The following is a 576716-nucleotide window of genomic DNA, read 5'->3' on the forward strand; positions in this document are numbered from 1 at the left end:
CGGTGTTCTTTCCAAGTTTGTCATGTGACCACTAAGGATTGTTGCATATAGTCCCAGCTTCCTTTTCTATGTATACACAGACCTGTGTGTCTGTAGAAAAATACACTTTTCTGTCTGGTACATTCTGGGTTCTTCCCTCATCTCTAGACCTCTTTCTGTCCAAGGTAGGAGCTTGGCGTGTAAGTTCTAGTCTTAGAAATACTTACAGTGGGGAGTCGGGCTGTAGCGCAGCGGGTTAAGCACAGGTGGCACAAAGCACAAGGACCGGCATAAGGATCCTGGTTCGAACCCCGGCTCCCCACCTGCAGGGGAGTCGCTTCACAGGCAGTGAAGCAGGTCTGCAGGTGTCTATCTTTCTCTCCTCCTCTCTGTCTTCCCCCCTCTCTCCATTTTTCTCTGTCCTATTCAACAACAACAATAATAACTACAACAATAAAAAACAAGGGGAACAAAAGGGAATAAATAAATATAATATATAAAAATTTAAAAAAAGAAATACTTACAGTGATGCCTTCCACCTGCTTTCGGGAGGTGTTCTGGATGCCCAGAATCTCATTCTGAATGTTGCTAATCAAGTTCACAGTGACCCAAAACAGAAGAATATCTGTTAGATTATGTGCAAGTCAACTTACATTTTGACTAGTCACTTCAGTATTTTGCAAGCCTTTTTCAAGATATCAATATACTCCGCAAGATCTAATGAAGAGATATGCAAATGTATTTCTGGAAAATGAGACCAATCCTAGAAAACATATCTATGTTGTCAGCTCTCTGAAATCAGGCCTACAGATCCTGACTTCACAGCTTTCCTGCCTGGAGTCCAGGCCAGAACCTCCCTGGGCTGTAGGGCTGGCAGGTGCATTTGCTTTGAGAACCACCCCACAGAGAAACCTGCCCTTAAGTCTGGGCAGGTGAATACATGGTGCAGGGTGATGTTAGCTCCCATCACAGAGTGGAGAGAAGGGGGACAAGAGGGAGAAGCATTGACTGCTAGGACTCTGCATTCTGAGAACTTGAAGATTTGAAATACCATGGCCTGGGAGGTGTCACAAAGGAAAAAGGATGCAAGCATGAGATCCTAGTTCAATCCCTGGAAGCACGTGTACCAGAGTGATGTCTGTTTCTTTCTCTCTCTTCCCCTGTCTTTCTAATTAATAAAATAAAGTCTTTTAAAAAAAGATTTGAAATACCTGAACTAAGGACGTACCTATGAAGCTCATTGTACCATTGCTCCATTTTTGTAACTGAACTGAAATCCAAGAGAAGGGGAGAAAAGAAGATAAAATGCACAAAATTCACACAAACATATTGTGAGTACTTTCCCCACCAATAAAAAGTTAACAAAAAGTAAAATAAAGTTATCCCTTCCAGGGGTAAATTATCTACAGGAAACAAAAAAAAATCTTCAACATGTAAACATCAACATCAGGTTGTTATTGGTGGGACTGTGTGAGTCAGGAGGCCTGTCCTGCTCACTGGGTGGTGAGAGGCCCAGCTCTCTGACAGATAGTTTGCTGAGTTGGCAAAGAAATCTTCTAGATGGAGAGGAAATTGGGTTGGGGGTCAGGTGGTGGTGCCAGTGGTTAACTGCACATGTTACCATGCACAAGGACCCAGGTTCAAGCCCCTGGTCCCCACCTGCAGATGGCTTAGAAGCTGCATGTGTTTGCTTGAATCAGAGCCATTGGGGGGCAGTTGAGAGCACACAGCTGTCCTTGTGGGGGTCAGAGCATGTGTGGCTAATAGACCCCCAGATGGAGCTGTGCTCCCCCCGAGAGTCATGAGGAGACAGGGTCAGGCTGCAGTCTTACTGAAAACAGACCATGAAGATGCGGTCTCTCCAGCCCAAGACCAGCAATGTTCGGGCTTTCTTTCCTTTCCTCTTGTTGAATGCCACCCACATGTCCTGCAGGGTCAACGTGTACTTGATTCTGCAGTCACTCTTCAACCTGGAGAGGGAACAGAGCACAGAGCAGTTAGCTGGCATCTCCAGCATTCTGGGAGCAGCTGGGTTTCTCCTGGGGAGATGGTGGGTGTGTTTCTGTGGCTCCTTCCCCTCTGAGCTGAGCCTTGAGAGCACAGCAGAGGGAGGGCTGGGGCCTGAGTGCTGTGTGCTGACTGGAGCCTGGCCCAGGATGTCCCTGAACACTCCTTACCAGTGGGAGGAAAGCAGCCATTTTCCTGAACATTGCAGAACAATTAGATACCACCCCCATATTTATGAGCTCCCTAAGAGAACCTTTCACTCAGCATCTTTCCTGTTGCTTATTTGTTTGCCATAATGATCCATGATCATATTTCCCTTATTAATTGTATGGAAATTGCAATAAGCTTATTAGTTAATTATTGTCATCCTGAAAGTACTTGTGGATACTAATGAAATAAATCATGCATTACAATGTTAGTTAAACATATTTTCCATGATTCCCAAACAAGTTGAATTTTCAATATCTATTTTTTTTAGTTGCCATTGGGGTTATTCTGTGGCTTAGTGGCTACATGATGAATCCACTGTTCTTGTGGGTCATTTTCCTGTTTTTTGTTTTGTTTTGTTTTTTCAATAGGACTGCGAGAAATAGGATGGTAAGGTGACTGAGTGGAAGAGAGGAATGAAACCTCCAGCCTTGCTAACTGCTCATGAATCTTTCCCTCTGCAGATGGGGAGTGGGGATTGAACCTGGGTCTTAGGCCATGGATGCTCAACCAGGTGTGCCACCACCACCCAGCCACCCAGTCTCAGTTTCTAAGGGTTTTTCATGCCTTTAAAGCTTAAGTTATTGAAAATTTGCTTTCATAAATTTGTATTCATAATTTTACATATACATATCTGTCAACATGTTATGTTATGTTTTTATGTTCTGGCAAAACATAAAAAGCTGCTTAAGTACTGTGCCCACCTAAAACCAGGCAGAGGCTCATGTACCATGAGAAGGACCATGGACAGGAGCAAAGGGAACTGCATGGTGGGAGCTGTCACTGGGTGTCTCTCCTCTCTGTTCCCTTCCCCAGCTCCTTCTTTGTCTCTCAGGTACTTTAAAAGAAATTTGAGGGTGGTGTATAGACACTATAATGGTTATGAAAAGATACTCTCATGCCTGAGGCTCCAAAGTCCTAGGTTCAATCCCCTGCACCCCAAATGCCAGAGCTGAGCAGTGCTGTGGTTAAAAAAAATTGAGGAGGACCACTCACTTCAATTGTAGTCCACTCACTGAATTCATTGCCTCGTGTCACACAGGATAAATTTAGTTAATAAACCACTCATTCCCTCAGTCCCTGGTCTCTGTCACCATGTGCAGTCTGTGATTGCAAACACTTTGCAGAAATTTAGTGTGAGTGTCTGTAAGTCATGGGAAGCAGGGATGGGCTATGGCTTGTCCTGTCTCCCTGGGGCCAAGCTGAAGGGCAGACATGTGAAGGAAGAGCAGGCTGTGGGAGGGTCCTCCAGTCTGGGGGCCCCCTGGCCTCTGACTCTGCATCTCTCCTTGAGCCTCTCCACCCTGGCTGCCCTTCCCCAGAACTCGGAGCCCTGCCCAGTCTCCTTGTTTCCCCTCTGCTGCCTGCCCAGTGCTGGACAGAAACCTTGCAGAAAAGCCACCTCTTCTATCCTCAGGGCAGCAGAGAAGAGGCAGCTGTGGAGTCAGGAGCAGGGGGAACAGGTACACACTTTGTGTTGGAGATGAGCAGCACATTGGAATATAAGATCAGTTGCCTTTTCTGCCACTTCCGACCCTTCTGGAATTTGCCAAGGCCTGTGAACTGGATGTGGCCATGAGGCACCTCTGGGATGTTCTCCTCTTCCGGGCCGCTCTCCTCCACAGCAGAACTGCAACACAGCAGACCCACAGGGAAGCCTGTCACTGGGGAGGCTGGACACAAGGACTCCTGATGATGCCAGCACTCACAAGCATTGCAGAGGAGTCTCAGTTCCCCAGAAGGACTCAGCACCCCGATTCAGGAGTCCTGAGCTACACAGAGCTCCTGTGAGAGTTGAGGTCACTCAGGGCCAGTGTAAATGGAGGGCAGCTTGAAGGACAGGACACAGGGGCTGTCACTTTAGTGTCAGGGGACAAGGAATCAGCAGAGTCTGGGGACTCTAAGAGGGAGTGAGGGTGACCGAGGGTATTGGGGTCCTGGTGCTTGGTGCTGGGAGTGGAGCTGAGTGGGGAGGAGAGTGTTCTGCAGACACCTCTCACTGAGTGATGAGAAATCTTACCCCATGTCAACAAACTGCACTGTAGTGAATTAGTCCCTCCACTAAATGATAAAAGGGGTGAGGGAACAGTTAGAGGACAAAGGAGAGATGACAAATGTTTCAAACAACCAACTCAGGTCCACAGTACAGTGTCTAGATGAACTGAAAATCATGTAGCCCCAAGTGTCACCCCCAGTATTGCATATGCCAATGACTCTCTGGCTGTCTCCTTCCACTCCCTCTTCTCCTTCCTCTTCCTCTTCCTTTCCCGATCTCCTTAACCCCTTCACTTTCTCTTACTTCTGCTTCTGACTCTCACTCTCAATAATAATAATAAAATGTAAACAGATATATGACCTTATAGAAGTCAAATTACAGATTACATGACATCCAAGAGTGTGAAGGTGTCATTCCACTGTGGTCTCAGGTTAACATACACCCTTAGATAACAGGATTCTGGAAAACTGACTCTAATCTTAACTCAGTCATCACTTGGGGGTTGAGGGAGGCAGAAATCCCAAGATCAGCAGATAATAAATCCAACATCCAAATGTTTCTCAATTTAAGGAAGTACCAAGCTATTCTTGGCTGTGCCCTGAGTAAGCCCACAGGACTCTGATCCTAGCAGGTCAAGTCTGCTCTCTGGCATCAGCAGGAGGGAATCTCATGAGCACAGTAACCGTTCATGAGACCAGGGCTGAAGCTGAGGATTCTGTCAGTGGGCATCACACAGAGCACGTCCTGGGACTGCCCTCCTCCTGCTCTGCCGGTCACACAGGGCATGTGAACAGACTCTACCTGAAGCAGGACAGACAGTCCAGACACTCTGAAAGCCGCGAAGACTTTCTGGTAGATGCAGACATCCTCTATTCTTCACTCTTTGACGCTAAAGAGAGAGCTGGACACAGCACTACTTGCGCTCTCAGCTCAGTCTCCAAGACTGAAGATTCCACTGTAGCCAGGGCCACTGGGCTGTGATGTCATTAGTCAAAGGTCAGATCATTACTGCACAGCTGAAAGCATGATTCCCTGAAGCAATTTGTATCTTCAGCATTGAGTTTTTCATTAGTCCTTTGGAATTTTGTTCTGATAACTATAGATCCCCATGCATTGATTAGAAACAATAGAGATGCCACAAGCCTTGCCCCCATTTCACACAGTGGTGATATAATTATATAATCCTAAACAGAGTAAATATCATGGCAGGATATTCACATGGATGCTGTCAGAGACACACTATTTCCAGGAGCATCAGTGTGTGTGTGTGTGTGTGTGTGTGTGTGTGTGTGTGAAGGGAATGTCACTTGGAAAATCAAATGTCAAATGAGTTGTGGACATTCTTTGATGACCTTCAACTGTAGTGTAAAAAGTATACATCCAAGTAACCATTAGAGGACTGGATGTAGCCTAGAATAGACCTCTTAAATTTATTTATTTTCCCTTTTGTTGCCCTTGTTTTTTTGTTGTTGTTGATGTAGTTATTGTTGATATTGATGTACTTGTTGTTAGATAGGACAGAAAGAAATGGAGAGGAGGGGAAGACAGACACGGGGGGAGAAAGATAGACACCTGTAAACCTGCTTTGCCACCTGGCCTGTGAAGCGACCCCCCTGCAGGTGGGGAGCCTCGGAAGCATAAGGCCTCGAGCCTGGATCCTTATGCTTCGGAACATGTGTGCTTAACCCACTGCGCTACTGCCTGACTACCAGTTTTGTTTTTTAAAGAATTTCTTTATTCATGAGAATGATAGGAGGAAAGAGAGAAAGAACCAGCCATCACAGTCACAGGTACATGGGTTGCCTGGATTAAACTCGGGGCCTCATGGTTGAGAATCCAGTGCATTAACCACTGTGCCACTTCCTGGACCACAATCTCTTTGCTTTTTCTTTATGCTTTTTTTCCTTTTTATTATGTCTTTTATTTTCTTTTCTAGTAATTATTCTTATTTACAATTCACTGGATAGAGACAGAGACATGAGAGGGAAGGAGTAGATGGAGAAAGACAGAGAGACACCTGCATCATCACTGTTTCACTGCTCATAAAATTCTTCCCCTTCCAGCAGGGTGGGCGGGAGACCATTGGCTTGGACCCAGCAGCTTATAGCTAGTGCTCTCAACCAAGTAGCCTCCTCCACTACTTCTTGTCTTAAACAGCTCTGGTAAGATGCACTCCATCTGATCACAGACAAGAAACATACAGATTAACATCAATGAGAGAATCACTAGTCAGATCAATCAGGGTGCTGAGCCCCAGACAGGTGTGTTTGTGTCTGTGTCTGCTTGTATGGGAGAGAGGTGAGGAGAAGCCTGTTCTCACTGTCCTGCTGCATCGTCTGAGTGCTGGACCAGGCTGAGGGGTTCCTCAGACTTCTATTTCTTTCTTAGCTTTCCTTAGTATCTTATAAACTCAAAGAAAATACGACATTCTTACTAATGATGCGATGTTTGAACAATGCTTTTGCTTACTCCATCTAGGAAAAACGAGACAGATGTTTGTCTTATGCCATAAAGAATGATTAGAATATTAAGGAGGAAATGGATCACATATCCTAGATTTCCTCATGCTGCTGTCACACAGGTCAGGCATAGTTAGAGCCTCGGAAGCATAAGGCCTCGAGCCTGGATCCTTATGCTTCGGAACATGTGTGCTTAACCCGCTGCGCTACTGCCTGACTACCAGTTTTGTTTTTTAAAGAATTTCTTTATTCATGAGAATGATAGGAGGAAAGAGAGAAAGAACCAGCCATCACAGTCACAGGTACATGGGTTGCCTGGATTAAACTCGGGGCCTCATGGTTGAGAATCCAGTGCATTAACCACTGTGCCACTTCCTGGACCACAATCTCTTTGCTTTTTCTTTATGCTTTTTTTCCTTTTTATTATGTCTTTTATTTTCTTTTTTAGTAATTATTCTTATTTACAATTCACTGGATAGAGACAGAGACATGAGAGGGAAGGAGTAGATGGAGAAAGACAGAGAGACACCTGCATCATCACTGTTTCACTGCTCATAAAATTCTTCCCCTTCCAGCAGGGTGGGCGGGAGACCATTGGCTTGGACCCAGCAGCTTATAGCTAGTGCTCTCAACCAAGTAGCCTCCTCCACTACTTCTTGTCTTAAACAGCTCTGGTAAGATGCACTCCATCTGGTCACAGACAAGAAACATACAGATTAACATCAATGAGAGAATCACTAGTCAGATCAATCAGGGTGCTGAGCCCCAGACAGGTGTGTTTGTGTCTGTGTCTGCTTGTATGGAAGAGAGGTGAGGAGAAGCCTGTTCTCACTGTCCTGCTGCATCGTCTGAGTGCTGGACCAGGCTGAGGGGTTCCTCAGACTCTATTTCTTTCTTAGCTTTCCTTAGTATCTTATAAACTCAAAGAAAATACGACATTCTTACTAATGATGCGATGTTTGAACAATGCTTTTGCTTACTCCATCTAGGAAAAACGAGACAGATGTTTGTCTTATGCCATAAAGAATGATTAGAATATTAAGGAGGAAATGGATCACATATCCTAGATTTCCTCATGCTGCTGTCACACAGGTCAGGCATAGTCAGGTGGCCGTGATTTCATTCAGTTCCCTGGGCTGTCAGAGACTCAATGGAACTTCACCTCCAAAAGGTTCAAGCAGATTTGCTTTAGCTGCAGTTTTGGGATTCAGCCACCTGAGGGCACTCATCCCCTACACATGGCAGCAAAGTGAACAAAGGTCACTCAGTTTTCTTCAAGTACTTAGAAACTGGATTCTTCTAATAGACCAGTCACATATTTTAATTGTGAATGATCAACCTTATGACAGTGCATAATTCTGAATAAGAATCAGAAATTGAAAGTACATGTAGATTGATATTAACAGTCAGCTAGAGGCATTCAGCAATTTTCTTTTTTTTTTTTTTATTTAAGAAAGGATAAATTAACAAAATCGTAGGGTAGGAGGGGTAGAACTCCACAGAATGAACAAAAATCACTCAGTTTTATTCAAGTACTTAGAAACTGGATTCTTCTAATAGACCAGTCACATATTTTAATTGTGAATGATCAAACTTATGACAGTGCATAATGTTGAATAAGAATCAGAAATTGAAAGTACATGTAGATTGATATTAACAGTCAGCTAGAGGCATTCAGCAATTTTCTTTTTTTATTTAAGAAAAGATAAATTAACAAAACCATAGGGTAGGAGGGGTACAACTCCACAAAATGAACAAAAATCACTCAGTTTTCTTCAAGTACTTAGAAACTGGATTCTTATAATAGACCAGTCACATATTTTAATTATGAAAGATCAAACTTATGACAGTGCATAATGCTGAATAAGAATCAGAAATTGAAAGTACATGTAGATTGATATTAACAGTCAGCTAGAGGCATTTAGCAATTTTCTATTTCATTTTATTTTATTTGTTATTGGATAGAGACAGAGAGGAATTGAGAGAAGAGGAGATAGAGAGCGAGAGAGACAGAGCGACACCTGCAGCTCTACTTCACCACTTGTGAAGCTTTCCCCCTGTAGGTGGGGACCGGGGGCTTGTACCCCAGTCCTTGCACACTGTAGTGTGTGTGTGCTTAACCAGGTGCACCACCACCCGGCCCCCCAGCAACATTTTGTAAGATGATTCTTTCCATGGTTTATGTTTTAGAAGAATTTAGAAACTATTCCATACTTTAGCAATGTATTTGAATCTAAATTTACACATCCTTTTTATGTCTCCAAAATTAACTAGCACAATAGTTTGACTTTCCTGAGGACATTTGGGATCAATTCTCTTCTTTGTTTCCAGGGTTATAACTGCTGGGGCTCAGTATAGGCAATAGGACTTCACTGCAGCCATCAGCTCTCCCCCCTTTTTTTTGGATAGGACAGAAAGAAATTAAGAAGGGAGGGGATATAGAGAATGAGAGAGAAAGACAGACACCTGCCGACCTGCTTTGCCACTTGTGAAGTGTCCTGTTGCAGGTGAGTAGTGGTGGTTCAGACCTCAGTCCTTGTGTTGAGTTCTTGCACATAGTACTACATGCACTTAACTGGGTGTACCACTCCCCACCCCAAAATGAATCTATTAGATGGACAGCTTTTTATCCAATGTCCTAGGGAAACATTAATAAGTGATATTTTACTTATTTATTTGTGATTAACAAAATCATTTGAATAATAACTGTGGCTCATACATTTTGGACAAAGAATAAAACAGACATTTCTTCATAAAATAGTTCTGTCTGCAAAGGAAATTCTTCAGATGAGAGAGAGGGAAAGGATCCAGCAGAAGGCAGCATTGTTTGGCCTTCAGTTTCAAGATTGAGCCCCAGGGGGTGGTCAGCTCCTAACAGCCAACTACAGAGAAACTCCACAGGGCCGCTGGGTGGTGGCTCACCCTGAGGAGAGCACATGTTTTCCTGCCCAAGGACTGGGGTACAAGCCCCTCAATTTCTCTCTGTTCTATCAACTGCAATAAATAAAGTTAAAATAAAAAATTTTAAAGAGAGATAAATACAGGGCATCTACTCAACATATGCTGCGCTAGGGTCCAGACCTGGGACCTCAGGATTGAATTTTATGTCTATGTGCTAAGTCATCTGCCCAAGCACAGCAAAAATCTGTGCATCTCTCTCCTCCTCCTCCTCCTCCTCCTCCTTCTTCTCCTGTTCTTTGTCTTCTCCTTCGTCTTTCTTCTGCTCTCTCTCTCTCTCATTCTCTCTCTCTCTTCTTCAGGGATTTAATAGAGCTTTACAAAATCACAAGGTTTCAGGGGTGTAATTTCAGCTCATACATGGTAACTGTATATCACCACAACTGCCATCAAAGTTCTGTGACAACCCCCAAAAAAGCACTTTTGTCATAAAGCCCAAGAGAGCATTTAGTTACTATAGTTTGTTTGTTCCTTTGCCTCCAGGGTTATCCCTGGGACTCATGCCAGCACTATGTATCCTCTGCTCCTGGCAGACATTTTTTCATTTTTTTGGATACGACAGAGAGGGAGAAAGACAGACATCTGCTGACCTGCTTCACCACTGTGAAGTGGTCCTCCTGCAGGTGGGGAGCCAGGGGTTACTATAGGTTTTAAAAGTTAATTCAGTCAAACATATCCCAGATATGAGTGAAATAATCTGGTAGTTGTCTTTCAGCTCTTTACTTAAGTGACTCAGCATAATTACCTCCAGAGCCAACCATCTTGTTCCCAGTGATACACTGTCATCTTTGTTGATAGCAGAGCAGTGTTCCATTGACTATATGCCCCCATAACCTCTATATGAGCTGGAGGCTCACTGTGGTCTGAATCTGCATTTGCAAATGTCCCTGTAGTGGGCTGGGGAGTCAGCAGAATTGTTCTGCCAATGACTCAGAAGCCTGAGGCTCTGAGCTTCCTGGTCCTGTTTCAGCCCCAGAATCATCCAGAGCAGAGCATCCAGTGAGCAGCTGAGAAAAAAATCTAAGGTCCCTGTAACCTCTGAGGTCGTGACCTCTGGTGTCTTCTGTCCCTTGACTTGGGCCAGTGCTGGTTCTCTCAGTCCCTCTCTCTCCTCCTCTCACTCTTCTTCTGTCTGTCTCTATAATAAATAATAATAATGATAAGATAATGAAAGGGAATCTGGCCACTGAGTGGAATAAATTCATCACACTGGCACAGATCCAGACCCATAGAGAGAACCCCTGTGGTTAAAAATAAATAAATAAATAAATATTAAAAAATGTTTTTAAATTTTATAAAATCAAACTTCACATGACAATTAAATAAAATGTTTTATATTGATGTGCTACCAATACAATGAAATAGTAGGATGAAGTCTGTGTAGGAAATTATTTCTTCCACCAACTAGGTCGTTGGGCCTATGGATCAAAGACCTTAAGGCTGTTTAATTTTTTTTTTCTCCTGTACTTTTTGGCATCACTGGGGCTTGACTGTCTATGCCAGTTTCTTCTACACAGAGACACAGAGAGGGGAAAACTCTCAGCACTGTCGTCTTCTACAGTGTGGTGAGGCCCAGGCCTGAGCCAAGGTGGTGTACAGGGCAAAGCGGGCAACTGTCTGGCTCGGCCATCTTGCTGGTCCTGAAGGGTCTTTCCTAACTCTGTTCTAGCTTTTACCTCATTTTATAACATTTCAACATACTCACTGTTTAGTATAAAACAGTTTCCAGATTTAAAAATTTTTTATTAATTAATGAGAAAGATAGGAGGAGAAAGAGAAAGAACCAGATATCACTCTGGTACATGTGCTGCCAGGGACTGAACTCAGGACCTCATGCCTCACAGTCAAGTGCTTTATCCACTGCACCATCTCCAGGACCACCAGATTTTTAGCTTCGGAGATCAGACAAGATCGGCCGTGTTCTGGGTTTGATGGCCGTAGACACCACCAGAATTTTAAAATGTATTCATTCACTTAAATTTCACCACTGAGTAAATCCTCCTACTTTATATCCACTCATTCAAAAATATACATTGAACATGTTTTATGATGCAGAACAGTATATGGCAAGACCAGGACAAATGAAACAAAGTCATGACACTTTTGAAATGAGAAATTATTACTACTATTGTTATCTTTATTTATTGGATAGAGACAGCCAGAAATCTTGAAGGTAGGGGGTAATACAGAGTTAGAGAGATGGAGAGACACCTGCAGCCCTGCTTCACCACTTGTAAAACCTTCCTCCTGCAGGTGAGGACCGGAGGCTCAAACCCTGGTCCATCAGAGCCATCACAGCCACCCATCCTGGGGTCCAGCCTCTCCCTGCGCCAAGTCCCTCATGACAGCAGGGCTGCACTGCAGGTCTGTGGACTGAACAAGGGAGATGATGCTGAGGAACTCTGTTAATAATCAAGACGACTGAAGCCCAGGTGGGTGGAGGAGGAAAGGAGCCTTTTATTCCTGCTTGGACCAGGAGCTCAGATCTTTCTGATAAGGCTGGCAGAGGACAGAGGGGGCAGCGCAGGATTATATGGGGTGCAGGCTGGAGAGCAAAAACCATCATCCCAGAAGCAGAGGCTGCAGGTTAAGGGGTGGGACTTGGACCCCATGCTCAGGGTCTGGTTGCCTTAGTTACTGTTATCTTTCCTGCAGAGCAGTGTCTGGGAAAGTTGAGCCTCCACATAAGAGACCCCACTGGGGGGGTGGGACCTCTAGGAAGCAGGAGCTAGTGGGGTTACAGAAGTGCCATCTCAGTAAAGATTCAACCGGCCTTCACCGCCTCCACCTGTCGTCCCTTGCTCACCCCGTGAAGGCCAGCCTGCACTACACACCTACACTGCCTCAGACCTTCTACACTTCCTGACCCTTTACTACAGTTTCACTTTTTAATTTATTTTAATTTCCTTATTGGGGGATTAATGTTTTACATTTGACAGTAAATACAATAATTTGTACATGCATAACATTTCTCAGTTTTCCACATATCAATACAACTCCACTAGGTCCTCTGTCATCCTTTGTGGACCTGTATAGAGGGTGATAATTTTTTTTAAATTTCTTCATTGGGGAATTAATGTTTTACATTGCATGGTAAATACAATAGTTCGTACATGCATAACATTTCCCAGTTTTCCATATAACAATACATCCCCCACTAGGTCCTCTGTCATCCTTCTTGGATCTATATTCTCCCCACCCACCCAGCCCAGAGTCCTTTACTTTGCTGTAATATGCGAATTCCAGTTCAGGTTCTACTTGTGTTTTCTTTTCTGATCTTGTTTTTCAACTTCTGTCTGAGAGTGAGATCATCCCATATTTATCCTTCTGTTTCTGACTTATTTCACTTACCATGAATTTTTCAAGATCCATCAAGATCGGCTGAAAACGGTAAAGTCACCATTTTTTATAGCTGAGTAATATTCCATTGTGTATATATACCACAACTTGCTCAGCCACTCATCTGTTGTTGGACACCTGGGTTGCTTCCAGATTCTGGCTGTTACAAATTGTGCTGCCAAGAACATGTGTACACAGATCTTTTTGGATGGGTGTGTTGGGTTCCTTAGGATATATCCCTAGGAGAGGAATTACAGGGTCCTAGGGTAGGTCCATTTCTAGCCTTCTGAGAGTTCTCCAGACTGCTCTCCACAGAGGTTGGGCCAATTTACATTCCCACCACAGTTTCACTTTTTTTTTTTTGCCTCCAGGGTTATCACAGGGGCTCAGTTCCACTGTTGTTGTTATTGATGTCTTTGTTGGATAGGACAGAGGGAAATGGAGAGAGGAGAGGAAGACAGAAGGGGAGAGAAAGACACATGCAGACCTGTGAAGCGACTCGCCTGCAGGTGGGGAGCCTGGGGTTCAAACCCAGATCCTTGAGCTTTGTGCCATGTGCGCTGATCCCGCTGCACTACCACCCAGCCCCTATATTTTCAGTCGTTCTGTCCTGTGTCGCTGCCCACTTACAAGTGCACCACAGGCAGATTATAAACACAAACTAGAAGCAGTGCAGGGGCTAAAATCTGGACATTCTCCATCGGTGAGTGCGAGGCCGACCTCAGCCCCTGCTGCCAACTTCTGAGATCCTGATGGCTCCCAGCAGGTGCTGGATACCTGCATCTGGCTGAGGACAGACCCCAGGCATTCGCACATGCCCAGCCTGCAGCTGCAGCTCCGGCTCCTTTCCGGGAGACTCAGCCCCCTGCACACGCCCACGGAGGACTCTGCCCCCCCGCCCCCCGCATGGTTCAACCCTGTCCTTCATCTGCATCTCTCCCGAGATTCCCTGTGACCCCGCGGGCCTGCACTTCTGCACTGACAGGAGGTGCAAGGACCGGAGTTCAGGGACCCACCAGCCTGAGTCCAACAGGAGGTGGTGGGCACAGTGAGGGCCCCATTCACACCAGAGGACGAGGGGGGTGTGCTACGGGGTGGGGTCTGTGACATCAGCATGTGCCTCCTGGCTTCCAGCAGGTTCGAGGCTCCTGGGCTTCCTGAAGGCTGAGACCGCAGGGCACCTCTCAAGGAAGCGGGTTATGCGCGTTGGCCGTGTGCCTGTGACCTTCAGGAAATGCCGCGGCTGGGCCCCGCTTGGGAGCACCTGGCTGAGCACACAGGGAACCACAAGCAAGGACCCCTCCTGTGGGGAGGGGTTCAGCCTCAGTAAATACATAAATACACACGTGCCTTCAGAGAGCACCCTGGAGACTCAGAACTAAAATGTCAATGTCATTACTATGCGGGAGGAAGTGTGCAGGGGCCTGGGTTCGAGCCTCTGCTCCCTACCAGCAGGGAGAAAGTTTCGTGAGTATTGAAGCAATGTTGCAGGTGTCTGTCTCTCTCTACCTCACCTTCCCCTCTCTTTTTTTTTCTCCAGTTTCAGCCACTTTATCCCAAATTATACAAGGTCATCCCTTTTGACTGTTGCATTATACTCTCTTTTTTTTAAATTTTTTATTTAAGAAAGGATTATTGAACAAAAGCATAAGGTAGGAGGGGTACAACTCCACACAATTCCCAACACCCAATCCCCATAACCCACCCCCTCCCATGGTAGCCTTCCCATTCTCTATCCCTCTGGGAGCATGGACCCAGGGTCGTTGAGGGTTGCAGAAGGTAGAAGGTCTGGCTTCTGTAATTGCTTCCCCGCTGAACATGGGCGTTGTCTGGTCGGTCCATACCCCCAGGCTGCCTCTCTCTTTCCCTAGTAGGGTGTGACTCTGGGGAAGCTGAGCTCCAGGACATATTGGTGGGGTCTTCAATCCAGGGAAGCCTAGCCAGCATCCTGGTGGCATCTGGAACCTGGTGATTGAAAAGAGAGTTAACATATGAAGCCAAACAATTTGTTGAGCAATCATGGATCCCAAACTTGGAATAGTGGAGAGGAAGTGTTAGGGAGGTACTCACTGCAAACTCTAGTGTAGTCCTGCTTTCAGGTATATATTTTGCAGTAGTTTATGGATACGTGTGCACATAAGCTCTCTCTCATAGAAACTGGTGTATATCTAGCTTATGGGACTTTGTTAGAAAGTGAACTACCTGAGATGAAATTACAGTGTACTATTAAAGGAAAGGTCTCACCTGAGTAATGAAGCTGAAGGGTTGTCATTCCACACGTGAAGTCTCTGGATACATTCTGAGGTGAAGCATGTTGAGGTAGCAATCATTGCTTTGGTTAGGTTGTGATCGGCAGATGCAATGTTATTTGGTTTGGATTGGGAGATGCATATGGGAAAGTGGGCCCTATCCAAGGGTTCCAGGACTGGGGGAAGTAGGGGCTCTATAGTGAAGATGTGAGGTTCCTGCTGTCTTAGGGTTCAAAAAGACAATCCATAGTTAATATTATCATCACATTATTTGTTAATTGGGTTAACTTTGAAAAGTCCCTTTGTTATGGTTTGCTGGACAGTACCCAGTATCTTGTATATAGCTGTGCTATTGGAAGCTTCTAATCTACTTGGTCTAGGCTTTTGAGAGAGTCCGCATATCAAATACATAGCCTATATATTAAAAAGATTCAGTTTGTCTTTTGAGAAACTTTGACATACAATTGATTTCCCCCTCTCATATTAATTAGCTACTGATTTATATGTCTACATTTTTCTAGGAGTGTACATAAACACCATTCCCACCACCAAAGGACTGTGACCCATCCCTCCCGCCCACTCCCACCCCCCACTGGCCCAGGAAGCTACATGCCTACCCCTCACCACTGGGTTTTTACTTTGGTGCCCTACTTACAATTTGATCAGGTCGTGCTTTTAGTTTCCCTTTCAGATCTTCTTAGTCAGCTTCTGTTGATGAGTGGGGTCATCCCATACTCATCTTTATCTTTCTGACTTAGTTCACTTAACATAATTCCTTCTAGTTCTGTCCAAGATGGGTCAGAGAAGGTGGGTTCATTGTTCTTGATAGCTGCATAGTATTCCATTGTGTATATATACCACAGCTTTCTCAGCCACTCATCTGGTGTTGGGCACCTGGGTTGCTTCCAGGTTTTAGCTATTATGAATTGTGCTGCTATGAACATAGGAGTACACACCTCTTTTTGGTTGGGTGTTATGGAGTCCTTGGGGTATAACCCCAGGAGAAGAATTATTGGGTCATATGGAAGGTTCATGTCTAGCCTTCTGAGAGTTTTCCAGACTGCTCTCCACAGAGGCTGTACCAATTTACATTCCCACCAGCAATGTAAAAGGGTTCCTCTGTCCCCACATCCTCTCCAGCATTTGTTGCTGCTGTCCTTTTTGATGTATGCCATTCTTACAGGAGGGAGGTGGTATCTTAGTGTTGTCTTGATTTGCATTTCTCTGATAATCAGTGACCTAGAGCAGTTTTTCATATGTTTGTTAGCCTTTTGGATCTCCTCTGTGGTGAATGTTTTGTTCATTTCCTCTGCCCATTTTTGGATGGGGTCATTTGGTTTTTTGCGGCTAAGTTTGCTGAGCTCTTTATATATTTTGGTGATTAGTTTCTTGTCTGATGTCTGGCATGTGAAGATCTTCTCCCATTCTGTGAGGGGTCTCTCTGTTTAATAGTTTCTTTGGATGTGCAGAAGCTTTTCAATTTGATGTAGTCCCATTGGTTTGTTTCTGCTTTGGTCTTCCTTGCAATTGGGTTTGATTCATCAAAGATGTCCTTGAGGTGTATGTGGGAAAGTGTTTTACCGATGTTTTCCTCTAAGTATTTGATTGTTTCTGGTCTAACATCTAGGTCTTTGATCCATTTGGAGTTGAGTTTTGTTTCTGGTGAGATAAAGTGGTTCAATTTCATTCTTCTGCATGTTTCAACCCAGTTTTCCCAGCACCATTTATTGAAGAGAGCCTCCTTTTTCCATTTAATCCTTTGGGCCCCCTTATCAAAGATTAGATGCCCATAGGTGTTTGGATTTACTTCTGGGCTTTCAATTCTGTTCCACTGGTCTGTATGCCTATTATTGTGCCAGTACCATGCTGTTTTGATGATGATGGCTTTATAATATAGTTTAAGGTCTGGGAGTGTGATGCCTCCATTTCTGTTTCTTTTCCTTAAGATGGTTTTGGCAATTCTAGGTGTTTTCAGGTTCCAGATAAATGATTGTAGTATTTGTTCTATTCTCTTAAAGAAGCCTGGTGGAACTTTGATGGGTATTGCATTAAATTTGTATATGGCTCTGGGGAGAATATTCATTTTGATGATATTTATTCTTCCAATCCATGAGCATGGGATATCTTTCCATTTCTTGGTATCAGTTTCTATCTCTTTGAGTAGCGACTCATAGTTTTCAGTATACAAGTCTTTCACTTCTTTGGTCAACTTTATTCCTAGGTATTTGATTGATTTTGCTGAAACAGTAAATGGGAGTGATTTCTGGATGTCTTCTTCTTCAGATTTAGTGTTTGCATAAAGAAATGCCACTGATTTTTGTACATTGATTTTGTAGCCTGATACCTTGCTATATTGCCTAACAACTTCCAGTAATTTTCTACTGGATTCTTTAGGTCTTTCTATGTATACTATCATATCATCTGCAAATAGTGAGAGCTTGACTTCTTCCCTTCCAATCTGTATCCCTTTGATTTCTTTCTCTTGCCTGATTGCTATGGCAAGAACTTCCAATACTATGTTGAAGAGTAACGGTGACAGTGGACAGCCCTGTCTAGTCCCCGATCTGAGGGGGAATGCTTTCAGCTTCTGTCCATTGAGTATGATGTTGGTTGTAGGTTTGCTATATATAGACTCCACTATCTTGAGGAATTTCCCATCTATTCCCATTTTCTGTAGAGTTTTGAGCATGAATGGGTGTTGGATTTTGTCAAAGGCTTTCTCTGCATCTATTGAGATAATCATGTGGTTTTTGGCTTTGCTTTTATTGATGTGATGAATGACATTGATTGATTTACGGATGTTGAACCAGCCTTGCATTCCTGGGATGAATCCCACTTGGTCATGATGAACAATCTTTTTGATGTGTTGCTGTATCCGGTTGGCCAAGATCTTGTTTAATATTTTGGCATCTATGTTCATCAGAGATATTGGTCTGTAGTTTTCCTTTTTTGTTCTGTCCCTATCAGCTTTTGGTATCAGGGTGATGTTGGCTTCATAAAAGGTGGAAGGGAGTATTCCTGTTTCTTCAATCTTATGGAATAGTTTAAGAAGTATGGGTATTAACTGTTTCCTGAAAGTTTTGTAGAATTCATTTGTGAAGCCATCTGGTCCAGGACTTTTGTTGTTGGGGAGATTCTTAATAACGGTTTCAATTTCTTTGTCTGTGATTGGTGCATTTAGATTTTGTAGTTCTTCTTGGTTCAGTTTTGGAAGTGCATAGGTTTCTAGGAATTGTTCCATTTCTTCCAGATTCTCTAGCTTGGTGGCATATAGTTCTTTATAGAAGTTTCGCAGAATTCTCTGGATTTCTGTGGTGTCAGTTGTGATATCTCCTGCATCGTTTACAATTCTATTAATTTGAGTCTTCTCTCTTTTTTGTTTGGTGAGTCTGGCTAGGGGTTTGTCAATTTTGTTTAATCTTTCAAAGAACCAACATTTGGCTTCATTGATCTTTTGTATGGTTCTTTTATTTTCGATGTTGTTTATTTCTGCTCTAACTTTAGTGATTTCTGTCCTTCTGGTTGCTTTAGGGTTCCTTTGTTCCTCTTCCTCTAAGTCCTTGATGTGTGTAGTAAGGTCATTCATTTGGGCTTCTTCTTGGTGTTTAATATGTGATTGTATGGCTATAAGTTTCCCTCTCAGTACTGCTTTCGCTGTGTCCCAAATATTTTGATAGGTTGTGTCTTCATTTTCATTAGTTTCCAGGAACATTTGAATTTCCTGTTTGAGTGAGTCTCTGATCCAGTGGTTCTTAAGGAGCATGTTGTTTAGTTTCCAAATTCTATGTCTTTTAATAATTTTCCGTTTGTTGTTAAAAGTTAGTTTTACTCCACTGTGGTCTGAGAAGATACTTGGGATGATTTCAATGCTCTTGAATTTATTGATGCTGTCTTTGTGGCCTAACATGTGGTCTATCCTTGAGTATGTGTTGTGTGAATTTGAAAAGAAGGTGTATTCCAGTTTTTTGGGGTGGAGGAGTCTGAAAATGTCCAAGAGGTCTTGTCTGTCAATCTCTTCATTCAATTCTCTTGTATCTTTATTGGTTCTCTACTTTGTTGATCTGTCTAAGTGTGAGAGTGGGGTATTGAAGTCTCCCACTATTATTGTATTACTATTGATGTATTTTTGAAATTCTTTCAATAGGTGTTTAATGTATTTAGATGGTCCCTCGTTGGGTGCATAGATGTTAATAATTGTTAAGTCTTCTTGGCTGATTGATCCTCTAATCATTATGTAATGTCCTTGCCTATCTTTTATTACTTTATTTAATTTAAAATCTATCGTGTCTGAGATGAGAATGGCTGTTCCTGCCCTTTTTTGTGGACCGTTAGCCTGTATGATAGTTTTCCATCCTTTCACTTTAAGTCTGTGTTTATCTTGTTGTGACAGATGGGATTCTTGCAAGCAGCATATGGTTGGGTTATGTTTTCTGATCCATCCCCCCACCCTGTGCCTTTTGATGGGTGAGTTTAAGCCATTGACATTTATTGATATTATGGATTTAATGTATTGTAGTGCCATTGTTCTAAAAAACAATTTGTTTACTCTGATATATTACAAATATTATAGTGATGTTCTTGTTTATAAGAGGTCTTTAATGCCTCTTTCAGGGCCAGCTTGGTGATAGTTGCCTCCTTTAACTGTTGTTTAGCTAAGAAGGTTTTGATCCCTCCATCTAGCTTGAATGAAAGTCTAGCAGGATATATTATCCTTGGTTGAAACCCTTTTTCATTCAGGGCTTGATAGATATCTTGCCACTCCCTTCTGGCTTTTAGAGTTTGAGTTGAGAAATCTGCAGAAAGTCTTATGGCATTTCCCCTGTATGTGACATTTTGTTTCTCTCTTGCAGCCTTTAGGATCCTTTCTTTATCCTTACTTCTTCTCATTGTGACTATGATGTGTCTTGGTGTTTTCAGGTCTGGGTTGATTCTGTTTGGTACTCTCTGGGCCTCTTGCACCTTGATATCCTTTCTGTTATTCAGGTCTGGGAAATTTTCTTGTATTATTTCCTCTAGAATGTTTGCTTCCCCTTCCTCTCTTTCTTCCTCTGGCAGGCCAATTATACGAATGTTACTTCTTTTGAGATCATCCCATATGTCTCTGTTGTTGTTTTCAGTGTCTCTCAATCTCTTTTTAAGCTCTTTCACCTCTTTCTTTGTTTTCTCTAACTCATCCTCTGTCTGACTAATTCTGTTTTCTGCTTCTTTTAGTCTGCTTTCCCTTGCCTCAGCTTCTTTCTTCATTACAGCTATTTCAGCTTTCAGTTCTCTAATTGTCTCAAGATAATCAGTATTTTCCTTGGGTTCTCAACTGTTGTTTCCCTAATACTGCCATTCCTTTCCTCCAATGTTGTTTTCATTTCTGTGATTAATAAGTTTATTATTGCTTGCATACTTTTCTTATCTATGGTTACTTCTGACTGATTTGTGGTTTCTTCTGGGCTCTTGTCTTCATTCATTGGGGTAGCAGTTTTATTTGTTTTTAATCTACCCATTTTTTTATTTATGTGTTTCTCCCTCTTTTTTTTTAATGATCTGTTGTTCCTCAGTTGTTGTGTTTTGAGCACAAGTAACACTGTACTAAATACCTTTATGACAATTGCACTCACCAACCTCCGGAATTACAGTAGCAACTGAGGTAAGTATTGAAGGAGTTTAATCGTTACCAGTTAGCCAAAAAATTTATCCAGTCCGTGAAAAAATAGTAACCAAATCCCAGTGAAGAAAGAGAAAAGAAAGAGAGGATAGCAAGAATAGACAGTTATGCAAATCTACTATCCAGTGTATATTCTAGGGGTAACAAGAGTGTAAAGGGAACTAGAGCAGAGATACACACATAGAGAGTCCACTCTGGGTCAGATTTCATCCCCAAAGTAATTCACAAATTCAGAAAGGCAAAGAAGAAAGAAGTGTATGACAAGATAAAAAAATAAAAAAAGAGATAGAGAGATAAGAGAGAGAAAAGGGAGAAGATAAGAAGAAGGGTTGTAATTAAAGAGCAGTGCGAGGGACTTCCCAAATGTGTATCAGTGAGTTAAAAAAAACAAAAAACCTGTTTGGTGGTATGGGGTATCATACCTGCTAGTAGCTGGTCCCAGGCACTGCTTATGGGGGGGGGGGGCGGCGGGAAGGATGTATGCTTGAAAATTAAAAGGAAGAAAAAAGAATTTTTTCCCCTATTCTAATTCTTAACCCAAATTAAGTTATAGACACCTCCTTGGTGTCACCGCTATGGCCTCTTATTGGCTGGCCTGCTAAAGGCAGAAAATCCTATTGTTTACACGAGATGTGTCCAGAGCTCAAAGGCTAGCCGCTTCTCAGTTGGCCATCTTCCGGGAAACCCCCCCCCTCCAGACTTTTTTAAAGGATTTCTCAAAAATGAAAACTAGCTCCAAGTCCTTTGATCCAATGAGAGCTATACTCAAGAAGTCTTTGGATCCGCCCTCAGGGTCGCGGTGGACCCTGGAGACTCCCAAGGGAAAGCCCCCGAGCTAAAGTGCTCTCTCCGGGTCCTCTGCCCGCCGCGCTCTGCAACCAGCGGAGGAGCCGCCTTCCTGGGCGGGCGGAGGACAATGCCCTGCGCACTCGCCTTGCCCGGCGCCCTGGGAATTCTGGAACCCTGCTAGTCCGTGTCACCTTTACTCTAATTCTTAACCCAAATTAAATTGTACTCACTTTTTGGTGTCACCCCTTATTAACTGGCCTACTAAAGGCAGAAAATCCTACCGTTGCCGACGATGCGATCCGAGCGCTCGCTGTTAGCGACTTCTCAGTCCGCCATCTTCCTCTCCCCCTCCTATACTCTCTTTTTATCTAGGCATCTGTAAAAGGCATTTTGGTTGTTTCCAGGTCTTTGCAATTGTGACTAAAACCACTATGAACACGGGGGCTCACATATCCCTGAGTCAGTGCTTTTATATCTTTTGAGTATATGCCTAGGAGTGGAATTGCTGGGTCATGTGGCATTTCCATTTTTATTTGTTTAAGGAGTCTCCATCCTGTTCTCCAGACTGGGTTTACCCCTTTGCATCCCACCGGCAGTGCAGTAAACTTCCCCTCTCCACATCCTCTCCAACAGTTAGTTATCTTCTCTTGTTTGACTGATGGAGTCCGTTCTCACAGGTATGTGGTGGAATCTCAAAATGGTTTTGATTTGCATGTCTCTGATGATGAGTGAACTGGAGCATTTCCCCTTGTGTCTGTGGTCCATGTGTATCTCTTCTTTAGAGAGTCACCTACTCGTGTATCCTGACCACTTTTTTATTATGTTCATTTTGTTGAGGTTTCATCCTACCTTTTTCAATTTCTCTATATATAGATCCAAACTAAAATTAAAATGACCACTAGTAGAGCAACAACGGGAAAATAAATAAATATTTGATTGCTTTTTTTTTTAAGACCACTAGCAGCCATTGATTCATCATTCATGCTGACAGCAAGTCCTGGTGGTAATCCTGGTGACAATAAAGAAATAAATCCCTTTAGAGAAAATCCTGGAGACTTTGCACTAAAATGTCATTATTCCTACTATGCAGGAAGATCTCACTTAATAAAATGCAGGGCGCTGGGTGGAGCTGGGCCTTCTCCCTGTGGGGGTGATGGTGGACTGCAGCTCCTGCCCCTGACCTGCCCCTTGGGCCCGGAGCAGAGTACCCACTGCCCTTCGTGGGGGTCACACACCCGACTCTTGCTCATCCTCACCTGGTGACAACCTTTCTCTCCATCCACAGCCCACAGTGACCACATCGGCAGGGCCCAGGACAGAAGTGTATCCATAGTCAGGCCAGCGCAGTGCTGGGAGATGCGAGCCCAGAGAAGAGGCTTCAGACAGGCAGACAGGCTTCTCCTGCCCGGGAGAGCCCACCGCTTGAAATGCTGTCTCCTAAGTATCCTGCCTGTGACAGACCAGCAAGGTCAGTGAACCTGCCGGAAACCTCTGGGGACTGGTGTTTTCCCAGATGTGACCCCAGGAAGGCAGGGCCTTAGTCTGCTGGGGGAGGAAGTCGCTCGGCCACGTGGCAGATGGGCACTGAGGTGTTGTGGAAAGCAGAAAGCTTAGTCCTTGAGGAAAAAAGCTGCTGGCAGCGGGTTCCTTTTTGGTGGCAGGAGCACTGAGCTGGATGGTTGAGGACTGAGGTGGATTTGGGCAGTTGGGCGAGAACTGTCTTTGAGAGTCGCAGGCAGCAGATGCAGAGGCAGCACAACGTGAAACTGGAGGGTGTGAAAAGAAACAACTGACATCCCCAGGGCAGTGTGAAGGGGTCCAGCTGAAAGGGGGTTTGGGTGGGGTTGTCCTTGTGCCTGGGCAGTGGCTTAGCAGGAGGAGCCCCAGGCTTGCCTGTGTGACACTGAACTTGGACATGCAAGGTCTTGGCTTATGTGCCAGCACTGCTTCTGTGAGAGGTGAGTGGTGCTTTGCTGGTGTCTTTCTCCTTAAGTAAGTGCTTAAAACTGAAAACCAGTGTTTTCACATGGACTGTAATTCAGGGAGTCTGAGGCCATTGGAAGATGTGTAAGATAAGAACGATGTTGTAGCTGTGAGTATCAATGTGATGTGTATTTTTCTTCTTTTTAAATCAATTTAATTATGAAGGACAAGTCCATAGGATAAGAAGGGTACAATTTCACACACAATTCCCACCACCAGATTTCACAGACAATTCCCACCACCAGATTTCTCCATCCTACCCCCTCTATTGAAAGCTTTCCTATTCTTTATTCCTCTGGAAGTATGGACCCAGGGCCATTAGGAGGTGCAGAAGGTGGGAGGTCTGGCTTCTGTAATTGTTTCCCTTCTAAACATGGGCATTGGCAGGTCTGTCCATACTCCGAGCCTGTCTCTCTCTTTCCCTAGTGGGGCAGGGTTCTGGGGAGGTGGGGCTCCAGGACATATTGGTGGGTTGTCTGCCCAGGGAAGTTAGGTTGGCATCATGGTAGGTGTGTTTTTTTTTAATGAAATGATACATATAGTAGTGGCTGTGGATGGTGAGTTGTATCTTTACACCTCAGTGTGGATGGGTTTAGAGCTGTTATCAGGTCACTGAATGTTGAACCTAGAGCTTTTAAGCATCTAAACAGAGGCTGCGGTGTAAATGCCTGCCATATCAGGATTTATTTGAGAAATATTCAGAAGGTAAATTCAAAAGAGTAGAGAGTGTTGGGCTGGGTAGATGGTACTAGAATTAAAGCTCCAAACTTTCAGTCCTAAGACACATGAGGCCCCAGGTTTAATTTCCAATATCACGGCAAGACAGGGCTGATCAGTGTTCTGTACTGTTGTATGCTTTACATTGGTTTGTTCTAGCTCTCCCCCGCCAAGAAAATTGAATCAGTCCTGTTAGTTTCGCAGCCCCCTTGGCCCCGCCCCTAGGGACCCCAACAGGGTTCCAGAGTTCCAGAGTTCGTTCGAGAGTGCTTGGTGCCGCCGCGGGGGTAAAGAGACAGCAGAGTTCTGTTTGGTGATTAGTTTGGTTTAGTTTATGAATCGTTGTTCCTGAATACAGAAATACAGCTTCCCTGCCCAGCCGTATGTCTCTGGTTGTCTCTGTTACCCGCCCGTGAACTAGCCTGGCCAGCTAGAGCCACTGAATTTTAACAGTAGTGTACAAAGCAACAACAACAACAAACAAGCAAACAAAACTAAATTAAATAATATTCTGTAGAGGTAGCCATGAGGGGGCTTTAAACAAATTGAAATCAAATCTCGTAGAGCTAATGGTTCTCCGTAACTAGCAGTGCCGGCAGCTGACACCTTCTTGCAACTCTTTGCCTGGGTGATCTGATGTTCTCTCTTCAGATACTGACCTGCAGGTGGAGCTGCACAGAGCATATAGAAGCAGACCAGCAGCGCCTCCTTTCAAAATACCCAGCTTGCAAATACCAGTATTTGCTTCTCAAAACTGGTCGGTAGGCCTCCATCCATGAAAGCTAAATGGTAAAATCATAGTTTTCTGAATTATTTTTTAGTCAAAGAGATAGAATGAAGAGCCTCAGCCTTGAAAGGCTTTTTGCAGAACCATTCTTCTGTCTCCCCAGCACTCTCCCTCTCTCTATCCACCTCCTCTCAGCTTCTCTCTGTCCTATAAAATACAAGGAAAAAAAAGAAAAAAAATGTCCTCAGGGATTGGTGGGTTCATAGTCCATGCAGCAAGCCCCAGTGATAATCCTGGCTGGAAAAAGTAAATTGCTTTAAAAAAATTAAAAATAGAGGCCAGGCCAAGGAGCACTGGGTTAAGCACATGGTCAAGCCCCAGGCTCCCCACCTGTAGTGGAGTAGCTTCACAGGCAGTGAAGCAGGTCTGCAGTTGTCTATCTTTCTCTCCTTCTCTCCGTCTTCCCCTCCTCTCTCCACTTCTCTTTGTCCTATCCAACAACCATGAAAATAGTAACTACAAAAAAAGGGCAACAAAAGGAATAAATAAATAAATAAATAAATAAATAAACTATTCCTCTAAGCTTGCCTCTAGAGTTTTCTTAGAGACAGAACAGAAGCTTTTGTCAAAGGCTACTTCTAGGGGGGATCTTCCTCCTGGATGCTTTTTCATGGTGGAAGTCTACCCCTAGACACCTGGGCATTGTAGTGAACTAAGGTGTTTGCAGTGCTGCATCCAGATGTGTCATGTTCTGAAAGGTAAGGACTGTCACCTCTCAGTGTGGATAAAGCCTCTCAGTTGTCTTCTCTTGTGATAGTAAGATTTTTCTTGAAAGATTGAAGTGATAATATAATAAAGGCAACTTATGGCAAGCTCACAGCTAGCATGGTGGAAGAGAAGTCAACTCTCACTGTTTGCAGATGATATGATAGTATGCATAGAAAAGCTTAAAGAATCCAGCAGTAAGCTCTTGGAAATTATCAAGCAATATACTAAGGTGTCAGGCTACAAAATTAACATATATAAGTCAGTGGCATACCTCTATGGAAACACTGAATTAACAGAAGGAGAAATCCACAAATCAATCCCTTTTACTGTAGCAATGAAAACAATAAAATATGTAGGAATAAACCTAAAAAAAGAAGTGAAAGATTTGTATACTGGGAATTATGAGTCAATATTCAAGGAAATAGAAAAAGAATTGGAAGAATTAACATCATCAAAATGAATATGCTATCCAGAACCATATACATTTTTTATTTTTAAAATTTTTTATTATCTTTATTACTGGATAGAGACAGCAAAATTGAGAGGGGTGGGAGAGGTAGAGAGGGAGAGAGACAGAAAGACACCCTCAGCTCTGTTTCACCACATGTGAAGCTTGCTCCCTGCAGGTTGTGGCCAGGGGCTTGAACCTGGGTCCTTGTGCACTGTAATGTGTGCTCTCAACTGGCTGTGCCACCACCCTGCCTTTCATTTTTGATACTTTGAGGAACTTCCATTTGCTTTATCTAGAGCCTGGACCAGTTTACATGTCTCCGCACAGTGTACAAGGATCCTTTTTTATTTCATACCCTCACCAACAACTGCTGTTTCTGATACTGGGGATTTGGCAGTGTGATTTTACTTATTTATTAATTTTATTTTAGTGAGTGGGGGGTAGAGCTATGAAGAGAAAGACTCCTTGGCTCTGGCTTATGGAGGTGCTAAGGAAATGAACCTGAAACCTTGAATCCTCAGCATGTCAGTCTTTTTCTTTTCTTTTTTTTATTTAAGAAAGGATTAATTAACAAAACCATAGGGTAGGAGGGGTACAACTCCACACAATTCCCACCACCCAATCTCCATAACCCATTCCCTTCCCTGATAGCTTTCCCATTCTCTATCTCTCTTGGAGCATGGACCCAGGGTCATTGAGGGTTGCAGAAGGTAGAAGGTCTGGCTTCTGTAATTGCTTCCCCGCTGAACATGGGCTTTGACTGGTTGGTCCATACACCCAGACTGTCTCTCTCTTTCCCTAGTAGGGTGTGTCTCTGGGGAAGCTGAGCTCCAGGACACATTGGTGGGGTCTTCAATCCAGGGAAGCCTGGCCAGCATCCTGGTGGCATCTGGAACCTGGTGATTGAAAAGAGAGTTAACATATGAAGCCAAACAAATTGTTGAGCAATCATGGACCCAAAGCTTGGAACAGTGGAGAGGAAGTGTTAGGGAGGTACTCACTGCAAACTCTAGTGTACTTCTGCTTTCAGGTATATATTTTGCAGTAGTTTATGGATACCTGTGAACATAAGCTCTCTCTCACAGAAACTGGTGTATATCTAGGTTATGGGACTTTGTTAGAAAGTGAACCACCTGAGATTAAATTATAGTGTACTATAAAAGGAAAGGTCTCACCCGAGTACTGAAGCTGAAGGGTTGTCATTCCACACGTGAAGTCTCTGGACGCAGTCTGAGGTGAAGCATGTTGAGGTGGCAATCGTTGCGTTGGTTAGGTTGTGATCGGCAGATGCAATATTATTTGGTATGGATTGGGAGAGGCATACGGGAAAGTGGGCCCTATCCAAGGGTTCCAGGACTGGGGGAAGTAGAGGCTCTATAGTGGAGATGTGAGGTTCCTGCTGTCTTAGGGTTCAAAAAGACAATCGATAGTTAATGTTATCATCACATTATTTGGTAATTGGGTTAACTTTGAAAAGTCCTTTTTTATGGTTTGCTGTATAGTATCTTGTATATAGCTGTGCTATTGGATGCTTCTAATCTACTTGGTCTAGGCTTTTGAGAGAGTCCGTGTATCAAATACACAACCTATATATTAAAAAGATTCAGTTTGTATTTTGAAAAACTTTGAGACATACAATTGATTTTCCCCCTCTCATATTAATTAACTACTGATTTATATGTCTACATTTTGCTAGGAGTGTACATAAACACCATTCTCACCACCAAAAGACTGTGACCCATCCCTCCCACCCACTCCCACCCCCCACTGTCCCAGGAAGCTGCATGTCTACCCCTCACCACAGGGTTTTTACTTTGGTGCCCTACTTATAATTTGGTCAGGTCCTGCTTTTAGTTTCCCTTTCAGATCTTCTTAGTTAACTTCTGTTGATGAGTGGGATCATCCCATACATACTCATCTTTATCTTTCTGACTTAGCTCACTTAAGATAATTCCTTCTAGCTCTGTCCAAGATGAGTCAGAGCTATGAAGAGAAAGACTCCTTGGCTCTGGCTTATGGAGGTGCTAAGGAAGTTTACCTGAGACCTTGAATCTTCAGCATGTCAGTCTTTTTCATAACTATTATCCCATCTCCCCCATTCAAGAATTTTAAAAATAATAATGATTAAATGAAAAAGCAGTGATCTATTTCTGACTTTATAGATGTATTAAGAGTCAGATTAATGAATCCATAGAAATCTCCTTAGATGATCTTAATTATTTTAAATAAAAAATATCATTTAACCTAAAAAAATTGAGATGTAGTTGCAATCTTATTTGATTTATGGCATCCTTAATTCTCATTATTTGCCCCAGATATCTCAGAAGCAGAATGAAGTATCTTATGCCTTATAAGTTACATACACACATGCACAAACCTCACAGATAACTATAATATCTGTGTAAATTTTCCACCTTCAGAAAAATTAAAATAATTGTAGAATTTGGGGCTGTTGGGTTGGGGTTAAAGACGAGACCAGAGTTGCTCTAAGTTTAGGATTTTTTTCTCCACTGCTAAGAGACGAGCTACCCCTGGAGGGTAGTGTTTGACAATTAAAAAAATCAGAGCCTAGTACCCTTGGCTTTATTTCAGAGAGAAGACATTTTGCCAACAGTACAGAGACAGTTATCTTCTCATTCAACTGCCTGGGTTTCCCCGGGGAGGGTATTTAACTCTTTTCTTTGTCTCTAGTCTTTGTAGTCCATAGAACTCAGATGATCTAAGAAATCCCCCCATGAGCCCCAGTGATTTCACCTACAGGTTATTTAGGAAACCCGAGTCTCTGTATCTGCTGCTTTCTGACTTGAACTGCCTTGTCTTCAGCACTCAGATAATTAATAGAGGAATGCTGCCTCAGGTGTTACTGTGAGTCTGGTTTTGAGAGGCTTCCTTGTGACTGTATGAATGAGATACACTCTTTTTAGAGAGAATACACAACAAGATTTCTTTCACTGCCCACAAGGACTTCTTTGGATTGCTTCCAAATCTTTCCTGGATCCTAAAATTGTCTATTTATCCCAGCTGGAAATATATATATATATCCAGGGTTATATCTGAGGCTTGGTGCCTGCACTACAAATCCACTGCTCCTGGAGGCCATTTTCCCCATTTTTGCTGCCTTTGTTGGTGTTATTTTTTTTAATTTTATATTTATAAAAAGGAACATTGACTAAACCATAGGATAAAAGAGGTACAGCTTTGCACATTTACCACTACCAGACCTCCGTATACCATCCCCTCCCCTGATAGCTTTCCTATTCTTTAACCCTCTGGGAGTATGGATCCAAGATCATTGTGGGATGCAGAAGTCCACTGGAATTTCTGGCTTCTCTAATTGCTTCCCTGTTGAACATGGATGCTGATCCATACTCCCAGCCTGTCTCTCTCTTTCCCTAGTGGGGAAGGGCTCTGGGGAAGAGGAGCTCCAAGTCACATTGGTGGGGTTGTCTGTCCAGAGAAGTCTGGTCACATCCTGCTAGCATCTGGAACCCGGTGGCTGAAAAGAGTGAGTTAATATACAAAGCCAAACAAATTGTTGAACAATCATAGACCTAAAGGCTGTAATAGTGCAGATGAAGTGTTGATGGGTCCTCCATTTTGTAGATAGCTAATAGGCATATTTTAATTATATTTCAAAGGCCCTGTAGCTATACTAGTGTTTTTTTGTTTTTGTTTTTGTTTTTGTTTTTTGCATGAGCTTGAAATCTGATATGCAGTTGGATCCTAATTATTGTCTGGGGAGACGATGTCATGTCTGGAAAAGGGAAAGACAGCTGGATGAGGGAAGAGAGTAGCTTCCTAATATGGGAAAGGGGTATAAATATTACTGTAAACCCCATCAATTTGATGTGATCTGGGGCCCATAATTAACAACCCTGTAAACAATGTTTCTTCAATAACATGATATTGGGGTAAAAAAAGATTTGATTATTTTTGTGAAACAAATCATGAAGTACAAGTGTCAATTATAAAAGTATCAGGGCCAGGATAGATAACATAATGGTTATGCAGGGAGACTCCCATGCCTGAGGTCCCGAAGTCCCAGGTTCAATCCTCCATACCACAAAAACCAGAGCTAATGAGTGCTTTAGTAAAATAAATAAATAATAAATAAGTAAATAAATGTATCTATATAGAGACAGTAAAATACTGTATTTTTCAAGGACAATTATTGTCCTCATGACAACCTTTATTAGAATCATCAAATAAGTAAATGCTGAAAAAAGGGATGCTAAAATTCTATTAAAATCCTAGCTCTATTTCCTTCTTAGCTTGAGGACAGATCTCACAAACCTAATACTGGCTAGAAAAGCCACTCAACACTTTAATAACTGGGAGAAAGTCTAAGCTTGTCTGATAAAGAAGGGACTCCAAAATCTGGATAAGGGCAGGAGACTGGCTCACTCAATGATGGTCTCTTTAGCCAGTTTCAAGCCACTCTTATCACCTAGGGTCCTATCCATAGGATCATAAGACTCCCCCACAGATGTTGTGGGGCAAGACCTCTAGGAGTTCCCTCTCTCTAACACCATTGGTCACATCCATTGGGAATATTACCATAAGCTCCATTGACAGCACTGTATTTAAAATGGGAGTTGCCTCAGATAAATCAGATCTAGAGACAGCTTCAGAAAATGATGGAAAATTTCCTTTCCTTTTATGTTCATTTCCACCTCCGCGTTTCAGAGACAGTGTGCAGGTGTTTAAAATTCCTGAAAAGCATGCTTTCTCTTCATTTTTTTGCTGAGATTATGTGTGAGGAAATTTTATTTATTTATTTAAATTTCTCAATTTACTTTTTTAATTAATAGTATTTTTCAAAGAGATGCAGAGACACACACAGAGAAACCCATATTTAATTTTAAATGTCTTCTTTAGGGAAATGTTTATTTTTAATATTTATATATCTATTTCCTGGGTAGAGACAGAAATTGAGAGGGAAGCAGGAGATGATGAGAAGAGAGAAAGGACAATTAGGAAAGTGCCCTTCATTTTCCCAGGATGCCAGTTTTGACCTGTGACTTCTTTTTTTTAAAATTTTATTATTTTCCCTTTTGTTGTCCTTGTTGTCTTTTTTATTGTTGTTGTGGTTATTATTGTTGTTGTTTTGATGTGGTTGTTATTGGATAGGACAGAGAGAAATTGAGAGAGGAGGAGAAGACAGAGGGGGGAAAGAAAGATAGACACCTGCAGACCTGCTTCACCGCCTGTGAAGCGACTCCCCTGCTGGTGGGGAGCCGGGGGCTGGAACCCGGATCCTTATGCCGGTCATTGCACTTTGCACCACCTGTGCTTAACCCACTGTGCTACCGCCCGACTCCTGAGAGTGAAAGAACGTATGAGAGCATTTTGTGTGCTGGCCAGCGTGTGAGTGGAAGGGTGAAGGTGGTCCTTGGCGTGACTGCCGTGTTCAGTGTTACCTTGTTTGTTTTCTTACTTTTCCATTTTGACAAGGAAATGGGACAGGATGTCCAAAACCAGCTCACTTCACCCCTTTGGAATATCTGATTAAAAATTTCCCAGATTTCTCCAGAAGGGCCTCTGGATTCAGGGTTCAGGTAGATGCCTTCACATTGAGGAAGTTTTGTGCAAGAGAATGGCCCACCTTTGGAGTAGGTTGGCCAGAGGAAGGAAGCCTGGATTGAGAAACATGTGCGGCCGTGCAAGATGTGATTTTCGGGGACCCTGGGCACCCGGATCAGATGCCGTATATCAAAGTCTGGATGGGTATTATCCATGACCAGCCTAAGTATTTACAGGAATGTCAGAGGAACCCCAATGAGAAAAGCAAGCCAGGAGTGTACATGGCCCGGGGGGACAGGAGAAATGGGACTCTTAGGAGACCCACCTGTCCTGTTCTCCCTGAAACTCCCCCAAGACTGAGAAGATGGAGGAATGGAAATCCCACTCCATATTCTGGTTCCCTTAGGGCCACTGCTCCTGAGCCAGATTCTACATCTGGGGTCCCGTCGCGTCTCTTAAGTCCGCCCCACACCAGAGCGGGAATGACCTATGGACAGCACCAGCGGGAACTTTTCCTTTAAGGGAGGCAGGGGAGTCGGATGCCAGGGGGAGGCTGCTGAGGGTGTGTGTCCCTTTCACCACCTCTGACTTGTGTAACTGGAAGAACCAGAATCCTCCTTTTTCAGCGGATCCAGAGGGAGTGGCTACCCTGCTGGAGTCCGTCTTTTATACTCATCAACCCACTTGGGTCGATTGTCAGCAGCTGTTAAATACTTTGTTCACCATGGAGGAAAGGGAAAGAATTAAGCAGGAGGGAAAGGAACAGGTCCGGGACCACCGAGGAGAACCACCTACAAACCAGGACATGGTGGAGGAGGTGTTCCCCCAGACCCGCCCCAAGTGGGACCCCAACACAAGCGCCGGATCTGAAGCCCTTGCTAGGTACCGCCAGACTGTATTGAGAGGCATTCAGGCCGCAGGCCGAAAGCCTACTAATTTGTCTAAGGTGACCGAGTGTATACAGGGTGCGAATGAGAGCCCAACTGCTTTCCTAGAGAGGCTTTACCAGGTGTATCGAACCTGGACCCCCATAGATCCTAAAGCCACCCAGAATGTGCAGGCTGTCATCCTCCACTTCATAGCCGAATCCGCCACAGATATTAGAAAGAAGCTGCAGAAGTTAGAGGGTTTTCAAGGGACATCTCTCTCTGAATTATTGGCAATATCCCAGAAGGTTTTTGAAAATAGGGAGGATCCGGCGAAGGCCAAGGTGTAACTACATAAGAAGATGACCCGGGTCCTGTTGGCAAGGGAAACAGGAGGAGAAAAAGGTTGGGGACTAACAAGGAAACCAGGAAGGGCCAAGTTCCTAGGAAAAGATCAGTGTGCATTTTGTAAGAAAGAAGGACACTGGAAGGATAAGTGCCCAGAGCAGAGAAAAAGGGAAGGGGCCTAGCAGAGAAGAAGAAGCACCCCTCCTGGTCCTAGATTAGGAGGGTCGGGGCTCCCTCAACCCCTGGGAGCCCAGGGAAAAACTCTCGGAAGGGGGACAGCAGCCGCTGCCCTACTGATGAAAAAGACTACTAAATTGACTTTTGGACAAACTCTGGAGATTGTAACTACCCACAATCTGGCCAGCCTACTTCACTCTCCCCCCAGCTGGTGGATGACTAACTCTCAGGTCACCCATTACCAGGTGCTGTTACTGGATCCGCCCTGTACCACTTTTAAGCAGACTGAGGCTTTGAATCCTGCCACCCTGCTCCCCAACCCGGAGGAGGAAGTCACCCATGACCGTGGAGAGATCCTGGAAACCCTGACCTCGCTGAGAGCTGATCTGACGGAGGTTCCACTGCTGGATGCACAGGACGGTGTACGGTATGCAGGGGCTGCCATAGTCACAAACCAGAAGGTCCTGTGGGCTGCATCGTTGCCACAAGGGACTTCAGCACAAAAGGCAGAGCTGATAGCTCTCACGAAAGCACTCAAATGGGGAGCAGGGAAGAAGATAAATGTGTACACTGACAGCAGGTATGCCTTTGCCACTGTTCATGTTCATAGGACACTATATCAAGAAAGGGGATTGTTGACTGCAGGGGGAAAAGCTATCAAGCATGCTCAAGAAATATTAGCCCTGCTGGCGGCTATATGGGGACCGGAGAAGGTTGCTGTGATTCACTGCAAAGGGCACCAAAAAAAGATGACTCTGATGTTGCGCGGGGTAATCAGTTCGCTGATAAAACCGCTTGGGAGGCAGCCCAAAGACTAGTGGGGACCCATGCTCAGCTAGTGGTGTCCTCGCCAGAGGAGATACTAAAAGAATAGAAACCAGGATATTCAGGACAAGAGGAAGAATTGGGTAAAAGGCTCAGAGGAAAACCGAGTGAAGATGAATAGATCATCCTCCCTGAAGAGAGGATTCTGCTTCCCCAACAATTGGGAACACAGGTGGTAACGCTGGCACATGGAAGCACTCATACCGGGGGAGACAAACTGGCTGAATTAATCAATAAATTTTATTTGATGGTAGGTTTACATAGGATCTCCTGAAGTGTGGCAAGCCACTGTGCCACATGCGCCAGGGTCAATGCCAGCCCCGTCCAGGTTAAGGGATCTGGAACCCAGTGGCGAGGGGAGGAACCCGGAGAGCACTGGGAATTGGACTTCACTGAGATGCCTGTGGCTCCAGGAGGCTCTAAGTATCTCTTAGTCATGGTAGACACTTTTTCAGGATGGGCTGAAGCCTTCCCCACTAGGAAAGAGACTTCCCAGGTAGTAGTAAAGTAATTGGTCTTTGAAATTATTCCAAGGTTTGGACTTCCTTATTCTCTGGGGTCAGACAGTGGCCCGGCATTCATCGCCAAGGTCACCCAACAATTGGCTGAAACTTGGCAAATTAAATGGAAACTGCATTGCATTTATCGCCCCCAGAGCTCAGGGCAAGTAGAAACGATGAATAGGACACTTAAGGAAAGTTTAACAAAATTAAAAATAGAGGCTGGCGGGAACTGGGTTTCCCTTTTAACCTTTGCATTGTTAAAAAGTATAAATACCCCATATGTTTCTGGATTTACCCCATTTGAAATTGTGTATGACAAATTGCCTACTCTTGTGCCCAGGGTAGGGGCCGAGAAATTGGCCGAGGTGGCACGAGGTAATTTCCTAGAGTCCCTACAGGCTTTGCAAGTGGAGCAAAGAAAGGCCAGCCTCGCCATCTGGAACGTGAAGCCTGGAACCCAGAGGGAGGAAGGCCGGGACCGGATCGGCCCCCCTTGTTCGAGCCTGGTGATTCCGTGTTGGTGGAGAAGTTGCATCCTGATCATCTTGAGGCCCGGTGGGAAGGACCGTGCACCGTGGTCCTAAGCACACCAACCACTGCAAAGGTCGCTGGGAAGTGATGTTGGATTCACCACACACGCTTGGACAAGTTTGCTGTGGACCCCCCAGAGGCAGACGGCCGGAGAGGATGGCACGCTGTGTCTACTGCGGACCAAATGAAGATCTGACTGGTCTCGGGCTAGTCCTGGTGTTCCTGCTTTGCTTTGCCTGGAGTTCTCAAGTGTCCTCTCTGTATGTATGGAAGGTGGTGAATGAGAATGGAAAGGTGGTGGCCTTCCAGCTGACTGCAGGACAACCGATACTCACTTTTGACCTATGTGACCTGTTTGGAGCAGACTGGGACGTGCAGAAATGGCCCCTTGTCCGGAAAGGGAGGAACTGGACCAGTCAATGGGGAATTATGAATAATGGAGGGTGTGACACCATCGACTGAGAGACCTGCCTTCAGAAGCTACCCTTCTATGTCTGCCCCAAAGAGGACTGGGTTCAGGACACCAAATGCCAGGGAGAATCCCACTTCTTTTGTGGCCAGTGGGGAGAATGTTTGACTATATCCTCTGAGATGAACAATGACAATCACATAACATTCTCAAGGGCGAGCTATCCGACCACCCCCATCTGCAGCTCTACATGGGAGTGTAACCCTGTGGAGGTAAAAGTTAAGACTTGGTATGAGACTGACCTTTGGGTAAAGGGAAGGGTGTGGGGCGTCCGATTGATATTTACCAGGAAGGACCCCGGTGCATTTTTTACTATCCAGTTGCAAGTGCTACCATGTACCTAGAACCCTATCGGACCTCTGAAACCAATTATTACTCTGGTCTCTATGATCCGGAAAATCAAGGATTTGATTGTCAGCTAAGACTAGTGGGGAATGTGACAGGCGGTAACAAGTGGTTACAATAAAAAACCCCTCTCTGAGATGCATCTAAGTAGATTTTAAGTTCCCATTTTAGTTTTAGGTCTTAAGTTTTAAGTTCCACTTTTCTCTTAGAAGTTAAGTTGTTTGCTGAGTGGAGTGAAAAGTCTCTTGCCCTTTTCCCTTTGAAAAACAGGACTAATCAGTGGAGGCCATCGGGTGTTTTTGCAGAGTTCTGCATGAGGGCTAGCCTTATGAGGACCTTTGCACAGATTAGAGGTATACTGGTCTCCAGATGGTATGGCCACATGGTAGGGGAACGTGGGGACCTAGACCCTGGTTAAGTCCCATTGGTTGTGTGGTTTTGCAAGGTTTAAAATTTGCCCGCGCTTTGCTTTGAATGGATCCCGCTTTTTGCTTGGTTTGAAATAATTGGATTCCGTGCTTTCCATATGATGTAATTGGATATAGATTGTTAAGATGGTGTGTTCCCCCTCCCTGAGTGTATTTTGAATTCCTATAAATTGTGTGGTTTGAGCCCGGTTCGGGGTCGAGCTGGTAGGCTGTTACTAACTGCCACTTGGCCCGAACTCGAGTTCGTGAATAAAGATCTTTTGCTTCCTTGCAGTGGATGGTGCTTTGATTTTGCTCGTTACCACCCACTAGACAAAAAGTTTAAAAGAACTGTCTTAGTCAGAGGGCTTCATGTCTTCCACCAGGAAGTTTACACATAGATGGCAGGACTGAGGAACAATTCAAAATCCTGCAAAGTATTAGAATATAATTGTTCTCAATTGTATATTGTATATCATACTACTAGGAAAAAGAAAGGGTCAGTTCTAGGAAGGGGAAGGCTGGCTGTAGGCATTCCAGCAGACACCCAGGTGGCGTCACTGATTACAGACCTGCCAGGGGAGCCCCCAGCAAGGTGCTGAGAGGAGCCCTGAGCTCCTTAGCAGCTGAGCACGGTGTAGACAGGGAGCTTCCTGGACCCCGCACAGAGAGGTCTGAGATGGTCCATCACTGCGCCTTTCTGTAGGTGTCACTCTCCCAGCTTGAAATTAGGAGGCTGTCTTATTGTCATGCCTGAAATGAAACACAGAGAGCTGTCTTAGATAAGTCACATTCTCAGATAGTAGCTTCCTCTTGATTCCTGAAGAAATGTATTATCCCAGGAGAAAATTTCTCCAAGGAGATAAATGCATCAAGGGGCTGTGTGGTGCACACCTGGTGAGCACACATGCCACAGTGAGTAAGGTCCTGGGGAATATGCCTGTACCCACCTGCAGAAAAGGAAAGCTTCAGGAGCTGGAAAGCAGAGCTGTAGGTGTCTCTCCTTCTCTCCTTCTCTGTCTCTCCCGCCCATTTTAATTACTGTCTCTAGCCATTAGGTAAATTGAACCATTAACAAAAGAGTTAAATATATTAAAACCTAGTCAGCACAGAGTAGAAACCTTTCCTTTTAACACAATACAGCAAATTTCTGCAGCCTCCACCCAGACTGTGCTGACAGAAGAATGAAGTCCTGCCATTGTTGGGATGTGATTCTCTTGTCCTGTTTTAAACAACCAGAACACCATGCGTCTCACACAGACTGGTTGCTAGACTAATCTCACATGGCCTAGGCTCACCCAGAATCATGTTGTAGATGAGCAGTGTCCAGGAGCCTGGTCACCTTTGTACCACTGGCATCAGTCAGGAAGAAGGCGCCTACCTCTAGCAGAACAGGGACCAGGATGGAGGGCCTCACTCCTCGCTCTCCTCCTCGTTAAGCTCTGTATGGTTGTGGGTGCACAGCACGGCCATGAGGCAGGAGAACGGAGTGCGGGTAGCCTCCTCCTTCTGGTGGACCAGATGGACACAGTCCCTGATATCCTCCACTGCCAGGTTCACGGGGATGATGGGGTTGCGCAGGGCATAGTTGTAGAGTGACACCTTGTGGGTGGCCCTGTCCCCATAGCCCATCAGATAGTCAACCCTGGGCTCAGAGGCGGTGAGGTCCAGCAGAGGCAGCCATGAGAGGGCCCCGTGCAGACGGGTGGACATGGAGCTCTGCCAGATGCTTTCCACATCATGGAGGGCGGTGACAGTGTTACCCCTCTGGTCCACAGCCACCAAGATGCTCTTCTGGTGGCCTCTGCCAACAGAGCTGCCCAGGGTCCAGGTAGAGTCACCTCCAGCACAGAGTCCTGTGAACATAGCAGTGGGTTTAGCAATGGACAAAGGAGGCACCCCAGGCAGCAGAGCAGAGGCAGTGAGAGGATGAAGGACTCAGAGAACCAAGGGGCCAAGGGTCCACTACCTCACTGACACCATTGCAGAGGGACTGATGGGGAGAGTAAACCCAGGCTTAAATCTAGGAGACGAGTCCTGCATGTCAGCAGGAAAATGTTTAATGAGAGTTGAGACAAGAGAACAGGACTCCCTAATTTTTACTGAGTTTGAAGTTGTGGAACTGGAGTTGGCTTTTTAATTGAGAACTTAAGAGGTTTCTGTAAACTTGACACTGGAAGTATCATGCTGGGTCATTGTTAATTCTGGTGTATATTCTGGTCCCATTTCCCCAGGGAGTTTGGTTTTCAGTGTCCTGAGCTTGTTTTCAGGAGGGGATAGATGGCCAGAGAGGTGGCACTTGCAGAAAAGGGTGCAGTTCCCCTCTCCCCTGCTGACCTGACCTGGGGACCTGGGCTTGAGGAGGAGCTGACCTGGGGTGTTCTCTAGTAGCTGCTCCAAAAGGAAGGACTCCTGGTGGCTGGAAGCTGAGCTGGAGTCTTCCTGTTCCTGTGGCAGGTCCTCAGTCACGGGCGGTGGTGCCATTCCATTTTCACGGTGGTAGTCACAGTCTGTGAGGAGAGAAATCCAAGCATAGGTTCAGGCTGAGGTGCCGAGATGAGCCCATCATGACCACATAGTGTGCCCACAGCATGGCAAGGGAGCTGTGTTTTTTCAGGGAGACGTGCATGGTTTCTGGGGGCTACTGGGTTCCTGCCAATCCTGTGTCCCCCCATGGGATTGGTTTTCAGGGTCATGAGCTTGTTTCAGGAAGGCATTTACAGGAACCCAGGGTGTCCCCTCTCCCCTAATGGTCTCCACATGCCAGGCTGGGGGAGTCATCGACTTCAAGTGGAAACTCCTCAGTGGCCGGCATTTGGCCCATTTCATGCTCCTGCAGATGTTTGCCATCTAGATGGAGAGAAACCTCAGTCTAGGTCCAGGCTGACCATGAAGAGACTCACGTCATGTAGAATATGACACACGGACCTTCTCCTGGACCTTCTTTGCTAAGAAGGCTGTGTCTCTGTGTCTCTGTATCCCTGAATCTGACAGGAGACCCGGCACTCACATGTGCCCAAGAAAAGTGTTGACAAAATAAAGAGGAAGATGCTCTTATACATTCCTGTCCCTGGAATGCCATGAATTCCTCATGAGGAAGAGCTCTACAGAGCAGCCCAATCTGCCACAGAGAAAGAAGTAGAGAAGCAAGGACTGCCCCTAGAGCCTGTTACAGAGGCAGTGAGCTGTCTACTGAATGCATGGAGGCCTGTTGCCTGCGCTTTTCCCTGTCAGAAGGTATTGAAACGAAGCTGGAAACCATTTACTCTGAGTCTTTGCAGTTAATGTCTCACTCCAATCAGCCTCTTCTCAGATTGCCCTGGCACTCACCTGCAGGTGGCTCTGTGGTTTCTTCCATTCTGAAACTCACAGGTCCCTGATCATCTTCCTCAGAGTCCTGGAAGAGAAAGAAGTCAGGGTTACAATAAACCTTGGGAGTGAGCTCTGGAAGAACACATTTCCCAGCTGCTCTGTTTCCCCAGAGAGAGAGAGAGAGCCCTGTGTCCAGCACCAAAGCGACTTGAACCCTGGGGGTGACTGTGGTTTAGAGTTGACACTAGAGTTTAGTGATTCCTTGGGTTTTCAGTGCATGTTCAGAAGTGTGTTGACAAGGATATGTGGATTTCTTCCTGCTTGCTCTCTAGTCTCAGGATATACACACAGGTAACTCCCAGTTGAGTGAGTAATTTGTAATTTGAAGTGTCAACTATCTTGGGAGTCTGGCCTTAGCATCGCAGGTTAAGTACACATGGCACAAAGCACAAGGACTGGTGTAAGGATCCTGACTCAAGTCTTGGTCTCCCACCTGGAGAGGAGTCACTTCACAAGCAGTGAAGCAGGTATGCAGGTGTCTATCTTTCTTCCCCCCTCTCTGTCTTTCCCTCCTCTCCCCATTTCTCTCTGTCCTATCCAATTACGATGACAACATCAATCATAACTACAGACATATAACAAGAGCAACAAAAGGAATAAATAAATATTTTTAAAAATTTAAAAACTGTAAAAAAAATGTCAACTATCTAATCAAATTATTGGAAAGAAAAAACCCACAATTCCCCCAACGTGATGAGAAGCATTGCCTGGTATATGAAGAAGCAGGAAAGTGTCATCAATGCTGCAGAGTGAAGGCCAACCCTGACATGATGCAGATGCTCAAATTATGCAAAAGAAAAAAGAAAAAAACCACAAACTTCTACTCCACCTATTGACATGATATAAACAGAAATATGTTCATGATGGATAAAAATTAGCGAAGAAATTGAAGTAATTTAAAACCAATCATTTAGTAGCTTAAAAAATATCTGAAAGTCACATATATTCAGTCCTTATTTAGTCCCACCAGCATTATTACTGGAGCTTTGGCAGGCACCACTGCCAGTGGCCATTTTTTCCTTTCTATTTTATTTGATAGGACAGAGAGAAATTGAGAGAGGAGGGGGACTGAGAGAGAGAGAAGAGACAGAGAGAGACACCTTCATGACTGCTTCCAGGCTTGTGATGTCTCCCCTCTGGGTCACTGTAGATGAGGACTTGTGTGTTCAACCCACTGTGTTAACCGCCCAGCTGGAAAGGCTTATTCTTTATTTAATTTAATTTAATTTAATTTTATTTAGTTTATTAGAGACATCCAGAAATAAGAGAGGTATGGGGTAAAAGAGAGGGGGAGGAGAGGGGGGGGGAAGAGAGGGAGAATTGCCTCTCTGCTTCACCACTCACAAAGCTTTTTCCCTTCATGTGGGGAAGAGGGCTGGTACCCAGGTCCTTACACATTATAATCTGTGAACTCAAACAGGTGCATGGAAGGCATATTCTTGACACACTAAGTTGCTAGTGGAGACAAGAGTGGAAGGAGGAATTGGTTTTATAATAGATCAGTATAAATCATTCCACCATAAAGGCGATAGAGAATTGAACAAAGAGCACACAGTGCCCAAGGAACCTGCATGCATTATCAAAGGGTCTAATATATCTGTAAGCAGATCTTATGAGAACAATACAGAAAACAGGGAAGAAGAACTACCTGAGCTCATAATGACTAAGGTTCCTAACTCAGTGAGAGAAGTCAATCAACACATTTGAGACAGATACTCAAAGTTTCTATGCTCAAGTTCACATGACTCATTTCTCTATATTCTATAAATGTGTGAAGCCACCTAATAGCTTTCACCTCCTCACTTCACTAAGCATAATCACATTCATTCTACCCCCCCCAAATTTAAGTGTCAAATTATCTCAATGTTTATGAGAACTATGGAGTTATTTGTTATGGGAGACACAAAGCTTTGGAGTGGGGTGAGCATGGAAATATACCCCTATATTTATGTGAGCTTATTAACCATTATTCAGTCACTAGTGAAAATGTAGGCAAGAGAATGTCTTTGGAGGGCCAGGCAGTGGCACACCTGGTTCAGCACATGTAGTATTAAACACAAGGACCAGCGCAAGGACTCGGATTCAAGGCACTGACTCCCTAGTTGTAGGTGGATTGCTTCACTAGCAACAAAGAAGGTCTGCGGTTGTCTCTCTCCTCCCCACTCTCAATTTCTGTCTGTCCTATCCAGTAAAATGGAGGAAAAAATACCGATTCCAGGAGCAGTAGAATTTTAATGCTGGTACTTAGTCCCAGCTATAACCTTAGAGACTAAAAAAAAAAAATCTTTGTTCTTCATTATAAATATCTTGGTTACAGCACTGCAATTCCAGAAATCAAATAATACACAAAGAACTATATTGCCACCAGGGCTTGGTGGCTGCATCATGACTCCACTGCTCCTGGCTGCCATCGTCATCTTCTTTTTTCATTTTATTTCATAGAGAGGAAACAAGGGGGAGAAAGGGGCAGAGGACTAGACAGACACCTGCAGTACTGCTTCACCTCACAGGAAGCTCCCCTGCTGCAAGTAGGACCCAGGGACTTGAACCCAGGTCCTCTTGCATGGTGACATGTGCACTCTACCAGGTGCACCACTCTCTCACTCCACACCCTTTCTTGCTTTTTTCCAGTTGAATAAAGAATGCTGGGGTCAATATTTTCTCTTCACTTAAAAGTGTCACCCTGTCCAGGGGTTAATAATCTACTGGAAACGACACAGACAATTCTGTATACGCAACAGTCAACTGGGGAAAACCTCCATGTGAATAGAAAAGCTGTCTCTTGAAAACAGTTCAGTACAAGAGACATCAAGGATTGACACAAGAAGCCTTCTGGAAAAAATTGTGACATTTCATGTGCCATGTTCTCTCCAGGTTTAAGTCAAATTAATTATTGTTGCATATAGTCCCAGCTTCCTTTTCTGTGTATACACAGACCTGTGTGTCTGTAGGAAAATACACTTTCCTGTCTGGTACATTCTGGATTCTTCCCTCATCTCTAGACCTATTTCTGTCCAAGGCAGGAGCTTGGAATGTATGTTCTAGTCTTAGACACACTTACACTGATGTCATCCTCCGCATACTCCAGCATGGCGTCCACATAGTCCATGTTCTCACTGTAAATGTTGCTAATCAAGTCCACAGTGACCCAAAACAGAAGAAGAATAGCTGTTAGCTTGTTTTCTAATCAACTTTTGTTTTGGCTGATTACTTCAGTATTTTCTACTACTTTTTCAAGATAGCAACTTTTAAAAGATATATGCAAGATCTAATGAGAGAAACTGTATGCAAATGTATTTTTGGAGAATGGAGAGATACCAGGAAAAGAAAAAAAAAACTATTTTGTCAGGTCACTGAGACCAGGGCTTCAGATCCTGTCCTCACAGCTTTCCTGCCTGGAGTCCAGGCCAGAACCTCCCTGGCCTGTAGAGCTGGCAGATGCATTTTCTTTGAGAACCACCCCACAGACAAACCTGTCCTTAAGACACGGCAGTTTAATACATGGTCCGGGGTGATGTTAGCTCCCATCACAGCATGGAGAGAAGGGGGACAAGAGGGAGAAGCACTGACTGCTAGGACTCTGCATTCTGAGAACTTGAAGATTTGAAGTACCATGGTCTGGGAGATGGCACAATGGATAAAGTATTAGACTCTCAAGCATGAGGTCCTGAGTTCAATCCCCAGAAGCACATGTACCAGACTGATACCTGGTTCTTTCTCTCTGTCTCTCTCTCTGTCTCTCTCTCTCTCTCTTCCTTTCTCATTGATAAAATAAACAGAATATTCTTAAGAAATGATTTGAAATATGTGAACTAATGGCATACCTACAAAGCTCCTTATACCATTGCTCCATCCTCTCAGCTGATCTGAAATCCAAGAGGAGAAAGAAAGTTAGAATGCATAAAATTCACACAAACATATTGTGATTGCCGGCCAGTATAAACATCAACGTGGTGGTTATTGGTGGGACTGTGTGAGTCTGGAGGCCTGTCCTGCTACTGGGTGGTGAGGGCCCTGCTCTTTGACAGACAGCTTGCTGGGTTGGAAAGAAAAAAATTCTAGATGGAGGATAAATTGTGTTGGGGGTTGGGCAGTTATACTGGTGGTTAACTGCACATGTTACCATGCACAAGGATGTGGGTTCAAGCCCCTGGTCCCCACCTTCAGAGGGCATAGCAGTTGCACGTGTTTGCCTGAATCTGAGCCTATGGGGACAGTTGACAGCACACAGATGTTTTTGAGGGGGTCAGCGCACTTTTGGCTAATAGACCCACAGGTGGAGCAGTTCTCCCCCTTGAGAGTCATGAGGAGAGAGATGCCGGGCTGCAGTCTTACTTAAAAGAGACAATGAAGCTGCGGTCAGCCCAGCCCAAGACAAGCGATGGGCGGATTCTTGAGACTTTCTTGGGTTTCTTCATGTTGGGTGCCACCCAAATGTCCAGCAGGGGCACCCAGTACTTGATTCTGAAGTGACTCTTGAACCTGGAGAGGGAACAGAGCACAGAGCAGTCAGCTGGCATCTCCAGCATTCTGGGAGCAGCTGGCCTTCTCCTGGGGAGATGGTAGGTGTGTTTCTGTGGCTCCTTCCCCTCTGAGCAGAGCCTTGGGAGCACAACAGAGGGAGGGCTGGGGCCTGAGTGATGTTGCTGACTGGAGCCCGGCCCAGGATGTCCCTGAACACTCCTTACCAGTGGGAGAAAAGCAGCCATTTTCCTGAACATTGTAGAACAATTAGATAACCCCCCTATATTTATGAGCTCACTAAGAGAACCTTTCACTCATTTAGCATCTATCCATGTAGTGTCTTCTTTGTTAATCATAATGATCCATGATCATATTTCCCTTATTAATTGTATGAAAATTGTAATTAACTTATTAGGTAATTATTGTCACCCTGAAAGTGCTTGAGGATACTAATGAAATAAGTCATGCATTATAAGTTCAGTTAAATATATTTTCTATGAGACTGAAAGAATTAAGATGTATTTTCCATGTCACTTCATTTTAATAGCCACTGGGGTTATCACAGTGGCTGCCTGATGAATCCACTGTTGTTACTGATCATTCCCCAGTTTCTGTGTGTTTGTTTTTGAGAGGACCGAGAGAAATGAGAGGGTGGGAAACTGAGTTGAAGAGAGGAATGAATCTGCAGCCCTGCTAACTGCTTATGAAGCTTCCCCTGCAGATGAGGAGTGGGGATTGAACCTAGAACCTTGGGCATGGTAATAAGTATGCACACTGAACCAGGTATGCCACCAGCCAGCCACCCAGTCTCAGTTTCTAAGGGCTTTGCATACCTTTCCATAAGTTAGAGGGAAAATATTTACCTCAAAGAAAGCGTGCACATGTTTACAATGAGTCATTAAGTGCAGCAAGCAAGTAGAAAGAAAAGTAAAGACACCATAAAATATTGAATCAAATAGTTTATACTTAGACCTAGATACCTCTTCACCCACTTCCTATTTCACTTCCTCGATCACACTAAGGCTAAACTTGTCAGACAAAGTAAGGACAACAAAAGCTGAATAAGGGCAAGAGACCAGCAGACTTCAATGATGGCTCTCTTGGTCACCACCAGGCCACCCCATCATCTGGGGCCCAAGTCAGGAAATCCTGGGATTCCCACATAGACATGATGGGCCTAGACCTCTGACAGAGACCTGTCTGCACTGTCACTGGTCATATCCATCAGGAGCAACACCATAAACCTCTTGTGGGCCTCTACAGGACCTTGCCCTCAATGTGGGACAGCAATGGTAGGGACTGCCCCACTCTCCAAAGGGAGGCTGGGTCAACATACTCTGCCACTGGAGGAAGACTGGTCCTGAAATGAGTGCAGCCTAGAAACGTAAAGGAATCATGTGAGATAAGCTAAAAGGGGAAGGATGAGTAGAGATGATCTCACTTGTAGGCAGAACATAAGGTTCAACAACAGAAAGGAGAAACACATAACAGAACATGGACTGGTTTGGTGTATTGAGCCAAAGGAAAGGACTCTAGGGAGGGAGGGCAGGGAGAGGGCTAGGTTGGGTGTGGGGGACAGGGGATGATTGTGGAGTCTGGAGCATGATGGGAAAGGACCAAAGTCAGTGAAGAGAGTGTTTTGCAGATACCTGTCAAGGTGCAATGTCAAGATTACCTTTGTGTCAAGAACTGTACAAAACCGTAAACCTACAATAATATTAGTTTAAAAGATAAAAGTTGTTATTTCAAACTTGCTTTCTTAGTGTTTTATTCATAATATTTCACTTAAAGTCTGGCCAAACGTAAAAAGCTGCCTAAATGCTGTGCCCATCATAAAGCCAGGCAGAGGCTCATGTGCCATGAAAAGGACCTTGTGCATGAGCAAAGGGAACTGCATAGTGGGAGCTGCCACTGGGTGTCTCTCATCTCTGTTCCCTTCCCCATATCCTTCTCTTGTTTCTCAGGTACTTTCAAAGAAATTTGAAGAGGACTTTGCTCAACAGTGTTGTCCACTGACTGAATTCATTTCCATGTGTCACACAAAATAAATTCAGTTAATGAATTACTCATTCCCTCATTCCCAGGTCCCCGTCACCAGGTGCAGGCTGTGAATGGAAACACTTTGCAGAAATTCAGTGTTAGTGTCTGTGAGTCCCGGGAAGCATGTCTGGCTGTAGCTTGTCCTGTCTCCCTCGTGCCCAGTTGGAAGAGCAGGCCAGTGGTGGGTCCTCCAGGCTGGGTCCCTGCTGGCCTCTGACTCTGCATCCCTCCTTCAGCTTCTCCACCCTGGCTGCCTTTCCCCAGAACTTGGGGCCATGCCCAGTCTCCCTTCTTCCCCTCTGCTGCCTTCCCAGTGCTGGACAGAAACCTTGCAGAAAAACCACCTCTTCTGTCCTCAGGGCAGCAGAGAAGCAGCAGCTGTGGGGTAAGGAGCAGGGGGAGCAGGTACGCACTTCGTGTTGGAGATGAGCAGCATGTTGGAATATAAGATCATTTGTCTTTTCTGCCACTTCCGCCCCTTCTGGAATTTGGCAGGGCCAAAGAGCAGTATGCGGCCACGAGGCATCACTGGGATGTTCTCCTCTTGAGGGCCACTCTCCTCCACAGAAGTCCTGCAACACAGCAGACCCACAGGGCAGCTTGTCAGCAGGCATTCAGGACACAGGGGCTCATGCTGATGCCAGCACTCACAGCATTACAGAGGAATCTCAGTCCCCCAGAAGGACTCAGCACCCCCACTCAGGAGTCCTGAGCTACAAAGAGCTCCTATGAGAGTTGAGGTCACTCAGGGCCAGTGGAGATGGAGGGCAGCTTGAAGGACAGGACACAGGGACTGTCAAGTTAGTGTCAGGGGACAAGGAAGCAGCAGAGTCACTGGACCTGGGAGAAAGGAGACACTAAGAGGGAGTGAGGGGAAGTGAGGGTTGGGGTCCTGGTGCTTGGTGCTGGGGAAGGAGCTGAGTGAGGGGTGAAAGTGTTCTGCAGATCCCGCTCATGGGGAGATGAGAAATCTTACCTGTGTCAACAATCCGCACTGTAGTGAATTATCACTGACCACCAATATAAGAATTTAAAAAAAAAGTAAGGGGATGCTAGAGATCAAAGGAGAGAGGATGAGAAATGTTTCAAAGAACCAGCTCAGGGCCAAGGCCTAAAGGCAGCACTGTGTCTAGAGTGTTGTGGGAAAATCATCAACCCCAAGTATCATCTGCAGTTTTTGCCTCTGTGACTCTGCTGCTTTCTTCACCCATTCCTCTCCCTCTTTTCTTTCCTCTTTGCTTCATTTCTCTTATCTTCTCCTTCTCTCTTCCTATGTCATAAAAATAATTTTAAACAGATATACGTGGGACCTACAGAGGTCAGATTGCATGGACTCCAAGAGTGTGAAGAGGTCATTCCATTGTGGTCTCACATTAACATACACACTTAGATAACAGAATTATTGAAAACTGACTCTAATCTTCTTTAAGGCAGTCTTCACTTTGGGGGTGAGGGAGGCAGGAATCCCACAATCATCAAATAATAAATCAAACATCCAAATGTTTCTCAACTCAAGGAAGTACAAAGCTATTTGTGGCTGTGCCCTGAGTAAGCCCACAGGACTCTGATCCTAGCAGGTCAAGTCTGCTCTCTGGCATCAGCAGGAGGGAATCTCATGAGACCAGGGCTGAAGCTGAGGATTCTGTAAGTGGGAATGACACAGAGCACATCCTGGGACTGCCCTCCTCCTGCTCTGCCGGTCACACAGGGCATGTGAACAGACTCTACCTGAAGCAGGACAGACAGCCCAGACACCCTGAAAGCCGCGAAGACTTTCTGGTAGACTCAGACATCCTCTATTCTTCACTCCTTGATGCTAAAGAGAGAGCTGGACACAGAACTGCTTGCACTGTCAGCTCAGTCTTCAAGACTGAAGATTCCGCTGTAGCCAAGGCCCCTGGGCTGTGATGTCATCGGTCAAAGGTCAGTGTCATAACTGACCAGCTGACAGCATGACTGACTCCCTGAAGCATTGTTATACCACCACTCTTCATTATTAAAATAGTTTTCTTTTGAGATGACTGTAGACTTTCAGGCTTTTACTAGAAATAATAGAAATGTCACAAGCCTTGCCCCATTTCACACAGTAGTTATATCATTATATAATTCTAAACAGTAAATATCACAGCCAGATATTCACATGGGTGCTGTCAGAGACACACTATTTCCAGGAGCATAAGTAGTGTGTGTGTGTGTGTGTGTGTGTGTACATAATGGCATTGTTATCTCCATAAACCCATTTTAAAAATAAACAATCCAGTAGCAAATGAGTTGTAGATATTCCTTTCTTTAGTTTATTTATTATTTATCTAAATTTATTTATTGGGGAATTAATGTTTTACACTCTACAGTAAATGCAATAGTTTGTACATGCATAACATTTTCCAGTTTTCCATATAACAGTACAACCCCCATTAGGTCCTCTGTTATCCTTTTTGGATCTGTATTCTCCCCTCCACCCACCCCAGTCTTTTACTTTGGTGCAATACACCAATTCCAGTTCAGGTTCAAGTTGCACATATTCTATGATGTCCTTCAACTCTAGTATAAAGATACACATCCGAGTAACCACTAGAGGACTTGAATTAGCCTAGAATAGATGCCTTAGCTTTTTGCTATATCTTTTCTCTTTTTTTTATTATTAGGTTTTTCATTTTCTTTTTAATTTGCTATTAATTTTGTTACAAGATTGTGATCACATTGTACAGTTTCACACCACCAGAGTACTGTATCCCCTCTCTCCCAAAGACAACCACCAGAGTTCTCACAAGTCTCACATTTTCCTTGCTTCTGTTTTGTTTGGATTTTTTTTTTACAAGTTCAGTGAATCATATCTCCAGATTCCACATATGAGTGAAACCATCTGGTAGTTGTGTTTCATATCTTCACTTATTTTGGTAAGTATAATCACTTCAGTTCCATCCATTTTGTCATTTTTGATTGCAGAGTAGTATTTCATGGAACATCTATCCCATGACTCCTTATTCAGTCAAGTCATCTGATGATGGGAATCTAGGAGACTTCCACTCTTTTTCATTTTCTTTTTAATAATCATTTTATTATAGTTCACTGGACAGGGACAGAGAAAGTGAGAGTGAATGAGCAGATGGAGAGATAGAGAAGGAGAAGGAGAGACACCTGCTGCACTGCTTCAACTGCTTGTGAAGCTCTTCCTCTTCAGGGGGACCAGTGTCTTGAACCCAGCAGCTTGTAACTAGTGCTCTGAGTCAGGTGTGCCCCTCTCCTCCACCCCTCCAGAACTTCTTTCTTAAACAGCTCTGGTAAGATGCACTCCATCTGATCACAGACAAGAAACATACAGATTAACATCAGTGAGAGAGTCACTGGTCAGAACAATCAGGGTGCTGAGCCCCAGACAGGTGTGTTTGTGTCTGTGTCTGCTTGTGTGGGGAGAGGTGGGGAGAAGCCTGTTCTCTCACTGCCCTGCTGCATCATCTGAGTGCTTGACCAGGCTGGGGTTCCTCAGACTTCTCTTTCTTTCTTACCTTTTCCTTAGTATCCTGTAAACTATTTGAAAGAAAATACGATGTGATGCTTGAACAGTGCTTTCCTCACTCAAGTCATGAAATATGAGACAGATTTTTTGTGTCCTTAAGACAAAGATTAAGAACAAGAGCAATTGAAGCACACATCATGGGTTTCCCCTGTGCTGCTGGGAAATGGGTAAAGCACAGTCAGGTGCCCCTGGTTTTTTTCATCTGCTTCCATCTCCCAGTGACTCATTGGAAAACCACCTCTAAAAGGTCCAGGGAGATTTGCTTTAGCTGCTGCAGCCCCTCAGTCTTCCCTGTGACCATGACCAGGAGGACACAGTCCAGGCCACCTGAGTAAAGTGGCCTTGCTGGGCCCTGCTCTGTCCCCTTCCTGTTCCTACTGAGACTCACAGCCCCCCTCCTCCTCACCCCTGTGGCATATCCAGGGGAACTCTGTCCCTGCTCTCACTGAGCCTCGGCCTCCTGCTCTTGCACTGCTGCCCTGAAAAGATGTGCAGGGACCTGGGGTTGGGCCACTGCACCCCGGGTCCTGCAGGAGCTGCTGCCCTCCAGGGTAGCAGAGTAGCAGGGTAGCTGAGTGCAGATGTGCTCGGTGGTGGGGTCCTGAAACCTCAGCCACAAGGCCATGTCACTGCCTCCCCTTGTAGCTTACAGGAGCTTCTCCTCTGCTTTCTGAGGACCAGGGACCCAGGAATCTCCATAGGTTACAGGGAGGGCAGGTGGGATTGTGCCTGTGTGTCAGTGAATGAACTGTGAACCATGAAGCCCCCTGTAAGATAATGAAAAAAAAAAGCCTGTAGAGATGGAGGTTGGCCCATGTCTACAACCTTAGGGGAACTGAGGTGGCTTGCAGTGGGGAGACTGAGGAGTCAGAGCTCTAGTGCTGGGAATGGTGTAAATTCAAAGCCCTGTCAACAGGCTATTTTGTAAAATTAAAAAATGAATCAATTAATTAAAAAATAGCACATGGTAGGCAATAGCAAGGTGAACACAGCACACCTTTAATTTCATTAGATGTTTAGCATGAAGTGGCCTTTTCTTCCTGCTCTTTCCATACCACAGTTATCGCTGAGGCTCATTGCCTGCCGGACTCCACCTTTCCTGGAGACCTTTTTATTTTTTTTATTCTCTTTCTTTTTTTTTTCCATTTTTCTTTTGATGGTGACACAGAGACAGGGAGAGAAGACAAAGGGGAGAGACCCTTGGAGCACTGCTCATCAGCTCATAAATATCTCTCTCTCTCTCTCTCTCTCTCTCTCTCTCTCACACACACACACACACACACACACACACACACACACGGACCCAGGACTTGAACCGCAGCTGCACTGTGGTGGTAACACGTGCACTCTTCCAGCTGAGCCACCACCTAGGGCCTGGTCTTTCCACTGAGCCCTCTGTTTGCACACACCAAGGGCAGTTTGTGCACTGTGGTGGGTGACCGCCCGGGTGTGAGATACACACAGACAGATGCACAGACACACACAGCAGGCAGGCAGCTGGCAGGCCTCGTCTCGTGTCCTCCCCAGTGGAAGCTGCCTCACTCTCAGGCCTGCAGTGAGAGCTCTGTTGCTCCTTCCCTGTACCTTCTATCTCGCCCTCTCTCAGCCTATTTCTCTCTGTCTCTGTCATAAAAAGATAATGAGTAACAAACAATGAAAGGAAAGCTGGCCGCTGGGAGCATTAAATGTATCACACAGACAGCAACCACCGTAGAAAACCCCTGCAGCAAAAATGAAGAAATGCATTTACATTTTTATAAAATCAGACTTCATATGATAACTAAATGTGTTATATTGAAGAGGTATCAATACAACTAAATATTAGGATGAACTCTGTGTAGGAAATTGTTGCCTCCACCAACTAGGTTGTTGGCCTGTTGATACAAAGGTACTCAAGGAAGTACTTTGCTCCCTCCCTCCCTCCCTTCCTTCCTTCCTTCTTCCTTTCTTTATTTCTTTCCTTTCTTCCTTCTTTCCTTCCTTTCTTTCATAATATCTCTATTTTTTCATGCCTAGGGTTTCACTCCTCCAAAGCTGTTTTGTTTTTGTTTTTGTTTTTCCCAGATAAGGACAGAGAGAGAGTAAAGCTCTCAGCACTGCCTGCCATCTTCTACAGTGTGGTGAGGCCCAGGCCTGAGCCCAGGTGGTGCACAGGGCAAAGTGGGCAACTGTCTGGCTCAGCCATCTTGCTGGTCCTGAAGGGTCTTTCCTACCCCTATTCTAGCTTTTACCTCATTTAATAACACTTCAACATACTAACTGCCAGACAGTTCTCATCTCTTTCTTATTTACTTTTAAATTTATTTTTACTTTTTTTTATTAGAGAGTTCTTCTTCTAGCGTTTGCCATTAGAGAGTTAATATTCATTCACAAAACTGTAAGGTAAAAGGGTACAGTTCCACACGGTTCTCACCACCAGAAATCAGTGTCCTCACTCCTCCATTTCACCTGGGTGATGTTGGGAGTGTTTGTCACCAGGAATATTGTTTTTATAGCTTCAATGAGAGGGAAGCTAATGTGCAAAACACCAGAGGAAGCTATGCACAGTTTCACTTATCTGAGAGAAAAGTTCTCCCAAGATCACCAATATAGGCTGATTCTATAACTAATCTGTGTGTGTGTGGGGGTGTGGGTGTGGGTGTGTGTACCCCTGTCCCAAATTTTTATAGTGGTCCTGCCTTTACCCCCTTTCCAGTTCACCCCCTGGCATCTATTACTACTTCCAGGAGTCTTTCTCCGCCACCCTTCTCAGATAAGTGAAACTGTGCAAAGCTTCCTCTGGTGTTTTTCAATTCGCTTCCCTTTCATTGATGCTATAAAAACAAGCTTCCTGGTGACAAAAAGTTTGGATCCTGGTGGAATAGTGGTACAGAGCCCTCTGGTTCACTTTCGCTCCCATAAATCCCTCTGGGAGTCTGGACCAAAGATCATTATGGGGTGCAGAAGGTGGGAGTTCTGGCATCTGTAATTGCTTCTCCACTGGACATAGATATTGGCAGATTGATACATACCCCTAGTCTATATTTATCTTTCCCTGGTGGGGCAGGGTTCTGGAGAGCTGTATTCTGGGTCATGTTGGTGAGGTTGTCTGCCCAGGAAAGTCAGGAGGGTAAGACAGTAGCACCTGGAACTTGGTGACTGAAAGTCAGAAAGATGGGAATCAGGACAAAACATTTAATGAATAAGAACCCTCGAGTACGTGTGATGCCTTCTTTAGACCCTTCCACTAGAATTCCAGGCTTGTGAGGTATGAGTCTAATTGGGAAGGACTATGAAGGACTCTTGTCTGAGGCATGTAATTGCCCCTTACTTAGCGGGACATGTACACCTGTGCCCAGCATCCTAGGCCCCAGCCTATGTCTACTCTGTAACTTTGTTAGAAAACGTGCCCTTGAAATGGAACTAGGTGGTCTCATGTGTGAGGAAAGACCTCACCATAAGAGGAGATGGGATGTTGACATCTCCGACTTGGTGTCTGGAGACAATCCACGGTAACAAGTCAGCAGCAGCACATAGTGGCCTGGTGGCTCAGGTAGTGTTGATTGAGCTGAGCTTGTTTTTCTTTGAAATTCCAGTGGTTGGGATTTACCATAATATACTTGACCTCACTATGCTTTCTGCTGTTTAAGGCTGTCTGCTAATAACAGTATCTTAGATACTGACAGGGCCAATCGATTTTGATCTATCGGGCTAAGGTTATAGGTAAGTTAGGTACTTATACACACACATACACACATTCATCAAATGGTCTTTAAATATTATAAACAGATGTAAATATAGTGGTCAATGGTGTAGATATGTCTCTCAATACCTTGTAATTGTCTAAATATGTGATATCCGTTTAAATTGTGTACAGTCTGGAGATGGCTTTATTGTGCAAATTCACTAAGAGCAGAAAACACCCAGAAAAAGTTGAAAGTCTCCATAGTTTGCTGGGTCAGGAGTCAATGATTTTCAACTGCTATCCTGCCTTCTAGGCTTCTATTGATGGTCAGTTGCTCCTTGGGGATCCTCTTGCTGGTCCACTCTCCTTGTTGGGGATATTCTGCCTGATTCAGCAGCTGTTAGCTTTCATTAGTAGAACACATCTGCTAGTTTTCCCCCTGGGGCCCCATAGATGTCAGTAGGTCTTGCTGAGATCAAGCATGTGCACCAAAGACACAGTAAGTAGACCAGGGTCTGCTGATGCATTGGTAGCTTTCAGTTTGCCAATGCTCTATCCCTTTGTAACCTAAAGTTTTGTTCTAAAAAAATCCATCCTTGGGAGTCCGGCAGTGGCGCAGTGGGTTAAGCGCACATGGCGCAAAGCGCAGGGACCGGCGTAAGGATCCCGGTTCGAGTCCCCGGCTCCCGACCTACAGGGGAGTCGGTTCACGGGCGGTGAAGCAGGTCTGCAGGTGTCTATCTTTCTCTCCCCTCTCTCTCTGTCTTCCCCTCCTCTCTCCATTTCTCTCTGTCCTATCCAACAACAAAGCAACGTCAACAATGGCAATAATGACCGAAACGAGGCTGCAACAACTAGGGCAACAAAAAGGGGAAAAAATGGCCTCCAGGAGCTGTGGATTCATGGTGCAGGCACCGAGCCCAGCAATAACCCTGGAGGAAAAAAAAATCCATCCTTATTTGTTAAATGTATGACATGTTTTAATAAAATGACTTTTACACACACACACACACACACACACACACACACACACACACACACACACACACACACAAGATGTATGTAAATTTTCCATGGCAAGAAAACCAAAATAATTCTAGAATTTGGGGCTATTGGATTTGGTTATCTTGTGCCTTATAGGTTACATACACATATGCACAAAAATCCATAGACCTATAAGATGTACCTTACGGAAAACCAAAATATTTGTGGTATTGGGGCTGTTGGCTGTTTGGCTATTGGCCAAGAGTGAGGTTGTTCAGTTTAGGACTTTTTTCCCCCCAGTGCTAAGAGAGGAGCTGCCGCTGGAGGGCAGTGTTAGACAATTAAAAAAAAAATCAATGCCTAGTATCCTTGCCTTTCTTTCAGAGAGAAGACATTTTAAATCCAACAGCACAGATACAGTTATCTTCTCATTCAACTGCATGAGTTTGACCTCTGAGGTTATTTCACTGTTTTGTTTGTCTCTAGTCTTTGCAGTCCATAGAACTCACCTCTTCTAACCCCCCCCCCCCCCCCCGTGAACCCCAGTGATTTCACCTACGAGTTATTTAGGAAACCGGAGTCTCTGTATCTGCTGCTTTCTGACTTAAACTGCCTTGTCTTCAGCACTCAGATAATTAATAAAGGAATGATGCCTCAGGTGTTACTGTGAGTCTGGTTTTGAGAGGCTTCCTTGTGCCTCTATGAATGGGATACACTCTTTCTAGAGAGCTTACACAACAAGATTTCTTTCACTGCCCACAAGGACTTCTTTGGATTGCTCCAAATCTTTCATCTTTCCTGCATCCTAAAGTTGTCTATTTCATCCTAAAGTTATCTATTTCATCCTAAAGTTGTCTATTTCAATAACCCTGTTATATATATATATCCGTGCCTGCGCTGCGAATCTACTGCTTCTGGAGACCATTCCCCACATTTTTGCTGCCTTTGTTGATGCCATTGTTGTTTTATTTTTATTGTTGCCATTGCTGTTGTTGTTGCTGCTGGACAGGGCAGAGAGAAGTCGAGAGAGAAGCAGAAGACATAGAGGGGGAGAGAAAGTATGACACCTGCAGACCTGCTTCACTGCCTGTGAAGCGACTCCCCTAGAGGTGGGGAGCCAGGGGCTTGAACTTTTTTGGATCCTTATGCAGGTCCTTGTGTTTCATGCCATGTGTGCTTAACCCACTGCACTGCTACTGCCTAGCCTCTATTTTCTAGTTTTAAGGTTTTCCTTGCATATGGGTATGGATATGGGTATGCTTACATGCTATTTTTATAATGAGTGCTCAATTTAAAAATACAAAATGTCTGAATTTAAAATGATTAAAACTCATGCCTGGAGATGAATAATAATTGTATTTATATACTATTTGCACTTGTGTTTCATTTGGCTCTTCCTCTTTTTTTTTTGCCTCCAGTGTTATTTCTGGGGCTCAGTGCCTGCACCAGGAATCTACTACTCCTGCAGGCATTTTTTCTATTTTATTAGGCAGGGCAGAGAGAAATTGAGAGAGAGGAGGGGGAGATAGAGAGAAGGAGAGAAAGATAGACACCTGCAGACCTGCTTTGCTGCTTGTGAAGCAACCCCTCTGCAGGAGGAGAGCCAGGGGCTTGAACTGGGATCCTAGCACAGGTCCTTGCACTTTGTACTATGTGCGATTAACCTGGTGAACCACCACCTGGCCTGGCCTTTTGTCTTTAACTAAAATTAAAGTATGGTTTTTGTTATGATTGCCACTGTCCAATCAGTAAGGTGGTCCTGACTTTAATCTTGTGATACAGCTATTATCACTATCATTCCAATTTACAGTTGAATTTGCAGCTAGAGATATGTTTTTAACTAATCAGACACCGAAGAAATGTGACCACTAGCTAATTATAGATCGTGTTTATGTAATTGGCAGAGCTGCTCTTGCTGACACTGAAGTTGATTGCACTCACCTCTTAGACTTTCTGTAGATTCTGACTTAGAAAGGTACATCAAAACTCTGGTGACTGCTATGTGCCAAGTAGGGATTCATAGGCTTATTAATATTTTCTCAGTAGTGTAAAGCCACCTGTATTCTGAGGCTCATTGGATCAGTCATTCAGATGTGTAACATACTGGTAGGACCTGAAGGTTCACAGATGAGTTGGAGCACAGCATAGTGTGTGCTTGACGACTTAGCTTCCTACCCACCACAGCATGTCCTGTCCTGGAGTGAATGGTGCTCTGGCCTGTCCCTTATACAAAATTACAACTTATTACTGTTTGACTCACAGGTTAGTTAGTTTTTGAAATCGGGGATTCTATTCAGTGTCAGTGAGGCTGAGGAAGTGACATTCTTACCAGCATTGCTGAGTTGGTTGCAAATTGATGCACACTTTCAGGAAAAAAATTTCTCAAATGATTGTTAAACTGAAAAAAATCACATGGGCTTGGGAGCCGGGCAGTAGCACCCCTGGTTGAGCGCAGACATGACATCTGCAAGGACCCCTGGTCAGGACTCCAGTCTCCACCTGTGGGAAAAAGCTTTACAAGTGGTGAAGCAGGGCAGGAGATCTATCTATCTCTATCTATCTATCTATCTATCTATCTATCTCTATCTCTATTGCTATCTCCTGTTCTCTCTCAATATCTCTTTCCATATTGATTTTTCTGTCTCTATTAAACAAAGAAGTAAAATATTAATAAAGAGTTGTAAAAAAAAAAGAAAATACATAGACTCTTTGAATAAGAATATACTTTAAAAAACTTGTCCCAAGGAAATCACTGGGCCTTTGCTCCAAAATTCATTACACAGATCCTGGTACTTCAGAGAAAAATAGACAAATAAGAAATGGTTTAAAAATGTTAAGTTCTATGGACTGGGAGGTGGTGCAGTGGATAAGGCATTGGACTCTCAAGTATGAGGTCCTAAATTCAATCCCTGGCAGCACATGTACCAGAGTGATGTCTGGTTCTCGCTCTGTCTCCTATAATTTCTCATTACTCAATAAATAAAAGCTGAAAGAAAAAATTTTAAGTTCCAGGAAGATAACTCATAAGCAGAGCACAGAACATAGATGCATAAAAACGCAGGTTCAGTCTGGTGTGTGTGTGTGTGTGTGTGTGTGTGTGTGTCTGTGTTAGAAATAAGTGTATCTGGAGCTGGGTGGTAGCACACCTGTTTGAGCACACATGTTACAATGCTGAAGGACCCGGGTTGAGGCTCCTAACCCCCAGTTTCAGGGGGATAGCTTTGCAAAAGGTGAAGCAGGGCTGCAAGTGTCTCTCTGTCTTCCTCTCTAACTTCCCTTTCCTCTCAATGTCTGGATGTCTCTGTCCAATAAATTAAGATAATAAATTTTTAAAATATATATGTATATATACATACATATGTATATATATTTTTTTTAAAAACTGAGGAAAGACACAAAGGAAAGACACAAATGGGTTGGGTGTATGGATCAACATGCCAACTCCCATGTTTAGAGGAGAAGCAGTTACAGAAGGCAGAATTCTTACCTTCTGCGCCCCAAAAGGAATTCTGGTCCATACTCCCAGAGGGAGGAGAAATTTATGGGAAGGTGACTTGAAGATAACTATTTACAGAAGGAATAAGTCAACTCATATCTTTAACCTTGGGAGAACCACTGCAGTTCCCAGTGAAGGGGCAGAAAAGGAATGGAATTGTACTTCTGTTGTCTCATAATTTTGTAAATCAGTATTAAGTCACTAATAAAAACCTTTAAAAACTTGAATCATCTGTGTTCAGGCAGTGGCACTCCCAGTTGAGTGCACATATTGATATGTGCAAGGACCCAGGTTCAAGCCCTTGGCCTCCATCTGCAGGGAAGAAGCTTCATGAGCAGTGAAGCCAGGATGCAGGCATGTCTCTGTCTCTCTCCTTCTTTCTCCCCAACCCCTGTCAGTTTCTTTCTGTCCTGTCAAATATGAAGGAAACAAAAACCAAAAAAAAAAAAAGGAAGGAAAAATGAATGGTCACTAGGGTCAGTGGATTCATTGTGGAAGCACCAAGCCCCAAATGATAACCCTGGTGGAAAAAGAAAATCTAAAAATGGTAGAATTTTGTATTCAATTATCAAAATAATGTAGTAGCATAATTTTGTAGGTTTGGAAATTTATTATAGACTCTATCTTAAGCAACAAAAGCAAATTAATATGTAAAGTATGATGGATTCCTTGTGCAGGCACCAATCCCCAGCAATAACCCTGGTGATGAAAAAAACAAATAATAATAACAACAACAACAACAACAAAAATGATGTTGAGATAAAGAAGTTAAAAGAATCTTTAAATCTAAAGCAAACAGGTAAACAGTAACAAGTCAGCCCACATATCCTTGTAGACACTATATAGAAGGCAGTGTGCAGACATCAGATAAAACAACAGTGCTGTTGGGGGATGGTCTAGACGTGAATTGCAGTAGATAATGAAAAATAAAATTGTTTCTAGAATGTGATTAGTAGTCTTTTTAGTTACATAGCATTTCCTCTCATTGTACACATTCTAGTGTTAATAAATCTAGTTTCTTTGATACTTGATTAAAACCAAGGGTGAAGGACAGTGATAATGAGGAACAATAAATAACTTCCAAAAAGCCCCCAGGGTTGACTCACTCACCAGCTGGGTGGCCAGTCTCAGTGAAGATTCATGTGAACACCATACCTCTGGACCTGTACGGAGACTTTGCATGAAGTCTTGGAAGAGTGTCTATCACACTCATGCTTAATGTACCCAAGTGTGGATTAACTAGGGGACAGGTGACCCTTTCAAATCACATATAGGAACAACTCCAAATTCAGTTAAACTCGGTCCTCTTGCTTGTCTCCAGGACATTCACGGAGCACCCCCTGGTCTCTTCCCTGGCTGGCGAGTTTTTTCACCCGCCTGTTGCTGCTTCTGCTGTTCAGACCTCTTTTAATGTGGATGTCCATGTTCACTACAGGCTGTGTTGCAGAATAGACTCAGTTCCCTGTTTGTTTTTGTTTTTTTTATTTAAGTTTCAGGTGATCTTCAAGTGTTTTATTCAACAGCTTCTTCTTTGGGACACCATCTTTGAAGTTTCTGAGTTTTCCTTCTGCTTTGATCTGATAAACTAAGCCTTAAAGACGGACTGTTCAGCCTCCTTACATGTTCCTGCTGTGCACTGTTTCCTCCTGGTGGAGGCCTCAGTGCTGTTGCCTGACCTCTTCAACAGTCCTTTTCATCAGCTCAACTCCCACAACTTCCTGCACCTCCTGGTTTGAATGGTAATGTTCCTCGTCCCCATTTCAGGAAGTTTTGCTGCTCCAAGAATTTTAGTTTCCTCTTCCTCACCTTTTGTTTGGCAGTGTGGGGAGGACCTCAGGTTTCTAGCATGTCTCCTCATGCTGGCTGACGTTGCCCATTCATATAGTGATAGACTGAAACACCACTGCTGGGGCCAGATGGTGGCACATGTTACAATGTGCAAGGACCTGGGGTCAAGCCACCAGGCCCCATCTGCAGGGGTGGGGGACAAGCATCACCAGTGGTGAAGCAGGGCTGCAGGTGTCGCTCTGTCTCTCTCCCTCTGTATCTCCCCCTTTCAATTTCTGGCTATTTCTATCCAACAAATAAAGATGAAAGAAAGGAAGAATGAGGGACCTGGGTGGTGGTGCAGCGGGTTACGCACACAAGGGAGGAAGCGCAAGGACTGGCATAAGGCTCCAGGTTCCAGCACCTGGCTCCTCACCTGCAGGGGGTTCACTTGACAGGTCGTGAATTAGGTCTACAGGTGTCTTTCTTTCTCTTCCATCTCTGTCTCCCCCTCTTCTCTGGATCTGTCTCTGACTTTACCAACATCAACAATAGCAATAACAATAGAGAAAGAGGGAAGAGAGAGGTAGAGAGAGGGAGTGGGGGAGAAAGGAAGCAAGGAATAAAGAAAGAGAAAGAAAGAAAGAGGGAAAGAAAGAAAGACCACTCTCTGAAACTTGCTCTGGTGCTGTGGTCCCTCACTATGGTACTAGAACTTGAATGTGGACCACGTGCGTGGCAAGGTTCTTGTCCTGCCTGATGGAATACATCTCCAGTCCTCTTTCTTCACTTTTTATTTCATTTTATCTGATTCTTGTGTTTTTAAATTTTATGATTAGATTGTAAAATTCCAGTGTATAGTGCTGTGTCACACCCACCACCAGAGTCCTGAATCCCAACCACTTCACTACCCAAAGATGACCACTAGAGTTCTCACAAGTCTTACACTTTGCTTGATTTTGTTTTGTTTTTTCAAGTTCATATGTTTCAGTTCTCTATATTCCACATGAGTGAAACCATCTGAGAGTTGACTTTAGTGCCTTTATTTATTTCTAGAAACAAAATCATCTCCAGTTCTATCCATTTTGTCCTGAAAGACATAATATCATCTTTTTGATTGCCGAGTAGTATTCCTCTGAATATATATCCCATAACTTCTTTAGCCAGTCTTCTTTTTTTTTTTTTATAAAATCTTCTAAAAATAAAGGGGGCTGGGTGGTGGTGCGCCTGTTACAATGCATAAGGACCCGGGTTCGAGCCCCTAGTCCCCACCTTGAAGGGGAAAGCTTTGTGAGTGATGGAGAGCTGCAGGTGTCTCTTTTTTTTAACCAGAGCACTGCTCAGCTCTGGTTTATGGTGGTGCATGGGATTGAACCTGGGACTTTGGAGGCCCAGGCATGAGAGTCTCTTTGCAGAACCATTATGCTATCTACCCCCGCCCCAGTGTCTGTCTCTCCCTCTCTGTCACCTCCTTTCCTCTCAATTTCTGGCTGTTTCTGTTCAATAAATAAAGATATTTTTACAAAAATTTAAACAGAGTGGGGCAGTAGCACAATGGGTTAAGCACACATGGTGCAAAGCACAAGGACCGGCATGAGGATCCCGGTTCGAGCTCCCGGCTCCCCACCTGCAGGGGAGTTGCTTCACAGTTGGTGAAGCAGGTCTGCAGGTGTCTGTCTTTTTCTCCCCCTCCCTGTCTTCCCCTCCTCTCTCCATTTCTCTCTGTCCTATCCAACAACAGCAATAGCAACAACAACAATAGCAAGGGCAACAAAATGGGAAAAGTGGCCTCCAGGAGCAGTGGACTCCTAGTGCAGGCACTGAGCCCAGCGATAACTCTAGAGCCAAGAAAAAATAATTTATTTTAATTTAAAAAAAAAGATGGGAAAGCTATCAGGGGAGGGGGTGGGATATGGAGACTGGGTGGTGGGAATTGTGTGGAATTGCACCCCTCCTACCCTATGGTTTTGTTAATTTATCCTTTCTTAAATAAAAAAAGAAAGAAAAAGGAGGGAAGGGAGGAAAGGAGAAAGAGAGAAGGGTAGTGGTGTACCTGGTTGAGTGCATACATGTTACAAGTACCCGGGTTCAAGCCCCCAGTCCCCACCTGCAGGGGGAAAGCTTCATGAGAGGTGAAGCAGGGCTGCAAGGCTGCTCTGTCTCTGTCCCTCTGTCACCCTCTTCCCCCTCGATTTATGGCTGTCTCTATCCAATAAATAAAGACAATATTTAAAAAGACAGAGAGTGAGAGAAAGAAAGCAAAGAACAAAAGAGCAAAACTCCCATGTGAAGCAAGTAGCCCAGTCCCTGTGGGGTGCTGGTTTCAAAGACCCCATCTGCCCTTCGGTGGGCATCTCAGGGATTCTGAGGCCTGCACAGTGGGCCAGAGGCGAGGTCACCAGGCAAGGCGCACAAGCGCGGCCTCAAAGCCAGCCCCGACTCCCCACGCCACAGTCTCTAGGGCCCTGCCACAGAAGTGCCAGAACCCGGGCCAAGATGGTAGCTCACCCAGTGGGGCAACCCCATCGCCGTGTGCAAGGACCTGGTTCAAATCCCCAGTCCCCACCTGCCGAGAAGTTTCATGAGCAGAGCAGGACGGGTGTCTGCTTGTCTCTGTCCTTCTCTCTCTTAGCAGGTAGCAAAAGGCAGTGGAATCACTGCGCAGACACTGAGCTCCAGGGGTAACCCTGATGGCAAAATAAATCAATACAAATATATCTATTCTCCCCCCTCCCTTGCTTACAAGGGTGTCAGGGATTGAACCTGGGACTTGGAAGCCTTAGGCATAACCATTATGCCATTTACCCGCCCCCAATTATTTTACAGTCCTGGAACGACTCCCTCCCCCACCTCCTGCCAGTCTTCTAATGATGGGCATTTAGGCTGCTTCCTCTCTTTGACTATTGTGAATAATGCAGCTATGAACATAAGAGTGTCTATGTCCCTTCACATTAGTGTTTGAGTGTACTTTGGATAAATGCCTGTATGGAGTTATGGGATATATATATTCCGTGGAATATTACTGTGCATTCAGAAAAATCTGATTACATACAAAACTTTTAGACAAGTTGTTCAGTTTTCTTGAAATATGCCACTGAGTCTTGATAGGGGTTGCATTGTAATTGTACATTAGTTTTGGTTGAAAGACCATTTAATATTGTTTATTCTTCCAATCCAGGGACGAGGAATGTTCTTCAATTCTTGTGTGAAAAGACATTCTCTATTTCTTTTAACAGTGCCCAATAGTTTTCCTTTATGTGTTTGTGTGGTTTATATTTTTAACCTCCTTTGTGAGACCATCCCAAGGTATTTTATGTTTTTGGTTTTGATTGTAAATGTACTTGAGTCTTTTATTTTACTCTCTTCTAACTTTTTTGTATACAGAAATGCCACAGACTTATGAGTATTGACTTTATATCCTGTTACTTTATGAAATTTATTAAATACTTCAGTAGTTTGTCTGTAGAGCCTTGAGGTTCTCCAGATATGTTATCAGTCATTAGCAAATAGTGCTAGTTTAATTTTTCTTTCTAATTTGCATATATTTGATATTTCTTTCTTATCTGGTTGCAGTGGTGAGGACCTCAGTGACTGTAGTGAATAACAGTGGAGGTAGTGGACATCCTTGTTTGGTTTTCCCCATTGAGAATGATGTTAGCTGTGGGTTTGTCTTAATGGTGTTTACTAGGTTGAGTAAATGTCCTTCTTTTCTCAATTTCTGGAGTGTCTTTATTAAAATTGGCTAATGGATCATGTCAAATTATTTTTCACCATTAGTTGATATGACAGTGTGATTTTTTTCTTTTCCTTCTCTCTTCTCTCTCTCTCTTTCTGGTATGATAGATTTTATTGATTGGCTTTCAGATATTGTTCCATTCCTGTTTCTCAGGGATGAATCCCACTTGTACTTGGTGAATTATTTTCTTGACATGTTAGACTCGTTTTTCAGTGTTTTTTTTAAAAAACAAATTGATTGTAATTTCTTTTTTATTATTATTTCAATGTATTTATTTATAAAATCAAAACACTGTTACAAACACTGGTATATTTATGGAATGGAGGAAATGATTTTCTAAGGAGAATAAAAAAGAACTGCACCAGGAAAGGCAAAAATACCGAGTAACACATCAAATTCATGCATTTCCTTTTAAGTTGCACATCACCTGTCGCCTGTTTGGCTGTTGGCCAAGACTAAGGTTGTTCAGTTTAGGATTTTTTTTCCCCCATTGCTAAGAGAGGAGCTGCCGCTGGAGGGCACTTAGCACTTTTTTAATTGTTTGACAATTAAAAAAATACCAGAGCCTAGTTTCCTTGCCATTCTTTTAGAGAGAAGACTTTTTCCTCCTCCAGGGTTATTGCTGGGCTCAGTGCCTGCACCATGAATCCAATGCTCCTGGAGGCCATTTTTCCCCCTATAGGCTTCCCACACCTTGGAACTCCCTTCAAACAGCAGGGAAAGATTTTGTCAGAACAGAGGAGGTAAAAATGAACTCCCAGCCCCCACACCTGCAGAAAGCCAGGAAGCCCTGACCCATGACACCCAGATGCAAAACTGGTCAGAGTTACCAAGCACCCAATCTGAAAGTATGGGGCGTATTGGGGAGGAAAAGAGATATAACCCTGTCCTGGAAAACTAAACAGAGGAGGAAGACTTGATTCAAAGGTATTTAAAGATAGAGCATGAGAGAAGTGTGTACATGCAAGAACTGGTCCTCAAGAAAAGGAGGTGGCTCAGTGATAGAGCACAGGACTTGCCTGGGTAAAGTCCAGAGTTTGATCCTTAAATCTGTCAAATAACTGAGTAATTATTTTTAAAGTCCAGGTGGTGGAGCACATGTTATAATTCACAAGGACCCAGGTTCAAGCCCCCAGTCCCCACCTGCAGAGGGGAAGTTGCATGAGCATTAAGTAGCTGTGCAGGTATCTTCTGTCTCTCTCCTCTGTCTCCCCACTACCTCCCCAATTTTCTTTTTTTTTCTCACCTGACCGCACCTGGCCCGGCAGCCCAGCGCAGGGCCGCGACAACCGGCCAGGTCCCCCCCGCTGCAGCGCCCCTTCCCCGGGAGCCGGTGCCACCCATCACAGCCTGGCCAGCGCGGCTGCCGCCCCCACGCCCCACCCGGCACCTCAGGCCCGCTCACCTCGACCCGGCCCTACCTCCCCAATTTTCTTTGTCCTGTCAAAAAAAATAAATGAAATAAAAACCCAAAAACGAATCCTTAAAAAAAAGTACAAATAAGCCTTTAAAGCAGGAGGAGGAGAAGGAGAAGGAGAAGAAAAGAACTGTGGGGCCCTGGAAGTGGCACAGTGGCTAGTAAGGTGCTAGGCTCTGAATCACGAGATCCCAGGCTCGGTCTCCAACATTGCTTGTGAGAGAGTGATGCTCTGGCTCCCTCTGCCCCATCCCTCTCATTAATAAATAAATGTTTAAAAAGAATAAAAGCAAGAACTGGGCCTGAGCTCACTTCTGCTGACAAAACAGAGGGTGGGGGATTTTTTTAAATTTCTTAATTGGGGGATTAATTTTTATATTCAACAGAACAAAACGATAAGGGGATTCAATTTGGGGCTAAAAGGAGGTCCTTAGTCATCTGTGCTTGCTCATGAGCTTTACCTAAAGGCAATGGGCCCATTCTTATATCTTTGAGACAGGAGGCAATTTCTTATATCTTTGAGACAGTTTAGGGGAAGGGGCCCACAGCTGTAGGCTCCCTCCTTCCTGGGGAGACTGCAAGATAGGGTTGCTGTCTCTTCTGATGCTTACATTTAAAAGTGGTCCTTGCATAAGATGTTTCCTGGGTTGTAAGCTGACAAGAGAATTTAATTCTGTAAATGCTTGTGTGTTTGTGTGTGGGTATGTGTGTGTGTGAGAGAGAGAGACAGAGAGAGAGAGAGAGAGAAAGAGCGAGAGAGAGAGAGATACAGCAAAGCACCACTGTAGCCTTTGATGCTTGAGATCAAACTCGGGCAGGACCCCATGCTTGAGAGTCAGCTCTCTACCCACTGAATCACATCCCTAGCCAAAAATAATAAGAAATCTTTTAAAAAATAAAGAAAACTGGGGTGACAGTAAAATACTTTCTGCAAAATACTTTCATGCCAGAAACTCTGAGGTATTATGCTTACTCCCCAGCACCATTATCAGACAGAGCTGAATAGTGCTCTGTTCTATATGTGTATATCATTCTGCATCTCTCTCATTAAAATAAATAAAATATCTTAGAAAGAAAGAGGAAAAAGAAAGTAGAATTTCCCTTTTGTAGAATTGCCCTTGTTGTTTATCATTGTTATAATTGTTGTTGTCAGTGCTGTCATTGTTGTTGTTGGATAGGACAGAGAAATCTTGAGAGTAGGGGAAGACAGAGAGGGGGAGAGAAAGACAGACACCTGCAGACCTGCTTAACTGCCTGTGATGCGACTCCCCTGCAGGTGGGGAGCCAGGGGCTCGAACCCGGATCCCTGCAGCGGGATCCTTGAGCTTCGTGCCATATGGGCTTAACCTGCTGCATGACTGCATGGCCCCCTATATTTTCAGTCTTTCTGTCCTGTGTTGTGGCCCACTCACAAATGCATCACAGCCAGATTATAAGCACAAACTACAAGCAGTGCAGGGGCTAAAATCTGGACATTCCCCATTGGTGACTGTGGTGACTGCGAGGCCGACCTCAGCCTCTGTGGCCAACTTCAGGGTCCTTAATGGTCCCCAGCTGAGGCCAGACCTTCAGCTTTTGCACAGGACCGGCCTGCAGCTCCTGACATCACCTCGTGCTTCCTGGCTTCCGGCAGGTTCAAAGCTCCTGGGCTTCCTGAAATAAATCCCTTTAGAGAAAATCCTGTAGACTTTGCACTAAAATATCATTATTCCTACTATGCAGGAAGAACTCACTTGATAAAATGCAGGGCGCTGGGTGGAGCTGGGCCCTTCTGCTAGTGAGGGTGATGGAGGACAAAAGCCCTCACCCCTGGCCTGCTCCTTGGGCCCAGAGCAGAGTCCCCAATGCCCTTCCTGTGGGTCACACACCCAACTCTTGTTCATCCTCACCCTGTGACAACCTTTCCCTCCATCCACAGCCCGGAGTGACTGCGCCAGCAGGGCTTGGGACAGAAGTGCAGACGCAGCTAGGCCTGCACAGCGCTGGGAGATGCGAGCCCAGAGAAGAGGCTGCAGACAGGTAGGCGAACATGGTTCTCCTGCCCGGGAGAGCCCACCTGACTCTGTCCAGTTTGCTGATGTGGCGGTGCTCCTTCACGCACTTGATATGCATTCCCCTAGTACTCCGCCTGTGACCCACCAGACCAGTGAGGAACCTGCTGGAAGCCTGCGGTATCTGGTGTTTTCCCAGATGTGACCCCAGGAAGGCATGGCCTCAGTCTGCTGGGGGAGGAAGCCACTTGGTCAAGTGGCAGATGTTGTGGAAAGCAGAAAGCTTAGTACTTGAGGAGAAAAGCTTCTGGCAGCAGGTTCCTTTTTGGCGGCAGGAGCACTGAGCTGGATGGTTAAGGACTGAGGTGGATTTGGGCAGTTGGGCGAGAACTATCTTTGAGAGTTGCAGGCAGCAGATGCAGAGGCAGCACAGCATGAAACTGGAGGGTGTGAGAAGAAACAACTGACATCCCCAGGGCAGTGTGAAGGGGTTGGCTGAAAGGGGGTTTGTCCTTGTTTCTGGGCGGTGGCTCAGCAGGAAGAGCCCCGGGCTTGCCTTTGTGACACTGAACTTGGATGTGCCAGGTCTTGGCTTCTGTGCCAGCACTGCTTGTGTGAGAGATGGGTGTTGTTTGCTGGTGCCTTTCTCCTTAAGTACATGTCTTTTTCTAAGTTTCCTTTTCTTGCACCTTCTATTATTTGCCCATAAGAGAAACCATTTCAAAGTCCTGGTAGAATCATTGGGACCACTTAGAAACAAGTCATTTTTCAGGAATCAAAGAGATACTTCCAGATGTTGAGTTCAACTGTGGGTCACCAACTCCAATTTGATCACTGTACTCTCCCAGTGTGCATACACACTCTCACTCTCATGCCTTCCCTCCCTCCCTTACTCCCTCTCTCAAACACACCCATACTCTCTCTCAAACACACACATACTCTCTCTGTTTCTCTCTCTCTCTCTCTGTCTCTCTCTCTCTCTCTCTCACACACACACACTTGTCTGTTGCTTATTTAGCTTGCTCTGCTTTCTTCCCATGTATGGAGGAGTATGAACTCCAAGCGTGACTAAGAATAACCTTGGTCAGGAGTCAGGTGGTAGTGCAGCGGGTTAAGCGCAGGTAGCGCAAAAGGCAAAGAGGAGTGTAAGGATCCTGGTTTGAGCCTCCAGCACCCCACCTGCAGGGGGTCACTTCACAGGCGATGAAGCAGGTCTGCAAGTGTCTATCTTTCTCTCCCCTTCTCTGTCTTCCCCTCCTATCTCCATTTCTCTGTGTCCTATCCAACAACGATGACATCAATAACAACAACAATAATAACTACAACAATAAACAAGGGCATCAAAAGGGAATAAATAAATAAATATCTTTTAAAAAAGAGTAACCTTGGTCCTTGGTCTCACACCATCTTATGAACTTCAGATGTACCTACCCTGTAACTCAGCATTTCCTCCCTAGAAACTTAACTGTTTCAGTGCCACTTGAACTTCTGGTATCATATAAGCATATAATATCCTATGTTTGCATCTTTGACCTGTTGTAATGTGTTCTTTATGTTCAGTATCTGGAGAAAATTAGTTATCGTCTACATCAGTAAATACTCTGACCTTTCATACATTAAAAACATACTGATGTGTTTTGCCTTTAGTTTAATGGCTTAACATCAGTTTAAAATACTATAAAACTTCAGATATTTTGTATGTTGAAAACTCATTTACCTGTATATCACTTTGTAGCATCATGCTTTGGTAATTTGGAAACTATTAGATCATTGAGTTATATAGGTTTTGAAAATGTTGATACACCTTCTACAGTACCTAGAAATCTCACTAGTTAACATTACCACCAATTTAATCAGAAAGTTTTAAATAATATTTTGAAAAGCTGTGAAGGTCACAGGAGTGGATACAAAATTTTCAAAATTCTGATTTCTCTTAAAAGCTCCAATTTGATTATTGGTACCAAGCACTGTGAGTTGTTTAACTGAAAGTAACAGGCTTTTTAATGAATTTATTTTGAGAAAATGTCTTATGTACAAATAACCAAACTCTGTTAGTCTCAAGCAGAAATAGAGCTCCATGGGAAAAAGTGACCCACTTACCAAAAAAAATCAGGGATTTTAGTTTTTATTCATATTTTTTTAAACCAGCACACTGCTCTGCTCTAGCTTATGGTGGTTGTAAGGGGAACTTTAGTTTGTAACATAGCAAATGTAGCTTCATGTACTTTCCACTTGGTCTGTCACTTAGAATAGTAAAAAGATGTACTCATGGGTTGAGATTTAATGAAATTAATAGTTTCAGTTGTGAATGCTTATCAAAGACTTTTTAGTGTGACCTTCATTGAGAGGACACCCTGGGTTTGCTCATAATCACTTCTGCACTCTTGCACTGCCAGAGCAATGCCAAGGAGTGAAAGGCCAATTGTCTGACCACTACTATGAAACTGATTTGATCTTTGCATCTCTGAAAGGTGAAGGTGATTCCTAAGGGAATCCACATTTTGTAAACGGGCTCCCTGGTTCTTATTTTCATCTCTTTTCGTCACATGGGGACTCTCACAGACTTCAGCTGCTTTGAGGGCTGTTAGCAGGACCACATTCAGAAGACCAGTTCTCACTCACTGTGAGCATGCTGGTGGAAAAGACTGAGAGCAGGACTGAGGATAATTCAGGCCCAACATATACCTGGTTTAGAGATTGCAAGGAACTTAGATGGGCCACGCAGATGCGACAGGTCTCCCTTTCCTGGTGGCTTCAGCAGCTGGAAGATTCAGTACACATGTGTCTATAGCCAGAATGCTTGGAAACCCAGATGTGTCTCCAGAGAGCATTTAATTAATGGGTACACAATGACATTCTAGTGTGGGGGTAGATAGCATAATGGTTATGCCAAGGGAGGCTCTCATACCGGAAGCTCCGAAGTCCCAGGTTCAATCACCCTCACCACCATAACCTAGGGCTGAGCAGTGCTCTGGTTAAAAAAAAAAAAAAAGACATCCTTGACTATCATGGGGTAATATGTGTGCTCAACCTTCCAGGCACTCTTGACTATCATGGGGAATACTTGGAGGAGGGCACTGGGACCATTCCAAGTTCAGGACATCTCAACATCTGCCTACCCTCTGCCTTCTCCTTGCTTGAGCTGCATGTTCCCAGAGTTATAAGCACCAGGAAGAAGACGATCTTCCTTAAAGCTGATATTTCAATCTTAGATGCTTTTTATTTTGTACACATACATTCCATTTACCACCGCGTAATGTACGAATCCAAGTATAACAGGATGTGTAGTGACACAGGAAGGAAAAGCTCTTCCCAAACTCTCCTTTGAGACAAAGCTACTACTAATGGTTAATTTTAGTTTTCTTGATGTTTTTAGTGCACATTTATCCTTGCCTATATGGGAATGGGAATAATTTTTTCATGGTTATTCTTCCATTCTGTTTTGTTACTTCTCTCCCTTTTTATGAGAATGGGGGATTGTAAGGATTTTACATGTCCCATTGCATTCTGTTCATTAAAGCTGTCTGTACCCAACTCTCTGAGGACATGAAAATATTAGCTGTTATCTGTTCTAGATTCTGATTTCAAACATGGAGCTGGTATATCAACCTAACAGTTTTCTGGAGATGCAGAGGAAGGAGCAAGTCTGTGGTACTTTTCCATAGGGTGTGGGTTCTGTGAGGAGAGCATCTGTCAGGCCACAGTGGTCCTAATTCACTTTCCCAATGGATTTTTCAGTGTCATTTTTGTAGTCAAAGGGCTATCCTTGCCTTTTACAAGTAGGGCTAGCATTTGAATAAGTGATTCCCTTTATCTTGTAATTTTGTAAACCGATATTAAATAACTAATAAAAAAAGAAAATTATTATGATCTATATCACTAACAGTAGAGAAGAAAAGTCACACCATCATATAAGTAGACACAGAAACACCATTTGATAAAATTCATCAGAATGTCTGATCTCCGACAGGAATCTTTATTTTTCGACCACTTTTCTCCTATTTTCCCTTGCCCTGTCTCTGGTACCAATAATTTTTTATCTATTTTTCTTTCATTTCCATCACCTCTGGAGCTTTAACACTCTGGGATGACTTTTTCAGACAGAAAGAGCAAGTTGGTGGCCACATACTGAAGTTTCCTTTAATTCAGTGGGGCTGAGCTCAAACCTGGGTGTCACACATGACAAACAGCACAATATACAAGTGAGCTACTGCCAACCAAATCTGATCTCTTCTCCTAAGAGTCTGGTGGTGGGTGGTGGTAGTGGGGTGTGTGTGTCTTAGATTCTAAATATAAATCAGATCATGCAATCACATAGAAACCTGCTTTTATATCTAAAGCTCTGGAAGGAACTGGTATCACAGCCAGTTTTCATTTTTGTCATTTTCAGAGGACTAGGTTGTTCCATCTGTCTTCTCCACTAAATCCCCTAGGCCTGCTGTGTCACAGTGATCCGTATTCTTGCCACAGTCCTCCAGAAGCACCACTCACCCAATCGCAGTCAGGCTTGGGTACTTCGTGCACTCCTCTGCTTCCTCTCTCCCTTTATAACCCAGCCAGAAAAAAAAAATAATACCATGTGTTCTACTTGCAACACTTCTCACTTCCAGTTTCTTTTTAAAAATTAATTTTATAAAATTATATGTCAACAGCGGTTTGAATCCACACCATGCCTACCACCAGAGTTCTGAATCTTCAGTCTCTTCACTGCAATCCACTATAGTTCCCCTAAGGTTGTAGACATGCGCTAACCATCATCTCTACAACCATCTGTCTCCATTTATACATGATTTTCCCCATTTTCTCCTGATTCAAATCTCTGTTCCTCTCCAAGCCCTTCATGACAAAATAACTACCTCCATATGCCCCTCTCCTTTTCCTTATTTCTCTCTGGGTGCTGATGGAGATGGAGTTCAGAATCCTCTTATCTTCATCTTACCACTTCTTCCCCACTGGGAGTACAGATCAGGCTTGTTTTGGGGGTGCAGAAGGAAGGGGTTCTGGCTTCTGTAATTGCTTCTCTGCTGAACACAGTCACTGACAGGTCGATCCATACTCCCAGCCTGTACCTATCTTTCCATAGTGGACCAGAGCTCTGGAGGTGGGAGCATCCAGGACACATTGGTGAGGTCGTCTGCCCAGAGAAGTCAGGATGAAGTCATGGTAGCATCTGTAACTTGGTATCTGGAAGGTGGCGTGACCTAAATTGAGACAAACTAGTTATTGAACAGGAACCAAAAAGGTAGGATTAGAGCAGATGAGATTAGGGATTTTAGGGTAGAATAAAGCTAGGAAGACCATTTTAGGCATGTTCTGGGGGCACACAACTTACGGTAGTTTTGCTTGAGTTTGATAGCTAGCCTGAAGTTAGAATGAATATTGTCTGAAAGAATGGTGTCAGGTTCCAGATGACAGCATGATGTCCACCAGACTTCCCTAGACTGAAGGACAACCCCACCAATGTGTCCTGGAGCCCGCTTCCCCAGAGACCCACCCTACTAGGGAAAGAGAGAGGCAGACTGGGAGTATGGATCCACTAGTCAATGCCCATGTTCAGCAGGGAAGCAGTTACAGAAGCCAGACCTTCCACCTTCTGCACCCCATAGTGACCCTGAGTCCATACTCCCAGAGGGATAGAGAATGGGAAAGTTATCAGGGGAGGGAATGAGATATGGAGATTGGGTGGTGGGAATTGTGTGGAGTTGTACCCCTCCTATCCTATGATTTTGTTTATGTCTCCCTTTCTTAAATTAAAAAAAAAGCAAATAAAAAAGAAGAAATCCCAGAAAAAAATGGTGTCAGAGTAGAGAAAAGGGCTAAAAAGTTGGATTAAGGCAAATGATGGATAAAATGAACTATCTCCATCCATCTGACCGAGGGCCCATACATATTTGTACTTATACTTTATATTTACATTTATACTTATATTTATAATATACTTATATTTATATTTAGCACCAGAACCTGTGTAACCTCTAAGTCCCTATTGGTCTGAGCTCACAGCTCATGGTCACAGCTGGGAACATTGCAGGCTGCACTCACTTCAGGACACAGTGTTTTCTGAGTGGCAGGGCAGGATACCCCAGCCTCCCTTCAGAGACTGGGGCTATCCCTACAGTCACTGCTTTATGGTGAAGACAAGGTCATAGGAGGGCCTACAAGATGCCCTTCTTGATGGATTTTTTCCAGGGGCTGGGCTCCAGCGCACTGCGGTGGAGGCCGCAACCCCCGAGGGACTTGCGCCCGGGGCCCTCCCTGGTCCCCATGTCCCCACTTGCCCCGCGGGTCCCAGCGCAGCAGTTGTCTGTTTGGAGGGACTGGGGTGGGGGTGAAGGAGGGCGGGCCAGGGGCCTGGGCTGGGGCGCGTGGTGTGACACAACAGGGGCTGAGCGCCCCCCTAGGCGTGCGGGGGGCTGGCCCCTCCGGGTGGAGCAAGCACTGGCCGCCCCCCAGTGCGCAGGTGCCACCCTGGGCGCTGAGTGCGCAGGCGCCAACCGATGGCAGGACTGAAATATGGCTAGAGCCCAGTCAGAGTGCGAGGCGGCAGCAGTAGAGGCAGCCCTGGACGAACAGGAACCCTGATTGACTGACCAACGGAGGCTCCAGTCTTGGAGGCAAAGGGACTACCGCGCCCACCTAGTGGCCCGCTTGCCTTGTGGCCTGGCACCTGCTGAGTGCCGGGAGCCAGTGACGCTCTCTGGGACCCACGGGAAAGGAGAGGTGTGGGGTCACTGGTGCGGGGTGGCCTAGGCTGCGGCGACTAGGGTGTGGGGAAGGCGTGCGCCAGCAGGGGGTGGCCGACGCCCTGCTCTCCAAGAGTGAGAGAGCACGCTGGGCTTTTTTAGGGGTGGTTGCTAAGCAAGGCGCTACCCAGCGCAGGATTTTGTAACCAAGCCTCCCCTGGCAGCTGCTGTCACAGCTCGCGCCCCTTTGCTCTCTTGCTGGAGAAATAATGATGTGATGAGCACAGTCCTGCGTGCCTCGGCCAGGGTGCAGCGGGTGCGGCCAGGTGGGCTGGCTGGGGTGTGTGTGTAGGGGGGCCGCTGCCCACCGCCTCGCCCCACCCACCCGCGCTGCGCCAGGGGTGTCTGGACGAATTAGACTTGGGGAGCCTAAAGGAGAGAAGAGTTGCAAGAGGTGGGGAGGGGGTGGCGAGCTCTGGCAAGGTGGCAAGCAGAAGGGACCTGCCTGCAGTGGCCCTGGAAACTCTGGGCTAGTCCTGGATGGGGGACCCCACCAGCCTGTCGCTCTCTTTGAAGGTCTTGGGATTTGGAATCCATGATTTATCAGCGGTGGCAATCTTGTATGGATTAATAGGGCCATTGCCAGCAGAACCCCATGTCCCACCTTGCCCCGTGGGTCCCTGCGCAGCAGTTGTCTGTTTGGAGGGACTGGGGGGGGGTGAAGAAGGGCGGGCCAGGGGCCTGGGCTGGGGCGCGTGGTGCGAGGCACTAGGGGCTGAGCGCCCCCCCAGGCGTGCAGGGGGCTGGCCCCTCCGGGTGGAGCCCTAACCAGCCGCCCCCCAGTGCGCAGGTGCCTCCCTGGGCGCTGAGTGCGCAGGCGCCAACTGCTGGCAGGAAGGAAACCGGGCTAGAGCCCTGTCAGAGTGCGGCGGCAGAGGCTGAGGCAGCGCTGGACCTACAGGAACCCTGACTGACTGACTGACCAACGGAGCCTCGAGTCTTGGAGGCAACGGGACTACGGCGCCCGCCTAGGGGCCCGCTAGCCATGTGGCCCGACACCTGCTGAGCCTGGAGCACTCCGCGCTGAGGAAGGTGCGATTGTGGGGCCGGGTTGGTCGGGCTCGGCGCCATAGGGGGGAGGGGGTGTCGGGTGGCGGGGTAGGGTCCCCGCGGAGCGCGCGGGTGTGGCTGGGGGACCCTGCGCGAGACTGCGTGGGGGCGGGAGCACGTAGGTCCTTGCTCCCCAGCCAGAGCGAGGTCCCCCGGCACCTGTGCGTGGGACCCCGAGTTGGCAGCGTGGCCCCGCACCCCAGCGGCACTGAGTGCCCGGAGTCAGCGCGCGCGTCCTGCACCGTGGCGGGTCCCTGGGTCCCGGGCTCTGGGGTGCAAGGCGGGCGCAGAATGGGGCGCCGCGGAGGTGCGATGGTCCCTCCTCAGCCCTGTGAGCCCAGTAGATGGGAGACCCATGGAAGGGCTGACCAGCGAGAGGGCTACATGTTGACTGGGACTCGGGTTCTGGCGCAGAGGCACATCGCACCCCCCCCCCCCCCAACCTCCTTGGTCAATTCCGTGTGGTGACGCTCTCTGGGACCCGCGGGAAAGGAGAGGTGTGGGGTCGCTGGTGCAGGGTGGTCTCAGCTGCGGCGACTGGGGTGGAGGGAAGGCGTGCGCAGGCAGGGGGTGGCCCATGCCCTGCTCTCCAAGTGCTAGCGAGTGCACTGGGCTTTTTTAGGGGTGGTTGCTAAGCAAGGCGCTACCCAGCGCAGGATTTTGTAACCAAGCCTCCCCTGGCAGCTGCTGTCACCGCTCACGCCCCTTTGCTCTCTTGCTGGAGAAATAATGATGTGATGAGCACAGCCCTGCGTGCCTCGGCCAGGGTGCAGCGGGTGCGGCCAGGTGGGCTGGCTGGGGTGTGTGTGTAGGGGGGCCGCTGTCCACCGCCTCGCCCCACCCACCCGCGCTGCTAGACTTGGGGAGCCTAAAGGAGAGAAGAGTTGCAAGAGGTGGGGAGGGGGTGGCGAGGTCAGGCGAGGTGGCAAGCAGAGGGGACCTGCCTGCACTGGCCCAGGAAACTCTGGGCTCGTCCTGGCTAGGGAACCCCACCAGCCTGTCGCTCTCTGTGAAGGTCTTGGGATTCGGAATCCATGATTTATCAGCGGTGGCAATCTTGTATGGATTAACAATACTGCCATTGCCTGCAGAACCATCTTCAGTGTTGATTGATTCTGCCTGGGCTGCCTTAGGGAGATTGAAGTGCTGTAGCCTCTCCATCACCTTTGGCTGGAGTGCTTGGGGGAGGCCACCTCACCTGCCACTGGACTGGGGGTGAGAGGGGTTACCAGCAGGGGGACATCTCTTTTCTCACCCAGTCATCAATTTGGGGGCGGGGAAGCGTGTGCCTCTGATTGACACTCAGGGACTTTAGTCTCCCAAGACTTGAAGACTCTTCTCAGCACAGTCAGAGAGTGTCCCTGTGGCACATTCAGAGATTCCAAAGCCCAGTTAGCAACAGACCCCCTTTTAGCTCCACTTTCACCCCTGGGAGTGACACTTTTAGATTTGAGGTTGAGTTGCATTACAACACAATTTTCAGTTTACCTGCTTTATTTTCCTGGTGAAAGAAAGGTAATAGGTAACCAAGGCAAAAAAAAAAAAAGTAAAATGATGAAAGCATGCTAATTTTTGGCAGGTCAAGTTGTTACTCTGGTTTTTCAAAAAATGTCATTAATCAGAATTTTCCAGTAGCCAAATTGTCTTGTGCAGGTGGCTGCGACTCAGAGATTTTGGCTCTAATAATAATTGTAGAGTGTTCACCATTTCCTTTAGATGGGGTGACTTTTTCATTGCCTGCAAGAGAACAAATGAGAATTATTTTGTACCCCACATCTGGCATTATGGCTAGTGGGATTCAGAGTGTATGGTGTACGTGGGTACATTTGGACTGAGAGGTAGGGCCTTGCAGGCCTGCAAGGACAGGAACAGGAACTACACACACCAAAGACACTATCTTCTCCACCAACATTTACAGTCAATTTATCCTTTGTCAGTAGTTCAGCAGACCTGAGGGTTCTTCTCAGTAAAAGTTCTTCAAGGGAACTGCACTTTATACATTCAAATCACTCAGTTCCCTTTATTAACTCTTTCCTCCAGGTTTCTCTGTTCTTGGTTAAGAGTTCATATAAGCCACAGATGTCATCTATGTCACTTGTCATGTCAAACTTGTGTATTGCACTTGAGACTAAGTGGTAACTTGAGTGAGCAAAATGAGTACTATGTCCAGTAACCCAAGAAGATGAAATAAAGGTTCTCAGTTCAGCATTCTAAGTCATTGTTTCAAACTCTTAATCATTTATTCCTCCTTCTTCGAAAGAACTTTGCACTTATAGTATAATTATCCTAAGTGGTACTGTTTGAGACAAAAAATAAACATGTATTCTACTTTCCAATATTTCTGAATGTTATAGGTTACTTGTGGTGGAAATGAAATTTAACATGTAAAACCCTTCTATAGAATTCGGATTACATTGGTATTTCTCCCCTTTGACATATATATCCTGTATCTCTCTGTTGTTAGGTTTTTTAAAATGGTATAAGTTACAAAATAAATAATAGCAATTAATAATAATACTCAATAGAAAAAGTCCTTTGGGGGGCTGGCAGTAGTGCTTACGGTTAAGCATACATAGTACGAAGTGCAAGGACCTGTGAAAGTATCCCAGTTCAAGCCCCAGCTCCCTACCTACAGGGGAGTTGCTTCACAGGTAGTGAACCAGGTCTGCAGTCATCTCTTTCTCTTCCCCTATCTTCCCTTCCTCTCTCAATTTCACTCTGTCCTGGGACCAGATGGTGGCACACCTGGTTGAGTGCACATGTCACAATGTGCAAGGACCCAGGTTCGAGCCCGGTCCCCACCTGCAGGGGGAAAGCTTCACAAGTGGTGAAGCAGGGCTGCAGGTATCTCTCTGTCTCTCTCCCTCTCTATCACCCTCTTCCCTCTTGATTTTGGCTGTCTCTATCCAATAAGTAAATCAATAAAGATAAAAAAGGGAGTTGGGTGGTAGTGCAGTGTGTTAAGCACATGTGGCGCAAAGTGCAAGGACTGTCATAAGAATCCCGGTTCGAGCCCCTGGCTCCTCACCTGGAGAGGAGTTGCTTCACAAGTGGTGAAGCATGTCTCAGGTGTCTCTTTTTCTCTTCACCCTCTCTGTCTTCCCCTTCTCTCTCCATTTCTGTCTGTCCTATCTTAACAACGATGACATCAATAACAACAATAATAAAAACCAACAAGGGCAACAAAAGGGAAAAATAAATAATAAAAAAATTCACTCTGTCCTATGCTATAAAAAAAGTGCTTTGCAGAATTTAAATACATTGTATTCCAGGTACCTAGAACCTGACCAGTTTTGAAAGTAAAGGATTATAATGGGGCTTTTTTTTAATTGTTAGAGGATCTGTTATTGCTCTTAACAGAGTCTCTTTCATGAAATGCACATAGGGTGAAGAGATGCCTTGATGCTTTTGTTTTTTAAAACAACATTGAGGTGACAACTAGGAGAAAGCTCACTTAGTAGAGCACACACTTTGCCATGCTAAGTATTCATAGGAGCACCATGCAGAGGGGAAATTCCATGATTGGTAAAGTAGTGCTGTGGTGTTTCTCCACCCTCTCTCCCACCTCTCTCTTTCTGTATCTCTCTCACTCTCTCTCTCTCTACCCCTTTCTATATTCCATCCTCTGTATGAAAAAAAAGAGAGAGAAAATAGTCTACTTGGAGTGGTTGATTGTTGCAGACACTGGTGGCAAAAAAGTAAGTATATAATATTGATTTAAGAAAACATGGAAGTCATAGTTTCTCAGTTGCCCAAGTTATTGAATAATAGGCACTTTGACTACAGATTTTAAAGGAGTGTTAATTAGATATATTTTATTGACATACAGAATAGATTTGCCCTGGTCTTTCACTGGACACAATAAAAATAACTATGCCTTTGTGCCCTGGGCAGAAGGGAGTCCTGTGTCAGCACTGCCAGTACATTGGTTATGAAGAGTTGTGTTCAGGAAGTCAGTCGTAAGGACAAGATGAGTCAGTGGGCAGCACATATACCTTACCATGAGTTTGAGTCTGGGCACCACATGGGAGTACCATGGATAGCACTGTGGTAGCTCCCCTGATGAGGCAGAATGATGATGTGATACTCCTCTTCTCTCCTGTCCCCCAGATAGTGAAGAAAGAAAAAGGGCCAAAGAGGTCTCTCAGTAGTGTTATCTGCCACGCATGAAGCCATAAATTGATGTTGCATATGTACAAGGCTCAGAGCTCATTTCTGGTACTACATTAAAACAAATAAATAAGCAGGAAGTCAGCAAGCAGAGTGTTCTTGTGCAGTTAAATCACTTGTAAGACTGACGAAGTTGCTCACTTGGATAATGCAGAGCTTTGCCATGTGTGTGACCCAAGTTTGAGCCCGGGCCCCCATAGCATTGAAGAAAGTCTCAGCGCTCCGGTCTCTCTCACTCTTTCTACTTCTGCCCATAAAAAAGAAAAGTCATTCTTGATCCAACATAGTTTTACTTAATGCTGTTTTTATCAAGCAGTCCATTCCCAGAAGACTGGCATTTTCTTTGTCTGGGCTCTGGAGTGTGTAAGATGGTGTGTGTGTGTGTGTGTGTGTGTGTGTGTGTGTGTGTGTGTGTGTTGTCAGGGCTCTCCTTTTGAAAGGCCAAGTCTCAGCTCTGTCTTGTAGTGTGCCAGACACAGATAGGAGCACTTACCCTGCCTTCTAGCCTGAACAGTAGTGACAAGGAATGGACTGAGCTGTCCATGGCAGCTGGAGTTCAGTAACCACTGCTCTGCTTTTTCAGCCATTACTTTCTGCCCCTATGCTGTGGAGATGCTTCTCAGTCAGCAGCTCCTGGTCCTCACATTCAGTCCCTTGGAGTGACAGTCCTCTTGGGCTGATCTGTCATTTCTCAGAGAGAACATTATAGGGCTCACTCTTGAGAAAATGTGCGTCTCCTGAATTATTCCCAGTCATTTTTCCATGATGGATGCCTCCAGCTTTTATTCTTAAACTCTCTTTCCTGCTAGAAGAAGTTGTCCTACACTCTTGCCCTTGTGATTGGCCCTCCATAGACATTTGCATGTAAATTTCCTTGGACTATTATATTTGCCTTTCTGAGAGTCTTGCTATTTTCAAAATGGGTTCTGCTTTGTCTAATGAGAACCCTTCCTGTTTGAGAATTTTGGTATCCAGGGATAAGATAACATGACATTTATTTATTTATTTATTTTTGAGCTGAGACAGAAACATGCCTTTTGAGCAGAGGGAATCCTTTGGAGGAAGGCTGAAAGGAAGTGGGGCCTAGAATTGTTGCTGGGTGTCAACAGCTTAGGTGGTGACTGTCTGTACACAGAGCAACATGGCCACTTTAATGTGAATTCAGGCAAGAATCTGGTTGTCTGTCCATGGCAACCACAGTACTGTATGAGTTTTTCTAATAATAATAATAATAATAATAATTACATGAAAATTACTGAAGAGCCTGATTTTCAGTCTTCAGCAGATATTCTCATCTAGTGTAGTCATAGAACAACAAAAAAAGAAAACTTTTAATGAGTGATTGCTAAAAAGGAACATTTGCAACCAGCCTTTCCTTAAAATCATAGAAAATATGTTAACAGTAACTTTTTAAGTTTAGGTAGGCATTACCTTTAAAATGATGTACTATACTCTGCACAAAAGAAAAAAGTACTGAACTAATCCACCAGAACCTGTAAGTATATATGTTAAGCCAGCCAAGATGTCATCATCCCCTTGTCTGTCATGAAAAGTTGTCCTGCTCTCCTGCATGAGGATGAATTGGAGCCCCCCTGGGGTGACAGTTCAAGTGGTATCACTGAGTTCTGATCCTAATACTCAAAAGGGGACAGAATCTATGCTGATTTGATAGGATTGTCACAAGGATGAAGTGAAACTGTGGCTGTACAGCATACAGTATTTAGAGAAGCTCCGGAGGTGACTCAGCAGGTAGAATACAGATAGGACAGAGAGAAATGGATAGAGGAGGGGAAGACAGAGAAGGGGAGAGAAAGATAGACACCTGCAGACCTGCTTCACAGCCTGTGAAGCGACTCCCCTGCAGGTGGGGAGCCGGGGGCTCGAACCGGGATCCTTAGGCCGGTTCCTGCGCTTTGCGCCACATGCCCTTAACCCACTGTGCCACCGCCCGGCCCCCTTGTCATTTTTTTATTTGACCTTTATTAACAGATACTTGCAGCTTGTTGACTTTTTTTTTAAATCAAGTTGTAAACTTTTATTACAAATTAAAAATGAGGTTCTTAAAAATCTCAACTTGACCAGATATGAAACAACTTAAAAACCTTTAAAGGTGTACTGAGAAAAACCAGGCCTTTAAAAAAAAATACAAGTTTGTCATTACCAAAAAGAGACATCTTTAGGTTAAAATAATAAAAACCCCATGCTGCATAGATAATGCAAATAGTCTGGTTATCTGCTCAAGGGGCAAAAAGCAAGCACTTAAGGTCTTCAGCTCATTCCTGTTGTTGAAACCATATTCGTTCCTTACATTGAACCATTTTACTGTTACCATTAACCTTTGTTGCCTTGACCTTCTTGTCCCTGCCAGCAGGCACCATGGATGTGAAGCTGCCTGGGCAGCCGCTCCCTGCGCCACTGCCATTGTACCGGGCTTGGTGTCGGTGGTGCTGAGGGCAGGGGCAGCTGGCAGCTGCTGGGTCTAGGCCACCCTGCTCATGGTTGTGGTGATGGTGACTGGGGCCGGCTGCTGCAGCTGCAGCTCCTCCCAGGGTGTGATGGTAACTAGGCGGTGGCGGTGGGGCTGCTCAGGGCTCTCTGGGGTCAGCTCTCAGCTTGTCATTTTTAAGCCAGGTTCTAGTAGGAATGAACATGTCTGACTCCACTCAGAAACATTTCTTTTTAATATTTACTATGGCTTTCAATTTCCCATCCTTTCCCATCCAAGTTCAGCTCATTAGCAAGTCCTGTAACAAGTCTAGAATGAAATTTTCAAGAGAAAATGATCTTCTCTCCTACTTCCAAAAGCCTAAAGATTCAGTGGAAAGACAGAGGTATTTATTCCTTCTAGCGTAGGTGATTGTCTTATGATTAATAAAGAAGTAGCTACAATTCAAGGGCCAGAGGGTAAGCTGTTGCCCAGGGGTTCTGTTCAACATTTTGTTAATTAGGAGATTCCTGAGCCCAATTAGTCAAGTAATGATTTGAATATTTTCTTTGTAAATAGATTTAGGTAAATTAGTTCTCCTCCAGGACCATATTTAAAGCTCCAAAGGCACACATCTGTGGAAAATGGCAGAAAAGGCTTCCAAGTTCTAGGTTTAATCCACCATACCACCCTAAGCCAGAGTTGAGCTGTGCTCTGGTAAAAAAAAAAATAATAATAATCTAAATAAAAAATAAATCTACCATCCTCAAAGTATGTCTTTGGGGGAAAAATAAATTCATGGGAGGAGAAAAATGGAGATTCCTTTTGAGAGATAAGGACAACTTCTTGGGAAAATTTGACCAGTGAGGAAGCAGAATTTTATGTGTAGACATGTTTTTTTTTTTTCACCGTGACTCTTCTGGCTAACATCCTAGCTGGCCTTCTGTTACCCCTTCACAATGTCCTCGGTGTTAACTAAGCTATTTAAAGATGGCATCGAAGAACACATGGTGAGTTCCTCACCATTTCATAGTCTCATATGTGAAGGTGGTGTGCATGTTACTAATCGCCACTTATTTTTCTCTAATCCGTCTTTCTAATGCCTACTTAAGCAGTATCTGAAGAACTCAAATGGGTAGAGGATAATATTACCTGTTTGGACACCACAGAACATTCATATTTAATCTTTTTTTCCCCTTCTTTCTCTCACTCATTCATTGGCCCATGTACTCCCAATGTGCAGGTGTTTAAAATCCCTTAAAATCATGCTTTCTCTTCATTTTTTGCTGAGTTTATGTGTGAAGAAATATATTATTTTAAATGTCTGTTTTCTTTTTTATAAATTTTATTTTTGAAAGAGATGCAGAGACACACACAAGATAAACCCATATTTAATTTTAAATGTCTTTTTTTCAGAAATGTTTCTTTTTAATATTCTATTTACTTATCTATTACCTGGGTAGAGACAGAAATTGAGAGGGAAGCAGGAGATGGTGAGATTAGAGAAAGGACAATTAGGAAAGTGCCCTTCATTTTCCCAGGATGCCAGTTTTGGCCTGTGAACTTCTGACCTGCATGTGGTGTGCAGGTGCCAGTGTCAGCAGAATGAGTGACTATTCCATGAACTAATGTCCCCACACTTGGCTTCTGTCTGGGAAGTGCTGGCTAAGGAGTAAAAGGCTAGTAACTGAGGGACTAGTGTGGGAGAGACTTCACCTTGAGCTTTGCTGTGAAGTGTGCTGATGACAGTAACAGCCATCCAGAAATCAGAAGTGCACCATCTCTAGTCTCTGCTACTGACTCCTCCTGTGCTGATTTCAGACTCAGCCATGTACTTGCTGTGGCCCCCGGGACATTGACAGGTGGGAATCAGGCAGAGTCCTCAGTGCCTGTCTGGCTGTGGGGAGCCCTTCTTCCACCACTGAGGAAGCTAGGTGCCACCCTGTGGAGGCCTGGGGAACAGGCAAGACACACATAGTAGCTCCAGTGGAGCTGTTAGCTGCCTGCAGACACACATGACCTCAGCTGATGCAGAGCTGCCCTGAGGAGCCCACCAAGGACTGATCTGACCCTGAGCAAAGAGAGGGGTCATCCAAGGCACAGAGTCAGTAAGTGATATTTATTATAGCAATAAGCAAGAAAATACAGTAAAAGACTATATAACTACATATATACCATGAAAAGAATAATAAGTGAGAAATTTCTGTGAAAAGACCAGGGTGTAAGGGATCAACGAAAATGACTCAAATGAAATGAGCTGGATATGGAATGTTGACATTTTCCATTGTGACCCCACTAGACAAAAAGTTTAAAAGAAGTGTCTTAGTCAGATGGCTTCATGTCTTCCACCAGGAATTATACACATAGATAGCAGGACTGAGGAATAATTCAAAATTCTGCAAAGTATTAGAATATAATTGTTCTCAATTGTATATCATTCTAATAGGAAAAAAAGGGTCAGTTCTAGGAGGGGAAGGCTGGCTGTAGGCATTCCAGCAGATACCCAGGTGGCCTCACTGATTGCAGACCTGCTAGGGGAGCACCCAGCAAGGTGCTGAGAGGAGCCCTGAGCTCCTTAGCAGCTGAGAAGGGTGTAGACAGGATGCTGCCTGGACCCCGCTCAGAGAGGTCTGAGATGGTCCATCACTGCGCCTTTCTGTATGTGTCACTCTCCCATCTTGGAATTAGGAGGCTGTCTTATGGTCATGCCTGAAATGAAAAACAGAAAGCTGTCTTAGTTAAGTCACATTCTCAGACACTAGCTTCCTCTTGATTCCTGAAGAAATGTATTATCCCATGTATTATGCCGCAGGTTAAGCACACTTGGCACTAATCACAAGGACTGGTGTAAGGATCCCGACTCGATTCTCGGGCTCCCACCTGTAGAGGAGCCACTTCACAAGCAGTGAAGCAGGTCTGCAGGTGTCTATCTTTCTTTCCCCCTCTCTGTCTTCCCCTCCTCTCTCCATTTCTCTCTGTCCTATCCAATTACGATGACAACAACAATCATAACTACAGACATATAACAAGATCAACAAATGGAATAAATAAATATTAAAAAAATTTAAACTGTAAAAAATATGTCAGCTATCTAATCAAATTATTGGAAAGAAAAAACCCACAATTCCCCAAACGTGATGAGAAGCATTGCCTGGTATATGAAGAAGCAGGAAAGTGTCATCAATGCTGCAGAGTGAAGGCCAACCCTGACATGATGCAGATGCTCAAATTATGTAAAAGAAAAAAGAAAAAAACCACAAACTTCTACTCTACCTATTGACATGATATAAACAGAAATATGTTCATGATGGATAAAAATTAGCGAAGAAATTGAAGTAATTTAAAACCAATCATTTAGTAGCTTAAAAAATATCTGAAAGTCACATATATTCAGTCCTTATTTATTTCCACTAGCATTATTACTGGAGCTTTAGGCAGGCACCACTGCCAGTAGCCATTTTTTCCTTTCTATTTTATTTGATAGGACAGAGAGAAATTGAGAGAGGAGGGGGACATAGAGGGAGAAGAGACAGAGAGAGACACCTGCATGACTGCTTCCAGGCTTGTGATGTCTCCCCTCTGGGTCACTGTAGATGAGGACTTGTGTGTTCAACCCGCTGTGTTAACCACCCAGCTGGAAAGTCTTATTCTTAATTTAATTAATTTAATTTATTTATTAGAGACATCCAGAATTAGGTATGGGGTAAAAGGGGGGGAGAAAGGGGGGAAAAGAGAGAGAGAGAACTGCAGCTCTGCTTCACCACTCACAAAGCTTTTTCCCTGCATGTGGGGAAGAGGGCTGGTACCCAGGTCCTTACACATTATAATCTGTGAACTCAAACAGGTGCGTGGAAGGCATATTCTTGACACACTAAGTTGCTAGTGGAGACAAGAGTGGAGGAGGAATTGGTTTTATAATAGATCAGTATAAATCATTCCACCATAAAGGCGATAGAGAATTGAACAAAGAGCACACAGTGCCCAAGGAACCTGCATGCATTATCAAAGGGTCTAATATATCTGTAAGCAGATCTCATGAGAACAATACAGAAAACAGGGAAGAAGAACTACCTGAGCTCATAATGACTAAGGATCCTAACTCAGTGAGAGAAGTAAATCGACACATTTGAGACAGATACTCAAAGTTTCTATGCTCAAGTTCACATGACTCATTTCTCTATATTCCATAATTGTGTGAAGCCACCTACTAGCTTTAACCTTTTCACTTCACTAAGCTTAATCACGTTCAGTCCCCCTCCCCCAAATTGAAGTGTCAAATTATCTCAATGTTTGTGAGAACTATGGAGTTATTTGTTATGGGAGACACAGAGCTTTGGAGTGGGGTGAGCATAGAAATCTACCCCTATATTTATGTGAGCTTATTAACCATTATTCAGTCACTAGTGAAAATGTAGGCAAGAGAATGTTTTTGGAGGGCCAGGCAGTGGCACACCTGGTTCAGCACATGTAGTATTAAACACAAGGACCAGCGCAAGGACTTGGGTTCAAGGCACTAACTCCCTAGTTGTAGGTGGATTGCTTCACTAGCAACAAAGAAGGTCTGCGGTTGTCTCTCTCCTCCCCACTCTCAATTTCTGTCTGTCCTATCCAGTAAAATGGAGAAAAAATACCGATTCCAGGAGCAGTAGATTTTTAGTGCTGGTACTTAGTCCCAGCTATAACCTTGGAGACTAAAAAAAAAAATCTTTGTTCTTCATTATAAATATCTTGGTTACAGCACTGCAATTCTAGAAATCAAATAATACACAAAGAACTATATTGCCACCAGGGCTTGGCGGCTGCATCATGACTCCACTGCTCCTGGCTGCCATCGTCGTCTTCTTTTTCATTTTATTTTATAGAGAGGAAACAAGGGGGAGAAAGGGGCAGAGGACTAGACAGACACCTGCAGTACTGCTTCACCACTCAGGAAGCTCCCCTGCTGCAAGTAGGACCAAGGGACTTGAACCCAGGTCCTCTTGCATGGTGACATGTGCACTCTGCCAGGTGCACCACTGTCTCCCCCCACACCCTTTCTTGCTTTTTTCCAGTTGAATAAAGAAAACTGGGGTCAATATTTCCTCTTCACTTAAAAGTATCACCCTGTCCAGGGGTAAATAAGCTACTGGAAACGACACAGAACACTCTGTATATGCAAAAAATCCATGCGAATAGAAAAGCTGTCTCTTGAAAACAGTTCAGTACAAGAGACATCAAGGATTGACACAAGAAGCCTTCTGGAAAAAATCGTGACATTTCAGGTGCCATGTTCTCTCCAGGTTTAAGTCAAATTAATTATTGTTGCATATAGTCCCAGCTTCCTTTTCTGTGTCTGCAGGAAATACACTTTCCTGTCATGTACATTCTGGATTCTTCCCTCATCTCTAGACCTATTTCTGTACAAGGCAGGAGCTTGGAATGTACATGTACATTCTAGTCTTAGACACACTTACACTGATGTCGCCTTCGCATACTCCAAGATGGCGTCCACATAGTCCATGTTCTCACTGTAAATGTTGCTAATCAAGTCCACAGTGACCCAAAACAGAAGAATAGCTGTTAGCTTGTTTTCTAATCAACTTATGTTTTGGCTGATTACTTCAGTATTTTCCGCTACTTTTTCAAGATATCAACTTTTTAAAGATATATGCAAGATCTAATGAGAGAAACAGTATGCAAATGTATTTTTGGAGAATGGACAGATACCAGAAAAAGAAAAAAAAAGCTATGTTGTCAGGTCACTAAGACCAGGGCTGTAGATCCCATCCTCACAGCTTTCCTGCCTGGAGTCCAGGCCAGAACCTTACTGGCCTGTAGAGCTGGCAGATGCATTTGCTTTGACAACCACCCTACAGACAAACCTGCCCTTAAGACACGGCAGTTTAATACATGGTCCGGGGTGATGTTAGCTCCCATCACAGCATGGAGAGAAGGGGGACAAGAGGGAGAAGCACTGACTGCTAGGACTCTGCATTCTGAGAACTTGAAGATTTGAAGTACCATGGCCTGGGAGATGGCACAATGGATAAAGTATTAGACTCTCAAGCATGAGGTCCTGAGTTCAATCCCCAGAAGCACATGTACCAGACTGATACCTGGTTCTTTCTCTCTCTCTCTCTTCCTTTCTCATTGATAAAATAAACAGAATATTCTTAAGAAATGATTTGAAATATGTGAACTAATGACATACCTACAAAGCTCCTTATACTATTGCTCCATCCTCTCAGCTGATCTGAAATCCAAGAGGAGAAAGAAAGTTAGAATGCATAAAATTCACACAAACATATTGTGATTGCCAGCCAGTGTAAACATTGACATGGTGGTTATTGGTGGTACTGTGTGAGTCTGGAGGCCTGTCCTGCTACTGGGTGGTGAGGGCCCTGCTCTTTGACAGACAGCTTGCTGGGTTGGAAAGAAAAAATTCTAGATGGAGGATAAATTGTGTTGGGGGTTGGGCAGTTATATTGGTGGTTAACTGCACATGTTACCATGCACAAGGATGTGGGTTCAAGCCCCTGGTCCCCACCTTCAGAGGGCATAGCAGTTGTATGTGTTTGCCTGAATCTGATCCATTGGGGACAGCTGACAGCACACAGATGTTTTTGAGGGGGTCAGCACACGTTTGGCTAATAGACCCCCAGATGGAGCTGTGCTCCCCCTTGAGAGTCATGAGGAGAGAGATGCCGGGCTGCAGTCTTACTTAAAAGAGACAACGAAGCTGCGGTCAGCCCAGCCCAAGACCAGCGATGAGCAGATTCTTGAGACTTTCTTGGGTTTTCATGTTGGGTGCCACCCAAATGTCCAGCAGGGGCACCCAGTACTTGATTCTGAAGTGACCCTTGAACCTGGAGAGGGAACAGAGCACAGTACAGTTAGCTTGCATCTCCAGCATTCTGGGAGCAGCTGGGTTTCTCCTTGCCCTCTGAGCTGAGCCTTGAGAGCACAGCAGAGGGAGGGCTGGGGCCTGAATGCTGTGTGCTGACTGGAGCCCAGCCCAGGATGTCCCTGAACACTCCTTACCAGTGGGAGAAAAACAGCCGTTTTCCTGAACATTATAGAACAATTAGATATCCCCCCTATATTTATGAGCTCATTAAGAGAACCTTGCACTCATTTAGCATCTTTCCATGTAGTGTCTTCTTTGTTAATCATAATGATCCATGATCATATTTCCCTTACTAATTGTATGAAAATTGTAATTAACTTATTAGGTAATTATTGTCACCCTGAAAGTGCTTGAGGATACTAATGAAATAAGTCATGCATTATAAGTTCAGTTAAATATATTTTCTATGAGACTGAAAGAGTTAAGATGTATTTTCCATGTCACTTTTTTTAATTGCCACTGGGGTTATCACAGTGGCTGCCTGATGAATCCACTGTTGTTACTGATCATTCCCCTGTTTCTGTGTGCTTGTTTTTGAGAGGACCGAGAGAAATTGAGAGGGTGGGAGACTGAGTTGAAGAGAGGAATGAATCTGCAGCCCTGCTAACTGCTTATGAAGCTTCCTCTGCAGATGAGGAGTGGGATTGAACCTAGAACCTTGGGCATGGTAATAAGTATGCACACTGAACCAGGTGTGCCACCAGCCAGCCACCCAGTCTCAGTTTCTAAGGGCTTTGCATACCTTTCCATAAGTTAGAGGGAAAATATTTACCTCAAAGAAAGCGTGCACATGTTTACAATGAGTCAATAAGTGCAGCAAGCAAGTAGAAAGAAAAGTAAAGACACCATAAAATATTGAGTCAAATATTTTATACTTAGACCTTGATACCTCTTCACCCACTTCCTATTTCACTTCCTCGATCACACTAAGGCTAAACTTGTCAGACAAAGTAAGGACAACAAAAGCTGAATAAGGGCAAGAGACCAGCAGACTTCAGTAATGGCTCTCTTGGTCACCACCAGGCCACCCCATCATCTGGGGCCCAAGTCAGGGAACCCTGGGATTCCCACATAGACTCGGTGGGCCTAGACCTCTGACAGAGACCTTTCTGCACTGTCACTGGTCATATCCATCAGGAGCAACACCATAAACCTCTTGTGGGCCTCTACAGGACCTTGCCCTCAATGTGGGACAGCAATGGTAGGGACTGCGCCACTCTCCAAAGGGAGGTTGGCTCAACATACTCTGCCACTGGAGGAAGACTGGTCCTGAAATGAGTGCAGCCTAGAAATGTAAAGGAATCATGTGAGATAAGCCAAAAGGGGAAGGATGAGTAGAGATGATCTCACTTGTAGGCAGAACATAAGGTTCAACAACAGAAAGGAGAAACGTGTAACAAAACGTGGACTCGTTTGGTGTATTGAGCCAAAGGAAAGGACTCTAGGGAGGGAGGGCAGGGAGAGGGCTAGGTTGGGGTTGGGGGACAGGGGGTGATTGTGGAGTCCTGGAGCATGATGGGAAAGGACCTAAGTCAGTGAAGAGAGTGTTTTGCAGATACCTATCAAGGTGCAATGTAAAGATTACCTTTGTGTCAAGAACTGTACTAAACCATAAACCTACAATACTATTAGTTTAAAAGATAAAAAGTCAAGTTATTTCAAACTTGCTTTCTTAGTGTTTTATTCATAATGTTTCACTTAAAGTCTGGCCAAACGTAAAAAGCTGCCTGAATGCTGTGCCCATCATAAAGCCAGGCAGAGGCTCATGTACCATGAAAAGGACCTTGTGCACGAGCAAAGGGAACTGCATAGTGGGAGCTGTCACTGGGTGTCTCTCCTCTCAGTTCCCTTCCCCATATCCTTCTCTTGTCTCTCAGGTACTTTCAAAAGAAATTTGAAGAGGACTTTGCTCAACAGTGTTGTCCACTGACTGAATTCATTGCCTGTGTCACACAAAATAAATTCAGTTAATGAATTACTCATTTCCTCATTCCCAGGTCCCCTTCACCATGTGCAGGCTGTGAATGGAAACACTTTGCAGAAATTCAGTGTGAGTGTCTGTGAGTCCTGGGAAGCATGTCTGGCTGTGGCTTGTCCTGTCTCCCTTGTGCCCAGTTGGAAGAGCAGGCCAGTGGTGGGTCCTCCAGGCTGGGTCCCTGCTGGCCTCTGACTCTGCATCTCCTTCACCTTCTCCACCCTGGCTGCCCTTCCTCAGAACTCGGGGCCCTGCCCAGTCTCCCTGCTTCCCCTCTGCTGCCTTCCCAGTGCTGGACAGAAACCTTGTAGAAAATCCACCTCTTCTGTCCTCAGGGCAGCAGAGAAGCAGCAGCTGTGGGGTAAGGAGCAGGGGGAGCAGGTATGCACTTCGTGTTGGAGATGAGCAGCACGTTGGAATATAAGATCATTTGTCATTTCTGCCACTTCCGCCCCTTCTGGAATTTGGCAGGGCCGAAAAGCAGGATGCAGCCACGAGGCATCACTGGGATGTTCTCCTCTTGAGGGCCACTCTCCTCCACCGAAGTCCTGCAACGCAGCAGACCCACAGGGCAGCATGTCAGTGGGCATTCGGGACATAGTGGCTCATGCTGATGCCAGTACTCACAGCATTACAGAGGAATCTCAGTCCCCCAGAAGGACTCAGCACCCCCACTCAGGAGTCCTGAGCTACAAAGAGCTCCTATGAGAGTTGAGGTCACTGAGGGCCAGTGGAGATGGAGGGCAGCTTGAAGGACAGGACATAGGGACTGTCACTTTAGTGTCAGGGGACAAGGAAACAGCCGAGTCACTGGACCTGGGAGAAAGGAGACACTAAGAGGGAGTGAGTGGGAGTGAGGATTGGGGTCCTGGTGCTTGGTGCTGGGGAAGGAGCTGAGTGAGGGGTGAAAGTGTTCTGCAGATCCCTCTCATGGGGAGATGAGAAAACTTACCTGTGTCAACAATCCGCACTGTAGTGAATTAACACTGGCCCCCAATATAAGAATAAAAAATAAAAGGAGAGAGGATGAGAAATGTTTCAAAGAACCAGCTCAGGGCCAAGGCCTAAAGGCAGCACAGTGTCTAGAGTGTTGTGGGAAAATCATCAACCCCAGGTATCATCTGCAGTTTTTGCCTCTGTGACTCTGCTTCTCTCTCTACCCATTCCTCTCCCCCTTTTCATTCCTCTTTGCTTCTTTTCTCTTATCTTCTCTGTCTCTCTTCCTATGTCATAAAAATAATTTTAAACAGATATACGTGGGACCTATAGAGGTCAGATTGCATGGACTCCAAGAGTGTGAAGAGGTCATTCCATTGTGGTCTCACATTAACATACACACTTAGATAACAGGATTATTGAAAACTGACTCTAATCTTTAAGTCAGTCTTCACTTTGGGGTTGAGGGGGCAGGAATCCCACAATCAGCAAATAATAAATCAAACATCCAAATGTTTCTCAACTCAAGGAAGTACAAAGCTATTTGTGGCTGTGCCCTGAGTAAGCCCACAGGACTCTGATCCTAGCAGGTCAAGTCTGCTCTCTGGCATCAGCAGGAGGGAATCTCATGAGTACAAGTAACTGTTCACGAGACCAGGGCTGAAGCTGAGGATTCTGTCAGTGGGCATCACACAGAGCACGTCCTGGTACTGCCCTCCTCCTGCTCTGCCGGTCACACAGGGCATGTGAACAGACTCTACCTTAGGTCATCTGTTATCCTTTTTGGACCTTTATTATCCCCTCCACCCACCCCAGTCTTTTACTTTGGTGCAATACGCCAATTCCAGTTCAGGTTCAAGTTGTACATATTCTATGATGTCCTTCAACTCTAGTATAAAGATTCACATCCGAGTAACCACTAGAGGACTTGATGTAGCCTAGAATAGATAGATGCCTTAGCTTTTTGCTATACTTTTCTGTTTTTTGTTATTACGTCTTTCATTTTCTTTTTAATTTGCTATTAATTTTGTTACAAGATTGTGATCACAGTGCACAGTTCCGCATCACCAGAGTACTGTATCCCCTCTCTCCCAAAGACAACCACCAGAGTTCTCACAAGTCTCACAGTTTGCTTGCTTCTGTTTTGTTTGAATTTTTTTTGACAAGTTTGTAAATCAAATCTCCAGATTCCACATATGAGTGAAACCATCTGGTGGTTGTGTTTCATATCTTCACTTATTTTGGTAAGTATGATCACTTCAGTTCCATCCATTTTGTCTTTTTTGATTGCAGAGTAGTATTTCATGGAACATCTATCCCATGAGTCCTTATTCAGTCAAGTCATCTGATGATGGGAATCTAGGCGGCGTCCACTCTTTCATTTTCTTTTTAATAATCATTTTACTATAGTTCACTGGACAGGGACAGAGAAAGTGAGAGTGAATGAGCAGATGGAGAGATAGAGAAGGAGAAGGAGAGACACCTGCTGCACTGCTTCAACTGCTTGTGAAGCTCTTCCTCTTCAGGGGGACCAGTGTCTTGAACCCAGCAGCTTGTAACTAGTGCTCTGAGTCAGGTGCGCCCCACTCTGCTCCACCCCTCCAGCACTTCTTGTCTTAAACAGCTCTGGTAAGATGCACTCCATCTGATCACAGACAAGAAACATACAGATTAACATCAGTGAGAGAGTCACTGGTCAGAACATTCAGAGTGCTGAGCCCCAGACAGGTGTGTTTGTGTCTGTGTCTGCCTGTGTGGGGAAGAGATGGGGAGAAGCATGTTCTCACTGCCCTGCTGCATGATCTGAGTGCTTGACCAGGCTGAGGGGTTCCTCAGACTTCTCTTTCTTTCTTACCTTTTCCTTAGTATCTCAGAAGCTATTTGAAAGAAAATACAATGTAATGTTTGAACAGTGCTTTCCTCACTCAACTCATGAAATATGAGACCCTTCCAGCACTGCTCATCAGATCATAAAGCCTTCTCTCTCTCTCTCTCTCTCTCTCTCTCTCTCTTTCATACACACACACACACGCACACGCACACGCACACACAAACACACATAGGGACCCGGGACTTGAACGCAGCTGCAATGTGGTGGTAACACGTGCACTCTTCCAGCTGAGCCACCAACTGGGGCCTGGTCTTTGCACTGATTCCTCTGTTTGCACAAATCAAGGGCAATTTGTGCACTGTGGTGGGTGACTGCCCAGGTGTGAGACACACACAGACAGACACACAGACACACACAGCAGGCTGGCAGCAGGCAGGCCTCGTCCCTTGTGTCCTTCACAGTGGAAGCTGCCTCACTCTCAGGCCAGCAGTGAGAGTTCTGTTTCTCCTTCCCTGTACCTTCTATCTCACACTCTCTCAGCCTATTTCTCTCTGTCTCTGTCATAAAAAGATAATGAGTAAAAAACAATGAAAGGAAAGCTGGCCGCTGGGAGCATTAAATGTATCACACAGACAGCAACCCCCATAGAAAACCCATGTGGCAAAAATGAAGAAATAAATGCATTTAAAATTTTATAAAATCAGACTTCATATGACAATTAAATGTGTTATATTGAAGAGGTATCAATACAACTAAATATTAGGATGAACTCTGTGTAGGAAATTGTTGCTTCCACCAACTAGGTTGTTGGCCTGTGGATACAAAGGTACTCAAGGAAGTACCACTCTTTCTCTCTCTCTCTCTCTTTCTTTCTTCCATAATATCTCTATGTTTATCATACCTAGGACTTCACTCCTCCAGGGCTGTTTTTTTTCTCTCTCTCAGATAAGGACAGAGCGAGGGGGAAGCTCTCAGCACTGCCGTCTTCTACAGTGTGGTAAGACCCAGACCTGAGCCCAGGTGATGCACAGGGAAAAGCAGGCAACTGACTGGCTCGGCCATCTTGCTGTTCCTGAAGGGTCTTTCCTACCTCTATTCTAGCTTTTACCTCATTTTATAACACTTCAACATACTAACTGCCAGACAGTTCTCATCTTTCTTACTTACTTTTAAAATATATTTAAATTTTTTTATTAGATAGTTAATATTCATTCACAAAACTGTAAGGTAATAGGGGTACAGTTCCACACAGTTCTCATCACCAGAATTCAGTGTCCTGACTCCTCCATTTCACCTGGGTGATGTTGGGAGTGTTTGTCACCATGAATCTTGTTTTTATAGCTTCAATGAGAGGGAAGCTAATGTGCAAAACACCAGAGGAAACTATGCATAGTTTCACTTATCTGAGAGAAAACTTCTCCCAAGATCACCAATATAGGCTGATTCTATGACTAATCTATCTGTATGTGTGTGTATGTATATATGTATATATATATATATATATATATATATATATATATATATATCCTGTCCCCAATTTTTATAGTGGTCCTGCCTTTACCCACTTTCTAGTTCACCCCCTGGCATCTGTTACTACTTCCAGGAGGCTTTCCTCCCCTTCTCTCTCAGATAAGTGAAACTGTGCAAAGCTTCCTCTGGTGTTTTCCGAATTCGCTTCCCTTTCATTGATGCTATAAAAAACAAGCTTCCTGGTGACAAAAAGTTTGGATCCTGGTGGAATAGTGGTACAGAGCCCCCTGGTTCACTTCTCCTCCCATAAATCCCTCTGGGAGTCTGGACCAAAGATCATTATGGGGTGCAGAAGGTGGGAGTTCTGGCATCTGTAATTGCTTCTCCACTGGACATAGATATTGGCAAGTTGATCCATACCCCTAGTCTGTATTTATGTTTCCCTGGTGGGGCAGGGTTCTGGAGAGCTGTATTCTGGGTCATGTTGGTGAGGTTGTCTGCCCAGGAAAGTCAGGAGGGTAAGACAGTAGCACCTGGAACTTGGTGACTGAAAGTCAGAAAGATGGGAAGCAGGACAAAACATTTAATGAATAAGAACCCTCAAGTACTTGTGATGCCTTCTTTAGACCCTTCCACTAAATTCCAGGCTTGTGAGGTCTGAGTCTAATCGAGAATGACTATGAAGGACTCTTGTCTGAGGCATGTAATTGCCCTTACTTAGGGGGACATGTACACCTGTGCCCAGCATCCTAGGCCCCAGCCTATGTCTACTCTGTAACTTTGTTAGAAAACGTGCCCTTGAAATGGAACTAGGTGGTCTCATGTGTGAGGAAAGATCTCACCATAAGAGGAGATGGGAGGTTGACATCTCAGACATGGTGTCTGTGGAGACAATCCACGGTAACAAGTCAGCAGCAGTGCCTAGTGGCCTGGTGGCTCAGGTAGTGTTGATTTAGCTGAGCTTGTTTTTCTTTGAAATTCCAGTGATTGGGATTCACTGTAATATACTTGACCTCACTATGCTTTCTGCTGTTTAAGGCTGTCTGCTAATAACAGAATCTTAGATACTGACAGGGCCAATCGGTTTTGATCTATCGGGCTAAGGTTATAGGTAAGTTAGGTACTTATACACACACATACAAACATTCATCAAATGGTCTTTAAAGATTATAAACAGATGTTGTAAATATAGTGGTCAATGGTGTAGATATGTCTCTCCATATTTGTATTTGTCTAAAAATGTGATATCTGTTTAAACTGTGTACAGTCTGGAGGTTTCTTTATTGGGCAAATTCACTAAGAGAAGAAAACACCCAGAAAAACTTGAAAGTCTCCAGAGTTTGCTGGGTCAGGAGTCAATGAATTTCAACTGCTATCCTGCCTTCTAGGCTTCTATTGATGGTCAGTTGCCCCTGGGAATCCTCTTGCCAGTCCACTCTCCTTGTTGGGGATATTCTGCCTGATTCAGCAGCTGTTAGCTTTCATTAGTAGAACACATCTGCTAGTTTCCCCCCTGGGGCCCCATAGGTCTTGCTGAGATCAAGCATGTGCACCAAAGACACAGTAAGTAGACCAGGGTCTGCTGGTGCATTGGTAGCTTTCAGTTTGCCAATGCTCTAACCCTTTGTGACCTAAAGTTTTGTTCTAAAAAAAATCCATCCTTATTTGTGAAATTGATGACATGTTGTAATAAGATGACTTTTACACACACACACACACACACACACACACACACACACACACACACACACATACACAAAGATGTATATAAATTTTCCATGGTAAGAAAAACCAAAATAATTGTGGAATTTGGGGCTATTGGATTGGGTTATCTTATTCCTTAAGATAACCCAAATGTTTCCACTCTGAAACATTTCTTTTTAATATTTAATATGGCTTTCAATTTCCCATCGTTTCCCATCCAAGTTCAGCTCATTAGCAAATCCAGTAGCAAGTCTTGAATGAAATTTTCAAGAGAAAATGATCATGTCTTTTACTTCCAAAAGCCTGAAGATTCAGTGAAAAGACAGGTATTTATTTCTTCTAGTGTAGGTGATTATTTTTCTTATGATTAATGAAGAAATAGCTACAATTCAAGGCCAGAGGGTAAGCTGTTGCCCAGGGGTTCTTTTCAACCTTTTGTTAATTAGTAAATTCCTAAGCCCAATTATTCAAGTAATGACTTGACTACTTTCTTTTTTAATTATCTTTATTTTTAATATTTATTATTCCCTTTTGTTGCCCTTGTTATTGTTATTGTAATTATTGTTGTTATTGATGCTATCGTTGTTGGATAGGACAGAGGGAAGAGGAGGGGAAGACAGAGAGGCAGAGAGAAAGATAGACACCTGCAGACCTGCTTCACCTCCTGTCAAGCGACTCCCCTGCATGTGGGGAGCCAGGGGCTTGAACCGGGATCCTTACACTGGTCCTTGAGCTTTGCGCCACCTGCGCTTAATCCGTTGTGCTACCACCTGACTCACTATTTGACTACTTTCTTTGTAAATAGAATTAGGTAAATTAGTTCTCCTCCAGGACCATATTTAAAGCTGCCTCTCCATTAAAATCCAAAGGCACACACCTGTGAAAAATTTCAAAAAGGCACTGAAGTTCCAGGTTCAATCTGCCATACCACCGTAAGCCACAGTTGAGCAGTGCTATGGTAAAATAAAAATAAAATAAAACGGGAGTCGGGCTGTAGTGCAGCGGGTTAAGCGCAGGTGGCGCAAAGCACAAGGACTGGCATAAGGATCCTGGTTCAAACCCCGGCTCCCCACCTGCAGGGGAGGCGCTTCAAAGGCGGTGAAGCGGGTCTGCAGGTGTCTATCTTTCTCTACTCCTCTCTGTCTTCCCCTCCTCTCTCCATTTATCTCTGTCCTATCCAACAACGACAACAACAATAATAACTACAACAATAAAACAACAAGGGCAACAAAAAGGAATAAATACATAAAATAAATAAAATAAAAAATTAAAAAAAATAAAAATAAAATAAAACAAAATAAAGAATTTAAATAAAAAATAAATCTACCACCCTCAAAAGTATGTCTTTGGGGGAAAAATAATTTCAAGGGAGGAGAATAATGGAGATTCCTTTTTAGAGATAAGGCCAACTTCTTGGGAAAAGTTGACCAGTGAGGAAAGCAGAATTTTATGTGTAGTCATGTCCTTTTATTCACCATGTCTCTTCTTGCTAAGCTTATGAGCTGGCCTTCTGTTACCCCCTCACAATGTCCTCTGTGTTAACTAAGCTATTAAAGATGGCGTCGAAGAACACATGGTGAGTTCCTCACCATATCTGACTCTCATATGTGAAGGTGGTGTGCATGTTATTAATCACCCTTTATTTTTCTCTAATCCGTCTTTCTAATGCCTACTTAAGCAGTATCTGAAGAACTCTGATGGGTAGAAGATAATTTCTTGTTTGAACACTATAGAACATTCATATTTAGTCTTTTTTTTCCCTTCCTTTTTTTACTCACTTGGCCAATGTACTCCCAATGTGCAGGTGTCTAAAAATCCCTGAAAAGCATGCTTTCTCTTCATTTTTTGCTGAGTTTGTGTGTGAGGAAATTTTATTTATTTGTTTAAATTTCTCAATTTTCTTTTTTTTTTTGTCTGCAGTGAAATTTTTTTATATTTATTTTTTCCTTTTGTTGCCCTTGTTTTTTTTTAATTTTTTTTTTATTTAAGAAAGGATTAATTAACAAAACCATAGGGTAGGAGGGGTACAACTCCACACAATTCCTACCACCCAATCTCCATATCCCACCCCCTCCCCAGTAGCTTTCCCATTCTCTATCCCTCTGGGAGCATGGACCCAGGGTCGTTGAGGGTTGCAGAAGGTAGAAGGTCTGGCTTCTGTAATTGCTTCCCCTCTGAATATGGGCGTTGACTGGTCGGTCCATACTCCCAGCCTGCCTCTCTCTTTCCCTAGTAGGGTGGGTCTCTGGGGAAGCGGAGCTCCAGGACACATTGGTGGGGTCTTCAATCCAGGTGTCATCAGGATGCCGGCCAGGCTTCCCTGGATTGAAGACCTCAATTTTCTTTTTTTTATTAATATTATTTTTGAAAGAATGGAGAGACACACACAGAGAACCCCAAGTTTAATTTTAAATGTCTTCTTTGGGGGAAATGTTTATTTTTAATATTCTGTTTACTTATCTATTTCCTGGGTAGAGACAGAAATTGAGAGGGAAGCAGGAGATGATGAGATTAGAGAAAGGACAATTAGGAAAGTGCCCTTCATTTTCCCAGAATGCCAGTTTTGACCTGTGACCTTCTGACCTGCATGTGGTGCACAGGGGCCAATGTCAGCAGAATGAGTGACTATCCATGAACTATTGTCCCCACACTTGGCCTCTGTCTGGGAAGTGCTGGCTAAGGAGTAAAAGGCTAGTAGCTGAGGGACTAGTGTGGGAGAGGCGTCACCTTGAGCTTTGCTGTGAAGTGTGCTGATGACAGTAACAGCCATCCAGAAATCAGAAGTGCACCATCTCTAGTCTCTGCTACTGTACTCAGCCATGTACTTGCTGTGGCCCCCAGGACATTGACAGGTGGGAATCAGGCAGAGTCCTCAGTGCCTGTCTGGCTGTGGGGAGCCCTTCTTCTACCACTGAGGAAGCTAGGTGCCACCCTGCGGAGGCCTGGGGAACAGGCAAGACACACATAGTAGCTCCAGTGGAGCTGTTAGCTGCCTGCAGACACACATGACCTCAGCTGATGCAGAGCTGCCCTGAGGAGCCCACCAAGGGCTGATCTGATCCCCGAGCAAAGAGAGGGGTCATCTAAGGCACAGAGTCAAGGAGTGATCTTTATTATAGCAATAAGCAAGAAAATACAGTAAAAGACTATATAACTACATATATACCATGAAAGGAATAATAAGCGAGAAATTTCTGTGAAAAGACCAGGGAGTAAGGGATTAAGGAAGAAGACTCAAATGAAATGATCTAAATATGGAATGCTGACATTTTCCATTGTGACCCCACTAGACAAAGAGTTTAAAAGTCTTAGTCAAAGGGCTTCAAGTCTTCCACCAGAAAGTTTACACATGGATGGCAGGACTGAGGAACAGTGCAAAACCCTGCAAAGTATTAGCATATAATTGTTCTCAATTGTATATCATAAACTAACAGGAAAAAGAAAGGGTCAGTTCTAGGAAGGGGAAGGCTGGCTGTAGGCATTCCAGCAGACACCCAGGTGGCCTCACTGATTGCAGACCTGCCAGAGGAGCCCCCAGCAAGGTGCTGAGAGGAGCCCTGAGCTCCTTAGCAGCTGAGAAGGGTGTAGACAGGGTGCTGCCTGGACCCCGCTCAGAGAGGTCTGAGATGGTCCATCACTGCGCCTTTCTGTATGTGTCACTCTCCCATCTTGGAATTAGGAGGCTGTCTTATTGTCATGTCTGAAATGAAACACAGAGAGCTGTCTTAGTCAAGTCACATTCTCAGATACTAGCTTCCTCTTGATTCCTGAAGAAATGAATTATCCCAGGAGAGAATTTTTCCAAGGAGATAAATGCATGAAGGGGCTGAGTATTGCCCACCTGGTGAGCACACCTGCCACAGTGAGCAAGGACCTGGGTTCTTGACCCTGTGCCCACCTAGAAAAAGGGAAAGCTTCAGGAGCTGGAAAGCAGATCTGTAGGCATCTCTCCTTCTCTCCCCTCTGTCTTTCCCTCCCATTTTAATTTGTCTCTAGCCATTAGGTAAATTGAATCATTATCAGGAGTTAAATATATTAAAACCTAGACAGCACATAGTAGAAACCTTTCCTCTCAAATCAATACAGCAAAAATCTGCAGCCTCCACCAAGACTGTGCTGACAGAAGAATGAAGTCCTGCCATTGTTGGGATGTGATTCTCTTGTCCTGTTTTAAACAACCAGAACACCGTGTATCTCACACAGACTGGTTGCTAGACTAACCTCACATGGCCTAGGATCACCCAGACTCATGGTGTAGATGAGGAGTGTCCAGGATCCTGGTCGCCTTTGTACAACTAGCATCAGTGAGGAAGAAGGCGCCTACCTCTAGCAGAACAGGGACCAGGATGGAGGGCCTCACTCCTCCCTCTCCTCCTCGTTAATCCCTGTATGGTTGTGGGTGCACAGCACTGCCATGAGGCAGGAGAACTGAGTGCGGGTGGCCTCCTCCTTCTGGTGGACCAGATGGACACAGTCCCTGATATCCTCCACTGCCAGGTTCACGGGGATGATGGGGTTGCCCAGGGCATAGTTGTAGAGTGACATCTTGTGGGTGGCCCTGTCCCCATAGCCCATCAGATAGTCAACCATGGGCTCATAGGTGGTGAGGTCCAGCAGAGGCAGCCATGATAGGGCCCCGTGCAGACAGGTGGACACGGAGCTCTGCCAGATGCTTTCCACATCATGGAGGGCAGTGACAGTGTCACTCCTCTGTTCCACAGCCAGCAAGATGCCCTTCTGGTGGCCTCTGCCAACAGAGCTGCCCAGGGTCCAGGTAGAGTCACCTCCAGCGCAGAATCCTGTGAACATAGCAGTGGGTTTAGCAATGGACAAAGGAGGCACCCCAGAGAGCAGAACAGAGGCAGTGAGAGGATGAAGGACTTGGAGAACCAAGGGTCCAAGGGTCCACTACCTCACTGACACCATTGCAGAGGGACTGATGGGGAGAGCAAACCCAGGCTTAAATCTAGGAGATGATTCCTGCATATCAGCAGGAAAATGTTTAATGAGGAGTTGAGACAGGAGACCAGGATTCACTAATTTTTACTGAATTTGAAGGTGTGAAACTAGAGTTGGCTTTTTAATTGAGAACTTAAGAGGTTTCTGTAAACTTGGAACTGGAAGTTATCATGCTGGGTCATTGTTAATTCTGGTGTATATTATGGTCCCATTTCCGCAGGGAGTTTGGTTTTCAGTGTCCTGAGCTTGTTTTCAGGAGGGGATAGATGGCCAGAGAGGTGGCACTTGCAGCAAAGGGTGCAGTTCCCCTCTCCCCTGCTGACCTGACCTGGGGATCTGGGCTTGAGGAGGAGCTGACCTGGGGTGTCCTCTAGTAGCTGTTCCAAAAGGAAGGACTCCTGGCAGCTGGAAACTGAGCTGGAGTCTTCCTGTTCCTGTGACAGGTCCTCAGTCACGGGCGGTGGTGCCACTCCATTTTCATGGTGATAGTCACAGTCTGTGTGGAGAGAAATCCAAGCATAGGTTCAGGCTGAGGTGCCATGATGAGCCCATTGTGATCTCAGAATGTGCCCACAGCTTAGCAAGGGAGCTATGTTTTTCTTGGAGACGTGCATGGTTTCTAGGGGCTACTGGGTTCCTTCCAGTCCATCGTCCCCCCATGGAATTGGTTTTCAGGGTCATGAGTTTGTTTCAGGAAGGAAAATCTGACCTGGTAGGAGGAATTTACAGGAACCCAGGGGGTCCCCTCTTCCCTGATGGTCTCCACATGCCAGGCTGGGGGAGTCATCAACTTCAAGTGGAAGCTCCTCAGTGGCCGGCATTTGGCCCACTTCATGCTCCTGCAGATGTTTGCCATCTAGATGGAGAGAAACCTCAGTCTAGGTCCAGGCTGACCATGAAGAGACTCACCTCATGTAGAATATGACACACGGGCCTTCTCCTGGACCTTCTGTGCTAAGAAGGCTGTGTCTCTGTGTCTCTGTGTCCCTGAAACTGTCAGGAGACCCTCCCTGTCCTCCCATGTGCCCAAGAAAAGAGTTGATAAAATAAAGAGGAAGATGCTCTTATACATTCCTGTGCCTGGAATGCCATGAATTCCTCATGAGGAAGAGCTCTACAGAGCAGCCCAATCTGCCACAGAGAAAGAAGTAGAGAAGCAAGGACTGTCCCTAGAGCCTGTTACAGAGCAGTGAGTTGGTCACTGTCTACTGAATGCATGGAGGCCTGTTGCCTGTGCTTTTCCCTGTCAGATGGTATTGAAGTGAAGCTGGAAATCATTTATTTACTCTGAATCTTTGCAGTTAATATCTCACTCCAATCAGCTTCTTCTCAGATTGCTCTGACACTCAACGGCAGGAGGCTCTGTGGTTTCCTCCATCCTGGAACTCACAGATCCCTGATCATCTTTCTCAGAGTCCTGGAAGAGAAAGAAGTCAGGGTCACAATAATCATTGCAGTGAACAGTGGTAGAACACATTTCCCAGCAGCTCTGTTTCCCCAGAGAGAGCCCTGTGTCAGTAGCAAAGCTGCTTCACCCCCAGGGGGTGGTGGGGTGAGTGGTTTAGAGTCTACACTGTAGATTTGAGTGAATCCTTGGGTTTTCAGTGCATTTTCAGAAGTTTATTGACAAGGATATGTAGATTTCTTCCTGCTTGCTCCCAAGTCTCCCTTGCTGCAAGTAGGACCCAGGGACTTGAACCCAGGTCCTCTTGCATGGTGACATGTGCACTCTACCAGGTACAAATGGGCTGGGTGTATGGATCAACATGCCAACTCCCATGTTTAGAGGAGAAGCAGTTACGGAAAGCAGAACTCTCAACTTCTGCACCGCAAAAGGAAATCTGGTCCATACTCCCAGAGGGAGGAGAAATGTTATGGGAAGGTGACTTGAAGATGACTATTTACAGAAGGAATAGGTCAACTCAAATATTTAATCTTGGGATAACCACTGCAGTTTCCAGTGAAGGGGCAGAAAATGAATGGAATTGTACTTCTGTTGTCTCATAATTTTGTAAATCAATATTAAGCCACTAATAAAAACCTTTAAAAACTTGAATCATCTGTGTTCAGGCAGTGGCACTCCCAGTTGAGTGCACATATTGACATGTGCAAGGACCCAGTGTCAAGCCCTTGGCCTCCATCTGCAGGGAAGAAGCTTCATAAGCAGTGAAGCCAGGATGCAGGCATGTCTCTGTCTCTCTCCTTCTTTCTCCCCAACCCCTGTCAGTTTCTTTCTGTCCTGTCAAATATGAAGGAAACAAAAACCAAAAAAAAGGGAAGGAAAAATGAATGCTCACTAGGGTCAGTGGATTCATTGTGGAAGCACCAAGTCCCAAATGATAACCCTGGTGGAAAAAGAAAATCTGAAAATGGTAGAATTTTGTATTTAATTATCAAAATAATGTAGTAGCATAATTTTTTAAGTTTGGAAATAGATTAAAGATGCCATCTTAAACAACAAAAGCAAAATAATATGTAAAGTATGATGGATTCCTTGTGCAGGCACCAATCCCCAGCAATAACCCTGATGACGAAAGCAAACAATAACAACAACAACAACAAAACTGAAAAAAAAATGATGTTGAGATAAAGAAGTTAAAAGAATCTTTAAATCTAAAGCAAACAGGTAAACAGTAACAAGCCAGCCCACATATCCTTGTAGACTCTATATAGAAGACAGTGTGCAGACATCAGATAAAACAACAGTGCTGTTGGGGGATGGTCTAGACGTGAATTGCAGTAGATAATGAAAAATAAAATTGTTTCTAGAATGTGATTAGTAGTCTTTTTAGTTACATAGCCTTTCCTTTCATTGTACACATTTGAAATGTAATGAATCTAATTTCTTTGATACTTGATTAAAACCAAGAGCGAAGTACAGTGATGATGAGGAGCAATAAATAACTTCCAAAAAGCCCCCAGGGTTGACTCACTCACCAGCTGGGCGGCCAGTCTCAGTGAAGATTCATGTGAACACCAGACCTCTGGACCTGTACGGAGACTTTGCATGAAGTCTTGGAAGAGTGTCTGTCACACTCATGCTTAATGTACCCAAGTGTGGATTAACTAGGGGACAGGTGACCCTTTCAAATCACATGTAGGAACAACTCCAAATTCAGTTAAACTCGGTCCTCTTGCTTGTCTCCAAAGATCCACTGAGAACCCCCTGGTCTCTTCCCTGGCTGGCGAGTTTTTTCACCTGCATATTGCTGCTTCTGCTGTTCAGACCTCTTTTAATGTGGATGTCCATGTTCACTACAGGCTGTGTTGCAGAATAGACTCAGTGCCCTGTTTTGTTTTGTTTTTATTTAAATTTCAGGTGATATTCAAAGGTTTTATTCAACAGCTTCTTCTTTGAGACACCATCTTTGAAGTTTCTGAGTTTTCCTTCTGCTTTGATCTGCTAAACTAGGCCTTGAAGACTGACTGCTCAGCCTCCTTACATGTTCCTGCTGTGCACTGTTTCCTCCTGGTGGAGGCCTCGGTGCTGTTGCCTGACCTCTTCAACAGTCCTTTTCTTCAGCTCAACTCCCAGAACTTGCTGCACCACCTGGTTTGAATGGTTATGTCCATCATCCCCATCTATTTTCCAGGAAGTTTTGCTGCTCCAAGAGTTTCAGTTTCCTCTTCCTCTCCTTTTGTTTGGCTGGGTGGGTAGGACCTCAGGTTTCTAGCATGTCTCGTCACTCTGGCTGGCTTTTCCCATTCATATAGTGATAGACTGAAACACCACTGCTGGGGCCAGATGGTGGCACATGTTACAATGTGCAAGGACCCAGGGTCAAGCCACCAGCCCCATCTGCAGGGGTGTGGGAGAAGCTTCACCAGTGGTGAAGCAGGGCTGCAGGTGTCTCTCTGTCTCTCTCCCTCTGTATCTCCCCCTTTCAATTTCTGGATATTTCTATCCAACATATAAAGATGAAAGAAAGGAAGATTGAGGGACCTGGGTAGTGGTGCAGCGGGTTAAGCGCGAAAGGGATGAAGCGCAAGGACTGGCATAAGGCTCCAGGTTCCAGCACCTGGCTCCTCACCTGCAGGGGGTTCGCTTGGTAGGTGGTGAATTAGGTCTACAGGTGTCTTTCTTTCTCTTCCATCTCTGTCTCCCCCTCTTTTCTGGATCTCTCTCTCTGACTTTAACAACATCGACAATAGGAATAACAATAGAGAGGGAAGAGAGAGGTAGAGGGAGTGAGGGAGAAAGGAAGCAAGGAATAAAGAAAGAGAAAGAAAGGAAGGAAGGAAGGAAGGAAGGAAGGAAGGAAGGAAGGAAGGAAGGAAGGAAGGAAGAAAGACCACTCTCTCTGAAACTTGCTCTGGTGCTGTGGTACCTCACTATGGTACTAGAACCTGAATCTGGACCACGTGCGTGGCAAGGTTCTTGTCCTGCCTGATGGAATACATCTCCAGTCCTCTTTCTTCACTTTTTATTTCATTTTTATCTGATTCTTGTGTTTTTAAATTTTATGATTAGATTGTAAAATTCCAGTGTATACTGCCATCTCACACCCACCACCAGAGTCCTGAATCCCAACCACTCCACTACCCAGAGATGACCACTAGAGTTCTCACAAGTCTTACACTTTGCTTGATTCTGTTTTGTTTTTTCAAGTTCATATGTATCAGTTCTCTATATTCCACATGAGTGAAACCATCTGAGAGTTGTCTTTAATGCCTTTATTTATATCTATAAACAAAATCATCTCTAGTTCTATCCATTTTGTCCTGAAATACACAATAGCATCTCTCTTTGACTGCAGAGTAGCATTCCACTGAATATATATCCCATAACTTCTTTAGCCAGTCTTCTGATGATGGCATTTAGGCTGCTTCCACTCTTTGACTATTGTGAATAATGCAGCTATGAACATAGGAGTGTCTATGTCCCTTCACATTTGAGTGTACTTTGGATAAATGCCTGTATGGAGTTATTGGATATATATTATATATATGGGAATATTACTGTGCATTCAGAAAAATATGATTACGTACAAAACTTTTAGACAAGTTGTTCAATTTTCTTGAAATATGCCACTGAGTCTTGATAGGGGTTGCACTGTAATTGTAGATTAGTTTTGGTAGAAAGACCATTTAATATTGTTTATTCTTCCAATCCAGGGACAAGGAATGTTCTTCAATTCTTGTGTGAAAAGACATTCTCTATTTCTTTTAACAGTGCCCAATAGTTTTCCTTTATGTGTTTGTGTGGTTTATTTTTTTAACCTCCTTTGTGAGACCATCCCAAGGTATTTTATATTTTTGGTTTTGATTGTAAATGTACTTGAGTCTTTTATTTTACTCTCTTCTAAATTTTTTGTATACAGAAATGCCACAGACTTATGAGTATTGACTTTATATCCTGTTTCTTTATGAAATTTATTAAATACTTTAGTAGTTTGTCCGTAGAGCCTTGAGGTTCTCCAGATATGTTATCAGTCATTAGCAAATAGTACTAGTTTAATTTTTCTTTCTAATTTGCATATACTTGATATCTCTTTCTTGTCTAGTTGCAGTGGTGAGGACCTCAGTGACTGTAGTGAATAACAGTGGAGGTAGTGGACATCCTTGTTTGGTTTTCCCCATTGAGAATGATGTTAGCTGTGGGTTTGTCTTAATGGTGTTTACTAGGTTGTGATTTTTTCTTTTCCTTCTCTCTCTCTCTCTCTCTCCCTCCCCCTTTTTCTGGTATGATAGATTTTATTGATTGGATTTCACATATTGATCCATTCCTGTTTCTCAGGGATGAATCCCATTTTACTTGGTGAATTATTTTCTTGATATCTTAGACTCGTTTTCTGTGTTTTTTAAAAAAACAAATTGCAATTTCTTTTTCATTATTTTTTAATGTATTTATTTTAAAAAATGGAAACACTTTTACAAACACTTGTATATTTATGGAATGGAGGAAATGATTCTCTAAGGATTATAAAAAAAGAACTGCACCAGAAAAGGCAAAAACACCGAGTAACACATCAAATTCATGCATTTCCTTTTAAGTTACACATCACCTGTTCATACTTAGTTTAAGCTTTTCTCCCTTGCTCAAGATCAACTGCAGCTGCCATAAGTAAACATGTTTTCTGTGAGATCATAACTACTTGGTCAGAAGGACAAAACTGGGACATCTATGAGAAATGGCCAGAATACTAATAAATAGTAATAATACTTCCAGATGAACTCAAAGAATAAGAATGAATTAGATAATTCAGCTGAAAAAGCATCTCACTAAGAATTCTATAGACTATAGCATTGATTATTGGTTTCAATTTTATGTTGTTTTCTCACTGATTTTAGCACCTCCCTAGAAATAAAAACACTTTATTTACCTGAAAAAAATACAAATTGATTGAAAAACCTAAATGATTCCTTTTCTCCATCATGTCAGTGCTTTAAAACATAATGTTAAACAGTAGATCTTTGAGGGCTTTTAACTAGTTGTCTCTCGTGTAGATTGTTGCTTCTTTTCTTCCTCACTTAATTCAAGTGCATGGTTTTTGTTAATTTTTGGTAATCTCTTTAACAATATGGAGTGTGTCATCTCCCTCCTGCCAGATCATCTCTTCCCTACATTCTGCACAAATCAGAGATTTAACTATCACCTTGTGACAGACAGTTCATGTAAAAATCCCTGCAAATATGTGCAGAGATATGATTAGTTAATAAGTTAATGAGATGTCTTTGAGCCCTACATTCCCGTGATCATTCTTGGTGCCTAATTTTAATGAATATAAACAGTCGTTTCTGTATTCTCATCTAACTCTTCAACTAAGTTTTCTAAAAAGAAATGTCACCCACTAGTAGATCTAAAATTAAATTTCGGATTGATTATAAAAGTCGGTAATTCAAGAGGTAGATTATGGGGGAAGATCCTGAAGATGATATCATGGCTGGAAAAAGGACCATAAAGCTGGATCAGGGAAGAGAGTAGCTCCCAAATGTGGGAAAGGTGTATAAATATTGATGACTGTAAGCCCCATAAATTTGATTTGATTTGATGCCCATATTCATCTTAGGAGCCTATATGACCTCTGCATCCCTATAGATCTGAGTTCACATTCTGTGGTCATGAGTACGAATGTTCCAAGCTGCCCCAATTTCAGGATCCATCATCCTCAGGTGGAACATAGGGTATGTTGTCCAGCCTTCCTTAGGAGCATGAAATATTCTTTACTCAGAGACTATTTGAAAAGATAGTCAGCTGTTATGAAGAATTTGAAACAACAAGGGCAGCAAAAGGGAAAATAAATAAATAAAATTAAAAAAGAATTTGAAAGCATCTTGTAAAAAAATTAACAAGTATATTATAAAAGAAAAATATCAAGGACCAGGCGGCAGTGCAGTGGTTTAAGCACACATGGTGCAAATCTCAAAGACTGCCTAAGAGTCCCAGTTGGAGACCCTTGCTCCCCACCTGCAGGGGGGTCACTTCACAAGAGGTAAAGCAGGACTGTAGGTGTCTCTCTCTCTTTCCCCGTCTCTGTCTTCCTGTCCTCTTTCAGATTCTCTCTGTCCTATCCAACAACAGTGACAACAGTGTTAATAACAACAATGATTAGAAACAAAAGGGAAAATAGCCTCCAGGAGCAGTGGATTATAGTGCAGGCACTGAGCCCCAGCAATAACCCCAGAGGTTTAAAAAAATCAACATTTTTCATGTGAAATCATAGGAGACTGAAAAAAAGATATAACTCTTATCTCCCCAAAGCCCTGCTGCCTCACTAGGGAAAGACAGAAACAGGTTGGGGGTATGGACTTACCTGTCCATGACCATTTCCAGTGGAGAAGGAATTACAGAAGTCACAACTCTACTTTCTGCACCTCATAAAATCTTTGGTCCAGGGGCTGGGTGTTAGGGCAGTGGGTTAAGCGCACATGGCACAAAGCTCCAGGATTGGAGTAAGGATCCCAGTTTGAGCCCCCAGTTCCACAACTGCTGAGTGGGCACTTCATAAGTGGTGAAGCAGGAATGCAGGTATCTGTCTTTATCTCCCCACCTCTGTCTTCCCATCCTGTCTGGATTTCTTTCTGTCTTATCCAACAACAATAGCAATGGCAACAATAACCACAGCAGTAACAACAAAGACAAAAGAGTGGAAAATAATGACCTCCAGAAGCAGTGGACTGTAGTGCAGGCACCAAGCCACAGCTGTAACCCTGGAGGAAAAAAAAAGGAATCTTTTGTCCATTCTCGCAGAGGGATAAAGATTAGGGAACCTTCCAGTGGAGGGGTGGGTATAGGGAACTCCAGTGACTGGAATTGTATGGGATTGTACTTCTCTTATCCCACAATCTTCTTAATCATTATTGAATCACTAATTTAAAGAAAGCAAGAGAAAAAATTCTATAAAAACAAAGAAGCACACTATCTGCTAGGTGCCTTCTTAGTAACTTTCTGAGGCTCTACATCCATTCTGTAGTATATTTAGAAAAGAGTTTAGCCTAGCTAGCTTAACACAAATACTAAAGAAAACATGTTCTCTATACACTTGGTGAGGGAGGAACATTGATTGTTTTTTTCTATTTTTATTAGTGATTTAATAATGAGTCTGTTCTGTTATTGTTGAGTCATATGATTTGTTTATTATCATTTGTTATCCATTTCTTGTCAGTTGTATGACATCCAGGTATCTTCTGCCAAATTCTGGGTGTGTCTGTTTATTTTAGAAGAAGCTGTTAAATTCGTAGAAGCTGATATATTTGATGTAATCCCAGTAATTTTTTAAAAAAATATTTTATTTATTTTCTCTTTTGTTGTCCTTGTTGTTTTTGTTGTTGTTGTAGTTATTATTGTTATTGATGTTGTCATTGTTAGATAGGACAGAGAGAAATGGAGAGAGGAGGGGAAGACAGAGGGGCAGATAAAGATAGACACCTGTAGACCTGCTTCACCGCTTGTGAAGCAACTCCCCTGCAGGTGGGGAGCGGGGGGCTCGAACCTGGATCCTTATGCCGACCTTGTGCTTTGTGCCACCTGCACTTAACCCGCTGAGCTACAGCCCGACTCCCTTATATATTTGACGTACTCCAAGTAATTTATCCTTGTTTTAGTTTTGCTTACTCATAGCAATGAGTCTCCAAATAGAGCCTGATGTTAAATTGTGGATATTTTTCACTAATGTTTTCTCTATATTTTTTGTTCTCAGTTCCAATAACCAGATCTTTGACCCATTTTGAGTTAATTTGGCATATGGTGTTAATTGCTGGTGCAGTTTCATTTTTCTCCAATTAACTACCCAGCCTCAGCTATTGAACAGGACTTCTTTCCCCCCCACTGAAAAGGTTTTAGTTTTTTATTATGTATGCACATGTGGGTTTATTTTCCCTTTCTGCCCTTGCTTTTTATTGTTATAGTTATTATTGTTGTTGTTATTGATATCATCATTGTTAGATAGGACAGAGAGAAATGGAGAGAGGAGGGGAAGACAGAGACGGAGAGAAAGATAGACACCTGCAGACCTGCTTCACCACCTGTGAAGTGACCCCCCTTGCAGCCTCTCTCCATTTCTCTCTGTCCTATCCAATGACAACGATGATATCAACAACAGTAACTTCAACAATAAAAATAATAATAAAAATCCCAGGCATTTCTTCTTCTTCTAGCATTTGCCCTTCTTTCGTAGCCAGTCAACAGCGTCAGGTTGAGCCTGATGTAAAGTTTCGAGACCTCCTTTGAATCTGGAGAGGTGGCAGTCGTTGACTATGTGGGTCATTGTCTGTAGCTGCAGGGGCAGTTCGGGTCGTCTCTGGCTCCCCAGTGATGGAACATAGTAGCGCACCGGCCATGGCTGTTCCATAGCGATTGAGGAGGGCCCAATTATAACGTGCTAGGTCAAAGCCGGGTTGACGCTTGCAGGGGTCTGTGATGAGGTGTTTGTTCTTGACCTCAGCTGACTGCCAACTCTGTTTCCAAGAGTCTTGAACAGAGAAGTTCAGTGTAGGCGTAGGGGACCAGATTGGGTGACGAGACGTCAAGCATTGAACAGGGTGGGAGAAGATATCCACGTATATTGGCAGGTCTGGTCGAGCATAGACGTGGAAAATGAACTTAGATGATGCCGCATCCCGACGAATATCTGGCGGGGCGATGTTGCTAAGAACTGGCAGCCATGGAACCGGGGTGGAACGGATGGTTCCAGAAATTATCCTCATGGAGGAATATAATTTGGAATCGACCAGGTGACATGGGGGCTACGGAACCATACTGGGGCACAGTATTCTGCAGTGGAATAGCATAATGCCAGAGATGATGAATGTAGTGTGGAAGCGCTCGCGCCCCATGAGGAGCTGGCCAGTCTTGCAATGATGTTATTCCTCGCGCCCACCTTTGCTGCAGTTTTTATGAGATGTTTGTGAAATGACAGAGTGCGATCGAGAGTAACGCCAAGATATACTGGCTGGGCTTCATGCCGGATTCTCGTATCGCCAAGCTGCACATTAAGCTCATGCGAGACCAAGGCATGGTGTAGATGGAAAACAGATGATACCGTTTTTGCAGTGCTAGGGATTAGTCGCCATTTTTTACAGTAATCAGATATCAGAGACATGTGTTTCGTGAGTGTTTCCTCAAGGATGTCAAACTTGGATGGCTGGGTTGCACAGCAGATGTCATCGGCATAGATGAACTTCCTTGAAGAAGTTTCTGGGAGGTCATTGATGTAAATATTAAATAGCGTAGGAGCCAGAACAGAGCCCTGGGTGAGGCCACTTGAGACAAGTCTCCATCTGCTAGACTTGTCACCCAGATGCACCCGGAATCTTCTGTTTTGGAGAAGAAACGATATAGTGTTGGCCACCCATGGGGGCACGCATCTTGAGATCTTGACTAGGAGACCATGGTGCCAGACCGTGTCATAGACTGCTGTGAGATCAACAAAGACAGCACCCATCCCAGGCATTAGTAAGCTCTAAAAGACATTAGCCTATGATTCAGAAATGTGAAATTTGGTATGTATGGAACAGGTTTCCAAAAATTCTGACATCGTAAGGAAAGAGATGCTTGCTAACAGGCATGTACAAGACAGACTTAGAACACAACCGAATTTACACTGAAGTTCATAAAATTTAAGCAGAGACACACATGATCTCGGCTGATTCCAGAACTGCCCAGGTGAGGCCTCAGCAAGGAGCTAATGTGAGCCTTTAACAAAAAATAGAGATTGAATAAGTACAGAATTATAGGATAAATTTTATTATATCAATAAACAGAAAAATACAACAAATGACTGTATACCAATATATGACACTATTAATGGGATAACGGGGCTTGTAAAGGGCCAGAGCAGTGTTGGTGACTGGTGCGTTGTGGGTGGCCCTGTCCCCAGAGCCCATCAGAAACTCAGTGTTAGGCTCCAGGGCAGTCTGTGTCAATACAGGTGGCCGTGTCGGAGCCCTGTGCCAATGAATGAACATGGAGCACTGCCTAGTGCTTTCCATGTCACGGAAGGCAGTGTTGTCCTCACTCCTCTGCTCCACAGCCACTGACAGACTCTTGTTCTTGTCTCTGTCAATAGAGCTTCCCAGGGTCCAGGTAGAGTCACCCCCAGCGCAGAGACCTATGACCATAGCAGTGGGTTTAGCAATGGACAAACGAGGAGCCTTGGGGAGCAGAGCAGAGGCAGTGAGAGTATGAAGGGCTTGGAGAACCAAGGGGCTGAGGGCCCACTTCCTCACTGAAACCATTGTAAAGGGACAGAAGGGGAGAGCAAACCCAGTCTTAAATCTAGGAGACATGATCCCGGCATATTAGCAGGAAAATGTTTTATGAGGAGTTGAGGTATGTGACGTTATGTTTTACTGAACTTAATATTTGTAACTAGAATCCAGATAAATTCAATATGGAGTCTCAGCAGAGAGAACGCCTTGAGGAAGAATGCCACATCTCCTTACACTCACTCTACACCCAGAGAGTCCTCTGAGGCTGAGCACAGGCAGCAGCAGAGAAACAGAGTCCTGTGTCACCCTGTCAGGCCTGGTCCTTCTGTGCTGGGCATTATTTAGAGGAAGAGTTCATGTTCCCTCAGTGACCAAACAAGAGAGATGCTCTATCCATGGGGGCTGAGTGGGATGACTAAACAGGCTAGCTTATTAAAATGATCTGTCGTCAGTGTTTAGGCAAGATTTGTTTTATAAATACCTCAGGGTTGATGGGGTATGAATACAACCTTGAAAGTGTAAGTCAGTTCTTCTGGATTCGCATTATCATATTAAAAATATTTTAATCCATTCTATTCTGATCCAAAAAAATGCCAGCTAGGCCTTTTCTTACAAGGCACAAAGATTGGTGGGAGAGTTTTAGCATTATATTGGGGAAGGGGGAGGGACTGGCTAGAACGACCATTTTAAAGACACCTGATAACACACAGACTTTCAGTCTAGTTTCTTGCTCATCTGGACCTGAAGACGACTTGGGAAATGAGTCTGCTCTGGGGGTGGAATTGAGAGTTTCACTGTAGCAGGAACCCCAAGGCTTCTCCAATACAAGCTCAGAATAGAGTCCAGTCCATCCCTGCAACACTGAGCTGCACTGCAACTCCACCTCTACCAGACTCAGTGGAGATGCGCTTGGTTTCCGGGGGCTTCTAGGTATATGCCAATCCTGCCCTCCCTCCCATGGGATTGGTTTTCAGTGTCATGAGCTTGTTTCAGGAAGGAAGATCTGACCTGTCTCAAGGCATACACAGGCATCCAGGGGGTCCCCTCTCCCCTGCTGGTCTTCACATGCAAGGCTGGGGCGACTCCTGTGCTTCCTGTGGAAGCTCCTCAGTGGCTGGCATTTGGCCCACTTCATGCTCCTGCAGATGTTTGCCACCTAGATGGAGAGAACTTCAGTCTAGGTCCAGGCTGACCATGAAGAGACTCACCTCACTGTAAGTGTGACACACGGGCCTTCTCCTGGACCTCTGTGCAAAGAAGGCCGTGTCTCTGTGTCTCTGTGTCTCTGAACCTGACAGGAGACCCTGCCCTCGCATGTGCCCAAGGAAAGAGTTGAAAAAATAAAGAGGAAAATGCTCTTATGCATTCCTGTGCCTGGAATGCCATGAATTCCTCATGAGGAAGAGAGCTACAGAGCAAATCTGCCACAGAGAAAGAAGTAGAGAAGCAAGGACTGTCACTGGAGCCTGTTACAGAGCAGTGAGTTGGTTACTGTCTATTGAATGCATGCAGGCCTATTGCCTGTGCTTTTCCCTGTCAGAAGGTATTGAAGCGAAGCCGGAAACCATTTACTTTGAGTCTTTGCAGTTAATGTCTCACTCCAATCAGCCTCTTCTCAGATTACCCTGACACTCACCTGCAGGTGGCTCTGTGGTTTCTTCAAGACTGGAATTCGCATCCGGGAAGAGAAGGAAGGCAGGGTCACAACAAGCCTTTGGAGTGAACAGTGGAAGAACACATTTTCCAGCAGCTCTGTTTCCTCAGAGAGAGAGAGCCCTGTGTCCAGGATCAAAGCTATTTCACCCCTGGGGGTGACTGTGGTTTAGAGTCTACATTGTATATTTAAGTGAATCCTTGGGTTTTCAGTGCATGTTCAGAAGTGTGTTGACAAGGATATATGGATTTCTTCTTGCTTGCTCTCTAGTCTCAGGATATACACACAGGTAATTCCTAGTTGATTAATTTGTAATTAAAAATATCAACTATCTAATCAAATGGTTTGAAAGAAAAAAATGCACATTTTCCCCTACTTGAGGAGAAGCATTTCCTGGTGTATGAAGAAGCAGGAAAGTGTCATCAGTGCTGCAGAATGAAGGCCAACCCTGACATGATGCATAAGCTCAAATTATGTGAAAGAAGGAATAAAAAAAGGAAAGCAGGCTAGGAGGTGGTGCAGCTGGTTAGGCACACACCTTACCAAGTGCAAGAACCCAGGGCTGAACCCTCACTCCCTACCTGTATTGGGGAGGATTCCTGAGAGGTGAAGCAGGTCTGCAGGTGTCTATCTCTTTTGAGAGGGGAGAGGTGGGTTATGGCACAACAGGTTAAGCGTACATAGTACAAAGTGCAAGGATCTACATAAGGATCCTGGTTCAAGCCCCTGCTCCTGATCTGCATGGGGGTCACTTCACAAGTGGTGAAGCAAATCTGCAGTTTCTCTTTCTCTTTCAAGTATCTTCCCCTCCTCTCTCAATTTCTCTCTTTCCTATAAAAAAAAAGAAAAATCAAATAAATAGCCATAGGAGCAGTTGATTTGTAGTGCAGCAAGAGCCCCAGAGAGAGAGGAGAAAAAGAAAGGAAAGGAGACTTCCGGATCAGAGCTATGAGCAGCAGCATATCGCATTCTCTCCTCTCCTCCCCTCTCCCGGATCAACTAGGAATAAGAAAGACCACCCGGGACTGAACAAGACAGGACTAGAATGAACACAGGAACCCACTAAATCACCGGTGAGTACAAACACGTGTGGCTGGTGACAGAGAGGAGAGAGGAGCGAAAGGAGAGATGAAGTGACTGCTAACAGTCCAGCAGTTTATCAGTTGAGACACCACCTCCAGTCTGCTCCATGAACAAGGGGACAGCTGAAGGGAGGAGAGGACTCCCCAGAGACTCACCAAGTGCAACTCTGAGTCTCCATTGCTACTGCCCTCAGCATCTGGAGCAGCGACAGGGAGGGACACCAGGGGACAGAGATCTAACCAGGAAACTCAGAAGAAGACCTATACCTCCGTGGCATAGATGAGGGGCTGTGAAAGTCTCTTTGCATAACCACTGGATTACCTCTGCCACACCCTGCTTTATCTCTTGGTCAGGAGTCAGTGATTAAGCTAAGAAGCCTACTGATATTTCAAAAGCCCTCAGTCTCCCATAGCCTACAGGCAAGGAAAAAAAAGAGGCTTTTAAACCACTGAGCTCCAACTCAGGGATAAAAAAACTATTGAAACAACTGGTAACTTCCACCACTGTGAACCCTTTAATTAACTTACTTAGACACAGGTCAATCCAGGCAATAGTGATCAGTAATTTAAAAAGTACTGATAAAGGGAACTCATAACAATATATAAAATGGTTAAAACAACAAGAAGAAATACTAGAGAATCGAACCAGGCCAGGAGTCCAGCTAAATGTCCTTCAGAGGGTGAAGCACAAAATAATGAGTTCAACATCCAAACATTAGCTAAGGAAATAATAACAGGAGTGAGTAAAGAATTTGAAAAAATTGTAATCAGAAATACAGGAACAACAAATGGGTCTATGGAAGAAAATACTAATTATCTCATGGTTATTAGAGAGCTGAAAGCTGAAATTGCTGAGCTAAGAACGCAACTAGCTGAACAAGCTAAACAGTATCAGAACAGGGCAACAAAATAGATGAACTCCAGAAAACAGTAGAGGGCAGAGAGAATAGAACCTTTGAGACTGAAGACAGAATTAGCAAGATTGAGGATGAATTAGAGACAACTAACAAAGAAGTAAGAGATCTCAAAAAGAGATAAATAGATGCTGAAAACAACAACAGAGTCCTATGGCATGACTTCAAAAGAAACAATATATGCATTATTGGCATACCAGAGGAAGAAAGAGCAGGAGAGGAAGAAAGCATTTTCCAGGCCATAGTAGTTGAAAACTTCTCTAGTCTAGATAACATCAAAGACATAAAGATTCAAGAAGCCCAGAGGGTCCCAAACAGAATTAACCCAGACCTAAAGACACCAAGACATATCATACTTAGAATGGAAAGGAATAAAGATAAAGAAAGGATCCTGGGAGTCGGGCGGTGGCACAGTGGGTTAAGCGCACGTGGTACAAAGTGCGGGGACTGGCGTAAGGATCCCGGTTCGAGCCCCCGGCTCCCCACCTGCAGGGGAGTCGCTTCACGGGCAGTGAAGGAGGTCTGCAGGTGTCTATCTTTCTCTCCCCTCTTTCTCTGTCTTCCCCTCCTCTCTCCATTTCTCTCTGTCCTATCCAACAACAAAGCAACGTCAACAATGGCAATAATAACCGCAATGAGGCTGCAACAACTAGGGCAACAAAAAGGGGGGAAAATGGCCTCCAGGAGCGGTGGATTCATGGTGCAGGCACCGAGCCCAGCAAAACCCTGGAGGAAAAAAAAATACAAGAAAGGATCCTGAAGGCTGCAAGGGAAATACAAAGAGTCACCTACAAAGGAAAACCCATAAGATTAGCAGCAGACTTCTCCACACAAACACTACAGGCCAGAAGAGAATGGCAAGATATCTATCGAGTGGTCAATGAGAAAGGCTTTCAACCAAGAATACTATATCCTGCTAAAATGTCATTCAGACTAGATGGAGGCATCAAAACCTTCTCAGACAAGCAATAGTTGAAGGAATCAACTATCAACAAGCCTGCCCTGAAAGAAGTTCTGAAAGGTCTCCTATAAACAATCAGACCACCACATATAGGACATATATCAAAACATTCCAAAACTCTACAAGAATGACATTAAAATATCTTCAATAATTGATATCAATAAATGTAAATGGCCTGAATTCACCTATTAAAAGACACAGAGTAGGAAGATGGATCAGAAAACACAACCCAACAATATGCTGTCTACAGGAAACCCACCGAACTCAACAAGACAAACACAGACTTAAAGTGAAAGGATGGAAAACTATCATACAAGACAATGGCCAAGAAAAAAGTGCAGGAACAGCTATACTCATATCTGACACGATAGACTTTAAAATAGATAAGATTAAAAAAGATAGGAATGGACACTACTTAATGCTCAGAGGATCAGTCAATCAAGAGGACTGAACAATTATTAACATCTATGCACCCAGTGAGAAGCCATCTAAATACATCAAATTTCTACTGAAAGAGCTACAGCAATATATTAACAGCAACACAATCATAGGGGAGTTCAACACCCCATTCTCTCAACTTGACAGATCATCCAGGCAGAAAATCAATAAAGACATAAGGGAGCTAAATGAAGAGATAGATAAACTAGAACTATTGGACATTTGAAGAGTCATTCATCCCAAGAAACTGTAATACACATTTTACTCAAATCCACATGGGTCATTGTCAAAGATAGACCATACATTAGACCACAAAGACAGCATCAGCCAATTCAAGAGCATTGAAATCATCCCAAGCATCTTCTCAGACCACAGTGGAATTAAACTAACACTTAACAATCAACAAAAGATTAGTAACAGTGCCAAAATGTGGAAGCTCAACAGTACACTTCTTAACAACTTCTGGGTCAAAGAGGAAATCAAGGAAGAAATCAAAATGTTTCGAGAGTTCAATGAAAATGAAGACACAAGCTATCAAAATATTTGGGACACAGCTAAAGCAGTCCTAAGAGGGAAGTTCATAGCTATACAAGCACACATTAGGAAAAAAGAAAAAGCACAAATAAACAGCCTGATTGCACATCTTAAAGACGAAGAAGAAGAAGAAGGAGAAGGAGAAGGAGAAGGAGAAGGAGAAGGAGGAGAAGAAGAAGAAGAAGAAGAAGAAGAAGAAGAAGAAGAAGAAGAAGAAGAAGAAGAAGAAGAAGAAGAAAGGAACCCTAAAGCAACCAGAAGGACGTAAATCACTAAAGTTAGGGCATAAATAAATAACATTGAGAATAAGAAAACCATACAAAAGATCAACGAAAGTAAATGTTGGCTCTACAAAAGAGTGAACAAAATAGACAAAACTTTAGCCAGAATCACAAAACAAAAAAGGGAGAAGACCCAAGTAAATTGGATAGTAAATGAAAGAGCACAGCAGACACTGCAGAAATTCAACATGTCATGCGAGACTTCTATGAACAACTATATGCCACCAAGCTAGAGAACCTGGAAGAAATGGATGATTTCCTAGATACCTACCAACTTCCAAAACTAAGTCAAGAGGAAGTGGATAACACGAACAGGCCCATCACAGCTAATGAAATTGAAACAGTTATCAAAAATCTCCCCAAAAATACAAGTCCTGGACCAGATGGCTTTACAAATGAATTCTACAAAACCCTCAAAGAAGAACTAATACCTCTACTTTTAAAAGTCTTCCAGAAGATTGAAGACACTGGAATACTCCCTGCTAGCTTCTATAAAGCCCACATCCCTCTAATACCAAAAGCAGACAGGGACACAACCAAAAAAGAAAACTACAGACCAATATCTCTGATGAACATAGATGCGAAAATATTCACCAAAATTCTACCCAACCGGATACAACAGTAAATCAAAAAGATTGTTGATCATGACCAAGTGGGGTTTATCCCAGGCATGCAAGGTTGGTTTAATATATGTAAATCAAACAGTGTGATCCACCACATCAACAAAAGCAAGACCAAAAAACACATGGTCATATCAATAGATGCAGAGAAAGCCTTTGACAAAATACAACATCCCTTTATGATAAAAACACTACAAAAATGGGAATAGATAGAAAATTCCTGAAGATAGTGGAGTCTATATATAGCAAACCTACAGCCAACATCATACTCAATGGTATAAAACTGGAAGCATTTCCACTCAGATCAGGCACTAGACAGGGATGCCCACTATCACCATTACTAGTCAACATAGTATTGTAGTTCTTGCCATAGCAATCAGGCAATCAGGCAGGAGCAAGGAATTAAAGGGATACAGATTGGAAGAGAAGAAGTCAAACTCTCCTTATTTGCAGATGACATAATAGTTAACATGCGGAGTGTAGCACAGCGGGTTAAGTGAAGGTGGCGCAAAGCACAAGGATGGCATAAGGATCCCGGTTCAAACCCCGGCTCCCCACCTGCAGGGGAGTCGCTTCACAGGCGGTGAAGCAGGTCTGCAGGTGTCTATCTTTCTCTCCTCCTCTCTGTCTTCCCCTCCTCTCTCCATTTCTCTCAGTCCTATCCAACAACAACAATAATAACTACAACAATAAAACAACAAGGGCAACAAAAGGGAATAAACAAATAAAATACATAATAAAGTATGGTTTTTGTTATGATTGCCACTGTCCAATAAGTAAGGTGGTCCTGACTTTAATCTTGTGATACAGCTATTATCATTATCATTCCAATTTATAGTTGAATTTGCAGCTAGAGATATGTTTTTAACTAATCAGACACTGAAGAAATGTGACCACTAGCTAATTACAGATTGCATTCATGTAATTGGCAGAGCTGCACTTGCTGACATTGAAGTTGATTGCACTAACCTCTTAGACTTTCTGTAGATTCTGACTTAGAAAGGTACATCAAAAATCTGGTGACTGGCATGTGCCAAGTAGGCATTCATAGGCTTATTAATATTTTCTCAGTAGTGTAAAGCCACCTGTATTCTAAGGCTCATTGGATCAGTCTGATGTGTAACATACTGGTAGGATCTGAAGGTTCACTACTGAGTTGGAGCACAGCACAGCACTGAAAACTTAGCTTCCTATCCACCGCAGCATGTCCTGTCCTGGAGTGAATGGTGCTCTGGCCTGTCCCTTATACAAAATTACAATTTATTACTGTTTGACTCACAGGTTAGTTAGTTTTCGAAATCAGTGATTCTATTCAGTGTCAGTGAGGCTGGGGAAGTGACATTCTTGCCAGCATTGCTGAGTTGGTTGCAAATTGATGCACACTTTCAGGAGAAAATTTTCTCAAATGGTTGTTAAACTGAAAAAATCACATGGGCTTTGGAGCCGGGCAGTGGCATCCCTGGTTGAGCGCAGACATGACATCTGCAAGGACCCCTGGCCAGGACTCCAGTCTCCACCTGTGGGAAAAAGCTTTACAAGTGGTGAAGCAGGGAAGGAGATCTATCTCTATCTATCTATCTTTCTATCTATCTATCTATCTATCTATCTCTATTGCTATCTCCTGTTCTCTCTCAATATCTCTTTCCATATTGATTTTTTGTCTCTTTTAAACAAAGAAGTAAAATATTAATAAAGAGTTGTAAAAAAAAAAAGAAAATACATAGACTCTTTGAATAAGAATATACTTTAAAAAACTTGTCCCAAGGAAATCACTGGGCCTTTGCTCCAAAATTCATTATACACATCCTGGTACTTCAGAGACAAATAGACAAAGAGAAACTGGTTTTAAAATGTTAAGTTCTGTGGACTGGGAGGTGGTGCAGTGGATTACGCATTGGACTCTCAAGCATGAGGTCCTAAGTTCAATCCCTGGCAGGACATGTACCAGAGTGATGTCTGGTTCTCGCTCTGTCTCCTATAATTTCTCATTACTCAATAAATAAAAGCTGAAAGAAAAAATTTTTAAGTTCCAGGAAGATAACTCATAAGCAGAGCACAGAACATAGATGCATAAAAACGCAGGTTCAGTCTGGTGTGTGTGTGTGTGTGTGTGTGTTAGAAATAAGTGTATCTGGGGCTGGGTGGTAGTACACCTGTTTGAGCACACATGTTACAATGCTGAAAGACCCAGGTTGAGGCTCCTAACCCGCCCCAGCTTCAGGGGGAAAGCTTTTCAAAATGTGAAGCAGGGCTGCAGGTGTCTCTCTGTCTTCCTCTCTAACTTCCCTTTCCTCTCAATGTCTGAATGTCTCTGTCCAATAAATTAAGATAATAAAATTTTAAAATATATATACATATACATATGTATATGTATATATGTTTTTTTAAAAAACTGAGGAAAGACACAAAGGAAAGACACAAATGGGCTGGGTGTATGGATCAGCATGCCAACTCCCATGTTTAGAGGAGAAGTAGTTACAGAAGGCAGAATTCTTACCTTCTGCACCCCAAAAGGAATTCTGGTCCATACTCCCAGAGGGAGGAGAAATGTTATGGGAAGGTGACTTGAAAATGACTATTTACAGAAGGAATAAGTCAACTCATATCTTTAACCTTGGGAGAACCACTGCAGTTCCCAGTGAAGGGACAGAGAAGGAATGGCATTGTACTTCTGTTGTCTCATAATTTTGTAAATCAGTATTAAGCCCCTAATAAAAACCTTTCAAAACTTGAATCATCTGTGTTCAGGCAGTGGCACTCCCAGTTGAGTGCACATATTGACATGTGCAAGGACCCAGTTTCAAGCCCTAGGCCTCCATCTGCAGGGAAGAAGCTTCATGGGCAGTGAAGCCAGGATGCAGGCATGTCTCTGTCTCTCTCCTTCTTTCTCCCCAACCCCTGTCAGTTTCTTTCTGTCCTGTCAAATATAAGGAAACAAAAACCAAAAAAAAAAGGGAAGGAAAAATGAATGATCACTAGGGTCAGTGGATTCATTGTGGAAGCACCAAGCCCCAAATGATAACCCTGGTGGAAAAATAGAATCTGAAAATGGCAGAATTTTGTATTCAATTATCAAAATAATGTAGTAGCATAATTCTGTAGGTTTGGATATTTATTACAGACTCCATCTTAAGCAACAAAAGCAAATTAATATGTAAAGTATGATGGATTCCTTGTGCAGGCACCAATCCCCAGCAATAACCCTGGTGATGAAAAAAACAATAATAATAACAACAACAAAACTAAAAAAAAATGATGTTGAGATAAAGAAGTTAAAAGAATCTTTAAATCTAAAGCAAACAGGTAAACAGTAACAAGTCAGCCCACATATCCTTGTAGACACTATATATAAGTCAGTGTGCAGACATCAGAAAAAACAGCAGTGCTGTTGGGGGATGGTCTAGACGTGAATTGCAGTAGATAATGAAAAATAAAATTGTTTCTAGAATGTGGTTAGTAGTCTTTTTAGTTACATAGCCTTTCCTCTCATTGTACACATTCTAGTGTTAATGAATCTAGTTTCTTTGATACTTGATTAAAACCAGGGTGAAGGACAATGATAATGAGGAGCAATAAATAACTTCCAAAAAGCCCCCAGGGTTGACTCACTCACCAGCTGGGCTTCCAGTCTCAGTGAAGATTCATGTGAACGCCATACCTCTGGACCTGTACGGAGACTTTGCATGAAGTCTTGGAAGAGTGTCTGTCACACTCATGCTTAATTTACCCAAGTGTGTATTAACTAGGGGACAGGTGACCCTTTCAAATCACATGTAGGAACAACGCCAAATTCAGTTAAACTCGGTCCTCTTGCTTGTCTCCAAAGATCCACGGAGCACCCCCTGGTCTCTTCCCTGGCTGGCGAGTTTTTTCACCCGCCTATTGCTGCTTCTGCTGTTCAGACCTCTTTTAATGTGGATGTCCATGTTCACTACAGGCTGTGTTACAGAATAGACTCAGTGCCCTGTTTTGTTTTGTTTTTATTTAAGTTTCAGGTGATATTCAAGGGTTTTATTTAACAGCTTCTTCTTTGGGACACCATCTTTGAAGTTTCTGAGTTTTCCTTCTGCTTTGATCTGATAAACTAGGCCTTGAAGACTGACTGCTCAGCCTCCTTACATGTTCCTGCTGTGCACTGTTTCCTCCTGGTGGAGGCCTCAGTGCTGTTGCCTGACCTCTTCAACAGTCCTTTTCATCAGCTCAACTCCCAGAACTTGCTGCACCACCTGGTTTGAATGGGAACGTTCCTCGTCCCCATCTCAGGAAGTTTTGCTGCTCCAAGAGTTTTAGTTTCGTCTTCCTCACCTTTTGTTTGGCAGGGTGGGGAGGACCTAAGGTGTCTACCGTGTCTCGTCACTCTGGCTGACGTTGCCCATTCATATAGTGATAGACTGAAACACCACTGCTGGGTCAGATGGTGGCTCATATGTTACAATGTGCAAGGACACGGGGTCAAGCCACCAGGCCGCATCTGCAGGGGTGGGGGAAAAGCTTCACCAGTGGTGAAGCAGGGCTACAGGTGTTGCTCTGTCTCTCTCCCTCTGTATCCCCCCTTTCAATTTCTGGTTATTTCTATCCAACATATAAAGATGAAAGAAAGGAAGAATGAGGGACCTGGGTGGTGGCGCAGCGGGTTAAGTACACAAGGAACGAAGCGCAAGGACTGGCATAAGGCTCCAGGTTCCAGCACCTGGCTTCTCACCTGCAGGGGGTTCACTTGACAGGTGGTGAATTAGGTCTACAGGTGTCTTTCTTTCTCTTCCATCTCTGTCTCCCACTCTTTTCTGGATCTCTCTCTAACTTTACCAACATCGACAATAGCAATAACAATAGAGAAAGAGGGAACAGAGAGGTAGAGAGAGGGAGTGAGGGAGAAAGGAAGCAAGTAATAAAGAAAGAGAAAGAAAGAAAGAAAGAAAGAAAGAAAGAAAGAAAGAAAGAAAGAAAGAAAGAAAGAAAGAAAGAAAGAAAGAGAAAGAAAGAAAGACCACTCTCTGAAACTTGCTCTGGTGCTGTGGTACCTCACTATGGTACTAGAACCTGAATCTGGACCACGTGCGTGGCAAGGTTCTTGTCCTGCCTGATGGAATACATCTCCAGTCCTCTTTCTTCACTTATTATTTCATTTTTATCTGATTCTTGTGTTTTTAAATTTTGATTAGATTGTAAAATTCCAGTGTATACTGCCATCTCACACCCAGCACGAGAGTCCTGAATCCCAACCACTCCACTACCCAAAGATGACCACTAGAGTTCTCACAAGTCTTACACTTTGCTTGATTCTGTTTTGTTTTTTCAAGTTCATATGTTTCAGTTCTCTATATTCCACATGAGTGAAACCATCTGAGAGTTGTCTTTAATGCCTTTATTTATATCTAGAAACAAAATCATTTCCAGTTCTATCCATTTTGTCCTGAAACACACAATAGCATCTTTTTGATTGGCAATTAATATTCCACTGAATATATATCCCATAACTTCTTTAGCCAGTCTTCTGATGATGGCATTTAGGCTGCTTCCACTCTTTGACTATTGTGAATAATGCAGCTATGAACATAAGAGTGTCTATGTCCCTTCACATTTGAGTGTACTTTGGATAAATGCCTGTATGGAGTTATGGGATATATATTATATATATATTATATATTATATATATATATATATATATATATATATATATATATGGGAATATTACTGTGCATTCAGAAAAATCTGATTACATACAAAACTTTTAGACAAGTTGTTCAATTTTCTTGAAATATGCCACTGAGTCTTGATAGGGGTTGCATTGTAATTGTAGATTAGTTTTGGTAGAAAGAACATTTAGTATTGTTTATTCTTCCAATCCAGGGATGAGGAATGTTCTTCAATTCTTGTGTGAAAAGACATTCTCTATTTCTTTTAACGGTGCCCAAAGTTTTCCTTTATGTGTTTGTGTGGTTTATTTTTTTAACCTCCTTTGTGAGACCATCCCAAGGTATTTTATGTTTTTGGTTTTGATTGTAAATGTACTTGAGTCTTTTATTTTACTCTCTTCTAAATTTTTTGTATACAGAAATGCCACAGACTTATGAGTATTGACTTTATATCCTGTTACTTTATGAAATTTATTAAATACTTCAGTAGTTTGTCCGTAGAGCCTTGAGGTTCTCCAGATATGTTATCAGTCAGTAGCAAACAGTGCTAGTTTAATTTTTCTTTCTAATTTGCATATATTTGATATCTCTTTCTTGTCTGGTTGCAGTGGTGAGGACCTCAGTGACTATAGTGAATAACAGTGGAGGTAGTGGACATCCTTGTTTGGTTTTCCCCATTGAGAATGATGTTAGCAGTGGGTTTGTCTTAATGGTGTTACTAGGTTGAGTAAATGTCCTTCTTTTCTCAATTTCTTGAGTATCTTTATTATAAATGGCTAATGGATCATATCAAATTATTTTTCACCATTAGTTGATATGACAGTGTGATTTTTTTTCTTTTCCTTTTCTCTTCTCTCTCTGTCTCTCTCTCTCTTTCTGGTATGATAGATTTTATTTATTGACTTTCAGATATTGTTCCATTCCTGTTTCTCAGGGATGAATCCCACTTGTACTTGGTGAATTATTTTCTTGACATGTTAGACTCGTTTTTCAGTGTTTTTTTTAAAAAAACGGTTGATTGTAATTTATTTTTATTATTATTTTAATATATTTATTTATAAAATGGAAACACTGTTACAAACACTGGTATATTTATGGAATGGAGGAAATGATTTTCTAAGGAGAATAAAAAAGAACTGCACCAGGAAAGGCAAAAACACAGAGTAACACATCAAATTCATGCATTTCCTTTTACCTTGCACATTACCTTTGGCTATTTGGCTGTTGGCCAAGGCTAAGGTTGCTCAGTTTAGGAATTTTTTTCCCCCAGTGGTAAGAGAGGAGCTGCCGCTGGAGGGCACTTAGCGCTTTTTTAATTGTTTGACAATTAAAAAAATATCAGAAAAAAAATATATATCAGAGCCTAGTTTCCTTGCCTTTCTTTTAGCAATAACCCTCCTCCAGGGTTATTGCTGGGCTCAGTGCCTGCACCATGAATCCAACAGTCCTGGAGGCCATTTTTCCCCCTATAGGCTTCCCACACCTTGGAACTCCCTTCAAACAGCAGGGAAATTTTGTCAGAACAGAGGAGGTAAAAATGAATTCCTAGCCTCCACACCTGCAGAAAGCCAGGAAGCCTTGACCCATGACACCCAGGTGCAAAACTGGCCAGAGTTACCAAGCACCCAATCTGAAAGTATGGGACGTATTGGGGAGCAAAAGAGATAAAACCCTGTCCTGGAAAACTAAACAGAGGAGGAAGACTTGATTCAAAGGTATTTAAAGATAGAGCAAGAGAGAAGTGTGTACATGCAAGAACTGGTCCTCAGCCGACAGTAAAATGCAATAGTTCATATATGTATAACAAACATTTCTACATACAATATAACCAAGAAAAGGAGGTGACTCAGTGATAGAGCACAGGACTTGCCTGGGTAAAGTCCAGAGTTTGATCCTTAAATCTGTCAAATAACTGAGTAATTATTTTCAAAGTCCAGGTGGTGGAGCACATGTTACAATTCACAAGGACCCAGGTTCAAGCCCCCAGTCCCCACCTGCAGAGGGGAAGTTGCATGAGCATTGAAGTAGCTGTGCAGGTATCTTCTGTCTCTCTCCTTCTCTGTCTCCCCACTACCTCCCCAATTTTCTTTTTTTTTTCTCACCTGACAACACCTGGCCCCACAGCCAAGCGCGGGCTGCGACGACCCGGCCAGGTCCCCCCCGCCGAGGCGCCCCTGCCCCAGGAGCCTGAGCTGAGCCACCCATAGTGGCCTGGCCAGTGTGGTAGCAGCCCTCATGCCTCACCCCGGTGCCTCCAGCCCGCTCACCTCGACCCGGCCCTACCTCCCCAATTTTCTTTGTCCTGTCAAAAAAAAAAATGAAATCAAAACCCAAAAAGGAAATCTTAAAAAAAAAGTACAAATAAGCCTTTAAAGCATGAGGAGGAGAAGGTGAAGAAGAAAAGAACTGTGGGGCTCTGGAAGTGGCACAGTGGCTAGTAAGGTGCTAAGCTCTGAATCGCGAGATCCCAAGCTTGGTCTCCAACATTGCTTGTGAGAGAGTGATGCTCTGTCTCCCTCTGCCCCATCCCTCTCATTAATAAATAAATGTTTAAAAAGAATAAAAGGAAGAACTGGGCCTGAGCTCACTTCTGCTGACAAAACAGAGGGTGGGGGATTTTTTAAATTTCTTAATTTGGGGATTAATTTTTACATTCAACAGAACAAAACAATAAGGGGGGTTCAATTTGGGGCTAAAAGGAGGTCCTTAGTCATCTGTGCTTGCTCATGAGCTTTACCTAAAGGCAATGGGCCCATTCTTATATCTTTGAGATAGGGGGCAATTTCTTATATCTTTGAGACAGTTTAGGGGAAGGGGCCCACTGCTGTAGGCTCCCTCCTTCCTGGGGAGACTGCAAGATAGGGTTGCTACATGTATGATGTATGATGTTTACATTTAAAAGTGGTCCTTGTGTAAGATGTTTCCTGGGTTGTAAGCTGACAAGAGAATTTAATTCTGTAAATGCTTGTGTGTTTGTGTGTGTGTGTGTGTGTGTGTGTGAGAGAGAGAGAGAGAAAGAGCGAGAGAGAGAGAGATACAGCAAAGCATCACTGTAGCTTTTGTGATGCTTGAGATCAAACTCAGGCAGGACCCCATGCTTGAGAGTCAACTCTCTACCCACTGAATCACATCCCTAGCCAAAAATAAAAAGAAATCTCTTTTTAAAAAAAGAAAACTGGGGTGACAGTAAAATACTTTCTGCAAAATACTTTCATGCCAGAAACTCTGAGGTCTTAGGCTTAATCCCCAGCAGACAGAGCTGAGTTCTATATGTGTATATTATTCTGCATCTCTCTCATTAAAATAAATAAAATATCTTAGAAAGAAAGAGGAAAAAGAAAGTAGAATTCTGAAAGTAGAATTTCCCTTTTGTTGCCCTTGTTGGTTATCATTGTTATAATTGTTGTCAGTGCTGTCATTGTTGTTGTTGGATAGGACAGTGAAATCGAGAGAGTAGGGGAAGACAGAGAGGGGGAGAGAAAGACAGACACCTGCAGACCTGCTTAACTGCCTGTGATGCGACTCCCCTGCAGGTGGGGAGCCAGGTGCTCGAACCGGGATCCCTGCAGTGGGATCCTTGAGCTTCGTGCCATATGGGCTTAACCTGCTGCACGGCCCCCTATATTTTCAGTCTTTATGTCCTGTGTTGCGGCCCACTTACACATGCATCACAGCTAGATTATAAGCACAAACTACAAGCAGTGCACGGGCTAAAATCTGAACATTCCCCATCGGTGACTGTGGTGACTGCGAGGCCGACCTCAGCCTCTGTAGCCAACTTCAGGGTCCTTAACAGCCTCCAGCTGAGGCCAGACCTTCAGCTTTTGCACAGGACCGGCCTGCAGCTCCTGACATCACCTTGTGCTTCCTGGCTTCCGGCAGGTACAAGGCTCCTGAGCTTCCTGAAATAAATCCCTTTAGAGAAAATCCTGTAGACTTTGCACTAAAATATCAATATTCCTACTATGCAGGAAGAACTCACTTGATAAAATGCAGGGCGCTGGGTGGAGCTGGGCCCTTCTGCTAGTGATGGGGGACAAAAGCCTTCACCCCTGGCCTGCTCCTTGGGCCCAGAGCAGAGTCCCCAATGCCCTTCCTGTGGTTCACACACCAGACTCTTGTTCATCCTCACCCTGTGACAACCTTTCCCTCCATCCACATCCAGGAGTGACTACGCCAGCAGGGCCTGGGACAGAAGTGCAGCCGCAGCCAGGCCGGCACAGTGCTGGGAGATGCGAGCCCAGAGAAGAGGCTGCAGACAGGTAGGCGAACATGGTTCTCCTCCCCGGCAGAGGCCTACCTGGATGTCCAGTTTGCTGATGTGGTGGTGCTCCTTCATGCGCTTGATATGCATTGACCTAGTATTCCACCTGTGGCCGACCAGACCAGTGAGGTCACTGAACCTGCTGGAAGCCTGTGGTGTTTTCCCAGATGTGACCCCAGGAAGGCATGGCCTCAGTCTGCTGGGGGAGGAAGCCACTTGGTCAAGTGGCAGATGTTGTGGAAAGCAGAAAGCTTAGCCCTTGAGGAGAAAAGCTTCTGGCAGTGGGTTCCTTTTTGGTGGCAGGAACACTAAGCTGGATGGTTAAGGACTGAGGTGGATTTGGGCAGTTGGGCGAGAACTATCTTTGAGAGTTGCAGGCAGCAGATGCAGAGGCAGCACAGCATGAAACTGGAGGGTGTGAGAAAAAACAACTGACATCCCCAGGGCAGTGTGAAGGGGTTGGCTGAAAGGGGGTTTGGGTGGGGTTGTCCTTGTTTCTGGGCAGTGGCTCAGCAGGAAGAGCCCTGGGCTTGCCTTTGTGACACTGAACTTGGATGTGCCAGGTCTTGGCTTCTGTGCCAGCACTGCTTGTGTGAGAGATGGGCGTTGTTTTCTGGTGCCTTTCTCCTTAAGTATGTGTCTTCACCCTGGCTGACGTTGCCCATTCATATATTTCTTCTTCTAGTGTTTGCCCTTCTTCTGTAGCCAGTCAACAGCGTCAGGTTGAGCCTGATGTAAAGTTTCGAGACCTCCTTTGCATCTGGAGAGGAGGCAGTCATTGACTATGTGGGTCATAGTCTGTCTGTAGCCGCAGGAGCAGTTCGGGTCGTCTCTGGCTCCCCAGCGATGGAACATAGCGGCGCACCGGCCATGGCCTGTTGGATAGCGATTGAGGAGGGCCCAATCATAACGTGCTAGGTCAAAGCCGGGTTGACACTTGCAGGGGTCTGTGATGAGGTGTTTGTTCTTTACCTCAGCTGACTGCCAACTCTGTTTCCAAGAGACTGGAATAGAGAAGTTCAGTGTAAGCATAGGGGACCATATTGGGTGACGAGACGTCAAACGTTGGACAGGGTGGGCGAAGATATCCGCGTATATTGGCAGGTCTGGTCGAGCGTAGACGTGGGAAATGAACTTAGATGATGCCGCATCCTGACGAATATCTGGCGAGGTGATGTTGCTAAGAACTGGCAGCCATGGAACCGGAGTGGAACGGATGGTTCCAGAAATTATCCTCATGCAGGAATATAATTTGGAATCGACCAAGTGGACATGGGGGTTACAGAACCATACTGGGGCACAGTATTCTGCAGTGGAATAGTATAATGCCAGAGATGATGAATGTAGTGTGGAAGTGCTTGCGCCCCATGAGGAGCTGGCCAGTCTTGCAATGATGTTATTCCTCATGCCCACCTTTGCTGCAGTTTTTATGAGATGTTCGTGAATTGACAGAGTGCGATCGAGAGTAATGCCAAGATAGACTGGCTGGGCTTCATGCTGGATTCTCGTATCACCAAGCTGCACATTAAGCTCACGCGAGGCTGAGGCATGGTGTAGATGGAAAACAGATGATACCGTTTTTGCAGTGCTAGGGATTAGTCGCCATTTTTTACAGTAATCAGATATCAGAGACATGTCTTTCGTGACTGTTTCCTCCAGGATGAGGATGTTGAACTTGGATGCCTGAGTTGCACAGCAGATGTCATCGACATAGATGAACTTCTTTGAAGAAGTTTCTGGGAGGTCATTGATGTAAATATTAAATAGCGTAGGAGCCAGAACAGAGCCCTGGGGGAGGCCACTTGAGACAAGTCTCCATCTGCTAGACTTGTCACCCAGATGCACCCGGAATCTTCTGTTTTGGAGAAGAAACGATATAGTGTTGGCCACCCATGGAGGCAGGCATCTTGAGATCTTGACTAGGAGACCACTGTGCCAGACCGTGTCATAGGCTGCTGTGAGATCAACAAAGACAGCACCCATCTTTAAATTCTTCTGGAATCCATTTTCAATGTAAGTTGAGGGGGCCAGGGCTTGTTCGCAGGTACGTCTTCCTGGGCGGAAGATATAGTGATAGACTGAAACACCACTGCTGGGGCCGGATGGTGGTGGCACTGTGGGAACTGAGATGGAGTGAAGACAAAACTGTTATTTCCAGGTGCCCTTTAATATGACAGGTCATGATCAATTTTGCTAGATACCACAGTCCCTCTTGGTCAGCTGGCCTATTTATATCCCAGAGGGAGAATGTTTGTCTAGCCAAATATCATGCCAACTCACTTATCTGGAAGCCACATAATGAGTATAGTACTGCATGTGGACACTTGTTCCCTTTAAAGGTGAAAATGCCAGCAGTGTTCTTTCTCCTGGGATGTATAGGGTGGGACCTAGATGGTTCTATGTGCTGCTAGCTCTATTTACTTAGAGATCTGATATAGAAATAACTAGTCTGCTATAGAGAACCAATAGGAAGGATAGCTGATTTAGTCGTGGGGAGAAGTGTATTTTGTTTCATCAGAAATTCTTTTTGATTTTAGGAACAGGGTTTTAAACTGATTTTGAGCCCAGAAATATGAGAATTTTTATTTCTCAGATTTTATAGCAAGGATATTTTCAAAGAGAAAAATGTGCCTGTTGTAATGGGAAAAGGAGTAAATGCATTAATTCTCTGGTACTTGGGTCTCTGGAGAAAATTACCTGTGTGGGTGTGACTATTTGGCAGTAGGATGGGATAGGAGACCATTGGTCTAACCCTCACAGGTGCTTTGGTATTAAGGAGTCTTCATTTTTTTCATTCAGATTGATCAATGAAACAAGACCCTAGTCTGTCTTGCTACTTAACATATACATTCCAGAAATTATTAAATATTTAGAAAAGTCAGGATTAAGATTTTGATAAAGAAGTGAATGTTAGTTGTTAAAACTCAGAACAATAGATAAAAACAAAAATTAGTCACTTCAAATTCTGACTCATTAGTTTTTGGGGTTTTTTTTTGTTTTTTTTTTTTTGCCTCCAGGGTTACTGCTAGGGCTTGGTGCCTGCACCATGAATCCACTGCTCCTAGAGGCTATTTTTCCCCTTTTGTTGCCCTTGTTGTGGTTATTATTGTTGTTGATGTCGTTTTTAGATAGGACAGAGAGAAATGGAGAGGAGAGGGGAGACAGAGGGGGAGAGAAAGATAGACACCTGCAGACCTGCTTCACCGCCTGTGAAGCGACTCCCCTGCAGGTAAGGAGCCGGGGGCTTGAACCAGGATCCTTACATGCCAGTCCTTTCACTCTGCACCATGTTCACTCAGCCCACTGCGCTACCACCCGACCCCCTGACTCATTAGTTTTTTCTGAATTTTTTTTTACAATTTTAGTGTTTTTCTGCGCTTTTTTATATTTATGTATTTTCCCTGTTGTTGCCCTTTTAAAAAATTGTTGATATTGATGTCGTTGTTGGACAGGACAGAGAAAAATGGAGAGAGGAGGAGAGGGAAGACAGAGAGGGGGAGAGAAAGATAGACACCTGCAGACCTGCTTCACCACCTGTGAAGCGACTCCCCTGAAGGTGGGGAGCCAGGGGCTCGAACCAGGATCCTTACACCGGTCCTTGCACTTTGCACCACGTGTGCTTAACCCGCTGCGTTACCGCCTGACTCTCTTTTCTGCACTTTTAAATATATTATACCAGACTGTACAAAGTCATGAAATAAGGAGAACTGATATGCAGTATTGTAAGGTTTTAGCATAACTGGTAGTATTCTAGTGACATACAGCTCAAACTTTTAAAGTAATTAATCATGTTCTGGAAAATCATGTTCTAGAGAATATTTGTATATGCAATTGTAGTTTTATGGGATCATGATAACTTCAGATGGCTGAACAACAACAACAAAAATTAACACATAAAACTGTGATTTAAAATGCCACCAAATCTTAAAATACTTTTCTTTTTTAAAAATATTTATTTTATTTATTTATTCCCTTTTTTTGCCCTTGTTGTTTTATTGTTATAGTTTTTATTGTTGTTGTTGTTGTTGGATAGGACAGAGAGAAATGGAGAGAAGAGGGGAAGACAGAGAGGAGGAGAGAAAGATAGACACCTGCAGACCTGCTTCACCACCTGTGAAGCGACTCCCCTGCAGGTGGGGAGCCGGGGTTCGAACCGGGATCCTTATGCCGGTCCTTGTGCTTTGTGCCACCTGCGCTTAACCTACTGCGCTACAGCCTGACTCCCTTAAAATACTTTTGTTTGTAAGTGGGAATGGATTTCTTGTGGTAATTCCTGCAAGCCTTGAGTCAAGAGTCTCTGTTACAGGACAGTTTATTGTGAGGTTTCACGTGTGTCACTGAGGTGACAAGAGAAACATTCTCTGCGGTTGAATGCAGCTTTGGCCTGCCCATAGCTGGCTCACATGTGGCTCAGCACAGGAACCCTAGGCTTTTCCTGCCCCCATTCCTTCCACAGAGATGGGAGGGACCAGATATACAGCCCATTCTCACCAGGACAGAGTTGCGGGAGAAGGTCAGAAACCAAAGATCCCTGTCATTACACTCTGACCCAGAGGCCTTCCCACAAACTCTTCCCAAACACACTCCTCCCACTCCTCCCAGTGAAAGCACCTTCCTATCACTTTTCTTCTCCTTTCCATGAGAGTTGCTCCTGTGCTTATTCTCTTGTTGGAGAGCCCTGACACTTGGTTCCAGGAGTGGGAGTCACCAGACCCTTCTCATCACATGGTCAAATGTCTATTTTTTTTAAATAAATTTTTCTGTGCTCATGGTACTCTATTTGTGTGTCTTCCTATGACCTTGGTCCCTGAAATTTATTGACTTGGTACATCTATACTTCTCTGAAAACTCTCTTCCTTTCCTCCTCCAATAAAGTAGATCTACATGAGAATATTCCCCTCCCACCATGTGAGAGAGTTGCTCAGACTGTGAGCATTGTCTAAGCAGATGCTGACTCTTCGTATCAGAGTTTATTTGACCTAGGTACGACTTAAGAACAAGGACCTAGGCATTGAGAATTTGTTTTCATCCAGGGTTAATCCACTTCATCGATGTATCTGACATTTCCTTCGAGGTGGACGATGGAGTGAATTTTAGCATTCAGGGAAGGATGTCATCTTAGATTATGGATTTTTTCCAGTTAATTATCCACCAGAGGAGGTGGACCACACCTGTTATCAGGGAATAGAGTCCAACATGCAGAGATTGGTGCCTTCACTGCACCTGCCTGTGTACAAAGGGGCTAGGTTTTCTTGACCCCTACAAGTTCATACTTGAGTATTTAACTTTGCAAAGGAGGGATATTATTACCTAAACTAGAGGAATAACAACATGGGTGTGTTCATTTTTCAAAGTCACTTAATAGGAGAATATACAGACAAGCCAGAAGGTGCTTGCATCTTTGCATAACTTGATCACGTGCAGCTGACAAATTATAGCGTGATTCCTCTTTCACAAAAGGCTTCCAAGTCCCACCTTCATTGCAGCTGCTATTGTGCTCAGTATCCATGACTAAGGGCTTGTTCATAGTATACAAAGGATTATGTTGAAAATGCCTACGAAGTCACTCATCAGTACTAACTATGAGAATGTATACAAACACAGAAACACAATTTGAAGTCCACAGTTAAGTGGCTTTCTTGGGGCATTCACTCTCCTCTTTCTAAGGATGTCAGATGGTGCTAAGTGAGATTAAATAACTGTCAGGGTTGTGACTTAGCTCCTGGACAGTAGCTTCATTGAATGATCTGTGGAAACTCAGAAAAGTTTCTTCCTGATTTCCTGTCATACTGCTTATTTTTCTCTCCCTCAGAAATAGATTCCAAAGCATCTGGGAGACTTTTAAGAGTTTTCAGTTAAACTTAGAGAACATCTTAGAATTGTAAGCCAGAGAGCCTTCTGGTGTTGTTTTCCTCAGGGGGTAAGATACCAGCAGGACCTTCTAGAAGGAACCCCTGACCAACAACCAGTGCTGACCGAAATGCCAACCAGAGAATGAGGAGAGAAGAGCTGGTTCACTCAGGGCTGAATCATGTTGTCAGAGAGGTATTCCTTCTCCTTTCTTTTATTCAGTGTGCTAGAGATGTACAAGCACATTCAAAGTTCAGGGTTGATCGAGGAGTGGCTCAAATAAAGAATAAAAATTGGGCCTGGGGTTATCATACAAAGTCCCGGGTTTGTTTCCTGGCACCATATAAATAGTATCTTTTGTTTCCTTTTCTGGGCAGATTTGGAATGGATTACAGTACAATTGTTAACACATGAGTATGATCTCTCATCTTACTGTGGTAGGTATCTTGCAAGGAGCAAGATGGAAACTCGCCAGAGCAGATTTATGAAAAGATGTCATCTCTTCACTGTGCTGAAAGGAGGTATAGTGGAGGAGGCCTGGAGAATCCTTTGAATGGCAAGCAGTAAGAAGGCAGTGGAACTGGTGGGAAGAGGTAGTGAAATCTGGATATGTCTGAAGACAAAGCAAGGGATTTTCGGATTGAACAAGTGCAGGCTCTGACAGAGAAAAAGAACTACAGCATATCCCCACAGTTGTTCTTTACCAAAAGACTGGTGGTGTAATGAGAGAGGAGGTGCCTTGGATTGAATGTGAAATGCAGGTTAGCTGTGTCATTGTGGGCAATTGAGAGTGACTTCAGAGTTCAGCAAAAATGCCCAGCAGGGACATATGCCTATGGCAGCACCTGAATCTGTCAGACTAGTCATGAAAAGAGTGGGCCCCTCCCCAGGCCCCTACCTCACTTGGGAGAGATAGAAACAGACAGGGTGTGCGGATCAAACTGCCAATGCCCATGTCCAGCAGAGAAGCAATTATAGAAGCCAGATCTTCCACCTTCTGCACCTCATAAAGTTCTTTGGTCCATACTCCTAGAGGGTAAAGAATAGGGAAGTTTCCAATGGAGGGGATGGGTTACAGAACTCTGGTGGTGGGAATTGTATGGAATTCTACCTTTCTTATCCCACATTCTTGTGAATCATTATTAAACCACTAGTAAAAAGAAAGAAAGAAAGAAAGAAAGAAAGAAAGAAAGAAAGAAAGAAAGAGAAAGAAAAGAAGAGTGGTCCAGAACCAAACTTTTAACTAGGTACTATCTGAAAAAAAAAAAACAACCAAACTTATTTTTATTTGATAGGACAGAGATAAACTAGGGGTTGGGGGAATAGAGAGAAAGAGACACTTGCAGCACTTCTTCACCACTTGTGAAGCTTCCTCTCACAGGTGGGGCTTCAGGCTTATGCCCAGACACTTTTGCATACTAATGTGTGTGCTCAATTGGTTGTGCCACCACCCAGCCCCTTCTAATCCAGGTACTCCAACCAGAGTGGAGACAGAAGGTGCAAGGCCTGGAATATGACATGGAATGGGCAAGGAGGAGATGGAAGAAGTGAGAGGCTCAAAGCCAATCAAAGAAGTCATTAGTTTCAGATGAGGTAAGTGGGTGAAGATGAGCTCATCTCAGACAACTGATTTTGTCATAGCAGACTTTAGTAATCTTGACTAGGGTGATTTTGTTGAAGGGTTAGATGCAAAACTTGCTGGCAATTCAATAGTGAGATTTGCAAGAGGGAAATTGAAGCCATTAACTGCAGACCACTCTCCACAGAGACTAGACAGGTTAGTGGCTGGAGGGTTTCTAAAATCAAGATACACTCCCCACATATAGTCAAAATAGGAACATGTGCATACTACCTATAAATAATTAAAGGAGGGACACACCCCATATATGAAAGAAAATTAGGCACATAAATAAGCCATTTACAGTCAAAGGAAGGATACACACATACCACATATCATCAAAGGAGCACACATCCCATGCATGTTCTGAAGGACCTAATCAAGTTGAGACTGAAAAATAATTACTAGAGACAAACACTATAATTTAAAAATAGGTGAAAGGAGAAAGGCAAAAGACCATAGACAGCTCACCATAGAAAATTGCAAAAAACATTCAGAATGATCACTGCTGGTGAAGACATGGAGCAACAGAAACTCTGGTCCCTGCTAATGGGAGTACAGATACTTTGGAGGACAGTTTAATATTTTCTTGTTAATACTAAACACTTATATGATCCAGAAATTGTTCTCCATGGGCTTTTAACCCAAATGGTTCCACACAAACACATGCACAAAAATGATTATACAGTTTTTTTTCATGATCACCACAATTTGGAAACAATAAAGATGCCTTTCAGTAGCTGAAGAAATAAGCTATGGTCCATCCAAAAAGAGGAATGTTAGCACTAAAAAAGAAATGAGCTAGTCATGAAAAGACACTGAGGGACCTTAAACACTCATTACTAAGTGAAAGAAGTTCCTCTGAAAAGGTTACACACTGTACAATTCCAACTATAGGACATTCTGGAGAAGGGAAAACAAGAGATATAATAAAAATTTTGCCAGGGCATTAGAAAAGTAATGAATAGGCTGAACACAGAGAGTTTTAGGTCAGTGATAATGTAAGATGCTATAATGGACAAATGTCATTATACATTTACCTTAACCCACAGGAAGTTCAACACTAAGAGTGCCTTGATAGGAACTATAGCCTCTGTGTAATAACAGCATGTCCCAGGTATAGGTTCACCAGTTGTAACAAATGTTCCATCTGGCAGGGTGTGCATAATTGGGCATATTGGGAACACCAAAGGTATATAAAGATCTTTGTGCCTTCAGCTCAGTTTTGCTGTGAACTATACACTTCCCTAAAATTTTTATTTTAAAAAATGAATAATGCAGGAGAGAGAAGAAATACACGATAAAGTTATATTTGATTGGGTTCGCCTTGAACTTGTCATTCTCTTCAACATTCTCACCTTTATTCAAGTCTACTCTGAAATTCACAATAAAATGATCCCAGGAACCTTATGGTGATTTTTTAAACCTCTATTTTCCAGTCCCTTCCCCAGTTTTATTAAGACATAGTAGACATGCAACACTAAGTTTAAGGTACAGCATAATGACTTACATGTTATGAAATGATTATAGTATGTTTACTTAACATCTTTCAATGGGATACCAAAATAGATTTTTTTCTCCTTGTGGTAAGAATACTGAAGATTTACTCTCCCAACAGCTCTGTTATCTTCCATACTACAGTGTTCACTGTGATCACCACAATGGGTCATCAGAATGTCTGATCTCAGACAGGAATCTTTATTTTTCGACCACTTTTCTCCTATTATCCCTTGGCCTGTCTCTGGTACCAATAATTTTTATCTATTTTTCTTTCTTTTCCATCACCTCTGGAGTTTTAACACTCTGGGATGACATTTTTTTAAGAAAGTATTAATTAACAAAACCATAGGGTAGGAGGGGTACAATTCCACACAATTCCCACCACCCATTCTCCATATCCCACCCCCTCCTCTGATAGCTTTCCCATTCTCTATCCCTCTGGGAGCATGGACCCAGGGTCATTGTGGGTTGCAGAAGGTAGAAGGTCTGGCTTCTGTAATTGCTTCCCTGCTGAACATGGGCGTTGACTGGTCGGTCCATACTCCCAGTCTGCCTCTCTCTTTCCCTATTAGGGTGGGTCTCTGGGGAAGCTGAGCTCCAGGACACATTGGTGGGATCTTCAGTCCAGGGAAGCCTGGCCGGCATCCTGATGACATCTGGAACCTGGTGACTGAAAAGAGAGTTAACATACGAAGCCAAACAAGTTGTTGAGCAATCATGGACCCAAAGCTTGGAATAGTGGAGAGGAAGTGTTAGGGGGATACTCACTGCAAACTCTAGTGTACTTCTGCTTTCAGGCATATATTTTGCAGTAGTTTACGGATATGTGTGAACATATGCTCTCTCTCACAGAAACTGGTGTATATCTAGGTTTTGGGACTTTGTTAGAAAGTGAACCACCTGAGATGGAATTAGAGTATACTATGAAAGGAAAGGTCTCACCCAAGTAATGAAGCTGAAGGGTTGTCATTCCACACGTGTAGTCTCTGGACACAGTCTGAAGTGAAGCATGTTGAGGTGTCAATCTTTGTGTTGGTTAGGTTGTGATTGGCAGATGGAATATTATTTGATATGGATTAGGAGAAGCATACGGGAAAGTGGGCCCTATCCAATGGTTCCAGGACTGGGGGAAGTAGAGGCTCTATAGTGGAGATGTGAGGTTCCTGCTATCTTAGGGTTCAAAAAGACAAGTCTTTCACTTCTTTGGTCAACTTTATTCCTAGGTATTTGATTGATTTTGCTGAAACAGTAAATGGGAGTGATTTCTGGATGTCTTCTTTTTCAGATTTAGTGTTTGCATAAAGAAATGCCACTGATTTTTGTACATTGATTTTGTAGCCTGATACCTTGCTATATTGCCTAATAACTTCCAGTAGTTTTCTGCTGGATTCTTTAGGTTTTTCTATGTATACTATCATATCATCTGCAAATAGTGAGAGCTTGACTTCTTCCCTTCCAATCTGTTTTCCTTTGATTTCTTTCTCTTGCCTGATTGCTATGGCAAGAACTTCCAATTCTATGTTGAAGAATAATGGTGACAGTGGACAGCCCTGTCTAGTCCCCGATCTGAGGAGGAATGCTTTCAGCTTCTGTCCATTGAGTATGATGTTGGCTGTAGTTTTGCTATATATAGAATCAACTATCTTGAGGAATTTCCCATCTATTCCCATTTTTTGTAGAGTTTTGAGCATGAATGAGTGTTGGATTTTTAAAAATATTTTATTTTATTTATTCCCTTTTGTTGCCCTTGTTGTTTTTTATTGTTGTAGTTATTATTGTTGTTGTCATCATTGTTGGATAGGACAGAGAGAATGGGACTGCGATGCCCGCCTAGGGGCCCGCTTGCCATGTGGCCTGGCACCTGCTGAGCCTGGGACACTTGAGGATGTCCACGCTGAGGAAGGTGCGACTGCGGGGCCGGGTCTGGGCGGGGCGTGGGCGCCATTGGGGGAGGGGGGTGGCGGGTGGCGGGGAAGGGTCCCTGAGGAGCGTGTGGGTGTGGCAGAGGACCCTGCGCGAGACTGCATGGGGGCGGGAACGCATAGGTCGCTGCTCCTGAGCCAGAGCTAGGTCCCCCGGCACCTGTGCGTGGGACCCCGAGTTGGCAGCGTGGCCCCGCGCCCCGGAGGCACTGAGTGCCCCGAGCCAGGGCGCGCGTCCTCCACCATGGCGGGTCCCTGGGTCCCGGGCTCTGGGGTGCATGTGTTAGAAGGTAAAACATTGTTCCAGAGATAAAAGGGTTAAAAAAGTAAAACTGGAGAAAATGGGCCCCCTGGAAAGGCCAGTAAACTACTTGTTTTGACAAGAATCAGTTAAGGAAACATTTCCTGCTGAGGGGAGACAATTAACAAAGGCAACTCCCCAACCTGCAACATCCTGCTGACCAGGCTGAAGGGAAGATAACCAAAAGTCACAACCCCTACCCCCCTGCTTCCTCCTACTATGGCGTGGGAACACTTTTTTTTTAAACTAAACTAACAGGATGCTTGCATGTAGCCCCCCTGCCCTAAACCCTATATAATCTCAATAGAAACTATAGAGGGGGTCAAGCATTTCTGACCACCACTGCGTGGTGGCTCAGTGTGTTCGTCCCTGGCGCCAGCTAATAAAGACTCTGTTGATTTTACATCGCTCTGGTCTCTTGGTGATTTCTGTGGATTACCGGACCCTAACACACGGAGGGCGCCTAGTGGGGCACCGTGGAGGTGCGATGGTCCCTCCTCGGCCCTGTGAGCCCAGTAGCCGGGAGACCCATGGAGGGGCTGACCAGCGAGAGGGCTGCATGCTGACTGGGACTCGGGTTCTGGCGCTGGAGGGGCAGCCTCGGTGGTGGTGGTGGTGGTGGTGGTGGCGGTGGCGGTGGCGGTGGCAGCACATTGCACCCCCCCAACCTCCTTGGTCAATTCCGTGTGGTGACGCTCTCTGGGACCCGTGAGAAAGGAGAGGTGTGGGGTCGCTGGTGCAGGGTGGCCTCAGCTGCAGCTACTGGGGTGGGGGGAAGGCGTGAGCCAGCAGGGGATGGCTGATGCCCTGCTCTCCAAGTGCCAGCTAGCCCGCCAGGCTTTTTTAGGGGTGGTTGCTAAGCAAGGCGCTACCAGGCGCAGGATTTTATAACCAAGCCTTTTGTAACAAAAGCAAATTAATATGTAAAATATTATAGATTCCTTGTGCACCAATACCCAGAAATAACCCTGGTGAGGAAAACAAAACACAGAACGTAAAAAATAAATAAATAAATAAATAAACAATGATGTTGAGAGAAAAACAGTTAAAAGAATCTGGAGGAGCTGGGCGGTAGTGCAGCAGGTTAAAAGCAGGTGGCACGAAGCACGAGGACCGGCCTAAGGATCCCTGTTTGAGCCCCAGGTTCCCCACCTGCAGGGGAGTCCTTCACAGATGGTGAAGCAGGTCTGCAGGTGTCTATCTTTATCCCCACCCCCGCTGTCAATGTTTTCTCCTCTATATTTTTTAGTCTCAGTTCTAACAACAAGGTCTTTGGTCCATTTTGAGTTAATTTGGCATATGGTGTTAAAGGCTGGTGCAGATTCATTTTTCTGCAATTGACTACCCAGTATCAGCTATTGAAGAGGCCTTCTTTTCCCCCACTGAAAAGGTTTTAGTCCTTTATTAGTACACACATAGGGGTTTATTTATGGAATTTCAATTTTGTTTTGTTGGTCTATAAATTGGTTTTGTTACAGTACTATAACTTTTTAATTACTATTGTTTTATAGCAGCAATGGAAGCCAGGAATGATATGTATGCATTGTTTGTTTTTTGATAGACTGCTATGGTGTTGACTCCCCTCTGGACATCTTTAATAAAATATTTTCAATAAATGTGAAAACACATACTTTGGGATTCATAGTGTGATTATTAATACATGATTTTTAGTTTCTATACTTAGCATATTTAAGATTAAAGTAAATTTTTAAATTAATTCATCTATATATAATTAAATGTTTATATGGCAAAGTTAGTAAAAATGTAAAACCAAGGTCTCTTTTGCAGTCTTCTCCTTGGGAAACAGAAGATGGCTTGTCATTTTTTTTTAATTTAAGACCTTTATTAACAGATGCTGCAGCTTGTTGCCTTTTTTTTAAAAAAAAAATCAAGTTGTAAACTTTTATTACAAATTCAAAATGAGGTTCTTAAAAATCTCAACTTGACCAGATATGAAACAATTTAAAAACCTTTAAAGGTGTATTGAGAAAAACCAGGCCTTTTTAAAAAAACAAACAAACAAACAAAAAACATGTTTGACATTACCAAAAAGAGACATCTTTAGGTAAAAATAATAAAAAACCCCTTGCTGCATAGATAATGCAGATAGTTCTGGTTATCTGGTCAAGGGGCAAAAAGCAAGCACTTAAGGTCTTCAGCTCATTCCTGTTGTTGAAACCATATCCTCTCCTTACATTGACCATTTTACTGTTCCCATAACCTTCATTGCCTTGATCTTCTTGTCCCTGCCAGCAGGCGCCACCGATGTGAGGCTGCCTGGGCAGCCGCTCCCTGTGCCACTACCTGTGGCACCAGGCTTGGTGTCGGTGGTGCTGAGGGCGGGGGCGGCCTGCGGGTGCTGGGTCTAGGCCACTCTGCTCATGGTTGCCATGATGGTGACTGGGGCCAGCTGCTGCAGCTGCAGCTCCTCCCAGGGTGTGATGGTAACTAGGAGGCTGTGGCGGTGGGGCTGCTCAGGGCTCTCTGGGGTCCGCTATCAGCTTGTCACTTTTTTTTTTCCTCCTCCAGGGGTATTGCTGAGCTCGGTGCCTGCACCATGAATCCACCGCTCCTGGAGGCCATTTTTTTCCCCTTTTGTTGCCCTTGTTGTAGCTTTGTTGTGGTTATTATTATTGCCCTTGTTGATGCAATTCGTTGTTGGATAGGACAGAGAGAAATGGAGAGAGGAGGGGAAGACAGAAAAGGGGAGAGAAAGATAGACACCTGCAGACCTGCTTCACCGCCTGTGAAGCGACTCCCCTGCAGGTGGGGAGCCGGGGGCTCGAACCGGGATCCTTACGCTGGTCCCTGTGCTTTGCGCCACATGCGCTTAACCCACTGCGCCACCGCCGGACCCCCTGCTTGTCATTTTTAAACCAGGTTCTAGTAGGAATGAACATGTCTGGCTCCACTCAGAAACATTTCTTTTTAATATTTACTATGGTTTTCAATTTCCCATCCTTTCCCATCCAAGTTCAGCTCATTAGCAAATCTTAGCAAAGATCTTGTTTAATATTTTGGCATCTATGTTCATCAGAGATATTGGTCTGTAGTTTTCCTTTTTTGTTCTGTCCCTATCAGCTTTTGGTATCAGGGTGATGTTGGCTTCATAGAAGGTGGAAGGGAGTATACCTGTTTCTTCAATCTTATGGAAAAGCTTAAGAAGTATGGGTACTAACTGTTTCCTGAAAGTTTTAAGGAGAATGTTGTTTAGTTTCCAACTTCTGTGACTTTTAATAATCTTCTGTTTGTTGTTAAATGTTAGTTTTACTCCACTGTGGTCTGAAAGATACGTGGCATGATTTTGATGCTCTTGAATTTACTGATGCTGTCTTTGTGGCCTAATATGTGGTCTATCCTTGAGTATGTATTATGTGGATTTGAAAAGAAGGTGTATGCCAGTTTTTTGGGGTGAAGGACTCTGAAAATGTCCAAGAGGTCTAGTCTGTCTATCTCTTCATTCAATTCTCTTGTATCTTTGTTGGTTCTCTGCTTTGTTGATCTGTCTAAGTGTGAGAGTGGGGTATTACTGTATTATTATTGATGTATTATTGAAATTCTTTCAGTAAGCGCTTGACGTATTTAGATGGCCCCTCACTGGTTGCATAGATGTTAATAATTGTTATGTCTTCTTGGCTGATTGATCCTCTAATCATTATGTAATGTCCTTGCCTATCTTTTGTTACTTTTTTTAACCTAAAATCTATAGTGTCTGAGATGAGAATGGCTGTTCCTGCCCTTTTTTGTAGTCCGGTAGCCTGTATGATAGTTTTCCATCCTTTCACTTTAAGTCTGTATTTATCTTGTTGTGACAGATGTGATTCTTGCAAGCAGCATATGGTTGGGTTATGCTTTCTGATCCATCCCCCCACTCTGTGCCTTTTGATGGGTGAGTTTAAACCATTGACATTTATTGATATTATGGATTTAATGTATTGTAGTGCCATTGTTCAAATAAAAATTTTTGTTTGCTCTGATATATTGCAAGTATTTATAGTGATGTTCTTGTTTATAAGAGGTCTTTTAGAACCTCTTTCAGGGCCGGCTTGGTGATGGTTGCCTCCTTTAACTGTTGTTTGTCTAAGAAGGTTTTGATCCCTCCATCTAGTTTGAATGAAAGTCTAGCAGGATATATTATCCTTGGTTGAAACCCTTTTTCATTCAGGGCTCGATAGATATCTTGCCATTCTCTTCTGGCTTTTAGAGTTTGATTGGAGAAGTCTGCAGATAATCTTATGGCATTTCCCCTGTATGTGACTTTTTGTTTCTCTCTTGCAGCCTTTAGGATCCTTTGTTTATCCTTACTTATTCTCATAGTGACTATGATGTGTCTTAGTGTCTTCAGGTCTAGGTTGTATCTGTTTGGAAGTCTCTGGGCCTCTTGAATCTCGATGTCCTTTCCGTTACTCAGGTCTGGGAAGTTTTCTTCTATTATTTCCTCTAGAATGTTTGCTTCCCCTTCCTCTCTTTCTTCCTCTGGCAGGCCAATTAAACGAATGTTACTTCTTTTGAGATCATCCCATATGTCTCTGTTGTTGTTTCCAGTGTCTCTCAGTCTCTTTTTGAGCTCTTTCACCTCTTTCTTAGTTTTCTCTAACTTATCCTCTGTCTGACTAATTCTGTTTTCTGCTTCTGTTAGTCTGCTTTCCCTTGCCTCAGCTTCTTTCTTCATTAGAGCTATTTGAGGTTTCAGTTCTCTAATTGCCTCAAGATAATCAGTATTTTCCTTGGGGGTCTCAACTTGTTTTCCGAATAGTGCCATTCCTTTCCTCCAAAGTTGTTTTCATTTCTGTCATTAATACGTTTATTATTGCTTGTATCCTTTTCTTATCTATGGTTACTTCTGGCTGATTTGTAGTTTCTTCTGGGCTCTTGTCTTCATTCATTGGAGTAGCAGTTTTATTTGTTTTTGATCTACCCATTTTTAATGTGTTTCTTTTTTTATGCTCTGTTATTCCTCTTTTGTTGTGTCTTCAGTACAATTAACACTGTACTAAATACCTTTATGACAATTGCACTCACCAACCTCAGGAATTACAATAGCAACTGTAGCAAGTATTGAAGCAGTTTAATCACTACCAGTTAGCCAAACAATATCTCCAGTCTGTGAAAAAATAGTAACCAAATCCCAGTGAAGAAGAAAGAGTAAAAAAAAGGGGATAGCAAGAATAGACAGTTATGCAAATCTACTATCCACTGTATATTCTAGGGGTAACAAGAGGGGAAAGGGAACTAGAGCAGAGATAGACACATAGAGAGTCCATTCTGAGTCAGATTTCTTCCCCAAAATAATTCACAAATTCATAAATGCAAAGAAGAAGGAAGGAAGAAGTGTATGACAAGATAAAAGAAGAAACAAGGGAGAGAAAAGAGAAAAGATAAAAAAGAGCTGTAATTAAAGAGCAGTGAAAGGAAAGTTTTTTTGATTACTTTATTTTTAATTTAATTTTTTTAATTAGCTAGGAGGAGGAAGGTGAGAGTCTGTAGAGGAGGTAGGAGTAATGAGACAAGTTCCTCCCACAATTGATAAGATGCCCACTACCCTAGCAATGAAAGATACCCTAAGAGTTAATTCTGATCAACCTAAAGGGGGGGGAAGATATATGCCTTTACATAATATTAATAATAAAATAGAGCAGGGTAAAAAAAAACACCCTGTCCCAGATTACCTCAAACCTCATGAGCAGAGGTAGCTGATTGTTAAGAAAGAAGAAGAAAAAAAAATAAAAAAACCTCAGGACTAGACAAGGATAGCTGGGATAGACAATTATACAAATCTATTATCCACTGTATATTCTAGGGGTAGCTAAAGGAGGAAGGGAAGTTGATCAGAGATACTCGTAGTGAGAGTCCACTCTGAGTCAGATTTCATCCCAAAAATAATTCCCAAACGTGTATCAGTGAATTCAGTGAAAGCACACTGTTTGGTGATGTGGGGGATGGGGCCTGTGTCTTTGGAAGCCACAAAAAAGAGAGAGAGAGAGAGAGAGAGAGAGAGAGGGAGAAAAGACAATAAAAAGAACAGTAATAAAAGAGCAGTTAAAGGAAAGAGTTTTTTATTTGTTTATTTTTTATTATTTAATTATCTATGTGGGGAGCGGTGGCTACATAGAAAGAAAAAAGGCAAGAGGTTTCAGAAGGGAATAGACTTAGAATGAATGGTATTCCCTGGTGGGACAGGAATCTTGGTAAAGAAAGAAGCTCAGCAGAGGAGCCTGCTAGGAGGTGGTCCCCCGGGATTGGTTATGGGGGGGGGTGAGGGGGAGGAGGTTCGCTTTGGGAATAATAATTTAAAAGAAAAATTTTTTTCCTTTTTTTCTACTCTATTTTTAACCCAAATTAAGTTATAGTCACCTCCTTGGTGTCACCACTAGGACCCCTTATTGACTGGCGTACTGAAGGCAGAAAATCCTACCATTTCCAGACAATGTGGTCAGAGCTCAAGCCACTAGCAGCTTCTCAGTCCACCATGTTCCGGGAACCCCGCTATTCTTTTTTAAAGTTTTATTTATAAAATGGAAACATTGACAAGGCCATAGGATAAGAGGGGTACAATTCCCACCACCAGAACTCTGCATGCCATCCCCTCCTGAAAGCTTTCTTATTCTTTATCCCTCTGGGTGTATGGACTTAGGGACATTATGGTGTGCAGAATGTAGAAGGTCTGGATTCTGTAACTGCTTCCATGCTGAACATGGGTTCAGCCTGTCTTTCTCTTTCCCTAGTTGGGCAGACCTCTGGGGAAGTGGGGCTCCAGGACACATTGGTGGAGTCGTCCGACCAGGGAAGTCCGGTAGGCATCTTGGTAGCATCTGAAACCTGGTGGCTGAAAAAATAGTTAATATATAAAGCCAAACAAATTGTTGACCAATCATGAACCTAAAGGCTGGAATATTGCAGATGAAGATTTGGGGTCTCCATTTTGAAGATAGCTAGTAGGCCTATTTTAGTTGTATTCCAAAGGGATATATATTCCAATGGGATATTATATTCCAAAGGGATATATATTCCAAAGGGATATTATATTCCAAGGGATATATATTCCAAAGGGACATTATATTCCCACTGCTTTTTCCTCCTCTCATGCAGTCTCATCGTGCAGGTAGCAGGGATGGGTCTGGGCAAAGCCCTATTTCTTTTTCTGGCTCTGAGATTTTGAACTTTACATCCTGTCTCTAGATTTTATTCAAACTTAAGTCTGTCTCTAAACCCTAACACCATCAACACAAAATGAGTTGAGTTAGATTCTTAATATTTATTTTGGATTTGAGTCCCCACCACACCTGCAGAGGAAAAGATTTGTGAATGGTGAAGCAGTGCTGCAGGTATCTCTCTCTCTCTCTCTTTCTCTCTCTCTCTCTCTCTTCTCCCTCCTTACTTCCCATTTCCTTTTTGATTTCTTCTGTTACTATCCAATAAACAAAGATAATAAAAATATTTTTATTTTTTAATTTTTAAAATATTTATTTTCCCTTTTGTTACCCTTGTTGTTTTATTGTTGTAGTTATTATTGTTGTTATTGATGTCCTTGTAGTTGGATAGGACAGAGAGAAATGGAGAGAGGAGGGGAAGACAGAGAGGGGGAGAGAAAGATAGGCAGTGAAGCAGGTCTGCAGGTGTCTATCTTTCTCTCCCCCTGTCTTCCATTCTTCTCTTCTTCCCTTTGTCCCAGCTGCATCCACAGCAGCACCATGGAGCCCTGAGGCCCGCGCCCTGAGACCCTGTCGCCCCCTGTCACATTGAGTAGCATAGCATCGCATCACCCCCAGGCAGCATTGAGCCATGCCGCGTTGTGTTGCACCCATAGGCCCCAGCGCTGGGGCCTGGGCCCTGTGCCCTGAATGCCCAGCAAGAACTGTGCGGAGGCCCCGTGTGGAAGTACTGCTGGGGACTCCCCAAGGTGCTGTGCCAGACAGCAGCCAGTGGCCAGGTCCATAGTGCTGGAGCTCTTCTAGTGAGATTCCTCCAATTCCAAGTAAGTGGCCCTTGGTTCCTGTGCCCTTGAAGGCTGAGTTGTTGTGCCCGCCTGGGAAGGTGCTGGGTGGGGTGAGGGGCGAAGTCGGGGTACAGCCGCAGAGGGGCCAGCGCCGCCCCCGGACCCAGTACCCCGGGACAGGCGCACCCCTTAGAGGTGGCTGCGCACCCCCCAAACCTCCAGCACCCAGTGGCCTTGAGCAGGGCGCTCCCCGAGATGGAGCCATGCGCACCCCCGGCACGGGCGCACCCAGGGGAGGTGTCCGCGAGCCCCCAGACCCCGCACCCCTGGCAGGGACACCCTGGAAGGGTGGCTGTGCGCCCCCAGATCGTGCTGCTTTTGGCTTCCGTGAGCGCGAGCATAGGGACCCTGCCTGAGAGTCTGGCCAGCCGGCCTTCCCTTTCCTTCCTGCCTGGAGAGGGGTCTTAGGTCCCTGGGCCTCATCCAGGGTGTCAGTGCTGGTGGCTCCAAGTGCCCCGAGGGTGAGGATCCGCCAGCACAGCTGGAGTCCAGGCAGTGCGCCTCCCGCCCACCACAAACGCCCTGGCAGGTGGGGACCCCGGAACCCACCGACCTGGCTTCAGGAGCAGCCAGGCACAGAAAACTTTCCGTGTGTCCGCCCACCCGAAATGTGCACCCGCTGTCCTTCCTCTCGGTGTGGCCCATGACATGGTCCTTGGGGGACGGCTGTTTGGAATCCTGAACTTCGAGTTTGATCTGGGGCAACATGGCGAGCCAAGCTCCCAAATTAGGGTGAAGGAGGCTGGGGCATGGGGTGCGGGTCCAGGTTGGGGGTCTCCTCGCACTACTAGAACTAGAGTGTTTTCTCTGCCTCTGTCTCTCTCAGAAGAGACATGCATTTCAGAGGGGTGCCCCAAGCCAGCTGGCTCCAACCCTTGTTGAGCCCTGGGCCCGGGCTGTGGATTGGGTCTGGGCTGAAGGTCTGGCACTTTGCAACCTGCTGGTCCTGGAGGGCACTGCCAACACCCACCCCCAACCCCCCTCGTCCCGGTGGCCTGGGCCTGGCAGGGCTCCGTGTGTGGTGGGGGGTGGGCGGGGGTCGCCTGGGGCTCTTGTGTCTGTGGGGACAGTCCTGGGGAGACTGCAGTCTGCCTACTCACACAATGGGGCAGCCAGGATGCTGGCAGGTGGGAACTGCACTAGGAGCCCCACAGAGCCAGGCAGCAGCCGATCTTGGAGCTGGGTAGGAACCTGGCAGGAACCGCAGTTTTTTTTTTTTTTTAAAGGAAATTAAAAAAAGGAAAAATGTTATTTATTAATACAAAAAAGAGAAGCAGAGAATGACTATGGCACATAACTCTCAGAAGGCTAGACATGGACCTTCCATATGACCCAATAATTCCTCTCCTGGGGTTATACCCCAAGGACTCCATAACACCCAACCAAAAAGAGGTGTGTACTCCTATGTTCATAGCAGCACAATTCATAATAGCTAAAACCTGGAAGCAACCCAGGTGCCCAACAACAGATGAGTGGCTGAGAAAGCTGTGGTATATATACACAATGGAATACTATGCAGCTATCAAGAACAATGAACCCACCTTCTCTGACCCATCTTGGACAGAGCTAGAAGGAATTATGTTAAGTGAACTAAGTCAGAAAGTTAAAGATGAGTATGGGATGATCCCACTCATCAACAGAAGCTGACTTAGAAGATCTGAAAGGGAAACTAAAAGCAGGACCTGATCAAATTGTAAGTAGGGCACCAAAGTAAAAACCCAGTGGTGAGGGGTAGACATGTAGCTTCCTGGGCCAGTGGGGGGTGGGAGTGGGCGGGAGGGATGGGTCACGGTCCTTTGGTGATGGGAATGGTGTTTATGTACACTCCTAGCAAAATGTAGACATATAAATCAGTAGTTAATTAATATGAGAGGGGGAAATCAATTGTATGTCTCAAAGGTTCTCAAAAGACAAACTTGAATCTTTTAAATAGATAGGCTACATATTTGATATGCAGACTCTCTCAAAAGCCTAGACCAAGTAGATTAGAAGCTTCCAATAGCACAGCTTTATACAAGATACTGGGTACTGTACAGCAAACCATAACAAAGGGACTTTTCAAAGTTAACCCTATTAACAAATAATGTGATGATAATATTAACTATTGATTGTCTTTTTGAACCCTAAGACAGCAGGAACCTCACATCTTCACTATAGAGCCCCTACTTCCCTCAGTCCTGGCACCCTTGGATAGGGCCCACTTTCCCGTATGCATCTCCCAATCCAAACCAAATAATATTGCATCCGCCGATCACAACCTAACCAAAGCAACGATTGCCATCTCAACATGCTTCACCTCAGACTGTATCCAGAGACTTCACGTGTGGAATGACAACCCTTCAGCTTCATTACTCGGTGAGACCTTTCCTTTAATAGTACACTCTAATTTCATCTCAGGTAGTTCACTTTCTAACAAAGTCCCATAACCTAGACATACAACAGTTTCTGTGAGAGAGAGCTTATGTACACACGTATCCATAAACTACTGCAAAATATATACCTGAAAGCAGGATTACACTAGAGTTTGCAGTGAGTACCTCCCTAACACTTCCTCTCCACTATTCCAAACTTGGGATCCATGATTGCTCAACAAATTGTTTTGCTTTGTATGTTAACTCTCTTTTCAATCACCAGGTTCCAGATGCCACCAGGATGCTGACTAGGCTTCCCTGGATTGAAGATCCCACCAATGTGTCCTGGAGCTCAGATTCCCCAGAGACACACCTTACTAGGGAAAGAGAGAGGCAGACTGGGAGTATGGACTGACCAGTCAACGCCCATGTTCAGCGGGGAAGCAATTACAGAAGCCAGACCCTCTACCTTCTGCAACCCTCAACGACCCTGGGTCCATGCTCCCAGAGGGCTAGAGAATGGGAAGGCTATCATGGGAGAGGGTGGGTTATGGGGATTGGGTGGTGGGAATTGTGTGGAGTTGTACCCCTCCTACCTTATGCCTTTGTTCACTAATCCTTTCTTAAATAAAAAATTTAAAAAAAAAAAAAGGAAATTTAAAAAAGGAAAAATGTTATTTATTAATACAAAAAAGAGAAGCAGAGCATGACTATGGCACATGCAAATCTGGGGATTGAATTCAGGACTTAATTCGTACAGAGCCATTGCCCTAGCCATTCTGCAATTCTAGAGTATAAATAGGTTATTTTATTTTTGTTGTTGTTGTTGTCACCAAGGTCTCATTGTCTCCCTTTCTTTTTTTCTTGTCTATTCTTTTCCACTCTTTTTTATTTTTATTTATTTTTCCATTTTGTTGCCCTTGTTGCTTAACATTGTGTGGTGATTAATGTCGTTGTTGTTGGATAGGACAGAGAGAAATGGAGAGAAGAGGGGAAGACATAGAGGGGGAGAGAAAGACAGACACCTGCAGACCTGCTTCACCACCTGTGAAGGGACTCCCGGGCAGGTGGGGAGCCAGGGGCTAGAACCGCGATCTTTCCTCTGGTCCATGAGCTTTGCGCCATGTGCGCTTAACCCGCTGTGCCACTGCCTGACTCCAACTGTCTCCATCTCTTAACACTTTTTAAATAAGATTATAATATAGTCCTAGCTTCCGTAGTACATATACTAAAATTGGCATGATACATAGAAGATTAGCATGGCCCCTGCTCAAGGATTACACACAGATTCATGAGGCATACCATATTTTTTCAAAAAAAGGATTATAAAATATATGTACACACATATAAGTAATTATAATATTTTAAAGAGCCAGTTAATGCAACCTGGGAGGCGGTTCAGTGGCAAGAGATCTTTTGTATGTGTGGGATCCCAGGTCTGTCTGAACTCTGGTTCTACATATGCTGAAGCTCTTTTAAAAGATTTATTAATCAGTGAGGGAGAAAGGGAGGAGAGAGAGAGAGAGAGAGAGAGGAAAAACACTATAGCATCAGTCTGGAACATGTGATGCTGGAGGTAGAATTCAGGACCTCATGCTTGAGTCCAAAACTCCAACCACTTTGCCAGCCTCCAGGACTGCAGATTGGCTTTTTTGAATAAAATCATGGTAATATTGTTCTCTTAACTGTAAATCTTTTAAATAATACAAAGTCTTTTTAAAATTTTTTCTCAAATAGTGTGCCTGGGGTTCAATCCTACCCAGAACCTTGCACCTGCATGGGACAGCTGAGAGGCCTCCCTGCCAGTCTCCATTCTGTATCCTTCAAGAGAGGGAGACATGCAAAGCACTGCTCCTCTATGCAAGGAGTCCCGCCCATTGCCTGCCTGTGTTTTCACTTGCAGTGTGGAGGATCAGACCCCCAGCCACATGCTATGCTATGTTTTCTTTTTAAGAAACAAACAACCTGCGCCTAGATTTAGGCGGGTAACTGGACTCAACAGTAGGCCAGGCCCATTTAAATTCCAAATTCAAAAAATTTAGAACCAAGGCAAAGGAAAGAACAGTCACTATAATTTTTTTAAGACACTGGGTAGCTTCTTTGCATTGGTCTCTCTATATAAACATGTTATTTTCAACATCTCTGTATTGATGATTGAAGTGGGTCAAGCTCACTTAGTTCTCCTTGAGACAGACAACGTGTGTATCTACATTTGGGTCACAATACCCTGCTGTATGTTGATCTTTGAAAGTAAATGAATGTGCTGGGGTGGGATTGGGAGGCAGAACTTGGAGAAAGAATCATCCTCATCCATAGGTGTTGCTACATTCAGCCTTCATATAGGAAACACCTCAAGATATCAGTATCAGAGCAACCATTTACAAGTATTTTTTCAAGATTTATTTTACTTTACTTGTTTATTGAATAAAGACAGAGAAACTGAGATCGTAGGGGGAGGTAGAGAGAAAGACACCAACAGCACTGCTTAACCGCCTGTGAAGCTTCCTTCTTTACAGGTGAGTCAACAGTTATTACCATCTTAAGCTAGGTATCATTTCTTCCTTTCTTTCTCTCTTTTTCTTTTTAATTTCTTTATTGGGGAATTAATGTTTTACATTCCACATTAAATACAATAGTTTGTATTTGCATAACAATTCCCAGTTTTCCATATAGCAATCTATGTATCATTTCTTTTCTTTCTTATTTTTTTTTTGTTATTGGATAGCGACAAAGAGAAATTGAGAGAGAAGGGGGAGATAGAGAGGAATAGAGACAGAGAGACACCTGCAGACCTGCTTTACTACCTGTGAAGTGACTCCACTGCAGGTGGGGAGCAGGGGGCTTGAACCAGGATCCTAAACGGTCCTTGCTCTTTGTGCCATGTGGGCTTAGCCCACTGTGCTACCTTCTGGCTCCCTTAGGTATCATTTCTAAAGCCTGTTAAATCTAAAATGTTCTTAATCTTTTGTAGTAATTTCCTGATTCATGTTTGCTTGTCTTAAATATCTTGGTTCTGTTTTAGTTTGCCTTGTGGGAAGTCCCATCTGTCTTTGGTCTTGGTAATTTTCCAGGGCTTGTAGTTGAATGCCAGCAAGGACGCTCCCAGATAAAAAAAGAAATCGCTCTGCATGTGCTTCGAGATAGGCTTTACCAGAAGATTATAGAGAAAGACGTGTCGACAGCAAAATAACAGAAGAATGCAGGTATATATATATATATATATATATATATATATATATATATATATATATATATATATATATATACACATTTAAATAAAAGAAAAAAGAAAGGTGGGGGTCAGGTGGTAGTGCAGGAGGTTGAGTGCAGGTGATGCAAATCACAAGGATTGGTGCAAGGAACCTGGGTTGAGTTCCTGGCTCCCCACCTGCAAGTTGTCTCTTCATAAGTGGTGAATCAGGTTTGCAGATGTCTTATCTTTCTCTCACCCTCTATGTTCCCCTCCTCTCTCGATTTCTGTCTGTCCTATCCACAATGACATCAATAACAATTATAATAACCATAATAATTATAAAACAACAAGTGCAACAAAATGGAAAGGAAAAAAATGATTTATTTATTAATGAGAAGGTGTGAGGGAAGAACTAGAGCATCACTGTGACCTATGGAATGCCAGAGATTAAACTCAGAACTTCATGCTTGAGAGTCCAATGTCTTATTCACTGCACCACCTCTCAGGACACTGCAGATAAGATTTATTTAGTAGAATCACTTAACAACTGTTCGAAGAGTCATTCTGCACATGCCTTACATATGGGAGTCCCTCGGATTGATTCCTGGCACCACTGAACAGCAACACAGACACAGCAAGCCAAGTTCAGTGGATGGTAGATCTATGCTTAGGTCTCTATCTCAAAATCATAAGCATTGAACTGAGAGGTAGCTTATTGGTAAATTGCATACTGCACATGCATAAGGCCCCAAGATTGATCCCCAGCATACAGAAGTTCTGAGTGGTGCTCTATCCATAAAAATAAATAAACGAAGGGATCCAGAGCTTGCTCCCCCAGTAGAGTGCACATCACATCACCATGCTTGCAGACCTGGTGTTGAGCCCTAACACAACATGGGAGCACCAGGCATGATGGCAGGTACTGTGATGTTTCTCACATGCTCTTTCTCCCACTTTTTCTATTTCATTTTTTAAAAATTTTAAAGTCAATTTTCATTTATATATATATTAATATATTTATTTATTATTGGACAGAGACAGAGAAATACGGAGGGGAGGGGGAGATAGAACAGGAGAGAGACAGAGAACCACCTACAGCCTTGCTTTACCACTTGTGAAGCTTCCCCTACCCCCTGCAGCTTAGGACCAAGGGCTTGAACCTGGTTCCTTATGCACTGTAATTTGTGTGCTTAACCAGATGCACCACTGCTGGCCCCCTGTATATTTTATTCATTTATTATTTCCTGGATAGAAATTGAGAGGGAACAGAAGATCTAGAAGGGGAGACAAAGAGAGACACCTGCAGTGCTACCTCACCACTTGTGAAGCTTCTCCTCAGCTGGTTGTATCTTGGGCTTGAACCTCAGTCCTTGTGCATTGTAACATGTGCACTCCACTGGTTATACCACCTCCTGGACCCCATTTTTTCATTTTTAAATTTAAAAGGAGAAAACAACTGTTGACAACAGTAGAATTATGTAAGTATGAAACTCTGGTGTAAGTATGAAACTCTGGCGTACTAAAATACATCAATATATTCATCTTTTTTTAAAGGTCACTTTGTGAGTGCACATGTTATAGTGTGAGAGGACCAAGGTTCAAGCCCCTGATCCCCACTTGCAGGTGGAAGCTTCACAAGCAGTGAAACAGTATCTTAATGTGTCTCACTTTCTTTTTCCACTCTATCTCCCCTTTCCATCTCCATTTCTTTCTTTCTTACCAAGAAAAAAGAAAAAAAAACTTTTTTAAAGGTTTCTTTATATTAAAAATGTTTTTTCATTATTCTTGACCAAGTAAAAATCTCAGGACATATAGAAAATATACTCCGCTGTGAATAATAAATAACTTGAATGTTTAGGCTCTCTGTGTCTGTGCCAGAAGGGGTTTGCTAAGAAGTAGTGGTTTTTAAATGCAAATTCCTATCTTCAAGTCTACCTACTGATGCTCCTCTGCAATCTGAGACCATCACAGGCAAGGGATAAATATATTATTTGCACTGTCACTTACACTACTGCAGGCTAAAACAAGCGTAGGGAAAGTGGAAAGGCCAAAAGTAGGGAAAGCTAAGATATCTAAATCAAAGTGACTTGTGACAGTTATTATAATGCTTACTGTTATGAAGCCCACTTTTCCTAAAATGCTACAAGGTTTACTGCAAATAACTCAAAAACATGGCTATTTTGGGCTTCCAATTGGGCTTCCAATTCCAAAATTCTCTTTCAACCCCATTCAGGTTTTACTTTTGTTTGTAAAGATTTATTTATTAATGAGAGAGATAGGGGAGAGGAAGAAGGAGAACCGCAGCATCGCCGGAGATCAATCTTGCGACCTCACACCTAAGAACCCCAAAGCATTATTCACTGCACAACCTCCCAGACAGTGGCAGCCTTTATTTTTCTTTTTTTATATTTATTTTATTTATTTATTCCCTTTTGTTGCCATTGTTGATTTATTGTTGTAGTTATTATTGTTGTTGTCGTTGTTGGATAGGACAGAGAGAAATGGAGAGAGGAGGGGAAGACAGAGAGGAGGAGAGATAGACACCTGCAGATCTGCTTCACCGCCTGTGAAGTGACTCCCTTGCAGGTGGGGAGCCGGGGTTCGAACCAGGATTCTTATGCCGGTCCTTGTGCTTTGCGCCACCTGCGCTTAACCTGCTGCGCTACAGCCCGACTCCTGGCAGCCTTTACTTTTTTATAATTTAAAATATTATGATACTTTGCTTACTTAAGAGGCAAAAGATTTATACAATCTGAAGAGAACAAGAGTATACATACTTTGCTTATTTAAATGATACATACACTTTAGTAGAACTTACACATTTGAATAAAACTACATACATATGTAATTCAAAATCTAGGAAATAGAGAAAAATGAAGTGGGGGGAAAACCCTTTCCTGACCCTCGACCTTAGACTCTATCAGTAGAGAATATTACAGTATGGTGTTTTTAAATGAATTTATTTTCCCTTTTTAGTTGCCCTTGTTTAACATTGTTGTAGTTATTGATGTTGTTGTTGTTGGATAGGACAGAGAGAAATGGAGATAGCAGGGGAAGACAGAGGGGGAGAGAAAGACAGATACCTGCAGACCTGCTTCACTACTTGTGAAGTACCTTTCCTGCAGGTCCGGGGAGCTGGGGCCAGAACCAGGATCCTTCCGCTGGTCCTTGCACTTTGCAGTATGGTTTTGGCAGAGATATTTATTTCTGAACCCATAGGGATTTGTAATAAATTTTTGTAATAATATGTTTCATTTTAAAACTTGAAAGTATCTTAATTTCCATAAAAAATTTCATTAAAATGACCTTTAAACCAATTTTCTCTTTAGACAGTTATGATACAAATCCTGAATAGAAATAGCTTGAGGAAGAAATTTGAGTTAACACATTAGTAAACTTGCTGGAGAACGGACTGATGAGGGTAAAATATAGATTTTTAATTATTTTAATTTCATGAATTACAGAAGGTGGTAAAGGGGCACAGAAGCAGCACTCTAGCATATGCAGTGCTTGGGATTGGACTCAGGACCTAAAATTTAGAAGCTCTAATTTCTTCCATGGTGCTACCTACCCATCTTCAGAGATATTTTTCTTTTGTTTTGTTCTAAAGATCTTATTTATTCATTAATGAGAGAGAGAGGAGCAGGGAGGATCTGCATGTTACTCTGGTATATGTGGCACTGGGGATTGAACTTGGGACCTCATGCCTGAGAATCCTATACTTTATCCACTCTGCCTCTTCCTCCCAGTACCACTGATAATTTGGCTTTGATTGGAATTGGAACTACTGAAGAAGCACTATTGGGTGCTGGGTGGTAGTGCAGCGAGCGGGTTAAGCACACATGGCACAGAACTCAAGAATAGGGGTTGGGATCCCAGTTTGAGCTCCCCACCTGCAGGGATGTCACTTCACAAGTGGTGAAGCAGGTTTGCAGGTGTCTGTCTTTCTCTCCCACTCATTGTCTCTCCCCCGACCCTCAATTTCTCTGTCCTATCCAGCAACAATGATAAACAAAAAGAACAACAAAAGGCGGGGGGGGGGGTGATGGCCTGCAGGAGCAGTGGATTTGTAGTGCAGGAAGAAAAAAAAAGAAAAAGAAACACTCTTACTCCATAAGTAAACCTGAGATAACAAGAGTCTTAAACAATTAAATTCCTTCCACTCTTGCTCTTTGTCAATTGTATGTGCCTGACATTCAGAAATAGAAATCCTTAGAAAAGAATTTGCGGTGCCTTTTCCATTGTAGTAAAGATAGTAATTATATTAAAATGTGAATTCCTTTCTATCTCTGCACAGGTTGGAAAAAGAACCTAGTCAGAAAGAATCCAGACCTACAATTTCACCCAGAATAGTGTCACTGACCACAGGGTAGGATATGAAGTCCATGATATTAAGGTAATATTACTGAATGTGCTTACTGTATCTTTGATTTATTAAGGAATCAAATTTTGGGGCCTGGTTTATTAAGGAATCAAATTTGGGGGCCTGGTTTATTAAGGAATTTGGGGGCCTGGTTTATTAAGGAATCAAATTTGGGGGCTCTAGCCGGTATCCTTAGGCTGATCCTTGTGCTTTGCACCACCTGTGCTTAACCCACTGCGCTACAGCCCAACCCCTGTTAATATTCTATTATCTTCCTTTCCTTCTTGGCTTGGTCCCTTTATCTTGCTTGCAAATCTGTCATCTGAACTGAGAAGGTTGAAAGAGGAGGGGAGGGGGCCCACTGAGGTGGAAGGATCCAGGGCCACATGTATGCCCTGCCCACTTCACTCCCAGGTCAGACTGGCTTTCTCTGCCCCCTGGAGCCTGTCTGTGCATGTGTGTGTGTGTGTGTGGGGTGTTTACAAGTGTTTCCTGATGCTAGAACAGTCTCGTTGGAGTGTGACTGCTAACTGCTTTTTGGCAGGATACTATTTTAAATAGTCCTGGGGTCCTGATTGTGGTACACCTGGTTGAGCACACATGTTACAGTGCACAAGGATCCAAGTTCAAGCCCCTGGCCCCCATCTGCAAGGGGAAAACTTTTTGAGTGGTGAAGCCATGTTGCAGGTGTCTCTGTTTCTTTCCCTATCACCTACCTTCCCTCTGAATTTATGGCTGTTTCTATCCATTAAATAAATAAAGATAATAATAGAAAAATTAATTTACATGACAGAAGTCTACATCAAATTGGCATTTGAAATAAGAAAGCTCTTTTTTGAGGTCCCCTGTTACAGAGCACATGAGTGGAAACAAACTGCTTCTGGAAAGCCTGTTTTTAGTAGCTTAACTTTTTCCTTTCTTTAATTTTCTTTTCTTTTTAAACTATCTTTATTTATTGGATAGAGACAGCCAGAACTTGAGATGTGATGGAAGGGGGAGAGAGAGGGAGGGAGAGACAGAGACACTTGCAGCCCTGCTTAGTCACTTTTGAAGCTTTCCTCCTGCAGTGAAGATCAGGGGCTTGAATCCAGGTCCCTCTCCATTGTTGTGTGTTTAACCAAGTATACCACTGCCTGACTCCCCCCTTTTTTCTCTTGGCTTTTCTTTCTTTGTTTATTTTTCCTTTCTTTCTTTTTTTTTTTTCTTTTGGGCTTATCACCAGGTTTCAGGGCCAGCACTATGAATCCACTGGTGCTGGCAGCCATATATATATTGATTCATTTATTTATTTATTTTGGCTAAGACAGAGAGAAACTGAGAGGGGCGGGGGTATATAGAGAGGGATAGAGACCTGTTTCTCTGCTTGTGAAGTGTTCTTCTGCGGGTGAGGAGACAGGGCCTCCAACCAAGATCATCGCATGGGTCTTTGTGCTTTTATACTATGTGCACTAAACCCAGTGAACCCCCACATACCCCACCCTCCCATTTGCATTCCTTTATAGGTGAGAGGAAATACAAAATAAGAGGCAAAATCTTCACCCAGCACTTTGTTTAGGGCAGAAGAAACTCTGCAAATGTCTCCCCTCAGCTTAGAGGGAGAGGGGAGTTTCTCTGCATGTGATGCCTCTTTTTTTTTTTAATTATCTATGTCTGGATTGACTTATTGATTCGATAGAAAGAGAAATTGATAAGGGAGGAGCATATAGAAAGGGAAAGAGATAGAGACACCTGTAGCTATATTTCACCACTTGTGAAGTTTTCCCCCTGCAGGTATGGGGCCAGGGGCTTGAACCCAGGTCCTTGTGCACTATGATGTATGCACTTAACCAGGTGCACCACCACCTGCCCCCATTTTTTTGCTTTTAAAGAAGCTTACACTGATTTTTTTTGCATACAACTCTCTATATATGCTATTATTTTTTAAAGGTTTATTTATAAAATGGAAACATTGACAAGGCCATAGGATAAGAGGGGTATAATTCCCACCACCAGAACTCAGTATCTCATCCCCTCCCAATGGCTTTCCTATTCTTTAAGCCTCTGGGAGTATGGACTCAGGGACGTTATGGTGTGCAGAGGTAGAAGGTCTGGCTTCTGTAACTGCTTCCATGCTGAACATGGTTGTTTACAGGTGGATCCATACTCTCAGTCTGTCTTTCTCTTTCCCTAGTGGGGCAGAGCTCTGTGGAAGTGGGGCTCCAGGACACATTGGTGGAGTCTTCTGTCCAGGGAAGTCCAGTAGGCATCTTGGTAGCATCTGAAACCTGGTGGCTAAGAAAAGAGTTGACATATAAAGCCAAACAAATTGTTGACCAATCATAAACCTAAAGGCTGGAATATTGCAGATGAAGATTTGGGGTCTCTGTTTTGAAGATAGCTAGTAGGCCTATTTTAAAAATGTTATATTCCAAAGGGATATATATTCCAAAGGGATATTATATTCCAAGGGATATATATTCCAAAGGTATATTATATTACTACTGCTTTGTTCTTCTTTCAGCCAGTCTCAACGTGCAGGTAGCAGGGATGGTTCTGGGCAAAGCCCTATTTCTTTTTCTGGCTCTGAGATTTTGAACTTTACATCCTGTCTCTAGATTTTATTCAAACTTAAGTCTGTCTCTAAACCCTAACACCATCAACACAAAATGAGTTGAGTTAGATTCTTAAAATTTATTTTGTATTTGAGTCCCCACCACACCTGCAGAGGAAAGCTTTGTGAATGGTGAAGCAGTGCTGCAGGTCTCTCTCTCTCTCTCTTCTCCCTCTTTACTTCCCCTTTCCCTTTTGATTTCTGCTGTTACTATCCAATAAATAAAGATAATAAAAATATTTTTAAATTTTTAAAATATTTATTTTCCCTTTTGTTGCCCTTGTTGTTTTATTGTTGTAGTTATTATTGTTCTTATTGATGTCCTTGTAGTTGGATAGGACAGAGAGAAATGGAGAGAGGAGGAGAAAACAGAGAGGGGGAGAGAAAGATAGACACCTGCAGACCTGCTTCACTGCCTGTGAAGCAAATGCCCTGCAGTTTGAGAGCCGGTGTACTTAACCCACTGTGCTACATCCTGACTTCGCTTAGATTATTTTTAAGGAATTTGTATTTACAATTAAATTTTGATTTGATAGAACAAGGCAATTCATACAAGGAAGGGAGATAATGGAGAGAGAGAAAGACACTTACAGCTCTGCTTGCTTGTCAAGCTTAACCCCACCCCCTAGCAGGTAGGCACTGGGGCCTTGAGCCTGGGTTCTTAGTCATGGTTATGTGCATGCTCAACTGAGATCACCACCACCTGTGCCTATTTTAAAATTATTAAAGAATTTCTTAAGAATCCCCTCAACACTTTATCTGTACTATTCCAGCTTAGGTCCATGATTGGTCAACAATTTGTTCGGCTTTGTATGTTAACTCTTTTCAACCACCAGGTTCCAGATGCTAGCATAATGCTGACCAGACTTCCCTGGACAGACAACACCACCAATGTGTCCTGGAGCTCTGCTTCCCCAGAGCCCTTGCCCACTAGGACAAGGGAGAGACAGGCTGGGAGTATGGATCAACCAGTCAACGGCCATGTTCAGCGGGGAAGCAATTGCAGAAGCCAGACCTTCCGTCTTCTGCATCCCACAATGACCTTGGGTCCATACTCCCAGGGTTAAAAAACAAGAAAGCTATCAGGGAAGGGGATGGGATACAGAGTTCTGGTGGTGGGAGTTGTACCCCTCTTTTTTTAAAAAATATTTTATTTATTTATTCCCTTTTGTTGCCCTTGTTGATTTATTGTTGTAGTTATTATTGTTGTCGTCGTTGTTGGAAGTTGTACCCCTCTTATCCTATGGTTTACTCAATGTTTCCTTTTTATAAATAAAACATTTTAAGAAAAGGGAGTTCGGAGGTAGCGCAGCGGGTTTAGCGCAGGTGGCACAGCCTAAGGATCCTGGTTCGAGCCCCCAGCTCCCCACCTGCAGGGGCCTGGCCTCACAGTAGGTAAAGCAGGTCTGCAGGTGTCTATCTTTCTCTCCCCCTGTCTTCCCTTCTTCTCTTCTTCTCTTTGTCCCAGCTGCGTCCAGCGCAGCGCCATGGAGCCCTGCGGCCCGCGCCCTGAGGCCCCGTCGCCTCCACGCCGCATTGCTTAGCCTCGCCCCACGCGCGTAGCGTCGCGTCGCGTCACGTCACCCCCACGCGCATTGCGTTGCGTCACGTCACGTCAGCCCCACGCTGCATTGCGTCGCGTCACGTCACCCCCACGCCGCATTGGGTTGAGTTGCGTCGCACCCATAGGCCCCAGCGCTGGGGCCCGGGTCCGCAACTTGAGCGCCAGGCCACGACTGTGTGGAGGCTCCTGGCTTGGAAGTCCTGCTGCGGAGTCACCACGGTGCTGTGCTGGACAGCAGCGGCCATGTCCATTGTGCTCGGGCCATCTACTGCCATTCCTTCAATTCCAAGTAAGTGGCCCCCAGTGCCACCCGTCCTGGAAGGCTAGGGTGTCGTGCCCGCCCAGGAAGGTGCTGGGTGGGGGGAGGGGCGAAGTCGGGGTATAGCCGCAGAGGCGCCAGCGCCCTTGGACCCCTTACCCCGGGCCAGGCACACCCCAAAAGGTGACTGCGCCCCCCCCAACCCCCAGGACCCAGCGGCCTTGAGCGGGGTGGTCCCCGGATAAGGGCCATACGCACCCCCGGCAGGGGCGCACCCAGGGGAGGTGTGCGCGAGCCCCCAGACCCCACACCCCAGGCAGGGACACCCTGGAAGGGTGGCTGCATGCCCCAGATCCCGCTGTTTTCGGCTTCCAGGAGCTCGAGCGCAGGAACCCCGTCTGAGAGTCTGGGCAGTCGGCCTTCCCTTTCCTTCCAGCCAGGAGAGGGGTCCTGGGGTCCCAGGGCCTCGCCCAGCATGTCCATGCCTGCGGCTCCGAGCGCCCTGAGGGTGAGGACCCGCCCGGACAGCTCGAGGCCAGGCAGTGTGCCTCCCGCCCACCCCAACCGCCTGGGCAGGAGGGGACCCCGGTGGAACCCACCGGCCTGCCCTGGCTTCCGGAGTGGCCAGGCCCAGAGAACTTTCCGCGAGCCTGCCCATCCGAAATGTGCGCCCGCTGTCCTTCCTCGGTGTGGCCCACGACAAGGTCCTCGGGGGATGGCTGTTTGGAATCCTGAACCTGGAGTTTGGCCTGGGGCAACATGGTGAGCCGGGCTCCCAGACTAAGGTGAAGGCCTGGGCGCGGGGTGTGGGTCCAGGTTGGGGGGTCTCCTCACACTTCTAGAACTGGAGTGTTTTCTCTGCCTCTGTCTCTCTCGAAGAGACATGCATTTCAGAGCTGTGCCCCATGCTGGCTGGCTGGAACCCCTGTTGAGCCATTTGCACTGTCACTTACACTACTGCAGGATAAAACAAGGGTAGTGAAAGTGGAAAGGACAAAAGTAGGAAAAACTAAGATATCTAAATCAAAGTGACTAGTGACAGTTACTATAATGCTTACTGTTATGCAACCCACTTTTACTAAAATGCTACAAGGTTTATTGCAAATAACTAAAAAATCTGGGTATTTTGGGCTTCCACATTCTCTTTCAACACCATTCAGGTTTTACTTTTGTTTCTAAAGATTTATTTATTAATGAGAGAAATAGGGGAGAGGAAGAAGGAGACAGCATCACTCTGACACATCTGATGCCGGAGACCAAACTTGAGACCTCACACCTAAGAACTCCAAAGCTTTATCCACTGCACAACCTCCCAGACAGTGGCAGCCTTTATTTTTTTATAATTTAAAATATTATGATACTTTGCTTACTTAAGAGGCAAAATATTTATACAATCTGAAGAGAACAAGAGTATACATACTTTGCTTATTTAAATGATACATACACTTTAGTAGAACTTACACATTTGAATAAAACTACATACATATGTAATTCAAAATCTAGGAAATATCGAAAATGTAGTGGGGGGAAAAACCCTTTCTTGCCCCTTGACCTTAGACTCTATAAGTAGAAAATATTAGAGTATGGTTTTTTAAATGAATTAATTTATTTTCCCTTTTTAGTTGCCCTTGTTTAACATTGTTGTAGTTATTGATGTTGTTGTTGTTGGATAGGACAGATAGAAATGAAGAGAGGAGGGGAAGACAGAGGGGGAGAGAAAGACAGATACCTGCAGACTTGCTTCACTGCTTGTGAAGTACCTTTCCTGCAGGTGGGGAGCTGGGGGCCAGAACCAGGATCCTTCTGCTGGTCCTTGCGCTTTGCAGTATGGTCTTGGCAGAGCTATTTATTTCTGAACCCACAGGGAGTCGTAATAAATCTATGTAATAATATGTTTTATTTTACAACTTGAAAGTATCTTAATTTCCATAAAAATTTCATAAAAATGACCTTTAAACCAATTTTCTCTTTAGAGAGTTATGATACAAATCCTGAATAGAAACAGCTTGAGAAAGAAGTTTGAGTTAACACATTAGTAAACTTGCTGGAGAACGGACTAATGTGGGTAAAATATAGCTTTTTAATTATTTTTAATTTCATGAACTACAGAAAGGGGTAGAGGGGCACAGAAGCAGTGCTCTAGCATATGCAGTGCTTGGGATTGGACTCAGGACCTACAATTTAGAAGCTCTAATTTCTTCCATGGTGCTACCTACCCATCTTCAGAGATATTTTTCTTTTGTTCTACAGATCTTATTTATTCATTAATGAGAGAGAGAGGAGCAGGGAGAATCTGCACGTTACTCTGGTATATGTGGCACTGGGGATTGAACTTGGGACCTCATGCCTGAGAATCCTGTACTTTATCCACTCTGCCTCCTTCTCCCAGACCACTCATAATTTGGATTTGATTGGAATTGGAACTACTGAAGAAGCACTCTTGGGGGCTGGGTGGTAGTGCAGCGGTTAAGCACCCATGGCACAAAGCTTAAGGTTAGGGGTTGGGATCCTGGTTTGAGCTCCCCACCTGCAGGGATGTAACTCCACAAGAAGTGAAGCAGGTCTGCAGGTGTCTGTATTTCTCTCCTACTCCTTGTCTCCCCCCCACCCTTAATTTCTCTGTCCTATCCAGCAACAATGATAAACAAAAAGAACAACAAAGGGCGGGGGGGGGGTGGCCTCCAGGAGCAGTGGATTTGTAGTGCAGGAGGCAAAAGAAAAAGAAACACTCTTACTCCATAAGTAAACCTGAGATAACAAGGGTCTTAAACAATTAAGTTCCTTCTACTCTTGCTCTTGTCAATTGTATGTGTCTGACCTTCAGAAATAGAAATCCTTAGAAGAAAATTTACAAGTGCCTTTTCCATTGTAGTAAAGATAGTGATTGTGTTAAAATGTGAATTCCTTTCTATCTCTGAACAGGTTGGAACAGGAGCCCAGTCAGAAAGAATTCAGACCTACAATTTTACACAGAATAGAGTCACTGACCACAGGGTAGGATATGAAGTCCAAGATATTAAGGTAGTATTACTGAATGTGCTTACTGTATCTTTGATTTATTAAGGAATCAAATTTCGGGGCCTGGTGGTAGCACAACAGGTTAAGCATACATGGTGCAAAGAAGCCACCTGGCAGCGGTCCCAGTTCATGCAGATGCATGTGGTCCTGGTGATACTGCGGGGCCCATCCATGCTGGCTCTGGGCACAGCTCAGTGCCCCCCATCTGTGCAGTACTTAGGGGCCGGGGAGCCCACAGTGGACCACAGGACAGCAGCAAGGCCCCTGTGTCGCCCTAGTTACAACATCTTCACTGGAGTGACTGTCAGTATCACCTAGAGATGCCTGCTAGCCATATGCTGCTGGGCATTTCAGTGTTTGTTTTGCCTTTCTTTTATATTATTTTTTATATATTCTCTTTTGTTGCCCTTTTTTATTGTTGTTGTATTTATTAGTATTGATGTCATCCTGTAGACAGGACAGAGAAAAATTGAGAAAGGAGGGGAAGACAGACGGGGAGAGAAAGACAACTGTAGATCTGTCTCACTGCCTGTGAAGCAACTCCCCTACAAGCAGGGAGCTGGGGGCTCGAACTCTGATCCTTCAGAAGGCCTTGCGTTTTTGCCCCACTTGGCTTAACTGGCTGCGCTACTGCTCAGTTCCCTTTTTCCCCGCTTTTTAAAAAAAATTATTTATTTATTCCCTTTTGTTGCCCTTGTTTTATTGTTGTTATTATTTTATTTTTAAATATCTATTTATTCGGTTTTGTTGCCCTTTGGTTTTTTTTGTTGTTGTTGTTGTAGTTATTGTTGTTTTGTTGGGTGGGACAGAGAGATATGGAGATAGGAGGGGAAGACAGAGAGGGGGAGAGAAAGATAGACACCTGCAGACCTGCTTCACTGCCTGTGAAGCGACTCCCCTGCAGGTGGGGAGCCGGGGGCTGAAACCGGGATCCACATGGTGATCCTTCTGCTTGTGCACTTGTGCTTAACCTGCTTCACTACCAACCAAATCCCCTGTTGTAGTTGTTGTTGTTACTGATGTCATCATTGTTGGATAGGACAGACAGAAATGAGGAGAGGAGGGGGTCGGGCGGTGGCGCAGTGGGTTAAGCGCACGTGGCGCAAAGGGCAGGGACTGGTGTAAGGATCCTGGTTCGAGCCCCCGGCCCCCCACCTGCAGGGGAGTCGCTTCACAGGCGGTGTTGTAGGTCTGCAGGTGTCTACCTTTCTCTCCCCCTCTCTCTGTCTTCCCCTTCTCTCTCCATTTCTCTCTGTCCTATCCAAGAACAAAGCAATGTCAACAATGGCAATAATAACCGCAATGAGGCTGCAAAAACTAGGGCAACAAAAAGGGGGAAAAATGGCCTCCAGGAGCTGTGGATTCATGGTGGAGGCACCGAGCACAGCAATAACCATGGAGGAAAAAAAAAAAAAGAAATGAGGAGAGGAGGGGAAGACAGAGAGGGGAGAGAAACATAGACACCTACAGACCTGCTTCACTGCTTGTGAAGCAACTCCCCTACAGGTGGGAAGCCAGGGACTCCAACCTGGATCATTACCCCCATCCTTGCACTTTGAGCCATGGGCGCATAATCAGCTGCACTACCACCCAAGTCTCCTCTTTTCCCTTTCTATGTGCACTGAGTATGTGCTTGTCTCTGAAGGTCATGTATACCCTATGAGTTTTAGTCTTTTTTTTTTTTTTTGCCTCCATAGTTATCATTGGGCTTGGTGGCAGCACTAGGAATCCACTGCTCCTGGAGGCTATTTTTACCATTTCATTGCCCTTGTTGTTGTTGTTGTTGTTGTTGTTGTTGTTGTTGTTGTTGCTATACCTGTTGTTGTTGGACAGGACAGAGAGAAACTGAGAGAGGACAGGAAGACAGAGGGGGAGAGAAAGACAGACACCTGCAGACCTACTTCACTGCTAGTCAAGCGACCTTCCCCACACACATAAGGAAGTGGGGGCTCAAACTGGGATCTTTATGCCCATCCTAGTGCTTTGAGCCATGTGTGCTTCTCCCGCTGTGTACGGCACAGCCCCCAGTATTTGCCTTTAATGACTTCGGTGTACCTTACTAATAATGAGACTATTTCTCATATAGACTCAGAATAATACTTTGATCGGACTTTTCAGGAAGCATTTCTTTAGATCATGTTCAGAGTTACATTTCTCTTTTTAAATATTTTTCATGACATGCCCGATTTTATATATATGGAGACAGAGATAGAGGCAAAGGCAGGGACTGAGAGACAGAGAGACAGCATCCCAGCATATACAGAACCTATCTGGCTGGAATGATCACCTAATCTGGCACTCTCTCCGTCTCAGGAGATGTTCTCATCCCTACTCCCAGCCTGTCCTGGGACCCTCTTCCTAGTAATTGCTACCTCTGCATTTTTCCTAGTTATTAATTAATTTTTGATCATTTGAGAGTTGGTCTCTATTCTTGAAAGTTGCTCACACTTTCAAGGTGTTTCCCTCCTCCCCCCTACATTAAGGAGCACTTTAACTGCTATATGGATACAATATATTTCCTTGCAAGGGAGTATTTGAAACTATGATCTGTATTTAAAGTTGATTTACAAAGTGCTGAGTTTGCTAGAATATATATCTGTCATTTACAAGGAAACAGTCACTGTGCAAGAAGAAATACAGTGTTGACAGTAGTGTTTCAAATATATAGTGTTCTTATGCACTCAGTCCAAGAGTTACTGAAATCAACAATGTTTACTCTCAAACTGTAGTCAAGTCTGTGGAGCTAAGAGAATTTACATTTTTACTTGATTCATTTTTTGTGAACCTTTGGGAAGCTAAAGACAAGTTTTCTTCAAGTAGATCCTGTGAAACGTGGGTTGTGACCCCAGTTTTTTAAAAATTATTATTCAAGGTTCCTGCACAGCATCAGATGTGTCTGACTTCTAAGGAAAATGAGACCCCAGACACATTGATGGGTGAGTGTCAAAATATTTAAGTTGGGATGGTTGGATTTAAAATATCAGTTCAAAACTCTCTCAATAGCAGCTGTTTAGTATTAAGCTTAATTGTCTTCACAGATTTCATCCATCCTGACCAGCCCTTACTGTGACACAAAACTCAGACCTGCCTTGCTAAAAGTTTTCTTTAGTACACTAAAGAATATACTGATTTGTACATCTGGGGAACAATATAGTTGCTGGGTCTTTCTATTTGTTTTGATATCTCAGTGTAATTTGTTTTAGGTAAAATACTTAATTAAAATAATGAAAATAGAAAACAGGCATTGCACAATGTAAAGGCATCAATACCCCTGTCCCAAACTCACCTGTTCCCAGTGTCTTTTTATCCCATTTTCCATGTTTTCAGCTACATGTTCTCAGGGAAAAAACAAAACTCAGACCTGCTCCTCTGCACCTCTAACCACACTTGATGGTGTTGTTAGCCAGAGAGGTGAAGTCTCCTATTTTTTTCACCAAGAAGTGCTGTCTTGAAAAAAATATTTTGAGGGAGAGGCTGGGTGGTGAGGCTAGTTGAGAGCACATGTTACAGTGCTAAAGGACTCAGGTTCAAGCCCCTGTTCCCCACCTGCAGGGGGAAAGCTTCATGAGTGGTAAAGCTGTGCTGCTGGTGTCTCCCTCCATATCACCCCCATTCCTTCTCAATTTTAGGCTGTCTATCCCATCAATAAATATACAAAGATAATAAAATATTTTTAAATATGTATATTGAAGGGGCTGGCAGTGTACCTGGTTAAGCACACATAGTACTCAGAACAAGGACCCATGCAAGGATCAAGTTTCAAACCCCACTCCCCACCTTCAGGGGGGTCGCTTCACAAGAGTCGAAGCAGGTCTGCTAGTGTGTCCTTCGTTCTCCCTCCTCTCATCTCTCAATTTCTTTTTTTTTTTTTTAATTTTTTTATATTTACTTATTTATTCCCTTTTGTTGCCCTTGATGTTTTATTGTTGTAGTTATTATCAATGTCATTGTTGGATAGGACAGAGAGAAATGGAGAGAGGAGGGAAAGACAGAGAAGAGGAGAGAAAGATAGACACCTGCAGACCTGCTTCACCACCTGTGAAGCAAGTCCCCTGCAGGTGGGGAGCCGGGCTCAAACCGGGATCCTTTCACCGGTCCTTGCATTTGGAGCCACATGCGCTTAACCCGCTGTGCTACTGCCCGACTCCCACCTCTCAATTTCTGTATTATCCAATAAAATGAAAAAAATAGGCCACCAGGAAAAGTGGATTCTTATTGAGCCCCAGCAATAAGTAACCCTGGAGGCAAAAAGAGGAAAAATCTGTTAATTGATTTATTCATTTACTTCACTAATCATATCTTTCTCTCCCCCCTCTGTCTTCCCCTCCTCTCAATTTCTCTCTGTCCTGTCCAACAACAATGACAGAAATAAAAATCTATAATAACTACAACAAAGATAAAAAACAAGGTCAAAAAAAGGAAAAAATACCCTCCAGGAGCAGTGGATTTGTAGCATAGGCACTGAGCCACAGCAATTACACGGGGGGGGGGGGATTAAAGAAAAAAAAGAGAGGGGGACTTTTAAACCTACTTCACCACTCATTAAAAATCCTTCCTGCTGGTGGGGAGTAGGGGCTCAAACCCAGGTCCCTGTGTATGGTAAGAGCAGTGTCAGCTGTGTGCATCACCAGCCATGCCCCATTCTAACATAGTTATCTAGTTGTCTGTGTTTAGGTTGCTTCCATATTTTGACTTACCAACTATATAGCTATATAAACATAGCTGTGCATATGTCTTGGGACTAGCATACAATTAAATATTAGAAATTAAAGTACATATATATGTTTTTAACAGACTATTATTATTGGAAAGGGCAGAGAGAAATTTAGAAGGGAGGGGGAGGTGGAGAAGGCGAGAGACAGATATGCACCTGCAGCCCTGCTTCACCACTCTTGAAGCTTTCTCCAACTCAGGCGGAGATCAGAGGCCTGAACCTGGTTCAATGTGCACTGTAACATGTGGGCTCAACCAGATGTGTCACTGCCCGGACCCTAAAAATATATATCTATTCTTTATATATTTTTAAAATATTTTTATTAATATTTCTTTATTCCCTTTTGTTGCCTTGTTTTATTGCTGTAGTTATTACTGTTGTAGCCGTTGTTGGAAAGAACAGAGCGAAATGGAGAGAGGAGGGGAATACGGGGGAGAGAAAGATAGACACCTGCAGATGTGCTTCACACCTGTGAAGCAAACCCCCTGCACGTGGGGAGCCTGAGGCTCTAACTGGGATCCTGATGCCTGTCCTTGTGCTTTGCACCATGTACACTTAACCAGATGCACTACCAGCGAACTCCCAATTCTTTATATTTTAATGAGAGAGATACAAAAAGAGAAAGATCAGAGCACTGCTCAGCTCTGGGTTATGGTGGAGCTGAAAATTGATCCTGGGACTTCAGAGCCTCAGGCATGGAAGCCTTTGACATACAGAACCATTATGCTGGCTCCCCAGCAGGGTCAGTGGAAGATAAGGAAGTTAGATGAGTGACATGCCTGGAGACAATCTTGAGTATTCAAGACTATTGGAAGTTCTCAAAAATTGAGAAAAGTGGGCAGTTAGTGTGTCACCCAGTAGAGCACTTAAGTTGCCATGTTGGTGACCCGGGTTCCAGCTACAGTCCCTACTCGCTAGGTGGGGATGGCAGAAAGTTTTAGAAATAGTAGAACAGTTCCGCACTTTGGTTCTTCATCTTTGTCTCTACATACATTCAAAATGAATAAATAAAATAAAGACAGCTGATGATGATGTTAGAGTCCTGTAGGTAATAATAAAAATAACATAAATGATATATTTATTATATATGAATAAATTAAATTAAATGATGACAGCTGATAATGATGATAGAGTCCTATAGCTAATGAGCAGGAGCCATAGCATTAGCAACAACAATGAAACATCAAAAAGAAAACGACACATGGGCCTTTAGAGTTTTTCAAATATTATGAATAGGGTACAGAAAAAGTACAGGTAGTCAATAAATACATAAAAATATTACACTTGTTATTAGGGAGGTGCAAAAGAAACTATAATGTTGATTGTATTTATAAGTAGCTTAAAAAAAGTGGGTCACTATTGAAAAATAGTTACTGTCTTTATTGTTGTTGTAATTATTGTTGTCTTCGTTATTAGATAGAATAGAGAGAAAAGGAGAGAGGAGGGGAAGACAGGGGTGGAGAGAAAGATAGACACCTGCAGACTTGCTTCACCGCCTGTGAAGTGACTCCCCTGCATGTGGGTAGCTGGGGATCCTTACGCCACTCCTTGCATTTCACGCCATGTGCCCTTAACCCTTGCGCTATTGCCCAACTCCCTGTTTCTATCTTTTTTTTTCCTTTCAGAGAGTTTAAACTTTTAAAAATTTATTTATTCCCATTATTGCACTTTTTAATTTTTTATAGTTATTGTTGTTGTTGACCTTGTCAGATAGGATAGAGAGAAATGGAGAGAGGAGGGGAAGACAGAGACGTGAAGGGAAAGATAGACACCTGCAGACCTGCTTCACCAATTGTGAATCAACTCCCCTGCAGGTGGGGAGCTGGCAGGTCTAACCGGGATCCTTACCCCGGTCCTTCTGCTTTGTGCCACCTGTGCTTTACCAGCTGTGCTACTGCCCAACTCCTGACCTTAAACTTTTATAATTATCAGGTGTGGTCCTAGTGTACACAGGTTTTCATTTTTTAAAATTTTGACAAAAGCATACTCTGATATTTTAGAAAATGTGTGCTTTTTATTTTGGAAATGCGTACTTGCTTGTTTAAAAATGTCACTTCTCTTGAAAGAATGTTGGGTGTTATATTTTCTAAAGTTCTTAGTAGGCAGTGTAGTACTAAGTTTTCCTAAAAAGAGAAAGGGCAGTCAGGTTGAACAGTGACCTTCGTTTCCCCAGGATGCCAGTTTTGACCTGTGACCTTCTGATCTACATGTGGTGTACAGATGCCAGTGTCAGCATAATGAGTGGCTATTCCATGACCATTTGTCCCCACAATTGGTGACTATCTGGGAAGTGCTGGGCTAAGGAGTCTTTAAAAGGCTAGTAGCTGAGGGCCTATGGCAGTAGAGGTGTCACCTTGAACTTTTCAGTGAAATGTGCTGATCACAGTAACAGCCATCCAGAAGCCCAAAGTGCGCCATCTTAGTCTCTGCTACTGTCTCCTCCTGGGCTGACTGTAGTCTCAGCCATGTCCTTGCTCTGGCACATGGAACATGGACAAATGGGAAGCAGGCAGAGACCTCAGTGGCTGTCTGGCTATGGTATGGGAGCCCTTCTTCGGCACTGAAGAAGCTGGTGCCACCCTGTGGAGATTTGGGGAACAGGCAACACAGAAAATAGATCCAGTTGAGCTATGAGCTGCCTGCAGACACATGGGACCTCAGCTAACGCAGAGCTGCCCAGAGGAGCCCACCAAGGTTTCATATGAGCCCTGAGCAAAGAGAGGGGCCATATAAGGTACAGAGTCAGGGAGTGATATTTATTATAGTAATACAATCAACAAGAAAATACAATAAAAGACTCTATAACTACATACATACAGTGAAAGGAATAAGAGAGAGATTTCTGTGAAAAGACCTTCAAAGCAGGATGTAAGAAGGGATCAAGGAAGATGCCTCAAATGAAATGAGCTGGATGTGAGATGTTGACATTTTTCATTGTGACCCCACTAGAAAAAAGTTTAAAAGAACTTCATTAGTCAGAGGGCTTCATGTCTTCCACCAGGAAGTTTTCACATAAATGGCAGGACTGAGAACTAACTCAAAATCCTGCAAAGGATTAAGAAAATAATTGTTCTCAGTTGGATATCATAAAGTAACAGGGAAAAGAAAGGGTCAGTTCTAGAAAGGGGAACCTGTGTGTAGGCATTCCAACAGACACCCAGGTGGCCTCACTGATTGTAGATTTGCCAGGGGAGCCCTGAGCCATTATCAGCTGAGTAGGTTGTAGGTAGGGGGCTCTCTGAATCCCATTTGGAGAGACCTGAGATGTTCCATCACTGAGCCTTTCTGGAGGCATCACTCTCCCGGATTGGAATTATCGGTCTGTCTTACTGTCATGCCTGAAATGAAAAACAGAGAGCTGTCTTAGTTAAATCACATTGTCATATACTAGCTTCTTCTTGATTCCTGAAGAAATAAGTTAAGCCAAAGAGAGTATTTCTCCGTGGAGATAAATATATGAAAGGACTAAGTGGTGCCCACCTGGTGAGCACACATGCCACAGTGAAAAAGGACCTAGGTTTTTGCCCCTATCCCTACCTGCAGGGGGGAAGCTTCAGGAGCCGAAAAGCCAAGCTGTAGGTATCTCTCAATTTCTCCCCCACTGTCTCTCCCTCCCATCTGAATTTCTATCGCTAGCAATTAGGTAAATTGAATTATTATCAGAAGAGTTAAATATATTAAAACCTAGTCAACATTTCCTCTCAACACAGCAAGATTCTGCAGCCTCCACCCAGAATGTGCTGTCACCAGGACAATGAGTCAAGTCCTGCCATTGTTGGGATGTGATTCTCTTGTCCTGTTTTAATCAGCCAGAAACCTTTGTCTCACACAGACTAGTTGCTCGAATTAATCTCACATGGCCTAAGCTCACCCAGACTCATGGTGTAGATGAGGTGTGTCTAGGAGCCTGGTCACCTTTGTACCACTGGCATCAGTCAGGAAGGAGGCGTCTACCTCTAGCAGGATCAGGGGACTTGGATGTAGGGCCTCACTCCTCCCTGTCTTCCTTGTTAAGCTCTGTGTGGCTGCTTGTGCACAACACGGACATGATACAGGAGAACTGAGTGATGGTGGCCTTCTCCTTCTGGTGTAGCAGATAGACACAGTCCATGATGTCCTCCACTGCCAGATTCACGGGGATAATGGGGTGGCTCAGGGCATAGTTGTAGAGTGACAGCTTGTGGGTGGCCCTGTCCCCACAGCCCATCAGGTATTCAGTACTGAGCTCAGAGGCAGTGAGCTCTAGCAGAGGCAGCCATGAGGGGGCACTGTGCAGACGGTTGAACACAGAGCTCTGCCTGATGCTTTCCACATCATGGAGGGTGGTGTTAGAGTCATCCCTCTGGTCCACAGCCACCAAGATGCTCTTGTGGTGGCCTCTGTAAACAGAGCTGCCCAGGGTCCATGTAGAGTCACCCCCAGTGCAGAGACCTGTGATCATAGCAGTGGGATTAGCAATGGACAAAGTAGGGGCCCTAGGGAGCAGAGCAGAGGCAGTGAGAGCATGAAGGACGTGGAAAACCAAGGGGTCGAGCGTCCACTTTCTAACTGAAACCTTTGTAGAGGGACAGATGGAGGTAGCAAACCCAGTTATAAGAGTATGACATGATTCCTGCATATTAGCAGGAAAATCTTTGAGGATTTGAGAAAGGAGACCTGGACTCCCTACTTTTGATTGAATTTGAAGGTGTATATAACTGGCCTTGGCTTTTTATTGGAGAACTTAAGAGGTCTCTAGAAACTTGGAAGTAGAAGTTGTCATGCTGGGTCACTATTAGTTCTGGTGTATATTCTGATCCCATTTCCATAGTGAGGCTGGTTTTTCAGTATCATGAGCTTGATTTCAAGAGGGGAGAAATGTCCAGAGAGGTGGCACTGGCAGCAAAGTGTTCAATTACCCTCTCTTCTGCTGGCCCTGCCCTGAGGTCTGGGCTTGTGGAGGAACTAACCTGGGGTGTCCTCAAATAGCTGCTCCAAAAGGAAGGACTCCTGGTGGCTGGAAGCCAAGCCAGAGATTTCCTGATCCTGTGACTGGTCCTCAGTCACCTGTAGTGGAGCCATTCCATTTTCATAGTGATATTCTCTGTCTGTATGGAGAGGAATCCAAAATAGGTTCAGGCTGAAGTGGTCGTGATGAGCCCATCGTGACCACAGGATGTAGCTAGAGCATGGCAAGGGAGCTGTGTCTTCCTTGGAGATGTGCATGTTTTTCTGTGGGACTACTGGGTCCCTGCCAATCTCCCCACCCCCTTGGGATTGATTTTCAGTGTCGTGAGCTTGTTTCAAAAGGGAGGTATGACTCGGCAGGAGGCATGTACAAGAACCCAGCTGGTCTCCACATGTGAGGCTGTGGGAGTCATCTTCTTCTAGTGGAAGCCTCTCAGTGGCTGGCGTTTGACCCCCTTCATGTTTATGCTGATGTTTGACACCTACATGTAGAGAAACTCCCATCTAGGTCCAGGCTGACCATGAAGAGACTCACCTCACTGTAGAAGATGACACATGTGCCTTCTTTGGACCTTCTGTGCAAAGAAGGCTGTGTCTCTGTGTCTCTGTGTCCAAGAGTCTGACAGGAAACCCTGCCCTAGCATGTGCCCAAGAAAAGAGTTGACAAAGTAAAGAGGAAGATGCTCTTATACATCCCTGTGCCTGGAATGCAATGAATTCCTCATGAGGAAGAGCTTTATATAGCAGTCCTGTCTGCCACAGAGAAGTAGAGAAGCAAGGACTGTCATTAGAGCCTGTTACAGAGTAGTAGTTGGTCAGTGTCTGTTGAATTCATGGAGGCCTACTGCTTGCACTTTTCCCTGTCAGAAGGTATTGAAGCTAAGCTGGAATCCATTTTCCCTGAGCCTTTGTAGTTAATGTCTCACTCCAGTCAGCCTCTTAGATTGCCCTGACACTCACCTGCAGGTGGCTCTGTGGTTTCTTCCATCCTAGAACTCACAGACCCCTGACCAGTTTCTGCAGACTCCTGGGAGAGAAAGAAGTCAGGGTCACAATAAGCCTTTGGAGTGAGCAGTGGAAGAACACATTTCCCAGAGAGAGAGAGAGAGAGAGAGAGAACACCCTGTGTCCAGTATCAAACTACTTGACCCCTGGGGGTGACTGTGGTTTAGAATCACCACTGTAGATTTACATGAATACTTGGATTTTCAGTGCATGTTTAGAAGTGTGATGACAAGGGTATTTGGATTCGTTCCTGCATGCTCTCTAGTCTCAGGATACGCACACAGGTAACTCTTAGTTGAGAGTAATTTGTAATTTAAAATGTCAGCTATCTAATCAAATACTTTTAAAAAATATATCTTCTCCCCACTAGAGGAGAAGAATTTCCTGGTGTTTGAAGAGGCAGGAAACTGGCATCAATGCTGCAGAGTGAAGGCCAACCCTGACATGATGCAAATTTCAAATTATGCAAAAGAAGAAATAAAAAAAAGAGAGAGGGCTAGGCGGTGTTGCAGCTGTTTTGGCACACACCTTACCATGTGTAAGAACCAAGGATTGGGTGCCACTACACTGCCAGAAAGCCTTATTATTGACATACTAAGCTGATAATGAAGATGAAAATTAAGGAGGAATTGGTTTGAGATAGGTCATTAAAAATGATCCCATTCTAATGCAGTAAAGAATTGTAAAAAGAGCACACAGTGTACAAGGGAAATGCAGACAGTATCCATAGGTCAAGTATATATGTAAGTGGAACTTATGAGAATATCATAGTGGGATCTCCTATCATAATGGTCATGCAAAGAGACTGTCATGCCTGAGGCTCCAAAATCCCAGGTACAACACCCTGGATGACCATAAGCATTAAGCCAAAGCTGAGCAGTGCTCTGGAAAAAAAAAAAAAAGAGAAAGAAAGAAAGAAAGAAAGAAAGAAAGAAAGAAAGAAAGAATCAATCCTCCTCAGGGCCAGGCAAGGCAGTACACCTAGTTAAGTACACACATTACCATGGACAAGGACTCATGTTCTAGCCCTGGGCCCCACCTGTAGGGGGACAGCTTCATGAGTAGTTAAGCAGTGCTGTAGGTGACTCTGTCTCTTTCCTTCTCTATCTCCCCTCCCCTCTCAGTTTCTTTCTGTATCTATCCATAGTAAAACAAAGAAACAAAAACCTCCAAGGGAAGAATATGGTGTCCCATATCTGAAAATGGGGAAAGATTTAAGATGGGAAAGAAAAGATATCCGAGGTCACATATCCGAAAGACTCTAACTGAATGAAAAGTACCTTTACAAATTTGAGAAGATACTCAGAATTACTTTGTTCAAATTCACATGACTCAGTTCTTTAGCCCTCACCTCCTCAATTCATTAAGCATAATCAGCTCCAGGCCCTCCCCCAAAATGGAAGCTCCAATGTATCTCAAGGTTTGTGAGAACTATGAAGTTATCTCTTATGGGAGACACAGGGATTTGGAGTGGGGTGAGCATGGAACTCTACCCGTATACTTGGATAAGCTTATTAACCATTCTTCAGTCACTGCTGAAAATATGGTTAAGAGAATGTCTTAGTTCCCCATAGTAAATGTCTTAGCTATTGTACTGCAGTTCCAGAAACCAAATGATACGCAGAGCTCCTGGCTGTCATTCTCTTCTTTTTTGTTTTCTTTGATAGCAGGGAAACGGGGGAGAAAGGGGCAGAGAAAGAGAGAGAAACCTGAAGTACTGCCTCACCACTCATGAAGCTTCCCTGCCACAAGTAGGTCTCAGGGACTTGAACCCAGGTCCTCTTGCATGGTAATGTGCACTCTAACGGGTACACCACTGCCTGGTCCCGCCTAGCTTGCTTTTGGTCCAGTAGCATAAAGAAAAGTGAGGTTGTTATTTTTTCTTTACTTAGTAGAGTCACCCATTCCAGGAGGAAAACATCCACAGGGAGCAATGCAGACAACTCTGTATATGCAAGATAGGGTTGCATTCAGTCTAAGCTCCCTTTTTTGTGTCTATAGAGAAGTGTGTGTAAATAGGAAAATACATCCTTCCGGGTGGTATGTGCTGAATTCTTCCCTCATCTCTAGACCACTTTCTGTGTAAAGCAGGAACTTGGAATGTAAGTTCTAGACTTAGAAACACTCACACAGGTGCGTTCTGCCTCCTTTTGGTTGATATCCAGGTAGTCCAGAATGGCAGTATAAATTTTGCTAATAGATTCCACAGTGACCCAAAAGAGAGAAGGAGAAATGAGCTGTTAGACTATTATCAAATGAACTTGTGTTTTGGCTAATCATTTCAGCATTTTTCAATGTTTTTTCAAGATATCAAGTTTTTAAAGATATGTGCAAGACTTAATGAGACTAACAGTATGCAAATGTATTTCTGGAGAATGAGACAGATGCCAGAAAACATGTCTGTGGTGTCAGGTCTCTGAGACCAGGGCTGAGCACCCCATCCAGAGTCCAGGCCAGACCCTCCCTGGGCTGTAGCTCTGGCAGGTTCATTTGCTTTGAGAACCAGCCCATGGAGAAACCTGCCCTTAAGTCAGGGCCATTTAATACATGGTGCAGGCTGATGTTAGCTCCCATCACAGCATGAAGAGAAGGGGGATAACGGGGAGGGGCATTGACTGCTTGGACTCTGCATTCTGAGAACTTGAAAATTTGAAATACATGAAATAAGGACATACTCAGAAAGCTCGTTATACCATTGCTCCATCTTCTCAACTGATCTGAAATCCAAGAGAAGGGGAGAAAAACAGTTAAAATGCACATTCACACAAACATATTATGAGTTCTGGGCAGTATAAACAGCATCATTGATTGTTATTGGTGGGACTGTGTGATCCAGGAGTCCTGTCCTGGTCATGGTGCTGAGGGACCCATGGTGCTCTTTGACAGTTTGTTGGGTTGGCAAGGAAATCTTCTAAATGGAGGAGAAATTGTATTTAGGGCCCTTTGGTGGTGCTGGTGGTTAACTGCACATGCTACCATGCACAAGGACCCGGGTTCAATCCCCTGGCCCCCACCTGCAAAGGGCTTAGCAGCTACATGTGTTTGCCTGTATCAGAGCCAGTGGGAGCCAATGGAGAGCACAGAGCTGTCCTTGTGGGGGTCAGAGCACCTGTGGCTAATAGACCCCCAGATGGAGCTGTGCTCCCCCTAAGAGTCATGAGGAGACAGGGCCTGGCTGCAGTCTTACTGAAGAGACCACGAAGCTGCGGTCAGCCCAGCCTAAGACCAGTGATGTGCGGGCTCTCACGGCTTTCCTCATGTTGGCTTCCACCCACATGTCCATCAGGGGTGCCAAGTACTTGATTCGGAAGTGACTCTTGTACCTGGAGAGGGAATAGAGCACAGCAGTGTTAGCTTGCATCCTAGCAATCTGGGAGTATCTGGGTTTATCCTGAGGAGATGGTGGGTGTGTTTCTTTCTTTAATTTTTTTATTGGGGAATTAATGTTTTACAGTTGACAATAACTACAATAGTTTGTGCATGCATAACATTTCTCAGTTTACCCTGAGATTTTTTCAAATAACAATACAACCCCCACTAGGTGCTCTGTCATCCTTTTCCAGGATGTGTACTCCCCCCACTCCTCCACCCCAGAGTCTTTGACTTTGGTGCATTATACCAACTCCTTGGAGGGAGGTACATACTTTGTGTTGGAGATGAGCAGCACGTTGGAATATAGGATCAGCTGCCTTTTCTGCCACTTCCGACCCTTCTGGAATTTGCCAGTGCCCATGAACTGGATATGGCCATAAGGCAACACTAGGATGTTCTCTTCCAGACTGCCCTCCTCCATAGAAGAGCTGCAACACAGCAGACCCTCAGGGCAGTTTGTCTCTGGCAGGCAGGACACGGGCTCATTCTGATGTCAGCCCTCACAGAGCATTACAGAGGAGTCTCAGTCCCCCAGAAGGGCTCAGTAGCCAAATTCAGGAGTCTTGAGCTAGACAGAGCTCCTGTGATAGTTGAGGTCACTCAGGGCTGGTGGTAATGGAGGGCTGCTTCAAGGAGAGGGCACAGGGCCTGTCACTTCAGTGTCAGGGGACAAGAAAGTAGCAGAGTCTCAGGACCTGGTAGAAAGGAGACACTAAAGGGAGTGAGGGGGAGTGAGGGTATTGGGGCCCTGGTGCTTGGTGCTGGGAGAGGACCTGAGTGGGGGTGAGAGTATTCTGCAGACACCCTGTGTCAACAAATCACACTGTAGTGAATTAACACTGACCCCCAATATAAGGATAAAAAAATGTAAGGGGACACTAAGAGGTCAAAGGAGAGAGGATGAAAAATGTTTTAAAGAACCAACTCAGGGACACAGGTCCAAGGCCTGAAGGCAGCACAGTGTCTACAGCGTTGTCAGAGCATAATCAACCACAGTATCACCTGCGGTTTTAGCCTTTTTAACTCTGCTTCTTTCCCTACCCATTCTTCTACCCCTTTCTTTCCTCTTTTCTTCTTTTCTCTTCTTTTTATTCACTCTTTCTCTCTCATAAAAATAATTTTAAACAGATCTATGTGTGACCTATAGCGGTCAGATAGCATCGATCCAAGAGTGTGAAGAAGTCATTCCATTGTGGTCTCAGGTTAACATACACACTTAGATAACAGGATTCTGGAAAACTGACTCTAATCTTCTTTAAGTCAGTCATCACTTTGGGGTGGAGGGGGGCAGGAATCCCATGATCAGCCAAGAATAAACCAAACATTCAAATGTTTCTCAACTCAAGGAAGTACTAAGCTATTCCTTGGCTGTGCCTGGAATAAGCCCACAAGACTCTGATGCTAAGGGGTCAAGCCTGCTCTCTGTCATCAGCAGAAGGGAATCTCATGAGCACAAGTAACTGTTGATGACTAGGGCTGAAGCTGAGATTCTGTCAGTGGGAATCACACAGAGCACCTCCTGGGACCACCCTCCTCCTCCTCTGCTGGTCACACAGGGCATGTGAACAGACTCTACCTTAAGCAGGGCAGCCAGCGTAGACACGCTGAAAGCCTCGAAGACTTTCTGGTAGATGCAGACATCCTCTACTCTTCACTCCTTGACACGAAAGTGAGAGCTGGGCACAGCACTTTGTCCACTGTTCAGCTCAGTCTTCAAGACTCAAGATTCCACTGTAGCCAGGGACCCTGGCCTGTGATATCAGTGGTCAAAGGTCATCATCATAACTGACAGCTGACAGAGTGCCCCTCTAAAGCCAGTTACACCTACAGCTTTGAGTCTTTTAATCTTTTCCTTTTGAGATGACTATAGACTTCCAGGATTTTATTGGAAATAATAAAGATGCTACAAGCCTAGCCCCTATTTCATGCAGTGGTCATCTAATTATATAATTCTAAACAAAGTAAATATCACTGTAGGATATTCACATGGATGCTGTCAGAGACACACTATTTCCAGGAGCGCGCACGCGCGCGCGCGCGTGTGTGTGTGTGTGTGTGTGTACACACACACAAAGGCAATGTTATCCTCATAAAACCATTTTTGAAAGAATGAATCCATTGGCAAATGAGTTGTGGACATTCTTTGATGTCCTTCAACTCTAGTGTAAAAGACCCACATTCAAGGAACCATTGGAGGACTTGATGTAGCCTAGAATAGATGCCTTAGCTTCTTGGTATGTTTTCTCTTTTATTAATTAATTTATTTATCTTAATGAGAAAGATAAGTGCAATGCTCAGCTCTTTCCTTCGGCAGTGGGATTGAACCTCTGAAAGGACCCCAGATCCTCACACATGAAAGTCTTTCACTTTCTTTTTTTATTATTTTATTCATAGTTCACTGGACAGAGATAGAAAAAGTAGAGTGACGGAGATGGAGGGAGAGAGGAGAGACATCTGCAGCCCTGCTTCAACTGCTTGTGAAGCTCTTCCTCTTTAGGGTGGACCCGTGTCTGGAACCCAGCATGTTGTAACTAGTGCTCTGAGCTAGGTGCATCTGAGCCTTCCATTACTTCTTGTCTTAAACATCTCTGTAGGATGCACTCCATCTGATCACAGACAAGAAACATCCAGATTAACATCAGTGAGAGAATCACTGGTCAGAAAAAACAGGGTGTTGAGTACCAGACAGTGTGCTTGTGTCTGTGTCTGCTTGTGTGGAGAGAGAGGTGGGGAGAAGCCTGTTCTCACTGTCCTGCTGCATCATCTGAGTGCTTGACCAGGCTGAGTGGTTCCTCAGACTTTTCTTTCTTTCTTTCTTACCTTCCCTTAATATAAACTGTTTGAAGGAAAATATGACATTCTTACTAATGATTTGATGGTTGAACAATGCTTTTCCTCATTCAGTCCAGGGAAAGTGAGACAGATGTTTGTCTTTGCCATAAGGAACAATTAAAAGATTAAGGAAGCAATGGATCACATATACAAGATTTCCCTCATGCTGCTGGCACACTGGTAAAGTACAGTCAGGTGGCCGTGATGTCATTCACTTCCTTTGTCTGTCAGAGACTCATTGGCACTTCACCTCTAAAAGGTTCAGGCAGATTGGCTTTAGCTGCAGTTTTGGAATTCAGCCTCTTGAGGGCACTCATCACCTACACAGGGAAGCAAAATGAACAAAACTCACTCAGTTTTTTTCTTCAACTACTTACTTAGAAAGGAGATTCTTCTAACAGATCCATTCACATAATTTAATTGTGAATGCTCAACTTATAACAGTGCATAATGTTGAGTAAGAATCAGAAATTCAACATACATGTAGATTGATATTAACTGTCAGATGAAGGCAGTCCACAATATTTTGTAAAATGATTTTTTCTATGAATTATGCTTTTCAGAACTTTGGAATTATCCCATTCTATACTTTAGAGATGCATGTGGATCTAAATTTACACAGCACTTTTTTGTTTTTTTTTAATATTTATTTGTTTTCTCTTGTTTTGCCCTTGTTTTTTATTGTTGTTGTAGTTATTATTATTGTTGTTAATGATGTTGTTGTTAGGACAGAGAGAATGTATAGAGGAGAGGAAGACAAAGAGGGGAGAAGAAAGATAGACACCTGCAGATCTGTTTCACCGCCTGTGAAGTGTCTCCAGCAGTGAGGAGCTGGGGCTTGACTGGGATCCTTAGCCAGTCTTGCGCTTTGTGCCACATGAGCTGAACCCACTGTGCTCTCACCTGACTCCCTACACCACACTTTTCATGTGTCCAGCATTAACTACCACAATAATAGTTTGAGTTTCCTTAGGACATTTTGGGTCAGTTCTCTTCCAGGGTTATAACCGCTGGGGCTTATTGCAGCACAGGAATCCACTGCAGCTGGTTGCCATTTTTTTACCTTTTTTTTTTTTTTTTTTTTTTTTTTTACTAATTCCCTATTTTTTTGGATAGGACAGAAAGAAATTCAGAAGAGAAAGGAAGGATATATATATATATATATATATATATATATATATATATATAGAGAGAGAGAGAGAGAGAGAGAGAGACCTATAGACATGCTTCTCCACTTGTGAAGCCTCCTTGCTGCAGGGATGAGCAGGACCTGGAAGGACCTTGACCATATACTGTGTGTGCTTATCTGGGTGCACTACCGCCAGCCCCATAATGAAGTGATTAAATGCACAGCTTTTTACCCTACAGCCTAGAGAAACACCAGTAAGTGCTCTCTTACATCTTAATATGTCATTCATATAGCCATTGAGTAATAACTTTGTCTCATACATTTGGGGCCAAGATTGGAACATGCATTTTTCTTTACATAGTTGTCTGCAAAGGAGATTCTGCAGATGAGAAAGAGGGAAAGGATCCAGCAAGAGGCAGCCTTATCTGGCCTCAAGTTTCAAGATTGAGCCCCAGGGGCTGGTCAGCTCCTGACAGCCAACTCCAGAGAATCTCCACAGGGGTGCTGGGTGGTGGCTCACCCTGATGAGAGCACATGTTTTCATGCCCAGGAACCTATAAAAGGTTAGGACAGTAAATATCCGGGAGTCTGGAGTTGGGCTGTAGCGCAGCAGGTTAAGCACACGTGGCAGGAAGTACAAGGACTGGCATAAGAATCCTGGTTCAAGCCCCCGGCTCCCCATCGTGAAGTGACAGGGGAGTCACTTCACAGTTGGTGAAGCAGGTCTGCAGGTGTCTATCTTTGTCTTCCCCCTCTGTCTTCTTCTCTCTCCATTTCTTTCTGTCCTATCCAACAACAAGGACATCAACAACAACAACAATAGTAACTACAACAATAAAAGAAGGGCAACAAAAGGGAATAAGTAAATATAAAAAAAATAATTAGACAGTAAATGTCCAGGAGCACTGGCTTCCCTGTGGCTCTGGTTTTTACAGTTATGTGTGAGAAATAGTCAGATAGCTTGCTGGAAACAGTCTTTCAGGTACTGGCTTAGATAGTAATCCTAAATTCTTGGACATCTGATGTGATGTTCCCCCAAGTTTGAAGGTAGACAGTCTACAGGTCCTGATAGAAGGTTAAGGATGTACTGGTGGCCTTCAACTTCTCTAGAACCAGAATGAAACAGCTTATGTCCTCCACCACTATGTTCTCAGAGAAGAAGGGGGTCTCCTGGAAAGTAGCTACTGTACAGGAGCAGTTTGGGGCGGCCCTGTCCCCAGAGGCCATCACAGATTCAGGGGTGAGCTCAAGGCACTGAGGAGGAGTAGATTTGGCCAAGTTGGGACCATGGGCGTGTGGTATATGGTGGAGTGCTTGCAGCTAAGTTTCCATATCATTGATGGTGGTGATGATGTCACTCCTCTGGTCCACTGCCACCAAGAAACTGTGATGGATGGTGTCTGATGACAGATTGTACAAGGGCCGGGGATAACCCACCCTCTCCCAGCAAATAGACCTGTGACATAGCAGTGTGTTGAATGACGAGCTCAAGTGGACACTCTGTGTGCTGAGAGGAGGTGGAGAGCCAGGCGGTCACCAGGCCCACTTTCTAGTTGAGAGCATTATAGAAGGAGAGAAGGAAGAAAGCCCAACCAGTCTTAAGTCCAGGAGAATGATGTACCTCACCATGGAAATGTTTGTGCATGGGCTGATGTATGAGATTTGCCTTTGCTACTTTTAACAGAATTTAAGAATTCGAAGGTGGAATCCAGATATATTGTGTTATTCATCTTTCACAGGGAGAATGCCTGTAGAAAGAACGCCCTGTCCCTTGACATACAGTCCTACCTCCAAGGACACGTCTATGAGCAAAGACAGAAAGCAGAGAGGGCACTGAGTCTTGTCTCATACTGTCTGTCAGGCTTCAGCCTTTTGAATGGACAGTATTTGTTGCAAGAATCACCAGGGGCCTAGCAGTGGTGCACCTGGAGCCCGGGCACTACCTGGTTTTAAGTCCCTGGACCCTAATCCTGGGTGGAGGGAGGGAGTGTAGAACACCTCCCTGTTGGGAACATGTGTGAGCCTGATAGAGCTTAGGGAGAACCACCCCCATCTTTGGACGGAGGTCTGAGAAGATAACCTCTTGGTAAATCTCTCTCAATCGAGGTGAGCATAAGGGGGGAAACTGAGACTTGGTTCTTTCCTTCTTGACTCTCAGGCCCACAGATACCCCAGTACTTCCCTCCATTAACTGCAGGCCACATGGCCACAGATTCACTCATTCAAAGTCACTTTCTGATCACAGAAGAACACATCTTATCACACACTTCATCACACACCTCAGACACCAGACAAGAGAAATGCCAAACTATATGGCCTTTTGATATCCATCTTCTCTCTGTCTCACCCTATGGGTTTAACCACTATCCTTCTCTCAAATACCTTTGGATAATTAAGTTGCTTGTGTTATGGAAGATAACTGTCTTGTGTCTCATCAATTCCTGTCATACCAACCCCCTACCTTAGGGGCATGCTGACTGTTAAGAAACCTGTAATTGCTGTCATATTGCAACAATAATTACCTCCATTGCTTTTCTATTTAACTCATGTCAGTTTTGCTAATAAACAGACTCTAGGATTCTGGGACTCTAAGGACTCAGATTCTAGATTCACGCTAAGAGTCCCCTGGTGTCTTTTACTTCGTGTCACCCCTGTCGTGAGCGAGAAAGAACCAGCCTATTACCTTTCCCCTGGAGGACACCCTGCCGGAGAAGGAGAGAGACACCCCGAAACCTCCCAAGTGGCTGAGCAGTGCTGCTGATGTCTGCCTTTATCCTTCTCTCCCCATCTCTGTATCTCTCTGGCGCAGCAAATTAGAAAAGGGAAAAAATGACTGTGGAGAGCAATGGAGTCATTGTGCAGCCAAGAGCCCCAGAAATAACCCTGGTGGTAAAAAAAATAAAGTCATAATAATAAATTATTCAATTAGACATCTTAGTCTGGTCATACTACAAAGCAAGCCAATACACTTTTTTCAGTATATAATTATTGATGGGAGAGTATTAGAATGGTATGGATAAAATGGCTCCTAAGAAATTTAAAAATAATAGTAAAAAACATTCCTGTCTTCCTTAAGGGGAGGGAATGGGATAGAGATCTGGTGTTGGGAATTGTGTGGAGTTGTACCCTTCCTATCCTATGGTTTTGTTAACATCTCGTTTTTTAAAAAAATAAATAGAAATTTTAAAAAATACTGGTCAAAAACATTCCTGTCTTCTTTCAGCATAACCTGGCTCTGAGGCAGTTAGGGATGCTAAGACACTGTGGGATGAAATGGAGTTTCTTTCTAATGGGAATCCCAATTCTACCACCTCCCACTATCATAGTAGATTCCATGCCTAATCCAGACACTGACTGCATCACTTCCTGGATTGTCTGAGACACTAGAGAAATCTAAAAACATCCCCAATCCATCCATCAACACAGATACAGCATCACTGTAAACAATTTGAGTCTTCCTTTTAGGTCAGTCTTCCAGGATCTTCTCTGCTTTTTCTTGCCACTCTTGCCGAAATCAGTTCAGTCCATTTTCGCCTAGTAGGTCAACTGTGACAGCTCATCCTTGTTTCTGGACACAGAGACCAACAGGCCAACAACTTTTGATCCCACAGACAGTTCTGTTCTAGTTAGTTTCTGGCTCAGAAATGTTCCTGTACAAGGAATGGCGACTGGAGCTTCAGAGGCATGTGGCCATTAGTCCCCCTGGGCATTGTTGGGCTCCTGCCTCTCCTCCCATGGGTGTTAAGCCTGGATATTTTAGGATCCAGTGGGAGGCTGTCTGGGGCAGAGTTGTCCAGCAGCAGGGAAGTGACCATGTCCAGCAGGGAAGTGACCATGTCCAGCAGGGCCTCGGGACAGAAGTGAAGCCTCAGCCAGGCCAGCTCAGCACTGGTGAGAAGGGAGCCTAGTGTAGATGCTGCAGACAAGGCAGGCAGACAGGCTTCTCCCTGCCCTGGAGAGCCCACCTGGCTATGTCCAGTTTGCAGATGTTGTGGTGCTCATTCATGCATTTGAAATGCTGTCTCCTAAGTATTTCTGCCTGTGACCATTGAGTTTAGTGAACCTGCTGGAACCTGCGGGGACTGGCGTTTTTCCAGAGGTGACCCCAGGAATGCAGGACCTCAGTCTGCTAGGGGAAGAAGCTGCTCAGCTGTGTGGCAGATGGGCACTGACTGAGGTGTTGTGAAAAGTAGAAAGCTTAGTTCATGAGGAGAGAAGCTGCTGTCAGCAGGTTTCTTTTTGGCGACAGGAACACTGAGCTGGATGGTGGAGGACTGAGGTGGATTTGGGCAGTTGGGCAAGAACTATCCTTCAGAAGTCACAGGCAGCAGTTGCAGAGGTAGCACAGCATGGAACTGGATGGTGTGAGAAGATGTTGAACATAGATATTTTAAGCACCTGAACAGAGGCTGTGGTATAAAAGCCAGCCATAACAGGATTCATTCAGAAATATTCAGAAGGTAATTTCAAAAGAATAGAGTGTGTGTTGGGCTGGGGAGATGGTACTAGCATTAAAGCTCCAAACATTCAGTCCCAAGATACATGAAGCCTTAAGTTTAATTCCCAATAAGCCATAGCTGATCAGTGCTCTGTTTGAAACAAAAACAACAAAAAAGCAAGCAAGCAAACAAAAACTAAATTAAATAATACTCTGTAGAGGTAGCCATTAGGGGGCTTTAAACAAAGTGAAATCAAATCTCCTACAGCTAATGGTTCTCTGTCACTACCAGTGCCGGCATCTGCCACCTCCTTGCAGCTCTTTGCCTGCATGATTTTCTCTCTTTAGATACTGGCCTGCAAGTAGAGCTGCACAGAGGATATATAAACAGATCACCAGTGCCTCCTTTCAAAATACCCAGTTAATGTATTTGTTTCTCTAAACTGGTCGGTAGGCCTGCATCCATGAAAGCTAAATCATAAAATCAGGGGTTTCTTGTTTTTTACTCAAAGAGATAGAATAAAATTATTTTTGAGGCCTACAACCCCACAGAGTCTATTCTTCAAAGCTCTTTCTGGACTTTCTCAGATTGATTTACACTGATGGGACCTTGCTTGTGACTTCTGGGGACATTCTAACCTTCCCTTCAGTTATCTTTTTGCCTTTCTGTCATCCCATTAACTCAATCCTCCAAAGTTTTACAGAATACTTTCTCTAGAAGTCAGTTATAGTTGGAAAGGCTTGTTCTAAACCCTGGAATCACCTTCTCCTATTCCCATATTTCAGTTACCAGAAGCCAGGCTCTAAGGACTGCAGGGTAAGCTCTGCACCTTAGTGCTTATTTTGTTAATTCAATATTTATTTTTCTAGAGAAGGAAATTGAGAAGAAGGAGACAGAGACTCCCATATCCCTGCTTTAGAATCTGTGAAGCTTTCCCCCCTGCAGGCAAGGTCATGGGGCTTACTCCCTGGTATCCTTAGGCACTGTAGTGTATGTATTTGTATGTGGCAGCCGGGCCATGCAATGTATTGTTTAAATTTCATGGTGAAAGGGTGAGCAGCCCCACAGTCCTGGCACAGTAGTTACTGCTCAGACTACCTCTGGGCCTCTTAATCCTTTCTTACCTAGGCACATCCAGAGTGTGGATTTGTAGTGCAGGCACTAAGCCCTAGAAGTTACCCTGGAAGCCAAAAAAAAAAAAATCTCTGCAGGGAGGCAATTTTCAAAATGTTTAATTTTTAAAAACTTCTTCACCCTCTTAATTTAATTTATTTAAAAAAGGAAATATTCACAAAACCATAGGATAAGAGGGGTACAACTCCACACAATTCCTACCACCAGTACTCCGTATCCCATCCCCTCCCCTGCCAGCTTTCCTATTCCTTATCCCTCTGGGAGTATGGACCAAAGATCACTGTGGGATGCAGAAGGTGGAAGGTCTGTTTTCTGTAATTGCTTCCCTGCTGAACATGGGCGTTGAATGGTCGATCCAGATGCATACTCCCAGCCAGCTTCTCTCTTTCCCTATTAGGGTGGAGCTCTGGGGAAGCAGAGATCCAGGACACATTGGTGGGGTTGTCTGTCCAGGGAAGTCTGGTCAGCATCATGCTGACATCTGGAACCTGGTGGCAGAAAAGAGAACTAACATACAAAGCCAAACAAATTGTTGACAGTCATGGACCTAAAGGCTGGAATAGTGCAGATGAAGTATTGGGGGGTACTCACTACAGACTCTTGTGTACTTCTACTTTCAGGTATATATTTTCCCTAGTTTATGGATACATGTGAAAGGCTGGAATAGTGCAGATGGCGTGTTGGGGAGGCGGGCCCTCCATTTTGGAGATAGCTAATAGGCATATTTTAGTAATATTTCAAAGGTCCTGTAGCTATACTAGTTTGTTTTTTATTTTTCCTCTGAGCCTGAAGTCTGATATGCAAGTGGATCCCAGTATTGTCTGGGGAGGTGATGTCATGGCTGGAAAAGGGACAGAAAGCTGGATCAGGGAAGAGAGTAGTTCCCTAATATGGGAAAGGTGTATAAATATTGTTGACTGTAAACCCCATCTATTTGATATGGACTGGGGCCAATATTCAACTTAGGAGCCTATGTGAATTCTGCATCCCTGTAGATCTGAGCTCACATTCTGTGGTCACGAGTAGAAGCATTGCAAGCTGCCCCAATATCAGGACCGATCTTCCTTAGGTGTAGCATAGCTTATGTTGTCCATCCTCCAAAGGGAGGATAGAACATTCTCTACCATTGTTGATCCAAGGTGAGGACAAGGTCCTATGGGGGGCCCACATAGGGTTGTTTTTGATAGAGATGACTGGTAACAATGGAGAGAGGGAATTATTTGATGTCTGGGCCCATCATGTCTGTTTGAGAATCTCAGGACTCCCCGAATAGGGCCCCAGCTGATGGGGTGGCCTGATAGTGACTAAAGAGTCATCATTAACATAAGCCAGTCTCTTGCCCTTATTCAGGTTTGCAGTCCTTGCTTTGTTAAGGTTAGCTTTGGAGTGAGTGAGAGAACTGTAATAGGAAGGAGGTGAGGAGGGTATCTAAGTCTAATTAGATACTATTTCATTAGGAACTTTATACTGACTCACTGCAGACTGTTGTGTACTTATGCTTTCAGGTATATGTTTTGCCCTAGTTTATGGATGGTGTGAACATATGCTCTATCTCAATGGACCTGGTCTATATCTAGGTTTTGGGACTTTGTTGCGAGTGAACCTCCTGGGATGGAATTAGAGAATACTATGGAAGGAAAGGTCTCACCCGAGTAATGAAGCTGAAGGTTGTCATTCCACACCTGAAGTCTCTTGACACAGTCTGAAGTGAAGCATGCTGAGGTGGTACATTGATTAGGTTGATTAGGTTGGGACTGGCAAATGCAATATTATCATTATTGTTGTTAGTAGTATTGTTGGATAGGACAGCCAGAAATGGAGAGAGGAGGGGAAGATAGAGGGGGAGAACAAGATAGACACCTGCAGACCTGTTTTACCATCTGTGAAGTGACCCCCTGTAGGGGTGCAAACACAGATCCTTATGCTGGTCCTTGCACTTCAGGTCATGTGCACTTAACTGGCTGTGCTGCTGCTCAGCACCCAGGATCCTTTCTTTATCCTTACTTCTTTTCATTGTAACTACGATGTGTCATGGTGTCTTCAGGTTTGGGTTTATCCTGTTTGGGACTCTCCTGGCCTCTGAAATCTTAATGTCCTTTCTGTTGTTGAGAGCTGGGAAGTTTTTCTCTCTTAATTCCTCTAGGATATTTTCTTCCCCTTCCTCTCTTTTTTCGTCTGGTAGGCCAATTATGAAGTGTTACTCTTTTTGAGATCATCCCATATGTCTCTGTTATTGTTTTCAGTGTCTCTCAATCTCTTTTTTAGCTCTTTTACATCCTTCTTTTATTTCTCTAGCTCATCCTCCCTGTCTGGTAATTCTTTCTTCTGCTTCTGTTAATCTTCGTTCCCTTCCTTCTTCAGCTCAGTAACTTGTTCTGCTAGTTGGCCTTTTAGCTCAGCTATGTCAGCTTTCAGTTCTCTAATTACCTTGAGGTAGCTGGTATTTTCCTTGAGGGTCTCCTCTGTTGATTCCCTATTTCTGATAGTCCTTTCCTCCATAGTTGTCTTCATTTCTGTGATCATCAGGTCTATTAGTGTTTGCATACCTTTCTAATCTAGAATTACTTCTGATTTATCTGGACTCTGTTCTGGGGTCTTGTCCTGATTCATTGTGCTAGCAGTTTCATTTGCTCTCAATTTAACCTTCTTTATTTTTTCATTGACGTGGTTTGTAGTTTTCTGTCCTGTCATTCTTAAGTTGTTGTGTGTGTGAGTATAAGGGCACACTAGAGTCTTTTCTCAGATGAAGTCACAAACCCCAGAGTGTATAATAGCAGCTGAAGCAGAGATTGATGCAGTTCAATCAAAACCAGTTAGCCAGACAACACCACCACTGTAAAAACAACAACAGACATTATGAAAAGAAGAGAAATGAAAAATGGAAAGGCAAGAATAGACAATTACAAAAATAAGCCATCAACTATAAATTCTGAGATAGTGGGAAGGAAGAGTGAAGGAAGGGGAAAGAGGCACAGGGAGAGAGATAGAATCATAGAGAGAGTCCACTCCGCTACTGCTATAAGCTCACCCATCTCTGACTCATTTCAGGAGTCAGATCCTGGCATCTGCTTTGAAGGATTCTGAGCAATGAGTCAATCCTATTTCTGAATTATGCCATTTCCCAGAATAACCATAATAATTCTTTGTTGTGATAGAGATGATACATAGGTAGATTGATTGATAGATAGATTGTTAGATAGATAGATAGATAGATAGATTACAGCACTAAAGCTTGCTTCAGTGAAGTGGGGGCAGGGTTCAAACTGCATTAGACACATGGAAAAGCCAATGCACTATTCAAGTGAGCTATTTCACCTGCCTAGCAAAATCTTTGTTTCTTAGTCTTTTTAAAAGTTTTTTTTAAATATTTATTTATGGGAGTTGGCAGTACTGCAGTGGGTTAATTGCATGTGGGACAAAGCACAAGGACCAGCATAAAGATATCGGTTTGAGCCCCTGGCTCCTCACCTGTAGGGGAGTCACTTCACAGGTGGTAAAGCGGGTCTGCAGGTGTCTTTCTCTCCCCCTCTCTGTCTTCCCATCCTCTTTCCATTTCTCTCTGCCCTATCTAACAATGATGGCGTCAATAACAACAATAATAAGTACATAGACAATAAAAAAACAACAAGGGCAACAGAAGGGGAAACAAATAAAAATCTAAAAAAAAACATTTACTTTCTTCTTTGTAGAGACAGAGAGAAATTGAAAATGAACGGGGATATAGGGAGAGAAATATAACTGCTACACTGCTTCTCCTCTCATGAAACCTCCCCCCAGAGGTGGGGACCTGGGCCTTGAACCCAGGTCACTGTACATGGTAACCTGTGTGCTCAACTGGCTGCACCACCCACCATGCTCTGCTCCACATAATATTTAAATATCTTTGCTAGGGGCTGAGAGAGGTCGGATGCATACCGAGTAGGGTGCTCCTGGCCCAGATGAACCCTGTTACCACATAGGAGTACCATAGAACCAGGGGCTGGGCAGAGGTACACCCAGTAGAGTGTATATGTTACCATGTGCAAGGACCCTAGTGCAAGCCCTCAGCCCCTACCTGCAGGGGTTAAAGCTTTAGGAGTGGTGAAGCAGTGCTATAGGTGTGTTTCTGTCTCTCCCCTCTCTATTTCTTCTTCCTTCTTAATTTCTCTCTGTGCTATTAAATCAAATACATTTATTAAAAAATGAGTCACAGCACCAAGGGGAGCGCCTGTCTATCTGAGTGAAATTGGGGGGACTACTTAGTAGTTCATGCAGAAGACTTTAGTGCTTGAGGCACCAGAGATTCCAGATTCAGTCTCCAACAGCATAAGCCAGAGTTACGCAGTGGTCAGCTAAAGAAGGAAAAGGAAGGGAAGGGAAATACAGAAAAGGAGAGGAAGGAGAAGGAGAGATATATGGCGTATAGTGGTGCTTTTGTATGACCATTATGCTATCTCCTCAGTCTTTTTTTTTCAGTTTTTTTTTTTTTACCACTTATAGACCAAATTAGAAAAAACCACAAATCCCCATTCATCCACCCTCCAAATATAAACAATGATCGTACTCTGTCTCTCACAGTTTGTCTGTTCTTTCCTACTCCTATTTTTTTGAAAAAAAAAACTATTTTCCCTGTTGTTGTTATTGTTGTTGGATAGGACAGAGAGAAATGCATAGAGGAGGGGATGGCAGAGAGGGGGAAAGATAGACAACTGTTAACCTGCTTCACTGCCTGTGAAGTGACCCCCTCCCCTGCAGGTGGGGAGTTAGGGGCTTGGACCAGGATCCTTATGCTGGTACTTGTGCTTTGTGCCATGTGTGCTTAACCCACTGTGCTACCGCTGACTCCCCAGATGTCTTTTCTTAACATAATGGCGTTACCACTATAATGGATTTTACTTTTTTTTTCTTCTTAATATTGTGTTCAGGATCTTTGCCAGTTAATAACATCTAAACTTGGAGGCTGGGGAGCTAACTTAAAGTTTACATAGAAAACTTTCATGCTTCAGGTTTCAAGGCTTCAGGTTGAATCTCCAGCTCTCTCCAGCATAAGTCTGAGCTGAGCAGTGCTGTGCTTTCACTCTGATACACACACACACACACACACACACACACACACACACACACTTATTTATTAAGTATTTTTTTACCAGAGCCTTGCTCAGCTCTGGATCATGGTGAGGCAGGAACCCTAGAGCTTCCAGTATGAGTCTCTTTCCATCAGCATTATGTTATTTAACCCTGCCCATTCTCACACTTTTTGTATCATTCCGTTTCTCTAGCTTTCATTACTAAACATAACAATAAAATAAAATGTGATAAAGTAGTAAATAAATAAGTAGGGCTTGGGCAGAAGTGACTGCCTAGTTATCATCTTTCTGTCTTTATACCTATCTCTCATTAGTAAAGCTATTTAAGAAAGTAATGGAAAATAAAAATATTTTTCAAAGAAGCCCTTCGACTGGGAGAGCATTGACATCTTTCTCTCTCCCCATAACTAAATATAATAATACAATAAAATACAACTATTTAAAATAAAAGAGAGTGGGGGTAGAGAGCATAGTGGTTATGCAAAAATACTTTCATGCCTGAGGTTCCAAGGTCCCATTTTCAATCCCTAAGACTACCGTAGTCCAGAGCTGATCAGTGTCCTGGTTAAAAAGAAGAAGAAGAAGAAGAAGGAGAAGAAGAAACATACCTGTGTGACCCATATTTGAATGTGGTATAAAACTTTGTGAGTTCTTTAAATTAAATAAAATAAGAAGAACTTGTGCTTAGGAGTTCTGCTGAAGCCTGTCATACCTGTGGCTTTAAGAGCCCAGTTTCAGTTCCCCCGCACCCCTTGAGCTTGAGCTGACAGTGTTCTGGTGTTTCTCTGTATGTTTTTGTCCCTGGATCTGTGTCTGGAAAAGAAAGTGAAGAGAAATTTGGGAGAAATATGGGAGCCCTTTGGTTGGCTGTAAGGTGCATTCTGCTCTGTGTCCACAAGGCGGCAACATAACACAGCAGGGCCCCTCCTGGGCTGGCCTTGCTCTCATTGCACTGCCCCTTGGTCTGGAATAGTTGTTACTTTGGGCAGGGTGTTTGCAGTCTGTTCCCAGGATCTGTTCCTGGGAGCTTCCTTCCCAGGAGCTAGAGAGAGGTAAGAGACGGTTCACTGGGCATGGCACCAGGTTTACGAGGCTGAGGCGCCAAGTTCCCTGTCCTGGTGAGGTGGCCACAGAGACAGAAGGGTCCTGGAGCTCTGCCTTTGCCCCCCCTGTGTTTGTGTCATGGGTGTATCCCCTTCCATTTCTTGCACTGCTCCAACCCCTTCCTGGAAAAATGATTTGAACACCTGTGCTGGGCTGCTGGGCTGCTGGGCTGTGAGGAACCTGCTGGAGTTCCCAGACTTCCCTGCATAAGGACCAGGGTTGGAGCCCTGGTTCCCCACCTGTATGGGGAGGAGAAATGAGGCAGGTCTGTGGGGGTCTCTTTCTCTCCACATCGCTATCTCTCCCCTTCCTCTCAATTTCTCAGTAGACTTTAAATCCAGACAGAAAGAACAAATGGGATGTTGTTAGGTGGCAGGAGTGGGGTGAGCCATCAGCATCCCTGGGTTCCTAGTGTTGGAAATGATGTCCAATTAAAAATAGTTGTCAAGGCAAAAAATAGGAATTGAAGCAAGGCATTTATTTATTCTTTTGCAAAAGGGCGTGCCACCAACAGTGGCCTTCAGGCAGCAGCATGTCCCCCTCAGCCTTCTCCCATCTTTTATATCTGAAGCAGAACTGACTCCTCCACCCCTGGGCTGGGCTTCAGAGCTCACAATCTCTCCATTGTCTAAAGGAGGAAAGGAGGAAGGGAGTATGAGGGTCTCTGCTGGAGGATTGGGAGGCACTGCAGGGAGCTGACCTAAAGAATACAAAACTACTGGCCACAGGTGGTCACAGATAACAATTTATAAAAAAGAATGTTTGTACTAAACAGTTGTTCTATTCGTGTTCTTTTGAAGAGAAGACCTAACCATCTCTCACAGACGATTGACTTTTTCTCTGCATGTTCTTCTCTTTGATAACCACAGGAAGGCTCCCTTAACCTCCATGAAAATAAAGAGGGAAAAAATATAGATGGGAAAGAGCTGCAGTTCAAGTCACAGCAATTCTGCTGATCCTCAGATTCCTTAGAATAAAGCAGAAGTGTCTAAAATTCGAGTTCAAAAATGTATCAGAAGTACAAGAGATAAAGTTTCTGAAATATGTTTTCCTAGTAGATAAATAACAACATAGTATTGCTTTAACGTTCCCTATTTCTACATGTCTCTATCTATACATACAGATGCAGTTATTTCTCTACCTCTCTGCCCATTTGTGTACTACAAGAGAGAAATTGAGTAATGAACAGCAAGGTAGGGAGCAAACTCTCACAAGAATATACTAAAAAGTTACGTGTCACAGTGTTTATTTGGAGTTATTTATGACTTTAATCATAAAAGAGAACTGGAAAAAAAAGCAGTGGATGGGACTTGGGTGGTATAGTGTAGTGGGTTAAGTACAGGTGGCATGAAGCATGAGGACCTGCGTAAGGATCCTGCTTTGACCACCCCCGCCTGCCGGGTTCCCCACCTGCAGGGGAGTCCCTTCACAAGCTTTGAAGCAGGTCTGCAGGTGTGTATCTTTCTCTGCCACTCTCTGTCTTCCACTCCTCTCTCCATTTCTCTCCTATCCAACAATGACGACATCAATAACAACAACTAGAACAAGGGCAATAAAAAGGGAAAAGTAAATAAAAAGAGAAAAATAAATAAAAAGGGAAAATATAAAATAAACAAATAAATTTTAAAAATTGAAGAAGAAAAAGAAAAAAGCACTTGATACCAGGTCTCACTATTAGATATTTTCACTATTAGGCCAGATTTCACTATTAGACATCCGTGATCAATGTTGGTAAGTTTGCTTGATAACCCAGTCGACCAGGAGAAGTCACTCTGCTTGTGTTCCTATATTAATGACTGTAAACAACACTATTCATAGTTTCCATTAAAAATAGATTCATTTAATTCTACAGAACTTTTGAGGAATGATTAATACCTATTCCCATAACTTCTTATTCAGTGATCTGCTATTGGCTATTTGCTTTCCTGTTTGGCTACTGTAAGCAGTGCAGCTGAGAACATGGGGCTCAGATACCTTTTTTTTTTAACGTGTTTGCCTCCAGGGTTATTTGTGGGGCTGGGTGCCTGCACTACAAATCCACTGCTCCTGGAGGACATTTTTCCAACTTTGATGCCATTGTTGCATTGCTGTTGTTGGAAAGGACAAAGAGAAATTGAGAGAGGAGTGGAAAGAGAGAATGGAGAAAGACAGACACCAGCAGACCAGCTTCACCCCCAGTGAAGTGACCCCTCCCTGCATGTGGGGAACAGGGGGCCTGGGGCTCAAGCCATGATCCTTGTGCTGCCATGTGCAGTTAACCTGCTGCAATACCACCTGGCCCCTGGGCTCAGATATCTTTGAGAACCAGTGCTTCCATGTCTTTGGATAGAAGCCTAGGGATGGTATTGCTGGATCTTAAGGCACTGCCCTTTTTGTTTGTTTGAGGACTCTCCCTGCAGCTTTGCAAAGGGGCTGCACCAGTTTGCATTCCCAACAGCAGTGTCACTTCTCAGGGTTCCCTTTGCCCACACCTTCCCAGACCCCAGATCTTAATGTGTGAGCTGGAGTCTCACTGTGATCCCAATCTGCATTGCCAATGTCCCTGTAATGTGTTGGCCAGTCAGCAGATTTGTTGTGCAAATGACTTGAAAGCCTGGGGCTCTGAGATCCCAAATCCTGTTTCAGCACCAGAATCAGCAGGGAGTGAGCAGCTGAGAAAAAAAATCAAAGGCCCCTGTAACCTCTGAGGTCATGACCTTGGTGTCTTCCTGGCCCTTGACTTGGGCCAGTGCTGGTTGGGGACCTGGGTCTCCCCTTCACAGGAGCTCTTGGCCTTTGACACAAGACCTGCCCCTGCCTGCAGCAGCCCCTCAGTCTTCCCTGTGATGGTGGCCAGGAGGACACAGTTCAGGTTACCTGAGTGAAGTGACACTGCTGGGCCTTTATTGGGGATCCCAACACTGACTCACAGCCCCTCCATCCCACACAATTGTTAAAAAGATAATGTGTGGGGGGGGGGCATCTGCCCCCATTCTGAAAGTGCCTCACGCCAATCTCAACAATGAATTAAAAAGAGAGCATGATTATCCAAGTAAACTAAACTGTAGAGAAAACAAAACATGTTAGTGTACAAGAGAGGGAGAGGAATGAACTCACTTACTTTCTCCTTGATCACATGGTATTCCCCAGAAAGAGAGCAAGCCCCACAAGTTTCACCACTTTTAAAGCCAAAGGCCCCACCTACAGCTGTAACCACTCCCATTTCTGGGTGGTGCCTCAGCACCATGACTCATCCAGGGAAGACTCACACCCCTGCTCTCTCTATACCCTGAGCCTCTACCTCCTGCTCCTCCTCCCACTTCTGCTCCTGCCTGATTTCATGGTTCCACATGGGTCTGCACTTCTGCTCTGAGAGGAGGCACCAGGACCCGGTTGGAGACCACACCCCAAGTCCACCAGGAGTCACAGTGCACAGGGGGATCCTGTCCTGCTGGATGGTAAGAAGGGGTGCACTCAGTGATGTGGGTCTGAGACCTCAGCCACATGGCCATGACCTTGACATCACTGCTTCCCACCTGGAGCTTCCAGAAGCTTCTTCAAAGGCGCTTCTGCTTACTGAGGGCAGGAGACAGGGTGTCTCCATAGGTTACAGAGACAGTGATTGGGATTGTGCCCTTATGTCAACTCTCCCATAAACCTGGAGGCCCCCATTAAGATGATGGCAAAAGGAAAACAGACAAACAGCAAAAGCTAGAAGGAAGGCAACAGTGAGGTGAACACTGAACCTTTGAAAGTTCACGGAAATGTTTAGTGTGAGACGGCCTTTACTCTGTGTTTCATTTTGTCCCTCCAGGGCTGGGACTCCACACCTGCCCAACTCCACCATTCCTAGAGGCCGTTCTTTATCTTCTTCTTTTCCCATTTTTCATTCGATGGAGCACCCAGATGGATGGGGGAAACAGTGTCACACACTATAGAGCTCAGCTACGATAATGTACAAGGACCCAGGTTTAAGCCTCAGGTCCTCACCCGGGGGGAAAGGAGGCTTCACAGAGCAGTTAAGCAGAGCAGCAGGTGTCTCTCCCTTTCTATAATCTCTCTTTCCACTTTCAATTTCTCTCTCTATTCAAAATAAAGAGAGAAGATGATCGCATGCAGCACTGGTCACCTGCTCCTGAGTTCTTACCCCTTCAAGAGGAACCAGGGACTTGAACCCAGGTCCTCTACTATGGTAACATGTGCTCTCTACCAGATGAGCTAGCACCTGAGCCATGGCTTTTGCCCTGAGCCCTCTCATCACACATGCCAGGGGTAGTGATGTGTGGATGTAGACACACACATACGCACACATAGAGCCAAAACCTTTTGGTTCCTACTAAGTTAGCTTCTGATGTTGGAGTCCTACAGGCCTTACCTATGAACATGACACAGCATAGCCAGGACTGAACACATTAGGGAAATAACTGAACAGTCTGGGGCCTGGGATTCAGCATCCAAGATACAGGCAGATGCACTTGCATTTTCCCAGCAGCTGTTAGAAGTTCTCTTCCGTCAGAATGAACTGCATATTAGAATTTAAACATACTTCTGAAGGAAGCTCAGAGTTACTATTATTGAGGTGAGGGAGCAGAGTTTAGTGCAGAGCACAGCGTTCTTAGCACATCAGTGTGCAGAGATGAAGCCTGGCTGCAGGTGGGCACCATCTGAGAAGTTTTTAGACCCCAGATTTTCTATTCTGTCACAGGATGGACTTCCTCTGGGGGGGCGAGCTCAGTGCTGAATAGCTCCAGGTGAAACTCCCTGTGCTGCACATTTATTTGGAGGGACAGCCACGGGGCTTCAGGGACATTGACATCAACTTAGAAAAGTGGGGTCAGTTAGTCCTGTGAGTGCCCACACACGTCTGGTTTGGTAAGAGCATGCTCAGTGAATATGAAGATAAGATTAAGACAGAGCATTGCCAGTGGTCGTGGCCAGGCTGGTGAGGAAGCCGAGATGCGGAGATCGGCACCACAGTAACAGTGTGTGGATTGTTGTTCTGGGGACCCTTCTGAGCAGCTCATGTTCTTTGGAAGTACATGTCAGGCTGTTCTGTAACTTAGAGTCTTTCCATTTTTCCTTTAAAAACAGAAACTGATGTGAGTGACTTGAACCATGTCTAAATGAAGGAGTGGGGCTTGTCTCACTGACACTGTGGACATAAACATGTTCATATCTGGGTCCAGGACGTAACACCAATTTTAGCTAAAAATATCAGTGAGAAGTGTAATTTTCCCCCTCAATTTTATATCGTTCCTGCAGTTATTCACAGTGGTATTTTAGATGAATTCAAAGTGTGTTTACATTTTGGTGACTGGAGATAGCTCATCTCTTAGAGTGCATGCCTCCCATGTTTGAATCCCTGCATTTGAGCATCAGCACCATACATGGCCTCAGTCTCGTCATGGGTGGTGACAGGTGCTGTGATGACTCTGTCTCTCTTTCTCCAACTGCTCTCTCTCTCTCTCTCTCTCAAAAATTATTTTAAATATTATACAGTTGGGCATTAGGGCCATTCAGTGGCACTGTGCAGATGGCAGGGCCAGGATTATTCCCTGCAGTGATTAAAATAAATCAAGAGCCAGGGAGAGAGCATAATGGCTATGCAAATGACATTTATGTCAGAGGCTTCAGGGTCCCAGGTTCAAACCCTGCTACCACCATAAGCCAGATCTGAGCAGAGCTCTGAAAAAAAAAAAAGAAATTAAATTCAAATAAGTCTCCTTTCAAATGAGCTCTTCCAAGGAGCCTTCCTTGTTTGTCCTTTCCACAGTGTCATTCAGGTTTCATCTTTCACCTTTACTCCCTCACTTCCCTCTTTGTTTTTTTCTGGGTAATATTTCCAGGAGTCTAGAATCACATTGTGATTGGTAGTCTCTTCTGTTGAATTTCTGTCTTCCCCATTCAAAAGTTGGTTGCATGAGAATTGGGCCTTTTTTCTTTTTTTTTTTTTTTTTTTAGTTCTTACTATAGGACACTATTTCATTTCCTCAGGAAAATAACTTAAATATGTAGGCCAATCTGAATATGCAGATAAGAATTCATTAGTAGCCACTTGTGGTGGACGGTCATTAGCACCTAGGGGTCTGGGACCTGGACAGTGTTGGAAACTTCTCCTGGAAGCTGCATGGACATGTCTGAAACATATAGTCTTGAAAACCAAGGTCTCATCCAAAACTGTGAATGATGCCTGGCAGAGGCATAATGTTGAGGTGGTTGTGTGGTAAATAAAAGACAGGCGTCCATCAAGCTTCCTGAACAACTAGAAAAACCACAGCCCACATTTCTCCAGTTTAGGACCTATATAGCCCCCATTTGGAAGCAACCCAAATGCCCTTTGACAGATGAGTGGATAAAAAAGTTATGGGACGGGGGTTGGGCGGTGGCGCAGTGGGTTAAGCACATGTGGCGCAAAGCGCAGGAACCGGCACAAGGATCCCAGTTCGAGCCCCCGGCTCCCCACCTGCAGGGGAGTCGCTTCACAGGCGGTGAAGCAGGTCTGCAGGTGTCTATCTTTCTCTCCCCTTCTCTGTCTTCCCCTCCTCTCTCCATTTCTCTCTGTCCTATCCAACAACGAATTGCGTCAACAAGGGCAATAATAATAACCACAACTAAGCTACAACAAGGGCAACAAAAGGGGGAAAAAAATGGCCTCCAGGAGCGGTGGATTCATGGTGCAGGCACCGAGCCCAGCAATAACCCTGGAGGAGGAAAAAAAAAAGTTATGGGACATATACTCAATGAAGTATCCCCTAGGAAAGTAAAGATGATGTTGTATCCTTTGGGATAGATAGGATTATGCTTGGTGAATAAGTAAAGAGGTAAGTGACAGCTACAGAATGGTTTTTGGCACTGGGTAGAAACAACTCAGCAACATAAATCTCAGGTCTGGTCTGTGGCACTGCATATGCTTGTGTCGTGTCATTCTATCTCTGTCTCTCTCATCAGTCAACAAATGGAGTTTTGAAGTAGGCTACCTGGTGATCTATTCCTCTCATCCTAAATAAATACTTGAAAGAAACTCTAAATAAATTTATTTATTTCATTCTTTTATGAAAAAGCTTTTGAAATCTTTTTTCCAATCATGTGTTCTTTTCTGTGAAGGCCTGAAATAATTTAGAAGGCCCGACTTAAAAAGTTCATCATTTCTACTAATGTATGAGGTTTAGTAATGTAGTATATACATTAAGTGTAACAAAGTATAAATATCAGAAATTCAGCAACAGGAGAGGAACGCTCAGCATTCTCTGAATGTCATTTGTAAACCCAGAAGTGAAGAGTGCAGCCACACTGGAGCCTCAGCTCTGAGGGCAGGACCTTCCTGCCTGTGGTGTGGTGTCTCCAGGGTCAGTCAGCACACACAGTGCTCAGGCCCCTCTCCCCACCCTTGCTGAGCTGCCAGATGAGGACAGAGCTGCAGGAGCTCATGGGTTGGGCTAAGAGCAGAGGGGAGAATGACAGAGTGCTTCTCTCTGTCTCTCCGAATTTGAAAGGAGCTTCAGGATCAAGCACTCAGTGCCTCTGCTTAGCCTGTGGGTGTCTGCCTACTTGCAAAGATCCAGGAGAGCCACCAGCAGAGACAAGAGGTCACTGGTTCTAGGCTGGCCCAGGAACAGCTTCGTGGTTACTTTCTCCTAAGACCTCCATCTTGGTTTTCCATGTGGTCATGACTTTTACATTTAAAACCTTTTCATCTACTTGTCTGTAAAGCCAATGGCTCAAGCATGAAGCTTTAGTCTTTGTTATTCTCTCTCGTTCTCTTCTGAACATTAAAAGGGAAAAACAAAAGAAAACACGGGTCATCTGGCACAGTGTAATCATGCACAGGAGGCCCACAGATAAAAAAAGGAAATATGGACATCAGTATTTTGTGGAGTTGAGCTTATTTCTTCCCAGTTTCTTGCACTGCAGGTCAGTTCAGCAAAAACAAGAGCTGCATTCCTGTCTGGAGAGGGTGGAGAGGAAGAGAGTCAGACACCTATAGCACCGCGTCATAGCCCATGAAGCTTCTCCAGAGCAGGTGGAAGCAGGGAACGGAACCCAGGTCCTTGCTCTTGCTAACATTTGCACTCTAATGGGTATACCACCTGCATGCTGTGCAGTTGGTTTACTAGGGAAACTACAGATATTTATGTTTATGGGAAACTGTAAAGGCATAGGAAGCAAAAGGAATTCTTAGTGGATCTACAGCCTAAATATAGAAATAATGTTGCTTATTAAATTCCATAATGTTGATCATAATGTTCTTCCTGATGTCAGTCATCATACTCCTTGTAAGGAAGTGAGTTTGAGGGCCAGGTGGCCATGTCCTGAAAAAGCACACACATTACAGAGCACAAGCACACAGGTTCAAGCCCCTGTTGAAGCTTCTGGAGTAGTGAAGCAGGCCTGCAAATGTCTCTGGCTCTCTACTTCTCTGTATCCCCTCTTCTCTCAATTTATCTCTGTCTCTATCCAATGATACATATTTTTTTTTTTAAAAGGGAGTGATGTTTACTAACTGGAAACTCCTACAAGAATCAAAGAAATTTTCTAAAAGCAGGGGAGAGGCCCAAAGCCCTGTGTTCTAGGGAGATAGCATATGGCTGAGGGTGAGAGTTTCTACATGTAGTTTAGGGAGATATGAATGTGAACCTATCAGATGACTACAGTCTTGCAAAACATCATTCCTGGGGGCCAAGAGGTAGCACAGCAGGTTAAGCACACATGGTAAGAAGTGCAAGGACCAGGTTAAGGATCCAGGTTCTAGTTGCAGGCTCCCCACCTGCAGGGGCCACGCTTCACAGGCAGTGAAGCAGGTCTGCAGGTGTCTGTCTTTCTTTCTCTCCCCCTCTGTCTTCCCCTCCTGTCTCGATTTCTCTCTGTCCTATCCAACAACAGCAGCTATAACAACTACAATAATGGGAAAAATGGCCTCTAGGTACAATGGATTCATAGTGCAGGCACCAAGCCCCAGCAACAGCCCTTGGGGGAAAAAATAAAAAGTTCCTCAGCATAAACAAATAACAGTTTCCCTCAGTTAATTGTCATCCTTACAAATGGTGTTTTCAGTGTTTTCACAGGTCCCTGTCCCTTATGATTTACTGAGATAAACTAGAAAAAAATGGTAAATGTGAAAGGATCATTCAGAATCCCCTCAGGTACTGTATCTGGACTCACCATTTCATGGTCTTTTGCCACCCTCAAGGAGCCCTTCCATCTGGAGCAGATGACTTCAGAGACCCCAGGGCAGCTGGTCCGCAAGGCCAGGCAGTAGAGAAGGAGCCAGCAGGGGAGAGGTGAGCCCCAGCCTTCCCAAAGTGCCTCCTCTGGGATGTCTCCCTTTCTGAAGCAGGATCATGACACAGGACCATTCGCATGTGGGGGGTGCGGGGTTTCAGGGTAGGTTACAGGCAGGGGCCAATTCTCATCCGAAGTCATTTCTAGAAAGGTATTTTATTTTGGGAATTGCTCTAGGTCAGTGTGGGCAACCCTTTTTCTGCCAGGGGTGACATGAATATTTAAGAGATAATTTACAGGCCCTACAATTATCAGCTTGAACATGAGCATTGGATGCTATGTGCTGACTTTGACTCCCAGATGAAATGACTCCCTGGGTCTCGTGTTGTCCACAGGCTAGAGGTGGCTTTTATTTCAGATGCCCAGATCCTGTCCTTCATGGGCTTCTCTGTAGGTGCATTGTTCTGTCATTAGAGCAGGACCTTTAGGGCCTGGGAAGAGGCCTTCTCCACCCCAGTGTGTGTCCAGTATCCTGGCCACCCTGGGAGCAGATGCACTGCCAGGCCTGTCAATCCATACTTGTAGTGGGGAACTCCCATGCACAGAGAGTATTGGGAGGTGAAGGGACTCTGAGCACAGCCTGACTCAGCTAGAATGTGGCTCTGACCTCACTCCACTGACTTACTTCCCACATATTGACTGGATGTTGATTGTCAGGACTAATTTTTTTTTAATTCTCTAGCTTCATATTCCCTCATGATTCCATGTTATGCTTCTAATATTCCTACAACAGAAAAAAAATGATTTGATAAGCTTTTGCATCAGAGGAAGGGCAAAAGGCTTTCTTAGGAAAAGCACTACCTTGCTTTTGTATGACAAAGCCTCAAGCCTAGACCCTCCATGTTGAAAAAAGCTTTGGCACCATCTCTCTCTCTGTCTCTCTGTCTGTCTATTTGTCTGTCTCTTCGCCCCTTTGTTTTTCTGTCTCTATCTTGAGAAAAAAGATCTTACACCAAGAATGAAAATCATATAACATACCTTTTATTAATGTGACTCTTACTTTATTAACATATAGTTCAGCTTTTTGTTCTTGTTGTTGTTGTCAATAATATTTTTACTTCACTGAAACCTGAGGAAACTGTACTTGAATCTTGCCTTAACAGATGATGAAGGATGAGGTTGCATTAAATTAACTTGTTTAATCATCTCCATTTGCCCTGCCCCCCAAAAAATAAAATAGACCAGCTATTGTCATCAGTCACAGAAAATCAGAGTCTACACCAGGGCATGTCTATCTGTAACTAACAATACAGCTGAGCCTGACAGTCCTTCTCGGGATGAGACTCCTTTTCTGACTGTCTGTGTTCTGGAGTCACTATTATAAGATTGCACAAAGGCTCTGTTCCATCAAGGAATAAAGCGTTCTTGCCAAAAGCCTTTGTAAGGGACTATATTTGGGTTCCATTTTAGAAGTCTTGGGTCTCAGGTAGGAAAACCAGGATGCATGTATCAACTCATCTATTAACAAATATTCCCATGTTGATGTAGGAGAATCCCTTCTTGTATTAAATAGGAGTTTGCTGTCCCCTCCTTTCTGTCCTACTGAGCCTCAGTAGGAAGTGGACCTGCCCCAGGCCCCATATTTAGCTGTCCTCCATTCTCTCCAAGCCTCTACTGAGCAGACAGGAACCTCCTCCTCTGCTCCTCCCAGAGCTCAGTGTCTTGTTCACAGGTGTCCTTGCTGATGGGCGAGTCCCCTGGTCGGGATTCCAGGGCATTACCAGGAACTCCCAGGCCCTGGGAACCCTGTTGGATGAGCAGAACTTCTCCGCCTGTATCAGCAAGAAGCCACCTGGCAGTAATCCCTGTTCATGCAGATGTGCGTGGCCCTGGTGATACTGCAGGGCCCGTCCATGCTGGCCCTGGGTACAGCTCATTGTCCCCCATCTATGCTGGTGTGTAGTAGCCTGGGTGCTGCAGTGCACCGCAGTACAGCGAGACGGCCCTGCGTTGCCATAGTTACATCTTCATTGCAGTGACTGGCCTCATAATATGTGTCAGTATCCCCTAGGGACACCCACTAGCCATATGCTGTTGGGCATTTCAGTGTTTCTTTTCCCTTTTGCTTTTATTAATTTTTTTATATTTTCCCTTTGGTTGCCCTTTTTTATTGTTGTTGTAGTTATTAATATTGATGTCTTCATTGTTACACAGGACAGAGAGAAACAGAGGAGGGGAACAGACAGGGAAAGACACCTGGAGATCTGCTTCACCGCCTGTGAAGTGACTCCCCTACAGGCAGGGAGCTGGGGGCTCGAACTGGGATCCTTCAGCAGGTCCTTGCATTTTGCACCACATTGCTTAACCTGCTGTAGTACTACCCAGCTCCCCTTTTCCCTTTATTAAAAAAATATTTATTTATTTTTATTCCATTATGTTTCCCTTGTTTTATTGTTGTAGTCATTATTGTTGTTGTTACTAATGTCTTCGTTGTTGGATAGGACAGAGAGAAATGGAGAGAGGAGGGGAAGACAGAGAGGGGAGGAAAGATAGACACCTACAGACCTGCTTCACTGCTTGTGGAGCAATTCCCCTATAGGTGCGAAGCCAGGGGCTCTTACCGAGATCATTGCCTTTTATGCCATGGCCGAGAAGCCTGCTGTGCTACCACCCAACTCCTCTCTTTTCCCTTTCTATATACATTGAGTATGTGCTTGCCTCTGAAGTTCATGTATACCTTATGGGATTTTGTCTTTTTTTTTTTGCCTCCAAAGTTATCATTGGGGCTTCGTGACAGCACTACAAATCCACTGCTCCTGGAAGCTGTTTTTCACATTTCATTGCCCTTGTTGTTGTTGCTGTTGTTATTGTTATAGCTGTTGTTGTTGGATAAGACAAGAGAATCTGAAAGAGGACAGGAAGCAGAAAGGGGGAGAGAAAGTCACCTGCAGACCTGCTTTGTGAACCTGTTTGTGAAGTGACTCCCCACATACACAGGTTGTTGTTTTCGACGGGCTGGCTTCACGGGCGGGTAACAGACGACAAGGGACTCATGGTTGAGCTGTATGCAGTATCTCTTTATTCATGCAGGACGCAGCACAATCTATACCAAGGTAAGCTAAACTAACACAACTACCAACTCACAACTCACTAAAACGAACAATGCTGTCTTTAAATATTTTCCAAGTAGGGTGTAAACAAGATGTGACATACAGAGGGTGGAGAGAAAAGTGACTGGTGAAAATCGGGGTATGACAAGGAGAGGTGGCAGAGCAGGTGAGAATTCTACCACTAATCCACCAATGTCCTGCAGGGAGGGTGTTACATGTTAACAGAGGTTATGTAAATAGAATACAGTGTTATGTAAATAGAATGCAGTGTTAAGCAGGGGGGATTTAAACCAAATGAAACAGAAAAGTTTTTTAAAAGTAGAATTAGAAACATGCCAACAATTCCCCCTTTCTTTTTTTTTTTAGGCAATTCTTTTTTTTATTATTTATTTATTTATTCCCTTTTGTTGTCCTTGTTGTTTTATTGTTGTAGTTATTATTGTTGTTGTCGTCGTTGTTGGATAGGACAGAGAGAAACGGAGAGAGGAGGGGAAGACAGAGGGGGAGAGAAAGATAGACACCTGCAGACCTGCTTCACCGCCTGTGAAGCGACTCCCCTGCAGGTGGGGAGCCGGGGTTCGAACTGGGATCCTTATGCCGGTCCTTGTGCTTTGCGCCACCTGCGCTTAATCCCCCTTTCTTTTTAACTAATGGCCATAGTATCAGGACTGTGGGGTGAACAGAAACCTATATCATACAGGCGTTTTCAAAAGAACTGGCATAAGACATGGAAAACAAAATAGGCGAGCAGCAATAACCAGTGTGTTGCCAAGGGGAACGTTTCTTGACTCAAAGGGCAATGCTTAGCAGGCGAAAGTGAATTTCTTGCCTCTGTGAGCGCTTCATGCCTCTGGGGGCATCTCTTGCCTCAAAGAGCGTTTCCTACCTCTGTGGGCATAACCTAATAAGGAGGGGGGAGTTTTCTGTCTCGGGGGGCGTTTTCTGTCTCGGGGAGCAGAGCCTGCAGGCAAGGGAACATGGTCTATAAAGTCTCAAGGCAATTGGCTGAAGTTAGTCTTTGAGAAACACAGCAGTGTGTACCAGTAAGTCCGATGGAGGTGTCAGTCCAAAGTAGTTGACCACAGAAGAAAATGCCAAGGGGTGAAACGCTGCATGTCTGTCTCGATGGGGAATATCAGCCACCAGAATTCTACTTTTCTGTAGAGAGTGATCTTTGGAGTCTGTGAATATGTTTCTTCAGGTCGTGCCAGGTCACATCATTGGTTTCCGGGGGTGTGTTGTAGTCATTCCATCTTGTGGGCGACGTCAGAGAACAGGGATCCAAATGGATTTCCGGGAATTCTGTTTGAGTAGATGCCTTTTCATGTGAAGACTTGACAGCTGAAATTCACTTACTTGTCAAACAAAACTTGTAGCAGAGTAGAAATTTAGTATAATTGATAACTCCATTATAATTGGAAGTCCTTTCTAGTATGATTTTAAGGTTTGTTTAAACAGTTTAAACTCAATAAAATGTGGAAAGGTAAACAGAAGAATCATGGTTAAAAGCCTCAGGCATGAGAATAATTAACATAATCATTCCACTATCTGCCCCACCCATAACTCATACAGTTTTCAGGATTAAACATTTCAGATTTATGCCAAAACATAAAAAAGGAAATCAAAGGAGGAAAAAACAATGTTTTGGATTATTTCTGGATGTCTCTAGAAATCATGGCTGTATCCAGCATTTTTTTTAAGTCAATGTCATACAAAAATTCAGTCATTTAAATCACTCTCTTATGAAACAGATCTCACCATGTAGCATCAAGAGTCCCCGGAGGGCGTCCTAGTCCAAAAAGCTCCTTGAAATTCCATTTAGGGTGCTTCTGACTGTTCCTGCTGGATTGCTTCAGGCACCCATTTTTAAAAGTGTCTTCCCATCGAATTTTTTTTCCCTCCAGGGTTATTGCTGGGCTCGGTGCCTGCACCATGTATCCACCACTCCTGGAGGCCATTTTTCCCCCTTTTGTTTCCCTTGTTGTAGCTTTGTTGTGGCTATTATTATTGCCCTTGTTGATGCAATTCGTTGTTGGATAGGACAGAGAGAAATGGAGAGAGGAGGGGAAGACAGAGAAGGGGAGAGAAAGATAGACACCTGCAGACCTGCTTCACCGCCTGTGGGCGACTCCCCTGCAGGTGGGGAGCCGGGGGCTCGAACCGGGATCCTTATGCCGGTCCCTGCACTTTGCGCCACATGTGCTTAACCCACTGCGCCACCGAAAAAACAATTTTTTGATTGTTTCTGGATGTCTCTAGAAATCATGGCTGTGTCCAGCATTTTTTTTTTTAAGTCAATGTCATACAAAAATTCAGTCATTCAAATCATTCTCTTATGAAACGCAACTTGAACCAGATTATCAAGATCTCACCATGTAGTATCATGAGTCCCCGGAGGGCGTCCTAGTCCAAAAAGCTCCTCGAAATTCCATTTGGGGTGCTTCTGACTGTTCCTGAAGGATTGCTTCAGGCACCCATTTTTAAAAGCGTCTTCCCATCGAAGAAAGAATCTAATCAGGAGAGTAGAACTAACCACGTGTCTCCATTCTAGGGGATTTCCAGGGTCCTCGAGAATGCTCCTCAAATTAAAGTAGTCCTTCTCCATGGGAAACATGCGAGAAGAAGTCCAGAAAGTCCCAGGGGAAATCCCCATGCATATCCCAATGTCAACGATCACGGTCATAAAGAATCAAACTGCAGCCCGAAGCAAAATGTAGTCCTTTTCCTCAGGAAACATGGGAGAGGGAATCCAGAAAGTCCAAGGAGAAATCTCCATACATCTTCCAAGCTCTATGATTAGGGTCACGAGAAACCAAAGTTCCCAGTCAGGGAACTGAAGTGTGGCCCAGAGCAAAATGTTCCAGAGACAGCTCTGTCTCATGATGAAACAGTAGAGGCTTTGCAAACCTCTTCATAAGTAGAAGAGAAGACCATAGTGCATAGGTAGGCAAAGTCTTCACTTATCTGGGAGTTGCGCAGGTCCGGTCCCAAGTTGTAGGCGCCACATGTTGTTATCGACGGGCTGGCTTCACGGGCGGGTAACAGACGACTAGGGACTCATGGTTGAGCTGTACCCAGTATCTCTTTATTCATGCAGGACGCAGCACAATCTATACCAAGCTAAGCTAAACTAACACAACTACCAACTCACAACTCACTAAAACGAACAATGTTGTCTTTATATACTTTCCAAGTAGGGTGTAAACAAGATGTGACATACAGAGGGTGGAGAGAAAAGTGACTGGTGAAAATCAGGGTATGACAAGGAGAGGAGGCAGAGCAGGCAATAATTCTACCACTGAACCACCAATGCCCTGCAGGGAGGGTGGTGCATGTTAACAGAGGTTATGTAAATAGAATACAGTGTTATGTAAATAGAATGCAGTGTTAAGCAGGGGGGATTTAAACCAAATGAAACAGAAAGGGTTTTTAGAAGTAGAATTAGAAACATACCAACAACAGGTGAGGTTCTGGGGCCTCAAACTGGGATCTTTATGCCAGTCCTTGTGCTTTGAGCCATATGTGCTTTACCCATTGTGTACCACCAGCCCCCAGTATTTGCCTTTAATGACTTTGGTGTACCTTACTAATAATGAGACTATTTCTCATATAGACCCAGATTAATACTGTGATCAGTCTTTTCTGAAAAGCATTTCTTTAGATCATGCTCAGAGCTATATTTCTCTTTTAAAATATTTTTTATGAGATGCCTGATTTTATATATATGGAGACAGAGGCAAAGGCAAGGACATAGAGACAGAGAGACAGCATACCCAGCACCCATCTGGCTGGGATGATTCCCTAAACTCTCTCCCCTCTCTCCATCCAAGGAGATGTCCTCTTCCCTACTCCCTGCCTGTCCTGGGACTCTCTGCCTAGTAATTACCACCTCAGTTTTTTGCCTAGTTAACATGAATTCTAGATCATTTGAGAGATGGTCTCTACTCTTGAAAGTTGCTCACACTTTCAAGGCATTTACTCCTCGCCCCTACAATAAGGAACACTTTGACTGCTATGTGGATACAATATATTTCCTTGCAAGAAAATATTTTAAACTATGATCCGTATTTAAACTTGATTTGCAAAGAGCTGAATTTGCTAGAATATATATCTCTCATTTACAAGGAAACAGTCACACTGCAAGAAGAAATACAAGTGTTGACATTAGTGTTTTAAACATATATTGTTCTTATGCATTCAGTTAAAGAGTTACTGAAATCAGCAATGTTTACTCTCCAACCATAGTGAAGTCTGTGGAGCTAAGAGAATTTATATTTTTAGTTGATTCATTCTTTGTGAACCTTAGGGAAGCTAAAGACAAGTTTTCTTCAAGTAGATCCTGTGAAAGGTGGGTTGTAACTCCAGTTTTTTTTTTTTTTTTAATTCAAGGTTCCTGCACAGCATTAGATGTGTCTGACTTCTAAGGAAAATGAGACTCCAGACACATTGATGGGTGAGTGTCAAGATATTCTAAGTTAGGATGGTTAGATTTAAAATAGCAGTTCAAAACTCTCTCAGTAGCAGCTGTTTAGTATTTAGCTTAATTGTCTTCACACATTTCATCACTCCTGACCAGCCCAAAACTGTGGCACAAAAGTCAGACCTGACTTCCTAAATGTTTTCTTTAATACATTGAAGAATACACCAATTTGTAAATCTTGGGAACAATATAGTTGTTGGGTCTTTCTATTCATTTTGTCATCGCAGTGTAATTTGTTTTAGGTAAAATACTTTATTAAAATAATGAAAATAGAAAACAGGCATTGTACAATGTAAAGGCATCAATACCCCTGTCCCAAATTCACCTGTTCCCAGTGTCCTTTTCATCCCCTTTCCACATTTTCGGCTACATGTTCTCAGGAAAAAAAAAAAAGGGAAAAAAAACAACCTCAGACCTGCACCTCTGCACCTCTAGCCATGCTTGATGGTGTTGTTAGCCAGAGAGGTGAAGTCTTCTCTCTATTTTTTTCACCAAGAAGTGCTGTCTTGAAAAAATGTTTTGAGAGAGAGGCTGGGTGGTGGCACACCCATTTGATAGCACATGTTACAGTGCTAAAGGACACAGGTTCAAGCCCCTGTTCCCCACCTACATGGGGAAAGCTTCATGAGTGGTGAAGCTGTGCTGCAGGTGTCTTTCTGCCTATCACCCCCTTCCCTCTCAATTTTTGGCTGTCTTTATCCCATCAATAAATATATAAAGATAATAAAACTTTAAACAATATATATGTTGAGGGGGCTGGCACTGTACCCTGTTAAGCACACATAGTAGTCAGCACAAGGACCCATGCAAGAATCGAGGTTTATCCCACTCCCCACCTCAGGGGGGTCGCTTCCCAAGAGTGGAAGCTGGTCTGCAGGTGTGTCCATCTTTCTCCCTCTCCACTCTCAATTTCTGTATTATCCAATAAAATGAAAAAATAGGCCACCAGAAAAAGTGGACTCTTATTAAGCCCAAGGAATAAATAACCCTGGAGGCAAAAAAAAAAAAAACAGGAAAAGAAAAAAAATGTTAATCGATTTATTCATTTACTTCACTAATCATGTCTTTCTTTCTTGATGTTTATAGAAATACAAATTACACTCTCTTTTCCTCACAGCTTTTTATTTTCAGTATGGGATTCTGCTAGTCTATTTATTTATTTATTCCTTTTGGTTGCCCTTGCTAGTATATTTCTTTACAAATAAGGCTCTTGTATTTCTGAGACTCCTTTCAAATGAGGTCACACCTCTGAGTCTACACAGAAGTATTTCTTGAACCCTGGCTCCATGGCAGTATGTACTCAGCATTTGAAGATAGCGAGAGGCTTGTGTCCAGGCTCAGGTGTTCATGTGCTGAACACCTGCACTTGGTGTTTCTCAGACTGAGTTCCCAGCCCTCTTAAGTGTTGTGCATTTACATTCCAAGTTAAATCCTCAAGAAAATCAGAATGCAAGGAGACTTTCCTCTCTATACCTCAGAAATGAGCTCCATTTCCCAGACTGCAAGCTAGAGCACTGTCAGAGGACTGTGAGCTGCTTAGTGCAGCATCCTCAGTGCCCATCCATAATGACACTCTGCTCCTCTCTTTCCTTCTCCTCCTCCTCCTTTCTCTACTCTCTCTTTCTCTCATTAAGAAATGAACCGTCCCACCTGCAAAGGAGTCACTTCACAGGTGGTGAAGCAGGTCTGCAGGTGTCTGTCTTTCTCTCCCCCTCTCTGTCTTCCCCTCCTCTCTCCATTTCTCTATCCTATCCAACAATGACAACATCAACAGTAATAACTACTACAACAATAAAAACAACAAGGGCAACAAAAATAAATAAATATTTTAAAACGTCTTTAAGAAAACATTTTAGGGAAAAAAAAGAAAAAGAAATGAACCACACTTTTAAAACTCAAATCCACACCACAGCAAACTATCTTTCTCTATTTTGGGAAGGGCAAGGGAAAGCAATCCTAAGCATGAAGTACTAGCCACTGTTTTTATGCACAGTTACTCCCTGTGTCAGCTCTGGCTTTGTACTTGGCTTCTGGGTTTTCAGTCCCCTGCGTCCTCTTTGGTGACTCCATGGCCTGGAAGGAGCAGTGGGATGGGAGCATAGAGCAAAGTGCCTGCTGTTCCTTTGTAGCCCTGACAAGGAGAAGGACATTCTAGGACTGGCACAGAGCTCCCACAGCAAAGTTCATTTTATTGTGTAGGAAGCCCCAGGTTCACACCCCATGTGAACATCAGATCAGCTCAAACAGCACAGAGGGGAGACTCCATGATCAGTGGAGGCTTGCAGTGAGCCTGGATCTCTATCTCAAAACCTCTGTCTCTCTCTCTCTGCCTCCAGGGCTATTGCTGGGGTTCTGTGCCCTGCACTATGAATCCACTCCTCCTGGAGGCTATTTTCCTCTTTTGTTCTTTATTGTTATTATAATTGTTTTTGTTATTGCTATCATTGTTGTTAGACAGGACAGAGAGAAATCTAGTGAGGAGAGGAAGAGAGAAAGGACAGAGAAAGACAGACACCTTCAGACCTGCTTCTCCACTTATGGAGCCAGGGGCTCGAACCGGAATCCTTAGGCCAGTCCTAGAGCTTCACACCATGTGCACTTAACCTGCTGCACTAGCGCCCGGCCACCTTGTCTCTTTTTAAAGGATTCAAAAGAAAAGGTCTTCTGGAACTAGTGGGTGGTCACAAGACCATAACAGTTAAGTAAATAATAAAAGAAAAGAAACATTTAAAGTCTATTAGACTGACCTCATGTGTCAGTATAGTGAGCAGAGCAATTCCACACAATCCATTGCAGTTATTTAATCACAGCAGCCATCAGTGTTCCTACCTTCATTTGTTTGACTCCTTAACAGATCTCTGTAAAGGCACAGTTTACAAAGGCAATGTCAGGGCACAGGCAGTGGCATATCTGGTAGAGCGTACAAATTACAGTGCACAAGCATCCAGGTTCTAGTCCCTAGCCCCCACCTGCAACAGGGAACCTTGATGGACAGGGAAACAGAACTACAGGCTCCTGTCTATCTCTCTACCCCCATCTCTCCTCTCAATATCTCTTATCTTTATTTGCAAGAAATAGTAAATCAAATCTTTTCTAAAGAAGGACACATTTAGTGTCAGAACTGACAAATAATCTGCCATAGAAATACAGATCTCAATGGTATTGGGCATGGATGAGCAGGAGTGTTTTCAGACAGGATCCTAGCAGAAGTTACTAATGGGCCCAGGAGAAGAGCCCTCGTACTGCAGTCGCCAGCTTTTCCTGTGCCAGATCCAGGTTCAAGCTCAATCCTCACCATATGATGGAAATAAGTGTCAGTGCTGTGTTGCTGCCTTTCTCTCTCTCCCTCTCCCTCTCCCTATCTTTCTTCCTCTCTCTCTGCTATCCTGTAATTCAGTGGAGCTGGTTACTGGCACCATGAATTCACTGGTCCTGTCAGTCATTTTCCTTTTTTTTCCCTATTTTATTGAATAAAGATACATTGGAGGGGAAAAGAGAGAATAGAGAATGATAGACACCTGCAGCGTGTTTCATCTCTAAGCATGTTGGGAACTTGGACTCAAACCCAGATCCTTACACATGGTCATGTGTGCCCTCAGCCTGGTGCCCCACCTCCCAGCCTCTTGTTGTTATTTTTGATCTATCTCCCTCCTCTACTGGAAGAAAGACAAACCCAGTGCAATGTCACCCCAGACATCATGGAATATAAAGTTCCTATTGCACCCTGTACCAAGGGATGTCTGCATTATAAGCAAGGGAACCTGGGAAGCTTGCTCCCATGGACTCAACAATTTCTATGCCTGGGCACCTGCTTTCTGTAGGGTTTCCCTGGCTGAGTGCAGTGATGCTCCCACAGACACAGTGGCTCCATCCTGAGGCCCAGAGGGAGGACCTAAGGTACCATGTGGGCACTAGATCAAGGTGAGTTGGCCTGATTGGAACCATTCTTCAGCCTGAGTCAGCATGTTGACTGTTCTCCATGTAGGGCATCAACAAGACTGTGGATAGGAAATGAGTGAGCTGCCAACTATTGAGCTGCTGCGCCAGAGACCACAAGACTCCACTTCTGTCTCCATCATCGCAGAGCCCTGCCATCTGGAGCAGACCTCTGAGGAGACCCCAGGTCAGTGTGTCCTCAGGCCCAGACACTGAGTAGGAACCAGCAGGGAGCACTGGTGAACCCCAGCCATTCTGCAAGTGTCCCCTCTGGGCCCATGACTGCCATCCTGATGTGGCTCCTGACATTGAAAGCCACCTGTAGGGGTGAGGGGGTGGTACAGGCAGGGACCAAGACCCACCCACAGTCCAACTTGGGGACACTTCCTGTTGTGAAATCAGACCCAGCTCACTGCTAGGGAGGGTGCTTATTTTTCAGTGGCTATAGGTAGATAGTGGCTCCTCCTCTTTGTCTCTGGAGCCTCTCTCACACAGGAATCTATCTCTGTGCACTGTGTCTCTTACCTGACCAGAGTGCAAGAAAGTGAAATGTATGCATATCATAAATCCTCACACTTCCCCTTGTAAAGGGCCCAGGGATTTGTACTCAGTCTTCATGCTGGGGAACATGTGATCTCTGTTATCCCAGATTCACCCTGATCCCTTTTGGAATTTCTGAAAGCAGCAAGGTGTTCATCACCTCCTGTTTGTGAAAGGCTCAGGCTGTAGCTAGAGGACCGACAAGGCCAGGCTCCCACAGTGGATCAAGTTCAGACATCACAGAATATTAAGGGAGCCATTGTGTTAAAACCTTGGCTGTTCAATTTCAGTTGAGAAGTCACTATAAACAACCTGTCTGCATTGCCTGTGCTGACCAGTCTGAACACTTGCTAGAGTCTTCTGGTGACTGGTAACTTTGCAACAGTTACTCAACTCACACAAGGTTGCAAAGGGTATTGATGAGGTACTTTCTGGTCATAAATACATGTGCCAGTTTACAAATATATATATTTATATATAGAGAGAGAGGAGCAGGGAGAGGGAGAGGGAGAGGTAGAGAGACATGGAGGGAAAGAAAGAAAGTATAAAGAAAACAAAAGAAATGAGAACTAAGGAACAATCTGGCCCATTTGATGTCAAAGAGAGGAATCTGACTGATCCCCACCAAAGAGAGACCAGGTGGCAGTGCTGGCCTTGTGATTGCAGACAGATAGACACAGTGTCACAGAGGGACTGTGGGCCCTTTCCCACATTGGGAGCCCAGAGCGGGCCAGTAAGTGTCAGTGTTACATTAGAAGCATTTGAATGAAATGTTGGTGTCAGGTAAGTTGAGACAGCAATGCCTTCTAGTTGTGGGAAATACACACACACACACACACACACACACACACACACACACACACACACGCCCAACTTAGGCACACACAGAAAGGAAATAAGCAGAGGAATTAAAAAACTGCCATACAAAAGGAGACAAATAGGTCTCCAAAGTGATGAGTGCACAGGTGGGTCCAAATCCGGGAGCAACCCCGAAGGTTAACAGATGGGAGTGTTTTAAATGCTTGTGGTCCATTTACACAAGGGAAGTCTACTCACCCATTGAAGATGGAGAAATCATCCTCTTGCGTCCTACTGTATGGAACTTCAGGTGGCCATGTTTAGTACCATTTGTTGGAAGGAGAAAGATGAGTATTTGGCAATCTCACTTATAGATGGAACTTAAGAAATAAGGAAGAGGTTCAAGGCCCTGGCTCCCCACCTGCAGGGGAGTCTCTTCACAGTCAGTGAAGCAATTCTGCCGGTGTCTGTCTTTCTCTCCCCCTCTTTGTCTTCCCCTCCTCTCTCCATTTCTCTCTGTTGTATCCCACAGCAACATCAACATTAACTACAACAATAAAACAAAAAGGGCAACAAAAGGGAATAAACCAATAATTATATTTTTTAAATGCCCTTTCCCTTCATTTAAAAAAAATTAGCAAGAAAAAGCCAGATACATGGCAGAATTTAGACTGGGCTTTGCCTGTTGCAACAAGACCAGGCCTTGTGCTGTAACAGGAAGAGGAAGAGTGGGTGCTGGAGATACCCACTCTGCCCAAGGGTGGCAGAAAGGCTAAGATGGCTGTGGAGTCAGTGTGCAGGTGACTGTCAGAGACGGGGAGAAATTGTGCCCACTTGATAACTACTATTTTTTAAATCATTCTTTCCTAAGTAGAAAAATAAACTGAAAGGAATTTTGAAGATTAACAATAGGCTGTTTTGAGTTGAGGTAGATTCATAAACCAGTGTTTCAGAAATTAATATCTTCCCTTTTTCAAAATGTGTTGCAACACCTTATCTTCCACCAGAGTCCACTGAACCCCCTGCACCTCATCTGCAGACTCTGGGGTCTAAGCACTAAACTCTAGTTTTCCACACAAAGAAGTTCTTCTGTCCTTAATTTAAACTAGATTTTATGGACAGAAGTCACTTTCCTAATTCAGGTGGCTCACTTATGTATTGTTAGGATTAAACTGAAGTTCTGTAGAATACAGTTTTTAGATCAGTATATAGTGCATAGTAATAGCCTCTCAGTCATTTATTTTTATTTTCCCAAATGTATTGTTCTTAATTTTACAAATACCTCCTGTGTTTTAGATTTTGCCCATTTGGCTTTGGCTGGAATTCAATTACTCTGCCGGTCCTTGTCTCATCATCTAGTGGGTAACAACCTTTTCTAACATGGGCCAGGGAGTGAGTTACTGTTGTTTGCTTTCTCTTAAACTTGATTATACAGGGTGGGGGAGAGAGCATAATGGTTATGCAAACAGACTCTCATGCCTGAGGCTCCTAAGTCCCAGGTTCAATCCCCCACACCACCATAAGCCAGAGCTGAGCAGTGCTCTGGTGTTTCTCTGTGTGTGTGTGTGTCTCTCTCTGCATCGCTCTCAAAAAAATAAATAAAATTAATTTTAAAAAAAGGATTAGAAGACCATTCCAGGCACACATGAGAAAACTCCATTTAGTCAGGACTATGAATGCCCTAACACAGTAAGGATTAATACTCTTCTGAAATCCCTTCTAGAAAGGTTTTGCAGTACATCTGGTGTCTCTGCTAGAATTATTTTAGTTCTAAGAATTTAAAGTATTAACTTAGTGCAATTAGTCATAGGAAATATTCAAAGGCTGTAGCAATACAAAAACCATCCTTGATTAGGTAGCATCATGAATGAATCTCAGCATGTAAGGAAGTGTGTATCTATATATATACACAAACACATAGTTGTATGAGAAGTTTTCGCTAAGGAACTCAGTGTTCTAAGAAACATTTAAGATTGTTTTATGTACTGCATAATCCTGAAGTGTGAGGGCTTTATTTACATTTATGGTTTTTCATTCCATCAGTGAATGTCCCTCTCTAGTTAAGTGGAATTGAACTGCATTTATACTTCAAGCATTATTAACCTTGTGGATCTAGGACCTCCTGTATGCTTGATTTCACCACTTCTAGGCTGCTTTTTCATTCAGACAGAGGGACAAGAAAGGTGAAGAGAGACAGATGGCATACTGACTGCATTGAAACTTCTCCTGGTCCATTCTCTTCCCATGTAGGGCCATGGCCCAATTCTGGCCAGCCTGCTCTACTTGGTGAACTATGTGTGTTAAAGGGTTCATTTTCCACATTATTTTAAACTGTTTTTTCACAGGTAGCATTTGCAAAACAGTGTCTTAGAATGAGGATAGGTTGACTTAACATGCCAGTTATAGGCATAGCTGCTCTTTACAAATTAGTGAAAATTCAGTTTTCTAGATATTGGACATTGCTTTTCTTTATTATAAATTCCCTTTTCTTTATTATTCCTCCCTCCTTCTCTCTGTCTTTCTCTATTATTTGTTTGTTTGTTTTACCAGAGCACTGCTCAACTCTGGCTCATTTTATGGTGGTATGAGCTGCTGAGCCTGGGACTTTGGAGTGTCAGGTGTGAGAGTCTTTTTGCAGAACCAATGTGCTCTCTACACCTGCTGGAAGAGTGACTTCTTTGTGTCAAATTCTTCTCAAGAGAACATACCAGAGCATCATTCTGGCACATTCAGTGCTGGAACCAAATTCAGGATCCTGTGCTTGCAGGCTCTGCTTTGTGACTTCTGAGGTCCCTCCTGGGACACAATAATTCTGCTTTTAAAAACAACCAGAGCACCTCTGAGCTCTGCTTGTGGTCATGCCAGAGGTTCCACTGGGACTCCAGAGCCTCAGGCATGAAAGCCTTTTGTGTAACCGCTATGCTGCCTCCCAGTCACTGCAGTTGTGTTTGCAAAATAGACTTATAGCACCAAGGTTTGGTGCAGGGACCTGAAGGAGCCAGGAGCAGGCCTGAGTGCTGCCATGTAGGTGTTGTGAGCTGAAGCTGGGTTTGGAGGTCAGTTTACTGTGTCAAGAAAGCTTCATGGAACTCATTGTGACACCTGTGCTTTTCCTCCCTTTATTATGCTTTCATCAGAGTCTAAGTGTTCTTTAAAGGAGGCTTGGTGCTCTTCTCTTTTCAGACCCACTAGAGTTCTTTTCTCCATTGTACTGTCAGCATCATGACTTCCATTGGTTTGAAGCCCATCACTAACTCTTTAGAATCACTGCTGCTTGAATGTTGCTAACATTATGCTTGTTTACACCTGAATTGTGGTTTCTGGTGGGCAGAAGATGTGTGCTTTCTTTCCTCTCTCAGAGTCTAAGTCATATCTAATGCTGTGCAGTTGTTAAAACACCAGTAGCCACAAACAACTTTTCATGCTTCTCTTTTCTGCTTTTATATTAGTATAAATAGAGATTGCTCTGGCTCTGTGAATGTCTTTTTTTCCTTCCCAAGGAATTTTCTGATTATGATAAGTAGTTATTTTTTGTTGTTTTTATTTTTGTAACTTACAGGTTTAAATTTATTCTGCTTTGCAATGGCACTTAGTCTTCCTGAGTTAAAAGTGCTAAAACTGTTTTTAAAAGACCAGAGGCATAAAGGGGGAAAATGATAGTTATAACTAAATATCTTTTTTAAATTTTTAATATTTTATTTTATTTATTGTATTTTATTTATTTATTCCCTTTTGTTGCCCTTAAGTATATACTTGAAATTATTATTATTATTATCATCAAGTTTATCAGTGGTGTGGTAGTATGAGTAATGGTCATTAATTTTCTGTTTTATGTGTTAGAACAGAGAGGAATTAAGAGGTGAGTGGGAAGAAAAAGGGAGGGGGACTGGTGTAGTGGGTTAAGAGCACATGGCAGGAAGTTTATGTACCAGTTTAGGAATCCACATTGGTGCCACCCACTCCCCACCTGCAGAGGGGTCACTGTACAAGGGGATGAAGCAGGTCTGCTGGTGTCTATGTTTCTCTCCCCCTCTCTGTCTTCCCCTACTCTCAATTTCTCTCTGTCCTGTCCAACCACTATGACAGAAATAACAATAATAATAACTACAACAAAGATAAACAGCAAGGGCAACAAAAGGAAAAAACAGCCTCCAGGAACAGTGGGTTTGTAGTACAGGCACTGAGCCCCAGCAATTATCTTTGGGGGGGAATTAAATAAAAAAAGAAAAGAGATATATATAGAGAGGGACTTTCAAACCTACTTCCCCACTCATTAAACATCCTCCCTGCTGGTGGGGAGTAGGAGCTCAAACCCAGGTCCCTGTGTATGGTAAGAGCAGTCTCAGCTGTGTGCATCACCAGCCATGCCCCATTCTAACATGGTTATCTAGTTGTCTGTGTTTAGGTTGGTTCCACATTAGACTTACCAACTATATAGCTATATAAACATAGCTGTGCATGTGTCTTGGGATTAGCATACAATTAATAATCTAGAGGGGAGGGGGAGATGGAGAAGGGGAGAGACAGAGAGGTACCTGCAGCCCCGCTTCCCTGCTCTTGAAGCTTTCCCCACCTCAGGCAGAGACCAGAGAATTCAACCTGGGTTATTGTGCACTGTAAAGTGCGCTCAACCAGGTGCACCACTGCCTGGACCCTAAAAATATAAATATATAATTTATATTTTTAATGAGAGAGATACAAAAAGAGAAAGAACAAAGCACTGCTCAGCTCCAGGTTATGGTGGAGCTGATAATTGAACCAGGGACTTCAGAGCCTCAGGCATGAAAGCCTGTGACATGCAGAACCATTATACTGGCTCCCCAGCAGGGACAGTGAAAGATAAGGAAGTCAGATGAATGACATGCCTGGAGACAATCTGAGTATTCAAGACTATGGGAAGTTCTTAAAAATTGAGAAAAGTGGGCAGTTTGTGTGTCACCCAGTAGAGTACTTAAGTTGCCATGTTGTTAACCTTGGTTCCAACCCCAGTCGCCACCCGCGAGGCAGGGAGGGGGGAAAGTTTTAGAAATAGTAGAACAGTTCTGCACCTCAGTTCTTCATCTTTGTCTCTACATACATTCAAAATGAATAAATAAAATAAAGACAGCTGATTATGATGTTAGAGTCATGTCGCTAATAGTAAAAATAACATAAATGATATATTAGTAATATATGAATAAAATAAATAAAAATTAAATTAAGACAGTTGATAATGATGATAGAGTCCTATAGCTAATGAGCAGAAGCCATAGCATTAACAACAACAATGAAACATCAAGAAGAAAATGACACATTGGCCTTTAGAGGATTTCAAATATTATGAATAGGGTACAGAAAAAGTACAAGTGTCAATAAATACATAAAAATATTACACTTGTTCAGTTATTATCAGGGAGGTGCAAAAGAAACTATAATGTTGATTATATTTATAAGTAGCATAAAAAAAGTGGGTCACTATTGAAAAATATATATAAAAAAAACTCCCATGCTCAGTGATTTGGGACTGAAATCATTGTTTCCATCTTTTTTTAAAAAAGATTTTTTAAGGTGCATTTAAAATTTTTTTTATGTATTTATTTTTCCTTTTGTTGCCTTTGTTGTTTTTATTTTTGTAGTTATTATTGTTGCTGTCCTTGTTAGATAGGTTAGAGAGAAATGGAGAGAGGAGTGGAAGACAGAGAGGGGGAGAGAAAGATAGACACCTGCAGACTTGCTTCACTGCCTGTGAAGTGACTCCCCTGCAGGTGGGGAGCTGGGGTCTAGAACCGGGATCCTTACGCCACTCCTTGCATTTCAGCCAAATGCCCTTAACCCGCTGCTCTACTGCCCAACTCCATGTTTCTATCTTTTTTTATTGCCTTCCCGAGCTTTTTAACTTTTTATTCATTTGTTTATTCCCCTTTTGTGCCCTTGTTTAGTTGTAGTTAGTATTCTTGTTGGCGTTGTTGGATATGACAGAGAGAAATGGAGAGAGGAGGGGAAGACAGAGATGGGGAGGGAAAGATAGACACCTGCAGACCTGCTTCACCACTTGTGAATCTACTCCCCTGCAGGTGGGGAGCTGGCGGCTCTAACTGGGATCCTTACACTCGTCCTTCTGCTTTGTGCCACCTGTGCTTTACCCACTGTGCTACCGCCCGACTCCTGAACTTAAACTTGTTTAATTTTCAGGTGTGGTAGTAGTGTACACAGGTTTTCATTTTTTTTAATTTTGACAAAAACATATTATGATATTTTAGAAAATTTGAAATTTTTATTTTGGAAAACGTGTACTTGCTTGTTTAAAAATGTCACTTCGAAACTTGGAAGTAGAAGTTATGCTGGGTCACTATTAGTTCTGGTGTATATTCTGGACCCGTCTCCCCAGTGAGGCTGGTTTTCAGTGTCATGAGCTTGTTTTCAGGAGGGAGAAATGGCCAGAGAGGTGGCACTTGAAGCAGAGTGTTCAATTTCCCTCTCCTCTGCTGGCCCTGACCTGGGGTCTGTGCTTGAGGAGGAACTAACTGGGGGTGTCCTCAAATAGCTGCTCCAACAGGAAGGACTCCTGGTAGCTGGAAGCCAAGCCAGAGACTTCCTGTTCCTGAAACTGCTCCTCAGTCACAGGCAGTGGAGACATTCCATTTTCATGGTGATATTAACCATATGTATGGAGAGAAATCCAAATCAAATGCTTTGAACTGCCCCCTCCACTTGAGGAGAAGCATTGCCTGGTGTATGAAGAAATTGGAAAATGGCATCAGTGCTGCAGAGTGAAGGCCAACCATGACATGATGCAGATTTTCAAATTATGCAAAAGAAGAAATAAAAAAAGAGGGCTAGGCAGTTGTGCAGCTGGTTAGGCACACACCTTACCAAGTGCTAGAACCCAGGATTGGGTGCCACTACTCTGCCAGAAGGTCTTATTATTGACATGAGGCTGTTAATGAAGATGAGAAATTAAGGAGGAATTGGTTTGTGATAAATCATTAAAAATGATTGCATCCTAATGCAATAAAGAATTGTAAAAAGAGCACACAGTATCCAAGGGGCATGCAGACAGTATCCATAGGTCTAGTATATCTGTAAGTGGGATCTCATGAGAATAGCATAGTGGGATCTCCTAGCATAATGGTTATGCAAAGAGACTGTCATGCCTGAGGCTCCAAAGTCCCTGGTTCAACCCCCCGGACCACTATAGGCCATAAGCCAAAGCTGATCAGTGCTCTGGAAAAAAAGCAAAAGTAAGAAAGAAAGAAAGATCCCTCCTCAGGGCCAGGCAAGGCAGTACACCTAGTTAAGTACACACATTACCATGGACAAGGACCCACATTCAAGTCCTAGGCCCCACCTTAAGAGGAAAACTTCATGAGTAGTTAAGCAGTGCTCTAGGTGACTCTGTCTCTTTCCTTCTTTATCTCCCCTCCCCACTCAATTTCTTTCTGTATGTATCAATAGTAAAACAAAGAGACAAAAAAACTCCAAGGGAAGAAGATGGTGTCCCATATCTGAAAATGGGGAAAGATTTAAGATGGGAAAGAAAAAATATCCAAGGTCACATGACTGAAAGATTCTAACTTAGTGAAAGAAGTACATTTACAAATTGGAGAAGATACTCCGAATTACTTTGTTCAAGTTCACATGACTCATTTCTTTATATTCCTAAATGTGTGAAACCACCTAGTAGCTCTCACCACCTCAATTCATTAAACATAATCAGCTCCAGCCCCTCCCCCCCAATGGAAGTGCCAAGCTATCTCAAGAATTATGGGTTTATCTCTTATGGGAAACACAGGGCTTTGGAGTGGGATGAGCATGCAACTCTACCCCTATACTTGGATAAGTTTATTAACTATTATTCAGTCACTACTAAAAATGTGGGTAAGAGAATGTCTTAGTCCCCCATAGTAAATGTCGTAGCTATTGTAATGCAATTCCAGAAAACAAATGATACTCAACGAACTTTCTTTTGCCACTGGACTTGGTGGCTACATCATGACTCCACAGCTCCTGGCTGTCATTTTCTTCTTTTTCATTTGATTTGATAGAGGGGAAACGGGGGAGAAAGGGGCATAGAAATAGAGAGACACCTGCAGTACTGCCTCACCACTCATTAAGCTCCCCCTGCCACAAGTAGGACTCAGAACTTGAACCCAGGTCCTCTTGCATGGTAACATGTGCACTCTACCAGGTACACAACTGCCTGGTCCCTCCTAGCTTGCTTTTGGTCCAGTATCATAAAGAAAACTTGAGCTTGTTATTTTCTCTTTAATTAGTAGAGTCACCCATTCCAGGGGAAAATAATCCACAGGGAGCAATCCAAACCACTCTGTATATGCAAAAGAATGTTGCTCTTTAATAGTTTTCTGGGTTGGCAAGGAAATCTTATAATTGGAGGAGAAATTGGGTTTGGGCTCAGTTGGTGGTGCTGGTGGTTAACTGCACATGCTACTATGCACAAGGACCTGGTTTCAAGCCCCAGGTCCCCATCTGCAGGGGTCTTAGCAGCTACATGTGTTTGCCTGAATCATCCATTGGGGGACAAGGGAGAGCACACAGCTGTCCTTGTGGGGGTCAGAGCACGTGTGGCTAATAGACTCCCAGATGGAGCTGTGCTCCCCCTGAGAGTCATGAGGAGACAGGCAGAGCCTGACTGCAGTCTTACTGAAAAGAGACCACGAAGCTGCGGTCAGCCCAGCCCAGGACCAGCGATGTGCAGGCTCTCGTGGCTTTCCTCATGTTGGGTTCCACCCACATGTCCATCAGGGGCACGGAGTACTTGATTCGGAAGTGATTCTGAAGTGAGTCTTGTACCTGGAGAGGGAATAGAGCACTGCACTGTAAGCTTGTATCCCATAGATCTGTGAGCAGCTGAGTTTCTCCTGAGGAGATGGTGGGTTTCTTGCTTTTATTCAATTTTTATTGGGGGGATTAATGTTTTATAGTCGACAATAACTACAATAGTACATGCATAATATTTCTCAGTTTTCCCTGAGAGTTTCCCCCATAATGATACAACCCCCATTAGGTCCTCTGTCATTCTTTTCCAGGACCTGTATTTCCCCCCACTCCTCCACCCCAGTTTTTTACTTTGGTGCTTTACACCAACTTCAGGGTGAGCAGGTACATACTTTGTGTTGGAGATAAGCAGCACGTTAGAATATAAGATTAGTTGCCTTTTCTGCCACCTCCCACCCTTCTGGAATTTGCCAGAGCCAAAGAACTAGATATGGCCATGAGGCAACACTAGGTTCTTCTCTTCTGGACCAACCTCCTCCACAGAAGAGCTGCAACACAGCAGACCCACAGGGCAGTTTGTCACTGGCAGGCAGGACACAGGGGCTCCTGCTGATGTCAGCACTCACAGAGCATTACAGAGGAGTCTAGTTCCCCAGAAGGGTTCAGCAACCCAATTCAGGAGTCTTGAGCTCCACAGAGCTCCTGTGAGAGTTGAGGTCACTCAGGGCTGGTGGTAATGGAGGGAAGCTTAAAGGACAGGGCACAGGGCCTGCCACTTCAGTGTCAGGGGACAAGGAAGTAGCAGAGTCTCAGGACCTGGTAGAAAGGAGACACTGAGTGGGAGTTAGGGGAAGTGAGGGTATTGGGGCCCTGGTGCTTGGTGCTGGTAGAGGATCTGAGTGGGGGTGAGAGTATTGTGCAGACACCCCGTGTCAACAAATCACACTGTAGTGAATTAACACTTACCCCAAAATATAAGGATAAAAAAATGTAAGGGGACACTAAGAGGTCAAAGGAGAGAGGATGAGAAATGTTTCAAAGAACCAACTCAGGGACACAGGGCCAAGGCCTGAAGGCAGCACAATGTCTAGAGTGTTGCGGAACATAATCAACCCCAAGTATCCTTTGCAGTTTTTGCCTCAGTGACTCTGCCTCTCTTCCTACCCATTCCTCTCCCCTTTTCTTTTCTCTTTCCTTCTTTTCTTTCTTTTTTGTTCTCTCTCTCTTCCTCTCTCATAAAAATAATTTTAAATGGATCTATGTGTGACCTATAGGGATCAGATTGCATAGATCCAAGAGTGTGAAGAAGTCATTCCATTGTGGTCTCAGGTTAACATACACACTTATATAACAGGATTCTGGAAAACTGACTCTAATCTCCTTTAAGCCAGTCATCACTTTGGGCTTGAGGGGGGCAGGAAACCCATGATCAACCGAGAATAAACCAAACATTCAAATGTTTCTCAACTCAAGGACATACAAAGCTATTCCTTAGCTTGCCCAGAGTAAGCCCACAGGACTCAGATCCTAACAGGTCAAGCCTGCTCTCTGGCATCAGCAGAAGGGAATCTCATGAGCACAAGTAACTGTTGATGACTAGGGCTGAAGCTGAGGATCCTGTCAGTGGGAATCACACAGAGCACCTCCTGGGACCACCCTCCTCCTCCTCTGCTGGTCACACAGGGCATGTGAACAGACTCTACCATAAGCAGGGCAGCCAGCCCAGACACCCTGAAAGCCTGGAAGAGTTTCTGGTAGACACAGACATCCTCTACTCTTCACTCCTTGATGCGAATGAGAGAGCTGGGCACAGCACTGTGTGCACTATTCAGCTCAGTCTCCAAGACTGAAGATTCCACTGTAGCCAGGGACCCTGGGCTGTGATGTCAGTGGTAAAAGGTCAGTGTCATAACAGAGTTGACAGAGTGACCCTCTGAAGCCAGTTGCACCTACAGCTTTGAGTCTTTTAATCTTTGCTTTTTGAGATGACTATAGACTTCCATGCTTTTATTGGAAATAATAGAGATTCCAGAAGCCTTGCCCCTATTTCATGCAGTGGTCATCTAATTATATAATTCTAAACAGAGTAAATATCACTGTAGGATATTCACATGGATGCTGTCACAGACATACTATTACCAGGAGTGTGTGTGTGTGTGTGTGTGTGTGTGTCTGTCCCTGTGTACATACACAACGGCAATGTTATCTTCATGAAACCATTTTTGAAAGAATGAATCCATTGGCAAATGAGTTGTGGACATTCTTTGATGTCCTTCAACTCCAGTGTAAAAGACACACATTCAAGGAACTATTGGAGGACTTGATGTATCCTAGAATAGATGCCTTAGCTTCTTGGTATGTTTTCTCTTTTATTCATTAATTAATCAATTTATTTATCTTAATGAGAAGGATAAGAGCATTGATCAGCTTAGGCCTTTGTCAGTAGGATTGAACCTGGAAAGTACTCCAGACACACATGAAAGTCTTTCACTTCTTAAAAATTATGTAATTAATTAATTTTATTATTTATTTATTCCCTTCTGTTGTCCTTGTTGTTATATTGTTGTAGTTATTATTGTTCTTCTTGTTGTTAGATAGGACAGAGATAAATGGAGAGAGAAGGGAAAGACAGAGGGGAAGAGAAAGACACCAGCAAACCTGCTTCACCACCTGTGAAGTTACTCCCCTGTAGGTGGGGAATTGGGGGCTCGAACCAGGATCCTGATGTTGGTCCTTTTGTTTTTCTCCACCTGTGCTTAATCCACTGCGCTACTGCTGGACTCCCTTTTTTGTTATTTTATATATAGTTCACTGGACAGTGACAGAAAAAGTAGAGTGAAGGAGATGGAGGGAGAGAGGAGAGACACCTGCAGCACTGCTTCAACTACTTGTGAAGCTCTTCCTCTTCATGGGGACCCGTGTCTTGAACCCAGCAGCTTGTAACTAGTGCTCTGAGCCAGGTGCACTCCAGCCTTCCACCACTTCTTGTTTTAAACAGCTCTGTAGGATGCACTCCACCTGATCAAAGATGAGAAACATCCAGATTAACATCAGTGAGAGAATCACTGGTCAGGAAAATCAGGGTGTTGAGCACCAGACAGTGTGTTTGTGTCTGTGTCTGCTTGTGTGGGTGAGAGGTGGGGACAAATCTGTTCTCACCTGCTGCATCATCTGAGTGCATGACCAGGCTGAGTGGTTCCTCAGACTTTTCTTTCTTTCTTTCTTACCTTCCCTTAATATCTTATAAACTATTTGAAGGAAAATATGACGTTCTTGCTAATGATGTGATGCTTGAACAATGCTTTTCCTCACTCAATCCAGGAAAAATGAGAGAGATCTTTGTCTTTGCCATAAGGAAGGATGAAAATATTAAGGAGGCAATGGACCACATATGCTAGATTTCCTTCATGCTGCTGGCACACGGTAAAGCACAGACAGGTGGCCATGATGTCATTCACTTCCCTTGTTTGTCAGAGACTCATTGGAACTTCACCTCTAAAAGGTTCAGACAGATTTGCTTTAGCTGCAGTTTTGGGATTCAGCTAGTTGAGGGCACTCATCACCTACACAGGGCAGCAAAATGAACAACACTCACTCAGTTTTCTTCTTCAAGTACTTAGAAAGGAGATTCTTCCAATAGATACATTCACATATTTTAATTGTGAATGATCAACTTATAACAGTGCATAATGTTGAATAAGAATCAGAAATTCAAAGTACATGTACATTGTCAGCTGGAGGCATTCAGCAATATTTTCTAAAATGATTCTTTCTCTGGTTTATGTTTTTTAGATCTTTGGAATTATTCCATTCCATACTTTAGAGATGCATCTGGGTCCAAATTTACACAACACTTTTTTATTATTTTTTAGTATTTATCTATTTTCTCCTGTGTTGTCCTTGTTGATCTTTATTGTTGATCTTTGTTGTTGTAGTTATTATTGTTGTTATTGATGTCATTGTTGTTAGATATGCCAGAGAGATATGTAGAGAGGTCGGGAAACAGAGACAGGGAAAGAAAGATAGACACCCGCAGACCTGCTTCACTTGCCTGTGAAGCGACTCCCCTGCAGTGGGGAGTTGGGGCTTGAACCAGGATCCTTAGTCAGTCCTATCGCTTTGCTCCACAATCACTTAACCTGCTGTGCTCTCGCCTGACTCGCTACACAACACTTTTTGTGTGTCCAGAGTTAAGTATCGTAATAAATAGTTTGAGTTTCCTTAGTACATTTGGGATCCATTCTCTTCTTTGTGTCCAGGTTATAACCGCTGGGGCTCAGTGTAGGCACTAGGAATCCACTGCTCCTGGTTGCCATTTTTAACCTTTTTTCTTTTCTTCTTCCCTATTTTGTTGGCTAGGACAAAAAGTAATTCAGAAGAGAAGGGAGGGAGGAATATATATGGAGAGAGAGAAAGAGAGAGAGAGAAAGAGAGATAGAGACCCCTAAGACCTGCTCCACTTGTGAAGCCTCCTTGCTGCAGGGATGAGCAGGAACTGGAATCTGGGCCCTGGACCATGTACTGTGTGTGCTTATCTGGGTGCACTATCGTCAGCCCCATAGTGAAGCAATTAAATGGACAGCTTTTTACTCTACAGCCTAGAGAAACACCAATAAGTGCTCTCTTACATCTTAATATGTCATTCATATAGCCATTGAGTAATAACTTTGTCTCATACATTTGGGGCCAAGATTGGAACATGCATTTTTCTTTGCATAGTTCTGTCTGCAAAGGAGATTCTGCAGATGAGAAAGAGGGAAAGGATCCAGCAGGAGGCAGCATTTTCTGGCCTCAAGTTTCAAGATTGAGCCCCAGGGGCTGGTCAGCTCCTGACAGCCAACCACAGATAAACTCCACAGGGGTGCTGGGTGGTGGCTCACCCTGATGAGAGCACATGTTTTCATGCCCAAGGAACCTACAAAAGGTTAAGACAGGAAATGTGGAGGAGCACTGGCTGCCCTCTGCCTTGGTTTTTTTACAGTTATGTGTGAGAAATTGCCAGATAGCTTACTGGAAACAGAGTCTTTCAGGTACTGGCTTAGATAGCAATCCTAAACTCTAGGACATCTTATATGAATATCCCCCAAGTTTGAAGGTAGACAGTCTACAGGGCCTGATAGAAGGTTAAGGATGTACTGGTGGCCTTCGACTTCTCTAGAACCAGAATGAAACAGCTTATGAACTCCACCACTATGTTCAGAGGGAAAGCAGGGGTCTCCTGGATAATAGCTATTGTACAGGAGCAGTTTGGGGCGGCCCTGTCCCCAGAGGCCATCACAGACTTAGGGGTGAGCTCAAGTCACTGAGGAGGAGAAGATTTGGCCAAATTGGGGCCATGGGTGTGTGGTATATGGTGGAGTGCTTCCAGTCAAGTTTCCATATCACTGATGGTGGTGATGATGTTACTTTTCTGGTCCATTGCCACCAAGAAGCTCTGATGGATGGTGCCTGATGACAGATTGTACAAGTCCTGGGATACACCCTCCCCCCCCAGCAAATAGATCTGTGACATAGCAGTGTGTTGAATGACGAGCTCAAGTGGACACTCTGTGTGCTGAGAGGAGGTGGAGAGGCAGGTGGTCACCAGGCCCACTTTCTAGTTGAGAGCATTATAGAAGGAGAGAAGGAAGAAAGCCCAACCAGTCTTAAGTCCAGGAGGAGAATGATGTACCTCACCATGGAAATGTTTCCTTTACATACAGTCCTACATCCAAAGACGCCTTCATGAGTAAAGACAGAAAGCAGAGAGGGCACTGAGTCTTGTCACATACTGTCTTTCAGGCTTCTGCCTTTTAATGGACAGTATTTGTTGCAAGAGTCACCAGGGGCCTGGCAGTGGTGCACCTGGTAGTGCACACACAGGAGCCCAGGTACTACCTGGTTTTAAGTCCCTGGACCCTATTCCTGGGTGGGGGAGGGAGTGGAGAACACCTCCCAAGTGGTGGAGCAGTGCTGCTGATGTCTGCCTTTATCCTTCTCTCCCCATGTCTATATCTCTCTGGCGTGGCAAATTAGAAAAGGAAAAAATGACTGCGGAGAGCAATGGAATCATAGTGCAGGCATGAGCCCCAGCAATAACACTGGTGGTTAAAAAAAAAGAAAAAAGTCAGAATAATAAAATTATTTAACTAGACATCCTAGTCTTGTCATACTACATAGCAAGCTAATATGGTTTTTCAATACATAATTATTGATGGGAGAGTATTAGAATGGTATGGAGAAAATGACTCCTAAAGAAATTTTTAAAAAGCTGGTCAAAAACATCCCTGTCTTCTTTCAAAATAACCTGGTTCTGAAGCAGGTATTGATGGTTAGACACTGTGGGATGAAACAGAGTGTTTCTTTCTTTCTTTTAATTTAATTTTATTTATTTATTCCCTTTTGTTGCCCTTGTTTTTTTTTTATTTGTTGTAGTTATTATTGTTGTTGTCATTGTTGGATAGGACAGAGAAATGGAGAGAGGAGGGGAAGACAGAGAGGAGGAGAGAAAGATAGACACCTGCAGACCTGCTTCACTGCCTGTGAAGCGACTCCCCTGCAGGTGGGGAGTCGGGGTTCGAACTGGGATCCTTATGCCGGTCCTTGTGCTTTGTGCCCCTGCAGAGTGTTTATTTCTAATAGGAATCTGGATCCTACTTCTTTCCAGTCTCAGAATAGAGTCCATGCCTAATACATACACTTACTGTATCACTTCCTGGATTGCCTGAGACACTAGGGAAATCTAAAAACATCCCTGATCCATCCATCAACACAGATCCAGCATCACTGGACACAGTTTGAGTCATCTTTTTAGGTCTGTCTTCCAGGATTTTCTCTCCTTTTTCTTGCTACTCTCTTTTTCCTTCCCTTAGGCTCTCAATCTTCCTCAATATTTTCTAAGATAGTAATAATATAAATGAATGAAAACAGATGTACAAAACTTACAGATCCACTTATATCCCTCTATATAACACACTTGTGCTTGTACTGCATGAGCAATCTCTATACATTTAGAAATAAGTAATAAGTCATTATCAAGATAATATATTAGATTCACTATAAAGGGTTATTTTAGTTTATCTACAAAGGAAAGGTGTCTCAGGTACATTATCTTTTTTTTTACCGGATACTATTATTTAAATTCTAGACACCACTGTTTTTTTGTGTGCATTAAGTATCTGAGTGTCAAAGGACTGAAAGGACTAGTTTATACCCCTTTGCCTTTCATTATTTCTTTCTTCTCTTTCCTTTCAAAGAAATCTTTTCCTTTAAGCAAAATGTACTCTTGGTTATCACAAATATAATAATGAGAAAATGAATACATACTACCTGGACAGAAAAGTATTTTTATGCATGGTATGTGTGTGTGTGTGGTGTGGTGTGTAATAGAGAGAGGGAGAGAAACGGGGAGAAGGCCTGTGAGTTTCCTGAGTCATAATCAGCTCTGATAATGATGCCTGATGGATGACCCTGTCCCCAGAGAGGTTGCAGACCTGGCTCTAGACTAGCCAAGTCGGATTCATATCTTGCTGTCCTGGTGTCAGACCAGTTCCTCTATAGGCCTCCAGTTCTATAAAGGCAAAGCCTGTCACAGAGATTGAACCCATTCTTTCCAGTCCCTGGCACATATGGAGAGGGCTGCGCTCTAGTGTTTGAATTAAAACACCAGCCTTAATCCTGTTTCTCAAAGCCAGAGGCCAGAATCTCATAGTAGGTCATCTGTGGCGGCTCACCCTTGCTTCTGGACACAGAGACCAACAGGCCAACAACTTTCAATCCCACAGACAGTTCTGTCCTAGTTAGTTTCTGGCTCAGAAATGTTCCTTGTGGAAGGAATGGTAACTGGAGCTTCAGAGGCATGTGGCCATCTGTCCCCCTGGGCATTGCTGGGCTCCTACATCTCCTCCCATGGGTGTTATGCCTGGAAATTTCAGGACCCAGTGGGAGGCTGTCTGATGACAGAGTTGTCCAGCAGCAGGGAAGGAGAGGAAAGAGCAGAAGCTGCTTAGTGTGGCCATGTCTGAGGTTTCTCAAGTGGTCCTTGTCACAGTGCGCACAGGCAGAGCCATCATGAGCAGTGAGGCTGCAGCTCTGTGGGCTGCATCAAGGGTGCCATCACGGCCACCAATCCTGGAGCCCAACCCATCCCGGGGCCATGTCCCCCATGACAGTAGAGCTGTGTTGTAGGTCTGTGGTCTGAACAAGAGTGAGGTTGCTGAGGAGCACTATTAATAATCAAGATAACTGAAGCCTAGGTGGGTGGAGGAGGAAAGGAGCCTTTAATTTATGCTTGAACCAGGGTCTCAGGTCTTTCTCATAAGTCTTGCACCAGACAAAGGGGCGGTACTGCCTTATATCAGGGCACAGGCTGGAAAACAGTAGGCATCATTCCAGAAGCAGAGGCTGCAAGGTTAAGGGGTGGGACTGGGACCCATTGCTGAAGGTCTGTTTGCCTTAGTTACTATTATCTTTCTTGCAGAGCTGTGCCTGGGAAAGTTTAGCCTCCACAAAAGAGAACCCACTGGTGGTGGGGGCAGGATGTCTAGGTGGGCAGGTGTTGGTCTGCTCCGGAATTCTGCCTCAGGGACCTCTTCTGTTGCACTGCTTACACTGGTCTATTTACATAATCACTGTGTTACCTGGGAACCGCCCTGCATACAGGGCATTGGATTAATCCCCACTGGTTCTAGCTTTTTCCTTCTCCCCACCCCCTATCCTACGTACTTCCTCTTCCTGACACTTCCGCCTCAGGAGATATATATATAGGACAGGATTGTGATTAGAGCTAGCTTGCACTGCATCCCCGCTCATCAATAAAGATAGAACTGCATTTCCAGCTCAGCCTTGAGTCCCTGGTCGTCTCTCTCCCACCCGCAAAGCTAGAACAGCAACTGGCGCCCCGAACAGGGACTGGCAGGCAGGAGTTAGTGGGGTTTATTGAAGCGTCTTCTTAGTAAAGGTTCAGTCTGTGTCCCCATCCACACACCCATAGATAAACCACTAGAGTGTGCACACAGTCTCAGAAATAGGTTCACAGTTTGTTTTTTTTCCCCACACATATAGACTCACTATTCAACATATGAGTGAAACCATTCTGTAGTTGTCCTTACTCCTAACTTGCTTCACTGAGCATCATCTTCTTCAGCCACTTTATCCCAAAGGACACAACGTCATCCTTTTTGATTACTGCATATTACTCTTTTTTCATCTAGGCATCTGTCAAAAGGACATTTTGGTTGTTTCCAGGTATTTGCTATTGTGACTAAAGCAGCTGTGAAAGTGGGGATGCACATATCCCTCTGAACCAGTGCTTTTCTATCTTTTGGGTATATGCCTAAGAGTGGAATTGCTGTGTCATGTGGTATTTCCTTTTTTATTTGTTTAAGGATTCTCCATACTGTTCTCCTCACTCAATTTACCAGCTTGCATCCCAAAGGCAGTGCAGGAGAGTTCCCCTCTCCCCACATCCTCTTCAACACTTGCCTTCTCTTGCTTTACAGATGGAGTCCATATCACAGGTGTGAGGTGGAATCTCAGAAGTGGTTTTGATATGCACATCTCTGATGATGAGTGAACTGGAGCATTTCTGCCTATGTCTGTGGGCCAGGGGTATCTCTTCTTTAGAGAGCCACCTACTTGTATATTCTGACATTTTTATTGTGTTCTTTTTGTTGAGTTTTCATCTCACCTTTCTAAATTTCTCTCTCTCTATATATATATCAAAAATAAAACAAAAATGACCACTAGTAGGGCAACAAAATTGAGAATAAATAAGTAAATATAATTTTAAAAAAGAAAGACCACTAGCAGCTGTTGATTCATCATTCATGCAGACACCAAGTCCTAGTGGTAATCCTGGTGAAAATAAATAAATAAATGCCTTTAGAGAAAATCCTGGAGTCCTTGCACTTAAATATCATTATTCCTACTATGCAGGAAGAGCACACTTAATAAAATTCAGGGTGCTGGTGGAGATAGGCCCTTCACCATGTGAGGGTGATGGGGGACTGCAGCCCCTGCCCCTGGCCTGCCCCTTGGGCTCAGAGCAGAGTTGCTGCTGCCATTGGTGTGGGTCACACTCCAAGCTCATGCTCATCCTCACCCAGAGACAACCTTTCCCTCAATCCACAGCCCACATGACCATGTTCAGCAGGGCCTCGAGACAGAAGTGCAGCCTTAGCCAGGCCAGCTCAGTGCTGGGGAGAACCAAGCTCAGAGAAGATGCTGCAGACAAGGTAGGCAGACAGGCTTCTCCCTGCCTTGTAGAACCCACCTGGCTCTGTCCAGTTTGCAGATGTGGTGGTGCTCATTCATGCACTTGAAATGCTGTCTCCTAAGTATTCCTTCCTGTGACTGGCGAGGTCAGTGAACCTGCCAGAACCCTGCAGGGACTGCTGGTTTCCCAGATTTGACTCCAGGAAGGCAGGACCTCAGTCTGCTAGGGGAGGAAACTGATCAGCCATGTGGCAGATGGGCACTGAGGTGTTGTGAAAAGTAGAAAGCTTATTCCCAGAGGAGAGAAGCTGCTGGAAGTGGGTTCCTTTTTGGAGACAGGAACACTGAGCTGCCTGGTTGAGGACAGGTGGATTTGGGCAGTTGGGCAAGAACTATCCTTCAGAGGTTGTAGGCAGCAAATGCAGAGGCAGCAAGGCATGCAACTGGATGGTGTGAGAAGAGACAACTGACATCCTGAGGACAGTGTGAAGGGGTCAGCTGAAAGGGGGTTAGGGTGGGGTTGTCTTTATGCTTGGGCCATAACTCAGCAGGAAGAGCCCCAGGCTTGCCTTTGTGACACTGAACTTGGATGTGTGAAGTTTTGTCTTCTGGACCAGCACTGCTTGTATGAGAGATGAGTGGTGCTTTGCCAAAGGGTGTCTTTCTCCTTAAGTAAGTGCTTAAAACTGGAAAACAGAGTATTTTAAATGAATTCAGGGAGCCTATGGCCATTGGAAGGTGTGTAAGATAAGAAGGATGTTGTAGCTGTGAATCTCAATGTTACATGTATTTTTCTCCTTTTTTAAAAAAATGATTTAATTATGAAGGACAATTCCATTAGATAAGAGGGGTACAATTCCACACACAATTCCCAACACCAGATATTTCCATCGTACCCCCTTGATCGGAAGCTTCTATATTTTTTATCTCTCTGGGAGTATGTGCCCAGGATCTTTATGGGGTGCAGAAGGTGGAAGGTCTGGCTTCTGTAATTGCTTCATTGCTGGACATGGGCATTGACAGTTGGATCCATACTCCCAGCCTGTCTCTCTCTTCCCTAGTGGAGCAGGGATCTGGGGAGGTGGGGCTCCAGGACACATTGGTGGAGTTGTCTGCCCAGGGAAGTGAGGTTGACATCATGGTATGTGTAATTTTTTTAATGAAATGATACATATAGTATTGCCTGTGGCTAGTAAGTTGTATCTTTACACCTACATGTGGATGGGTTTAGCACTGTTATCAGATCACTATGAAGGTTGAACCTAGATATTTTAAGTATCTAAACAGATGCCGCAGTATAAAAGCCAGCCATAACAGGATTTATTCAAGAAATATTCAGAAGGTAATTTCAAAAGAATAGTGAGTGTGTTGGGCTGGAGAGATGGAAGTAGAATTAAAGCTCCAAACTTTCAGTCTCAAGATACATGAGGCCCCAGGTTTAGTTCCCAATACCAGGGCAAGCCAGGGCTGATTAGTGCTCTGTCCAAAACAACAACAACAAAAAAGCAAGCAAACAAACAAAAAACTAAATTGAGTAATAATCTGTAGAGGTAGCCATGAGGGGGCTTTAAAAAGACTGAAATCGAACCTCCTAGAACTAATGGTTCTCTGTCAATAGCAGTGCAGGCACCTGCCACCTCCTTGCTGCTCTTTCCATGCATGATTTTCTCTCTTCAGATACTGGCCTGTAAGTGGAGCTGCAAAGAGGATATATAAACAGATCACCAGCACCTCCTTTTAAAATACCCAGTGTACTGTTCATGTATTTGTTTCTCTAAACTGGTCAGTAGACCTGCATCCATGAAAGCTAAATAGTAAAATCACGGGTTTCTTAATTGTGTTTTACTCGAAGAGATAGAATGACAATATTTTTGAGGCCTACTACCCCACAGAGTCTATTCTTCAAACCTCTTTCTGGACTTTCTCAGATTGATTTACACTTATGGGACCCTCCTTGTGACTACTGGGGATATTCTAACCTTCCCTTCAGTTATCTTCCTGCCTTTCTGTCATCCCATTAACTCAATCCTCCAAGTGTTACAGAATGCTTTCTCTAGAAGTCAGTTATATTTGGACAGGCTTGTTCTAAACTCTGGAATCACCTTCTTATATTCCTATACTTAAATTACCAGAAGCCAGGCACTAAGAACTGCAGGGTACACTCTGCAACTTAGTGCTTATTTTGTTAATACTTTTTTTTTCTAGAGATGGAGAGAAATTGGGAAGAGGGGGATAGAGACCCCCCATAGTCCTATTTTAGTACTTGTGAAGCTTTCCCCCTGCAGGGAAGGATAGGTGTCTCAATCCATGGTATTCTTAGGCACTGTAGTGTATGCCATGCCATATATTGTTTAAGTTCCATGGTAAAAGGGTGAGTAGCCCCACATCCCTGCTACAGTAGTTAATGCTCAGACTACCTCTGGGCCTCTTATTCCTTTCTCACCACAGCACATCCACAATGGGGATTAGTTTTGCAGGCACTGAGCCCCAGCAGTAAACCTCGAGGCAAAAAAAAAAAAAATCATTTCCAGAGCCATTTTTTAAAATAATTATTTTAGTGGTTTATTTCATTTCTTCACCTTTTAATTTTATTTATTTAAAAAAGGATACATTAACCAAACTATGGATAAGAAGGGTACATACAACTCCACACAATTTTCGCCACCAGATCTCTGTATCAAATCCTCTCCCCTGATAGCTCTCCTATTCTTTATCCCTCTGGGAGTATGAACCCAAGGTCATTGTGGGATGCAGAAGGTGGAAAGTCTGGCTTCTGTAATTGCTTCTCCACTGAACATGGGCATTGACTGATCAATCCATACTCCCAGCCTGCATTTCTCTTTCCCTAGTGTGCTGAGGTTCTGGAGAAGCAGAGCTCCAGGACACATTGGTGGGGTTGTCTGTCCAGGGAAGTCTGGTTGGCATTATGCGGGCATCTGCAGCCTGGTGGCTGAAAAGAGAGTTAACATCCAAAACCAAATTTTTGAACAATCATGTACCTAGAAGCTGTAATAGTACAGATGAAATGTTGAGGAGAGGGAGGAGCTCCCTTTTGTAGTAGGCATGTTTTAGTTATATTTCAAAGGGCCTATAGGTATGTTAGTTTTTTTTTTTCCTCTGAGCCTGAAATCTGATATGCATGTGGATCCAAGTTATTGTCTGGGGAGGTAATGTCATGGCTGGAAAAGGAACAGAAAGTTGGATCAGGGAAGAGAGTAGATCCCTAATATGTGAAAGGGGTATAAATATTATTGACTGTGAACCCCATTGATTTGATTTGGTCTGGAGCCCATATTCAGTTTAGGAGCCTATGTGACTTATGCATCCCTGTAGATCTGAGCTCACATTTTGTGGTCATGAGTGGGAACATTCCAAGCTGCCCCAATATCAACCCATCTTCCTCTGGTGTAGCACAGAGTGTGTTGTCCATCCTCCCTTCAGAGAATGGAACATTCTCTACCATTGTTGATCCAAGTTGAGGGCAAGGTCTTATAGGGGGCCCACAAAGGGGTCTATTTTGTGTTCCTGATAGAGATGACTGGTAACAATGGAGAGAGGGATTTATTTGAGGTCTTGTCCCATCGGTTGACATGTAAATAAAGGAGTTTTTTATTAACTGCAAAAAAACTAACAATAATATATTCATATGTTAATTTCTTCATCTGTATATTGGAGATAATAACATAGTTATTGAAGAGGCACTTACTCTGAACTTAGAAAACTTTTGGTATATGGGTACAACCATATTGGGAGCACATATAATGAGGATGATAAACTTTCTGTTGGATTGATCCTCTAACCAATATGTGGCTAAGTGAGTTATCTTTTTTTTAAAAAAAGACATAGTTGTAATTGGTAAATTTTCATGTAATTTTGTTGTTATTTTTACGTAAATTAGTTGTTTGGGGAGTGAATCTCTTGCTATGCATTTCGTATGCATTTGGAAGTGGGCCAGGATTTATTTGCCTAGCTGCTTTTGGAAGCCTGAGCCAACCACAGGGCTTTAGTTCTCATCTTAATTTTTCCATTAATACCGGTGAATCCTTCTGGGGAGCCCAATATACTGTTGTTATTGAGTTCCTAGGTTAAGCCTCAAGATCTACCCTCGTGCCACTAACAGTGTACTCTGCCTTGTAATTCCTAAAATGGTGGCAGCAGTCACTAAGCATAGCTTCTTATGTCCTGAGAATCTCTCCTTCATCCTTTTTCTACTCTTTGACCACATGTGTCTTCACCTACCTGTGGCTTAGTAAGATTCTGAAGAATTCCCAGTTGCGTGTTTTTATTATTATGATGATTTTAGGTTATTATTGTTGCTTTAAATTTTTGTTCAGGGGTGCAAACTTCATTGTCATGCAGGATCCTTGCAGGATCTGCTCTAGCATGCTCCATTCCCCTTTTCAGGCCTGTCTCCTTAATCTGCTTCACTTTCAGCAACTTCTTGCCTCATCTTGCATCTCAGGACCTTGACACCTTTGAAGAGTGCCGGCTGAGTATTTTGTATTGTCTTTCTGTTGGGATGCATATGATGCTTTTCTCCTAATTGGACCAGGGTTGTGTGTTCCTGGAAAGTAGAGCACAGAAAAAAAAATGCTATTTTTACCAGGTCATTCGAAAGTACATATTATCAGTATGACATCACTGCTGACAATGACCTCAGTCCCCTACCTCAAGTTGTATTTGACCTGTTTCTCCATGGCATTAATCAGGCTTCTCTAGAAGAACAGAGCCAACAGAATATATATGGAGATAAATGGAATATATATGGAGAGAAGGGAAAGACAGAGGGGTAGAGAATGACAGACAACTGGAGACCTGCTTCACTGCCTGTGAAGCGACTCCCCTGCAGGTGGGGATCCAGGGGCTGGAACCGGAACCCTTACACCAGTCCTTCTGGTTCACACTACCTGCACTTAACCTTCTGTGCTGTCGCCCGACTCCCATGTTATTTGAATTTTAAGTGGTTTTTGACTTTAGTGAGTTAAGATTATGTTACAGTTCCTTTTCAAATGGCACATTCTCTAACAAAGTTACAGAACCTAGATATAGACTAGGGCCTAAGTGATAGGGTACATGTGCACATCAGTTAGGGGAAAATATATACCTCAAAGTTAAAGTACTCAATAGTCTGCTGTGATTAGATTTAGACTCTACATGTGCAGCAAGCTAGTACAAATGCCTAAAGACACCATAAAGTACCTAATCAAATATTTACTGCTTAGGTCTAAATTCCCTTCTTTCCTACCCCATACTTCACTTCCCTCAACCACTTTATATCTAATCTTTTCATATACAGTAAGGACTTCAGGGGAGTCGGGTGGTAGTGCAGCGGGTTAAGAGCACATGGAACAAAGTGCAAGGACCTATTAGGATCCAAGTTCAAGCCCCTGGCTCCCCACCTACAAGGGAGTCACTTCACAGGTGATGAAGCAGGTCTACAGGTGTCTCTCTTCCTCTCTATCTCCCCCTTCTCACTCAATTTCTCTCTGTCTCTATCCAATAACATAAAAAAAGGTAAGGACTTCAAACGCTGGATAGGGACAAAAAAAACTAAGTCACTAGATGTGGATTTTAAACAGTGGAGATAGCAAAATGTCAATATATAGTATCTTATGCAGTATACTAGATGATGTTTTATTTTAAATATATATATATATAATATATACATTTTGTTGCTCTTGTTTTTCATTGTTGTACTTATTGTTGTTATTGACATTGTTATTGTTGGATAGGACAAAGAGAAATGGAGAGTAGAGGGGAAGACAGATGGGAAGAGAAAGATAAACACAATGCAGATGTACTTCATCACCTGTGAAGCTACTCCCCTGCAGATGGGGTGCCAAGGGATCAAACTGAGATCCTTAGGCTGGTCCTTGTTCTTTGTACCAAGTGTGCTTAATCTGCTGTGCTACTGCCCAACTCCTTATAATATGTATTTTAACATATTTTGTGTATTATATATTACAGTGGAAAGTGTATCAGGTTAAATTCTAAAAAGTGATTAATAATTATATGTTTATAATGTGTAAACTACAATTTAAAAGCTTATATTAATTTGATAATATCCTAACATACAAGGTACTACATATTACATAATAATAATATAAATTACATAATAATATACATACAGTTACCCAAAGTACAGTATATAATAGGTAATATAATACATAGACAATATTTAATACATACCTGATAATATATAATAGTAATATTGCTGGCACTCATGTGGGTGGCCTCGCAACCAGAGGTAAGTCACTGGCTTCCCCGTGCCAGCTCAAGAGACTGCGCAAACAGAGGGAACCGCCAGGGGAAAATTAAGGTATGAACAATCCGCTTTATTAAGAAAAAGGCAGGGTTTATATAGCAGAGTGGAAGAAAGAACATTTTTCACATATGTCAATGATGATGGGTTTCCAAAAGGTCAGTACCCTTTTGGTGGGGGAATCGAAGGAATGATGAGAATTGATAGGGGTAGTGGAAAGGTCATCGTGATTAGTTACTATGAGGCAAGAGTGCTAATTAACTAAAGGTATTAAGAAAAACATGGTAGTTAAGCCAGCATGGTGAGGTAAACAGAGAAGGGCAGAATATTGATGTAAGGAACAGTTATCAAAGAATGAGGAAGTAGTGTGTGGGTCTTACTGTTATGTTACTGACAAGGCAGGGTGATGGAGTCCGATTTGTATGTGATCAAAGATGGTGAAGTGATTGTGAACTTTAAGTGAAATTTAAAGCAGGCAACCATTTGGTTTGTAGCAAGAGGAAAAACAAAGGAAATACGTACGATAGGGGGTGGGGAGAAGGAAGAAGCGCACACCAGCGATGACTAAACCAGATGTCCCAGAGAACAGGGGAGAAGACCAAACCAATATCCTGGAGGCAGGGGTGTGCCCAACCAACAGTGGACAAGCAAACAGAACACATAGCAAGCAGCACAAGGGAACCCAATGTGATAATAAAAACAGAAGCCTTCACAAGCAGTATCCAGAAGCATACCAACAATTCCCCCTTTTCTTTTTAACTAATGGCCATAGTAGCAGGAATGTGGGGGGAACAGAAACCTGTACAGGCATTTTCAAAAAAAAAAAAAAAACTGGCACAAGACATGGAGGAACAAGTAAGAGAGCAGCAAGAACCAGTGTGATGTCAAGGGAAGGCCTGAGGGGGCATTTCTTGCCTCTGTGGGCAAGGCCTATCAGGCTAAAGAACATTTCCTGCCTCTGAGGGCATCTCTTGCCTCTGGGGGCGCTTCATGCCTCAACAGGCATTTCCTGCCTCTGTGGGCTTCTCTTGCCTCTGGGTGCGTAAAATGCCTCAATGGGCGTTTCCTGCCTCTGTGGGCATTACCTAGCAAGGAGGGGTGTGTGTGTGTCCTATAGAGTCCCAAGGCAGCTGGATGCAGTCCATTTTTAGCAGGACCATTTAGACACATTGCTTTGTTTTGTTAGATTTACTTTTCTTTCTTTCTATTTGATTGAATAGGAAAGAGAAATTGAGAAAGATGGAGTGAAAAAGGAAGAAAGACCTGGTTCACTGCTTGGGAAGTGTCCCTCTTGTAGGTGTAGAGCAGGGCTTTGAACCCAGAACCTTGCACATGGTTATATATGTGCATAACCTGGTGCACCACAGCCCAGTCCCCCAAATTTACTTATTTGTTAATATGAGGAAGAGAGAGAACTGGAGCATCGTTCTGTATATGCAGTGCTGGGGACTGAATTTAGGACTTCATTCTCAAGAGTCTAGCACTTATTCCACTGCACCGTATCCCAGTTTTCTTGTTCATATTGTTCTAATTATTCCTATGCCCTCAATAGTAGCTGGTATTGTAGAATAGTGTTGGGTTTAAGGACCAGATGCCTGGAGCCTGAGCTCTATAATGAAGATTGGCAGGCACATGGTGTACCTCTTACAACAAGATTCTGCCCTGTTGAAGCACATGTGGCACAAAGCTCAAGGACTGAGTGAAGATCCTGGTTCTAGCCCCCAGCTCCCCACCTGCAGGGGGTCACTTCACAGGCAGTGCAGCAGGTCTGCAGGTATCTATCTTTCTCTCCCTGTCTCTGTCTTCCCCTCCTCTCTCCATTTCTCTCTTTCCTAGCCAACAACAATGTCAGCACTAACAACAAGGGCACCAAAAGGAAAAAATAGCCTTCAGGAGCAGTAGATTCATAGTGTAGGCACTGAACCCAGCAATAACCCTGGAGACAAAAAAAAAAAAGAGTCTGCCCTGTATGTGTTCTGCACTGGCAGCATTTTTCCTTATATATTGACTGTGTATACATGTAGCTATGTCAAGTATAAATATCTTAAGGGCATACACAGTAGAATGGTCTCTCTCCTCGTCTTTAACTGTTCTATATCAGACTTGTTATCTCCATTTTAGTGACTATATCTGATTCTCTGTTTACTTTTCAAATTCTGACCTTATGCCAAGGAAGTAGGCATAATTCAGGGGTATCAAATAAGACAGGCTTATTTTAGCCTAAAGGGCCCTGGCGACCACTGTCTGAGTTTACCCTGATGTATCCAAAACACTGTGAAAGCTGGAAACAGAACTACAAAGATGACAAAGAATTTGTATCATAACTAGTTTTAATAAATAGCTGCCAGTACGAGAGAAATGGGTCACATAAGTGATGAGACATTATAGTTTCAGGGTCCCCAACAAGCTTGCTCTTTCTAGAGACAGCTGCATTCTTATGAAGAATATTGTTTGCATTATCTCCTGTTGCCCACCAGCTGGAGGTCCCCACCTGTGTATGGTGACAGTGGCTCCTATGCTGGGTGCCAAGAGCCTGTTCTGCCTGAGCTTCTGTGTAGGTGCTTTGTTCTCTCATTTGAGCAGGGCCTTTAGGACCTGGGAGGAGGCCTTCCCCACCCCAGGGTATGTCCAGTATCCTGGCAACCCCGGGAGCAGATGCACTTCCAGGCCTGTCAATCCATACCTGTACTGGGGACTCCCATGCACAGGGACTATTGGGAGGGGGTGAAAGGGACTCTGAGAACAGCCTGGGCTGAAGTGGCCTTGACTCAGCTAGAATGTGGCTCTAACCTCACTCCACCCTGACTTACTTCCCACATACTGACTGGATGTTGATGGTCAGAGCTAAATTTTTTTTTTTTTGTAATTCTCCAGCTTCCTATTCCCACATGCTTACATGTTATGCTTCTAATATGCCTACTAAAGAAAAAAATGATTTGATAAGAATTTGCATCAGAGGAAGGGCAAAAGGCTGTCTTAGAGTGTACTTCATTGCTTTTTATGACAAAGCCTCAAAGCCTCCACGATGAAAAAAGCTTTGGCACTGTCTCTCTCTCTTTCTCTTTCTCTCTCTCTCTGTCTCTCTCCCTGTCTATTTGTCTGTTTGCCCCTCTGTTTTTTGTCTCTATCTTAAGAAGGAAGATTTTGCACCAAGAATGAAAATTGCATAAAATACCTTTTAGCAGGATGAGTCTTACTTTATAAACACCTAGTTTACGGTTGTTTTATTGTTGTTGTTGTCAATAATATAATAATTTGTACATCTGGGGAACAATATAGTTGCTAGGTCTTTCTGTTTGTCATCACAGTGTAATTTGTTTTAGGTGAAATGATTTATTAAAATAATGAAAGTAGAAAACAGGCATTGTACAATGTAAAGGCATCAATACCCCTGTCCCAAACTCACCTGTTCCCAGTATCTTTTTCATCCCATTTTCCATGATTTCAGCTACATTTTCTCAGGGAAAAAAAAAACAAGCCTCAGACCTGCACCTCTGCACCTCTAACCACGCTTGATGGTGTTAGCCAGAGAGTTGAAGTCTCCTATCTATTTTTTTTTCACAAAGAAATGCTGTCTTAAAAAAAAATATTTTGAGAGAGAGGCTGGTTGGTGGTGCACCTAGTTGAGAGCACATGTCACAATGCTAAAGGACACAGGTTCAAGCCCCTGGCTCCCAGCTGTAGGGGGAAAGCTTCATGAGTGGTGAAGCTGTGCTGCAGGTGTCTCTCTCCCTATCATCCCCTTCCCTCTCAACTTTGGCTGTCTCTATCCCATCAATAAATATATAAAGATAATAAAATATTTTTAAGTACGTATATTGAATGGGCTGGCGGTGTACCTGGTTAGGCACACATAGTACTCAGAACAAGGACCAATGCAAGGTTCAAGTTTCAAACCCCACTCCCTACCTTCAGGGGGGTCGCTTCACAAGAGTCTAAGTAGGTCTGCTAGTGTGTACATCATTCTCCCTCCCTCTCACCTCTTAATTTCTGTATTATCCAATAAAATGAAAAAATAGGCCACCAGGAAAAGTAGATTCTTATTGAGCCCCAGCAATAAATAACCCTGGAGGCAAAAAAAAAAGGAAAAGGAAAAATCTGTTGATTGATTTACTCATTTACTTCACTAATCATATCTTTCTCTCCTCCCTCTGTATTCCCCTCCTCTCAATTTCTCTCTGTCCTGTCCAACAACAATGACAGAAATAAAAATCAATAATAACCACAACAAAGATACACAACAAGGGCAACAAAAGGAAAAAGTACCCTCCAGGAGCAGTGGATTTGTAGCATAGGCACTGAGCTGAAGCAATTACCCTGGCATGGGGAATTAAGTAAAAATGAAAAAAGAGAGAGAGGGACTTCTAAACCTACTTCACCACTCATTAAACATCCTTCCTGCTGGTGGGAAGCAGGGACTCAAACCCAGGTCCCTGTGTATGATAACAGCAGTCTCAGCTGTGTGCATCACCAGATATGCCCCATTCTAATATGGTTACCTAGTTGTCTGTGTTTAGGTTGCTTCCATATTTTGATTTACCAATATATAGCTATATAAACATAGCTGTGCATATGTCTTGGGAGTAGCATACAATTAAATATTAGAAATTAAAGTACATATATATGTTTTTTAACAGACAGTTATTATTGGAAACGGCAGAGAGAAATTTAGAAGGGAGGGGGAGGTGGAAAAGGCAAGAGACAGAGGCACCTGCAGCCCTGCTTCACCACTCTTGAAGCTTTCTCCACCTCAGTTGGAGATCAGAGGCCTCAACCTGGGTCACTGTGTGCTGTAACATGTGCGCTCAACCAGATGTGTCACTGCCTGGACCCTAAAATATATATATAATTTTTTAAGATTTTTATTAATATTTATTTATTCCCTTTTGTTGCCCTTGTTGTTTTATTGCTGTAGTTATTACTGTTGTAGTCCTTGTTGGAAAGAACAGAGTGAAATGGAGAGAGGAAGGGAAGACAGAGGGGGGAGAGAAAGATAGACACCTACAGACCTGCTTCACAGCCTGTAAAGCAAACCGCCTGCAGGTGGGGAGCCTGGGGCTCGAACTGGGATCCTGATGCCTGTCATTGTGCTTTGAGTCACGTGCACTTAACACGATGTGCTACCACCCGACTCTTAATTTTTTATATTTTTAATGAGAGAGATGCAAAAAGAGAAAGATCAGAGCACTGCTCAGCTCCGGGTTATGGTGGGGCTGAAAATTGATCCTGGGACTTCGGAGCCTCAGGCATGGAAGCCTTTGACATATAGAAGCATTATGCTGGCTCCCCAGCAGGGACAGTGGAAGATAAGGAAGTTAGATGAGTGACATGCCTGGAGACCATCTGAGTTCTTAAAAATTGAGAAAAGTGGGCAGTTTGTGTGTCACTCAGTAGAGCACTTAAGTTGCCATGTTGGTGACTGGGGTACAGCTCCAGTCCCCACCTGCAAGGTGTGGATGGGGGAAAGTTTTAGAAATAGTAGAACAGTTCCACACCTCGGTTCTTCATCTTTGTCTCTACATACATTCAAAATGAATAAATAAAATAAAGACAGCTGCTGATGATGTTAGAGTCCTGTAGCTAATAATAAAAATAACATAAATGATATATTTATTATATATTAATAAAATAAATTAAATTAAATGTAGATAGCTGATAATGATGATAGAGGCTATAGCTAATGAGCAGAAGCCATAGCATTAGCAAAAATAGTGAAACATCAAGAAGAAAAAGACACATGGGCCTTTAGAGTTTTTCAAATATTATGAGTAGGGTACAGAAAAAGTACAGGTAGTCAATAAATACATAAAAATATTACACTTGTTATTAGGGAGGTGCAAAAGAGACTATAATGTTGATTGTTTTTATAAATAGCTTTAAAAAAGTGGGTCACTATTGAAAAATATAAAAGAAAACTCCCGTGCTCAGTGATTTGGAACTGACTGAAATAATTGTTTCCATCTTTTCTTTAAAAAAGATTTTTATGGTGCATTTAAAAAATTTTATTTATATATTTATTTCCCTTTTGTTGCCCTTACTGTTTTTGTTGTTGTTGTAATTATTGTTGTTATCATTGTTAGATAGCATAGAGAGAAAAGGAGAGATGAGGGGAAGACAGAGAGGGGGAGAGAAAGATAGACACCTGAAGACTTGCTTCACCACCTGTGAAATGACTCCCCACAGGTGGCTAGCTGGGGTCTAGAAACGGGATCCTTACGCCAGTCCTTGCATTTCACGCCACATGCCCATTAGCTGTTGCACTACTGCCCAACTCATTGTATCTGTCTTTTTTATTGCCTTTCAGAGAGTGAAAAATTTTAAAATTTATTTATTCCCATTATTGCCCTTGTTTAGTTGTTTTAGTTACTATTTTTGTTGATCTTGTTGGATAGGATAGAGAAAAATGGAGAGACAAGGGGAAGACAGAGACTGGAAGGGAAAGATAGACACCTGCAGACCTGCTTCACCACTTGTGAATCGACTCCCCTGCAGGTAGGGAGCTGGCAGCTCTAACTGGGATCCTTACCCCGTCCTCCTGCTTTGTGCCACCTGTGCTTTAGCAGCTGTGTTACTGCCCAACTCCTGATCTTAAACTTTTATAATTTTCAGGTGTAGTAGTAGTGTACACAGGTTTTCATTTTTTTAATTTTTACAAAAGCATACTCTGAAATTTTAGAAAATTTGTGCTTTTAATTTTGGAAAATGTGGACTTGCTTGTTTAAAAATGACACTTCTCTTTGAAAGGACATTGGGTGTTATATTTTCTTTTTTATTATTTTTTAATTTTTAATTTAATTTTATATTTATTTATTTATTTATTCCCTTTTGTTGCCCTAGTTGTTTTATTGTTGTAGTTATTGATGTCATCGTTCTTCGATAGGACAGAGAGAAATGGAGAGTGGAGGGGAAGACAGAGAGGGGGAGAGAAAGATAGACACCTGCAGACCTGCTTCACCACCTGTGAAGCGACTCCCCTGCAGGTGGGGAGCCAGGGCTCGAACCAGGGTCCTAATGCCAGTCCTTGTGCTTTGTGCCACCTGCACTTAACCCGCTGAGCTACAGCCTGACTCCTGGGTGTTATATTTACTAAAGTTCTTAGTGTAGTACTAAGTTTTCCAAAAAAAGAGAAAGGGCAGTCAGGTTGAACAGTGACCTTCATTTCCCTAGGAAGCCAGTTTTGACCTGTGAACTTCTGACCTGCATGTGGTGCAGAGAGGCCAGTGTCAGCATAATGAGTGGCTATTCCATGACCATTTGTTCCCACACTTGGCTACTGTCTGGGAAGTGCTGGGCTAAGGAGTAAAAGGCTAGTAGCTGAGGGCCTATGGCAGTAGAGGTGTCACCTTGAACTTTGCAGTGAAATGTGCTGATCACAGTAACAGCCATCCAAAAGTCTGAAGTGCGCCATCTTTAGTCTCTGCTACTGTCTCCTCCTGGGCTGACTGCAGACTCAGCCATGTCCTTGCTCTGGGCCATGGAACATGGACAAATGGGAAGCAGGCAGAGACCTCAGTGGCTGTCTGGCTGTGGTATGGGAGCCCTTCTCCCAGCACTGAAGAATCTAGGTGCCACCCTGTGGAAGCTTGGGGAACAGGCAACACACAGAAAATAGATCCAGTTGATCTGTTAGCTGTCTGTAGACACAATGGGACCTCAGCTAATGCAGTGCTGCCCAGAGGACTCCACCAAGGTTTCCTATGAGCCCTGTGCATAGAGAGTGGTCGTATAAGGCACAGAGTGAGGAAGTGATATTTATTATAGCAGTACAAACAAGAAGAAAATACAGCAAAAGACTCTATAACTACATACATACAGTGAAAGGAATAAGAGGGAGATTTCTGTGAAAAGACCTTCAAAGCAGGATGTAAGAAGGGATCAAGGAAGATGCCTCAAATGAAATGAGCTGGATGTAGAATGTTGATATTTTTTACTGTGACCACACTAGATAAAAAGTTTAAAAGAACTTCATTAGTCAGAGGGCTTCATGTCTTCCACTAGGAAGTTTTCACATAGATGGCAGGACTAAGGACTAACTCAAAATACTGTAAAGGATTAAGAGAATAATTGTTCTCAATTGGATATTATAAAGTCACAGGGAAAAGAAAGGGCCAGTTCTAGAAAGGGGAAGCTGTCTGTTGGCATTCCAGCAGACACCCAGGTGGCCTCACTGACTGCAGATTTGCCAGGGGAGCCCCCAGCAAGGTGCTGAGAGGAGCCCTAGCCCTTTAGCTGAGCAGGGTGTTGCTAGGGGGCTCTCTGGATCCTGCTCAGAGAGGCATGAGTTGGTCCATCACTGCTCCTTTTTGTAGGTGTCACTCTCCTGGCTTGGAATTAGGAGGTTGTCTTCTTGTCATGCCTGAAATGAAAAACAGAGAGCTGTTTAGTCAAATCACATTCACATATACTAGCTAACTCTTTATTCCTGAAGAAATAAGTCAAAGGGAGAATGTCTCCTTGGAGATAAATACATGAAAGGGCTAAGTGGTGCCCACCTGGTGAGCATACATGCCACAGTGAGCAAGGACCTGGGTTCTTGCCCCTAACCCCACCTGCAGGGGGGAAGCTTCAGAAGCTGGAAAGCAAAGCTGTAGGTGTGTCTCCTTCTCTCCCCATCTGTCTCTTCCCTCCCATCTTAATTACTGTCTCTAGCCATTAGGTAAATTGAATTAACATCAAAAGTTAAATATATTAAAACCTAGTCAGCATGTAGTAGAAACCTTTCCTCTCTATACAGCAAAAATCTGCAGCCTCCTCTCAGACTGTGTTGCCACCAAGAGAATGAGTAAAGTCCTGCCATTGTTGGGATGTGATTCTCTTGTCCTGTTTTAATCAGCCAGAACACCTTGTGTCACACACAGACTGGTTGCTCAAATTAATCTCACATGGCCTAGGCTCATCCAGACTCATGGTGTAGATGAGGTGTGTCCAGGAGCCTGGTCACCTTTGTACCACTGGCATCAGTCAGGAAGGAGGCACGTACCTCTAGCAGGAACAGGGGACCAGGATGGAGGACCTCACTCCTCCGTGTCTTCCTTGTTACTCTCTGTGTGGTTGCTGGTGCACAGCACGGCCATGATGCAGGAGAACTGAGTGCTGGTGGCCTTCTCCTTCTGGTGGAGCAGAGTGGCACAGTCCATGATGTTCTCCACTGCCAGGTTCACAGGGATGATGGGGTGGCTCAGGGCATAGTTGTAGAGTGACAGCTTGTGGGTGGCCCTGTCCCCACAACCCATCAGGTATTCAATTCTGATCTCAGAGGCAGTGAGGTCCAGCAAAGGTGGCCATGAGGGGCCCCCGTGCAGATGATTGAACACGGAGCTCTGCCTGATGCTTTCCACATCATGGAGGGTGGTAACTGTGTCATCCTTCTGGTCCACAGCCAGCAAGATGCTCTTGTGGTGGCCTCTGTCTACAGAGATGCGCAAGGTAAAGGGAGATTCACCCCCAGTCTGGAGACCTGTGAACATAGCAGTGGGATTAGCAGTGGACGAAGGAGGGGCCCTAGGGAGCAGAGCACAGGCAGTGAGAGGATGAAGGACATGGAGAGCCAATGGGTCGAACTTCCATTTCTAACTGCAATCTTTGTAGAGGGATAGTCGGAGAAAACAAACCCAGTTATAAGTGTAGGAGATGTTTCCTGCATATCAGCAGGAAAATCTTTAAGGATTTGAGAAAGGAGACCTGGACTCCCTACTTTTGATTGAATTTGAAGGTGTATAACTGGCCATGGCTTTTTATTGGAGAACTTAAGAGGTTTCTAGAAACTTGGAAGTAGAACTTATCATGCTGGGTCACTATTAGTTCTGGTGTATATTCTGATCCCATTTCCCCAGTGAGGCTGGTTTTCAGTGTCGTGAGCTTGTTTTCAGGAGGTAGAAATGGTCACAGAGGTGGCACTTGCAGCAAAGTGTTCAATTTCCCTGTCCTCTGCTGGCCCTGTCCTGGGGTCTGGGCTTGAAGAGGAACTAACCTGGGGTGTCCTCAAATAGCTGCTCCAAAAGGAAGGACTCCTGGTGGCTGGAAGCCAAGCCAGAGATTTCCTGTTCCTGAGACTGGTCCTGAGTCACTAGCAGTGGAGCCATTCCATTTTTTTGGTGATATTCACCATCTGTATGGAGAGAAATCCAAGCATAGGTTCAGGCTGAAGTGGTCATGATGAGCCTATCATGACCATGGGATGTAGCCAGAGCATGGCAAGGGAGGTATGTCTTCCTTGGAGATGTGCATGGTTTTCTGTGGGGCTATTGGGTCCCTGCCAATCCGGCCCCCACCCCCTCCTTTGGATTGATTTTCAATGTCATGAGCTTGTTTCAGAAGGAGATATGACCTGGCACCTAGCATATACAGGCACCCAGCTGGTCTCCACATGCAAGGCTGCGGGAATCATCTCCTTCTAGTGGAAGCCCCTCAGTGGCTGGCATTTGGCCCATTTCATGTTCATGCAGATGTTTGCCACCTACATGTAGAGAAATCTGAATCTAGGTCCAGGCTGACCATAAAGAGACTCACCTCACTGTAGAAGATGACACATGGGCCTTCTCCTGGACCTTCTGTGCAAAGAAGGCTGTGTCTCTGTGTCTCTGTGTCCATGAATTTGACAGGAGACCCTGCCCTAGCATGTGCCCAAGAAAAGAGTTGACAAAGTAAAGAGGAAGATGCTCTTATACATTCCTGTGCCTGGAATGCAATGAATTCCCCATGAGAAAGAGCTCTACAGAGCAACCCTGTCTGCCACAGAGAAGTAGAGAAGGACTATCATCAGAGTCTGTTACAGAGCCGTGAGTTGGTCAGTGTCGGTAAAATGCACGGAGGCCTATTGCCTGCACTTTTCCCTGTCAGAAGGTATTGAAGCTAAGCTGGAAACCATTTTCCCTGAGCCTTTGCAGTTAATGTCTCACTCCAGTCAGCCTCTTCTTAGATTGCCCTGACACTCACCTGCAGGTGGCTCTGTGGTTTCTTCCATCCTGGAACTCACAGACCCCTGATCAGGTTCCTCAGACTCCTAGGAGAGAAAGAAGTCAGGGTCACAATAAGCCTTTGGAGTGAGCAGTGGAAGAACACATTTCCCAGCAGCTCTGTTCCCCCACAGAGAGAGGGGGGAGCACCCTGTGTCCAGTATCAAAGCTACTTGACCCCTTGGGGGTGACTGTGGTTTAGAATCGCCACTGTAGATTTTAGTGATTCTTGGATTTTTAGTGCATGTTTAGAAGTGTGTTGACAAGGGTATTTGCTTTTTTCCTGCTTTCTCTCTAGACTCAGGATACATACATAGGTAACTCCTGGTTGAGTAAGTACTTTGTTATTTAAAATGTCAGCTATCTGATCAAATGCATTTAAAAATATATAACCCCCCACTAGAGGAGAAGCATTGCCTGATGTATGAAGAAGCAGGAAAATGGCATCAATGCTACAGAGTGAAGGCCAACCCTGACATGATGCAGATGTTCAAATTATGCAGAAGAAGAAAAATAAGAGAGGGCTAGGCGGTATTGCAGCTGGTTAGGCACACACCTTACCAAGTGCAAGAATCCAGGATTCGGTGCCACTACCCTGCCAGAAAGCCTTATTATTGACATACTAAGCTGTTAATGAAGATGAGAAATTTAGGAGGAATTGGTTTGTGATAGGTCATTCAAAATGATCCCGTTCTAATGCAGTAAAGAATTGTAAATAGAGCACACAGTGTCCAAGGGACATGCAGACATCATCCATGGGTCTAATAAGTGGGATCTTATGAGAATAGCATAGTGGGATCTCCTAGCATAATGGTTATGCAAAGTGACTGTCATGCCCGAGGCTCCAAAATCCCAGGTACAACCCCCTGGACCACCCGAAGCTAGAAGCCAAAGCGGATTAGTGCTCTGGAAAAAAAAGAAAGAAAGAAAGAAAGAAAGAAAGAAAGAAAGAAAGAATCCTCCTCAGGGCCAGGCAAGGCAGTACACTTAGTTAAGTGCACACATTACCATGGACAATGTCTCATGTTCTAGCCCTGGCCCCACCTGTAGGGGGACAGCTTCATGAGTAGTTAAGCAGTGCTGTAGGTGACTCTGTCTCTTTCCTTCTCCATCTCCCCTCCCCTATCAGTTTCTTTCTGTATCTATCCATAGTAAAACAAAGAAACAAAAAAACTCCAAGGGAAGAATATGGTGTCCCATATCTGAAAATGGGGAAAGATTTAAGATGGGAAAGAAAAGATATCCGAGGTCACATGTTGGAAAGACTCTAACTGAATGAAAAGTACATTTACAAATTTGAGAAGATACTCAGAATTACTTTGTTCAAATTCACATGACTCAGTTCTTTAGCCCTCACCTCCTCAATTCATTAAGCATAATCAGCTCCAGGCCCTGCCCCTAAATGGAAGCTCCAATGTATCTCAAGGTTTGTGAGAACTATGAAGTTATTTCTTATGGGAGACACAGGGATTTGGAGTGGGGTGAGCATGGAACTCTACCCGTATACTTGGATAAGCTTATTAACCATTATTCAGTCACTACTGAAAATGTGGTTAAGAGAATGTCTTAGTTCTCCATAGTAAATGTCTTAGCTATTGTACTGCAATTCCAGAAACCAAATGATACGCAGAGCTCCTGGCTGTCATTCTCTTCTTTTTCGTTTTCTTTGATAGCAGGGAAACGGGGGAGAAAGGGGCAGAGAAGGAGAGAGAAACCTGAAGTACTGCCTCACCACTCATGAAGCTCCCCTGCCACAAGTAGGTCTCAGGGACTTGAACCCAGGTCCTCTTGCACGGTAATGTGCACTCTACTGGGCACACCACTGCCTGGTCCCTCCTAGCTTGCTTTTGGTCCAGTAGCATAAAGAAATGTGAGGTTGTTATTTTTTCTTTAATTAGTAGAGTCACCCATTCCAGGAGGAAATAATCCACAGGGAGCAATGCAGACCACTCTGTATATGCAAGAGAGGGTTGCATCCAGTCTGCTCCCTTTATTGTGTCTATAGAGAAGTGTGTGTAAATAGGAAAATACATCCTTCGGGTGGTATGTGCTGAATTCTTCCCTCATATCTAGACCACTTTCTGTGTAAAGCAGGAACTTGGAATGTAAGTTCTAGTCTTAGAAACACTCACACAGGTGCGTTCTGCCTCCTTTTGGTTGATATCCAGGTAGTCCAGAATGGCGGTATAAATTTTGCTAATAGATTCCACAGTGACCCAAAAGAGAGAAGGAGAAATGAGCTGTTAGACTATTATCAAATGAACTTGTGTTTTGGCTAATCATTTCAGCATTTTTCAATGCTTTTTCAAGATGTCAAGTTTTTTAAGATACGTGCAAGACTTAATGAGAATAACAGTATGCAAATGTATTTCTGGAGAATGAGACAGATGCCAGAAAACATGTCTGGGGTGTCAGGTCTCTGAGACCAGGGCTGAAGATCCCATCCTCCAGGCCTGCCTGGAGTCCAGGCCAGAACCTCCCTGGGCTGTAGCTCTGGCAGGTTCATTTGCTTTGAGAACCAGCCCATGGAGAAACCTGCCCTTATGTCAGGGCCATTTAATACATGGTGCAGGCTGATGTTAGCTCCCATCACAGCATGAAGAGAAGGGTCACAAGAGGGATGGGCATTGACTGCTTGGACTCTGCATTCTGAGAACTTGAAAATTTGAAATACATGAAATAAGGACATACTCAGAAAGCTCGTTATACCATTGCTCCATCTTCTCAACTGATCTGAAATCCAAGAGAAGTGGAGAAAAACAGTTAAAATGCACATTCACACAAACATATTATGAGTTCTGGGCAGTATAAACAGCATCATTGATTGTTATTGGTGGGACTGTGTGATCCAGGAGGCCTGTCCTGGTCACTGGGTGCTGAGTGGCCCTGCTCTTTGACAGTTTCCTGGGTTGGCAAGGAAATCTTCTAAATGGAGGAGAAATTGTGTTTAGGGCCCTTTGGTGGTGCTGGTGGTTAACTGCACATGCTACCATGCACAAGGACCCGGGTTCAAGCCCCTGGCCCCCACCTGCAAGGGACTTAGCAGCTACATGTGTTTGCCTGTATCAGAGCCATTGGGAGCCAATGGAGAACACACAGCTGTCCTTGTGGGGGTCAGAGCACGTGTGGCTAATAGACCCCCAGATGGAGCTGTGCTCCCCCTAAGAGTCATGAGGAGACAGGCAGGGCCTGGATGCAGTCTTACTGAAAAGAGACCACGAAGCTGTGGTCAGCCCAGCCCAACACCAGTGATGTACGGGCTCTCGCGGCTTTCCTCATGCTGGGTTCCACCCACATGTCCATCAGGGGTGCCAAGTACTTGATTCGGAAGTGACTCTTGTACCTGGAGAGGGAATAGAGCACAGCACTGTTAGCTTGCATCCCAGCGATCTGGGAGTAGCTGGGTTTCTCCTGAGGAGATGGTGTGTGTGTTTCTTTCTTTAATTTTTTTATTGGGGAGTTAATGTTTTACAGTTGACAGTAACTACAATAGTTTGTACATGCATAACATTTCTCAGTTTATCCTGAGTGTTTTTCACAGAACAATACAACCCCCACTAGGTCCTCTGCCATCCTTTTCCAGGATGTGTACCCCCCCATTCCTCCACCCCAGAGTCTTTGACTTTGGTGCATTATACCAACTCCTGGGAGGGAGGTACATACTTTGTGTTGGAGATGAGCAACACGTTGGAATATAGGATCAGCTGCCTTTTCTGCCACCTCCGACCCTTCTGGAATTTGCCAGTGCCCATGAACTGGATATGGCCATAAGGCAACACTAGGATGTTCTCTTCCAGACTGCCCTCCTCCATAGAAGAGCTGCAACACAGCAGACCCGCAGGGCAGTTTGTCTCTGGCAGGACACGGGCTCATTCTGATGTCAGCCCTCACAGAGCATTACAGAGGAGTCTCTGTCCCCCAGAAGGGCTCAGTAGCCCAATTCAGGAGTCTTGAGCTAGACAGAGCTCCTGTGATAGTTGAGGTCACTCAGGGCTGGTGGTAATGGAGGGAAGCTTAAAGGACAGGGCACAAGGCTTGTCAATTCAGTGTCAGGGGACAAGGAAGTAGCAGAGTCTCAGGACCTGGTAGAAAGGAGACACTAAAGGGAGTGAGGGGGAGTGAGGGTATTGGGGCCCTGGTGGCTTGGTGCTGGGAAAGATCCTGAGTGGGGGTGAGAGTATTGTGCAGACACCCTGTGTCAATAAATCACACTGTAGTGAATTAACACTGACCCCCAATATAAGGATAAAAAAATGTAAGGGGACACTAATAGGTCAAAGGAGAGAAGATGAGAAATGTTTCAAAGAACCAACTCAGGGACACAGGGCCAAGGCCTGAAGGCAGCACAGTGTCTACAGCATTGTCGGAGCATAATCAACTACAGTATCATCTGCAGTTTTAGCCTTTGTGACGCTGCTTCTTTCCCTACCCATTCTTCTCCCCCTTTCATTCCTCTTTTCTTCTATTCTCTTCTTTTTATTCTCTCTCTCTTCTTCTCTCATAAAAATAATTTTAAACAGATCTATGTGTGACCTATAGGGGTCAGATTACATAGATCCAAGAGTGTGAAGAAGTCATTCCATTGTGGTCTCAGGTTAACATACACACTTAGATAACAGGATTCTGGAAAAACTGACTCTAATCTTCTTTAAGTCAGTCATCACTTTGGGTTTGAGGGGGGCAGGAATCCCATGATCAGCCGAGAATAAACCAAACATTCAAATGTTTCTCAACTCAAGGAAGTACTAAGCTATTCCTTGGCTGTGCCCTGAGTAAGCCCACAAGACTCTGATGCTAAGGGGTCAAGCCTGCTCTCTGGCATCAGCAGAAGGGAATCTCATGAGCACAAGTAACTATTGATGAGACCAGCCTGAAGCTGAGATTCTGTCAGTGGGAATCACACAGAGCACCTCCTGGAACCATCCTCCTCCTCCTCTGCTTGTCACACAGGGCATGTGAACAGACTCTACCTTAAGCAGGGCAGCCAGCGCAGACACCCTGAAAGCCTCAAAGACTTTCTGGTAGACTCAGACATCCTCAACTCTTCACTCCTTGACACGAAAGAGAGAGCTGGGCACAGCACTTTGTGCACTGTTCAGCTCAGTCTCCAAGACTGAAGATTCCACTGTAGCCAGGGACCCTGGCCTGTGATGTCAGTGGTCAAAGGTCAGCATCATAACTGAAAGCTGACAGAGTGCCCCTCTAAAGCCAGTTACACCTACAGCTTTGAGTCTTTTAATCTTTTCCTTTTGAGATGACTATAGACTTCCAGGCTTTTATTGGAAATAATAGAGATGCTACAAGCCTAGCCCCTATTTCATGCAGTGGTCATCTAATTATTTAATTCTAAGCAGAGTAAATATCACTGTAGGATATTCACATGGATGCTGTCAGATACACACTATTTCCAGGAGCATGTGTGTGTGTTTACACACACACACACACACAAAAAGGCAATGTTATCCTCATAAAACCATTTTTGAAAGAATGAATCCATTGGCAAATGAGTTGTGGACATTCTTTGATGTCCTTCAACTCTAGTGTAAAAGACCCACATTCAAGGAACCACTGGAGGACTTGATGTAGCCTAGAATAGATGCCTTAGCTTCTTCGTATGTTTTCTCTTTTATTAATTAATTTATTTATCTTAATGAGAAAGATAAGAGCACTGCTCAGCTCTTGCCTTTGGCAATGGGATTGAACCTGGAAAGGATCCAAGATCCTCACACATGAAAGTCTTTCACTTTCTTTTTTTATTATTTTATTCATAGTTCACTGGACAGAAATAGAAAAAGTAGAGTGAAGGAGATGGAGGGAGAGAGGAGAGATATCTGCAGCCCTGCTTCAACTGCTTGTGAAGCTCTTCCTCTTTAGGGTGGACCTGTGTCTGGAACCCAGCATGTTGTAACTAGTGCTCTGAGCTAGGTGCATCCCAGCCTTCTATTACTTCTTGTCTTAATCAGCTCTGTAGGATGCACTCCATCTGATCACAGACGAGAAACATCCAGATTAACATCAGTGAGAGAATCACTGTTCAGAAAAAACAGGGTGTTGAGCACCAGACAGTGTGCTTGTGTCTGTGTCTGCTTGTGCGGAGAGAGAGGTGGGGAGAAGCCTGTTCTCACTGTCCTGCTGCATCATCTGAGTGCTTGACCAGGATGAGTGGTTCCTCAGACTTTTCTTTCTTACCTTCCCTTAATATAAACTGTTTGAAGGAAAATATGACATTCTTACTAATGATGTGATGGTTGAACAATGCTTTTCCTCACTCAGTCCAGGGAAAGTGAGACAGATGTTTGTCTTTGACATAAGGAATAATTAAAAGATTAAAGAGGCAATGGGTCACATATACAAGATTTCCCTCATGCTGCTGGCACACTGGTAAAGTATAGTCAGGTGGCTGTGATGTCATTCACTTCCCTTGTCTGTCAGAGACTCATTGGCACTTCACCTCTAAAAGGTTCAGGCAGATTGGCTTTAGCTGTTGTTTTAGAATTCAGCATCTTGAGGGCACTCATCACCTACACAGGGAAGCAAAATGAACAAAACTCACTCAGTTTTTTTCTTCAAGTACTTACTTAGAAAGGAGATTCTTCTAATCCATTCACATAATTTAATTGTGAATGATCAACTTACAACAGTGCATAATGTTGAATAAGAATCAGAAATTCAACATACATGTAGATTGATATTAACTGTCAGATGAAGGCAGTCCACAATATTTTGTAAAATGATTTTTTTCTATGGATTATGCTTTTCAAAACTTTGGAATTATCCCATTCCATACTTTAGAGATGCATGTGGATCTAAATTTACACAACACTTTTTTTTTTGTAATTTTATTTATTTATCTTCCCTTTTGTTGCCCTTGTTGTCTTTTTGTTGTTGTTGTTGTTGTTGTTGATGATGTCGTCGTTGTTGGATAGGACAGAGAGAAATGGAGAGAGGAGGGGAAGACAGAGAGGAGGAGAGAAAGATAGACACCTGCAGATCTGCAACACCGCCTGTGAAGCGACTCCCCTGCAGGTGGGGAGCCGGGGTTTGAACCGGGATCGTCATGCCGGTCCTTGCGCTTAGCGCCACCTGCGCTTAACCCACTGCGCTACAGCCCGGCTCCCTGTTTTTTTTTTTTTTATATTTATTTGTTTTCTCTTTTTTTTGCCCTTGTTTGTTATTGTTGTTGTAGTTATTATTATTGTTGTTAATGATGTTGTTGTTAGATAGGACAGAGAGAATGTATAGAGGAGAGGAAGACAAAGAGGGGGGAAGAAAGATAGACACCTGCAGACCTGTTTCACCGCCTGTGAAGTGTCTCCAGCAGTGAGGAGCTGGGGCTTGAACTGGGATCCTTAGCCAGTCTTTGCGCTTTGTGCCACATGAGCTGAACCCACTGTGCTCTCACCTGACTCCCTACACCACACATTTTATGTGTCCAGCATTAACTACCACAATAATAGTTTGAGTTTCCTTAGGACATTTGGGGTCAGTTCTCTTCCTTGTGTCCAGGGTTATAACCGCTGGGGCTTATTGCAGGCACAGGAATCCACTGCAGCTGGTTGCCATTTTTTTTTTTTTTTTTTTTTTTTACTAATTCCCTATTTTTTTGGATAGGACAGAAAGAAATTCAGAAGATAAAGGAGGGAGGAATATATATATATATATATATGTAGAGAGAGAGAGAGAGAGAGACCTACAGACATGCTTCTCCACTTGTGATGCCTCCTTGCTACAGGGATGAGCAGGACCTGGAAGGACCTTGACCATGTACTGTGTGTGCTTATCTGTGTGCACTACCGCCAGCCCCATAATGAAGTGATTAAATGCACAGCTTTTTACTCTACAGCCTAGAGAAACACCAGTAAGTGCTCTTTTACATCTTAATATGTAATTCATATAACCATTGAGTAATAACTTTGTCTCATACATTTGGGGCCAAGACTGGAGAAGCATTTTTCTTTACATAGTTGCCTGCAAAGGAGATTCTGCAAATGAGAAAGAGGGAAAGGATCCAGCAGGAGGCAGCATTTTCTGGCCTCAAGTTTCAGGATTGAGCTCCAGGGGGTGGTTGGCTCCTGACAGCCAACCACAGAGAAACTCCACAGGGGTGCTGGGTGGTGGCTCACCCTGATGAGAGCACATGTTTTCATGCCCAGGAACCTATAAAAGGTTAGGACAGTAAATATCTGGGAGTCCGGAGTTGGTCTGTAGTGCAGCAGGTTAAGCACACGTGGCAGGAAGTACAAGGACTGGCATAAGAATCCTGGTTCAAGCCCCCGGCTTCCCATTGTGAAGTGACAGGGGAGTCACTTCACAATTGGTGAAACAGGTCTGCAGGTGTCTATCTTTCTCTCCCCCCTCTGTCTTCTTCTCTCTCCATTTTTTTCTGTCCTATCCAACAACAAGGACATCAACAACAACAACGATAGTAACTACAACAATAAAAGAAGGGCAACAAAAGGGAATAAGTAAATATTAAAAAAAAAAAAAGACAGTAAATGTCCAAGAGCACTGGCTGCCCTCTGCCTTGGTTTTTTACAGTTATGTGTGAGAAATAGTCAGATAGCTTACTGGAAAGTCTTTCACGTATTGGCTTAGATAGCAATCCTAAACTCTAGGACATCTTATATGAATGTCCCCCCAAGTTTGAAGGTAGACAGTCTACAGGTCCTGATAGAAGGTTAAGGATGTACTGGTGGCCTTCAACTTCTCTAGAACCAGAATGAAACAGCTTATGTACTCCACCACTATGTTCTCAGGGAAGAAGGGGGTCTCCTGGGTAGTAGCTACTGTCCGGTAGCAGTTTGGGTCATCCCTGTCCCCAGAGGCCATCACAGATTCAGGGGTGAGCTCAAGGTCCTGAGGAGGAGTAGATTTGGCCATGTTGGGGCCATGGGCATGTGGTATATGGTGGAGTGCTTGCAGCTAAGTTTCCATATCATTGATGGTGGTGATGTTGTCACTGTTCTGGTCCACTGCCACCAAGAATCTGTGATGGATGGTATCTGATGACAGATTGTACAAGGGCCTGGGATACCCCACCCTCCCCCAGCAAATAGACCTGTGACATAGCAGTGTGTATAATGATGAGCTCAAGTGGCCACTCTGTGTGCTGAGAGGAGGTGGAGAGCCAGGCAGCCACCAGGCCCACTTTCTAGTTGAGAGCATTATAGAAGGAGAGAAGGAAGAAAGCCCAACCAGTCTTAAGTCCAGGAGAATGATGTACCTCACCATGGAAATATTTGTGCATGGGCTGATGTATGAGATTTGACTTCTCTACTTTTAACAGGATTTAAGATTTCGTAGGTGGAATCCAGATATATTGTGTTATTCATCTTTCACAGGGAGAATGCCTGTAGAAAGAACACCCTGTCCCTTGACATACAGTCCTACCTCCAAGGACACGTCTATGAGCAAAGACAGAAAGCAGAGAGGGCACTGAGTCTTGTCACGTACTGTTGCCAGGCTTCTGCCTTTTGAATGGACAGTATCTGTTGCAAGAGTCACCAAGGCCTGGCAGTGGTGCACCTGGTAGTGCACACAGAGGAGCCGGGGGCAGGACCTTGTTTTAAGTCCCTGGACCCTAATCCTGGGTGGGGGGGAGGGAGAGGAGAACACCTCCCAAGTGGGGGAGCAGTGCTGCTGATGTCTGCCTTTATCCTTCTGTCCCCATCTCTATATCTCTGGTGTGACAAATTAGAAAAGGAAAAAGTCACTGTGGAGAGCAATGGAGTCATCGTGCAGCCAAGAGCCCCAGCAATAACCCTGGTGGTAAAAAAAAAAAAAAGTCATAATGAAAAATTTATTTAATTCATCATCCTAGTCTGGTCATAGTACATAGCAAGCCGATACACTTTTTTCAATATATAATTATTGATGGGAGAGTATTAGAATGGTATGGAGAAAATGCTCCTAAGAAATTTAAAAAAACCTGGTAAAACACATTCCTGTCTTCCTTAAGGGTAGGGGATTGGATATAGAGATCTGGTGGTGGGAATTGTTTAGAGGTTTACCCTTCCTATCCTATGGTTTCATTAACATCTCCTTTTTTAAATAATTAGAAATAGGGGGTCGGGCGGTGGCACAGTGGGTTAAGCGCATGTGGCGCAAAGCACAAGGACCAGCGTAAGGATCCCAGTTCAAGCCCCCGGCTCCCCACCTGCAGGGGAGACGCTTCACAGGCAGTGAAGCAGGTCTGCAGGTTTCTATCTTTCTCTCCCCCACTCTGTCTTCCCCTCCTCTCTCCATTTCTCTCTGTCCTATCCAACAATGAATAGCGTAAACAAGGGCAATAATAATAACCACAAGGAGGCTACAACAACAAGGGCAACAAAGGGGGGAAAAATGGCCTCCAGGAGTGGTGGATTCATGACGCAGGCACCGAGCCCAGCAATAACCCTGGAGGAAAAAAAAAAGAAATAAAAAAAATACTGGCCAAAAACATCCCTGTCTTCTTTCAACATAACCTGGCTCTGAGGCAGGTATGGATGGTGAGACACTGTGGGATGAAATAGTTTCTTTCTAATGGGGATCCCAATCCTACCACCTCCCACTCTCATAATAGACTTCATGCCTAATCCAGACACTGACTGCATCACTTCCTGGATTGCCTGAGGCACTTGCCTGAGAAATCTTAAACATCTCCAATCCATCCATCAACACAGATCCAGCATCACTGTAAACAGTTTGAGTCTCACTTTTAGGTCAGTCTTCCAGGATTTTCTTTCCTTTTCCTGGCCACTCTCTTCTTCCTTCCCTTAGGCTCTCAGTTTTCCTCAATATATACTAAGATAGTAATAATATAAATGAAAGAAAACAGATGTACTAAAACTTACTGATCTACTTATATCCCTCTATATAACACACTTTTGTGTGTACTACATGGACAATCTCTATACGTTTAGAAACAAGTAATATTACAAGTCATTACACAGACAATGTATTAGATTCACTAAAAAGGGTTATTTCAGTTTTTCTAGGAAATAAAGGTATCTAGTGTACATTATCTTTTTTTTTACATGGTAGTATTATTTAAATTCTAGACACCCTTGATTTTTTTTGTGTGTGTGTGCATTAGGAATCTGAGTGTCAAAGTAATTGAAAGGACTAGTTTATACCCCTTGCCTTTCATTATTTCTTTCTTCTCTTTTCTTTTTTTAATATTTATTTTATTTACTTATTCCCTTTTGTTGCCCTTGTTGTTTTATTGTTGTAATTATTATTGTTGTTGTCGTTGTTGGATAGGACAGAGAGAAATGGAGAGAGGAGGGGAAGACAGAGAGGAGGAGAGAAAGATAGACACCTGCAGACCTGCTTCACTACCTGTGAAGCAACTCCCCTGCAGGTGGGGAGCCGGGGTTCGAACCGGGATCCTTGTGCTGGTCCTTGTGCTTTGTGCCACCTGCACTTAACCTGCTGTGCTACAGCCCGACTCCCTCTCTTTTCTTTAACAGGAACCTTTTCCTTTAATGAAGATGTACTCTTGGTTATCACAAAGGTAATAATGAGGAGAATGGGTAAAAAATATCTGGTCAAATAGTCCATTATTTAAAGTATTTTTTTATTAACTTTTGTTGCCCTGGTTATTTTATTGTTGTAGTGATTGATGTCCTTGTTGGATAGGACAGAGAGAAATGGAGAGGGGGAAGACAGAGAGGGGGAGAAAGATAGACACCTGCAGATCTGTTTCACTACTTGTGAATCAACTCCCCTGAAGGTGGGGAGCCAGAGGCTCGACCAGGATCCTTACACCTGTCCTTGTCTTTTGCTCCATGTGCGCTTAACCCTCTGTGCTATCACTCGACTCCGAAAAGTTAATATTTTTATGCATGGCGTGTGTGTGTGTGTGTGTGTGTGTGTGTGTGTGTGTGTGTGTGTATAATAGGGAGAGGGAGAGAAATGGAGTGAAGGCCTGTGAGTTTCCTGAGTCATAATCAGCTCTGATAATGATGTCTGATGACACTGTCCCCAGAGAGGTTGCAGACCTGGCTCTAGAGCTAGCTAAGTGGGATTCATGTCTTGTTGTCCTGGTGTCAGACCAGTTCCTCTATAGGCCTCCAGCTTTATAAAGGCAAAGCCCTTCACAGAGATTGAACCCTTTTTTTCCAATTCCTGGACATATTGGGAGGGCTGCACCCTAGTTTTTGAATTAAAATACCAGTCACAGTCATAATCCTGTTTCTCAAAGCCAGAGGCCGGAATCTCATAGTAGGTCATCTGTAGTGGTTCACTCTTGCTTCTGGACACAGAGACCAACAGACCAACAACTTTTGATCCCACAGACAGTTCTGTCCTGGTTCGATACTGGCTCAGAGATGTTCCTTGTGCAAGGAATGGCGACTGGAGCTTCAGAGTATGTGGCCATCAGTCCTCCTGGGAATTGCTGGGCTCTGCCTCTCCTCCCATGGGTATTATGCCTGAACATTTTATGATCTAGTGGAAGGCTGTCTGCGGACAGAGTTGTCTAGCAGCAGGGAAGTGACCGTGTTCAGCAGGGCCTCGGGACAGAAGTGCAGCCTCAGCCAGGCCAGCTCAGCGCTGGGGAGAAGCAAGCCCAGAGAAGCAGACAAGTCAGGCAGACAGGCTTCTCCCTGCCCTGGAGAGCCCACCTGGCTGTGTCCAGTTTATAGATGTGGTGGTGCTCTTTCATGCACTTGAAATGCTGTCTCCTAAGTATTCCTTTCTGTGACTGGCAAGGTCAGTGAAACTGCAGGAATCCAGCGGGGATTGGTTTTTTCCCAGAGGTGACCCCAGGAAGGCAGGACCTCAGTCTGCCAGGGGAAGAAGCTGCTCAGCTGCGTGGCAGATGGGCACTGACTGAGGTGTTGTGAAAAGCAGAAAGCTTAGTCTTTGAGGAGAGAAGCTGCTGGCAGCGGGTTGCTTTTTTGCGACAGGAACACTGAGCTGCATGGTTGAGGACTGAGGTAGAGTTGGGCAATTGGGCAAACACTATCCTTCAGAAGTCACAGGCAGCAGATGCAGAGGCAGCTGGCATGAAACTGGATGCTGTGAGAAGAGACAACTGACATCCTGAGGACTGTGTGAAGGGGTCAGCTGAAAGGGGGTTAGGGTGGATATTTATGGGGTGCTGAAGGTGGAAGGTCTGGCTTCTGCAGTTGCTTCTCTGCTGGACATGGGCATTGACAGGTGGATTCATACTCCCAGCCTGTCTCTCTCTTTCCCTAGTGGAGCAGGGAAACATTGGTGGAGTTGTCTGCCCAGGGAAGTTTGGTTGAAAGCATCGTATGTGTATTTTTTTTTTTAATGAAATGATGCATATAGTAGTGCCTGTGGATAGTAAGTTGTATCTTTACACCTCAATGTGGATGGGTTTAGCACTGTTATCAGATCACTATGAAGGTTGAACCTAGATATTTTAAGCATCCTAACAGATGCCTCGGTATAAAAGCCAGCTATAACAGGATTCATTCAAGAAATATTCAGAAGGTAATTTCAAAAGAATACAGAGTGTGTTGGGCTGGAGAGATGGAAGTAGAATTAAAGCTCCAAACTTTCAGTCTCAAGATACATGAGGCCCCAGGTTTTGTTCCCAATACCAGGGCAAGCCAGGGCTCATCAGTGCTTTGTCCAAAACAGCAACAACAACAACAACAAAACAAAAAAAAAACAAGAAAAGAAACAAAAACTAAATTAAATAATATTCTGTAGAGGTAGCCATGAGGGGTCCTTAAACAAACTGAAATCAAACCTCCTAGAACTAATGGTTCTCTGTCACTAGCAGTACTGGCACCTGCCACCTCCTTGCAGCACTTTGCCTGCATGATTTTCTCTCTTCAGATACTGGCCTGACAGTGGAGCTGCACAGAGGATATATAAACAGATCACCAGTGCCTCCTTTTGAAATACCCAGTGTACTGTTCATGTATTTGTTTCTCTAAACTGGTCAGTAGACCTGCATCCATGAAAGCTAAATAGTAAAATCACGGGTTTCTTAATTGTGTTTTACTCGAAGAGATAGAATGACAATATTTTTGAGGCCTACAACCCCACAGAGTCTATTCTTCAAAACTCTTTCTGGACCTTCTCAGATTGATTTACACTTATGGGACCTTGCTTGTGACTACTGGGGATATTCTAACCTTCCCTTCAGTTATCTTCCTGCCTTTCTGTCATCCCATTAACTCAATCCTCCAAAGTGTTACAGAATGCTTTCTCTAGAAGTCAGTTATATTTGGACAGGCTTGTTCTAAACTCTGGAAGCACATTCTCCTATTCCTATACTTAAATTACCAGAAGCCAGGCACTAAGAACTTCAGGGTACACTCTGCAACTTAGTGCTTATTTTGTTAATTTTTTTTTCTAGAGATGGAAAGAAATTGGGAAGAGGGGGATAGAGACCCCCATAGCCCTGCTTTAGTACTTGTGAAGCTTTCCCCCTGCAGGGAAGGATAGGTGGCTCAATCCATGGTATTCTTAGGCACTGTAGTGTATGCACTTAGTGTGTGGCAGCCGGGCCATGCCATGTATTGTTTAAATTCCATGGTAAAACGGTGAGTAGCCCCGTAGCCCCGCTACAGTAGTTAGTGCTCAGACTACCTCTGGGCCTCTTATTCCTTTCTCGCCACATCACATTCACAATGGGGATTTGTTTTACAGGGACTGAGCCCCAGCAGTAAACCTCGAGGCAAAAAGAAAAAAAATCATTGCCGGAGCCATTTTTTAAAAATAATTATTTAAGTGTTTTTTTTCATTTCTTCACCTTTTTAATTTAATTTATTTATTTTATTTTAAAAAGGAGACATTAACCAAACCATGGATAAGAGGGGTACAACTCCACATAATTTTCACCACCAGATAGCTGTATCCAATCCCCTCCCCTGATAGCTTTCCTATTCTTTATCCCTCTGGGAGTATGAACCCAAGGTCATTGTGGGATGCAGAAGGTGGAAAGTCTGGCTTCTGTAATTGCTTCCCCACTGAACATGGGCACTGACTGGTCAATCCATACTCCCAGCCTGCCTCTCTCTTTCCCTAGTGTGCTGTGGTTCTGGAGAAGCAGAGCTCCAGGGCACATTGGTGGGGTCCTCTGTCCAGGGAAGTCTGGTTGGCATCATGCTGGCATCTGGACCCTGGTGGCCGAAAAGAGAGTTAAGATACAAAGCCAAATTGTTGAACAATCAGTACCTGAAAGCTGGAATAGTGCAGATGAAGTGTTGAGGCAAGGGAGGTCCTCCATTTTGTAGAAGGTAGTAGGCATGTTTTAGTTAAGGGCCTTAGGTATATTAGTGGACCTATAGGTATATTAGTGTTTTTTATCAAAGGGCCTATAGGTATATAGGTATATTAGCCTATATCAAAGGGCCTATAGGTATATTAGTGTTTTTTTTTTCCCTCTGAGCCTGAAATCTGATATGCATGTGGATCCAAGTTATTGTCTGTGGAGGTGATGTCATGGCTGGAAAAGGAACAGAAAGTTGGATCAGGGAAGAAAGTAGCTCCCTAATATGGGAAAGGGGTATAAATATGGTTGACTGTAAACCCCATTGATTTGATTTCGTCTGGGGCCCATATTCAGTTTAGGAGCCAATGTGACTTCTGCATCCCTCACATTCTGTGGTCATGAGTAGGAACATTCCAAGCTGCCCAAATATCGACCCATCTTCCTCAGGTGTAGCATAGAGTATGTTGTCCATCCTCCCTTCGGAGGATGGAACATTCTCTACCATTGTTGATCCAAGATGAGGGCAAGGTCCTATAGGGGCCCCACAAAGGGCTCTGTTTTGTTGTTCTTGATAGAGATGACTGGTAACAATGGAGAGAGGGATTTATTTGAGGTCTTGTCCCATCAGTTGGCATGTAAATAAAGGAGTTTTTTATTAACTGCAAAAAAACTAACAATAGTATATTCATATGTTAATTTCTTCATTTGTATATTGGAGATAATAACATAGTTATTGAAGAGACACTTACTCTGAACTTAGAACACTTTTAGTATATTTGGGTGCAACCATATTGGGGGCACATATAATCTTTCTGTTGGATTGATCCTCTAACCAATATGTGGCTAAGTGAGTTATCTTTTTTTAAAAAAAAGACATAGTTTTAATTGGTAAGTTTTCATGTAATTTTATTGTTGTTTTAACTTCAATTAGTTGTTTGGGGAGTGAATCTGTTGGTATGCATTTAGTATGCATTTGGAAGTGGGCCAGGATTTATTTGCCTAGCTGCTTTTGGAAGCCTGAGCCAACCACAGGTCTTTAGTTCTCATCTTAATTTTTCCATTAATACTGGTGAATCCTTCTGGGGAGCCCAATATACTGTTGTTATTGAGTTCCTAGCTTAAGCCTCAAGATCTACCTTCATGCCACTAACAGTGTACTCTGCCTTGTAATTCCTAAAATGGTGCCAGCAGTCACTAAGCATAGCTTCTTATGTCCTGAGAATCTCTCCTTCACCCTTTTTCTACTCTTTGACCACATGTGTCTTCACCTACCTGTGGCTTAGTAAGATTCTGAAGAATTCCCAGTTGCGGGTTTTTTATTATTATTATTTTAGGTGATTATTGTTGCTTTAACTTTTTTCTCAGGGGTGCAAACTTCATTGTCATGCAGGATCCTTGCAGGATCTGCTCTAGCATGCTCTGGCCTGTCTCTTTAACCTGCTTCACTTTCAGCAACCTCTTGCCTCCCCTTGCATCTCAGGACCTTGACAGCTTTGAAGCGTGCTGGCTGAGTATTTTGTATTGTCTTTATGTTGGGATGCATATGATGCTTTTCTCCTAATTGGACCAGGGTTGTGTGTTCCTGGAAAGTAGAGCACAGAAAAAAAAAATGCTATTTTTACCAGGTCATTCAAAAGTACATATTATCAGTATGACATCACTGCTGACAATGACCGCAGTCCCCTAGCTCAAGTTGTATTTGCCCTGTTTCTCCATGGCACTTGTCAGGGTTCTCTAGAAGAACAGAGCCAACAGAATATATATGGAGAGAAATGGAATATATATGGAGAGAAGGGAAAGACAGAGAGAGGTAGAGAATGACACACAACTGGAGACCTGCTTCACTGCCTGTGAAGCAACTCCGCTGCAGGTGGGGAACCAGGGGCTGGAACCGGGATCCTTATGCCAGTCCTTCTGGTTCACACTACCTGCGCTTAACCTTCTGTGCTGTCGCCCGACTCCCATGTTATTTGAATTTCAAGTGGTTTTTGACTTAAGTAAGTTAAGATTATGTTACAGTTCCTTTTCAAAGGGCACATTCTGTAACAACGTGACAGAAACTAGATATAGACTAGGGCCTAAGTGATAGGTTATATGTGCACATCAGTTAGGGGAAAATATATACCTCAAAGTTAAAGTACTCAATAGGCTGCTGTGATTAGATTTAGATTCTATATGTGCAGCAAGCTAGTATAAATGCCTAAAGACACCATAAAGTACCTAATCAAATATTTACTGCTTAGGTCTAAATTCCCTTCTTTCCTACCCCATACTTCACTTCCCTCAACCACTTTATATCTAATCTTGTCAGATACAGTAAGGACTTCAGGGGAGTCGGGTGGTAGTGCAGCGGGTTAATAGCACATGGCACAAAGTGCAAGGACCTGTTAGGATCCAAGTTCAAGCCCCTGGCTCCCCACCTGCAAGGGAGTCACTTCACAGGTGATGAAGCAGGTCTACAGGTGTCTCTCTTCCTCTCTATCTCCCCCTTCTCACTCAATTTCTCTGTCTCTATCCAGTAACAAATACAAAGAGGCAAGGACTTCAAACGCTGTTTAGGGACAAGAGACTGGCACACTTTAATGATGGCCTTTTTGGTCCCTACCAGGAATATCCATCATCTGGGAATCTAGTCAGGGAATCCTTGAATTACCACATAGATAATGATGGGTCTAGACCTCTAATAGGCCCCATCTCTCTGCCACCACTAGTCATCTTCATCAGGAACATTGTAATAAGCCCTCTTGTTAGCCTCTACAGTACCTTGCCCTCAGTGTAGAATAGCAATGGTAGAAACTGCCCCATTTATTGAAGGGAGACTGGATCAACCTACTGTGGCAGTCAAGGAAGACTGGTCCTAAAATGGGTGCAGTCTAGAATGTTCCTAGCTGTAGCCATCAACTGAGAGCTCACAATGACAGAGATTCAGAGGTTACACAGGCTCCTGTGCTAAATATGAATATATATGGGCCCTAGGTCAGATTTTTGGGTTTAAATTTAGTGGTATTTATATAATTTTCAAATATTTGGGAGCTAGCCAGGGGAATCAGACCAAAACTAAGTCACTAGATGTGGATTTTAAACACTGGAGATAGCAAAATGTCAATATATAGTATCTTATGCAGTATACTAGATGATGTTTATATATATATATATATATATATATATATATATATATATATATATATACATTTTGTTGCCCTTGTTGTTTTTCATTGTTGTTGTACTTATTGTTGTTATTGACATTGTCATTGTTGGATAGGACACAAGAGAAATAGAGAGTAGAGGGGAAGACAGATGGGAAGAGAAAGATAAACACATGTAGATGTACTTCATCACCTGTGAAGCTACTCCCCTGCAGATGTGGAGCCGAGGGCTCAAACTGAGATCCTTAGGCTGGTCCTTGTTCTTTGTACCAAGTGTGCTTAACGTGCTGTGCTACTGCCCAACTCCTTATAAAATATATTTTAACATATTTTGTGTATTATATATTACAGTGGAAAGTGTATAAGGTAAAATTGTAAAAAATGCTTAATAATTGTATGTTTATAATGTGTAAACTACAATTTAAAAGCTTATATTAATGTGATAATATTCTAACATACAAGGTACTACATATTACATAATAATAATATAAATTACATAATAATATACATACAGTTACCCAAGGTACAGTATATAATAGTTAATATAATACATAGACGATATTTAATACATACTTGATAATATATAATAGTGTATATTGCTGGCACTCATGTGGGTGGCCTTGCAACCAGAGGTAAGTCACTGGCTTCCCCATGCCAGCTCAAGAGACTGCGCAAACAGAGGGAACCGCCAGGGGAAAATTAAGGTATGAACAATCCGCTTTATTAAGAAAAAGGCAGGGTTTATATAGCAGAGTGGAAGAAAGAACATTTTTCACATATGTCAATGATGATGGGTTTCCAAAAGGTCAGTACCCTTTTGGTGGGGAATCTAAGGAATGATGAGAATTGATAGGCGTAGTTGAAAGGTCATTGTGATTTGTTACTTTGAGGCAAGAATGCTAATTAACTAAAGGTATTAAGAAAAACATGGTAGTTAAACCAGCATGGTGAGGTAAAGGGCAGAATATTGATGTAAGGAACAGTGATCACAGAATGAGGAAATAGTGTGTGGGTCTTAACTGTTATGTTACTGACAAGGCAGGGTGATGGAGTCCGATTTGTATGTGATCAAAGATGGTGAAGTGAACGTGAACTTTAAGTGAAATTTAAAGCAGGCAAACATTTGGTTTGTAGCAAGAGGCAAAAGAAAGGAAATACGTACGATAGGGGGTAGGGAGAAGGAAGAAGCACACACCAGCGATGACTAAACCAGATGTCACAGAGAAAAGGGGGGAAGACCAAACCAATATCCTGGAGGCAGGGGTGTGCCCAGCCAACAGCGGACATGCAAAAAGAACACATAGCAAGCAGCACAAGGGAACGCAATGTGTTAATAAAAACAGAAGGCTTCACAAGCAGTATCCAGAAGCATACCAACAATTCCCCCTTTTCTTTTTAACTAATGGCCATAGTATCAGGAATGTGGGGGGAACAGAAACCTGTACAGGCATTTTCAAAAAAAAACTGGCACAAGACATGGAGGAACAAGTAAGAGAGCAGCAAGAACCAGTGTGATGCCAAGGGAAGGCCTGAGGGGGCGTTTCTTGCCTCTGTGGGCAAGGCCTATCAGGCTAAAGAACATTTCCTGCCTCTGTGGGCATCTCTTGCCTCTGGGGGCGCTTCATGCCTCAACAGGCATTTCCTGCCTCTGTGGGCTTCTCTTGCCTCTAGGGGCGTAAAATGCCTCAATGGGCGTTTCTTACCTCTGTGGGCTTCTCTTGCCTCTGGGGGCGTAAAATGCCTCAACAGGCGTTTCCTACCTCTGTGGGCATTACCTACCAAGGAGGGGTGTGTGTCTGTCCTATAGAGTCCCAAGGCAGCTGGATGCAGTCAGTCTTTAAGACACCCAGCAGCGTAAAGGGAGCTGCTGTAGAGTTGTGTACCAGTCAGTCCGATAGAAGTGCCAGTCCAAAGTAGATGGCTAGGGGAAGAACTGCCAGGGGATGAAATGTTTCGTGTCTATCTCCATGGGGAAGGTGACCCACTGGAATTTCACTTTTCTGTAGAGAGTGAGCTTTGGAATCTATGAATCCTTTTCTTCAGGTCGTGCCAAGTCACATCATTGGTTTTTGGGGGGTGCGTTGTCCAGCGGTGGCCTCTTGCCCAACTTCACCTCTAGGAAGTGCAGAGGTGCGATCACTGCATGGAAGTCTGTGTATTCTAGCTCCTCTGCCATCAGAGCCAAGCTGGGGATCTTGGCCGGAGGGTCCAGTCCTGGCAGGGAGCCTGTGGTCACCGCGGGGTTCGGGATCTGCCCAAGCATCATAGCAGGAGGGTGGGAGAGGTAGCCGTGTAGAGGGCATGGGCCAAGGCACCCAGGGTGGGTGATGGGTTGCAGCCCTGCTCCCAGAAGCCAAGCAGCACAGAGGGAGCCCACGCCCAGCGTCCCGCATCCCACAGTGGCATGCAGGCTCTGGCGGGGTGGGGGGTGGCAGGCAGAAACCAAAGTGTGGCCCAGAACGAAATGTTCCAGAGACAGAGAAACTGTCTCATGAAGAAAGAGTAAAGGCTTTTGGAAACCTCTCCATAAGTAGAAAGGCAGGCCATGGCAGCTTTACTTATCTGGTCACCTTCATGTGTGTGAAGCCAAGATTCTTGTCCCTGTTCTTCGGGCGCCATTTGTCATTTTTGCTGGGCTGGCATCGTGGGCAGGAGACAGAGACGACCAGAGACTTATGGCTGAGCTGAGAACGCAGTTCAATATTTATTCACGAGCAGGGATGCAGTTCAACAAACTAATCTAATCTAATCACAACCCAATTCTGTCCTGCATCTCTCTCCTCCAGCTGAAGAGTCAGAAACAAAGGAAATACGTATGATAGAGGCAGGGAGAAGGAAGAAGCGCAAACCAGCAAAGACTAAACCAAATGTCCCAGAGGCAGGAGGGGAAGACCAAACCAATATCCCGGAGGCAGGGGTGTGCCCAGTCAACAGTGGACGTGCAAACAGAACACATAGGAAGCAACACAAGGGAACCCAATGTGATGATAAAAACAGAAGGCTTCACAAGCAGAATCCAGAAGCATACCAACAATGGGAGGAGTTTTCCCTAAGCTCTACCAATCCACAGTCCCACAACAGATTATCTCTAAAAGGTTGTTTTCTTTTGTTTTTTTTACCAGAGTTGCCTACCTCTGGCTTCGTTTGGGACAGTGCTTTCAACCTCAACCTCAGGCATGCAAAGCCTCCATCTTGAAGTCTTCTGTTCCTTCCATACCCACAGACTGGTGCTTTTTTCTGAAATCTATCATTTAGCTTTACATGAATTTATGAATATCTGTGGCGGTTGTTATGATGTCTTCCCTGTCATTTACAATTCTATTTATTTGAGTCTTTTTTTTTGTGAGTCAGGCTGTTTAATTTTTCAAAGAACCAACATTTGGCTTCATTAATCTTTTGTATGGTTCTCTTATTTTTGACACTACTTATTTCTGCCTTAAGTTTTGCTGTTTCTGGTTGCTTTAGTGTTTCTTTGTTTCTCTTTTTCTCAGTCTTTAAATCGTGTTGTCAGGTTGTTTACTGGAGCTTATTTATTTATTTTTTGGTCCCCTGATGTGTGCTTGTATGGCTATGAATTTCCCTCAAAGTAGTGCTTTAAAATATAAAAATAGTGCCTAAATTTTTTGGCCTCCAGGGTTATTGCTGGGGTCAGTGCGTGCACCATGAATTCACTGCTCCTGGAGGCCATCTGCCCCCCTTTGTTGCCCCCTTGTTGTGGTTATTACCCTTGTTTTAGTTATTTGTTGTACAGGACAGAGAGAAATGGAGAGAGAAGGGGAAGACAGAGAGAAGGAGAGAAAGACACCTGCATACCTGCTTCACTGCCTGTGAAACGACTCCCCTGCAGGTGTGGAGCAGGGGGCCCGAACCGCGATACCTATGCTGGTCCTTGTACTTTGTGCCACTTGAGCTTAACCTGCTGTGCTACTGCCCGACCCCCTGTGTCCTAAAATTTTGATAGATTGTGTCTTCATTTTCATTTCTTTCTAGGAACCTTTGAATTTCTTTCTTGAGTTCCTCAATGTGTTAAGCAGTGTGTTGTTTAGTGTCCATATTTTGTGACTTTTACTGATTTTCCGTTTGTTGTTAAGTGTTAATTTAATTTCACTGTGGTCTGGGAAGGTGCTTGGATGATTTCAGTGCTCTAGACTTTGCTGATACTATCTTTGTGTCCTAAGGATATGGTCTGTCCTTGATTTCCTGTGTGGGTTCAGAAAGAAAGTATATTCCAGTTTTTTGGAGTGAAGAACTCTAAAAATATCCAGAAGGTCTAGTCTGTCTATCTCTTCAATTAATTCTGTTTCTTTGTTCATTCTCTGCCTAGATGATCTTTTAAGTGTGAGAGTGGTGTGTTGAAGTCTCCTACTACCACTGTGTTACTATAGATGTTTTCTTTGTAGTTCTTTCGATGTGTTTGATGTATTTAAATGGATCCTCATTGGGGTTTGGTGCCTGCACTATGAATCCACTGCTCTTGATGGCCATTTTTTCCCTTTTGTTGCCCTTGTTGTTTTTATTGGTGTTGTAGTTACTATTATTGTTGTCTTTGTTGTTGGATAGGACAGAGAGAAATTGAGAGAGGAGGGGAATACAGAGAGAGGCAAAGAAAGATAGACACCTGCAGACCTGCTTCACCACCTGTGAAGTGACTCCCCTTGCAGGTAGGCAGCCAAGGGCTCTAACCAGGATCCTTCTGCTGTCCTTGTGCTTTGCGCCATATGTGTTTAACCCGCTGCACTACTGCCCGCCCCTGTATTTTTTTTCCTCTTCTTTCCCACTCTCTCTTAAATGTATACTTGATAGCTGATTTTTGTGATTGTCTATTCTTTTTTTTTGTCTTTGGAGGAAGAATTTTGCTTGGCTAACTGATTTTGTTTGAATAGCACTAATATACACTTCTGTTGCTGTTGTATTTGCTGAGGTTTGTGATTTCATTTGTGAGAGGACTTTGGTTTCTTGTGGCTTTTTCTCACAAAAAAGAGTAACTGAATAGCCAGGACACAAAACACCCCCCCAAAAAATGGCTAAATCAAAAACAGATAAATCAGCTACAACAATAAATAAGGACAGGAGCCCAGAACAAATTCCAAGTAAGCTAGAAGCAACCAAAATAGAAGAAAATTTCCAAACATTAAATGATGCATTAAACACATGAATGAGAAAAGCTTTGGAGGAAAATACCATCAGTAATAGGGAAATTGGAGTTCCAGTGGCGCAATGGGTTAGCGTGCGGTACTTATACAGAAATAGGGGAATAATCATTGAGACCCTGAAAGAAAACATGAACTATCTCAAGGTAATTAGAGAACTGAAAGCTGAAATACCTGAGGTAGAAGTCCAGCTAGCAGAACAAGCTAATACTGTAACAGAATGAGGTTTTTAAAAAAAACAGGGTTAACTGAAGAAAGAAGCTGAGGGAAGGGAAAGCAAAATAATAGTAGCAGAAAACAGAATTAGCCAGACCAAGGATGAGTTAGAGAAAACTGAAAAATAAGAAAGAATTCAAAGAGCTAAAAGAGAAAGGGAAACACCGAAAACAACAACAGACACATATTGGGCAACCTTAAAAGAGGCAACACACACATAATTGGCCTACCAGAGCAAGAAAGAAAGAAAGAAAGAAAGAAAGAAAGAAAGAAAGAAAGGGGAAGATAGCATCCAAGAAGAAACAATAGAAGAAAACTTCCCCATACTAAACAACAAAAAGGACATTAAGATACAAGAATCTCAGAGAGTCCTAACAGAATGAACCCAGACCTGAAGGCACCAAGACACATCATAGTTACAATTGGAAGAAATAAGGGTAAAAAAAAAAGGATCCTGAAGGTTGTAAGAGAAAAACAAAAATTCAAATACAGAGGAAAACCCTTTAGTTATCAGGAGACTTCTCTTAGATTCTAAAAGCCAGAAGAGAATGGCAAGATATCTACTGAACTCTCAATGAAAGAGAGTTTCAACCAAGAATAGTATAACCTGTTAGACTGTCATGCAGAGTAGACAGAGGGATAAAAACCTTCTCAGGCAATCAGCAGTTAAAGGAGGCAACTATCATCAAACCTACCCAGAAAGAGGTTGTAAAAGCTCTCCAATACACATTAACAGCAACATCTCTCAAAAAAAAAAAACTTGCCAAATATCAGAACACGCAAAAAAAGTGTTGAATAGGTAGTTGGGCTGTAGTGCAGCAGGTTAAGCGCAGGTGGCACAAAGCACAATAACCAGCATAAGGATCCCAGTTCGAGCCCGGCTCCCCATCTGCGGAGGAGTCGCTTCACAAGTGGTGAAGCAGGTCTGCAGGTGTCTATCTTTCTCTTCCCTTCTCTGCCTTCCCCTCCTCTCTCCATTTCTCTCCGTCCTATCCAACAATGACGACAACAATAATAACTACAACAATAAAAAACAACAACAAGGGCAACAAAAGGGAATAAATATTAAAAATAAATACTTAAAACATTTTTTTAAATATTTTATTTTATTTATTTATTCCCTTTTGTTGCCCTTGTTGTTTTATTGTTGTAGTTATTATTGTTGTTGTCATCGTTGTTGGATAGGACAGAGAGAAATGGAGAGAGGAGGGGAAGACAGAGAGGAGGAGAGAAAGATAGACACCTGCAGACCTGCTTCACCGCCAGTGAAGCGACTCCCCTGCAGGTGGGGACCCGGGGTTCGAACCGGGATCCTTATGCCGGTTCTTGTGCTTTGCGCCACCTGCGCTTAACCCACTGCGCTACAGCCCGACTCCCCAAAACATTTTTTAAAAGTGTTGAATAATGGCACTTAAACCCATAATATCAATACATGTCAATGGCTTATATTTACCCTTTAACAGTCAGAATAACAGGATGGACTAGTAAATATAACCCAACCATATGCTTTCTGCAGGAATCCCACCTAATTCAACAATAAAAACACAAACATAAAAACAATAAGGGCAACAACAACAACAACAATGCATGTTCCTTCCAAGATTGAGAGCACAGCCAGTCATCAGTTAATGCAAAATAAAGAAATAAATGCCTTCAGAGAAAATCCTGGAGACTTTGCACTAAAATATCATTATTCCTACTATGCAGGAAGATCTCACTTAATAAAATGCAGGATGCTGGGTGGGTCTGAGCCCTTCTCCGTGTGAGGGTGATGGTGGGCTGCAGTCCCCGCCCCTGGCCTGCCCCTTGGGCCCAGAGCAGAGTCCCCAATGCCCTTCGTGTGGGTCACACACCTGACTCTTGGTCATCCTCACCCGGTGACAACCTTTCCCTCCATCCACAGCCTCCAGTGACCACACCAGCAGGGCCCAGGACAGAAGCATATCCATAGCCAAGCATGCGCAGTGCTGGGAGACTTGAGCCCAGAGAAGAGGCTTCAGACAGGTAGGCAGACAGGCTTCTCCTGCCCAGGAGAGCCCACCTGGCTCTGTCCAATTTGCAGATGTGGCGGTGCTAATTCATGTGCTTGAACTGCTGTCTCCTTAGTATCCTGCCTGTGAACAACCAGACCAGTGAGGTCAGTGAACCTGCCGGAGGAACCCTGCGGGAACTGCTGTTTTCCCTGAAGTGACTCCAGGAAGGCAGGGCCTCAGTCTGCTGGGGGAGGAAGCCTGTCGGCCATGTGGCAGATGGGCACTGAGATGTTGTGGAAAGCAGAAAGCTTAGTCCTTGAGGAAAGAAGCTGCTGGCAGCGGGTTCCTTTTTGGTGGCAGGAGCACTGAGCTGGATGGTTGAGGACTGAGGTGAATTTGGGCAGTTGGGCGAGAATGGCCTTTGAGAGTCGCAGGCAGCAGATGCAGAGGCTGCAGAGCAGGAAACTGGAGGGTGTGAGAAGAGACAACTGAAGTCCCCAGGGCAGTGTGAAGGGGTGGGCTGAAAGGGGGTTTTGGTGGGGTTGTCCTTGTGCCTGGGCAGTGGCTCAGCAGTAAGGGCCCTGGGCTTGCCTTTGTGACACTGAACTTGAATGCATGAGGTCTTGGTTTCTGTGCCAGCAATGCTGGTGTGAGAGATGAGTGGTGCTCTCTCCCTGTCCTATAAAATACAAGGGGGGGGAATGGCATCTGGGAATGGTGGGTTCATAGTCCAGGCACCAAGCCCCAGCGATAATCCTGGTTAGAAAAAATAACTTGCTTAAAAAATTAAAAATAGGGTACAGGCAGTGGTGCACTGGGTTAAGCACACATATAACCATGTGTAAGGATCTGGGTTTGAGCCCCACTCCTCACCTGGATAGAGAAAGTTTCATGAGCGATGAAGATATTTTTCTCTCTCCCTTTCTATCTACCCTTCTCTTTCAATTTCAATCTGTCCTCTCAAATAAACAAAAAACAGAAAAAATTAGTTGCAAGGAGCCATGGATTCCTAGTGTTGGCAGGGAGCCCAGCGATAACCCTGGTAGCAAAAAAATAAATAAAAAGAATAAATTAAAAATAAAATAAAAATGTTTAGGCTCAATTTGTGGCATATATATTAGACATCTTGTAGTTTTCACCACATTTACAGTCACATGTGGAACACTTCAGTTCTGTCATATTGTGACAATGTTGTGACCTCAGGTTTTCTGTAATGAGAGAGTTGATAGACGTCAGACTAGATGATTTGCTTGATGCTGCTTTGCCAAGATTTATGGGGGATTTTGGAACATTATGACATATAGAAAATATTTACTTGACGTTGCTGATATAATCTCTAGTTCTTTCCTAATGAAAAACAAAAGAATTCTGGGGCCAGGTAGTGGTGTTCCTGATTGAGTGCACATGTTATGATGTGGAAGGATCCAGGTTCAAGACTCCAGTCTCCACCTGCAGAGGGAAAGCTTTGTGAGTGGTGAAGCAGTATGGCAGGTGTCTCTCTTCCTATCACACTTCACTCTCAATTTCTGGCTCTTTCTATCCATTAAATAAAGATAATAATTAAAAAATTAAAAAAGACAATTCCTTCCAACAGTTTGCTTTATAGCATGTAGCAGCTCCCTATCAGTCATAGAGAAAAATAGAGGAGAATTAGAAATTCCTGTAAGCTCACTGATAACTTTTCTTGGGTCTTACTTAGAAACATTGCTCAGCTCTGCCTGATAGTTTAAACATGTAAGTAGAGTTTTCCTTCATCAGTCTTCAGTGCATATAATTTAACTCTGATCTAAATTGCATAGAGTAGAAATAAGAAGATGTGAAGTCTAATCATTTAGTAATCACAGTGGCATTTTTGGTGCAGAGGAATAAGGAGTGGTGTCAGGAAATACTAGCACCACACAAGCACTGAGGATTGCCAACTGACTACCCTGATACACAGGGTGCTCTCTCCTGGTCTTTTAAGCTCATATACTTCTTTTTATTTTATATTTTAAATAAATATTAATTTGTTCCCTTTTGTTGCCCTTTTTGTTTTATTGTTGTCCTTATTGATGCCGTTTGTTGTTGGATAGGACAGAGTGAAATGGAGACAGAAGCAGAAGACAGAGAGGGGGAGAGAAAGATAGACACCTGCAGACCTGCTTCACCTCTTTTGAAGCGACTCCAAGGATCCTTACACTGGTTCTTGTGCTTTGCGCCATGTGTGCTTAACCTGCTGTGCCACTGCCCAGTTCCCTTAGGCTCATATTCTAGGAGAACAGGTACATTGACTTGATCCACCTCAGGGATCCTGAAACACTCTAGTCAACTTTAAAAAGAGTCCAATTTTGTTTTGTGGGCTGGGTGTTGTGCAGTAGTAGAGTACAGGACTTGTGAGCATGAGATTCTAAATTAGATTCTAACACGATATGAATCAGATTAATGCACTGATCCTCTTTTCTTAAATAAATTAAAAATACAATTATTAATTAGAAATTGAGTTTATCTGTTTGTAGGAATAATTATACCCATCAAAAGTGCTAAATTGTCATATTCCTCTGTTTTAAGCTCCCTTATTTATGACAGTACATGAAAAATCAGATATTTATTAAATTGCATGCCTAAGCTAGAAATTGACTTGTGAGAATTTCCCTATAAGCTTAATGGCATTGGGTTCAGTCTTCATGGATTAAAAAGGCAGTATGGTGAAACTAGGTATCTGCATCAGCATCTTAATGTGTTCTTACTCCTGGAAACAGCTAGAGAACTAGAAAGTTTGTGCTGCTTTCACCACCAAACATACTCAACCCTGCCCTTTGTGTGTGTTCAGGTTTAATGTATTTCACATGCATTAACCTCTTTACATATTAGTGCCACATTGTAGTATAGTAACAACCCGTTTCTTTTTTTGTTTGTTTCTTTTTTTAATATTTATTTTTATTATTCCTTTTTGTTGCCCTTGTTGTTTTATTGTTGTAGTTATTATTGATGTTGTTGTAGTTGGATGGGAAAGAGAGAAATGGAGAGAGAAGGAGAGAAAGGTAGACACTGAAGACCTGCTTCACCACTTGTGAAGCTATTCCTCTGCAGGTGGGAAGCCGGGGGCTCGAGCCGGGATTCTTACACAGGTCCTTGCGCTTTGTGCCAAGTGCGCTTAACCTGCTGCGCTACTGGCCGACTCCCAACAACCCCTTTCTTTGTCTGAAAGTTATTTTATCTACAAAATCTTACTTCTTTGCTTAATAACTGTCTATCCATCTAGCTGGTTTTATAAAGTAACTTGAACATGTGGAGTGTTTTATTATGTCACTTCTTTATCAGTAATGCTACTACTAAGACAAAGTAAGTGTGGATCACTTGTTAAAAATATCCCCCTGGAAGTTAGGCAGTAGCACAGAGGGTTAAGCTCAGGTGGCGCAAGGCACAAATACCAGTGTAAGGATCCTGGTTCAAGCCCTGGGCTTCCCACCTGCAGGGGAGTAGCTTCACAGGTGAAGCAGGTTTGCAGGTGTCTCTTTCTCTCTCCTCCTCTCTGTCTTCCCCTCCTATCTCCATTTCTATCCAGCAATGACTACAACAATAACTATTAAAAAAAACATCTAGGGCAACAAATTAATAAATAAATAAGTAAATAAATAAATAAAATATCCCTCTGAGCTTTCCTATAGAGATTGCTTAGAGACAGAACAGAAGCTTTTGCCAAAGGCTACTTCTAGGTAGGATCTTCCTGGGCGGAGGTCTACTCCTAGACTCCTGGGCATTATAGTGGACTAAGCTGTTTGAATTGCTGTGTCCAGGTGTGTCATGTTCTGAAAGGGAAGGACTGTCATCTCTCAGTGTGGATAAATCCTCTCAGTTTTCTTCTATTGTGATAGTAAGATTTTTTTTGGAAATATTGAGGTGAAAACATAATAAAACCAACCTATGACAAACCCACAGTTAGTATGGTGAAAGAGAAGTCACACACTCACCATTTGCAGATAGTATGATAGTATTCATAGAAAAACCTAAAGAATCCAGCAGTAAGCTCTTGGAAATTATCAAGTAATATAGTAAGATGTCAGGCTACAAAATTAACATGTAAAAGTCAGTGGCATACCTCTATGGAAACACTAAATTAACAGAAGAAGAAATCAATCCCTTTTACTATAGCAGTAAGAACAATAAAATATGTAGGAATAAACCTAACAAAGGAAGTGAAAGATTTGTATACTTAAAATTATGAGTCACTATTCAAGGAAGTAGAAAAATAATAGGAAGAATTAGCATCATCAAAATGAATATGTTATCCAGGACCAAGTACAATTTATTTTTATTTTTAAAAGTTTTTTATAATCTTTATTACTGCATAGAGACAGAGAGAAATTGAGAGGGGAGGGGGATGTAGAGAGGGAGACAGAGACAGAGAGACACCCTCAGCCATGTTTCACCACCTGTGAAGCTTGCTCCCTGCAGGTGGGGGCCAGGAGCTTGAACCTGTGTCCTTGTGCACTGTAATGTGTGCTCTCAACTGGCTGTGCCATCACCCTGCTGTTCATTTTTAATACTTTGAGGAACTTCCATTTGCTTTATCTAGAGCCTGGACCAGTTTACATATCTCTGCATAAGGGAACCTTTTTTTTCATACCCTCACCAATAACTGCTGTTTCTAGTCTTTTTGATGTTGGGGATTTGGTAGTGTGATTTTACTTATTTATTAAATTTATTTTAATAAATAAGTGGAGATATGAAGAGAAAGATATGAAGAGAGAAAGACTGCTCAGGTCTGGCTTATGAAGGTGATAAGGACATGAAACTTAGACCTTGAATCCTCAAAATATCAAATATCAGTCTTTTTTATAACCATTATGCCCTCTCCCCTATTCAAGATTTTTAAAAATAGTAATTAAATGAAAAAAGTGATCTATTTCTGATTTTATTTTACATGTGTTAAGGATCAGAATAATGAAGCTATAGAAATTTCCTTAGGTGATCTTAATTATTTTAAATGAACAATATCATTTGACCTAAAAAATAATTGAGATGTAGTTGTAGTATTACTTTTGTTTGATTTATAGTACCCTTCATTCTCATTATTTGCCCGAGATAGCTCAGATTCAAAATGAAGTATCTTATGCCTTATAAGTTACATAGAGACATGCACAAAAACCCACAGTTACCTATAAGATATATGTAAATTTTCTACCATAAGAAAAATCAAAATAATTGTGGAGTTTGGGGCTGTTGGGTTGGGTTATCTTCTGCCTTATAAGTTACATACACACATGCACAAAAATCCATAGATACCTATAAGATGTATGTGAAATTACCACTTTACAAAAAATCAAAATAATTGTGGAGTTTGGAGCTGATGGGTTGGGTTATGTTCTGCCTTATAAGTTACATACACACATGCACAAAAATCCATAGATAAGCTATAAGATGTATGTGAATTTATCACCTTATGAAAAATCAAAATAATTGTGGGATTTGGGGCTGTTGGCTATTTGGCTGTTGGCCAAGACTAAAGTTGTTCAGTTTAGGAAATTTTTTCCCCCAGTGCTAAGAGAGGAGCTGCCGCTGGAGGGCACTTAGCACTTTTTTTTTTATTGTTTGACAATTAAAAAAATATCAGAGTCTAGTTTCCTTGCCTTTCTTTTAAAGAGAAGACATTTTTTTCCCCCTCCTCCAGAGTTATTGCTGGGCTTGGTGCCTGCACCATGAATCCACCACTCCTGGAGGCCATTTTTTTCCCACTTTTTTGTTGTCCTTGTTGTTGTAGCCTCATTGTGGTTATTATTATTACCATTGTTGATGTTGTTCATTGTTGGACAGGAAAGAGAGAAATGCAGAGAGGAGGGGAAGACAGAAAGGGGGACTCCCCTGCAGGTGGGGAGGCGGGGGCTCGAACTGGGATCTTTATGCTGGTCCTTGCACTTTGCGCCACCTGTGCTTAACCCACTGCACCACCACCCGACCCCCAGAGAGAAGACATTTTACCAACAGTACAGATACAGTTATCTTCTCATTCAACTGCATGAGTTTGACCTCAGGTTATTTACCACTTTTGTCTCTAGTCTTTGCAGTCCATAGGACTCAGCTCTTCTAAACACCCCCCCTGGGAGCCCCAGTGATTTCACCTACAGGTTATTTAGGAAACCGGAGTCTATGTATCTGCTGCTTTCTGACTTGAACTGACTTGTCTTCAGCACTCAGATAATTAATAAAGGAATGCTGCCTCAGGTGTTACTGTGAGTCTGGTTTTGAGAGGCTTCCTTGTGCCCGTATGAATGAGATACTCTTTCTAGAGAGCTTACACAACAAGATTTCTTTCACTGCCCACGATGACATCTTTGGATTGATCCCAAATCTTTCCTGTATCCTAAAATTTTCTATTTCTCCCACCTTGAATATATGTGGAGATATATATATATATAGATATAGATATAGATATAGATATAGATATAGATATAGATATAGATATAGATATAGATATAGATATAGATATAGATATAGATATATCCAGGGTTATTGCTGGGGCTCTGTGCCTGCGCTATGAATCCACTGCTTCTGGAGACCATTCCCCACATTTTTGCTGCCTTTGTTGATGCCCTTGTTGTTGGTATTTTTATTGTTGCCATTGCTATTGTTGTTGCTGCTGCACAGGACAGAGAGAAATCAAGAAAGGAAGGGAAGATAGAGAGGGGGAGAGAAAGACAGATACCTGAAGACCTACTTCCCTGACTGTGAAGCAACTCCCCTATAAGTGGGGAGCTGGGGGCTTGAACTGGGGTCCTTACGCAAGTCCTTATGTTTCATACCATGTGTGCTTAACCCACTGCAATGCTATAGCCTAGCTCTCTATTTTCTAGTTTTAAGGTCTTCCTCGCAAGGATATGGGTATGCTTACATGCTGTTTTTACAATTAGTGCTCAATTTAAAAATATAAAATGTCTGAATTTAAAATGAATTTTCAATTTAAAACTCATCCCTGGAGATGAATAATAATTGTATTTATATACTATTTCCACTTGTGTTTCATTTGGCTCTTACTCTTTTTTTTTTCCTCCAGTGTTGTTTCTGGGGCTCAGTGCCTGCACCATGAATCTACTGCTCCTGCGGGCATTTTTTCTATTTTATTAGGCAGGGCATAGAGAAATTGAGAGAGGACGGGGAGTTAGAGATAAGGAGAGAAAGATAGATACCTGCAGACCTGCTTTGCTGCTGTGAAGCAACCCCTCTGCAGGAGGGGAGCCAGTGGCTTGAACTGGGATCCTAGCGCAGGTCCTTGCACTTTGTGCTATGTGTGATTAACCTGGTGAACCACCACCTGGCCTGGCCTTTACTCTTTAACTAAAATTAAAGTATGGTTTTTGTTATGATTGCCACTGTCCAATCAGTAAGGTGGTCCTGACTTTAATCTTGTGATACAGCTATTATCACTATCATTCAAATTTACAGTTGAATTTGCAGCTAGAGATATGTTTTTACCTAATCAGATACTGAAGAAATGTGACCACTAGCTAATTACAGATTGTGTTCATGTAATTGGCAGAGCTGCTCTTGCTGACACTGAAGTTGATTGCACTCACCTCTTAGACTTTCTGTATATTCTGACTTAGAAAGGTACATCAATACTCTGGTGACTGGTATGTGCCAAATATGTATTCATAGGCTTATTAATATTTTCTCAGTAGTGTAAAGCCACCTGTATTCTAAGGCTCATTGGATCAGTCAGTCAGATGTGTACCATACTGGTAGGACCTGAAGGTTCACAAATGAGTAGGAGCACAGCACAGCGTCTGCTTGACGACTTAGCTTCCTACCCACTGCAGCATGTCCTGTCCTGGAGTGAATGGTGCTCTGGCCTGTCCCTTATACAAAATTACAACTTAATACTGTTTGACTCACAGATTGGTTAGTTTTTGAAATCAGTGATTCTATTCAGTGTCAGTGAGGCTGGGGAAGTTACATTCTTACCAGCATTGCTGAGTTGGTTGCAAATTGATGCACACTTTCAGGAGAAAATGTTCTCAAATTATTGTTAAACTGAAAAAAATCACATGGGCTTGGGAGCCGGACAGTGGCACCCCTGATTGAGCACAGACATGACATGTGCAAGGACCCCTGGCCAGGACTCCAGTCTCCACCTGTAGGAAAAAGCTTTACAGTGGTAAAGCAGGGCAGGAGATCTATCTATATCTATCTATCTATCTATCTATCTATCTCTAACTCTATATCTATCTCTGTTCTCTCTCAATATCTCTTTCCATATTGATTTTTCTGGCCCTATTAAACAAAGAAGTAACTTATTAATAAAGAGTTGTAAAAAAAAAAAGAAAATACATAGACTCTTTGAATAAGAATATACGTTAAAAAACTTGTCCCAAGGAAATCACTGGGCCTTTGCTCCAAAATTCAATACACAAAACCTGGTACTTCAGAGAAAAATAGACAAATAGAAACTGGTTTAAAAAATGTTAAGTTCTGTGTACTGGGAGGTGGTGCAGTGGATAAGGAATTGGACTCTGAAGCATGAGGTCCTAAGTTCAATCCCTGGCAGCACATGTACCAGAGTGATGTCTGGTTCTCACTCTCCTATAATTTCTCATTACTCAATAAATAAAAGCTGAAAGAAAAATTGTTAAGTTCCAGGAAGATAACTCATAAGCAGAGCACAGAACATAGATGCATAAAATTCCCAGGTCTGGTGTGTGTGTGTGTGTGTGTGTGTGTGTGTGTGTGTGTGTTAGAAATAAGTGTATCTGGGGCTGGGTGGTAGCACACCTGTTTGAGCACACATGTTACAATGCTGAAGGACCCAGGTTGAGGTCCCTAACCCCCAGCTGCAGGGGGAAAGCTTTGCAAAAGGTAAAGCAGTGCTGCAGGTGTCTCTCTGTCTCTCTTCCTCTCTAACTTCCCTTTCCTCTCAATGTCTGGATGTCTATGTCCAATAAATAAAGATAATAAATTATATATATATCTTTTTTAAAAAACTGAGTGCCACAAAGGAAAGTCACAAATGGGCTGGGTGTATGGATCAAAATGCCAACTCCCATGTTAAGAGGAGAAGCAGTTACGGAAGGCAGAATTCTTTTTTTTAAATTATTTTTAATTTATTTCATTTATTTATTCCCTTTTGTTGCCCTTATTGTTTTATTGTTGTAGTTATTATTGTTGTTGTCTTTGTTGGATAGGACAGAGAGAAATGGAGAGAGGAGGGGAAGACAGAGAGGAGGATAGAAAGATAGACACTTGCAGACCTGCTTCACCGCCTGTGAAGCTACTCCCCTGCAGCTGGAGAGCCGGGGTTTGAACCGGGACCTTTATGCCGGTTCTTGTGCTTTGCGCCACCTGCGCTTAACCCACTGTACTACAGCCCGACTCCCGGAAGGCAGAATTCTTACCTTCTGCACCCCAAAAGGAATTCTGGTCCATACTCCCAGAGGGAGGAGAAATGTTATGGGAAGGTGACTTAAAGATGACTATTTACAGAAGGAATAAGTCAACTCATATCTTTAACCTTGGGAGAACCACATCAGTTCCCAGTGAAGGGGCAGAGAAGGAATGGAATTGTACTTCTGTTGTCTCATAATTTTGTAAATCAATATTAAGCCACTAATAAAAACCTTTCAAAACTTGAATCATCTGTGTTCAGGCAGTGGCACTCCCAGTTGAGTGCACATATTGACATGTGCAAGGACCTAGGTTCAAGCCCTTGGCCTCCATCTGCAGGGAAGAAGCTTCATGAGCAGTAAAGCCAGGATGCAGGCATGTCTCTGTCTCTCTCCTTCTTTCTCCCCAACCCCTGTCAGTTTCTTTCTGTCCTGTCAAATATGAAGGAAACAAAAACCAAAAAAAAAAGGGAAGGAAAAATGAATGGTCACTAGGGTCAGTGGATTCATTGTGGAAGCACCAAGCCCCAAATGATAACCCTGGTGGAAAAATAAAATCTGAAAATGGTAGAATTTTGTATTCAATTATCAACATAATGTAGTAGCATAATTTTGTAGGTTTGGAAATAGATTAAAGATGCCATCTTAAGCAACAAAAGCAAATTAATATATAAAGTATGATGGATTCCTTGTGCAGGCACCAATCCCCAGCAATAACTCTGGTGACGAAAAAAACAAACAATAACAACAACAAAACTAAAAAAAAATGATGTTGAGATAAAGAAGTTAAAAGAATCTTTAAATCTAAAGCAAACAGGTAAACAGTAACAAGTCAGCCCACATATCCTTGTAGACACTATATAGAAGACAGTGTGCAGACATCAGATAAAACAACAGTGCTGTTGGGGGATGGTCTAGATGTGAATTGCAGTAGAAAATGAAAAATAAAATTGTTTCTAGAATGTGATTAGTAGTCTTTTTAGTTACATAGCCTTTCCTCTCATTGTACACATTCTAGTGTTAATGAATCTAGTTTCCTTGATACTTGATTAAAACCAAGGGCGAAAGACAGTGATAATGAGGAACAATAAGTAACTTCCAAAAAGCCCCCAGGGTTGACTCACTCACCAGCTGGGTGGCCAGTCTCAGTGAAGATTCATGTGAACACCATACTTACCTCTGGACCTGTACGGAGACTTTCCATGAAGTCTTGGAAGAGTGTCTGTCACACTCATGCTTAATGTACCCAAGTGTGGATTAACTAGGGGACAGGTGACCCTTTCAAATCACATGTAGGAACAACTCTAAATTCAGTTAAACTCGGTCCTCTTGCTTGTCTCCAAAGATCCACTGAGCACCCCCTGGTCTCTTCCCTGGCTGGCGAGTTTTTCCACCCGCCTGTTGCTGCTTCTGCTGTTCAGACCTCTTTTAATGTGGATGTCCATGTTCACTACAGGCTGTGTTGCAGAATAGACTCAGTGCCCTGTTTGTTTTTTTTTATTTAAGTTTCAGGTGATCTTCAAGGGTTTTATTCAACAGCTTCTTCTTTGGGACACCATCTTTGAAGTTTCTGAGTTTTCCTTCTGCTTTGATCTGATAAACTAGGCCTTGAAGACTGACTGCTCAGCCTCCTTACATGTTCCTGCTGTGCACTGCTTCCTGCCAGTGGAGGCCTTGGTGCTGTTGCCTGACCTCTTCAACAGTCCTTTTCATCAGCTCAACTCCCACAACTTCCTGCACCTCCTAGTTTGAATGGGAACGTTCCTCGTCCCCATCTCAGGAAGTTTTGCTGCTCCAAGAGTTTTAGTTTCCTCTTCCTCTCCTTTTGTTTGGCAGGGTGGGGAGGACCTCAGGCTTCTAGCATGTGTCCTCACTCTGGCTGATGTTGCCCATTCATATAGTGATAGACTGAAACACCACTGCTGGGGCCAGATGGTGGCACATATGTTACAATGTGCAAGGACCCGGGGTCACCACCAGGTCCCATCTGAAGGGGTGGGGGACAAGCATCACCAGTGGTGAAGCAGGGCTGCAGGTGTCTCTCAGTCTCTCTCCCTCTGTATCCCCCCTTTCAATTTCTGGCTATTTCTATCCAACAAATAAAGATGAAAGAAAGGAAGAATGAGGGACCTGGGTGGTGGTGCAGCAGGTTAAGTGCACAAGGGACGAAGCGCAAGGACTGGCATAAGGCTCCAGGTTCCAGCACCTGGCTCCTCACCTGCAGGGGGTTCGCTTGACAGGTGGTGAATTAGGTCTACAGGTGTCTTTCTTTCTCTTCCATCTCTGTCTTCCCCTCTTCTCTGGATCTTTCTCTGACTTTACCAACATTGACAATAGCAATAACAATAGAGAGAAAGGGAAGAGAGAGGTAGAGAGAGGGAGAAAGGAAACGAGTAATAAAGAAAGAGAAAGGAAGAAAGAAAGAAAGAAAGAAAGAAAGAAAGAAAGAAAGAAAGAAAGAAAGACCACTCTCTGAAACTTGCTCTGGTGCTGTGGTCCCTCACTATGGTACTAGAACTTGAATGTGGACCACATGCATGGGAAGGTTCTTGTCCTGCCTGATGGAATACATCTCCAGTCCTCTTTCTTCACTTTTTATTTCATTTTTATCTGATTGTTGTGTTTTTAATTTTTTAATTTTTTTAATTAATTAATTTATTTTGTTGCCCTTGTTGTTTTGTTGTTGTTGTTGATGTCGTTGTTGGATAGGACGGAGAGAAATGGAGAGAGGAGGGGAAGACAGAGAGGGGGAGAGAAAGACAGACACCTGCAGACCTGCTTCACCGCCTGTGAAGTGACTCCCCTGCAGGTGGAGAGCCAGGGGCTCGAACAGGTTCCTTCTGCTGGTCCTTGTGCTTAGCGCCACCTGCGCTTAACCTGCTGCGCTACCATCCAACTCCCTGTGTTTTTAAATTTTATGATTAGATTGTAAAATTCCAGTGTATAGTGCCATCTCACACCCACCACGAGTCCTGAATCCCAACCACTCCACTACCCAAAGATGACCACTAGAGTTCTCACTAGAGTTTTACACTTTGCTTGAATCTGTTTTGTTTTTTCAAGTTGATATGTTTCAGTTCTCTATATTCCACATGAGTGAAACCATCTTAGAGTTGTCTTTAATGCCTTTATTTATATCTATAAACAAAATCATCTCCACTTCTATCCATTTTGTCCTGAAAGACACAATATCATCTTTTTGATTGCCGAGTAGTATCCCATTGAATATATATCCCCTACCTTCTTTAGCCAGTCTTCTGATGATGGGCATTTAGGCTGCTTCCACTCTTTGGCTATTGTGAATAATGCAGCTATGAACATAAGAGTGTCTGTGTCCCTTCACATTAGTGTTTGAGTGTACTTTGGATACATGCCTGTATGGAGTTAAAGGATTTATATATATATTGAATGGAATATTACCGTGCATTCAAAAATATGATTACATACAAAACTTTTAGACAAGTTGTTCAATTTTCTTGAAATATGCCACTGAGTCTTGATAGGGGTTGCATTGTAATTGTAGATTACTTTTGGTAGATAGACCATTTAATATTGTTTATTCTTCCAATACAGGGACAAGGAATGTTCTTTAATTCTTGTGTGTCTTTCTCTATTTCTTTTAACAGTGCCCAATAGTTTTCCTTTATGTGTTTGTGTGGTTTTTTTTTTTAACCTCCTTTGTGAGACCATCCCAAGGTATTTTATGTTTTTGGTTTTGATTGTAAATGTAATTGAGTCTTTTATTTTACTCTCTTCTAACATTTTTTATACAGAAATGCCACAGACTTATGAGTATTGACTTTATATCCTGTTACTTTATGAAATTTATTAAATACTTCAGTAATTTGTCCGTCGAGCCTTGAGGTTCTCCAGATATGTTATCAGTCATTAGCAAATAGTGCTAGTTTAATTTTTCTTTCTAATTTGCATATATTTGATATCTCTTTCTTGTCTGGTTGCAGTGGTGAGGACCTCAGTGACTATAGTGAATAACAGTGGAGGTAGTGGACATCCTTGTTTGGTTTTCCCCATTGAGAATGATGCTAGCTGTGGGTTTGTCTTAATGGTGTTTACTAGGTTGAGTAAATGTCCTTCTTTTCTCAATTTCTGGAGTGTCTTTATTAAAAATGGCTAATGGATCATGTCAAATTATTTTTCACCATTAGTTGATATGACAGTGTGATTTTTTCTTTTCCTTCTCTTCAATCTCTCTGTCTTTCTGGTATGATAGATTTTATTGATTGGCTTTCAGATATTGTTCCATTCCTGTTTCTCAGGGTTGAATCCCACTTGTACTTGGTGAATTATTTTCTTTTTTTTTTTTATTTAAGAAAGGATTAATGAACAAAAACATAAGGTAGGAGGGGTACAACTCCACACAATTCCCACCACCCAGTCTCCATAACCCACCCCCACCCATGATAGCTTTCCCATTCTCTAGCCCTCTGGGAGCATGGACCCAGGGTCGTTGAGGTTTGCAGAAGGTAAAGGTCTGGCTTCTGTAATTGCTTCCCCGCTGAACATGGGCGTTGACTGGTCGGTCCATACTCCCAGTCTGCCTCTCTCTTTCCCTAGTAAGGTGTGTCTCTGGGGAAGCTGAGCTCCAGGACAGATTGGTGGGGTCTTCAATCCAGGGAAGCCTGGCCAGCATCCTGGTGGCATCTGGAACCTGGTGATTGAAAAGAGAGTTAACATACGAAGCCAAACAATTTGTTGAGCAATCATGGATCCCAAGCTTGGAATAGTGGAGAGGAAGTGTTAGGGAGGTACTCACTGCAAACTCTAGTGTACTTCTGCTTTCAGGTATATATTTTGCAGTAGTTTACGGATACGTGTGCACATAAGCTCTCTCTCACAGAAACTGGTGTATATCTAGGTTATGGGACTTTGTTAGAAAGTGAACCACCTCAGATTAAATTAGAGTGTACTATAAAAGGAAAGGTCTCACCCGAGTAATGAAGCTGAAGGGTTGTCCAGAAACAAAAATCAACTCCAAATGGATCAAAGACCTAGATGTCAGACCAGAAAAAATCAAATACTTAGAGGAAAACATTGGTAAAACACTTTCCCACATACACCTCAAGGACATCTTTGATGAATCAAACCCAATTGCAAGGAAGACTAAAGCAGAAACAAACCAATGGGACTACATCAAATTGAAAAGCTTCTGCACATCCAAAGAAACTATTAAACAAACAGAGAGACCCCTCACAGAATGGGAGAAGATCTTCACATGCCAGACATCAAACAAGAAACTAATCACCAAAATATATAAAGAGCTCAGCAAACTTAGCACCAAAAAAGCAAACGACCCCATCCAAGAATTATTTTCTTAACATGTTAGACTCGTTTTTTCAGTGTTTTTTAAAAACAAATTGATTGTAATTTCTTTATCATTATTATTTTAATGTATTTGTTTATAAAATGGAAACACTGTTACAAACATTTGTATGTTTATGGAATGTTGGAAATGATTCTCTAAGAAGAATAAAAAAGCACTGCACCAGAAAAGGCAAAAACACCGAGTAAAACATCAAATTCATGCATTTCCTTTTAAGTTGCACATTACCTGTTCATACTTATTTGAAGCTTTTCTCCCTTGGTCGAGATCAACTGCAGCTTCCATAAGTAAACATGTTTTTTGTGAGATCATAACTACTTGGTCAGAAGGACAAAACTGGGACATCTGTGAGAAATGGCCAGAATACTAATAAATAGTAATAACACTTCCAGATGAACACAAAGAATAAGAATGAATTAGATAATTCAGCTAAAAAAACATCTCGCTAAGAATTATATAGACTATAGCATTGATTATTTGTTTCAATTTTATATTGTTTTCTCACTGATTTTAGCACCTCCATAGAAATAAAAACACTTTATTTACCTGAAAAAAATACAAATTGATTGAAAAACCTAAATGATTTCTTTCCTCCATCATGTCAGTGCTTTAAAACATAACGTTAAACAGTAGCTCTTTGAGGGCTTTTAACTATTTGTCTCTCATGTAGATTGTTGCTTCTTCTCTTCCTCACTTAATTCAAGTGCATGGTTTTTGTTAATTTTTGGTAATCTTTTTAACAATATGGGGTGTGTTATCTCCTTCCTGCCAGATCTCTTCCCTACATTCTGCACAAATCAGGGATTTAACTATCTCCTTGTGACAGACAGTTCATGTAAAAATCCCTGCAAATATGTGCAGAGATATGATGAATTAATGAGTTAATGAGATGTCTTTGAGCCCGACATTCCCATGATCATTCTTGGTGCCTAATTTTAATAAATATAGATAGTTGTTTCTGTATTCTCATCTAACTCTTCAACTAAGTTTTCTAAAAAGAAATGTCACCCGCTAGTAGATCTAAAATTAAATTTCAGATTGATTATAAAAGTCAGTAGTAATTCAAGAGGTAGATTATGGGGGAAGATCCTGAAGATGATATCATGGCTGGAAAAAGGACCAGAAAGCTGGATCAGGGAAGAGAGTAGCTCCCAAATATGGGAAAGGTGTATAAATATTGTTGACTGTAAGCCCCATAAATTTGATCTGATTCAATGCCCATATTCAGCTTAGGAGCCTATGTGACCTCTGCATCCCTGAGTTCACATTCTATGGTCATGAGTAGGAATGTTCCAAGCTGCCCCAATTTCAGTATCCAACTTCCTCAGGTGGAACATAGAGTATGTTGTCCAGCCTCCCTTAGGAGGATGAAAATTCTTAACTCAGAGACTATTTGAAAAGATAGAGTCAGCTGTTATGAAGAATTTGAAACAACAAGGGCAGCAAAAGAGAAAATAAATAAAATTAAAAAAAGAATTTGAAAGCATCTTGTAAAAAAAATTAACAAGTATATTATAAAAGAAAAAAAAAAACGAGGGCCTGGCGGTAGTGCAGTGGTTTAAGCACACAGGGTGCAAATCTCAAAGACTGGCCTAAGAATCCCAGTAGGAGACCCTTGCTCCCCACCTGCAGGGGGATCACTTCACAAGAGGTAAAGCAGGATTGTAGGTGTCTCTCTCTCTTTCCCTGTCTCTGTCTTCCTGTCCTCTTTCAAATTCTCTCTGTCCTATCCAACAACAATGACAACAGTGTTAATAACAACAATGATAAGCAACAAAAGGGAAAATAGCCTCCAGGAGCAGTGGAGGCACTGAGCCCCAGCAATAACCCCAGAGGTTTAAAAAAAATCAACATTTTTCATGTTAAATCATAGGAGACTGAAAAAAAGATATGGCTCTTACCTCCACAGAGCCCTGCTGCCTCACTAGGGAAAGACAGAAACAGGTTGGGGGTATGGACCCACCTGTCAATGCCCATGTCCGGTGGAGAAGCAATTACAGAAGTCACAACTCTACTTTCTGCACCCCATAAAATCTTTGGTCCAGGGGCTGGGTGTTAGGGCAGCAGGTTAAGCACACATGGCACAAAGCTCCAGGATTGGAGTAAGGATCCCAGTTTGAGCTCCCAGTTCCCTAACTGCAGGGTGGGCACTTCATAAGTGGTGAAGCAGGTATGCAGGTATCTTGTCTTTCTCTCCCCACCTCTGTCGTCCCATCCTCTCTGGATTTCTCTCTGTCCTATCCAACAACAATAGGAATGGCAATAATAACAACAGCAATAACAACAAGGACAAAAGAATGGAAAATAATGACCTCCAGGAGCAGTGGACTGTAGTGCAGGCACCAAGCCCCAGCTGTACTCCTGGAGGCAAAAAAAAGAAATCTTTGGTCCATTCTCGCAGAGGGATAAAGATTAGGGAACCTTCCAGTGGAGGGGAGGGTATAGGGAACTCTGTTGACTGTAATTGTATGGGATTGTACTTCTCTTATCCCACAATCTTGTTTATCATTATTAAATCACTAATTAAAAAAAACAAGATAAAAATCTGTAAAAACAAAGTAGCACACTATCTGCTAGGTGCCTTCTTAGTAACTTTCTGAAGCTCCACATCCAATCTGTGTATATTTAGAAAAGAGTTTAGTCTAGCTAGCTTAACACAAATACTAAAGAAAACATGTTCTCTGTACACTTGTTGAGGGAGGAATATTGATTGTTTTTTTCTATTTTTATTAGTGATTTAATAATGAGTTTGTTCTGTTGTTATTGTTGAGTCATATGATTTATTTATTATCATTTGTTATCCGTCTCATCAGTTGTGTGACATCCAGGTATCTTCTGCCAAATTCTGGGTTACCTTGTGTGTGTGTGTGTGTGTGTGTGTGTGTGTGTGTGTGTGTGTGTGTGTGTGTTTATTTATTTAGAAGAAGCTGTTAAGTTTGTAGAAGCTGTAAAATTTGTTGTAGTCCCAGTAATTTAACCTTGTTTTAGTTTTGCTTACTCATAGCAATGAGTCTCCAAATAGAGCCTGATGTTAAACTGTAGATGTTTTCCACCAATGTTTTCTTTATATTTTTTATTCTCAGTTCCAATAGCCAGATCTTTGACCCATTTTGAGTTAATTTGGCATATGGTATTAAGGGGTGGTGAAGTTTCATTTTTCTGCAATTGACTACCCAGTGTCAGCTATTGAAGAGGCCTTCTTTCCACTCACTGAAAAGGTTTTAGTCCTTTATAATGTATGCACATGTGGGTTTATTTTCCCTTTCTGCCCTTTTTATTGTTATAGTTATTATTGCTGTTGTTATTGATGTAATCATTGTTAGATAGGACAGAGAGAAATGGAGAGAGGAGGGGAAGACAGAGGGAGAGAGAAAGATAGACACCTGCAGACCTGCTTCACCACCTGTGAAGTGACCCCCCTGCAGCCTCTCTCCATTTCTCTCTGTCCTATCCAATGACAACGATGATATCAACAACAGAAACTACAACAATAAAAATAATAATAATAATCCCAGGCATTATTAAGCTCTAAAAGACATGAGCCTATCATTCAGAAATGTGAAATTTGGTATGTATGGAACAGGCTTCCAAAAATTCTGACATCGTAAGGAAAGAGATGCTTGCTAACACGCATGTACAAGACAGACTGAGAACACAACCAAATTTACCCTGAAGTTCATAAAATTTAAGCAGAGACACACATGACCTTGGCTGATTCCAGAACTGCCCAGGTGAGGCCTCAACAAGGGATTTATGTGAGCCTTGAACAAAAAATAGAGGTCATATAAGTACAGAATTATAGGATAAATTTTATTATATCAGTAAACAGAAAAATACAACAAATGACTATATACCAATATATGACATTATTAATGGGATAATGGGTCCTGGAAAGGGCCAGAGCAGTGTTGTAGACTGGTGCATTGTGGGCGGCCCTGTCCCCACAGCCCATCAGAAACTCAGTGTTAGGCTCCGGGGCAGTCTGGGTCAATACAGGTGGCCGTGTCGGAGCCCTGTGCCGATGAATGAACATGGAGCACTGCCTAGTGCTTTCCACGTCACGGTAGGCAGTGTTGTCCTCACTCCTCTGCTCCACAGCCACCAACATACTCTTGTTCTTGTCTCTGTCAACAGAGCTGCCTAAGGTCCAGGTAGAGTCACCCCCAGTGCAGAGACCTGTGAACAAAGCAGTGGGTTTAGCAATGGACAAAGGAGGAGCCCCAGGGAGCAGAGCAGAGGCAGTGAGAGGATGAAGGGCTTGGAGAACCAAGGGGCCGAGGGTCCACTACCTCACTGAAACCATGGTAGAGGGAGAGATGGGAGAGCAAACCCAGTCTTAAGTCGAGGAGACGATTCCTGCATATCAGCAGGGAAATGTTTAATGAGGAGTTGAGGTATGTGACCTTATGCTTTACTGAACTTAATATTTGTAACTGGAATCCAGATAAATTCAATATGGAGTGTCAGCAGAAAGAACGCCTTGAGGAAGAATGCCACATCTCCTTACACTCACTCTACACCCAGAGAGTCCTCTGAGGCTGAGCACAGGCAGAAGCAGAGAGCCAGAGTCCTGTGTCACCCTGTCAGAGTCCTGTGTCACCCTGTCAGGCTTGGTCCTTCTGTGCTGGACATTATTTGGAGGAAGAGCTCATGATCCCTCAGTGACCAAACAAGAGAGATGCTCTATCTGTGGGGGCTGAGTGGGATGAATAAACAGGCTAGCTTATTAAATTGATCTGTCTTCTGGAGTTGGGCAGTAGCACAGTGGGTTAAACACACATGTTGCAAAACACAAGAACCAGATTAAGGATCTCAGTTTGAGCCCCCAGCTCCCAACCTGCAGGGGAGTTGCTTCACAGTTGGTGAAGCAGGTCTGCAGGTATCTATCTTTCTCTCCCCCTCTCTGTCTTCCTGTCCTCCTTCCATTTCTCCCTGTACTATGCAACAACAACAACATATATAATAACTACAACAATAAAACAAGGACAACAAAAGGAAATAAATAAATATTAAATTTTTTTCAATGTTCTGTCTTCAGTGTTTAGGCAAGATTTGTTTTATGAATACCTCAGGGTTGATGGGGTATGAATACAACCTTGAAAGTGTAAGTCAGTACTTCTGGATTAGAATTATCATAATAAAAATATCTTAACCCATTCTATTCTGATCCAAATAAATACCAACTAGCACTTTTCTTTAAGGCACAAAGATTGGTGGGAGAGTTTTAGCATTATATTGGGGAAAGGGGAGGGACTGGATAGAAGGACCATTTTAAAGACACCTGATAACACATAGACTTTCAGTCTAGTGTCATGCTGATCTGGGCCTGAAGACAACTTGGGAAATGAGATTGCTTTGGGGGTGGAATTGAGAGTTTCACTGTAACAGGAATCCCAAGGCTTCTCCAATACAAGCTCAGAATAGAGTCCAGTCCATTCCTGCAACTCTGAGTTGTTCCACCTCTACCAGAGTCAGTGGAGACGCGCATGGTTTCTGGGGCTTGTAGGTCCCTGCCAATGTTGCCCTCCCTCCCATGGGATTGGTTTTCAGTGTCATGAGCTTGTTTCAGGAAGGAAGATCTGACCTGACTCAAGGCATACACAGGCACCCAGGGGGTCCCCTCTCCCCTGCTGGTCTTCACATGCGAGGTTGGGGGACTCCTGTGCTTCCTGTGGAAGCTCCTCAGTGGCCGGCAATTGGCCCACTTCATGCTCCTGCAGATGTTTGCCACCTAGATGGAGAGAAACCTCAGTCTAGGTCCAGGCTGACCATGAAGAGACTCACCTCACTGTAAGTGTGACACAGGAGCCTTCTCCTGGACCTTCTGTGCAAAGAAGGAGGTGTCTCTGTGTCTCTGTGTCAATGTGTTTCTGTGTCTCTGTGTCCCTGAATCTGACAGGAGATCTTGCCCTCACTTATGCCCAAGAAAAGAGTTGACAAAATAAACAGGAAGATGCTCTTATTCATTCCTGTGCCTGGAATGCCATGAATTCCTCATGAGGAAGAGCTCTACAGAGCAGCCCAATCTGCCACAGAGAAAGAAGTAGAGAAGCAAGGACTGTCCCTAGAGCCTGTTACAGAGCAGTGAGTTGGTCACTGTCTACTGAATGCATGGAGGCCTGTTGCCTGCACTTTTCCCTGTCAGAAGGTATTGAAGCAAATCTGGAAACCATTTACTCTGAATCTTTACAGTTAATGTCTCACTCCAGTCAGCCTCTTCTCAGATTGCCCTGACACTCACCTGCAGGTGGCTTTCTGGTTTCTTCCAGCCTGGAATTCGCATCCTGGAAGAGAAGGAAGGCAGGGTCACAACAAGCTTTTGCAGTGTGCAGTGGAAGAACACATTTCCCAGCAGCTCTGTTTCCCCGGAGAGAGAGCCCTGTGTCCAGGATCAAAGCTACTTGACCCTTGGGGGTGACTGTGGTTGAGTCGACACTGTAGATTTGAGTGAATCCTTGGGTTTTCAGTGCATGTTCAGAAGTGTGTTGACAAGCATAAATGGATTTCTTCCTGCTTCCTCTCTAGTCTCAGGTTATACACACAGGTAACTCCCAGTTGAGTGAGTAATTCATAATTTAAAATGTCAAATATATCAACTATCTACTCAAATGCTTTGAAAAAAAAGCAGCTCCTCCCCCACCCCCCTTGAAGAGAAGCATTGCCTGGTGTATGAAGAAGCAGGAAAATGTCATCAGTGCTGCAGAGTGAAGGCCAACCCTGACATGATGCAGCTGTTCAAATTATGCAAAAAAAAAATAAAAGAAATAATGAAAAGAAAGCGGGCTAGGAGGTGGTGCAGCTGGTTAGGCACACACCTTACCAAGTCAAGAACCCAGGTCTCAACCCTCACTCCCTACCTGTAGTGGGGAGGCTTCCTGAGAGGTGAAGCAGGTCTGCAGGTTCTATCTCTCTTGAGTGGGGAGAGGTGGGTTATGGTGCACAAGGTTAAGCGTACATAGTACAAACTGCAAGGACCTACATAAGGATCCTGGTTCAGTTCGAGCCCCTGCTCCTGATCTGCATGGGGGTCACTTCACAAGTGGTGAAGCAGGTCTGCAGTGTCTCTTTCTCTCTCCTCTATCTCCCCCTCCCCTCTCAATTTCTCTTTGTACTATCAAAAAAAAAAAAAGGAAAAGTCAAAAAAATATCCATAAAAGCACTGGATCTGTAGTGCAGCAATGAGCCTCAGCAATAACCCTGGAGGGAGGGAGAGAGAGAGATGGGGGGGGGGAACAAAAGGAAAGGAAAAAAGGAAAAGAAAGGAAAGGAAAGGAAAGGAAAGGAAAGGAAAGGAAAGGAAAGGAGAGGAAAGGAAAGGAAAAGAAAATTGAGGTCAGTATTTTCTCTTCACTTGAAGAGCCATCCTTGAATTGGGTTTGGTGTACTGTACCAAAGTAAAAGACTAGGGCGAATGGTTGTTCCAATCCTGGTGCATGATGGGAGAGGCGGAGCTGGGCTGGGAGTGAAGTGTTTTGCAGAAAACCGATATACATATGTGCCAACAACTGTTTACTGTTTACTGTAAACCATTAATCTCCCCATTAATAAAAAGTAAAAAAAAAAATCCTGGCCAGGGATAAATTATCTACAGGAAACAATGCAAACCACGTTGTACATGCAAGAGTTAATTGGGAAAACAATCCTAGCTAATAGAAAAGCTGTCCTGTGAAAATCATTTGGTGCAAGAGACATCAAGAATGGATATTAGGGCAATCTGAAAAAAATGTTAACTTTTCAGATGCAATCTTCTTTCCAAGTTTAAGTCATGTGACCACTAAGGACTGTTGCATATAGTCCCAGCTTTCTTTTCTGTGTATACACAGACCTGTGTGTCTGTAGAAAAATACACTTTTCTATCTGGTACATTCTGGATTCTTCCCTCATCTCTAGACCTCTTTCTGTCCAAGGCAGAAGCTTGGAGTGTAAGTTCTAGTCTTAGAAACACTTACAATGATGTCTTCCACTTGCTTTCGGAGGGTGTTCTGGAAGTCCAAAATCTCATTCTGAATGTTCCTAATCAAGTCCACAGTGACCCAGAACAAAAGAATATCTGTTAGATTATGTGCAAGTCAACTTACGTTTTGACTAGTCACTTCAGTATTTTGCACGCCTTTTCCAAGATATCAACATACTCAGCGAGATCTAATGAAGAGATATACAAATATATTTCTGGAAAATGAGACCAAATCCTAGAAAACATATATTGTCAGGTCTCTGAGAGCAGGGCTCCAGATCGTGTCTTCACAGCTTTCCTGCCTGGAGTCCAGGCCAGAACCTCCCTGGGCTGTAGGGCTGGCAGGTGCATTTGCTTTGAGAACCACCCCTCAGAGAAACATGCCCTTAAGTCTGGGCAGGTGAATACATGGTCCAGGGTGATGTTAGCTCCCATCACAGAGTGGAGAGAAGGGGGACAAGAGGGAGAAGCATTGACTGCTAGGACTCTGCATTCTGAGAACTTGAAGATCTGAAATACCATGGCCTGGGAGGTAACACAAAGGAAAAAGGTCTCAAGCATGAGATCCTAGTTCAATTCTTGGAAGCACATGTACCAGAGGGATGTCTGGTTCTTACTCTCTCTCCTCCTATCTTTCTCATTAATAAAATAATGTCTTATAAAAAAGATTTGAAATATCTGAACTAAGGACCTACCTATGAAGCTGATTGTACCATTGCTCCATTTTGTCGACTGAACTGAAATCCAAGAGACGGGCAGAAAAGAAGTTAAAATGCACAAAATTCACACAAACATATTGTGAGTATTTCCCCCACCAATAAAAAGTAAAAACAAATAATAAATAAAATAAAATAAAGTTATCCCTTCCAGGGGGAAATTACCTACAGGAAACAACAACAACAACAAAATCAACATGTAAACATCAACATCAGGTTGTTATTGGTGGGACTGTATGAGTCAGGAGGCCTGTCCTGCTCATTGGGTGGTGAGAGGCCCAGCTCTCTGACAGATAGTTTGCTGTGGGTTGGCAAGGAAATCTTCTAGCTGGAGGAGAAATTGGGTTGAGGCTCAGGTGGTGGTGCCAGTGGTTAATTGCATATGTTACCATGTATGAGGACCCAGGTTCAAACCCCTGGTCCCCACCTGCAGAGGGCTTAGAAGCTGCATGTGTTTGCTTGAATCACAACCATTGGGGGACAGTCGAGAGCATACAGCTATCCTTGTGGGGGTCAGAGCACATGTGGCAAATAGACCCCCAGATGGAGCTGTGCCCCCCGCCCAGGTGAATCATATGGAGACAGGGCCGGGCTGCAGTCTTACTGAAAAGAGACCACGAAGCTGCGGTCATCCCAGCCCAAGACCAGCGATGTGCGGGCTCTCGCTCCATTCCTTGAGTTGTGTGCCACCCACATGTCCAGCAGGGGCACCCAGTACTTGATTCTGCAGTCACTCTTGAACCTGGAGAGGGAACAGCACAGAGCAGTTAGCTTGCATCTCCAGCATTCTGGGAGCAGCTGGGTTTCTCCTGGGGAGATGGTGGGTGTGTTTCTGTGGCTCCTTCCCCTCTGAGCTGAGCCTTGAGAGCACAGCAGAGGGAGGGCTGGGGCCTGAGTGCTGTGTGCTGACTGGAGCCGGGCCCAGGATGTCCCTGAACACTCCTTACCAGTGGGAGGAAACCAGCCATTTTCCTGAACATTGCAGAACAGTTAGATACTCCCCCATATTTATGAGCTCGCTTTTTATGAGAACCTTTCACTCATTTAGCATCTTTCTAGTTGCTTGCTTGTTAGCCATAATGGTTCATGATCATATTTCCCTTATTAATTGTATGGAAATTGCAATTAATATATTAGTTCATTATTGTCATCCTGAAAGTGCTTGAGGATACTAATAAAATAAATCATGCATTACAATGTTAGTTAAGAATATTTTCTGGATGTCTACCCCTCACCACAGAGTTTTTACTTTGGTGCCCTACTTAAATTTGGTCAGGTCCTGCTTTTAGTTTCCCTTTCAGATCTTCTTACTCAACTTCTGTTGATGAGTGGGATCATACCCCTCCTACCCTATGTTTTTGTTAACTTATCCTTTCTTTAAATAAAAAAAAAATTTTTAAGAATATTTTCTGGGCTGGGCGGTAGTGCGCAAGGACCCGGGTTCAAGCCCCGTCCCCACCTGCAGAGGGAAAGCTTCGCAAGTAGTGAAGCAGGGCTGTAGGTGACTCTCTGTTTTTCTCCTCCCTATCACCCTCTTCCTTCTCGATTTCTAGCTGTCTCTATCCAATAAGTAAATAAAGATAATTTTTTAAAAAGTTTAAAAGAATATTTTCTATGAGTCCCAAACAATTACATTGAATTTTCCATGTCTATTATTTTTAATTGCCACTGAGGTTATCACTGTGGTTTGGTGGCTACATGATGAATCCACTGTTTTTGTGGGCCATTTTCCTGGTTTTTGTTTGTTTGTTTTAATATATACTTATTTATGTATTTTTTCCCTTTTCTTGTCCTTGTTTTTTTATTGTTGTGGTTATTATTGTTGTTGTTGATGATGATATTGTTGTTGGATAGGACAGAGAGAAATGGAGAGAGGAGGGGAAGATAGAGGGAAGAGAAAGATAGATACCTGCAGACCTGCTTCACCGCTTGTGAAGCGACTCTCCTGCAGGTGGGGAGCCAGGGGCTTGAACCAGGATCCTAATGTTGGTCCTTGCACTTTGTGCCACCTGTGCTTAACCTGCTGTGCTACTGCCCGACTCCCTGTTTTGTTTTGTTTTGTTTTAAAGGACTGAGAGAATTAAGATGGTAAGATGACTGAGTGGAAGAGAGGAATGAAACCTACAGCCTTGCTAACTGCTCATGCATCTTTCCCTCTGCAGATGGGGAGTGGGGATTGAACCTGGGTCTTAGGCCATGGATGCTCAACCAGGTGTGCCACCACCACCCAGCCACCCAGTCTCAGTTTCTAAGGGTTTTTCATGCCTTTAAAGCTTAAGTTACTGAAAATTTGCTTTCATGAATTTGTATTCATAATTATCCCACTTAGAGTCTGGCAAAACATGAAAAGCTGCTTTAGTACTGTGCCCACCTAAAACCAGGCAGAGGCTCATGTACCATGAGAAGGACCATGGACAGGAGCAAAGGGAACTGCACCGTGGGAGCTGTCACTGGGTGTCTCTCCTTTCTGTTCCCTTCCCAATCTCCTTCTCTGTCTCTCAGGTACTTAAAAAGAAATTTGAGGGTGGTGGGTAGATACTATAATGGTTATGCAAAGATACTCTCATGCCTGAGGCTCCAAAGTGCCAGGTTCACCCCCACATCCCATCAGCCATGAGGAGGACTTTGCTCAACAGTGTTTTCCACTCACTGAATTCACTGCCTCTTGTCACAAGAGAATAAATTCAGTCAGTGAATGAATCATTCATTCCCTCAGTCCCAGGTCCCTGTCTCCATGTGCAGGCTATTGTTGGTATGCAGGAGATCCCTTCTGTTTCATTTGGTTTAAATCCCCCCTGCTTAACACTGTTCTATTTACATAACCACTTCATTCTATTTACATAACCACTGTTAACAAGTAGCACCCTCCCTCCAGGGCATTGGTGGTTCAGTGATGGGATTCTCGCCTGCTCTGCCACCTCCTTGTCACACTCTGATTTTCACCAGTCACTTTTCTCTCCACCCTCTCTATGTCACAACCTGTTTCCACCCTACTTGGCAAGTATATATAAAGACAGCATTTTACAGTACCTTGAGTTTAGCTTAGCTCATCTTAGATTGTGCTGTGTCCTGCATGAATAAAGAGATACTGCCTACAGCTCAACCATGAGTCCCTGGTCGTCTGTTACCTGCCCGTGAAGCTAGCCCGGCAAAAACAACATAACCCGTTGAAAACAACAGGCTGTGAATGCAAACACTTTGCAGAAATTCAGTGTGAGTGTCTGTGATTCCTGGGAAGCAGGGACTGGCTGTGCCTTGTCCTGCCTCCCTCGGGCAGAGCTGGAAGGGCAGACACCTGAAGGAAGAGCAGACCAGGGGAGGGTCCTCCAGGCTGGTGCCCCCCTGACCTCTGTCTCTGCATCTCTCCTTTAGCCTCTCCACCCTGGCTGCCCTTCCCCAGGACTCTGGCCCTGCCCAGTCTCCCTGCTTCCCCTCAGACGCCCACCCAGTGCTGGACAGAAACCTCGCAGAAAAGCCACCTCTTCTGTCCTCAGGGCAGCAGAGAAGAGGCAGCTGTGGGGTCAGGAGCAGGGGGAGCAGGTAAGTACTTTGTGTTGGAGATGAGCAGCACGTTGGAATATAAGATCAGTTGTCTTTTCTGCCACCTCCGCCTCTTCAGGAATTTGCCAGGGCCACAGAGCAGGGTGCGGCCATGAGGCAATACTGGGATGTTCCTCTCTTTTAGGCCGCTCTCCTCCACAGAAGACCTGCAACACAGCAGACCCCCAGGGCAGCTTGTCAATGGGCAAGTGGGACACAGGGACTCGTGCTAATGTCAACACTCACAAGCATTACAGAGGAGTCTCAGTCCCCCAGAAGGACTCAGCACCCGGATTCAGGAGTCCTGAGCTACACAGAGGTCCTGTGAGAGTTGAGGTCACTCAGGGCCAGTGGAGATGGAGGGAAGCTTGAAGGACAGGGCACAGGGGCTGTCACTTTAGTGTCAGGGGACAAGGAAGCAGCAGAGTCTCAGCAGGATCTGGTAGAAAGGAGACACTAAGAGGGAGTGAGGGGGAGTGAGGTTATTGGGGTCCTGGTGCTTGATGCTGGGAGAGGAGATGAGTGGGGAGGAGAGTGTTCTGCAGACACTTCTCACTGGGCGATGAAAAATCTTACCCCGTGTCAACAAACTGCCCCTCCACTAAATGAAGGAACAGTTAGAGGACAAAGGAGAAATGACAAATGTTTCAAACAAGCAACTCAGGTCCACAGCACAGTGTCTAGTTGAACTGAAAATCATGTATCCCCAAGTGTCATCCCAAGTTTTGCATATGCCAGTGACTCTCTGGCTGTCTCCTTCCCCTCCTTCCTCTTCCTCTTCCTTTCCCCATCTCCTTCACCCCTTCACTTTCTCTTTCTTCTGCTTCTGTCTCTCTCTCTCTCTCACACAATAATAATAAAAAAATAACGTAAACAGATATATGACCTTATAGAGGTCAAATTGCAGATTACAAGACATGCAAGAGTGTGAAGAGGTCATTTCACTGTGGTCTCAGGTTAACATACACCCTTAGATAACAGGATTCTGGAAAACTGACTCTAATCTTAACTCAGTCATCACTTTGGGCTTGAGGGAGTTAGGAATCCCAAGATCAACAGATAATAAATCAAACATCCAAATGTTTCTCAACTCAAGGAAGTACTAAGCTATTCCTTGGCTGTGCCCTGAGTAAGCCCACAGGACTCTGATCCTAGCAGGTCAAGTCTGCTCTCTGGCATCAGCAGGAGAGAATCTCATGAGCACAAGTAACCATTCATGAGACCAGGGCTGAAGCTGAGGATTCTGTCAGTGGGCATCACACAGAGCACATGCTGGGGCTGCCCTCCTCCTGCTCTGCCGGTCACACAGGGCATGTGAACAGACTCTACCTTAGGCTGGGCAGCCAGCCCAGACACTCTGAAAGCCACGAAGACTTTCTGGTAGACACAAACATCCTCTACTCTTCACTCGACGCTAAAGAGAGAGCTGAACATAGCATTGTGTGCACTGTCAACTCAGTCTCTAAGACTGAAGATTCCACTGTAGCCAAGGCCACTGGTCTGTGATGTCAGAGGTCAAAGGTCAGTGTCATAACTGTCCAGCTGACAGACTGAGTCCCTGAAGCAATTTGCATCTTCAGCTTTGAGTTCTTTAATTAGTCCTTTGAAATTTTGTTCTGATAACCATAGACTCCCATGCATTTTTTTTAAACCAGTACAGTGTTCAGCTCTGGCTTACAGTGGTGTGGGGAATTGAACCTGGGACTTTAGAGCCTCAGGCACAAGAGTCTGTTTGCATAAACATTGTGCTATCTACCCTCCACCCAACTGCCATGCATTTATTAGAAATAATAGAGATGCGACAAGCCTTGCCCCCATTTCAAGCAGTGGTCATATAATCCTAAAGAGTAAGTATCACAGGATATTCACATGGATGCTGTCAGAGACACACTATTTCCAGGAGCATAAGTGTGTGTGTGTGTGTGTGTGTGTGTGTGTGTGTGTGTGTGTGTGTGTGTGTGTATGTATGTACAAAGGGAATGTCACTTGGCAAGTGGAATGGCAAAAGAGTTGATATTCTTTGATGACCTTCAACTGTAGTGTAAAAAGTGTACATTCAAATAACCATTAGAGGACTTGATGTAGCCTAGAATAGATCCCTTCGTTTTTTTTTTTTTATTTTTTATATTTATTTACTTTCCCTTTTGTTGCCCTTGTTGTTGTTATTGATGTTGTTGTTGTTAGATAGGACAGAGAGAAACAGAGAGGAGGGGAAGACAGAGAGGGAGAGAGAAAGATAGACACCTGCAGAACTGCTTCACCGCTGGCCTGTGAAGTGACCCCCCTGCAGGTGGGTAGCCAGAGGCTCGAGTCTGGCTCTTTACGCCTCACAACAACTGCGCTTAACCTGCTGCGCTACCACCTGACTCCCAGTTTTGTTTTTTTTAAGAATTTCGTTATTCATGAGAAAGATAGGAGGAGACAGAGAAACAACCAGTCATCACAGGGGCAACCAGGATTGAACTCTGGAACTTCACCTACAAAAGGTTCAGGCAGATTTGCTTTAGCTGCAGTTTTGGGATTCAGCCACCTGAGGGCACTCATCCCCTACACATAGCAGCAAAATAAACAAAAATCACTCAGTGTTCTTCAGTACCTAGAAACCAGATTCTACTAATAGGTCCATTCACATATTTTAATTGTGAATGACCAACTTATGACAGTGCATAATGTTAAATAAGAATCAGAGATTGAAAGTACATGTAGATTGATATTACGGCTCAGCTAGAGGCATTCAGCAATTTTTAATTCTATTGATTTGTTATTGGATAGAGACAGAGAGAAATTGAGAGAAGAGGAGGAGAGAGAGAGGGAGAGAGACAGAGAGACACCTGCAGACCTGCTTCACCACTTGCAAAACTTTCCTCCTGCAGGTGAGGAATGGAGGCTTGAACCCTGCTCCATCAGAGCCATCACGGCCACCCATCCCGGAGCCCAGCCCCTCCCTGGGCCATGTGCCCCATGACAGCAGGGCTGCACTGCAGGTCTGTGGACTGAACAAGGGAGAGGATGCTGAGGAACTCTGTTAATAATCAAGACGACCGAAGCCCAGGTGGGTGTAGGAGGAAAGGAGCCTTTTATTCCTGCTTGGGCCAGGGGCTCAGATCTTTCTGAAAAGTCTGGCATAGGATGGAGGGGAAGCACAGTCTTATATGGGGCGCAGGATGGAGAGCAAAAAGCATCATCCCAGAAGCAGAGGCTGCAGGTTAAGGGGTGGGACTTGGACCCGCTGCTCAGTGTCTGGTTGCCTTATCTGGTTACTGTTATCTTTCCTGCAGAGCTGTGCCTGGGAAAGTTGAGCCTCCATATAAGAGACCCCACTGGGGGTGTGGGGGTCCTCTAGGAGACAGGAGCTAGTGAGGTTACAGAAGTGCCTTCTCAGTAAAGGTTCAGCCCGGCCTTCACCGGCTCCACCTGTCGTCCCTTGCTCACCAAGGCTGGGAAGGCCAGCCTGCACTACACACCTGCACTGCTTCAGACCTTCTACACTTCCTAATCCTTTATTACAGTCTCAGGTTTGTTGTGGTTGTTGCTGTTTTGCCTTCAGGGTTATCACTGGGGCTTCAATCCATTGTTGTTGTTATTGCTGTCCTTGGATAGGACAGACAAAAATGGAGAGAGGAGGGGAAGACAGAGAGGGGGAGAGAAAGACACCTGCAGACCTGCTTCACCGCCTGTGAAGCAACTCCCCTGCAGGTGGGGAGCGGGAGCTTGAACCAGGATCTTTGCGCTTGGTGCCAAGTGGGCTTATCCTGCTGCACCAACCCCTGGCCCCCTATATTTTCAGTCTTTCTGTCCTGTATTGCCGCCCACTTACAAATGCATCACAGGCAGATTATAAACACAAAGTACAAGCAGGCCAGGGGCAAAATCTGGGCATTCCCCATCGGTGATTGTGAGTCCCACCTCAGCCCCTGCAGCTAACTTCCAAGCCCCAATGGCTCCCAGCAGGTGCTGGACACGTGTGTGCAGCTGAGGACAGACCCGTGACTTTCACACACACCTGGTCTGCGGCTCCTGCTTGGGCCTCTTCCAGGAGAGAGCCCCCAGAATGCTCAGAGCGAGAGCTCTGCCCCTGCCCTCACCGCAAAGCCCACACCTTTGCTGGGAGCTCTGGCAAGAAGCCCCAGAACCCCTGCCTGGGCTTCCTGAGGGCGGAGACCGCAGGGCACGTGTCAGGGAAGCGGCCATGTGTGCCCTGTGCCTGTGACCTTCAGGAAATGCCGTTGGGCAGCTACACACTGCTGCACCTGGCTAAGCGCACGTGGAACCACGAGCAAGGACCCAGGTTCAAGCCCCGGCCCCACTGCGGGTTGGGGGGGGGCTCAGCTTCAGTAAATACATAAATACACAAGTGCCTTCAGAGAACACCCTGGAGACTCTGAACTAAAATGTCACTGCTTCCACTGTGTGGGGGGAACTTGCTTAATAAAATCAGGACGCTGAGCGCACATGTTACAGTTTGCAGGGACCCTTGTTCGAGCCCCTGCTCCCCACCTGCTCCCCACTTGCAAGTGATGAAGCAATGTGGCAGGTGTCTGCCTCCCTTCCTCTTTTTTTAAATATTGATTTATTTTTCCCTTTTGTTACCCTTGTTTTTTATTTTGATAGTTATTATTGTTGTTATTGATGTCATCATTGTTGGATAGGACAGAGAGAAATGGAGAGAGGAGGGGAAGACAGAGAGGGGGAGAGAAAGAGAAAGATTCCTGCACACCGGGGCCGGGTGGTGGCGCACCTGGTTGAGCGCACATGTTACAATGCACAAAGTCCTGGGTTCAAGCCCCCACTCCCCACCTGCAGGGGAAAACTTCACAAGTGGTGAAGCAGTGCTCGATTTCTGACTGTCTCTATTCAGTAAATAAAGATAATTAAAAAAGTAAAAAGAAAAAGACACCCGAAGACCTGCTCCACCGCCTGTGAAGCGACCCACCTGCAGGTGGGGAGCCAGTGTCTCGAACCAGGGTCCTTATGTCAGTCCTTGCGCTCTGCTGCACGTGCGCTTAACCCGCTGTGCTACTGCCCGGCACCCAATATTTTTTTGTAATACTGCAGGGCGCTGGGTGGAGCTGGGCCCTTCTCCTTGTGAGGGTGATGGAGAGCTGCAGCCCCCCCCCCCCACCTGCCCTTCGGCCTGGAGCAGAGTCGCCGCTGCCCTTCGTGTGGTCACAAACGCGGCTCTTGCTCACCCTCACCCGCTGACAACCTCTCTCTCTGTCCACAGCCTGCAGTGACCGCACCAGCTGGGCCTGGGACAGAAGTGCAGCTGCAGCCAGGGAGACGCAAACCCAGAGAAGAGGCTGCAGAAAGGTAGGCAAACAGGCTTCCTCCCCCGCCCTCACACCCCATCCCCAGACATCTAGTTAGTGGCATCTTTGCAAAGTGGCCAGAACTAGAAACTGTGTCAGCTCTACTGTCATCCAGATCATTGTGGACGATGGGATAATTCCACAGTGGAATAATCTACAGTGATGGAAAGACAAATGTACATGTGCATGGCAAACATTGGATGAATGTCACAACATCCTTTAAGAGAATGAGGATCCCATCAAACATTTCTATTTGCACAAAGTACAAAATAGGCAAAAAGCATCTGAACTGTTGAGCAGGGACCTGAAGGAGACAGGAGGAGCCCTGAGTGCTGCTATGCAGGTGTCTGAGGTGATGCTGGGTTTGGAGGTCAGGTTACCGTATGCAGTTTCCTGGAACTCATTATGACGTGTGCTTTTATTACTTTTATTATTCTTTGAGGAAATTTTAATTTTTTTTAAAGGAGGCTTGGTACTCTTCTCTTTTCAGACCCATTAGAATTTTTTTTTTGCCCATTGTTTGTCAGCATCCTGAATTTCATTGGTTGGTAGCCCAATACTAATTCTTTATAATCATTGCTGCTTGGATGTTAAATAAATTATAATTTATTACATATGAATTGTAAACTTCTGTTGAGCAGAAACTGTGTCATTTTTTTCTCAGTGTCTTAAGTGAGATTAGATGGTAACAACTGTTAAATCACTGATACCTTCTCCAACCTCATTTCTCTTTTCTGTACTTTATTGATTTAATAATGATCAACAAGACCTTATTGAAGAGGGGTACAATGCCACACAATTCCCACCACCAGAGTTCCATATCCCATCCCCTCCATTGGAAGCTTCCCTAGTCTTTATCCATCTGGGAGTATGGACCCAGGATCACTGTGGGGTGCAGAAAGTGGACGTTCTGGCTTCTGTAATTGCTTCTCCGCGAGACATGGGGTTGGCAGGTCGATCCACACTCCCAGTTGTACTTTCTTATTTGTTTAATAGAGTGTTCTCTGGCTCTGTACACATTTTTAAAAAATTTTTTGTAAATTATCTTCATTTATTTACTGGATAGAGACAGAGAGAGATCAAGGGGGAATGAGGAGATAGAGAGGAAGGCAGACAGCTGCAGCCCTGCTTCGCCACTAGGGAAGCTTTTCCCCTGCAGATGGGGACCAGGGCCTGAGCCTGAGTTCTTGTGCACAGTAGCATGTCCGCTTAAGCAGGTGCGCCACCACCCAGACCCTGTGCACATTTCCTCATTTATAAGGAATTTGGTGTGTGAGTACCGTGTGGGTTTTCTTTTTGTTTTGTTTGTTTGTTTGTTTTGTGTGTTTTTATTTTTTGTAACTCAGAAGTCTAAATTTGTTTGCCTTTGCGATAGCACCTGAGGTTATAAAATATATAAATAAATTGGTTCTTGAGGATTTCAGCTCAGTGGATAAGAGCCAGTAGTCATGATAAAATTTGAGAGTTTCTCTACTGTCATATTGATTTTGAGAGCTCTGCCAAGGTCATCTATCTCTTAGGGCACTATCATGTGAATGGAAAGAATGATAGGCTCTCCTGCTCTCAGGGCCACATCACTGTGCAGACGATGGGGCTTAAATCCAGTTTCTTGTCCTTTATAATGCAAAGGCCCACGAAGCTGCTCCCCCAGTTCTACTGGCAGATGCTGATTGTCTTCCTAGTGCTCACTGACAGACGAGAGAAAGCTGAGACGGCTGTGCTCCATCGCTCCCCTCAGCTAGTCTTTGAGACAGTGGGTCTCATTCCCTGCAAGGCAACGTGTCAGTAACTCCTACACACACACACACAGGTGCCCAAGGAGCATATTTCCACTTGCCCTCAGGAAGATTTTCAGTTTTGCTGGGAAAGGAGTGCTTCAACTTGACTGTCTAGGCAGCGGGCTCTCGAAAGTGCTTGAATGCAAAACGCTGTGTGTGTGGGTGCCTGCCATGGATTTGCCTCAAAATACGCACAGGATTATTGTGAAATCACTTTTAAATGTTCACTGTGCAACTTAGACATGTGCTTAAAACATTTATAGTGAGGGTGCTGGGCAGTAGTGCAGCAGGTTAAGCGGAAATGGCACAAAGCACAAGGACCAGCGTAAGGATACAGGTTTGAGTCCCCAGCTCCCCACCTAAAGGGGGGTCACTTTGCAAGTGGTGAAGCAGGTGTCTATCTTTCTCACCCCCTCTCTGCCTTCCCCATACAAAGCCAAACATACAAAGACAAACAAATTGTTGAGCAATCATGGACCCAAAGCTTGGAATAGTGGAGAGGAAGTGTTAGAGGTACTCACTGCAAACTCTAGTGTACTTCTGCTTTCAGGTATATATTTTGCAGTAGTTTATGGATACATGTGAACATATGCTTTCTCTCACAGAAACTGGTGTATATCTAGGTTTTGGGACTTTGTTGGAAAGTGAAACACCTGAGATGGAATTAGATATACTATGAAAGGAAAGGTCTCACCTGAGTAATGAAGCTGAAGGGTTGTCATTCCACATGTGAAGTCTCTGGACACAGTCTGAAGTGAAGCATCGCTGTGTTGATTAGGTAGTGATTGGCAGATGCAATATTATTTTATACGGATTGGGAGAGGCATACGGGAAAGTGGGCCCTATCCAAGGGTTCCAGGACTGGGAGAAGTAGAGGCTCTATAGTGGAGATGTGAGGTTCCTGCTGTCTTAGGGTTCAAAGAGACAATCGATAGTTAATGTTATCACATTATTTGGTAATTGGTTTAACTTTGAAAAGGCCTTTTGTTATGGTTTGCTGTACAGTACCCAGTATCTTGTATATAGCTGTGCTATTGGTTGCTTCTGATCTACTTGGTCTAGGCTTTTGAGAGAGTCCACCTATCAAATACACAGCCTATATATTAAAAATATTCAGTCTGTGTTTTAAAAAACTTCAAGACATACAATTAATTTTCCCCCTCTCATATTAATTAACTAGTGATTTATATGACTACATTTTACTAGGAGTGTACATAAACACCATTCCCACCATCAAAAGACTGGGACCCATCCCTCCCACCCACTCCCACCCCCCACTGGCCCAGGAAGCTGCATGTCTACCCCTAACCACAGGGTTTTTACTTTGGTGCCCTACTTACAATTTGGGTAGGTCCTGCTTTTAGTTTCCCTTTCAGATCTTCTTCCTCAACTTCTGTTGATGAGTGGGATCATCCCATACTCGTCTTTATCTTTCTGACTTAGCTCACTTAACATAATTCCTTCTAGTTCTGTCCAAGATGGGTCAGAGAAGGTGGGTTCATTGTTCTTGATAGCTGCATAGTATTCCATTGTGTATATATACCACAGCTTTCTCAGCCACTCATCTGTTGTTGGGCACCTTGGTTGCTTCCAGGTTTTAGCTATTATGAATTGTGCTGCTATGAACATAGGAGTACACACCTCTTTTTGGTTGGGTGTTATGGAGTCCTTGGGGTATAATCCCAGGAGAGGAATTACTGGATCATATGGAAGGTCCATGTCTAGCCTTGTGAGAGTTTTCCAGACTGCTCTCCATAGAGGCTGTACCAGTTTACATTTCCACCAGCAATGCAAAAGGGTTCCTCTGTCCCCACAACCTCTCCAGCATTTTTTGCTGCTGTCCTTTTTGATATATGCCATTCTTACAGGAGTGAGGTGATATCTTAGTGTTGTCTTAATTTGCATTTCTCTGACAATCAGTGACCTAGAGCAGTTTTTCATATGTTTGTTAGCCTTTTAGATCTCCTCTGAGATGAATGTTTTGTTCATATCCTCTGCTGTAGTGTATTACACAAATACTCATGTAATTGCAGCTACATAGTGACAAGACCATGACTTAGGATTAGTTCAAATGAACCTTCTCTTCTAGAGAGTCCACTAGTTCATTTATTAAAATATTAGTGTCTATTAAAACTGTTTTGGCTTGTCACCAGTGTGTTGTGGATGACTGTAGATCAGAAGAGGAGAATGTGTGCATTTGTAATGAATGACCATGAAACATTTTCAATTTATGGTGAGTTGTTGGAGTATTTCACTTGGGATCAGTCCAGATGATTTATGGGCATCTGTCAGTGACTATTTTTGTTCAGAGTATGGTAACATATCTAGTCAGGCTGTTGATGCCAAGGTCTCCTAGATTGTAAGGGAAAGAAGATGGTGAGGTTATTCATTTCTGAAACTCCAGCAAGTCAATTCATGGTAATATCCGCATGCTCCACTTTTTTTCTTTATACTCAGAATCTCATACAGATACAACTTCAGTTTCCAATAGCTTTTAATCCAGTTAGAGAGAGACACACAAAGAAAGAGAGGGAGAGGGAGAGGGAGAGGGAGAGAGAGAGAGAGAGAGAGAGACTTACCACAGAACCAGAGCTTTCCTTGGGGCCATACTGTTACCATGGGGTGTTCAAGCTTGAACCCAGGCTGCAAGCATGGCAAGGTATGTGCCCAATATGTTGAGCTGTCTTTCTGTCTAACCCAGCTCCCGTTCTTTCAAAACATGTGGAAAGATGTGTGTAATCCTCAAAAAATTAAAAATATATGTTGTATATGGTCCAGTTATCCTCCTTCAGGTTTCTTACCTGAAAAAAAAGCATAAATAGTAATTCAAGAGCCACCTACATCTCCATGTTCATTTCAGCACTATTTACAATATGTGAGAACTGAAAACAACCTATTGCCTATAGAGAGGGGAGTGGATAATGAAAATGTAGTCTGCATACACAATATATATTCAGATCAAAGGAAAAGAAGGCCTGCTGTTTTCAGTAGCCTGGATAGACTTTGTAGATATTATGTTTAGGTGGAGAAAGACAAATGCCTCGTGATTTCACTCATTTGTGATAGAGAAAACAAATGGATGAGTTACACCTCTCCGTAGTCTTCCCTTATTAGGGATAGATAGAGACAGGCTGGGGATATGGATCAACTATCTAACATCCCTGGCCAGTAGAGAAGCAATCATGCAAGCCAGAGTTCCTTCCTTCTGCACCTCAAAAAGAATTTGGGGTTCATACTTCCAGCAGTGGGGGGATGTGAAGGGAAGATGACCAGAGAATGTTGAACCCCAATTCCATCAGGCCAGGAAATGTTTGTCACCAGGAATCTTTGTTTTTTCCCCATCACTGAAGGGGAAAAAATCTGGAAATCACCAGAGGAAGTCAGGCAGTGTTTTGCTTATCTGAGAGGGAAGAAGAAAATGAAAATTTGGAAGTCGTAATGGGTGTAGGTGTGACTTAGAAATGGTAATAGAAATGGGTGTAAGTGTGACTTAGAAAGGAAGAGAAGACAGGGTCATATAAGTGAATATAAATGGGCAAAATATATAGAGATAGGTAGGTAGGTAGGTAGGTAGGTAGGTAGATAGATAGATAGATAGATAGATAGATAGATTGGATGATAGATAATAGTCAGTCCTTCCCTGGGCAGATGACCTCATAAATGTATCCTGTAACCTCATCTCTCCTGAGCCCTAACCCACTAGGGAAAGATAGAAACAGGTTGGGAGCATGGATCAACATGTCAGTGTCCATGTCCAGCAGAGAAACAATTACAGAAGCCAGAGTCCATGGCCAGCAGAGAACAATTACAGAAGCCAGACTGTCCACATTCTGTACCCCAAAAAAAATTTTGGGCCATACTCCCAGATGGAGAGACAATAGGAAAGTTTCCAATAGAGGAGATGGGACACAGAACTCTATTGATGGAAGCTGTATGGAATTATTCTCCTATTACAATTATACCTTTTACAATCTAGTAAATCAATATTAATCACTAAAGAAACCATAAAAATATATAGTCAATCCATATCTGTGACTTTGGGAGAACTATTATAATTTCCACTGGAGGGCTATGGGGACCCAGAACTCTGGTGGTAGGTAGGAACAGTGTGGAATTTTACCTCTATTATCTTTTAATTTTGTAAATCACTATTAAATAATTGATAAGCATAAAAAAGCAAGTAGATGAGCTAAATAAAACAGCAATATACTTCTAGGCTCTGAAAAACAACTATATGGTAAAAGGAAAGTGTTGGTGAGTGATTGGAGAAGCACACCTTTGATTTTTTTTTTTTTTGTCTTTGTGGAAGAGAATACTCCTTGCTGTGGTGTAAATGAAACAGGAAAATTTCAGAAGGGAGAGAGGTAAGAACCTGCTGGCCACCTGTCCCAGAGCCTAGTGCCCTGAGGAACTCAGGCCCTGAAGCTTTTCTGCCAGTTGTGTCATTCCACAGGGCAGGGCGGGGTGGATCTGAAACCCTGGTCATACTCCTTTGCTTTATCCTTCAAGAATGTGTCTGAAAGGAGATCCTTTTCTCTTGAAAAAAGAAACCCATAGGGGCAAATCAGCATTAGTTTTGCTGCATTGGGACCATGGGGCAGCTAGGAGGCTCCCACCTAGTGGTACTGAGAAGAAGACGACCATCTCACACCGAGATTCGTTCCACACATCATTTAACCCTAATTTGAATGACCTCCAATGTACACCTAAGTGAACAGCACAACTGCAGTGCATGGAACTCCATGAAGTTACCTTTGTCTTTTTGGTACTTTTTTCTTCCCTCAGAAGTGTGTTATATTTCCCTCACTTGTTATTCCAGTTTCTACATTGTGTTTCTAGAAGAATGGATTCACTGTGAGTCCTGACTTTATTGTGCATTTCAGTTCAGGACACTGATGTTTTACATGAGTTGCAGAAAGAGTCCTGACTCCCATACACAACAATCCTGGTATCTTATTTTTACACTGATAGAATCAGAGAGGGTTGAAAGCAAAGCCACATGGCCCCTCACCTTCGAAAAGAATGAAGGCAGCAGAATCCATCTGCTTCTATAGATCCAGCATTCACTGAATGTGTGCAGTGCTCATGCCTCTACTAGAGACATAAATAGAAGGCAACCACAGCACATGAGAGAGTTGTCTGCAGGAGGAAGTAGCTACTGTGAAAAGAGGAAGTGTTCTGGCTGCTTGGGTTTATGAAGGCTCTTTCAAGAGGAGGCTGGTGGGTGGAAGGGCTTCCAGAAGAAAGTGTCTGGGACATAGCTGTCCCAGGTGGGAGAGGAGCTGCAAGCAGTGTTTTTGAAACAGCTATACAAACACTGGGGGGTGGAGGAGCATGGGTGTCATGCTGAAATGAGTATTTTTCTAATTTCTAAATCAACTTTTCCACTGGTTGTCCACCAAATAAAACCTCTCCCAGGGGGAACACAGAGGGGCTTCCCTCCAGTCACCACTAGTAGCTTGGGCCTTTTAACATTTCAATGCGAGGCCACTATGCAATCAATTCCGCCCTTTCTAAATCTACACTTACTTTAAAATTCTCCACATGCCACAGAGCTGGTGGTCAGGCCTTCAAGTGAGCTGACCTTCTCTGGAAGGTTTCTGAATGTCAGAGCCTGGGCAGCAACACTCCCAGGAAGCTCTTCTGCCTGAATAGCAGCAGTGCTTTGTCCCAAAGCCCATAACAACTCCGGGGCTCCCCAGCCTACGGGGAGCTCTCCAGGGGCAGACATGAGCGAGGTACAGAGGTACATTTTATATCCCTGCTTCCAGCAGCAGCCGTCAGTTGTGCCGCACATCTTGTGCCGTCATTACCCATCAATGGACGTCAAATGTGCACCTGTCACATCCAACAAAGCTGATGCTTCAAGTTTCCCATCAATTCCACTCTTTAGAGACTGGGTCTAATGATCATTCTTTTCTTCAGAAATGACGTGTTCCCCAGGGAAGCCACTTTGAAAAGATGTCACTTAATGTGTATTTATTTGAATGTCACCTGCATCATAAAGCAAACCCTCCACACTGGATAGAAGGTTTCTGGAATAACAGGATACCTGCCCTGTGGAGGATACGTCCCTACAAGGCCTGAGTGAGGCGCGTGGTAGGCAGAAGGCTCAGGATCACATCCATCCCTGTGAGAGAGTTGGTGGGCTCTCTTCCTGTTCCTATGGCTCACTCATTTCCAAAGGGTCTGGGCTTGGGGGTGACCCTTGTGTATCCCTCAGTAAAGGACCTCTCTTCCTATCTGGTCCTCAGCTGAGTGATATCTCAGCATCTCTCACTTTTGAGGCTCATAGGTGTTCGACCAGATGACCCTCAGGGCTCTTTCAAGTCCTGTATTCTGTGTCCCTGTGATTCCCAGATCAGGTCACAGGTGTTTGGGTTGTGAGGGACCAGATGTTCAGACCCTCCTGTACTCCAGTGATCATTCAAGGGGAGTTGAGATCATGTTCATGTTTTCCATTCTCATATATTCTCCTGTCCTTTGCATACCAGATAAGCACTATTGCTGTGCCTGCCCCCTCCATCTCTCTCTCTCTCTCTATTTTTCTGTGTCTGTCTCTCTATCTCTCCACCAGATACACACAGTGCAGTATTCCCAGTTGAGGCCTGTCTCAGGCTATAGGGTGGTGGTGACTTTTCATGTTAACTAGTTCAGTCTGTCCTTAGTACATTCATCTGCTACATCACTTCTCTCAGAGGATGTTGAAGTGCAGTAACTAGTTGTGATTAGATCTTTTTCCTAAGAAAGCCTGAGATGTGTCTGTTAAAACCCCCTCTGAGGGAGTCAGGCTGTAGCTCAGCGAGTTAAGCACAGGTGGCGCAAAGCACAAGGACCGGCATAAGGATCCTGGTTGGAACCCCGGCTCCCCACCTGCAGGGGAGTCGCTTCACAGGCGGTGAAGCAGGTCTGCAGGTGTCTATCTTTCTCTCCTCCTCTCTGTCTTCCCCTCCTCTCTCCATTTCTCTCTGTCCTATCCAACAACGACAACAATAATAACTACAACAATAAAACAACAAGGGCAACAAAAGGGAATAAATAAATAAAATAAATATAAAAAAAAAACTCCTCTGAGAGGAGCAGATAAGATGTGCCTTCACCCAGAGGTGAGACCACCCTGTAGACAAAGAGAAGGGACCGACATCTAAATGTGTCACTTTGTCATGTTGACACATATTATGTTTAGTTCTGAGTATGTGTCAGTGCTATCTGGGAGCTGAGAACATGCACAGAATCCTGCTGTCAGAAACATGAGGCCATGGGGCTAGGAAGCCTTAGAAGTGAGCTTTATAAAGTGTCTGAGATTGTGAGGGTAGCAACTAGAAAGATAAACAATTCCTTCTGCTCACATTAGTCCAGCAAGTTTTCCTGAGAGGGGAGGGGCATTTTCAAGTGTGGGTAAAAGGGTGAACAGATAGGGAAGAAGGCAGTGTGTGGACACAAGGACAGAAGAGGGCCTTCAAATCTGAAGACATGTATAATGGGTAGTTTGGTGTCATTTGCGTAGCCCGTGGGGCTTTCAGATGAGAGAGCCCTCTGTGTCCTCTTTGTGTCAGAGGCTAAGGAAGATCTGAGCCTTGCACTCATCCCACAGAGGCCATGACAGTGGTACCTGGACCAAGCAAATGGCACATGTCCTATGAAAATAAAATCTGTATATTCAGGACTTCTGAAGTTAGCCTGTGATAAAGCAATGAAACAGCCATTGTCAGAAAGCAAGATACAGACATCCTGGTGACCATGGTGACTTGGTTAATATTGGCAGGGGCTGGGGGCTGCTTCCATGGGGAGCTGGACTCGGGGCTTATGTGATGGGACATGAGGTCATCACGGCTACATGGCTGCATGTGAGTGCTCTGACCCCCACATGCTGCCCTACCACCAGCAACAAAGAATTCCAGGACTGTAAAGGAATCATCATCCTTCAAATCAAAGTGCCATGGTTATCATTAAAGCTGCAGAACACATGGAATCTCAATGAATCTGCAGGAGCCTGGAAAAACCATGGGTCTTGGAGCTTGAGGACTTGGCTCCGTGTCTGAGTATTGCTACTTATTTTATGACTCTTGACATTTACTTAAATTCTCTGAGTTTCCATTTCACCTTTAAAATTGGGATCACAGTAATGGCAGCATCACAAGAAGATGGGGTGATGTGCTTGGGAGATGCATGTAGAACACTTTATGCAGTAAGGAAGATGCTCTGTGACATCTTGGGAGCCAGGATGGAATTGAACGTGTGATGGAACCAGGCACCTCCACTTTACCTGCTTGGATGCTTCCTTTCTGAGCTCAGATTATTCATCTGCAGCATGAAGAGGCAAGGCCTTGTATTTTATGATCTATGCAGTATGAACTGTACATGCAGCCTGCACTCCTGTGTGAACCATATACATATATGCACAGTGTGGTGCAGACTACTAGTGCATCACACACATTTGCTACACCTCGTACAGCACACAGTGCACTGTGAGTACATTTACTGCACTGTGCAGTGTCCAGCACATGTAAAGCACATACTGTGATGTAATGCACATAAGTATATAAGAAGACACAAGGGCCGGGGATAGCGCACTGGGTTAAGCGCACATGGCAGGAAGCACAAGGACAGGCCTAAGGATCCCAGTTTGAGCCCCTGGCTCCCCATCTGCGTGGAGGTCGCTTCACGGATGGTAAAGCAGGTCTGCAGGTGTCTTTCTCTCCCCTTCTCTGTCTTCCCCTTCTCTCTCCATTTCTCTCTGTCCTATTCAACAACAATGATAGCATTGGCAACAATAACAACAACAACAACAACAATAAAGGCAACAAATGGGGAAAATGGCCTCCAGGAGCAGTGGATTCGTAATGCAGGCACTGAGCCCCAGAAATAACCCTGGAGATATATATGATGACACACAGGGCTTGACAGGAATCTCTGAGCAGGAGTTTGCAGGAATTGCATAGTAGTACCCAACCTTTCTTTATTTTTCTTTTTGTCTCCAGGGTTATCTCTGGGGCTTGGTGCCTGCACTACAAATCCACTGCTCCTGGAGGCCATTTCCCCCTCTTTTTTTGTTGTTGTTATTTTTAACCTGTTGTGCTACTGTCCATCCCTCAGACCCAGCCTTTGTATATCAGAAATAGAGATGAGCAGACATCTGATTTCAAACAGCCCCAACAAAGAAAGGTCCTACGTGCACATGTGGCCCTGACCATACAGCTGTGTTTTAACTCCCTCCCAATTTGCAGACCCACAAAACATGTCCTATGTCTGTTCATCCCAGAATCTCCTATTTACAGCAGAAACTTGATCCTGGAACAAACAGCTGCACAGACACCACCATACATCAACTGGAAAACCATCAGCATGAGTGTTCATTAGCAGTGAAAAACAACCTCTCAAAATCCAGTATTTAAAATTGGAAATGATCTCTTGTCTCCCATTCCCATTCCCCCTAACGGGAAAAAATAATAGTAAAATAATAATAAAGTCAAAATATGTTCTATTTTCAATATTCAGAAACTTTAAAATCCAGTCTGCAAAAAGCAGAAGTTGTGAGCACGAGCATGCTTTCCTCTTGCATCTTTTCCTGATTACTATGCCCTGCTGCTATTTGTGAAATTCCAAGCATATGATATTTTGCACAATTTCTTTTTGAGGAGACAGGGCCTTCTACATGCATGATTTCACCAAACTGGGATCCTTTTTCTTTCTTTTTAAAAAATCTTTATTTATTGGGAGTCCGTGGTAGCGCAGTGGGTTGGGCGCAGGTGACGCAAAGCACAAGGATTGGCTGAAGGATCCCGGTTCGAGCCCCCGGCTCCCCACCTGCAGGGGAATCACTTCACAAGCGGTGAAGCAGGTCTGCAGGTGTCTATCTTTCTCTCCTCCTCTTTGTCTTCCCCTCCTCTCTCCATTTCTCTCTGTCCTATCCAACAACAACGACATCAATCATAACTACAACAATAAAACAACGAGGGCAACAAAAGGGAATAAATAATAAATAAAAAAATATATTTTTTAATACATTTATTTATTTATTTTCCCTTTTGTTTCCTTTGTTTTATTGTTGTAGTTATTACTGTTGTTGTTATTGATGTCATCATTGTTGGACTGGACAGACAGAAATGGAAAGAAGAGGGGAAGACAGAGGAGGAGAGAAAGACAGACACCTGCAGACCTGCTTCACCATCTGTGAAGCGACTCCCCTGCAAGTGGAGAGCTGACGGCTCAAACGGAGATCCTTAACGCAGGTCCTTGCACTTGGAGCCACCTGCACTTAACCTGCTGTACCACCACCCAACCCCCTTTTTCTTTCAGATAGAGAAACACCACAGCACCAGGTCTTCCTCTAGTGCTGTAGTATCTCCCAGGCAGTGCCAGGACTCAAACCTGAACTGTGCGCACATAACAAGGCACATGCTTTACCTGGTGAATTATATCCCCAGATCCTTAAAACATTTTTCAAGGTTCATTTTTTATTTATTATACTTGAGAGACAGTTTCATATGAGATGGGGTGGAGAAACACCAGAGCACCACTTTGGCACATATGCTGCCAGGAGTCAAGCCAGGAATCTTAGGCATGCAGGTCTGGCGCTCTACCAGTTGAGACAACTGCAGTTCTACTTCACTACTCATGAAGCTTCCTTTCTGCAGGTGGGGACCGGGGGCTTGAACCCAGATCTTTGAGCACTGTAATGTGTGCACTTAGCCAGGTGGTTTGTAATTGAATGGGGAAAGGGGTGATTTCTGGACCTTCTTTGAAAGCAACATGTTGTATGATGTGGAATAGCATTTTAGTGTTTCTTGTTAGGTTTTATGATTTAATCGTTTTCTAGATATTTGAACTTGGAAGGTAAATGAGGCTTCACCAGTGCAGGGTGGTGCCTCCTCATTTTCCTTCTGTTATGCTGTGTCTCCTCCTTTTTCTTGTTCAGCTCATGAGAGGAGCTCAACATGTTTACATGGAAAGTGCACTCATTCCTCTGTGAGCATAGCCCCCTTACACCCCCAAAGCTGTACTGGACAGTGCCTTCCAGGCTACAGGTTTAGGGGACAGGGGTTGAGAGCAGTTTCTTAGCATCATCTTTTTTGGAAATTTATAGAAGACTTTCATATTTCTCCAGGTTTCCTTCCTCTTTCTGTGTCTCTCTATCTGCATGCCTGTCTATATCTCTCCTCTTTTTGAACCACACTCCACATCATGGTATTTTATTTTTATTGGCCTGTTGAAATGCCCATGTTTTAAACTGAGGGCATAGAACATGTCTAGGAAGTAATGAGAATGGCTTTATCTTGTGTGCCCTTTTTGAAGATTAGTCAATAGCTGTGCCCTTTCTCTTTACACTCTGGGTGGTCTTAATCTCCTCCACTCTTAAAACGGAATGCATTTGCACTGATGGGCCCACTGTGGGCTTTCACTCGGCATCTCTGTGGAAGGTGTGCCCTCCAGAAGGCTCCATAGAAGCAGAGGAGCAGAACTGAAGGTGGAAATATGCCCTCAGCTGCAGCTTCTCGGTGGTGCTACTATCTGTTGACACAATTTTTTTTAACTTTTGTAGATGTCTAGGTCAGTGCTGACCTGTCCCCTGGCCACAGACTCCTTCTTCTGCTGTATCTGTGTTCATCTGCTGCGTACAAATGTTAAAGTTCCTGATCTGAGGATTTGTTGGATTTTGCCTAAAGGGTGCACTGCTTCTCTGAGACTACTACTACTTTTTCAGCTCTTACACGGGAAGCAGGGCAGTGAGTAGGATTTCGTGCTGCTTTATTTCTAGGTTAAATGAGGTTCTGAAGTGGTTGTCATAGAAGAAAAAAAAGTAAGTGTTAGAAATGGTTGCTCTTTTTCAAGTCATGTTGGTGTCCTCAGCTGAGAATAAGTTGCACATCTGCCTTTGAGAATTCTAGATGAATCCCACAGATCCTAGAGCCAATTCTCCATGCAGAAGCCCCCACAAGCCACTTAGGGAGATTCAATTCAGATTGAATTGTGGGCATGATATAGGCAATAATAACTGGGGTGTATTGAAGATTTGCTGCAGGTCCTCAGGCATGGTAAGGGCTAGACTGTAATGAATGAATTATTTCCCCTGTCAGTTATACTTCTGATGTCCATTTGCTCCTTGCTTTCAAGAATCTATAGATGATCAGAATGGCAAGTGCCATGCATTGTCCATGGTGCTGCCTGCAGTGGTGATGAAGGTCGTTAGACTCCTGTGCATACATGTTGAGATGACACTGTGCACACCTATCAAGCTGACACCATATATGCACGCCTAATATGATGACACTGTGTAACCTAGTGAGAAGGGGTCAGTGCACACCTTCTGAGACAGTGTGCACACCTAGTGAAATAGACTCAGTGTACACCCTAGCAAAAAGGACTTAGAGCAAGAATGCAGTTGATGATTTTACTAACTAGAAGTAATCTTAAATTTCTTTTCCTAAGTTTCCTTTTCTTGCACCTTCTATTATTTGCTCATAAAGAGAAACCATTTCAAAGTCCTGGTAGAATCATTGGGACCACTTAGAAACAAGTCATTTTTCAGGAATCAAAGAGATACTTCCAGATGTTGAGTTCAACTATGGGTCACCAACTTCAATTTGATCACTGTACTCTCCCACTCTCCCAGCGTGCATACACACTCTCACTCTCATGCCTTCCCTCCCTCCCTTACTACCTCTCTCCCTCTGGTGCACTGAGCAGAGCAGCCGCTGTGAAGACTTCTGTGGGCACAGGAGCTCCGCGCGCTGGAGCTTTGGGTCCCTAGTGGGCCTTCTGGCGCGGGGCTGCGCCGTCCTGCAGGGAACTTTGCAGCGCCCGGGGCTGGGTTGGAGCGCACCGCTGTGGAAGCTGCAGCCTCCTCAGGACATGCGCCTGGTCCCTCCGCTGTCCCCATGTCCCCGCTTGACCTGTGCGTCCCTGCGCAACAGTTGTCTGTTTGGAGGGACTGGGGGGGGGGTGGGGTGAAGGAGGGCGGGCCAGGGGCCTGGGCTGGGGCGCGCGGTGCGAGGCACCAGGGGCTGAGTGCCCCCCCTAGGCGTGCAGGGGGCTGGCCCCTCTGGTGGAGCGCGCACTGGCCGCCCCCCAGTGCACAGGTGCCTCCCTGGGCGCTGAGTGCGCAGGCGCCAGCCGCTGGCACTGACCAAAACCAGGCTTGAGCGGCAGCAGCAGCGGCGGCAGCGCTGGACCAACAGGAACCTTGACTGACTGACCAAGGGAGCCTCGAGTCTTGGAGGCAACGGGACTAAGAAGCCCGCCTAGGGGCCCGCTAGCCATGTGGCCCGGCACCTGCTGAGCCTGGAGCACGCTGAGGAAGGTGCGACTGCGGGGCCGGGTCCGGTCAGCGCGGGGAAGGGGGGTGGCGGGTGGCGGGGTAGGGTCCCCGCGGAGCGCGCGGGTGTGGGCGGGGGACCCTGCGCGAGACTGCGTGGGGGCGGGAGCGCGTAGGTCGTTGCTCCTGAGCCAGAGCGAGGTCCCCCGGCACCTGTGCGTGGGACCGCGAATTGGCAGCGTGGCCCCGCGCCCCGGCGGCACTGAGAGCCCGGAGCCAGCGCATGCATCCTGCACCGTGGTGGGGTCCCTGGGTTCCGGGCTCTGGGGTGCACGGCGGGCGCCGAGTGGGGCGCCACGGAGGTGCGACTGTCCCTCCTTGGCCCTGTAAGCCCAGTAGGCGGGAGACCCATGGAGGGGCTGACCGGCGAGAGGGCTACATGCTGACTGGGACTCAGGTTCTGGCTCAGAAGGGGCAGCTGCCTTGGTGGTGGTGGGGCAGGCTGCACATTGCAAACCCCCCACCCCCCAACCTCCTTGGTCAATTCCATGTGGTGACGCTCTCTGGGACCCGCGGGATAGGAGAGGTGTGGGGTCGCTGGTGCGGGGTGGCCTGGGCTGCAGCGACTGGGGTGGGGGGAAGGCGTGCGCCTGCAGGGGGTGGCCGACGCCCAGATCTCCAAGTGCAAGAGAGCTTGCCAGGCCTTTTTAGGGGTGGTTGCTAAGCGAGGCGCTACCCAGCACAGGATTTTGTAACCAAGCCTCCCCTGGCAGAGGCTGTCTCTGCTTGCGCCCCTTCCCTCTCTTGCAGGAGAAATAATGATGTGATGAGCATAGCCCTGCGCGCCATGGCCAGGGTGCGGCGGGTGCGCCCAGGTGGGCTGGCTGGGGTGTGTGTGTAGGGGGGCCGCTGCACACCGCCTCGCCCCACCCCCACCACTCACCCCTGCGATGCGCCCAGGGTGTCTGGACTAATTAGACTTGGGGAGCCTAAAGGAGAGAAGAGTTGCAAGAGGTGGGGAGGGGGTGGCGAGCTCGGGCTAGGTGGCAAGCAGAGGGAACCTGCCTGCACTACCCCAGGAAACTCTGGGCTAGTCCTGGATGAGGGACTCCACCAGCCTTTCGCTCTCGGTGAAGGTCTTGGGATTCAGAATCCATGATTTATCAGTGGTGGCAATATTGTATGGATTAACAATATGGCCGTTGCCAGCAGAACCTTCTTCAGTGTTGATCGATTCTGCCTGGGCTGCTTTAGGGAGATTGAAGTGCTGTAGCCTCTCCATCACCTTTGGCTGGAGTGTGCTGGGTAGGCCACCTCACCTGCCACTGAACTGGGGGTGGAAGGGGTTGCCCCGTCATCAGTTTGGGGGCAGGGAGGCCTGTGCTTCTGATTGACACTCAGGGACTTTAGTCTCCTAAGACTTGAAGACTCTTCACAGCACAATAGGAGAGTGTCCCTGTGGCACATTCACAGATTCCAAAGCCCAGTTAGCAACAGACCCCTTTTTAGCTCCACTTTCACCCCTGGGAGTGACACATTTAGATTTGAGGTTGAGTTGCATTACAGCACAATTTTCAGTTTACCTGCTTTATTTCCCTGGTGAAAGAAAGGTAATAGGTAACCAAGGCAAAAAAAGAGGGTAAAATGATAAAACATGCTAATTTTTGGCAGGTCAAGTTGTTACTCTGGTTTTTCAAAAAATACCATTAATCAGAATTTTCCAGTAGCCAAATTGTCTTGTGCAGGCAGCTGTGACTCAGAGATTTTGGCTCTAATAGTAATTGTAGAGTGTGCAACATTTCCTTTAGATGGGGTGACTTTTTCATTGCCTGCAAGAGAACAAATGAGAATTATTTTGTACCCCACATCTAGCATTATGGCTAGTGGGATTCAGGGTGTATGGTGTACGTGGGTACATTTGGACTGAGAGGTAGGGCCTTGCAGGCCTGCAGGGACAGGAACAGGAACTACACGCACCAAAGACACTGTCTTCTCCACCAACATTTAGAGTCAATTTATCCTCTGTCAGTAATTCAGCAGACCTGAGGGTTCTTCTCAGTAAAAGTTGTTCAAGGGAACTGGACTTTATACATGCAAATCACTCAGTTCCCTTTATTAACTCTTTCCTCCATGTTTCTCTGTTCTTGGTTAAGAGTTCATATAAGCCACAGATGTCATCGATGTCACTTGTCATGTCAAACTTGTGTATTGCACTTGAGACTAAGTGGTAACTTGAGTGAGCAAAATGAGTACTATGTCCAGTAAACAAGCAGATGAAATAAAGGTTCTCAGTTCAGCATTCTAAGTCATTGTTTCAAACTCTTAATCATTTATTCCTCCTTCTTCGAAAGAACTTTGCACTTATAGTATAATTATCCTAAGTGGTACTGTTTGAGACAAAAATAAACATGTATCCTACTTTCCAGTATTTCTGAATGTTATAGGTTACTTATGGTGGAAATGAAATTTAACATGTAAAACCCTTCTATAGAAGTAGGATTATATTGGTATTTCTCCCCTTTGACATATATATCCTGTAGCTCTCTGTTTTAAAATGGTATAAGTTACAAAATAAATAATAGCAATTAATAATAATACTCAATAGAAAAAGTCCTTTGGGGGGCCGGCAGTAGTGCTTCAGGTTAAGCATACATAGTACGAAGTGCAAGGACCTGTGAAAGTATCCCAGTTCAAGCCCCAGCTCCCTACCTACAGGGGAGTTGCTTCACAGGTAGTGAACCAGGTCTGCAGTCATCTCTTTTTCTTCCCCTATCTTCCCTTCCTCTCTCAATTTCACTCTGTCCTGGGACCAGATGGTGGCACACCTGGTTGAGTGCACATGTTACAATGTGCAAGTTCCCAGGTTCGAGCCCGGTCCCCACCTGCAGGGGGAAAGCTTCACTAGTGGTGAAGCAGGGCTGCAGGTATCTCTCTGTCTCTCTCCCTCTCTATCACCCTCTTCCCTCTTGATTTCTGGCTGTCTCTATCCAATAAATAAATCAATAAAGATAAAAAAGGGAGTCGGGTGGTAGCACAGCATGTTAAGCACATGTGGCGCAAAGTGCAAGGATTGGCATAAGAATCCCGGTTCGAGCCCCTGGCTCCCCACCTGGAGAGGAGTCGCTTCACAAGTGGTGAAGCATGTCTGCAGGTGTCTCTTTTTCTCTTCCCCCTCTCTGTCTTCCCCTTCTCTCTCCATTTTTGTCTGTCCTATCTAACAACGATGATATCAATAACAACAATAATAAAAATCAACAAGGGCAACAAAAAGGAAAATCAAATATTAAAAAAAGAAAAAAATTCACTCTGTCCTATCCTATAAAAAAAGTGTTTTGCAGAATTTAAATACATTGTATTTCATGTACCTAGAACCTGACCAGTTTTGAAAGTAAAGGATTATAATGGGGCTTTTTTTAATTGTTAGAGGATCTGTTATTGCTCTTAACAGAGTTTCTTTCAGGAAATGCACATAGGGTGAAGAGATGCCTTGATGCTTTTGTTATTTACAACAACATATTGAGGTGGCGACTAGGAGATAGCTCACTTAGTAGAGCACACACTTTGCCATGCTAAGTATTCATAGGAGCACCATGCAGAGGGGAAACTCCATGAGTGGTAAAGTAGTGCTGTGGTGTTTCTCCACCCTCTCTCTCCCCTCTCTATTTCTGTCTCTCTCTCTCTCTCCCCCTTTCTATATTCCATCTTCTGTATAAAAAAAAAAGAGAAAATAGTCTACTTGGAGTGGTTGATTGTTGCAGACACTGGTGGCAAAAAAGTAAGTATATAATATTGATTTAAGAAAACATGGAAGTCATAGTTTCTCAGTTGCCCACGTTATTGAATAATAGGCACTTTTGACTACAGATTTTAAAGGAGTGTTAATTAAATATATTTTATTGACACACAGAATAGATATGCCCTGGTCTTTCACTGGACACAATAAAAATAACTATGCCTTTGTGACTTGGGCAGAAGGGAGTCCTGTGTCAGCACTGCCAGTACATTGGTTATGAAGAGTTGTGTTCAGGAGTCAGTCGTAAAGACAAGATGAGTCAGTGGGCAGCACATATACCTTACCATGAGTTTTAGTCTTGGCACCACATGGGAGTACCATGGATAGCACTGGGGTAGCTCCCCTGATGAGGTAGAATGATGATGTGATACTCCTCTTCTCTCCTGTCCCCCAGATAGTGAAGAAAGAAAAAGGGCCAAAGAGGTCTCTCAGTAGTGTTATCTGCCACACATGAAGCCATAAATTGATGTTGCATATGTACAAGGCTCAGAGCTCATTTCTGGAACTACATTAAAACAAATGAATAAGCAGGAAGTCAGCAAGCAGAGTGTTCTTGTGCAGTTAAATCACTTGTAAGGACTGACAAAGTTGCTCACTTGGATAATGCAGATCTTTGCCACATGTGTGACCCAAGTTTGAGCCCGGCCCCCATAGCATTGAAGAAAGCCTCAGTTCTCCGGTCTCTCTCACTCTTTCTACTTCTGCCCATTAAAGAGAAAAGTTATTCTTCATCCGCAATAGTTTTACTTAATGCTGTTTTTATCAAACAGTCCATTCCCAGAAGACTGGCATTTTCTTTGTCTGGGCTCTGGAGTGTATAAGATGGTGTGTGTTTGTGTGTGTGTGTGTGTGTGTGTGTGTGTGTGTGTGTGTATGTGTGTGTGTGTGTGGTGTCAGGGCTCTCCTTTTGAAAGGCCAAGTCTCAGCTCTGTCTTGTGGTGTGCCAGACACAGATAGGTGCACTTACCCTGCCTTCTAGCCTGAACAGTAGTGACAAGGAATGGACTGAGCTGTCCATGGCAGCTGGAGTTCAGTAACCACTGCTCTGCTTTTTCAGCCATTACTTTCTGCCCCTATGCTGTGGAGATGCTTCTCAGTCAGCAGCTCCTGGTCCTCACATTCAGTCCCTTGGAGTGACAGTCCTCTTGGGCTGATCTGTCATTTCTCAGAGAGAATATTATAGGGCTCACTCTTGAGAAAATGTGCGTCTCCTGAATTATTCCCAGTCATTTTTCCATGATGGATGCCTCCAGCTTTTATTCTTAAACTCTCTTTCCTGCTAGAAGAAGTTGTCCTGCACTCTTGCCCTTGTGATTGGCCCTCCATAGACATTTGCATGTAAATTTCCTTGGACTATTATATTTGCCTTTCTGAGAGTCTTGCTATTTTCAAAATGGGTTCTGCTTTGTCTAATGAGAACCCTTCCTGTTTGAGAATTTTGGTATCCAGGGATAAGATAACATGACATTTATTTATTTATTTTTGAGCTGAGACAGAAACATGCCTTTTGAGCAGAGGGAATCTTCGGGAGGAAGGCTGAAAGGGAGTGGGGCCTAGAATTTTTGCTGGGTGCCAACAGCTTAGGTGGTGACTGTCTGTACACAGAGCAACATGGCCACTTTACTGTGAATTCAGGCAAGAATCTGGTTGTCTGTCCATGGCAACCAAAGTAAAGTATGAGTTTTTCTAAAATAATAATAATAATTACATGAAAATTACTGAAGAGCAAGATTTTCAGTCTTTAGCTGATATTCTCATCTGGTGTAGTCACAGAATAACAAAAAAGAAAACTTTTAATGAGTCATTGCTAAAAAGGAACATTTGCAACAAGACTTTCCTTAAAATCATAGAAAATATTTTAACAGTAACTTTGTAAGTTTAGGTAGGCATTACCTTTAAAATGATGTACTATACTCTGCACAAAAGAAAAAAGTACTGAACTAATCCACCAGAACCTGTAAGTATATATGTTAAGCCAGCCAAGATGTCATTATCCCCTTGTCTATCATGAAAAGTTGTCCTGCTCTCCTGCATGAGGATGAATTGGAGCCCCCCTGGGGTGACAGTTCAAGTGGTATCACTGAGTTCTGATCCTAATACTCAAAAGGGGACAGAATCAATGCTGATTTGATAGGATTGCCACAAGGATGAAGTGAAACTGTGGCTGTACAGCATACAGCATTTAGAGAAGCTCCGGAGGTGACTCAGCAGGTAGAACACAGAGCCTGTGTGTGTGAGAGTCCCAAGTTCAATCCCTGGTATGTACATGCTAGAGCTGTTACTGATTCTCTCTTTCTCCTAAATAAGTACATACATACACAATGAAATTTCCCCCCTTTTTATTTGATAGGACAGAGAGAAATTGAGAGGAGGGCGAGGAGACAGCCAAAGAGAAAGAGGAAACACTTGCAGTACTGTGTCACTGCACATGAAGCTTTCCTCCTGCAGATGGGGACTTGGGACTTGAACACCAGTGCCACTACAACATGTGTGCTCAACTGGGTGCACCAGTCTCCATATTTTAAAAATAAAGCATTTAGCATAGTGCCCACTGTCATGCTCAATGAAGCTGGTTCATTGGGACCCAGTTGCAGCCATCTTGCATAGGTTGTGACCAGGCCATCTTCATATTACCATCCACCCAGAAAATAATGATTTACAGGACAGTTCTTACATGGGTTACTTGTTCATCCTTCCATGATAGGTATCTACACACCATTCCCACCATCAATTTTGCTCCACCACTCTGCATTGGGTCCCTGATAGCCACTCAACTCCCTTCCGTGGACTTTCTGCAGTGGAGAACATCTAGTCTGGTTTTCACCCAGTGTTTTATCTTTCTTTCTTTTTAAAATTTTTTTTATTTATTCCCTTTTGTTGCTCTTTTTTATTGTTGTAGTTACTACTGTTGTTGTTGTATAGGGCAGAGAGAAATGGAGAAAGGAGGGGAAGACAGAGAGGTGGGAGAGAAAGACAGACACCTGCAGACCTGCTTCACTGCCTGTGAAGCGACTCCCCTGCAGTTGGGGAGCTGGGGGCTCAAACAGGGATCCTTACACCAGTCTTTGCGCTTTGTGCCACGTGCACTTAACCCACTGTGCTACCGCCCGACTCCCTGTGTTTTATCTTTCTTAAGTTCCACTTATAAGTGAGGTCATATAGTGTTCATTCTTCTCCTTTTGATTGATCTCACTTAACATGATTTCTTCAAGTTCCATTCAAGATGGGGCAAAAGAGATTGTTACATCATTTAAATAACTGAATAGTATTCCATTATGAATATAGACCACAATTACCTTTCTCTTCTATTCCCTTCTTCTTCCTCCTCCTCCTTCTCTTTTCTTCTCTTCTCTTCTCCCCTTCCACCACCTCCCCTCCCCTCCTCTCTCTCTCCCCCCCCTCTCCGAACAGGGGCTTAAATCCAGGTCTTTAACATGGTAATATGTGTGTTTAATTGGATGCACCACTGCCTACCCCTAGACGCTAAATTTCTTAACCACCTGTCTGTTGTTGGGCATTTAGCATGGTCTGTTGTTGAGCTAATTTCCCAGAGAATTATGGCTGCTGTTCTGAATGTGAAACCATGTGGGTGAAGTCTTAAGCTTTTGTCTCCAAATCCAAGCTACTTTTCTGTGCCCCCCCAACACTTGGGAAGCAGGGTGAGTGTCCCAATGAGAACTTAGATGTGATATCAGTACCACTTTCTGATCCACAGGGTGGGCCAAGTAGCACTCTGCACCTTCTATGGAATAGCATCTCACCATCAAAATCTCCCCATCCCCCCAGACCCCCTTCCCCTGCCACCTTTCTTCTGGAGAGACAGCTCTTAAAAAACAGTGCCCGGGGAGTTGGGCGGTGGCGCAGTGGGTTAAGTGCATGTGGCACAAAGCACAAGGACAGGCGTAAGGATCCCTGTTAGAACCCCCAGCTCTCCACCTTCAGGGGAGTCACGTCACAAGTGTTGAAGCAGGTCTGCAGGTGTCTGTCTTTCTCTCACCTCTCTGTCTTCCCCTCCTCTCCATTTCTCTCTATCCTATCCAACAACAATGACATCAATAACCACAACAATGTTAAACAACAAGAGCAAGAAAAGGGAAAATAAATAAATTAAACAAAACAAAAAAACCAGTGCCTGGTCTTATTTAGCTAAGATCTGACCGAAGAGGTCATACTATTCTGTGGATGAGTGAGTGAGACTGTTGGACACATTACAGATTCTCCAGATCTGTCTGACCTTGTCTTGTGAACACTGCCACTTCCTGTGGGCCCAGTACTCTGCTCTTGGGTACTGTTACTCTGTACCAGTTTCTGATTCACCTATACAAGGACAAGATTCCCTGATTTTTAATTTAATGAATTAATTTATTTAGCCTTTTCCGTGTTTTCTTCTCATTTGTTCTTTATGACCTCACTGAATAGCTACTTCTGCTGTGCCTGTGTCTCAGGTCTTAACTGCCAAAAATCAATATATCTGTGTGGCCCTGGGTCTCTGCCTGTCTCAGGGAATGTTCTGTGGAAGATTTGTTCTCCAGGCTGCCCAGCTAGAGTATGGCACTATCTTTAGGGGTTGAGATTCAGTGAATGGGCAAGTTTGGCAGTCTCCCAGTTTCCACATAGTTTTTGAATGAATAAATAAATCCACAACCAACTAACTCCATAGTCCACTACTAGAAAGTGTCCTACTGGCATGTTTTCACATTTCTTCTATAAATTGTGTGAGAGAGACAGATGGAGCTAGAGGACCTCATGAGCATGTTAGTGGGTATGGATACTTTTTATTTGCTTGTAATAGGATAACTTTGACTCTTTAAAAATAACTTCAATCTTTTGTAATATTTTGACAAGTTTTTCAACATTTGTTTTCTGGTTCTATTAAAAACGTAGCACTGAGATCTATACTATAGTCAATTTAGATTTTTTTTTGCCTCCAGGCTTATTGCTGGTGCGCGGTGCCTGCGCTGCAAATCCATCAATCCTGGAGGCTGTTTTTTTCCTTTCGTTGCCCTTATTGTTTACTGTTATTGCTGTCATTGTTGTTGTATAGGACAGAGAGTAATCACGAGAGAGAGGAAGAAAAGACAGAGAGAGGGAGAGAAGGATAGGCACCTGCAGACCTGCTTCACCGCTTGTGAAGTGATCCCGTGCAGGTGGGAAGCTGGAGGCTCGAACCTGGATCCTTATGCCTGTTCTTGCGCTTTGTACCATGTGTGCTTAACCTGATATGTTATCTGCCCCGCAGCAATTTAGAATTTTTCACAAACTGTTGATGTTGTCTTTTCAGTCTTTCATCATGATAACTACATATTCCCAAGTCTATACTATGCTGTTGATGTCATCAACCATCATTAGGCCAAGATTTTAGTTTTTTGTAAGGCAAGTTACATTGCTCTTTGAAGTCTGAACATTATTTCTTAGTCTTCAATTTATCTATTTGTTTATATTTCCTTGTTTCTATAATGATATTCTACGAAGGGTCATAGCACACATTTAAAAAGCACTACTATTCCAGGGCCTGGTGGTGGCTCAACTGGCAGAATTGGTAGCACACGCTACCAAGCACAAGGACCCAAGTTCAGGTCCTTGGTGTCTCCCTTCAGTTACCGTCATGGGCTGTGAAGCAGTGTTGCAGACATCTCTCCTTCTCTGTGTCTCTCTATTCTTCTTTCTCTATGTCTCTTGCCCTCTAAAGAAATATCTGCCTGTAATGGGGAAGTAGTGTAGGTACCATATTCCAGTGGCAGCAAGAACACCACCACCATTCTTTCTGCTTCCAGCAGTTTCATTTCTGGGAACATATCCTAATAAAATTATCATGAATTTATAGGAAATTAGCTGAACAGATGTTCTCTTCAGCTTTGTTCATTGTAAGAAGTTGGAAAATAGCATTAACCATTGGATAAAGCCAGTGTGAAAAGTAAAAGAAAAGGGAAAGAAAACTACATGTATGCATTAAAAGGATGAAAGTTAATACAAAATACTGTGCTCAGTGAAGAAAAGCAGGCCCTTGTACCCCAAATACCTGTCATCCTTTTCAATCCTGACACCAATCTAACTATGTCAACCCATCTGACTGAGTTTGTCCTTATCTAACCAGATTGGAAGACCATGTGGGAAAGTGTGTTACTGTGGTCCGAAGTGCATATGCCACTTTATTCTTTTCTGTTGCCTCCTCACATGCCACACTCATGGGTGGGAGATAAAAGACCCTTAGGGCCCAGGAAGAATAAGGGGTGTGTGTGTGTGTGTGTGTGTGTGTGTGTGTGTTTGTGTGTGATGTATGTAAATCTTTGACTGTTTCATGGAACTGGGAAACCTGATGTGTTCCTTTTCACAGAATAGAGACCTCCTGAGGTTCTCCGGAGGATTGTAACCTGTATCTCACAAACCTAATACTGGTTTGAAAAGCCACTCAACACTTTAAAAACTGGGAGAAAGTCTAAGCTTGTCTGATATAGAAGGGACTCCAAAGCTGGATAAGGGCAGGAGACTGGCTCACTCAATGATGGTCTCTTTAGCCAGTGTCAAGCCACTCTTATCACCTAGGGTCCTATCCAGAGGATCATAGGATTCCCCCATAGATGATGTGGGGCAAGATCTCTAGGAGTTCCCTCTAACACCACTGGTCACATCCATTGGGAATATTACCAGAAACTCCATTGAAAACACTATTTAAAATGGGAGTTGCCTCAGATAAATCAGATCTAGAGACAGCTTCAGAAAATGATGGATAATTTCCTTTCCTTTTATGTTCATTTCCACCTCCACGTTTCAGAGACAGTAATTAAAATTTTTATTTATAAAAAGTAAACCCTGACAAAAACCATATATACGATGGGTACAATTCCCCACAATTCCTGCCACCAGAATGCCATATCCCACCCCCTCCCCTGATAGCTTTCCTCTTCTTTCTCCCTCTGGGAGTATGGACCCAGGGTCATTATAGGGTACAGAAGGTGGAATGTTTGGCTTCTGTAATTACTTCCCCACTGAACATGGGTGTTTGTAGGTCGATCCATACTACCAGCCTGTCTCTCTTTCCCTAGTGGGGCGGGGTTCTGGGGAAGCAGAGCTCAAAGACACATTGGTGTGGGTTTTTCTGCCCACGGAAGTCCAGTTGGCATCATGTTAGCATCTGGAACCTGTTGTCTGAAAAAAGATTTAACATATAAAACAAACAAACAAAAGTTGACTAATCATTATCCTAAATGCTGTAAAAGTTCATATGAAGAGTTGGGGGGTATCCATTTTAGAGTTAGTTATAGTTCTATTTTAGGTGTATTCCAAAGAGCCTATGACTATACTACTTTGTTTTCCTGAGCCTAACATCTAATATGCAGGTGGATCTAAGTTATTGTCTGTGGAGATGATAATCATGGCTGGAGAAAGGACCAGAAAGCTGGATCAGCGAAGAGAGTAGCTCCCAAGTATGGGATAGGTGTATAAATATTGTTGACTGCAAACCACATAAATTTTATCTGATCTGGTGACCATATTAAGCTTTGGAGCCTATGTGACCTCTGCATCCCTATAGACCTGAGTTCACATTCTGAGGTCATGAGTAGGAATGTTCCAAGCTGCCCCAACTTCAGTATCCAACTTCCTCAGGTGGAAAATAGAGACACATTCTCTACTCAGAGACTATTTGAAAAGATAGAGTCAGCTATTATTAATAATTTGAAACAAGGGCAACAAAAGGATAAATAAATAAATAAATAATTTGAAGGCATTCTTTATAAAATTAACAAGTAATATATATAAATATATAAATATATAAATATATATATATAAAATTGGGGGCCTGGCGGTAGTGCAGTGGATTAAGTGCACATGGTACAAGGCTCAAAGCCTGGCCTAAGGATCCTGATTGGAACCCCTAGCTCCTGACCTGCGGGGGGGAGGTCACGTCAGAAGTGGTAAAGATGGACTGTAGGTGTCTCTTTCCCCATCTCTGTCTTCCTGTCCTCTCTCAGTTTTCTCTGTCCTATCCAACAACAATAACAACATTGTTAATAACAACAATGATAAGCAACAAAAGGGAAAATAACCTCCAGGAGCAGTGGATTATAGTGCAGGCACTGAGCCCCAGCAATAACCCCAGAGGTAAAAAAAAAACAAAAACATTTTTCATGTGAAATAATAGAAGACTAAAAAAAGATATGGCTTTTACCTCCCCAGAGCCCTGCTGCCTCACTTGGGAAAGACAGAAACAGGTTGGGGGTATGGACCCAACGGGCAATGCCCATGTCCAGTGGAGAAGCAATTACAGAATTCAGACTCCTCCTTCTGCACCCCATAAAATCTTTGCTCCAGTGGTTGGGCGGTAGCACAGCGCGTTAAGTGCACTTGGTGCAAAGCTCCAGGATTGGAGTAAGGATCCCAGTTCGAGCCCCCAGCTCTCAACTGTAGGGTGGCCACTTAACACTTGTGAGGCAGGTCTGCAGGTGTCTGTTTTTCTCTCCCCACCTCTGTCTTCCCATCCTCTCTGTATTTCTCTCTGTCCTATCCAACAAAAATAGCAATGGCAACAATAACCACAGCAGTAACAACTAGGACAAAAGAATGGAAAATAATGACCTCCAGGAGCAGTGGACTGTAGTGCAGGCACCAAGCCACAGCTGTAACCCTGGAGGAAAAAAAAAAGAAATCTTTGGTCCATTCTCCCAGAAGGATAAAGATTAGGGAACCTTCCAGTGGAGGGGAGGGTATAGGGAACTCTGTTGACTGGAATTGTATGGGATTGTGCTTCTATTATCCCACAATCTTGTTAATCATTATTAAATCACTAATTTAAAAAAAAAGATTAAAAAATCCATAAAAACACAGAAGCACACTATCTGCTAGCTACCTTCTTAGTAACTTTCTGAAGCTTTACATCCATTCTGTAGTATATTTAGAGAAGAGTTTAGCTAGCTTAACACAAATACTAAAGAAAACATGTTCTCTGTACACTTGGTGAGGGAGGAACATGGCTTGGTTTTTTTTCCTATTTTTATTAGTGATTTAATAATGGGTTTAATTGTTTTGTTGTTATTGTTGAGTCATATGATTTATTTATTGTCATTTGTGATCAGTCTCTTGTCAGTTTTGTGACATCCAAGTATCTTCTCCCAGTTTCCAGGTTACCTTTGTGTGTGTGTGTGTGTGTGTGTGTGTGTGTGTGTGTGTGTGTGTGAAGTTTTCTTTAAATGTGAAGAAGCTGTTAAATTTGATGTAGTCCCAGTAATTTAACCTTGTTTTAGTTTTGCTTACCCATAGTGTGATGAGTCTCCAAATAGAGCCTGATGTTAAATTGTGGACGTGTTTCACCAATGTTTTCTTCTCTATAATTTTTAGTCTCAGTTCCAATAACCAGATGTTTGATCCATCTTGAGTTATTTGGCATGTGGTGTTAAGGGCTGGTGCAGTTTCATTTTTCATTGACTACCCATCATCAGATATTGAAGAGGTCTTTTTCCCTCCCACCCCCCACTGAAAAGGTTTTAGTCCTTTATTATGTACACACATATGGGTTTATTTATGAAATTTCAATTTTATTTTGTTGGTCTATAAATTGGTTTTGTTCCAGTCAGTATGTAACATTAATTACTATTGCTTTGTAGCATCAATGGAAGTCAGGAATGTTATGTGTGCATTGTTTGGTTTTTGCTAGACTGCTATGGTGCTGACTCCCCTCTGGACATCTTTATTAAATATTTTCAATAAATGTGAAAACGCATACCTTGGGATTCATAGTGTGATTATTAGTACATGATTGTTAGTTTCTATACTTAGCATATTTAATAAATATTAAAGTAGATTTTTAAATTAATTCATCTCTATATAATTAAATTATATGGCAAAGTTAGTAAAAATGTAAAACCAAGGTCTCTTTTGCAATCTTCTCCTTGGGAAACAGACGATGGCTTGTCACTTATAAGCCAGGTTCTAGTAGGAATGAACATGTCTGGCTCCACTCTGAAACATTTATTTTTAATATTTACTATGGCTTTCAATTTCCCATCGTTTCCCATCCAAGTTCAGCTCATTAGCAAATCCAGTAGCAAGTCTAGAATGAAATTTTCAAGAGAAAATGATCTTGTCTTTTACTTCCAAACGCCTGAAGATTCAGTGAAAAGACAGATGTATTTATTTCTTCTAGTGTAGGTGATTATTTTTCTTATGATTAATGAAGAAATAGCTACAATTCAAGGCCAGAGGGTAAGCTGTTGCCCAGGGGTTCTTTTCAACCTTTTGTTAATTATGAAATTCCTGATCCCGGGAGGTAATATGGCGACGGCCTGAGAAGTCACTAACAGCGAGTGCTCTGATAGCATCGTCGGCAAAGGTAGGATTTTCTGCCTTTAGCAGGCCAGTCAATAAGGGGGGGGGCACCAAAGAAGTTATTACAGTTTAATTTGGGTTAACAATTAGAGCAAAGGTGACACGGACTAGCGGGGCTCCAGAATTCCCAGGCGGCGCCAGGCAAGGCGAGTGCGCCAGGCATTGTCCTCCGCCCGCACGGGAAGGCGGCTCCTCCGCCGGTTGCAGAGCGCGGCGGGCAGAGGACCCGGAGAGAGCACTTTAGCTCGGGGGCTGCCTCTTGGGAGTTGCCAGGGTCCACCGCGACCCTGAGGGTGGATCCAAAGACTTCTTGAGTATAGCTCTCATTGGATCAAAGGACTTGGAGCTAGTTTTCATTTTTGAGAAATCCTTTAAAAAAGTCTGGAGGGCGGGGTCTCCTGGAAAATGGCGCCCGGAGAAGCAGAAGCGGCTAGCCTTTGAGCTCCGGACACATCTCGTGTAAACAATAGGATTTTCTGCCTTTAGCAGGCCATCCAATAAGGGGCCATAACGGTCATACCAAGGATGTTTCTATAACTTAATTTGGGTTAAGAATTAGAGTAGGGGAAAAAATTCTTTTTTCTTCCTTTTAATTTTCAAGCATACATCCTTCCCACCGCCCCCCCTCCCCCCATAAGCAGTGCCTGGGACCAGCTACTAGCAGGATACCCCATACCACCAAACAGGGTTTTTTTTTTTTTGTTAATTCACTGATACACATTTGGGAAGTTCCTCGCACTGCTCTTTAATTACAACTCTTCTTCCTATCTTCTCCCTTTTCTCTCTCTTATCTCTCTCATTCTCTCTCTTTTTTTTTCTTTTTTTTTTTTTTTTTTAATCTTGTCATACACTTCTTTCTTCTTTGCCTTTCTGAATTTGTGAATTACTTTGGGGAAGAAATCTGACCCAGAGTGGACTCTCTATGTGTGTATCTCTGCTCTAGTTCCCTTTACACTCTTGTTACCCTTAGAATATACACTGGATAGTAGATTTGCATAACTGTCTATTCTTGCTATCCTCTCTTCCTTTTCTCTTTCTTCACTGGGATTTGGTTACTATTTTTTCACGGACTGGAGAAATTGTTTGGCTAACTGGTAACGATTAAACTCCTTCAATACTTACTTCAGTTGCTACGGTTATTCCGGAGGTTGGTGAGTGCAATTGTCATAAAGGTATTTAGTACAGTGTTACTTGTGCTCAAAACACAACTGAGGAACAACAGAACATTAAAAAAAAAAGAGAGAAACACATAAATTAAAAAAAAATGGGTAGATTAAAAACAAATAAAACTGCTACCCCAATGAATGAAGACAAGAGCCCAGAAGAAACCACAAATCAGTCAGAAGTAACCATAGATAAGAAAAGTATGCAAGCAATAATAAACTTATTAATCACAGAAATGAAAACAACATTGGAGGAAAGAAATGGCAGTATTAGGGAAACAACAGTTGAGACCCCCAAGGAAAATACTGATTATCTTGAGACAATTAGAGAACTGAAAGCTGAAATAGCTGTAATGAAGAAAGAAGCTGAGGCAAGGGAAAGCAGACTAACAGAAGCAGAAAACAGAATTAGTCAGACAGAGGATGAGTTAGAGAAAACTAAGAAAGAGGTGAAAGAGCTTAAAAAGAGATTGAGAGACACTGAAAACAACAACAGAGACATATGGGATGATCTCAAAAGAAGTAACATTCGTATAATTGGCCTGCCAGAGGAAGAAAGAGAGGAAGGGGAAGCAAACATCCTAGAGGAAATAATACAAGAAAATTTCCCAGACCTGAATAACAGAAAGGATATCAAGGTGCAAGAGGCCCAGAGAGTACCAAACAGAATCAACCCAGACCTGAAAACACCAAGACACATCATAGTCACAATGAGAAGAAGTAAGGATAAAGAAAGGATCCTAAAGGCTGCAAGAGAGAAACAAAAAGTCACATACAGGGGAAAACCCATAAGACTTTCTGCAGATTTTTCAACTCAAACTCTAAAAGCCAGAAGGGAGTGGCAAGATATCTATCGAGCCCTGAATGAAAAAGGGTTTCAACCAAGGATTATATATCCTGCTAGACTTTCATTCAAGCTAGATGGAGGGATCAAAACCTTCTTAGACAAACAACAGGTAAAGGAGGCAACTATCACCAAGCCGGCCCTGAAAGAGGTATTAAAAGACCTCTTATAAACAAGAACATCACTATAATACTTGTAATATATCAGAGCAAACAAATTGTTTTTTAGAACAATGGCACTACAATACATTAAATCCATAATATCAATAAATGTCAATGGCTTAAACTCACCCATCAAAAGGCACAGGGTGGGGGGATGGATCAGAAAACATAACCCAACCATATGCTGCTTGCAAGAATCACATCTGTCACAACAAGATAAACACAGACTTAAAGTGAAAGGATGGAAAACTATCATACAGGCTAACGGTCCACAAAAAAGGGCAGGAACAGCCATTCTCATCTCAGACACGATAGATTTTAAATTAAATAAAGTAATAAAAGAAATTCCTGATCCCAATTATTCAAGTAATGCTTTGACTACTTTCTTTTTTTATTATCTTTATTTTTTATATTTATTTATTATTCCCTTTTGTTGCCCTTTGTTATTATAATTTTTGTTATTGTAAGTTTTGTTATTGTTATTGTAATTTGTTGCCTTTTTTGTTATTGTAATTATTGTTGTTATTGATGCTATCGTTGTTGGATAGGACAGAGGGAAGAGGAGGGGAAGACAGAGAGGCAGAGAGAAAGATAGACACCTGCAGACCTGCTTCACCTCCTGTCACGCGACTCCCCTGCAGGTGGGGAGCCAGGGGCTTGAACTGAGATCCTTACACTGGTCCTTGAGCTTTGTGCCACCTGCACTTAATCCATTGTGCTACCACCTGACTCGCTATTTGACTACTTTCTTTGTAAATATATTTAGGTAAATTAGTTCTCCTCCAGGACCATATTTAAAGCTGACTCTCCATCAAAATCCAAAGGCACACACCTGTGAAAAATGGCAAAAAGGCACTGAAGTTCAACGTTCAATCTGCCATACCATTATAAGCCACAGTTGAGCAGTTCTATGGTAAAATAAAAATAAAATAAAACAAAATAAAGAATTTAAATAAAAAATAAATCTACCACCCTCAAAAGTATGTCTTTGGGGGAAAATAATTTCATGGGAGGAGAATAATGGAGATTCCTTTTTAGAGATAAGGCCAACTTCTTGGGAAAAGTTGACCAGTGAGGAAAGCAGAATTTTATGTGTAGTCATGTCCTTTTATTGACCGTGTCTCTTCTTGCTAAGCTTATGAGCTGGCCTTCTGTTACCCCCTCACAATGTCCTCTTTGTTAACTAAGCTATTAAAGATGGCGTCGAAGAACACATGGTGAGTTCCTCACCATATCTGACTCTCATATGTGAAGGTGGTGTGCATGTTATTAATCATCCTTTATTTTTCTCTAATCCGTCTTTCTAATGCCTACTTAAGCAGTATCTGAAGAACTCTGCTGGGTAGAAGATAATTTCTTTCTTGTTTGAACACTATACAACATTCATATTTAGTCTTTTTTCCCTTCCTTTTTGTACTCACTAGGCCAATGTACTCCCAATGTGCAGGTGTCTAGAAATCCCTGAAAAGCAAGCTTTCTCTTCATTTTTGCTGAGTTTATGTGTGAGGAAATTTTATTTATTTGTTTAAATTTCTCAATTTTCTTTTTTTATTAATATTATTTTTGAAAGAATGGAGAGACACATACAGAGAACCCCATGTTTAATTTTAAATGTCTTCTTTGGGGGAAATGTTTCTTTTTAATATTCTGTTTACTTATCTATTTCCTGGGTAGAGACAGAAATTGAGAGGGAAGCAGGAGATGATAGATTAGAGAAAGGACAATTAGAAAAGTGCCCTTCATTTTCCCAGGATGCCAGTTTGACCTGTGACCTTCTGACCTGCATGTGGTGCACAGGGGCCAATGTCAGCAGAATGAGTGACTATTCCATGAACTATTGTCCCCACACTTGGCCTCTGTCTGGGAAGTGCTGGCTAGGGAGTAAAAGGCTAGTAGCTGAGGGACTAGTGTGGGAGAGGCTTCACCTTGAGCTTTGCTGTGAAGTGTGCTGATGACAGTAACAGCCTTCCAGAAATCAGAAGTGCACCATCTCTAGTATCTGCTACTGTATTCAGCCATGTACTTGTTCTGGCCCCTGGGACATTGACAGGTGGGACTCAGGCAGAGACCTCAGTGCCTGTCTGGCTGTGGGGAGCCCTTCTTCCAGCACTTCTTCTTCTAGCGTTTGCCTCTTCCAGCACTGAGGAAGCTAGGTGCCACTCTGTGGAGGCCTGGGGAACAGGCAAGACACACATAGTAGCTCCAGTGGAGCTGTTAGCTGCCTGCAGACACACATGACCTCAGCTGATGTAGAGCTGCCCTGAGGAGCCCACCAAGGGCTGATCTGAGTCCCGAGCAAAGAGAGGGGTCATCTAAGGAACAGAGTCAGGGAGTGATCTTTATTATAGCAATAAGCAAGAAAATACAGTAAAAGAATATATAACTACATATATACCATGAAAGGAATAATAAGCGAGAAATTTCTGTGAAAAGACCAGGGAGCAAGGGATTAAGGAAGAAGACTCAAATGAAATGATCTGGATATGGAATGCTGACATTTTCCATTGTGACCCCACTAGACAAAAAGTTTAAAAGTCTTAGTCAAAGGGCTTCAAGTCTTCCACCAGAAAGTTTACACATGGATGGCAGGACTGAGGAACAATGCAAAATCCTGCAAAGTATTAGCATATAATTGCTCTCAATTGTATATCATAAACTAATAGGAAAAAGAAAGGGTCAGTTCTCGGAAGGGGAAGGCTGGCTGTAGGCATTTCAGCAGACACGCAGGAGGCCTCACTGATTGCAGACCTGCCAGGGGAGCCCCCAGCAAGGTGCTGAGAGGAGCCCTGAGCTCCTTAGCAGCTGAGCAGGGTGTAGACAGGGTGCTGCCTGGACCCCGCTCAGAGAGGTCGGAGATGGTCCATCACTGCGCCTTTCTGTAGGTGTCACTCTCCCAGCTTGGAATTAGGAGGCTGTCTTATTGTCATGCCTGAAATGAAACACAGAGAGCTGTCTTAGTCAAGTCACATTCTCAGACACTAGCTTCCTCTTGATTCCTGAAGAAATGAATTATCCCAGGAGAGAATTTTTCCAAGGAGATAAATGCATGAAGGGGCTGAGTATTGCCCACCTTGTGAGCACACATGCCACATTGAGCAAGGACCTGGGTTCTTGCCCCTGTGCCCACCTACAAAAAGGGAAAGCTTCAGGAGCTGGAAAGCAGATCTGTAGGCATCTTTCCTTCTCTCCCCTCTGTCTCTCCCTCTCATTTTAATTTGTCTCTAGCCATTAGGTAAATTGAATCATTATCAGGAGTGAAATATATTAAAACGTAGTCAGCACATAGTAGAAACCTTTCCTCTCAAATCAATACAGCAAAAATCTGCAGCCTCCACCGAGACTGTGCTGCCAGAAGAATGAAGTCCTGCCATTGTTGGGATGTGATTCTCTTGTCCTGTTTTAAACAACCAGAACACCGTGTGTCTCACACAGACTGGTTGCTAGACTAATCTCACATGGCCTAGGCTCACCCTGACTCATGGTGTAGATGAGCAGTGTCCAGGAGCCTGGTCGCCTTTGTACAACTGGCATCAGTGAGGAAGAAGGCACCTACCTCTAGCAGAACAGGGACCAGGATGGAGGGTCACACTCCTCCCTCTCCTCCTTGTTAATCCCTGTATGGTTGTGGGTGCACAGCACGGCCATGAAGCAGGAGAACTGAGTGCGGGTGGCCTCCTCCTTCTGGGGGACCAGATGGACATAGTCCCTGATATCCTCCACTGCCAGGTTCACAGGGATGATGGGGTTGCCCAGGGCATAGTTGTAGAGTGACACCTTGTGGGTGACCCTGTCCCCATAGCCCATCAGAGAGTCAACCCTGAGCTCAGAGGCGGTGAGGTCCAGCAGAGGCAGCCATGAGAGGGCCCCGTGCAGACGGGTGGAAACGGAGCTCTACCAGATGCTTTCCACATCATGCAGGGCGGTGACAGTGTCACTCCTCTGGCCCACAGCCACCAAGATGCTCTTCTGGTGGCCTCTGCCAACAGAGCTGACCAGGGTCCAGATAGAGTCACCTCTAGCACAGATACCTGTGAACATAGCAGTGGGTTTAGCAATGGACAAAGGAGGCACCCCAGAGAGCAGAGCAGAGGCAGTGAGAGGATGAAGGACTTGGAGAACCAAGGGGCTGAGGGTCCACCACCTCACTGACACCATTGCGGAGGGACTGATGGGGAGAGCAAACCCAGGCTTATATCTAGGAGATGATTCGCACATATCAGCAGGAAAATGTTTAATGAGAGTTGAGACAGGAGACCAGGAGTCCCTAATTTTTACTGAATTTGAAGGTGTGGGACTGGAGTTGCGTTTTTAATTGAGAACTTAAGAGGATTCTGTAAACTTGGCACTGGAAGTTATCATGCTGGGTCATTGTTAATTCTGGTGTATATTCTGATCCCATTTCCCCAGGGAGTTTGGTTTTCAGTTTCCTGAGCTTGTTTTCAGGAGGGGATAGATGGCCAGAGAGGTGGCACTTGCAGCAAAGGGTGCAGTTCCCCTCTCCCCTGCTGACCTGACCTGGGGAACTGGGCTTGAGGAGGAGCTGACCTGGGGTGTCCTCTAGTAGCTGCTCCAAAAGGAAGGACTCCTGGCAGCTGGAAGCTGAGCTGGAGTCTTCCTGTTCCTGTGACAGGTCCTCAGTCACGGGCGGTGGTGCCATTCCATTTTCATGGTGATAGTCACAGTCTGTGTGGAGAGAAATCCAAGCATAGATTCAGGCTTAGGTGCCATGATGAGCCCATTGTGATCCCAGAATGTGCCCACAGCTTAGCAAGGGAGCTGTGTTTTTCTTGGAGACGTGCATGGTTTCTGGGGGCTACTGGGTTCCTTTCAGTCCTTTGTCCCCCATGGAATTGGTTTTCAGGGTCATGAGTTTGTTTCAGGAAGGAAGATCTGACCTGGTAGGAGGCATTTACAGGAACCCAGGGGGTCCCCTCTCCTCAGATGGTCTCCACATGCCAGGCTGGGGGAGTCATCAGCTTCTCGTGGAAGCTCCTCAGTGGCTGGCATTTGGCCCACTTCATGCTCCTGCAGATGTTTGCCATCTAGGTGGAGAGAAACCTCTGTCTAGGTCCAGGCTGACCATGACCATGAAGAGACTCACCTCATATAGAATATGACACATGGGCCTTCTCCTGGACCTTCTGTGCTAAGAAGGCTGTGTCTCTGTGTCCCTGAATCTGTCAGGAGACCCTACCCTCCCATGTGCCCAAGAAAAGAGTTGACAAAATAAAGAGGAAGATGCTCTTATACATTCCTGTGCCTGGAATGCCATGAATTCCTCATGAGGAAGAGCTCTACAGAGCAGCCCAATCTGCCACAGAGAAAGAAGTAGAGAAGCAAGGACTATCCCTAGAGCCTGTTACAGAGCAGTGAGCTGGTCACTGTCTACTGAATGCACGGAGGCCTGTTGCCTGCGCTTTTCCCTGTCAGATGGTGTTGAAGCGAAGCTGGAAACCATTTATTTACTCTGAGTCTTTGCAGTTAATATCTCACTCCAATAAGCTTCTTCTCTGCTCTGACACTCACCGGCAGGTGGCTCTATGGTTTTCTCCATCCTGGAACTCACAGGTCCCTGATCATGTTTCTCAGAGTCCTGGAAGAGAAAGAAGTCAGGGTCACAATAATCATTGCAGTGAGCAGTGGTAGAGCACATTTCCCAGCAGCTCTGTTTCCCCAGAGAGAGCCCTGTGTCAGTAGCAAAGCTACTTCACCCCCGGGGGGGGGGTGGGGTGACTGGTTTAGAGTCTACACTGTAGATTTGAGTGAATCCTTGGGTTTTCAGTGCATTTTCAGAAGTTTATTGACAAGGATATGTAGATTTCTTCCTGCTTGCTCTCAAGTCTCCCTTGCTGCAAGTAGGACCCAGGGACTTGAACTCAGGTCCTCTTGCATGGTGACATGCGCACTCTACCAGGTACACCAGTGTCTCCCCCCACACCCTTTCTTGCTTTTTTCCAGTTGAATAAGGAAAACTGAGGTCAATATTTTCTCTTCACTTAAAAGTGTCACCCTGTCCAGGGGTAAATAATCCACTGAAAACGACACAGACCACTCTGTATACACAACAGTCAATTGGGGAAAAAATCCATGTGAATAGAAAAGCTGTCTCCTGAAAACAGTTCAGTACAAGAGCCATCAAGGATTGACACAAGAAGCCTTCTGGAAAAAATTGTGACATTTCAGGTGCCATGGTCTCTCCATGTTTAAGTCAAATTAATTATTGTTGCATATAGTCCCAACTTCCTTTTCTGTGTATACACAGACCTGTGTGTCTGCAGGAAAATAAACTTTCCTGTCTGGTACATTCTGGATTCTTCCCTCAACTCTAGACCTCTTTCTGTCCAAGGCAGGAGCTTGGAATGTACGTTCTAGTCTTAGACACACTTACACTGATGTTGTCCTCTGCATACTCCAGGATGGCATCTTCATAGTCCGTGTTCTCACTGTAAATGTTGCTAATCAAGTCCACAGTGACACAAAACGAAAGAATACCTGTTAGGTTGTTTTCTAATCAACTTAAGTTTTAGCTGGTTACTTCAGTATTTTCCACTACTTTTTCAAGATAATCAACTTTTTAAAGATATATGCAAGATCTAATGAGAGAAACAGTATGCAAATGTATTTTTGGAGAATGGACAGATACCAGAAAAAGAATGAAAGCTATGTTGTCAGGCCTCTGAGACTAGGGCTGCAGATCCTGTCCTCACAGCTTTCCTGCCTGGAGTCCAGGCCAGACCCTCCCTGGCCTGTAGGGCTGGCAGATGCATTTGCTTTGAGAACCACCCAGTGAAGAAAGCTGCCCTTAAGTCAGTGAAGTTTAATACATAGTCTTGGGTGATGTTAGCTCCCATCACAGCATGGAAAGAAGGGGGACGAGAGGGAGCGGCACTGACTTCTAGGACTCTGCATTCTGAGAACTTAAAGATTTGAAATACCATGGCCTGTGAAGTGGCACAATGGATAAAGTACTGGGCTCTCAAGCATGAGGTCCTGAGTTCAATCCCCAGAAGCACATGTACCAGAATGATATCTGGTTCTTTCTCTTTCTCTCTCTCTCTCTCCTCCTTTCTCATTAATAAAATAAAATATTCTTAAGAAATGATTTGAAATATGTAAACTAATGACATACCTACAAAGCTCTTTAAACCATTGCTCCATCCTCTCAACTGATCTGAAATGCAAGGGAAGAGGGGAAATCCAGTTAGAATGCATAAAATTCACACAAACATATTATGAGTGCTGGTCAGTGTAAACATCAATGTCGGTCATTATTGGTGGGACTGTGTGAGTCAGGAGGACTGTCCTGGTCACTGGGTGTGAGGGAGCCCTGCTCTTTGAAAGACAGTTTTCTGGGTTGGCAAGGAAGTTATCTAGATGGAGGCTAATTGGGTTTGGGGGTAAGGTGGTTATGCTGGTGGTTATCTGCACATTTTACCAAGCACAAGGACCCAGGTCCAAGCCCCTAGTCCCTATCTGCAGAGGGCTTAGCAGTTGCATGTGTTTGCCTGAATCAGAGCCACTAGGGGACAGTTGAGAGCACACAGATGTTTTTGAGGGGGTCAGAGCACGTTTGGCTAATAGATCCCCAGATGGAGCTGTGTTCCCCCCTGAGAGTCATGAGGAGACAGGGCCGGGCTGCAGTCTTACTGAAAAGAGACAAAGAATCGGTGTTCAGCCCAGCCCAAGACCAGCGATAGGCGGACTCTTGTGAATTTCTTGGCTTTCTTCAAGTTGCATATAACCCACATGTCCAGCAGGGGCACCGTGTACTTGATTCTGAAGTGACCCTTGAACCTGGAGAGGGAACAGAGCACACTGCAGTTAGCTTGCATCAACAGCATTCTGGGAGCAGCTTGGTTTCTCCTGGGGAGATGGTGGGTGTGTTTTTGTGGCTCCTTCCCCTCCCCTCTGAGCTGAGCCTTGTGAGCACAGCAGAGGGAGGGCTGGGGCCTGAGAGCTGTGTGCTGACTGAAGCCCAGCCCAGGATGTCCCTGAACACTCCTGACCAGTGGGAGGAAAGCAGCCATTTTCCTGAACATTGTAGAACAATTAGATACCCCCCTATATTTATGAGCTCGCTAAGAGAACCTTTCACTCAGTTAGAATCTTTCCATGTAGTGTCTTCTTTGTTAATCATAATGATCCATGATCATATTTCCCTTATTAATCATATAAAAATTGTAATTAACTTATTAGGTAATTATTGTCACCCTGAAAGTGCTTGAGGATACTCATGAAATAAGTCATGCATTATAAGTTCCGTTAAATACATTTTCTATGAGAATGAAAGAAGTAAGATGTATTTTCTATGTCACTTTGTTTTAATTGCCACTGGGGTTATCACAGTGGCAGCCCGATGAATCCACTGTTGTTACTGATCATTTCCCTGTTTCTGTGTGTTTGTTTTTGAGAGGACGGAGAGAAATTGAGAGGGTGGGAGACTGAGTTGAAAAGAGGAATGAAATCTTTAGCCCTAGGTTGTTGCAGCAGGTTAAGTGCATGTGGCACAAAGTGCAAGGACTGGCATTAAGGATCCTGGTTTGAGGTCCTGGCTCCCCACCTGCAGGGGAGTCACTTCACAAACAGTGAAGGAGTTCTACAGGTGTCTACCTTTCTCTCCCCTTCTCTGTCTTCACCTCCTCTCTCCATTTCTTTTTCTCTTATCCTACAACGACGACAACAATAACTACAACAACAATAAAAAAAACAAGGGCAACAAAAGGTAAAATAAATAAATATAAAAAAACAAAAAAAAAGAAAAAATCTATAGCCCTCCTAACTGCTTATGAAGCTTCCCCTCTGCAAATGAAGAGTGGGGATTGAATCTGGAACCTTGGGCATGGTAATATGTATGCTCACTGAACCAGGTGTGCCACCAGCCAGCCACCCAATCTTACTTTCTAAGGGCTTTTCATACATTTTTATAAGTTACAGGAAAAATATATAGCTCAAATAAAAAGTGCACACATTTATAATGAGTCAATAAGTGCAGCAAGCAAGTAGAAAGAAAAAAAAGACACCATAAACTATTTAATCAAATAGTTTATACTTAGACCTAGATACCTCTTCACCCACTTCCTATTTCACTTCCTCAATCACACTAAGGCTAAACTTGTCAGACAAAGTAAGGACAACAAAAGCTGAATAAGGGCAAGAGACCAGCAGACTTCAATGGCTCTTTTGGTCACCACCAGGCCACCCCATCATCTGGGGCCCAAGTGGGGGAATAGTGGGATTCCCACATAGACAAGATGGGCCTTGACCGCTGACAGAGACCTCCCTGCACTATCACTGGTCACCTCCATCAGGAGCAACACCATGAACCCTCTTGTGGGCCTCTACAGGACCTTTACCTCAAAAGGGAACAGCAATGGTAGGGACTGCCCCACTCTCCGAAGGGAGGCTGGGTCAACATACTCTGACACTGGAGGAAGACTGGTCCTGAAATGAGTGCAGCCTAGAAATGTAAAGGAATCATGTGAGATAAGCCAAAAGGGGAAGGATGAGTAGAGATGATCTCACTTGTAGGCAGAACATAAGGTTCAACAACAGAAAGGAGAAACACATAACAAAACATTGACTCATTTGGTATATTGAACCAAAGGGAAGGACTCTAGGGAAGGGAAGGGTAGGGAGAGGGCTAGGTTGGGGGTGGGGTGATTGTGGAGTCCTGGAGCATGATGGGAAAGGACCTAAGTCGATGAAGAGAGTGTTTTCAGACAACTATTAAGGTGCAATGAAAAAATTACCTTTGTGTCAAGAACTGTACCAAACCATAAACCTCAAATAAAATTATTTTAAAAGATAAAAAGTCAAGTTGTTCCCTGAAGACCCCACCAATGTGTCCTGGAGCTCCACTTCCCCAGAGACCCACCCAAGTCGGGAAAGAGAGAAGCAGACTGGGAATATGGATCGACCAGTCAACGTCCATGTTCAGCAGGGAAGCATTTACAGAAGCCAGACCTTCCACCTTCTGCAACCCACAACAACCCTGGGTCCATGCTCCCAGAGGGATAGAGAATGGGAAAGCTATCAGGGGAGGGGATAGGATATGGAGATTGGGTGGTGGGAATTATGTGGAGTTGTCCCCCTCCTCCCCTATGGTTTTGTTAATTTATTCTTTCTTAAATAAAATATAAATTTTAAAAAAAGAAAAAAATTTAACCACTCAAAAAAAAAGTCAAGTTATTTAAAACTTGCTTTCTTAGAGTTCTATTCATAATCTTTCACTTAGAGTTTGCAAAACCTAAACAGCTGCTTATATACTGTGTCCACCATAAAACCGGCAGAGGCTCACAAGTACCGTGAGAAGGACCTGGATATGAGCAAAGGGAACTGCATGGTGGGAGCTGTCACTGGGTGTCTCTCCTCTCTGTTACCTTCCCCATCTCCTTCTCTGTCTCTCAGGTACGTTAAAAGAAATTTGAGGGTGGTCTGTAGACACTGTAATGGTTATGCAAAGATACTCTCATGCCTGAAGCTCCAAAGTCCCAGGTTCAATCCCCCACACCACATCAGCCAGAGCAGAGCAGTGCTCTGTTTAAAAAAAAATTGAGGAAGACTTTGCTCAACAGTATAGTTCACTCACTGAATTCATTGCCTCGTGTCACACAGAATAAATTCAGTTAATAAATCACTCATTCCCTCAGTCCCTGGTCCCTGTCACCATGTGCAGTCTGTGAATGCAAAGACTTTGCAGAAATTTAGTGTGAGTGTCTGTGAGTTGTAGGAAGCAGGTTCTGGCTGTGGGTTGTCCTGTCTCCTTCGGGCTGAGCTGGAAGGGCAGACACATAAAGGAAGAGCAGGCTGGGGAGGGTCTTCCAGGCTGGGACCCCGCTGGCCTGTGTCTCTGCATCTCTTCTTCAGCCTCTCCACCCTGGGTGCCCTTCCCTAGGACTCAGGCCCTGCCCAGTCTCCCTGCTTCCCCTCTGCTGCCTGCCCAGTGCTGGACAGAAACCTTGTAGAAAAGCCACCTCTTCTGTCCTCAGGGCAGCAGAGAAGAGGCAGCTGTGGAGTCAGGAGGAGGGGGAGCAGGTACGCACTTTGTGTTGGAGATGAGCAGCACGTTGGAATATACGAACATTTGTCTTTTCTGCCACCTCCGGCCCTTCTGGAATTTGGCAGGGCCGAAGAGCAGGATGCCTCCACGAGGCACCACTGGGATCTCCTCTTGCGGGCTGCTCTCCTCTTGCGGGCTGCTCTCTTCCACAGAAGACCTGAAACACAGCAGACACAGGGCAGTGTGTCACTGGGCAGGCAGGACACAGGGGCTCATGCTGATACCAGCACTCACAGCATGAGTCTCACAGAAGAGTCTTAGTCCCTCAGAAGGACTCAGCACCCCGATTCAGGAGTCCTGAGCTACACAGAACTCCTATGAGATTTGAGGTCACTCGGCCAGTGGAGATGGAGGGCAGCTTGAAGGACAGGGCACGGGGCTGTCACTTTAGTGTTAGGGGACAAGGAAGCAGCAGAGTCTCCGGACCTGGGGAAAAGGAGACTCTAAGAGGGAGTGAGGGGGAATGAGGGTTGGGGTCCTGCTGCTTGGTGCTGGGGAGGGAGCTGAATGGGTGTGAAAGTGTTCTGCAGACACCTCTCACAGGGAGATGAGAAATCTTACCCTGTGACAACAAACTGCACTGTATTGATTTAACACTGGCCCACAATATAAAAATCAAAATATATAAGGGGATGCTAAGAGGTCAAAGGAGAGAGGATGAGAAATATTTCAAAGAACCAGCTCAGGGCCAAGGACTAAAGGCAGCACAGTGCCTAGAGTATTGTCAGGAAATCATCAACTCCAAGTATCATCTGCAGTTTTTGCCTCTGTGACTCTGCTTCACTCCCTACCCATTCCTACTCCCCTTTTCTTTCCTCTTCTTTTCTTTTCTCTTTTTCTCTCTTCCTCTGTCATAAAAATAACAGACCCATGTGGGATCTATAAAGGTCAGATTGCATTTGCATCCAAGAGTGTGAAGAGGTCATTCAATTGTGGTCTCACATTAACATACACACTTAGATAACAGAATTATTGAAAACTGACTCTAATCTTTAAGTCAGTCTTCACTTTGGGGCTGAGGGGGGCAGGAATTCCACAATCAGCAAATAATAAATCAAACATCCAAATGTTTTTCAACTCAAGGAAGTACTAAGCTCTTCATGGCTGTGCCCTGAGTAAGCCCACAGGACTCTGATCCTAGCAGTTCAAGTCTGCTCTCTGGCATCAGCAGGAGGGAATCTCATGAGCACAAGTAACCGTTCATGAGACCAGGGCTGAAGCTGAGGATTCTGTCAGTGGGCATCATACAGAGCACGTCCTGGGACTGCCCTCCTCCTGCTCTGCCGGTCACACAGGGCATGTGAACAGACTACCTGATGCAGGACAGACAGCCCAGACATGCTGAAAGCCTCGAAGACTTTCTGGTAGACGCCGACATCCTCTAATATTCACTCCTTGATGCTCAAGAGAGAGCTGGACACAGTACTGCTTTCACTGTCAGCTCAGTCACCAAGACTGGAGATTCTGCTGTAGCCAAGGTCACTGGGCTGTGATGTCAGCAGTCAAAGGTCAGCGTCATAATTGACCAGCTGACAGCATGACTGACTCCCTAAGCATGTTGCACCACCCTCTCTTGATTATTAAAATAGTTTTCTTTTGAGATGACTATAGACTTCCAGGCTTTTACTGAAAATAATAGAAATGTCAGAATCCTTGCCCCATTTCACACAGTAGTCATATAATTATATAATTCTAAACAGAGTAAATATCACAGCAAGATATTTACATGGGTGCTTTCAGAGATACACTATTTCCAGGAGCATAAGTGAGTGTGTGTGTTTGTGTTTGTGTGTCTCACAAACTACAATGTTATCTCCATAAAACCACTTTTAATATAAACAATCCAATAGCAAAGATCTCAATGGTGTTATGTTTGAATGAGCAGGAGTGTTCTCAGACAGTATCCTAGCAGAAGTGACTTTATGGGCCCAGCAGAAGAGCCCTCACACTGCACAGTCCCCTGCTTTTCCTGTGCCAGATCCAGGTTCAACTCAGCCCTTACCAGATAATGGAAATAAGGGTCAGTGCTGTTTTGTTGCCTTTCCCTCTCCCTCTCCCTCTCCCTCTCCCTCTCCCTCTCCCTCTCCTCCTTTCTTTCCCTCTCTCTCTCTCTCTCTCTGCTAATCTGAAATTCAGTGGAACTGGTTAATGGCACCATGAATTGACTGGTCCTGTCAGTCATTTTCCATTTGTTTTTCTCTTCTGTTTTATTAGATTGAGAGAAATTGGAGGGGGAAAGAGAGAAGAGAGAAAGATAGACACCAGCAGACATGTTTCATCAGTAGAAACTGTCCCTAGCAGTTTGGGAGCTAGGGCTGTGCACTCAGGTTGGGAGCTAGTATGTGCACCCAGCCCTATACACCACCACCCAGCACCTTGTTGTTATTTGTGATCTGTCTCCCTCCTCTACTTAAAGAAAGGCAAACCCAGTGCAATGTCACCCCAGACATCACAGCATATGAAGGCCCCATTGCACCAGGTACAAGGGATGTCTGCATTCTAAGCAGGGGAACCTGGGAAGCCTGCTCCCACTGACTCAGCACATTCTGTGCCTGGGCACCTGCTTTCCGCAGGGTCTTCCTGCGTGACTGCAGTGATGCTCCCACAGACACAGAGGCTCCATCCTGAGGCCCAGAGGGAGGACCGTGGGCACCATGTGGGCAAAGCTCAAGGTGAGGTTGGCCTGATCCGGACCATTCATCAGCTTGCATCTGCATGTTGACTGTTCTCCCTGTGGGGCATCAACAAGATTGTGGACAGGAAATGGGTGAGCTGCCACCCACTGAGCTGCTGCCCCAGAGACCACAAGACTCCACTTCTGTTGTTAAAATTCGGAGGCTCCAGCTGGCCGGGCTAGCTTCACGGGCGGGTAACAGAGATGACCAGAGACATACGGCTGGGTAGGGAAGCTGTATTTCTTTATTCAGAAACAACGATTTATAAACTAAACCAAGCTAATCACCAAACAGAACTCTGTTGCCTCTTTCCCCCGCGGCAGCGCCAAGCACTCTCGAACTCTGCAACTCTGGAACTATGGAACCCTCTTGGGGTTCCTTGGGGTGGGGACAAGCGGGCCCATGAAACTAGAACGACTGAACCAATTTTCTTGGCAGGGGGAGAGCTAGAACAAACCAATGTGAAGCATACAACAATTCCCCCTTTTCTTTTTAACTAAATGACCACAGTATCAGGGGTGTGGGGTGAACAGAAACCTATATCATACAGGCATTTTTAAAAAAGAAACTGGCACAAACATGGAGAAACATGTAAGCAAGTAACAAGAACCAGTGTGTTGCCAAGGGAAGGCCTGAGGGGGCCATTTTTTTGCCTCTGTGGGCAAAACTTTATCAGCTTAAAAAAAACATTTCTTCTGGGGGGTGTACATGTCTCGATGGGCATTTGTATGGGGGTGGGGAACGGCCTAGAGTCCCAAAGGCAGCTGGCTGCAATTTACTTACTATGAAACAAAACTTGTTATTAGCATATCCACAGCACAATCTAAAATTTCTAATAGAGAAGGAATTTGAGACTTTTACATATCAACAACATCTTTTTAACCTTTTGTTACACCTATTCAAGATGGAGACACACCCTAGGTGTGCACAGGAAAGGAAACCTCAGGCATGATAATAATTAGCATAGCCATTGTGTAATCTACCATTTCTAATAGAGAAGGTAATCGAGAGTTTTACATATCAACAAGTTTATTTAAACTTTTGTTATACCCATTCAAGATGGAGACACACCCTAGGTGTGCGTAGGTCTTTAGACCAACTTAGTTAAAATATATTGATTGTTAACTAATTTTTACCTCAGACTTTAAATATAAGTTAATTTTGTCTTTATGAGAATTACGTTGAAAACCTTTTTCATTTAACTTTGACTAGTAAGAATTTAGCCTTAAAAATACTGTTTACCAAACTTTAAACATACACATAAACATGGTCATTAATGCACAAGGAGAGAAACCTTTGTTACAAAGACATGTCATTTCAAACACGAATTTAGATATGTACTGTCTTAGTTGTTGGGGGGGTGCGTTGTCCAGTGGTGGTCTCTTGGGCAGCTTCACTTCTAGGAATTGCAGGTTGCGATCTCTGTACAAATCTCTGTGTACTCCAGGTTGTCTGTCTTCAGACCAGACCAGCAGCTGGAGATCTCAGTCCAGTTTCAGCAGGGAGCCCGGGCGTCCGGGAGGTCTGGGATCATTCCAGAATTCATAGCACAAGGGCGGGCGGGCCAGCCTTGTAGAAGGCACGGGCCGAGGTGCCCAGGGGTGGCAGCCATGATAGGCTGCCGCGGCCCTGCCCCATGGCCCTGCCATGTCTGCTGCCCTGTTCGCAGTGGAAGAACAGCATGGAGGGATCACATGTCAAGTGCCCTGCACCAAGTGGTGGAGAGCTGGCTCCTGTGGGCTGGCCTCGGGCTCCTGCGTGTTGGCATCAGGCTCCTGTATGTTGGCATCGGGCTCTAGTGTGTTGGCATCGGCTCCTGCGTGTTGGTGTTGGTCTCCTGCGGGCTGCAGGGCTGTAGGGCTGCGGGCGTGGTGCGCGGCGTTGTCTGGGCACAGCCGGCTGCCTGGCTGTTCCACCAGATGGAAAAGGCAGCTCCGTGCCTCGCCCCTTGCCCGCTGACTCTTCCCGACTCCTCTGGCTGTTTTGAGTGTGCCCGAGTGCGTGGAAACCACAGAGAGGTCCAAACATAAATGTTCCAGAAACAGCAAAACAGTCCCGTGAAGAAAGAGCAGAGGCCTTTGGAGATCTCTTCACAAGCAGAAGAGAAGGCCATAGTACATAGGTAGCCAAATTGTCTTCACTTATCTGATAGATGCGCAGGTCAGGTCCACATGGGCACCATTTGTTGTTAAAATTCAGAGGCTCCAGCTGGCCGGGCTAGCTTCAAGGGCGGGTAACAGAGATGACCAGAGACATACGGCTGGGTAGGGAAGCTGTATTTCTTTATTCAGAAACAATGATTTATAAACTAAACCAAGCTAATCACCAAACAGAACTCTGTTGCCTCTTTCCCCCGCGGCAGCGCCAAGCACTCTCGAACTCTGCAACTCTGGAACTATGGAACCCTCTCGGGGTTCCTTGGGGCGGGGACAAGCGGGCCCGCGAAACTAGAAGGACTGAACCAATTTTCTTGGCAGGGGGAGAGCTAGAACAAACCAATGTAAAGCATACAACACACTTCTGTCTCCATCATCACAGAGCCCTGCCATCTCTGAGGAGAACCCAGATCAGTGTGTCCTCAGTTGAAGTGAAGCTGGAAACTCTTTACCATTTATGTCTCACTCTAGTCAGCCTCTTCTTAGATTGCCCTGACACTCACCTGCTGGTGGCTCTGTGGTTTCTTCCCTCTTGGAACATACAGGCCCCTGATCATCTTCCTCAGAGTCCTGGGAGAGAAAGAAGTCAGGGTCACAATAAGCTTTTGCAGTGAGCAGTGGTACAACACATTTCCCAGCAGCTCCGTTTCCCCAGAGAGAGATCCCTGTATCCAGAATCAAAGCTACTTGACCCCTGGGTGTGACTGTGGTTCAGAGTCGACACTGTAGATTTGAGTGAATCCTTGGGTTTTCAGTGCATGTTCAGAAGTGTGTTGACAAGCATAAATGGATTTCTTCCTGCTTGCTCTCTAGTCTCCGGATATACACACAGGTAACTTCCAGTTGAGTGAGTAATTTGTCATTTAAAATGTTAACTATCTAATCAAATGGTTTGAAAGAAAAAAAAAACCCACACTCTCCCCCACTTGAGGAGAAGCATTGCCTGGTGTATGAAGAAGCAATAAAATGTCATCAGTGCTGTAGATTCAAGTCCCACCCTGACATGATACAGATGCTCAAATTATGTGAAAGAAGAAATTAAAAAAAGGAAAGTGGGCTAGGAGGTGGTTCAGCTGGTTGGGCACACACCTTACCAAGTACAAGAACCCAGGTTTGAACCCTCACTCCCTACCTGTAGTGGGGAAAACTGACTCTAAACTTTAAGTCAGTCTGCAGTTTGGGGTTGAGGGGGACAGGAATCCCACAATCAGCAAATAATAAATCAAACATCCAAATGTTTCTCAACTCAAGGAAGTACTAAGCTATTCCTTGGCTGTGCCCTGAGTAAGCCCACAGGACTCTTATCCTAGCAGGTCAAGTCTGCACTCTGGCATCAGCAGGAGTGAATCTCATGAGCACAAGTAACCGTTCATGAGACCAGGGCTGAAGGTGAGGATTCTGTCAGTGGGCATCACACAGAGAACGTCCTGGGATTGCCCTCCTCCTGCTCTGCCGGTCACACAGGGCATGTGAACAGACTCTACCTGAAGCAGGGCAGCCAGCCCAGACACTCTGAAAGCTGCGAAAAATTTCTGGTAGAAGCAGATATCCTCTACTCTTCACTCCTTGATGCTAAAGAGAGAGCTGGACACAGCACTGCTTGCACTGTCAGCTCAGTCTCCAAGACTGGAGATTCCGCAGTAGCCAAGTCCCCAGGGAAGACCAGCATGCACTACACACCTGCACTGCCTCAGACCTTCTACAATTCTCAACCCTTCATTACAGTTACACATTTATTTATTTATTTTGCTTTCAGGGTTATTGCTAGGTCTCAGTGCCTGCACCAAAAATCCACTGCTCCTGGATGCCATTTTTGCCCTTTTGTTTCCCTTGTTGTTTATCAGTGTTATTATTGTTGTTGTCATTGCTGTCATCATTGTTGTTGGATAGGACAGAGAGAAATCGAGAGAGGAGGGGAACTCATAGAGGGGGAGAGAAAGACAGATACCTGCAGACATGCTTCAGTGACCATGAAGCAACCCCCCTGCACCTAGGGAGCTGGGGGCTCAAACCAGGATCCTTGTGCTTCATGCCATGTGTGCTTATCCTGCGTTGCTACTGCCTAGCCCCTATATTTTCAGTCTTTCTGTCTGGTATTGTGGCCCACTTACAAATGCATCACAGGCAGATTATAAGCACAAACTACAAGCAGTGCAGGAACTAAAATCTGTGGACATTCCCCATCAGTGACTGCGAGGCTGACCTTGGCCCCTTCCTCCAACTTTGGGGCCCCAGACTGCCCCAAGCAGGTGCTGGACACTTGCATCTGGCTGAGCACAGACCCGTGGCTTTTGTACATGCCTGGCTCTCGGGCTCCTGCTCTGTCCCCTTCCCCAAGACTCAGCCCTCAATGGGCGCCCAAGGAGGACTCTGCAACCCACGGCTTTGCCTGCAGGTCTCCAGAGATTCCCCTCTAACCCCCACTTCCTCTCTGACAGGAGGCTCCAGGACTGGAGTTCTGGGATTTGGGGACCCGAGCATGAGTCCACCAGGAGTCGCAGGGCACCGGGACAACCCATATCCCAAGGGAGGATGAAGGGGTGTGCTCCAGGATGGGGTCTGTGACATCAGAACATGGCTGCCCCGATGACATCACTGCATCCCTCCTGGCTTCTGGCAGGTTCTAGGCACCTGGGCTTCCTGAGAGCACAGACCAAAGGGCACCTGGTATGACCATGAAACATTTTCAGTTTATGGTGAGTTGTTGGAGTATTTCACTTGGGATCAGTCCAGATGATTTATGGGCATCTGTCAGTGACTATTTTTGTTCAGAGGATGGTAACATATCTAGTCAGGCTGTTGATGCCAAGATCTCCTATATTGTAAGGGAAAGAAGATGGTGAAGATAGTCATTTCTGAAACTCCAGCAAGTCAATTCGTGGTAATACCCCCATGCTCCACTTTTTTCTTTAGACTCAGAATCTCATACAGATACAAGTTCAGTTTCCAATAGCTCTTAATCCAGTTAGAGCGACACACAAAGAAAGAGAGGGAGAGGAAGAGATAGATTGAGAGAGAGAGAGACTTAGCACAGAACCAGAGCTTTCCCTGGGGCCATACTGTTACCATGGGGTGTTCAAGATTGAACCCAGGCTGTAAGCATGGCAAGGTATGTGCCCAATCTGTTGAGCTGTCTTTCTGTCTAACCCAGCTCCTGTTCTTTCAAAAGATGTGGAAAGATGTGTGTAATCCTCAAAAAAAATTTAAAATATATGTTGTATATGGTCCTGTTATCCTCCTTTAGGTTTCTTACCTGAAAAAAAATGCATAAACAGTAATTCAAGAGCCACCCACATCTCCATGTTCATTTCAGCACTATTTACAATATGTGAGAACTGAAAACAAACGATTGCCTATAGAGAGGGGAGTGGATAATGAAAATGTAGTCTGCATACACAATATATATTCAGATCAAAGGAAAAGAAGGCCTGCTGTTTTCAGTAGCCTGGATAGACTTTGTAGATATTATGTTTAGGTGGAGAAAGACAAATGCCTCGTGATTTCACTCATTTGTGATAGAGAAAACAAATGGATGAGTTACACCTATCCGTAGTCTTACCTTATTAGGGATAGATAGAGACAGGCTGGGGATATGGATCAACTATCTAACATCCCTGGCCAGTAGAGAAGCAATCATTCAAGCCAGAGCTCCTTCCTTCTGCACCTCAAAAAGAATTTGGGGTTCATACTTCTAGCACTGGGGGGATGTGAAGGGAAGATGACCAGAGAACTTTGAACCCCAATTCCATCAGGCCAGGAAATGTTTGTCACCAGGAATCTTTGTTTTTTCCCCATCACTGAAGGGGAAAAAATCTGGAAATCACCAAAGGAAGTCAGGCAGTGTTTTGCTTATCTGAGAGGGAAGAAGAAAATGAAAATTTGGAAGTCGTAATGGGTGTAGGTGTGACTTAGAAATGGTAATAGAAATGGGTGTAAGTATGACTTAGAAAGGAAGAGAAGACAGGGTGATATAAGTGAATATAAATGGGAAAAATATATAGAGATAGGTAGGTAGATAGATAGATAGATAGATTTGATGATAGATAATAGTCAGTCCTTCCCTGGGCAGATGACCTCATAAATGTATCCTGTAACCTCATCTCTCCTGAGCCCTAACCCACTAGGGAAAGATAGAAACAGGTTGGGAGCATGGATCAACATCTCAGTGTCCATGTCCAGCAGAGAAACAATTACAGAAGCCAGAGTCCATGACCAGCAGAGAAACAATTACAGAAGCCAGACTGTCCACATTCTGCACCCCAAAAAAGAATTTTGGTCCATACTCCCAGATGGAGAAACAATAGGAAAGTTTCCAATAGAGGGGATGGGACACAGAACTCTATTGATGGAAGCTGTATGGAATTATTCTCCTATTACAATTATACCTTTTACAATCTAGTAAATCAATATTAATCACTAAAAAAAACATAAAATATATAGTCAATCCATATCTGTGATTTTGGGAGAACTATTATAATTTCCACTGGAGGGCTGTGGGGACCCAGAACTCTGGTTGTAGGTAGGAACAGTGAGGAATTTTTACCTCTATTATCTTTTAATTTTGTAAATCACTATAAAATCATTGATAAGCATAAAAAAGCAAGTAGATGAGCTAAATAAAACAGCAATATACTTCTAGGCTCTGAAAAACAACTATATGGTAAAAGGAAAGTGTTGGTGAGTGATTGGAGAAGCACACCTTTGATTGTTTTTGTCTTTGTGGAAGAGAATACTCCTTGCTGTGGAGTAAATGAAACAGGGAAATTGCAAAAGGGAGAGAGATAAGAACCTGCTGGCCACCTGTTCCAGAGCCTAGTGCCTTGAGGAGCTCAGGCCCTGATGCTTTTCTGCCGGTTGTGTTATTCCACAGGGCAGGGCGGGCTGGATCTGAAACCCTGGTCATACTCCTTTGCTTTATCCTTCAAGAATATGTCTCAAAGGAAAAGATCCTTTTCTCTTGAAAAAAGAAACCCATAAGGGCAAATCAGCATTAGTTTTGCTGCATTGGGACCATGGGGCAGCTAGGAGACTCCCACCTAGTGGTACTGAGAAGAAGATGACCATCTCACACCGAGATTCGTTCCTCACATCATTTAACCCTAATTTGAATGACCTTGAATGTACACCTAAGTGAACAGCAAAGTAAAGAACAAACACCTCATCACAGACCCCTGCAAGCGTTAACCTGGCTTTGACCTAGCACGTTATGATTGGGCCTTCCTCAATCGCTATCGAACAGGCCATGGCCGGTGCGCCGCTATGTCCCATCGCTGGGGAGCCAGAGACGATCTGAACTGCCCCTGCGGCTACAGACAGACTATGACCCACATAGTCAACGACTGCCACATCTCCAGATTCAAAGGAGGTCTCAAAACTTTACATGAGGCTCAACCTGATGCTGTTGACTGGCTATGGAAGAAGGGCAAACGCTAGAAGAAGAAGTGAACAGCACAACTGTAGTGCATGGAACTCCATGAAATTACCTTTGTCTTTTTGGTACTTTTTTTCTTCCCTCAGAAGTGTGTTATATTTCCCTCATTTGTTATTCCAGTTTCTACATTGTGTTTCTAGAAGAATGGATTCACTGTGAGTCCTGACTTTATTGTGCATTTCAGTTCAGGACACTGATGTTTTACATGAGTTGCAAAAAGAGTCCTGATCCCATACACAACAATCCTGGTATCTTATTTTTACACTGATAGAATCAGAGAAGGTTGAAAGCAAAGCCACACGGCCCCTCACCTTCGAAAAGAATGAAGGCAGCAGAATCCATCTGCTTCTATAGATCCAGCATTCACTGAATGTGTGCAGTGCTCATGTCTCTACTAGAGACATAAATCAAAGGCAACCACAGCACATGAGAGAGTTGTCTGCAGGAGGAAGTAGCTACTGTGAAAAGAGGAAGTGTTCTGGCTGCTTGGGTTTATGAAGGCTCTTTCAAGAGGAGGCTGGTGGGTGGAAGGGCTTCCAGAAGAAAGTGCCTGGGACATAGCTGTCCCAGCTGGGAGAGGAGCTGCAAGCAGTGTTTTTGAAACAGCTCGACAAACACTGGGGGGTGGAGGAGCATGGGTGTCATGCTGAAATGAGTATTTTTCTAATTTCTAAATCAACTTTCCCACTGATTCTCCACCAAATAAAACCTCTCCCAGAACACAGAGGGGCTTCCCTCCAGTCACCACTAGTAGCTTGGGCCTTTTTTTTTCTTTTTTATTTAAGAAAGGATTAATTAACAAAACCATAGGGTAGGAGGGGTACAATTCCACACAATTCCTACCACCCAGTCTCCATTTCCCACCCCCTCCCCTGAATGCTTTCCCATTCTCCATCCCTCTAGGAGCATGGACCCAGGGTCATTGTGGGTTGCAGAAGGTAGAAGGTCTGGCTTCTGTAATTGCTTCCCTACTGAACATGGGCGTTGACTGGTCGGTCCACACTCCCAGTCTGCCTCTTTCCCTACTAGGGTGGGTCTCTGGGGAAGCGGAGCACCAGGACACATTGGTGGGGTCTTCAGTCTAGGGAAATGATTATAGTATGTTTACTTAACATCTTTCAATGGGATAACAAAATAATTTTTTTTTCTCCTTTAGGTGAGAATACTGAAGATTTACTCTCCCAACAGCTCTATTATCTTCCATACAACAGTGTTCACTGTGATCACCACAATGGGTCATCAGAATGTCTGATCTCAGACAGGAATCTTTATTTTTCGACCACTTTTCTCCTATTTTCCCTTGTCCTGTCTCTGGTACCAATAATTTTTTATCTATTTTTCTTTCTTTTCCATCACCTCTGGAGCTTTAACACTCTGGGATGACTTTTTCAGATAGAAAGAGCAAGTTGGTGGCCACATACTGACGTTTCCTTTAATTCAGTGGGGCTGAGCTCAAACCTGGGTCTCACACATGATAAACAGCACAATATACAAGTGAGCTACTGCCAAACAAATCTGATCTCTTCTCCTAAGAGTCTGGTGGTGGGTGGTGGTAGTGGGGTGTGTGTGTCTTAGATTCTAAATATAAATCAGATCATGCAATCACATAGAAACCTGCTTTTATATCTAAAGCTCTGGAAGGAACTGGTATCAGAGCCAGTTTTCATTTTTGTCATCTTCAGAGGACTAGGTTGTTCCATCTGTCTGCTCCACTAAATCCCCTAGGCCCTCTGTGTCACAGTGATCCGTATTCTTGCCACAGTCCTCCAGAAGCACCACTCACCCAATTGCAGAGTCAGGCTTGGGGACTTCGTGCACTCCTCTGCTTCCTCTCTCCCTTTATAACCCAGCCAGAAAAAATAATAATAATACCATGTGTTTTACTTGCAACACTTCTCATTTCCAGTTTCTTTTTAAAAACTAATTTTATAAAATTATATATGTCAACAGCGGTTTAAATCCACACCATGCCTACCACCAGAGTTCTGAATCTTCAGTCTCTTCACTGCAATCCACTATAGTTCCCCTAAGGTTGTAGACATGTGCTAACCATCATCTCTACAACTATCTGTCTCCATTTATACATGATTTCCCCCATTTTCTCCTGATTCAAATCTCTGTTCCTCTCCAAGCCCTTCATGACAAAATAACTACCTCCATATGCCCTTCTCCTTTTCCTTATTTCTCTCTGGGTGCTGATGGAGATGGAGTTCAGAATCCTCTTATCTTCATCTTACCACTTCTCCCCCACTGGGGGTACAGATCAGGGTTGTTTTTGGGGTGCAGAAAGTAGGGGTTCTGGCTTCTGTAATTGCTTCTCTGCTGAACACAGTCACTGGCAGGTCGAACAATACTCCCAGCCTGTACCTATCTTTCCATAATGGACCAGAGCTCTGGAGATGGGAGCATCCAGGACACATTGGTGAGGTCATCTACCCAGAGAAGTCAGGATGAAGTCATGGTAGCATCTGTAACTTGGTATCTGGAATGTGATGTGACCTAAATTGAGACAAACTATTTATTGAACAGGAACCAAAAAGGTAGGATTAGAGCAGATGAGATTAGGAATTTTAGGGTAGAATAAAACTAGGAAAACCATTTTAGGCATGTTCTGGGGGCACACAACTACGGTAGTTTTGTTTGAGTTTGATAGCTAGCCTGAAGTTAGAATGAATATTGTCTGAAAGAATGGTGTCAGGTTCCGGATGACAGCATGATGTCGACCAGACTTCCCTGGACTGAAGGAAGATCCCACCAATGTGTCCTGGAGCCTGCTTCCCCAGAGACCCACCCTACTAGGGAAAGAGAGAGGCAGACTGGGAGTATGGATCCACTAGTCAATGCCCATGTTCAGCAGGGAAGCAGTTACAGAAGCCAGACCTTCCACCTTCTGCACCCCATAGTGACCCTGAGTCCATATTCCCAGAGGGATAGAGAATGGGAAAGCTATCAGGGGAGGGAATGAGATATGGAGATTGGGTGGTGGGAATTGTGTGGAGTTGTACCCCTCCTATCCTATGATTTTGTTTATGTCTCCCTTTCTTAAATTAAAAAAAAAATAAAATAAAAAAGAAGAAATCCCAGGAAAAAAATGGTGTCGGAGTAGAGAAAAGGGCTAAAAAGTTGGATTAAGGCAAATGATGGTTAAAATGAACTATCTCTATCCATCTGACCGAGGGCCCATACATATTTGTACTTATACTTTATATTTACATTTATACTTATATTTATAATATACTTATATTTATATTTAGCACCAGAACCTGTGTAACCTCTAAGTCCCTGTTGGTCTGAGCTCACAGCTCATGGTCACAGCTGGGAACATTGCAGGCTGCACTCATTTCAAGACACAGTGTTTTTTGAGTGGCAGGGCCTCCCTTCAGAGACTGGGGCTATCCCTACAGTCACTGCTTTATGGTGAAGACAAGGTCATAGGAGGGCCGACAAGATGCCCTTCTTGATGGATTTTTTCCAGGGGCTGGGCTCCAGGGCACTGTGGTGGAGGCTGTAGCCCCCGAGGGACATGCGCCCAGGGCCCTCTCTGGTCCCCATGTCCCCACTTGCCCAGTGGGTCCCCGCGCAGCAGTTGTCTGTTTGGAGGGACTCAGGGGGTGGGATGAAGGAGGGCGGGCCAGGGGCCTGGGCTGGGGCGCGAGGTGGGTGGTAACAGGGGCTGAACGCCCCCCTAGGCGTGCAGGGGGCTGGCCCCTCTGGGTGGAGCTCGCACCCGCCGCCCCCCAGTGCGCAGGTGCCTCCCTGGGCGCTGAGTGCGCAGGCGCCAACAGGCTGGCCAGACTGAAACCTGGCTAGAGCTGGGTCAGAGTGCGCAGCGGCAGCAGCAGAGGCAGTGCTGGACCAACAGGAACCCTGACTAACTGACCAACTGCAGCTCGAGTCTCAGAGGCAACAGGACTACTACGCCCGCCTAGGGGCCCGCTAGCCATGTGGCCTGGCACCTGCTGAGCCTGGAGCACTTGAGGATGTCCGCGCTGAGGAAGGTGCGACTGTGGGGCCCGGTTGGTCGGGGCGCGGACGCCGTGGGGGGAGGGGGTGGCGGGGTAGGGTCCCCGCGGAGCGCGCGGGTGTGGGCGGGGGACCCTGCGCGAGACTGCGTGGGGGCGGGAGCACGTAGGTCACTGCTCCTGAGCCAGAGCGAGGTCCCCCGGCACCTGTGCGTGGGACCCCGAGTTGGCAGTGTGGCCCCGTGCCCCGGCGGCACTTAGTGCCCGGAGCCAGCGCGCGCGTCCTGCACCTCTGCGGGTCCCTGGGTCCCGGGCTCTGGGGTGCACGGCGGGCGCCGAGTGGGGCGCCGCGGAGGTGCGACGGTCCCTCCTCAGTCCTGTGAGCCCAGTAGCAGGGAGACCCATGGAGGGACTGACCAGCGAGAGGGCTACATGCTGACTGGGACTCCGGTTCTGGCACCTGAGGGGCAGCCACTGTGGTGGTGGTGGGGCAGGCGGCACATCGCACCCCCCCCACCTCCTTGGTCAATTCCGTGTGGTGACGCTCTCTGGGACCCGCGGGAAGGAGAGGTGTGGGGTCGCTGGTGTGGGGTGGCCTTGGCTGTGGCGACTGGGGTGGAGGGGGAAGGCTTGCGCCGGCAGGGGGTGGCCAACGCCCTGCTCTCCAAGAGCTAGTGAGCCCGCTGGGCTTTTTTAGGGGTGGTTGCTAAGTGAAGCCCTACTTGGCACAGGATTTTGTAACCAAGCCTCCCCTGGCAGCTGCTGTCACCTCTCGTGCCCCTTTGCTCTCTTGTGGGAGAAATAATGATGTGATGAGCACAGCCCTGCGTGCAGAGGCCAGGGGGCGGCGGGTGCGCCCAGGTGGGCTGGCTGGGGTGTGTGTGTAGGGGGGCCGCTGCCCACCGCCTCGCCCTACCCACCTGCGCTGCGCCAGGGGTGTCAGGACGAATTAGACTTGGGGAGCCTAAAGGAGAGAAGAGTTGCAAGAGGTGGGGAGGGGGTGGCGAGCTCTGGCGAGGTGGCAAGCAGAGGGGACCTACCTGCAGTGGCCCAGGAAACTCTGGGCTCATCCTGGATGGGGGACCCCACCAGCCTGTCGCTCTCGGTGAAGGTGTTGGGATTCGGAATCCATGATTTATCAGTGGTGGCAATCTTGTATGGATTAACAATACTGCCATTGCCAGCAGAACCGTCTTCAGTGTTGATTGATTCTGCCTGGGCTGCCTTAGGGAGATTGAAGTGCTGTAGAGTCTCCATCACCTTTGGCTGGAGTGCACAGGGGAGGCCACCTCACCTGCCACTGGACTGGGGGTGGGAGGGGTTGCGGGCTGGGGGACTTATCTGTTCTCACCCAGTCATCAATTTGGGGGCCGGGAGGCCTGTGCCTCTGATTGACACTCAGGGACTTTAGTCTCCTAAGTCTTGAAGACTCCTCTCAGCACAATCTGAGAGTGTCCCTGTGGCATATTCAGAGATTCCAAAGCCCAGTTAGCAACAAACCCCCTTTTAGCTCCACTTTCACCCCTGGGAGTGACACGTTTAGATTTGAGGTTGAGTTGCATTACAACACAATTTTCAGTTTACCTGCTTTATTTTCCTGGTGAAAGAAAGGTAATAGGTAACCAAGGCATAAAAAAAGGTAAAATGATAAAAAACATGCTAATTTTTGGCAGGTCAAGTTGTTACTCTGGGTTTTCAAAAAATGTCATTAATCAGAATTTTCCAGTAGCCAAACTGTCTTGTACAGGTGACTCAGATTTTGACTCTAATAATACTTGTAGAGTGTGCACCATTTCCTTTAGATGGGGTGGCTTTTTCATTGCCTGCAAGAGAACAAATGAGAATTATTTTGTACTCCACATCTGGCATTATGGCTAGTGGGATTCAGGGTGTATGGTGTACGTGGGTACATTTGGACCGAGAGATAGGACCTTGCAGGCCTGCAGGTACAGGAGCAGGAATTATATGCACCAAAGACACTATCTTCTCCACCAACATTTAGAGTCAATTTATCCTCTGTCAGTAATTCAGCAGACCTGAGGGTTCTTCTAAGTAAAAGTTGTTCAAGGGAACTGGACTTTATACATGCAAATCACTCAGTTCCCTTTATTAACTCTTTCCTCCATGTTTCTCTGTTCTTGGTTAAGAGTTCATATAAGCCACAGATGTCATCGATGTCACTTGTCATGTCAAACTTGTGTATTGCACTTGAGACTAAAAGGTAACTTGAGTGAGCAAAATGAGTACTATGTCCAGTAACCAAGCAGATGAAATAAAGGTTCTCGTTCAGCATTCTAAGTCATTGTTTCAAACTCTTAATCATTTATTCCTCCTTCTTCGAAAGAACTTTGCACTTATAGTATAATTATCCTAAGTGGTACTGTTTGAGACAAAAATAAACATGTATTCTACTTTCCAATATTTCTGAATGTTATAGGTTACTTGTGGAAATGAAATTTAACATGTAAAACCCTTCTATAGAATTCGGATTACATTGGTATTTCCCCCCTTTGACATATATATCCTGTATAGCTCTCTGTTGTTAGGTTTTATAAAATGGTATAAGTTACAAAATAAATAATAGCAATTAATTATAATACCCAATAGAAAAAGTCCTTTGGGGGGCCGGCAGTAGTGCTTCAAGTTAAGCATACATAGTACGAAGTGCAAGGACCTGTGAAAGTATCCCAGTTCATGCCCCAGCTCCCTACCTACAGGGGAGTTGCTTCACAGGTAGTGAACCAGGTCTGCAGTCATCTCTTTCTCTTCCCCTATCTTCCCTTCCTCTCTCAATTTCACTCTGTCCTGGGACCAGATGGTGGCACACCTGGTTGAGTGCACATGTCACAATGTGCAAGGACCCAGGTTCGAGCCCGGTCCCCACCTGCAGGGGGAAAGCTTCACAAGTGTTGAAGCAGGGCTGCAGGTATCTCTCTGTCTCTCTCCCTCTCTATCACCCTCTTCCCTCTTGATTTCTGGCTGTCTCTATCCAATAAATAAATCAGTAAAGGTAAAAAAGGGAGTTGGGTGGTAGCGCAGTGTGTTAAGCACATGTGGCGCAAAGTGCAAGGACTGGCATAAGAATCCCGGTTTGAGCCCCTGGCTCCTCACCTGAAGAGGAGTCACTTCACAAGTGGTGAAGCATGTCTGCAGGTGTCTCTTTTGCTCTTCCCCCTCTCTGTCTTCCCCTTCTCTCACCATATTTGTCTGTCCTATCTAACAACGATGACATCAATAACAACAATAATAAAAACCAACAAGGGCAACAAAAAGGAAAAATAAATATTAAAAAAAGAAAAAAATTCACTCTGTCCTATCCTATAAAAAAAGTGCTTTGCAGAATTTAAATACATTGTATTCCAGGTACCTAGAACCTGACCAGTTTTGAAAGTAAAGAATTATAATGGGGCTTTTCATTTATTGTTAGAGGATCTGTTATTGCTCTTAACAGAGTATCTTTCATGAAATGCACATAGGGTGCAGAGATGCCTTGATGCTTTTGTTATTTAAAACAACATATTGAGGTGACAACTAGGAGATAGCGCTCACTTAGTAGAGCACACACTTTGCCATGCTAAGTATTCATAGGAGCACAATGCAGTGGGGAAACTCCATGAGTGGTAAAGTAGTGCTGTGGTGTTTCTCCTCCCTCTCTCCCCCTCTCTCTTTCTGTCTCTTTCTCACTCTCTCTCTCTCTACCCCTTTCTATATTCCATCCTCTGTATGAAAAAAAAAGAGAAAATAGTCTACTTGGAGTGGTTGATTGTTGCAGACACTGGTGGCAAAAAAGTAAGTATATAATATTGATTTAAGAAAACATGGAAGTCATAGTTTCTCAGTTGCCCACGTTATTGAATAATAGGCACTTTGACTACAGATTTTAAAGGAGTGTTAATTAAATATATTTTATTGACACACAGAATAGATATGCCCTGGTCTTTCACTGGACACAATAAAAATAACTATGCCTTTGTGCCTTGGGCAGAAGGGAGTCTTGTGTCAGCACTGCCAGTACATTGGTTATGAAGAGTTGTGTTCAGGAAGTCAGTGGTAAGGACAAGATGAGTCAGTGGGCAGCGCATATACCTTACCATGAGTTTTAGTCTTGGCACCACATGGGAGTACCATGGATAGCACTGGGGTAGCTCCCCTGATGAGGTAGAATGATGATGTGATACTCCTTTTCTCTCCTGTCCCCCAGATAGTGAAGAAAGAAAAAGGGCCAAAGAGGTCTCTCAGTAGTGTTATCTGCCACGCATGAAGCCATAAATTGATGTTGCATATGTACAAGGCTCAGAGCTCATTTCTGCAACTACATTAAAACAAATAAATAAGCAGGAAGTCAGCAAGCAGAGTGTTCTTGTGCAGTTAAATCACTTGTAAGGACTGACAAAGTTGCTCACTTGGATAATGCAGAGCTTTGCCACATGTGTGACCCAAGTTTGAGCCCGGCCCCCATAGCATTGAAGAAAGCCTCAGTTCTCCAGTCTCTCTCACTCTTTCTACTTCTGCCCATAAAAAAGAAAAGTTATACTTCATCCACCATAGTTTTACTTAATGCTGTTTTTATCAAACAGTCCATTCCCAGAAGACTGGCATTTTCTTTGTCTGGGCTCTGGAGTGTATAAGATGGTGTGTTTGTGTGTGTGTGTGTATGTGTGTGTGTGTGTGGTGTCAGGGCTCTCCTTTTGAAAGGCCAAGTCTCAGCTCTGTCTTGTGGTGTGCCAGACACAGATAGGTGCACTTACCCTGCCTTCTAGCCTGAACAGTAGTGACAAGGAATGGACTGAGCTGTCCATGGCAGCTGGAGTTCAGTAACCACTGCTCTGCTTTTTCAGCCATTACTTTCTGCCCCTATGCTGTGGAGATGCTTCTCAGTCAGCAGCTCCTGATCCTCACATTCAGTCCCTTGGAGTGACAGTCCTCTTGGGCTGATCTGTCATTTCTCAGAGAGAATATTATAGGGCTCACTCTTGAGAAAATGTGCGTCTCCTGAATTATTCCCAGTCATTTTTCCATGATGGATGCCTCCAGCTTTTATTCTTAAACTCTCTTTCCTGCTAGAAGAAGTTGTCCTGCACTCTTGCCCTTGTGATTGGCCCTCCATAGACATTTGCATGTAAATTTCCTTGGACTATTATATTTGCCTTTCTGAGAGTCTTGCTATTTTCAAAATGGGTTCTGCTTTGTCTAATGAGAACCCTTCCTGTTTGAGAATTTTGGTATCCAGGGATAAGATAACATGACATTTATTTATTTATTTTTGAGCTGAGACAGAAACATGCCTTTTGAGCAGAGGGAATCCTTGGGAGGAAGGCTGAAAGGAGGTGGTGACTGTACACAGAGCAACATGGCCACTTTAATGTGAATTCAGGCAAGAATCTGGTTGTCTGTCCATGGCAACCACAGTAAAGTATGAGCTTTTCTAAAAATAATAATAATAATTACATGAAAATTACTGAAGAGCAAGATTTTCAGTCTTCAGCGGATATTCTCATCTGGTGTAGTCATAGAATAACAAAAAAGAAAACTTTTAATGAGTCATTGCTAAAAAGGAACATTTGCAACCAGCCTTTCCTTAAAATCATAGAAAATATGTTAACAGTAACTTTGTAAGTTTAGGTAGGCATTACCTTTAAAATGATGTACTATACTCTGCACAAAAGAAAAAAGTACTGAACTAATCCACCAGAACCTGTAAGTATATATGTTAATCCAGCCAAGATGTCATTATCCCCTTGTCTGTCATGAAAAGTTGTCCTGCTCTCCTGCATGAGGATGAATTGGAGCCCCTCTGGGGTGACAGTTCAAGTGGTATCACTGAGTTCTGATCCTAATACTCAAAAGGGGACAGAATCTATGTTGATTTGATAGGATTGTCACAAGGATGAAGTGAAACTGTGGCTGTACAGCATACAGCAATAGAGAAGCTCCAGAGGTGACTCAGCAGGTAGAACACAGAGCCTGTGTGTGTGAGAGTCCCAAGTTCAATCCCTGGTATATACATGCTAGAGTTGTTACTGATTCTCTCTTTCTCCTAAATAAGTATATACACAATGAAATTTCCCCCCTTTTTATTTGATAGGACAGAGAGAAATTGAGAGGAGGGTGAGGAGACAGCCAAAGAGAAAGAGGAAACACTTGCAGTACTGTGTCACTGCACATGAAGCTTTCCTCCTGCAGATGGGGACCTGGGACTTGAACACCAGTTCCACTACAACATGTGTGCTCAACTGGGTGCACCACTGCCCAGTCTCCATATTTTAAAAATAAAGCATTTAGCATAGTGCCCACAGTCATGCTCAATGAAGCTGGTTCATTGGGACCCATTTGCAGCCATCTTGCATAGTTTGTGACCAGGCCATCTTCATATTACCATCCACCCAGAAAATAATGATTTACAGGACAGTTCTTACATGGGTTACTTGTTCATCCTTCCATGATAGGTATCTACACACCATTCCCACCATCAATTTTGCTCCACCACTCTGCATTGGGTCCCTGATAGCCACTCAACTCCCTTCCGTGGGCTTTCTGCAGTGGAGAACATCTAGTCTGGTTTTCACCCAGTGTTTTATATTTCTTTCATTTTAAAAAATTTTATTTGTTCCCTTTTGTTGCTCTTTTTTAATTGTTGTAGTTACTACTGTTGTTGTTGTATAGGACAGAGAGAAATGGAGAAAGGAGGGGAAGACAGAGAGGTGGGAGAGAAAGACAGACACCTGCAGACCTGCTTCACTGCCTGTGAAGCGACTCCCCTGCAGTTGGGGAGCTGGGGGCTCAAACAGGGATCCTTACACCAGTCCTTGCGCTTTGTGCCACGTGCACTTAACCCACTGTGCTACTGCCCGACTCCCTGTGTTTTATCTTTCTTAAGTTCCACTTATAAGTGAGATCATATAGTGTTCATTCTTCTCCTTTTGATTGATCTCACTTAACATGATTTCTTCAAGTTCCATTCAAGATGGGGCAAAAGAGATTGTTACATCATTTTAAATAACTGAATAGTATTCCATTATGAATATAGACCACAATTACCTTTCTCTTCTATTCCCTTCTTCTTCCTCCTCCTCCTTCTCTTCTCTTCTCTTCTCTTCTCTTCTCCCCTCCCACCACCTCCCCTCCCCTCCTCTCTCTCTCCCCCCCTCTCCGAACAGGGGCTTAAAACAGGTCTTTAACATGGTAATATGTGTGTTTAATTGGATGCACCACTGCCTACCCCTAGACGCTAAATTTCTTAACCACCTGTCTGTTGTTGGGCGTTTAGCATGGTCTGTTGTTGAGCTATTTTCCCAGAGAATTATGGCTGCTGTTCTGAATGTGAAACCATGTGGGTGAAGTCTTAAACTTTTGTCTCCAAATCCAAGCTACTTTTCTGTGCCCCCCCAACACTTGGAAACAGGGTGAGTGTCCCAATGAGAACTTAGATGTGATATCAGTACCACTTTCTGATCCACAGGGTGGGCCAAGTAACACTCGGCACCTTCTATGGAATAGCATCTCACCATCAAAATCTCCCCATCCCCCCAGACCCCCTGCCCCTGCCACCTTTCTTCTGGAGAGACAGATCTTAAAAAAACATTGCCCGGGGAGTTGGGCCGGGTGATGCAGTGGGTTAACTGCACGTGGCACAAATCACAAGGACAGGCTTAAGGATCCCTGTTTGAGCCCCCAGCTCTCCACATGCAGGGGAGTCACTTCACAAGTGTTGAAGCAGGTCTGCAGGTGTCTGTCTTTCTCTCCACCTCTCTGTCTTCCCCTCCTCTCTCCATTTCTCTCTATCCAATCCAACAACAATGACATCTTAGGACAAAAGAATGGAAAATAATGACCTCCAGGAGCAGTGGACTGTAGTGAAGGCACCAAGCCACAGCTGTAACCCTGGAAGAAAAAATAAAGAAATTTTTGGTCCATTCTCACAGAGGGATAAAGATTATGGAACCTTCCAGTGGAGGGGAGGGTATAGGGAACTCTGGTGACTGGAATTGTATGGGATTGTGCTTCTCTTATCCCACAATCTTGTTAATCATTATTAAATCACTGATTTAAAAAAAAGATAAAATAATCTATAAAAACAAAGAAGCACACTATCTGCTAGCTACCTTCTTAGTAACCTTCTGAAGCACCACATCCATTCTGTAGTATTTTAGAAAAGAGTTTATTGTAGCTAGCTTAACACAAATACTAAAGAAAACATGTTCTTTATGCACTTGTTGCTGGAGGAACATTGCTTGGTTTTTTTTTCCTATTTGTATTAGTGATTTAATAATGGGCTTAATTGTTTTGTTGTTATTGTTGAGTCATATGATTGATTGTCATTTGTGATCAGTCTCTTGTCAGTTTTGTGACTTCTAGGTATCTTCTCCCAATTTCCACATTACATTTGTGTGTGTGTGTGTCTGTATGAAATTTTCTTTTAATGTGAAGAAGCTGTTAAATTTGATATAGTCCCAGTAATTTAACCTTGTTTTAGTTTTGCTTACCCATAGTGTGACGAGTCTCCAAATAGAGCCTGATGTTAAATTGTGGACATGTTTCACCAATGTTTTCTTCTCTATAATTTTTAGTCTCAGTTCCAATAACCAGATCTTTGATCCATCTTGAGTTATTTGGCATATGGTGTTAAGGGCTGGTGCAGTTTCATTTTTCATTGACTACCCAGCATCAGCTATTGAAGAGGTCTTTTTCCCTCCCACCCCCCACTGAAAAGGTTTTAGTCCTTTATTATGTACACATGGGTTTATTTATGAAATTTCAATTTTGTTTTGTTGGTCTATAAATTGTTTTTTTCCAGTACAGTATGTAACATTAATTACTATTGCTTTGTAGCATCAATGGAAGTCAGGAATGTTATGTATGCATTGTTTGGTTTTTGCTAGACTGCTATGGTGCTGACTCCCCTCTGGACATCTTTAATAAAATATTTTCAATAAATGTGAAAACGCATACCTTGGGATTCATAGTGTGATTATTAATACATGATTGTTAGTTTCTATACTTAGCATATTTAATAAATATTAAAGTATATTTTTAAATTAACTCATCTCTATATGATTAAATTATATGGCAAAGTTAGTAAAAATGTAAAACCAAGGTCTCTTTTGCAATCTTCTCCTTGGGCAACAGAAGATGACTTGTCATTTATAAGCCAGGTTCTAGTAGGAATGAACATGTCTGGCTCCACTCTGAAACATTTATTTTTAATATTTACTATGGCTTTCAATTTCCCATCGTTTCCCATCCAAGTTCAGCTCATTAGCAAATCCAGTAGCAAGTCTAGAATGAAATTTTCAAGAGAAAATGATCTTGTCTTTTACTTCCAAAAGCCTGAAGATTCAGTGAAAAGATAGAGGTATTTATTTCTTCTAGTGTAGGTGATTATTTTTCTTATGATTAATGAAGAAATAGCTACAATTCAAGGCCAGAGGGTAAGCTGTTGCCCAGGGGTTCTTTTCAACCTTTTGTTAATTATGAAATTCCTGATCCCAATTATTCAAGTAATGCTTTGACTACTTTCTTTTTTTATTATCTTTATTTTTAATATTTATTTATTATTCCCTTTTGTTGCCCTTGTTTTTGTTATTGTAATTGTTGTTATTGATGCCATCTTTGTGGAGAGAGGAGGGGAATACAGAGAGGCAGAGAGAAAGATAGACACCTGCAGACCTGCTTCACCTCCTGTCAAGTGACTCCCCTGCAAGTGGGGAGCCAGGGGCTTGAACCGGGATCCTTACACTGGTCTTTGAGTTTTGCGCCACCTGCGCTTAATCCGTTGTGCTACCACCTGACTCGCTATTTGACTACTTTCTTTGTAAATAGATTTAGGTAAATTAGTTCTCCTCCAGGACCATATTTAAAGCTGACTCTCCATCAAAATCCAAAGGCACACACCTGTGAAAAATGGCAAAAAGGCACTGAAGTTCCAGGTTCAATCTGCCATACCACCGTAAGCCACAGTTGAGCAGTGTTATGGTAAAATAAAAATAAAATAAAACAAAATAAAGAATTTAAATAAAAAATAAATCTACCACCCTCAAAAGTATGTTTTTTGGGGAAAAATAATTTCAAGTGATGAGAATAATGGAGATTCCTTTTTAGAGATAAGGCCAACTTCTTGGGAGAAGTTGACCAGTGAGGAAAGCAGAATTTTATGTGTAGTCATGTCCTTTTATTCACCATGTCTCCTCTTGCTAAGCTTAGTAGCTGGCCTTCTGTTACCACTCTGACAGGAGGCTTCAGGACTGGAGTTCTGGGATTTGGGGACCTGAGCATGAGTCCACCAGGAGTCGCAGGGCACCGGGACACCACATATCCCACTGGAGGATGAGGCGGTCTGCTCTGGGATGGGGTCTGTGACATCAGAACATGGCTGCCCCGATGACATCACTGCATCCCTCCTGGCTTCTGGCAGGTTCTAGGCACCTGGGCTTCCTGAGGGGAGAGACCAAAGGGCACCTGTTAGGGAAGCAGCGGTGTGTGTGGCCTTGTGCCTGTAACCTTCAGGAAATGCCCCGGGTGGGCTGTGCACTGGTGCACCTTCCTCAGCACTCACGGAACCACAAGCAAGGACCTGGGTTCAATCCCAGGACCCCACCTGTGGGGAGAGGTGGGTCAGCTTCAGTAAATACATAAATGCACACGTGCCTTCAGAGAACACCCAGGAGACTCTTAACTAAAATGTCACTGTTGCTACTATTTGGGAGGAACTCTCTTTAAAAAATCTGGGCTCTGAGTGCACACGTTACAGTGTTCAGGGACCCGGGTTCGAGCTCCTGCTCCCCACCTACAGGGAGAAAGTTTCTTGAGTGATGAAGCAATGATGCAGGTGTCTGTCTGTCTCTACCTCACCTTTTCCTATCTGTCTCTTTTTTGTTCACTATTCCCGTTACCAAAGGTGTGTGTCCCCATCCTCACCCCCATAGATAACCACTAGAGTTCACACACAGTCTTAGAAATAGGTCAACATTTTGTTTTTTTGTCACATTTATAGACTCAATAGTCCATATCCCACATATGAGTGAAACCATTCAGTGGTTGTCCTTACTCCTAACTTGCATCATTGAACATGATCTTCTCCAGTTTCAGCCACTTTATCCCAAAGTACACAATGTCATCCCCCTTTGACAGCTGCATAATACTCTCTTTTTATCTAGGCATCTGTCAAAAGGGCATTTTGCCTGTTTCCAGGTCTTTGCTATTGTGACTAAAGCCACTATGAACACGGAGGTGCACATATCCCTCTGAGTCAGTGCTTTTATATCTTTTGGGTATATGCCTAGGAGTAGAATTGCTGGGTCATGTGGCATTTCCATTGTTATTTGTTTAAGGAGTCTCCACCCTGTTCTCCAGACTGAGTTCACCAGTTTGCATCCCACCAGCAGTGCAGTAGACTTCCCCTCTCTCCACATCCTCTCCAACAGTTATCTTCTCTTGTTTGACTGATGGAGCCTGTTCTCACAGGTGTGAGATGGCATCTCAAAGTGGTTGTGATTTGCACGTCTCTGATGATGGGTGAACTGGAGCATTTCCCCCTGTGTCTGTGGGCCATGTGTATGTCTTCTTTAGAGAGCCACCTACTCATATATCCTGACCACGTTTTATTGTGTTCATTTTGTTGAGGTTTCATCCTACCTTTCTCAATTTCTCTATATATATATCCAAAATAAAATTAAAATGACTACTAAGTAGTAGGGTAACAAAGGGAAAATAAATATTTAAAGAATTTATTTAAAAACACCACTAGCAGCCTTTGAGTCATCATTCACGCAGACACCAAGTCCTGGTGGTAATCCTGGTAAAAATAAAGAAATAAATGCCTTCAGAGAAAATTCTGGAGACTTTGTACTAAAATCATTATTCCTACTATGCAGGAAGATCTCACTTAATAAAATGCAGGATGCTGGGTGGGTCTGAGCCCTTCTCCGTGTGAGGGTGATGGTGGGCTGCAGTCCCCACCCCTGGCCTGCCCCTTGGGCCCAGAGCAGAGTCCCCAATGCCCTTCGTGTGGGTCACACACCCGACTCTTGGTCATCCTCACCCGGTGACAACCTTTCCCTCCATCCACAGCCTGCAGTGACCACACCAGCAGGGCCCAGGACAGAAGCATATCCATAGCCAGGCATGCGCAGTGCTGGGAGACTTGAGCCCAGAAAAGAGGCTTCAGACAGGTAGGCAGACAGGCTTCTCCTGCCCAGGAGAGCCCACCTGACTCTGTCCAGTTTGCAGATGTGGCAGTGCTAATTCATGTGCTTGAACTGATGTCTCCTTAGTATCCTGCCTGTGAACAACCAGACCAGTGAGGTCAGTGAACCTGCCGGAACCCTGTGGGGACTGCTGTTTTCCCTGAAGTGACCCCAGGAAGGCAGGGCCTCAGTCTGCTGGGGGAGGAAGCCGCTCAGCCATGGGGCAGATGGGCACTGAGATGTTGTGGAAAGCATAAAGCTTAGTCCTTGAGGATAGAAGCTGCTGGCAGCGGGTTCCTTTTTGGTGGCAGGAGCACTGAGCTGGATGGTTGTGGACTGAGGTGGATTTGGGCAGTTGGGCGAGAATGGCCTTTGAGAGTCGCAGGCAGCAGAGCAGGAAACTGGAGGGTGTGAGAAGAGACAACTGACGTCCCCAGGGCAGTGTGAAGGGGTGGGTTGAAAGGGGGTTCTGGTGGGGTTGTCCTTGTGCCTGGGCAGTGGCTCAGCGGTAAGGGCCCTGGGCTTGCGTTTGTGACACTGAACTTGAGTGCATGAGGTCTTGGTTTCTGTGCCAGCACTGCTGGTGTGAGAGATGAGTGGTGCTCTCTCCCTGTCCTATAAAATACAAGGGGGGGGGAGATGGCATCTGGGAATGGTGCGTTCATAGTCCAGGCACCAAGCCCCAGCTTGCTTAAAAAATTAAAAATAGGGTACAGGCAGTGGTGCACTGGGTTAAGCACACATATAACCATGTGTAAGAATATGGGTTTGAGACCCACTCCTCACCTGGATAGAGAAAGTTTCATGAGCGATGAAGATATTTTTCTCTCTCCCTTTCTATCTACCCTTCTCTTTCAGTTTCAATCTGTCCTCTCAAATAAACAAAAAACAGAAAAAATTAGTTGCAAGGAACCACGGATTCCTAGTGTTGGCAGGGATCCCAGCGATAACCCTGGTAGCAAAAAAATAAATAAAAAGAATAAATTAAAAATAAAATAAAAATGTTTAGGCTCAATTTGTGGCATATATATTAGACATCTTGTAGTTTTCACCACATTTACAGTCACACGTGGAACACTTCAGTTCTGTCATATTGTGACAATGTTGTGACCTCAGGTTTTCTGTAATGAGAGAGTTGATAGACGTCAGACTAGATGATTTGCTTGATGCTGCTTTGCCAAGATTTATGTGGAATTTTGGAACATTATGACATATAGAAAATGTTTACTTGACGTTGCTGATATAATCTCTAGTTCTTTCCTAATGAAAAACAAAAGAATTCTGGGGCCAGGTAGTGGTGTTCCTGATTGAGTGCACATGTTATGATGTGGAAGGATCCAGGTTCAAGGCTCCAGTCTCCACCTGCAGAGGGAAAGCTTTGTGAGTGGTGAAGCAGTGTGGCAGGTGTCTCTCTTCCTATCACACTTCACTCTCAATTTCTGGCTCTTTCTATCCAGTAAATAAAGATTATAATTAAAAAATTTTAAAAAGACAATTCCTTCCAACAGTTTGCTTTATAGCATGTAGCAGCTCCCTGTCAGTCATAGAGAAAAATAGAGGAGAATTAGAAATTCCTGTAAGCTCACTGATAACTTTTCTTGGGTCTTACTTAGAAACATTGCTCAGCTCTGCCTGATAGTTTAAACATGTAAGTAGAGTTTTCCTTCATCAGTCTTCAGTGCATATAATTTAACTCTGATCTAAATTGCATAGAGTAGAAATAAGAAGATTTGAAGTCTAATCATTTAGTAATCACAATGGCATTTTTGGTGCAGAGGAATAGGGAGTGGTGTCAGGAAATACTAGCACCACACAAGCACTAAGGATTGCCAACTGACTACCCTGATACACAGCATGCTCTCTGCTGGTCTTTTAGGCTCATATTCTTCTTTTTATTTTATATTTTAAATAAATATTTATTTTTTCCCTTTTGTTGCCCTTTTTGTTTTATTGTTGTCCTTATTGATGCTGTTTGTTGTTGGATAGGACAGAGTGAAATGGAGACAGAAGCGGAAGACAGAGAGGGGGAGAGAAAGATAGACACCTGCAGACCTGCTTCACCTCTTTTGAAGCGACTCCCAGGATCCTTACACTGGTTCTTGTGCTTTGCGCCATGTGTGCTTAACCTGCTGTGCCACTGCCCAGTTCCCTTAGGCTCATATTCTAAGAGAACAGGTACATTGACTTGATCCACCTCAGGAATCCTGAAACACTCTAGTCAACTTTAAAAAGAGTCCAATTTTGTTTTGTGGGCTGTGTGTTGTGCAGTGGTAGAGTACAGGACTTGTGAGCATGAGATTCTAAATTAGATTCTAACACGATATGAATCAGATTAATGCACTGATCCTCTTTTCTTAAATAAATTAAAAATACAATTATTAATTAGAAATTGAGTTTATCTGTTTGTAGGAATAATTATACCCATCAAAAGTGCTAAATTGTCATATTCCTCTGTTTTAAGCTCCCTTATTTATGACAGTACATGAAAAATCAGATATTTATTAAATTGCATGCCTAAGCTAGAAATTGACTTGTGAGAATTTCCCTATAAGCTTAATGGCATTGGGTTCAGTCTTCATGGATTAAAAAGGCAGTATGGTGAAACTAGGTATCTGCATCAGCATCTTAATGTGTTCTTACTCCTGGAAACAGCTAGAGAACTAGAAAGTTTGTGCTGCTTTCACCACCAAACATACTCAACCCTGCCCTTTGTGTGTGTTCAGGTTTAATGTATTTCACATGCATTAACCTCTTTACATATTAGTGCCACATTGTAGTATAGTAACAACCCCTTTCTTTTTTTGTTTGTTTCTTTTTTAATATTTATTTTTATTATTCCCTTTTGTTGCCCTTGTTGTTTTATTGTTGTAGTTATTATTGATGTTGTTGTTGTTGGATAGGAAAGAGAGAAATGGAGAGAGAAGGAGAGAAAGATAGACACTGCAGACCTGCTTCACCACTTGTGAAGCTATTCCTCTGCAGGTGGGGAGCTGGGGGCTCGAGCCAGGATCCTTACACAGGTCCTTGCGCTTTGCGCCAAGTGCGCTTAACCCGCTGCGCGACTGGCCGACTCCCAACAACCCCTTTCTTTGTCTGAAAGTTATTTTATCTACAAAATCTTACTTCTTTACTTAATAACTGTCTATCCATCTAGCTGGTGTTATAAAGTAACTTGAACATGTGGAGTGTTTTATTATGTCACTTCTTTATCAGTAATGCTACTACTAAGACAAAGTAAGTGTGGATCACTTGTTAAAAATATCCCCCTGGAAGTTAGGCAGTAGCACAGAGGGTTAAGCTCAGGTGGCGCAAGGCACAAATACCAGTGTAAGGATCCTGGTTTAAGCCCTGGGCTTCCCACCTGCAGGGGAGTAGCTTCACAGGCGGTGAAGCAGGTTTGCAGGTGTCTCTTTCTCTCTCCTCCTCTCTGTCTTCCCCTCCTATCTCCATTTCTATCCAGCAATGACTACAACAATAACTATTAAAAAAAAACATCTAGGGCAACAAAGGAATAAATAAATAAGTAAATAAATAAATAAAATATCCCTCTGAGCTTTCCTATCGAGGTTGCTTAGAGACAGAACAGAAGCTTTTGCCAAAGGCTACTTCTAGGTGGGATCTTCCTGGGCGGAGGTCTACCCCTAGACACCTGGGCATTATAGTGGACTAAGCTGTTTGAAGTGCTGTGTCCAGGTGTGTCATGTTCTGAAAGGGAAGGTCTGTCACCTCTCAGTGTGGATAAATCCTCTCAGTTTTCTTCTATTGTGATAGTAAGATTTTTTTGGAAATATTGAGGTGAAAACATAATAAAACCAACCTATGACAAACCCACAGTTAGTATGGTGGAAGTCCCACACTCACCATTTGCAGATAATATGATAGTATTCATAGAAAAACCTAAAGAATCCAGCAGTAAGCTCTTGGAAATTATTAAGTAATATTGTAAGATGTCAGGCTACAAAATCAACATATAAAAGTCAGTGGCATACCTCTATGGAAACACTAAATTAACAGAAGAAGAAATCAATCCCTTTTACTATAGCAATAAGAACAATAGAATATGTAGGAATAAACCTAACAAAGGAAGTGAAAGATTTGTATACTTAAAATTATGAGTCACTATTCAAGGAAGTAGAAAAATAATAGGAAGAATTAGCATCATCAAAATGAATATGTTATCCAGGACCAAGTACAATTTATTTTTATTTTTAAAAGTTTTTTATTACTGCATAGAGACAGAGAGAAATTGAGAGGGGAGGGGAATGTAGAGTGGGAGACAGAGACAGAGAGACACCCTCAGCCATGTTTCACCACCTGTGAAGCTTGCTCCCTGTAGGTGGGGGCCAGGAGCTTGAACCTGTGTCCTTGTGCACTGTAATGTGTGCTCTTAACTGGCTGTGCCATCACCCTGCTGTTCATTTTTAATACTTTGAGGAACTTCCATTTGCTTTATCTAGAGCCTGGACCAGTTTACATATCTCTGCATAAGGGATCCTTTTTTTTCATACCCTCACCAATAACTGCTGTTTCTGGTCTTTTTGATGTTGGGGATTTGGTAGTGTGATTTTACTTATTTATTAAATTTATTTTAATAAATAAGTGGAGTTATGAAGAGAAAGATATGAAGAGAGAAAGACTGCTCAGGTCTGGCTTATGAAGGTGATAAGAACATGAAACTTAGACCTTGAATCCTCAAAATATCAAATATCAGTCTTTTTTATAACCATTATGCCCTCTCCCCTATTCAAGATTTTTAAAAATAGTAATTAAATGAAAAAAAGTGATCTATTTCTGATTTTATTTTACATGTGTTAAGGATCAGAATAATGAAGCTATAGAAATTTCCTTAGGTGATCTTAATTATTTTAAATGAACAATATCATTTGACCTAAAAAATAATTGAGATGTAGTTGTAGTCTTACTTTGTTTGATTTATAGTACCCTTCATTCTTATTATTTGCCCGAGATAGCTCAGATTCAAAGAGAAGTATCTTATGCCTTATAAGTTACATACAGACATGCACAAAAACCCACAGTTACCTATAAGATGTATGTAAATTTTCTACCATAAGAAAAATCAAAATAATTGTGGAGTTTGGGGCTGTTGGGTTGGGTTATCTTCTGCCTTATAAGTTACATACACACATGCACAAAAATCCATAGATACCTATAAGATGTATGTGAAATTACCACTTTACAAAAAATCAAAATAATTGTGGAGTTTGGAGCTGATGGGTTGGGTTATGTTCTGCCTTATAAGTTACATACACACATGCACAAAAATCCATAGATAGCTATAAGATGTATGTGAATTTATCACCTTATGAAAAATCAAAATAATTGTGGGATTTGGGGCTGTTGGCTATTTGGCTGTTGGCCAAGACTAAGGTTGTTCAGTTTAGGAAATTTTTTCCCCCAGTGCTAAGAGAGGAGCTGCCGCTGGAGGGCACTTAGCACTTTTTTTTTATTGTTTGACAATTAAAAAAATATCAGAGTCTAGTTTCTTTGCCTTTCTTTTAAAGAGAAGACATTTTTCCCCCTCCTCCAGAGTTATTGCTGGGCTTGGTGCCTGCACCATGAATCCACCACTCCTGGAGGCCATTTTTTCCCACTTTTTTGTTGTCCTTGTTGTTGTAGCCTCATCGTGGTTATTATTATTACCATTGTTGATGTTGTTCATTGTTGGACAGGAAAGAGATAAATGGAGAGAGGAGGGGAAGACAGAAAGGGGGACTCCCCTGCAGGTGGGGAGCCGGGGGCTCGAACTGGGATCTTTATGCTGGTCCTTGCACTTTGCGCCACCTGTGCTTAACCCACTGCACCACCACCCGACCCCCAGAGAGAAGACATTTTACCAACAGTACAGATACAGTTATCTTCTCATTCAACTGCATGAGTTTGACCTCAGGTTATTTACCACTTTTGTCTCTAGTCTTTGCAGTCCATAGAACTCAGCTCTTCTAAACACCCCCCACCCCCGGGAGCCCCAGTGATTTCACCTACAGGTTATTTAGGAAACCGGAGTCTATGTATCTGCTGCTTTCTGACTTGAACTGCCTTGTCTTCAGCACTCAGATAATTAATAAAGGAATGCTGCCTCAGGTGTTACTGTGTCTGGTTTTGAGAGGCTTCCTTGTGCCTGTATGAATGAGATACTCTTTCTAGAGAGCTTACACAACAAGATTTCTTTCACTGCCCACGATGACATCTTTGGATTGCTCCCAAATCTTTCCTGCATCCTAAAATTGTCTATTTCTCCCACCTTGAATATATGTGGATATATATATCCAGGGTTATTGCTGGGGCTCGGTGCCTGCGCTATGAATCCACTGCTTCTGGAAACCATTTCCCCCATTTTTGCTGCCTTTGTTGATGCCCTTGTTGTTGGTATTTTTATTGTTGCCATTGCTATTGTTGTTGCTGCTGCACAGGACAGAGAGAAATCAAGAAAGGAGGGGAAGATAGGGGGAGAGAAAGACAGATACCTGAAGACCTACTTCCCTGACTGTGAAGCAACTCCCCTATAAGTGGGGAGCTGGGGGCTTGAACTGGGGTCCTTACGCAGGTCCTTGCGTTTCATACCATGTGTGCTTAACCCACTGCACTGCTACCGCCTAGCTCTCTATTTTCTAGTTTTAAGGTCTTCCTTGCAAGTATATGGACATGCTTACATGCTGTTTTTACAATGAGTGGTAATTTTAGGAATATACAATGTCTCATCTTAAAATACATTTTCAATTTAAAACTCATCCCTGGAGATGATTAATACTTGTATTTATATACTATTTGCATTTGTGTTTCGTTTGTCTCTTACTTTTTTTTTTGCCTCCAGTGTTGTTGCTGGGGCTCAGTGCCTGCACCATGGATCCACTGCTCCTGCAGGCATTTTTTCTGTTATTAGACAGGACAGAGAGAAATTGAGAGAGCAGGGGGAGATAGAGAGGAAGAGAGAAAGATAGACACCTGCAGACTAGCTTTGCTGAAGTGAAGTGACCCCCCCTGCAGGAGGGGAGCCAGGGGCTTGAACTGGGAACCTTGTGCAGGTCCTTGCACTTTGTACTACTATGTGCGCTTAACCTGGTGAAGCACCGCCTGGCCTGGCCTTTACTCTTTAACTAATATTAAAGTATGGTTTTCATTATGATTGCCACTGTCCAGTCAGTAAGGTGGTCCTGACTTTAATCTTGTGATACAGCTATTATCACTATCATTCAAATTAACAGTTGAAATTGCAGCTAGAGATATGTTTTTAACCAATCAGACACTGAAGAAATGTGACCACTAGCTAATTACAGATTGTGTTCATGTAATTGGCAGAGCTGCTCTTGCTGACACTGAAGTTGATTGCACTCAACTCTTAGACTTTCTGTAGATTCTGACTTAGAAAGGTACATCAAAACTCTGGTGACTGGTATGTGCCAAATAGGTATTCATAGGCTTTTTAATATTTTCTCAGTAGTGTAAAGCCACCTGTATTCTAAGGCTCATTGGATCAGTCAGTCAGATGTGTACCATACTGGTAGAACCTGAAGGTTCACAAATGAGTAGGAGCACAGCACAGAGTCTGCTGAACGACTTAGCTTCCTACCGACCACAGCATGTCCTGCTTAACAAAGGCAACTCCCCAACCTGCAACATCCTGCTGACCAGGCAGAAGGGAAGAAACCAAAAGTCGCAACCCCTACCCCCCTGCTTCCTCCTGCTATGGCTTGGGAACACTTTTTTTTAACTAAACTAACACGATGCTTGTCACGTAGCCCCCCTGCCCTAAACCCTATATAATCTCAATAGAAACTATAGAGGGGGTCAAGCATTTCTGACCACCACTGCGTGGTGGCTCAGTGTGTTCGTCCCTGGCGCCAGCTAATAAAGACTCTGTTGATTTTACATCGCTCTGGTCTCTTGGTGATTTCTGTGGATTACCGGACCCTAACACACGGAGGGCGCCTAGTGGGGTGCCGCGGAGGTGCGACGGTCCCTCCTCGGCCCTGTGAGCCCAGTAGCCGGGAGACCCATGGAGGGGCTGACCAGCAAGAGGGCTACATGCTGACTGGGACTCGGGTTCTGGCGCCGGAGGGGCAGCCGCGGTGGTGGTGGTGGTGGTGGTGGTGGTGGTGGTGGTGGTGGCGGTGGCAGTGGCAGCACATTGCACCCCCCCAACCTCCCTGGTCAATTCCCTGTGGTGACGCTCTCTGGGACCCGTGGGAAAGGAGAGGTGTGGGGTCGCTGGTGCAGGGTGGCCTCGGCTGCAGCTACTGGGGTGGGGGGAAGGCGTGCGCCAGCAGGGGGTGGCTGATGCCCTGCTCTCCAAGTGCCAGCTAGTGCGCAGGGCTTTTTTAGGGGTGGTTGCTAAGCAAGGCACTACCAGGCGCAGGATTTTGTAACCAAGCCTTTTGTAACAAAAGCAAATTAATATGTAAAATATGATAGATTCCTTGTGCAGGCTCCAATACCCAGAAATAACCCTGGTGAGGAAAACAAAACACAGAACGTAAAAAAAATAAATAAACAATGATGTTGAGAGAAAAAAGTTAAAAGAATCTGGAGGAGCTGGGCGGTAGTGCAGCAGGTTAAACACAGGTGGCACGAAGCACAAGGACCGGCCTAAGGATCCCTGTTCGAGCCCCAGGTTCCCCACCTGCAGGGGAGTCCTTCACAGATGGTAAAGCAGGTCTGCAGGTGTCTATCTTTATCCCCACCCCCGCTGTCTTCCCCTCCTCTGTCCATTTCTCTCTGTCCTTTTTAACATTGACGACATCAATAATTACAGTAATAACTGCAACAATAAAAATGAACCAGGGCAAAAAAGGGAAAATAAAAAACATATATATTTTTAAAAAGCACATTTAAAGAATCTTGGAGTTGGGCGGTAGCCCAGTGGGTTTAGCACACATGGCACAAAGCACAAGGACTGGCCTAAGGATCCCGATTTGAGCCCCCAACTCCCCACCTACAGTGGAGTTGCTTCACGGGCTGTGAAATAGGTCTGCAGGTGTCTATCTTTCTCTCCCCTCTCTGTCTTTCCCTCCTCTCTCTATTACTCTGTCCTATCCAACAAGGGCAACAATAACAACAACAATAGTAACTACAACAATTAAACAAGGGCAACAAAAGGGAATAAATATATAAAAAAAGAAGTTAAAAGAATCTTTAAATCTGTAGCAAACAGGTAAACAGTAACAATTCAGTGTACATATCCTTGTAGACTCTATATGGATGCCAATGTGCAGACATCAGAGGAAACAACACTGCTGTTTGGGGATGGTCTAGATGTGAATTGATATAGTCCCAGAATGAAAAAAATGTTTCTGGACTGAGGTTAGTAGTCTTTCTTAGTTACGTAGCCTTTCCTCTCTTTGTACACATTTGAGAATATTAATAATAGGGTCAGTTATTATTAAGAACTTGAAACAACAAGGGCAACAAAAGGATAAGTGAATAAATAAAAATTTAATAGAAGAATTTGAAGGCATCTTGTAAATAATTAACAAGTGTTATACATATATGTATATATATATATAAGGTTTATATAAATATAAAGCAAATTCAGGGCCTGGCGGTAGTGCAGTGGATTATGTGCACACAGTACAAGGTGCAAAGACTGGCCTAAGGATCCTGGTTGGAACCCCTGGATCCCCACCTGTGGGGGGGGGTCACTTCACAAGTGGTGAAGCAGGACTGTAGGTGTTGCTCTCCTTTTCAGTCTCTGTCTTCCTGTCCTCTCTGTTTCTCTCTGTCCTATCCAACAGCAATAGCAATGGCAACAATAACCACAGCAGTAACAACTAGGACAGAAGAATGGGAAATAATGACCTCCAGGAGCAGTGGACTGTAGTGCAGGCACCAAGCCCCAGCTATAAGCCTGGAGGCAAAAAGAAGAAATCTTTTGTCCATTCTCCCAGAGGGATAAGGATTAGGCAACCTTCCAGTGGAGGGGAGGGTATAGGGAACTCTGGTGACTGGAATTGTATGGGATTGTACTCCTCTTATCCCACAATCTTCTTAATCATTATTAAATCACTAATTTAAAGAAAGCAAGAGAAAAAAATCTATAAAAATACAGAAGCACACTGTCTGCTAGCTACCTTCTTAGTAACTTTCTGAAGCTCCACATTCATTCTGTAGTATATTTAGAAAAGAGTTTAGCCTAGCTAGCTTAACAAAAATACTAAAGAAAACATGTTCTCTATATACTTGGTGAGGGAGGAACATTGCTTGTTTTTTTTTCCTATTTTTATTAGTGATTGAATAATGGGTTTAATTGTTTTGTTGTTATTGTTGAGTCGTATGATTGATTTATTGTCATTTGTGATCAGTCTCTTGTCAGTTTTGTGACATCCAGGTATCTTCTCCCAATTTCCGGGTTACCTTTGTGTGTGTGTGTGTGTGTGTGTGTGTGTGTGTGTGTGTGTGTGAAGTTTTCTTTTAATGTGTAGAAGCTGTTAAATTTGATATAGTCCCAGTAATTTAACCTTGTTTTAGTTTTGCTTACCCATAGTGTGATGAGTCTCCATATAGAGCCTGATGTTAAATTGTGGATGTGTTTCACCAATGTTTTCTTCTCTATATTTTTTAGTCTCAGTTCTAACAACAAGGTCTTTGGTCCATTTTGAGTTAATTTGGCATATGGTGTTAAAGGCTGGTGCAGATTCATTTTTCTGCAATTGACTACCCAGTATCAGCTATTGAAGAGGCCTTCTTTCCCCCCAATGAAAAGGTTTTAGTCCTTTATTAGTACACACATAGGGGTTTATTTATGGAATTTCAATTTTGTTTTGTTGGTCTATAAATTGGTTTTGTTACAGTGATATAACTTTTTAATTGCTATTGTTTTGTAGCATCAATGGAAGTCAGGAATGTTATGTATGCATTGTTTGGTTTTTGCTAGACTGCTATGGTGCTGACTCCCCTCTGGACATCTTTAATAAAATATTTTCAATAAATGTGAAAACACATACTTTGGGATTCATAGTGTGATTATTAATACATGATTTTTAGTTTCTATACTTAGCATATTTAAGATTAAAGTAAAATTTTAAATTAATTCAACTATATATAATTAAATGTTTATATGGCAAAGTTAGTAAAAATGTAAAACCAAGGTCTCTTTTGCAGTCTTCTCCTTGGGAAACAGAAGATGGCTTGCCATTTTTTTTTAATTTAAGACCTTTATTAACAGATGCTGCAGCTTGTTGCCTTTTAGTTTTTGAAAAAATAAAGTTGTAAACTTTTATTACAAATTCAAAATGAGGTTCTTAAAAATCTCAACTTGACCAGATATGAAACAATTTAAAAACCTTTAAAGGTGTATTGAGAAAAACCAGGCCTTTTTAAAAAAAAAAAAAAAACATGTTTGACATTACCAAAAAGAGACATCTTTAGGTAAAAATAATAAAAAAACCCTTGCTGCATAGATAATGCAGATAGTTCTGGTTATCTGGTCAAGGGGCAAAAAGCAAGCACTTAAGGTCTTCAGCTCATTCCTGTTGTTGAAACCATATTTGCTCCTTACATTGACCATTTTACTGTTCCCATAACCTTCATTGCCTTGATCTTCTTGTCCTTGCCAGCAGGCACCACCGATGTGAGGCTGCCTGGGCAGCCGCTCCCTGTGCCACTACCCGTGGCAGCAGGCTTGGTGTCGGTGGTGCTGAGGGCGGGGGCGGCCTGCGGCTGCTGGGTCTAGGCCACTCTGCTCATGGTTGCCATGATGGTGACTGGGGCCAGCTGCTGCAGCTGCAGCTCCTCCCAGGGTGTGATGGTAACTAGGAGGCGGTGGCGCTGGGGCTGCTCAGGGCTCTCTGGGGTCCGCTCTCAGCTTGTCATTTTTAAACCAGGTTCTAGTAGGAATGAACATGTCTGGCTCCACTCAGAAACATTTCTTTTTAATATTTACTATGTTTTTCAATTTCCCATCCTTTCCCATCCAAGTTCAGCTCATTAGCAAATCTTAGCAAAGATCTTGTTTAATATTTTGGCATCTATGTTCATCAGAGATATTGGTCTGTAGTTTTCCTTTTTTGTTCTGTCCCTATCAGCTTTTGTTATCAGGGTGATGTTGGCTTCATAGAAGGTGGAAGGGAGTATACCTGTTTCTTCAATCTTATGGAAAAGCTTAAGAAGTATGGGTACTAACTGTTTCCTGAAAGTTTTAAGGAGAATGTTGTTTAGTTTCCAACTTCTGTGACTTTTAATAATCTTCTGTTTGTTGTTAAATGTTAGTTTTACTCCACTGTGGTCTGAAAGATACGTGGCATGATTTTGATGCTCTTGAATTTATTGATGCTGTCTTTGTGGCCTAATATGTGGTCTATCCTTGAGTATGTATTATGTGGATTTGAAAAGAAGGTGTATGCCAGTTTTTTGGGGTGAAGGACTCTGAAAATGTCCAAGAGGTCTAGTCTGTCTATCTCTTCATTCAGTTCTCTTGTATCTTTGTTGGTTCTCTGCTTTGTTGATCTGTCTAAGTGTGAGAGTGGGGTATTACTGTATTATTATTGATGTATTATTGAAATTCTTTCAGTAAGCGCTTGACGTATTTAGATGGCCCCTCACTGGGTGCATAGATGTTAATAATTGTTATGTCTTCTTGGCTGATTGATCCTCTAATCATTATGTAATGTCCTTGCCTATCTTTTGTTACTTTTTTAACCTAAAATCTATAGTGTCTGAGATGAGAATGGCTGTTCCTGCCCTTTTTTGTAGTCCATTAGCCTGTATGATAGTTTTCCATCCTTTCACTTTAAGTCTGTGTTTATCTTGTTGTGACAGATGGGATTCTTGCAAGCAGCATATGGTTGGGTTATGCTTTCTGATCCATCCCCCCACTCTGTGCCTTTTGATGGGTGAGTTTAAACCATTGACATTTATTGATATTATGGATTTAATGTATTGTAGTGCCATTGTTCAAATAAAAATTTTTGTTTGCTCTGATATATTGCAAGTATTTATAGTGATGTTCTTGTTTATAAGAGGTCTTTTAGAACCTCTTTCAGGGCCGGCTTGGTGATGGTTGGCTCCTTTCACTGTTGTTTGTCTAAGAAGGTTTTGATCCCTCCATCTAGTTTGAATGAAAGTCTAGCAGGATATATTATCCTTGGTTGAAACCCTTTTTCATTCAGGGCTCGATAGATATCTTGCCATTCTCTTCTGGCTTTTAGAGTTTGATTGGAGAAGTCTGCAGATAATCTTATGGCATTTCCCCTGTATGTGACTTTTTGTTTCTCTCTTGCAGCCTTTAGGATCCTTTGTTTATCCTTACTTATTCTCATAGTGACTATGATGTGTCTTAGTGTCTTCAGGTCTGGGTTGTATCTGTTTGGAACTCTCTGGGCCTCTTGAATCTCGATGTCCTTTCTGTTATTCAGGTCTGGGAAGTTTTCTTCTATTATTTCCTCTAGAATGTTTGCTTCCCCTTCCTCTCTTTCTTCCTCTGGCAGGCCAATTAAAGGAATGTTACTTCTTTTGAGATCATCCCATATGTCTCTGTTGTTGTTTCCAGTGTCTCTCAGTCTCTTTTTGAGCTCTTTCACCTTTTTGTTATTTTTCTCTAACTTATCCTCTGTCTGACTAATTCTGTTTTCTGCTTCTGTTATTCTGCTTTCCCTTGCCTCAGCTTCTTTCTTCATTAGAGCTATTTGAGGTTTCAGTTCTCTAATTGCCTCAAGATAATCAGTATTTTCCTTGGGGGTCTCAACTTGTTTTCTGAATAGTGCCATTCCTTTCCTCCAAAGTTGTTTTCATTTCTGTCATTAATAAGTTTATTATTGCTTGTATCCTTTTCTTATCTATGGTTACTTCTGGCTGATTTGTAGTTTCTTCTGGGCTCTTGTCTTCATTCATTGGAGTAGCAGTTTTATTTGTTTTTCATCTACCCATTTTTAATGTGTTTCTTTTTTTATGCTCTGTTATTCCTCTTTTGTTGTGTCTTCAGTACAATTAACACTGTACTAAATACCTTTATGACAATTTCACTCACCAACCTCAGGAATTACAATAGCAACTGTAGCAAGTATTGAAGCAGTTTAATCACTACCAGTTAGCCAAACAATATCTCCAGTCTGTGAAAAAAATAGTAACCAAATCCCAGTGAAGAAGAAAGATTAAAAAAAAAAAGGGATAGCAACAATAGACAGTTATGCAAATCTACTATCCACTGTATATTCTAGGGGTAACAAGAGGGGAAAGGGAACTAGAGCAGAGACAGACACATAGAGAGTCCACTCTGAGTCAGATTTCTTCCCCAAAATAATTCACAAATTCATAAAGGCAAAGAAGAAGGAAGGAAGAAGTGTATGACAAGATAAAAAAAGAAACAAGAGAGAGAAAAGAGAAAAGATAAAAAAGAGCTGTAATTAAAGAGCAGTAAAAGGAAAGTTTTTTTGATTACTTTATTTTTAATTTAATTTTTTTAATTAGCTAGGAGGAGGAAGGCGAGAGTCTGTAGAGGAGGTAGGAGTAATGAGACAAGTTCCTCCCACAATAGATAAGATGCCCACTACCCTAGCAATGAAAGATACCCTAAGAGTTAATTCTGATCAACCTAAAGGGGGGGGGAAGATATATGCCTTTACATAATATTAATAATAAAATAGAGTAGGGTAAAAAAAACACCCTGTCCCAGATTACCTCAAACCTCGTGAGCAGAGGTAGCTGATTGTTAAGAAAGAAGAAGAAAAAAAATAATAAAAAAAACCTCAGGACTAGACAAGGATAGCTGGGATAGACAGTTATACAAATCTATTATCCACTGTATATTCTAGGGGTAGCTAAAGGAGGAAGGGAAGTTGATCAGAGATACTCGTAGTGAGAGTCCACTCTGAGTCAGATTTCATCCCAAAAAAAATTCCCAAACGTGTATCAGTGAATTCAGTGAAAGCACACTGTTTGGTGATGTGGGGGATGGGGCCTGTGGCTTTGGAAGCCACAAAAAAAGAGAGAGAGAGAGATAGAGAGAGAGAGAGAGAGAGAGAAAAAAGACAAGAAAAAGAACAGTAATAAAAGAGCAGTTAAAGGAAAGAGTTTTTTATTTGTTTATTTTTTATTATTTAATTATCTATGTGGGGGAGGGGTGGCTACTTAGAAAGAAAAAAGGCCAGAGGTTTCAGAAGGGAATAGACTTAGAATGAATGGTACTCCCTGGTGGGACAGGAATCTTGGTAAAGAAAGAAGCTCAGCAGAGGAGCCTGCTAGGAGGTGGTCCCCCAGGATTGGTTATGGGGGGGTGAGGGGGAGGAGGTTCGCTTTGGGAATAATAATTTAAAAGAAAAAAATTTTTTTTCCTTTTTTTCTACTCTATTTTTAACCCAAATTAAGTTAGGACCCCTTATTGACTGGCGTACTGAAGGCAGAAAATCCTACCATTTCCAGACAGTGTGGTCAGAGCTCAAGCCACTAGCAGCTTCTCAGTTCAACATGTTCCGGGAACCCCGCTATTCTTTTTTAAAGTTTTATTTATAAAATGGAAACATTGACAAGGCCATAGGATAAGAGGGGTACAATTCCCACCACCAGAACTCTGCATGCCATCCCCTCCTGAAAGCTTTCTTATTCTTTATCCCTCTGGGTGTATGGACTTAGGGACATTATGGTGTGCAGAATGTAGAAGGTCTGGCTTCTGTAACTGCTTCCATGCTGAACATGGGTGTTTACAGGTGGATCCATACTCTCAGCCTGTCTTTCTCTTTCCCTAGTTGGGCAGAGCTCTGGGGAAGTGGGGCTCCAGGACACATTGGTGGAGTCGTCCGACCAGGGAAGTCTGGTAGGCATCTTGGTAGCATCTGAAACCTGGTGGCTGAAAAAAGAGTTAATATATAAAGCCAAACAAATTGTTGACCCATCATGAACCTAAAGGCTGTTATATTGCAGATGAAGATTTGGGGTCTCCATTTTGAAGATAGCTAGTAGGCCTATTTTAGTTGTATTCCAAAGGGATATATATTCCAAAGGGATATTATATTCCAAAGGGATATATATTCCAAAGGGATATTATATTCCATGGGATATATATTCCAAAGGGATATTATATTCCTACTGCTTTGTCCTCTCAGGCAATCTCATCCTGCAGGTAGCAGGGATGGGTCTGGGCAAAGCCCTATTTCTTTTTCTGGCTCTGAGAATTTGAACTTTACATCCTGTCTCTAGATTTTATTCAAACTTAAGTCTGTCTCTAAACCCTAACACCATCAACACAAAATGAGTTGAGTTAGATTCTTAAAATTTATTTTGGATTTGAGTCCCCACCACACCTGCAGAGGAAAAGATTTGTGAATGGTGAAGCAGTGCTGCAGGTCTCTCTCTCTCTCTCTCTCTCTCTCTCTCTCTTTCTCTCTCTTCTCCCTCTTTACTTCCCATTTCCTTTTTGATTTCTTCTGTTACTATCCAATAAACAAAGATAATAAAAATATTTTTATTTTTTAATTTTTAAAATATTTATTTTCCCTTTTGTTACCCTTGTTATTGTTGTAGTTATTATTGTTGTTATTGATGTCCTTGTAGTTGGATAGGACAGAGAAAAATGGAGAGAGGAGGGGAAGACAGAGAGGGGGAGAGAAAGATAGGCAGTGAAGCAGGTCTGCAGGTGTCTATCTTTCTCTCACCCTGTCTTCCATTCTTCTCTTCTTCCCTTTGTCCCAGCTGCATCCACAGCAGCACCATGGAGCCCTGAGGCCCGCGCCCTAAGACCCTGTCGCCCCCTGTCACATTGAGTAGCATAGCATCGCACCACCCCCAGGCAGCATTGAGCCATGCCTCGTTGTGTAGCACCCATAAGCCCCAGCGCTGGGGCCTCGGTCCTGCGCCCTGAGCACCCAGCAAGAACTGTGCGGAGGCCCCGTGTGGAAGTACTGCTGGGGACTCCCCAAGGTGCTGTGCCAGACAGCAGCCAGTGGCCAGGTCCATAGTGCTGGAGCCCATCTAGTGAGATTCCTCCAATTCCAAGTAAGTGGCCCCTGGTTCCTGTGCCCTTGAAGGCTGGGTTGTTGTGCCCGCCTGGGAAGGTGCTGGGTGGGGTGAGGGGCGAAGTCGGGGTACAGCCGCATAGGGGCCAGCGCCCCCGGACCCAGTACCCTGGGACAGGCGCACCCCTTAGAGGTGGCTGCGCACCCCCCCAAACTTCCAGCACCCAGCGGCCTTGAGCAGGGCGCTCCCCAAGATGGAGCCATGCGCACCCCCGGCAGGGGCGCACCCAGGGGAGGTGTCCGCGAGCCCCCAGACCCCGCACCCCTGGCAGGGACACCCTGGAAGGGTGGCTGTGCGCCCCCAGATCGTGCTGCTTTTGGCTTCCGTGAGCGCGAGAGTATGGACCCCGCCGGAGAGTCTGGGCAGCCGGCCTTCCCTTTCCTTCCTGCCGGGAGAGGGGTCCTAGGTCCCTGGGCCTCACCCAGCGTGTCAGTGCTGGTGGCTCCAAGTGCCCCGAGGGTGAGGACCCGCCAGCGCAGCTGGAGTCCAGGCAGTGCGCCTCCCGAGCACCCCAAACGCCCTGGCAGGAGGGGACCCCGGAACCCACCGACCTGGCTTCAGGAGCAGCCAGGCCCAGAAAACTTTCTGTGTGTCCGCCCACCCGAAATGTGCACCCACTGTCCTTCCTCTCGGTGTGGCCCACGACGAGGTCCTCGGGGGACGGCTGTTTGGAATCCTGAACTTCGAGTTTGGTCTGAGGAAACATGGTGAGCCAAGCTCCCAAATTAGGGTGAAGGAGGCTGGGGCACGGGGTGCGGGTCCAGGTTGGGGGTCTCCTCGCACTACTAGAACTGAAGTGTTTTCTCTGCCTCTGTCTCTCTCAGAAGAGACATGCATTTCAGAGGGGTGCCCCAAGCCAGCTGGCTCCAACCCTTGTTGAGCCCTGGGCCTTGGCTGTGGATTGGGTCTGGGCTGAAGGTCTGGCACTTTGCAACCTGCTGGTCCTGGAGGGCACTGCCAACACCCACCCCCAACCCCCCTCGTCCCGGTGGCCTGGGCCTGGCAGGGCTCCGTGTGTGGTGGGGGGTGGGCAGGGGTCGCCTGGGGTTCTTGTGTCTGTGGGGATAGTCCTGGGGAGACTGCAGTCTTCCTACTCACACAATGGGGCAGCCAGGATGCTGGCAGGTGGGAGCTGCACTAGGAGCCCCACAGAGCCAGGCAGCAGCCGATGTTGGAGCTGGGTAGGAACCGGGCAGGAACCGCGGTTTTTTTTTTAAAAAAAATGAAATTAAAAAAAGGAAATTAAAAAAAGGAAAAATGTTATTTATTAATACAAAAAAGAGAAGCAGAGCATAGTCATATGGCACATGCAAATCTGGGGATTGAATTCAGGACTTGATTCGTACAGAGCCATTGCCCTAGCCATTCTGCAATTCTAGAGTATAAATAGGTTATTTTATTTTTGTTGTTGTGTTGCCACCAAGGTCTCATTGTCTCCCTTTTTTTTTTGTCTATTCTTTTCAACTCTTTTTTATTTTTATTTATTTTTCCATTTTGTTGCCCTTGTTGCTTAACATTGTGTGGTGATTAATGTCGTTGTTGTTGGATAGGACAGAGAGAAATGGAGAGAAGAGGGGAAGACATAGAGGGGGAGAGAAAGACAGACACCTGCAGACCTGCTTCACCACCTGTGAAGGGACTCCCGGGCAGGTGGGGAGCCAGAGATAGAACCGCGATCTTTCCTCTGGTCCATGAGCTTTGCGCCATGTGCGCTTAACCCGCTGTGCCACTGCCTGACTCAAACTGTCTCCTTCTCTTAACACTTTTTAAATAAGATTATAATATAGTCCTAGCTTCCGTAGTACATATACTAAAATTGGCATGATACATAGAAGATTAGCATGGCCCCTGCTCAAGGATTACACACAGATTCATGAGGCATACCATATTTTTTCAAAAAAAGGATTATAAAATATATGTGCACACATATAAGTAATTATAATCTTTTAAAGAGCCAGTTAATGCAACCTGGGAGGTGGTTCAGTGGCAAGAGATCTGGATTTGTATGTGTGGGATCCCAGGTCTGTCTGAACTCTGGTTCTACATATGCTGAAGCTCTTTTAAAAGATTTATTAATCAGTGAGGGAGAAAGGGAGGAGAGAGAGAGAGAGAGAGAGAGAGAGGAAAAACACTATAGCATCAGTCTGGAACATGTGATGCTGGAGGTAGAATTCAGGACCTCATGCTTGAGTCCAAAACTCCAACCACTCTGCCAGCCTCCAGGACTGCAGATTGGCTTTTTTGAATAAAATCATGGTAATATTGTTCTCTTAACTGTACATATTTTAAATAATACAAAGTCTTTTAAAAATTTTTTCTCAAATATTGTGCCTGGGGATCAATCCCACCCAGAACCTTGCACCTGCATGGGACAGCTGAGAGGCCTCCCTGCCAGTCTCCATTCTGTATCCTTTAAGAGAGGGAGACATGCAAAGCACTGCTCCTCTATGCAAGGAGTCCCGCCCATTGCCTGCCTTTGTTTTCACTTGCAGTGTGCAGGATCAGACCCCCAGCCACATGCTATGCTATGTTTTCTGTTTAAGAAACAAACAACCTGCACCTAGATTTAGGTGGGTAACTGGACTCAACAGTAGGCCAGGCCCATTTAAAATCCAAATTCAACAAATTTAGAACCAAGGCAAAGGAAAGAACAGTCACTATAATTTTTTTAAGACACTGGGTAGCTTCTTTGCATTGGTCTCTCTATATAAACATGTTATTTTCAACATCTCTGTATTGATGATTGAAGTGGGTCAAGCTGACTTAGTTCTCCTTGAGACAGACAATGTGTGTATCTACATTTGGGTCACAATACCCTGCTGTATGTTGATCTTTGAAAGTAAATGAATGTGCTGCGGTGGGATTGGGAGGCAGAACTTGGAGAAAGAATCATCCTCATCAATAGGTGTTGCTACATTCAGCCTTCATATAGGAAACACCTCAAGATATCAGTATCAGAGCAACCATTTACAAGTATTTTTTCAAGATTTATTTTACTTTACTTGTTTATTGAATAAAGACAGAGAAACTGAGATCGTAAGGGGAGGTAGAGAGAAAGACACCAACAGCACTGCTTAACCGCCTGTGAAGCTTCCTTCTTTACAGGTGAGTCAACAGTTATTACATCTTAAGCTAGGTATCATTTCTTCCTTTCTTTCTCTCTTTTTCTTTTTAATTTCTTTATTGGGGAATTAATGTTTTACATTCCACATTAAATATAATAGTTTGTATTTGCATAACAATTCCCAGTTTTCCATATAGCAATCTATGTATCATTTCTTTTCTTTCTTTCTTTCTTTCTTTCTTTCTTTTTTTTTTGTTGTTATTGGATAGCGACAAAGAGAAATTGAGAGAGAAGGGGGAGATAGAGAGGAATAGAGACAGAGAGACACCTGAAGACCTGCTTTACTACCTGTGAAGTGACTCCACTGCAGGTGGGGAGCAGGGGGCTTGAACCAGGATCCTAAACGGTCCTTGCTCTTTGTGCCATGTGGGCTTAGCCCACTGTGCTACCTTCTGCCTCCCTTAGGTATCAATTCTAAAGCCTCTTAAATCTAAAATGTTCTTAACCTTTTGTAGTAATTTCCTGATTCATGTTTGCTTGTCTTAAATATCTTGGTTCTGTTTTAGTTTGCCTTGTGGGAAGTCCCATCTGTCTTTGGTCTTGGTAATTTTCCAGGGCTTGTAGTTGAATGCCAGCAAGGACGCTCCCAGATAAAAAAAACAAAGAAATCGCTCTGCATGTGCTTCGAGATAGGCTTTACCAGAAGATTATAGAGAAAGTCGTGTCGACAGCAAAATACCAGAAGAATGCAGGTAAATAAAAGAAATAATAAATAAAAATAAAAGAAATAAAATAAAAGAAAATAAATAAAAGAAAAAAATAAAGGTGGGGGTCAGGTGGTAGTGCAGGAGGTTGAGTGCAGGTGATGCAAATCACAAGGATTGGTGCAAGGAACCTGGGTTGAGTTCCTGGCTCCCCACCTGCAGGTTGTCTCTTCATAAGTGGTGAATCAGGTTTGCAGATGTCTTATCTTTCTCTCACCCTCTATCTTCCCCTTCTCTCTCAATTTCTGTCTGTCCTATCCACAATGACATCAATAACAATAATAATAACCATAATAATGATAAAACAACAAGTGCAACAAAATGGAAAGGAAAAAAAAAGATTTATTAATGAGAAGGTGTGAGGGAAGAACCAGAGCATCACTGTGACCTATGGAATGCCAGAGATTAAACTCAGCACTTCATGGTTGAGAGTCCAATGTCTTATTCACTGCACCACCTCTCAGGACACTGCAGATAAGATTTATTTAGTAGAATCACTTAACAACTGTTCGAAGAGTCATTCTGCACATGCCTTACATATGGGAGTCCCTGGGCTTGATTCCTGGCACCACTGAACAGTAACACAGACACAGCAAGCCAAGTTCAGTGGATAGTAGATCTGTGCTTAGGTCTTTATCTCAAAATTGTAAGCATTGAACTGAGAGGTAGCTTATTGGTAAATTGCATACTGCACATGCATAAGGCCCCAAGATTGATCCCCAGCATACAGAAGTTCTGAGTGGTGCTCTATCCATAAAAATAAATAAACGAAGGGGTCCAGAGCTTGCTCCCCCAGTAGAGTGCACATCACATCACCATGCTTGCAGACCTGGTGTTGAGCCCTAACACAACATGGGAGCACCAGGCATGATGGCAGGTACTGTGATGTTTCTCACATGCTCTTTCTCCCACTTTTTCTATTTCATTTTTAAAGTCAAATTTCTTTTATATATATTAATATATTTATTTATAATTGGACAGAGACAGAGAAATAGGGAGGGGAGGGGAGATAGAACAGGAGAGAGACAGAGAACCACCTACAGCCTTGCTTTACCACTTGTGAAGCTTCCCCTACCCCCTGCAGCTGGGGACCAAGGTCTTGAACCTGGTTCCTTATGCACTGTAATTTGTGTGCTTAACCAGATGCACCACAGCTGGCCCCATGTATATTTTATTCATTAATTATTTCCTGGATAGAAATTGAGAGGGAAAAGAAGATGTAGAGGGGGAGACACAGAGAGACACCTGCAGCGCTGCCTCACCACTTGTGAAGCTTCTCCTCAGCGGTTGGATCTTGGGCTTGAACCTTAGTCCTTGTGCATTGTTACATGTGCACTCCACTGCTTACACCACCTCCTGGACCCCATTTTTTCATTTTAAACTTAAAAGGAGAAAATAACTGTTGGCTACAGTAGAATTATGTAAGTATGAAACTCTGGTGTACTAAAATACATCAATATATACATCTTTTTTTAAAGGTCACTTTGTGAGGCACATGTTATATAGTGTGAGAGGACCAAGGTTCAAGCCCCTGATCCCCACTTGCAGGCGGAAGCTTCACAAGCAGTGAAACACTATCTTAATGTGTCTCACTTTCTTTTTCCACTCTATCTCCCCTTTCCATCTCTGTTTCTCTCTTACCAAGCAAAAAGAAAAAAAACTTTTAAAAAGGTTTCTTTATATTAAAAATGTTTTTTCATTATTCTTGACCAAGTAAAAATATCTCAGGACATAGAGAAAATATACTCCACTGTGAATAAGAAATAACTTGAATGTTTAGGCTCTCTGTGTCTGTGCCAGAAGGGGTTTGCTAAGAAGTAGTGGTTTGGAAATCCAAATTCCTAGCTTCAAGTCTACCTACTGATGCTCCTCTGCAATCTGAGACCATCTCAGGCAAGGGATTAATATATCATTTGCACTCATTTACACTACTGCAGGCTAAAACAAGGGTAGGAAAGTGGAACGGCCAAAAGTAGGGAAAACTAAGATATCTAAATCAAAGTGACTTGTGACAGTTATTATAATGCTTACTGTTATGCAGCCCACTTTTCCTAAAATGCTACAAGTTTTACTGCAAATAACTCAAAAACATGGCTGTTTTGGCCTTCCAACCCCAAAATTCTCTTTCAACCCCATTCAGGTTTTACTTTTGTTTTTAAAGATTTATTTATTAGTGATAAAATTAGGGGAGAGGAAGAAGGAGAACCGCAGCATCACTCTGACACATCTGATGCCGGAGATCAATCTTGAGACCTCACACATAAGAACCCCAAAGCTTTATCCACTGCACAACCTCCCAGACAGCGGCAGCCTTTATTTTTTATAATTTAAAATACTATGATACTTTGCTTACTTAAGAGGCAAAAGATTTATACAATCTGAAGAGAACAAGAGCATACATACTTTGCTTATTTAAATGATACATACACTTTAGTAGAACTTATACATTTGAATAAAACTACATACATATGTAATTCAAAATCTAGGAAATAGAGAAAAATGAAGTGGGGGAAAAACCCTTTCCTGACCCTCTACCTTAGACTCTCTCAGTAGAAAATATTACAGTATGGTGTTTTTAAATGAATTAATTTATTTTTCCTTTTTAGTTGCCCTTGTTTAACATTGTTGTAGTTATTGATGTTGTTGTTGTTGGATAGGACAGAGAAAAATGGAGATAGCAGGGGAAGACAGAGAGGGGAGAGAAAGACAGATACCTGCAGACCTGCTTCACTGCTTGTGAAGTACCTTTGCTGCAGGTCCAGGGAGCTGGGGCTAGAACCAGGATCCTTCCGCTGGTCCTTGTACTTTGCAGTATGGTTTTGGCAGAGCTATTTATTTCTGAACCCACAGGGAGTTGTAATAAATTTTTCTAATAATATGTTTTATTTTAAAACTTGAAAGTATCTTAATTTCCATAAAAATTTCATAAAAATGACCTTTAAACCAATTTTCTCTTTAGACAGTTATGATACAAATCCTGAATAGAAATAGCTTGAGGAAGAAATTTGAGTTAACACATTAGTAAACTTGCTGGAGAACGGACTGATGAGGGTAAAATATAGTTTTTTAATTATTTTAATTTCATGAATTACAGAAGGGGGTTGAGAGGCTCAGAAGCAGCACTCTAGCATATGCATGTTTGGGATTGGACTCAGGACCTAAAATTTAGAAGCTCTAATTTCTTCCATGGTGTAACCTACCCATATTCAGAGATAGTTTTGTTTTGTCCTAAAGATCTTATTTATTTATTAATGAGAGAGAGAGGAGCAGGGAGGATCAGCACGTTACTCTGGTATATGTGGCACTGGGGATTGAACTTGGGACCTCATGCCTGAGAATCCTGTACTTTTTCCACTCTGCCTCTTCCTCCCAGACCACTGATAATTTGGCTTTGATTGGAATTGGAACTACTGAAGAAGCACTATTGGGGGCTGGGTGGTAGTGCAGCGAGCGGGTTAAGCGCACATGGCACAAAGCTCAAGGATAGGGGTTGGGATCCCAGTTTGAGCTCCAGACCCGCAGGGATGTCACTTCACAAGTGGTGAAGCAGGTCTGCAGGTGTCTGTCTTTCTCTCCTACTCCTTGTCTCCCCCCCACCCTCAATTTCTCTGTCCTATCCAGCAACAATGATAAACAAAAAGAACAACAAAAGGCGGGGGGGGTGTGATGGCCTGCAGGAGCAGTGGATTTGTAGTGTAGGAAGAAAAAAAAAAAAAAAAGAAACACTCTTACTCCATAAGTAAACCTGAGATAACAAGAGTCTTAAACAATTAAATTCCTGCCACTCTTGCTCTTTGTCAATGTATGTGCCTGACCTTCAGAAGTAGAAATCCTTAGAAAAGAATTTGCGGTGCCTTTTCCATTGTAGTAAAGATAGTAATTATGTTAAAATGTGAATTCCTTTCTATGTCTGCACAGGTTGGAACAAGAACCCAGTCAGAAAGAATTCAGACCTACAATTTCACCCAGAATAGTGTCACTGACCACAGGGTAGGATATGAAGTCCAAAATATTAAGGTAATATTACTGAATGTGCTTACTGTATCTTTGATTTATTAAGGAATCAAATTTCAGGGCCTGGTGGTAGCACATCGGGTTAAGCACACATGGCGCAAAGCACAAGGACCAGTGTAAGGTTCCTGGTTGGAGCACCTGGATTCCCCACCTGCAGGGGGTTGCTTCATAGGCGGTGAAGCAGGTCTGCAGGTGTCGATCTTTCTCTCCCTCTCTCTGTCTTCCCCTCCTTTCTCCATTTCTCTCTGTCCTATATAACAAAGCCGACATCAATTGCGACAACAATAATAACTAGAACAACAGTCAAAAACAAGGGCAAGAAAAGGGAAAATAAATAAGTATAAAAATTTAATTGGCTAGCAATAATTTAGCAGGACCATTTAGACACATTGTTTTGTTAGACTTACTTTTCTTTCTTTCTATTTGATTTTATAGGAAAGAGAAATTGAGAAAGATGGAGAGAAAAAGGAAGAAAGACCTGGTTCACTGCTTGGGAAGTGTCCCTCTTGTAGGTGTAGAGCAGGGCTTTGAACCCAGAACCTTGCACATGGTTATATATGTGCATAACCTGGTGCACCACAGCCCAGTCCCCAAAATTTACTTATTTGTTAATATGAGGAAGAGAGAGAACTGGAGCATCGTTCTGTATATGCAGTGCTGGGGACTGAATTTAGGACTTCATTCTCAAGAGTCTAGCACTTATTCCACTGCACCGTATTCCAGTTTTCTTGTTCACATTGTTCTAATTATTCCTATGCCCTCAATAGTAACTGGTATTGTAGAATAGTGTTGGGTTTAAGGACCAGATGCCAGGAGCCTGAGCTCTATAATGAAGACTGGCAGGCACATGGTGTACCACTTACAAGATATTGCCCTGTTTAAGCGCATGTCGTGCAAAGCTCAAGGACTGAGTGAAGATCCTGGTTCTAGCCCCCAGCTCCCCACCTGCAGGGGGTCACTTCACAGGCGGTGCAGCAGGTCTGCAGGTATCTATGTTTCTCTCCCTGTCTCTGTCTTCCCCTACTCTCTCCATTTCTCTCTTTCCTAGCCAACAACAATGGCAGCACTAACAACAATGGCACCAAAAGGAAAAAAATAGCCTTCAGGAGCAGTGGATTCATAGTGTAGGCACTGAACCCAGCTATAACCCTGGAGACAAAAAAAAAAAAAAAAAAGAGTCTGCCCTGTATGTGTTCTGCACTGGCAGCTCTTTTCCTTATATATTGGCTGTGTATACATGTAGCTATGTCAAGTATAAACATCTTAAGGGCATACACAGTAGAATGGTCTCTCTCCTCGTCTTTAACTGTTCTATATCAGACTTGTTATCTCCATTTTAGTGACTATATCAGATTCTCTGTTTACTTTTCAAATTCTGACCTTATGCCAAGGATGTAGGCATAATTCAGGGGTATCAAATAAGACAGGCTTATTTTTAACCTAAAGGGCCCTGTTACCACTGTCTGAGTTTACCCTGATGTGTCCAAAACACTGTGAAAGCTGGAAACAGAACTACAAAGATGACAAAGAATTTGTATCATAACTAGTTTTAATACATAGCTGCCAGTACGAGAGAAATGGGTCACATAAGTGATGAGACATTATAGTTTCAGGGTCCCCAACAAGCTGGCTCTTCCTAGAGACAGCTGCATTCTTATGAAGAATATTGTTTGCATTATCTCGTGTTGCCCACTGGCTGGAGGTCCCCACCTGTGTATGGTGACAGTGGCTCCTATGCTGAGTGCCGAGAGCCTGTCCTGCATGAGCTTCTCTGTAGGTGCATTGTTCTCTCATTTGAGCAGGGCCTTTAGGACCTGGGAGGAGGCCTTCCCCACCCCAGGGTGTGTCCAGTATCCTGGCAACCCCGGGAGCAGATGCACTGCCAGGCCTGTCAATCCATACCTGTACTGGGGACTCCAATGCACAGGGACTATTGGGAGGGGGTGAAAGGGACTCTGAGCACAGCCTGGGCTGAAGTGGCCTTGACTCAACTAGAATGTGGCTCTAACCTCACTCCACCCTGACTTACTTCCCACATACTGACTGGATGTTGATGGTCAGAGCTAAATTTTTTTTTGTAATTCTCCAGCTTCCTATTCCCCCATGCTTACATGTTATGCTTCTAATATGCCTACTAAAGAAAAAATGATTTGATAAGATTTTGCATCAGAGGAAGGGCAAAAAGCTGTCTTAGTGCACTTCATTGCTTTTTTATGACAAAGCTTCAAGCCCAGACCCTCCACGATGAAGAAAGCTTCGGCCCTCTCTCTCTCTCTCTCTCTCTCTCTCTCTCTCTCTCTCTCTCTCCCTGTCTATTTGTCTGTTTGCCCCTCTGTTTTTTGTCTCTATCTTAAGAAGAAAGATTTTGCACCAAGAATGAAAATTGCATAAAATACCTTTTAGCAGGATGAGTCTTACTTTATGAACACCTAGTTTACAGTTGTTTTATTGTTGTTGTTGTTGTCAATAATATAATAATTTGTACATCTGGGGAACAATATAGTTGCTGGGTCTTTCTGTTTGTTTTGTCATCACAGTGTAATTTGTTTTAGGTGAAATGATTTATTAAAATAATGAAAGTAGAAAACAGGCATTGCACAATGTAAAGGCATCAATACCCCTGTCCCAAACTCACCTGTTCCCAGTGTCTTTTTCATCCCATTTTCCATGTTTTCAGCTACATGTTCTCAGGGAAAAAAACAAGCCTCAGACCTGCACCTCTGCACCTCTTACCACGCTTGATGGTGTTAGCCAGAGAGGTGAAGTCTCCTATCTATTTTTTTTTCACAAAGAAGTGCTGTCTTGAAAAAAAATGTTTTGAGAGAGAGGCTGGGTGGTGGCTCACCTAGTTGAGAGCACATGTTACAGTGCTAAAGGACACAGGTTTAAGCCCCTGGTCCCCACCTGTAGGGGGAAAGCTTCATGAGTGGTGAAGCTGTGCTGAAGGTGTCTCCCTCCTATCACCCCCTTCTCTCTCAATTTTGCTGTCTCTATCCCATAAATAAATATATAAAGATAATAAAATATTTTTAAATATGTATATTGAATGGGCTGGCGGTGTACCTGGTTAAGCACACATAGTACTGAGAACAAGGACCAATACAAGGTTCAAGTTTCAAACCCCACACCCTACCTTCAGGGGGGTCACTTCACAAAAGTCTAAGTAGGTCTGCTAGTGTGTCCATCATTCTCCATCCCTCTCACCTCTTAATTTCTGTATTATCCAATAAAATGAAAAAATAGGCCACCAGGAAAAGTGGATTCTTATTGAGCCCCAGCAATAAGTAACCCTGGAGGCAAAAAAAGGAAAAATCTGTTAATTGATTTATTCATTTACTTCACTAATCATATCTTTCTCTCCCCCCTCTGTATTCCCCTCCTCTCAATTTCTGTCCTGTCCAACAACAATGACAGAAATAAAAATCAATAATAACTACAACAAAGATACACAGCAAGGGCAACAAAAGGAAAAAGTACCCTCCAGGAGCAGTGGATTTGTAGCATAGGCACTGAGCCGAAGCAATTACCCTGACAGGGGGAATTAAGTAAAAATGAAAAAAGAGAGAGAGGGACTTCTAAACCTACTTCACCACTCATTAAACATCCTTCCTGCTGGTGGGAAGCAGGGACTCAAACCCAGGTCCCTGTGTATGATAAGAGCAGTCTCAGCTGTGTGCATCACCAGCCATGCCCCATTCTAATATGGTTACCTAGTTGTTTGTGTTTAGGTTGCTTCCATATTTTGATTTACCAACTATGTAGCTATATAAACATATCTGTGCATATGTCTTGGCATACAATTAAGTATTAGAAATTAAAGTACAGATATATGTTTTTAACAGACTATTATTATTGGAAAGGGCAGAGAGAAATGTAGAATGGAGGGGGAGGTGGAGAAGGCGAGAGACAGAGAGGCACCAGCAGCCATGCTTCACCAATCTTGAAGCTTTCTCCACCTCAGTTGGAGATCAGAGGCCTCAACCTGGGTCACTGTGCACTGGAACATGTGGGCTCAACCAGATGTGTCACTGCCTGGACCCTAAAATATATATATATATATATATATATTTTATAATTTTTAAAAGTTTTTTATTAATATTTATTCATTCCCTTTTGTTGCCCTTGTGGTTTTATTGCTGTAGTTATTACTGTTGTAGTCCTTGTTGGAAAGAACAGAGAGAAATGGAGAGAGGAGGGGAAGACAGAGGGGGGAGAGAAAGATAAGACACCTGCAGACCTGCTTCGCAGCCTGTGAAGCAAACCCCCTGCAGGTGGGGAGCCTGGGGCTGGAACCGGGATCCTGATGCCTGTCCTTGTGCTTTGCGTCATGTGCACTTAACCCGATGCGCTAACACCCGACTCTTAATTTTTTATATTTTTAATGAGAGAGATGCAAAAAGAGAAAGATCAGAGCACTGCTCAGCTCCAGGTTATGGTGGAGGTGAAAATTGATCCTGGAACTTCAGAGCCTCAGGCATGGAAGCCTTTGACATATAAAACCATTATGCTGGCTCCCCAGCAGGGACAGTGGAAGATAAGGAAGTTAGATGAGTGACATGCCTGGAGACCATCTGAGTATTCAAGACTATGGGAAGTTCTTAAAAATTGAGAAAAGTGGGCAGTTTGTGTGTCACCCAGTAGAGCACTTAAGTTGCCATGTTGGTGACCGGGTTCCAGCTCCAGTCCCCACTCGCTAGGTGGGGATGGGGGAAAGTTTTCGAAATAGTAGAACAGTTCCGCACCTCGGTTCTTCATCTTTGTCTCTACATACATTCAAAATGAATAAATAAAATAAAGACAGCTGATGATGATCTTAGAGTCCTGTAGCCAATAATAAAAATAACATAAATGATATATTTATTATATATGAATAAAATAAATCAAATTAAATGAAGACAGCTGATAATGATGATAGAGTCGTATAGCTAATGAGCAGAAGCCATAGCATTAGCAACAACAATGAAACATCAAGAATAAAATGACACATGGGCCTTTAGAGTTTTTCAAATATTATGAATAGGGTACAGAAAAAGTACAGGTAGTCAATAAATACATAAAAATATTACACTTGTTATTAGGGAGGTGCAAAAGAAACTATAATGTTGATTGTATTTATAATTAGCTTTTAAAAAGTGGGTCACTATTGAAAAATATAAAAGAAAACTCCCGTGCTCAGGGATTTGGAACTGACTGAAATAATTGTTTCCATCTTTTCTTTAAAAAAGATTTTTATGGTGCATTTAAAAAATTTTATTTATATATTTATTTCCCTTTTGTTGCTCTTACTGCTTTTATTGTTGTTGTAATTATTGTTGTCATCATTATTAGATAGCATAGAGAGAAAAGGAGAGATGAGGGGAAGACAGAGAAGGGGAGAGAAAGATAGACACCTGAAGACTTGCTTCACCACCTGTGAAATGACTCCCCTGCAGGTGGGTAGCTGGGGTCTAGAAACGGGATCCTTACGCCCAGTCCTTGCATTTCACGCCACATGCCCATTACCCGTTGCGCTACTCCCCAACTCGCTGTATCTTTTTTTATTGCCTTTCAGAGAATGAAAACTTTTTAAAATTTATTTATTCCCGTTATTGCCCTTGTTTAGTTGTTTTAGTTATTATTGTTGTTGATCTTGTCGAATAGGATAGAGAAAAATGGAGAGACAAGGGGAAGACAGAGACGGGAAGGGAAAGATAGACACCTGCAGACCTGCTTCACCACTTGTGAATCGACTCCCCTGCAGGTAGGGAGCTGGCAGCTCTAACCGGGATCCTTACCCCGGTCCTCCTGCTTTGTGCCACCTGTGCTTTACCATCTGTGCTACTGCCCAACTCCTGATCTTAAACTTTTATAATTTTCAGGTGTAGTAGTAGTGTACACAGGTTTTCATTTTTTTAATTTTGACAAAAGCATACTCTGATATTTCAGAAAGTTTGTGCTTTTAATTTTGGAAAATGTGAGCTTGCTTGTTTAAAAATGTCACTTCTCTTTGAAAGGACATTGGGTGTTATATTTTTCTTTTTTTAATTTTTTTTTAATTTTTAATTTTATTTTATATTTATTTATTCATTCCCTTTTGTTGCCCTTGTTGTTTTATTGTTGTAGTTATTGATGTCATAGTTGTTGGATAGGACAGAGAGAAATGGAGAGAGGAGGGGAAGACAGAGAGGGGGAGAGAAAGATAGACACCTGCAGACCTGCTTCACCACCTGTGAAGCGACTCCCCTGCAGGTGGGGAGCCAGGGCTCGAACCAGGATCCTTATGCCAGTCCTTGTGCTTTGTGCCACCTGCACTTAACCTGCAGAGCTACAGCCCGAATCCCGGGTGTTATATTTTCTAAAGTTCTTAGTGTAGTACTAAGTTTTCCAAAAAAGAGAAAGGGCAGTCAGGTTGAACAGTGACCTTCATTTCCCCAGGAAGCCAGTTTTGACCTGTGACCTTCTGACCTGCATGTGGTGCAAAGAGGCCAGTGTCAGCATAATGAGTGGCTATTCCATGACCATTTGTTCCCACACTTGGCTACTGTCTGGGAAGTGCTGGGCTAAGGAGTAAAAGGCTAGTAGCTGAGGGCCTATGGCAGTAGAGGTGTCACCTTGAAATTTGCAGTGAAATGTGCTGATCACAGTAACAGCCATCCAGAAGTCTGAAGTGCACCATATTTAGTCTCTGCTACTGTCTCCTCCTGGGCTGACTGCAGACTCAGCCATGTCCTTGCTCTGGCCCATGGAACATGGACAAATGGGAAGCAGGCAGAGACCTCAGTGGCTGTCTGGCTGTGGTATGGGAGCCCTTCTCCCAGCACTGAAGAATCTAGGTGCCACCCTGTGGAAGCTTGGGGAACAGGCAACACACAGAAAATAGATCCAGTTGATCTGTTAGCTGTCTGCAAACACAATGGGACCTCAGCTAATGCAAAGCTGCCCAGAGGAGTCCACCAAGGTTTCCTATGAGCCCTGTGCAAAGAGAGTGGTTGTATAAGGCACAGAGTCAGGAAGTGATATTTATTATGGCAGTACAAATAAGAAGAAAATACAGCAAAAGACTCTATAACTACATACATACAGTGAAAGGAATAAGAGAGAGATTTCTGTGAAAAGACCTTCAAAGCAGGATGTAAGAAGGGATCAAGGAAGATGTCTCAAATGAAATGAGCTGGATGTAGAAAGTTGACATTTTTTTTACTGTGACCACACTAGATAAAAAAGTTTAAAAGAACTGTGTTAGTCAGAGGGCTTCATGTCTTCCACCAGGAAGTTTTCACATAGATGGCAGGACTGAGAACTAACTCAAAATCCTGTAAAGGATTAAGAGAATAATTGTTCTCAATTGGATATTATAAAGTAACAGGGAAAAGAAAGGGTCAGTTCTAGAAAGGGGAAGCTGTCTGTTGGCATTCCAGCAGACACCCAGGTGGCCTCACTGACTGCAGATTTGCCAGGGGAGCCCCCAGCAAGGTGTTGAGAGGAGCCCTGGCCCTTCAGCTGAGCAGGGTGTTGCTAGGGGGCTCTCTGGATCCTGCTCAGAGAGGTGTGAGTTGGTCCATCACTGCTCCTTTTTGTAGGTTTCACTCTCCTGGCTTGGAATTAGGAGGTTGTCTTCTTGTCATGCCTGAAATGAAAAACAGAGAGCTGTCTTAGTCAAAACATATTCTCATATACTAACTTCCTCTTGATTCCTGAAGAAATAAGTCAAAGGGAGAATGTCTCCTTGGAGATAAATTCATGAAAGGGCTAAGTGGTGCCCACCTGGTGAGCACACATGCCACAGTGAGCAAGGACCTGGGTTCTTGCCCCTATCCCCACCTGCAGGGGTGGAAGCTTCAGAAGCTGGAAAGCAAAGCTGTAGGTGTCTCTCCTTCTCTCCCCATATGTCTCTCCCTCCCACCTTAATTACTGTCTCTAGCCATTAGGTAAATTGAATTAATATCAAAAGTTAAATATATTAAAACCTAGTCAGCATGTAGTAGAAACCTTTCCTCTCTATACAGCAAAATTCTGCAGCCTCCTCTCAGACTGTGCTGCCACCAAGAGAATGAGTAAAGTCTTGCCATTGTTGGAATGTGATTCTCTTGCCCTGTTTTAATCAGCCAGAACACCTTGTGTCTCACACAGACTGGTTGCTCAAATTAATCTCACATGGCCTAGGCTCATCCAGACTCATGGTGTAGATGAGGTGTGTCCAGGAGCCTGGTCACCTTTGTACCACTGGCATCAGTCAGGAAGGAGGCACATACCTCTAGCAGGAACAAGGGACCAGGATGGAGGGCCTCACTCCTCTGTGTCTTCCTTGTTACTCTCTGTGTGGTTGCTGGTGCACAGCACGGCCATGATGCAGGAGAACTGAGTGCTGGTGGCCTTCTCCTTCTGGTGGAGCAGAGTGGCACAGTCCATGATGTCTTCCACTGCCAGGTTCACAGGGATGATGGGGTGGTTCAGGACATAGTTGTAGAGTGACAGCTTATGGGTGGCCCTGTCCCCACAACCCATCAGGTATTTAATTCTGATCTCAGATGCAGTGAGGTCCAGCAAAGGTGGCCATGAGGGGCCCCCGTGCAGATGATTGAACACGGAGCTCTGCCTGATGCTTTCCACATGATGGAGGTTGCTGACAGTGTCATCCCTCTGGTCCACAGCCACCAAGATGCTCTTGTGGTGGCCTCTGTCTACAGAGCTGCCCAAGGTAAAAGTAGAGTCACCCCCAGTCTGGAGACCTGTGAACATAGCAGTGGGATTAGCAGTGGACAAAGGAGGGGCCATAGGAAGCAGAGCACATGCAGTGAGAGGATGAAGGACATGGAGAACCAAGGGGTCGAACTTCCATTTCTAACTGAAATCTTTGTAGAAGGACAGTCGGAGAAAACAAACCCAGTTATAAGTGTAAGAGATGATTCCTGCATATCAGCAGGAAAATCTTTGAGGATTTGAGAAAGGAGACCTGTACTCCCTACTTTTGATTGAATTTGAAGGTGTATGTAACTGGCCATGGCTTTTTATTGGAGAACTTAAGAGGTTTCTAGAAACTTGGAAGTAGAAGTTATCATGCTGGGTCACTATTAGTTCAGGTGTATATTCTGATCCCATTTCTCCAGTGAGGCTGGTTTTCAGTGTCATGAGCTTGTTTTCAGGAGGGGACAAATGGTTACAGAGGTGGCACTGGCAGCAAAGTGTTCAATTTCCCTCTCCTCTGCTGGCACTGTCCTGGGGTCTGGGCTTGAGGAGGAACTAACCTGGGGTGTCCTCAAATAGCTGCTCCAAAAGGACGGACTCCTGGTGGCTGGAAGCCAAGCCAGAGATTTCCTGTTCCTGAGACTGGTCCTGAGTCACTAGCAGTGGAGCCATTCCATTTTTTTGGTGATATTCACCATCTGTATGGAGAGAAATCCAAGCATAGGTTCAGGCTGAAGTGGTCATGATGAGCCTATCATAACCATGGGATGTAGCCAGAGCATGGCAAGGGAGGTATGTCTTCCTTGGAGATGTGCATGGTTTTCTGTGGGGCTATTGGGTCCCTGCCAATCCGGCCCCCACCCCCTCCTTTGGATTGATTTTCAATTTCATGAGCTTGTTTCAGAAGGAGATATGACCTGGCACCTAGCATATACAGGCACCCAGCAGGTCTCCACATGCAAGGCTGCGGGAATCATCTCCTTCTAGTGGAAGCCCCTCAGTGGCTGGCATATGGCCCACTTCAAGTTCATGCAGATGTTTGCCACCTACATGTAGAGAAATCTGAATCTAGGTCCAGGCTGACCATAAAGAGACTCACCTCACTGTAGAAGATGACACATGGGCCTTCTCCTGGACCTTCTGTGCAAAGAAGGCTGTGTCTCTGTGTCTCTGTGTCCATGAATTTGACAGGAGACCCTGCCCTAGCATGTGCCCAAGAAAAGAGTTGACAAAGTAAAGAGGAAGATGCTCTTATACATTCCTGTGCCTGGAATGCAATGAATTCCCCATGAGAAAGAGCTCTACAGAGCAACCCTGTCTGCCACAGAGAAGTAGAGAAGGACTATCATCAGAGTCTGTTACAGAGCAGTGAGTTGGTCAGTGTCTGTTGAATGCACGGAGGCCTATTGCCTGCACTTTTCCCTGTGAGAAGGTATTGAAGCTAAGCTGGAAACCATTTTCCCTGAGCCTTTGCAGTTAATGTCTCACTCCAGTCAGCCTCTTCTTAGATTGCCCTGACACTCACCTGCAGGTGGCTCTGTGGTTTCTCCCATCCTGGAACTCACAGACCCCTGATCAGGTTCCTCAGACTCCTAGGAGAGAAAGAAGTCAGGGTCACAATAAGCCTTTGGAGTGAGTAGTGGAAGAACACATTTCCCAGCAGCTCTGTTCCCCCACAGAGAGAGAGAGCGGGGGGAGCGCCCTTTGTCCAGTATCAAAGCTACTTGACCCCTTGGGGGTGACTGTGGTTTAGAATCGCCACTGTAGATTTTAGTGAATCCTTGGATTTTCAGTGCATGTTTAGAAGTGTGTTGACAAGGGTATTTGACTTTTTCCTGCTTTCTCTCTAGTCTCAGGATACATACATAGGTAACTCCTGGTTGAGTAATTTCTTATTTAAAATGTCAACTATCTGATCAAATGCATTTAAAAAAATATACCCCCCCACTAGAGGAGAAGCATTGCCTGATGTATGAAGAAGCAGGAAAATGGCATCAATGCTACAGAGTGAAGGCCAACCCTGACATGATGCAGATGTTCAAATTATGCAGAAGAAAAATAAAAGAGAGGGCTAGGCGGTGTTGCAGCTGGTTAGGCACACACCTTACCAAGTGTAAGAATCCAGGATTCGGTGCCACTACCCTGCCAGAAAGCCTTAGTATTGACATACTAAGCTGTTAATGAAGATGAGAAATTAAGGAGGAATTGGTTTGTGATAGGTCATTAAAAATGATCCCATTCTAATGCAGTAAAGAATTGTAAACAGAGCACACAGTGTCCAAGGGCCATGCAGACATCATCCATGGGTCTAATAAGTGGTATCTTATGAGAATAGCATAGTGGGATCTCCTAGCATAATGGTTATGCAAAGAAACTGTCATTCCCAAGGCTCCAAAATCCCAGGTACAACCCCCAGGACCACCCGAAGCCAGAGCGGAGCAAAGCAGTGCTCTGGAAAAAGAAAGAAAGAAAGCAAGCAAGCAAGCAAGCAAGAAAGAAAGAAAGAAAGAAAGAAAGCTTCCTTAGGGCCAGGTAAGGCAGTACACCTAGTTAAGTGCACACATTACCATGGACAAGGACTCATGTTCTAGCCCTGGCCCCACCTGTAGGGGGATATCTTCATGAGTAGTTAAGCAGTGCTGTAGGTGACTCTGTCTCTTTCCTTCTCTACCTCCCCTGTCAAATTCTTTCTGTATCTATCCATCGTTAAAATAGTAAAACAATCAAAAAAACTCCAAGGGAAGGAGATGTAGTCCTGTCTCTGAAAATGGGGAAAGATTTAAGATGTGAAAGAAAAGATATCCAAGGTCACATGACTGAAAGATTCTAACTTAGTGAAAGAAGTACATTTACAAATTAGAGAAGATACTCATAATTACTTCGTTCAAGTTCACATGACTCATTGCTTTATATTCCATAAATGTGTGAAACCACCTAGTAGCTCTCACCTTCTCAATTCATTAAGCATAATCAGCTCCAGTCCCTCCCCCCAAATGGATGTGCCAATCTATCTCAAGGTTTGTGAGAACTATGGAGTTATCTCTTATGGGAGACACAGTGCTTTGGAGTGGGATGAGCATGGAACTCTACCCCTATAGTTGTATAAGCTTATTAACCATTATTCAGTCACTACTGAAAATGTGGGTAAGAGAATGTCTTAGTTCCCCATAGTAAATGTCTTAGCTATTGTACTGCAATTCCAGAAACCAAATGATACGCAAAGAACTTTCTTTTGCCACTGGGCTTGGTGGCTGCATCATGACTCCACAGCTCCTGGCTGCCACTATCTTCTTTTTTCGTTTTCTTTTTTCATTTTCTTTGACAGAGGGGAAACAGAGGGGGGAGAAAGGGGCAGAGAAAGAGAGAGAAACCTGAAGTACTGCCTCACCACTCATGAAGCTCCCCTGCCACAAGTAGGTCTCAGGGACTTGATCCCAGGTCCTTTTGCACTGTAACGTGCACTCTACCAGGTACATCACTGCCTGGTCCCTCCTAGCTTGCTTTTGGTCCAATAGCATAAAGAAAAGTGAGGTTGTTATTTTTTCTTTAATTAGTAGAGTCACCCATTCCAGGAGGAGATAATCCACAGGGAGCAATGCAAACCACTCTGTTTATGCAAGAGAGGGTTGCATCCTGTCTCAGCTCCCTTTTTGGTGGCCATAGAGACCTGTGTGTAAATAGGAAAACACATCTTTCTGGCTGGTATGTGCTGAATTCTTCTCTCATCTCTAGACCACTTTCTGTGTGAAGCAGGAACTTGGGATGTGAGTTCTATTCTTAGAAACACTCACACAGGTGTGTTCTGCCTCCTCTTGGTTGGTATCCAGGTATTCGAGAATGGCGGTATAAATTTTGCTAATGGATTCCACAGTGACCCAAAAGAGAGAAGGAGAAATGAGCTGTTAGACTGTTATCAAATGAACTTGTGTTTTGGCTAATCATTTCAACATTTTTCAATGCTTTTTCAAGATACCAAGTTTTTGAAGATATGTGCAAGATGTAATGAGAGAAACAGTATGCAAATATATTTCTGGAGAATGAGACAGATCCCAGAAAACATGTCTACAGTGTCAGGTCTTTGAGACCAGGGCTGAACATCCCATCCTCTAGGCCTGCCTGGAGTCCAGGCCAGACCCTGGGCTGTAGCTCTGGCAGGTTCATTTGCTTTGAGAATCGGCCCATGGAGAAACCTGCCCTTATGTCAGGGCCGTTTAATACATGGTGCAGGGTGATGTTAGCTCCCATCACAGCATGAAGAGAAGGGGGACAGTAGGGATGGGCACTGACTGCTAGGACTCTGCATTCTGAGAACTTGAAGATTTCAAATACATGAAATAAGGACATACTCAGAAAGCTTGTTGTACCATTGCTCCATCTTCTCAACTGATCTGAAATCCAAGAGAAGGGGAGAAAAAATTAAAAATGCACACAATTCACATAAACATATTGTGAGTGCAGGCCAGTGTAAACACCATCATTGATTGTTATTGGTGTGACTGTGTGATACAAGAGGCCTGTCCTGGTCACTGGGTAGTGAGGGGCCCTGTTCTTTGAAAGTTTGCTGGGTTGGCAAGGAAATCTTCTAAATGGAGGATTAATTGGAATTAGGTCAATATGGTGGTGCTGGTGGTTAACTGCACATGCTACCATGCACAAGGACCCGGGTTCAAGCCCTTGGTCACCACCTGAAAAGGGCTTAGCAGCTACATGTGTTTGCCTGAATCAGAGCCATTTTGGGACAGTGGAGAGCACACAGCTGTCCTTGTGCGGGTCAGAGCACGTGTGGCTAAGAGACCGCCCCAGATGGAGCTGTGCTCCCCCTGAGAGTCATAAAGAGACAGGCATGGCCTGGCTGCAGTCTTACTGAAAAGAGACCACGAAGCTGCAGTCAGCCCAGCCGAAGACCAGCGATGTGCGGGCTCTAGCAGCTTTCCTCATGTTGGGTTCCACCCACATGTCCATCAGGGGCACCAAGTACTTGATTCTGAAGTGACTCTTGTACCTGGAGAGGAAATAGAGCACAGCACTGTTAGTTTGCATCCCTGTAATCTGGGAGCAGCTGGGTTTCTCCTAAGGAGATGGTGGGTGTGTTTCTTTATTTTTTATTGGGGGATTAATGTTTTACAGTTGACAGTAACTACAATAGTTTGTACATGCATAACATTTCTCAGTTTACCCTGAGAGTTTTCCACATAACAATACAACCCCCACTAGGTCCTCTGTCATCCTTTTCCAAGACCTGTACTCCCCCCTGCTCCTCCACCCCAGAGTCTTTGACTTTGGTGCATTACACCAACTCCCGAGGGGGCAGGTACATACTTTGTGTTGGAGATGAGCAGCACGTTGGAATATAAGATCAATTGCCTTTTCTGCCACCTCCGACCCTTCTGGAATTTTCCAGTGCCCATGAACTGGATATGGCCATAAGGCAACACTAGGATGTTCTCTTCCAGACTGCCCTCCTCCATAGAAGAGCTGCAACACAGCAGACCCACAGGGCAGCTTGTCACTGGCTGGTGGGACACAGGAGCTCATGCTGATGTCAGCCCTCACAGAGCATTACAGAGGAGTCTAGTTCCCCAGAAGAGCTCAGAAGCCCAATTCAGGAGTCTTGAGCTAGGCACAGCTCCTGTGAGAGTTGTGGTCACTCAGGAATGGTGGTAATTGAGGGCAGCTTAAAGGACAAGGCCCAGGATCTGTCACTTCAGTGTCAGGGGACAAGAAAGTAGCAGAGTCTCAGGACCTGTTAGAAAGGAGACACTAAGAGGGAGTGAGCAGGAGCAAGGGTATTGGGGCCCTGGTGCTTGGTCCTGGGTGAGGACATGAGTGGAGGTGAGAGTGTTCTGCAGCCACCCTGTGTCAACAAACCGCACTGTAGTTAATTAAAAGTGACCCCCCCAATATAAGGATAAAAAATGTAAGGGGGCACTAAGAGGTCGAAGGAGAGAGGATGAGAAATGTTTCAAAGAACTAACTCAGGGACACATGGCCAAGGCCTGAAAGCAGCACTGTGTCTATAGAGTGTTGCGGAGCATAATCAACCCCAAGTATCATTTGCAATTTTTGCCTGAGTGACTCTGCCTCACTCCCTACCCATTCCTCTCCCCCTTTTCTTTTCTCTTTCCTTCTTTTCTCTTCTTTTTTATTCTCTCTCTCATAAAAATAATCCTAAACAGATCTATGTGTGACCTATAGGAGTCAGATTGCATAGATCCAAGAGTGTGAAGAAGTCATTCCATTGTGGTCTCAGGTTAACATACACACTTAGATAACAGGATTCTGGAAAACTGACTCTAATCTTCTTTAAGTCAGTCATTGCTTTGGGGTTGAAGGGGGCAGGAAACCCATGATCAGCAGAGAATAAACCAAACATTCAAATGTTTCTCAACTCAAGGAAGTACTAAGCTATTCCTTGGCCGTGCCCTGAGTAAGCCCACAAGACTCTGATGCTAAGGGGTCAAGCCTGCTCTCTGTCATCAGCAGAAGGGAATCTCATGAGCACAAGTAATTGTTGATGAGACCAGGGCTGAAGCTGAGGATCCTGTCAGTGGGAATCACACAGAGCACCTCCTGGAACCACCCTCCTCCTCCTCTGCTGGTCACACAGGGCATGTGAACAGACTCTACCTTAAGCAGGGCAGCCAGCGCAGACACGCTGAAAGCCTCGAAGACTTTCTGGTAGACGCAGACATCCTCTACTCTTCACTCCTTGACATGAAAGTGAGAGCTGGGCACAGCACTTTGTGTACTGTTCAGCTCAGTCTCCAAGACTGAAGATTCCACTGTTGCCAGGGACCCTGGCCTGTGATGTCAGTGGTCAAAGGTCAGCATCATAACTGACAGCTGACAGAGTGCCCCTCTAAAGCCAGTTGCACCTACAGCTTTCAGTCTTTTAATCTTTTCCTTTTGAGATGACTATAGACTTCCAGGCTTTTATTGGAAATAATAGAGATGCTACAAGCCTAGCCCCTATTTCATGCAGTGGTCATCTAATTATATAATTCTAAACAGAGTAAATATCACTAGGATATTCACATGGATGCTGTCACAGACACACTATTTCCAGGAGCGTGTGTGTGTGTGTGTGTGTACACACACACACAAAGGCAATGTTATCCTCATAAAACCATTTTTGAAAGAATGAATCCATTGGCAAATGAGTTGTGGACATTCTTTGATATCCTTCAACTCTAGTGTAAAAGACCCACATTCAAGGAACCATTGGAGGACTTGATGTATCCTAGAATAGATGCCTTAGCTTCTTGGTATGTTTTCTCTTTTATTAATTAATTTATTTATCTTAATGAGAAAGATAAGAGCAATGCTCAGCTCTTGCCTTTGGCAATGGGATTGAACCTGGAAAGGACCCCAGATCCTCACACATGAAAGTCTTTCACTTTCTTTTTTTATTATTTTATTCATAGTTCACTGGACAGAGATAGAAAAAGTAGAGTGAAGGAGATGGAGGGAGAGAGGAGAGATATCTGCAGCCCTGCTTCAACTGCTTGTGAAGCTCTTCCTCTTTAGGGTGGACCCGTGTCTGGAACCCAGCATGTTGTAACTAGTGCTCTGAGCTAGGTGCATCCGAGCCTTCCATTACTTCTTGTCTTAAACAGCTCTGTAGGATGCACTCCATCTGATCACAGACAAGAAACATCCAGATTAACATCAGTGAGAGAATCACTGTTCAGAAAAAACAGTGTGTTGAGCACCAGACAGTGTGCTTGTGTCTGTGTCTGCTTGTGTGGAGAGAGAGGTGGGGAGAAGCCTGTTCTCACTGTCCTCCTGCATCATCTGAGTGCTTGACCAGGCTGAGTGGTTCCTCAGACTTTTCTTTCTTTCTTTCTTACCTTCCCTTAATATAAACTGTTTGAAGGAAAATATGGCATTCTTACTAATGATGTGATGGTTGAACAATGCTTTTCCTCACTCAGTCCAGGGAAAGTGAGACAGATGTTTGTCTTTGCCATAAGGAAAATTAAAAGATTAAGGAAGCAATGGATCACATATACAATATTTCTGTCATGCTGCTGGCACACTGGTAAAGTAAAGTCAGGTGGCCGTGATGTCATTCACTTCCCTTGTCTGTCAGAGACTCATTGGCACTTCACCTCTAAAAGGTTCAGGCAGATTGGCTTTAGCTGCAGTTTTGGAATTCAGCCTCTTGAGGGCACTCATCACCTACACAGGGAAGCAAAATGAACAAAACTCACTCAGTTTTTTTCTTCAACTACTTACTTAGAAAGGAGATTCTTCTAACAGATCCATTCACATAATTTAATTGTGAATGATCAACTTATAACAGTGCATAATGTTGAATAAGAATCAGAAATTCAACATACATGTAGATTGATATTAACTGTCAGCTGGAGGCAGTCTGCAATATTTTGTAAAATGATTTTTTTCTATGGATTATGTTTTTCAGAACTTTGGAATGATTCTATTCCATACTTTAGAGATACATCTGGATCTAAATTTACACAACACTTTTTTGTTTTTTTATATTTATTTATTTATTTATTTATTTTCTCCTGTTTTGACCTTGTTTTTTGTTGTTGTTGTTGTTATAGTTATTATTATTGTTGTTATTGAAATTGTTGTTGTTAGGACAGAGAGAATGTATAGAGGAGAGGAAGACAAAGAGGGGAGAAGAAAGATAGACACCTGCAGACCTGTTTCACCGCCTGTGAAGTGTCTCCAGCAGTGAGGAGCTGGGGCTTGAACTGGAATCCTTAGCCAGTCTTTGTGCTTTGTGCCACATGAGCTGAACCCACTGTGCTCTCATCTGACTCCCTACACAACACTTTTAATGTGTCCAGCATTAACTACCACAATAAGAGTTTGAGTTTCCTTAGGACATTTGGGGTCAGTTCTCTTCCTTGTGTCCAGGGTTATAACCGCTGGGGCTTATTGCAGGCACAGGAAACCACTGCACCTGGTTGCCATATTTTTACCTTTTTTTTTTTTTTTTACTAATTCCCTATTTTTTTGGATAGGACAGAAAGAAATTCAGAAGAGAAAGGAAGGATATATATATATATATATACATATATATATATAGAGAGAGAGAGAGAGAGAAAGAGAGAGACCTACAGACATGCTTCTCCACTTGTGAAGCCTCCTTGCTGCAGGGATGAGCAGGACCTGGAAGGCCCTTGACCATGTACTATGTGTGCTTATCTGGGTGCACTACCGCCAGCCCCATAATGAAGTGATTAAATGCACAGCTTTTTACCCTCCAGCCTAGAGAAACACCAGTAAGTGCTCTCTTACATCTTAATATGTCATTCATATAGCCATTGAGTAATAACTTTGTCTCATACATTTGGGGCCAAGATTGGAACATGCATTTTTCTTTACATAGTTCTGTCTGCAAAGGAGATTCTGCAGATGAGAAAGAGGGAAAGCATCCAGCAGGAGGCAGCCTTTTCTGGCCTCAAGTTTCAAGTTGAGCCCCAGGGGCTGGTCAGCTCCTGACAGCCAACTCCAGAGAATCTCCACAGGTGTGCTGGTTGGTGGCTCACCCTGATGAGAGCACATGTTTTCATGCCCAGGAACCTATAAAAGGTTAGGACAGTAAATATCCGGGAGTCTGGAGTTGGGCTGTAGTGCAGCAGGTTAAGCACAAGTGGCAGGAAGTACAAGGACTGGCATAAGGATCCTGGTTCAAGCCCCCGGCTCCCCATCGTGAAGTGACAGGGGAGTCAATTCACAATTGGTGAAGCAGATCTGCAGGTGTCTATCTTTCTCTTCCCCCTCTGTCTTCTTCTCTCTCCATTTCTTTCTGTCCTATCCAACAACAAGGACATCATCAACAACAACAATAGTAACTACAACAATAAAAGAAGGGCAACAAAAGGGAATAAGTAAATATTAAAAAAAAGACAGTAAATGTCCAGGAGCACTGGCTGCCCTGTGGGAGGCTGTATGGGGCAGAGTTGTCCAGCAGCAGGGAAGTGACCATGTCCAGCAGGGCCTTGGTACAGAAGTGAAGCCTCAGCCAGGCCAGCTCAGCACTGGTTAGAAGGGAGCCCAGTGTAGATGCTGCAGACAAGGAAGGCAGACAGGCTTCTCCCTGCCCTAGAGAGCCCACCTGGCTGTGTCCAGTTTGCAGATGTTGTGGTGCTCATTCATGCATTTGAAATGCTGTCTCCTAAGTATTTCTGTCTGTGACCATTGAGTTTAGTGAACCTGCTGGAACCTGCGGGGACTGGCGTTTTTCCAGAGGTGACCCCAGGAATGCAGGACTTCAGTCTGCTAGGGGAAGAAGCTGCTCAGCTGTGTGGCAGATGGGCAATGACTGAGGTGTTGTGAAAAGTAGAAAGCTTAGTTCATGAGGAGAGAAGCTGCTGTCAGCAGGTTTCTTTTTGGCGACAGGAACACTGAGCTGGATGGTTGAAGACTGAGGTGGATTTGGGCAGTTGGGCAAGAACTATCCTTCAGAAGTCACAGGCAGCAGTTGCAGAGGTAGCACAGCATGGAACTGGATGGTGTGAGAAGATGTTGAACATAGATATTTTAAGCACCTGAACAGAGGCTGTGGTATAAAAGCCAGCCATAACAGGATCCATTCAGAAATATTCAGAAGGTAATTTCAAAAGAATAGAGTGTGTGTTGGGCTGGGGAGATGGTACTAGCATTAAAGCTCCAAACATTCAGTCCCAAGATACATGAAGCCCTAAGTTTAATTCCAAATAAGCCATGGCTGATCAGTGCTCTGTTTGAAACAAAAAAAACAAAAAAGCAAGCAAGCAAACAAAAACTAAATTAAATAATACTCTGTAGAGGTAGCCATGAGGGGGCTTTAAACAAAGTGAAATCAAATCTCCTACAGCTAATGGTTCTCTGTCACTAGCAGTGCCGGCACCTGCCACCTCCTTGCAGCTCTTTGCCTGCATGATTTTCTCTCTTCAGATACTGGCCTGCAAGTAGAGCTGCACAGAGGATATATAAACAGATCACCAATGCCTCCTTTCAAAATACCCAGTTAATGTATTTGTTTCTCTAAATTGGTCGGTAGGCCTGCATCCATGAAAGCTAAATCGTAAAATCACGGGTTTCTTGTTTTTTACTCAAAGAGATAGAATAAAAATATTTTTGAGGCCTACAACCCCACAGTCTATTCTTCAAAGCTCTTTCTGGACTTTCTCAGATTTACACTGATGGGACCTTGCTTGTGACTACTGGGGACATTCTAACCTTCCCTTCAGTTATCTTTTTGCCTTTCTGTCATTCCATTAACTCAATCCTCCAAAGTTTTACAGAATACTTTCTCTAGAAGTCAGTTATAGTTGGAAAGGCTTCTTCTAAACCCTGGAATCACCTTCTCCTATTCCCATATTTCAATTACCAGAAGCCAGGCTCTAAGGACTGCAGAGTAAGCTCTGCACCTTAGTGCTTATTTTGTTATTATTATTTTTAATATTTATTTTATTTATTTGTTGCTCTTGTTGTTTTATTGTTGTAGTTATTGTTGTTGTTGTTGTTGGATAGGACAGAGAGAAATGGAGAGAGGAGGGGAAGACAGAGAGGAGGAGAGAAAGATAGACACCTACAGACCTGCTTCACCACCTGTGAGGCGACTCCCCTGCAGGTGGGAAGCCGGGGTTCGAACCGGGATCCTTATGCCGGTCCTTGTGCTTTGCGCCACCTTCGCTTAACCCGCTGCAACTTTTTTACAGCCCAACTTTTTTGTTATTTAATATTTATTTTTCTAGAGAAGGAAATTGAGAAGAGGGAGACAGAGACTCCCATATCCCTGCTTTAGAATCTGTGAAGCTTTCCCCCCTGCAGGCAAGGTCACGGGGCTTACTCCCTGGCATCCTTAGGCACTGTAGTGTATGTATTTGTGTGTGGCAGCCGGGCCATGCAATGTATTGTTTAAATTTCATGGTGAAAGGGTGAGCAGCCCCACAGTCCTGGCACAGTAGTTAGTGCTCAGACTACCTCTGGGCCTCTTAATCCTTTCTCATCTTGGCACATCCAAAGTGTGGATTTGTAGTGCAGGCACTGAGCCCTAGAAGTTACCCTGGAAGCCAAAAAAAAGTCTCTGCAGGGAGGCAATTTTCAAAATGTTTAATTTTTAAAAATTTCTTCACCTTCTTAATTTAATTTATTTAAAAAAGGAAATATTCACAAAACCATAGGATAATAGGGGTACAACTCCACACAATTCCTACCACCAGTACTCTATATCCCATCCCCTCCCCTGCCAGCTTTCCTATTCCTTATCCCTCTGGGAGTATGGACCAAAGGTCACTGTGGGATGCAGAAGGTGGAAGGTCTGTTTTCTGTAATTTCTTCCCCGCTGAACATGGGCGTTGAATGGTCGATCCAGATCCATACTCCCAGCCTGCTTCTCTCTTTCCCTATTAGGGTGGAGCTCTGGGGAAGCAGAGATCCAGGACACATTGGTGGGGTTGTCTGTCCAGGGAAGTCTGGTCAGCATCATGCTGACATCTGGAACCTGGTGGCAGAAAAGAGAACTAACATACAAAGCCAAACAAATTGTTGACAATCATAGACCTAAAGGCTGGAATAGTGCAGATGAAGTGTTGGGGGGGGTACTCACTGCAGACTCTTGTGTACTTCTGCTTTCAGGTATATATTTTCCCTAGTTTATGGATACATGTAAAGGCTGGAGTACTACAGATGGCATGTTGGGGAGGCGGGCCCTCCATTTTGGAGATAGCTAATAGGCATATTTTAGTAATATTTCAAAGGTCCTGTAGCTACACTAGTTTGTTTTTTTATTTTTCCTCTGAACCTGAAATCTGATATGCAAGTGGATCCCAGTATTGTCTGGGGAGGTGATGTCATGGCTGGAAAAGGGACAGAAAGCTGGATCAGGGAAGAGAGTAGATCCCTAATATGGGAAAGGGGTATAAATATTGTTGACTGTAAACCCCATCAATTTGATATGGACTGGGGCCAATATTCAACTTAGGAGCCTATGTGAATTCTGCATCCCTGTAGATCTGAGCTCACATTCTGTGGTCACGAGTAGGAGCATTCCAAGCTGCCCCAATATCAGGACCGATCTTCCTTAGGTGTAGCATAGCTTATGTTCTCCATCCTCCAAAGGGAGGATAGAACATTCTCTACCATTGTTGATCCAAGGTGAGGACAGGGTCCTATGGGGGGCCCACATAGGGTTGTTTTTGATAGAGATGACTGGTAACAATGGAGAGAGGGAATTATTTGATGTCTAGGCCCATCATGTCTGTTTGAGAATCTCAGGACTCCCCGAATAGGGCCCCAGCTGATGGGGTGGCCTGATAGTGACTAAAGAGTCATCATTAACGTAAGCCAGTCTCTTGCCCTTATTCAGGTTTGCAGTCCTTGCTTTGTTAAGGTTAGCTTTGGAGTGAGTGAGAGAACTGTAATAGGAAGGAGGTGAGGAGGGTATCTAAGTCTAATTAGATACTATTTCATTAGGAACTTTATACTGACTCACTGCAGACTGTTGTGTACTTATGCTTTCAGGTATACATTTTGCCCTAGTTTATGGATGGTGTGAACATATGCTCTATCTCATGGGACCTGGTCTACATCTAGGTTTTGGGACTTTGTTGGGAGTGAACCTCCTGGGTTGGAATTAGAGAATACTATGGAAGGAAAGGTCTCACCCGAGTAATGAAGCTGAAGGTTGTCATTCCACACCTGAAGTCTCTTGACACAGTCTGAAGTGAAGCATGCTGAGGTGGTACATTGATTAGGTTGATTAGGTTGGGACTGGCAAATGCAATATTATCATTATTGTTGTTAGTAGTATTGTTGTTGGATAGGACAGCCAGAAATGGAGAGAGGAGGGGAAGATAGAGGGGGAGAACAAGATAGACACCTGCAGACCTGTTTTAACATCTGTGAAGTGACCCCCTGTAGGGGCGCAAACCCAGATCCTTATGCTGGTCCTTGCACTTCAGGTCATGTGCACTTAACTGGCTGTGCTGCTGCTCAGCACCCAGGATCCTTTCTTTATCCTTACTTCTTTTCATTGTAACTACGATGTGTCATGGTGTCTTCAGGTTTGGGTTTATCCTGTTTGGGACTCTCCTGGCCTCTGAAATCTTAATGTCCTTTCTGTTGTTGAGAGCTGGGGAGTTTTTCCCTCTTAATTCCTCTAGGATATTTTCTTCCCCTTCCTCTCTTTTTTCCTCTGGTAGGCCAGTTATGAAGTGTTACTCTTTTTGAGATCATCCCATATGTCTCTGTTATTGTTTTCAGTGTCTCTCAATCTCTTTTTTAGCTCTTTTACGTCCTTCTTTTATTTCTCTAGCTCATCCTCCCTGTCTGGTAATTCTGTCTTCTGCTTCTGTTAATCTTCGTTCCCTTCCTTCACCTTCCTTCTTCAGCTCAGTAACTTGTTCTGCTAGTTGGCCTTTTAGCTCAGCTATGTCAGCTTTCAGTTCTCTAATTACCTTGAGGTAGCTGGTATTTTCCTTGAGGGTCTCCTCTGTTGTTTCCCTATTTCTGACAGTCCTTTCCTCCATAGTTGCCTTCATTTCTGTGATCATCAGGTCTATTAGTGTTTGCATACCTTTCTAATCTAGAATTACTTCTGATTTATCTGGACTCTGTTCTGGGGTCTTGTCCTGATTCATTGTGCTAGCAGTTTCATTTGCTCTCAATTTAACCTTCTTTATTTTTTCATTGACGTGGTTTGTAGTTTTCTGTCCTGTCATTCTTAAGTTGTTGTGTGTGTGAGTATAAGGGCACACTAGAGTCTTTTCTCAGATGAAGTCACAAACCCCAGAGTGTACATTAGCAGCTGAAGCAGAGATTGATGCAGTTCAATCAAAACCAGTAAGCCAGACAACACCACCACTGTAAAAACAACAACAGACATTATGAAAAGAAGAGAAATGAAAAATGGAAAGGCAAGAATAGACAATTACAAAAATAAGCCATCAACTATAAATTCTGAGATAGTGGGAAGGGAGAGTGAAGGAAGGGGAAAGAGGCACAGGGAGAGATAGAATCATAGAGAGAGTCCACTCCGCTACTGCTATAAGCTCACCCATCTCTAACTCGTTTCAGGAGTCAGATCCTGGCATCTGCTTTGAAGGATTCTGAGCAATGAGTCAATCCTATTTCTGAATTATGCCATTTCCCAGAATAACCATAATAATTCTTTGTTGTGATAGAGATAGATGATACATAGGTAGATTGATTGATAGATAGATTGTTAGATTGTTAGATAGATAGATAGATAGATAGATAGATAGATAGATAGATAGATTAAAGCACTAAAGCTTGCTTCAGTGAAGTGGGGGCAGGGTTCAAACCTGCATTAGACACATGGAAAAGCCAATGCACTATTCAAGTGAGCTATTTCACCTGCCTAGCAAAATCTTTGTTTCTTAGTCTTTTTAAAAGGTTTTTAAAAATATTTATTTCTGGGAGTTGGCAGTACTGCACTGGGTTAATTGCATGTGGGACAAAGCACAAGGACCAGCATAAAGATATCGGTTTGAGCCCCTGGCTCCTCACCTGTAGGGGAGTCACTTCACAGGTGGTAAAGCAGGTCTTCAGGTGTCTTTCTCTCCCCCTCTCTGTCTTCCCATCCTCTTTCCATTTCTCTCTGCCCTATCTAACAATGATGGCGTCAATAACAACAATAATAAGTACACAAACAATAAAAAACAACAAGGGCAAAAGAAGGGGAAATAAATAAAAATCTAAAAAATAAAAATATTTATTTACTTTCTTCTTTGTAGAGACAGAGAGAAATTGAAAATGAAAGGGGATATAGGGAGAGAAATATACCTGCTACACTGCTTCTCCTCTCATGAAACCTCCCCCCAGAGGTGGGGACCTGGGCCTTGAACCCAGGTCACTGTACATGGTAACCTGTGTGCTCAGCTGGCTGCACCACCCACCATGCTCTGCTCCATATAATATTTAAATATCTTTGCTAGGGGCTGAGAGAGGTCGGATGCATACCTAGTAGGGTGCTCCTGGCCCAGATGAACCCTGGTACCACATAGGAGTACCATAGCACCAGGGGCTGGGCAGAGGTACACCCAGTAGAGTGTATATGTTACCATGTGCAAGGACCCTAGTTCAAGCCCTCAGCCCCTACCTGCAGGGGTTAAAGCTTTAGGAGTGGTGAAGCAGTGCTATAGATGTGTTTCTGTCTCTCCCCTCTCTATTTCTCCTTCCTTCTTAATTTCTCTCTGTGCTATTAAATCAAATACATTTATTAAAAAATGAGAGTCACAGCACCAAGGGGGAGTGCCTGTCTCTCTGAGTGAAATTGGGGGGACTACTTAGTAGTTCATGCAGAAGACTTTAGTGCTTAAGGCACCAGAGATTCCAGATTCAGTCTCCAACAGCATAAGCCAGAGTTACGCAGTGGTCAGCTAAAGAAGGAAAAGGAAGGGAAGGGAAATACAAAAAAGGAGAGGAAGGAGAAGGAGAGATATATGGAGTATAGTGGTGCTTTTGTAGGACCATTATGCTATCTCCTCAGTCTTTTTTTTTCAGTTTTTTTTTTACCACTTATAGACCAAATTAGAAAAAACCACAAATCCCCATTCATCCACCCTCCAAATATAAACAATAATCGTACTCTGTCTCTCACAGTTTGTCTGTTCTTTCCTACTCCTATTTTTTTTTGAAAAAAAACAATTTTCCCTGTTGTTGTTATTGTTGTTGGATAGGACAGAGAGAAATGCATAGAGGAGGGGATGGCAGAGAGGGGGAGAGAAAGATAGACAACTGTTAACCTGCTTCACTGCCTGTGAAGCGACCCCCCCTGCAGGTGGGGAGTTAGGGGCTTGGACCAGGATCCTTATGCTGGTACTTGTGCTTTGTGCCATGTGTGCTTAACCCACTGTGCTACCGCTGACTCCCCAGATGTCTTTACTTAACATAATGGCGTTACCACTATAATGGATTTTACTTTTTTTTCTTCTTAATATTGTGTTCAGGATCTTTGCCAGTTAATAACATCTAAACTTGGAGGCTGGGGAGCTAACTTAAAGTTTACATAGAAAGCTTTCATGCTTCAGGTTTCAAGGCTTCAGGTTGAATCCCCAGCTCTCCAGCATAAGTCTGAGCTGAGCAGTGCTGTGCTTTCACTCTGATACACACACACACACACACACACACACACACACACACACACACACACACTTATTCATTAAGTATTTATTTTTTTACCAGAGCCTTGCTCAGCTCTGCATCATGGTGAGGCAGGAACCCTAGAGCTTCCAGTATGAGTCTCTTTCCATCAGCATTATGTTATTTAACCCTGCCCATTCTCACACTTTTTGTATCATTCCATTTCTCTAGCTTTCATTACTAAACATAACAATAAAATAAAATGTGATAAAGTAGTAAATAAATAAGTAGGGCTTGGGCAGAAGTGACTGCCTAGTTATCATCTTTCTGTCTTTATACCTATCTCTCATTAGTAAAGCTATTTAAGAAAGTAATGGAAAATAAAAATATTTTTCAAAGAAGCCCTTCGACTGGGAGAGCATTGACATCTTTCTCTCTCCCCATAACTAAATATAATAATACAATAAAATACAACTATTTAAAATAAAAGAGAGTGGGGGTAGAGAGCATAGTGTTATGCAAAAATACTTTCATGCCTGAGGTTCCAAGGTCCCATTTTCAATCCCTAAGACTACCATAGTCCAGAGCTGATCAGTGTCCTGGTTAAAAAGAAGAAGAAGAAGAAGAAGGAGAAGAAGAAGAAACATACCTTGTGTGACCCATATTTGAATGTGGTATAAAACTTTGTGAGTTCTTTAAATAAAATAAAATAAGAAGAACTTGTGCTTAGGAGTTCTGCTGAAGCCTGTCATACCTGTGGCTTTAAGAGCCCAGTTTCAGTTCCCCTGCGCCCCTTGAGCTTGAGCTGACAGTGAAAAACATACAGTTTTTCTCCCTGGATCTCTGTCTGGAAAAGAAAGTGAGGTGAAATTTGGGAGAAATATGGGAGCCCTTTGGTTGGCTGTAAGGTGCATTCTGCTCTGTGACCACAAGGCGGCAACATAACACAGCAGGGCCCCTCCTGGGCTGGCCTTGCTCTCATTGCACTGCCCCTTGGTCTGGAATAGTTGTTACTTTGGGCAGGGTGTTTGCAGTCTGTTCCCAGGATCTGTTCCTGGGAGCTTCCTTCCCAGGAGCTAGAGAGAGGTAAGAGACTGTTCACTGGGCATGGCACCAGGTTTATGAGGCTGAGGCGCCAAGTTCCCTGTCCTGGTGAGGTGGCCACAGAGGCAGAAGGGTCCTAGAGCTCTGCCTTTGCTCCCCCTGTGTTTGTGTCATGGGTGTATCCCCTTCCATTTCTTGCACTGCTCCAACCCCTTCCTGGAAAAATGATTTGAACACCTGTGCTGGGCTGCTGGGCTGTGAGGAACCTGCTGGAGTTCCCAGACTTCCCTGCACAAGGACCAGGGTTGGAGCCCTGGTGGTTCCCCACCTGCATGGGGAGGAGAGGTGAGGCAGGTCTGTGGGGGTCTCTTTCTCTCCACATCTCTATCTCTCCCCTTCCTCTCAATTTCTCAGTAGACTTTAAATTCAGAGAGAAAGAACAAATGGGATGTTGTTAGGTGGCAGGAGTGGGGTGAGCCATCAGCATCCCTGGGTTCCTAGTGTTGGAAATGATGTCCAATTAAAAATAGTTGTCAAGGCAAAAAATAGGAATTGAAGCAAGGCATTTATTTATTCTTTTGCAAAAGGGCGTGCCACCAACAATGGCCTTCAGGCAGCAGCATGTCCCCCTCAGCCTTCTCCCATCTTTTGTATATGAAGCAGAACTGACTCCTCCACCCCTGGGCTGGGCTTCAGAGCTCACAATCTCTCCATTGTCTAAAGGAGGGAAGGAGGAAGGGAGTATGAGGGTCTCTGCTGGAGGATTGGGAGGCACTGCAGGGAGCTGACCTAAAGAATACAAAACTACTGGCCACAGGTGGTCACAGATAACAATTTATAAAAAGAATGTACTAAAAAGTTATTCTTTTCATGTTCTTTTGAAGAGAAGACCTAACCATCTCTCACAGTCGATTGACTTTTTCTCTGCATGTTCTTTCTTTGATAACCACAGGAAGGCTCCCTTAACCTCCATGAAAATAAAGAGGGAAAAATGTAGATGGGAAAGAGCTGCAGTTCAAGTCACAGCAATTCTGCTGATCCTCAGATTCCTTAGAATACAGCAGAAGTGTCTAAAATTCTAGTTCAAAAATGTATCAGTAGTACAAGAGATAAAGTTTCTGAAATATGTTTTCCTAGTAGATAAATAACGACATAGTATTGCTTTAACGTTCCCTATTTCTACATGTCTCTATCTATACATACAAATGCAGTTATTTCTCTACCTCTCTGCCCATTTGTGTACTACAAGAGAGAAATTGAGTAATGAACAGCAAGGTAGGAAGCAAAACTCTCACAAGAATATACTAAAAAGTTACGTGTCACACTGTTTATTTGGAGTTATTCATGACTTTAATCATAAAAGAGGACTGGAAAAAAAAAGCAGTGGATGGGACTTGGGTGGTATAGTGTAGTGGGTAAAGTACAGGTGGCATGAAGCATGAGGACCTGCATAAGGATCCTGCTTTGACCACCACCACCTGCCGGGTTCCCCACCTGCAGGGGAGTCCCTTCACAAGCTTTGAAGCAGGTCTGCAGGTGTGTATCTTTCTCTGCCACTCTCTGTCTTCCACTCCTCTCTCCATTTCTGTCTTATCCAACAATGACGACATCAATAACAACAACTAGAACAAGGGCAATAAAAAGGGAAAAATAAATAAAAAGGGAAAATATAAAATAAACATAAATTTTAAAAATTGAAGAAAAAAAAGAAAAGAGCACTTGATACCAGGTCTCACTATTAGATATTTTCAGTATTAGGCCAGATTTCACTATTAAACATCCGTGATCAATGTTGGTAAGTTTGCTTGATAACCCAGTGGACCAGAAGTCATTCTGCTTGTGTTCCTACATTAATGACTGGAAACAACACTATTCATTGTTTCCAGTAAAAAAAGATTCATTTAATTCTACAGAACTTTCAAGAATGATTAATACCTATTCCCATAACTTCTTATTCAGTGATCTGTTATTGGCTACTTGCTTTCCTGTTTGGCTACTGTAAGCAGTGCAGCTGAGAACATGGGGCTCAGATACCTTTTTTTTTTAATGTGTTTGCCTCCAGGGTTATCTGTGGGGCTGGGTGCCTGCACTACAAATCCACTGCTCCTGGAGGACATTTTTCCAACTTTGATGCCATTGTTGCATTGCTGTTGTTGGAAAGGACAAAGAGAAATTGAGAGAGGAGGGGCAAGAGAGAGTGGAGAGAGAAAGACAGACACCAGCAGACCAGCTTCACCCCCAGTGAAGCGACCCCTCCCTGCATGTGTGGAGCAGGGGGCCAGGGGCTCAAGCCAGGATCCTTGTGCTGCCATGTGCAGTTAACCTGCTGCAATACCACCTGGCCCCCGGGCTCAGATATCTTTGAGAACCAGTGCTTCCATGTCTTTGGATAGAAGCCTAGGGATGGTATTGCTGGATCTTAAGGCACTGCCCTTTTTGTTTGAGGACTCTCCCTGCAGCTTTCCAAAGGGGCTGCACCAGTTTGCATTCCCACACCTTCCCAGACCCCAGATCTTAAAGGTATGTTGATGTGTGAGCTGGGAGTCTCACTGTGATCCCAGTCTGCATTGCCAATATCCCTGTAATGGGTTGGCCAGTCAGCAGAATTGTTGTGCAAATGACTTGAAAGCCTGGGGCTCTGAGATCCCAAATCCTGTTTCAGCACCAGAATCAGCCAGAGCTGAGCAGGGAGTGAGCAGCTGAGAAAAAAAAAAAAAATCAAAGGCCCCTGTAACCTCTGAGGTCATGACCTTGGTGTCTTCCTGGCCCTTGACTTGGGCCAGTGCTGGTTGGGGACCTGGGTCTCCCCTTCACAGGAGCTCTTGGGGGAGCTGCTGGGCTTTGACACAAGACCTGCCCCTGCCTGCAACAGCCCCTCAGTCTTCCCTGTGATGGTGCCCAGGAGGACACAGTCCAGGTCACCTGAGTGAAGTGACACTGCTGGGCCTTTATTGGGGATCCCAACACTGACTCACAGCCCCTCCATCCCACACAATTGTTAAAGAGATAATGTGGGGGGGGGGCATCTGCCCCCATTCTGAAAGTGCCTCACGCCAATCTCAACAATGAATTAAAAAGAGAGCATGATTATCCAAGTAAACTAAACTGTAGAGAAAACGAAACATGTTAGTGTACAAGAGAGGGAGAGGTAGAGGAATGAACTCACTTACTTTCTCCTTGATCACATGGTATTCCCCAGAAAGAGAGCAAGCCCCACAAGGTTCACCACTTTTAAAGCCAAAGGCCCCACCTACAGCTGTAACCACTACCATTTCTGGGTTGTGCCTCCTCTCCCTCAACACCATGACTCATCCAGGAAAGACTCACCCCTGCTCTCTCTATGCCCTGAGCCTCTGCCTCCTTCTCCTGCTCCCACTCCTGCTCCTGCCTGATTTCCTGGGTCCACATGGGTCTGCACTTCTGCTCTGAGAGGAGGCACCAGGACCCGGGTTGGAGACCACACCCCAAGTCCACCAGGAGTCACAGTGCACAGGGGGATCCCGTCCTGCTGGATGGTAAGAAGGGGTGCACTCAGTGATGTGGGTCTGAGACCTCAGCCACATGCCTATGACCTTGACGTCACTGCTTCCCACCTGGAGCTTCCAGAAGCTTCTTCAAAGGCGCTTCTGCTTTCTGAGGGCAGGAGACAGGGTGTACAGACATAGGTTACAGAGACAGTGATTGGGATTGTGCCCTTATGTCAACTCTCCCATAAACCTGGAGGCCCCCATTAAGATGATGGCAAAAGGAAAACAGACAAACAGCAAAAGCTAGAAGGAAGGCAACAGTGAGGTGAACACTGAACCTTTGAAAGTTCACGGAAATGTTTAGTGTGAGACGGCCTTTACTCTGTGCTTCATTTTGTCCCTCCAGGGCTGGGACTCCACACCTGCCCAACTCCACCATTCCTAGAGGCCGTTCTTTATCTTCTTCTTTTCTCATTTTTCATTCGATGGAGCACCCAGATGGATGGGGGAAACAGTGTCACACACTATAGAGCTCAGCTACGATAATGTACAAGGACCCAGGTTTAAGCCTCAGGTCCTCACCGGGGGGAAAGGAGGCTTCACAGAGCAGTTAAGCAGAGCAGCAGGTGTCTCTCCCTTTCTATAATCTCTCTTCCCACTTTCAATTTCTCTCTCTATTCAAAATAAAGAGAGAAGATGATCGCATGCAGCACTGGTCACCTGCTCCTGAGTTCTTACCCCTTCAAGAGGAACCAGGGACTTGAACCCAGGTCCTCTACTGTGGTATCATGTGCTCTCTACCAGATGAGCTAGCACCTGAGCCATGGCTTTTGCCCTGAGCCCTCTCATCAAACATGCCAGGGGTAGTGATGTGTGGATGTAGACACACACATATGCACACACAGAGCCCAAACCTTTTGGTTCCTACTGAGTTAGCTTCTGATGTTGGAGTCCTACAGGCCTTACCTATGAACATGACACAGCATAGCCAGGACTGAACACGATAGGGAAATAACTGAACAGTCTGGGGCCTGGGATTCAGCATCCAAGATACACGCAGATGCACTTGCATTTTCCCAGCAGCTGTTAGACATTCTCTTCCGTCAGAATGAACTGCATATTAGAATTTAAACATACTTCTGAAGGAAGCTCAGAGTTACTATTATTGAGGTGAGGGAGCAGAGTTTAGTGCAGAGCACAGCGTTCTTAGCACATCAGTGTGCAGAGATGAAGCCTGGCTGCAGGTGGGCACCATCTGAGGAGTTTTTAGACCCCAGAGATTCTGTTCTGTCACAGGATGGACTTCCTCTGGGGGGCCGAGCTCAGTGCTGAATAGCTCCAGGTGAAACTCCCTGTGCTTTACATTTATTTGGAGGGACAGCCACGGGGCTTCAGGGACATTGACATCAACTTAGAGAAGTGGGGTCAGTTAGTCCTGTGAGTGCCCACACACGTCTGGTTTGGTAAGAGCATGCTCAGTGAATATGAAGATAAGATTAAGACAGAGCATTGCCAGTGGTGGTGGCCAGGCTGGTGAGGAAGCCGAGATGCGGAGATCGGCACCATAGTAACAGTGTGTGGATTGTTGTTCTGGGGACCCTTCTGAGCAGCTCATGTTCTTTGGAAGTACATGTCAGGCTGTTCTGTAACTTAGAGTCTTTCCATTTTTCCTTTAAAAACAGAAACTGATGTGAGTGACTTGAACCATGTCTAAATGAAGGAGTGGGGCTTGTCTCACTGACACTGTGGACATAAACATGTTCATGTCTGGGTCCAGGACGTAACACCAATTTTAGCTAAAAATATCAGTGAGAAGTGTAATTTTCCCCTTCAATTTTATATCGTTCCTGCAGTTATTCACAGTGGCATTTTAGATGAATTCAAAGTGTGTTTACATTTTGGTGACTGGAGATAGCTCATCTCTTAGAGTGCATGCCTCCCATGTTTGAATCCCTGCATTTGAGCATCAGCACCATACATGGCCTTAGTCTCGTCATGGGTGGTGACAGGTGCTGTGATGACTCTGTCTCTCTTTCTCCAACTGCTCTCTCTCTCTCTCTCTCTAAAAAATTATTTTAAATATTATACAGTTGGGCATTAGGGCCATTCAGTGGCACTGTGCAGATGGCAGGGCCAGGATTATTCCCTGCAGTGATTAAAATAAATCAAGAGCCAGGGAGAGAGCATAATGGCTATGCAAATGACATTTATGTCAGAGGCTTCAGGGTCCCAGGTTCAAACCCTGCTACCACCATAAGCCAGATCTGAGCAGAGCTCTGAAAAAAAAAAAAAGAAATTAAATTCAAATAAGTCTCCTTTCAAATGAGCTCTTCCAAGGAGCCTTCCTTGTTTGTCCTCTCCACAGTATCATTCAGATTTCATCTTTCACCTTTACTCCCTCACTTCCCTCTTTGTTTTTTTCTGGGTAATATTTCCAGGAGTCTAGAATCACATTGTGATTGGTAGTCTCTTCTGTTGAATTTCTGTCTTCCCCATTCAAAAGTTGGTTGCATGAGAATTGGGCCTTTTTTCTTTTCTTTTTTTTTTTTTTTAGTTCTTACTATAGGACACTATTTCATTTCCTCAGGAAAATAACTTATATATGTAGGCCAATCTCAAGATGCAGATAAGAATTCATTAGTAGCCACTTGTGGTGGACGGTCATTAGCACCTAGAGGTCCGGGACCTGGACAGTGTTGGAAACTTGCCCTGGAAGCTGCATGGACATGTCTGAAACATATAGTCTTGCAAACCAAGGTCTCATCCAAAACTGTGAATGATGCCTGGCAGAGGCATAATGTTGAGGTGGTTGTGTGTCTAGTGGTAAATAAAAGACAGGCGTCCATCAAGCTTCCTGAACAACTAGAAAAACCACGGCCCACATTTCTCCAGTTTAGGACCTATATAGCCCCCATTTGGAAGCAACCCAAATGCCCTTTGACAGATGACTGCATAAAAAAGTTATGGGATGGTGGTCAGGCGGTGGCGCAGTGGGTTAAGCGCATGTGGCGCAAAGCGCAGGAACTGGCGCAAGGATCCCAGTTCGAGCCCCCGGCTCCCCACCTGCAGGGGAGTTGCTTCACAAGCGGTGAAGCAGGTCTGCAGGTGTCTATCTTTCTCTCCCCTTCTCTGTCTTCCCCTCCTCTCTCCATTTCTCTCTGTCCTATCCAACAACGAATCGCGTCAACAAGGGCAATAATAATAACCACAATGAAGCTACAACAAGGACAACAAAAGGGGGAAAAAATGGCCTCCAGGAGCGGTGGATTCATGGTGCAGGCACCGAGCCCAGCAATAACCCTGGAGGAGGAAAAAAAAAAAAGTTATGGGACATATACTCAATGAAGTATCCCCTAGGAAAGTAAAGATGATGTTGTATCCTTTGGGATAAATAGGATTATGCTTGGTGAATAAGTAAAGAGGTAAGTGACAGCTACAGAATGGTTTTTGGCACTGGGTAGAAACAACTCAGCAACATAAATCTCAGGTCTGGTCTGTGGCACTGCATATGCTTGTGTCATGTGTCATTCTATCTCTGTCTCTCTCATTAATCAACAAATGGAGTTTTGAAGTAGGCTACCTGGTGATCTATTCCTCTCATCCTAAATACTTGAAAGAAACTCTAAATAAATTTATTTATTTCATTCTTTTATGAAAAAGCTATTGAAATCTTTTTTCCAATCATGTATTCTTTTCTGTGAAGGCCTGAAATAATTGAGAAGGCCCGGCTTAAAAATTTCATCATTTCTACTAATGTATGAGGTTTAGTAATGTAGTATATACATTAAGTGTAACAAAGTATAAATATCAGAAATTCAGCAACAGGAAAGGAACTCTCAGCATTCTCTGAATGGCATTTGTAAACCCAGAAGAGTGCAGCCACACTGGAGCCTCAGCTCTGAGGGCAGGACCTTCCTGCCTGTGGTGTGGTGTCTCCAGGGTCAGTGAGCACACACAGTGCTCAGGCCCCTCTCCCCACCCTTGCTGAGCTGCCAGATGAGGACAGAGCTGCAGGAGCTCCATGGGTTGGGCTAAGAGCAGAGGGGAGAATGACAGAGTGCTTCTCTCTGTCTCTCCGAGTTTGAAAGGAGCTTCAGGATCAAGCACTCAGTGCCTCTGCTTAGCCTGTGGGTGTCTGCTTACTTGCAAAGATCCAAGAGAGCCACCAGCAGAGACAAGAGGTCACTGGTTCTAGGCTGGCCCAGCTTCGTGGTTACTTTCTCCTAAGACCTCCATCTTGGTTTTCCATGTGGTCATGACTTTTACATTTAAAACCTTTTCATCTACTTGTCTGTAAAGCCAATGGCTCAAGCATGAAGCTTTAGTCTTTGTTATTCTCTCTCGTTCTCTTCTTTACATTAAAAGGGAAAAACAAAAGAAAACACGGGTCATCTGGCACAGTGTAATCATGCACAGGAGGCCCACAGATAAAAAAAGGAAATATGGACATCAGTATTTTGTGGAGTTGAACTTATTTCTTCCCAATTTCTTGCACTGCAGGTCAGTTCAGCAAAAACAAGAGTGGCATTCCTGTCTGGAGAGGGTGGAGAGGAAGAGAGTCAGACACCTATAGCACCGCGTCATAGCCCATGAAGCTTCTCCAGAGCAGGTGGAAGCAGGGAACGGAACCCAGGTCCTTGCTCTTGATAACATTTGCACTCTAATGGGTATACCACCTGCATGCTGTGCAGTTGGTTTACTAGGGAAACTACAGATATTTATGTTTATGGGAAACTGTAAAGGCATAGGAAGCAAAAGGAATTCTTAGTGGCTCTACAGCCTAAATATAGAAATAATGTTGCTTATTAAATTCCATAATGTTGATCAGGTTCTTCCTGATGTCAGTCATCATACTCCTTGTAAGGAAGTGAGTTTGAGGGCCAGGTGGCCATGTCCTGAAAAAGCACACACATTACAGAGCACAAGCACACAGGTTCAAGCCCCTGTTGAAGCTTCTGGAGTAGTGAAGCAGGCCTGCAAATGTCTCTGGCTCTCTCCTTCTCTGTATCCCCTCCTCTCTCAATTTATCTCTGTCTCTATCCAATGATAATATTTTTTTTAAAAAAGGGAGTGATGTTTACTAACTGGAAACTCCTACAAGAATCAAAGAAATTTTCTAAAAGCAGGGGAGAGGCCCAAAGCCCTGTGTTCAAGGGAGATAGCATATGGCTGAGGGTGAGAGTTTCTACATGTAGTTTAGGGAGATATGAATGTGAACCCATCAGATGACTACAGTCTTGCAAAACATCATTCCTGGGGGCCAAGAGGTAGCACAGCAGGTTAAGCGCACATGGTAAGAAGTGCAAGGACCAGGTTAAGGATCCAGGTTCTAGTTGCAGGCTCCCCACCTGCAGGGGCCACGCTTCACAGGCAGTGAAGCAGGTCTGCAGGTGTCTGTCTTTCTTTCTCTCCCCCTCTGTCTTCCCCTCCTCTCTCGATTTCTCTCTGTCCTATCCAACAACAGCAGCTATAACAACTACAACAATGGGAAAAATGGCCACTAGGAACAATGGATTCATAGTGCAGGCACCAAGCCCCAGCAATAACCCTTGGGGGTGTTGGTATGCTTCTAAAAACCCCTTCTGTTTCATTAGTTTAATCCCCCCTGCTTAACACTATTCTATTTACATAACCCCTTCATTCTATTTACATAACCGCTGTTAACAAGCACCACCCTCCCTCCAGGGCATTGGTGGTTCAGTGGTAGAATTCTTGCCTGCTCCACCACCTCTCCTTGTCATACCCTGATTTTCACCAGTCACTTTTCTCTCCACCCTCTCTGCGTTGCATCCTGTTCCCACCCTACTGGGCTAGTTTATTTATAAGGACAAGATTGTTTGTAGTTAGTTTAGCTTAGCTTGCTATAGATTGTGCTGTGTCCTGTATGAATAAAGAGATACTGTATACAGCTCAACCATGAGTCCCTCGTCGTCTATTACCTGCCCGTGAAGCCAGCCCGTCGAAAACAACATAATGGCGCTTACAACGTGGGACTGGACCTGCGCAGATAAGTGAAGACTTTGCCTACCTATGCACTATGGTCTTCTCTTCCACTTATGAAGAGGTTTGCCAAAGCCTCTACTGTTTCATCATGAGACAGTTACTCTGTCTCTGGAACATTTTGCTCTGGGCCACACTTTGTTTCCCTGACCAGGAACTTTGGTTTCTTGTGACCCTAATCATAGAGCTTGGGAGATGCACTGAGATTTCTCCTTGGACTTTCTGGATTCCCTCTCCCATGTTTCCTGAGGAAAAGGACTACATTTTGCTCCGGGCCACAATTTGGTTATGACCATGATCATAGACCTTGGGATATGCATGGGGATTTCCACTGAGACTTTCTGGACTTCTTCTCGCATGTTTCCCATGGAGAAGGAATACTCTAATTTGAGGAGCGTTCTCCAGTACCCTGGCAGAGGAGGGGGTGGGATATGGAGATTGGGTGGTGGGAATTGTGTAGATTTATACCCCTCCTATCCTATGGTTCTGTTAATTAATCCTTTCTTAAATAAAAAAAAAAATTTTTAAAAGGAAGTGCAAGGACCAGGTTAAGGATCCAGGTTCTAGTTGCAGGCTCCCCACCTGCAGGGGCCTCGCTTCACAGGCAGTGAAGCAGGTCTGCAGGTGTCTGTCTTTCTTTCTTTCTTTCCCCCTGTCTTCCCCTCCTCTCTCAATTTCTCTCTGTCCTGTCCAACAACAGCAGCTATAACAACTACAACAATGGGAAAAATGACCTCTAGGAACAATGGATTCATCGTGCAGGCACCAAGCCCCAGCAACAACCCTTGGGGGAAAAAATAAAAAGTTCCTCAGCATAAACAAATAACAGTTTCCCTCAGTTAATTGTCATCCTTACAAATGGTGTTTTCAGTGTTTTCACAGGTCCCTGTCCCTTATGATTTACTGAGGTAACCTAGAAAAAAATGGTAAATGTGAAAGGATCATTCAGAATCCCCTCAGGTACTTTATCTGGACTCACCATTTCATGGTCTTTTGCCACCCTCAAGGAGCCCTTCCATCTGGAGCAGATGACTTCAGAGACCCCAGGGCAGCTGGTCCGCAAGGCCAGGCAGTAGAGAAGGAGCCAGCAGGGGAGAGGTGAGCCCCAGCCTTCCCAAAGTGCCTCCTCTGGGATGTCTCCCTTTCTGAAGCAGGATCATGACACAGGACCATTCGCATGTGGGGGGTGCGGGGGTTCAGGGAAGGTTACAGACAGGGACCCAATTCTCATCCGAAGTCATTTCTAGAAAGGTATTTTATTTTGGGAATTGCTCTAGGTCAGTGTGGGCAACCCTTTTTCTGCCAGGGGTGACATGGATATTTAAGAGATAATTTACAGGCCCTACAATTATCAGCTTGAACATGAGCATTGGATGCTATGTGCTGACTTTGATTCCCAGTTGAAATGACTCCCTGGGTCTCGTGTTGTCCACAGGCTAGAGGTGGCTTTTATTTCAGATGCCCAGATCCTGTCCTTCATGGGTTTCTCTGTAGGTGCATTGTTCTGTCATTAGAGCAGGACCTTTAGGGCCTGGCAAGAGGCCTTCCCCACCCCAGTGTGTGTCCAGTATCCTGGCCACCCTGGGAGCAGATGCACTGCCAGGCCTGTCAATCCATACTTGTAGTGGGGAACTCCCATGCACAGAGAGTATTGGGAGGTGAAGGGACTCTGAGCACAGCCTGACTCAGCTAGAATGTGGCTCTGACCTCACTCCACTGACTTACTTCCCACATATTGACTGGATGTTGATTGTCAGGACTAATTTTTTTTTAATTCTCCAGCTTCATATTCCCTCATGATTCCATGTTATGCTTCTAATATTCCTACAACAGAAAAAAAAATGATTTGATAAGCTTTTGCATCAGAGGAAGGGCAAAAGGCTCTCTTAGGTAAAGCACTACCTTGCTTTTGTATGACAAAGCCTCAAGCCTAGACCCTCCATGTTGAAAAAAGCTTTGGCACCATCTCTCTCTGTCTCTGTCTGTCTATTTGTCTGTCTCTTCGCCCCTTTGTTTTTCTGTCTCTATCTTGAGAAAAAAGATCTTACACCAAGAATGAAAATCATATAACATACCCTTTATTAAGGTGACTCTTACTTTATTAACATATAGGTGACTCTTACTTTATTAACATATAGTTCAGCTTTTTGTTCTTGTTGTTGTTGTTGTCAATAATATGTTTACTTTACTGAAACCTGAGGAAACTGTACTTGAATCTTGCCTTAACAGATGATGAATGATGAGGTTGCATTAAATTAACTTGTTTAATCATCTCCATTTGCCCTGCCCCCCAAAAAATAAAATAGACCATCTATTGTCATCAGTCACAGAAAATCAGAGTCTACACCAGGGCATGTCTATCTGTAATTAACAATACAGCTGAGCCTGACAGTCCTTCTCGGGATGAGACTCCTTTTCTGACTGTCGGTGTTCTGGAGTCACTATTATAAGATTGCACAAAGGCTCTGTTCCATCAAGGAATAGAGCGTTCTTGCCGAAAGCCTTTGTAAGGGACTATATTTGGGTTCCATTTTAGAAGTCTTGGGTCTCAGGTAGGAAAACCAGGATGCATGTATCAACTCATCTATTAACAAATATTCCCATGTTGATGTAGGAGAATCCCTTCTTGTATTAAATAGGAGTTTGCTGTCCCCTCCTTTCTGTCCTACTGAGCCTCAGTAGGAAGTGGACCTGCCCCAGGCCCCATATTTAGCTGTCCTCCATTCTCTCCAAGCCTCTACTGAGCAGACAGGAACCTCTTCCTCTGCTCCTCCCAGAGCTCAGTGTCTTGTTGACAGGTGTCCTTGCTGATGGGCGAGTCCCCTGGTCGGGATTCCAGGGCATTACCAGGAACTCCCAGGCCCTGGGAACCCTGTTGGATGAGCAGAACTTCTCCCCCTGTATCAGCAAGAAGCCACCTGGCAGCAATCCCTGTTCATGCAGATGCGCGTGGCCCTGGTGATACTGCGGGGCCCGTCCATGCTGGCCCTGGGTACAACTCAGTGTCCCCCATCTGTGCAGGTGTGTAGTAGCCTGGGTGCTGCAGTGCACCACAGTACAGCAGGACGGCCCTGCGTTGCCCCAGTTACATCTTCATTGCAGTGACTGGCCTCATAATATGTGTCAGTATCCCCTAGGGACACCCACTAGTCATATGCTGCTGGGCATTTCAGTGTTTCTTTTCCCTTTTGCTTTTATTATTTTTTTTATATTTTCCCTTTGGTTGCCCTTTTTTATTGTTGTTGTAGTTATTAGTATTGATGTCTTCATTGTTACACAGGACAGAGAGAAACAGAGGAGGGGAACAGACGACGGGGAAAGACACCTGGAGATCTGCTTCACCGCCTGTGAAGTGACTCCCCTACAGGCAGGGAGCTGGGGGCTCGAACTGGGATCCTTCAGCAGGTCCTTGCATTTTGCACCACATTGCTTAACCTGCTGTAGTACTACCCAGCTCCCCTTTTCCCTTTATTAAAAAAATTATTTATTTATTTTTATTCCATTATGTTTCCCTTGTTTTATTGTTGTAGTCATTATTGTTGTTGTTACTAATGTCTTCATTGTTGGATAGGACAGAGAGAAATGGAGAGAGGAGGGGAAGACAGAGAGGGGAGGAAAGATAGACACCTACAGACCTGCTTCACTGCTTGTGGAGCAACTCCCCTATAGGTGGGAAGCCAGGGGCTCTTACCGAGATCATTGCCTTTTATGCCATGGCCGAGAAGCCTGCTGCGCTACCACCCAACTCCTCTCTTTTCCCTTTCTATATACACTGAGTATGTGCTTGTCTCTGAAGTTCATGTATACCTTATGGGTTTTTGTCTTTTTTTTTTTGCCTCCAAAGTTATCATTGGGGCTTGGTGACAGCACTATAAATCCACTGCTCCTGGAAGCTGTTTTTCACATTTAATTGCCCTTATTGTTGTTGCTGTTGTTATTGTTATAGCTGTTGTTGTTGGATAAGACAAGAGAATCTGAAAGAGGACAGGAAGCAGAAAGGGGGAGAGAAAGACACCTGCAGACCTGCTTCACTGTTTGTGAAGTGACCTCCCACATACACAGGTTGTTTTTTTCGACGGGCTGGCTTCATGGGCGGGTAACAGACGACAAGGGACTCATGGTTGAGCTGTATGCAGTATCTCTTTATTCACAGGACACAGCACAATCTATACCAAGCTAAGCTAAACTAACACAACTACCAACTCACAACTCACTAAAACGAACAATGCTATCTTTAAATATTTTCCAAGTAGGGTGTAAACAAGATGGTGGAGAGGGTGGAGAGAAAAGTGACTGGTGAAAATCAGGGTATGACAAGGAGAGGTGGTAGAGCAGCTGAGAATTCTACCACTAAACCACCAATGCCCTGGAGGGAGGGTGGTGCTTATTAACAGAGGTTATGTAAATAGAATACACTGTTATGTAAATAGAATGCAGTGTTAAGCAGGGGGTATTTAAACCAAATGAAACAGAAAAGTTTTTTAGAAGTAGAATTAGAAACATACCAACAACTCCCCCTTTCTTTTTGTTTTAGGCAATTCTTTTTTTTATTTTTTATTTATTTATTCCCTTTTGTTGCCCTTGTTGTTTTATTGTTGTAGTTATTATTGTTGTTGTCGTCGTTGTTGGATAGGACAGAGAGAAACGGAGAGAGGAGGGGAAGACAGAGGGGGAGAGAAAGATAGACACCTGCAGACCTGCTTCACCGCCTGTGAAGCGACTCCCCTGCAGGTGGGGAGCCGGGGTTCGAACCGGGATCCTTATACCGGTCCTTGTGCTTTGCGCCACCTGTGCTTAATCCCCCTTTCTTTTTAACTAATGGCCATAGTATCAGGATTGTGTGGTGAACAGAAACCTATATCATACAGGCGTTTTCAAAAGAACTGGCATAAGACATGGAAAACAAAATAGGCGAGCAGCAATAACCAGTGTGTTGCCAAGGGGAACATTTCTTGCCTCAAAGGGCAATGCCTAGCAGGCAAAAGTGAATTGCTCCCCCTCCCCATTCCTCCAGCATTCCCTCTCCTTCCCCAAAGCCTTATAATGCCTGTGAACACAATCAAATTTTGCAGCTTGATCAGAAACCTGTCTTGCTGTCGTTCTTCGTGTCTTGTGTCCCTTTCATTGCAGGTTTTTTTCGTTCCTAGCCCCTGTTCACCGCCCTGCTGGTCGGGGCACCCATCCAGAATGACAGTCTGCAACTTTCTTTCCTTCTCCTCCTCCTCCTTTCTCTACTCTCTCTCTTTCTCTCATTAAGAAATGAACCGTCCCACCTGCAAAGGAGTCACTTCACAGGTGGTGAAGCAGGTCTCTCCCCCTCTCTGTCTTCCCCTCCTCTCTCCATTTCTCTATCCTATCCAACAATGACAACATCAACAATAATAACTACTACAACAATAAAAACAACAAGGGCAAGAAAAAGGAAATAAATAAATAATTTAAAATGTCTTTAAGAAAACATTTTAGGAAACAAAAAGAAAAAGAAATGTACCACATTTTTAAAACTCAAATCCACACCACAGCAAACTGTCTTTCTCTAATTTGGGAAGGGCAAGGGAAAGCAATTCTAAGCATGAAGTACTAGCCACTGTTTTTATGCACAGTTACTCCCTGTGTCAGCTCTGGCTTTGTACTTGGCTTCTGGGTTTTCAGTCCCCTGTGTCCTCTCTTTGGTGACTTCATGGGCTGGGAGGAGCAGTGGGATGGGAGCATAGAGCAAGGTGCCTGCTGATCCTTTGTAGCCCTGACAAGGAGAAGGATACTCTAGGACTGGCACAGAGCTCCCACAGCAAAGTTCATTTTATTGTGTAGGAAGCCCCGGGTTCACACCTCAGGTGCACATCAGATCAGCTCAAACAGCACAAAGGGGAGACTCCATGATCAGTGGAGGCTTGCAGTGAGCCTGGATCTCTTATCTCAAAACCTCTGTCTCTCTCTCTTTCTCTGCCTCCAGGGCTATTGCTGGGGCTCTGTGCCCTGCACTATGAATCCACTGCTCCTAGAGGCTATTTTCCTCTTTTGTTGCTCTTGTTCTTTATTGTTATTATCATTGTTTTTGTTATTGCTATCATTGTTGTTAGACAGGACAGAGAGAAATCTAGTGAGGAGAGGAAGAGAGAGAGGGCAGAGAAAGACAGACACCTACAGACCTGCTTCTGCACTTATGGGCCAGGGGCTCGAACCGGGATCCTTAGGCCAGTCCTAGAGCTTCACACCATGTGCACTTAACCTGCTGCACTAGCGCCCAGCCAACTTGTCTCTTTTTAAAGGATTTAAAAGAAAAGATCTTCTGAAATAGTGGGTCACAAGACATAGCAGTTAAGTAAATAATAAAAGAAAAGAAACATTTAAAGTCTCTTAGACTGACCTCATGTGTCAGTATAGTGAGCAGAGCAATTCCACACAATGCGTTGCAGTTATTTAATCACAGCAGTCATCAGTGTTCCTACCTTCATTTGTTTGACTCCTTAACAGATCTCTGTAAAGGAACAGTTTAGAAGGGCAATGTAAGTTTACAGGCAGTGGCATATCTGGTAGAGCGCACAGATTACAGTGCACAAGCATCCAGGTTCAAGTCCCTAGCCCCCACCTGCAACAGGGAACCTTGATGGACAGTGAAACAGAACTGCAGGCTCCAGTCTATCTCTCTACCCCCCTATCTCTCCTCTCAATATCTCTTATCTTTATTCACAAGAAATAGTAAATCAAATCTTTTCTAAAGAAGGACACATTTAGTGTCAGAACTGACAAATAATCTGCCATAGAAATAAAGATCTCAATGGTATTGGTCATGGATGAGCAGGAGTGTTCTCAGACAGGATCCTAGCAGAAGTTACTAATGGGCCCAGGGGAAGAGCCCTCATACTGCACAGTCGCCTGCTTTTCCTGTGCCAGATCCAGGTTCAAGCTCAATCCTCACCACATGATGGAAATAAGTGTCAGTGCTGTGTTGCTGCTTTTCTCTCTCTCCCTCTCCCTCTCCCTATCTTTCTCCCTCTCTCTCTGCTATCCTGTAATTCAGTGGAGCTGGTTACTGGCACCATGAATTCACTGATCCTGTCAGTCATTTTCCTTTTCTTTTTTCTATTTTATTGAATAAAGATATATTGGAGGGGAAAAGAGAGAATAGAGAATGATAGACACCTGCAGTGTGTTTCATCTCTAAGCATGTTGGGAACTTGGACTCAAACCCAGATCCTTGCACATGTTCATGTGTGCACTCAGCCTGGTGCCCCACCTCCCAGCCTCTTGTTGTTATTTTTGATCTATCTCCCTCCTCTACTGGAAAAAAGACAAACCCAGTGCAATGTCACCCCAGATATCACGTAATATAAAGTTCCTATTGCACCTTGTACCAAGGGATGTCTGCATTCTAAGCAAGGGAACCTGGGAAGCCTGCTCCCACAGACTCAGCAATTTCTATGCCTGGGCACCTGCTTTCTGTAGGGTTTCCCTGGCTGAATGCAGTGATGCTCCCACAGACACAGTGGCTCCATCCTGAGGCCCAGAGGGAGGACCTAAGGCACCATGTGGGCACTAGCTCAAGGTGAGTTGGCCTGATTGGTACCATTCTTCAGCCTGAGTCTGCATGTTGACTGTTCTCCCTGTAGGGCATCAACAAGACTGTGGATAGGAAATGAGTGAGCTGTCAACTACTGAGCTGCTGCGCCGGGGACCACAAGACTCCACTTCTGTCTCCATCATTGTAGAGCCCTGCCATCTGGAGCAGACCTCTGAGGAGACCCCAGGTCAGTGTGTCCTCAGGCCCAGACACTGAGTAGGAACCAGCAGGGAGCACTGGTGAACCCCAGCCATTCTGCAAGTGTCCCCTCTGGGCCCATGACTGCCATCCTGATGTGGCTCCTGACATTGAAAGCCACCTGTAGGGGTGAGGGGGTGGTACAGGCAGGGACCAAGACCCACCCACAGTCCAACTTGGGGACACTTCCTGTTGTGAAATCAGACCCAGCTCACTGCTAGGGAGGGCGCTTATTTTTCAGTGGCTGTAGGTAGATAGTGGCTCCTCCTCTTTGTCTCTGGAGCCTGTCTCACACAGGACTCTGTCTCTGTACACTGTGTCTCTTACCAGACCAGAGTGAAAGAAAGTGAAATGTATACATATCATAAATCCTCACATTTCCCCTTGTAAAGGGCCCAGGGATTTGTACTCAGTCTTCATGCCGGGGAACATGTGCTCTCTGTTATCCCAGATTCACCCTGGTCCCTTTTGGAATTTCTGAAAGCAGCAAGGTGTTCATCACCTCCTGTTTGTGAAAGGCTCAGGCTGTAGCTAGAGGACCGACAAGGCCAGGCTCCCACAGTGGATCAAGTTCAGACATCACAGAATATTAAGGGAGCCATTGTGTTAAAACCTTGGCTGTTCAATTTCAGCTGAGAAGTCACTATAAACAACCTGTCTGCATTGCCTGTCCTGACCAGTCTGAACACTTGCTAGAGTCTGCTCGTGACTGGTAACTTTGCAACAGTTACTCAACTCACACAAGGTAGCAAAGGGTATTGATGAGGTGCTTTCTGGTCATAAATACATGTGGCAGTTTACAAATATATATATATAGAGAGAGGAACAGGGAGAGGGAGAGGGAGAGAGAGAGACATGAAGGAGGGAAGAGAAGGAAAGTATAAAGAAAACAAAAGAAATGAGAACTAAGGAACAATCTGGCCCATTTGATGTCAAAGAGAGGAATCTGACTGATCCCCACCAAAGAGAGGCCAGGTGGCAGTGCTGGCCTTGTGATTGCAGACAGATAGACACAGTGTCACAGAGGGACTGTGGGCCCTTTCCCACATTGGGAGCCCAGAGCGGGCCAGTCAGAGTCAGTGTTACATTAGAAGCATTTGAATGAAATGTTGGTGTCAGGTAAGTTGAGACAGCAATGCCTTCTAGTTGTGGGAAATACACACACACACACACACACACACACACACACACACACACACACACACGCCCAACTTAGGCACACACAGAAAGGAAATAAACAGAGGAATTAAAAAACTGCCATGCAAAAGGAGACAAAGAGGTCTCCAAAGTGATGAGTGCACAGGTGGGTCCAAATCCGGGAGCAACCCCGAAGGTTAACAGAGGGGAGTGTTTTAAATGCTTGTGGTCCATATACACAAGGGAAGTCTACTCACCCATTGAAGATGGAGAAATCATCCTCTTGCGTCCTGCTGTATGGAACTTCAGGTGGCCATGTTTAGTACCATTTGTTGGAAGGAGAAAGATGAGTATTTGGCAATCTCACTTATAGATGGAGCTTAAGATATAAGGAAGAGGTTCAAGGCCCTGGCTCCCCACCTGCAGGGGAGTCTCTTCACAGTCAGTGAAGCAATTCTGCTGGTGTCTATCTTTCTCTCCCCCTCTCTGTCTTCCCCTCCTCTCTCCATTTCTCTCTGTTGTATCCCACAACAACATCAACATTAACTACAACAATAAAACAAAAAGGGCAACAAAAGGGAATAAACCAATAATTATATTTTTAAATGCCCTTTCCCTTCATTTAAAAAAAAATAGCAAGAAAAAGCCAGATACATGGCAGAATTTAGACTGGGCTTGGCCTGTTGCAACAAGACCAGGCCTTGTGCTGTAACAGGAAGAGGAAGAGTGGGTGCTGGAGATACCCACTCTGCCCAAGGGTGGCAGAAAGGCTAAGATGGCTGTGGAGTCAGTGTGCAGGTGACTGTCAGAGACGCGGAGAAATTGTGCCCACTTGATAACTACTATTTTTAAATCATTCTTTCCCAAGTAGAAAAAAAAAAAAAAACGGAAAGGAATTTTGAAGATTAACAGTAGGCTGTTTTGAGTTGAGGTAGATTCATAAACCAGTGTTTCAGAAATTGATATCTTCCCTTTTTCAAAATGTGTTGCAACACCTTATCTTCCACCAGAGTCCACTGAACCCCCTGCACCCCATCTGCAGACTCTGGGGTCTAAGCACTAAACTCTAGTTTTCCACACAAAGAACTTCTACTGTCCTTAATTTAAACTAGATTTTATGGACAGAAGTTACTTTCCTAATTCAGGTGGCTCACTTATGTATTGTTACGATTAAACTGAAGTTATGTAGAATACAGTTTTTAGATCAGTATATAGTGCATAGTAATAGCCTCTCAGTCATTTATTTTTATTTCCCCAAATGTATTGTTCTTAATTTTACAAATACCTCATGTGTTTTAGATTTTGCCCATTTGGCTTTGGCTGGAATTCAATTACTCTGCGGGTCCTTGTCTCATCATCTAGTGGGTAACAACCTTTTCCAAAATGGGCCAGAGAGTGAGTTACTGTTGTTTCCTTTCTCTTAAAGTTAATAATACAGGGTGGAGGAGAGAGCATAATGGTTATGCAAACAGAATCTCATGCCTGAGGCTCCTAAGTCCCAGGTTCAATCCGCCAAGCCACCATAAGCCAGAGCTGAGCAGTGCTCTGGTGTTTCTCTGTGTGTGTGTGTGTCTCTCTGCATTGCTCTAAAAAATAAATAAAATTAATTTAAAAAAAAAGATTAGAATACCATTCCAAGCACACATGAGAAAACTCCATTTAGTCTGGACTATGAATGCCCTAACACAGTAAGGATTAATACTCTTCTGAAATCCCTTCTAGAAAGGTTTTGCAGTACATCTGGTGTCTCTGCTAGAATTATTTTATCTCCAAGAATTTAAAGTATTAACTTAGTGCTATTAGTCATAGGAAATATTCAAAGGCTGTAGTAATACAAAAACCATCCTTGATTAGGTAGCATCATGAATGAATCTCAGCTTGTAAGGAAGTGTGTATCTGTATATATACACATACACATAGTTGTATGAGAAGTTTTCGCTAAGGAACTCAGTGTTCTAAGAAACATTTAAGATTGTTTTATGTACTGCATAATCCTGAAGTGTGAGGGCTTTATTTACATTTATGGTTTTTCATTCCATCAGTGAATGTCCCTCTCTAGTTAAGTGGATTTGAACTGCATTTATACTTCAAGCATTATTGACCTTGTGGATCTAGGACCTCCTGTATGCTTGATTTCACCACTTCTAGGCTGCTTTTTCATTCAGACAGAGGGACAAGAGAGGTGAAGAGAGACAGATGGTGTACTGACTACATTCAAACTTCTCCTGGTCCATTCTCTTCCCATGTAGGGCCAGGGCCCAATTCTGGGCAGCCTGCTCTACTTGGTGAACTATGTGTGTTAAAGGGTTCATTTTCCACATTATTTTAAACTGTTTTTCACAGGTAGCATTTGCAAAACAGTGTCTTGGAATGAGGATAGGTTGACTTTAGATGCCAGTTATAGGCATAGCTGCTCTTTACAAATTAGTGAAAATTCAGTTTTCTACATCATGGATATTGCTTTATTATAAATTCCCTTTTCTTTATTATTCCCCACTCCTTCTCTCTGTCTCTCTGTATTATTTGTTTGTTTGTTTGTTTTACCAGAGCACTGCTCAACTCTGGCTCATTTTATGATGGTATAAGCTGCTGAGCCTGGGACTTTGGAGTGTCAGGTGTGAGAGTATTTTTGCAGAACCAATGTGCTCTCTACACCTGCTGGAACAGTGACTTCTTTGTGTCAAATTCTCCTCAAGAGAACATACCAGAGCATCATTCTGGCACATTCAGTGCTGGAACCAAATTCAGGATCCTATGCTTGCAGATCCTGCTTTCTGACTTTTGAGCTCCCTCCTGGGTCACAGTAATTCTGCTTTTAAAAACAACCAGAGCACCTCTGAGCTTTGCTTGTGGTCATGCCAGAGGTTCCACTGGGACTCCAGAGCCTCAGGCATGAAAACCTTTTGTATAACCACTATGATGCCTCCCAGTCGCTGCAGTTGTGTTTGCAAAATGGACTTGTAGCACCAAGGTTTGGTGCAGGGACCTGAAGGAGAAAGGAGCAGCCCTGAGTGCTGCCATGTAGCTGTTGTGAGCTGAAGCTGGGTTTGGAGGTTAGTTTACCATGTCAGGAAAACTTCACAGAACTCATTGTGACACCTGTGCTTTTCCTCCCTTTATTATGCTTTCATCAAAGTCTAGGTGTTCTTTAAAGGAGGCTTGGTACTCTTCTCTTTTCAGAACCACTAGAATTCCTTTCGTCATGGTACTCTCAGCATCATGACTTCCATTGGTTTGAAGCTCATCACTAACTCTTTAGAATCACTGCTGCTTGAATGTTGCTAACATTATGCTTGTTTACACTTGAATTGTGGCTTCTGGTGGGCAGAAGATGTGTGCTTTCTTTCCTCTCTCAGAGCCTAAGTCGTGTCTGATACTACGCAGTTGTAAAATCACTAGTAGCCACAAACTACTTTTCATGCTTCTCTTTTCTGTTTTCATATTAGTATAAGTAGAGATTGCTCTGGCTCTGTGCATGTCTTTTTTCCTTCCCAAGGGATTTTCTGATTGAGTATGATATGTAGTTATTTTTTGTTGTTTTCATTTTTATAACTTACAGGTTTAAATTTATTCTGCTTTGCAATGGCACTTAGTCTTCCTGAGCTAAAACTGCGAAAACTGTTTTAAAAAGACCAGAGGCATAAAGGAGGAAAATGATAGTTATAACTAAATATCTTTTTTAACATTTGTATTAGGGATTTAGTAATGCTTTATAAGATTATAAGATGCACAGCCATGATGTGACACCAAACCTATTGCCAAAGTTCTGTACTGCTGTCCACAAGAGGAACCACCATAGTTTTCACAAAATCTTAGAAGTTAGCTTGGCTGCTGCTGTTTCTGTCACTTTTTTCCAAGTTCATTTGTTTCAGTTTTCTATATTCCTTGTCCAAAAGGACATGGTGCTATCTCTTTTTTAAATTAGAAAATATTTTTCTATAACTATATACCTGAAATTATTATTATTATTATTATTATTATTATTATTTATTATCAACAAATTTATCAGTGGTGTGGTAGAATGAGTAATGGTCATTATTTTTCTGTTTTATGTGTTAGAACAGAAAGAAATTAAGAGGTGAGTGGGAAGAAAAAAGGGAAGGGGACAGGTGTAGTGGGTTAAGAGCCCATGGTAGGAAGTTCATGGACCAGTTTAGGAATCCACATTGGTGCCACCCACTCCCAACCTACAGAGGGGTCACTTTACAAGGGGATGAAGCAGGTTTGCATGTGTCTGTGTTTCTCTCCCCCTGTCTGTCTTCTCCTCCTCTCAGTTTCTCTTTGTCCTGTCCAACAACAATGACAGAAATAACAATAATAATAACTACAACAAAGATAAACAACAAGGGCAACAAAAGGAAAAAATAGCCTCCAGGAACAGTGGAGTTGTAGTACAGGCACTGAGCCCCAGCAATTATCTTGGGGGGGGAATTAAAAAAAAGAGAAAAAAGAGAGAGATGGACTTTTAAACGTACTTCACCACTCATTAAACATTCTTCTTGCTGGTGGGGAGCAGGGGCTCAAACCCAGGTCCCTGTGTATGGTAAGAGCAGTCTCAGCTGTGTGCGTCACCAGCCATGCCCCATTCTAACATGGTTATCTAGTTGTCTGTTTTAGGTTGGTTCCATATTTTGACTTACCAATTATATAGCTATATAAACATAGCTTGTGCATGTGTCTTGGGATTAGCATACAATTTAATATTAGAAATTAAAGTGCATATATATGTTTTTTAACAGACTATTTACTTATTATTGGACAGGGCAGAGAGAAATCTGGGGGGGGGGATGGAGAAGGCGAGAGACAGAGAGGCACCTGCAGCCCCGCTTCACTGCTCTTGAAGCTTTCCACACCTCAGGCAGAGACCAGAGGCTTGAACCTGGGTCATTGTGCACTGTAACATATGCGCTCAACCAGGTGTGCCACTGCCTGGACCCTAAAAATATAAATATGTAATTTATATTTTTAATGAGAGAGAAAGAAAAAGAGACAAAACAGAGTACTGCTCAGCTCCAGGTTATGGTGGAGCTGATAATTGAACCAGGGACTTCAGAGCCTCGGGCATGAAAGCCTGTGACATGCAGAACCATTATGCTGGCTCCCCAGCAGGGTCAGTGAAAGATAAGGAAGTCAGATGAGTGACATGCCTGGAGACAATGTGAGTATTCAAGACTATGGGAAGTTCTTAAAAATTGAGAAAAGTGGGCAGTTTGTGTATCACCCAGTAGAGCACTTAAGTTGCCTTGTTGGTAACTTTGGTTCCAACCCCAGTCTCCACCCGCGAGGCGGGGAGGGGGGAAAGTTTTAGAAATAGTAGAGCAGTTCCACATCTCGGTTCTTCATCTTTGTCTCTACATACATTCAAAATGAATAAATAAAATAAAGACAGCTGATGATGATGTTAGAGTCCTGTAGCTAATAATAAAAAGGACATAAATGATATATAAATTATATGTGAATAAAATAAATAAAAATTAAATTAAATGAAGACAGCTGATAATGATGATAGAGTCCTATAGCTAATGAGCAGAAGCCATAGCATTAACAACAACAATGAAACATCAAGAAGAAAATGGCACATTGGCCTTTAGAGGATTTCAAATATTATGAATAGGGTACAGAAAAAGTACAGGTAGTCAATAAATACATAAAAATATTACACTTGTTCATTTATGATCTAGGAGGTGCAAAAGAAACTCTAATGCTGATTGTATTTATAAGTAGCATAAAAATGTGGGTCACTATTGAAAAAAAAAAAACTCCCATGCTCAGTGATTTGGGACTGAAATAATTGTTTCCATCTTTTTTTAAAGAAGATTTTTTAAGGTGCATTTAAAAATTTTTTATTTTCCCTTTTGTTGCCTTTGTTGTGTTTATTTTTGTAGTTATTATTGTTGTTGTCCTTGTTAGATAGGTTAGAGAGAAATGGACAGAGGAGGGGAAGACAGAGAGGGGACAGAAAGACACCTGCAGACTTGCTTCACTGCCTGTGAAGGGACTCCCCTGGAGGTGGGGAACTGGGGTCTAGAACCTGGATCATTACACCACTCCTTGCATTTCAGCCACATACACTTAACCCACTGCTCTACTACCCAACTCCCTGTTTCTATCTTTTTTATTGCCTTTCTGAGCTTTTTAACTTTTTATTTATTTATTCTTTTGTGCCCTTTTTTAGTTGATGTAGTTCGTATTCTTGTTGATGTTGTTGGATAGGACAGAGAGAAATGGAGAGAGGAGGGGAAGACAGATATGAGGAGGGAAAGATAGACACCTGCAGACCTGCTTCACCACTTGTGAATAGACTCCACTGCAGGTGGGGAGCTGGCGGCTCTAACTGGGATCCTTACACTCGTCCTTCTGCTTTGTGCCACCTGTGCTTTACCCACTGTGCTACCGCCCAACTCCTGACCTTAAACTTGTATAATTTTCAGGTGTGGTAGTAGTGCACACAGGTTTTCATTTTTTTAACTATGATAAAAGCATATTCTGACATTTTAGAAAATTTGTACTTTTTATTTTGGAAAATGTGCACTTGCTTGTTTAAAAATGTTACTTCTCTTTGAAAGAGCATTCATTGAATGTTATATTTTCTGAAGTTCTTAGTAGACAGTGTAGTACTAAGTTATCCTAAAAAGAGAAAGGGCAGTCAGGTTGAACAGTGACCTTCATTTCCCCAGAAGGCCAGTTTTGACCTGTGACCTTCTGACGTGCACATGGTGCACAGATAACAGTGTCAGCATAATGAGTGGCTATTCCATGACCATTTGTTCCCACACTTGGCTACTGTCTGGGAAGTGCTGGGCTAAGGAGTAAAAGGCTAGTAGCTGAGGGCCTATGGCACTAGGAGTGTCACTTGAACTTTGCAGTGAAATGTGCTGATCACAGTAACAGCCATCCAGAAATCGGAAGTGCAGCATCTTTAGTCTCTGCTACTGTCTCCTCCTGGGCTGACTGCAGACTCAGCCATGTCCTTGCTCTGGCCCATGGAACATGGACAAATGGGAAGGAGGTAGAGACCTCAGTGGCTGTCTGGCTGTGGGAGCCCTTCTTCCAGCACTGAAGAAGCTCGGTGCCACCCTGTAGAGGCTTGGGGGACAGGCAACACACAGAAAGTAGATCCAGTTGAGCTGTTAGCTGCCTGCAGACACATGGGACCTCAGCTAATGTAGAGCTGCCCAGAGGAGCCCACCAAGGTTTCATCAGAGCCCTGAGCAAAGAGAGGGGTCATATAAGGCACAGAGTCAGGTAGTGATATTTATTCTAGCAATACAATCAACAAGAAGATACATTAAAAGATTCTATAAATACATACATACAGTGAAAGGAATAAGAGAGAGATTTCTGTGAAAAGACTCTCAAACTAGGATGTAAGAAGGCATCAGGGAAGATGACTCAAATGAAATGAGCTGGATGTGGAATGTTGACATTTTTCATTGTTACCCCACAAGACAAAAAGTTTAAAAGAACTGTCTTATTCAGAGGGCTTCATGTCTTCCACCAGGAAGTTTACACATAGATGGCAGGACGGAGAACTAAGTCAAAATCCTGCAAAGGATTAGGAAAATAATTGTTGTCAGTTGGATATCATAAACTGACAGGGAAAAGAAAGGGTCAGTTCTTCAAAGGGGAAGCTGGCTGTAGGCATTCCAGCAGACACCCAGGTGGCCTCACTGATTGCAGACTTCCCAGGGGAGCCCCCAGCAAGGTGCTGAGAGGAGCCCTGAGCCCTTATCAGCTGAGCAGGGTGTAGACAGGGGGCTGTCTGGATCCTGCTTAGAGAGGCCTGAGATGGTCCATCAGTGCGCCTTTCTGTAGGGGTCACTCTCCTGGCTTAGAATTAAGAGGCTGTCTTCTTTTCATGCCTGAAATGAAACACAGAAAACTGTCTTAGTCAAATCAAAATCTCATATACTAGCTACCTCTTCATTCCTGAAGAAGTAAGCCAAAGAGTGAATTTCTCCAAGGAGATAAATACATGAAGGGGCTAAGTGGTGCCGACCTGGTTAGCACACATGCCACAGTGAACAAGCACCTGGGTTCTAGCCCGAGTCCCCACCAGCAAGGGGGAGGCTTCAGGAGCTGAAAAGCAGAGCTGTAGGTGTCTCTCCCCCTCTGTCTCTCCCTCCTGTCTTAATTTCTTTGTCTAGCAATTAGGTAAATTGAATTATTATGAACAGAGTTAAATATATTAAAGCCTAGTCAGCATGTAGTAGAAACCTTTCCTCTCTATACAGCAAAATTCTGCAGCCTCCACCCAGACTGTGCTGCCACCAAGAGAATGAGTAAAGTCCTGCCATTGTTGGGATGTGATTCTCTTGTGCTGTTTTAGTCAGCCAGAACACCTTGTGTCTCTCACAGACTAGTTGCTCGAATTAATCTCACATGGCCTAGGCTCATCCAGACTCATGGTGTAGATGAGGTGTGTCCAGGAGCCTGGTCACCTTTGTACCACTGGCATCAGTCAGCAAGGAGGAACCTACCTCTAGCAGGAAGGGGACCAGGATGCAGGGCCTCACTCCTCCCTGTCTTCCTTGTTAAGCTCTTTGTGGTTGCCAGTGCAAAGCACGGACATGATGCAGGAGAACTGAGTGCTGGTGGCCTTCTCTTTCTGGTGGAGCAGAGTGGCACAGTCCATGATGTCCTCCACTGCCAGGTTCACAGGGATGATGGGGTGGCTCAGGGCATAGTTGTAGAGTGACAGCTTGTGGGTGGCCCTGTCCCCACAACCCATCAGATATTCAGTACTGAGCTCAGAGGCAGTAAGGTCCAGCAAAGGTGGCCATGAGGGGCCCCCGTGCAGACGATTGAACACGGAGCTCTGCCTGATGCTTTCCCCATCATGGAGGGTGGTGACAGTGTCATGCCTCTGGTCCACAGCCACCAAGATGCTCTTGTGGTGGCCTCTGTCAACAGCTGTCCAGGGTCCAGGTAGAGTCACCCCCAGTGCAGACACCTGTGAACATAGTAGTGGGATTAGCAATGGACAAAGGAGGGGCCCTAGGGAGCTGAGTCAGTGAGAGGATGAAGGACATAGAGAAACAAGGGGCTGAGGGTCTACTTCCTAACTGAAACCTTTGTAGAGGGACAGATGAAGAAAGCAAATCGAGTGTTAAGTGTAGGAGATGATTCCTGCATATCAGCAGGAAAATCTTTGAGGATTTGAGAAAGGAGACCTGGACTCCCTACTTTTTATTGAATTTGAAGGTGTGTGACTGGCCTTGCCTTTTTATTTCAGAAAATAAGAGGTTTCTAGAAACTTGGAAGTAGAAGTTATGCTGGGTCACTATTAGTTCTGGTGTATATTCTGGTCCCATTTCCCCAGTGAGGCTGGTTTTCAGTGTCATGAGCTTGTTTTCAGGAGGGGAGAAATTTCCAGAGAGGTGGCACTTGCAGCAAAGTGTTCAATTTCCCTCTCCTTTGCTGGTCCTGACCTGGGATCTGGGCTTGAGGAGGAACTAACCTGGGGTGTCTTCAAATAGCTGCTCCAATAGGAAGGACTCCTGGCAGCTGGAATCCAAGCCAGAGACTTCCTGTTCCTGTAACTGGTCCTCAGTTACAGGCAGTGGAGCCATTCCATTGTCATGGTGGTATTCACCATCTATATGGAGAGAAATCCAAGCATATGTTTAGGCTGAGGTGGTTGTGATGAGCCCATCATGACCACAGGATGTAGCTAGAGTATGGCAAGGAAGCAGTGTCTTCTGGGGAGACGTGCATGGCTTTCTCTGGGGCTACTGGGTCCTTGCCAATCCTGCCCCCCACTCCCTCCTTGAGATTGATTTTCAGTGTCATGAGCTTGTTTCAGGAAGAAGATATGACCTGCCAGGAGGCATATGCAGGAACCCAGCAGGTCCCCTCTCCCCTGCTGGTCTCCACATGCAAGGCTGCAAGAGTCATGTGCTTCTAATGGAAGCCCCTCAGTGGCTGGCATTTGGCCCACTTCGTGTTCATGCAGATGTTTGCCACCTACATGGAGAGAAACTGAATCTAGGTCCAGGATGACCATGAAGAGACTCACTTCACTGTAGAAGATGACAGAAGGGCCTTCTCTTGAACCATCTGTGCAAAGAAGGCTGTGTTTCTGTGTCCATGAATCTGACAGGAGACCCTGCCCTAGCATGTGCCCAAGAAAAGAGTTGACAAAGTAAAGAGGAAGATGCTCTTATACATTCCTGTGCCTGGAATGCAATGAATTCCTCATGAGAAAGAGCTCTATAGAGCAACCCTGTCTGCCACAGAAAAGTAAAGAAGCAAGGGCTGTCATTAGAGCCTGTTACAGAGCAGTGAGTTGGTCAGTGTCTGCTGAATGCATCGAGGCCTATTGCCTGCCCTTTTCCCTGTCAGAAGGTATTGAAGCTAAGCTGGAAACCATTTTCCCTGAGCCTTTCAGTTAATGTCTCACTCCTGTCAGCCTCTTTGTAGATTGCCCTGACACTCACCTGCAGGTGGCTCTGTGGTTTCTTCCATCCTGGAACTCACAGACCCCTGATCAGGTTCCTCAAACTCCTGGGAGAGAAAGAAGTCAGGGTCACAATAAGCCTTTGGAGTGAGGAGTGGAAGAACACATTCCCAGCAGCTTAGTTTCCCTAGAGAGAGAGAGAGAGCCCTGTGTCCAGTAACAAAGCTACTTGACCCCTGGGAGTGACTGTGGTTTAGAGTCAACACTGTAGATTTTAGTGAATCCTTGGATTTTCAGTGCATGTTCAGAAGTGTGTTGACAAGGATATGTGGATTTCTTCCTGCTTGCTTTCTAGACTCGGGATATACACACAGGTAACTCCCAGCTGATTAAATACTTTTTAATTTAAAATGTCAACTATCTAATCAAATGCTTTGAACTGCCCCCTCCACTTGAGAAGCATTGGCTGGTGTATGAAGAAGCAGGAAAATGGCATCAACGCTGCAGAGTGAAGGCCAACCCTGATATGATGCAGTTTTCAAATTATGCAAAAGAAGAAATAAAAAAAAGAGGGCTAGGCAATTGTCCAGCTGGTTCGGCACACACCTTACCAAGTTCAGAACCCAGGATTGGGTGCCACTGCCCTGCCAGAAAGCCTTATTGACATACTAAGCTGTTAATGAAGATGAGAAATTAAGGAGGAATTGGTTTGTGATAGATCATTAAAAATGATCCCATCCTAATGAAATAAATAATTGTAAAAAGAGCACACAGTATCCAAGGGACATGCAGACAGAATCCATAGGTCTAGTATATCTGTAAGTGGGATCTTATGAGAATAACGTAGTGGGACCTCTTAGCATAATGTTTATGCAAAGAGACTGTCATGCCTGAGGCTCCAAAGTCCCTGGTTCAATCCCCCAGACCACTATAAGCCATAAGTCAAAGCTGATCAGTGCTCTGGAAAAAAGAAAGAAAAAGAGAAAGGAAGAAAGAACCCTCCTCAGGGCCAGGCAAGGCAGTACACCTAGTTAAGTACACACATTACCATGGACAAGGACCCACATTCAACACTTAGGCCCCACCTGTAATGGAAAAACTTCATGAGTAGTTAAGCAGTGCTCTAGGTGACTCTGTCTCTTTCCTTCTTTATCTCACCTCCCCACTCAATTTCTTTGTGTATTTATCAATAGTAAAACAAACAAAAGAACTCCAAAGGAAGAAGATGGTTTCCATACCTGAAAATGGGGAAAGATTTAAGATGATAAAGAAAAAATATCCAAGGTCACATGACTGAAAGATTCTAACTTAGTGAAAGAAGTACATTTACAAATTGGAGAAGATACTCTGAATTACTTTGTTCAAGTTCATATGACTCATTTCTTTATATTCCTAAATGTGTGAAACCACCTAGTAGCTCTCACCTCCTCAATTCTTTAAACATAATCACCTCCAGCCCCTCCCCCCTAATGGAAGTGCCAAGCTATCTCAAGGTTTACGACAACTATGGGTTTATCTCTTATGGGAAACACAGGGCTTTGGAGTGGGGTGAGCATGGAACTCTACCCCTATAGTTGTATAAGCTTATTAACCATTATTCAGTCACTACTGAAAATGTGGGTAAGAGAATGTCTTAGTTCCCCATAGTAAATGTCGTAGCTATTGTACTGCAATTCCAGAAAACAAATGATACTCAAAGTACTTTCTTTTGCCACTGGGCTTGGTGGCTACATCATGACTCCACAGCTCCTGGATGTCATTGTCTTCTTTTTTCATTTTATTTGATAAAGGGGAAGAAGAAGGGGGAGAAAGGGGCATAGAAGTAGAGAGACACCTGCAGTACTGCCTCACCACTCATGAAGCTCCCCCTGCCACAAGTAGGACTCAGAGACTTGAACCCAGGTCCTCTTGCATGGTAACATGTGCACTCTACCAGGTACACCACTGCCTGGTCCCTCCTAGCTTGCTTTTGATCCAGTAACATAAAGAAAACTGAGCTTGTTATTTTCTCTTTAATTATTAGAGTCACCCATTCCAGGGGGAAATAATCCACAGGGAGCAATGCAAACCACTCTATGTGCAAGAGAATGTTGCATATAGTCTCGACTCCCTTTTTTTGTGTCTATAGTGATGTGTGTAAATAGGAAAACACATCTTTCTGGATGGTAAGTGTTGGATTCTTCCCTCATCTCTAGACCACTTTCTATGTAAAGCAGGAACATGGGATGTGAGTTCTAGTGTTAGAAACACTCACACAGTTGCCTTCTGCCTCCTCTAGGATGGTGTACAGGTAGTCGAGAACGGCAGTGTAAATTTTTCTAATGGATTCCACAATGACCCAAAAGAGAGAAGGAGAAATGATCTGTTAAACTATTTTCAAATGACTTGTGTTTGGCTAATCATTTCAGCATTTTTCAATGCTTTTTCAACATACCAACTTTTTGAAGATATATGCAAGATCTAATAAGAGAAACAGTATGCAAATGTATTTCCAGAGAATGAGACAGATCCAAGAAAACATGTCTATGGTGTTAGGTCTCTGAGACCAGGGCTGTAGATCCCATCCTCCTGGCAGCTTTCCTGCCTGGCGTCCAGGCCAGAACCTCCCTGGGCTGTAGGGCTGGCAGGTACATTTCCTTTGAGAACCAGCCCGTGAAGAAATCTGCCCTTAAGTCAGGGCCATTTAATACATGGTGCAGGGTGATGTTAGCTCCCATCACCGCGTGGAGAGAAGGGGGAAAAGAGCGATGGGCATTGACTGCTAGGACTCTGCATTCTGAGAACTTGAAGATTTGAAATATGTGAAATAAGGACATACTCATAAAGCTTGTTGTACCATTGCTCCATCTTCTCAACTGATCTGAAATCCAAGAGAAGGGAAGAAAAAAAGTTAAAATGCACAAAATTCACACAAACATATTATAATGCCAGCCAGTATAAACAGCATCATTGATTGTTATTGGTGGGACTGTGTGATCCAGGAGGCCTGTCCTGGTCACTGGGTGCTGAGGGGCCCTGCTCTTTAACAGTTTGCTGGGTTGACGAGGAAATCTTCTAAATGGAGGAGAAATTGGGTTTGGGGTCAGTTGGTGGTGCTGGTGGTTAACTGCACATGCTACCATGCACAAGGACCTGGTTTCAATCCCTGGGTCCCTACTTGCAGAGATCTTAGCAGCTACATGTGTTTGCCTGAATCAGAGCCACTGGAGGACAATGGAGAGCACACAGCTGTACTTGTGGGGGTCAGAGCACCTGTGGCTAAGAGGCCCCCAGATGGAGCTGTGCTCCCCCTGAGAGTCATGAAGAGATAGGCAGGGCCTGGCTGCAGTCTTACTGAAAAGACACCATGAAGTTGTGGTCAGCCCAGCCGAGGACCAGTGATGTGCGGGTTCTCGCGGCTTTCTTTATGTTGGGTTCCACCCTCATGTCCATCAGGGGCACCAAGTACTTGATTCGGAAGTGACTCTTGTACCTGGGAGGGAATAGAGCACAGCACTGTAAGCTTGTATCCCAGCGATCTGCGAGCATCTGGGTTTCTCCTGAGGAGATGATGGGTGTGTTTCTTGCTTTTAGTCATTTTTTATTGGGGGATTAATGTATAGTCGACAGTAACTACAATAGTTTGTACATATATAATATTTCTCAGTTTTCCCTGAAAGTTTCCCCCATAATAATACAACCCCCACTAGGTCCTCTTCCATCCTTTTCCAGGACCTGTATTCCCCCCCCCCCAGTCCTCCACCCCAGAGTTTTTTACTTTGTTGCATTACACCAACTTCAGGTTGAGCAGGTATATACTTTGTGTTGGAGATGAGCAAAACGTTGGAATATAAGATCAGTTGCCTTTTCTGCCACCTCCGACCCTTCTGGAATTTGCCAGAGCCGAAGAAATGGATATGGCCATGAGGCAACACTAGGTTCTTCTCTTCTGGACTACCCTCCTCCACAGAAGAGCTGCAACAAAGCAGACCCACAGGGCAGTTTGTCATTGGCAGGTGGAACACAGGCTCCTGCTGATGTCAGCACTCACAGAGCATTACAGAGGAGTCTAGTTCCCCAGAAGGGCTCAGCAACCCAATTCAGGAGTCTTGAGCTAGACAGAGCTCCTGTGAGAGTTGAGGTCACTCAGGGCTGGTGGTAATGGAGGGAAGCTTCAAGGACAGGGCACATGGCCTGTCATTTCTGTGTCAGGGAACAAGGAAGTAGCAGAATCTCAGGACATGGTAGAAAGGAGACACTGAGAGGGAGTTAGGGGGAGTGAGGTATTGGGGCCCTGGTGCTTGGTGCTGGGAGAGGACCTCAGTGGGGGTGAGAGTATTGTGCAGACACCCTGTGTCAACAAATCACACTGTAGTGAATTAACACTGACCCCCAATATAAGGATAAAAAATGTAAGGGGACACTAAGAGGTCAAAGGAGAGAGGATGAGAAATGTTTCAAAGAACCAACTCAGGGACACAGGGCCAAGGCCTGAAGGCAGCACAGTGTCTAGAGTGTTGCTGAACATAATCAACCCCAAGTATCATTTGCAGTTTTTGCCTCAGTGACTCTGCCTCTCTCCCTACCCATTCCTCTCCCCCTTTTCATTTCTCTCTGCTTCTTTTCTTTTTTGTTCTCTCTCTATTCCTTTCTAATAAAAATAATTTTAAACAGATCTATGTGTGACCTATAGGGGTCAGATTGCATAGATCCAAGAGTGTGAAGAAGTCATTCCACTGTGGTCTCAGGTTAACATACACACTTAGATAACAGGATTCTGGAAAACTGACTCTAATCTTCTTTAAGTCAGTCATCACTTTGGGGTTGAGGGGGGCAGGAATCCCATGATCAGCCGAGAATAAACCAAACATTCAAATGTTTCTCAACTCAAAGAAGTACTAAGCTATTCCTTAGCTGTGCCCATAGTAGCCCACAGGACTCAGATCCTAACAGGTCAAGCCTGCTCTCTGGCATCAGCAGAAGGGAATCTCATGAGCACAAGTAATTGTTGATGAGACCAGAGCTAAAGCTGAGGATCCTGTTAGTGGGAATCACACAGAGCACCTCCTGGGACCACCCTCCTCCTCCTCTGCTGGTCACACAGGGCATGTGAACAGACTCTACCTTAAGCAGGGCAGCCAGCGCAGACACCCCGAAAGCCTGGAAGAGTTTCTGGTAGACGCAGACATCCTCTACTCTTCACTCCTTGATGCGAAAGAGAAAGCTGGGCACAGCACTGCGTGCACTGTTCAGCTCAGTCTCCGAGACTGAAGATTCCACTGTAGCCAAGGACCCTGGGCTGTGATGTCAGTGGTCAAAGGTCAGTGTCATAACTGAGAGTTGACAGAGTGACCCTCTGAAGCCAGTTGCACCTACAGCTTTGAGTCTTTTAATCTTTTCCTTTTGAGATGACTATAGACTCCCAGGCTTTTATTGGAAAAAATAGATATTCCACAAGCATTGCCCCTATTTCATGCAGTGGTCATCTAATTATATAATTCTAAACAGTAAATATCACTGTAGGATATCCACATGGATGCTGTCACAGACACACTATTTCCAGGAGCATAAGAGTGTGTGTGTGTGTGTGTGTGTGTGTGTGTGTGTGTGTGTACATACACAAAAGCAAGGTTATCCTCATAAAACCATTTTTGAAAGAATGAATCCATTGGCAAAGGAGTTGTGGACATTCTTTGATGACCTGTGTGCTGACAGGAGGTGGAGAGCCAGGAGGCCGCCAGGCCCACTTTCTAGTTGAGAGCATTATAGAAGGAGAGAAGGAAGAAAGCCCAACCAGTCTTAAGTCCAGGAGGATAATGATGTACCTCACCATGGAAATGTTTCCTTTACATACAGTCCTACATCCAAGGACGCCACTATGAGCAAAGACTGAAAGCAGAGAGGGCATTGTGTCACATACTGTCTGTCAGGCTTCTGCCTTTTAATGGACAGTATTTGTTTTAAGAGTCACCAGGGGCCTGGCAGTGGTGCGCCTGGTAGCGCACACATAGGAGCCAGGGGCAGGACCTTGTTTTAAGTCCCTGGACCCTATTCCTGGGTGGGGGAGGGAGTGGAGAACACCTCCCAAGTGGGGGAGCAGTGCTGCTGATGTCTGCCTTTATCCTTCTCTCCCCATGTCTATATCTCTCTGGCGTGGCAAATTAGAAAAGGAAAAAATGACTGCGGAGAGCAATGGAATCATAGTGCAAGCATGAGCCCCAGCAATAACACTGGTGGTTAAAAAAAAAAGAAAAAAGTCAGAATAATAAAATTATTTAACTAGACATCCTAGTCTGGTCATACTACATAGCAAGCTAATATGGTTTTTCAATATATAATTATTGATGGGAGAGTATTAGAATGGTAGGGAGAAAATGGCTCCTAAGAAATTTAAAAAAAAGAAACTGGTCAAAAACATCCCTGTCTTCTTTCAAAATAACCTGGTTTTGAAGCAGGTATTCATGGTTAGGCACTGTGGGATGAGTTTCTTTCTAATGGGAATCGGAATCCTACCTCATCCCAGTCTCAGAATAGAGTCCATGCCTAATCCAGACACACACTGCATCACTTCCTGGATTGCCTGCGACACTAGAGAAATCTAAAAACATCCCTGATCCATCCATCAACACATATCCAGCATCACTGTACACAGTTTGAGTCTTCTTTTAAGGTCAGTCTTCCAGGATTTTCTCTCCTTTTTCTTACCACTCTATTTCCTTCCCTTAGGCTCTCAGTCTTCCTCAATATATTCTAAGATAGTAATAATATAAGTGAATGAAAACAGATGTACAAAAATTTACAGATCTACTTATATCCCTCTATATAACATACTTGTGCTTGTACTACATGAACAGTCTATACATTTAGAAATAAGTAATATTATAAGTCATTATCAAGACAATATATTAGATTCACTAAAAAGGGTTATTTCAGTTTTTCTAGGAAGGAAAGGTATCTCAGCTATATTATCTTTTTGTTTATCTGGTACTATTATTTAAATTCTAGACACCACTTTTTTTGTGTGTGCATTAAGTATCTGAGTGTCAAAGGAACTGAAAGGACTAGTTTATACCCCTTTGCCTTTCATTATTTCTTTCTTCTCTTTCCTTTCAAAGAAATCTTTTCCTTTAAGCAAAATGTACTCTTGGTTATCACAAATATAGTAATGAGAAAATGAATACATAGTATCTGGACAGAAAAGTCAATATTTTTATGCATGGTGTGTGTGTGTGTGTGTGTGTGTGTGTGTGTGTGTGTGTGTGGTGTAATAGAGAGAGGGAAAGAAACAGGGAGAAGGCCTGTGAGTTTCCTGAGTCATAATCAGCTCTGATAATGATGCCTGATGACCCTGTCCCCAGAGAGGTAGCAGACCTTGCTCTAGACTAGCCAAGTCGGATTCATGTCTTGCTGTCCTGGTGTCAGACCAGTTCCTTTATAGGCCTCCAGCTTTATAAAGGCAAAGCCCTTCACAGAGATTGAACCCATTCTTCCAGGCCCTGGCAAATATGAAGAGGGCTGCACCCTAGTGTTTGAATTAAAACACCAGCCATAATCCTGTTTCCCAAAGCCAGAGGCCGGAATCTCATAGTAGGTCATCTGTGGCGGCTCACCCTTGCTTCTGAACACAGAGACCAACAGGCCAACAACTTTCAATCCCACAGACAGTTCTGTCCTAGTTAGTTTCTGGCTCAGAAATGTTCCTTGTAGAAGGAATGGCGACTGGAGCTTCAGAGGCATGTGGCCATCAGTCCCCCTGGGCATTGCTGGGCTTCTACCTCTCCTCCCATGGGTGTTATGCCTTGACATTTCAGGACCCAGTAGGAGGCTGTCTGAGGACAGAGTTGTCCAGCAGCAGGGAAGGAGAGGAAAGAGCATAAGCTGCTTAGTCTGAGGTTGGCCATGTCTGAGGCTTCTCAAGTGGTCCTTGTCACAGTGGGCACAGGTAGAGCCATCATGAGCAGTGAGGCTGCAGCTCTGTGGGCTGCATCACAGGTGCCATCACGGCCACCCATCCCGGAGCCCAGCCCCTCCCTGGGCCATGTCCCCCATGACAGTAGAGCTGTGCTGTAGGTCTGTGGATTGAACAAGAGTGAGGTTGCTGAGGAACACTATTTATAATCAAGATGACTGAAGCCGACGTGGGTGTAGGAGGAAAGGAGCCTTTTATTTATGCTTGAGCCAGGGTCTCAGATCTTTCTCATAAGTCTGGTACAGGACAAAGGGGCGGTACACCCTTATATCAGGGCACAGGCTGGAGAACAAAAGGCATCATCCCAGAAGCAGAGGCTGCAAGGTTAAGGGGTGGGACTTGGACCCACTGCTCAAGGTCTGTTTGCCTTAGTTATTATTATCTTTCAGCAGAGCTGTGCCTGGGAAAGAAAGTTTAGCCTCCACAAGAGAGAACCCACTGGTGGTGGGGGAGGGTGTCTAGTTGGGCAGGAGTTAGTGGGGTTATTGAAGCCTCTTATTAGTAAACATTTAGTCTGTGTCCCCAACCCCACACCCATAGATAAACCACTAGAGTGCTCACACAGTCTTAGAAATAGGCTCACAGTTTGTTTGTTTTTTCCCACACATGTAGACTCACTATGCCACATATGAGTGAAACCATTCTGTAGTTGTCCTTACTCCTAACTTGCTTCACTGAGCATCATCTTCTCCAGTTTCAGCCACTTTATCTCAAGGACAAAACGCCATCCTTTTTGATTACTGCATAATACTCTTTTTTTCATCTAAGCATCTGTCAGAAGGACATTTTGGTTGTTTCAAGATCTTTGCTATTGTGACTAAAGCAGCTGTGAACATGGGGGTGCACAAATCCCTCTGAACCAGTGCTTTTCTGTCTTTTGGGTATATGCCAAAGAGTGGAATTGCTGTGTCATGTGGTATTTCCTTTTTTATTTGTTTAAGGATTCTCCATACTCAGTTCACCAGTTTGCATCCCACAGGCAGTGCAGTAGTGTTCCCCTCTCTCCACATCCTCTCCAACACTTACCTTCTGTTGTTTTACTGATGGAGTCCGTATCAAAGGTGTGAGGGGGTATCTCAAAGTGGTTTTGATTTGCACATTTCTGATGATGAGTGAACTGGAGCATTTCTGCCTATGTCTGTGGGCCAGGGGTATCTCTAGAGAGTCACCTACTAGTATATTCTGACCACATTTTATTGTGTTCTTTTTGTTGAGTTTAAATCTCAACTTTCTCAATTTCTCTCTATATTTATCAAAAATAAAACAAAAAATGACCCCTAGTAGGGCAACAAAATTGAAAATAAGTAATAAATATAAATTTTAAAAAAATAAGACCACTAGCAGCTGTGGATTCGTCATTCATGCAGGCACCAAGTCCTAGTGGTAATCCTGGTGGTAAAATAAATAAATAAATGCCTTTAGAGAAAATCCTGGAGTCCTTGCACTTAAACATCATTATTCCTACTATGCAGGAAGAGCGCACTTAATAAAATTCAGGGCGCTGGGTGGAGATGGGCCCTTCTCCATGTGAGGGTGATGGAGAACTGCAGCCCCTGTCCCTGTCCTGCCCCTTGGGCTCAGAGCAGATTCGCCACTGCCCTTGGCGTGGGTCACACTCCCAGCTCATGCTCATCCTCACCCAGAGACAACTTTTCCCTCAATCCACAGCCCGCAGTGACCATGTTCAGCAGGGCCTTGGGACAGAAGTGCAGCCTTAGCCAGGCCAGCTCAGCGCTGGGGAGAAGCAAGCCCAGAGAAGATGCTGCAGACAAGGTAGGCAGACAGGCTTCTCCCTGCCTGGTAGAGACAACCTGGCTCTGTCCAGTTTACAGATGTGGTGGTGCTCATTCATGCACTTGAAATCCTGTCTCCTAAGTATTCGTTCCTGTGAAGGCGAGGTCAGTGAACCTGCCAGAACCTGCAGGGACTGTTGTTTTCCAAGATTTGACCCCATGAAAGCAGGACCTCAGTCTGCTAGGGGAGGAAACCGCTCAGCCATGTGGCAGATGGGCACTGAGGTGTTGTGAAAAGTAGAAAGCTTACACCTTGAGGAGAGAAGCTGCTGGCAGTGGGTTCCTTTTTGGCGACAAGAACACTGAGGTGGATGGTTGAGGACTGTGGTGGATTTGGGCATTTGGGCAAGAACTATCCTTTAGAAGTAATAGGCAGCAAATGCAGAGGCAGCAAGGCATGCAACTGGATGGTGTGAGAAGAGACAACTGACATCCTGAGGACAGTGAAGGGGTCAGCTGAAAGGGGGTTAGGGTGGGGTTGTCCTTGTGCCTTGGCAGTAACTCAGCAAGAAGAGCCCCAGGCTTGCCTTTGTGACACTGAACTTGGATGTGTGAGGTCTTCTAAACCAGCACTGCTTGTGTGAGAGATGAGTTGCTTTGCCAGAGGATGTCTTTCTCCTTAAGTAAGTGCTTAAAACTGGAAAACAGAGTTTTTTTTTTAAATGAACTGTAGTTCAGGGAGCCTATGGCCATTGGAAGGTGTGTAAGATAAGAAGGATGTTGTAGCTGTGAATCTCAATGTTATGTGTATTTTTCTCCTTTTTAAATATGAAGGTCAAGTCCATTGGATAAGAGGGGTACAATTCCACACACAATTCCCAACACCAGATATCTCCAAACTACCCCCTCTCTTGGAAGTTTTCCTATTCTTTATTCCTCTTGGAGTATGGGCCCAGGATCATTATGGGGTGCAGAAGGTGGAAGGTCTGGCTTCTGTAATTGCTTCTCTGCTGGACATGGGCATTGACAGGTGGATCCATACTCCCAGCCTGTCTCTCTCTTTTCCTGGTGGAGCAGGGATATGGGGATTTGGGGCTCCAGGACACATTGGTAGAGTTGTCTGCTCAGGGAAGTTAGGTTGGCATCATGGTGTGTGTATTTTTTTTAATGAAATTATACATATAGTAGTGCCTGTGGATAGTAAGTTGTATCTTTACACCTCGATGTGGATGGGTATCAGATCACTCTGAGTGTTGAACCTAGTTATTTAAAGCATCTAAACAGAGGCTGTGGTAGAAAAGCCAGCCATAACAGGATACATTCAGAAATATCCAGATGGTAATTGCAAAAGAATAGAGAGTGTGTCAGGCTAGAGAGATGGAACTAGAATTAAAGCTCCAGACTTTCAGTCCCAAGATACATAAGGCACTTAATTCCATGGTGAATGGGTGAACAGCCCCACAGTCCTGGCACAGTAGTTAGTGCTCAGACTACCTCTGGGCCTCTTACTCCTTTCTCGCCACGGCACATCCACAGTGGTGATTTCTGGTGCAGGCACTGAATCCCAGCAGTAAAACTGTCATTTATGACAAAGAGATGATACAGACACATGGGAAAGCTCCTTTTCTGTAAACACAGATTCCCTCCCCCATTTTATTTAATAGGACTGAGAAAAATTGAGAGGTTAGGGGATATAGAAAGGGAGAAAGATTGACACTTGTAGACCTGCCTTGCCACTTGTGAAGCATTCCCCCCTGCAGGTGGAGAGTGGGGGCTAGAAACTGGATTCTTTAATTTAATTTAATTAATTTATTTATTCGCTTTTGTTGCCTTTGTTGTTTTATTGTTGTAGTTATTATTGTTGTCATTGTTGTTGGATAGGACAGAGAGAAATGGAGAGAGGCGAGGAAGACGGGGAGAGAGAGAGATAGCTGTAGACCTGTTTTACTGCCTTGAAGTGACTCCCCTGAAGGTAGGGAGCTGGGGGCTTGAACTGGAATCCTTATGCAGGTCCTTGGGTTTGCACCACCTGCATTTAACCCACTGTGCTACAGCCCGACTGCCAGAACCTTGATTCTTGCGTGGGCCTTGTGCTTAGTAATATGTGCGCTTAACTAGGTGCACCACCGCCAAATCCTGACTTTTTTTTTATTGTCAACTTAATACTTATTTACAAAATTGTATGATAATGGGGGTATAATTACATACTGTTTCAACCACCAGAGGTCTGTGTCCCATTCCCTGCATTGAAAACTGCAGTCTCCCAATGTTACCGATATGGGCTGATTCTACTACTTACCATCTGCCTGTCTATCTAAAATCTATCTTTATCTATGTATATATATATATATATTTTTTTTTTTTCTCCATTATTTTTGTAGTCCTACCTTCACTTCCTTTCTAGATCAGCCCTACACCTATTACCACTTAGAAGGTCTCTCCTTGTCACACCCTGATCTTCCACCAGTCACTTTTCGCTCCACCCTCTATGTCACATCCTGTTTCCACCCTACTCAGAGAGTATAAAAACAGCTTCTCTTCTGATTAAAGACATTTGGAAATTGCTTTCCAGCTCCGAGAGTTCCAGAGTGTATCTCCTGCGAAGTTAGTGCAGCATGAGTTCCTGATCCCTCTCCCATGCAGCAGCCTAGATCGGCTCCAGTTGAGTTCTCTCCAACCCAGAGAGCACTAGCTCGGGAAGAAGCACCCTCCGGCTATCCCGGCAGGTGTTGGTCGGTCAGTCTCTACCCCTGGACTGTTCTAGTAGAGTAGGGCTCTGGAGAGGTGAAGTTCTGGGAAGCATTGGTGAGATCATCTTCCCAGGGAAGTCAGGATGGAATCACAGTAGCACCTGCAATTTGGTGGCTGAAAGTCAGTAAGATGGAAAACAGGACAAAATGTTTAGTTAACAGGAACCATAAGGTAAGTATAATGCAGATGAAAGTACAGAGCTTAGGGTACAAGGGAGCTAGGAAGTCTATTTTAGGAGTGTTCCTAGGAACTTATGTCTTAGTAATCTTTGCTTGAGCTTATGAGCTAACATGGAGGTGGACTAACAATATTGTCTGAAAAGATGGTGTCAGAGTTGAGAGTAGTACTAGAAATCAGGATTAAGGTAGAGAGTTGCTTGCAAATTTAACAAAAAATATATAAATGCAATTAACTGTTTACCTCAGTGAGCTAACCTGGGGCTCATATTTATTCATGTTTAGCACTAGAGCCTCTGCAACTTCCAAGTCTCTGTCAGGCTTAGCTCACAGTTGATAATCACATCTGAGAACATTCTAGGATACACTCACTTCAGAAACAGTCTTCTTTGAGTGGCAGAATAGGATAATCCAGCCTCCCTTTGGAGAGTAGTTCATAGTGAAGGTATGGTCCTGAGAAGCCCACAGAAGGGCTTATGATGATGTTCCTAATAGATATAACCAGTTATAATAGAGAGAGGTCTAGGGGAGAATCTATGGGGTATTCAAGGATTCCCTGTCTAGGACCCCAGGTGATGATAACATGGCCTAATGGTGGCCAAAAAGGTCATAGATAAGTGACCTAGTCTTTTGCCCTTATTTGTAGTCCCTTTATCTGATAAGATTAGACTTTCTCCCCATGTTGAGTGTAATTTGTTGTATCCAAACCAGTATTGGATTTATGGAATATGGCCTCATGTTGGGGAGGAAATAGACCTAGGATTTTAGTGAGGTCTTAGTTAGCCTCAAGTTTTTCTTCAGTTACTTGATTAATGATTTTTTTTTTTAATACCAGATCAGTGCTCAGTTTTGGCTTATGGTGGTATGGGGGGTTGATCTTTGGTCATTGGAGCCCCAGGCATAGAGTCTGATTACGTAACCATTATGCTATCTCCCCCTCGTTTTTTAATGATTCTAATAATGGTTGTCATTGGGACAGTACTTGTCCTTTACTTGATGTGTAATTTTTGCCTGTATATCTCTTGGCCAGTTGTATAGTGTCTCTTCTAAAATTAACCTAAGGGTAACAATAATGCTGATGCTCTGTCAGAAGAGATTTAAAAAGATGGAAGAATATATCTTACTTAAATTATTTTTGAGTTATTTGATACTCAATTAACTACATAAAGTGATTGAGAGAAGTGAAGTAAGGGGTAGGAGAGGAGGGTGTATAAGCCTAAATAATAAATATGTGATTAGAGAATTTATGATGCCTTCTTTAGGACATTCTACTAGAATACCAGGCTTATGCTATCTAAGTCTAATCATAAAGGGCTATTTATTAAGCACTTTTACTTTGAGGTATATAATTGTCCCTTGCTTATACTAGGTACATGTAGGCCCTTGCCTGTATTTAATATCTGTAATTTTGTTAGAATATGTGCCATCTGGAATGGAACTAGGTAGTCCCATGGAAACACAGACTTTCAAAGTTCTACTTTGCTTATTAAATGCAAGAAGCAATGGCTACTACTCAGATGGAGAACCTTAGCCATATGCTAGGACACTGAGATCCCACCCATCCAAATAGCTAGTCTGAGGAAGTCTGGAGGGATGTTCCCAGATACCTCAAGATGGGAGACTGTCCGGTGTATCACTGATCAGAACTCCATCAAAGATTTTATGGATAAAACCACATGTAAAGGAACAAGAAGATCAAAGATGTTTTTAGTTGAACATACATCAGGAACAATTGTCAAGGTACAAATTACTTTCAAGGTAGGGGAGACACCAAGAATGTGTTGGCCTTAATTATGATAGTCTTCTCTCAATATGCACTTTTTTGATGCTCCAAGAAATATTTGTTTATTCTTAGGTCATTTTCTGCACAAACCCCAAAGCCCTCATGGAAGGAGTCAAACATCAGAGTTACAGATAATTAATATTTTTTTAAAAAATTAAAAATGCATTTATTAATAATTTTCCTTCCTTTTATTTTATTTCTTTAATGTAATTTTTACCAAAGCATTATTCAGCTCTTGCTTATAGTGGGGCAGGGGATTGAACTTGGGTCATTGGAGCTTCAGGCATGAGAGTGATTGCATAACCGTTATGCTATCTACCCTTTGTCCTTTTAATCTTTATTTATTGGGTAGAGACAGCCAGAAGTCAAGAGGGAAGGGGGTAATAGAGAGGGAGAGAGACAGAGAGACACCTGCAGCACTGCTTCACCACTCGCAAAGCCCTCCCCCTGCAGGTGGGGACTGGGGGCTCAAACCTGGGTCCTTGCACATTGTAATACATGTGCCCAACCAGGTGCACCACGACCTGGCCTCCTGACAAAGAAAGAAAGCTTCATGGAACTCATTGTGACACCTGTGTCAGTACCCCCAGCCATTGGTACTGACCAGGAGTGGGAATCTTACCTGCTCAGAGGATTCCAATGCACTGACATCATTGTTTCTTAACCAGGAGGAACAGGGGCTCCCACAGCACACATTCCACCAACTGAGCAAGAGACCACAGGCATAGAAGAGGGCACCACAGCAGGACAGTCCAATCAGGGCGCTAGGGCCACTCGACCAGGCTCTCCAGGCAGTGCCAGTGGCTCCACTGTGTCTGGATCATCTGTGGCAGGGCAACACACCAAGGCTCCATCATCCCAGGGCTCTAGCACCACTGGACCAGCACCTAATGACTCTGGAAAAACAGGGCCACCTGCAGAAAGCTCTGGGACCTCAGGCGAGCCTCAGGAAGGATGTCAGTCCACAAGCTCATCTGTCAATCAACCTCGCACCTCTCAACCAGCTGCAGTGCAGTCTAGAACCACTGGGCTATCTGTCATGGAGGCAGGAACCACAGGGCAATCCGTGCAAGACTCCAGGACCAACCGGCCTGGCTCAGCAGGCAGTAGCAGTGGACCCACTGGGGCTGGAACAGCAGGAGCAGGGCGCCAGACCACGGCTCCATCATCCCAGGGCTCTGGCACCACTGGACCATCTTTTGTTGTCTCTCAGACTTCAAGCCAGTCTAAGGAAGGATCTGAATCCACAGGCTCATCTGTCATAGGATCTGATTCCACTTCAACCTCCTTGGTGTACCCATGGGCACCACTGGCTTCTCTTCTACCCTGCTGGGCACTACTGCTTCCTTGGTGGGCATTGTCACAACCACAAGAGTTTTTCCTCAGGGATCCTCTGCTGACACAGCTCCAGGAGGTAAGCCTACACACAGTATATACAAACGTCTTTTTTTTTCCTTTACATTCTCTCTTTGGTATTTTCAGGCCATTTTGAGCTGTTAATGGCTTCCTGAGTCTTCTTAAAATAATGAAGCTTTCATATTCTAAGTCAGGTCATCATATATTCATCATTTATACATCATGTTCTGTTTAGTCTTTTTTTTAAATTTCATTATTAGAAATAGAAAGAAATTGAGATGGGAGAGGGCCATAGAGGAGAGAGTCAGACACCTGCAGTTCTACTTCACCACTCGTGAAGCTTCCCACTGCAGGTATGGACTAAAGGTTTGAACCTGGGTCTTGGAGCACTGTAATATGTGTGCTCAACCAGGTGTACCACCACCTGGCTCATCAGGTTCTGGTCTTTTAATTTGTCAATATATTATTTAGAAGTGTGCTAGTTGTTCTTATTTAACCCAACATTACAATGGAATTATTTTAATGCTTGCAGATAATTCATCTACATAACAAGTTTATTTTTACCCTAACCCTTGTGATACATGCTCTTTTGTTTCCCCCTCTCTTTCAAATGGAATTCTCAAGAAATAATATTTTTAGGGTTTAATGAGGACTGAAGCTTAGGCTGTCTAGTCTCCAGTCCTGTTCTCAGCCCCTACCCTCCTCACTCCAGTGGCTGTAGGAACAATCTGGGTATAGCACGTATATCCAACCACCCTCTGCCCCTGGAACTTGCAGTACAAAAGCAATGATTAATAAATGTGACTCAGGTATTCTTCCATAAGTAGAATGTACTATCCACTCTGTTTTATGCTTAATAATAATAAGATGTAGCACAGACCTCACTTAGTTGTTGTTAAAATTCGTAGGCTCCAGCCGGCAGGGCTAGCTTCACGGGCGGGTAACAGAGACGCGGAGACAACGGCTGGGCAGGGAAGCTGTATTTCTTTATTCAGGAACAACGATTCACAAACTAAGACAAACTAATCACCAAACAGAACTCTGCTGTCTCTTTGCGGCGGCGCAAGCACTCTTTCTTTTACTCTCGAACTCAGGAACCCTCTCCCTTACTCTGGAACTCAAGAACTCTCGTACTGGGGAACCCTCTCAAACTCTCGCACTCTCGAACTGAGGAACCCTCTCCCTTACTCTCGAACTCAGGAACTCTCTTACTCAGGAACCCTCTCTCGGGGTTCCTTGGGGCGGGGCCAAGCAGGCCCGCGAAATTAAAAGGACTGATCCAATTCTCTTGGCGGGGGAGGGCTAGAACAAACCAGTGTAAAGCATAGGACACTTAGTAGCATGGTTCACTGTGTTATCAATACTGCAGGCTTTATTTCCCCTTTTCATTTGTGATTAATGGTGGTTACAATCTATTAAGATTACAATATGTAGGTCCATGATATACTCCTTATCACTGGTTTTGTTTTTCCCCTATTTCAAACAATTAATCACTTCTGGCCTTTCCACTGCTACTCAGTGATGGTGGAGTATAGCCAAGTTTGTTACCTGCCTGAGTGTATATTTGTCACACATAAACTCAACCAAGAATTAGAAATTTCAAGCTTTTTTAAAAAATTATTTATTTATTTATTCCCTTTTATTGCCCTTGTTGTTTTATTGTTGTATTTTTTATTGATGTAATTATTGTTGGATAGGACAGAGAGAAATGGGGAGAGGAGGGGAAGACAGAGAGGGGGAGAGAGAGACACCTACAGACCTGCTTCACCGCTTGTGAAGTGACTCCCCTGCAGATGGGAAACTGGGACTTGAACTGGGATCCTCACGCTGGTCCTTGCACTTGGCGTCACATGTCCTTAACCCACTGTGTTACTGCCCAACTCCTGAAATTTCAAGCTTTATTCAGGAAAATTGAGAACAGACATTTTAGTGTACATGTGTGGAGAGAGGAGAGAGAGAGAGAGAGAGAGAGAGAGAGAAATGAGCGTGGGAGTAATTTACTGATATGTTGAGGGCCCCATGTTAGCAGAGCTAGAAAGGGAGAAACCAGGCCTGTAACAGAGCCTTATCAACTCCCAAGCCCCGCCTCCACCTTCTTTCTAAGCCATGCCCATACCTGTTGCCACTCCCATTTCCTGTGCATTCTTTACTTTTTTTAACAATTTTATTTATTCATTTATTTTCCCTTTTGTTGTCCTTGTTTTTTATTGTTGTAGTTATTATTGTTGTTGATGTCATCATTGTTAGATAGGACAGAGAGAAATGGAGAGAGGAGGGGAAGACAGAGGGGGAGGGAAAGATAGACTCCTGCAGACCTGCTTCACCACCTGGGAAGGGACTCCCCAGCAGGTGGGGAGCTGGGGCTGGAACAGGGATCCTTACACTAGTCCTTGAGCTTTGCACCACCTGTGCTTAACCTGCTGCACTACTGCCAGACTCCCCCATTCTTTCCTTCCTTCCCCACTGGCTTGGGAAACATGTTCTGGCAGTGGTGCTCCAGGGAGTGTCTATACTCTCCAGGTTCTCCCTATCCATTCTCTGACCTGAGCAGCTCTAAGGGGCAGCACACCTGAAGACACAAAGTCTGTTAATGCCCCTCCCAGAAAGTGAGAGTATCAACGATGTAACACGGGAAGCCTCTCCTTAAAACAGGGCTGTGGTCCAGGAGTGGGCGTGGTAGGTGGAGCATCTCACCTGTGGACCTGAGGTCCTAGTTTATTCCTGCCATCTCGGGTGCTACAGGGATACTGTGCCCTCTGTGTCTGTCCCTTGAGGTCCCCTTCATTAATACATATGTCACTGTAACCACAGGACTGTCATTTATACTTAAGACTCAGTTACCATTGCTATTAGAGCTGCTTCTGACCTCTGTATACTCCAGGAATCTGAGCTGTGGATGCTAGGATAGAGAGTCAGTATTCAGGGGCTGGGTGATGGTGCCTGTGGTAGAGTGCATATGTTGCTATGAACAAGGACCCCACCTGCAGGGAAGCTTCACGAGTGGTGAAGCAAGTCTGCAGGTGACTCTTCGTCTGTCTCACTCTCTATCTTCCCATCTCTCTCAATTTCTCCTTATCTATCTGCTAGCAGATCTATATGCTGAAATTTAAATATATTATTTCTTTTTTCTTTTTTTTCTTCCAGAGTTATCGTTGGGGCTTGGTGCCAACACTATGAATCCACTGCTCCTGTGGCCATTTTTCCATTTCTTTTTAATAGGATGACAGAAATTGAGTGAGGAGGAGGAAGACAGAGAGGATGAGGGTGGGGAGCCGGGGGCTCGAACTGGTATCCTCACACTGGTCCTTGTGCTTAATACTGTTGTAAATGAAGTCCAGTTAAAATTACTTGTCAAAGCAAAAAACTAAGGACCTGAAGCAAGGCGTTTATGCTTTTGCAAAAGGGTGTGCCGCCAACAGTGGCCATCAGGCAGGAGCTTATTCTCCACCACCACCCCCCTTCTCCCAACTTTTATGCTTGAATCAGAACTGTCTCCTCAACCCCTGGGCTGGGCTACAGAGCTCACAGTCTCCTCATTGTCTAAATAAGGAAAGGAGGAAGAGAGTCTGAGGGTCTCTGCTGGAGGAGTAGCAAGCACTGCGAGGAACTGACCTAAAGAATACAAAACTACTGGCCACAGGTAGTCACAGATAACAATTTGTAAAAAGAATTTTTGTACTAAACAGTCATTCTATTTGTGTTTCCTTGAAGACCTAACCATCTCTCAGTACTATGTGCGCTTAACCTGCTACACTGCTGCCCATTCCCCTGTATGCTTTAAAGTATGAATTTACTTTTTCTTAGTTAGTCTCAAGCAATGGAATTCCTCCAGAACTCGTTGAATGTAAGTTGAAATTAACATGAGAAGAATATAATATGCATATCCTTCTGCATAATAGAGCTTGAAAATAATATTTCTGGGCCAGGATAATAGTTCACTTGCATAGTGCACTGCTTTGCTATATGTGCAATCCTGGTCCGAGCCTGGACCCTTTGCATTGAAAGTGTTCTCAGTGCTGTGGCTTCTCTCTGTGTGTGTCCCTCTCCCCTTCTCTGTCTGCTTCTAAAAAATAGATGTAGCATTTCTGTCTACTCCAATTGAGCATTAAAAATATCTATAGAACTATGGTCTTCTTTCCAAAGTATAATCTAATATAACTAAGAACTGTACAAACAACTATCACAAAATAAGAAGTTATTAAAATGTAGTATGATTCATCATTACAAATTTAGATATTAAAATGTATATTTATAAATCTATTTGTGTTTTTAAATTTCAGTGCCATCAAAACAGCCAGAAGTAACAGGTGAGAAAACATAGGACTGTAGATAACCATTTGAAAGAACTGATATGACAGGAACAGAATAGGAAACAGGATACCAAACATCAGACTTACCAGATCAGCAACACATGAATTTCAGAGTAGATGCTGGACTTTTTTCTGTTTTTTGTTTTTCTCCCAGAGCCCTGCTCAGCTCTGGCTGATGGTGGTGTGGGGGATTGAACCTGGGACCTGTGAGCCTCAAGCATGAGTCTCTTGGTATAACCATTATGCCGTCTACCCCTGTCCACTTTTTCTTTTTTTACACCTTTTTTTTTTAGAAATTTTAAAAAAATATTTATTTATTTCCTTCTGTTGCCCTTGCTGTAGTTATTATTGTTGTTGTTATTGATGTCATCGTCATTGCATAGGACAGAGAGAAATCGAGAGAGAACGGGAAGACATAGAGGGGGAGACTGCTTGTGAAGTGACTCCCCTGCAGGTGGGGCTCCAACCAGGATCCTTAAGCTGGCCCACCATGTCTACTTAACCTGCTGCACTACCACCTGCTACACTACCACCTTTTTTACACCTTTTTTAAATTAAATCTTTATTTATTTGACAGAGACAGCCACAAATTGAGAGGAAGGGGGAGATAGAGGAGAGAGGAGACAGACAGACACCTACAGCATTGCTTCACCACTTGTGAAGCTTTCCCCCTGCAGGTGGGGACCAGGGGCTCGAACCCAGGTCCTTTCACACTATAACGTGTGCTCAACCAGGTGTGCCACCACCTGGCCCCTTTTTTTTACACCTTCTTACATTATAACAAAGTTGTGTTGACTTCCTTTCATAATATAAAGTCTGTACTAATTTTGTACAGTCTTCAGTGTCAATCAAATAAAGAAAATAACTCCTAAGAATATTCACATTATTTAAAATAATACTGATGTTATTTGTGACTTACTATTTCCATAAAGAAAAAATGAGATTTTATTGCAACCGACATCTCTGTTTAGTTTAGGATAGAAGTAAGCAAAAGTTTAATCTCATTTCTGGCTGATGGCTGATGCTTGGCAGTTGTGGGGTAGAGTGGAGGAATGGAATCTGGGACTTCAAAGCCTCAGGCTTAAGAGTCTCTTTGCATAACCATTATACTGTCTGCCCCCAACCAAGTTCTTTAGAATACCTTATTTTTTGTTATTTGCCCTTTTTGCATTCTCCTAGCACTTACTGGTTGAGCTAAAAGGCTTTCATGCATGAGGCTCCAAAGTCCCCCACTACCACCACCACCAACAAGACCTGGTAAATATATATACATTTTTTACATACAAATTTGAACTCCAGAAAAGATTCCAAAAGGCTGGATTTTACTAGGAGGGAGTCATTTTCCCTTGGAGTGTGCAGAGAGAAATGTGGCAGAAGAAAGCCTTGCAGATGCTTTATGTGGGGGGACTCAGCTAGACCTCTGCTCCTCTGTCCCTCCCTGCTCCCTGGAAGACCTCCTCCTTGGGTTTCCCTTTGTGACTGTGGCAGCAAGTTCCTGTGGGAGCCCCCAGGCCCTGGCACAGCCCATGGCCTTGGCTACAGACTCTCCATCTTCCCTTGTCCTCCTTTCTCTTACTAAAACCACTTTTTAAAAATTTCTTTATTGGGGGATTCATGGTTTTCAATCGACAGTAAAATACAGTAGTCTGTCCATGCATAACATTTCTCAATTTTCCACATAACAATTCAGCCCCCACTAGATTCCTCTGCCATCATGTTCCAGGACTTAAACCCTCCCCCCCCCACCATAGTCTTTTAATTCTGTGCAGTACACCAACTCCTACTTTTTTATTTTTAAGTTTCATTGCTTTATTGTGAATTACATTCCCTTTTTTTTTTGATAGAGACAGAAATTGAGAGCTGAGGGAAAGAGATAGGAAGAGAGAGAGACAGAGAGATACCTGCAGCCCTGTGTACCCACTCATGAAGCTTTCCCCTTTCAGGTGGGGACCGGGGGCTTGAACCCTGCTCCTTGCACAGTACCATGTGTACTCAACCAGGTGCAACACCACCTGGCCCCACATTTTTTATTTATTTTATTTTTAAATTGCCACTAAGATATTTATTAGTGATGGAGAAAGAGGAGATGACTAGAGTATCACTCTGGCACATGCAGTGGTTTCAAACTCAGGCCTTTGTATGTGAGAGCCCAACATTATTTACTGCACTACCTCCTGGGCTTCTGGTGATTTAATACTGATTAAAAAAAAAACTATATTTGTCTTCACAACATAGTTACAAATCTTGACATTGGTGATTCTAGGTAAAGTGCAGCAACCCTGTGAAGTGGAGGTGGCATGGTCCTCAGGAAGTCCCGGAAGCTGCTGCTGAGCACCATTTCTGCAGAGACTGCTAAGCTGGCAGGGGGTTTAATCAAGAAAATGACATATCATCTTATTTCTTCCCAGAAACCACTGGAAAAGGAGAAGAAGACCAAGAAGCAAAATATAAAATCCCAATTTTAAAACTTATTCAACTAACATTTTAATATAAAACTATATGTGAGGGACTGAGTGGTGATACACCTGGTTGAGTGCACACATTACAGTGCACAAGGACCTGGGTTTAAGCCCCTGGTCCCCACCTGCAGGAGAAAAGTTTTGCAACTGGTGAAGCAGATCTGCAGGTGTCTCTCTCTCTCTCTCTTGACTCTCTCTCTCTCTCTCCCCCTCTCCTCTCAGTTTCTATCTGTCTCTATCAAATAAAGACAAAAATATAAGTAAATAAAATAAAAAGGGGCTTGGCGGTGGTGTACTGGATTCAGCACACACATTACAGTATACAAGGACCTGAGTTCAAGCCCCTGGTCCCCACCTGCAGGAGGACAGCTTCACAAGTGGTTGAGCAGGAGGGCTGCAGGCGTCTCTCTCCCTTTCTAACAACTCCTTCCCTCTTGATTTCTGGCTGTCTCTAGCCAATAAATACATACAGATAATTAAAAAATCAGCTTTTAAAAATGAGGGAGAAAAGTTTCTTTTAAGAAAAAAAGAGACTAAAAAATTTGTACATTTCTTCTTTTGATTCTCCTATGTTCTTTCAACCAACATTACCATCTTCCCGTGATAGATCAGTGAGCCAGGTGTGTCAGTGACTGTTCCGGTGACCTGAAGGCCTGACTGACTAAGATTCTGTGTCCACAGGTTGTCCAGCTGCCCTGCCTCCGCCTCCAGGTATGTATCCTCGCTCTGAGCTGACTTGTAGGCTTCACTGGTCCTCTCAGGCCTCACCTGTCAGGAATCATCTGGTGAATGCCACTCCTGTGGGAATGTTGCTGAAAGGGAAAACCTGAGTGACTACATTTAGCTTTTTGTCCCCAAATGCACAGTGAATGTTGATCACAGATAAATAGTCAGACAAAAGAAGTGGGTTTCATGACTTGAGTGAAAATACAGCTTAACTACTGCTTCATGAAATCAGATGCTATCGACAAAAATCTTGAAAAAAAATCTCAGTGATACTTTTAAAACTAGGTAACTTATCCCCCCACTCTTTTTAAACCCTGAATTGTAGCAAGACACATTTGTATGGTCAGAATTTAGTTAAAAAAGACAGACACCTGCATCCCTGCTTTACCATTCGCAAAGCTTTTCCCTGCAGTTGGAGACCAGGGCCTTGAACCCAGGTCCTTGCGCACAGTAGTGTGTCTGCTTAACCAGGTGGACCACTGCCTGGCCCCCTAAAGAGGACAGTTTCAACATAAGTGTTTAAAATTCACTGCTTGCCCAGAATTTGAAAACTGAGAAAGCCCTTGGAACTGATCCTTTAAGAAGTCTTGGGTGACATGTAGGTTTACAGAGGCAGAATTTGGACTGTAAAACAGTAAAAAGTGGTAGCTAGAAGATCTAGTGACCACTCCCGGAAGCAACCAAGAATTACCCTTTACTTAAAATTATAGAATAAGACATGGGGGCCAGGCAGTGGTGCGCCTGGTTAAACACACATTATAGTGCACAAGGACCAGGCTCCAAGCCCCTGGTCCCCACCTGCAGGGGGGAAGCTTCACAAGTGGTGAAGCAGGGCTGCAGGTGTCTCTCTGTCTCTGTAGGGGGAAAGCTTTTCCAGTGCTCCAGGTGCCTCTCTCTCTCTCCCTTTTTATCTCTCCCTTCCCTCAATTTCTCTGTCTCTATTCAATAATAAAAATATTTTTAAAAGTGATTTTAAAAAGATAAAGAAAAAATAATAAAGGGGCCTGGGCAGTAGTACACCTGGTTAAGTGCACATAGTACTAAGTATAAGAACCCAGTGAAGGATCTGGGATTGAACCCCTGGCTCCCCACTTGCAGGGGGAAGCTTCACAAGCAGTGAGGCAGGTCTGCTGGTCTCTTCCTCTCCTCTCAGTCTCTCTGATCTTTTTTTTTATTTTTTACTTATTTAAGAAAGGAGACATTAACAAAACCATAGAATAAGAGGGGTACAATTCCCATAATCTGATCTCCACATCCCACCCCCTCCCCTGATAGCCTTCCCACTCTCTATCTCTCCGGGAGTATGGATCCAGAGTCCTTGTGGGTTGCAGAGGGTGGAAGGTCTGGCTTCTGTAATTGCTTCCCCGCTGAACATGGGCCTTGACATGGGTCGATCCATACTCCCAGTCTCTCTGTTCTATCAAATAAAAATGGCCACTAGGAGCAGTGGATTTGTAGTGCAGGCACAGAGCCCTAGCAATAACCCTGGAGGTAGAAATAAAAAGAAAATTAATTAAAATAAGACATGTGCTCATGCATGCTGACTAGGATGGTTTCTTCCTGGTAGATGGGTGTCATTTATGCACCTGTGGGAGCACATACTCAGGGACTCTGAAAGCCAAGGCCAGTGGCCACTATGGCTGCCTGATCATTATCCACAAATAACCTGTTGCATGTTGCCAGATGTAACCTCCATTTTATTAACTTCATATTAACAGTGTGCCGTTGTCCACTGGGAGAAGAAAAAGTGGTGAGTATCCCATTTCTCTTTGCTTGAGTCCACACTTGCTGTCACCCCTCACTTGAATAACATGACATGACCCATAGCCTGGAGACACATGGACGGCCAACTGCCACCAGTGCACCTGCATGGCTGCCAGGTCTGTGGACTGCAGACCCCGGGAGTGCCCTGCCCCACCCACATGTGGGGCCGGAGAGAAGGTGGTCACCTTCTCATCTAGTGATACATACCTGCTGTGACATTGGACACTATGGTGAGTCATACCAGCATGTTTGAAAAAAATTAATAAAAACTTCAGAGGGTCATATAGCATAATGGTTCAGCAAAAAGACTTATTCCTGAGGCTCCTAGGTCCCAGGTTCAAAACCCCACACCAACATAAGCCAGAACTGAACAGTTCTCAAGTCCCCATCCCCCACCTGCAGGGGGAAAGCTTTGTGAGTGTCTCTGCAGGTGTCTCTGTCTCTTTCCCTCTCTACCTCTCCTTACCCTCTCGACTTCTAGCTGCCTCTATCCAGTAAATAAAAGTAATAAAAAAATTAGAAATATTAAACCAGCATGTTTGAACTGAAGGGCCTAGTTTACTTTTGCATAACTAGGAGATATTTATTGAGCTACTTGTACTCTGTGCTTATGTGACGTTTACCATCCTAAGAGATGCTAACAGATGCTCTGTTTACTGGGTTCAAGACCCTGTTCCCACCTGCACAAGTGGTGGAGCTGTGCTGCTGGTGTCTTTCTCTCTCCCTCTCTTCTTCTGTGGCTCACCTCAAAGGGCACCAATAGGGTTGGCCATTAAGTACCGGGCATGGAGGTTCTGAGACAGTGTCCCAAAAAAACATGCATTATGACATTCAGATCTGTGAGCTGGAAATCTGTGGTTGTGACTAGAGGAAATAGGTGGCCCAATTCTCAGAGATCAGAGAAGAAAACCCAGAGAGACCAGAACCTCATGTTATGTAAATAACAGCACAACATCTTCAGGATTGGATTCTGACAACTGATTTGTCATCTTGGAAAGTTGTTTCATGTTTTTTTTTTTTTTTGCAGTGAAAATCAGATTCCTTTATTGTATCAAAGTATAATCTGAGTTTTACAAAGTATTTTCCATATATATATATATATATATATATATATATATATATATATATATTCTTTCTCCCTTTCTTTCTTTCTTTCTTCCCATTTTTTCTTTTACCAGAGCACTACTCAGTTCTGGATGATACTGCTGCAGGAGATTTAACCTGGTATTTTAGTGTCTCAGACATGAGAGTCTCTTTACATAACCATTAAGCCATCTACCCCACCTTTATTTTACATTTCTTAGAGGAGAATTACAATTTAACATGTTGTATAAAGGTAATATAATCTTCTAATTAATCTAAATATTGAAAGCATATAGTTGTGAGGGAAAACATTTAATTTTTTAAGGAACACTATCAAGCAATCCTAAAAAACAGACGATACTCAAGTTGATATCACTATAGTTTAACTCTTGATACTATCAAAACATCTAAAAGGTATGTGGTGGAGCTGGGAAGACAGTTAAGTGGTGTTGCTAAAAGACTTTCACTCCTGAGGCTTCACAGTTCCAGGTTCAGTCCCCAGCAGCAATATCAGCCAGAACTAAACAGTATTCTAGTAATCAACAAATAAATTAAATGAAAAATAATAGTATATAAAGAAAAAAGAGTGGGTGTCGGGCGGTAGCGCAGTGGGTTAAGCACACGTGGCCCGAAGTGCAAGGACTGGCAGAAGGATTCCTGTCCCAGCCTCCGGCTCCCCACCTACAGGGGAGTCGCTTCACAGGTGTCTGCAGGTGTCTCTCTTTCTCTCCTCCTCTCTGTCTTCCCTCCTCTCTCCATTTCTCTCTGTCCTATCCAACAATGACGACATCATCAACAAAAACAATAATAACTATGACAACAGTAAATCAAGGAAAACAAATGGGAAAATCAATAATAATAAAAAATAAAAAAGTAAAATGGAAAACATAGCCACCAGGAGCAGTGGATATGTAGTGCCAGCACCCAGCCTGGAGGCAAAAAAAAAATTTAAACTGTGAAAAAAAATATTAAGAATGGGGAGTCGGGCTGTAGCGCAGTGAGTTAAGCGGAAGCGGAGCAAAATGCAAGGACCAGCTTAAGGATCCTGGTTTGTGCCCCCAGCTCCCCACCTGCAGAGGAGTCACTTCACAGGCAGTGAAGCAGATCTGTAGGTGTCTATCTTTCTCTCCCCCTCTCTGTATTCCCCTCCTCTCTCCCTTTCTCTCTGTCCTATCCAACAACTATGACATCAGTAACAACAACAAAACAACAAGGGCAGCAAAAGGGAATACATAAATAAATATTTTAAAAAATTAAAAATATAACCCCTAGGATTTTAAATTGACAACTTATTTATCACACTGAAATTATCATCTACCCTTCCTAGTTTTTAGTTTCCAAAGGTGATCTGACTGGAGAATAGATGAGTTTGGTTTTTTATAATTATTTTCCCCTTTGTTGCCCTTTTTTAAATACTTATTTGTTGTTATTGATGATTGATGTCATTGTTGTTGGATAGGACAGAGAGAAATGGAGAGAGGAGGGAAAGACAGAGCGGGGAGAGAAAGAGAGACACCTGCAGAACCTGCTTCACTGCCTGTGAAGCAACCCCCCTGCAGGTGGGGAACCACGGGCTCCAACTTGGATCCTTATGCCACTCCTTGTGCTTTGCGCTGCCTGTGTTTAACCCACTGTGTAACAGCTAGACTCTCTGCTTTTTTCTTTTAACATAAACCTATGGTGATGTTTAGAAACTATGGAAACAGTAGGAGGTGGCTTGCAGCACTGCATAGAACTTGCTGGCAGGAGACTTGATCCTAGATGCCATGTATGCCAGAGTGATGACCTGCTTCTTACTCTCACTAATAAATATAGAAGTGCATCTACTAAAAAAGAAAATGTTTTACCTCAAGTCATTTATATGAAAAAAAAGTTCCGATAAATAAATGTCAGTTTATTAGTCATCTTATGGTTTGATACCCAGAAATAAATACAACTTTGATTTTCAAACAAAAATTAATAATAGGGGTCAGGTGCTGGTTCACCCAGTGAAGTGCATAGTACTATGTGCAAGGATCCGGGTTTGAGCCCCTGCTCTGTGGCCCTGCTCCCCACTGGCAGGGGGGAAGCTTCACAAGCAGTGAAGCAGGTCTGCAGGTACCTCTCTGTCTATCTCCCTCTCTGTCTCTCCCTCCTCTCTTCATTTCTCTCTGTCCTATTAAATAAAAAGTAGGAAAGAAAAAGCAAACAAACAAAAAATTATGAAGCACTCTGGGGAGCTTGAAAGGGCACACAAGGAAGAAGATAATTTGTGGATCTTGCCTTTGGTTCTCATCTGATGAGCCAGTTATTCTGTGCCATGTTACCCTTATTATTCGTTATCCTTAAATTTAGACCGTGGTGGCCAGGTGGTGGAGTGCCTGGTTGAGTGCTCACATTATAGTGCATAGGGACCCGGTTCAAGCTCCCAGTCCCCACCTTCAGGGGGAAAGCTTTGTGAGTGGTGAAGCAGTCTGCAGGTGTCTCTGTCTCTCTGCCTCTCTATCTCCCCCTCCCTTCTCAATTTCTCTGTCTCTATCCAATAATAACAACAACAACAATTCAGAGTGTGGTGGTGACTGGCTGCCTGCTTACCATAAAATAACTTTCCTTGAAACCCTGGTATAGTAGATTGTGATAAAAATAAAGATAATAATAGAAAATTAATTTACATGATAGAAGTCTACATCAAATTGGCATTTGAAATAAGAAAGCTCTTTTTTGAGGTCCCCTGTTAGGGAGCACATGAGTGGAAACAAACTGCTTCTGGAAAGCCTTGTTTTCAGTAGCTTAATTTTTTCCTTTCTTTAATTTCCTTTTCTTTTTAAACTATCTATTTATTGGATAAAGACAGCCAGAACTCGAGATGGAAGGGGGAGCGAGAGGGATGGAGAGACATAGAGACACCTGCAGCCCTGCTTAGTCACTTTTGAAGCTTTCCTCCTGCAGTGAGGATCAGGGGCTTGAACCCAGGTCCCTGTGCATTGTTATGTGTTTAACCAAGTATACCAGTGCCTGAATCTCCCCCCCCCCCTTTTCTCTTGGCTTTTCTTTGTCTATTTTTCCTGTCTTTCTTTTTTTGCTTTTGAGCTTATTGCCAGGTTTCAGGGCCAGCACTATGAATCCACTGGTCCTGGCAGCCATTTATTTATTTATTTATTTTTGGCTAAGACTTGCATGGGTCCTTGTACTTCATACTATGTGCACTAAACCCAGTGCACCCCACCTACTCCACCCTCCCATTTGCATTCTTTTATAGGTGAGAGGAAATACAAAATAAGAGGCAAAATCTTCACCCAGCACTTTGTTTAGGCAAGAAGAAGCTCTGCAAATGTCCCCCCTCAGCTCAGAGGGAGAGGGGAGTTTCTCTGCATGTGATGCCTCTTTTTTTTTTAATTATTATAGATTTAAATCTATGTCTGGATTGACTGATTGATTAGACAGAAATGGAGAAATTGAGAAGGGAGGAGCATATAGAAAGGGAAAGAGATGGAGACACATGTAGCTACATTTCACCACTTGTGAAGTTTTCCCTCTGCTTGTTTGGGGCCAGGGGCTTGAACCCAGGTCCTTGTGCACTATGATGTATGCACTTAACCAGGTGCACCAACTGCCCCCGTTTTTTTGTCTTTTAAAGAAGCTCCCACTGATTTTTTTTTGTATACAACTCTCTATATATGCTATTCTCTTTTAAAGTCTTATTTATAAAAAGGAAACATTGACAAGGCCATAGGATAAGAGGGGTACAGTTCCCACCACCAGAACTCCACATGCCATCCCCTCCCAATAGCTTTCCTATTCTTTATCCCTCTGGGAGTATGGACTCAGGGACATTATAGTGTGCAGAATATAGAAGGTCTGGATTCCGTAACTGCTTACATGCTGAATATAGGTGTTTACAGGTGGAATCATACTCTCAGCCTGTCTTTCTCTTTCTCTAGTGGGGCAGAGCTCTGGGGAAGTGGGCTCCAGGACACATTGGTGGAGTCGTCTGTCCAGGGAAGTCCAGTAGGCATCTTGGTAGCATCTGAAACCTGATGGCTGAAAGAAGAGTTAACATATAGAGCCAAATTGTTGACCAATCATGAACCTAAAGGCTGGAATATTGCAGATGAAGATTTGAGGTCTCTGTTTTGAAGATAGCTAGTAGGCCTATTTTAGTTCTATTCCAAAGGGTTATATATTCCAGTGGGATATTATATTCCAAAGGGATAGTATATTCCTACTGCTTTGTCCTCCTCTCAGGCAGTCTCATCGTGCAGGTAGCAGGGGTGGGTCTGGGCAAAGCCCTATTTCTTTTTCTGGCTCTGAGATTTTGAACTTTACATCCTGTCTCTAGATTCTATTCAAACTTAAGTCTGTCTCTAAACCCTAACACCATCAACACAAAATGAGTTGAGTTAGATTCTTAAAATTTATTTTGGATTTGAGTCCCCACCACACCTGCAGAGGAAAAGCTTTGTGAATGGTGAAGCAGTGCTGCAGGTCTCTCTCTCTCTCTCTCTCTCTCTCTTCTCCCTCTCTACTTCCCCTTTCCCTTTTGATTTCTGCTGTTACTATTCAATAAAGATAATAAAATATTTTTAAATTATTATTTTTAATTTTTAAAATATTTTCCCTTTTGTTGTCCTTGTTATATTGTTGTAGTTATTGTTGTTATTGATGTCCTTGTAGTTGGATAGGACAGCGAGAAATGGAGAGAGGAGGGGAAGACAGAGAGGGGGAGAGAAAGATAGACACCTGCAGACCTGCTTCACTGCCTGTGAAGCAAACCCCCTGCAGTTTGAGAGCCAGTGTACTTAACCCACTGTGCTGCTGCCTGACTTCCTTTAATTTTAAGGAATTTATATTTAAAATTATATTTTGATTTGATAGAACAAGTCAGTTCATACAAGGAAAGGAGATAATGGAGAGAGAGAGAGAGAGAAAGCTTGCTTGTCAAGCTTTCCCCCACCCCCTAGCAGGTAGGCACTGGGGCCTTGAACCTGGTTCCTTAGTCATGGTTATGTGCATGCTCAACTGAGATCACCACCACCTGTGTCTATTTTAAAATTATTAAAGAATTTCTTAAGAATCCACTCAGCTCATCATCTGCACTATTCCAGCTTAGGTCCATGATTGGTCAATGATTTGTTTGGCTTTGAGTATTAACTCTTTTCAACCACCAGGTTCCAGATGCTAGCATGATGCTGACCAGACTTCCCAGGACAGACAACCCCACCAGTGTGTCCTGGAGCTCTGCCTCCCAAGAGCCCTTTCCCACTAGGGAAAGAGAGAGACAAGCTGGGAGTATGGATCAACCAGTCAACGGTCATGTTCAGCGAGGAAGCAATTGCAGAGGCCAGACCTTCCATCTTCTGCATCCCACAATGACCTTGGGTCATACTCCCAGGGTTAAAGTATAAAAAAGGTATCAGGGGAGGGGATGGGATACAGAGTCTGGTGGTGGGAATTGTGTGGAGTTGTACCCCTGTGCTTTACTCAGTGTTTCCTTTTTATAAATAAAAAATTTTAAAAAGGGAGTTCGGAGGTAGTGCAGCAGGTTTAGCGCAAGTGGCACAGCATAAGGATCCTGGTTCCAGCCCCCAGCTCCCCACCTGCAGGGGTCTGGCTTCACAGTCAGTGAAGCAGGTCTGCAAGTGTCTTTCTCTCCTGGTCTTCCCTTCTTCTCTTCTTCCCTTTGTCCCAGCTGCGTCCAGTGCAGCGCCATGGAGCCCAGCGGCCTGCGCCCTAATGCCTCCTCGTCCCCATGCTGCATTGCATTGCGTCGCACCCATAGGTCCCAGCGCTGGGGCTCGACCCCGTGCTCTGAGCACCTGGCCACGACTGTGTGGAGGCCCCCCGCGTGTAAGTACTGCTGAGGACTCAGGACAGTGCTGTGCTGGACAGCCTCGGCCAGGTCCATCGTGCTGGAGCCCATCTACTGAGATTTCTCCAATTCCAAGTAAGTGGCCCCAGGGGCCCTGTGCCCTCAATGGCTTGGGTATTACCCCTGCCTGGGAAGGTGCTGGGTGGGGGGAGGGGCGAAGTCGGGGTGCAGCCACTGAGGGGCCAGAGTCCCTGGACCCTGTCCCCAGGCAGGGACACCCTAGAAGGGTGGCTGGCGCCCCCAGATCCCGCTGCTTTTGGCTTCTGGGAGCAGGAGCGCAGGGACCCCGCCAGAGAGTCTGGGCAGCTGGCCTTCCCTTTCCTTCCTGCTGGGAGAGGGGTCCTTGGGTCCCTGGGCTTCCCCAGTGTGTCCTTGCCAGCAGCTCCCAGCGCCCCGAGGGTGAGGACCCGCCCATGCAGGAGGATTCCGGACAGTGTGCCTCCTGCCCACCCCAACCGCCAGGGCAGGAGGGGACCCCGGAACCCACCAGCCTGCTGTGGCTTCAGTAGTGGCCAAGCCCAGAGAACTTTCTGGGCGCCCGCCCACCCGAAATGTGTGCCAGCTGTCCTTCCTCTCTGTGTGGCCCACGATGAGGTCCTCTTGGAAGGTGGTTTGGAATCCTGAACTTTGAGTTTGGCCTGGGGCAACATGGCGAGCCAAGCCCCCAGACTAGGGTGAAGGCTGGAGCGCCAAGCTCCCAGACTAGGGTGAAGGCTGGAGCGCGGGGTGTGGGTCCAGGTTGGGGGTCTCCTGGCATTTCTAGAACTGGAGTGTTTTCTCTGCCTCTGTTTCCCTCGGAAGAGACATGCATTTCAGAGAAGTGCCCCAGGCCGGCTGGCTTGAACCCATGTGTAGCACTGGTGGTCATGTGCTGGTGGTGCAAAGCACAAGGACCAGAGTAGGGATCCCGGTTCAAACCCGACTCCCCTCTTGCAGTGGAGTCCCTTCACAAGCAGTGAAGCCCGTCTGCAGGTTTCTGTTTCTCTCCCACTCTCTGTCTTCCCCTCCTCTCTCCATTTCTCTTGTCCTATCCAACAACGACCACATCAGTAAGAACAACAATAATAGCTGAAACAAAGAAACAAACAAAACAAGGGCAACAAAAGGGAATAAATAAATAAAATATTTTAGCAATGTTGATGTCTGGGAACAGGTCTTATACTAATTTTAGCTAAAAATGCCAGTGAGAATTGTAAACCCTCCCCCAAGTTTATATTGCTCCTGCAGTTATTCACAGTGGCATTTTAGATGAATTCAAAGTGTGTTTACTACATTTTGGTGACTGGAGATAGCTCATCTGTTAGAGTGCATGCCTCCCATGTTTGAGTCCCTGCATTGGAACATCAGCACCATACATGGCCTCAGTCCCTTCATGGGTGGTGACAGGTGCTGTGATGACTCTGTCTCTCTTTCTCCAACTGCACTCTCTCTCTCTCTCTGAAAATTTATTTTAAATATTATACAGTTGGGCATTAGGGCCACTCAGTAGCACTGTACAGATGGCAGGGCCAGGATTATTCCCTGCAGTGATTAAAATAAATCAAGAGCCAGGGAGAGAGCATAATGGTTTTGCAAATGGCATTTATGTCAGAGGCTCCAGGGTCCCAGGTTCAAACCTTCCTACCACCATAAGCCAGATCTGAGCAGAGCTCTGAAAAAAAAAAGAAATTAAATTCAAATAAGTCTCCTTTCTAATGAGCTCTTCCAAGGAGCCTTCCTTGTTTTTCCTCTCCACAGTGTCAGTCAGGTTTCATGTTCCACCTTTACTCCCTCACTTCCCTCTTTGTTTTTTTCTGGGTGATATTTCCAGGAGTCTAGAATCACACTGTGATTGGTGGTCTCTTCTGTTGAATTTCTGTCTTCCCCATTCAAAAGTTGGTTGCATGAGAATTGGGCCTTTTTTTTTTGTTCTCACTATAGGACACTATTTCATTTCTTCAGGAAAATAACTTAAATAGGTAGGCCAATCTGTAGGTGCAGATAAGAATTCACTAGTAGCCACTTGTGGTGGACAGTCATTAGCACCTTGGGGTCCAGAACCTGGACAGTGTTGGAAACTTCCCCTGGAAGCTGCATGGACATGTCTGAAACATACAGTCTTGCAAACCAAGGTCTCATCCAAAACTGTTAATGATTCTTGACAGAGGCAGAATGTTGAGGTGGTTGTGTGTCTAGTGGTAAATAAAAGACAGGTGTCCATCAAGCTTCCTTAACAACTAGGAAAACCACAGCCCACAGTTCTCCAGTTTAGGAACTATATAGCCCCCATTTAGAAATAGCCCAAATGCCCTATGACAGATCACTGGATAAAAAAGTTATGGGACATATACTCAATGAAGTATCACTTGGAAAATAAAAAAGATGATATTGTGTCCATTGGGATAAAATGGATTATACTTAGTGGATGAGTAAGGAGGTAAGGGACAGCTTCAGAATGGTTTCACTCACATTCAGAATGTAGAGAATTAAACACACAAATGTGAAAAAAAAAAGATGTTCAGCTTTATCTGAGAATGTGGGAGAACTATAGTGGTTACCAGGGGGTGAGGTGGGGACACAGATGTTTGGTAATGGGAGCAGTGAGAAACTGTATTCCTAAATGAGGGGAAAAAGAAGGAGGAAAGAGGAAGACAGAGACAGAAGGATACAGAAAAATTAGGAATGTTATACAGGTACTAACAACTTCATTTATTGTAAGCCATTAATCCCCCCTTAAAAAAGAGATGAAGGAGGAATTCAGTAAAACATTTTTGAAATTTGAAAGTAGTGATAGAGGTGGAAAAAAAAGCTTAGGTGAGTTTAAAGGTATCATGAGCAGATAAATATATATGTCTGACTCTGTCCTTGTGAACATCCTGACCATGATACTATAATCTAGGCAAGTACTACCACTGGGTCAGTAGAACTAAAAGTCCTTTCTTATACCTGCATGTGAGGCTGCCATCATCTCACAAGCGAAATACTGGTTTTTAAAGATCAATAGCTGGGGGCACTGCTGGTCCCAGGAGGCTGTTCTGCAGTGTGTCAGTGATGTCAAGAGCCTTAGACTGTGACATCACAGCTCCAGTGGCCAAGGCTACTGCAGAATCTTCAGACTTGAGGACGAAGTTGGCAGTACTCGGGGTATTGTACTCTTACTTTACTTCAAAGTCAAGGAGTAAGAGTGAAGGATGTCTGCTTCTACCCAAAAGTCCTCAAGGCTTTCAGGGTGTCTTGGCTGGCTCTCCTGCTTGAGGTAGGCTCTCCCTGTGCTGGGTGTGGTTGTCAGAGGAGCAGGGCAGTGATGGGAAGTGCTCTGCTTCATTCCCTCTGAAACATGGGAACAGACTCTGCTGGTCTTCAGCTCTGGTTTCATGAAGAGAGAGTCCTGTTCCTGGCACTCAGTCCTGCGGAATATGAGAAAGCAGGTTAGACCTTCTTAGGCAGACACTTCTCAGGGTCCAGGGGAGGGTTTTCTGTATAAATAATGAAATGAGTAAAATAATCTGCCGTGTTTGTCAAGAACTTTCATGTTCTATTGAATTGAGTTGTCATAGCTGTTAAGACTGGATAGTCCTATTGAAGTCCACCCATAGTTCAGTATTATCTAGCCACTTCCTTGCAGTTAGAGATATGTGGATCTTTTAGTGTTATTTGCTGATTCTGATAATTTTTCCCCAAAGTGTAATAATTGCTTTAGACAAGATTGGAGTCAGTTTTCCAGATTCCTGTTACCTAAATTTTTAGACTCACCTGCAGCCACATTGCCCTCACCTCTCCACAGCTCTACATGCCATTTAATGTAACCTCTGCTAGTTCCCAGAGAACCTTCTTATTGTGTTGGAGATTTTTTATTTCTCTCTCCCTTTGTCTATTTGCTTGTTTTCTTCCTCGCAGCTCTGAGTGGCCTAGCTGCTTCCTCTTGCCCTCCTGTCTAAGATGGCGAGGCCCAGTGTCCTGACTTCAAACTGCTCCCTTCTCCATCAGTCCCTGAGCGACCTCATCTCTCACAGGGGCTCTCTATAACCCAGGGACTCCTGACTGGAAGTCTGGGTTTCTGTTTGGCAGATTAAAATAAATGACTAGCCTGTCGTGTCACTGAGGATGTCAAGCATACAAACCTGCTGTCTATTTGAGCCCTTACTGGCTGTGGTTGATGTGTTCCAGGGGGTCTTCTGAGGACTCAGCCACTTCTGAAGGAGAGTATGCTTGGGAGGGGCCCTGTGGCAGGCTGCTGCTGGCCACCACAGCCATGGTCAAAAGGGGTCACAGGAGGCAGGCGCCACAGCTGCACCTATACTCACACGTCTTGCTCATCTCTAGCTCAAAGTATGTAGATGCTCCATCTCCACGTATGACCTGGGGGTGGGGACAGTGCAGGCCATGTGGGCCAAAGCAGCACTGAATGCTGCCTCCTGGTGCCACCTCCTGGGCTGGTTGGCTGTAGTGGTTACGTTATGCATGTGCAAGGCCCCAGCAGTGCAAAAAAAAAAAAAATGTACATACCAGGAGGGGAGAGAGAAGGAGAGTGACTGTGACTGGAGAAGTTTCTGGCACTGGGTAGAAACAACTCACCAGCATAAATATCAGGTCTGGTCTGTGGCACTGCATATGCTTGTGTCATGTATTATTCTCTCTGTCTCTCTCATCAGTCACCAAATGGATTTTTAAATTAGGCTACCTGGTGATCTATTCCTCTCATCCTAAATCAATACTTGAAAAAAACTGGAAATAATCTTTTTCTTTCCTTTATGAAAATGAATTGAATTTTTTTCAAATTGTGTTCTTTTGTATGAAGGCCTAAAATAAACTAGCAGGTCTGAAGTAAAAAGTGCATCACTTCTATTAATTTATGAGTTTTATTTATATAGTATATACAATTAAATGTAAAAAAATATATAAGTATCAGAATTTCAGCAACAGGAAAGGATACTCATTGTTCACTGAGTGGCATTTGTAAACACTGAAGTACAGAGTGCGGCCACACTGGAGCCTCAGCTCTGAGGGCTGGCTGCTTCCTGCCTTTGGTGAGATGTCTCCAGGATCAGTCAGCACGCACAGCGCTCAGGCCCTTCTCCCCACTCTTGCTGAGCTGCCAGATGAGGACAGAGCTGCAGGAGCAGGTCTTCATGGGCTCGGCTGAGAGTACAGGGCAGAGTGACTGAGGTTTTCTTGCTGTCTCTCCAGGTTTGAAAGCAACTTCACGATCAAGCACTCGGTGCCCCTGCGTAGCCTGTGGGTGTCTGCCTACCTGGAGAGGTCCAGGAGAGCCACCAGCAGAGACCGGAGGTCACTCATTGTAGGTTGGCCCAGGAAAAGCTTTGTGGTCACTTTCTCGTAAGACCTCCATCTTGGTTTTCCATGTGGTCATGACTTTTACATCTAAAACATTTTCATCTGGTTGTTTGTAAAGCCAATTGCTCAAGCATGAAGTCTTTGTTATTCTCTCTCATTCTCTTCTGAACATTAAAAGGGAAAAACAAAAGAAAGCATGGGTCATCTGGGACAGTGTAATCATGCACGAGAGGGCCAGCAGACAAAGAAAGAAAATATGGACATCAGTATTGTGTGGAGTTGATCTTGCACTGCAGGTATGTTCAGCAAAAGCAAGAGTGGCATTCCTGTCTGGAGAGGTATTTTTGCCAGTACATATTTTCTATCTTTCAAGTGTAATGAAATAATGCAGATATCTTTACAGCAGTGTGGCCCTCTCTCCTGCCCTGCCCCATGTTGGTGAGTTCTGGTTTAGAGCCACCTGCCAATCAGGCAGGTGTTGGTCCCTCCTTCACATATGTACCATACTCCATTATGGATTTCTGAGGGACTTGTGGTCAGCACTCTTTATTTTCCCTTCCTTACAACTTGTGATTGGAGACAACAGCTATTTTCAAAGGTGAATTGAAATTCCATAAACTGCAGACACTTATCATGGTGAGATGGGAAATTTTACCCATGTGAGAACAACTAGACCATAAACCATCACCCTTAATCCTGCACCCACACACACACACTGTTGTTGAGTGAATCAATAGGCCCAGGTTTCCCCTTTGTATGATTCTCAAAACAAGTTTCCTTCCCTCCTTCCCCAGAGTCCTGGGCCATGGGTTCTCGGTCAGAAGTTGAGAGAAGTTGCAGATCTGGAGTTCCAGCCTCACAGACCATGTCATACTTTCCAGGGCTCCCTCACTTGCCTGAACTAAAACTCCTTACTTTCCTGAGATTTAGACTTGACTTCATAAGAATGTTCATCCACTTTGAAAAGTAGCACAGGATATTAAACATAGTAGCAACAAATACTGACTTGGGGGAAAAACAGACTAACAGCTCATCTTTTCTCCTTTCTTTTGGGTCCCTGTTGGATTTGATTAGCAGCATCTTTCTTGCTAACGACAGGGACCAGCCTGGAATGACTCCCCAGGACACCCTCCTTGTACAGAGGGAGGATGGGGCATGCATAAGTGTTTTTTTTTTAATTTCTTTATTGGGGAATTAATGTTCTACATTCAGTAGTAAATACAATAGTTTGTACATGCATAACATTTCCCAGTGTTCCATATAACAATACAACCCCCACTAGGTCCTCTGTCATCCTTCTTGGATTCTCTCCACCCACCCAACCCAGAGTCTTTTATTTTGGTGCAATATGCCAATCCCAGTTCTGGTGCTACCTGTGTTTTCCTTTCTGATCTTGCTTTTCAACTTCTGCCTGACAGTGAGATCATCCCATATTCATCCTTTTGTTTCTGACTTATTTCACTTAACATGAATTTTTTCAAGGTCAATCCAAGATTGCAAGATTGGCTGAAAATGGTAAAGTCACCATTTTTTATAACTGATATATATATATATATATATCATTAATTTCTCAGCCACTCATCTGTTGTTGGACACATGGGTTGCTTCCAGGTTTTGGCTATTACAAGTTGTGCTGCCAACATATGTGTACACAGAGCTTTTTGGATGGGTGTATTGGGTTCCTTAGGATATATCCCCATGAGAGGAATTATAGGATCATAGGGTAGGTCCATTTCTAGCCTTCTGAGAGTTCTCCAGACTGTTCTCCATAGCTGGACCAATTGACATTCCCACCAGCAGTGTAGGAGGGTTCCTTTGACCCCACAGTCTCTCCAGCATTTGCTGCTGTTGCCTTTTCAGATGTATGACATTCTTAGAGGAGTGAAGTGGTATCTCATTGTTGTCTTTACTTGCATTTCTCTGACAGTCAGAGACTTGGAACATTTTTTTCCATGTGTTTCTAGACCTTTTGGATCTCTTCTGTGGTGAATAATCTGTCCATGTCCTCCCCCCATTTTTGGAAGGGGTTATTTTTTTCTTGTTGAGATTTGCAAGTTCTTTACATATTTTGGTTATTAGCCTCTTGTCTGAGGTATGGCATGTAAAGATCTTCTCCCATTCTGTCAGGGGTCTCTTGGTTTGGGTAGTAGTTTCTTTACCTGTGCAGAATCTTTTTAATTTGATGTAGTCCCATAAGTTTATACTTGACTTAGTCTTATTTTTAATTGGATTCATTTCATTGAAGGTGTCTTTAAAATTTATGTAGAAAGGGGTTCTGCCAATATTTTCCTCTAAGTATCTGATAGTTTCTGGTCTAACATCCAAGTCCTTGATCCACTTGGAATTCACTTTTGTATTTGGTGAAATATAGTGATTCAGTTTCATTCTTCTGCATGTTTCAACCCATTTTTTCCAACACCATTTGTTGAAGAGACTTTGCTTTCCCCATTTAATAGTCTGGGCACTTTTGTCAAAGATTAATTGTCCATAGGTGTGGGGGCTTACTTCTGGCCTCTCAATTCTATTGAGACACTGGTCAGTGTGTCTATTCATGTTCCAGTACCTAGCAGTTTTTATGACAAGGGCCCTATAATACAATTTGAGATCAGGGAGTGTGATGCCTCCGGTTCTGTTCTTTCTTCTCAAGATTGTTTTGGCAATTCTAGGTCTTTTCTGGCTCCAGATAAACATTTGTAGCATTTGTTCTATTCTCCTAAAAATGTGTTTGGGATCTTGATAGGAATAGCATTAAGATTGTATATGGCTGTGGGTAGTATATTCATTTTAATGGTGTTAATTCTTTCAACCCATGAGCATGGAATATCTTTCCACTTCTTTGTGTCTTTTGCAATTTCCTTGAGTAGTGACTCATAATTTTCAGTATACAAGTCTTTCACTTTTTTTTCCTTTTTTATTTAAGAAAGGAATAATTAACAAAACCGTAGGGTAGGAGAGGTACAACTCCACACAATTCCCACCACCCAATCTCCATATCCCAGCCCCTCCCCTGATAGCTTTCCCATTCTCTATCCCTCTGGGAGCATGGACCCAGGGTCATTGTGGGTTGCAGAAGGTAGAAAGTCTGGCTTCTGTAATTGCTTCCCCACTGAACATGGGCATTGACTGGTCAGTCTATATTCCCAGTCTGCCTCTCTCTTTCCCTAGTAGGGTGGGTCTCTGGGGAAGCGGAGCTTCAGGACACATTGGTGGGGTCTTCAGTCCAGGGAAGCCTGGCTGACATGATGATGACATCTGGAACCTGGTGACTGAAAAGAGAGTTAACATACAAAGCCAAACAAATTGTTAAGCAATCATGGACCCAAAGCTTGGAGTAGTGGAGAGGAAGTGTTAGGGGGATACTCACTGCAAACTCTAGTGTACTTCTGCTTTCAGGTATATATTTTTGCAGTAGTTTATGGATACGTGTGAACATATGCTCTCTCTCACAGAATCTGGTGTATATCTAGGTTATGGGACTTTGTTAGAAAGTGAACCACCTGAGATGGAATTAGAGTATACTATGAAAGGAAATGTCTCACCCGAGTAATGAAGCTGAAGGGTTGTCATTCCACACATGAAGTCTCTGGACACAGTCTGAAGTGAAGCATGTTGAGGTGGCAATCGTTGTGTTGACTAGGATGTGATCGGCAGATGCAATATTATTTGATATGGATTGGGAGAGGCATACAGGAAAGTGGGTCCTATCCAAGGGTTCCAGGACTGGGGGAAGTAGAGGTTCTATAGTGGAGATGTGAGGTTCCTGCTGTCTTAGGGTTCAAAAAGACAATCAATAGTTAATGTTACCATCACATTATTTGGTAATTGGGTCGCACCCATAGGCTCCAGCGCTGGGGCCTGGGCCCTGTGCCCTGAGCGCCCAGCCAGAACTGTGCAGAGGCCCCCCATGTGGAAGTACTGCTGGGGACTCCCCAAGGTACTATGCCAGACAGCAGCCAGCAGCCAGCAGCCAGGTCCATAGTGCTGGAGCCCATCTAGTGAGATTCCTCCAATTCCAAGTAAGTGGCCCCTGGTTCCTGTGCCCTTGAAGGTTGGGTTTTGTGCCCGCCTGGGAAGGTGCTGGGTGGGGGGAGGGGCAAAGTCGGGGTACAGCCGAAGAGGGGCCAGCGCCCAAGGAACCAGTACCCCGGGCCAGGCGCACCCCTTAGAGGTGGCTGCACACACCCAGAAACCTGCAGGACCCAGTGGCCTTGAGCGGGGCGCTCCCCTGGATCAAGGCCATGCGCACCCCCGGCAGGGGGGAACCCAGGGGAGGTGTCCACGAGCCCCCAGACCCCACACTCCTGGCAGGGACACCCTGGAAGGGTGCCTGCATGCCCTCAGATTGAGCTGCTTTCAGCTTCCATGAGTGCAGGGACCCTGCAGGAGAGTCTGTGAGGTGGGCCTTCCCTTTCCTTCCTGCTGGGAGAGGGGTCCTTGGTCCCTGGGCCTCACCTAGTGTGTCAGTGCTGGTGGCTCCAAGCGCCCTGAGGGTGAGGACCCGCCAGCTCAGCTGGAGTCCGGGCAGTGCGCCTCCTGCCCACCCCAATCGCCTGGGCAGGAGGGGACCCCTGAACCCACCGACCTGGCTTCGGGAGCGACCAGTCCTAGAGAACTTTCCGCACACCCGCCCACCCGAAATGTGCGCCCATTGTCCTTGCTCTCTCTGTGGCCCACTATGAGGTCCTCGGGGAATGACTGTTAGGAATCCTGAACTTCGAGTTTGGTCTGGGGCAACATGGGGAGCCAAGCTCCCAGACTAGGATGAAGGAGGCTGGGCACAGGGTGCAGGTCCAGGTTGGGGCTCTCCTCACACTTCTAGAACTGGAGTGTTTTCTCTGACTCTGTCTCTCTCGGAAGAGACATGCATTTCAGAGGGGTGCCCCAGGCCAGCTGCCTCCAACCCTTGTTGAGCCCTGGGCCCGGGCTGTGGACTGGGTCTGGGCTGAGGGTCTGGCACTTTGCAACCTGCTGGTCCTGGGAGGCCACAGCGAACGCCCACACCCAACCCCCCTCATGCAGGTGGCCTGGGCTTGGCAAGGCTCCATGTGTGGTGGGGGGTGGGCAGTGGTTGCCTGGGGTTCTTGTGTCTGTGGGGACAGTCCTGGGGAGACTGCAGTCTGCCTGCGCACACAGTGGGGCAGCCAGGGTGCTGGCAGGTGGGAGCTGCACTAGGAGCCCCACAGAGCCAGGCAAGAGCCGATCTTGGAGCTGGGTAGGAACCGGGCAGGAACCGTGGTTTTTTTTTTTTTTTTAAAGGAAATTAAAAAAAGGAAAAATGTTACTTATTAATACAAAAAAAGAGAAGCAGAGCATGACTATGGCACATGCAAATCTGGGGATTGAATTCAGGACTTAATTCGTACAGATCCATTGCCCTAGCCATTCTGCAGTTCTAAAGTATAAATAGGTTATTTTATTTTTGTTGTTGTTGTCACCAAGGTCTCATTGTCTCCCTTTCTTTTTTTCTTGTCTATTCTTTTCCACTCTTTTTTTATTTTTATTTATTTTTCCTTTTTGTTGCCCTTGTTGCTTAACATTGTGTGGTGATTAATGTTGTTGTTGGATAGGACAGAGAGAAATGGAGAGAAGAGGGGAAGACAGAGGGGGAGAAAAAGACAGACACCTGCAGACCTGCTTCACCACCTGTGAAGGGACTCCCGGGCAGGTGGGGAGCCAGGGGCTAGAACCGCGATCTTTCCTCTGGTCCATGAGCTTTGCGCCATGTGTGCTTAACCCACTGTGCCACTGCCTGACTCCAACTGTCTCCATCTCTTAACAGTTTTTAAATAAGATTATAATATAGTCCTAGCTTCGGTAGTACATATACTAAAACTGGCATGATAACAGAGAAGATTAGCATGGCCCCTGCTCAAGGATTACACACAGATTCATGAGGCATACCATATTTTTTCAAAAAAAGATAATAAAATATATGTACACACATATAAATAATTATAATCTTTTTAAGAGCCAGTTAATGCAACCTGGGAGGTGGTTCAGTGGCAAGAGATCTAGATTTGTATGTGTGGGATCCCAGGTCTGTCTGAACTCTGGTTCTACATATGCTGAAGCTCTTTTAAAAGATTTATTAATCAGTGAGGGAGAAAGGGAGGAGAGAGAGAGAGAGAGAGGAAAAACACTATAGCATCAGTCTGGAACATGTGATGCTGGAGGTAGAATTCAGGACCTCATGCTTGAGTCCAAAACTCCAACCACTGTACCAGCCTCCAGGGCTGCAGATTGGCTTTTTTGAATAAAATCATGGTAATATTGTTCGCTTAACTGTTAATCTTTTAAGCAGTACAAAGTCATTTTAAAATTTTTTCTCAAATATTGTGCCTGGGGATCAATCCCACCCAGAACCTTGCACCTGCATGGGACAACTGAGAAGCCTCCCTGCCAGTCTCCATTCTGTATCCTTTAAGAGACATGCAAAGCACTGCTCCTCTATGCACGGAGTCCCGCCCATTGCCTACCTGTGGTGTGCACTTAGAGTGTGGAGGATCAGAAATAACTTGAATGTTTAGGCTCTTTGTGTCTGTGCCAGAAGGGGTTTGCTAAGAAGTAGTGGTTTGGAAATGTGAATTCATAGCTTCAAGTCTACCTACTGATGCTCCTCTACAATCTGAGACCATCGCAGGCAAGGGATAAATATATTATTTGCGCTGTCAGTTACACTACTGCAGGCTAAAACAAGGGTAGGGAAAGTGGAACGACCAAAAGTAGGGAAAACTAAGATATCTAAATCAAAGTGACTTGTGACAGTTATTATAATGCTTACTGTTATGCAGCCCACTTTTCCAAAAATGCTACAAGGTTTACTGCAAATAACTCAAAAACATGGCTATTTTGCGCTTCCAACCCCAAAATTCTCTTTCAACCACATTCAGGTTTTACTTTAGTTTTTAAAGATTTATTTATTAGTGAGAGAATTAGGGGAGAGGAAGAAGGAGAACCGCAGCATCACTCTGACACATCTGATGCCAGAGATCAATCTTGAGACCTCACACATAAGAACCCCAAAGCTTTATCCACTGCACAACCTCCCAGACAGTGGCAGCCTTTATTTTTTTATAATTTAAAATATTATGATACTTTGCTTACTTAAGAGGCAAAAGATTTATACAATCTGAAGAGAACAAGAGTATACTTTGCTTATTTAAATGATACATACACTTTAGTAGAACTTATACATTTGAATAAAACTACATACATATGTAATTCAAAATCTAGGAAATAGAGAAAAATGAAGTGGGGGAAAAACCCTTTCCTGACCCTCGACCTTAGATTCTCTCAGAAAATATTACAGTATGGTGTTTTTAAATGAATTAATTTATTTTTCCTTTTTAGTTGCCCTTGTTTAACATTGTTGTAGTTATTGATGTTGTTGTTGTTGGATAGGACAGAGAGAAACGGAGATAGCAGGGGAAGACAGAGAGGGGGAGAGAAAGACAGATACCTGAAGACCTGCTTCACTGCTTGTGAAGTGACTTTCATGCAGGTGGGGAGCTGGGGCCAGAACCAGGTTCCTTCCGCTGGTCCTTGCACTTTGCAGTATAGTTTTGGCAGAGCTATTTATTTCTGAACCCACAAGGAGTTGTAATAAAATTTTGTAATAATATGTTTTATTTTAAAACTTGAAAGTATCTTAATTTCCATAAAAAATTTCATAAAAATGACCTTTAAACCAATTTTCTCTTTAGACAGTTATGATACAAATCCTGAATAGAAATAACTTGAGGAAGAAATTTGAGTTAACACATTAGTAAACTTTCTGGAGAACGGACTGATGAGGGTAAAATAGAGTTTTTAAATTATTTGAATTTCATGAATTACAGAAGGGGGTTGAGGGGCACAGAAGCAGCACTCTAGCATATGCAGTGATTGGGATTGGACTCAGGACCTAAAATTTAGAAGCTCTAATTTCTTCCATGGTGCAACCTACCCATCTTCAGAGATAGTTTTGTTTTGTCCTAAAGATCTTATTTATTCATTAATGAGAGAGAGAGGAGCAGGGAGGATCAGCACGTTACTCTGGTATATGTGGCACTGGGGATTGAACTTGGGACCTCATGCCTGAGAATCCTGTACTTTATCCACTCTGCCTCCTTCTCCCAGACCACTGATAATTTGGCTTTGATTGGAATTGGAACTACTGAAGAAGGACTATTGGGGGCTGGGTGGTAGTGCAGCGAGCTGGCTAAGCGCACATGGCACAAAGCTCAAGGATAGGGGTTGGGATCCCATTTTGAGCTCCCGACCTGCAGGGATGTCACTTCACAAGTGGTGAAGCAGGTCTGCAGGTGTCTGTCTTTCTCTCCCACTCCTTGTCTTCCCCCCACCCTCAAATTCTCTGTCCTATCCAGCAACAATGATAAAAAGAACAACAAAAGGTGTGGGGGGGTGATGGCCTGTAGGAGCAGTGGATTTGTAGTGTAGGAAGAAAAAAAAAATAAAAAGAAACACTCTTACTCCATAAATAAACCTGTCATAACAAGAGTCTTAAACAATTAAATTCCTTCCATTCTTGCTCTTTGTCAATGTATGTGCCTGACCTTCAGAAATAGAAATTCTTAGAAAAGAATTTGCGGGTGCCTTTTCCATTGTAGTAAAGATAGTAATTATGTTAAAATGTGAATTCCTTTCTATGTCTGCACAGGTTGGAACAAGAACCCAGTCAGAAAGAATTCAGACATACAATATCACCCAGAATAGTGTCACTGACCACAGGGTAGTATATGAAGTCCAAAATATTAAGGTAATATTACTGAATGTGCTTACTGTATCTTTGATTTATTAAGGAATCAAATTTCAGGGCCTGGTGGTAGCACAACGGGTTAAGCGCACATGGCGCAAAGCACAAGGACCAGTGTAAGGTTCCTGGTTGAAGCCCCTGGATCCCCACCTGCAGGGGGTTGCTTCATAGGCGGTGAAGCAGGTCTGCAGGTGTCGATCTTTCTCTCCCTTTCTCTGTCTTCCCCTCCTTTCTCCGTTTCTCTCTGTCCTATATAACAAAGCCGACATCAATTGTGACAACAATAATAACTAGACCAACAGTCAAAAACAAGGGCAATAAAAGGGAAAATAAATAAGTATAAAAATTTAATTGGCTAGCAATAATTTAGCAGGACCATTTAGACACATTGTTTTGTTTTGTTAGATTTACTTTTCTTTCTATTTGATTGAATAGGAAAGAGAAATTGAGAAAGATGGAGAGAAAAAGGAAGAAAGACCTGGTTCACTGCTTGGGAAGTGTCCCTCTTGTAGGTGTAGAGCAGGGCTTTGAACCCAGAACCTTGCACATGGTTATATATGTGCATAACCTGGTGCACCACAGCCCAGTCCCCAAAATTTACTTATTTGTTAATATGAGGAAGAGAGAGAACTGGAGCATCGTTCTGTATATGCAGTGCTGGGGACTGAATTTAGGACTTCATTCTCAAGAGTCTAGCACTTATTCCACTGCACCGTATCCCAGTTTTCTTGTTCATATTGTTCTAATTATTCCTATGCCCTCAATAGTAGCTGGTATTGTAGAATAGTGTTGGGTTTAAGGACCAGATGCCTGGAGCCTGAGCTCTATAATGAAGATTGGCAGGCACATGGTGTACCTCTTACAACAAGATTCTGCCCTGTTGAAGCACATGTGGCACAAAGCTCAAGGACTGAGTGAAGATCCTGGTTCTAGCCCCCAGCTCCCCACCTGCAGGGGGTCACTTCACAGGCGGTGCAGCAGGTCTGCAGGTATCTATCTTTCTCTCCCTGTCTCTGTCTTCCCCTCCTCTCTCCATTTCTCTCTTTCCTAGCCAACAACAATGTCAGCACTAACAACAAGGGCACCAAAAGGAAAAAATAGCCTTCAGGAGCAGTAGATTCATAGTGTAGGCACTGAACCCAGCAATAACCCTGGAGACAAAAAAAAAAAAAAAAGAGTCTGCCCTGTATGTGTTCTGCACTGGCAGCATTTTTCTTTATATATTGACTGTGTATACATGTAGCTATGTCAAGTATAAATATCTTAAGGGCATACACAGTAGAATGGTCTCTCTCCTCATCTTTAACTGTTCTATATCAGACTTGTTATCTCCATTTTAGTGACTATATCTGATTCTCTGTTTACTTTTCAAATTCTGACCTTATGCCAAGGAAGTAGGCATAATTCAGGGGTATCAAATAAGACAGGCTTATTTTTAGCCTAAAGGGCCCTGGTGACCACTGTCTGAGTTTACCCTGATGTGTCCAAAACACTGTGAAAGTTGGAAACAGAACTACAAAGATGACAAAGAATTTGTATCATAACTAGTTTTAATACATAGCTACCAGTACGAGAGAAATGGGTCACATAAGTGATGAGACATTATAGTTTCAGGGTCCCCAACAAGCTGGCTCTTCCTAGAGACAGCTGCATTCTTATGAAGAATATTGTTTGCATTATCTCGTGTTGCCCACCGGCTGGAGGTCCCCACCTGTGTATGGTGACAGTGGCTCCTATGCTGGGTGCCAAGAGCCTGTTCTGCGTGAGCTTCTGTGTAGGTGCTTTGTTCTCTCATTTGAGCAGGGCCTTTAGGACCTGGGAGGAGGCCTTCCCCACCCCAGGGTATGTCCAGTATCCTGGCAACCCCGGGAGCAGATGCACTGCCAGGCCTGTCAATCCATACTGGGGACTCCCATGCACAGGGACTATTGGGAGGGGATGAAAGGGACTCTGAGCACAGCCTGGGCTGAAGTGGCCTTGACTCAGCTAGAATGTGGCTCTGACCTCACTCCACCCTGACTTACTTCCCACATACTGACTGGATGTTGATGGTCAGAGCTAATTTTTTTTTTTGTAATTCTCCAGCTTCCTATTCCCACATGCTTACATGTTATGCTTCTAATATGCCTACGAAAGAAAAAAATGATTTGATAAGAATTTGCATCAGAGGAAGGGCAAAAGGCTGTCTTAGATAGTGTACTTCATTGCTTTTTTATGACAAAGCCTCAAAGCCTCCACGATGAAAAAAGCTTTGGCACTGTCTCTCTCTCTTTCTCTTTCTCTCTCTCTCCCTGTCTATTTGTCTGTTTGCCCCTCTGTTTTTCGTCTCTATCTTAAGAAGGAAGATTTTGCACCAAGAATGAAAATTGCATAAAATACCTTTTAGCAGGATGAGTCTTACTTTATAAACACCTAGTTTACGGTTGTTTTATTGTTGTTGTTGTCAATAATATAATAATTTGTACATCTGGGGAACATTATAGTTGCTGGGTCTTTCTGTTTGTCATCACAGTGTAATTTCTTTTAGGTGAAATGATTTATTAAAATAATGAAAGTAGAAAACAGGCATTGTACAATGTAAAGGCATCAATACCCCTGTCCCAAACTCACCTGTTCCCAGTATCTTTTTCATCCCATTTTCCATGATTTCAGCTACATTTTCTCAGGGAAAAAAAAAACAAGCCTCAGACCTGCACCTCTGCACCTCTAACCACGCTTGATGGTGTTAGCCAGAGAGGTGAAGTCTCCTATCTATTTTTTTTTCACAAAGAAATGCTGTCTTGAAAAAAATATTTTGAGAGAGAGGCTAGGTGGTGGTGCACCTAGTTGAGAGCACATGTCACAATGCTAAAGGACACAGGTTCAAGCCCCTGGCTCCCAGCTGTAGGGTGAAAGCTTCATGAGTGGTGAAGCTGTGCTGCAGGTGTCTCTCTCCCTATCATCCCCTTCCCTCTCAACTTTGGCTGTCTCTATCCCATCAATAAATATATAAAGATAATAAAATATTTTTAAGTACGTATATTGAATGGGCTGGCGGTGTACCTGGTTAGGCACACATAGTACTCAGAACAAGGACCAATGCAAGGTTCAAGTTTCAAACCCCACTCCCTACCTTCAGGGGGGTCGCTTCACAAGAGTCTAAGTAGGTCTGCTAGTGTGTACATCATTCTCCCTCCCTCTCACCTCTTAATTTCTGTATTATCCAATAAAATGAAAAAATAGGCCACCAGGAAAAGTAGATTCTTATTGAGCCCCAGCAATAAATAACCCTGGAGGCAAAAAAAAAAGGAAAAGGAAAAATCTGTTGATTGATTTATTCATTTACTTCACTAATCATATCTTTCTCTCCCCCCTCTGTATTCCCCTCCTCTCAATTTCTCTCTGTCCTGTCCAACAACAATGACAGAAATAAAAATCAATAATAACCACAACAAAGATACACAACAAGGGCAACAAAAGGAAAAAGTACCCTCCAGGAGCAGTGGATTTGTAGCATAGGCACTGAGCTGAAGCAATTACCCTGGCATGGGGAATTAAGTAAAAATGAAAAAAGAGAGAGAGGGACTTCTAAACCTACTTCACCACTCATTAAACATCCTTCCTGCTGGTGGGAAGCAGGGACTCAAACCCAGGTCCCTGTGTATGATAACAGCAGTCTCAGCTGTGTGCATCACCAGCCATGCCCCATTCTAATATGGTTACCTAGTTGTCTGTGTTTAGGTTGCTTCCATATTTTGATTTACCAATATATAGCTATATAAACATAGCTGTGCATATGTCTTGGGAGTAGCATACACTTAAATATTAGAAATTAAAGTACATATATATGTTTTTTAACAGACCGTTATTATTGGAAACGGCAGAGAGAAATTTAGAAGGGAGGGGGAGGTGGAAAAGGCAAGAGACAGAGGCACCTGCAGCCCTGCTTCACCACTCTTGAAGCTTTCTCCACCTCAGTTGGAGATCAGAGGCCTCAACCTGGGTCACTGTGTGCTGTAACATGTGCGCTCAACCAGATGTGTCACTGCCTGGACCCTAAAATATATATATATATAATTTTTAAAGATTTTTATTAATATTTATTTATTCCCTTTTGTTGCCCTTGTTGTTTTATTGCTGTAGTTATTACTGTTGTAGTCCTTGTTGGAAAGAACAGAGAAATGGAGAGAGGAAGGGAAGACAGAGGGGGGAGAGAAAGATAGACACCTACAGACCTGCTTCACAGCCTGTAAAGCAAACCGCCTGCAGGTGGGGAGCCTGGGGCTCGAACTGGGATCCTGATGCCTGTCATTGTGCTTTGAGTCACGTGCACTTAACACGATGTGCTACCACCCGACTCTTAATTTTTTATATTTTTAATGAGAGAGATGCAAAAAGAGAAAGATCAGAGCACTGCTCAGCTCCGGGTTATGGTGGAGCTGAAAATTGATACTGGGACTTTGGAGCCTCAGGCATGGAAGCCTTTGACATATAGAAGCATTATGCTGGCTCCCCAGCAGGGACAGTGGAAGATAAGGAAGTTAGATGAGTGACATGCCTGGAGACCATCTGAGTTCTTAAAAATTGAGAAAAGTGGGCAGTTTGTGTGTCACCCAGTAGAGCACTTAAGTTGCCATGTTGGTGACTGGGTTCCAGCTCCAGTCCCCACCCGCGAGGTGTGGATGGGGGAAAGTTTTCGAAATAGTAGAACAGTTCCACACCTCGCTTCTTCATCTTTGTCTCTACATACATTCAAAATGAATAAATAAAATAAAGACAGCTGCTGATGATGTTAGAGTCCTGTAGCTAATAATAAAAATAACATAAATGATATATTTATTATATATTAATAAAATAAATTAAATTAAATGTAGATAGCTGATAATGATGATAGAGTCTATAGCTAATGAGCAGAAGCCATAGCATTAGCAACAATAGTGAAACATCAAGAAGAAAAAGACACATGGGCCTTTAGAGTTTTTCAAATATTATGAATAGGGTACAGAAAAAGTACAGGTAGACAATAAATACATAAAAATATTACACTTGTTATTAGGGGGGTGCAAAAGAAACTATAATGTTGATTGTATTTATAAGTAGCTTTAAAAAAGTGGGTCACTATTGAAAAATATAAAAGAAAACTCCCGTGCTCAGTGATTTGGAACTGACTGAAATAATTGTTTCCATCTTTTCTTTAAAAAAGATTTTTATGGTGCATTTAAAAAATTTTATTTATATATTTATTTCCCTTTTGTTGCCCTTACTGTTTTTATTGTTGTAATTATTGTTGTTATCATTGTTAGATAGCATAGAGAGAAAAGGAGAGATGAGGGGAAGACAGAGAGGGGGAGAGAAAGATAGACACCTGAAGACTTGCTTCACCACCTGTGAAATGACTCCCCACAGGTGGCTAGCTGGGGTCTAGAAACGGGATCCTTATGCCAGTCCTTGCATTTCACGCCACATGCCCATTAGCCGTTGCGCTACTGCCCAACTCGTTGTATCTATCTTTTTTTATTGCCTTTCAGAGAGTGAAAACTTTTTAAAATTTATTTATTCCCATTATTGCCCTTGTTTAGTTGTTTTAGTTACTATTTTTGTTGATCTTGTCGGATAGGATAGAGAAAAATGGAGAGACAAGGGGAAGACAGAGACTGGAAGGGAAAGATAGACACCTGCAGACCTGCTTCACCACTTGTGAATCGACTCCCCTGCACGTAGGGAGCTGGCAGCTCTAACTGGGATCCTTACCCCGTCCTCCTGCTTTGTGCCACCTGTGCTTTAGCAGCTGTGTTACTGCCCAACTCCTGATCTTAAACTTTTATAATTTTCAGGTGTAGTAGTAGTGTACACAGGTTTTCATTTTTTTAATTTTGACAAAAGCATACTCTGAAATTTTAGAAAATTTGTGCTTTTAATTTTGGAAAATGTGGACTTGCTTGTTTAAAAATGTCACTTCTCTTTGAAAGGACATTGGGTGTTATATTTTATTTTTTTATTATTTTTTAATTTTTAATTTAATTTTATATTTATTTATTTATTCATTCCCTTTTGTTGCCCTAGTTGTTTTATTGTTGTAGTTATTGATGTCATCGTTCTTCGATAGGACAGAGAGAAATGCAGAGTGGAGGGGAAGACAGAGAGGGGGAGAGAAAGATAGACACCTGCAGACCTGCTTCACCACCTGTGAAGCGACTCCCCTGCAGGTGGGGAGCCAGGGCTCGAACCAGGGTCCTAATGCCAGTCCTTGTGCTTTGTGCCACCTGCACTTAACCCGCTGAGCTACAGCCCGACTCCTGGGTGTTATATTTACTAAAGTTCTTAGTGTAGTACTAAATTTTCCAAAAAAAGAGAAAGGGCAGTCAGGTTGAACAGTGACCTTCATTTCCCCAGGAAGCCAGTTTTGACCTGTGAACTTCTGACCTGCATGTGGTGCAGAGAGGCCAGTGTCAGCATAATGAGTGGCTATTCCATGACCATTTGTTCCCACACTTGGCTACTGTCTGGGAAGTGCTGGGCTAAGGAGTAAAAGGCTAGTAGCTGAGGGCCTATGGCACTAGGAGTGTCACTTGAACTTTGCAGTGAAATGTGCTGATCACAGTAACAGCCATCCAGAAGTCTGAAGTGTGCCAACTTTAGTCTCTGCTACTGTCTCCTCCTGGGCTGACTGCAGACTCAGCCATGTACTTGCTCTGGCCCATGGAACATGGACAAATGGGAAGCAGGCAGAGACCCCAGTGGCTGTCTGGCTATGGTATGGGAGCCCTTCTTCCAGCACTGAAGAATCTAGGTGCCACCCTGTGGAAGCTTGAGGAACAGGCAACACACAGAAAATAGATCCATTTGAGGTGTTAGCTGTCTGCAGACACGATGGGACCTCAGCTAATGCAGTGCTGCCCAGAGGAGTCCACCAAGGTTTCCTATGAGCCCTGTGCATAGAGAGTGGTCGTATAAGGCACAGAGTGAGGAAGTGATATTTATTATGGCAGTACAAACAAGAAGAAAATACAGCAAAAGACTCTATAACTACATACATACAGTGAAAGGAATAAGAGGGAGATTTCTGTGAAAAGACCTTCAAAGCAGGATGTAAGAGGGGATCAAGGAAGATGCCTCAAATGAAATGAGCTGGATGTAGAATGTTGATATTTTTTACTGTGACCACACTAGATAAAAAGTTTAAAAGAACTTTATTAGTCAGAGGGCTTCATGTCTTCCACTAGGAAGTTTTCACATAGATGGCAGGACTAAGGACTAACTCAAAATCCTGTAAAGGATTAAGAGAATAATTGTTCTCAATTGGATATTATAAAGTAACAGGGTAAAGAAAGGGCCAGTTCTAGAAAGGGGAAGCTGTCTGTTGGCATTCCAGCAGACACCCAGGTGGCCTCACTGACTGCAGATTTGCCAGGGGAGCCCCCAGCAAGGTGCTGAGAGGAGCCCTAGCCCTTAAGCTGAGCAGGGTGTTTCTAGGGGGCTCTCTGGATCCTGCTCAGAGAGGCATGAGTTGGTCCATCACTGCTGCTTTTTGTAGGTGTCACTCTCCTGGCTTGGAATTAGGAGGTTGTCTTCATGTCATGCCTGAAATGAAAAACAGAGAGCTGTTTAGTCAAATCACATTCACATATACTAGCTAACTCTTTATTCCTGAAGAAATAAGTCAAAGGGAGAATGTCTCCTTGGAGATAAATACATGAAAGGGCTAAGTGGTGCCCACCTGGTGAGCATACATGCCACAGTGAGCAAGGACCTGGGTTCTTGCCCCTATCCCCACCTGCAGGGGGGAAGCTTCAGAAGCTGGAAAGCAAAGCTGTAGGTGTGTCTCCTTCTCTCCCCATCTGTCTCTCCCTCCCATCTCAATTACTGTCTCTAGCCATTAGGTAAATTGAATTAACATCAAAAGTTAAATATATTAAAACCTAGTCAGCATGTAGTAGAAACCTTTCCTCTCTATACAGCAAAAATCTGCAGCCTCCTCTCAGACTGTGTTGCCACCAAGAGAATGAGTAAAGTCCTGCCATTGTTGGGATGTGATTCTCTTGTCCTGTTTTAATCAGCCAGAACACCTTGTGTCTCACACAGACTGGTTGCTCAAATTAACCTCACATGGCCTAGGCTCATCCAGATTCATGGTGTAGATGAGGTGTGTCCAGGAGCCTGGTCACCTTTGTACCACTGGCATCAGTCAGGAAGGAGGCACATACCTCTAGCAGGAACAGGGGACCAGGATGGAGGGCCTCACTCCTCCGTGTCTTCCTTGTTACACTCTGTGTGGTTGATGGTGTACAGCACGGCCATGATGCAGGAGAACTGAGTGCTGGTGGCCTTCTCCTTCTGGTGGAGCAGAGTGGCATAGTCCATGATGTTCTCCACTGCCAGGTTCACAGGGATGATGGGGTGGCTCAGGGCATAGTTGTAGAGTGACAGCTTGTGGGTGGCCCTGTCCCCACAACCCATCAGGTATTCAATTCTGATCTCAGAGGCAGTGAGGTCCAGCAAAGGTGGCCATGAGGGGCCCCCGTGCAGATGATTGAACACGGAGCTCTGCCTGATGCTTTCCCCATCATGGAGGGTGGTGACAGTGTCATCCTTCTGGTCCACAGCCAGCAAGATGCTCTTGTGGTGGCCTCTGTCTACAGAGATGCCCAAGGTAAAGGGAGAGTCACCCCCAGTCTGGAGACCTGTGAACATAGCAGTGGGATTAGCAGTGGACAAAGGAGGGGCCCTAGGGAGCAGAGCACAGGCAGTGAGAGGATGAAGGACATGGAGAGCCAATGGGTCGAACTTCCATTTCTAACTGCAATCTTTGTAGAGGGATAGTCAGAGAAAACAAACCCAGTTATAAGTGTAGGAGATGTTTCCTGCATATCAGCAGGAAAATCTTTAAGGATTTGAGAAAGGAGACCTGGACTCCCTACTTTTGATTGAATTTGAAGGTGTATAACTGGCCATGGCTTTTTATTGGAGAACTTAAGAGGTTTCTAGAAACTTGGAAGTAGAACTTATCATGCTGGGTCACTATTAGTTCTAGTGTATATTCTGATCCCATTTCCCCAGTGAGGCTGGTTTTCAGTGTCGTGAGCTTGTTTTCAGGATGTAGAAATGGTCACAGAGGTGGCACTTGCAGCAAAGTGTTCAATTTCCCTCTCCTCTGCTGGCCCTGTCCTGGGGTCTGGGCTTGAGGAGGAACTAACCTGGGGTGTCCTCAAATAGCTGCTCCAAAAGGAAGGACTCCTGGTGGCTGGAAGCCAAGCCAGAGATTTCCTGTTCCTGAGACTGGTCCTGAGTCACCGGCAGTGGAGCCATTCCATTTTTTTGGTGATATTCACCATCTGTATGGAGAGAAATCCAAGCATAGGTTCAGGCTGAAGTGGTCATGATGAGCCTATCATGACCATGGGATGTAGCCAGAGCATGGCAATGGAGCTATGTCTTCCTTGGAGATGTGCATGGTTTTCTGTGGGGCTATTGGGTCCCTGCCAATCCTACCCCCACCCCCTCCTTTGGATTGATTTTCAATGTCATGAGCTTGTTTCAGAAGGAGATATGACCTGGCACCTAGCATATACAGGCACCCAGCAGGTCTCCACATGCAAGGCTGCGGGAATCATCTCCTTCTAGTGGAAGCCCCTCAGTGGCTGGCATTTGGCCCACTTCATGTTCATGCAGATGTTTGCCACCTACATGTAGAGAAATCTGAATCTAGGTCCAGGCTGACCATAAAGAGACTCACCTCACTGTAGAAGATGACACATGGGCCTTCTCCTGGACCTTCTGTGCAAAGAAGGCTGTGTCTCTGTGTCTCTGTGTCTATGAATTTGACAGGAGACCCTGCCCTAGCATGTGCCCAAGAAAAGAGTTGACAAAGTAAAGAGGAAGATGCTCTTATACATTCCTGTGCCTGGAATGCAATGAATTCCCCATGAGAAAGAGCTCTACAGAGCAACCCTGTCTGCCACAGAGAAGTAGAGAAGGACTATCATCAGAGTCTGTTACAGAGCCGTGAGTTGGTCAGTGTCTGTTGAATGCACGGAGGCCTATTGCCTGCACTTTTCCCTGTCAGAAGGTATTGAAGCTAAGCTGGAAACCATTTTCCCTGAGCCTTTGCAGTTAATGTCTCACTCCAGTCAGTCTCTTCTTAGATTGCCCTGACACTCACTTGCAGGTGGCTCTGTGGTTTCTTCCATCTTGGAACTCACAGACCCCTGATCAGGTTCCTCAGACTCCTAGAAGAGAAAGAAGTCAGGGTCACAATAAGCCTTTGGAGTGAGTAGTAGAAGAACACATTTCCCAGCAGCTCTGTTCCCCCACAGAGAGGGGGGGGAGCACCCTGTGTCCAGTATCAAAGCTACTTGAACCCTTGGGCGTGACTGTGGTTTAGAATCGCCACTGTAGATTTTAGTGATTCTTGGATTTTCAGTGCATATTTAGAAGTGTGTTGACAAGGGTATTTGCTTTTTTCCTGCTTTCTCTCTAGACTCAGGATACATACATAGGTAACTCCTGGTTGAGTAAGTACTTTGTTATTTAAAATGTCAGCTATCTGATCAAATGCATTTAAAAATATATACCCCCCCACTAGAGGAGAAGCATTGCCTGATGTATGAAGAAGCAGGAAAATGGCATCAATGCTATAGAGTGAAGGCCAACCCTGACATGATGCAGATGTTCAAATTATGCAGAAGAAGAAAAATAAGAGAGGGCTAGGTGGTATTGCAGCTGGTTAGGCACACACCTTACCAAGTGCAAGAATCCAGGATTCGGTGCCACTACCCTGCCAGAAAGCCTTATTATTGACATACTAAGCTGTTAATGAAGATGAGAAATTTAGGAGGAATTGGTTTGTGATAGGTCATTAAAAATGATCCCATTCTAATGCAGTAAAGAATTGTAAATAGAGCACACAGTGTCCAAGGGACATGCAGACATCATCCATGGGTCTAATAAGTGGGATCTTATGAGAATAGCATAGTGGGATCTCCTAGCATAATGGTTATGCAAAGTGACTGTCATGCCCGAGGCTCCAAAATCCCAGGTACAACCCCCAGGACCACCCGAATTCAGAAGCCAAAGCGGAGTAGTGCTCTGGAAAAAAAAGAAAGAAAGAAAGAATCCTCCTCAGGGCCAGGCAAGGCAGTACACCTTGTTAAGTGCACACATTACCATGGACAAGGTCTCATGTTCTAGCCCTGGCCCCACCTGTAGGGGGACAGCTTCATGAGTAGTTAAGCAGTGCTGTAGGTGACTCTGTCTCTTTCCTTCTCTATCTCCCCTCCCCTCTCAGTTTCTTTCTGTATCTATCCATAGTAAAACAAAGAAACAAAAAACTCCAAGGGAAGAATATGGTGTCCCATATCTAAAAATGGGGAAAGATTTAAGATGGGAAAGAAAAGATATCCGAGGTCACATGATGGAAAGACTCTAACTGAATGAAAAGTACATTTACAAATTTGAGAAGATACTCAGAATTACTTTGTTCAAATTCACATGACTCAGTTCTTTAGCCCTCACCTCCTCAATTCATTAAGCATAATCAGCTCCAGGCCCTGCCCCTAAATGGAAGCTCCAATGTATCTCAAGGTTTGTGAGAACTATGAAGTTATTTCTTATGGGAGACACAGGGATTTGGAGTGGGGTGAGCATGGAACTCTACCCGTATACTTGGATAAGCTTATTAACCATTATTCAGTCACTACTGAAAATGTGGTTAAGAGAATGTCTTAGTTCTCCATAGTAAATGTCTTAGCTATTGTACTGCAGTTCCAGAAACCAAATGATACGCAGAGCTCCTGGCTGTCATTCTCTTCTTTTTCGTTTTCTTTGATAGCGGGGAAACGGGGGAAAAAGGGGCAGAGAAGGAGAGAGAAACCTGAAGTACTGCCTCACCACTCATGAAGCTCCCCTGCCACAAGTAGGTCTCAGGGACTTGAACCCAGGTCCTCTTGCACGGTAATGTGCACTCTACTGGGCACACCACTGCCTGGTACTTCCTAGCTTGCTTTTGGTCCAGTAGCATAAAGAAATGTGAGGTTGTTATTTTTTCTTTAATTAGTAGAGTCGCCCATTCCAGGAGGAAATAATCCACAGGGAGCAATGCAAACCACTTTGTATATGCAAGAGAGGGTTGCATCCAGTCTGCTCCCTTTATTGTGTCTATAGAGAAGTGTGTGTAAATAGGAAAATACATCCTTCGGGTGGTATGTGCTGAATTCTTCCCTCATATCTAGACAACTTTCTGTGTAAAGCAGGAACTTGGAATGTAAGTTCTAGTCTTAGAAACACTCACACAGGTGCGTTCTGCCTCCTTTTGGTTGATATCCAGGTAGTCCAGAATGGCGGTATAAATTTTGCTAATGGATTCCACAGTGACCCAAAAGAGAGAAGGAGAAACGAGCTGTTAGACTATTATCAAATGAACTTGTGTTTTGGCTAATCATTTCAGCATTTTTCAATGCTTTTTCAAGATGTCAAGTTTTTTAAGATACGTGCAAGACTTAATGAGAATAACAGTATGCAAATGTATTTCTGGAGAATGAGACAGATGCCAGAAAACATGTCTGTGGTGTCAGGTCTCTGAGACCAGGGCTGAAGATCCCATCCTCCAGGCCTGCCTGGAGTCCAGGCCAGAACCTCCCTGGGCTGTAGCTCTGGCAGGTTCATTTGCTTTGAGAACCAGCCCATGGAGAAACCTGCCCTTATGTCAGGGCCATTTAATACATGGTGCAGGCTGATGTTAGCTCCCATTACAGCATGAAGAGAAGGGGGACAGTAGGGATGGGCATTGACTGCTTGGACTCTGCATTCTGAGAACTTGAAGATTTGAAATACATGAAATAAGGACATACTCAGAAAGCTCGTTATACCATTGCTCCATCTTCTCAACTGATCTGAAATCCAAGAGAAGTGGAGAAAAACAGTTAAAATGCACATTCACACAAACATATTATGAGTTCTGGGCAGTATAAACAGCATCATTGATTGTTATTGGTGGGACTGTGTGATCCAGGAGGCCTGTCCTGGTCACTGGGTGCTGAGTGGCCCTGCTCTTTGACAGTTTCCTGGGTTGGCAAGGAAATCTTCTAAATGGAGGAGAAATTGTGTTTAGGGCCCTTTGGTGGTGCTGGTGGTTAACTGCACATGCTACCATTGCACAAGGACCCGGGTTCAAGCCCCTGGCCCCCACCTGCAAGGGACTTAGCAGCTACATGTGTTTGCCTGTATCAGAGCCATTGGGAGCCAATGGAGAACACACAGCTGTCCTTGTGGGGGTCAGAGTACGTGTGGCTAATAGACCCCCAGATGGAGCTGTGCTCCCCCTAAGAGTCATGAGGAGACAGGCAGGGCCTGGATGCAGTCTTACTGAAAAGAGACCACGAAGCTGTGGTCAGCCCAGCCCAACACCAGTGATGTACGGGCTCTCGCGGCTTTCCTCATGCTGGGTTCCACCCACATGTCCATCAGGGGTGCCAAGTACTTGATTCGGAAGTGACTCTTGTACCTGGAGAGGGAATAGAGCACAGCACTGTTAGCTTGCATCCCAGCGATCTGGGAGTAGCTGGGTTTCTCCTGAGGAGATGGTGGGTGTGTTTCTTTCTGTAATTTTTTATTGGGGAATTAATGTTTTACAGTTGACAGTAACTACAATAGTTTGTACATGCATAACATTTCTCAGTTTATCCTGAGTGTTTTTCACAGAACAATACAACCCCCACTAGGTCCTCTGCCATCCTTTTCCAGGATGTGTACACCCCCCATTCCTCCACCCCAGTCTTTGACTTTGGTGCATTATACCAACTCCTGGGAGGGAGGTACATACTTTGTGTTGGAGATGAGCAGCACATTGGAATATAGGATCAGCTGCCTTTTCTGCCACCTCCGACCCTTCTGGAATTTGCCAGTGCCCATGAACTGGATATGGCCATAAGGCAACACTAGGATGTTCTCTTCCAGACTGCCCTCCTCCATAGAAGAGCTGCAACACAGCAGACCCGCAGGGCAGTTTGTCTCAGGCAGGACACGGGCTCATTCTGATGTCAGCCCTCACAGAGCATTACAGAGGAGTCTCTGTCCCCCAGAAGGGCTCAGTAGCCCAATTCAGGAGTCTTGAGCTAGACAGAGCTCCTGTGATAGTTGAGGTCACTCAGGGCTGGTGGTAATGGAGGGAAGCTTAAAGGACAGGGCACAGGGCTTGTCAATTCAGTGTCAGGGGACAAGGAAGTAGCAGAGTCTCAGGACCTGGTAGAAAGGAGACACTAAAGGGAGTGAGGGGGAGTGAGGGTACTGGGGCCCTGGTGGCTTGGTGCTGGGAAAGATCCTGAGTGGGGGTGAGAGTATTGTGCAGACACCCTGTGTCAATAAATCACACTGTAGTGAATTAACACTGACCCCAAATATAAGGATAAAAAAATGTAAGGGGACACTAAGAGGTCAAAGGAGAGAAGATGAGAAATGTTTCAAAGAACCAACTCAGGGACACAGGGCCAAGGCCTGAAGGCAGCACAGTGTCTACAGCATTGTCGGAGCATAATCAACTACAGTATCATCTGCAGTTTTAGCCTTTGTGACGCTGCTTCTTTCCCTACCCATTCTTCTACCCCTTTCATTCCTCTTTTCTTCTTTTCTCTTCTTTTTATTCTCTCTCTCTTCCTCTCTCATAAAAATAATTTTAAACAGATCTGTGTGTGACCTATAGGGGTCAGATTGCATAGATCCAAGAGTGTGAAGAAGTCATTCCATTGTGGTCTCAGGTTAACATACACACTTAGATAACAGGATTCTGGAAAAACTGACTCTAATCTTCTTTAAGTCAGTCATCACTTTGGGGTTGAGGGGGGCAGGAATCCCATGATCAGCAGAGAATAAACCAAACATTCAAATGTTTCTCAACTCAAGGAAGTACTAAGCTATTCCTTGGCTGTGCCCTGAGTAAGCCCACAAGACTCTGATGCTAAGGCACTCTGATGCACTCTGCTCTCTGGCATCAGCAGAAGGGAATCTCATGAGCACAAGTAACTATTGATGAGACCAGCCTGAAGCTGAGAATCTGTCAGTGGGAATCACACAGAGCACCTCCTGGGACCACCCTCCTCCTCCTCTGCTGGTCACACAGGGCATGTGAACAGACTCTACCTTAAGCAGGGCAGCCAGCGCAGACACGCTGAAAGCCCCGAAGACTTTCTGGTAGACGCAGACATCCTCAACTCTTCACTCCTTGACACGAAAGAGAGAGCTGGGCACAGCACTTTGTGCACTGTTCAGCTCAGTCTCCAAGACTGAAGATTCCACTGTAGCCAGGGACCCTGGCCTGTGATGTCAGTGGTCAAAGGTCAGCATCATAACTGAAAGCTGACAGAGTGCCCCTCTAAAGCCAGTTACACCTACAGCTTTGAGTCTTTTAATCTTTTCCTTTTGAGATGACTATAGACTTCCAGGCTTTTATTGGAAATAATAGAGATGCTACAAGCCTAGCCCCTATTTCATGCAGTGGTCATCTAATTATTTAATTCTAAGCAGAGTAAATATCACTGTAGGATATTCACATGGATGCTGTCAGATACACACTATTTCCAGGAGCATGTGTGTGTGTGTTTACACACACACACAAAAAGGCAATGTTATCCTCATAAAACCATTTTTGAAAGAATGAATCCATTGGCAAATGAGTTGTGGACATTCTTTGATGTCCTTCAACTCTAGTGTAAAAGACCCACATTCAAGGAACCACTGGAGGACTTGATGTAGCCTAGAATAGATGCCTTAGCTTCTTGGTATGTTTTCTCTTTTATTAATTAATTTATCTTAATGAGAAAGATAAGAGCACTGCTCAGCTCTTGCCTTTGGCAATGGGATTGAACCTGGAAAGGATCCCAGATCCTCACACATGAAAGTCTTTCACTTTCTTTTTTTATTATTTTATTCATAGTTCACTGGACAGAAATAGAAAAAGTAGAGTGAAGGAGATGGAGGGAGAGAGGAGAGATATCTGCAGCCCTGCTTCAACTGCTTGTGAAGCTCTTCCTCTTTAGGGTGGACCTGTGTCTGGAACCCAGCATGTTGTAACTAGTGCTCTGAGCTAGGTGCATCCCAGCCTTCTATTACTTCTTGTCTTAAACAGCTCTGTAGGATGCACTCCATCTGATCACAGACAAGAAACATCCAGATTAACATCAGTGAGAGAATCACTGTTCAGAAAAAACAGGGTGTTGAGCACCAGACAGTGTGCTTGTGTCTGTGTCTGCTTGTGCGGAGAGAGAGGTGGGGAGAAGCCTGTTCTCACTGTCCTGCTGCATCATCTGAGTGCTTGACCAGGATGAGTGGTTCCTCAGACTTTTCTTTCTTTCTTACCTTCCCTTAATATAAACTGTTTGAAGGAAAATATGACATTCTTACTAATGATGTGATGGTTGAACAATGCTTTTCCTCACTCAGTCCAGGGAAAGTGAGACAGATGTTTGTCTTTGACATAAGGAATAATTAAAAGATTAAGGAGGCAATGGGTCACATATACAAGATTTCCCTCATGCTGCTGGCACACTGGTAAAGTATAGTCAGGTGGCCGTGATGTCATTCACTTCCCTTGTCTGTCAGAGACTCATTGGCACTTCACCTCTAAAAGGTTCAGGCAGATTGGCTTTAGCTGTTGTTTTAGAATTCAGCCTCTTGAGGGCACTCATCACCTACACAGGGAAGCAAAATGAACAAAACTCACTCAGTTTTTTTCTTCAAGTACTTACTTAGAAAGGAGATTCTTCTAATAGATCCATTCACATAATTTAATTGTGAATGATCAACTTACAACAGTGCATAATGTTGAATAAGAATCAGAAATTCAACATACATGTAGATTGATATTAACTGTCAGATGAAGGCAGTCCACAATATTTTGTAAAATGATTTTTTTCTATGGATTATGCTTTTCAGAACTTTGGAATTATCCCATTCCATACTTTAGAGATGCATGTGGATCTAAATTTACACAACACTTTTTTTTTTTGTAATTTTATTTATTTATCTTCCCTTTTGTTGCCCTTGTTGTCTTTTTGTTGTTGTTGTTGATGATGTCGTCGTTGTTGGATAGGACAGAGAGAAATGGAGAGAGGAGGGGAAGACAGAGAGGAGGAGAGAAAGATAGACACCTGCAGATCTGCAACACCGCCTGTGAAGCGACTCCCCTGCAGGTGGGGAGCCGGGGTTTGAACCGGGATCGTCATGCCGGTCCTTGCGCTTAGCGCCACCTGCGCTTAACCCGCTGCGCTACAGCCCGGCTCCCTGTTTTTTTTTTTTATATTTATTTGTTTTCTCTTTTTTTTGCCCTTGTTTGTTATTGTTGTTGTAGTTATTATTATTGTTGTTAATGATGTTGTTGTTAGATAGGACAGAGAGAATGTATAGAGGAGAGGAAGACAAAGAGGGGGGAAGAAAGATAGACACCTGCAGACCTGTTTCACCGCCTGTGAAGTGTCTCCAGCAGTGAGGAGCTGGGGCTTGAACTGGGATCCTTAGCCAGTCTTTGCGCTTTGTGCCACATGAGCTGAACCCACTGTGCTCTCACCTGACTCCCTACACCACACATTTTATGTGTCCAGCATTAACTACCACAATAATAGTTTGAGTTTCCTTAGGACATTTGGGGTCAGTTCTCTTCCTTGTGTCCAGGGTTATAACCGCTGGGGCTTATTGCAGGCACAGGAATCCACTGCAGCTGGTTGCCATTTTTATCTTTTTTTTTTTTTTTTTTTTTTTTTTTTTACTAATTCCCTATTTTTTTTGGATAGGACAGAAAGAAATTCAGAAGATAAAGGAGGGAGGAATATATATATATATATATATGTAGAGAGAGAGAGAGAGAGACCTACAGACATGCTTCTCCACTTGTGATGCCTCCTTGCTACAGGGATGAGCAGGACCTGGAAGGACCTTGACCATGTACTGTGTGTGCTTATCTGTGTGCACTACCACCAGCCCCATAATGAAGTGATTAAATGCACAGCTTTTTACTCTACAGCCTAGAGAAACACCAGTAAGTGCTCTTTTACATCTTAATATGTAATTCATATAACCATTGAGTAATAACTTTGTCTCATACATTTGGGGCCAAGACTGGAGAATGCATTTTTCTTTACATAGTTGCCTGCAAAGGAGATTCTGCAAATGAGAAAGAGGGAAAGGATCCAGAAGGAGGCAGCATTTTCTGGCCTCAAGTTTCAGGATTGAGCTCCAGGGGGTGGTTGGCTCCTGACAGCCAACCACAGAGAAACTCCACAGGGGTGCTGGGTGGTGGCTCACCCTGATGAGAGCACATGTTTTCATGCCCAGGAACCTATAAAAGTTTAGGACAGTAAATATCTGGGAGTCCGGAGTTGGTCTGTAGTGCAGCAGGTTAAGCACACGTGGCAGGAAGTACAAGGACTGGCATAAGAATCCTGGTTCAAGCCCCCGGCTTCCCATTGTGAAGTGACAGGGGAGTCACTTCACAATTGGTGAAACAGGTCTGCAGGTGTCTATCTTTCTCTCCCCCCTCTGTCTTCTTCTCTCTCCATTTTTTTCTGTCCTATCCAACAACAAGGACATCAACAACAACAACGATAGTAACTACAACAATAAAAGAAGGGCAACAAAAGGGAATAAGTAAATATTAAAAAAAAAAAAAGACAGTAAATGTCCAAGAGCACTGGCTGCCCTCTGCCTTGGTTTTTTACAGTTATGTGTGAGAAATAGTCAGATAGCTTACTGGAAAGTCTTTCACGTATTGGCTTAGATAGCAATCCTAAACTCTAGGACATCTTATATGAATGTCCCCCCAAGTTTGAAGGTAGACAGTCTACAGGTCCTGATAGAAGGTTAAGGATGTACTGGTGGCCTTCAACTTCTCTAGAACCAGAATGAAACAGCTTATGTACTCCACCACTATGTTCTCAGGGAAGAAGGGGGTCTCCTGGGTAGTAGCTACTGTCCGGTAGCAGTTTGGGTCATCCCTGTCCCCAGAGGCCATCACAGATTCAGGGGTGAGCTCAAGGTCCTGAGGAGGAGTAGATTTGGCCATGTTGGGGCCATGGGCGTGTGGTATATGGTGGAGTGCTTGCAGCTAAGTTTCCATATCATTGATGGTGGTGATGTTGTCACTGTTCTGGTCCACTGCCACCAAGAATCTGTGATGGATGGTATCTGATGACAGATTGTACAAGGGCCTGGGATACCCCACCCTCCCCCAGCAAATAGACCTGTGACATAGCAGTGTGTATAATGATGAGCTCAAGTGGCCACTCTGTGTGCTGAGAGGAGGTGGAGAGCCAGGCAGCCACCAGGCCCACTTTCTAGTTGAGAGCATTATAGAAGGAGAGAAGGAAGAAAGCCCAACCAGTCTTAAGTCCAGGAGAATGATGTACCTCACCATGGAAATATTTGTGCATGGGCTGATGTATGAGATTTGACTTCTCTACTTTTAACAGGATTTAAGATTTCGTAGGTGGAATCCAGATATATTGTGTTATTCATCTTTCACAGGGAGAATGCCTGTAGAAAGAACGCCCTGTCCCTTGACATACAGTCCTACCTCCAAGGACACCTCTATGAGCAAAGACAGAAAGCAGAGAGGGCACTGAGTCTTGTCACGTACTGTTGCCAGGCTTCTGCCTTTTGAATGGACAGTATCTGTTGCAAGAGTCACCAAGGCCTGGCAGTGGTGCACCTGGTAGTGCACACAGAGGAGCCGGGGGCAGGACCTTGTTTTAAGTCCCTGGACCCTAATCCTGGGTGGGGGGGAGGGAGAGGAGAACACCTCCCAAGTGGGGGAGCAGTGCTGCTGATGTCTGCCTTTATCCTTCTGTCCCCATCTCTATATCTCTGGTGTGACAAATTAGAAAAGGAAAAAGTCACTGTGGAGAGCAATGGAGTCATCGTGCAGCCAAGAGCCCCAGCAATAACCCTGGTGGTAAAAAAAAAAAAAAGTCATAATGAAAAATTTATTTAATTCGTCATCCTAGTCTGGTCATAGTACATAGCAAGCCGATACACTTTTTTCAATATATAATTATTGATGGGAGAGTATTAGAATGGTATGGAGAAAATGCTCCTAAGAAATTTAAAAAAACCTGGTAAAACACATTCCTGTCTTCCTTAAGGGTAGGGGATTGGATATAGAGATCTGGTGGTGGGAATTGTTTAGAGGTTTACCCTTCCTATCCTATGGTTTCATTAACATCTCCTTTTTTAAATAATTAGAAATAGGGGGTCGGGCGGTGGCACAGTGGGTTAAGCGCATGTGGCGCAAAGCACAAGGACCAGCGTAAGGATCCCAGTTCAAGCCCCCGGCTCCCCACCTGCAGGGGAGACGCTTCACAGGCAGTGAAGCAGGTCTGCAGGTTTCTATCTTTCTCTCCCCCACTCTGTCTTCCCCTCCTCTCTCCATTTCTCTCTGTCCTATCCAACAATGAATAGCGTAAACAAGGGCAATAATAATAACCACAAGGAGGCTACAACAACAAGGGCAACAAAGGGGGGAAAAATGGCCTCCAGGAGTGGTGGATTCATGACGCAGGCACCGAGCCCAGCAATAACCCTGGAGGAAAAAAAAAAGAAATAAAAAAAATACTGGCCAAAAACATCCCTGTCTTCTTTCAACATAACCTGGCTCTGAGGCAGGTATGGATGGTGAGACACTGTGGGATGAAATAGTTTCTTTCTAATGGGGATCCCAATCCTACCACCTCCCACTCTCATAATAGACTCCATGCCTAATCCAGACACTGACTGCATCACTTCCTGGATTGCCTGAGGCACTTGCCTGAGAAATCTTAAACATCTCCAATCCATCCATCAACACAGATCCAGCATCACTGTAAACAGTTTGAGTCTCACTTTTAGGTCAGTCTTCCAGGATTTTCTTTCCTTTTCCTGGCCACTCTCTTCTTCCTTCCCTTAGGCTCTCAGTTTTCCTCAATATATACTAAGATAGTAATAATATAAATGAAAGAAAACAGATGTACTAAAACTTACTGATCTACTTATATCCCTCTATATAACACACTTTTGTGTGTACTACATGGACAATCTCTATACGTTTAGAAACAAGTAATATTACAAGTCATTACACAGACAATGTATTAGATTCACTAAAAAGGGTTATTTCAGTTTTTCTAGGAAATAAAGGTATCTAGTGTACATTATCTTTTTTTTTACATGGTAGTATTATTTAAATTCTAGACACCCTTGATTTTTTTTGTGTGTGTGTGCATTAGGAATCTGAGTGTCAAAGTAATTGAAAGGACTAGTTTATACCCCTTGCCTTTCATTATTTCTTTCTTCTCTTTTCTTTTTTTAATATTTATTTTATTTATTTATTCCCTTTTGTTGCCCTTGTTGTTTTATTGTTGTAATTATTATTGTTGTTGTCGTTGTTGGATAGGACAGAGAGAAATGGAGAGAGGAGGGGAAGACAGAGAGGAGGAGAGAAAGATAGACACCTGCAGACCTGCTTCACTACCTGTGAAGCAACTCCCCTGCAGGTGGGGAGCCGGGGTTCGAACCGGGATCCTTGTGCCGGTCCTTGTGCTTTGTGCCACCTGCACTTAACCTGCTGTGCTACAGCCCGACTCCCTCTCTTTTCTTTAACAGGAACCTTTTCCTTTAATGAAGATGTACTCTTGGTTATCACAAAGGTAATAATGAGGAGAATGGGTAAAAAAATATCTGGTCAAATAGTCCATTATTTAAAGTATTTTTTTATTAACTTTTGTTGCCCTGGTTATTTTATTGTTGTAGTGATTGATGTCCTTGTTGGATAGGACAGAGAGAAATGGAGAGGGGGAAGACAGAGAGGGGGAGAAAGATAGACACCTGCAGATCTGTTTCACTACTTGTGAATCAACTCCCCTGAAGGTGGGGAGCCAGAGGCTCGACCAGGATCCTTACACCTGTCCTTGTCTTTTGCTCCATGTGCGCTTAACCCTCTGTGCTATCACTCGACTCCGAAAAGTTAATATTTTTATGCATGGCGTGTGTGTGTGTGTGTGTGTGTGTGTATAATAGGGAGAGGGAGAGAAATGGAGTGAAGGCCTGTGAGTTTCCTGAGTCATAATCAGCTCTGATAATGATGTCTGATGACACTGTCCCCAGAGAGGTTGCAGACCTGGCTCTAGAGCTAGCTAAGTGGGATTCATGTCTTGTTGTCCTGGTGTCAGACCAGTTCCTCTATAGGCCTCCAGCTTTATAAAGGCAAAGCCCTTCACAGAGATTGAACCCTTTTTTTCCAATTCCTGGACATATTGGGAGGGCTGCACCCTAGTTTTTGAATTAAAATACCAGTCATAATCCTGTTTCTCAAAGCCAGAGGCCGGAATCTCATAGTAGGTCATCTGTAGTGGTTCACTCTTGCTTCTGGACACAGAGACCAACAGACCAACAACTTTTGATCCCACAGACAGTTCTGTCCTGGTTCGATACTGGCTCAGAGATGTTCCTTGTGCAAGGAATGGCGACTGGAGCTTCAGAGTATGTGGCCATCAGTCCTCCTGGGAATTGCTGGGCTCTGCCTCTCCTCCCATGGGTATTATGCCTGAACATTTTAGGATCTAGTGGAAGACTGTCTGCGGACAGAGTTGTCTAGCAGCAGGGAAGTGACCGTGTTCAGCAGGGCCTCGGGACAGAAGTGCAGCCTCAGCCAGGCCAGCTCAGCGCTGGGGAGAAGCAAGCCCAGAGAAGATGCAGCAGACAAGTCAGGCAGACAGGCTTCTCCCTGCCCTGGAGAGCCCACCTGGCTGTGTCCAGTTTACAGATGTGGTGGTGCTCTTTCATGCACTTGAAATGCTGTCTCCTAAGTATTCCTTTCTGTGACTGGCAAGGTCAGTGAAACTGCAGGAATCCAGCGGGGATTGGTTTTTTCCCAGAGGTGACCCCAGGAAGGCAGGACCTCAGTCTGCCAGGGGAAGAAGCTGCTCAGCTGCGTGGCAGATGGGCACTGACTGAGGTGTTGTGAAAAGCAGAAAGCTTAGTCTTTGAGGAGAGAAGCTGCTGGCAGCGGGTTCCTTTTTTGCGACAGGAACACTGAGCTGCATGGTTGAGGACTGAGGTAGAGTTGGGCAATTGGGCAAACACTATCCTTCAGAAGTCACAGGCAGCAGATGCAGAGGCAGCTGGCATGAAACTGGATGCTGTGAGAAGAGACAACTGACATCCTGAGGACTGTGTGAAGGGGTCAGCTGAAAGGGGATTAGGGTGGGGTTGTCCTTGTGCCTTGGCAGTAACTCAGCAAGAAGAGCCCCAGGCTTGCCTTTATGACACTGAACTTGGATGTGTGAGGTCTTGTCTTCTGGACAGCATTGCTGTGTGAGAGATGAGTGGTGATTTGCCAAAGGGTGTCTTTCTCCTTAAGTAAGTGCTTAAAACTGGACAACAGAGGTTGTTAAATGAACTATAATTCAGGGAGCCTATGGCCATTGGAAGGTGTGTAAGATAAGAAGGATGTTTTAGCTGTGAATCTCAATGTTATGTGTATTTTTCTACTTTTTAAAAAATTATTTAATTATGATGGTCAAGTCCATTGGATAAGAGGGGTACAATTCCACACACAATTCCCAACACCAGATATCTCCATCCTACCCCCTAGTTCAGTAGCTTCTTTATTGTTTATCCCTCTGGGAGTATGGGCCCAGGATATTTATGGGGTGCTGAAGGTGGAAGGTCTGGCTTCTGCAGTTGCTTCTCTGCTGGACATGGGCATTGACAGGTGGATTCATACTCCCAGCCTGTCTCTCTCTTTCCCTAGTGGAGCAGGGAAACATTGGTGGAGTTGTCTGCCCAGGGAAGTTTGGTTGAAAGCATCGTATGTGTATTTTTTTTTTTTAATGAAATGATACATATAGTAGTGCCTGTGGATAGTAAGTTGTATCTTTACACCTCAATGTGGATGGGTTTAGCACTGTTATCAGATCACTATGAAGGTTGAACCTAGATATTTTAAGCATCCTAACAGATGCCGCGGTATAAAAGCCAGCTATAACAGGATTCATTCAAGAAATATTCAGAAGGTAATTTCAAAAGAATACAGAGTGTGTTGGGCTGGAGAGATGGAAGTAGAATTAAAGCTCCAAACTTTCAGTCTCAAGATACATGAGGCCCCAGGTTTTGTTCCCAATACCAGGGCAAGCCAGGGCTCATCAGTGCTTTGTCCAAAACAGCAACAACAACAACAACAAAACAAACAAAAAAAAAACAAGAAAAGAAACAAAAACTAAATTAAATAATATTCTGTAGAGGTAGCCATGAGGGGTCCTTAAACAAACTGAAATCAAACCTCCTAGAACTAATGGTTCTCTGTCACTAGCAGTACTGGCACCTGCCACCTCCTTGCAGCACTTTGCCTGCATGATTTTCTCTCTTCAGATACTGGCCTGACAGTGGAGCTGCACAGAGGATATATAAACAGATCACCAGTGCCTCCTTTTGAAATACCCAGTGTACTGTTCATGTATTTGTTTCTCTAAACTGGTCAGTAGACCTGCATCCATGAAAGCTAAATAGTAAAATCACGGGTTTCTTAATTGTGTTTTACTCGAAGAGATAGAATGACAATATTTTTGAGGCCTACAACCCCACAGAGTCTATTCTTCAAAGCTCTTTCTGGACCTTCTCAGATTGATTTACACTTATGGGACCTTGCTTGTGACTACTGGGGATATTCTAACCTTCCCTTCAGTTATCTTCCTGCCTTTCTGTCATCCCATTAACTCAATCCTCCAAAGTGTTACAGAATGCTTTCTCTAGAAGTCAGTAATATTTGGACAGGCTTGTTCTAAACTCTGGAAGCACATTCTCCTATTCCTATACTTAAATTACCAGAAGCCAGGCACTAAGAACTTCAGGGTACACTCTGCAACTTAGTGCTTATTTTGTTAATTTTTTTTTCTAGAGATGGAAAGAAATTGAGAAGAGGGGGATAGAGACCCCCATAGCCCTGCTTTAGTACTTGTGAAGCTTTCCCCCTGCAGGGAAGGATAGGTGGCTCAATCCATGGTATTCTTAGGCACTGTAGTGTATGCACTTAGTGTGTGGCAGCCGGGCCATGCCATGTATTGTTTAAATTCCATGGTAAAACGGTGAGTAGCCCCGTAGCCCTGCTACAGTAGTTAGTGCTCAGACTACCTCTGGGCATCTTATTCCTTTCTCGCCACATCACATTCACAATGGGGATTTGTTTTACAGGGACTGAGCCCCAGCAGTAAACCTCGAGGCAAAAAAAAAAAAAAAAAAAATCATTGCCGGAGCCATTTTTTAAAAATAATTATTTAAGTGTTTTTTTTTCATTTCTTCACCTTTTTAATTTAATTTATTTATTTTATTTTAAAAAGGAGACATTAACCAAACCATGGATAAGAGGGGTACAACTCCACATAATTTTCACCACCAGATAGCTGTATCCAATCCCCTCCCCTGATAGCTTTCCTATTCTTTATCCCTCTGGGAGTATGAACCCAAGGTCATTGTGGGATGCAGAAGGTGGAAAGTCTGGCTTCTGTAATTGCTTCCCCACTGAACATGGGCATTGACTGGTCAATCCATACTCCCAGCCTGCCTCTCTCTTTCCCTAGTGTGCTGTGGTTCTGGAGAAGCAGAGCTCCAGGGCACATTGGTGGGGTCCTCTGTCCAGGGAAGTCTGGTTGGCATCATGCTGGCATCTGGACCCTGGTGGCCGAAAAGAGAGTTAAGATACAAAGCCAAATTGTTGAACAATCAGTACCTGAAAACTGGAATAGTGCAGATGAAGTGTTGAGGAGAGGGAGGTCCTCCATTTTGTAGAAGGTAGTAGGCATGTTTTAGTTAAGGGCCTATAGGTATATTAGTGGACCTATAGGTATATTAGTGTTTTTTATCAAAGGGCCTATAGGTATATAGGTATATTAGCCTATATCAAAGGGCCTATAGGTATATTAGTGTTTTTTTTTTCCCTCTGAGCCTGAAATCTGATATGCATGTGGATCCAAGTTATTGTCTGTGGAGGTGATGTCATGGCTGGAAAAGGAACAGAAAGTTGGATCAGGGAAGAAAGTAGCTCCCTAATATGGGAAAGGGGTATAAATATGGTTGACTGTAAACCCCATTGATTTGATTTGGTCTGGGGCCCATATTCAGTTTAGGAGCCAATGTGACTTCTGCATCCCTGTAGATTTGAGCTCACATTCTGTGGTCATGAGTAGGAACATTCCAAGCTGCCCAAATATCGACCCATCTTCCTCAGGTGTAACATAGAGTATGTTGTCCATCCTCCCTTCGGAGGATGGAACATTCTCTACCATTGTTGATCCAAGATGAGGGCAAGGTCCTATGGGGGCCCCACAAAGGGCTCGGTTTTGTTGTTCTTGATAGAGATGACTGGTAACAATGGAGAGAGGGATTTATTTGAGGTCTTGTCCCATCAGTTGGCATGTAAATAAAGGACTTTTTTATTAACTGCAAAAAAACTAACAATAGTATATTCATATGTTAATTTCTTCATTTGTATATTGGAGATAATAACATAGTTATTGAAGAGACACTCTGAACTTAGAACACTTTTAGTATATTTGGGTGCAACCATATTGGGGGCACATATAATCTTTCTGTTGGATTGATCCTCTAACCAATATGTGGCTAAGTGAGTTATCTTTTTTTAAAAAAAGACATAGTTTTAATTGGTAAGTTTTCATGTAATTTTATTGTTGTTTTAACTTCAATTAGTTGTTTGGGGAGTGAATCTGTTGGTATGCATTTAGTATGCATTTGGAAGTGGGCCAGGATTTATTTGCCTAGCTGCTTTTGGAAGCCTGAGCCAACCACAGGTCTTTAGTTCTCATCTTAATTTTTCCATTAATACTGGTGAATCCTTCTGGGGAGCCCAATATACTGTTGTTATTGAGTTCCTAGCTTAAGCCTCAAGATCTACCTTCATGCCACTAACAGTGTACTCTGCCTTGTAATTCCTAAAATGGTGCCAGCAGTCACTAAGCATAGCTTCTTATGTCCTGAGAATCTCTCCTTCATCCTTTTTCTACTCTTTGACCACATGTGTCTTCACCTACCTGTGGCTTAGTAAGATTCTGAAGAATTCCCAGTTGTGGGTTTTTTATTATTATTATTTTAGGTGATTATTGTTGCTTTAACTTTTTTCTCAGGGGTGCAAACTTCATTGTCATGCAGGATCCTTGCAGGATCTGCTCTAGCATGCTCTGGCCTGTCTCTTTAACCTGCTTCACTTTCAGCAACCTCTTGCCTCCCCTTGCATCTCAGGACCTTGACAGCTTTGAAGAGTGCTGGCTGAGTATTTTGTATTATCTTTATGTTGGGATGCATATGATGCTTTTCTCCTAATTGGACCAGGGTTGTGTGTTCCTGGAAAGTAGAGCACAGAAAAAAAAATGCTATTTTTACCAGGTCATTCAAAAGTACATATTATCAGTATGACATCACTGCTGACAATGACCGCAGTCCCCTAGCTCAAGTTGTATTTGCCCTGTTTCTCCATGGCACTTGTCAGGCTTCTCTAGAAGAACAGAGCCAACAGAATATATATGGAGAGAAATGGAATATATATGGAGAGAAGGGAAAGACAGAGAGAGGTAGAGAATGACACACAACTGGAGACCTGCTTCACTGCCTGTGAAGCAACTCCGCTGCAGGTGGGGAACCAGGGGCTGGAACCGGGATCCTTATGCCAGTCCTTCTGGTTCACACTACCTGCGCTTAACCTTCTGTGCTGTAGCCCGACTCCCATGTTATTTGAATTTCAAGTGGTTTTTGACTTAAGTGAGTTAAGATTATGTTACAGTTCCTTTTCAAAGGGCACATTCTCTAACAACGTGACAGAACTTAGATATAGACTAGGGCCTAAGTGATAGGTTATATGTGCACATCAGTTAGGGGAAAATATATACCTCAAAGTTAAAGTACTCAATAGGCTGCTGTGATTAGATTTAGATTCTATATGTGCAGCAAGCTAGTATAAATGCCTAAAGACACCATAAAGTACCTAATCAAATATTTACTGCTTAGGTCTAAATTCCCTTCTTTCCTACCCCATACTTCACTTCCCTCAACCACTTTATATCTAATCTTGTCAGATACAGTAAGGACTTCAGGGGAGTCGGGTGGTAGTGCAGTGGGTTAATAGCACATGGCACAAAGTGCAAGGACCTGTTAGGATCCAAGTTTGAGCCCCCGGCTCCCCACCTGCAAGGGAGTCACTTCACAGGTGATGAAGCAGGTCTACAGGTGTCTCTCTTCCTCTCTATCTCCCCCTTCTCACTCAATTTCTCTGTCTCTATCCAGTAACAAATACAAAGAGGCAAGGACTTCAAACGCTGTTTAGGGACAAGAGACTGGCACACTTTAATGATGGCCTTTTTGGTCCCTACCAGGAATATCCATCATCTGGGAATCTAGTCAGGGAATCCTTGAATTACCACATAGATAATGATGGGCCTAGACCTCTAATAGGCCCCATCTCTATACCACCACTAGTCATCTTCATCAGGAACATTGTCATAAGCCCTCTTGTTAGCCTCTACAGTACCTTGCCCTCAGTGTAGAATAGCAATGGTAGAAACTGCCCCATTTATTGAAGGGAGACTGGATCAACCTACTGTGGCAGTCAAGGAAGACTGGTCCTAAAATGGGTGCAGTCTAGAATGTTCCTAGCTGTAGCCATCAACTGAGAGCTCACAATGACAGAGATTCAGAGGTTACACAGGCTCCTGTGCTAAATATGAATATATATGGGCCCTAGGTCAGATTTTTGGGTTTACATTTAGTGGTATTTATATAATTTTCAAATATTTGGGAGCTATCCAGGGGAATCAGACCAAAACTAAGTCACTAGATGTGGATTTTAAACACTGGAGATAGCAAAATGTCAATATATAGTATCTTATGCAGTATACTAGATGATGTTTTATTTTAATATATATACATTTTGTTGCCCTTGTTGGTTTTCATTGTTGTTGTACTTATTGTTGTTATTGGCATTGTCATTGTTGGATAGGAAACAAGAGAAATAGAGAGTAGAGGGGAAGACAGATGGGAAGAGAAAGATAAACACATGCAGATGTACTTCATCACCTGTGAAGCTACTCCCCTGCAGATGTGGAGCCGAGGGCTCAAACTGAGATCCTTAGGCTGGTCCTTGTGCTTTGTACCAAGTGTGCTTAACGTGCTGTGCTACTGCCCAACTCCTTATAAAATATATTTTAACATATTTTGTGTATTATATATTACAGTGGAAAGTGTATAAGGTAAAATTGTAAAAAATGCTTAATAATTGTATGTTTATAATGTGTAAACTACAATTTAAAAGCTTATATTAATGTGATAATATCCTAACATACAAGGTACTACATATTACATAATAATAATATAAATTACATAATAATATACATACAGTTACCCAAAGTACAGTTTATAATAGTTAATATAATACATAGACAATATTTAATACATACCTGATAATATATAATAGTGTATATTGCTGGCACTCATGTGGGTGGCCTTGCAACCAGAGGTAAGTCACTGGTTTCCCCATGCCAGCTCAAGAGACTGCGCAAACAGAGGGAACCGCCAGGGGAAAATTAAGGTATGAACAATCCGCTTTATTAAGAAAAAGGCAGGGTTTATATAGCAGAGTGGAAGAAAGAACATTTTTCACATATGTCAATGATGATGGGTTTCCAAAAGGTCAGTACCCTTTTGGTGGGGGAATCTAAGGAATGATGAGAATTGATAGGGGTAGTTGAAAGGTCATTGTGATTTGTTACTTTGAGGCAAGAATGCTAATTAACTAAAGTTATTAAGAAAAACATGGTAGTTAAACCAGCATGGTGAGGTAAAGGGCAGAATATTGATGTAAGGAACAGTGATCACAGAATGAGGAAATAGTGTGTGGGTCTTAACTGTTATGTTACTGACAAGGCAGGGTGATGGACTCCGATTTGTATGTGATCAAAGATGGTGAAGTGATCGTGAATTTTAAGTGAAATTTAAAGCAGGCAAACATTTGGTTTGTAGCAAGAGGCAAAAGAAAGGAAATACATACGATAGGGGGTAGGGAGAAGGAAGAAGCGCACACCAGTGATGACTAAACCAGATGTCACAGAGAAAAGGGGGGAAGACCAAACCAATATCCTGGAGGCAGGGGTGTTCCCAGCCAACAGTGGACATGCAAAAAGAACACATAGCAAGCAGCACAAGGGAACGCAATGTGTTAATAAAAAGAGAAGGCTTCACAAGCAGTATCCAGAAGCATACCAACAATTCCCCCTTTTCTTTTTAACTAATGGCCATAGTATCAGGAATGTGGGGGGAACAGAAACCTGTACAGGCATTTTCAAAAAAAAAACTGGCACAAGACATGGAGGAACAAGTAAGAGAGCAGCAAGAACCAGTGTGATGCCAAGGGAAGGCCTGAGGGGGCGTTTCTTGCCTCTGTGGGCAAGGCCTATCAGGCTAAAGAACATTTCCTGCCTCTGTGGGCATCTCTTGCCTCTGGGGGCGCTTCATGCCTCAACAGGCATTTCCTGCCTCTGTGGGCTTCTCTTGCCTCTAGGGGCGTAAAATGCCTCAATGGGCGTTTCTTACCTCTGTGGGCTTCTCTTGCCTCTGGGGGCGTAAAATGCCTCAACAGGCGTTTCCTACCTCTGTGGGCATTACCTACCAAGGAGGGGTGTGTGTCTGTCCTATAGAGTCCCAAGGCAGCTGGATGCAGTCAGTCTTTGAGACACCCAGCAGCGTAAATCAAAAACAGATAAATCAGCTACAACAATAAATAAGGACAGGAGCCCAGAACAAATTCCAAGTAAGCTAGAAGCAACCAAAATAGAAGAAAATTTCCAAACATTAAATGATGCATTAAACACATGAATGAGAAAAGCTTTGGAGGAAAATACCATCAGTAATAGGGAAATTGGAGTTCCAGTGGGTTAGCAATGGGTTAGCGTGCGGTACTTATACAGAAATAGGGGAATAATCATTGAGACCCTGAAAGAAAACATGAACTATCTCAAGGTAATTAGAGAACTGAAAGCTGAAATGCCTGAGGTAGAAGTCCAGCTAGCAGAACAAGCTAATACTGTAACAGAATGAGGTTTTTTTTAAAAAAAACAGGGTTAACTGAAGAAAGAAGCTGAGGGAAGGGAAAGCAAAATAATAGTAGCAGAAAACAGAATTAGCCAGACCAAGGATGAGTTAGAGAAAACTGAAAAATAAGAAAGAATTCAAAGAGCTAAAAGAGAAAGGGAAACACCGAAAACAACAACAGACACATATTGGGCAACCTTAAAAGAGGCAACACACACATAATTGGCCTACCAGAGCAAGAAAGAAAGAAAGAAAGTAAGGGGAAGATAGCATCCAAGAAGAAACAATAGAAGAAAACTTCCCCATACTAAACAACAAAAAGGACATTAAGATACAAGAATCTCAGAGAGTCCTAACAGAATGAAACCAGACCTGAAGGCACCAAGACACATCATAGTTACAATTGGAAGAAATAAGGGTAAAAAAAAAAAAAGGATCCTGAAGGTTGTAAGAGAAAAACAAAAATTCAAATACAGAGGAAAACCCTTTAGTTATCAGGAGACTTCTCTCAGATTCTAAAAGCCAGAAGAGAATGGCAAGATATCTACTGAACTCTCAATGAAAGAGAGTTTCAACCAAGAATAGTATAACCTGTTAGACTGTCATGCAGAGTAGACAGAGGGATAAAAACCTTCTCAGGCAATCAGCAGTTAAAGGAGGCAACTATCATCAAACCTACCCAGAAAGAGGTTGTAAAAGCTCTCCAATACACATTAACAGCAACATCTCTCAAAAAAAAAAAAAACTTGCCAAATATCAGAACACGCAAAAAAGTGTTGAATAGGTAGTTGGGCTGTAGTGCAGCAGGTTAAGCGCAGGTGGCACAAAGCACAATAACCAGCATAAGGATCCCAGTTCGAGCCCGGCTCCCCATCTGCGGAGGAGTCGCTTCACAAGTGGTGAAGCAGGTCTGCAGGTGTCTATCTTTCTCTTCCCTTCTCTGCCTTCCCCTCCTCTCTCCATTTCTCTCCGTCCTATCCAACAATGACGACAACAATAATAACTACAACAATAAAAAACAACAACAAGGGCAACAAAAGGGAATAAATATTAAAAATAAATAAAAACATTTAAAAAAATATTTTATTTATTCCCTTTTGTTGCCCTTGTTGTTTTATTGTTGTAGTTATTATTGTTGTTGTCATCGTTGTTGGATAGGACAGAGAGAAATGGAGAGAGGAGGGGAAGACAGAGAGGAGGAGAGAAAGATAGACACCTGCAGACCTGCTTCACCGCCAGTGAAGCGACTCCCCTGCAGGTGGGGACCCGGGGTTCGAACCGGGATCCTTATGCCGGTCCTTGTGCTTTGCGCCACCTGCGCTTAACCCGCTGCACTACAGCCCGACTCCCCAAAACATTTTTTAAAAGTGTTGAATAATGGCACTTAAACCCATAATATCAATACATGTCAATGGCTTATATTTACCCTTTAACAGTCAGAATAACAGGATGAACTAGTAAATATAACCCAACCATATGCTTTCTGCAGGAATCCCACCTAATTCAACAATAAAAACACAAATATAAAAACAATAAGGGCAACAACAACAACAACAATGCATGTTCCTTCCAAGATTGAGAGCACAGCCAGTCATCAGTTAATGCAAAATAAAGAAATAAATGCCTTCAGAGAAAATCCTGGAGACTTTGCACTAAAATATCATTATTCCTACTATGCAGGAAGATCTCACTTAATAAAATGCAGGATGCTGGGTGGGTCTGAGCCCTTCTCCTTGTGAGGGTGATGGTGGGCTGCAGTCCCCGCCCCTGGCCTGCCCCTTGGGCCCAGAGCAGAGTCCCCAATGCCCTTCGTGTGGGTCACACACCTGACTCTTGGTCATCCTCACCCGGTGACAACCTTTCCCTCCATCCACAGCCTCCAGTGACCACACCAGCAGGGCCCAGGACAGAAGTGTATCCATAGCCAGGTATGCGCAGTGCTGGGAGACTTGAGCCCAGAGAAGAGGCTTCAGACAGGTAGGCAGACAGGCTTCTCCTGCCCAGGAGAGCCCACCTGGCTCTGTCCAATTTGCAGATGTGGCGGTGCTAATTCATGTGCTTGAACTGCTGTCTCCTTAGTATCCTGCCTGTGAACAACCAGACCAGTGAGGTCAGTGAACCTGCCGGAGGAACACTGCGGGGACTGCTGTTTTCCCTGAAGTGACTTCAGGAAGGCAGGGCCTCAGTCTGCTGGGGGAGGAAGCCGCTGGGCCATGTGGCAGATGGGCACTGAGATGTTGTGGAAAGCAGAAAGCTTAGTCCTTGAGGAAAGAAGCTGCTGGCAGCGGGTTCCTTTTTGGTGGCAGGAGCACTGAGCTGGATGGTTGAGGACTGAGGTGAATTTGGGCAGTTGGGCGAGAACGGCCTTTGAGAGTTGCAGGCAGCAGATGCAGAGGCTGCAGAGCAGGAAACTGGAGGGTGTGAGAAGAGACAACTGAAGTCCCCAGGGCAGTGTGAAGGGGTGGGCTGAAAGGGGGTTTTGGTGGGGTTGTCCTTGTGCCTGGGCAGTGGCTCAGCAGTAAGGGCCCTGGGCTTGCCTTTGTGACACTGAACTTGAATGCATGAGGTCTTGGTTTCTGTGCCAGCACTGCTGGTGTGAGAGATGAGTGGTGCTCTCTCCCTGTCCTATAAAATACAAGGGGGGGGGGAGAAATGGCATCTGGGAATGGTGGGTTCATAGTCCAGGCACCAAGCCCCAGCGATAATCCTGGTTAGAAAAAATAACTTGCTTAAAAAATTAAAAATAGGGTACAGGCAGTGGTGCACTGGGTTAAGCACACATATAACCATGTGTAAGGATCTGGGTTTGAGCCCCACTCCTCACCTGGATAGAGAAAGTTTCATGAGCGATGAAGATATTTTTCTCTCTCCCTTTCTATCTACCCTTCTCTTTCAATTTCAATCTGTCCTCTCAAATAAACAAAAAACAGAAAAAATTAGTTGCAAGGAGCCATGGATTCCTAGTGTTGGCAGGGAGCCCAGCGATAACCCTGGTAGCAAAAAAATAAATAAAAAGAATAAATTAAAAATAAAATAAAAATGTTTAGGCTCAATTTGTGGCATATATATTAGACATCTTGTAGTTTTCACCACATTTACAGTCACATGTGGAACACTTCAGTTCTGTCATATTGTGACAATGTTGTGACCTCAGGTTTTCTGTAATGAGAGAGTTGATAGACGTCAGACTAGATGATTTGCTTGATGCTGCTTTGCCAAGATTTATGTGGAATTTTGGAACATTATGACATATAGAAAATGTTTACTTGACGTTGCTGATATAATCTCTAGTTCTTTCCTAATGAAAAACAAAAGAATTCTGGGGCCAGGTAGTGGTGTTCCTGATTGAGTGCACATGTTATGATGTGGAAGGATCCAGGTTCAAGGCTCCAGTCTCCACCTGCAGAGGGAAAGCTTTGTGAGTGGTGAAGCAGTATGGCAGGTGTCTCTCTTCATATCACACTTCACTCTCAATTTCTGGCTCTTTCTATCCATTAAATAAAGATAATAATTAAAAAAGACAATTCCTTCCAACAGTTTGCTTTATAGCATGTAGCAGCTCCCTATCAGTCATAGAGAAAAATAGAGGAGAATTAGAAATTCCTGTAAGCTCACTGATAACTTTTCTTGGGTCTTACTTAGAAACATTGCTCAGCTCTGCCTGATAGTTTAAACATGTAAGTAGAGTTTTCCTTCATCAGTCTTCAGTGCATATAATTTAACTCTGATCTAAATTGCATAGAGTAGAAATAAGAAGATGTGAAGTCTAATCATTTAGTAATCACAGTGGCATTTTTGGTGCAGAGGAATAAGGAGTGGTGTCAGGAAATACTAGCACCACACAAGCACTAAGGATTGCCAACTGACTACCCTGATACACAGGGTGCTCTCTCCTGGTCTTTTAGGCTCATATACTTCTTTTTATTTTATATTTTAAATAAATATTAATTTGTTCCCTTTTGTTGCCCTTTTTGTTTTATTGTTGTCCTTATTGATGCCGTTTGTTGTTGGATAGGACAGAGTGAAATGGAGACAGAAGCGGAAGACAGAGAGGGGGAGAGAAAGATAGACACCTGCAGACCTGCTTCACCTCTTTTGAAGCGACTCCAAGGATCCTTACACTGGTTCTTGTGCTTTGCGCCATGTGTGCTTAACCTTCTGTGCCACTGCCCAGTTCCCTTAGGCTCATATTCTAGGAGAACAGGTACATTGACTTGATCCACCTCAGGGATCCTGGAACACTCTAGTCAACTTTAAAAAGAGTCCAATTTTGTTTTGTGGGCTGGGTGTTGTGCAGTAGTAGAGTACAGGACTTGTGAGCATGAGATTCTAAATTAGATTCTAACACGATATGAATCAGATTAATGCACTGATCCTCTTTTCTTAAATAAATTAAAAATACAATTATTAATTAGAAATTGACTTTATCTGTTTGTAGGAATAATTATACCCATCAAAAGTGCTAAATTGTCATATTCCTCTGTTTTAAGCTCCCTTATTTATGACAGTACATGAAAAATCAGATATTTATTAAATTGCATGCCTAAGCTAGAAATTGACTTGTGAGAATTTCCCTATAAGCTTAATGGCATTGGGTTCAGTCTTCATGGATTAAAAAGGCAGTATGGTGAAACTAGGTATCTGCATCAGCATCTTAATGTGTTCTTACTCCTGGAAACAGCTAGAGAACTAGAAAGTTTGTGCTGCTTTCACCACCAAACATACTCAACCCTGCCCTTTGTGTGTGTTCAGGTTTAATGTATTTCACATGCATTAACCTCTTTACATATTAGTGCCACATTGTAGTATAGTAACAACCCCTTTCTTTTTTTGTTTGTTTCTTTTTTTAATATTTATTTTTATTATTCCCTTTTGTTGCCCTTTTTGTTTTATTGTTGTAGTTATTATTGATGTTGTTGTAGTTGGATGGGAAAGAGAGAAATGGAGAGAGAAGGAGAGAAAGGTAGACACTGCAGACCTGCTTCACCACTTGTGAAGCTATTCCTCTGCAGGTGGGGAGCCGGGGGCTCGAGCCGGGATCCTTACACAGGTCCTTGCGCTTTGCGCCAGGTGCGCTTAACCTGCTGCGCTACTGGCCAACTCCCAACAACCCCTTTCTTTGTCTGAAAGTTATTTTATCTACAAAATCTTACTTCTTTGCTTAATAACTGTCTATCCATCTAGCTGGTTTTATAAAGTAACTTGAACATGTGGAGTGTTTTATTATGTCACTTCTTTATCAGTAATGCTACTACTAAGACAAAGTAAGTGTGGATCACTTGTTAAAAATATCCCCCTGGAAGTTAGGCAGTAGCACAGAGGGTTAAGCTCAGGTGGCGCAAGGCACAAATACCAGTGTAAGGATCCTGGTTCAAGCCCTGGGCTTCCCACCTGCAGGGGAGTAGCTTCACAGGCGGTGAAGCAGGTTTGCAGGTGTCTCTTTCTCTCTCCTCCTCTCTGTCTTCCCCTCCTATCTCCATTTCTATCCAGCAATGACTACAACAATAACTATTAAAAAAAAAACATCTAGGGCAACAAAGGAATAAATAAATAAGTAAATAAATAAATAAAATATCCCTCTGAGCTTTCCTATAGAGGTTGCTTAGAGACAGAACAGAAGCTTTTGCCAAAGGCTACTTCTAGGTAGGATCTTCCTGGGCGGAGGTCTACTCCTAGACACCTGGGCATTATAGTGGACTAAGCTGTTTGAATTACTGTGTCCAGGTGTGTCATGTTCTGAAAGGGAAGGACTGTCATCTCTCAGTGTGGATAAATCCTCTCAGTTTTCTTCTATTGTGATAGTAAGATTTTTTTTGGAAATATTGAGGTGAAAACATAATAAAACCAACCTATGACAAACCCACAGTTAGTATGGTGGAAGAGAAGTCACACACTCACCATTTGCAGATAGTATGATAGTATTCATAGAAAAACCTAAAGAATCCAGCAGTAAGCTCTTGGAAATTATCAAGTAATATAGTAAGATGTCAGGCTACAAAATTAACATATAAAAGTCAGTGGCATACCTCTATGGAAACACTAAATTAACAGAAGAAGAAATCAATCCCTTTTACTATAGCAGTAAGAACAATAAAATATGTAGGAATAAACCTAACAAAGGAAGTGAAAGATTTGTATACTTAAAATTATGAGTCACTATTCAAGGAAGTAGAAAAATAATAGGAAGAATTAGCATCATCAAAATGAATATGTTATCCAGGACCAAGTACAATTTATTTTTATTTTTAAAAGTTTTTTATAATCTTTATTACTGCATAGAGACAGAGAGAAATTGAGAGGGGAGGGGGATGTAGAGTGGGAGACAGAGACAGAGAGACACCCTCAGCCATGTTTTACCACCTGTGAAGCTTGCTCCCTGCAGGTGGGGGCCAGGAGCTTGAACCTGTGTCCTTGTGCACTGTAATGTGTGCTCTCAAACTGGCTGTGCCATCACCCTGCTGTTCATTTTTAATGCTTTGAGGAACTTCCATTTGCTTTATCTAGAGCCTGGACCAGTTTGCATATCTCTGCATAAGGGAACCTTTTTTTTCATACCCTCACCAATAACTGCTGTTTCTAGTCTTTTTGATGTTGGGGATTTGGTAGTGTGATTTTACTTATTTATTAAATTTATTTTAATAAATAAGTGGAGATATGAAGAGAAAGATATGAAGAGAGAAAGACTGCTCAGGTCTGGCTTATGAAGGTGATAAGGACATGAAACTTAGACCTTTAATCCTCAAAATATCAAATATCAGTCTTTTTTATAACCATTATGCCCTCTCCCCTATTCAAGATTTTTAAAAATAGTAATTAAATGAAAAAAGTGATCTATTTCTGATTTTATTTTACATGTGTTAAGGATCAGAATAATGAAGCTATAGAAATTTCCTTAGGTGATCTTAATTATTTTAAATGAACAATATCATTTGACCTAAAAAATAATCGAGATGTAGTTGTAGTCTTACTTTGTTTGATTTATAGTACCCTTCATTCTCATTATTTGCCCGAGATAGCTCAGATTCAAAATGAAGTATCTTATGCCTTGTAAGTTACATAAAGACATGCACAAAAACCCACAGTTACCTATAAGATGTATGTAAATTTTCTACCATAAGAAAAATCAAAATAATTGTGGAGTTTGGGGCTGTTGGGTTGGGTTATCTTCTGCCTTATAAGTTACATACACACATGCACAAAAATCCATAGATACCTATAAGATGTATGTGAAATTACCACTTTACAAAAAATCAAAATAATTGTGGAGTTTGGAGCTGATGGGTTGGGTTATGTTCTGCCTTATAAGTTACATACACACATGCACAAAAATCCATAGATAGCTATAAGATGTATGTGAATTTATCACCTTATGAAAAATCAAAATAATTGTGGAATTTGGGGCTGTTGGCTATTTGGCTGTTGGCCAAGACTAAAGTTGTTCAGTTTAGGAAATTTTTTCCCCCAGTGCTAAGAGAGGAGCTGCCGCTGGAGGGCACTTAGCACTTTTTTTTTTATTGTTTGACAATTTAAAAAATATCAGAGTCTAGTTTCCTTGCCTTTCTTTTAAAGAGAAGACATTTTTTCCCCCTCCTCCAGACTTATTGCTGGGCTTGGTGCCTGCACCATGAATCCACCACTCCTGGAGGCCATTTTTTCCCACTTTTTTGTTGTCCTTGTTGTTGTAGCCTCATTGTGGTTATTATTATTACCATTGTTGATGTTGTTCATTGTTGGACAGGAAAGAGAGAAATGGAGAGAGGAGGGGAAGACAAAAAGGGGGAGAGAAAGATAGACATCTGCCTCACTGCCTGTGAAGCAACTCCCCTGCAGGTGGGGAGCCGGGGGCTTGAACTGGGATCTTTATGCTGGTCCTTGCACTTTGCGCCACCTGTGCTTAACCCACTGCACCACCACCCGACCCCCAGAGAGAAGACATTTTACCAACAGTACAGATACAGTTATCTTCTCATTCAACTGCATGAGTTTGACCTCAGGTTATTTACCACTTTTGTCTCTAGTCTTTGCAGTCCATAGGACTCAGCTCTTCTAAACACCCCCCCTGGGAGCCCCAGTGATTTCACCTACAGGTTATTTAGGAAACCGGAGTCTATGTATCTGCTGCTTTCTGACTTGAACTGACTTGTCTTCATCACTCAGATAATTAATAAAGGAATGCTGCCTCAGGTGTTACTGTGAGTCTGGTTTTGAGAGGCTTCCTTGTGCCCGTATGAATGAGATACTCTTTCTAGAGAGCTTACACAACAAGATTTCTTTCACTGCCCACGATGACATCTTTGGATTGATCCCAAATCTTTCCTGTATCCTAAAATTTTCTATTTCTCCCACCTTGAATATATGTGGAGATATATATATATAGATATAGATATAGATATAGATATAGATATAGATATAGATATAGATATAGATATAGATATATCCAGGGTTACTGCTGGGGCTCGGTGCCTGCGCTATGAATCCACTGCTTCTGGAGACCATTCCCCACATTTTTGCTGCCTTTGTTGATGCCCTTGTTGTTGGTATTTTTATTGTTGCCATTGCTATTGTTGTTGCTGCTGCACAGGACAGAGAGAAATCAAGAAAGGAGGGGAAGATAGAGAGGGGGAGAGAAAGACAGATACCTGAAGACCTACTTCCCTGACTGTGAAGCAACTCCCCTATAAGTGGGGAGCTGGGGGCTTGAACTGGGGTCCTTAGGCAAGTCCTTATGTTTCATACCATGTGTGCTTAACCCACTGCAATGCTACAGCCTAGCTCTCTATTTTCTAGTTTTAAGGTCTTCCTTGCAAGGATATGCGTATGCTTACATGATGTTTTTACAATTAGTGCTCAATTTAAAAATATAAAATGTCTGAATTTAAAATGAATTTTCAATTTAAAACTCATCCCTGGAGATGAATAATAATTGTATTTATATACTATTTGCACTTGTGTTTCATTTGGCTCTTACTCTTTTTTTTTTCCTCCAGTGTTGTTTCTGGGGCTCAGTGCCTGCACCATGAATCTACTGCTCCTGCGGGCATTTTTTCTATTTTATTAGGCAGGGCAGAGAGAAATTGAGAGAGGAGGGGGAGTTAGAGATAAGGAGAGAAAGATAGATACCTGCAGACCTGCTTTGCTGCTGTGAAGCAACCCCTCTGCAGGAGGGGAGCCAATGGCTTGAACTGGGATCCTAGCGCAGGTCCTTGCACTTTGTGCTATGTGTGATTAACCTGGTGAACCACCACCTGGCCTGGCCTTTACTCTTTAACTAAAATTAAAGTATGGTTTTTGTTATGATTGCCACTGTCCAATCAGTAAGGTGGTCCTGACTTTAATCTTGTGATACAGCTATTATCACTATCATTCAAATTTACAGTTGAATTTGCAGCTAGAGATATGTTTTTACCTAATCAGACACTGAAGAAATGTGACCACTAGCTAATTACAGATTGTGTTCATGTAATTGGCAGAGCTGCTCTTGCTGACACTGAAGTTGATTGCACTCACCTCTTAGACTTTCTGTATATTCTGACTTAGAAAGGTACATCAATACTCTGGTGACTGGTATGTGCCAAATATGTATTCATAGGCTTATTAATATTTTCTCAGTAGTGTAAAGCCACCTGTATTCTGAGGCTCATTGGATCAGTCAGTCAGATGTGTACCATACTGGTAGGACCTGAAGGTTCACAAATGAGTAGGAGCACAGCACAGCGTCTTTTTGACGACTTAGCTTCCTACCCACTGCAGCATGTCCTGTCCTGGAGTGAATGGTGCTCTGGCCTGTCCCTTATACAAAATTACAACTTAATACTGTTTGACTCACAGGTTGGTTAGTTTTTGAAATCAGTGATTCTATTCAGTGTCAGTGAGGCTGGGGAAGTGACATTCTTACCAGCATTGCTGAGTTGGTTGCAAATTGATGCACACTTTCAGGAGAAAATGTTCGCAAATTATTGTTAAACTGAAAAAAATCACATGGGCTTGGGAGCCGGACAGTGGCACCCCTGATTGAGCACAGACATGACATGTGCAAGGACCCCTGGCCAGGACTCCAATCTCCACCTGTAGGAAAAAGCTTTACAGTGGTAAAGCAGGGCAGGAGATCTATCTATCTCTATCTATCTATCTATCTATCTATCTATCTCTAACTCTATATCTATCTCTGTTCTCTCTCAATATCTCTTTACATATTGATTTTTATGGCCCTATTAAACAAAGAAGTAACTTATTAATAAAGAGTTGTAAAAAAAAAGAAAATACATAGACTCTTTGAATAAGAATATACGTTAAAAAACTTGTCCCAAGGAAATCACTGGGCCTTTGCTCCAAAATTCAATACACAAAACCTGGTACTTCAGAGAAAAATAGACAAATAGAAACTGGTTTAAAAAATGTTAAGTTCTGTGGACTGGGAGGTGGTGCAGTAGATAAGGCATTGGACTCTCAAGCATGAGGTCCTAAGTTCAATCCCTGGCAGCACATGTACCAGAGTGATGTCTGGTTCTCACTCCCCTATAATTTCTCATTACTCAATAAATAAAAGCTGAAAGAAAAATTGTTAAGTTCCAGGAAGATAACTCATAAGCAGAGCACAGAACATAGATGCATAAAATTCCCAGGTCTGGTGTGTGTGTGTGTGTGTGTGTGTGTGTGTTAGAAATAAGTGTATCTGGGGCTGGGTGGTAGCACACCTGTTTGAGCACACATGTTACAATGCTGAAGGACCCGGGTTGAGGTCCCTAACCCCCAGCTGCAGGGGGAAAGCTTTGCAAAAGGTAAAGCAGTGCTGCAGGTGTCTCTCTGTCTCTCTTCCTCTCTAACTTCCCTTTCCTCTCAATGTCTGGATGTCTATGTCCAATAAATAAAGATAATAAATTATATATATATAATTAAAACTGAGTGCCACAAAGGAAAGTCACAAATGGGCTGGGTGTATGGATCAACATGCCAACTCCCATGTTAAGAGGAGAAGCAGTTACGGAAGGCAGAATTCTTTTTTTAAAATTATTTTTAATTTATTTCATTTATTTATTCCCTTTTGTTGCCCTTGTTGTTTTATTGTTGTAGTTATTATTGTTGTTGTCTTTGTTGGATAGGACAGAGAGAAATGGAGAGAGGAGGGGAAGACAGAGAGGAGGATAGAAAGATAGACACTTGCAGACCTGCTTCACCGCCTGTGAAGCTACTCCCCTGCAGCTGGAGAGCCGGGGTTCGAACCGGGACCTTTATGCCGGTTCTTGTGCTTTGCGCCACCTGCGCTTAACCCACTGTGCTACATCCCGTCTCCCGGAAGGCAGAATTCTTACCTTCTGCACCCCAAAAGGAATTCTGGTCCATACTCCCAGAGGGAGGAGAAATGTTATGGGAAGGTGACTTAAAGATGACTATTTACAGAAGGAATAAGTCAACTCATATCTTTAACCTTGGGAGAACCACATCAGTTCCCAGTGAAGGGGCAGAGAAGGAATGGAATTGTACTTCTGTTGTCTCATAATTTTGTAAATCAATATTAAGCCACTAATAAAAACCTTTCAAAACTTGAATCATCTGTGTTCAGGCAGTGGCACTCCCAATTGAGTGCACATATTGACATGTGCAAGGACCTAGGTTCAAGCCCTTGGTCTCCATCTGCAGGGAAGAAGCTTCATGAGCAGTGAAGCCAGGATGCAGGCATGTCTCTGTCTCTCTCCTTCTTTCTCCCCAACCCCTGTCAGTTTCTTTCTGTCCTGTCAAATATGAAGGAAACAAAAACCCAAAAAAAAGGGAAGGAAAAATGAATGGTCACTAGGGTCAGTGGATTCATTGTGGAAGCACCATGCCCCAAATGATAACCCTGGTGGAAAAATAAAATCTGAAAATGGTAGAATTTTGTATTCAATTATCAAAATAATGTAGTAGCATAATTTTGTAGGTTTGGAAATAGATTAAAGATGCCATCTTAAGCAACAAAAGCAAATTAATATATAAAGTATGATGGATTCCTTGTGCAGGCACCAATCCCCAGCAATAACCCTGGTGACGAAAAAAACAAATAATAACAACAACAAAACTAAAAAAAATGATGTTGAGATAAAGAAGTTAAAAGAATCTTTAAATCTAAAGCAAACAGGTAAACAGTAACAAGTCAGCCCACATATCCTTGTAGACACTATATAGAAGACAGTGTGCAGACATCAGATAAAACAACAGTGCTGTTGGGGGATGGTCTAGACGTGAATTGCAGTAGAAAATGAAAAATAAAATTGTTTCTAGAATGTGATTAGTAGTCTTTTTAGTTACATAGCCTTTCCTCTCATTGTACACATTCTAGTGTTAATGAATCTAGTTTCCTTGATACTTGATTAAAACCAAGGGCGAAAGACAGTGATAATGAGGAACAATAAGTAACTTCCAAAAAGCCCCCAGGGTTGACTCACTCACCAGCTGGGTGGCCAGTCTCAGTGAAGATTCATGTGAACACCATACTTACCTCTGGACCTGTACGGAGACTTTGCATGAAGTCTTGGAAGAGTGTCTGTCACACTCATGCTTAATGTACCCAAGTGTGGATTAACTAGGGGACAGGTGACCCTTTCAAATCACATGTAGGAACAACTCCAAATTCAGTTAAACTCGGTCCTCTTGCTTGTCTCCTAGACATCCACGGAGCAACCCCTGGTCTCTTCCCTGGCTGGCGAGTTTTTCCACCCGCCTGTTGCTGCTTCTGCTGTTCAGACCTCTTTTAATGTGGATGTCCATGTTCACTACAGGCTGTGTTGCAGAATAGACTCAGTGCCCTGTTTGTTTTTTTATTTAAGTTTCAGGTGATCTTCAAGGGTTTTATTCAACAGCTTCTTCCTCGGGACACCATCTTTGAAGTTTCTGAGTTTTCCTTCTGCTTTGATCTGATAAACTAGGCCTTGAAGACTGACTGCTCAGCCTCCTTACATGTTCCTGCTGTGCACTGCTTCCTGCCAGTGGAGGCCTTGGTGCTGTTGCCTGACCTCTTCAACAGTCCTTTTCATCAGCTCAACTCCCACAACTTCCTGCACCTCCTGGTTTGAATGGGAACGTTCCTCGTCCCCATCTCAGGAAGTTTTGCTGCTCCAAGAGTTTTAGTTTCCTCTTCCTCTCCTTTTGTTTGGCAGGGTGGGGAGGACCTCAGGCTTCTAGCATGTGTCCTCACTCTGGCTGATGTTGCCCATTCATATAGTGATAGACTGAAACACCACTGCTGGGGCCAGATGGTGGCACATATGTTACAATGTGCAAGGACCCGGGGTCACCACCAGGTCCCATCTGAAGGGGTGGGGGACAAGCATCACCAGTGGTGAAGCAGGGCTGCAGGTGTCTCTCTGTCTCTCTCCCTCTGTATCCCCCCTTTCAATTTCTGGCTATTTCTATCCAACAAATAAAGATGAAAGAAAGGAAGAATGAGGGACCTGGGTGGTGGTGCTGCAGGTTAAGTGCACAAGGGACGAAGCGCAAGGACTGGCATAAGGCTCCAGGTTCCAGCACCTGGCTCCTCACCTGCAGGGGGTTCGCTTGACAGGTGGTGAATTAGGTCTACAGGTGTCTTTCTTTCTCTTCCATCTCTGTCTTCCCCTCTTCTCTGGATCTTTCTCTGACTTTACCAACATTGATAATAGCAATAACAATAGAGAGAAAGGGAAGAGAGAGGTAGAGAGAGGGAGAAAGGAAACGAGGAATAAAGAAAGAGAAAGGAAGAAAGAAAGAAAGACCACTCTCTGAAACTTGCTCTGGTGCTGTGGTCCCTCACTATGGTACTAGAACTTGAATGTGGACCACATGCATGGCAAGGTTCTTGTCCTGCCTGATGGAATACATCTCCAGTCCTCTTTCTTCACTTTTTATTTCATTTTTTTATCTGATTGTTGTGTTTTTAATTTTTAAAATTTTTTAATTAATTAATTTATTTTGTTGCCCTTGTTGTTTTGTTGTTGTTGTTGATGTCGTTGTTGGATAGGACGGAGAGAAATGGAGAGAGGAGGGGAAGACAGAGAGGGGGAGAGAAAGACAGACACCTGCAGACCTGCTTCACAGCCTGTAAAGTGACTCCCCTGCAGGTGGAGAGCCAGGGGCTTGAACAGGTTCCTTCTGCTGGTCCTTGTGCTTAGCGCCACCTGCGCTTAACCTGCTGCGCTACCATCCAACTCCCTGTGTTTTTAAATTTTATGATTAGATTGTAAAATTCCAGTGTGTAGTGCCATCTCACACCCACCACGAGTCCTGAATCCCAACCACTCCACTACCCAAAGATGACCACTAGAGTTCTCACTAGAGTTTTACACTTTGCTTGAATCTGTTTTGTTTTTTCAAGTTGATATGTTTCAGTTCTCTATATTCCACATGAGTGAAACCATCTTAGAGTTGTCTTTAATGCCTTTATTTATATCTATAAACAAAATCATCTCCACTTCTATCCATTTTGTCCTGAAAGACACAATATCATCTTTTTGATTGCCGAGTAGTATCCCATTGAATATATATCCCCTACCTTCTTTAGCCAGTCTTCTGATGATGGGCATTTAGGCTGCTTCCACTCTTTGGCTATTGTGAATAATGCAGCTATGAACATAAGAGTGTCTGTGTCCCTTCACATTAGTGTTTGAGTGTACTTTGGATACATGCCTGTATGGAGTTAAAGGATTTATATATATATATTGAATGGAATATTACCGTGCATTCAAAAATATGATTACATACAGAACTTTTAGACAAGTTCAATTTTCTTGAAATATGCCACTGAGTCTTAATAGGGGTTGCATTGTAATTGTAGATTACTTTTGGTAGATAGTCCATTTAATATTGTTTATTCTTCCAATACAGGGACAAGGAATGTTCTTTAATTCTTGTGTGTCTTTCTCTATTTCTTTTAACAGTGCCCAATAGTTTTCCTTTATGTGTTTGTGTGGTTTATTTTTTTAACCTCCTTTGTGAGACCATCCCAAGGTATTTTATGTTTTTGGTTTTGATTGTAAATTTAATTGAGTCTTTTATTTTGCTCTCTTCTAACATTTTTTATACATAAATGCCACAGACTTATGAGTATTGACTTTATATCCTGTTACTTTATGAAATTTATTAAATACTTCAGTAATTTGTCCGTCGAGCCTTGAGGTTCTCCAGATATGTTATCAGTCATTAGCAAATAGTGCTAGTTTAATTTTTCTTTCTAATTTGCATATATTTGATAGCTCTTTCTTGTCTGGTTGCAGTGGTGAGGACCTCAGTGACTATAGTGAATAACAGTGGAGGTAGTGGACATCCTTGTTTGGTTTTCCCCATTGAGAATGATGTTAGCTGTGGGTTTGTCTTAATGGTGTTTACTAGGTTGAGTAAATGTCCTTCTTTTCTCAATTTCTGGAGTGTCTTTATTATAAATGGCTAATGGATCATGTCAAATTATTTTTCACCATTAGTTGATATGACAGTGTGATTTTTTCTTTTCCTTCTCTTCACTCTCTCTGTCTTTCTGGTATGATAGATTTTATTGATTGGTTTTCAGATATTGTTCCATTCCTGTTTCTCAGGGTTCAATCCCACTTGTACTTGGTGAATTATTTTCTTTTTTTTTTATTTAAGAAAGGATTAATGAACAAAAATGTAAGGTAGGAGGGGTACAACTCCACACAATTCCCACCACCCAGTCTCCATAACCCACCCCCACCCATGATAGCTTTCCCATTCTCTAGCCCTCTGGGAGCATGGACCCAGGGTCGTTGAGGGTTGCAGAAGGTAGAAGGTCTGGCTTCTGTAATTGCTTCCCCGCTGAACATGGGCGTTGACTGTTCGGTCCATACTCCCAGTCTGCCTCTCTCTTTCCCTAGTAAGGTGTGTCTCTGGGGAAGCTGAGCTCCAGGACACATTGGTGGGGTCTTCAATCCAGGGAAGCCTGGCCAGCATCCTGGTGGCATCTGGAACCTGATGATTGAAAAGAGAGTTAACATACGAAGCCAAACAATTTGTTGAGCAATCATGGATCCCAAGCTTGGAATAGTGGAGAGGAAGTGTTAGGGAGGTACTCACTGCAAACTCTAGTGTACTACTGCTTTCAGGTATATATTTTGCAGTAGTTTACGGATACGTGTGCACATAAGCTCTCTCTCACAGAAACTGGTGTATATCTAGGTTATGGGACTTTGTTAGAAAGTGAACCACCTCAGATTAAATTAGAGTGTACTATAAAAGGAAAGGTCTCACCCGAGTAATGAAGCTGAAGGGTTGTCCAGAAACAAAAATCAACTCCAAATGGATCAAAGACCTAGATGTCAGACCAGAAACAATCAAATACTTAGAGGAAAACATTGGTAAAACACTTTCCCACATACAACTCAAGGACATCTTTGATGAATCAAACCCAATTGCAAGGAAGACTAAAGCAGAAACAAACCAATGGGACTACATCAAATTGAAAAGCTTCTGCACATCCAAAGAAACTATTAAACAAACAGAGAGACCCCTCACAGAATGGGAGAAGATCTTCACATGCCAGACATCAAACAAGAAACTAATCACCAAAATATATAAAGAGCTCAGCAAACTTAGCACCAAAAAAGCAAATGACCCCATCCAAGAATTATTTTCTTAACATGTTAGACTCGTTTTTTCAGTGTTTTTTAAAAACAAATTGATTGTAATTTCTTTATTATTATTATTTTAATGTATTTGTTTATAAAATGGAAACACTGTTACAAACATTTGTATGTTTATGGAATGTTGGAAATGATTCTCTAAGAAGAATAAAAAAGCACTGCACCAGAAAAGGCAAAAACACCGAGTAAAACATCAAATTTATGCATTTCCTTTTAAGTTGCACATTACCTGTTCATACTTATTTGAAGCTTTTCTCCCTTGGTCGAGATCAACTGCAGCTTCCATAAGTAAACATGTTTTTTGTGAGATCATAACTACTTGGTCAGAAGGACAAAACTGGGACATCTATGAGAAATGGCCAGAATACTAATAAATAGTAATAACACTTCCAGATGAACACAAAGAATAAGAATGAATTAGATAATTCAGCTAAAAAAACATCTCGCTAAGAATTATATAGACTATAGCATTGATTTTTTGTTTCAATTTTATATTGTTTTCTCACTGATTTTAGCACCTCCATAGAAATAAAAACACTTTATTTACCTGAAAAAAATACAAATTGATTGAAAAACCTAAATGATTTCTTTCCCCCATCATGTCAGTGCTTTAAAACATAAAGTTAAACAGTAGCTCTTTGAGGGCTTTTAACTATTTGTCTCTCATGTAGATTGTTGCTTCTTCTCTTCCTCACTTAATTCAAGTGCATGGTTTTTGTTAATTTTTGGTAATCTTTTTAACAATATGGGGTGTGTTATCTCCTTCCTGCCAGATCTCTTCCATACATTCTGCACAAATCAGGGATTTAACTATCTCCTTGTGACAGACAGTTCATGTAAAAATCCCTGCAAATATGTGCAGAGATATGATGAGTTAATGAGTTAATGAGATGTCTTTGAGCCCGACATTCCCATGATCATTCTTGGTGCCTAATTTTAATAAATATAAATAGTCATTTCTGTATTCTCATCTAACTCTTCAACTAAGTTTTCTAAAAAGAAATGTCACCCGCTAGTAGATCTAAAATTAAATTTCAGATTGATTATAAAAGTCAGTAGTAATTCAAGAGGTAGATTATGGGGGAAGATCCTGAAGATGATATCATGGCTGGAAAAAGGACCAGAAAGCTGGATCAGGGAAGAGAGTAGCTCCCAAATATGGGAAAGGTGTATAAATATTGTTGACTGTAAGCCCCATAAATTTGATCTGATTCAATGCCCATATTCAGCTTAGGAGCCTATGTGACCTCTGCATCCCTGAGTTCACATTCTATGGTCATGAGTAGGAATGTTCCAAGCTGCCCCAATTTCAGTATCCAACTTCCTCAGGTGGAACATAGAGTATGTTGTCCAGCCTCCCTTAGGAGGATAAAAATTCTTAACTCAGAGACTATTTGAAAAGATAGAGTCAGCTGTTATGAAGAATTTGAAACAACAAGGGCAGCAAAAGAGAAAATAAATAAATAAAATTAAAAAAAGAATTTGAAAGCATCTTGTAAAAAAAATTAACAAGTATATTATAAAAGAAAAAAAAATGAGGGCCTGGCGGTAGTGCAGTGGTTTAAGCACACAGGGTGCAAATCTCAAAGACTGGCCTAAGAGTCCCAGTAGGAGACCCTTGCTCCCCACCTGCAGGGGGATCACTTCACAAGAGGTAAAGCAGGATTGTAGGTGTCTCTCTCTCTTTCCCTGTCTCTGTCTTCCTGTCCTCTTTCAAATTCTCTCTGTCCTATCCAACAACAATGACAACAGTGTTAATAACAACAATGATAAGCAACAAAAGGGAAAATAGCCTCCAGGAGCAGTGGAGGCACTGAGCCCCAGCAATAACCCCAGAGGTTTAAAAAAAATCAACATTTTTCATGTTAAATCATAGGAGACTGAAAAAAAAGATATGGCTCTTACCTCCACAGAGCCCTGCTGCCTCACTAGGGAAAGACAGAAACAGGTTGGGGGTATGGACCCACCTGTCAATGCCCATGTCCGGTGGAGAAGCAATTACAGAAGTCACAACTCTACTTTCTGCACCCCATAAAATCTTTGGTCCAGGGGCTGGGTGTTAGGGCAGCAGGTTAAGCACACATGGCACAAAGCTCCAGGATTGGAGTAAGGATCCCAGTTTGAGCTCCCAGTTCCCTAACTGCAGGGTGGGCACTTCATAAGTGGTGAAGCAGGTATGCAGGTATCTTGTCTTTCTCTCCCCACCTCTGTCGTCCCATCCTCTCTGTATTTCTCTCTGTCCTATCCAACAACAATAGGAATGGCAATAATAACAACAGCAATAACAACAAGGACAAAAGAATGGAAAATAATGACCTCCAGGAGCAGTGGACTGTAGTGCAGGCACCAAGCCCCAGCTGTACTCCTGGAGGCAAAAAAAAGAAATCTTTGGTCCATTCTCGCAGAGGGATAAAGATTAGGGAACCTTCCAGTGGAGGGGAGGGTATAGGGAACTCTAGTGACTGTAATTGTATGGGATTGTACTTCTCTTATCCCACAATCTTGTTAATCATTATTAAATCACTAATTAAAAAAAAACAAGATAAAAATCTGTAAAAACAAAGTAGCACACTATCTGCTAGGTGCCTTCTTAGTAACTTTCTGAAGCTCCACATCCAATCTGTGTATATTTAGAAAAGAGTTTAGTCTAGCTAGCTTAACACAAATACTAAAGAAAACATGTTCTCTGTACACTTGTTGAGGGAGGAATATTGATTGTTTTTTTCTATTTTTATTAGTGATTTAATAATGAGTTTGTTCTGTTGTTATTGTTGAGTCATATGATTTATTTATTATCATTTGTTATCCGTCTCATCAGTTGTATGACATCCAGGTATCTTCTGCCAAATTCTGGGTTACCTTTGTGTGTGTGTGTGTGTTTATTTAGAAGAAGCTGTTAAGTTTGTAGAAGCTGTAAAATTTGTTGTAGTCCCAGTAATTTAACCTTGTTTTAGTTTTGCTTACTCATAGCAATGAGTCTCCAAATAGAGCCTGATGTTAAACTGTGGATGTTTTCCACCAATGTTTTCTTTATATTTTTTATTCTCAGTTCCGATAGCCAGATCTTTGACCCATTTTGAGTTAATTTGGCATATGGGATTAAGGGGTGGTGAAGTTTCATTTTTCTGCAATTGACTACCCAGTGTCAGCTATTGAAGAGGCCTTCTTTCCACTCACTGAAAAGGTTTTAGTCCTTTATAATGTATGCACATGTGGGTTTATTTTCCCTTTCTGCCCTTTTTATTGTTATAGTTATTATTGTTGTTGTTATTGATGTAATCATTGTTAGATAGGACAGAGAGAAATGGAGAGAGGAGGGGAAGACAGAGGGAGAGAGAAAGATAGACACCTGCAGACCTGCTTCACCACCTGTGAAGTGACCCCCCCTGCAGCCTCTCTCCATTTCTCTCAGTCCTATCCAATGACAACGATGATATAAACAACAGAAACTACAACAATAAAAATAATAATAATAATCCCAGGCATTAGTAAGCTCTAAAAGACATGAGCCTATCATTCAGAAATGTGAAATTTGATGTGTATGGAACAGGCTTCCAAAAATTCTGACATCGTAAGGAAAGAGATGCTTGCTAACACGCATGTACAAGACAGACTGAGAACACAACCAAATTTACCCTGAAGTTCATAAAATTTAAGCAGAGACACACATGACCTTGGCTGATTCCAGAACTGCCCAGGTGAGGCCTCAACAAGGGATTTATGTGAGCCTTGAACAAAAAATAGAGGTCATATAAGCACAGAATTATAGGATAAATTTTATTATATCAATAAATAGAAAAATACAACAAATGACTATATACCAATATATGACATTATTAATGGGATAATGGGTCCTGGAAAGGGCCAGAGAAGTGTTGTAGACTGGTGCATTGTGGGCGGCCCTGTCCCCACAGCCCATCAGAAACTCAGTGTTAGGCTCCGGGGCAGTCTGGGTCAATACAGGTGGCCGTGTCGGAGCCCTGTGCCGATGAATGAACATGGAGCACTGCCTAGTGCTTTCCACGTCACGGTAGGCAGTGTTGTCCTCACTCCTCTGCTCCACAGCCACCGACATACTCTTGTTCTTGTCTCTGTCAACAGAGCTGCCTAAGGTCCAGGTAGAGTCACCCCCAGTGCAGAGACCTGTGAACAAAGCAGTGGGTTTAGCAATGGACAAAGGAGGAGCCCCAGGGAGCAGAGCAGAGGCAGTGAGAGGATGAAGGGCTTGGAGAACCAAGGGGCCGAGGGTCCACTACCTCACTGAAACCATGGTAGAGGGAGAGATGGGAGAGCAAACCCAGTCTTAAGTCGAGGAGACGATTCCTGCATATCAGCAGGGAAATGTTTAATGAGGAGTTGAGGTATGTGACCTTATGCTTTACTGAACTTAATATTTGTAACTGGAATCCAGATAAATTCAATATGGAGTGTCAGCAGAAAGAATGCCTTGAGGAAGAATGCCACATCTCCTTACACTCACTCTACACCCAGAGAGTCCTCTGAGGCTGAGCACAGGCAGAAGCAGAGAGCCAGAGTCCTGTGTCACCCTGTCAGAGTCCTGTGTCACCCTGTCAGGCTTGGTCCTTCTGTGCTGGACATTATTTGGAGGAAGAGCTCATGATCCCTCAGTGACCAAACAAGAGAGATGCTCTATCTGTGGGGGCTGATTGGGATGAATATACAGGCTAGCTTATTAAATTGATCTGTCTTCGGGAGCTGGGCGGTAGCACAGTGGGTTAAACACACATGTTGCAAAACACAAGAACCAGATTAAGGATCTCAATTTGAGCCCCCAGCTCCCAACCTGCAGGGGAGTCGCTTCACAGTTGGTGAAGCAGGTCTGCAGGTGTCTATCTTTCTCTCCCCCTCTCTGTCTTCCTGTCCTCCTTCCATTTCTCTCTGTACTATGCAACAACAACATATATAATAACTACAACAATAAAACAAAGACAACAAAAGGAAATAAATAAATATTAAAATTTCTTTCAATGTTCTGTCTTCAATGTTTAGGCAAGATTTGTTTTATGAATACCTCAGGGTTGATGGGGTATGAATACAACCTTGAAAGTGTAAGTCAGTACTTCTGGATTAGAATTATCATAATAAAAATATCTTAACCCATTCTATTCTGATCCAAATAAATACCAACTAGCACTTTTCTTTAAGGGACAAAGATTGGTGGGAGAGTTTTAGCATTATATTGGGGAAAGGGGAGGGACTGGATAGAAGGACCATTTTAAAGACAACTGATAACACATAGACTTTCAGTCTACTGTCATGCTGATCTGGGCCTGAAGACAACTTGGGAAATGAGACTGCTTTGGGGGTGGAATTGAGAGTTTCACTGTAACAGGAATCCCAAGGCTTCTCCAATACAAGCTCAGAATAGAGTCCAGTCCATTCCTGCAACTCTTGAGTTGCTCCACCTCTACCAGAGTCAGTGGAGACGTGCATGGTTTCTGGGGGCTTCTAGGTCCCTGCCAATCCTGCCCTCCCTCCCATGGGATTGGTTTTCAGTGTCATGAGCTTGTTTCAGGAAGGAAGATCTGACCTGGATCAAGGCATACACAGGCACCCAGGGGGTCCCCTCTCCCCTGCTGGTCTTCACATGCGAGGCTGGGGGACTCCTGTGCTTCCTGTGGAAGCTCCTCAGTGGCCGGCATTTGGCCCACTTCATGCTCCTGCAGATGTTTGCCACCTACATGGAGAGAAACCTCAGTCTAGGTCCAGGCTGAGCATGAAGAGACTCACCTCACTGTAAGTGTGACACAGGGGCCTTCTCCTAGACCTTCTGTGCAAAGAAGGAGGTGTCTCTTTGTCTCTGTGTCACTGTGTTTCTGTGTCTCTGTGTCCCTGAATCTGACAGGAGATCTTGCCCTCACTTGTGCCCAAGAAAAGAGTTGACAAAATAAACAGAAAGATGCTCTTATTCATTCCTTTGCCTGGAATGCCATGAATTCCTCATGAGGAAGAGCTCTACATAGCAGCCCAATCTGCCACAGAGAAAGAAGTAGAGAAGCAAGGACTATCCTTAGAGCCTGTTACAGAGCAGTGAGTTGGTCACTGTCTACTGAATGCATGGAGGCCTGTTGCCTGCACTTTTCCCTGTCAGAAGGTATTGAAGCAAAGCTGGAAACCATTTACTCTGAGTCTTTACAGTTAATGTCTCACTCCAGTCAGCTTCTTCTCAGATTGCCCTGACACTCACCTGCAGGTGGCTTTCTGTTTACTTCCAGCCTGGAATTCGCATCCTGGAAGAGAAGGAAGGCAGGGTCACAACAAGCTTTTGCAGTGAGCAGTGGAAGAACACATTTCTCAGCAGCTCTGTTTCCCCGGAGAGAGAGCCCTGTGTCCAGGATCAAAGCTACTTGACCCTTGCAGTGACTGTGGTTGAGTCGACACTGTAGATTTGAGTGAATCCTTGGGTTTTCAGTGCATGTTCAGAAGTGTGTTGACAAGGATATGTGGATTTCTTCTTGCTTGCTCTCTAGTCTCAGGTTATACACACAGGTAACTCCCAGTTGAGTGAGTAATTCATAATTTAAAATGTCAAATATATCAACTATCTACTCAAATGCTTTGAAAAAAAAGCAGCTCCTCCCCCACCCCCCTTGAAGAGAAGCATTGCCTGGTGTATGAAGAAGCAGGAAAATGTCATCAATGCTGCAGAGTGAAGGCCAACCCTGACATGATGCAGCTGTTCAAATTATGCAAAAAAAAAATAAAAAAGAAATAATGAAAAGAAAGCGGGCTAGGAGGTGGTGCAGCTGGTTAGGCACACACCTTACCAAGTCAAGAACCCCGGTCTCAACCCTCACTCCCTACCTGTAGTGGGGAGGCTTCCTGAGAGGTGAAGCAGGTCTGCAGGTTCTATCTCTCTTGAGTGGGGAGAGGTGGGTTATGGTGCACAAGGTTAAGCGTACATAGTACAAACTGCAAGGACCTACATAAGGATCCTGGTTCAGTTCGAGCCCCTGCTCCTGATCTGCATGGGGGTCACTTCACAAGTGGTGAAGCAGGTCTGCAGTGTCTCTTTCTCTCTCCTCTATCTTCCCCTCCCCTCTCAATTTCTCTTTGTACTATCAAAAAAAAAAAAAGGAAAAGTCAAAAAAATATCCATAAAAGCACTGGATCTGTAGTGCAGTAATGAGCCCCAGCAATAACCCTGGAGGGAGGGAGAGAGAGAGATAGGGGGGGGGAGCAAAAGGAAAGGAAAAAAGGAAAAGAAAGGAAAGGAAAGGAAAGGAAAGGAAAGGAAAGGAAAGGAAAGGAAAGGAAAAGAAAATTAAGGTCAGTATTTTCTCTTAACTTGAAGAGCCATCCTTGAATTGGGTTTGGTGTACTGCACCAAAGTAAAAGACTAGGGCAAATGGTTGTTCCAATCCTGGTGCATGATGGGAGAGGCAGAGCTGGGCTGGGAGTGAAGTGTTTTGCAGAAAACCGATATACATATGTGCCAACAACTGTTTACTGTTTACTGTAAACCATTAATCTCCCCATTAATAAAAAGTAAAAAAAAAAATCCTGGCCAGGGATAAATTATCTACAGGAAACAATGCAAACCACATTGTACATGCAAGAGTTAATTGGGAAAACAATCCTAGCTAATAGAAAAGCTGTCCTGTGAAAATCATTTGGTGCAAGAGACATCAAGGATTGATATTAGGGCAATCTGAAAAAATTGTTAACTTTTCAGATGCAATCTTCTTTCCAAGTTTAAGTCATGTGACCACTAAGGACTGTTGAATATAGTCCCAGCTTTCTTTTCTGTGTATACACAGACCTGTGTGTCTGTAGAAAAATACACTTTTCTATCTGGTACATTCTGGATTCTTCCCTCATCTCTAGACCTCTTTCTGTCCAAGGCAGAAGCTTGGAGTGTAAGTTCTAGTCTTAGAAACACTTACAATGATGTCTTCCACCTGCTTTCGGAGGGTGTTCTGGAAGTCCAAAATCTCATTCTGAATGTTCCTAATCAAGTCCACAGTGACGCAAAACAGAATAATATCTGTTAGATTATGTGCAAGTCAACTTACGTTTTGACTAGTCACTTCAGTATTTTGCACACCTTTTTCAAGATATCAACATACTCAGCAAGATCTAATGAAGAGATATACAAATGTATTTCTGGAAAATGAGACCAAATCCTAGAAAACATATATTGTCAGGTCTCTGAGAGCAGGGCTCCAGATCGTGTCTTCACAGCTTTCCTGCCTGGAGTCCAGGCCAGAACCTCCCTGGGCTGTAGGGCTGGCAGGTGCATTTGCTTTGAGAACCACCCCTCAGAGAAACCTGCCCTTAAGTCAGGGCAGGTGAATACATGGTGCAGGGTGATGTTAGCTCCCATCACAGAGTGGAGAGAAGGGGGACAAGAGGGAGAAGCATTGACTGCTAGGACTCTGCATTCTGAGAACTTGAAGATTTGAAATACCATGGCCTGGGAGGTAACACAAAGGAAAAAGGTCTCAAGCATAAGATCCTAGTTCAATTCTTGGAAGCACATGTACCAGAGGGATGTCTGGTTCTTACTCTCTCTCCTCCTATCTTTCTCATTAATAAAATAATGTCGTATAAAAAAGATTTGAAATACCTGAACTAAGGACATACCTATGAAGCTGATTGTACCATTGCTCCATTTTGTCGACTGAACTGAAATCCAAGAGACGGGCAGAAAAGAAGTTAAAATGCACAAAATTTACACAAACATATTGTATTTCCCCCACCAATAAAAAGTAAAAACAAATAATAAATAAAATAAAATAAAGTTATCCCTTCCAGGGGGAAATTACCTACAGGAAACAACAACAACAACAAAATCAACATGTAAACATCAACATCAGGTTGTTATTGGTGGGACTGTGTGAGTCAGGAGGCCTGTCCTGCTCATTGGGTGGTGAGAGGCCCAGCTCTCTGACAGATAGTTTGCTGCGTGTTGGCAAGGAAATCTTCTAGCTGGAGGAGAAATTGGGTTGAGGCTCAGGTGGTGGTGCCAGTGGTTAATTGCACATGTTACCATGCACAAGGACCCAGGTTCCAACGCCTGGTCCCCACCTGCAGAGGGCTTAGAAGCTGCATGTGTTTGCTTGAATCACAACCATTGGGGGACAGTGGAGACCATACAGCTATCCTTGTAGGGGTCAGAGCACATGTGGCAAATAGACCCCCAGATGGAGCTGTGCCCCCTGCCCAGGTGAATCATATGGAGACAGGGCCGGGCTGCAGTCTTACTGAAAAGAGACCACGAAGCTGTGGTCATCCCAGCCCAAGACCAGCGATGTGCGGGCTCTCGCTCCATTCCTTGAGTTGTGTGCCACCCACATGTCCAGCAGGGGCACCCAGTACTTGATTCTGCAGTCACTCTTGAACCTGGAGAGGGAACAGCACAGAGCAGTTAGCTTGCATCTCCAGTATTCTGGGGGCAGCTGGGTTTCTCCTGGGGAGATGGTGAGTGTGTTTCTGTGGCTCCTTCCCCTCTGAGCTGAGCCTTGAGAGCACAGCAGAGGGAGGGCTGTGGCCTGAGTGCTGTGTGCTGACTGGAGCCAGGCCCAGGATGTCCCTGAACACTCCTTACCAGTGGGAGGAAAGCAGCCATTTTCCTGAACATTGCAGAACAGTTAGATACTCCCCCATATTTATGAGCTCGCTTTTTATGAGAACCTTTCACTCAGTTAGCATCTTTCCTGTTGCTTGCTTGTTAGCCATAATGGTCCATGATCATATTTCCCTTATTAATTGTATGGAAATTGCAATTAATATATTAGTTCATTATTGTCATCCTGAAAGTGCTTGAGGATACTAATAAAATAAATCATGCATTACAATGTTAGTTAAGAATATTTTCTGGATGTCTACCCCTCACCACAGAGTTTTTACTTTGGTGCCCTACTTACAATTTGGTCAGGTCCTGCTTTTAGTTTCCCTTTCAGATCTTCTTACTCAACTTCTGTTGATGAGTGGGATCATACCCCTCCTACCCTATGTTTTTGTTAACTTATCCTTTCTTTAAATAAAAAAAAAAAAACTTAAAGAATATTTTCTGGGCTGGGCGGTAGTGCGCAAGGACCCGGGTTCAAGCCCCGTCCCCACCTGCAGAGGGAAAGCTTCGCAAGTAATGAAGCAGGGCTGTAGGTGACTCTCTGTTTTTCTCCTTCTCCCTATCACCCTCTTCCTTCTTGATTTCTGGCTGTCTCTATCCAATAAGTAAATAAAGATAATTTTTTAAAAAGTTTAAAAGAATATTTTCTATGAGTCCCAAACAATTACGCTGAATTTTCCATGTCTATTATTTTTAATTGCCACTGAGGTTATCACTGTGGCTTGGTGGCTACATGATGAATCCACTGTTTTTGTGGGCCATTTTCCTGGTTTTTGTTTGTTTGTTTTAATATATACTTATTTATGTATTTTTCCCTTTTCTTGTCCTTGTTTTTTTATTGTTGTGGTTATTATTGTTGTTGTTGATGATGATATTGTTGTTGGATAGGACAGAGAGAAATGGAGAGAGGAGGGGAAGATAGAGGGAAGAGAAAGATAGATACCTGCAGACCTGCTTCACCGCTTGTGAAGCGACTCTCCTGCAGGTGGGGAGCCAGGGGCTTGAATCAGGATCCTAATGTTGGTCCTTGCACTTTGTGCCACCTGTGCTTAACCTGCTGTGCTACTGCCCGACTCCCTGTTTTGTTTTGTTTTGTTTTAAAGGACTGAGAGAATTAAGATGGTAAGATGACTGAGTGGAAGATAGGAATGAAACCTACAGCCTTGCTAACTGCTCATGCATCTTTCCCTCTGCAGATGGGGAGTGGGGATTGAACCTGGGTCTTAGGCCATGGATGCTCAACCAGGTGTGCCACCACCACCCAGCCACCCAGTCTCAGTTTCTAAGGGTTTTTCATGCCTTTAAAGCTTAAGTTACTGAAAATTTGCTTTCATGAATTTGTATTCATAATTATCCCACTTAGAGTCTGGCAAAACATGAAAAGCTGCTTTAGTACTGTGCCCACCTAAACCAGGCAGAGGCTCATGTACCATGAGAAGGACCATGGACAGGAGCAAAGGGAACTGCACGGTGGGAGCTGTCACTGGGTGTCTCTCCTCTCTGTTCCCTTTCCAATCTCCTTCTCTGTCTCTCAGGTACTTAAAAAGAAATTTGAGGGTGGTGGGTAGATACTATAATGGTTATGCAAAGATACTCTCATGCCTGAGGCTCCAAAGTTCCAGGTTCACCCACACATCCCATCAGCCATGAGGAGGACTTTGCTCAACAGTGTTTTCCACTCACTGAATTCACTGCCTCTTGTCACAAGAGAATAAATTCAGTCAGTGAATGAATCATTCATTCCCTCAGTCCCAGGTCCCTGTCTCCATGTGCAGGCTATTGTTTGTATGCATGAGACCCCTTCTGTTTCATTTGGTTTAAATCCCCCCTGCTTAACACTATTCTATTTACATAACCACTTCATTCTATTTACATAACCACTGTTAACAAGTAGCACCCTCCCTCCAGGGCATTGGTGGTTCAGTGATGGGATTCTCGCCTGCTCTGCCACCTCCTTGTCACACTCTGATTTTCACCAGTCACTTTTCTCTCCACCCTCTCTATGTCACATCCTGTTTCCACCCTACTTGGCAAGTATATATAAAGACAGCATTTTACAGTGCCTTGAGTTTAGCTTAGCTCATCTTAGATTGTGCTGTGTCCTGCATGAATAAAGAGATACTGCCTACAGCTCACCCATGAGTCCCTGGTCGTCTGTTACCTGCCCGTGAAGCTAGCCCGGCAAAAACAACATAACCTGTTGAAAACAACCGGCTGTGAATGCAAACACTTTGCAGAAATTCAGTGTGAGTGTCTGTGAGTCCTGGGAAGCAGGGACTGGCTGTGCCTTGTCCTGCCTCCCTCGGGCAGAGCTATAAGGGCAGACACCTGAAGGAAGAGCAGGCCAGGGGAGGGTCCTCCAGGCTGGTGCCCCCCTGGCCTCTGTCTCTGCATCTCTCCTTTAGCCTCTCCATCCTGGCTGCCCTTCCCCAGGACTCTGGCCCTGCCCAGTCTCCCTGCTTCCCCTCAGACGCCCACCCAGTGCTGGACAGAAACCTCGCAGAAAAGCCACCTCTTCTGTCCTCAGGGCAGCAGAGAAGAGGCAGCTGTGGGGTCAGGAGCAGGGGGAGCAGGTACGTACTTTGTGTTGGAGATGAGCAGCACGTTGGAATATAAGATCAGTTGTCTTTTCTGCCACCTCCGCCTCTTCAGGAATTTGCCAGGGCCACTGAGCAGGGTGCGGCCATGAGGCAATACTGGGATGTTCCTCTCTTTTAGGCCGCTCTCCTCCACAGAAGACCTGCAACACAGCAGACCCCCAGGGCAGCTTGTCAATGGGCAAGTGGGACACAGGGACTCGTGCTAATGTCAACACTCACAAGCATTACAGAGGAGTCTCGGTCCCCCAGAAGGACTCAGCACCCCAATTCAGGAGTCCTGAGCTACACAGAGGTCCTGTGAGAGTTGAGGTCACTCAGGGCCAGTGGAGATGGAGGGTAGCTTGAAGGACAGGGCACAGGGTCTGTCACTTTAGTGTCAGGGGACAAGGAAGCAGCAGAGTCTCAGCAGGATCTGGTAGAAAGGAGACACTAAGAGGGAGTGAGGGGGAGTGAGGTTATTGAGGTCCTGGTGCTTGATGCTGGGAGAGGAGATGAGTGGGGAGGAGAGTGTTCTGCAGACACTTCTCACTGGGCGATGAGAAATCTTACCCCGTGTCAACAAACTGCCCCTCCACTAAATGAAGAAACAGTTACGAGGACAAAGGAGAAATGACAAATGTTTCAAACAAGCAACTCAGGTCCACAGCACAGTGTCTAGTTGAACTGAAAATCATGTAGCCCCAAGTGTCATCCCAAGTTTTGCATATGCCAGTGACTCTCTGGCTGTCTCCTTCCCCTCCTTCCTCTTCCTCTTCCTTTCCCCATCTCCTTCACCCCTTCACTTTCTCTTTCTTCTGCTTCTGTCTCTCTCTCTCTCTTGCAATAATAATAAAAAAATAACGTAAACAGATATATGACCTTGTAGAGGTCAAATTGCAGATTACAAGACATCCAAGAGTGTGAAGAGGTCATTTCACTGTGGTCTCAGGTTAACATACACCCTTAGATAACAGGATTCTGGAAAACTGACTCTAATCTTAACTCAGTCATCACTTTGGGCTTGAGGGAGTTAGGAATCCCAAGATCAACAGATAATAAATCAAACATCCAAATGTTTCTCAACTCAAGGAAGTACTAAGCTATTCCTTGGCTGTGCCCTGAGTAAGCCCACAGGACTCTGATCCTAGCAGGTCAAGTCTGCTCTCTGGCATCAGCAGGAGAGAATCTCATGAGCACAAGTAACCGTTCATGAGACCAGGGCTGAAGCTGAGGATTCTGTCTGTGTGCGTCACACAGAGCACGTCCTGGAACTGCCCTCCTCCTGCTCTGCCGGTCACACAGGGCATGTGAACAGACTCTACCTTAGGCAGGGCAGCCAGCCCAGACACTCTGAAAGCCGCGAAGACTTTCTGGTAGACGCAAACATCCTCTACTCTTCACTCGACGCTAAAGAGAGAGCTGAACATAGCATTGTGTGCACTGTCAACTCAGTCTCTAAAACTGAAGATTCCACTGTAGCCAAGGCCACTGGTCTGTGATGTCAGAGGTCAAAGGTCAGTGTCATAACTGTCCAGCTGACAGACTGAGTCCCTGAAGCAATTTGCATCTTCAGCTTTGAGTTCTTTAATTAGTCCTTTGAAATTTTGTTCTGATAACCACAGACTCCCATGCATTTTTTTTAAACCAGTACAGTGTTCAGCTCTGGCTTACGGTGGTGTGGGGAATTGAACCTGGGACTTTAGAGCCTCAGGCACAAGAGTCTGTTTGCATAAATATTGTGCTATCTACCCTCCACCCAACTGCCATGCATTTATTAGAAATAATAGATATGCGACAAGCCTTGCCCCCATTTCAAGCAGTGGTCATAGAATCCTAAAGAGTAAGTATCACAGTAGGATATTTACATGGATGCTGTCAGAGACACACTATTTCCAGGAGCATAAGTGTGTGTGTGTGTGTGTGTGTGTGTGTGTGTGTGTATGTATGTATGTATGTATGTACAAAGGGAATGTCACTTGGCAAGTGGAATGGCAAAAGAGTTGATATTCTTTGATGACCTTCAACTGTAGTGTAAAAAGTGTACATTCAAGTAAGCATTACAGGACTTGATGTAGCCTAGAATAGATCCCTTTGTTTTGTTTTGTTTTTTTATTTTTTATATTTATTTACTTTCCCTTTTGTTGCCCTTGTTGTTGTTATTGATGTTGTTGTTGTTAGATAGGACAGAGAGAAACAGAGAGGAGGGGAAGACAGAGAGGGGGAGAGAAAGATAGACACCTGCAGAACTGCTTCACCCCCTGGCCTGTGAAGCGACCCCCCTGCAGGTGGGGAGCCAGAGGCTCGAGTCTGGCTCTTTACGCCTCACAAAAACTGCGCTTAACCTGCTGCGCTACCGCCCGACTCCCAGTTTTGTTTTTTTAAAGAATTTCTTTATTCATGAGAAATATAGGAGGAGACAGAGAAACAACCAGTCATCACAGGGGCAACCAGGATTGAACTCTGGAACTTCACCTCCAAAAGGTTCAGGCAAATTTGCTTTAGCTGCAGTTTTGGGATTCAGCCACCTGAGGGCACTCATCCCCTACACATAGCAGCAAAATAAACAAAAATCACTCAGTGTTCTTCAGTACCTAGAAACCAGATTCTACTAATAGGTCCATTCACATATTTTAATTGTGAATGACCAACTTATGACAGTGCATAATGTTAAATAAGAACCATAGATAGAAAGTACATGTAGATTGATATTACAGCTCAGCTAGAGGCATTCAGCAATTTTTAATTCTATTGATTTGTTATTGGATAGAGACAGAGAGAAATTGAGAGAAGAGGAGGAGAGAGAGAGGGAGAGAGACAGAGAGACACCTGCAGACCTGCTTCACCACTTGCAAAACTTTCCTCCTGCAGGTGAGGAACGGAGGCTTGAACCCTGCTCCATCAGAGCCATCACGGCCACCCATCCCGGAGCCTAGCCCCTCCCTGGGCCATGTGCCCCATGACAGCAGGGCTGCACTGCAGGTCTGTGGACTGAACAAGGGAGAGGATGCTGAGGAACTCTGTTAATAATCAAGACGACCGAAGCCCAGGTGGGTGTAGGAGGAAAAGAGCCTTTTATTCCTGCTTGGGCCAGGGGCTCAGATCTTTCTGATAAGTCTGACACAGGATGGAGGGGAAGCACAGGCTTATATGGGGCGCAGGATGGAGAGCAAAAAGCATCATCCCAGAAGCAGAGGCTGCAGGTTAAGGGGTGGGACTTGGACCCGCTGCTCAGGGTCTGGTTGCCTTATCTGGTTACTGTTATCTTTCCTGCAGAGCTGTGCCTGGGAAAGTTGAGCCTCCACATAAGAGACCCCACTGGGGGTGTGGGGGTCCTCTAGGAGACAGGAGCTAGTGAGGTTACAGAAGTGCCTTCTCAGTAAAGGTTCAGCCCGGCCTTCACAGGCTCCACCTGTCATCCCTTGCTCACCCGGGAAGGCCAGCCTGCACTACACACCTGCACTGCTTCAGACCTTCTACACTTCCTAATCCTTTATTACAGTCTCAGGCTTGTTGTTGTTGTTGCTGTTTTGCCTTCAGGGTTATCACTGGGGCTTCAATCCATTGTTGTTGTTATTGCTGTCGTTGGATAGGACAGACAGAAATGGAGAGAGGAGGGGAAGACAGAGAGGGGGAGAGAAAGACACCTGCAGACCTGCTTCACCGCCTGTGAAGCGACTCCCCTGCAGGTGGGGAGCTGGGGGCTTGAACCAGGATCTTTGCACTTGGTGCCAAGTGGGCTTATCCCGCTGCACCACCGCCTGGCCCCCTATATTTTCAGTCTTTCTGTCCTGTATTGCCGCCCACTTACAAATGCATCACAGGCAGATTATAAACACAAAGTACAAGCAGGCCAGGGGCAAAATCTGGGCATTCCCCATCGGTGAGTGAGTCCCACCTCAGCCCCTGCGGCCAACTTCCAAGCCCCAATGGCTCCCAGCAGGTGCTGGACACGTGTGTGCAGCTGAGTACAGACCCGTGACTTTCACACGTGCCTGGTCTGCGGCTCCTGCTTGGGCCCCTTCCAGGAGACAGCCCCCAGAATACTCACAGCAAGAGCCCTGCCACCGCCCTAACCGCAAAGCCCACGCCTTTGCTGGCAGCTCTGGCAAGAAGCCCCACAACCCCTGCCTGGGCTTCCTGAGGGCGGAGACCGCAGGGCACGTGTCAGGGAAGCGGCCATGTGTGCCCTGTGCCTGTGACCTTCAGGAAATGCCATGGGGCGGCTGCACACTGCTGCACCTGGCTAAGCGCACGTGGAACCACGAGCAAGGACCCAGGTTCAAGCCCCGGCCCCACTGCGGGTTGGGGGTGCTCAGCTTCAGTAAATACATAAATACACATGTGCCTTCAGAGAACACCCTGGAGACTCTGAACTAAAATGTCACTGCTTCCACTGTGTGGGGGGAACTCGCTTAATAAAATCAGGACGCTGAGCGCACATGTTACAGTTTGCAGGGACCCTTGTTCGAGCCCTTGCTCCCCACCTGCAGGGAGAAAGCTTTGCAAGTGATGAAGCAATGTGGCAGGTGTCTGCCTCGCTTCCTTTTTTTTAAAATATTGATTTATTTTTCCCTTTTGTTACCCTTGTCTTTTATTTTGATAGTTATTATTGTTGTTATTGATGTCATCATTGTTGGATAGGACAGAGAGAAATGGAGAGAGGAGGGGAAGACAGAGAGGGGGAGAGAAAGAGAGAGATTCCTGCAGACCGGGGCCGGGTGGTGGCGCACCTGGTTGAGCGCACATGTTACAATGCACAAAGTCCTGGGTTCAAGCCCCCACTCCCCACCTGCAGGGGAAAACTTCACAAGTGGTGAAGAAGTGCTCAATTTCTGACTGTCTCTATTCAGTAAATAAAGATAATTAAAAAAAGTAAAAAGAAAAAAACACCCGAAGACCTGCTCCACCGTCTGTGAAGCGACCCACCTGCAGGTGGGGAGCCAGTGTCTCGAACCAGGGTCCTTATGTCAGTCCTTGCGCTCTGCTGCACGTGCGCTTAACCCGCTGTGCTACTGCCCGGCACCCAATATTTTTTTGTAATACTGCAGGGCGCTGGGTGGAGCTGGGCCCTTCTCCTTGTGAGGGTGATGGAGAGCTGCAGCCCCCCCCCCCACCTGCCCTTCGGCCTGGAGCAGAGTCGCCGCTGCCCTTCGTGTGGTCACACACGCGGCTCTTGCTCACCCTCACCCGCTGACAACCTCTCTCTCTGTCCACAGCCCGCAGTGACCGCGCCAGCTGGGCCTTCATGCTTTAGAGTCCAATGTCTTATTCACTGTACCACCTCTCAGGACACTGCAGATAATATTTAGTAGAATCACTTAACAACTCTTCGAAGAGTCACTTTGCACATACCTTATTGTGGGAGTCCCTGGGCTTGATTCCTGGCACCACTGAACAGTAACACAGAAATAGCAAGTGAAGTTTCATGGATGGTATAGCTGTGCTTAGGTCACTATCTCAAAATCATAAGCATTGAACTGAGAGGAAATTTAGTGGTAAATTGCATACTGCACATGCATGAGGCCCCAAGTTTGATCCCCAGCATACAGAAGTTCTGAGTGGTGCTCTATCCATAAAAATAAATAAACGAAGGGGTCCAGAGCTTGCTCCCCCAGTAGAGTGCACATCACATCACCATGCTTGCAGACCTGGTGTTGAGCCCTAACACAACATGGGAGCACCAGGCATGATGGCAGGTTCTGTGATGTTTCTCACATGCTCTTTATCCCACTTTTTCTATTTCATATTTTAATTTTTAAAGTCAATTTTCTTTTATATATATTAATATATTTATTTATTATTGGACCGAGACAGAGAAATTGGGAGGAGAGGAGGAGTTAGAAAAGGAGAGAGACAGAGAAACACCTGCAGCCTTGCTTTACCACTTGTGAAGCTTCCCCTACCCCCTGCAGCTGGGGACCAGAGACTTGAACCTGGTTCCTTATGCACTGAAATTTGTGTGCTTAACCAGATGCACCACTGCTGGCCCCCTGTATATTTTACTCATTTATTATTTCCTGGATAGAAATTGAGAGGGAACAGAAGATGTAGAGGGGGAGACACAGAGAGACACCTGCAGAGCTGCCTCACCACTTGTGAAGCTTCTCCTCAGCTGGATTGATCTTGGGCTTGAACCTCAGTCCTTGCGCATTGTAACGTGCACTCCACTGGTTACATCACCTCCCAGACCCCATTTTTTCATTTAAATTTAAAAGGAGAAAACAACTGTTGGCAACAGTAGAATTATGTGAGTATGAAACAGGTGCAGTAAAATACATCAATATATTCATCTTTTTTTAAAGGTCACTTTGTGAGTGCACATGTTATAGTGTGAGAGGACGAGGGCTCAAGTCCCTGATCCCCACTTACAGGGGGAAGCTTCACAAGCAGTGAAACAGTATCTTAATGTGTCTTACTTTCTTTTTCCACTCTATCTCCCCTTTCCATCTCTGTTTATTTCTGTCTTACCAAGTAAAAAGAAAAAAAAACTTTTGAAAAAGTTACTTTATATACAAAATGTTTTTTCATTATTCTTGACCAAGTAAAAATATCTCAGGACATATAGAAAATATACTCCGTTGTGAATAGGAAATAACTTGAATGTTTAGGCTCTGGTGTCTGTGCCAGAAGTGGTTTGCTAAGAAGTAGTGGTTTCTAAATGCAAATCCCTAGCTTCAAGTCTACCTACTGATGCTCCTCTGCAATCTGAGACCATCGCAGGCAAGGGATAAATACATTATTTGCACTGTCAGTTACACTACTGCAGGCTAAAACAAGGGTAAGGAAAGTGGAAAGGACAAAAGTAGGGGAAAACTAAATTATCTGAATGTGTCTAATGACAGTTATTTAATGCTTACTGCTATGCAACCCATTTTTCCTAAAATGCTTCAATTTTTACTGCAAATAACTAAAAAACATGGCTATTTTGGACTTCCACATTGTCTTTCATCCTTACTCAGGCTTTACTTAAAAAAAAAAAGATTTCTTTATTAGTGAGAGAAATAGGGGAGAAGAAGGAGGAAAACCACAGCATCACTCTGACACATCTGATGCCTGAGATCAAACTTGAGACCTCACACATAAGAACTCCAAAGCTTTATCCACTGCACAACCTCCCAGACAGTGGCAGCCTTTTTTTTTATAATTTAAAATATTATAATACTTTGCTTACTTAAAAGGCAATAGATTTATACAATCTGAAGAGAACAAGAGTATACATACTTTGCTTATTTAAGTGATACATACACTTTAGTAGAACTTACATATTTGAATAACACTACATACATATGTAATTGAAAATCTCGGAAATATAGAAAAAGGTTGTGGGGGAAAAACCCTTTCCTGCCCATTGATCTTAGACACTATCAGTAGAAAATACTACAGTATGTTTTTTTTTTTGATTAATTAATTTTCCCCTTTTTTGTTGCCTTTGTTGTTTAACACTGTTGTGGTTATTGATGTAGTTGTTGGTGAATAGAACAGAGAGAAATGGAGAGAGGTGGGTGCCAGGCTACCTTTGTGCGTGGGAGACAGAAGACCAGGGAGTCATGGCTGAACTGGGATGCAGTTCAATCTTTATTGAGTGGGGAATGCAGTGTGATCTAACCAGAGCTATCTCTAATCATAATCCTGTCCTTATATATCCTGAGATGTAACTGTCAGGTTGGAAGAAGATTTAGGTAAGATATGGGGTGGGGAGAAGGAAAAAGCTCAGAAACCAGTGTGGATTAAACCAATGCCCTACAGGCAAGGCAGTTCCCAGGTAACACAGTGATTATGTAAGTAGACCACACCTTAGGTAGTGCAACAGAAGAGGTCTTAGAAGCAGAATTTAGAAGCAGACCAACAGGAGGGGGAAGACAGAGAGGGGAAGATAAAGAGATACCTGCAGACCTGCTTCACAGCTTGTGAAGTGATTCCCCCACAGGTGAGGAGCTGGGGGCCAGAACTGGGATCCTTCCGCTGGTTCTTGCACTTTGCAGTATGGTTTTGGCAGGGGCCAGAACTGTGATCCTTCCGCTGGTTCTTGCACTTTGCAGTATGGTTTTGGCAGAGCTATTTATTTCTGAACCCACAGGGAGTCATAATGAATTTTTGTAATACTGTTTTTTATTTTAAAACTTGAAAGTATCTTAATTTACAAAAAAATCCATAAAAATGACCTTTAAACCAATTTTCTCTTTAGACAGTTATGATACAAATCCTGAATAGAAACAGCTTGAGAAAGACATTTGAGTTAACTCAGTTGTAAACTTGCTGGAGTAAGGACTTGTGTGGGTAAAAATATAATTTTTAATTATTTTAATTTCATGAACTACAGAAGGGGGTATAGGGGCACAGAAGCAGCACTCTAACATATGCAGTGCTTGGGATTGGACTCAGGACCTAAAATACAGAAGCTGTAATTTCTTCCATGGTGCAACTTACCCATCTTCAGAGATATTTTTCTTTTGTTTTTTCTAAAGATCTTATTTATTCATTAATGAGAGAGAGAGGAGAAGGGAGGATCAGCATGTTACTCTGGTATATGTGGCACTGGGGAATTGAACTTGGGACCTCATGCCTGAGAATCCTGCACTTTATCCACTCTGCCTCCTCCTCCCAGACCACTGATAATTTGGCTTTGATTGGAAGTGGAACTACTGAAGAGGCACTCTTGGGGGCTGGGTGGTAGTGCAGCGGGTTAAGCACACATGGCATGAAGGGCTAGGATGGGGGTTGGGAGCCTGGTTTGAGCTCTCCACCTGCAGGGATGTCACTTCACAGGGGGTGACGCAGGTCTGCAGGTGTCTGTCTTTCTCTCCCACTCTTTGTCTCCCCCCGACCCTCAATTTCTCTGTCCTATCCAGCAACAATGATAAACACAAAGGGCAACAAAAAGAGGGATGGGGGATGGCCTCCAGCAGCAGTGGATTTGTAGTGCAGAAGGGAAAAAAAAAAACACTTACTCCATAAGTAAACCTGAGATAACAAGAGTTTTAAACAACTAAGTTCCTTCCACTCTTGCTCCTTGTCAGTTGTATGTGCCTGACCTCTAGAAATAGAAATCCTTAGAAAAAAAAATTTACAAGTGCCTTTTCCATTGTAGTAAAGATAGTGATTATGTTAAAATGTGAATTTCTATCACTGCAAGGTTGGAACAAGAGCCCAGTCAGAAAGAATTTGGACCTACAATTTCACCCAGAATAGTGTCACTGACCACAGGGTAGGATATGAAGACCAAGATATTAAGGTAATATTGCTGAATGTGCTTAATGTATCTTTGATTTATTAAGGAATCAAATTTCGGGGCTTTGTGGTAGCACAATGGGTTAAGTGTACGTGTCACAAAGCGCAAGGACCAGTGTAAGGATCCTGGTTGGAGCCCCAGGATCCCCACCTGCAGGGGGTTGCTTCAAAGGCCGTGAAGCAGGTCTGCAGGTGTCTATCTTTCTCTCCCTCTCTCTGTCTTCCCCTACTCTGTCCATTTCTCTCTGTCCTATGTAACAATGATGACATCATTTACAACAACAATAACTACAACAACAATAAAACACAAAGGCAAGAAAAGGGAAAATAAATAAGTATAAAATTTTAAAAATGTAATTGCCTAGCAATAATTTAGTATGACCATTTAGACACATTGTTTTGTTTTGTTAGATTTATTTTTTTCTTTTCCTTCTACTTTTTTTGAATAGGAAAGAGAAATTGAGAAAGATGGAGAGAAAGAGGGAGAAAGACCTGCTTCCCTGCTTGTGCAGTGTCCCTCTTGTAGGTGTAGAGCAGGGCTTTGAACTGCCCACTTTTCTCAATTTTTGAGAACTTCCGATAGTCTTGAATACTCAGATTGTCTCCAGGCATATCACTCATCTAACTTCCTTATCTTCCACTGACCCTGCTGGGGAGCCAGCATAATGGTTCTGTATGTCAAAGGCTTCCATGCCTGAGGCTCTGAAGTCCCAGGATCAATTTTCAGCTCCACCATAACCCAGAGCTGAGCAGTGCTCTGATCTTTCTCTTTTTGTATGTCTCTTATTAAAATATAAAGAATTGGGAGTCCGCTGGTAGTGCATCTGGTTAAGTGTACGTGGTGCAAAGCACAAGGACAGGCATCAGGATCCCAGTTAGAGCCTCAGGCTCCCCACCTGCAGGGGGTTTGCTTCACAGGTGTGAAGCACATCTGCAGGTGTCTATCTTTCTCTCCCCCGTATTCCCCTCCTCTCTCCATTTCGCTCTGTTCTTTCTAACAACGGCTACAACAGTAATAACTACAGCAATAAAACAAGGGCAACAAAAGGGAATAAAGAAATATTAATAAAAATATTTTTTAAATATAAAAAGAATATATATATATTTTATGGTCCAGGCAGTGACACATCTGGTTGAGCCCACATGTTACAGTGCACAGTGACCCAGGTTGAGGCCTCTGATCTCCGCCTGAGTTGGAGAAAGCTTCAAGAGTGGTGAAGCAGGGCTGCAGGTGCATATGTGTCTCTCGCCTTCTCCACCTCCCCCCCCTTCTAAATTTCTCTCTGCCCTTTCCAATAATAATAGTCTGTTAAAAACAT

General features: G+C 43.8%; 2 long non-coding RNA genes and 3 other non-coding genes across 6 annotated transcripts; all 5 read left to right on the forward strand.

The window, feature by feature from the left end:
• Positions 1-151651: 151651 nt before the first annotated feature.
• LOC132537209 (U6 spliceosomal RNA) lies at positions 151652-151758 on the forward strand. Its single transcript, XR_009548671.1, has one exon. It is a non-coding gene; the product is annotated as a U6 spliceosomal RNA (small nuclear RNA).
• A 13593-nt stretch (positions 151759-165351) lies between these two features.
• Positions 165352-442234, forward strand: LOC132537010 (uncharacterized). 2 transcript variants are annotated; one of them, XR_009548521.1, is made up of 7 exons: positions 165352-165437; positions 168307-168370; positions 203067-203199; positions 204343-204433; positions 211874-211937; positions 215950-216087; positions 442070-442234. It is a non-coding gene; the product is annotated as an uncharacterized LOC132537010 (long non-coding RNA). The 2 variants fall into 2 exon arrangements; XR_009548522.1 differs by lacking the exons at positions 215950-216087; positions 442070-442234 and adding exons at positions 218535-218596; positions 219789-219858.
• LOC132537210 (U6 spliceosomal RNA) lies at positions 398765-398871 on the forward strand. The gene has a single exon (XR_009548672.1). It is a non-coding gene; the product is annotated as a U6 spliceosomal RNA (small nuclear RNA).
• Positions 442235-476097: 33863 nt separating the features above from the next.
• Positions 476098-480411, forward strand: LOC132537009 (uncharacterized). Its single transcript, XR_009548520.1, has 3 exons — positions 476098-476162; positions 479913-479948; positions 480385-480411. It is a non-coding gene; the product is annotated as an uncharacterized LOC132537009 (long non-coding RNA).
• A 22959-nt stretch (positions 480412-503370) lies between these two features.
• On the forward strand, positions 503371-503478 carry LOC132537249 (U6 spliceosomal RNA). The gene has a single exon (XR_009548710.1). It is a non-coding gene; the product is annotated as a U6 spliceosomal RNA (small nuclear RNA).
• Positions 503479-576716: the final 73238 nt, after the last annotated feature.

The sequence above is a fragment of the Erinaceus europaeus genome, chromosome 2 (assembly GCF_950295315.1).
Source record: "Erinaceus europaeus chromosome 2, mEriEur2.1, whole genome shotgun sequence".
Classification (NCBI taxonomy): Eukaryota; Metazoa; Chordata; class Mammalia; order Eulipotyphla; family Erinaceidae; genus Erinaceus; species Erinaceus europaeus.